Raw genomic sequence first — 576,716 nt, 5'->3', positions numbered from 1 at the left:
GCCAAGAGATATAAGGTGAAGTCGCTAATGCAGAGCTATTGGTCCATATTGAACTGCCTTCAACATCTCAGAAACTCTTGTTGCACTTTTATTTCTGGTAAGCTGATAGAATTTTGTGGTTTGGAGTTTGCAGGAAACTATTTTTAGTGAGGCTGCATCCTCAGTGATTAATTAATAAATTGCACACTTAGAACTATTAATGCACATATACAAATTGACAATAGTAATGATTTGAATGTTGTATGTCACCCAGCAATGCCCGGAGTTATGTGACACAGAGGCAAAGACAAAATGTTTTGACACTTCTGCATTCAACAATCTCCAGGACTATGGTGATGACATACTAAGCTACAGGTTACTGTTACTTGCTCAGTTTTTCCTCACTCTTTGGAATACTCCATTTATCACTTTGACAGCTCAGCCAAGACTGGAAGTCTGCGACAGGAGATGTCACTGGCACATTCCCAAGTCAAACTATTCTGAGCTGTGGTATGTTTATAAATCCAGTAACTTTACACTCATAGGCTATTTACATTGCAACATTCACTTTGGTGCCTTTAAATATATTAAACACCAAAAACAAATGATTAAGTGAATGATTGAAAAATTGAAAAAGTTAGCATTTTGAAAGAGAATTTAAAGCAAAATGTAAACAGCAAACACGATGTTTTAAAGCAGACAAATACAGCTATGAAATCTTTCTTTCTCAAAACCATGCCTGTGCATATTTCATTTGGCACAAACCTGATTGGACAGTACAAAAGAAGAACTTACAATCTGAAAGTTTATTTTTGTTTAAAAGAAACTAGTAGTCCTCTGGTTAAATCATTAACCTCCATTTTCAGATCAAGTTGTTTCTCTTTTTAGTATGCTATGTAAAGTGTTCAATGCTAATTTATTAACAAAACAAAAGCCAAGTCTTCACGTCAGGTCACATTGCCCCAGATAGATTAGGCATCACAAGTAGAAATCACTTCTTACAAATTAGGAGGTTACATGCCTGAACACTATCCTTGGCAACAACTACATCTGCAGGAAACAAACAAAGCTTCACAATTTCATCTTGCATAATAACTTTGCAATACTGTTGCTGTTGGCACAGGTGTCAAAGGGGCATAGTTTAAACAGTATATGTTTCATCTAATGCAAGTTCCTTAAAGAACAAAACTGTGTGGTCTGAATTTTGAGAGAAATGTAAATGTGTTTTTTTTAATTATTGTTGTTTGAAAAGGGACTATAAAATTGAACAAAATAGAAAAGATGGCCACAATTAGAAAAGTTATTGCCACGACAAAATAATTTCAAATTAATGGTATGATATATGTCAGAAATACCTCCTCAATAAGGCAGGCACAACACTGAAAGACACAAGCAACACCTTTCCTCATTTGACAGTTGACACTTTACCTGGCATCTGCTGGGAAGCCATTTGCACATGCGCTGAACGCCAAGCGGTTGACTCAACCCACTCCATTCGTTTGACCTAGTCCTCACATATGATTGGTTGTACGGCGTCGGCCGTTGGGACGCAAATGTCCAATGCGAGCGGCTAACCGGGCTGTCAATCAGCTGGCGGCCAACGGGGTCCGAACGACCGTTAGGAGGCGCGGCACAATGGCCACCCGGTGCTCGGATTGGTCACCGCAGCTGCCAGTCAAAGCTGCGTGGCGTCAGGAATGGTCGGCGAAGCGGTGGGCCGAGTAGCGTCAACGTTGTACAGTTGTTGTGGGAGACGGCCGGCGAGGGTCTGGCTTGGCGGGTGCTAGGGAACCTGAGGAGGGAAGTGGAGCGGGGCGTGCTTTTATTTTCTTTATTTCAAACACCTTCCTGACCCCGTTTTCTTATCTCCCCCGCCCCCCCCCCCTCCGATTCACTAAAGTTTTATTTTGTTTGCGTTGTAGTTGGGGGGTGGGGGGGGGAATAGAGGAAAAAGTAGTTTCGGTCGTCAGCCGTCATGGGCCTGAGGAAGAAAAGCAAAAATCCTGCCGTCCTCAGTCATGAGTTCGTGATCCAGAACCATGCGGACATCGTGTCGTGTGTCGCGATGGTGATTCTGCTAGGGCTGATGTTCGAGGTAAAGAAAGGCTTTATAGAGATATGTACGTGAATGGCTACATTGACCAAAAGGGCAGAGGCCCAGACTTGAACAGAAATATTCCCCCATCACCTTTTTGGATAACGGAGTGTGTGTGTATGTGTGTGTGGGGTGGTGGTGGTGGTGGTGGTGGTGGCGGGGTGGTGGTGGCGGGGGGGCGGGGGGGGGGGTTGGTGTGGGGGAGATGAATAAGGGTTGAGGAGAATGGCCATCTCCAAGTGGAAGGGGCTAGGTGTACACGCAACTAGCCCGCCTTGATCCTTCAAGACAAGGATTATTCCTGGTTCAGAGGCGCTTCACAGGTTCGTGGACCCCACCGTTTTTCTCCACAGTGCTTGCTACTACTATTATTGAACTTAATGTCATGATTTGAAAAGTGGAAACAGGTGGCTTGATTTGTAAATGGTCTTGAACTGCCAGTGAGAGTACAGCTGAGCTTGTGCCGATCTTGTTTCAAATGTAATTCGAAATTTCAAAAATGAAGCCTTCAGTGAACGCTGGATTATTCGTCTTAAAGGAGGAAATATTCTCAGCGAACATTTGGATAGACTTTGTTGCCCGCTAGTTGTCTTTGGAAGTTAAAATCTCCTTTGTGCGTCGGTACTGATGACGGCTCACGTCCACCAATAAATACACACTCAGAGTTTGCATATGATTGAAGCCTGGTTTTTAGTGAGAAATAAATGCTTCCAACATCTGCTAGTATATTGTCAGACAACCAAAGGGCTGATTTCATTTATGCGCTGTTTTCTTCACCAAAGTGGATACAAATTGCTTTCGGCTCTACTGTGGTGAAATGAATCATCTTTGTCTAAGCCCCACTGTGTCTTCATGACCATCCAGAAACACTTGCCAGGATTAAGTTTGTTATAGAATATCTTCTGAAGTAACCAAATATCAAGCATTTTGAAAAAGACGTATCCATCTTTGTACTTTTTACTGTGTCTGACTCTAATTTATGTTTTTGCTCTAGTGAGAGCTTCGGTCACGTGCTGCTATCAAGTTTTTGCATTGCTTCTACTTAAGTTGTGTTAGAAACAAATTTGAGTTGTTTGGAGCAACTGAGAGACCCATCTGTTATAAAAATTGCCTTGTCTTGTTTTATTACCAGCTTCATCCCCCATATTACCCTGAAACTTTAAAATAAACAGCATTATTTGTTGAGACTGATTCATTTTAAGCTTTAGGTCTGATTGGTGAAGTTTATGTTACTGCACTTCTGGTTTGAATAGAGGCCTTGTAGAGTTTTGACAAGTTATTTTTAAAAAGCAGTTTGGAGTGATTAATTCCAGGGGTTTTGTTTTCTTTACACATTTACGGGTTGAGGGCACCTCTGTCTGGGCAGCATTTATTGCCCATCCCTGATTGCCGAGAAGGCATTTAAGAGTCAACCACATTTCTGTGTCTGGTGTTCACACACAGGCTAGACCAGGTAAGGATGGCAGTTTCCTTCCCTAAAGAGCATTAGGGAACCAGATGTTTGTTTTTCTGACAATTGACGATGGAGTCATCACTATATTAATTCCAGATATTTGTTGAATTCAAGTTCCACCATCTGCTATGGTGGAATTTGAACCTGGGTCTCGAATGTTATCTGGATCGCCGGATTAACAATCCGGCAATAATACCATTAAGCCAACACCTTGATATTTTGAGGAAAGACTGCTTTGAGAAGTGACTGCTTTGTCAGCTCCCACAGTGCCACTAAAGGGTAGTTCGAGGATTTTCGCATGGCTACAGTCCACTGTATTCAAATGGTTTCCAATGTTCACTGCTCACAACTTTTCATAAAAACAGAGGTTGTACGTGTGAAACCAGGTGAATACTACATGGCACTTCTTTTCCTATGAACCAATATTTTGGCTATCATTTTAACATCTGTCATTCAATGATATTAAAACAAATGAACTGGGTGTCCTTGACTTTGACTGGAATTGTGTGTGTGCATAAGTTGCAGTGCTTCATTGGTTGTAACTGCAATGTTTAAATTTGTGAAAAGGCTTCATATAATATTCAAGTTTTCTACATGAATGCAGATTCCTTTTTTGTTTAACTGGAGTTAGCTGTTTTGGTTTCCTGACCATTTTAGATACTGTCAAATGCTCAGTTTAAGGAACACAGCTTGCTTGTGTTAAGGCTTGTTGGCTTTATATCAATAGGAAGTTGAATAATGGAATCTATTCTAAGTAACAGAATGGAGGTGGTACTCTTCCGAGCATTATAATGCGGGAAGTTCCGAACACTCAGATTGCTTTTAATGATATTGTGAGATAACTGGCTTTTTCAATGATTTATAGCTGTCCAGAAGAAGGAAAAGCATTTGATATAAAACTTTATGAAAACTCCCAATTAAATTTAAATCTGAAGGAGTCTAGAATGGATTATGGTACTGGATTAATTAAAGTACACCTGATAGCTATATAGTTTACTGGACCATACTTGTTAAATGAAATCTATCTTTAAAACATGTTCATCAACTGTATGGATATTGAGATAATTAAACTTCCTGACAAACAACCTGGAGAGCAATAAATTTAGTAAAGAAGTGAAAGGTGTATGACAAAAATTGGAGTTACTTGAAATGGGGTAGACAAGTCGACATTTAAAATTTAATGTTGATAAATTTCAAGTATTAAATATACATTGACTGCAAAATAGGTCACAAGCAGATAAGATGGCCAAATTAAATTCTATTAGGGAAGAGGTAAATTTGTAAGTAGTTGATTGTGTTATGAAGTTGAAGGTGCATGTTGTAACCTTGAGAGTCAAAGCTGGCAAGCACCTTTCATGTCAATGTGCTGGAAAATTGAAAGATGTAACATTTTGGCTGTAAACTAGATACCAGTTGATTTCACAGCAGTTTAAATTATGCCCCAAGATACCAAAACCCAATCAAATTTGAATTGTACTGTTTTAACATTGAACCAATGAGATGATCTGATGTTTGGGGTATAAAAAGCAGGCATTTTGGACAGTTAGCCAGAAAGAGCACCATCTGCCATATACAGACAATGAGCAAAACTAATGTCATTTACAAAATACTGTGCAAGGACTGTAACGAACACTACATCGGACAAACAGGCAGAAAACTAGCCACCAGAATACATAAACACTAACTAGCCACAAAAAGACGTGACCCTCTCTCACTCGTATCCTCTCATACAGATGAGGAAGGACACCACTTCGAATGGGACAACACACACATCCTAGGACAGGTCAAACAAGGACACACAGGTGAGAATTCCTAGAAGCATGGCATTCCAACTGGAACTCTATCAACAAACACATAGAGTTAGACCCCCATCCACCACCCACTGAGAAAAAGAACAGGAAGTGACTTCACAGGACATGACATCACCAACCCAAAGAAACCCAAACATATAAATAGAAAGCAGGAATTTTCAACATTGCTTTGCCTGAGGTGCACTGAAGATGTTACCTAGGGTAATGAAATGTCTGGAAATGAACCTTCCAGCTCAGCGAGCAAACCGACATCCCAAACCTCAACCTAAGCTACAAATCTTCTCAAAGCTTGCCATTTGCCATTTTCAGACAGATTATCTGAAAACACACACTTTGTAAAAGGTACCTTTTTTACAATGTGAAAAATAGTGCAGTAGAAGAAGACCAGGGTGATCGACAAACTGAGAAAGATCGACACTGGAGATGACAGTTGCTGTCTCGTTTTGAAAATTGAGTTGCTGTAAATTTAATAGGGGCTTTATTGGATCAGTATATTGTTAGTGGGAGAAAGGAGGCTGAGTGTTATAAATTGTTGTTGTTTAATTTTTATTTTAGTTACTGAAAAAAATAAAATTTTATTCTTTAATAGTGGAATTTAGGTAGTTCTGTCACTCCATACTTTTAACAGATTACGGGAGAGGTAACCTTTTGAATGTGTTTGGTTTAATTAGTATAAGGGTTTACCGCTGTGTTGTAAGAATTGAAATTCTGGAACAAAAGCAGAAATTACAAGGGAAACTCGGCCAGTCTGGAGAGGAAAAGCAGTTAATGAAATAGCATTAAAAATGCTACTGTTATCTTCTCAAAAGTTTGAGAGTACAGAACTTCCCACATTATAATGCTAGGGAGAATACATCCTCCATCCTGTTGTTTAGAATGGACTCCACTATTCAGTTTTCCAGCATCCACAGTTCTTTGTTTTATTATTCATTCAAATACTGGTGTGCTGTGTTTTTTGTCTGCTTTTACTGGTGTTTTTTGAATCCCACACTGTCAATTTTCTGTGATTACAAGCTCATGTTGGTCATAACTGTGCCATGATTAGAATGAGCATTTGGAGACTTGGGAAGGCACTAAGTGTCATAACAGACCATTTTGATATTTTAAAATTCATTGTCTTGGATGTATGCATCACTGACACATACTCCGGTTTATGTGGCAGGGTTCATGTCGCAATGTTAGGTAGAGAGTCCCAGATTCAGCAGTGGTGAAGGAATGATGTTGAAGATTTGGAGTTATTGTCTCAGCTGCACACTTCCTATGTATTGGATTATAGCAAATTATACTAAGATGCTTTGGTGGGTTGTCATAATTCATCTTTTGATACTGGACATGTTGTACACAGCCTGCATCATGAGTATTGAGGATTTATTTTAAGCTAGTAGGTGTTGGTGGTGCAAGTGCAGCTGCAAGTATTACTTCATTATCTGCCTAGTGGATTGTAGATGGTGAGCAGTTTTGGATGGGCTGAAATAAGTCTTTCATAGTTGAATACCTGGGCTCTGGTCTCCTATATTAGCATTTGACTGCCTGTTTTGTTCAATATAGTGTTTGTTACAGTTCCTGCAAGGTATTTTATAAAGGCCATTAGCTTTGCTTGTCTATATGGTGTCTTTCAAGTTCATTAGCTGTTTTAGTGTGAGGGTGGGTTTGTGGGCTACCATGATGCCAAGAGGTCTGAGTCGTCTGGCAGTCATCTCCAAGTAGGAGCGAGTGACTAGGGTTTCTGGTCACATTTTGTCTGCTTGTTTGGGTTTGTTGCTGTGAAGTCTGTGGACTGTATTTATTGGTAAATATTGTTCAGTTTATTCCATACTATTTGATTCATTTCAACTTCCTATTTAGTTTTGACCGTTTTGCAATTTTGTGTGTGTTTTTTGTGATTTGTCACTGAATTCTCTTCCATTACATAAAACAGATGTTAGAATTAGAAATAACTTATTCAAGCCAACAAAAATAGTTCATTGTACATAAAGAATAGGGTGTTGCTATAGTTACAGACACCTGAACCAGTTGAAACACAATTTATTATAAGTTGGATCTAAACTAGAAGCCAGTTTCTCATGGTCAGATAGAGTTCACTTGGAGAGTTCAGTGTTTAATAGGTAACTGAAAATGCTGAGAGTATTCTTATCACTGACACCAGTACTTAGAATGTGTAATTTTGTTTGGGTTTGATGTACGAAGTTAGCAATGATGTCTTCACACTCTTGAAAGAAAATTGTGGGTGTAGGGAAAATCTTTTTGCCGCTGACAAATCTTCGCAAAAATTGCTGACAATTTTTTTATTAAAATTGCAACAGTTTGAGTAGATACCTATATAATCATACTTATTCTAATAAAATAGGAACCATTTAAACTAATCTGATTATCAATTTACTTTGTTTCACCTTAGTTTAAACAGAAATAATTTAACGGATCAGTTTAAATTGTTAGTCTAGCTCTCTGTATACAATTGATGTTTTCCAAATTAACTTTAGGGTGAAATTAAATCTTTGTCAAGGAATTTTCAGTGGGTAAAGTTTTGCTTAAAGATTTGAGAATTAAAGACTTGGCATCTGTTCCTCATATAGAAATATTAAAATATTGTCAATTGAATTCTCTTCTAAGGAGGGAAAATGTTGTATTGGCAGAATATTTTTTGTTCTGGAAAATCAAACTATTTTATACTGCCTTTTGATGTCTTCGTGCAACTCTGTACCTCCCATTCTGTGGTATCCTTGCTTACCTCTTATAACTATTGCTTAGTGATAATCAACGTAAATGGATTGAAGCTTAACCCCATACTAACTGCACAGCAACACCTACTTGTAAAATTCTGTTAAGGGAAATGATGCCCAGATTTGGAATACCAGTTAAGGTCTCTTCTGATAATGGCCCCCCGCCTCTGTGCAGAGTAAGCAAGGCACTATGTAAGAGTTTGAATATGAATCAAAAAAATCCATTGTGCCAACCATCCCCAAGCAGCGGGAATTATAGAAAATGCCAATGGTACCTTTAAAAGGTCAGCTAAGCCAGTTGGTAGAAGAAACGGGCCTTAATTGGCTGCAAGTGCTCTCAATTGCCCTTTTTTAATATGAGAACCATGACACAGAAAAAGACTGAATTCTCGGTGGCTGAACTGATATCTGGAAAGCCCTTGAGGACCCTTAACTGCCCAACACGTGTTTATGTGCATGTCATGGTAGAAGAAATACACAGGTACCTGATTAAGTTAACCAGAGCATTGCAGTCTCATCATCAGGTCAAAGTTAAAAATCACACAACACCAGGTTATAGTCACACGTTGTGATTTTTAACTTTGTACACCTCAGTCCAACACCGGCATCTCCAAATCATCAGGTCAAAGAAGCCTATTGAGTACCAGGGAAATAAGAAGAAAGAGCTCCAGTGTTGAAAGGTGTTAACTCTGGTGACGATGTATTATTGAAAGACTTTAATTGGGAAAAATCGGGCCCCCGCTGAAAAGGTCCTTGTCAAGTTCTTTTGACAACTGAAACTGCAGTAAAGGTAGAAGGACGTTCAACATGGCTCTACAAAGGACATTGCAAACTTGTATGCGTCTCGCAGTCCTAGTGTTAGCACTGATAGAGGCATCCGATGAGAATCCAACCCAAGTACATACACCCAGATTTAACTGATCCCTCTGTGATATCTCAGACTGGCTAAAACTCCAATATGACTGTACAAAATAAATCTGTGCTGATACCATTGAAAGTTACGATTGCAGCTGCCCAGCTGAAACTTGTTTAAACTACTCACATTGCATATCCAGGCATTACTCTCCCAAGCTTTGTTCAAAGAGTTCAGGAGACCTGGATGATGCCGCTTAAGAATTGGCTAGTGCTAGATTTCCTCCTTGCTAAAAAAGGAGGCGTTTATTCAGTCATTGGCCTGCAATGTTGCATCTGCGTCGATGATTTCTCGAAAGATATTATGGACGATACAGATGTTATCAACAAAGCGGGTCAAGGCACAGTGCGGATGGATCGTGTGGGACTCGCTGATTGTCCTTGGTCTCGTCCTAGGAATATACATTGTCATCTGCTTATGCATGAAATGGACCGTACATTGCTTTTCATCTCAGCCAAAGCGGAATCTGGTAAATTGACCCTTGTCTATCTCTGCTCATTCATGTCTGAATGTCCATGCTGAAATCCAGTATCTTTCTGCTCCTTTGGACAATGACTTGCAGAGGAGGTACTTTGCTTATTGAGAATACAAATCGACTGAAGGGCTAATTACACTTATGAGCTATGTCGTTGTCATGAAATGACAGAAGTGGGGAATGAGAAAGTTTATAGTCTTAAAACTTTTCCTTAAACATTTAGACTAAAATGGAATGTTGAATTATAGAACACATTTGCTGCACACTAGAAAATAGACAGGCAGGAAGGGTTGGACCATAAAACAAAAGAGGGGGAACGCAAGCTGTGCAGAAAAGAAAGACATCTATTCGCAGCAAATGATAACAGGATGCTGTAAGGCAATTAAAAACACTTGCCTTAACATCAGTGAATCTGTGTGAACAGGACACTGAGTGACACTGGGCAGCACGGTGGTTCAATAGTTAGCACTGCTGCCTCACAGCACCAGAGTTCTAGGTTCGATTCCAGCCTTTGGTGACTGTCTGTTTGAGTGGCATTTGCACATTCTCCCTGTGTCTCTGTGGGTTTCATCCAGGCACTCTGGTTTCCTCCCACAGTCCAAAGATTTGCCGGTCAGGTAAATTGGCCAGGCTAAATTGCCAATCGTGTTAGGTGCGTTAGTTAGAGGGAAATGGGTTGGTGTGGACTTGGTGGTTCAAAGGACCTGTTTCTACACTGTAAGGAATCTAATCTAACTTGGTACAATCAAAAGCCTTGTAATTGACGGTCAGGTCCTATCAATTATAGTGGATTCTTATTACCCTTTGCAAGCTAGGCAGACTCAGAAGGAAAAACATCTTTTCTGTGAAAAGTCCCTGACTTGAGTTCAAAAGGGCACTAGAGAGAGAGAGAGACAGACTGTTTTGTAGTGCTGCAAATGCTGAAGCCAGTAGAAAATTAACTCTGCTTACTTGCAATGGATTGAATTTATTTGCATTTTGAGACTTCATGATGATTTTGAGTGGCCATTACTGGTTATGAATTGCAAATTCTGTAAAAGGAAATATTGATGAAGCTTTAACTTATTGTTTTTACAGACCAAGACTGTCCCACTGTCAATTCTAGCTAGTCAGATCTTATGTCTTATTTGAATTTGAATCACAACCTTGAAAAGAAGGCATGTTTAATCCGAGAATTATTCGAATCATTTTAAATACAACCTTAAGGTAACATTTCAGTCTCAGGTACAGAATGATTCTGTGCTTAAGGTAAAAAAAAGGAGTCTGCTCCCAGCTTAAAATTATTCTAAACCTAACATTGTGTCAGAATCTCTTCAATCTGTCAGGAAGCCATTTTATGGTCAAAAGTTTGCCCTCCTTGCTAAGAAACCATTTCATAAAACAATGGTATCAGACATGTGAGCTGTACAAGGTTGCCTTATGACACCTCCTACTTAATTTAGACTGGTACTTCTTTATAGGAAGCTATCTTGCCACCAGACACCTGACTTGGCTGGATTTGTTTCCCACCTGATAGTTAGCTCAAGGCCTGTATGAGTGATCAGTCAAGCACACACACATCTGTCAATTAACTTCTCTTCCTTACGAATTATTGTCTTTCACTTATCTGTTTAATTAGGAACATGCAGTGTTTTTTGTCAACTTTTTGTATAAAGGAAGCCTGTTTGTGACAGTAAGACAGTAGCCTGCAGGGGCTCTTAAAGGAAGAGTGATGTCTACTCTCCTGGGTTATTAGAGCCTAGTTAATTGAGCTTTATAGATATCAGTTTTGTGTTGTAGTAGTGATGCTATTGGTAAATAAAGGGGATGACTAAAATTAAACTAAACTGTCTGTTAGAATTTTTTTTATTCCAGACTACCAAAGGGTACGATCTCGGGGATGAACCAAGAGAAGCTTACACGTTGAGTCCATAAGAGTTTCCCTGGGCCGTCTCAAATCTGTACTTTAACATAGGGTATAACTTGCATGCGTTTTTATTTATGCTGTTGTCTTTGATGCCCACACAAAAGAACATGTTAGAAAATGAATACCTTCTGTTGTGCAAGAAATCAGAGTTCTCTTTTAATGATACCTGGTGACACCTGCCAGAAAATGGATATGACTGTTGAGTCTACTATAATTGGGCAGCCAAAATTTATTGTTTTTTTTATATAGAAAAAAAGATTATATTTGAGTGAGTTAAGAAAATTTAAACATTATGAAATTGCATGTTCACTAGAATCAGCAGAGGTGGTGGTGCTGGAAAAGTGGCTAGTAGTTTTTAGAAAGAACCTATTGTCTTGTGCATTGTTTCTGCAGGCTCCATTTTGCCCATTGTTAAACTTTATTTCAATGTGAAATTTGAACTTGTATATTTCAAAATTGCTTTTTAAATATTAAATTGCAATCTTTGTCAGTGAGCTAATGAATTTACATCTGTTAATGTATAATTCATTATCCCTACTCTCGTAAAAGCTATGAAATACTCTAAGTCTTTACAAATGTTTTCCAGTGATTCTAGGCCTGTTAAGTTATTTTCTGTCCAGTGTTCTGGAAAAGGTTGCATGGTCTCTGTTACTTCATTTCCATGCTGAGTTTATGTATAAATATCCCATCATCTGAGAGCTTAGTGTATTACTAGGTGGTTGCGTGTGCTTGTTCAGTTCTGAAGTAATTTGGAAAGAAATCTGTGGAAAACAACAAAAATTATGTCTTTCATTTGTACTCTTAAGTTTTTCTTAACCACTGCAGGTAAACAAAATGTATTCACAAATAATTATTAAACCAATCTCTGCATGGTGTTGTGATTGTCTTTCTACTTTAGTGTGGCATTTCGAATGTTGTACACAGTTTTAAAATGGGGGGAGGGAAGCAAAATCAACCTGATAGACTATGCTAATGCTTGATCTAATATTTGCTGTCAGGATTCAAATAACTTCAAAATAGAGTCACTATGTAACTGAATATGAGCAGCATGATTCAGCAGCTGTCACACTCCATTTAATGAATATGTATGTAATGCATGTGGCATTTTAAAATAGAGATGGAGAATCAGTGCTATTGGTGACTTATGATCTAGTTATTATGGAGCTATTGATATTACCAGCCTCCTTTTATGGCTTTTTAACACTGTTCGCAAGGATGAGTGGTCCTCGCCTGTTCCCTTCTATATCTCTCTCTTTAATAGTTTGAGGAAAACCATAATTTTAAAATAAATATTCCACAGGTGAGCAAGATTAGTTTGCTTCAGGTGATTGTTCTCTAGCCTCTGTTTTCAAAAGATGGTGTGGATTCAAGTTGTACTTTGAGTGTTTAGGTTGATATTGCACTGAATTATTGAGGAAGTGCCCCATTCTGACATTCCAAGATTCTTTTGAGATGTTAAAGCAAACTAATTAATGAATTATCCCATGGCACTATCAAGAGGATAGGAATTTTTCTAATGCCGAAACTAAAATTGTCTGAAATACTTTGATTAATGACCATTTAAAAAAATGTTCTGACTTCTTTTCTCACATAAAACTATTTGAAAATGGTTTGCATTTGCACTGCTTTGAAACACGAAATGTTTAGTTTTGGATTGCTGTATCAGTTAACTAACACAGAAAGGATAGCTTTCTGGTTGTATTCCTTGGCTACTTGCAGGGCAAATGACTCGTGTGACTTCCTTTTGAGAATTTTCGGATGCAAGTTCTATTGTCATTGGGAACTTCTGGGCTGTGAACATGAGTGGGAATACTAGTATTTATGGCCTGTTGATAACTGCCTTCTTGAACCACTTCAGACTATGTAGTGTAGATACATGACAGTGCTGCTATTGACCCACTGACCTGCAGTCTTTCTAGCTTAGAAGTTTGGGATGTGCTATCAGGGGAAGCTGGGCAACTTGTTCCAATGCACCTTGTACAGTATATGGTACACACTGCAGGTTTGCGTTGGTAGAGGGAATAAATTTTTGCGGTGGGTGGGGTACTTTGCCCTTTATAAACTATGAAGATTTAGGTGTTTGGAGTCGTCTAAGCAACTGAAGAGTCTTCCATCATCGAGCTGACTTGAGCCTTCTAGTTGGTGGGTAGGATTTAGGGAGTTGGGAGGATAAGTTGCTTGCTTCTCAGTTCTGAGCTTTTTGCATGCCTTGTGGCCCCAATGTTCATATTGCTGGTCATGTTCAATTCCTGAACAGTAGTAATGCCTATTGATGAGGATTTCGATGGTAATACTTTTCACACTCAGAAGTAAGAGGTCAGATCCTTTCTGGCAATGGTCAATGTTAGGTAACCTTTTGCTCAGGTGCTTATCACTTAGCAGCCCAAAGCTGAATGTTGTCCAAGCCTTCAACGTGAGAAGACTGTTTCATTTTCTAAGGGATTGTGAACATAACTGAACACACTGCAACCGTCGGTACTTCTGACTTTGTGTTGATGAAATCTCATAGGTGAAGCAGCTGAAGATGATAAGCCTAAAGCACAGCTATGAGAAATGCCTGTAGGCATGTCCAAGTACTGTGAACAATTTTCCCAGGCTACCCATTGACTTCAGCCTTGTCAGGGCTTCGGATGCTACCTGTGATTAAATGCTGTATCAAGGCAGCCACTCATGTGTCCCCTCTAGAATTCTGCTCTTTTATCTATGTTTGGACCAAGGCTGTATGTGATCTGGAGCTGAGTGACCCTGCTGGGCTTTGAACAGGATGCTGAGCAAATTCTGTTCGATAGCACTGCTGATCACACCTATTTTGAGAATAGATTAACAGCATGACCATTAGGCATAGAGTCATAGAGATGTACAGCATGGAAACAGACCCTTTGGTCCAACCTGCCAATGCCGACCAGATATCCCAACCCAATCTAGTCCCACCTGCCAGCACCCGACCCATATCCTTCCAAACCCTTCCTATTCATACACTCATCCAGGTGCCTCTTAAATGTTGCAATTGTACCAGCCTCCACCACATCCTCTGGCAGCTCATTCCATACACGTACCACCCTCTGCGTGAAGATGTTGCCCCTTAGGTCTCTTTTATATCTTTTCCCTCTCACCCTAAACCTGTGCCCTCTAGTTCTGGACTCCCCGATCCCAGGGAAAAGACTTTTGTCTATTTATCCTATCCATGCCCCTCATAATTTTGCAAACCTCTATAAGGTCACCCCTCAGCCTCTGACGCTCCAGGGAAAACAGCCTCAGCCTGTTCAGCCTCTCCCTATAGCTCAAATCCTCCAACCCTGACAACATCCTTATTCTGCTTCCTGTGAAGTAGACATAGCACTAGCCCAGTTATGTTAATGAGTAGAAGATAGACTTTGAATGCTTAACTCAAAGGGGAAAATACTGTTCAAGCATTGAAATAGAATCTCTCTCTTGATTGCTCAGTATAGAAATGATATGGTGATTATATACAGATCACATTGATTCCACATGCAGTCTCTGCTTTGTGCTATTTTCACCTGTTTATAAGGTTGCTTTAGTGAGTTCAACATCTGAACTGAAGATGCAAACATGTCCAGAGTTCCTGCGACTCCTAATATCCAGTTATTCGTGCCAGGAACTGTTCACTTGCCAGGGATAAATAAACAAAGTCTTTTCACTGGGGTGGGAAGTCCAGAATTAGAGGGCGTAGATTTAGGGTGAGAGGGGAAAGACGTAAAATGGACTTAAGGGACAACTGTTTTAATGCAGAGGGTGGTGCATGTGTGGAATGAGCTGCCAGAGGAAGTGGTGGAGGCCGGTACAGTTACAACATTTTTTAAAAGGCATCTGGATTAGGTATATGAATAGGAAGGGTTCAGAGTGCTCGCAAATGAGACTACATTTATTTAGAATATCTGGTTGGCATGGATGAGTTGGACCAAAGATTCTTTTTCCTTGCTGTATAGCTCGATGACTAACCTGTCACTTGTGACACTTAACTGCTGGCAGGATGCCTATTTTTACCCACTGTTACCAGCTACAAGTGATCGATTATACACCAGATCATACCTCTGCCAAAATTGAAAGCCCCAGTGAATGTTTTTGAATGTCTACATGAGTATGATTCCCAATTCTGATGATTATGCTTCCTTTCCTTTGATTTCTGATGTTATTGGGCTTGTTTGTCATTTTCTGTGTTGCTTAACTCTTGCAATTGGTGCAGTGTGTTTTAAGTTATTTTTCATTTTGCCACTTGAAAGTAATGCTGTTCCTTGCCGTATCCATATTTCATACTGAAGTCCAGCACTTGGTTTTCATTAAAATATTTGTAAGTGTCTTTATCGTTATGATGAGTAAAAGGCTTTTTAAATAGATTACAGAAGTGTCACTTGTGGGCACTGACAATAATAATTTCTTTCAGCTGCCAGTGACCCCAAACTGCTCTTCTCCCCCAAACCCCACCCCCCCAAAAAAAGAGCGCCACCACCATGAACACTATGACCCTAGGTTTGTTAAACTGAAGGTTGAGGGCTTAAGTACATTGGAAAGCAAGTAGCCTTTAGCAAAACATGCCAAACTAGAAGTCAGTGGAGCATCCATTTCGCTTCATGGTTAGTAAATTTTCATATTTCATATAGCTTGCCACAGGATGTTAAGTAATAGCTGTTATGTTTAACTAACTGTATAAGAAGCAGATGGGATCTTGTGGTGCAGTAGCAGTGTCCCTATTTTTGGACCAGAAATCTGGCTTTTAGCCCTACCTGCTCAGAGATTTGTTGTAACATGTCTGAACAGTTGATTAAAGTATCAGAGTTGGTTTTCCAAAGTTTGAACTGAAGTTTTGTACTTTAATGGGTGATAAATAGAAGTATGAGGATTTTGTTAATAGTATGATCTGAAAGGATAACCACAGTACTATGACCCAGAACAAAACTTAACAGTATAAAATTTATGAAAATATGTAATTACAGCTAGTTCACAAAGCAATTTCTAGAACATTTCTTCATCTTTTTGTCAAAACTCTGGCTCATTTCCATAGTCTCAATCGAGGAATGTACAGGAGAACTAAAACTAAACACTGAACTAAATAATTTTTGCATGTTGTGCAAGTTCTGTAGGTCTAATGTGGGTAATCTTTTGTTGAAGGATAGTTGGTTATTTGTTTAGCTGGATTAAACTGATCAATTATGAACTGTGAATAAATGACTAGCTCTAAAGTTCACTGTATCATGTCATATTCAAACTGAACTGTTCAGAGGTTTTAGATCTATTGTAGTGCCACCTCTTCATCCAGAAGAGTGAATAGAAATGACAGAACAGTGATCAAATTGGCCTATTACGATCAACCTTTTGAAAGAATCTGTATATAATAGACTCTGATTTTCTGTAGGAGTGATTCCAGTAGTATCTGCCATGAGATGATGTGTCTTTATTCATTTAATCTTTACTTCACACTTGCAGAGTAAGTGTAGAAATATGGCATCTGTTGTTTCTCTTAAGTTAGATTGGAGGTCTGTGAAATAAACAAAGTAACTTGCTTAGTCCCACTTTTCTGCCCAATCTCTGTAGGTGTTTTTTTTTCTTCAGCTGTTTACACTATGGATGAAACGAATAGATAAAGAAAAACCTTTTCACCCCATATCAGTTTCCAGACAACAAATCGTGCCCCAGGGTTCCCAGAAATAAATTGTGACCGCAAGTGCGTTTCTTTGGTTCCACACTAGAAAATAGCAGAACTATTCTGCATCCAGAAACCTACCTAAGCCTGATGAGTAGCAGAGTGGAATCATGGATGACAAGATGGGGCAATAATGATGAGTGAACCTGCACCATCTAAAAAGATCCCAAAAATGTAACGGGGAATGGAAGATGAATTTCTATTTGCAACTAAATGAACTGTCTTGAAATTGTTCCATGAATTCATTGTTGCCCAATTTTGCAAATCCTCCGATGCTTTCATAGGGAAAGCAGTTTATGTACTTTGCAATACATTTTCCGTCCCTCCCCTCCACTGATTTTAAAATCTGACAACACCAGGTTGTAGTCCAAAGGTTTATTTGGAAGTACGAGCTTTCGGAGCGCTGCTGCTTCATCAAGTAGCTAGTGGGGAAGGATCATAGGACACAATTTTTATAATGAAAGATCAAAGTGTCACAACTGATGTGATGTATTGAGCAAACTTAGATTGCTGTTAAGTCTTTATAATCACTTTGAATGGGATTGCAGGTTTCGTTTAATTAATATGTAAATCCAAGAACTACTTTCAAGTCACATTCCGAAAATAGTTTTAAGATTTTATAAAAGAAAGGTGACATCTCAGCTCAGACAATGCATTAAAGGTGTGAGGTTGCAGTCTGTCTGTGTCCCAATCTTGAGTCAGACTGGTTCTGGTTCCAAAGTAGGAATTTATAAAATGCCACATGGACTGACTCCCGACAGATTGTGTCCTTTATTGAACAAAATATGCATCTACAAATATAAATCTGCCAAAGCAAATTTATCCTGTAGATGTGTGTGTGTGTGTGTGGGGAGTGGAGTGGCGTCACCAGTAATGTGACATGAACCCAAGATCCTGGTTGAGGCCATCCTCATGGGTACCAAACTTGGCTATCAGCCTCTGCTTGGTGACTCTGCATTGCTGTGTATCGCAAAGTCTGCCTTGGAGGACAGTCACCTCAAGATCTGAAGCTGAATGTCCTTGACTGCTAAAGTGTTCCCCACTTGGGAGGGGACATCCTGTCTGGCAAATAAAATGTCCATTCATCTGTTGTCATAGCATTTGCCTGGTCTCGCCAATATACCATACCTCAGGACATACGTGTGGGGACACCACCCACTGTGTACAACAGGTACCCGTGATTGGCCAGTGTTGTCTATCTCCTGCACTGCAGATCAGGATACCCAATGGCATGGTATATTGGCGAGATCAAGTAGATGCTACGACAATGGATGAATTGACATTGCACAATATTCGCCAGACAGGATGTTCCCTCCTAATTGGGGAATACTTGAGCAATCAAGGACATTCAGCCTCCCCTTTTTGGTGACTGTCCTCCAAGACTGACTTCAGGATATGCAACAATGCAGAGTCTCCAAGCAGAGGCTGACAGCCAAGTTTGGTTCCCACGACGTTGGCTTCAACCGAGGTTAGATTATCTACAGTGTGGAAACAGGCCATTGGGCCCAACAAGTCCATACTGACCCTTCGAACAGCAACCCACCCAGACCCGTTTCCCTTTGACTGATGCACCTAACACTATGGGCAATTTAACATGGCCAGTTCACCTAACCGCACATCTTTGGATTTTGGGAGGAAACCCACGCAGACCCACACGGAGAACGTGCAAACTCCACACAGACATTTGCCTGAGGCAGGAATGGAATCTGAGTCCCTGGCGCTTTGAGGCAGCAGTGCTAACCACTGAGTCACTTTGCTGCTGATGAGATCATGGGTTCATGTCACACTACAGATGACACTGTTACACTGTATATTCTCTCATATGTGCACACACATACACACATGATCACACTTTCTCACTCTCACAGCCCTCTCTCTTACACATGTGTGTACGTTTATCGGAGAGAAAGTACAAGTGTGCATGCGCACTGTCACAGGCATATTTTGTTACACTTGCATGCACACACTGTCAAGCATGCACATGTGCACACATACTTGCCTCCGCCTCCGCCTCCCCCCCCCCCCCCCCCCTCCCCCTTACACGTGCATGTAGGTCTATGTAGTGCGTTTGTATTTGCAGATACATTCTACTTTTTTTCAATAATTACACAATCTGTAGGCAGTCAGTCCATATGACATTTTAATTCCTATTTTGGGAACAGAACTGGTCTGATTCAAGTTTGGGATGCAGACTGACTATAACTTTGCATCTTTAGTACATTGTATGAACTGAGGTTTCACTACTTTTTATTTGGAATAGAGAGCGAGTCCAGATGAACACATGACTGCAGGGCTGATGTAGGAGGAAGGGCTTTAGACATGTGGATCATTGGAATACTTTCTGGGGAAGGTAGGACCTGTACAAGGGTGGGTTGCACCTGAACTGGATATTCTGGTGGGAGTTTTGCTAGAGTTCTTCAGAAGGATTTAAACTAAATTGGTAGGGGGTGTGAGAACCAGAGCCATGGATCAGATGATGGAGTAGGTAGTGAACAGCAAAATACTGTGCTCAGGGAAGCTGTGAGGAGCAATAGGCACTTGATAAGGTCAAGGTGCATTCAGTATGATGGGTTGAAGTTGTCTATTTTAATGTAACAAGTATCAGGAATAAGGGTGACGAACTTAGAGCCTGGATCAGTACTTGGAACTACGATGTTATGGCCATTACAGGGACAGGAATGGTTGTTGGATATTCCGGGGTTTAGGTGTTTCAAAAGGAATAGGAAGGGAGGTAGGAGGTGGGGGAGTGGCATTGCTAATCAAGGATATTATCGCAGTTGCAGACAGGGGAGATTGTCGAGGAGGATTTGTCTACCGAGTCATTATGGGTGGAAGTTAGAAACAGGAAAAGGAGCAGTCACTTTATTGGAAGGTTTCTGTAGAACTCCCAATAGCAACAGAGACACGGAGGAGCAGATACGGCATTTTGGAAAGGTGCGGAAGTAACAGGCGTGTTGTCATGGGTGACTTTAACTTCCCTAGTATTGATTGCAACCTTCTTCGTTCAAATGGTTTGGATGGAATAGTTTTTGTCAGATGTGTTCAGGAAGGGTTTCTCTATCTATGTAGATATGGCCTCCCATCTAGTCGGCCTATTGGATTTGGTGCTTGGTAGTGAGCCATGCCAGGTGTCAGATCTCTCGGTGAGAGAGCATTTCAGTCATTGTGGTCACAACTCCCTGATCTTTGCTCCTATCCTCTCCATGAGTATAGCAGATGGTTAGGGCAACTATTTAACTAGGAGGGGAATTATAATGCTATTAGGCAGGAACTGGGGCACCTAAATTGAGAACAAGTATTCTCAGGGAAATGCATGACGAAGTGTGGAGGAAATGCTTGCTGATAGTACTGGACAGATTTGTCCCACCGAGGCAAGGAAGGGATGGTATGTTGAAAGCACCTTTGGTGACGAGAGATGTGGAATATCTAGTCACTTGGAAGAAGGAAGCTTACTTAAGGTTGAGGAAGCAAGGATCCGACAGGGCTCTAAAGGGTTAAAGATAGCGAGAAAGGAGCGGAAGAATGGACTTAGGCTTTTCCTTAATCCAAGACTTTTTCATGCTCCCTTCTGGCTCTCCTTATGTGAGGCACATGAGGATGACCATAGTGAGAGTAGGGCCAAGTGGAGGGAACTTGTGCCTGGAGTCAGAGGAGGTAGTTGAGGTGCTTAATGAATACTTTGCTTCAGTATTCACTACTGAAAGGGACCTTGATGTTTGAGGACAGCGTGAAACAGACTGATTTGCTCGAACAGAGTAATGTTGAGGAGGATGTGCTGGAAATTTTGAAAGATAGATACGTAACCTGTGCCAGAGGGGATATACGCTAGGTTATAACAGGAAGTGATTGCTGCACCTTTTGGTAATGATTTCTGAGTCCTCACTGCCCACTGAGTAGTATCAGAGGATTGATGGTGGCAAATTTATTCTCTTGTTTGAGGGAAGGAATAGGGATCGTCCTGGCAATTATAGACCAGTCAGTCTTGAATAACTTGCGGTGGGAGGATTCTGAGACATGATTTATGATTGCTTGGAAAACCATAGTTCGATAACCAGTGTGGCTTTGTGAGGGGCAGGTCATGCCTCAAGCCTTATTGAATTTATTGAGGATGTGACAAAACACACTGAAGGTGTGAGGTATATGGCTTTTAGCAAGGTGTTTGAGAACGTCCCCATGGTAAGCTCATTCAGAAAGTAAGGAGGTGTGGGATACAGGGAAATCTGGCTGTCTGGATATAGAATTGGCTGGGAGAAAGTGATTGGCAGCATCTGCAGTCCTCTGAGTCAAAAGGTAAGGTACTAGAAAAGCACAGCTGGTCAGGCAGCATCCAAGGAACTGGACAGTTGACATTTCAAGCATAAGCTGTTCATCAGGAATGTGGGAACAGCCCAATGGGGCTGAGAGATAAATGGGAGGGTGGTGGGGCTGTGGGGAAAGTAGCTGGGAATGTGATAGGTAGATGAAGGTGGGGGTGATGGTGATAGGTTAGAACAGAGGCTGGAGCGGATAAGTAGGAAACCATTTGGACAGGTAGGACAGTTCAAGAGGGCAGGACTGAAATGGAAGGTTGGTCCTGGGATAAGGTGGGGGGAGGGGAAATGAGGAAATTGGTGAAATCAACATTGATCCAATGCAGAAGATGAGGTGTTTTTCCTCCAGGTGTTGGGTGGCTAGAATCCGGCAGTGGAGGAGGCCCAGGACTTGCATGTCCTTAGCGGAGTGGGAGGGGGAGTTGATGTGTCCGGCCACAGGGCCAGGCTTGTCTGGCCCATAGAAGACAGAAGGTGATGGTAAATGGAAAGTATATTCAGCCTGGAGCTTGGTGACCAGTGGTGATCTGTAGGGATCTGTTCTGGGACCGTTTGCCCTGTGATTTTTAAAAAATAAATAATTTGGATGAGTTAGTAATTTTGCCGATGACATGAAGATTGGTGGAGTTCTGGATCGTGTGGAGGGCTTTTGTAGGTTGCAGCAGGACATTGACAGGATGGAGAACTGGGCTGAGAAGTGGCAGATGGGATTCAACCTGGAAAAGCATGAAGTCATTCACTTTAGTTGAATTTGAATGCAGAATACAGAGTTCAAGGCAGGATTCTTGGTTATGTGGAGGAACAGAGGGAACGTGGTGTCCATGTCTATAGATCACTCAAAGTTGCAACTCAAGTTGATATGGTTGTTAAGAAGGTATATGGTGTGTTGGCTTTCATCATCCAGGGATGGAGTTCAAGAGCCGCGAGGTTATGCTGCAGCTCTTTATAGCCCTGGTTAGACTACACTTGGAATATTGTGTTCAGTTCTGGTCGCCTCATTCTCAGAAGAATGTGGAAGCTTGAGAGAAGGTGCAGAGGTGATTTTGCAAGATGTTGCTTAGACTGGAGGTCATGTCTTATGAAGAATGGTTGAGGGAGCTAGGGCTTTTCTCATTAGAATGAAGGAGGATGAGAGGTGACTTGATAGAGATGTACAGCATGTTGAGAGGCATAGATAGTGGATAGGTAGAGACAGACATTCCCATGCTGGGAAACTATCATGAGGGGTATAATTTTAAGGTAATTGGAGGAAGCTTTAGGGGAGATTGAGAGGTAGGTTCTTTATGCAGCAAGTGGTGTGTGCCTGGAATGCACTGCCAGCAATGGTGGTAGAGTCAGATACATTAGTGACATTTAAGTGACTCTTGGATAGGCACGTGGATGATGGTACAATGAAAGACATGTAGGTTAATCTGATCTTAGAGTAGCATAAAATGTTAACACAAAATGGACGCTTGAAGGGCCTGTACAGTCTTGTACTGTTCTATGTTTATCTCTGTAATGTGATTTGAAATAACTCCTGGGATTTATATTTTTATGAATCAAATCTTGCAACCCCATTCTCAGTGATTAAAGACTTAACAGCAATCAAGGTTTGTTCAATACACTGCATCAATTGTATGACACTTTGACCTTATACAATAAATTGTGTCCTCTGATCCTGCCCCACTAGCTACCTGATGAAGAGCAGTGCTCCGAAAGTTTCTACTTCTAACTGAAATCTGATGGACGCTCACCTGGTGTTGAGATTTTTATCTTTGTCCACCCTATGTCAACACCTCATTGTTCATTATATTGAACATACACAGCCTTAAACTGTCTTGCCTACTCATTGGAAGTTTCTCCCTCACTCTTTCCCCTTTTTACATTTATGACAAATTTTCCTGACTTTACCATACCTGACTCTTAACCTGGATAGCGATGGGAGCATTTTGCTGAAGATCTTTAAATGCATGTTGTAGTTGATGCCAAGTTTCTCTGGGGAATCTCCTGACTAAAATCCCAATTTTTTGTGTTTTTAATGTTGTAATGTGGCAAGTAAATTTGTTTTGAAACTACTGTCCCTACTTGTTACATATCCTTCTGAGACATTGGCATTTTAGCAACTTAATTTTTTCATTGTTTAAAGATTCTTGTAGCTCCCAAGTTGGAAAGGCCACTTTATCAGAAATTCATCTTTACCATGAATAATTCATTTCAACTTTCAGAGGTTCTACTTGTGTGAGAGTCAATGAGAACTCTATATTGCATGCAGAACTTTGTATCAAATTTGTTAACTATTGTGTTGATCAGATTTATTAGCCTATGAATTACCTTACATCAGCAAATATATTAACTACTTGCATTTAAATAGTATCTGTAAAATAGAAAAAGATCCAATTTGTGCTAATGAAAGCATGTTTAACAATTGTATTTATGTAGTGCTTGTTATAACTATTTGACAGCCAAAATTGTGTTTCAGCCGGATGAATGGTTTTGAAGTATAACCTCTGTTGCAGTATCGGGAATGCGGCAGCTCATCAATGCACAGCAAACTCTCTCAAACAGCAAAGTGGCAATGATCAGATAATGTTTTGCAATGGCATTGATTGAAGACTGAATATGGCCAGGACAGAGGACATTATTTGACTGCCCTTTTTGAAAGCGATAAAACTTTTCAAGCACTCCACTGTAAGAGTGCAGCAGACTTGGTTTAACAATTTATTGCAAAGTTGACAATTCTGACCGTGCGCAACACTGCATTAGTACTGTTCTGATGTGTCTGCATAGACAATGTTGTTGCACTCAAACTCTCAACTTTAAAGCTCTGGCTAGAATGCCACCAGTTGAACCTCAGTGGACAAACTATCAGTGAAAATTTTGACACGGAGCCACAAGTTTTCAGGAAAAGTGACCAGAATGTACATTGTACAGTACATAGTGCAACAGTCTAACACCACATTATTATCTTGAAATTTCACTTTCTTTGTGGATACAAAATGGAGACCAGAAAATAATTGTGCCATCATTTTTTTTTGTTTATGGTACGCTTAATTCTGCTTATTGGTTAGTTACTTTGTCAGAACAAGTTTTCAAAATCCAGTAGAATTAAGAACATATCTTATTTTTAGACAAAAATGAGTATTGAAGTTAAGGAAGCCAATAAAGTTTGGTCGATTTAAGATGCGATTTTGATCAGTGATAATAGCATCGATTCTTGGCCTTTATCTTGAAGGTAGTGTTGAATGCTGATGAGAAACTTTGTCTCCAGTGTCAGCTTGATTTTGGCCTAATGATGGAAATTTGCTGATATTTCTGGTTTTATGGTTCACTGATTCTCAAACTGGGGTCCGCCTATAGCTGGGATTCTGTTGAGACTTTGTTGGGATCTCCAAAATAATATATGATCAGGACCATTGACTGTTTTGGAGAGGATTAGTGTGCATTGTTGACTATCCCCCATATTGACAGTGTCGCAATGACAAATGATGTGCACCAGGTAGCATGTCAGTGGTATTGCAACATGGGCAGACTGATAAATAGTGAAGGGAGAGGAGCAAAATGCTGAAACACTCAGCAGCTTTAGTACTGAGTAGTTGGGTGGTGTTTCTTGTAAAACCCTGTGGAGGTACTATTCTTAACAGAAGCCACTCCAGGAAGAGCAAGGTGGTGTCTGGTGAGCTGTGCACTCGGTATGTCGCTGAACCTATAGTGTTAGTTTTGAGCTAAATGGAAGGCAAACCTTTTTTCAGATTGATTGTTAATTGTAATGGATAGTGCTGATAAAATTTCATGTAAATTATTTCAAAGTTTATTCAGAAATATAAATGTGCAGCTAATTTTATTGTGCCTGTAGTATAATTAATGTTGGGATCCATGATTGAAAAGGTGCCCTGCAACCTGAATTGTTTGAGGACCAAGTGACATCAAGAACAATTTGGATTTTTCATAAACAGAGGTTACATAACTTCCAAGTGTACAAGGTATCTCATGCAGTTATGTTAGATTGAATATCATGCATGGAATCCATACTTAATTGTGTCAAGACGTTGTAACATTGGCTGTTAACCTTCCATTTCGTTAACTGACTGAATACCTTGGACTATGTTTGAAAGGAAACCATACTTTTTAAAGGAACTAGTACACTGCTTTGAAAGTGGCATTAGAGAACAGGGAGGTCTTTGAGAACATTGAAAATGTCCAGTACATCGAGAGTGTCATGTTGGCCAAAAAAGCAATTGATGAAGAAATCCAGCACTGCCTCCAATGTCCTAACATAACCTTCTGGCCAACTGAGGAAACAGTATTTTGAGGGAACCACATAGCTCTGTAAACCACAATCTTTTTGTGTCAGATCAGAAATGGTTCTGTTCTTTGTTTTTCCCTGCAATTCTTACATACTTGGTGCAACTGCAGCACACCAACCTCTGAACAAGCAAAATTTTATTAAGTACCGTACAGTACATGCTTGATGGAGCAACCCTTTAGCTTCGCAAGCATTGCGAAGTGCGCTATGTCAAGGGATCACTCTAAACAAAGGAGACCATCCTTCCTTAATACAAAATTTTTACATCACAGCCAGTAATGCCCACAAGATGGTCCCCAGCCATTCCCCCCCCCCCCCCCTGACAGTCACACACCAAGGTTCAAGATTAAATGCAGTGACCTGATCATCTCCGGTAACAATGTAATGTAAATCATCCCTTAATGGCCAAATCTGTCGTGAATAATTTTTTAAACTGCCGCTAGTAGCCAAAATTCCAACTGCAGTGTTTTTATTGATTTCTGAATAGGGGATCATAATGTAATTCCTTTACTCTGAATAACTAGGAAGTGGTCATGCAAATGACTCTGGCTAGGGAAGGGAATGTAAATTCTTTATATACTACTAAGACAGAAACATCCCACCCTAGCCTCAGGACATCCAATTTCCTGCAGGCCAGTAGTGCAAATTAACCCTTTGCTATCTCAGTTCCTGCCCTGCAGTATGGCTCTGAGATTTGGACAGTCTACAGCAGACCTCGAGGCACTGGAGCAGTACCACCAATGCTGCCTACACAAGATCCTCTAAGTCCACTGGGAAGAAAGATGCAGCAACATCAGTGTCCTCGACCAGGTCAATATCTCCAGCATTGACCATCCTTAATCCCCTAAACTGGGTGTGTTATCTGCATGGCCGATACAAGGCTATCCAAGCAGATGTTGAAAAATGTGGTGCTGGAAAACACAGCAGCATTGAGGAGCAGAAGAATCGACATTTTGGGCATCAGCCCTTCTTCAGGAATGAAGCTGGTGTGCCAAGCGGGATGAGATAAAAGGTAGGGGGGACGGAATTTGGGGGAAGGGGTGCTGGGATTGCGATAGGTGGAAGGAGGTGAGGGTGAGGGTGATAGGCTGGAGAGGTCGGGAAGAAGATTGCAGGTCAAGAGGGCGGTGCTGTATCAGAGGGTTGGGACTGAGATAAAGTGGGGGGAGGGGAAATGAGGAAGCTGGAGAAATCTACATTCATCCCGTGTGGTTGGAGGGTTCCTAGGTGGAAGATGAGGCGCTCTTCCTCCAGGCATCGTGTGGTCAGGGTCTGGCGACGGAGGAGGCCAAGGACCTGCATGTCATTGGTGGAGTGGGAGGGGGGAGTTAAAGTGTTCAGCCACGGGGCGGTTGGGTTGGTTGGTGCAGGTGTCCCAGAGGTGTTACCTGAAACGTTCTGCAAGTGGGCTGCCTGTCTCCCCAATGTAGAGGAGACCACATCGGGTGCAGCGGATACAGTAAATGGTGTGTGTGGAGGTGCAGGTGAATTTGCAACGGATATGGAAGGATCCATTGGGGGCCTTGGAGGGAGGTGAGGGGGGAGGTGAGGGCGCAAGTTTCGCATTTCTTGCGGTTGCAGGGGAAGGTGCCGGGAGTGGAGGTTTGGTTTGTGGAGGGGGTGTGGAGCTGATGAGGGAGTCGTGGAGGGAGTCGACTCTCCGGAACGCTGATAGGTGTGGGGACGGAAATATATCCCTGGTGGTGGGGTCTGTTTGGAGCGTTTCAGAGAGACCACTCCCTTGTCAACTCCACACCCCCCCACCAACCCAACCTCCACTCCCGGCACCTTCCCCTGCAACCGCAAGAAGCGCAAAACTTGCGCCCTAACCCCCCCCCTCACCTCCCTCCAAGGCCCCCAATGGATCCTTCCATATCCGTTGCAAATTCACCTGCACCTCCACACACACCATTTACTGTATCCGCTGCACCCGATGTGGTCTCCTCTACATTGGGGAGACAGGTCGCCTACTTTCAGAACGTTTCAGGAAACACCTCTGGGACACCCGCACCAACCGACCCAACCGCCCCGTGGCTGAACACTTTAACTCCCCTTCCACTCCGCCAAGGACATGCAGGTCCTTGGCCTCCTCCATCGCCAGACCCTGACCACATGATGCCTGGAGGAAGGGCACCTCATCTTCCGCCTAGGAACCCTCCAACCGCACGGGATGAATGTAGATTTCTCCAGCTGCCTCATTTCCCCTGCCCCCACCTTATCTCACTCCCAACCCCTGGATTCAGCACCGCCCTCTTAACCTGTAATCTTCTTCCCGACCTCTCCGACACCACCCCTCTCTGGCCTATCACCCTCACCTCCTTCCACCTGTTGTATTCCCAGTGCCCCTCCCCCAATTCTCAGCCAGCTTGGCACACCAGCCTCATTCCTGGAGAAGGGCTTATGCCTGAAACGTCGATTCTCCTGCCCCTCAGATGCTGCCTGGTCTGCTGTGTTTTTCTAGCACCAAGTTTTTCAACTCTGGTCCCCAGCATCTGCAGTCCTCAGTTTCTCCTCCCTGTCCAAGCATATGCTCTACTCCCAACTCCGAAGCAGCAGGTGAGACCCAGGTGGATAGAGCAAGCTTTGAGTGATACCCTCAAGACCTCACTGGCAAAGTAGAACATTCCCACAGACATTTGGGAATCCCTGGCCCAAGATGGTCCAAAATAGGGGAGGAGCATCCAGGAGGTGTTGAGCACCTTGACACCTGTAGTCAGGTATGGGAGAAGGTGGAAGCCAGATGAAAACAACGAAAGGAGCATGTTGCTACATTAACGCCCATGACCACCATCTGTGGTAGCCAGATTGGTCTTCACAACCACCTATGGACTCAGCCTGAGAGTGGAATAGAGTCATCCTTGTCTGCGAGGGACTGTTGGTGATTGATTAAATGTTTTGGAGGCGGTGACGTTGGACTGGGGTGAAAAATCATGAAAATCACATGACACCAGGTTACAGTCCAACAGGTTTACTTGAAAGTACACTCTATCGGAGCCCTACTCCTTTATCAGCTAGCCTGGGTTTGGGTAAGTTGCCGTTCAGAGGATTGGTGTGGACTTGATGGGGTGAATGGCCTGCATCCACACAGTAGAGATTCTGATATAGTGCTTTAATACTCACTTGAAAACTGTCTGATTGCAGTTTAAAAGTTTGTCTGCCTGTTCATATCTGCAGAAGAGCAACCAGCTTCCAAGGTCACGACACCACTGCACTTGGTGATCACTAAAGGAACATTAACTGAAATTTCTGGAAAAACTCAGCAGGTCTGGTAGCATCTGTCGACAGAAATCAGGAGTTAACATTTCAGGTTGAGTGACTCTTCTTCAGAAGTTTGGAAATGTTAACTCTGATTTTTCTCCACAGTGCTACCAGACATGCTGAATTCTTCCAGCAATTTCTGGTTTTGTTTCTGATTGCCTGCATCAATAGTTCTTTAGGTTTTTTACGAAAGGGACATTGTCGGAACACATCTGGACTTCAATTTTCTTCCCCCAAAATTAGAAACAAACTCCTTGCTTGCTAATGCAGATCTGACTGGTTTGTTTCTTCATGACTTCACATGTTGACAAATACATAGGAAAATTGCATTTTTTTTAACATTTCAAACCAACCTTCAGGAATGAAGAGGAAAGAATTTAATCACTCCTCCAGCCTTGGATGTAGTAATTGAAGCAGCAGTATAGAATTTTGCCCTGCTCGATTTTATAGTCCTCCTCAGTGGAAGGAGCTGATATTTAGGGAGAATGGAGTTTAGATCAGAGTGGTGTTGGAAAAGCACACCAGGTCAGGCAGCATCCAAAGAGCAGGAAAATTGACATTTCGGGCAAAAAGCCCTTCAGGAATTTAGGGAGAATGGTCATTTCATCATTTAAGACTAAGTGTTATGGTTTGCAATGCCCATTAACTTCGAGGAACTTAACTTGTTATGTTGGTTCAAATTCATGTCAATGTACAACATCTTGAACTTGTATAATACAAGCTTAGGAACGTTCTTGCCTAGAATGATCTAAAGTTAGTCCTTTTCACATTTTCTTGCAATCTGAAGGTCACATGTACTATTCACCTTTTGAGTTTAAAAAGTTTCAATGCACAAGTGTAAGAATAGTAACAAGTGTAACCTTTTGTGTTTTTGGCTTTACTTCTAATACACTGAAGACTTTGTTAAAGTGCTACACTATCTTTATCCTGTGGAGTGAAGGTGCTTGTCTCCTGGTAACCACGCTTTGTTTTTGGGCTGGCATGAATCATTATGATGATGCTGTTGTCATTATTGTTGTAGTTGAATGATTTCAACAGGGCTCGCTTCGAACAAAAATCACCACAAGATATTGTAGGTTAGCTTTTAGTGGAGACTGCACGTTTTCATTTGCATTCGTATTTTGTTCTCTTGTTGTAAAGGACATAGTCACCACAGCTGTGATTTGTTCCATTTGGTTCCTTTACCATTATAAATAATTAATAGAATAGCACCTGTGGCATGAATTTTAATGAATAAGGATCAAAAGTACTTTCAGGAGACATGGGTAATTGTCTTGTTGCTGTGGTAAAATGTTAGCCTGTTTAAATGTCTGAATCTGTATTTGGAATCTTTGCCTTTCTTCAGTCGCAACTCCCCGCGATATAAGTTTGTGTTTGCTCTGTTCTGACCGATTGTAGTCTGAATGCATGGGTATCTCATGATAAAAAGAAGTATGGCAGGTATAAAAAAAATGAAAAAGGCTGTTGTAGCTTTGGTAAAAACAATAACTGCAGATGCTGGAAACCAGATTCTGGATTAGTGGTGCTGGAAGAGCACAGCAGTTCAGGCAGCATCCAAGTAGCTTCGAAATCGACGTTTCGGGCAAAAACCCTTCATCAGGAATCCAACTTGATCAGGTGCTGGAAGTTATGTTTCAGTTATACAGCTCTGGAACAGCACTGGGCAAGAGATATTGGCTTTTCGTGAAGTAGAGCCTGATTTTTCCAGAATGATGCTAGGGTTTTCAGAAGTTATATTAGAGCTGTAGTGTTGGCTTTTACTTGGTTGTCTAATTGAGGATGGTTCTGATTGAGGTGTTTAAAATGACCAAAATGTTTGATTTGGGTGCATATAGAAAAGTTGCTGCTTCTGGTATGCAAATCTGGAATGAAGATTCCAGAGCGAGGCAATTTAGAAAGGAGATTAAGAAGCTTGTTTTCCATGCACACACTCTGGAAATATGGGATTTCCTTCTGGAGTGTTACACATTCTTGGTTAGTTGAGAGTTCTGTGAATCCTTTTGTGAGTTGAAGATTTGTATGTTGTAGATCAATGGAGTAGCAAAATAGGCTTGAGGTGTTGCATAATCTTCTGTACTGCCTTGGGTTATGGTGGTAATGATGGTATAACTCAGGACTTGCTGCTGTTACTTCACTGAAAGTGGTAGTAACCTTCAGACTGCATGTGGAACTACACTGAAATCAAGTGGTTGTCTGCACTGTGCAGTGGGTACACTGTTGAAACCACCCGAAAGGTCCAATGAATTGAGCTAATGAGAACTTCTAGTCTTGCCATTTGACAAGTCCTGTGGATGCTGGAGATTTGAGTGTCCTGAAAAAGCTCTACGTGCCTGCAGTAACTATGAAAAGTCAAAGCGTTAATATTCTGAATCCAGTATGTTTGTTTCTTTAGAGCATTTCAGTTTTGAGGAAGATTCATATTGGATTCAAAACATAAACTCTATTTCTCTAGGGTGTAGGTTTGCTCTCTGAGCTGTAGGTTTGATATCCAGATGTTTCATTACCTGGCTAGGTAACATCATCAGTGACAACCTCCAAGTGAAGCAAAGTTGTTGTCTCCTGCTTTCTATTTATATCTTTCTCCTGGATGGGGTTCCTGGGGTTTGTGGTGGTGTCATTTCCTGTTCGTTTTCTGAGGGGTTGATAGATGGTATCTAGATCTATGTGTTTGTTTATGGTGTTGTGATTGGAGTGCCAGGCCTCTAGGAATTCTCTGGCATGTCTTTGCTTAACCTGTCCCAGGATAGATGTGTTGTCCCAGTCGAAACGGTTTTTTTTCATCCGCATATAGGGCTACGAGGGAGAGAGGGTCATGTCTTTTTGTGGCTAGCTGGTGTCCGTTTATCCTGGTGGCTAACTTTTTTCCTGTTTGTCCTACGTAGAGTTTGTGGCAGTCCTTACATGGAATTTTGTAGATGACGTTGGTTTTGTCCATGGGTTGTACTGAGTCTTTGAAGTTTGTTAGTTTTTGTTTGAGAGTGTTGGTGGGTTTGTGTGCTCCTAGGATTCCGAGGGGTCTTAGTAGTCTGGCTGTCATTTCTGAAACTTCTTTGATGTATGGCAAGGTGGTTAGGGTTTCTGGCTGTGTTTGGTCTGCTTGTCGTGGTTTGTTCTTGAGGAATCTGCGGACTGTATTTTTTGAGTATCCGTTCTTCTCGAGTACGTTATAAAGGTGGTTCTCTGTTTTCCGAAGTTCGTCTGTGCTGCAGTGTGTGGTGGCTCGTTGGAATAGTGTTCTGATACAGCTTTGTTTGTGTGTGTTGGGATGGTTGCCGGTGTAGTTAAGTATTTGGTCAGTGTTTGTCGGTTTTCTGTATACGCAGGTTTGTTTCTCTGTTCAGTGCTGCCAGATTGACTGAGATTCTTTGACAGTAGCCTTTCATTTCACTTTTCTAAAAGTATTCGAGTCATTGTAAAAACCCTTGGGGGTTGGGAGAAATGTTACACTTTTTTTTTGAAAAACTTCATTCTTAGGATGGGATTGTCGCTGGCTAGGCCAGCATTTGTCGCCCACCCGTAATTGCCCATAGGGCAGTTAAGCGTCAATCACATTGCTATGGGTCTGGAGTCATGTAGGTCCAGTTTCCATCGCTAGAGATTAGTGAACAAGATGGGTTTTTTCTGGCAATAGGCAATGGCTTCATGGTCTAAAAGTGTGGTGCTGGAAAAGCACAGCTGGTCAGGCAGCATCTGAGGAGCAGGGCAATCAATGTTTCAAGCATAAGCTCTTTAGGAATGATGAAACACTCCTGATGAAGAGCTTATTTTTGAAATATCGACTCTCCTCCTCTGATGCTGTCTGACCGGCTGTCCTTTTCCAGCATTACACTACTTGATTCTGATCTCCAGCATCTGCAGTTGTCACTTTCTCAGAATTGATTCATAGTAATCATTCGACTCTTAATTCCAAATCTTTAAAAATTTAATTTAAATTCCACCATCTACTTCAGCAGGATTTGCACCTGAGTCACCAAAACATTAGCTGGGTCTCCAAATTAACAGTCCTGCGATAATGCCACAAGGCTGTCGCCATCCCAATTGTCTAAAGTGGGTTTATAACTATGTTACTTTTATTAAACAGCTTGGGTCTCCTGAAAAATAATTTAATATTTTTTGTGTTGAACATCTTCATAATAAGGTTTAAGGGGCTATTTTTGAATTACACATAAGAGAAACATTCCATTGAGTAAGGATGTGGCTATCGATTCTTTTGTGAATTGTTTTTCTCGAACCTTCCCCACATTGAAATCAAACTGACTAATCTATAACTGGGTTTATCCCGAAAAGTTTCCTTGAATAAGGCCGCACTGTTTACAATTTTTGTCTTCTGGCACCTTGCCCAACAGTAGGGAAGACTTAAAGACCAACGTCCCCTCCCATTTACTTCCATTTCCTTGGGTACATCTTATCCACTCCTAATGCTTTGTCAGCCTTAAAAACAGGACTTCAAGTGTTAATCTCTGGATTACTCCCAGTGACAGCAGGACTAGGAGAGCAGAGCAGCAGATGAGTGCATGGCTGAGGAGCTGGGGCAGGATTCAGATTTTCAGATCATTGGTGTCTCTTCTGGGGCAGAAGTGATGTGTATAAGAGGAATGGATTAGATCTGAACAAGAGGCGAACCAATATCCTCGCAGTGGAGAATTACTAGAGCCACTCTAGAGTATTTAAACCAGAAGGTGGGAACGTAAGCAGTAGTGAGACAAAAGAGAAATTGAGGCTAGTGCAGAAGTTCGAGAACAAGTTAAATAGACAAGGCAGTGAATGAGGGAAGACTGATATCCTGAAGTGCATTCATTTCAATGCAAGAAGTCTGACAAATAAGGCTATAGGAAGAATAGATGACACTTTAGTATATTCTGGATGGATTGTCCAGTAAAGTTGGATGGAACTGAGAAATAAAGGGTCATCGCTTTGGGGTTATACTATATGACCCCTCAATAACAGGAACTAGGGGAGCAACTATATGGGGGATTGCAGATAGCTATAAGAATTCTAGGGTTGCATTAAGGGATTTTAGCTTTCTCAGCAGAGACTGGAACTGCCATAGTGTTAAGGGCTTGGGTGTGGAGGAGCTTAAGTGTGTTCAGGAAAATTTTCTCAATGAACTTGTAGGTGAGAAGGTTTCAAACCCAAATTTGTCTTGGGAAGTAAGGCAGGGCAAGTGACTGAGATGTTAGTGTGGGAACACTTTAGGACTAGTGACCATAATTACATTAGTTTAAAATAGTTGTGGGAAAAGACGACAGGTCTGAGCCACAACTTGAAGTTCTAAATTGATGCAAGGTCAATTTTGATGTTATTAGACTGGACCTTTTAAAAAATTGATTGAGGGAGGCTGTTTGCAGGTAAGGGGATGTCTGGCAAGTAGGAGGCTTTCGAAAGCAAGGTAATGAGAATTCAGAGTCCGTATGTTGCTGTTAACATGAAGGGCAAGCTGGCAGAAATAAAGGATATGGGATGACAAGAGAGATTGAGGCTCTGTTCAACGTAAACGAGGAGATATTTGTCAGGTATAGACATCTGGGATGAAGTGAATTGTTTGAGGGGTATAGTTGGTGTAGGAGTACACTTGAGAGAAATCAGGAGGGCAAAAAGGGGGCATGAGATGGCTTTGACAAATAGAGAAGGAGATCAGAGAGAGATTCTGTAAGTGTGTTAAGGGCAAAAAAATAACTGGAGAAAATAGGCCCTTTAAAGATCAAGATCATTTGTCTGTGGAGTCAGAGGAGATGGGTAAGATACTAAATGAATATGTCTCATCAGTATTTACCATGGAGAAAGGCATGGATGCTAGGAGTCTCTGGCAAATGCATTGTGATGTCTTGAAGAACGTCAACATTACAGAAGAGGAGTAGCTGGTAGTCTTAAAATGCATAAAGGGAGATAAATCTGCGGGACCTGATCAAGTGTATTCCAGGACATGTGGGAAGCTAGGGAAGAGATTGTTGGGCCCCAAGGGGTGATATTTGTATCATTGACCGCCACAGGTGAGGGCCTGGACGACTGGAGGTTGGCTAATGTGCCATTATTTAAGAGGCTGCAAGGAACAGCCAAGGAGCTACAGACCGGTGAGACTACCCACTACTGATGTCAGTTTGTTGGAGGGAATGTTTAGATACTGTATCTTACAATCATTTGAAAAGGCAAGGGTTATTTGGGGTAGTCAGCATAACTTTGTGCGTGGGAAATCGTGTCTCTCAAATTTGAGACTTCTTTTTAAGAGGTAACCAAAACAGTAGGTGAAGGCAGAGAGGTAGATATAGACATTAGCAAGGCCTTCAACAAGCTTCCCCATAGTAGATTGATTAGTAAGATTAGATCACGTGGGATCTTGGGAGAGCTAGCCAACTGGATAAAAAAATTAGTTTGGTGGGAATGATTTGTTGTTCAGACTGGGGCCTTGTGACCAATGGTATGCTGCAAGGATCAGTGCTAGATCCACTGTTGTTTGTCATTCATAGAAATCAATTGGATGAGAATATGAGAGACCTGATTAGTAATTTGTGAATGATGCCAAAATTGGTGGTAGAGTGGTCAGTGAAGAAAGTTCACTAAGAGTACAACAGGATCTTGATCAAATTCATCAGTGGACTGAGGAATGGTAGATGGAGTTTAATTTAAATAAATACATGGTGTCGCATTTTGGTAATACAAACCAGTGTGTGCGTGGCCAATGCGGGGAATAATTGAGTTTTTCCTGAAACAAAGAAAAATCCAAACTTTCCTTAAAGCAGTTTGTGGAAGCAATTTCTGAAGGAGCAAATGTTTAATAAAAGTTGTTTGAGACATGGTTTTGATTGATTTGTTCTTTCTTGACAATCACATACTTTTAAAAAAGTGTTATTGGGATACAGGCATCGTAAGTGATGGTAGCATTGCCTGCTGCACTTTCTTCTATGTCGAGAATGATGCCACCATGAAACACCTTCCCATTCCCTCCCATGTTGTTATTCTGCACAGACTGTTCCCGTTGCAATTTGCTGGTTCAATTTCTCTCTGAGCAGTTTATCCTTCTCCCGTGGTACCTTCCCATGTAATCACAAGAGCTATAGCATTTTGCCACTCTCCTTTTCATTCATTAAGGCATCAGACAGCTCTTCCAAGTGAAGTAGATGTTGATTTATACAACTTTTAATGAAATCTATAGTATTTACTGTTACACTGGGGAGACCAAACTCAGATGGCTAAGAGTGCAGGTGTGACATTAGTTAATTTGTCCTGCTGTCCTGCAAGAAATTGAATGCACTGGGAGGTAGGGTGGTTTGTCTTTGTCTTATTTCAAAAAAATGTTGATCTCTACCAAAGTTGCCACTGTAATTCCAACTCTTTTATTTGGGAAATTTCATTTGGAGAACATGTTTAATATATTCTGCATTTGTTTCCCACAAATATTTGAGATTTAAATCTGAACTGAAACAGTCTCTTCAATGGCTAAAGCACAGGAAACATATTTTATTGTTTTCTCACTGCTCCAGATTATTGAACTACTTTTCCTGACAGCTTTCACATAAGCCAAGTATTAATTTGTCAAAGGAAAATCGTTTTTGAATAACGTGAATCAGGTCCCCTGGGGGTTTGATTTTAGGAATATTGATTGTTTATAATGTACTACCTAAACAATTCAGTTAAAACTTTAAATTCGTGGATTAGATTAGATTCCCTACAGTGTGGAAACAGGCCCTTTGGCCCACAATTCCACACCAATCCTCCGAAGAGTAACCCACCCAGACCCATTTCCCTCTGACTAATGCACCTAACACAGTGGGCAATTTAGTATGGTCAATTCACCTGACATGCACATCTTTGGGAGGAAACCGGAGCACCCGGATGAAACCCACGCAGACACTGGGAGAATGTCTGTGTGGAGTTGGCACAGTTGCCGGAGGCCAGAATCAAACCTGGGGCTGTGATGCAGCAGTGCTAACCACTGAGCCACCGGGATTGTATAAAATTTGATAATGTCATAAATAGTGAACAGAGTAACAGACTTCAAGACGACTGAGGATGTTAAAATAGGCAGACGCAGTCTAGTGTAGTGAAATGTGTGACTCTCTTCATACTGATTCCCACCTTGGCAAGGAAGGAATGAGACAGGAAACGCCAAGGTACTTTCTGCAGCTAACATCATCTCGAGAGTTTCTCCATTCACAGGTAAAGCATGCCTTCGGACCACCGCCCGCCCCTCCCCAGCCTGATTCAGCGGATTCAATCTGTTCCCCAGTCATGAGTACGAAAAGTGAAGAAGCGAGCAACGGTGAAGAGGAAGTCTGTACGCTTTTTGTCAGTGGCCTTCCTCTGGACATTAAACCATGTGAGCTTTACCTTGTCTTTCGAACATTTAAGGAATATGAAGGTTGACTGATCAAGCTAACATCAAACCAGCCAGTTGTCTTTGTTACATTTGACCGCAGTGGAGGAGCAGAAGCAGCGAAGAATGCGGTGTTTACCTAGCCTGCAGCTGCTGCACTTTATACTCTGATACGCTGGTATCCTCCATCTGAAGCGTCTCCGCAAGGATTGAAGTCTCGTCAATTTTGTTCAGTATTTAACTGCTGTTTCCAAGAATTCAAATTTCTCTGTGCTGTGATGTAGAAGGATAGACTGGGTTTTGTTTTCAGGTTAGACTTTACTGAAGGAGATGATGGATAATTGGCTCATTTCCACTCGACTTGGAGGGGGTGGAGTGGTCACCAAGGACTGTGGAGACACTGATACTGCAAAGTCTATAGGCCCTGACAGTGTTCCCACAGTCGTACTGAAGACGCATGTTCCAGAACTTTCCGCTCTCCTAGCCAAGCTATTCTGGTACAGTTGCAATGTTGGTAACTACCTGACAATGTCGACAATTGCCCAGCTATGTCCTGTGTATTAAAAGGAGGGCAAAGCCAACCTGACCAATTGCCATCCCATCAGTCTACTTTACTGATGATAGAATGTAATGGAAGGTGTCATCAATAATGCTCAACACCATCAGCAACTCCTCAGCTGCTGAAGCATTCCATGTTCAAATGCAACAAGATCTGACCATATGCAAGCTTGAGCTGACCTGTAATAAGCAATATTCATGCCACGCAATTGTCAGGAAGAGACTATCTAATTTCTGCGCCTTTACATTGAGTAACGTTACAATCACTGAATTCTCTACTGTCAACTTCCTGGGGATTACCACTCACCAGCCCCAGAAACTCAGCTGGACTCACCACATAAATACTGTGACTAAAAGAGCAGGTCAGAGGTTAGATATACTGTGACGAGTAACTTGCCTTCTAACTCCAGAGTTGCTAAGCCTGTCCATCATTTGCAAGGCACAAATCAGGAGTGCAACGGAATACTCCACACTTGCCTAGATGGGTGCCACTCCAACAGCACTCAAGTTTGATACCAAGCGCACTTGATTAGCACTGCATCCACAAACTTCCACTCCCTCCATCACTGACGCTCAGCAACTGTGTATAGTATCTACAAGGTACACTGCAGAAATTCGCCCAAGATCCTCAGATAGCACCTTTCAAACCAATGACCATTTCAATTTAGAAGGGCGGGGCCGCAGATAAATGAGAACAATGCCACCTCCAAGTTCCATTCCAAGCCACTCACTACTTAGACTTGGAAATTTGTCACTGTTCCTTCACTGTCACTGGGTCAAGTTCCTGCAATTCCATCCGTAATGGCATTTCTAAGTCACCCCAAAGCAGGTGGACTTGGAGTGGTTCAAGAAGGCAGCTCAAGGGCTTGTGCCCAAAATGTCAACTGCCTGCTCCTCAGATGCTGTGACCTGCTGTGCTTTTCCAGCTTCACGCTATTCAACCATCTTCTCAAGGGCAACTCGGGATGGGCAATAAATGCTGGCCAGCCTGTGACGCACATGTTCTACAAATGAACTAAAGCAGAAAATAACTTTTTTGCTCTGTTGTCCTAGAAGAAAATACAAATAACTTTCCAGAAATGTCAAGGAAGCAAGTGCAAATTAGGAAGGAGATGATTATTAATAAAGTGCTTGAGAAATTAATGGGAGTGAAAGCTGATTCATTGCCCGAAGATCTGATGATCTGCATCCCAGCGTACTGAAATAGACACTTAGTTTTAAGCTTCTAAAACTTTGTAGACTCTTGAACAGTCCTGTCATATTGGAAGGTGGCAAATGTAACCTCCCCTTTTAAAAAGGAGGAAAGGGGAAATCTGGACTCATAGACTTGTGAGCTTACCATCAATATTTTGAAAACGCTGCCCTCAATTATAATTAGAAAAAGTGATGATGACCACTTTCAAAGTAGCAAAGTCAACGTGGATTTATGTGATTGTATTTGATGGATCTGGTGGAGTTTTTTTTTGAGGATATGGCTAGTGTAATAAATAAGCAAAGTTTTGAGAAGCTTTTGACTTAGTCCTCTGTAAGAGGTGAGTTCAAACCCAAAGCATGTGAGATTGGTGGCAATATATTGATATGGAAGGAGAAGTATTTAGTAGATGGGGAACAGGGTTAGAATGAATCCGAACCTTTTTGGTTGGAAGGCAGTGGCAAGTACACCAGTGGTCTGTGCTTGAAGCACTAGTTAGTCGCAATATATTTTAATGAATTGGATGTGGAAATCAAATGCAATATTTCCAAGTATGCTACCCACTCAAAACAAGGTGGAATTCCAAGAGGTAAGAAGGATCTACAGCGGCTTCAAAGCCATTTAGACCAGCTGAAGGAGTGGACAAGTACATGGCTGATAAAGTATAATAAGGATAAGTATGGCGCTCTCTACTTAAATGCAAAAACAGAATAGCAGACGACCTGTCAAATACTGATGTTCAAAGGAACTCTGGTGTCCAGTAATCTGGTCATGAAATGCAAATCTTCAGGTGCAGTAAACAGTTCACAAAGGCAATGGTGTTGGTCTTTATTTCAAGAAGACTTAATTACATGAGAAGAAAATCGTGCTACAGTTGTACAGGGCCATGGTGAGACCGCACCTGGAATATAGAGTGCAGTCTTGGTCTCTGTACTAAAGAACATTTATACTTGTCAAAGAAGAAATCTAGCGAATTTTGACTGGGATTGTTTCTGGGATGGCATGTTTGTCGTCTGAGAGATTGAGTCAACTGTACCTGTAATCATTGCAGTTTTCAAGAATGAAAAGGTTGTGTTGCGATTAGGAAAATCTAACAGCTGGGCAAATTGTATGCAGATATGACGGTTTGTCTGCATTAGAACAAGAGGTCACAGTCTCAGAATATGTGGTGAAGGCTGTTCCAACTGAAATAAGAAATTTCTTCATTCAGAGCTTGGTAACCCTGTGGAATTCTCTACCACAAGTTGAATATATTTAAGAAAAAATATATTTATAGTGACTTGACGTGCCAAGGGGATTTGGGGAGAGAGAGAGTGTGCCATTTAAAATAGAGGATCAGCCATGATCTTGATCAATGATCAATTCTGCTTAATGAACTTTTCTTCCTATTTTCTCCATTTCTGAAACACGTGGTTTAAAAAGTCTTTCTTCTTTCCAATTTGTATTATATATGTGCGATATACCAACATACTGATTTGCCAACGTTTGAAGTTCATCAATCTAATGCTTAAGTGTAGTGACTAAACTATTCCTACTTTTAAAATTTAGATACTGCACCTATAGCAATTCATTGATAGAACGATATATATTTTCAAACAACTTGCATTTTTATTCTTAAACAGAAAATACCCATAAATACTTGCACTTTACTGTCTCTCATCCTTCAACATTTGTACCAAGAAGAAAACCAAATTGTCTTGTAATTTGACTCGTGTTCGCCAAGTTGTACATTCACTGGCAGTGAATTACTCTACAGACTCTGTTATTGGAGGAAGTATCTTTGATGTGTCTATTTCTTGGTTCCTTTTACGTGACAAGTGCATGATCCATGATAATTGATAAATATTCAGTGCTAAGATTATGAGGAATATTTTGTCTAATTCAAAGAAAGAAATGTAACCAATGATCTTACAACAGTCTTATAACATGAAGCATGAAAAAACCGAATCAAATATCTTAAGTTTTCCTATTGTAATTGAAAAGTACAGAAGTACCCTTTATTCCAAAACATGATTTGCCATCAACTCTCCTCCTGGATTTGGAATCTGTTTTGCAAAGTCTTGTGTGCAATTACTCTTAACGTCCTCTTCTTCACTTCCTAACTATCTCCATAGCCACTGAATTTACTTCAAATTTTCTTTTAGCTGATTTTTCAATTCCCCCCCCCCCCCCCCCCCCCTTCCTTTTGCCTAACTTGTTTTGGCTCCAATGCACACTGAATAAATGTCAAATTGGCCACTCCTGTGGACATTTTATCAAGTGAAAATTATAGTGTCAGGATATTAGCGTGTTGAAAACATTTATGAACTTAATCGCTTTAGCAATTAAATATTGTTGTCAATTTCTACCTGGTGCCCCAAAGAAGAAAAACATTGTGTACTTTTCCATTTCATTGGGCAATTATGTTTCATTTTGTTTCGCATGTGAAGTAATTTGAGGTCTAAGCTGTTTGTCTTTGTTTGCAGATCACAGCCAAGTTTGCCATCATGTTCATCACTGTACAATACAATGTTACATACACCAACGTAGGTAAGAGATAGCCATTGAATATTTATTTTGGAGTTAACATCTGACTTGATGGTAACTTTGTTTAATAAGTTTTACTGATACAAATGCTGTACATTAACAGTGAAACTTCTTTATGCAAAAGAAGAGAGAAGAAAATAAACAACCTATTTACATATATTGCAATTTTAAAGATTTAAAAATGCAGTAACAATATAATCCCATACATCCCAAAACCAGCACTTTATTGTACTCTAAACAAAAAAATTCTTTCTCTATCGCATCTATAGGTTTAATTGTTTCTTTCAATTTCTGGTCTGGAGACTATGCACAAAACTGAGTTTTGAAATAGCCCCTTCAGGATTTTAACCAAACACTTATGGTCTGGAACTTTCAAACTAAACTTCTAACAATTAAAAATGGCGAAATCCTATTTTAACATCTAACTCCAGCCAGACTGACTTGTGATCTGAAATGAAAAGTTTGAGCTATATCTCCTCCTCTTCCCCCACGTATCAAAGCCAAAAAAATCCTGAATCCTCTAAACTGAAAACAAGGCAAATGCACTTCAATGTTGTCAATGTATGAATAAAAAACCTCCCAGTGCACAATTCCCATTATCAGTCCACAGATACTGTCATGCTAGTTTAAAAATGTCGGGGCTCCAGACGTATTGACATTAATTCCCCTTGCTATGGTTAGACCCACTTGGAGTACTTTGAGCACTTTGAGCAAATCTGTGTCCACAACACTTTGGTAAAGATGTCTCGTCAGTTTTGTTCATTATGCCGTCATCTGTGTGCCTATCAAAGAGTCGCTTAAATGTCCCTAATGTATCTGACTCTACCACCACTGCTGGCAGTGCATTCCAGACATACTCCACTCGTTGTGTAAAGAACCTACCTCCAATCACCTTAAAATTATGCCCCCTTGTAATAGGTATTTGCACTCTGGAGAAAAAAAGTCTCTGCCTATCCACTATCTATGCCTTTTGACATGCTGTACATCTCTAATAAGTCACCTCTCATCATCCTCCACTCCAATGGGAAAAGCCCTAGCTACCTTAACCATTCTTCATAAGACATGCCCTCCAGTCCAGGCAACATCCTGCTAAATTGCCTCTGCACCCTCTCTAAAGCTTCCACATCCTTCCGAGAATGAGGCGACCAGAACTGAACACAATATTCCAAATGTGGTCTAACCAAGGCTATGTAGAGCTGCAGCATAACCTCGTGGCTCTTGAACTCCATCCCCCTGCTAATGAAAGCCAATACACCATATGCTGTCTTAACAACTGTTGCAACTTTGAGGGATCTATAGGCATGGACCCCAAATTCCCTCTGTTCCTCCCTCAACCTACAACAGCCTACACTATCCACAACTCCATCAACTTTTGTGTCATTAGCAAGCTTACTCACCCCAGCCTTCCACTTATTCAGTCAAGCCATTCATAAAAATGTCAAAAACACCACAGGTCACCGAACTCCAGGCTGAATACTTTCCATCTACTACCAACACCTGTCTTCTATAGGCCAGCCAATTCTGTATCCAGACAGTCAATTTCCTTTCATCCCATGTCCCCTTCCTTTCTGAATGAGCCTATCATGGGAAACCATATCAATTGCCTTGCCAAAATCCATGTACACCACATCCATTTCTCTACCTTCTTCAAAGTGTTTTGTCACATCCTCAATTCAACAAGGCTTTTGAGGCATGACTTGCCCCCAGCAAAGCCATGCTAACTATTTGGAAAAGCATAGCTTGATTAGAGATAATCATCAATTCTGTCTCGCAGAATCCATAATTTGCCTACCACCAACGTAAGACTGACTGCTCTGTAATTCCCAGGGTTGTCCCTAATTGCTCCCTCGAACAAGGATGTTTTTCATCCTCCAATTATCTGGTACGACTTCAGTGGACAGTGAGGACATAGTCTAGATCAGAGTGGTGCTGGAAAAGCACAGCAGGTCAGGCAGCATCCAAGGAGCAGGAAAATCGATGTTTTGGGCAAAGGCCCTTCATCAGGAATGGAGGCAGGAAGCCTCCAGGGTGGAGAGATAAATGGTGAGGGTGGGGAGAAGGTCAGCACTGTCCTCATGACCTGTCCTACCTGCCAATCTCCCTTCACATCTATCTGCTCCACCCTCCCCTCTGGCCTATCGCCTCCATGCCCACCTCCATTCACCTATTGTACTCTTTGCTACCTTCTCCCCAGCCCCCCCCCCCACCCCAAAATTTATTTCTCCACCCCCCAAATTTATTTCTCCACCCTGGAGGCTTCCTGCCTCTCTTCCTGATGAAGGGCTTTTGCCCAAAACATCGATTTTCATGCTCCTCGGATGCTGCCTGACCTGCTCTGCTTTTCCAGCGCCACTCTGATCTACACTCTGTCCTCACTTTTGTCCAGTGAGGACACAAAGGTCATCACTAAAGGTGCAGCAATCTCTTCCCTCATTTCTTGCAGTAACCTTGGATATATCCTGTCTGGCCCAGGGAACATATCTATCCTGTGTTTTTCAAATTTCCAGCACATCTTTCTCCTTAACATCCAACCTGTTGGAGCATATTAGCTCGTTTCACACTGTCCCACAAACAGCAAGGTCTCAGTAGTGAATACTGAAGCAAAGTATTCATTAAGGACCTCCAATCCAACACAAGTTCCCTCTACTATCTCTGATCAGCCCTACCCTCACTCTGGTCATCCTCTTGTTCCTCACACAAGTGCATAATGCCTTAGGCTTTTCCTTAATCAGACTCTTTCTTGCTCCCTTCTGCCTCTAAGTCCATTCTTACGTTCCTTTCTGGCTATCTTGTAACCCTTTAGAGCCCTGTCTGATCCTTGCTTCCTCCTTCCTCTTGACTAGATGTTCCACTTCTTTTGTCATCCAAGGTTCCTTCACCCTACCATCCCTTCCTTGTCTCAGTGGGGCAAACCTATCCAGCACTCACAGTAAATGCTCCCTAAACAACCTCCATATTTCTGTCATGCATTTCCCTGCGAATATCTGTTACAATTTATGCTGCACAGTTCCCGTCTGATAGCATTCTAATTCCCCTCCCCCAATTAAATAGTTTCCCATACCATCTGCTCCTATCCCTCTTCATGAGTATGGTAAAGTCAAGGAGTTGCGATCACTATTACTGAAATGCTCTCTCACCGAGAGACCCGATACCTGGCATAGTTCATTGCCAAGCACCAAATCCAATATGGCCTCCCCTCTAGTCGGTCTATCTCCATATTGAGTCAGAAACCCTTCCTGGACACTTCTGACAAAAACTACTCCATCTAAACCATTTGAACAAAGAAGGTTCCAAACAATATTAGGGAAGTTAAAGTCTCCCATGAAAACACGCCTGTTACTTCCGCACCTTTCCAAAATGTCCTATCTGCTCCTCTGTGTCTTTGTTGCTATTGGGAGTTCTACAGAAACCTTCCAATAAAGTGACTGCTCCTTTTCCTGTTTCTAACTTCCACTCATAATGACTCGGTAGACAAATCCTCCTTGACAATCTACCCTGTCTGCAACTGCGATAATATCCTTGATTAGCAATGCCACTCTCCCACCTCTTACCTCCCTCCCTATTCCTTTTGCAACACCTAAACCCCGGAATATCCAACAACCATTCCTGTCCCTGTGATCTCCAATGTCTCTGTAATGGCCATAACATCGTAGTTCCAAGTACTGATCCAGGCTCTAAGTTCGTCACCCTTATTCCTGATACTTGTTGCATTAAAATACACACTTCAACCCATCACACTGACTGCAACTTTGCTCTATCAACTGTCTATCCTTCCTAACAGACTCTCTGCATGCTGAATTTGCGTGTTCATCAGTTATTGTACCTCTGATCCATAGCTCCCGTTCTCATCCCCCGCCAAACGAGGTTTAGCCCTCCTGAAGAGCTCAAGCAAACCTCCCGTCCAGGATATTGGTATCCCTCCAGTTCAGGTGCAACCTGTCCTCCTTGTACAGAAGGTATCCCATGATAGACATATCTGAAGCTTTCCCTTCTACACCAGCTCTCGAGCCATGTGTTCAGCTGCAGTCACTCTGTTTCTAGTTTCACTCGCACGTGGCACTGTTGGCAATGCCAAGATTACTACTCTGCTTGTCCTGCCATTTAGCTTCCAACCTAACTCCCAGGTCCTCATCCCTGTTGAATTTCATGCATGTTCACTTACAGGTCAGGTTGCAATAGAAAGCAATGTGTTTATTTGATTGACAGGTCAGTTAATAAGCTTGACACTAAAACAGGAATTACAATGAAACTCAGGTCTGGTAGCACATGTGGGGCAGCTAATGTTAATGTTTCAAGTCTGGTGACTCTTCATCAGAATAAGTTTGAGAGTTTGGAAGAAAAGGCTGTATTTTAAGAATGTTTTAATATGAAAGGAGGAGTTGAACAGGCCTGTTTTCATTGGGGATGCAACATGGAATCAAGTCACTGTATCAAACTAACTCCCAAAAGAAGCTAAAGGCAGGCAAGCTGCTACTGGACATCACTGCCTCTAAAACAGTGGCATGCTGACTTGCTCCTGAACTTGGCCAGGCAGACAGGGCTCAAAATATATACAGATGACTTCCCAATTATACTCTTCTTAGTTCATTATGCTGATGGAATCCTTCATGCTACTTAAGCTCTGTCCATCTGTATCCTGGACCAGATACTTAATGATAAAATTTGATATTCAACTGCAACACATGGCATTGTGCACTGAATCCCTTTTGAAACGATGTACTCTGCATCCACAGTGCTAGTAAAAGAATGCACGTCTTTATAGATGGCTAGAAACTAATGCATAATCCGATTCCATGGTTATGTTAATTGGTTGGATGGCTGGTTTGCAATGCAGAAATGAAGCTAACAATGTGGGTTCAGTTCCAGCACTGGCTGAGGCTACATGAAGGACTTTGCTTCTCAACCTCTCGCTTTGTCTGAGGTGTGGTGGCCCTCAGGTTAAAACTCCACCAATTTTGTCTCTTTAGTAAGAGAGCAGGTCTATAGTTCTCTCAAACTATGTCAATTTTAGCTTATCCCAAACCAGCGTACACAATGGGATGATTTCTTCTGTGGCAGCAAATGTCAAAATTTATGGAAATGTATAAACCCAAACTGCTGGATTTGTATAGGGGGCTACTGCCACACTATTGATTTTCGTGTTTTTTCATGGCAAGAGCTACACATTTTATTTTCCATCCTGAATTGCCTTTTAGGAAGTGTCAGTGAGCCGCTGTCTCAAATTTGTCATTTTTAGGGTGTGTGCATGTTAGGAAGTGAGTTCCTTGGTTATACCCAGAGGCAGTGAATGAATAGCCATGTAGTTCCAATCAGGGTTGTGTATGACTTAAAGGAGAACTTGCAGATTGTGTGGTATTTTCATGTATCTGCATGAAAAGTCAGGATCATGGGGTTTGGAAGGTGTCTTGGTGTGTTAGTGTATTGCATCTTGTAGAAGATGCATATTGCTGAAACTGCATCGTGGTGGGGGCAGGGTGGCTAGTTAAACAGGTTGCTTTTTCCAGGATGGTGTGAAACTTGTTTTGTTGAAGCTACACTTGTCCACATAGACAACGTGTCATCACACATCTGACTTGTGCACTGGGGAGTCAGGAGATGAGTTAATCACTGCAGAACTGCTATCCTGTGACCTGCTCTTGTACCCACAATATTTCTGTTGTCAGTCCATTTAAAGTTTTGGGTTCCGTGGCAAGCCCCAGAATGTTGTTAGTGGGGGATTCAGTGGGGTAAGGCCGTTGAATGTCTAGGGGCAGTGGTTAGATTCTCTTGTTGAGTATGGCCATTGCCAGGCACTCTGTGGTGTTAATGTTATTTGCCACTTTACATCACCATCCTGAATGTCATCCAGGATCTTGAATCTGGACTCAGACTGCTTCAATATCTGTGCAGTCATCAACAAGCATATTCGCTTCTGACCTTTTCAAGAAGGAAGGTCATTGAACCAGCTGAAGATGGTTAGGCCAATGGCCTGACCTTGCAGAACTCCTGGAGAGATGTACTGGAGCTCAGATGGCTGACCTCCAACAACCTCAATCATCATCCTTTTGTGCAAAGTGTGACCTTCAATGAGCAGAGTTTTCTCCTGATAATTCCATTTTGACTTGGGATCTTCACCAGGTTCAGTTGGAATGTTGCCTTGGTATCAAGGGCAGTCATTATCTTCCCTTGAGTTCAGCGCTTGTTTAAACTGAAGTAGTAATTAGCTCAGGAGCTGAATGGCCCTGCTGAAACCCAACTTAACAGCACTGAGCAATTTGTTTATTTTCAAGTGTTATCTGATGGCACTATCGACAGCCCCTTCCTTCACTTTGAGGCGTAGACTGATGGGCGATAATCGGCCAGGTTGTTAGGCTTTTTACGCACAATATATATCTGGGCAATTTTCTCATGTTGGGTAGATGAGTGTTGTAGCTGTACTGAAATATCTTGTTCAAGTGCAGGCCTAATTAGAGTAATAGAAACATACAGTCTGGAAACTGACCCTTTAGTCCAACTCGTGCATGGCAACCCAGATATCCGAAATAAAACTAGTCTCATTTGCCAGCATTTGGCCCATTTCCCTCTAAACCCATCTTGATAGCTTTTAAATGTGGTTGTGGTAGTGGTAGTAACAATCACTTCTTCTGGCAGCTCATTCCATACACACACCACGTTTTGCCTGAAAAGATTGCCCTTTGGGTCCCTTTTTAATTCTTTCCCCTCTCACCCTAAACTTACGCCCTCTGGACACCCCACTCCAAAAAAGAGGCTGTCTACTTAGCCTATCCATGCCCCACATGATTTTATAAACCTGTGTAAGGTCAGCAGTCAGCCCTCAGCCTCTGATGTTCCAGGGAAAGCAGCCCCAGCTATTCAGCCTCTCCCTTTAGCTGAAATTCTCCAACCCTGTCAACATCGTTATAAGTCTTTTCTAAACCCTTTCGGGTTTCTCAACATTCTTCCTGGAGCAGGGAGACGAGAATTGCACTCAGTATTTACAAAAGTGGCTTAACCAATGACCTGTGCAGCTGTAACATAACCTCCCAACTTCTATACTTAAAGCACTGACCAATAACAGCAAACATCCTATCTCCCTGCAACTCTACTTTCAAGGAACTATGAAATATGAGCCTGTGTCCCAAGGTCTCTTTGTTCAACACACTCCCTACGACCTTGCCATTATGCATACAAGTCTTGCTCTGATTTGCTTTCCCAAAATGCAGCATCTCATATTTATCTAATTTAAACTCCATCTGCCACTTCCCAGCCCATTGGCACATCTGATCAAGATCCCATTGTTCTGAGTTATCATTCTTCACTGTGCACTACACCTCCAATTTTGGTGTCCTCTGCAAACTTACTAACTATACATCCTATGTTCCTATACATCCAAATAACTTAACTTATATAAATGACAAAAAGTAGTGGACCCAGCATCGATCCTTGTGGCTGGTCACAGGCCTCCAGTCTGAAAAGCGGCCTTCAAATCTTCTATCTTTGAGCCAGTTCTCTACAAAAATGGCTAGTTCATCCTGTATTCCATGAGATCTAATCTTGCGAACTAGTCTACCATGTGGAACCGTGTTAAACGCCTTACTGCAGTTGAGTAAAACCGACTGATTTGATAGGGAAGGAATCTCTTTGGATTTTGCTGATTGTTGGGAAGTAGAAAAACATTATTTTACTATGTGTTTTAAAATCAATTACTTAATTTATCTTTTTTTTGATAAAGTTAATTTCATGTGATGAGCTTCTGTTTTATTAGATTAGATTAGATTCCCGACATTATGGAAACAGGCCCTTCAGCCCAACAAGTCCACATCGACCCTCCGAAGAGTAACCCACCCATCGTTCAAACCAAATCTGTGGCCAGGCATACTTGTTTCAGTGAGATTCCCAGTAAATAAAAACTATATGAAAAAAAATTATCAAACCAGATTTTATTGAACTGATTTGTCCAGTATAACATAAGGTTGGACCTTAACAAGTGGGCGACTCTTGCCAGGAATTGAATTGATGAAATTTATTTGAGATCTGTATCAAAATCAGATTTGTGATAGTGCAGGACATAAACATCTGAGTAGTTGTCCATGGGTGCTATTTCCACCTCTATGTTGATAAAATTTTGCAAGTTACTCGAAGTAGCATTGCTGGGTCATTCAGGCAATTGGAAAAGATGTACCAAAATATTAAAGCATTTCTTGGGCTAGGATAATGTGAAACTGTTAAATTTTGTTAGATCTGTCATACATGGGGAATTCCCCAATCATCAATTAATCCAATTCCTTTATTTCTGGTACCAGTTTTGAAAACCCATTGAGCAGTTTCTCAGAAAATTGGCACTGAGTTAAAGTGATCAGAGAACCGGTGCAGACATAATAGGTTTAATCAGCTAAGTATTATCCATCTGCGTCACAACAATTCCATGATTTTGAAATCTCTGCTGTGAAACTTTTTTTCTCCCAAAAGGAAGCACTTAACTTCTTGGCCACTGCACCAGTGTTGTTGGCATTTCAAACAAGGAATGGTCCCAGCAGAGACTAAGGTCAATCAGTCAGTCCTGTCAGTGCAATTTCACTATCATTTGCAGTCTTTGTGACTCAGTGTGTCATGGTGATATTTCACCGTGGCGTGGTCTCAACATGGACTTCTGGTCTTGAAGTGATTCTAGAGCTGTCTCCTGAGCTCGAGAACCTTTATGAAGTCCAGTGGTCTGGAGTCAAGGCCAGCATGGACTGGAATCTCAGTGCCAGGACTGGGTTGGAAGGACTGTTATTCCACACTTCTTTGTTTCTCTATTTTCTAATTTATTCCTACAATCTGCAACGCTGGACTTTTTATTTATTTTGTAACTTTTTTTTTCCTAAGAACTTGTACTGTAGAATCTGTACTTCTGCTTCCAGAAGACCCACAGTTAGAGCAAAGTGCTTGCCTTCAAAAGTTTTTGCCAGCTTGTTGGATCAGATAAGCTATCATTGCATGCTAAGCTAATTGTGGTGACATTGCAAACAAATGAGTAAAAAATACACTAGGAACTGATGAGTGAACTACAGTTTACTACAGTACAAGAATCTGAGGCTATTCAGCTCATCTAATCTTGCTGCTATGTCTGGTCTCTATAGATGTCCAGTTTATTCCCTCCCCTTGTCTAATAGTTCATGCAGAATGAAAAAAAATTACAGGAAAAGCTGCCATGTTGAACATGTGGTATCTGAGCAATGCAAATGAACCAGGTACTTGGAAACAAATCGTGAAAACAGAAGTGACCTATCGCTCCACACTTGAAAATAGCTAGCAGCGTTCTGGATGTTCCAAAGATGTGGATCCAGAAGTCTACATTAGCGTGACCAGCAGCAGCATGAACTGCAAGGTGAAGAAAAAATAGGGGAAATTAGAAAACATGAATTAAAGGAGGAGGTAAAAGTGTGGAACTCAGGAGAGGTTATTAAAATCTCCAGCACAGACGCAAATAGAACAGGGCGTATAGAAAGGGTTAGCAATCAAACTTCAAGCACACCTGGAAAAACAAATCATATTAGGGGGAGAGACATTTAATACAGGACTGAGGGTGTTGTATCTGAATGCACTTAGTATAAAGAATAAGGTTAATGAGCTTGTGGCGCAGATCAAAATTGGCAGGTATGGCATGGTGGGCATTACTGAGCCATAGCTGCAAGGGGATCAGGATTGGGAGCTGAATATTCAAGGATGTATATCCTATCCAAAAAGATAAGCAGGTGAGCAGAAGGGGTGGTGTTGCCTTATTAGTAAGAAATGAAACTAAATCAATAGTAAGAAACGAAGTAGGGTCAGATGGTGTCGAATCTGTGGGTTGAATTGAGGAACCACAAAAGGTGGAAGAAAAAAACCATAGTTGGAGTTATGTACAGGCCTTCAAACAGTAATCAGGAGCTGGGGCGCAAGATATTCCAGGAAATAGACGAGATGTGTGGGAAAGGCAAAGTTACAGTGATCATGAGGGATATCAATATGCAGGTGGCCTGGGTAAATCAAATTGGTAGTGGATTGCAAGAAAAGGTGCCGCATATGAGGCTGCTGCAGAAGGTAACGATGCACGGTGTAAGGGGTAGAGTATTAGCGTGAATAGAGAATTGGTTGATTGACGGGAAGCAAAGAGATGGGGATAATGAGTGCTATTCTGGCTGGCAATCAGTGTCGAGTGGTGTGCCTCAGGGATCGGTGTTGGGACCACAATTAATTAAAATTTATATAGATGATTTGGAGTTAAGGGCCACTTGTACGGTGTCAAAATTTGCTGATGACACTGAGATGAGTGCAGAACAATGTGTGCAGAGGACTGTGAAACTTTGCAGTGGAACATTGATATATTGAGTGAGTGAGCAAAGGTGTGGCAGATGGAATACAATGTTAGTAGATGTGAAGTCATACATTTTGATAGGAGTAACAACAAAATAGATGATTACTTGAATGGTAAAAAATAGCAGCATGCTGGTTTGCAGAGGGACCTGGGTGTCCTTGTGCATGAATCGCAGAAGGTTGGTCTGCAGGTACAACAAGTAATTAGGAAGGCAAATGGAATTTTGTCCTTTGTTGCTAAAGGGGTGAGTTTAACAGCAGAAGGGTAATGTTACAGCTGTACAAGGTGCTGGTGAGGCCACACCTAGTGTCCTCACTTAAGGTACTGGCACTGGAGGAGGTGCATAGGAAGTTCACTTGGTTGATTCTTGGGGCTTGGCTTGGCTTATGAGGAGAGGCTGAGTAGATTATGGTTATATTCATTGGAATTGAGAAGAATTATGAAGGGAATCCATAAAATAGATAGGATGTTTCCACTGGTAGATGAGACTAGGAGAAGAGGGCATAGCCTCAAGGTTAGAGGGAGCAGGTTTAGAACTGAACTGAGAAGGAACTTCTTCACCCAGAGGGCTGTTAATCTGTGGAATTCCTTGTCCAGGGAAGTAATTGACACCACTTCAGTAATTGCTTTTAAGGCTAAGGTAGATAGATTTTTTTTTGAAAAACTAAGGAATGAAGGGATATGGTGAAAACGCGGATAAGTGGAGCCAAGTCCACGAAAAGATTAGCCATGATCTTATTGAGTGGTGGAGCAGGCTCAAAGGGCCGGATAGCCTACTCCTGCCCCTAGTTAGATTAGATTAGTTACAGTGTGGAAACAGGCCCTTCGGCCCTACAAGCCCACACTGACCTGCAACCCACCCAGACCCATTCCCCTACATTTACCTCTTCACCTAACACTACGGGCAATTTAGCATGGCCAATTCACCTAACCTGCACATTTTTGGACTGTGGGAGGAAACCCACGCAGACAGGGGAGAATGTGCAAACTCCATCCAGTCAGTTGCTTGAGGTGGGAATTGAACCCGGGTCTCTGGCGCTGTGAAGCAGCAGTGCTAACCAGTGTGCCATGGGAATTTGTAGAATGTCTATGAAATGGCCTTTTGGAGCAGCTTGTGATGGAGCCCATGAGAGAATAGGCAATACTGGGTTTAGTGGATTAGTGGTGCTGGAAGAGCACAGCAGTTCAGGCAGCATCCAACGAGCAGCGAAATCCACGTTTCGGGCAAAAGCCCTTCATCAGGATGAAGGACTTTTGCCCGAAACATCGATTTCGCTGCTCGTTGGATGCTGCCTGAACTGCTGTGCTCTTCCAGCACCACTAATCCAGTATTTGCTTTCCAGCATCTGCAGTCATTGTTTTTACCCCAATACTGGGTTTAGTGTTGGGCAATGAGGTAAACTTGATAAGGGAGCTTAAGGTGAAGGAACCCTTAAGAGGCAGTGATCATAATACGATGAAATTTACTGCCTAATTTGAGAGAGAGAAGATGCAATCAGAGGTAATACCACTGAATAAAGGCAACTGCAGAGGCAAGCAACTGCAGGGAGGAAATGGGTAGAATTGACTGGAAGGGGCGCCAAGCAAGATAGACAGTGGAACAGCAATCGCAAGAGTTTCTGGAAGTAATTCAGAAGACACAGCAAAGACTCATCCAGAGGAAAAAGAAGCATAGTACAGGGAGGATGAGGCAACCATGGATGGCATAAAAGCAAAAGAGCAAGCGTATATGATGGCGAAGGGCAGTGGGAAGCCACAAGATTGGGAAGCTTACAAAGACCAACAGAAGGCAACAAAAATAAATAAGGAGGGAGAAGATTAAATATGAGGGTAAACGAGCCAGTAGTATAAAGGAAAATTGAGTTTCTTTTGATATATAAAGGGCAAAAGTGAACATTGGGCCATGGAAAATGACGCTAGAGAGAGAGAAGTGGGGAACACGGAAATGGCTGAAGAACTGAATTACTTTGCGTCCATCTTCACAGCAGAAGGCAGGAGTAATATCCCAAAAGTTTGAGACTGAGGGGGCAGAGTGGAGAATGGTGGCCATCCCCAAGGATTAGGTGCAAAACAAAACTGAATGGCCTGAAGATGGATAAATCATGTGGACTGGATGGACTTCACCCCAGAGTTCTGAGGGAGATAGCTGAAGAGATAATGGAGAAATTAGTTGTTACCTTTCAGGAATCTCAAGAATCTGGAAAATTGCTAACGTGACTCCCTTGTTTAAAAAGGGAGTAAGGCAAAAGAGGGGAAAATTACAGACTGAATAGCCTACTCATGGTTGTGCATAAGATCCTGGAAGCCATTATGAAGGATGACCGTTCTGAATACTTGCAAGTGTATGGTAAAATTGGGTAAAGTCAGCATGGTTTCGTCAAGGGGAGGTCATGGCTGGCAATTATGCTAGAATTCTTTTGAGGAAGTAATGAGCAGGTTAGACCAAGGAGAGCCAATGGATGTTTCAAGAAGGCTCTTGACAAGGTACCATACACAAGTTTACTGACTAAGACAAGGGCACGTGGTGAGAGAGGAAGGTGCGAGAATGGATAGAAGCTTGGCTGTCCGGCAGAAAGCAGAGAGTGGGGATAAAAGGGTCTTTGGGATGGCAACCAGTGACAAGTGGTGTTCTGCAAGGCAGTGTTGGCGCCACAATTTTCACTTAATACATTAAAAATTTAGATGAAGGAACTGAGGGCATTCTGGCCACATTTCAGACAATATAAAAATAGGTAGAGGGGCAGGTAGTATTGAGGAGGTGGGGAGGCTGCAGAAGGATTTGGACAGGTTAGGAGAGTGGGCAAAGAAGTGGCAGATGGAGTACAATGTGGGAAAGTGTGAGGTCTTGCGCTTTGGTAGAAAGAATAGAGGAATGGACTATGTTCTAAATGGGGAGGAAACTCTGAAGTCTGAAGTGCAAAGAGACTTGGGAGTTCTAGTCCAGGATACACTCAAGATGCAGATGCAGGTTGAGTCAGTAGTTAGGCAAATACAATGGTGGCATCTATTTTGAGAGGACTTGATATAAAAGCAGGAATGTACTTCTGAGGCTCTATCAGGCTCTGGTTAGACCACATTTGGTGCATTGTGTGCAGTTTTGGGTCCCATATCGTAGGAAGAATGCTCAGAGAAGGTTCCCAAAAATGGTTCCAGGAATGAAAAGCTTAGCATATGAGGAATGTTTGAAGACTCTGGGTTTATACTTGATGGAATTTAGAAGGATGAGGGGGTGGGGGGGGGGGGGGGGGGGGAGTGGAGAATGTAATTGAATCATACAGAATACTGAATGACCTTGACGGAGTAGTTGTTGGCAAGTTGTTTCTATTGGTAGGATAGATGAGGACAGAAGGGCACAGCCTTCGAGTAAAGAGAAGACCTTGTTAGAATGGTGATGAAAACCTCTAGGCACAGTGGTGAATCTGTGAAATTCATTGCCACAGAAGGCTGTGGAGGCCAAGTCATTGAATGTATTTAAGATTGATATAGGTTCTTGAGTATCAAAAGGATCCAGGGTTACCGGGAAAAAAAGCAGGAGAATGGGCTTGAGAAACTTGTCAGCCATGATTGAATGGCTTAATTTCTGCTCCTGTGTCTGAGTGAGCAAATCCTCAGAACTGAATATGAGCTGGTTAAGTCGAGGTAAGGTCCTGCAAATGATTTTTGATAGGATGTCTGAAACTGTCCTTGAATCAAGGAATAAAGTGTGCAGTGAGCTTTCAAGCAATGCATGGTTGCTTGACATCAGGTATCTTACGAATATAATGATAAAGCCTGAACAAATTGAACAGTGAAAAGAGACTTTGCGAATATGATCAGTGATGTGAATGCATTCAAGTTAAAATTGAGTCTGCGGTCCTTTTATTACAACACTTCGCAAATCTAGAGAAAACACAGAAGGAAAGGAGAAATCAAAGACAAAAAATGGTTCCAACCAGAAACCTATAGTGTACACCTGTGGAAGCTGGCAAACAATTCAACAGACAATTCCAGGAATCAGTTGTGATGGGAAACAATCACCATTTTTGTGTCTCTTCCATTCCTTCAAGTAGACATTAGTGGGTTGGCTACCAAGTTTCACTGGCTGTTTGAGAAGCCACTGGGGTTGATATGGAGAACCTTAGAATGCAAAACGATAGAAGTCAGATCAAAAGACAGCAATATAAAGTGAGATAAGTACCCACTTTGTCCTGTTCTATACTTCTTGACACGAAAGCTTGCTTTGACTCTGGAAACCTATTGTGAGACAGCATTGTCCAAAACGAAAATTAAGTCCAAGTATTGCATCACCTCTTAGAAACCCATTTGCACTGAAACTAACAGTTTCAAACTACGACCCAGATTTCAAGGCACTGGCAGGTAATTTGCAGTTACAGATGTTGCACTGAGAATTGGTGAGTAGAATAGAAAATAAATGATTTTGTATACTTGCCTTTAGATTTATACAGCACCAGATCCTGCACTCAATGTTGCACATCAATTCAAAAAGTAATTTTGCGCATAAAAGAGATGGCGACCACTGGTCCTTGTTACTTTTTGGTGTGGTCCTCTCGTGAGACCACAGTATTAACTTATTTTGAACTGATAAATGAACAGGAGTTAAGGGGAGTACTTAAACTGATTTAAAGAAAAATTGGAAAGCAAAAGCTCAGACCAGATTTCAAGCCAATGTTTAGGTTTTTCAGACAGAATTTAATCAAAGTGTGAGTGATGACTGAGAAGCATTGGAAGAGTGAAAACAACCAACAGTGAAAATTAGAGCAGATGAAAAGGCAAGTCTGAATTTATTTGCAAGAAAGTGATTGCAGTGATTTCATTAAAGGTGAGGTTCACTGAATCTTAACAAATCAAAATGAAATTATGTAAATTGTGTTGTGAATAGTCAGGACAGGTGGAAGAATTCTGCAATGTGTCATGTTGACATGCTAAAAAGATAGTGATGTGGACAGTAGTCAGTCAGCAAGTATTTAGAGCAGTACAAGAAATGGGAAGCAAAACAAAAATATCAGAATAATTAGAGAAATAATAAAATTGAAAATTCTGAAATTGATCCTCCTATTAGATAATATGGAGGTGCTTAAAAGTTGAGAATAATATTTTACCTTCCAGAAAATGAGAAGTGCATCGCAAGAATTTTTGGAGAATTCTAATTTAATTTGTGTGAATATGACACACAAACATCTTTGGTTGTTCCTGATATTAATGTGGGGGTAGTGCATCTCATAAAACAAGAACTTTTTAGACTTAATCCAGAGAAATTGGCTCCAATTGAAAGACAAGATCAGGTTTGTAATGGGCAACAACATAACTGAACCAAGTAGCTGAAGCTTACCTAGCGTGATGTTGGAACTGGATGGGACACAAGGTTTCTGTCTTGATTATTGCAAAGTCGGTAATAAAAATGGACTTGAATCATATGTCATGATTGGAGGATTGTATTGAAAGAATTTGATATGCATGGTTCACCAACATTGATAACTTCAACCCATAGTTATGCTATTTGAAACTTTAAAAATTGAACAAATTATCCAGAAATCAACTAACAAAACTACTGAAGGGCTATGTAATAATGTCGAGTACATAGATGACGTGGTGCTTTTCATCGAAACTTGGAAAGAAGAGAGCAGTTGACTGATTTGTCTGTTTACCAAGGGCCAATCTGGTTACTACTCAGTTTCAGATTGATTTTTGTCATACTTTGAGCCTCACTGTGGGACAAGGCCGAGAGAAGTCCAAGGAAGGGCTCTTTTGGATTTTCCCATGTCTAACACAGACGTGTGAAATTTTGCACGCTCTTGATCTGTGTGGATTTTATCCGATTCCTGTTCTAAACCTCAGCATTGTAATGGGTCCTTTAACAAGTGTGTTAAAAGGTAGAAAATCTGAATGGGTGTAAGAATATCAAGATAACATGAAAGCTGTGTTAACAACTGCACTGATTTTAGCTGTGTAGAATTACGAGAAGCCATTCAAACTGGCTGTTGATGCCAGCGACATTGTGGATGCTGCTTTACTACATAACAAAAAATTATGATCTAACAGCCTGTCAGTAAGTTTTGAAGTAACTGGCCAAATCTCAATACAACTATTTGGAGGAGGTGGCGGCCTGGAGTCTTTTGGTTGCTGGCTTTTGAAATATACATAAGCAAAAATGTGGAAGCAACACTTATTTACACGTAGCACGATATTTTATTTCATTTGGTTCTCAAACATTTGGGACAAAACTTTTATTTCTTTCGGTGGAGCTTGATCCTCCATTGTATAACTTAAAATCCATTCGTGTATCTGGAAAAAAGGTCCAATGGGTGCTTTATGCCTTGTGCGTATGATGGAAACCAAGTTAAGATACTAATAAGCTTTTAGAAAGTGCGGGTCCGATGTAATTTGTGTTTTTTGTTAATATATCACTACTGTTAATATGATATAACAGTAGCCTTAAATCAAAAATCCTGGTGAAAAATGAGTCTCATTTCATTTTCATTCATCTTTTGGGATGAAGTGTGGTGAAAGTTAAGTAAAATATCATTGATTTTGTGTTTTTAAACTAGTGGTATTGTGGGTGTTTTTCCTTTTTTTTTATTATGAAGGGATTTGGAAAGAATAATTTGGGTTGGTCTTTCTGGAGCCATAACTTTATGCCAAAATATGTAGACACAGGTATGTCCCTTTTCAATATTTACACCAAGCAAGTCACTGACCATATCCAACCAGCTTGTATTTTCAAAATTCACAAACATGTCTCAATGTTAATTGGACATGTGCGCTAAAGAACATCTGGCAAATTTTGCGAGAAATTACAGTGACAGTCATTTTGTCAGGCTTGCACTGCAGCCTTCTGCTGGAAGTTGCACATATTTGTACATACGCCCTGTTCCTTCCATGGAGAAAATATATGTACACATGCCAGTTTCAGCTCAACTAAAGAGGTGAGAGGTACTCTGACTGGGCGGCACGCTGGCACAGTGGTTAGCACTGCTGCCTCACAGCGCCAGAGACCCGGGTTCAATTCCCACCTCAGGGGATTGACTGTGTGGAGTTTGCACGTTCTCCCCGTGTCTGCGTGGGTTTCCTCCGGGTGCTCCGGTTTCCTCCCACAGTCCAAAGATGTGCAGGTCAGGTGAATTGGTAAGGGGTAGATGTAGGGGTATGGGTGGGTTACGCTTCGGCGGGGCGGTGTGGACTTGTTGGGCCGAAGGGCCTGTTTCCACACTGTAAGTAATCTAATTCAACCTGGTTGGTTTAAAATTTAAACCTTGGCTGTTGACTGGCCATCACTAATAATGGTGCATTCTCCAAAGCAAGTTATCTATGAACCGTAGTCCATTTGCCAACCAATCAGCATACTCTGTTACGTTATGTAAATTTGGTTTCCCCGTGAATTCTTGCTCATTGTCCTGATGAGTGAGATGGGACCATTCGCTGCCGCTGAGGACAATTCGCCACTGCATGTGTTTGTAACTCATTTTTATGTATAAACCAATAAAATGATATTTATTTCCTCTTATTTTTATCAATATGTACTATGTTGTTGTGTAAATAAAGGGGACTGAAGTATGAAAGAACAGGCGGGAGGGAAAACAATCAGTACATAGTCTGCAGAGGTCAAACGACCCCAGTGGAGAAACGTTGGTGACGAACCGGCAGTGGCTAATCGGTGGCGGCGAATGTGCAGTGGCGAATCGTCACGAACCCCTGATGAGTGCAAGATGAAAAGCTTTGGCACAAACCTTCTAAAGCAAATACTCAAATAACTAAAATATGTCTAAATTTCTTAACTTTCCTGTTATAAATTCTGAAGATTCATTCTCTAATTACTCATATATATAATCACTAATGATCAAAGTATTAATTTTAATTGCTCTTAGAGAGCTAAAACAAATATGATGGATTCAATAGAATCTTTGTTTTGTTAATGTAATTGATCCGACAGAGCCAACCCATTATTGTTGTCAGTGTATTGTCAAAGCTTTTCCACAGTTGTCACTACCAACCAATTTCCTGACCAACATTATGGGAAACATTGTTGGAGAACCAAGTACACAATAACTAAATGGTCCATTTTATATATTTGTGAACTACGTAATTAATATGTGTTATCGCACCCTCCTGTTACTGACAAAAGAATATGTATGCATTGGACAAAATATGTTGAGTGATTCTATTGATTTTCCTTCTGGTTAGTTGCTTTATCATTCTTACTGCTGCTTGATTAGTATTTAATGTATCTATCTGCTACACGTTTTGGTAGTTTCTTTGTCAAAATTTTAACTTAGTGTATGGCTAAAACTTCACAAATTGGGCATGTTGACCTGGTTCCTAAATTGAGATGCTTGAGCTGTACTTGATTACTGGATACTACTTTTGTTTATGCTTGCAGTGATTACTAAAGACTATTTTTCTACTTTATTTAAGTTTGAAAGCTGACATCTATTCTAGTTTGAAAACAGTCTGACTGTGTGAGGAAACAGGGTAAACCCTTCTGCTAATTTAAACCAGCAACATAAAAAAGATTCACTCTGTGCTGTAATCTGTTAAAATTCAAGAGACAAAGAACTATCCCAAAAAAAACTATTTAAAGGAAAAGTTAACAACTTTTAAAAAGTCTGGTAGAGAATATTTACAACTCCTTTCTCTTGAACCTATCCTTTGCCTGCCCCTCTGTAATACTAGTCTGATTTTAAAAAAAATCCTGACTATGATTTACAGAAAAATAATCACGTTTCACAACCAGTCAGCTTTGCTGAGTTTTTTCGGTAGATTTTTTTCTGTAAATTCTCTCTCCAGGTTGGTTTCAATGCTTTTTTTTTCCTGTATAAACCCCTCCAGACAGGTACCTCTCAGAGCTCTTACTGGCAGCCTACATATGTTGGTCTTTTGGCAGTTCTCTTTGCCGCTCTGGCTAACTGTTCAAAATGTCTGATATTTATACCCCAAAACATCGGATTGTTTCATTGATTTTAATTATTAAAATACTAAATTCAAACTTGATTGGAGATTAGAATCTTAGGGCGTCATTTAAATTGGCTGAATTTGTTTTGCTCTAGCTGTTTGTACCAAATGTTACATTATTACCTTATTCTGGACTCTCTGTGCTTCTCGACGTCCTTGCTAGCTTTTCAACTCTCTTAAAGGTACAGTACACCCACAACTTCACAACAATTGCAAATTTTCAGATTTGAAATTCATAGTTTGTGATTTCCAGAATTGTTGCCATACTAAAATGGTTGTTAGACTACTCTTCAAAAATTAACTATTCCTGCAGTTCTCTTGGTGAGATCACTGCAAGGAAATAAGTCTTTATTTTTGTATAACATATTTCAAGTATGTTGGTGTCTGCAAGCATATAAAGACGGATAGTTAGAGTGCAGAGAAGAAGCAGGATTTTACTTGATTGCAACATGCTCGCAGTTTCAAAGCCAAATCTCAATCTTGAACTGCATTAACAGCAGTAAATTAGCTTCTGTTTTCAATCCGTATCTGATAGAAGGTAGAGAAGCCAAAAACCCAGGATCAGTCTGATTCACCTTTTTAAAGGAAACCACCTTCTCCTGGATCACCTTTGTATTGGGTGCTATTTTAATTCTAAATGTATTGTTTTCTTCAAATGTTTTAGGATTGGCTGTTATTTGACTGTGCAGGACTCTCCCAACAAATGGAGTTTTGTTTCTGACTCTTTTCATTTCTTCCTTTTCCACTTCTTTTGAACATCACATGAAATATGATATCAGCAATTTTGATGTCAAGTACGGCATTGTGTCTCCAGGACTTTGACTAAAACAGGTGCCTTGATTTGCAATAGGAGTTTTTTAAAACCTTGGCAAGAGGTACCACAGTCTACTTTGAACAGAAGATCGTGGATTTAAGTCCAAGATGACACTGTAATCTAGGCTAATATTTCAGTGCCATGTTGAACAAAAGCTGCATTAAGTACTGTCTTTCAGATATGTAATCTTGGTTTTGACTTAAATGGTGTTAAAGACCCTATACTACTATTTATAGACAAAGAAAGGAGGTTCCCTGATAGATTTATTCCCTTAACAATACATTAATGACCCCATAAATGTGTTTTATTGCACTGCTGTTTGTGGAATTCTGTTGTGCACAGTTTCAATTAATTGTAACCTTTCCTACCTTAAAATACTGACTGACTACACTTAATGTATTTTTGGTTATAAAGTTTTGGAGCTTCTCTAGGTACTGGATAACACTATATTAATGCAGGTTTGTTCTTATAGTTTGTTACCACTTTGGCCATAACCAGAGTAAGAACGGGTTGTGAGTTTTGGTTTGGGACTTTTGTGCCCTTAAATATTTATAGTTTCCTTTCTTTGCACTGAGAATAAATTGATATATAGCTTATATCATTTCAGAACTTGAGTTTGCATGTTGAGAATGTTTTTCCTGTGAAGTTAGGTATAAGAGTGAATGAACCTATTTATAGCTCTTTTGGTTTTCAAATTATTAAAATTTATAACTATAAGATTAATTATGCTCTGAAGTGACATCCTCCTCTCTGCATGTACCACCAATTTGCTGACCTCATTTATGACTGTGCTGAGAAGCAGGGTCTTGAACTTTGGATTTTTATCATTAATTTTTTGCAAAGTGTGTTTATCTATGTTTTAATTTTTTTTGTAGATGAGGAAATTGATTCTATCAGCTTCTATGAATATGGATTTAAAGACTTGGCCACCATATTCTTTTATATGTTGATAGCTATCATTCTACATGCTGTGATACAGGAATATATTCTCGATGTAAGTCAAAACTTTTGATTCTGTTCTTCATATTTTGATTGTTCCTCAGAAAAAAGGATGGTAGCTCTTAATATCCGTGAGTTAATCTCAACACTGTAGTTGTAAAAGAGGAATACTGAAGTTGCTCCCATAACAGGAAATTGTAAACATTTGAATCTCATTGCCCTTCTGCCATTTTCTGGTAGCTGCTGTTTTAAGTTAGAACAGTGTGCAGTATGGCATCATTCATCCAGATGATCATGTAAACGCCAAAACAGTTCACTCACTTTGCTATTCTGTAACATTTATGAATGGCTCTAGGCTTTTCAAGTGTGGGTTGATCATATCTCAGCAAAGGAGGAAAAAACAGTTGGCCCCATTACATATTATGTTGTATTGGTAAGCTTGGAAGTCAAGTATTGGGATAATTATTCTGCATATGAATAAGCCGTGCCTCGGCAAAATTTCAGAAAAATTTGTGACTCTTGTATTGAATTGGGTTTTGGTATATGTAAATCATCTGGAGAAACCTTATTTACACCTGTAGTTTGCTTTCTTCTGTTTCCCTTTACACATTTAGATTTTTATGAGCTTCCCAATTTTCTATCGTAACCACCAAGACTTTTTTATGCTCAATCCCAACAGCACTGTGAAACCAGGAGAGCGTAGCTGTCTGCTCACAGCTCCTTGGAATGTGTACTTGCTGGCCAACCAGTTTTTGAACAGCACGAGTGAAAACTTGAAGCACAGAGGTTATCAACCTGTACCTTGTGCAGTGTTTGTATATGTTCCTTCGAGATTAAAGACAGCGAAATAACCAGTAGTATTAAAAAGAGAAGTTCACAATAACCTTGTTTCCTAACGTTTAACTCAAGAACATTTTGCTAGATTTATTTTTGTCTTTTGCTATGTGCCTGGAGCTTTGTCTTAGCTCGATCTACGCATTCCTGTCTCGAGTTCAAATGCCATGTGTTTCAAGCCCCACACCAGAAACAAGGGTACAATCCAGACAATACCTTACTGCAGTACTGACATGGGTGGTGCATTGATAGGACCTATCTGTTGTTTCAAGTGAACAAAAATGAAGAAATATAACTGGTCCATAAGACCTGAACTTATTTGATATGTGCTATAGGATAAACACTATTGCTATCATTAGTTTCTGCTCATGGACTTATTCTGAGGAAAACTTTTGCCAGAATTTGTAATTCCTATTTACTAAATAATGTGAAATCTACCTATGCTTCAATGTGTGTTTTAAATCCTGTGTGGCTACACTGTTCATTGCCCTCTGTGGTGTTCCAAGCCTCAGTGTTTGGTTCTACGCTTGGTACTCTTAAATGATTGCAGCCCTCTAGTCTATATTTGAGACTAATGTAAGGAATTTTTTTTTTGCATCTGCAAATGTAAACTAGAAAATAGAGATCTGAATTACCTGTATTAATTTTTAATATCTTGAACGGTAAGTGGATCTGTGATCACTTATTGGTTATACAAAGGTTTGTAAGTTTTTGGAGAAACTGGAATCCTTCCCTTTTCCTTTCGTTCCCTTTTCCTTCCCTTTTTCTTTTCCTTCCCTTTTTTCTTTTCCTTCCCTTTTCTATTCCTTCCCAGAACATAGTACAGCACAGAACAGGCCCTTCAGCCCACTATGTTGTGCCAACCATTGATCCGCATGTATGCACCCTCAAACTTCTGTGACCGTATGCACGTCCAGTAGTCTCTTAAATGTCCCTCATGACCTTGCTTCCACAACTGCTGCTGGCAACGCATTCCATGCTCTCTCAACTCTCTGTATAAAGAACCCACCTCTGACATCCCCTCTATACTTTCCTCCAACCAGCTTAAAACTATGACCCTTCGTGTTTGTCATTTCTGCCTTGGGAAATAGTTTCTGGCTATCGACTCTATCTATGCCTCTCCTTATCTTGTATATCTCAATTCGGTCCCCTCTCCTCCTCCTTTTCTCGTATGAAAATAGTCTGAGCTCAGTCAACCTCTCTTCATAAGTGAAGCCCTCCAGTCCAGGCAGCATCCTGGTAAACCTCCTCTGAACCATCTCCAAAGCATCCACATCTTTCCTATAATAGGGCGACCAGAACTGATGCAGTATTCCAAGTGCGGTCTAACCAAAGTTTTATAGAGCTGCAACAAGATCTCACGACTCTTAAACTCAATCCCCCATTAATGAAAGTCAAAACACCATATGCTTTCTTAACAACCCTGTCCACTTGGGTGGCAATTTTAAGGGATCTATGTACCTGCATACCAAGATCCCTCTGTTCCTCCACACTGCCAAGAATCCTATCCTTAATCCTGTACTCAGCTTTCAAATTTGACCTTCCAAAATACATCACCTCGCATTTATCCAGGTTGAACTCCATCTGCCACCTTTCAGGCCATCTCTGCATCCTGTCAATGTCCCGCTGCAGCCTACAGTAGCCCTCTACACTGCCAACGACACCTCCAACCTTTGTGTCGTCTGCAAACTAGCTGACCCATCCTTCAATCCCCTCATCCAAGTCATTAATAAAAATTACAAACAGTAGAGGCCCAAGGACAGAGCCCTGTGGAACACCACTCACCACAGACTTCCAGGCAGAATATTTTCCTTCTACTACCACTCGCTGTCTTCTGTTGGCCAGCCAATTCTGTATCCAGACTGCTAGGTTCCCCTGTATCCCATTCCTCCTGACCTTCTGAATGAGCCTACCATGGGGAACCTTATCAAAATCCAAGATTCCTTCCTTCCTTTTCCTTCCTTCCTTCCTTTCTTTTTCCTTCCTTTCAGTAGACAATAGGTGCAGGAGTAGGTCATTCAGCCCTTCGAGCCTGCACCGCCATTCAATATGATCATGGCTGATCATTCCTAATCCGTATCCTCTTCCAGCCTTATCTCCATAACCCTTGATGCCACTATCTTTGAGAGCTCTATCCAATTCTTTTTTATATGAATCCAGAGACTGGGCCTCCACTGCCCTCTGAGGCAGAGCATTCCACACAGCCACCACTCTCTGGGTGAAGACGTTTCTCCTCATCTCTGTCCTAAATGGTCTACCCCGTATTTTTAAGCTGTGTCCTCTGGTTCGGCTGCCATGTTTCCTGCTGCCAGAGTGTCCAATCCTTTCATAATCTTATATGTCTCAATCAGATCCCCTCTCAGTCTTCTAAACTCAAGGGTATACAAGCCCAGTCGCTTCAGTCTTTCAGTGTAAAGTAATCCTGCCATTCCAGGAATTGACCTCGTGAACCTACGCTGCACTCCCTCAATAGCCAGAATGTCTTTCCTCAAATTTGGAGACCAGAACTGTACACTGTACTCCAGGTGTGGTCTCACCAGGGTCCTGTACAGCTGCAGAAGCTCCTCTTTGCTTCTATACTCAATCCCTCTTGTTATGAAGGCCAGTATGCTATTAGCCTTCTTCACTACCTGCTGTACCTGCATGCTTGCCTTCATTGACTGGTGTACAAGAACACCCAGATCTCTCTGTACTGCCCCTTTACCTAAATTGATTCAATTGAGGTAGTAATCTGCCTTCCTGTTCTTGCCACCAAAGTGGATAACCATACATTTATCCACATTAAACTGCATCTGCCATGCATCTGACCACTCACCTAACTTGTCCAGGTCACCCTGTAATCTCCTAACATCCTCATCACATTTCACCCTGCCACCCAGTTTTGTATCATCAGCAAATTTGCTAATGTTATTGCTGATACCATCTTCTATATCATTAACATATATTATAAAAAGCTGCGGTCCCAGCACGGATAGCTGCAGTACCCCACTGGTCACTGCCTGCCAATCCGAAATGGAGCTGTTTATCACTACCCTTTGTTTCCTATCAGCCAACCAATTTTCAATCCAATCTAGTACTTTGCCCCCAATACCATGCGCCCTAATTATACTCACTAATCTCCTATGTGCGACTTTATCAAAAGCTTTCTGAAAGTCCAGGTACACTACATCTACCGGATCTCCCTCGTCCATCTTCAGAGTTACAGCCTCAAAAAATTCCAGAAGATTAGTCGAGCATGATTTCCCCTTCATAAATCCATGCTGACTCTGACCTATCCTGTTACTGCTATCCAGATGTGCTGTAATTTCATCCTTTATAATAGACTCCAACATCTTTCCCACCACTGAGATCAGACTAACTGGTCTATAATTTCCTGCTTTCTCTCTCGCTCCTTTCTTAAAAAGTGGTATAACATTAGCCACCCTCCAATCCTCAGGAACCGACCCCGAATCTATCGAACTCTGGAAAATAATCACCAACGCATCCATGATTTCTAGCGCCACCTCCTTCAGTACCCTGGGATGTAGACCATCAGGCCCCGGGGACTTATCAACCTTCAGACCTAACAGTCTCTCCAAAATCAGTTTCTGGCAAATATAAATTCCCGTAAGTTCAGGTCCTTCAGCCACTGTTACCTCAGGGAGATTGCTTGTGTCTTCCCCAGTGAACACCGATCTGAAGTACCCATTTAATTCTTCTGCCATTTCTTTGTTCCCCATAATATATTCCCCTGCTTCTGTCTTCAAGGGCCCAATTTTAGTCCGAACCATTTTTTTGCCTTGCACATACCTAAAAACGTTTTTACTATCCTCCTTTATATTATTGGCCAGTTTACCTTTGTACCTCATTTTTCCTCTGCATATTTCCTTCTTAGTAATCCTCTGTTGCTCTTTAAAAGCTTCCCAATCCTCAGTTTTCCCACTTATCTTTGCTATGTTATACTTTTTCTCTTTCTCTTTTACCTTTATATGTTTCTTAACTTCCCTCGTCAGCCACGGCCGCCCATGCCTCCTCCTGGGATCTTTCCTCCTTTTAGGAATGAACTGATCCTGCAACTTCTGCATTATACCCAGAAATATCCGCCATTGTTCCTCCACGGTCATCCCTGCTAAGGTATTGCACCATTGAACTTTGGCCAGCTCCTCCCTCATAGCTCCATAGTTCCCTTTATTCAACAGAAGTACTGTCACTTCTAACTGTACCCTCTCCCTCTCCCTCTCAAATTACAGATTGAAGCTTAATGTATTATGGTCAATTCTTCCCAATGGCTCCTTCACTTCTAGGTCTCTGACCAATTCTGGTTCGTTACACAATACCAGATCCAGAATTGTCTTCTCCCTGGTCGGCTCCAGCACCAGCTGCTCTAAGAATCCATCTGGGAGGCATTCCACAAAGTCTTTTTCTTGAGGTCCAATACCATCCTGATTCTCCCAGTCTACCTGCATGTTAAAATCCCCCATAACAACTGTAGTAACATCTTTGCGACAGGCCAATTTCAGCTCCTGATTCAACTTAACATCCGATATACAGACCACTGTTTGGGGGCCTATAGATAACTCCCAAGAGGGTCTTTTTACCCTCAGTATTTCGCAGCTCTATCCACACTGACTCTACATCCCCTGACTCTAGGTCCCCCCGCGCAAGGGACTGTAATCTCCCTTACCAACATGGCCACCCCACCACCTCTGCCCGTCAGTCTGTCCTTATAATAGCACGTGTAGCCTTGAATATTCATTTCCCAGGCCCTGTCCACTTGAAGCCACTTCTCAGTTATCCCCACAATATCGTATCTGCCAATTTCCATTGATACAGTTGTCTTTCTTGACTTCTCTTGTTCTAACTTTCCCTTCAATTTCCTTTTTAAGCGTCCAGTTTGTCCCTTCCCCCCGCTACTTAGTTTAAATGTAGTGGTGTTGCAGTAAAAAACCTGCCTGCCAGAATGCTGGTCCCTAACCTATTTAGGTGCAAACCGTCTCTCTTGTAGAATTTATGCTTGCCACAAAATATACCCCAGTGATCCAAGGACTTAAGTCCTTGCTTCCTGCACCGGTTCCCCAACCACACGTTCAAGTTCGTTATCTCCCTGTTTCTGGCCACACCTGCCCGAGGAACTGGAAGCAAACCGGAGATAACCACCTTGGATGTGCTGCTTTTCAGCCTTCTTCCTAGTTCTCCGAAGTCCCGCTGTAGTATGTTCCTCCTCTTCTTCCCAACATCATTTGTGCTGACATGTACCACCACCTCTGGCTCTTCACCCTCGTCCTTGAGGATTTCATGCACTCTGTCCGTGATGTCTTTCACCCTGGCACCAGGAAGGCAACACACCATCCTTAAATCCCGTCTGCTGCCACAAAAACCCTGGTCAGTTCCTCTCACGATGGAGTCCCCTATTACCACGGCTCTGTGCGATGTCCGACTCTCTCGCTCTGCCTCTGCGCCAACTTTTGATTGACAGACCTGGCCGCCTTGCGAACTGGCAGTGTCATCAGTCTCTACTGTTTCAACTTGTTCCTGACAGGTACTTCTCCCGGGGTCTCTTGAACCTGTCTCCTCTCTGCCTTCCTCATCGTCTGCTCTCTTCTGGCATGATTGGTGTAATAACCTCGCTGAAGGTCTTGTCCAGAAAGATCTCGTTCTCTCGGATGAGCCGAAGGTCTTCTAGTTCTTTGATCAGTGCTGCAATATGCTCAGTCAATAGCTGAATGTGCACACACTTTGCACACATATACGAGCCAGACACACCAGAGTCGTTGACCCTCCCACATCAAGCACGTAGCGCACAGAACCAGCTGGGCAGTCACGTCTTCACCCTCCAACTGTGGCGTAATCACGTCACTCAACCTCCTTGTCAAAGACTCCTGAGCTGAAGCCTCACTCTTCGATCCAAACTTCCTTGGACCCTCTTTTTGTGGCAAGTCTGTGGACTCTTAATTTAGGTTAGAGGAAGAGGGAGGGAGGGAGACCCTACCTTTGTCAGGCCTGGGGTTTAGAACGCACCCACTCTAATAGCAATCACTTACCTACCTTCCCTCCCTCCCTCCCTCCCTCCCTCTCCCTCCCTCCCTCTCTCTCTCTCTCCCTCTCTCTCTCCACCCCCCCCCCCCTCCCGGTTAACAAATATCTGATATTGCCACAAGACCAGGAACCGCCTTGCTTCCTCTTGTAATTTGGACTCTCGACTCATACGTTGTGTTCCGTGATATTTCCAATTTAAATGGCGTGTCTTGTTTATCATTTCTGTGCTATGCAGGTGTTTTTGGATTTAATTTAAATTCGTATGTAATGGTTTAGTTTTAAGTTTGTATGACATGGATTAATCAATTTTCTCATGTGTTAAAGGATAGGTTTGTTGCAACATATGTTCTTGTTTATTGATTTAAATCTGACACATTTTTATTAAGTAGTGAACATAGTCAAACTATCCTAGTGATTTAAATTAGTTGTATTTCACATTTGGATCTGCTTGGGAGTACTCTGGCTTGATTACCGATGTGTTTCTGCCATAATGACACTGGTGTTGACTCAATCACTGTGTGAAATCTTTGAAGGAATACTCTTCAATTGGCATCCTTGTTTAAAATTGTATTTTATTGAAAAAAGGAAATTTGTAAAGTTTTTTTTTAACAAAATTACGAAAGTAATACAAGCAAGTATAAACGCCAATATAAAATTAAATTTAAAAAAATAAATAATAACCAAAACAAGCAAAAGGGAAAAAGCCAACTAACTACTGATCTATCCTACAAACATCCAAAACACAAAATAGGACATCATACGTTACTAGCGATAAACAACAGAATAATTGAATAACTGAGTACATGCTCAAATTAGATTTACATCAAGTCATAATGAAACCCGTATTTATATGGGATTCCTCCTCCTGGGAGTCCCTGGACCAGCCAGAACCACACTCACAGCCAGACAAAAGTCCTGGACAATATGGCCAAAATATCTGTGTTGATATAGTTCAAAAAGAGCTGCCATATTTTATAGAATAATTCAGTTTTTTTGATGCACCATATTTGCGAGGAAGTCAAGGGGGGTATATTCCATGATTAGGAAAAGTTCATGTTTAATTGAATCAACTTTAAGGAAATCTGATCTTTGCATTAAATCAGTTGTTAAAGCTCAAGTTGGTCTTATAAAACTTGTAATTAAAAAATTAAAACGTTGTACACATTAAGTTGCAGCACTTTGCAACATGGTATTGTAAATTAAATATATTTTTGAGTTCATTTAATTTGAAAGTTAATAGAAGTATGCTAAACTTTGTACTTGCACCCTGCTGCTGCTTCTATTTGATGAACTTCTTATTTCTCCTATATCCCGGTTCCGATCCTCTTTGTCTACACATCATCAGTCTTCTGACTTCAACCATTTCCTGACCCTTTTCTCCTGCTGTCTGCCTCTGTAGTTTGTTGTTAGGTTCTTTTGAGCCCTTAGATTAGTAAGAGATGAGCAGTAAGAGGCAGTTAGAACATTTTTAACTTGAATGGATGTATGCTGTGACAGATACTATGAGCTGGAAGATTGGCAGTGAGAAGACAGAAACTGGGACGATAGTATGTCCTCATTAATTGACCAGCATTAAAATGTAGGGACTTAAAATAGTGACTTCCTCTGTTAAATTTTGTTACCAGAATTCTTGCTCTGCGTGAGGTACAAATCCTTTTTGCTGCCTACGTTTAAGGGTACCTTCAAAGTACTAAGCACTTCTATGCAACTCAAACCAGACTATGGGCTGGATGACCTTACTTATGTCTGCTCAATCTTTGCTGCATTAAAAAGATCTTCCATCTCTTTGTTTCATCTAGAATGCAATAACTATCTTTCTTGCATCTGAGTGAAGTGGTTGTGGATTTAAGTCCTGCCCCTGAGATTTGAGTTAATGATCCAGGCTGAGCCATCTAGCGGTTTCTGCACAAATGTTGAATCAGGTATTAACCCAAATCCTGATCTGTTCTATCACATGGATGCAAAATATCCCATCACAGCCTTCAAATGCGATCAGGGTAATCTCCATGGTTCTGGGGTCAATATTTATCCCTTGTCTAATACCTTTAAAAGCATAGCTATATTTAGCTGGCTTGAGACAGCCTCAAATTGCTTTATAGATGCAAATTACTTCCTTTCTTTATGTATATGACACAGCTTTTGTTGTCCTCATGCTAAAAGTGGATTTTCCAAGTATACTGATTTCTCTGGCTGACCATTCAATTCATTCCCAACTTGGTTCCCTTCCCAGATTTACATACCAGAAGCACTGGGTGGAATTTTTCCAGCCCCTGAATGACATGGTCATTGGCAAGTTAATCAAGCAAGTACAGGGAGATCAGCAGAAACAAGATTCTCGACATTGACAGAAGAAGTCTAATTCTGCAGCCAAGTGTTGAAAGGCAGGATAAGGCACTCTCTCTTGTGAGCACTCAAAGGCCTTTTTGCATCTGCTGCCATGGATTAACATGCCATTATTATTGAATCTCTCTGAATTTATATCCCCACTCTCCAAACCAATGTTTAGAAATTAGCTGACGACAATTCCAGACATGAAAGTCAAGGTAGGTCCCTAGTGACTCCAGCTTGCTGTGCTCCTCCAGGCCTCCATCTTGGACTAACTGCCACCCTGCCACCATCATAAAACTGGCCAAGCTGGACCTGTAGAGTTTACGGTGGCCTATGGTAGACTTCCTGACAGCCTGAAACAGCTGACAAACAATGTTGAAGCCCTCATCAGTTCCCAGCATCTGTGGTCACATTCTGTAGACAATTAAAAATCACACAACACCAGGTTATAGTCCAACAGGTTTAATTGGAAGCACACTAGCTTTCAGAGTGTCACTCCTTCATCAGGTGATCGTGATGCTCCGAAAACTAGTGTGCTTCTAATTAAACCCGTTGGACCATAACTTGGTGTTGTGATTTTTAACTTTGTACACCCCAGTCCAACACCGGCATCTCCAAATCATGACTTCTGTCGACAGTGACCACCTACATCCCTCGACCAGGGGCATCCAATCCGTTTGTAATATAGTTCTGCACTTTTCATTGAAATGCTGTTGCCAAGACAATTTGTGCACCAGGACAGATATCCAACTCATGAATCAGGCAAGACAGCATCACTTTCTCTCTTAGAGCTTACTTACATTATGGCCCTGTTGTATGTTGCGTTTGCATGCTTTGACCCCTAAGCCAGAGTTTAAAAGCTGTGTACTTCTGTTTGATTTGTTGCTTGGTGCAGACACAGAGCAAGCAGCTTGTCATGGTTGGCAGCAGTCATCTGGATTGAACATATTATATAGTTACATATCTCACAACACCAGGTTATAGTCCAGCAGGTTTATTTGGAAACACACTAGCTTTCAGAGTGGCGCTCCTTCAGGTATCTGATGAAGGACCAGCGCTGTGAAAGCTAGTACTTCCAAATAAACCTGTTGGACGATAACCTGGTGGTGTGTGATTTGTGACTTTGTCCACCCCAGTCCAACACTGGAACTTCCACATATTATTATATGGTGACATACATTGATTTCACAATTGCAGCATGTGCTGACAGCATATACAAACCACCCTGCATGCACTTCAACCAAATTGGCATGTCTCGGTTTAACTGGCAAGTTTATCTGTCACATCAATAGTGTGTGTTGTCGGTCAGGGGGTCCTACCACAGTCAATCAAGATTATAATTTGCATTCTGGTCAGGGCTTGGATGTGGTTCATTAGCTGCTTAAAGAGGGTTAGAAAGTCTGTACCACTACAGTCCCTGAAGTGGGCAACCATAAAACCTGTAGGTCCAGTTTCGCCAGTCTTTTGGGGATGGGAAGGTGGTGTTTCTTCCAAGGGGCAGCTCCGTGAAGGTGCTACTCCTGTCATAGGGAAGTTAGGGGACTCAGTCTGAGAATTGGAGGTAGCATGCTGGGATGCAGATGAGACAACAATTGCAACGACAAAGGTAAGGACAACTTGTGGAGGGCTGAGCTATTGTCTTTGTGTGTATGTAGGTTGAGGAGTGGTAGTTTTCACTAAAATGGTCCAAGATTGAGATGAGGCCAAGGACAGGTCACCTGTGTGGCTTGTTTCTGAAATAGTAACAGATTTATGAACATGCTCTTGTGGAATAGATATGTAGCATTCCCTCTTTTGAAGGATAGCAAATTTATAGAGTACTTCACAAGGGAGTAGAGAGCCTTCTGGGACATTAACTCGAGTACGGCCAGTGACCCATCAATGCTTTGCGAGACCACCAAGCCTTATTTAAGGAGCAGGAAGAGGCAGGGAGGAGAACAGCAACATATGCTTGAGGCCCGGCTGAAGGCAGCCGAATCGGCACATGATGATAGACCATCTGTGGCTAAGTGACAGTAGGTCGCAGCTCTCCAGGCTACTCTGAATTCAGTACTTACCCAGGTGGCAAAGAGCGAGGTCTCCTTTGCAAAGCAAAGTTTATATGAATCTGGTGATAAGCCAGGTAGATACCTGGCATTTCTGGCCAGGAAGAAAACTGCCCCACAGTCCATTGTCTCCATTAAGGAGAGAACTGGCATTATCACTCAGTCTAAAAAGATCAATGTCATATTCAGGAAATTCTACATGGCGTTATACTGATCGGAGGGTTATGAGGATGGAGTAGGCAGTAAGGCAGCTTGGTTGGGAGTACCTGTCCTGGAGGATGGGACAATTCCTTTTCGGTGGTCACAAAAAGGTTTTCTTGGGTATTTACGCATAAAGACACAAATAGCAAATAAATATAAGTCTGCAAGCCTATTTAATTTTTTTGTTCGTGTTCCCATTGTCAACTATAGTTGATAAATGCTGTTTGGAATGTTTATCTATAAATTTTGCCTAACACTGACATGTAAATAATGATACAAAACCTGCTGTGCTGTAAGGGAAATAATAGGGCTGCCTGAATACTTAAATTTCCAGTGCACCTGTTCCTGATTAACACAAACAAATGTTCGTTCTTGCATCCCTCTGTCGGTCACTGCCTCATGCTACCAATGGTATTGGTATTACTACTTGTCCCTGTCATGGCGTATTTACCATAAATACTAACAAGTACTATGACTGCCTATTTCCACTTCTTAAACATGAGCTGTTTCCCTTTCATCTCAGCACATCTAACACCTGTAGTCTTAGAGCTTAGTTGGTGACCTGCTTTTCTTGCTCCTTCAAAGTACAGTTCATTCCAAAGTCTATATGCATCTTACAGAACAGCATATAGACTCTTCAGTACTGTTTTCACTGTTTCAGGTTCCTCAGTACTTAACACATTAAATTTTGTATCTGAACATCCTACCCTATCTCTCACCTCCTTAGCTCCCTCAAATTCTCCAATTCCAAGTTTCTGCTCTCATTTGTTTTCTTTTCCTTTTTTTAAAATCTTACATTATGGATTGTGCTTTCATCTACCCAGGGCACAGCCTCCAGAAATTCTTCCTGGATCTCCTGCCTGCCCCAACCTGTCTACATTTTTCTTTTAAAACCCCTTTCTCAGCCCTCTAACTCCTCTTCTGGCTCTTAATTATTGTCAATTTTGTTTGTGCTTCTATGAAAAGCATTTCAATCATTTTTCTACATTAAGGAAAATATAGAAACGCATTCATGTTTTTCCCCACCATACCTTCCTGTTGGTGTCATCTTAATTCTTCTTCCTGTTGACATGGCATTGCATCACATCAGTTTTTACAATTGCTAAATTTTCACTGTTCCCCTTTGTGCTATCCAAACCTCTTGTTTTTCATTTCTCTTGGGCATCCATTTCCCACTTGCTGCACCTGATGCACATAACATTTTTCCTCTTAATACTGTTAAATCACTGTCTGAATTGGATGACATTTCTTCTGACAGTTAAGAAAATCCATTGTTAAGTCTCTGTAAATGAAAACTTTTCTGTTCTTTCCTAAATGCTTTGTACAAATTAATCCTTAAACAGATATTACTTTTTGCATGACAAACCATAACCATTAACGCAGGTCTTGCATTGGTCAAGATTCATAAACCAAGTGTATAAGTTCAGTGTGTACCAGACTTAGCTAGTCATAAAATTGTATCTCAAAGAAGCGAAATATATCAGGCTTAAATCTTTTCTTCAGACTTTACTGTCACCCAAAGCATTACTGTCCAACTTGATTTCCCCTTCCATGCCGGAAGGCTTCAAACTGTCTGTGAGGATATATCAAAAAACAACGTTTTTCAGACTTTTTGTTTGGCTATCTTTCATGGTTGATATGTTAGGAAATTAATGGGGTTACTTGAACTGTTTACACAATATGTTAAATCCAATCCAGGTTGGCTATCTACATTTGAATTACCAATTCATAGGATTTGTGGAGACAACCTTATTTGGAGTTAGCTATTGTGTATGTATGTGATGCACAGCTCCTCAGATGTTGCCACTGACAAAGGATCCAAACAAAAGTGATGTAGCTATTTTTGGAAGCAATCCAACAAAACCAAACTGGGGGCAGCCTAGTTTCTGTTAATTGCTAATGGATTGCTACAAAGGGGGAGCTGGGGAAAAAGACTTTCTGAAATGTAAACTAAATTCACAAACTCCAGTTGTATCAGCTCTGAAGAAGTGGCATTATCTGGTCACTTATTGAGAATTACAAAAGTTGTAGATATGTAGGATTTTTTTTATCATTAGGTTGCAGAATCACATTTGATTTTAACCTGAATCTTAAACAGCTAGGTTTATGTTTTGAATTTAAGATTGCAGGCTAATTCTGTGAATTTCTTTCCTTATCAACTTTACCTCTTTCAGAAAATAAATAGACGGCTGCATTTGTCCAAAACGAAGCACAGTAAATTCAATGAATCTGGCCAGCTGGCGTTCTTCTATTTGTTCTCCTTTATCTGGGGTGGAAGCATCCTGACTGGAGTAAGAATCTATCTTTGGAATAATTAATTTTATAATTTATATTGTATTATTAACGTTGTAATTTACTGATTTTCATTCTCTCTTGCGTGTCTCTTTCCTCCCTCCCTCCCCCTCTCCAGGAGAAATTTACCACTGATCCTACTCTCCTATGGGAAGGATATCCACACACGCACATGTTGTAAGCACGCTTTCCTAAATTTTAGATAAAATGAAAACATTTTGTGTTGAGAGATTCTGGAAGAAGAATCATCTTGGAAAATCCATTAGGAATTTGAAGTACTTTTATTCTATTTTTAACTTTCATGATTTCTGTTTAACCGTTCTCATAGAATGAGTATTGTAAGATGTTGTTTTATGTCGTTTTGAGAGGGGTAGGTCTTGCCTTACAACTCTTAGTGAATTCTTTGAGGAGGTGACCAAGCATGTGGATGAGGGTAGAGCAGTGGATGTAGTGTACATGGATTTTAGTAAGGCATTTGATAAGGTTCCCCATGGTAGGCTTATGCGGAAAGTCAGGAGGCATGGGATAGAGGGAAATTTGGCCAATTGGATAGAAAACTGGCTAACCGGTCGAAGGCAGAGAGTGGTGGTAGATGGTAAATATTCAGCCTGGAGCCCAGTTACAAGTGGAGTTCCGCAGGGTTCAGTTCTGGGTCCTCTGCTGTTTGTAATTTTTATTAATGACTTAGATGAGGGAGTCGAAGGGTGAGTCAGTAAATTTGCAGATGATACGAAGATAGGTGGAGTTGTGGACAGTGAGGAGGGCTGTTGTCGGCTGCAGAGGGACTTAGATATGATGCAGAGCTGGGCTGAGGAGTGGCTGATGGAGTTCAACCCTGCCAAGTGTGAGGTTGTCCATTTTGGAAGAGCAAATAAGAATGCGGAATACAGGGTTAATGGTAGGGTTCTTAGTCAGATGGAGGAACAGAGGGATCTTGGGGTCTATGTACATAAATCTTTGAAAGTTGCCACTCAGGTGGATAGAGTTTGTAAGAAGGCCTATGGTGTATTATCATTCATTAGCAGAGGGATTGAATTCAAGAGTCGTGGTGATGTTGCAGCTGTACAGGACCTTGGTAAGGCCACATTTGGAGTACTGTGTGCAGTTCTGGTCGCCTCACTTTAGGAAAGATGTGGAAGCTTTGGAGAGGGTGCAGAGAAGGTTTACCAGGATGTTGCCTGGAATGGAGGATAGGTCGTACGAGGATAGGTTGAGAGTTCTCGGCCTTTTCTCGTTGGAACGGCGAAGGATGAGGGGTGACTTGATAGAGGTTTATAAGATGATCAGAGGAATAGATAGAGTAGACAGTCAGAAACTTTTCCCCCGGGTACAACAGAGTGTTACAAGGGGACATAAATTTAAGGTGAAGGGTGGAAGGTATAGGGGAGATATCAGGGGTGGGTTCTTTACCCAGAGAGTGGTGGGGGCATGGAATGCGCTGCCCGTGGGAGTGGTAGAGTCAGAATCATTGGCGACCTTTAAGCGGCATTTGGATAGGTACATGGATGGGTGCTTAACCTGGGATAGAAGTTCGGCACAACATCGTGGGCCGAAGGGCCTATTCTGTGCTGTATTGTTCTATATTCTATGTCTATGTTCTATGCCAGGATTTTGTTGCAGGATATCTGCATGTGAAATTGTTGACCAACTGTGGCTTTGCCTGTCTATACTTTTCTGCTTGTCAAAATACAACATATAGACTTTTCTGAGCTGAAGTAGATGACCGTATTGCTGAAATGTTGGTGCGACACTTATGCAACATGGCGAGGATTGGAGTGTGAAAGCAGCATTAATTAAGCAATATTCTACACAACCAAACAGTTGTTTCCCCTGTGTTAGCTTCATGTATGAACGTATAGAGTCATAATTATAGAGATGTTCAGAATGGAAACAGACCCTTTGGTCCAACTCATCCATGCCAACCAGATATCCTAAACTAATTTAGTCTTATTTGCCAGAACTTGGCCCATATGCCTCTAAACCCTTAGTATTCATATACCCATCCAAATACTTTTTTAAATGTTGCAATTGTATAAGCCTGCACCACGTCCTCTGGCAGCTCGTTCCGTGCACACACCGCTCTCTGTGAAAAAGTTGCCTTTTAGATCTAAACTTACATGCTCCAGAGCAAACATCCCCTCTTTATTGAAATACTGGATTGTAATGAGTCCTAATGGTCCTGGAGAATGTTGCTGAACAGAGGCCTTGGAGTGCAGGTTCATAGTTCATGGAAAGTGGAGTTGCAGGTAGATAGTTTGGTTTGGTCTGCTTTCCTTTTATTGAGTATCGGGGTTGGGAGGTTATGTTGCAACTGTACAGGACATTGGTTAGGCCACTGTTGGAATATTGCGTGCAATTCTGGTCTCCTTCCTATCGGAAAGATGTTGTGAAACTTGAAAGGGTTCAGAAAAGATTTACAAGGATGTTGCCAGGGTTGGAGGATTTGAACTTTAGGGAGAGGCTGAATAGGCTGAGTCTATTTTCTGTGGAGCACTGGAGGCTGAGGGCTAACCTTCGTGATTTATAAAATCATGAGGGGCATGGATAGGGTAAATAGACAAGGTATTTTCCCTGGTGTGGGGAAGTCTAGAACTAGAGGGCATAGGTTTCGGGTGAGAGGGGAAAGATACAAAAGGGACTTAAGGGACAACTTTTTCATGCAAAGGTTGGTGTGTTTATGGAATAAGCTGCAAGAGGAAATGGTGGAGGCATCTGGATGGGTATATGAATAGGAAGGGTTTAGAGGGATATGGGCCAAGTGCTAGCAAGTGGGATCATATTAGGTTAGGATATCAGATCGGCATGGACAAGATGGACCAAAGGGTTTGTTTCTGTGCAGTACATCTCTGTGACTCTGTGACTCTAATTGGCATTTTTAGGAGAGGAAGGAAAAAGAAAGAAATTATTAAATGATCAGCACTGCTGCCTCACAGCCCCAGAGACCCAGGTTCAATTCCCACCTCCAGCAACTGTCTGTGTGGAGTTTGCACATTCTCCCTGTGTCTGTGTGGGTTTCCTCCGCGTGCTCCCGTTTCCTCCCACAATCCAAAAATGTGCAGGTTAGGTGAATTGGCCATGCTAAATTGTCCGTAGTGTTAGGTGAAGGGGTAAATATAGGGGAATGGGTCTGGGTGGGGTGCTCTTCAAAGGTACGGTGTGGACTTGTTGGGCCAAACGGCCTGTTTCCACAATGCAAGTAATCTAATCTAAATATTATTAAATATGATTAAAACTTCTTTTGTATTCCAGCTCCTTTTTTAAACTATGAACAGGCAGTATTTTCTGTTAAACCTTGGTTGAAGGGCTCACTCATTGACATGAGATAACAGTTTTTGGACGAAGAAATTAATCTTTCGGAAAAAGATTGATTTAATCTAAACACAGCTGTGATTAATTTAAAACCTTGATCATTTGAGGGCATTGATTCGAAATACAACTCTATTGGGCATGAAATATTATCTCTCTGGTTCTCTCTCCACTGATCTGTTGAATTTTCCTAGCACATTCTGCTTTCTTGCTCTCCCTCTCAAATGGTTTGTTTAATATCTCTATTCTCTTCAACAGCTTGCTCCACTGCAACTGTCCTGACCGTTAATTTTCTATCCACTCTTAAAAAGAACCCCCAGTTCTTCTGGCTTCTCCTCTCTTTCCTACTCAGCCTGTTTTGAAGCCATTGACTGCAGTGGTTTCATGGGCATTAGCGTTGAAGTAGCCAATTTCATCTAAGTTTTGTTGATTGTGAGCTGTTTTCTTTATAAGAGGCATATCACTTATGTCAAAAGTGGGGTTCAGGGTCCTATTTGAAGTTCACTAAGATAAAGGTAGTAATATTTGCACTTAGTTTTCTATTCCTTGAACTTTCAGGAACTGCTAATGGAAGGTCAGGCAAGCAGTTTTCAAATCTGGCTGCTGATGCTGCAGCATGAAAACATTCACACAACACAGTCCAAAACCCAATTCAAACTCTGACCACTCACCAACAGACTGACTGTCTCCTCCGTAATGTTGTAGTTACCATTCAATGTCTGCCATCTGCTTTAGTATAATTTTTTTTTTGTAGACTTGCTGGAACCAAGTCTCGGATGCTGACCTTGTTAGTCGCCAACTTCTGCTATCTGTGCAAATGCAATGCTCTTCCCTGGTGCCGAAGTGTCCGTAGACCTTTTTAACAAGGAGCCAACCTGCATTCAACTTTTTGCCTGGCCCCTCAATTGAATAGCTTGTTTAGTCTGTTTTCCTTTTAACACAAGATTTTACCTGTGTTACAGAAGTTATGTTTAACTCTAAGTTCCCAGTTCAAACCTTTGTTCCAAAATTGATAAGAATAAAATAAAAATCATGAAAAGACAGCAAGCAAGGGCTTTAAGAAATCACTTAAAGAATATCTTATTAAAAGTGGACTTGGGTGAAGTGGTTAGTGTCTGTTTGTCTGAGCCAGTAGCTCTGAGTTCAATCCCAGCTCCAAGACTTTATTATCAAGTAAGGTGGGTTCAATTATGGCCAAACATCTTGTGTATCAATTGATAAGTCTTTTGAACATGTGGTAATAGAAGGTGGTAAGAGTGGGAGATCTCTTTGGCCCTTCATGTGATTGAAATAAATTAGAGCCTCTACCATCATTCGCCAAAACTCCAGGCTGCAAGGTTAATGTGACAGTTGTTCACGGGACCAGAATCATTTAAGGCTGTGGAGAGAAATCAGATGCTGCCAGACCTGAGATTTTCCAGCGATTTTGTTTTTTTGATATAGGTAAAAGTGTATGTTCTGACAGCATCTCTGACTCTTGGGGTCACATAGCTTAGTTGACTGGAAGGTAGATGTGGATTAGATTGCTGCCAACAACATCTGGTTTGATGCCTTTGGGTGGGTTGAATCCTGCTTCTTTGCTCGAGCTATGTCATGATTATATATTGTCCATTGGTGAACTAAGGTAAGCAAATCAATTTTGTTAGATCCTGAAGAACTGAGCTATTTGATCTCTGCTGGGAAAATAGAAGTGATGTTGTACTGGCACCACTGACCTTAGTTAGTGAAATGTAGCCCTCAGTATTTCCACTTAAAACACTATTTAACCACTCCAATTAGTAAGTGAACCTTTGGGTATATTGGATGAGGAAACATTGGGGCGAATGAGGTCCACGTTATTTAGGTTTACTTGAATGAGATACCAGGCTACAGCCAGAAGGCTGGGGTTAGTGGTGTAGTTCAAGCTTATTAAGAGCAAGTTAGATAACATTTTATTAGTAAGGGTATTTAAGATTATGGAACAAAGGAAGCTAAGTAGGTTTGCGAAGATCCTCCAACATTGTCCACTTTAATGGTGGAGCATGGTCAAGAAGTTGAAGACCAACTCCCCTCGTGTGTAAGAATGAAGGTTTTCAAACCCAACTTGGACAGAGAACATAATCGATTCAGTAGCAACCTGATTGTATACAATGTGATTCTTGCAAAATGCATTTCAATTAAATTACTTCTAACTAATCATCCATTTGAATCTGTTTTTTAAAAATTGATCCATGTTTTGCAAAAACTGAAAAATCTGAAATAATTTTGTTATGCACTTGCTATACTGTTAGTTTCAATCTTTTATTTGGTTCAGTTTTCAGGTGAAATTTTTCTACATTTGCCAGATTGCCTATTGGCTCCATGCATTACCAGAGCTCTATTTTCAGAAAGTTAGAAAGGTAATTGTATACCTATTTATTATTACTCATACCATCTCAATAATCTAATCGGGTAAAATCAAATTTGTTGATGAAATTTGCATATAGTGCAAAAAGAAAAATGCCACAAATGGAAATCCAAAGTAACCAGAGTAACTCAGTGACCTTTTAAGGAAATAGAGTTTGGACGTCTGAAAGAACCCCCTGAGAAACTGGCACCCATTTGATGCTCAAAAAATGTTGAATTGCAATAAGATTTTCCTGAGCCCATTGTCTAATTCTTTGCTCATCCTCTCTCCACATATGGGATGATCAGGCTTGTTAATGTATTCCCTCAGAGAGACTGGTCGGTTAACCAAATTCAGAATACTGTAGGTAACGAGATTGAAAATATTAAAAAGAATAAGTATGATTATTGCAGATGTGGTAAGAAATAAAATTGAGAACTAGATTACTCCAAGTTCAGAAGGGTGGTGTAAAAGTAAATAAGAGAATGGAGAAAAATCTAACATAAGAAATTTAAAGTCTTAAAAAGGTGTAGAGGTAGTAAGAGGCATGGGAAAGTAAGGAAGGCAAGTACAAGGTAAGAATTGCAAATGTTGAGCCAAGCAACTACACAGAAGTCAGTTTACTTTCAAAATTTTAGGAAGCATCTCAAAACAATAATTTGAAACCAGATTAATAGTCACCTGGACACGTGTAGGTTAACTCGAGAGATCTAATTTGGATTTCTTCCGGGAGAATCATATTCAACTAGCTTACTAGAGTTTTCTCACCAGAAAACAGACAAGGTTGATCAGGGCTGTGCTGCTGATGTGGTAAAAATGGTCTTCTGGAAGGCATTTGATAAAGTGTTGTTATGCAAGTTAAAGCTCATGGAATAATAAGGGACAGTTGCAACATAAATATGTAGTTGGCTGAGTGATAGAAAACAATAATGGGTACTGGATGCTTTTTGGACTTGGGAAGTATTATGGTGGAGTCCCTCGGGGATCAGCAGTAATACCCCTGTTATTCCTGATATTTATTTGAATTTTGGGTGCAGGGTACAATTTTGAAGTTTGCTGTGAAACTTGGAAGTTAGTGTATAATTTCTGAAGGACATTGACAAGTTGGTGGCAGATAATGTCTAAAGCTCAAGTGTGAAGTGATAAATTTTGATACTAATATTGTGAATAGATAGAGTATAACTCGAGTAGATGCAGGTGCAGAGGGACCTGGTTGCATATGATGTCAGATTATTGAAGACGGTAGCACAGATGGGGAGAGCAGTTAAATAATTCAGGCTTTATTAATAGGGACGTAGAGTACAAGTGCAATGAGGTTATGTTGACCTAATTGTAAGTTTGGCCTCAGCTGGTTCATTGTGTACAATTCTGGGTGCCACGATTTAAGATGAGTTTGAAGGCAGTGGAGAGCATGCAGAAGAGTCTTACATGAATCGTTCAAAGAATGAGGAATTTCAATTACGAAGATATGTTAGAGAAGTTGAGTATGATCTTGTGGTGAAGAGAAGATCAGAGTCTGGTGCTGGAAAAGCACAGCAGATCAGGCAGCATCCAAGGGGCAGGAGAATTGACGTTTTGGGCATAAGCCCTTCATCAGTAATGAGGCTTGTAGGCCGTGGGTAGCTAAGAGATAAATGGGAGGTGCATGGGGCTGGGGAGGAATGCAGCTGGGAATGTGATAGGGAGATGAAAGTGGGGTTGAAAGCGATAGGTCTGAGAGGATGGTGGAGCGGGTAGGTGGGGGGAAAAAGATGGACAGGTCAAGAGGATGGTGCTGAGTTGGAGATTTGAGACTGGGATAAGGTGGGAGGAGGGGGAATGAGGAAACTGGTGAAATCCATTTTGATCCTGGGTGGTTGCAAGGTGGAAGATGAGGCTGCCTTCCTCCAAGCGTCTGGTGGTTAGGCTTATACGATGGAGAAGGCCCAGGACCTGCATGTCCTTGGTGGACTTAGAGGGGAAGTTGGAGTGTTCAGTCATGGGCGGTGGGGCTGGTTGTTGCGGTATCCCAGAGATGTTCTCTGAAACGATCCGCAAATTGGTGTCCTATCTTCTCCAATGTAGAGGAGACCACATCAAATGCAATGGATACAGTAGATGACGTATGGATACAATAGAAGTACAGGTAAATTTCTGTCGGATGCGAAAAGATTCCTTGGTGGAGTGGGACCCAAATCCTAACCACCTGACATCTGCAGGAAGAATCCCCATCTTCTGCTTTGGGAACCTGCAACGGGATCAATGTGGATTTCACCAGTTTCCTCATTTGCCCTCCCCTCAACTTATCCCATTCCCAAGCCTCTAACTCAGCACTGCCCTCCTTGCCCTGTCCAAGTTCCTTCCCACCTCTCCGCTTCACCCTTCTTTCTGATCTATCACTTTCACCCCCACCTTCATCCATCTATCACGTTCCCAGCTACCTCACCCCCTTCCCCCAAGCCTCTCCCATTTATCTCTCAGCACCTTCCCCCCCCCCCCCCGCCGCACATGCTTCATTCCTGATGATAGCTCCATGGATGCTGCCTGACCTGCTGTGCTTTTCCAGCACACTTGACTCTGATTTCCAGCATCTGCAGTCCTCACTTTCTCCACTGTGAAGAGAAGGCCAAAATGAGATCTGATTCAAGTATTGAAAATCGTCAAGTTTAATCTGTAGACATAGTAAGTGGGGAGAAAATATTCCTATGCATGAAAAAATTGAGAAGCGAAAAGAAGCAAAAATCATGTGAGGAATAACTTTTACATATAGAGTCTTAGAGATGTACAGCATGGAAACAGACCTTTGGTCCAATCCATCCATGCCAACCAGATGTCCCAACCCAATCTAGTCCCACCTGCCAGCACCCGGCCCATATCCCTCCAAACCCTTCCTATTCATATACCCATCCAAATGCTTTTTTAAATGTTGCAATTGTACCAGCCTCCACCACATCCTCTTGCAGCTCATTCCATACATGTAGACTTATCTCCAAAAACATATAATCAAGAAAGAATCTACTATACTCACTACTGCAGCCTATCTCTTGGACAGATTTAAAACAACAATTAACTTATCTGATTCTGTGCTGTGAACTTCACCCAACAGTTCCTCCAAGAGTGGTTGTGAAATTCACTCTTTGTTAATTTTCCCAGATGCACTCCGATGTCCAGCGATACATGAATTCAAACAGCAAAGGCAGTAACTGTGCAGGTTCTCTCTCTTTCCCCTGTACTGTCCTCACCATGTGCTTCCTTTGTCTGCTCTTCTCCCTTTTAAAACTGCTGTTGTTTTGACTTTTTTTTTCCAAAGTTCCAAAACGATGCAACAGCATATAAAACAGTAATTGTTGCTCCTGGAATTCAACGAAATCACCTCCAACACCTAAAATACCTCAAAAAAAACAGCTCTTGTAGCCAGACATTTTTCCCGTCTTCATCTTGGATTACCCAGAATCCTCAAGGTGCTGCCCACGTGTGTGGTGGAGACAAGTTCAATCAAGAAATTGAAATGAAATTGGAAGTTTATTGAAAATGAAACATGTGCAAGGTTATGGGGAGAAGGCAGGACAATGGCCCTGAAAGAAATGTTGATTGGGAGAGCTGATGCAGAAATAATGGGTGTAAAGGTGATCCCTTGCACTGTAACAACAATTCTATTGTCATCAGTATGCAGAAATTTTCTTTTCTACTGTAGTTGAGAGGAGGATCCATGATTTGACTTGAAGATTTTTGTGTATATTTCCAGAATATGGAGAACAATCAATAAATCTTAAAAATTGAAGCATCATTGAAGTCATTAATTATCTCCAGTAAGGAATATTATATAGAATGATTTTTGAATGCAAGGAAATAATGTGTGGGCTCCTCCTTTTGTTGTAGCTGTAGGTTATCATTTATTTTGCTGCTCAGTTTTATGTTTGATTTTGTTTTTCTCTCTTGAAGTCCTCCACACCAGTCCTCAGTCGGAAAATAGGCAGGCAGTTGAGCCAATCAGTTCCAAAGCATGTACTAATCCAGTTGTTCTTTATTAGCCAAAAGTTATGTAAGCGTGACTTCAAGCAATACATCTGACTTCTCCCTGCCTGCGAGAGAGAACCTGGTTACCTCTCTGTTTCATCTTCTGATGACATACCTGGCATTGGGAACAAATTCTCTGAGGAACGGAGGCAAATGTACACCTGTTTTAAGGCACACATGATGTCATTTAGACAAATTAGTTTTTGTTCCTCATGTGTTTCAAATTATTGAATCTTACAGGAGGATATCGCTCGACAGCTGTACTACATTTGCCTTTACATATTCCATATTACTGGTGCCTATGTATTAAAGTAAGTTTTTTAACATGTGCCTGATGCAATTATTTTCTTAAAAATTGGGTCCGATTATCATGATTTGGATTTGTTTTTGTATAGTGGAGTTCCTAACTGTTTTTAAAAAAACACTCTCAGTTTTCCCTCTACCTTTCTTATTATGGAAAATGATGGGAAATTGGGTTTCCCTTGAACAAGGAGAACTCTCATCTTCTGTTCATGAGTGCAAGAAGCCCATTTTTTATGACATTCGTTTTGGATCTTTATGGTGTTATTCTTGTCCTCACAAAAGTCGTCTTATTTTGAAAAGAAGCAGTGTGTAAGGAGAGCTACCTGTTGAACAGTACACTCCTCTTGCATCCCTTCTTGGGCTGTCACCTCTCTGCTACCTTTTACACATTGTTCTCCTTGCATTCTATTTCTTTTCAAATCTTCTGATGCGAGACAATATAACAAACTTCAGCGGATTTTAAAAGAAATGTCACACTGGTACACAGTGAAGAGTTATTAAGTGTAATCCTCTTGTTCCCTGCAACTTGAACTGTTAATATTTGCTTCTGAAAACTCATGTAGATGATGGAGGCAAGAATAATTGAAATTTATTTGTAATATATTGGTGAATATAGCAAATAGATTATACTGTAGCTAAAGGCTGGACCTTTAATATTTCAGCTTGTCATCTAATCATATTGATTAGAAAACTTATTCAGACAAGTTGGCTCACTGACCACTTTTCTCACTCCAACCATCAGTATAAAGCCGAAGTTTTGGAATAAGATGATTTCTCTTTCGTGTTAACTTATTAAAACATATTGCTTGCTTGTTTGGATATAGTATAATGTATTTGTATATTCTGCTTCATATATGTTGAACCAAATGCCAACCAGTCAGTAAATTATTTTCAGTTTCTAAGATAATGTGACCAATATTTGACATTATTGTTCTCAGATACAGTGAGTTTATTCAGAAGGTCACATGGTTAGTTCTACGTTTGACATTCAGTTATAGATCAACTCAGGTGTTAGCAATCTGCTCACAAGGTGTGCTTGCTCCCAGATAAATGAGCTTTTAAATTTTTTATTATAATGTTATTGAAGAAGTGGTCAGTGAGGTTTTTGAAATAATTGTTTTTTTTGCAATTTTGATCAATTTACTGTCTTCATCCCTTTTTGCTATATTTTTCAGTGCAGTAATGAACATGTCCAATCTGACAGCATCTGTCCTTTACTAACTTCAAGTGTTAAGTTGATACCAGGTGTAATTAATCAATTATATGAATGAATTTGGGTGTTTTACGGCACAGTGATAGTGTCCCTACCCTTGGACTATGAGAACCTGGGTTCAAATTCCACCTGCTCCAGAGATCTGTAATAACATCTCGAAATAGGCTGATTATAAAAATTAAAAATTTATGAAGCAGATTCATACTGGAGCTCTTGTGGCACAGTGAGTGTCCCTACCTCTGAACAAAGATGACTGTTTCAAGCCCCACCTACTTTAGAGGTATGCAGCAATATCTCTGAATAGGTTGATTGGAAAAATAGGTATAATCCAGGAATGGACCTCTTGTGGCACAGTGGTAGCCTCCCTCCCCTTGGACTGGAGGGAGTTCAAGTGCCACCTGCTCTAGAGGGGTGCAGTAATGTCTCCAAAAGGGTTGATTAGAAAAATAGGTAAAATATTTTTTTTAACATTGAGGTTGATTTACAGAGGGTGTTCTGTTTAGAATAAAATTGATAGTTTGACTTCTGTTGAGAAGGACCCTGCATTCTTGTATTTTAAGGTTTTTTTTTGTTTATCTTCACAGTCTACACAGACTGGGCTTGATTCTCTTAGTGCCGCATTACCTGGTAGAGCTCTTGTTTCATGCATCACGATTGTTCTACTTCAGTGATGAGAACAAACAAAAGGGGTAAGTACATTTGTGGACTTACTTGAGGAGTATGAACAGTTTGCTCTTTTTCTGTCCTTTAACCATGCACAGAACCATAGAAATGATGTAGTACAAAAGGGGACTCCATGTTAGAGATTTCTGCCTCCTGTCACAGAGCTGGTCCTTTTTTTTTCTAAATGCTGTTGCTTTTTCTCAAGCATAGAGATGTACAGCACAGAAACAGACTCTTCAGTCCAACCCATTCATGCTGACCAGATATCCCAGTCCCATTTGCCAGCATTTGACCCATATCCCCCTCAACTCTTTCTGTTTGTATACCCATCCAGATGCCTTTTAAATGTTGCAATTGTACCAGCCTCTACCACTTCCTCTGGCAGCTCATTCCATATACACACACACACCACCCTCTGCGTGAAAAAGTTTCCCCTCTAGTCTCTTTTATATCTTTCCCCTCTCGCCCTAACCTATGCCCTCTAGTTCTGGACTCCCCCACCCCAGGGAAAAAGACTTTGTCTATTTATCCTATCCATGCCCTTTTGTGATTTTATAAACCTATGTGAGGTCACCCCTTAGCCTTCAACGCTCCAGGGAAACCAGTCCCCGCCAATTCAGCCTTTCCCTATAGCTTAAATTCTCCAACCCTGGCAACATTCTTGGGAATATTTTCTGTACCCTTTCAAGTTTCACAACATCTTTCCAATAGGAAGGAGACTAGAATTAAATGCAATATTCCGAAAGTGGCCTAATCAATGTCCTGTACAGCAGCAACATGACCTCCCAATTACTTTACTCAATGCTCTGACCAAATGAAGGAAAGCATACCAAATGCCACTTTCACTATCCTGTCTACCTCAAGTCTACCTTCAAGGAACTATGAACCTGCACTCCAAGGTCTTTTTGTTCATCACCACTCCCCAGGACCTTAGCATGAAGTGTACAAGTCCTGTTTGAGGTGCTTTCCCAAAATGCAGCACCTCTCATTTATCTAAATTAAACTCCATCTGCCACTCTTCAGCCCATTGGCCCATCTAGTCCAGATCCCATTGTAATCTGAGGTAATCTCCTTCGCAGTCCATACACCTCTAATTTTGGTTTCACCTGGAAACCTACTAAATATACCTCCTATGTTCATATTTATTGGTAGAGGAATTGAGTTCCGGAGTCCTGAGGTCATGTTGCAGTTGTATAAGACTCTGGTGCGGCCGCATCTGGAGTATTGTGTGCAGTTTTGGTCGCCATACTATAGGAAGGATGTGGAGGCACTGGAAAGGGGTGCAGAAGAGGTTTACCAGGATGTTGCCTTGTATGGTAGGAAGATCGTATGAGGAAAAGCTGAGGCACTTGGGGCCGTTTTCATTGGAGAAAAGAAGGTTTAGGGGTGACTTGATAGAGGTGTACAAGATGATTAGGGGTTTGATAGGGTTGACCATGAGAACCTTTTTCCACGTATGGAGTCAGCTTTAAATTAAGGGGTGGTAGGTATAGGACAGATGTTAGGGGTAGGTTCTTTACTCAGCGAGTCGTGAGTTCATGGAATGCCCTGCCAGTAGCAGTGGTGGACTCTCCCTCTTTATGGGCATTTAAACGGGCATTGGATAGGCATATGGAGGATAGTGGGCTAGTGTAGGTTAGGTGGGCTTGGATCGGCGCAACATCGAGGGCCAAAGGGCCTGTACTCCGCTGTATTTTTCCATGTTCTATATCCAAATCATTTATATAAATGACAAAATGTAGTGGATCCAGCACTGATCCTTGTGGCACTCCACAGGATACTATGTCTGTGATTTGTTTTTTCAGAGGGGTCATAAAACAGTTCATGCTCTGAAATGACTAGTTTGGTACAGAGATGGAAAGAGGTTTGGGAGATCTTTGTGTTTATCCATAAACAGATGAGACTTTCGGCCACAGCTTTCACGTTTTCGAAATAACCTGTATAATAAAAGTGGAGTGCTCAGTCCTAAAATCAGAAGTTTGAATCAGTTTAGTAGGATACTGGATTAGTGGTGCTGGAAGAGCACAGCAGTTCAGGCAGCATCCAACGAGCAGTGAAATCAACGTTTCGGGCAAAAGCCCTTCATCAGGAATTCCTGATGAAGGGCTTTTGCCCGAAACGTTGATTTCGCTGCTCGTTGGATGCTGCCTGAACTGCTGTGCTCTTCCAGCACCACGAATCCAGTATTTGATTTTCAGCATCTGCAGTCATTGTTTTTACCTCAGTTTAGTAGGAGCTGTGTGGAAACAGGCTGCTAGACTCTCTTTCCTTCTGCCCTTCTAACTTAGACCTGTAAGCCTCTGTTTCAGTTTTACTCCATTTAAGGTATTTGTTTATTGGGACTGTTGTGTATATTTGGAACAGCATAATTAAGTCAAGTTTGGATAGTCTGAGTTCTGTGGATATTCCTGCTTCATTCCATACTTCTGTGAATAAATCTTTGATTGTTTTAAAACCTGGTAGTCAACCTTGCTAACTTACACTCGGTAATTTTCACTGTACACTAAGCGAAATAAATAGCAAAGTTATGGTCTGGGCTGCCTGCTTAAGAATGTTTTGAGTGGTATGACCTAGTCCATAATACTCCACTAACTCAGGTAGCAAATTCCAGTTACCTGCCACCCTTGTGTCTTTAAAAAAAATTCCCGCATCCCCTTCTAATCCTTCTGCAACTTAACCTGAATCTATGTCCCTAGTGTTTTGAACTCTCTGCCAAGGGAAACAGGTTTCTTCTGTCTCACAATCTTGCATATTTCAATGACGTCACCCCTTAGCCTTTCCCTGTTCCAGCCTCAGCCTCTCCAATCCCTTTGTGGCTACAATTCTCCAGGTTTGGCAATGTTCTAATAAATCGCCTCTGTACACTCTGTGGAACGATTACGTCCTTCATGTAATGTGGTGACCAGGACAGCATACAATGCTCCAGTTTTGGCTTCACCAGTGTTTTTGTACAGCTTCATTATATCCCTACTTTTGTAATCTACATGTAGCTGTCGCTCCATAACACGTCAAATGTATCCAGTACATAAATTATTGGGCTCTTCCTTTAAGCCAAGTTGGGTTTGTTAGAGCAGAAGTTATGACAAGTTAAAAAAGGAGTGTTGTTGGAAAGAAAGACAAGCAAATAATAAACCTAACAATGACATCTGAAGAATACTAAATATCAAAAAAAATTAGAGTTGATGGAAATGTACAAAGGTGAATGAGAAGATCTAATGAAGAGGAAGAATGTATGAGTGAGATATTATCTGTTTTTGAACTTGAATGGGAACGCAGGTGTGTTAGAGGTGGAACAATTGTTCAAGGTAACTAAATAAAGGAATTAGTCCTGACTTAGGTAGTAGAAAACTAATGGATCCTGATAGTAAACATCATCTGCTGCTGAAGGAAGTTAAAAGATTGAAAACACTCTCGCGTCCCTTTTCAGGTCTAAGATGTAAATTGAGAGATGGTTGAGTTCATAAAATATCGGAGCAAAATTAGACCATTCAGCCCATCAAATCTGCTCCAACATGCGATCATGGTTGATATGCTCCTCACTCCCATTTTTCTGCTTTTTCCCCCATAGCCCTTCAACCCATTACCAATTAAAAATCTGCCTAACTTGTCCTCGAATTTACTCACTATCCCAGCATTGGGTAGTGAATTCCACAGATTCACAACCCTTTGGGAGAAATAGTTTCTCCTCAACTCTGTTTTAAATTTGCTACTCCTTATCCTAAGACTATGACCTCTTGTCCTAGAATGTCCCATGAGAGGAAGCATCTGCTCCATGTCTATTTACCCTTGACTTTTATCATTTTGAATTTGATCTCCCCTCATTCTTCTAAACTCCAGAGATTATAGGCCTAAAGTGTTCAATTTCTATTCATATGACCAATCCCTCGTCTCTGGGATCAATCTTGTGAGCCTCCAATGTTTCTGTGCCGTTCCTCAATTAGGGGACCAAAACTCTGCAACATACCCCAGGTATGGTCTCACTAATGCCTGTATCGTTGCAATGATATTTCCTTACCTTTTTATATTCTATTCCTTTAGTTATAAAACCAACATTCCATTCACTTTATTATCTGCTGCACAAGTAGTTTTTCTATAATGCCATAGTTACATTCCAGTGAAACCTCACTTAATAGAAAAATCATTTAATAGAAATAATGGAGCCGATGGGAAAAGGGGGGTTAGGGGCAGACCAGCAAAAAAAACACGGTTACTCAAAAATCACGAAGTGTAATGCAAAGTAGAGCACAAACTGAATGAAGGTTGAAATCATATTTATTAATGAAACAAAAGTATATTGAGCACATTACATTTTAGAAATGTGAGAAAGCTGCTCTCTGTACAATACCCCTCTCAGCTGCTCTGTTGGCAGCTCTCACCAGCACATGTGTAGAAAGGCATGAAGAACGGAGCTCACATTCTGCATATGCAAAAAGTCACAGACTTTGCTGACATCGTGCATGTACAGAGCAGCACATGGACTATGCATGCATAGAACTGCACAAAGATTGGTACCGACATTATGCATGTGAGGGTACTGCCACGTGTGTAGAATGAAGCATGCAAACCAATCCCTGCTGGAATTGTGCAATTGCCAACGGAAGTAAGCATTCTTCAAAATACCGTTCCCTAATTCTTCAGCGATGTTATACCCAAATCGCACTGCTAAAACATGAATTATTTTTCCTGAAGCTACCTATACCTGCATGCTAGTTTTTTGTGACTTGTGAACGAGGACAACCAGATCCCTCTGTACCGTAGCACCCTGAAGTCTCTCCATTTTGATAAATAAGTCACCTTCCCATTTTCCTGACAAAATGCTGACCTCGCATTTATCTATGTTAAACTCCATCTGCCACATTTTAGCCCACTTTCCTAACCTATCTATCCATTTGTCGGGTTCTTTATTTCCTCATTTCAATTTACAATCCTGCCTATTTTTGTTACTCTCAAATTTGGCTGTTGGGCCTTCTATTCAAGTCACTGTATTCAAGTCATTAATGTAGGTTGTCCAAGGACTGAACCCTGTGCCATCCAGGAAAAAAAGCCATTTAGATTAGTTTAGATTCCCTACAGTGTGGAAACAGGCCCTTCGGCCCAACAAGTCCACACTGACCCTCTGAAGAGTAACCCACCCAGACTCATTTCCCTCTGACTAACACATCTCATCTATGGGCAATTTTAGCATGGCCAATTCACCTGACCTGCAAATCTTTGGACTGTGGGAGGAAACTGGAGCACCCGGAGGAAACCCACACAGACACGGGGAGAATGTGCAAATTCCACACAGACAATTGCCTGAGGCTGGAATCAAATCTGGGACCCTCAGTGCTAACCACTGAGCCACCCCACTGTTTATCCCGACTGTTTTCTGTCCATCGACCAGTCACCTATCCAAGCTAATAAATTATCCTGGATCCCATCTGATTCAACCTAATGAATTAACCTTTTGTACAGTATGTTATCAACACCCCCTGGAAGTCTGGATTTATTACATCTGCAGGATCTCCATTATCCATCTTGTTTGTTACATCTTTGAAGAACTCAAGCAAATTAGTCAAAACATGATTTGCCCTTCCTAAAACCATGCTGACTCTGATGGATAGTGTTTTGACTTTCCAAATATCCTGATATTGCTTTGATTGATTCTAACACTTGCTCAACAACAGATGTTAAACTAACTGGTTTGCAATTTCCCATTTATTGCCCCTCTCCCTTTTTGACTAAGGGCACTGCATTGAAACTTCACCCATGTCCAGGGAAGTTGGAATATTACAACAATTGATCCACTATCTCTGCTGGCAATTCCTTTACCCTAGGATGTAGACCATGAGGCCTGGGGGACTTATCTGCCCTCAGTCCCAATAGTTTGCTGAGTACCTTTTCCCTATCGATGTTGTTTGTTCTAAGTTCTACCCTTTCTATTGCCTCTGACTTGCCCATTCCAATAGGAATGGTACTGTTGTCCTCCTCCATGAAAACTGAGGCAAAGTACTGATTTAGCATCTCTGCCATTTCAGTGCTCCCTGCTATTAACACTCTGGTTTTATCATCCACGGGGTCAACGTTCACCTTTGCAACTCTGTTCCCTTTTATATACCTATACTTCTGCTATACTTCTTGACATTTTGTGCTAGTTTTCTTTCATAATTTACCTTTGTCCTTCTCATTAATTTTGACTATTCCTTTGCTCATGTTTGAAAGTTTCCCAATTTTCCAGTCTGTCACTGACCTTTGCAATGTGATATACCTTAGTTTTTGAATTTATATTGTCCTTGACCTCCATGTGTCACCATGGATGCGTTTTACCCATTTTCCTCAGTGGAATATATTTTAGTTGTGAGGAATCGAGTCGTGTTTGATCAGCTGCCACTGCTCATCCACTGTCTTACTTTTTCGCTTTCGTGCCCAATCTACTCGGGCCAAAGCTGTCTCATGCCTATGTAATTTCCTTTGTTTAATTCTAGAACACTAGTGTGCAACTCCACTTTCTTACCTCCAAACTGAATTTTGAATTCTGTCCTACTACAGTCACTACTCCCTAGCGGATCCTTAACTGTGGTGTCATCAATTAATCGCTCCTCTTCTTATTGCACAATTCCAAATCCAGAGTAGCATGGTCCCTGGTTGGTTCCTTAACATACTACTCCAAGAAAAAAATCTTTAATACATTCAAAAAACTGTCTGCAGGCTACCCTTGCCAATTTGATTAATTTGATTCTTCTGATCTATGTGCATGTTAAAATCACCCATGATTAATGCTGTAAATTTCTTGCAAGCCTCTAATATTTCTTGGTTTATACTGTGTACCACTGCAGAAGTACTATATAGATCACTCCTGCCGAGTACTTTCTTCCCTTTGCCATTTCTTATTTCCACCCATACTGATTCCACCTCTTGATCTCCCATGCTCGTGTAATTTCTTATTAGAACGTTGATTCCTACCTTTACCAGGAAAGCTACATCACCTCCTTTACCATTCCTTTCCAAAATGCTGAGCACCCTTGGATATTCAGTTTCCAGACGTGGCCTCCTTGTAATCATGTCTCAGTAATCAGTACCATATCGTACCTTTTTATTTCTATTTGTGCCGTTAACTTATTAATTTTGTTTCAAATGCTTTATTCATTCAGAGACAAAGTCTTTGAATTTGTTTTCCTGATAAATTTCCCCAGTTATTTGATAATTCCTTGGTGCTTAAAGACATTGACCTGTTCTGTCCCTCACCTCTTGTCTGGTCACCATCTGCCACATCACTGACCTGTATTCTTACCTGTGTGATGATGCCACTCATTTACCAAGGTTATGTTCTTGGTTTTTTTTTTCAGGAGGTCATAAAAGCACACATTCTGAAAAGTCTGGAGTTGAAAGGTTTTAGGGTCAATTTTGATTATAGCTTCAGGCAAAAGGCTTTCATGTTTAAAGCAAACACTTATACAATGAAAGGGGAGTGGCCAGTTCTCCCAGCTCAGCTTTTCTCTGGTTTGGTTGGTCTGGCTATTCATTTGAAAGCAGTCAGGCAATTTAAAAAGCTGCTGGAAACAAAGAAGCAGGTCCATGGTGACCCTCCTCTCTCTCTGATACTTCTCTTGTCAGACTCTATGTTTGACTTTACCTTTTGTGCCAAGGGGTGTTTCTGGAGCATAATTAGTTGTGATAATCTGTTGGGTTTTAGGTTAAGTTCCTTGGTATTCTGTTCTCTTTTGTTTGTTTCATTTTGTCATCTTCTAAATAAATTTTTGTTTTGTTTAAAACTAACTGGTTTGACCAGCTGCATCTCGATCAAAGTTAGGCTCAGGGCAACTTTCTTGAAATGATTTGAGAGGGTCTGGTTTGGTCTGTAACAACATATCTCTTCCTTTAATTTGAGTTTTTCTCATTTCCCCAACCGAAACCACACACCCCCCCCCCCCCCCCAAACTTATTGAGTCTAAAGGCTGCCTATTGGCAGTCCTACTCATGCAATTCGCACAGATTCTGGTCCCAGCACGATTCAGATGAAGACCGTCCCATCAGAACAGGTACAGTTGTCAATGTCCCATGAATTCAAACCCATTTCTACCACACCAATCTATAAGCCACGCTTTTACCTACTTAATCTTATCGACCCTGTGCCAATTAGCTTGTGGCTCAGGTCGTAATCCAATGATTATTACCTTTTTTTGGTTCGGCTTTTTAATTTTATTTCCAGCTGTTCATAATCCCTTTGCAGAACCTCTGACCTAGTTTTACTTACTTGGACCATGACCACTGGAACTTGCTCCCCCCCCCAACTCCAAGTTCCTCTGCAGCCCAGGTGAGATATCCTGGACCCAAGCACCAGGTAGGCAATGCGACCTTCGGGACTCTCGATCTGATCACAGAGAACAGTGTCTATGCCCCTAACTGTACTATCCCCAATTACAACTCTGTTTCTCTCCCCCTACATGGATGACTCCCTGCACCATGGTGCTGCGGTTAGTTGACTCATCCTCCCTGCAGCCCCCATTGCCATCCACGCAGAGCAAGACTTCCAACTTGTTGGTCAAGGTCAAGAGCTGAGGCTCCTGTAACTCTACCTCCTGGATGCCTCTACTTATCTCACCCACAGCCTGTCCCTGAGCCCTGAATTGGACACAGCAGGACAGTCAGTATACCATCTCTATTTGAAAAGGACAGATAATGAACAGGACCAGTTAATGTAACATTGCAGTAATGTTATAACCTGCCCTTCGTGTCTAAGTGTTGACTGAACTGGATGTTTCCAGTTTAAAGTTAGTTATGATCTAGTTGACAGAAATCAATGGGTGTTTGGTTTCAAGAATTACTGACATATTGGGCAGTACTTGTTTACTTTATTATTGCTTTGGATGAGACCTTGGGGGGTACTCAGTTTGTAGATGTCACAAAAATAAGTCTCAAAATTTGGTAAAATTGTAATTTGAGCTGGAAAGGCTGGTATTAAAAAAAAGCCTTAGAGGATAAAATGGAGTGTGGACCGATGCATATACCAAATCAGCCCATGGATGATCAAAGAGTTGGAAGGATCTGAGTGATGCATTTCTTGTCCATCCATAATATCTTAAACTAAATTACTTGTTAGACAATTTGAGGACAGCTAAGAGTCAACTGCATTGCTGTGTGTCTGTAGTCATATGTAAGCCAGACCAGATAAGCATGGCAGATTTGCTCTCCTAAAGGGTATAAGTGAACCAGATGGATTTTTACATGAATTGATTATAGTTTAATGGTCACCATTACCAGAACTAGCTTTGTAAATATTTTCTAATCAACCTGTTCATTGATGTTATTAAACACCTCTGGAGCAAGTGACATGAACCTGAGACTCCTGGTCTAGAGGTAGGAATACTGCCACTACACCACCCCTTTGGACGAGCTTCATATTTCAGATTTATTAATTGAATTCCTATTCTGCCAGCTGCCATTGTGGAATTTTAATTGGTGTCTCTGAAACAATAGCTTGGGTCTCTGAATTTCTAATTTAATGACATTACCACTGCACTGTTTCCTCTTGAATATAAATTCCTTACAAGGTGCAAATGCAATTTAATTCAGACATGACAAGCCAGCAACATTTGTAAGTTTGACAATTAGAAACATAAAGTAGAAGAACAAAACAATAATAATTAATTTGTTCAGTATATTGAAAACTAGACATTCATACTCTGAAAAATATGTTAATACAATTTCCACTGATTGGAGAGTTGGTGAATAGCTCTGATCAGTTTAAACTTAGCATGCGGAGTGTAATCAGACAAATGAGCTTCAGTTTTTAGAGTCTGAGTTGCTTTGCGACACAACTGTTGAAATTGACAAATACAGTATGCTAATATTTTGCTTTTTGTTCCAAGTAACTGATTGTAATCTTCAATATATTTTAACGTTCCAGGAATTATGTGCTCAGTATGTACTGAAAAAAATATAGTAGAAGGATCTTCACTTTGTTCTTTTAATAAGGTTTGTTCTATTCTCTTCAGCTTCACACTTTGGGCTTTACTTTTCGTAATGGCTCGCCTCCTCACTTTGACTTTCTCTGTCCTCACATTTGGCTTTGGCCTTGCAAGAGCAGGGACTGAAGACTTCTCAGTTGCAAATGGAAATTTCAATACATTGACTGTCAGGTAGGCAACTAGTGATTTTGAGAGTTTGGTGTTTGAACAAGAATTGTACCTAATTGTCTGCATGAGGTTCTAAGTTTTATATTTTAACATAAAGGCATGGGCTACTGTTAGATAATGTTTGATTATGAATTAACTTGTGTTTAGTGTATAGCTTAGTTTTTAAAAATCCTTTAGAGCCAGATTTTGTTTAAAAACCATTTGCATCATTCTTGACCATGATGGTGACTGGACTTTCCCACCAGTACCGCTAATTATCTAGTTGGTAACTTTTGTGAAATTGCAAACCATGCAACATTTCATGTGAATTTTTCTTCTCTTTCTGCATGGATATACTTTGGTTTGCGCTAGGAGCGTTTCAAAATAACATGCTGATATTGGTAATGTGAGCTACTGGCAGTTGTGTTCGAAGAGCCAGTGTATGTTTATTATCTTAAAAGTGCAAATTCAGCTTGAAATATGGTTACTTTGTACACAGGAAATCAACTTGGCCAACTCCTGACATGGGGCATTGCATCCCTTGAAATCCTTTTCTCTGTTATGACACTGCGTTATTTCTGACTACACTTTTGTATAATTGGTTTTCCTTTAGTTTGATTAAAACCCGTCTAATTAGTGCCATCTATTGTGCACATTATACTTTGGAGTGAAAATAAAAGTTAATTTTAAATAAGTTTGTCACTGCTGCAGGTTTGGCATCATTAGCAACCCTTCACTGACCATGAAATCTTTTTTGTTTGAATCCTTCCTATTATCTGATAATCTTTTTGCAAGTATAGCAGTGAGCACTTTGAACTGTCACTGAATTTAACAGTATAAATATCAATTCCTTCAGTTTCTCGCAGACAGATCTAACTTTAAGCTACAAAACACTTGTATTTATAATTGTTATCCTGTGTTGTTAATACTTTTGGATCTTAGAAAGTTTAGTTTCTAACTTCAGAATCCTGTTTTCCAACACATTGGTATCTTACATAAAGTTAAACTACATAATATCTAATGCATTTGTCCAGATTGTAAATAAAAAGGAAGAAACCTATTCCCAGGTGTGCTATGTACAGGTCCTATCCTTTTAGAATTTCTATTATTGCACTTTGTTCCCACCATTCTAACCATTTTTTCCATTTTTAATTGATTACCCAAATTTATTAATAGAAAAATAACATTTTCCATTAAGATAAAACCATCTATCATTTTTGCATCACAAGGTTTTTGAAAATATGAAGACATCTTAAACAGCCTCAGTATTCCAGTGTAAACTTTATGTAGCTATGTGTCCTTGGAGTTTTAAAACAAATATTTTGGTAGCAGACCTATCAAATTGGTAGAGGTTTGAGTGACTTTTTTGAAACTTAATTTGTAACATTTTGCCTAGGATATCTTGATTTCAAAGAAATGTCTGGTGAAAATTATGCTGTTACCTTTTTTGTAGGTGCTATGATCTAATAGAAGATCACTATGTTTCTTTTATGTGCTGGAAAGACAGCCTAGAGAATAGCTGAGTTGGAACAAAGTCATTGAAATGAATGAGATGTTTTAAAGTGAAGGTAGACAAAAGAGAATAGGATCTGTTGCTGTGTTTCGGTGAAGTAATAAGTATAGCACAAGTGCCAACATTGAGCAGTTGGGCTAAATGGATATTTTATGTTTTAAGTGCTGTATCATTCAATGATGCATCAGATCACTCCAATCTGAGATGAATTCTTTAATTTAGTTATAGGTGGAAATATGCAAATATCTTTAAACCAGGTAATAGTTTATTGCTTTTGAAATAAAGCATTAGATAATCTCATCTTTAAGAACAAAAGATAACTATGGAGTTTATTTCTTTATTAAAACACAAGTCAGGATTTACCAAGCTTATAAAAAGTTATTTTATTTGTGTAAGACTTATGGGTAAACGTTGTTTCGGAATGGTTAATAGAAAAAATGTCTTTATATGTCAGACTAATTGGTCATAAATTGAGGCAGTAAAATAGCTCATTCTATTCATGCACCTTACACCTATCTTAGACCAAAATTAATCTCTTTTAGAAATTCATCAAGTAGAAAGTTGCCCTGATGGTTTTTTCAGGAACTTTTATTTGAATTCATCTCTAAAATACTAGTCCAATATGCTACTAGATTTCATAGCATTTTAATTTAGCTGACCCAATACTCATAGTATGAGTGTACTCCATATAAAGAATGGTTTAATATTTTTTAATAAAACAGTTATTTAATGACAGACTACTTAGCAAGATAAAAGACTGTCATTCTTGAAGTTCTGTCATTTATGCATCCTTCCTGGATGAGACAGCCAACCTATTCTGCTGCCACTCTACCCCTCCAAGTTCCAACCCTGTGTCTGTCTAGCCCCTGTAGGCACCTTTTACGTTCCTTTACAGACTCTTATGGCTTTTACAACTGCATCACAGAAAACCATCCATCTGGATGGATAACAGCCTGGTAATGTAACTGCTCTGCTTTGAACTGTAAGAAACTAGAGTTTTGTGCACAGCCCGTACCATCACGGAAGCCAGCCTCCCGTCCGTTGACTTCATTTACACTTCGCCGCCGCCGCCGCCACAGAGAAGCTGGCAACGTCATCAAAGACCCCTCTCATCCCAGTGATGCTGTCTTCCAACTTCTTTTGTCAGGGAGAAGGTACAGAAGCTTGAACGTGTACCAACTGGTTCAAGAACAGCTTCTTCCCTACAGTAATTATTCTATCGGACAGGCATCTCCAACTTCAAATAATGTTGATCTTGCTTTGTGCACCTCCTATGAGGCTGTGACCTTATATGCCTCACTCTGTCTAAGCACCCTATGATCTCTAATATATTCTTGATTGCTATGATCTGCCTGTACAGCTCGCAAAACAAAGCTTTTCACTGTACTTGGGTACGTGTGACTACAATAAATCAAATCAAGTCAAAATCGAATACCTTGATGTACCACTTGGTCTGAGACTCCAGTGGATGAATTGGCCACATCATGGACGTAATTACTTTTCAGAATAATAGAGTGCTCTAGGCAAGAAGTCTTGAACAGATTCTGGTAATGTGTTAAGACATTTTAAAAAATGCAAGTAATTTTTCATTGAAAAAAATCATACAAACGTCAGCAGTAATTTTCTCTTTTTTTTAAAAGGTTCAGTGTCTTCACTTTGATTTTTAATAAGGCTTGCACTTTCTGCAATAAATAATGAAATGAATGCGAATACATCTAAGCTTTATTTACAATATGAAAAATGTTCTAAATTCTAAATGGGGAAGAAATATGCCATCTCCCAGCAACCAGCAGTCAAGACTGCAGGCAGGTGGCTGATTGCATAGCTTCAGAAAATCCTTGCCTGTTACTGGCCACGAAATGCATGATGACTGATGACTATTATTCTCCCTCTAAATTATACTCCTTTCCTGCAGAGAAATATTATAATGCTGTTTTCTATTGCCCTAATTTGGAAAGTCACTGTGGAGAATTGTGACTAGCCTCCACTCCAATGCATTACACAGCCAAAACAACCCAAAGAGATTGGTTTAAATTAAAAGATGCTTTGCTGAAATTACATTTCCAGATGACTGTGTGCTGAAATAGTATATAGGTATTTATCATTTGTGATATTATAACAAGCTTATAGTGCTATGTTATAGGTTGAATTTGTTTTTGTGCATGTTTTCAGAACAAATAGCTATATCGTTCATTGACCTGAATTTCCTTTTATGTTTGAACAGGATTAGTTGCTTAGGTGCGATTTGCCTAACACAAGCATGGATGATGTGGAAGTTTATCAACTTCCAGCTGAAGAAGTGGAGAGAACACACTCAGAATCAGATCCCCAGAAAAAAAGTTGCTAATACCAAGAGCAAACCTTCAAAAAAAGAGTATAACAAGGGTCAGTGTTAAAACTTAAACAATCATGTTGCTTTTGTCATCTTTTTGGAGCCTTCATTCCATGATTTAATCTCATAAACTAAAAATACTGAGCATTCTGTTCAAGTTACATACCTAATTCATAAGAATGGTAACTTTTTAAAAAACATTTAAGCTAATTGAGCTCCTGACTAGATTCTCAGTCTCATACGACAACTTCATCGAGAGACTGTCACAGCCCAATAAAACAGCTGTTTCTGTGGGGATACTGTCAGAATTCAAGGCCCAGGTACAGAATGTTTTATGTGCCATGTGTTGCTATTAGATGTCACAGTAGACAGGCAGGAGATTGGAAGAACACAGCAAGCCAGGTAGCATTAGATGTCACAGACAAGATTTCATTATATCCGTCTTAATATTTGCAGAATGTTGGAGGTTGGTAAAGATATGAAGAATAGCAACTTCGAAAGGTAGCCTTTTGAGACCAAGGAAAGATAATTGGAATATTGAAAAGTGGACATTGGAAAAAATAAAATAAGAGCAAGCAGGCTTTACTTGCAAATACCATATATGTCTGTAATGATGCTCAAAACGCATTATGGGTAGCCCTCTTATTTAAACCTAACCACAAACTTTAATTTTTATGTTCTGTGAAAAAGCCTCTTGCATCTTAGAAGTTGCCTCATCTTTTAAACAGACACAAAATGAATCTAGAATGGAGTCACTATCAGACCTTTGTCTTTGACATACTCCAGCGTTTGGGATTACATTGCATGAATTTGAGTAGACTGAAACTGTGTGTTCAGTTTCCATCTGAACTGGTATCTTAAAACAATAAATTAGCACCTTAGCTAGAATAATTTGTGTGAAATCTGTTGTTCATTATTCCATAAAAAAGTCTTTTACCATAAAAGTATCATAGAGGATCCAGGAGTTGAAAATTACTCTCTCATGCAGACTTGTGTTAACTGTCTTAGGCAAGCAGTCATAGTTTGGTACCTGTATAGCTCATGTATAGTTCCTCATTTCATTGAAGAATGCTGGCTGGATCATGGGAATTTATCTGCGTGCAGTAGTACAAAGTGAAGAAAATTTCTGTTCTCAATTTGAATTAAAATTGGCAAACTAAGGTGATTTTTTTTCATGCTCAACTATTCTCCAACACCTTTTTTGGTTTCTCCATCTTTTGTGGTCAGACATCTTTCAGTGATGCTTATTCTCTTCATTTCACCTGCTTACCTTCTGTCAGCTGTTCAGTGGAATTATATTTTATGGTTACCAATGCTCCAGGATAGGAAGCTGCATGTGTTCCTCAGGCTTGACCATCTTTAGCTGCTTCACCGATTACCTTTTCTTCCATCATAGGGTCAGGAGTGAGGATGTTCTCTGATAATTGCTCAATGTTCACTATTTATGACTTCTCAAACATTGAAGCATTCATGCCGAAATGTGGCAAGACATGGACAATATCCAGGTTCAGGTTGATAAGTGGCATAAGTAACCTCATGATACGATTCTAGGCAATGACTCTCTCCAAGAGAAAATATAACTATCACCCCTTAAAAATTTAGTGGCATTACCATCACTGAATCCCTTACGATGAACATCTTTGGGGTTACAATTAACCAGGTGATAACCTGGATTAGTTGTATAGATATTGTGGCTACGGGTACAGGTCAGAGGCTAAAAATCTTGCGAATGAATGCATGTTCTGATTTCCTGAAGCCTGCCTACTTTTTGCAAGGTACAAGTAAGGAGTATAGTTAAATATTCTTCATTTGACTGGATGAGTGCAACTCCAAAAAGTAATCAAGACAAAGCAATCCACTTGATTAACAGAATATCTTCTAACATTTACACCCTCTGCCATCGCTGAATAATACCAGTAGTGTATATTATCTACGAGATGGACTGCAGAAATTCCCCACAGCTCCTTCGTCAACCTATGCCAGACTTTCACTTTTCAAATCATAGAATCATACAGCCTGGAAACAAACCTTACGGTCCAACTCATTCATGCTAACCAGATTTCCAAAACTGATCTAGTCCCATTTGCGTGTGTTTGGTCTGTATCACTCTGCATTCCTGAATAGGAAAGGTTTAATGCAAGGTGGCAGCACAGGCATGGTAAGTAGTGTTCAGACTCTTGAACTCATATCCTTTAGGTTGGCCACATGCCCCCTCTCGTTATCACTCTCTGTCTCTCCCTTTTTCTTTCTCTGTTCTTTCATCTTCTGACATCATGGGGAAGCCACAGTGATGATGATGCCTGGAGTGAGGACTCCTGGTTTTGGTAGACCTGGAGCCTGGACTTGGGAATTCAGGCCATTGGCTATAGCGGAGAGGGGGCTGCATTAGGTCCACAGTGGAAAGTTGGCACATGCTTGGTGCCACAGCAAGGACTCAGTGGGCCATCGGTTGCAGCAGTAGTGATTGGGTATCTGTGGCAGCAGTGCCAGAAGAGATCTCCTGACTGTGATAGGCCCGCAGCATAGACTCAGTGGGTCGTCGGCTGCGACAGTAGTGGCGCTGGCTGTGGGATTTGCAGAGACCTTTCAAAAGACATGCAACCAGTTTGTTGACTCCTTGTGTAGAAGATGAACTTCCTATTTAATGTTATTTCTTTTTACTCAAATGTCACTGTATTGTTGCAACGCTTGTCACTACATTCTTGATATTGACAATAAATATTCATGCACTTGTCCAAATGTCTTTTAAATGTTGTAATTGTACCTGCACCTACCAGTTCTTCTAGCAGTTCATTTCAGATATGCACCATCCTCTGTGTGAACAAGTTGCCCCTTAGATCCCTTTTAAAATATTGCCCTTCTAACTTGAAACTTATGCCCTCTACCCTGGGCAAAGGACTTTGACTATTCTGTAACTCTTATTTATACCTCTCATTACTTTATAAATCTCTATCAGGTCACCCCTTAGTCTTCTAATTTCCAGAGAAAAACTCCTAGCCTATCCAGCCTCCCATCAGTACCATCCGGACAGAAAAGCAAGAGAATGCCACCACCTGCAATTTCTTGTCTAAGAAACTCACCATCCTGACTTGGAAATATATTGCTTTTCCTTCACTGTTGTTGGCTCAAAATCCTCTAACTCCCTTCCCAATAGCAATCTGGGTGTACCTACAACAGTTCAATAACAAGGCAGCTCACCACCATCTTCTCAAGGATGATTAGAGATGGACAATAAATGCCAGGCCATTAAATGATGCCCAATGCCCAATCCCAAGAATGAATAAAGTAGTGTCATGGTCTGACACCAGTCCAACAATTGACCTTGATTCTTATAAGAAGTTGGCTCTTGGTTCATCTTAATTGAGGGGGAAAAAACTGCATTAGTTGTCTTGAACTAATTTTGTTCCCTTCATGTTTTTTGTTTGTTTTTCTGCAGCTAATGCATCAAATGGAACAGTGAAAACAGAAAGTGGAACCTCACCACGTGCAAGGAAAGCAAAAGCTTCATGAAGCTGGATTTTAAAAATTGGCGAATTTGAGGGGAAAAGGACTGTGATGATCACAAATCTCTTCTATCCGTTCACACCCCTAAACCACTCTACTTTCATTTCTGTATGCTAATCAGAATTGAGCAAACAAAACGATGGCTGACACTCTCTCTGTGCTCTTATAAACAAATGAGATGTGAAACTCTTGCTGCTGCAAACAGGTCAGCTGTTGGATTAGGTCTTGAGTGGTAAATACTCCGCTTTGGGGTGCATGCCTGTAGATTTTTTTTTGTTCTTATCAGTTTTAAATGGCAGCTGGAGGACACCTAAATGATGAACAAGTGGTTATGCTAATTCCGGTGAGGTAGAAATCAGCCAATTGGATGTCTTTACCAAAGGCTGTTGTAGGTCCAGTTACCAAGGCAAATAGGCATCAATATTGGAGTTGCTAACCATGTGTTGTGGGTTATATATGAAAATGTCTTATTAGCTGGAGACTGGGCCAATCACAGCTACACTAATTTATTCTTGCATTTTCTATTTCCTGCCCCTTTCTGATGCTTTGTGGTGATGTGATGCTTAGATTTCAAGAAATACACAAGCACACCAAATCCTAACAAACTGTGAATACAAGTTCTAATGGAAACTGTAATTTTGCTCCCCACATTGTTTTTCCTAACACTCTTGAAAAATGACTGTGTCATCCTGACTGGTTATTATGTATCGGTCTCCATTGTTGCATAAAAGACATGTTGATCAGAAGTAATCATGATGTCCCTGAAGATAATAAGGGCACATCATTGGAGAATTGTCCACACGACAAAAAGAGGCTTTAGCCCCAATGTTTTTTGGTAGGTTGTTCAAATGCCCAATTAGTCTCTTGCTGTAGGTTTTCTACAGCTTGTTCAGTCCATTATGTGAGGACGTTTTATTTTTTTTTGTCTCAAGTTTGATAAATGCTGCCATGAATATCCAAACTTTGTGGGGTTGTTTTACTCTTGTGGCTTTAGAAGATAATGTACGTGTTTGACTACAGTCTTTAACCCCCCTTTCCCCCCCTCCAAGTTTTTTTTTAAGTGTCCTTGATGAGAAATGTAAAAATGATCAGCCAAAAACAAGCATCTTGCAATTATACAGTAACTGAGCAACATATTGTTTTTCAATGGGGAGTCTATTTAATTTTTTAAGTAAACAAACAATTCTTTCCTGTTTTGTGTTTTGCTGTTTTTGTTGCTTCAAGTCTCTGTTAGTATAGTGCTTTGCCTGTAGATCTGTGATGGGAACTGTGCCTTAACCTTGACCAGTTTGTCTACTTCTGCAGTTATGACATGAAAAGGCATCAGAGTTTTTAAACCATCATGACCCTAGTCCATTTCACTGTTAATTATTTGCATTCAAGCAAAATGACTTAAGCATTTTTAACTAACGTTTATTTTGATCAAAGAAGAAATTGTTTTGCTCTTTTAAATGGCTCTGGAACATACTTTGTCTTAAATGGCTTTTATCACCAATAGTAATTTACATAACAAGTAAATATTTTAAAACATATCTTCAAAACCTATATTGTGGGGTCTGCTTTGCCCCAAAATACTTCCTACCGACAATTAAATGGTTTTACAGATTAATTCTCTCTTGGCATTCTCCCAAGTTACTTTCCTTGTTTGGGATCCCCTTTTAGGAAAATGTGGCACACTTTTACTTTGGGATATGTTGATGGTATTTATAAGAGGGAAGATGTAAGGGACTATTTTTACACAACGTTTTTGGTTAACAGCTCCTGTTTAACAAATGTACATCTTCAAAAGTTACTTTATACTAATTTTCCTCTCTTTCACAAACTCTTAATAGTTTGTTCCTTTTTCTACCAAATGCTCCAATTAATTTCTTCAAACCAACCTAATTTGGAAATTTTCAGTACCTAAATAGAGCCTTGTTTGTTAGCCATTTGTCTTTCTCAGAATCACTAGTATACACACATACCGAAGTTATAGTGCATTCATGTATATAAAACTTACCAAATGAGTATCTTTACACAGGCTTACTTTCCTAACTGTCTGTACCAAATCACCACATGTACACATCCTTGAGTACAGAATCGCCTTATAAACGAGCGTACACTGATTCTTTTGTTCTGAATCAGTGTATGTACACTTCATATTCTATCAAAACACTTGGTGTGTACAGATGACCATGTGCCATATTACTGGGAATGTATGCAAAGACATGCATGTGCCCAGTAAACTAATACTTTAATCTGTCTGTATTCAATCACCATTTATTTATATAAAATCAACTACGTACACCCTTATAGTATGAACCGCTAAGTAGAATAAACTTACCTGTTTGTCTTTCTATGCAAATAGAAAGTTTTAAGGTTCTTTTAAATCTCTATAAACAATTCCATGAATTGTTTCCTAAAACAATGTTTGAGGTGAATCCCACAATTACATACTGATTAACACAATGTGTTGGTGCCTAAATTGGAGCACAGTCCAAGCTTCTCATCCCTGCCTGCTACTGTGAATGTTGCATGTAGAATCAACATAGAGGAACGTCAAATACTTGATAAAACGCTGTTCACCCATCTCGTTCTTGTGTTTGGAGTGGAGGATAAAATCTCATGACAGTGGTATCACTGTTTTCAGCTGAATTGTAGTATCCCAGATCTGCAACAGTGGGGAGTTTCCTCTTGTCTATGTTGGAACATTTGTATACAGACATTAAATATGTATTTTCTGTAGACTGGAAAAAAGATGACTGCTGCTGTGCTTAATCGGTACTTGAGGGGGACAGGATATTGTGTGACCGACAGGATGGATAGCGTTGACCAGAATATTGATCCTTATCCATAAGGAAATACCGAAACTACAATGAGATATTAAAAAGCAGACATTTTCCAGTTTATATTCTTACAAGTCCTATAAATAAAATTGATTGTGCTTTTTCTCTTTTTTTTAAAAGAAAGGAGACATTATTGGTGAACAGCTTAAACTTTATTATGTTGACATGAGACAAAACCATTTAGCTGGTCACAGAAAAAGTGACAATGGTCTTGAATGTCAGAAGCCTTTCCAAACTCAGTCATGTAAATGTAGTTCATTTTGTTTTTCTAATACATTTTGTGAATCAATGTAACTAATAGCTTCTTGTTCCCAGACCATTTACCTTTGCCTTCTGATAAATTTGTGGCTAGGGCAGTGGGAGATTTTTTTTTCCTCTCTGCTGGTACAACAAGATTGTTCAAGGTGACTTTTATTTAATTTCACATCGTTTGTTATTTTTGTTATATTTTGAGTTAGAACAGTGTCATGTTTTTGAGTGCAACTCTAAACATATGTTCAAATACCAAGCTCTTCTGTACATTTGACGGCAGGGTCTTGTAAGTTTAACATACATTTTGAATCTGTTATAAAACCCACTATTTCTGTAACCTGGAAAATAAACTTGTTGCTTCATCTGTGACATTTTAAATTGCTGGTGATAATTGCTATTTTGACATTTGGTTATTTTAAAGGTGTGTGTACTTGCAAAATGGGACTATTCAGTAAAGGATTTGTTTCCGAAGAAAACAAGTTTTTCATGAACAGATTTTGTAGATTGCACATAACTGGTATTTGTCCATGTAAGTCAATATATGTTGTACCCATGATTCGCAGTCAGAATTAGATGCAGCAATCTAACCTACAGAGATGCTTAACCACTAGAAATACAGTAATGTCAAAGTGCATGTTATCAGCTCTGAAATATAGTTGTCCTGTCCTGTACAAAAAAATTGAAGCCAGACACAACTGAAAGTTTCTTAGTTTTGCAACTCAGAGTCATCGAGATGTACAGCACAGAACCAGACCCTTTGGTCCAACTTGTCCATGCCAACCAGATATCCCAACCTAATCTAGTCCCATTTTCCAGCACTTAGCACATATCCCTCTAAACCCTTCATATTCATATATCCATTTGGATGCCTTTTAAATGCTGTAATTGTACCAGCCTCCACCTCTTTCTGTGGCACCACCCTTTGCATGAAATAGTTGTCCCTTTGGCCCTTTTTATATTTTTCCCCACACTCTAAACCTATGCCCTCTAGTTCTGGACTCTCCCACCCCAGGGAAAAGACGTTGTCTATTTTTCCTATCCATGCCCCTCATGATTTTATAGACACCGAAAAGGTCACCCTTCTGCCTTCGACACTCCAGGGAAAACAGCCCCAGCCTATTCAGTCTCTTCCTGTAGCTCAAATCCTCTAGCCCTTGCAACATTCTTGTAAGATTTTTCTCAATCCTTTCAAGTTTCACAACAACCTTTTGATATGAAAGAGACCAGAATTGCATGCAATATTCCAACAGTGGCCTAACCAATGTCCTGTACAGCCGCAACATGACCTCCCAACTCCTGTACTCAATACTCTGACCAAAAAAGGAAAGCTTACCAAACAACTGCCTCACTATCCTCTCTCTACCTGTAACTCCACTTTCAAGGAGCTATGAACCTGCACTCCAAGGTCTCTTTGTTCAGCAACACTCCCTAGGACCTTACCATTAAGTCTATAAGCCCTGCTAAGATTTGCTTTTCCAAAATGCAGTACCTTGCATTTATTTAAATTTAAACTCCATCTGCCACTCCTCAGCCCCATCTGATCAAGATTCTGAGGTAACCTTCGCTGTCCACTCCACCTCTGATTTTGGTGTAATCTGCAAGCTTAAACTAACAATACCTCATGTACATATCCAAATAATTTATGTAAATGATGAAAAGTAGTGGATCCAGCACTGATCCTTGTGGCACACCACTGGTCACAGGCCTCCAGTCTGAAAAGCAACCCTCTACCACCACCACCCTCTGTCTTCTACCTTTGAGCCAGTTCTGTATCCAAATGGCTAGTTCTCCCTATATTCCATGACACCTAACCTTGCTAACCAGTCTCCCATGAGGAACCTTGTTGAACATCATACTGAAGTCCGTGTTGATCACATCCATCGGTCTTCCCTCATCAATCCTCTTTGTTACTTCAAAAAACTAAATCAAGTTTGTGAGACATGACTTTCCCCACACAAAGCCATGCTGACTATCCCTGATCAGTCCTTGTATTTCCAAATACATGTACATCCTGTCCTTCAGGATTCCCTCCAGCAACTTACCACCGATGTCAGGCTCACTGGTCTATAGCTCCCTGGCTTTTCCTAACCACCTTAAATAGTGGACCATGTTAGCCAAGCTCCAGTCTTCTGGCACCTCACCTGTGACTATCAATGATACAAATATCTCAGCTGATATCTCACTGATTAGAAAACAGTGATAGAATCAGACACCTAATGGATTTAGAAAAAAAGCAACTATGGTTAACAAATCTACTGTCATCCTTTGAGGGTGTAACCAGTAGAGTTGATCAGAGGAGCAAGTGGGTGTGGTTTATTTGGACTTTATGTGGGCTTTTGTCAAAAGCCTTCTTAAGAGATTGTGTAAAATTGAAACACATGGGATTTGGGTTGTGTATTTAGATGGATAGAAGATTTCTTAGCAGACAGTAAACAATAGGAATAAACTTGTTTTTTAAAACTAGAAGTTATGCAGTGATTGTAGAAATTAGTGCTATGACTCCAGCTATTCACAGAAATGTTCATGACTTAGATGATAGAATTAAAAGTAATATCTCAAGATTTGCAGATACAGAGCTGGATGGATGGGTGAGCTGTGAAGATGATGCAGAGATATTGCAGTGTGATTTGGATAGGCTGAGATTGGGGAAATGCATGGCAGACCGAGTATCATATGGATAAATATGAGATTATCCACTTTGGTAGCAAAAATAGGAAGGCAGACTATTATTTGGCTGTAAATTGAGAGGGAAATGTTCATTGAGACTTAGTTCCAGCAACGCTGCATGAAAACACCTAAGCACACAATGCAGGCAGGCAGTCAAAAGGCAAACTGTAAGTTGGCCTTTATAGCATGAGGATTCGAGTACAGGAACAAGGATATCTTGCTGCAATTAGGATATTAGTAAGACCACACCTGGAATATTGTGTGCAGTTTTGGTGTCCCTATCTGAGAAAGGATGCCCTTCTTGCTGCAGAAGGGAGTACAACAAAGGTTTACCAAATAAATTCCTGGGCAGGATCGGTGTCTGAGGAGAGATTGAGACAGCTTGTCTTGTTAATGGGGGAATCATACAGGAACCTATAAAACTCTTAACAAGACTGAACAGGGTATATGCAGGAAGAATGTTCCTGATGCTGGGGGAGTCCAGAGCCAGAGGTCATAGTTCAAGGAGAAGGGAGAAACCTTTTTTTGGACTGAGATGAGAAATTGCAGGAAGTGGTGAACCTGTGGAATTCACTATAACGAAGTGGTTGAGGTCAAAACATATGACCTTTCCACAGTTGTGCTGAAGTACTTTGTATGACCCATGGAGTGCTAATGGAATGTCCTTTAGTCAGTGATTGACTTTGACTTTGCATGCCATTTTGAGGTTGCAAAACAAGATAATTATCTGAAAGAATTTACTGCACAATTAAAAACATATCTAACAGCTGTAGTCTAAGTCCCTCAGCAATATGTTGCATGGTAAGTAGTTAATCTTTGTCAAACAGTTCAAAGTTGTTCTTTTATTGAAGTATTTTTTTTAATATCTTGCTTTCTCTGCTGTTTTAAATTGCTGTTCAGCCTGTCCCTCGTATATACTTGAAATTGTAACACTGGGATGCAATCATCACACTGGTATGAGGGGAGAAGTGCAGGAAATGAGTCAGTCATGGCTGAGGGGCCTGTTGACCATGAGCAGGGAGTCCTCAGTTTATGAGCCATGTGGACATGTCTGAGGACCCCTGTGAAAGATGGTATCATCAGAGGAATAGAATGAAGGCCTAATAGGAAATCGGGTGTGAGGAATGTATGAAGCTGAATCGACTGGAGGTTACAGAGATTTATAACATCATGAGGGGCATGGATAGGGTAAATAGATAAGCTCTTTTCCTTGTGGTGGGAGAATCCAGCACGAGGGGTTTAGGCTGAGAAGGGAAAGAAATAAAAGGGAGCGAAGGGCAACTTTTTCATGCAGAGGGTGGTGTGTGTATGAAATGAGCTGCTAGAGGAAGTGGTAGAGGCAGGTCCAATTATAACATTTAAAAGGCATCTGGATGGGTATATGAATAGTAATGGTTTAGAGGGATATGGGCCAGGTGCTGGTAATTTAGGATATCTGGTCAACGGAAGGCTCTATTTCCGTGCTGTACATCAATATAGAGTCATAGAGATATACAGCATGGAAACAGACCCTTTGGTCTAACCCATACATGCCAACCAGATATCCCAACCCAATCTAGTCCCACCTGCCAGCACCTGGCCCATAATCTCTCCATACCCTTCCTATTCATATACCCATCCAAATGCTTCTTAAATGTTGCAATTGTACCAGCCTCCACCACATCCCCTGGCAGCTCATTCCCTACACGTACCACCCTCTGTGTGAAAAAGTTGCCCCTTAAGTTTCTTTTGTATCTTTCCCCTCTCACCCTAAACCTATACCCTCTAGTTCTGGACTCCCTGATCCCAGGGAAAAGACTTGTCTGTTTATCCTCTCCATGCCCCTCATAATTTTGTAAATCTCTATAAGGTCACCCCTCAGCCTCCGACGCTCCAAGGAAAACAGCCCCAGCCTGTTCAGCCTCTCTTTGTAGCTCACTCGATCTATCCTGTCGATACCTGACATATGCTTCCTTCTTTTACTTAACCAAACCCTCTTTCTTTAGTCATCCAGCATTCCCTATACCTACCAGCCTTCCCTTTCAACCTGACAGGAATATACTTTCTCTGGATTCTTGTTATCTCATTTCTGAAGGCATCCTATTTTCCAGCCGTCCCTTTACCTGCGAACATCTGCCTCAAATCAGTTTTCGAAAGTGACTCTGACTTCCCAGCATCTGCAGTCCTGGCTGTCTCCATATTGTCATTAGGTGACATTTGTTTGAGGTTTTTAGCATTGACCTCCATGCTTTCCAAATTACCCTAGTGACAGCATGGATTGTTCTGGTATAACGCATGTTTCAATACGAATTGCCAAAACACGATCGACGAATTGTGAGCGTTGGTCGGATAACACGAACTTCCTACTGAACGATTTTTTTTTTACAGCGATCTTCTACAACATGATTTCTATAGCGGGTTTCATAGCGCAATTTTCCGGAGGGACCCAACTGTCGCGTTATACCAGAACGCTCTGCATTTTAAAAAATCAATTGTTTAAAGCATTTTATGCCATACTGGTTGCGAGGTCGTTCTTTTTCAGGTCAGGGACATACTCGTTAGTACACAACTGACATTTACAGAAACAATTAGGCAAGTTATGGCAGTTCTCACCATGCAACATTGTGACTATTCTCGCAAAGCTACAATGAGCGGATCGGGTTGCTTTGAAATGGGAAGAGACTCCACACAACAGACATTCTTCGTACGTCGGACACGACGGGGTGTGTGTGTGGGAATTGCAGTCATAGATTGCACAGGCGAATAAGATTAACACATACGAACTTCCCCAAATACGGAAAGACGGCACTTTTCTCTTGGCGGCTGCTTTGAGTTGTTAAAATTGGCTCTTTCAGCTTTATCCTGTTGAAGGGAATTGTCAAGACCTTCAACTGGCCATTCAGTTTACAGATACTTGGAACACCATCCAGTGGTCAATATTAAATATTACACAAATTTGCAGTAAAATATCTGCAACCTTATTCACACTGCTGGTTAGATACGGACATGAACAGTTTGACACATCTCCACAGAAATTGAATTTAATAAAAGAAAATATAAAGTGAAACGTACCTAGAATCAAAGTTAATGGGGGCACTGACGTTAAAAAGTCCAAAACACTGAATATTGAGCCAAATTAAAATTAACATTCCTCGAGAATGTTACCATGGAAATTGGGAGGAACATGAACTGGTCTAGTGTTCCTGAATTTCAGCAAGAGTTTTCTTCAGGTTCTGTGATGAGGAGATTGATAGAAAATGTAAAAAGCAAATTCTCGGCAGAAATCTGCAATAATCCTCTTGGATCTCCACTGACCTGGATCGTCTCTCATCATGTTTCAAACTTTATGAAAGTTAACTCTCGTAACAAAAAAAAGTTGGATGATAAGCTCCCTCAGCCTAGCTTCATTGAGGCAATTTGCAGAATATTTCACTGTTTTGGTTAACCATGAAAATTATTGTGGATTATTTCTTACGCTATTCAGACAAAGTGCATTTTTACTCTCATACAATGTCACAAACTTGGAATTACATATAAATATTTCAACGTGAAGGTGTGGCAATATTGCTAACATTCATAGCCTTGAGGAGAGCCTCATGCAGCACGCGCATCTTGAGACTTTTCTTCTCCACCCCTCAATCCCAAAATTTGCTGTGTCACGTGCAGGAAGTGAAAACTGACTGTAGCATGGTGACAGCAACGCAGTGACACCAACAATTAACCATCTTCACCATTTATACTTAATTAAGAAATTATAGAATGATTTAGTCTAGATGAGCAATAAAAAGGAAAATAATTACAGACAAGACCAAGGAAAATTTAAATTTGCCTTTATTTAATGAATGTGTAATAAGTTGTCTCGTTTGCAGCTAAGAGATTGGAATACAGCAACAGGTCATGGAATTTCTCGAATCTATTCTGCTTTCCAATGAAGTTATGGCTGATCCACAACTTATTGCCTTCTCCTCAAACCCTTATTTCTTTAGCATAAATATATCAATGTAAGAAAGGACTCAACAGCAGAACAGAGTTCCAAACATTTAACACATTTTAACTGGAAAAATTTCTGAACTTCACACTTAAAGCTTGGATCTAATTTTAGGAGACAGCATGTCACACATTGCCCAGCTAGTATAAACAGTTTTTACCAGAACTTTTCCCATTCAGATCTCCAAAACTTTGATAAATTATGTTAATCTTGTCAATCATATTTTAATCTGGACAGATGGATCCTAAACATCTATAGACTCTCACTGCTTTTACCTTTCCATCATTTCAAAAGTGATTTCATTTTGAAAGTACTCGTGTCCAAAGTGGACGTCCTCATATTTACTTCTGCTAAATTGTTGGCCAGAATTTTGTCATTTTGCTGGAAAATGTATCGTAATTTTGTTTCCACCTACACTTATACAATGGTTAGCTTTTTGTCATCTTAAAAACTGTAATAATTTAGTTTTCTATCCAGTAATTTATTTGTAAGTACAGTAAACAATTGGGAGACACATCCCTCAAACACCACCTTTCTGTCAGTTAGAGTACTTGCCCAACATTCTTGCCTCCACTTTGGCTGGGTGCAGGAGACAATTTCTGAACCAGGCCAATATTGGTCTCAAGTCCACAAACCCGAAGTAGCTAAAACATTCTGATGGAAGACTTTGTTAAATGCTTTCTGGAATAATAATATCCAGAGGTATTTCTCTGTCCACCACTACAAAATAAATGTCAGAAATTAGCTACTTTTTTATAAATCCACGTTCTCTCTTTTCATGCCCCACCCCACCAAACTGCCAGCCCCAAAATCAGCAAAAATTTCAAAATATTCAGTTTTTCTATTCTAGCAAATTCCTGACAGATATTTGATTAACTGATTTATGATTTCCTGGATTTCTCTCTTGCCTTAAACAGCAGTTGTGTGTAATTTTCTACTAAGGAATGATTCCTGAATTGAGAGAACTTTGGAAGAAATTAGGGTACATTCTTACCTAGTCTTTTATAACCTAACCTGAAAAACTTCCAATGCCATCATTTTCTCACTGACGAAAATGGCATTCTGGGCTGGTTTCAAACAAATGTACAGTAAGTCAGGAGAAGAGCTTACCATCCCTCTTTATTTACAGGATTGAAAAAACTCAAGAGGACAGACAAGTTATTCGTACGGTAAGTTCAAATTTTATTCATCTCCAATACCGAAGTTTGAATCCAACCTAGAATGATGAAATGATCAAATAATCATCTTCCTTGGTGCAGAGTAACATCCTAAATATTACTCTTTTTTGCCTCTACTCCCATTCCCTCTGCCCCTGCTGATCCCCCCACCCACCCAATGTTACTGAAAGCCTTCTTACTGCTTTTGCTACCTCCAAACTCAATTATCTCTGTGCTCTTGTTGGTTTCCCCCATCTTACAACTGTGATAAACTTAAATGCATGCATGATTTTGCTCAGGTATTCAAAATTAGACTATATCGACGAAATTGATCTATATCGACTTCCATTTACAAACACATTGATTTAGAAATTGCACCCCCCCCCCCCCCCCCGCCCCCCCACCACCACCACCAACAACAACAACAACCTCTGCCAATGATCTGAACTCTATATTCTTTCAATTATCGGTTAATACGTGGCTGGAAGGATTGTGCAGGAGGGAGGGCTTTAGATTCCTAGGATTGAGACTGGGTCTGGGGAAGATGGTCTTTTACAAGCTAGATGGGTTATACCTAAACAGAACTGGGACTGACTTCCTTGCAGGGCCTGTTATTAGTGCTGGGAAGGCTTTAAACTAACTTGGTGGGGGCACAGGAGCCAAGAGGAAATTGTAGAGAATACCAGGGTTTCCAAAAATATTTGGAGATGCTGTTGGCAATATTATAGAGAGTAGCAAGTTAATAGATGAAGTCCAAAATGGAGTTAATGTGCATGTATGCAAATGCACAATATAGTAAATAAGAAGTTACAGTTGCAGATTACCATGTGGAAAGATGATGTTGGGCAAAGAGACCTGGCACAATAAAATGCAAATTATTCCTGGGTATAAGTTATTCCGGAAAGATAGGAAAAAAAAGGAGGGATAGCATTATTAGTTAAGGAAGGCATTGCAGTGCTGGAGAAAGCATATCTGAGGGTTCAAAGAGAACACTCAATTTGGTTGGAGCTAAAAAAAAGGGTACAGTTTCCTTGCTCTGCAGGCTATAGACCACCACCTTGTGGAAAGGATGTAGAGATGCAAATCTGCAAGGAAATTACAAAAATGTCATCATTACAGTGTAGTTATAGTGGGGACTTCAATTATGCAAATATACACTTGGATACTGGTAGTGTAAGGGCAATGAGGAGCAAGTTTTCCTAGGATATGTTCAGGAGAGTTACCTACAGGGGAATGTGTCAGTCAGACAAAAAAAAAGATGCACTGTTGGATCTGGTCCTTGGAAATGAGATGGGCCAAGTGGATCAAGAGTCAGTGGGGGAACATCTAGAACGCAGGGATCATTGTATCATAATTCAGGATGATGGTGAAGAGTGACATGCACCAACCCAGAGTGAGAAAAATCAGTTGGTGGAGTGAGAATTTAAACAAGGTAACAGCAGGGCAGCACTGACTGGAACAATAAATTGGCAGGAAAAACAAAAACTGATCAACGGGCTATTTTCAAAGAGATGTTTTGGGTACAGTCAAGGTTTATTTTCTCAAATGAGAAAGATAGGACAAAAAATCCATATTTGTCTAGATGAGAGAGGAGGTAGAAAATTAACATGAGAAAGCAAGCGTTCTTTTGACAGATAGAAGGCTGAAAATAAAACTGAGAACCAAGAGGAATACTAAAGATTGGAGAAGAAAGTGGAAAATAACAAATGAGAATCACAAAGGTAGAAGTGTGGATAGAGTGTTGCTCCTTAAAGTTGACAAGGCACTGGGACTGATCCACCAGAGGATTTAGATGAAAGTGATTAGTAGAAATTGCAGGAGCCATCACAGGCCATTATCTTTCAGACTTTTTTTTTGACTTGGTAATGCCAGGAGACTCTAATTGCAAACACTATGGCCTTGTTCAAGAAAGGTTGTAAGGATAAGTCACAGGGAAAAAAGTTGTGTTGATCCAGAACAGTCAGCCTGGATTTCGATAGGGAAATTTAGTGTAATTAACCTGGAGTTTTATTTTTGAAAAGGTAACAGTTTTGTTGTTAATACGATCTCCAGAAGGAATTTGATTGAGTGCAGCACAACAGACTTACAAGGAAAGTTATTGGTCATGGTATGAAAGACATTGTAGTAATGTGGGTACAAAATAGGCTGAGTGCTGGGAAAGAGTTATGGTTAGTGGATATTTTTCAGGCTGAAGAATGGTCTTGCATTCCCTTGGGTCAGTTATGCAAGCCTTGTTTTTCCGAATGTGTACTAATGATCTAGATCCTGATGTGCAGCGGACAATTTCAAAGTTTTCAGATGACACAAAACTTGGAAGAATTGAAAGCTGTAATCACAGTTTGCCATGCCAAAAGGACAGTGACAATTTGGTAGAGGTTCACTATCGCCAAGTATGAGCTGATGCAATTTGTTAAGAAAAGCATTGAGAACCAATATAAAATCAGGGAACAATTCTAAAAAGCAGTAAGTGCTAGGTGTAAATGTGCACAGATCACTGAAGGTGGCAGGACAAGAGGAGAAATCAGTTCATAAAGCTTACATTCTTCTTGGTATTTTTCATAGGGGCATGAAGTACAAGAGGTAGAAGCTGATAGAGTCCTAGAGATATACAGCTCGGAAACAGACCCTTCAGTCCAACTCAGCTATGCTGACCAGATTGAATCTCGTCCTACTTGCCAGCACAGCTCATATCCCTCTCTATTCATATACCCATCTAGATGCCTTTTAAATGTTGCAATTGTACCAGTTTCCACCACTTCCTCTGGCAGCTCATTCCATACACGAACCACCCTCTGTGTGAAAAGTTGCCCCTTAGGCCCCTTTTATATCTTTTCCCTCTCAGCCTAAATCTATGCCCTCTAGTTCTGGACTCCCCTACCCCTGGGAAGAGACTTTGTCTATTTATCCTATTCATGCCCCTCACATTTCATAAATCTCTATATTTCGTCAAGGAGAATACTGCGATACAGGCTACTAGCTTAGACGGGGTTGAGGTTCACAAGGATGAGGTGTTATTTATTTTCACATTTTCCAGAATTGCTAAGTCCCCTGGGCCAGATGGGATTTATCCTAGGGTTTTCTGGGAAGGTATGGAGGAGCTTGCAAAGCCTTGACTTTGATCTTTATGTCATCACTGTTTACAGAAGATTGAATCGATAGTAAATATTGCCCCCTTGTTCAAGAAGGGAAGTTGAGACAACTCTGGTAATTGTAGATCAGTGAGCCTTACTTCAGTTGTGGTAAAATTTTGGAAAAGGTTATAAGAGATAGGATTTATAATCATCTAGAAAAGAATAAGTTGATTAGGGATCATCAACATGGTTTTGTGAAGGGTAGGTCGTACCTTACAAACATTATTGAGGTCTTTTGAGAAGGTGACCAAACAGATGGATGAGGGTAAAGCGGTTGATGTGGTGTATATGAATTTCAGTGAGGCGTTAAGTAAGGTTCCCCATGGTGGCTATTTCACAAAATATAGAGGCATGGGATTAAGGGTGATTAGGCAGTTTGGATCAGAAATTTGCTAGCTGAAAGAAGACAGATGGTGGTGGTTGACGGGAGAGGTTCATCCCACAGGTCAGTTACTAGTGGTGTACTGCAAGGATCTGTTTTGGAGCCACTGCTATTTGTCATTGTTATAAATGACCTAGATGAGGGCATAGAAGGATGGGTTAGTGAATTTGCAGATGACACGAAGTTCAGTGGAGTTGTGGATAGTGTGGAAGAATCTTGCAGGTCGCAGATGGGCACAGATAAGCTGCAGAGCTGGGATAAGAGATGGCAAATGGAGTTTAATGCAGAAAAGTGTGAGGTGATTCACTTTGGAAGGAGTAACAGGAGTACATAGTACAGGGCTAACGGTAAGATTCTTGGTAGTGTAAATGAGCAGAGAGATCTTGGTTTCAATGTGCATAGATCCTTGAAAGTTGCCACCCACATTGATAGGGTTATTAAGAAGGCATATGGTGTATAGCCTTGGAGAGACTGAGTTTCAGAACCACAAGGAGAAAGTGAGGACTGCAGATGCTGGAGATCAGAGCTGAAAATGTGTTGCTGGAAAAGCGCACTAGGTCAGGCAGCATCCGAGGAACAGGAGAATCGATGTTTCGGGCATAAGCGTGAAAAAGGGCTTATGCCTGAAACGTCGATTCTCCTGTTCCTTGGATGCTGCCTGACCTGCTGTGCTTTTCCAGCAACACATTTTCAGAACCACAAGGTCATACTACAGCTGTTCAAAACTCTGGGTGGCCACAGTTGGAGTATTGCGTATAGTTCCGGCCGCCAGATATTAGTAAGGATGTGGAAGCTTTGGAAAGGGTGCAGTGGAGATTTACTAGGATGTGCAAAAGAAGCAAGGGTTGTGTGAGGTAAAACAAATTTTCTCATGCTGAATAGTTCAGGTATGGAATGCATTGCCTAAAAGCATGGCGCAGGCAGCTTAAATTGAGATATTCACAGCACAATAGATGATTTTTTGATAGAAATAATGTGCAATGATATGGGGTCAAAGTAGGAGAGTGTCACTCACTAATGAAGCTCATTTGATGAGGCAGTGGACTAAATGACCTCCTGCACCCTAATAATTTGGTAATTCTTAACCTTTAAGTTCTAGATCCCTCCTCCACCTTTCTCTATTAAGAGAAATCCCTTTGACTAGCATAGATTACAAAATGTTTAATGTCTGCTTCTTTACTTCTTTGTTTAATTATCCTGCTGTAAAACACCCTTTAGGTCATATAGAACTTTGCATTGACGTGAACACTATGTCTCTTAGTTCATGGAGTTGATGTTTTGAGAAATGAACAAGAGCTTCAAATCTCTCCTAATGCTAAAACAGTTCAAATTTATCGTGGAACTTGCCGTTGATCTAGGCTGGAGTTGCAAGACGACAAATAGTGCAAGATTATTTCCTTGAAGTTTACTTGTTAATCAAATAATCCCTGACCCCTGCTTCTGTTAATGCATATCTCAAAGTAGATTTGCTGCATCAGAAATGGGTAAAATAAAACAAAAACAAATAACTAGTATGCACAGTTGTTGATATGCTGATGCTATAACTGCACGATAGAACTGTGAAGTGAGAAGTACGGTTTCCAGCTAATGGTGATTGTAAAAAATGCTTAACAATTCATGACTTGGAACATGCAACCCCGTGGAAAGTTTCTTTTAAAAAACAGAGGAACATTATTTTCACGCTGCAGAAAAGAAAAGCTTAAAATCATTATCGATGTGAACTCTTACAGTCGGCGACGAAAGTTCAGTTTTACAGTCCAGCCTCAAATCTTCTCCTCGGAGCATTGTAGAGCTTCCGGTGGTAAAGGAATCTATTCATGGATGCTGAGGTAGCCCATACTGCTCAGCGACCAGGAAACTGCTCTATAATCAGGCCTTTACCTTTTTAAAATCAAAACTTTTCACTTGTGCGGGACGGTTAAAACTGAGGCTCCGTTTTCAATAAAGTTTCTTCCAACCCACAAAACAATGCATCATCTAAACAAAACAAACAATAAGCAAAATTTACGTTTCACTTGCCGAATGATAACTGCACCCCCTTTCTTGCAACCTACCCTCCTACAATCCAAGAGTTTAAGAATCCAAACTTTCCCCTGCAGCCTATGATCTTTCTATTAATATTTTTCATTGTGTATAAACTTAACATATTTATGTTATCTTTCCTCCATATACCGTTCCACGATTTAAAGTAATTTCTTGCTGATGGTGTATAGGAATCCGTAAATCCTCTGCAGTGTGGCTTGTCCCGCCCTAACTTATCTGTATGTTAGTTTAAATATGAATTACTTTTTTTTATTTCCATGCTGGGGAAGACGGATCGCGGGGGAAACCCAAGCTTTTCCACAGGCCTACCAAAAATGCAGACTGGAGGTAAAAGTCCCAGAATGAAAGATACGTAATCAAATAAATGCGTTTGATATTTTAAAAACCGTTCTAATGCAGCAGAGGGCGTGTGTGCGCGCAGTTTCAATCCTGGGTCAATGACCTACTCTCGCCCATTCTTTCACCAGTCAATTTGTGTCACTGGAATTAAAACACTGATCTGTGCAGTTGACACACATTTGTGGACGTACCGCTAACACATCAGTAAATGCTCTGGCCACGGCCTAGACCCCTCCCCAAATGCTACAGACACCACCGCCCAGATTCCTCCAGAGACCAATGCGTATTTTTCTAGACACTGCGTGCACACACAATCATTCTTCCAATTACAGGGTTTAAAATGGACAATAGGAAATCACCACAACAAAATAATTAGTGCAAAAAGCCTCTTAACACCTGTACTTTATTGGCAATTGCAAATAATAGATTCGATGTAGCTTTAGCACCACTTGTAATCTCAAGGTCATTTTTAAAAACACCCACAAAGGGTTAAGCTTCCCGTCCAAGACAAACTTCTGGCATCCTTGCATCAAAAGTAAGCAGCACAAAATGCTGTATCATTTAAACGAATGCTGCTGCAGATCAATGACTGGAAAAGACAAAATATGTGTAACACATTTTCAAGAATTAAAATCCATTTTAATAACGCAATGACAAACTAACCTCTTGAAATTGAGATAAAATAAAGAACCGCGAATGCTGGAAATCAATAAAACCAAAAGAGTCTGAAAAAGGGTCACTGGACCAGAAACGTTAACTCTGCTTCTCTCCACTGATAGGAAGTTTCTCTAGCAATTTCCATTTCTGCACTAGAAATTTAGACTTGGTTGTACAGAATATTGGTAAGGCCACTTTTTGAATGCGGTGTATAATTCTGGTTGCCCTTCTATCGGAATGATGTTGTTAAACTTTGAGGTGTAGGAAAGATTTACAAGGATGTTGTCGGGACTGGAGGGTTTGAGCTGTAGGGAGAGGCTGAATAGCCTCGGACTTTTATCTCTGGAGAGGTGACCTTATACAGGTTTATATAATCATGAGGCATGGTTTGGAATGGAACGAGGGCAGATTGGGATGTCTGGTCGGTGTGGATGAGTTGTACCTAAGGGTATGTTTCATGCTGTATGATTCTCTGCCTCTGCTAATATGTGTTAAGTATGCAATGTCACTCAGATCTGAATTACTCAGATGGCTTGGATTTAAAGTAGTGCCAACCATTTAGCATTTGAAAATCCTTACAAGGCAAGTGGGAACAGTTCTGTGAAAACTAGGTTAAAGCTGAAAATATGCCTGCTCGCATTCCAAAATCACTACCTGAAAGGGAGGCGAAATTGAGGTAGAGTAATCAAAGATGCAGTTGCAGTTCAGAATGAGAGAACAGAGAACGAAGTGAGAAAAAAGGGACAGTAGAACTCTTAGGAAAATAGAGATGTCTATACCTGTTCTAAATTAGTGCCTGATTTAATAAGACCTGTTTCCATCAAATTAAACCAAATTATGTAGGTCTGGTGGCTTGGTGGGTAGCATCCCTGTCTCTAAGGAAGAAGTTTCATGTTTGTGCACTATCCACGAATTGTGGCTCAGGATCTCGTGTTCATCATGTGGCCAAGGTGGGTGAGAAGCAACTTGCAAAGCAGTCTAATGCATTGTTTCTTTACTCAGAGTAGTAAAGGCATGGAATGCACTGCCTGCAACAGGAGTAGAGTCATCAACTTTTAGAATATTTAAATGGTCATTGGATAAGCGTATAGATAAGAATGGAATAGTGTAGTTAGATGGGCTTCAGATTGTTTCACAGGTCAGCGCAACAAAGGCTGAAGGGCCTGTATTGCGCTGTAATATTCTATATCCATGGCAGGTGGTAAGAGCATAAAAGGTTCCTGGTCAGCCACGTGATGGAAAGAACAGTGCAACTTCTTCAATCACTAGCCATAGTTCCAGACTGCAGCGTGAATGCAAAAATGCATGCTGTCAAACCAACTGAGATTCTGGGTGAATGATAACACACCATCCCATTTTCATGGTCGGTGGATACAGACATTAAATAAATGTTTAAACTAGTTGAGACTTTGTTTCATCTCACAAAATTTGACACTGGTGGCCTTCATTTTTCCTGGTGAATCTTAATTGTACTGTAATTCCATAGGACTACTGCTCATTATACTTCAGTCTACAACTTCAATTATGCTAGTTTGCAACCTTCTTGCCACATTAGAAGTGAACCATCTGACATTTGTAGTATCAGCTCACCAACACAAATGTATGCTGCACATTTAATAATTGCATTTCTGTTACCATGGTGACATCAAAGAACAGCTGGTGCTCCCATCAAGGTGATCTCTGTCTCAGATAGAGGGTTCTTTGATTTGGTATTACACACAAATTTAAGTTTAAGCTTCAGATGTTAGGTTGGTAAAGTTTCGACTTCTGAGAAATACTCCAGTTAGTTTTGAGAAGTTAAGAGATCCTGGTGACTTACATATTCTTTGTATCAAAGACTTTAGAGGTTCAGATTTATATTTGTAGGATGCTTCATCAATATGGTTAGTATATGAAGTGGGATTTACTGGGTTTGTGCATTTTCCTAATTAATTCCTAAGGTGTTTTTTTTTTGTTAATACCAAAAGTTATTGATATGGTAAATACAAAAATTATTACAGATGTTATTTAATCCACAATCCATCTAAAAAGGACAAGCAATACCAGCACGTTATGTTATAGATTGAACATCAAGTCCTGAATATTAGCAGAATCAACAATAATTCACAACCATCTATTCAAAACCATAAAATATGGTATTGGAATCGACTTTCTAAATGATTTGTAGAAATATCATTTAGTGCTGAATTATGACAATATTGAATCATCTCACTAATTTATAGTAATCTTTATTTGAAACTAATTTCTAAATCAGTGTTTTCTAGTCTTACAATTTTGTTTTCTTTATGTCAGACAACATTCCATTATAAAGCAATGTTAGAAAATCAGTATGAAGGTTCTGATAATTACATATTGTCATTGTCTAGCTTCTCAAAGGATGGCCTATATCCATGCCTATACTATCAACAAACTTACTATTTTGGAGAAAGTGAGGACTGCAGATGCTGGAGAACCAAAGTAAAAAAACAAACGTGGTGCTGGAAAAGTACAACAGGTCATGCAGCATCCCAAGTGGCAGCAGAGTTGATGTTTTGGGCATAAGCCCTTCATCAGGAATTGCTATTTTGTATACAAGATGACCTGAGTATGAACAGTATCCCTGAATTTGTGTCTTGTAGAATTGATGCCACAGCTGTATGTATAAAGATTGTGTATTTATTCCCTTTATATAATTCTGCAGATAACATATGAGATTATCATGATTCTGTAAATCATTATTTCTTGGTTAATTTACATTGTGTATGTAGAGTAAGATACACAATGTTCAATGTTCTTTTTGTACAAAACACCTAATATTGAATGCTGAATGTAGCAGTGAGCAGCAACAGCCAGAATACCAACCATCATTAAATTGAATTTCTAGCATACCTATTGTTATTGTCCTACCTCCATGTACAGAATATATTATATGTTGAATAATTTCCATTGAAATTACTCAGTTCATTTCAATAAATCTATTGCACAAATGAGAGGGAAGAAATTTGAGATATGGGGACAGACAGAAAAAGCAGTATGTGATTTAAACATGAATCTACAGTTGTGGCAGATTCAAATGTTACCTCATAAGCAATTTTTAATTGAACACACTGCACACTTTTCTATAGTTGTGCAATGTAGAACTATTAAAGTATAATGAACTTTGCGATGGAAGGTGTATACAAAATAAACATACCTGGCCTTGTCTTTATACAATGGTTAACGGTTGGTAATTTTAAATATTTATTGCAGATGTGCAGTTTTAATTTTTTCCTGCAGGGAGATGCAGCAGACATTGCAACCGACCAAAATTCTTCCTCTGTTGGTCATCCGACTTTCCCTCACTACCACCAAACTACTGGAGACCACCTGCGCACCTGATGCGTCTCGGGTCGGCGGACTACAACCCCCAGGAGACACCGCGGCGGGGCCCCCGGCGAGCATGCGCAGTGAGGGGTCCCACCCTCCCTGGGAGTGTTCGAGATTTAAATAAACAAGGAGCAACATGGCGGCGCTTTTCCTCGGCTTATTTAGAGAAACGAAGGTCAGGATACTGGAATGTTCCTCCGAGTAACAGGCAGCGCGGTAAGTTGGTGCTGGGGCGTTTAGGTGAGGAGGAAGCGATTGTTTGGTTTCGTGGGTTTAAAATTTTTTTTTATGTGAAAAAATAATTTTTCCACATCCCCCTCTCTTCATTCCCTTTGTGGAGAATCCTCTTCCCTCCCCCTATCCCCCGCCCTAGGGCCCGCCTTCAGCTCCGTCCCGGACTGAAGTTCACCTGAGAGCCTCAAACTAACCTGTCAATTTGGAGAAGGTTGCGGCGCGCATTCCCTTTGCCCCGAGCTTCGTGAATGTGGGGCCATGTCGCCTCAGCTCTTTTCCTTCTTTTCCCCCCACCACCACCATCCAGAGCGCGCGCGCGCGCACACACGCACGGGGGTGGGGTGGGGGGGAACAATCTTGTTTCGGGACAACTTAATGACTGAGGCCGAACTTAGGAGCTTCGGGCCCGCCCCCGTCTCGCAGCCATTGGCCCCCTCCGCCTCCCCGGTGCGCCCTCCCATGGGCCGAGACCCCTGTCAATCAACCTGTCGCTATAGCATCTCGAGCCTTGTCAATGTTAGTTTGGGCTGGAGGTGGGGTGGTGCGGGGGCTGGTTTTGTGTGTGTTACAGTAGCAAAGAAATGATTTATTCAAATCATAGGGTCACTTTTCTTTCGAAATGGTATTTAGTGATTTTTTTTTTCGTTCCCAACGGCTTGTCCATTCTGTCAGTCCTTCTCTGCATGCCTATGGTGTGCACTGAAATAAATGGTGGGGGTGGGGAGGAGTGCTGGAATTACTTCTCCATTAAATGTTTCACCATGAATTGAAACCCATTTCTGAATATATTAGCATGCCCGCGGTCTTATTGTTTAGGTTTTTTTGGTCACGATCGTGGTTCTGTGAGCGGCTAAGGACAGCTGTATTCTTGTCTTCATTTTCGTAGCATGTTCACTGCCAGTTTTTGTGGCTGTCCAATGCGCATTTAAAGTCCTATGTTAGCATAATCTATAGATGCGTGTTTTAAAGCTTTCATCTGCATTATTCCCTTTATGTCATAAATATGACTCGTTGGGTGCGATTCTAGTCGCTTACCATCTTTATGCTAGAAATGATTATGCTTCAGGAGAGCTAGGAGAACGACCGTAAATAAGGAAGGGGTGGTATTGGTTTTTGAAGGTAAAACTGTCCACATTTGCCCCTGTGTTTTTAGTAATTAGGCTTGTTCGATAGCGATTCGGGGCATTCATTCAATCCTAATCGTGATACTGTAAATGCTAACTATCCGTTATCTCGTGTCCTACCTGAGATCAGGAATTGAACGTTAGGTGTTCCTAATCAATACAGTATAGCTGTCTTACCCACTGCAGAAAAAAGAAAATAGACGAGACGATAAATACATTTCCGCCAATGGAGCACATTGTTCTGGGGCATAGGTTTTCAAATTAGCCTCCAGTATCTGAGGGATCCCAGGAAATCTCCAAGGTCATCCAATTTATGTATTTCACTTTGTTAGCCTGACACTTCTATTTAACACTTAACTGTTTAGTGTTTTCCTTCGGGTAACTGACCGTGGCTTTAAGATATGTATGTCAACGTTTATTCGTGTGGTCTTCTACGCAGAAAAGTTTGAAGATCAGGGTTAAGAGATGAAATATTTTGTACCAGCCTAAGTGTATCCAAAATATAGTTGTCGTCATTTAAGGTTCGCTCAAATATTTTATTTTCTATACTTTGGAATTTTTATCGAGTGTAAACTGGTGAAAAATAAGTAAATTAATTTCTCTACCGCTGCAGTCGAATTGAACTTGCTGACAGAAAAAAATGCACATGGTGCACGTATGCTTAAAACATATGCAATATAACTTGACCGCTATTTTTAGAAAATTTGCTCAGAAGGTCGCGAGTATGTATTATGTTGTTTGTACCTATGAATTAATTGCGTTGTTTGTTTATTGGCTTCGGTTGTAATTTCTAGCGGCTGTCGATTTATAGATACTATGGTATTTAAGTATGTTTTAAATCAGTGATTATACCTGCAGCTTGTACGTTAGAAGAGCGCAACGTTGTTTGTTGAGCAGGATAATTCAACGTGACAGTTCCTTGATAGCTTGCTTCTAATTGTAGATGTGCAAGCAGCGGTAGGATAGGTTCCTGAGTTGTCATCGGGTCTGGTGACAGCGTGCAGAGGGGCTTCTGCTATTGGCTTGTTTGCTGATAGCATTCGTAAGCCGCTATCATTGGTGTGTCTGTTGAGACCCTGTTGATAGACAGCCGCTAACGTACTGGTGGGTCTGACATCTACATCTTGTTTGGATGCCATTATTGGCAGGCCTGTTAGAGCCTGAAGCTACTTTCCAGAGAATATTAAGCTAAATGGTGTGTTCAGTATTTCTGTGAACAATGCCTGTTTAAGATCTTCTCCCTGGTTTGGTCATTTTTTTTAAAGAAAGGTATTGAACTATTTTACACTTGGGGTCAAAAGCCTTTTTAGATGACGATGTGATTCGTGATGTCGTTCACGTGAACCAGTGCAATTTTTCTTACTGTTTTCTTAACACTGAGAACAGGACAAAAAGAGGTAGGCAGGATAATGCTTGTTGACATATTTAGATGAATACCCGATTAGATTTGATAGACTTAATGGAGATGCGTGAGAAGTATGTTTGTTTGTTGAGGAGTACCGAAATTTCGAATGCAATCTTTTAACCTGTCCTTAATTAGAACCATGCTTTTTTTTCTGGCAGGGCACTTGCTGACTTTTCCAAAGCTGACATTAAAAAAAAATGAATTGCTGTAACATTTTTAACACTAGCGGCGGGTGGAACAATCGTTTCCAAGTCAAGTGTTAGTTGTACATCTATTAAATGTCTGAACCAAACTATTAAACAATTTTATTACAATTTTGATACTTCCTAGGCTGGTACTGCAAATTGTCAGGGTGTGTTTCTTTTTAATGGTGGCTGCTAAAACACTTTGAATGGAAAGAGCTCTGTCTGCAGCCGTCATAGTTCTGTTTTACTTCGGAACAGTTTTACCTATGTTTGGTTAAGGAAATAGTGATCAATTTTCCTATCCGTTCAGATTGTGTTGAAGACTCCGGGTCAAACCTCCAACTGACTACAACTTACATACGGTTGTTACGTCAGTCTGAAACAGCCAAGGATGTCGTTATAGCAACACCACTAGATGACCTCGCGTAGTGTTTAGTTTGACTGCAGTTACTATCAGAAGCAGTTAGGCAGAGCTAGCTGGGTTACTGTACTGTATCTACAGCCACGTGGGTGCTCGAATTTTTTTCTGATAGGCTGTGTCCTGTTTTTGTAAATTTGTTCAAGTGTTCTATTTATAAGAGAGGATGATCACATCGATGAATATTGGCGGCGTCTTGTGGCTTGGTTTCAGAGCGCAGTTTGCAAAATAAGAATGTAGCATTAACCGGCATTTTTTTTATCAGAATATTTTCATTGCTTCATTATATCTATTTTAAAGTTTAAAAAAAAATCATGGCACCTACGTCTGAATTACTAAGACATAATACTTGTCGTCTGACTTACTGAATATTGCTTTTATTTTCCATATACACTTTGTAGTGTCCATGTCGAGACTAGTTTAATTTTATTTCAAGACAGTCAGATTCTAGTTTTGAATGTTGTGAAATCTATATTTAGTATATATTAATATCAATATTGATATTTCACTATTTAAAATAAGTGGCTTTATAAATTAAGTAAACAACTGTTGATTTATTTTTGTATCTTTTTCATCCTGGCCCCCATTTTGTCAAGTTCCTTTCTCCTATTTCCTCCTTTTGGGTTGCTTAACATTTTATGCACTATACCTGACATTTAAAGTAATCTAAGTGGTTGACTTAATATGTCCACTGTAACAGTCTTGTTGGATTTCTGCAGTGGGCGACAGATGACACAGTAAGAAAATTATTTCACTGAACTGCTTGCTTGTATTGCTATTTATAGTAAAATTATTTGAAGAGAAGGAGAAAAGTATATATGATCACCTACATTTGTTTGCACGTTGCTCACCATTTTGCAACATGAGGATAGTAGGATTTTAAAATAAATACATATATTCTGTGCATCATTAGGTTAAGCAATATTGTATTTTATGGACTAAAGTAAAACCAAAAGAACTGTAGATGCTGTAAATCAAAACAAAAGAGGTTGCTGGAAAAGCTCAGAACTGATGGTAGCTAGAAAAATAGCAGGGACCATTGTCTCTGGGACAGTCTGGTCCACTCTTTAGATTAGATTACATTAAGTGTGGAACAGGCCCTTTGGCCCAACAAGTCCACACTGAAGCGTAACCCACCCATACCCCTACATTTACCCCTTACCTAACAGTACAGGCAATTTAGCATGGCTAATTCACCTGACCTGCACATCTTTTGGACTGTGGGAGGAAACCGGAGCACCCGGAAGAAACTTGCGCAGACACAGGGAGAACATGCAAACTCCACACAGTCAATTGCCTGAGGCGGGAATTGAACCCGGGTCTCTGGCGCTCTGAGGTAGCAGTGCTAACCAATGTGCCACCGTGCGGCCCACTCCCAACACTGCTAGCCCTCTGCCCCACGGCACCTTCCCCTGGCTCCCTCAATATATCCACTGGCACAAACATACCTTCCAGATGAAGCAGCACTTTTTACCTGCACTTCTCACAATCTATTGTATTCGCTGCTCAAATGTTTCCCCTACATTGGGGAATTGGGTGACCGCTTTGCAGAACACCTACATTCTGCCAGCAAAAAGACCCCGAGCTTCCAGTTGTCTGCCACATGAACATACTGCCCTGTTCCCTGGCCAGGCTTTCTCAGGCTTGCTGCAGTGCTCCAGTGAAGCTCCGTGTAAGCAAGAACACCTAATTTTCTGCTTGCAGACCTTGCAGCCCTCTGAACTCAATAGAGTTCAATAATTTTAGGGCTTGAACTCCCCTATGTCCTAGCCCCCTACCACGAACACAAGGTCTTATTATTACACAGTCTGTTGTTGCACACTACCTATCATTAGCCACTAACAGTCTCCATTAATACTATTCGCCCTTCTAGCGATATCGTTATTGACTCCTTTTCTGTCCAATTGTTCTTCTCTCTTTGGGCTCTATCCTTCCCTATAGTTTACTCCTTACCCCCTTCCTCCACCTTTTTATCTTCTGCATATAAACTAATATTTTCCTAGCTGCCATCGATTCTGAGGAAGGGTTGCCGGATCCAAAATGTTAATTTTGATTTCTCTTCACAGATGCTGCCAGACCTGTTGAGCTTTTCCAGCAACTTGTTTTTGTAATTTCATGGAGCTGCTATGCTTTGGTTCTTTGGTCCTGTGAATATGGTAAAATAGTATTCAGGATACTGGTTTATAACCTGAATTGACCAGTTCACTTTTTTGAAATAACCAGTTTTGTTGGTTCCTGAATACTTAGAATCTCAAAATTGAACATGTCATTTGGCCTACTATACTTGTGCTGGCTCTTTGAAAGAACTATTTGACTAATGTACAATATTTCATTTCTTCATATATCCAGTTTTCTTTTGAAAGCTACTGTTGAAACTGCTTCCACAACCCGATTAGACAACGCATTCCAGATCTTAACATTGAGGTACATTACACTACAAGTAATTTGCTTTATCTTGGCTGTCCTCCCTCTCCAAATTGATTAGCAGCTTCTCTTGAAGGCCTTTTTTTTTGCAGATGGGAACACTTGTCACAAATCATAATAAATGTACAATTTTCAATGGAAAAGCACAGTTCTTAAATGACAAATGTAATAGCAATTTAAACTGAATCTCTGATTCAGGAATGATGTGGCTTAACGAGTAGCTTTTTAGTGAATCCAATTAGTTTAAATTACTTTGAATGAAAGCTACATTCAGTACCTAGGTATAGTTCTTGCATCCTGTTTTCATGCATTAATTTGAATCCTCCTCCTCCCAACCCCAAACTTCATGCCTTCCTGGCTGAACGTGCAGGGAGGTGCCCAAAGGCTGCAGCCAATATTGCTTCTAGCCTGATTAGTTGCAGGAGTTTGGGTTACTGCTGTCTTTTATTTTCCCCAGTCAAAATACAAAGTTACACAAATCTATTAGATTATTGAACATCTTATATCCTCAGTTTAAGATGCAAGCTATTATAACAAGAGGTCAGTTTGCAGTATCCACACCGGTTTATTTCCAATCATTTTTCACTCTGCAGCAATTTGACAGCAATACAGAAATTTGATAAATCAAATTTGATATTCTGGTTGGTCAGAACTCTTGTAAATTGTTATGCAATGGGAACTGAATTTGTTTGTCAAAGTCCTGGAAACAAATCATAGAATCATTGCTATGTCTTAGATGAGGTACTGAGATGCATGCTGATGTTGAATATACTTAGTTATTTTGTCAGTATTTGAGCTTTGCATAGGCCATTGTAGGTCTTGTTGAACAAATATTTAATCTGCTTAGCTGTGTAAATAGCTGACAGTGTAAAGAAAACTGCATGGAAAAGTGCTATCTCAGCAAAATTGGGGTAGGATTGTTATAGGATTGATATGCATTTTAAAAATTGTAAGCGTCGTCCACATCTGCAAAATGTACTAAATGATTTAAGTTACCATTAGCCAAATGCCTAAATACAATTTGTTTAATTTCTCTCTGCCCTTTCTTCTTCTTTTGCTGTTGCTGCTGCCTCCTCCTGCTCCTCCTTCTCAAACCACCCCCACCTCACCCCCCCACCAAAAAAATACCGTCACCGTCACCATCACCGTCACCTAAGTAAGGTTCACAAATGTTTTTGGACTTTGTGAATCTGAAGTCATACTTGCATAATAGGATTTATCTAATTGGAATAAAACAGGAAAATATTTTTAATGTTGGATTAGATGTCCATTTTGGGTAACTGTCAATTTACCTGGCACAAGTTAATTTTAGTTGTGGAGGTAATTGGTTGGTAATGAACATTTTCCATTACATCTGAAATTCATCAGCTCAATATAACAGAGATTAAATGTTTGGTAAAAGGCCCCAATGATCCATCATCAAAGCATTATGGGAACTTACTTTCTCCTATCTACCATTCAACAAAAAAAACGGAATCATTGTAATATTTCAGCTTTTCTTGAATATACTTCCTGACTTGTACTTAGAAGCACTTTTTTCTCCGTTCTGTGACAAATTTATTATCCACATTGTTGACTTGTGTATAGTTTATATTCTGAGCTTCTCTGCCTGAAGGTAGATCCATGCACACCATGACTTCCACCACAAGTGATGCTGGCAAGGCTGCATTTAATCACTTCTATCTAGCTGTCCTGAGGACACGTTGGTTGCCTTGCATTGTTGGAGTCCTCCCAGTAATGGTTCTTCGACAGTGGTATTGAGTGTCAAATTTCAGGACATTTATGCAACACCAGTGAAAGGGTGATTTTTCCATGCTGTACATCTCTGACTCTGTCTGATTTGGGATGATTGTGCAACTTGAAGCGAAGCTTGGAGGTGTATTTTCTATGAAACTATTGGCCTAGTTTACCTGAGATTGCAGGGGAAAGGCATGCTGTGGAAGTAGCCTAAAGAGTTGCTGCAGTGCATTTTGTTGTTTTTTGTCACCGATTTGCAACATGTTTTATAATGGATAAAGTGGATATTGAGATCAATCAAACAAACTGCTTTGTCCTGATTGGCTTTTGAGTCTTGTAGTTGTACTCATTTATGTGAATTACTAGTCAGAGATATACAGCATGGAAGCAGACCTTTTGGTCCGACCAGTCCATATCCTAAGTTAATCTAGTCCCATTTGCAAGCATTTGATCCATCTCCTTTTCTAAACCCTTCCTATTCGTTTACCTATCCAGATGTCTTTCAAATGTTGCAATTGTACCAGCTTCTACCACTTCCTCTGGGAGCTCATTCCATATACTCATCACCCTCTGCATGAAACAGTTGCCCCTTAGGTCCCTTTTTAAATCTTTCCCCTCTCACCTTAAACTTAAGGCTTTTAGTTTTGGACACTCCACCTCAAAGACCTTGTCTACTTAGCCTATCCGTGTGCTTCATGATTTTACAAACCTCTATAACGTCACCCCTCCAAAGCTCCAGGGAGAAAATACCAATCTATTCACTCTCTTCCTTATGCTCAAACCCTCCAACTCTGGCAATATCCTTGTAAATCTCTTCTGAACCCTTTCAAGTTACCCTTCCTATAGCAGGGAGACCAGAATTGCCTGCATTATTCCAATAGTGGTCTAACCAATGTCCTGCACAGCTGCAACATGACCTCTCGATTCCTATATCAATGCATTGACCAATAAAGGCATGCATACTAAATCAGGTATCACTATTCTATCTACCTGCAACTCCACTTTTAAGGAATTATGAACCTATACTCCAAGGACCCTTTATTCAGCAACACTCCCCAGGACCTTACCATTAAGTGTAGAAGTCCCGTTCGTTCTTGCTTTTCCAAAATGCAGCACCTTGCATTTATCTAAACTAAACTCCATCTGCCATTCCTTGATTTATTGGTCCAGCTAATCCAGAATCCACTGTACTCTGCGGTAATCTTTGCTGTCCATTGCACCTCCAATTTTGGTGTCATCTGCAAACTTACTAACTATACCTCTTATGCTCACATCCAAATCATTTATATAAATGATGAAAAGTAGTGGACCCAGCACAGATCCTTGCGGCACTCCACTGGTCATAGGCCTCCAGTCTGGGAAAAACAACCCTCTACCACCACTACCACCCTCTGTCTTCTACCTTTGAGCCAGTTCTCTATCCAAATGGCTAATTCTCCCAGTATTCCATGAGATCTAACCTTGCTAATATGGGGAACCTTGTCAAATACCCTACTGAAGTCTAATTAGATCACATCTATTGCTCTGTACTGATTAATCCTCTTTACTTCTTCAAAAAACTCAATCAAGTTTTTGAGACATGATTTCCCCCACCTGCAGCCATGTTGATGATCACTAATTAGTCCTTGTCTTTCCAAATACATGTAAGTCCTGTTCCTCTAACAACTTGTGCACCACTGTTAGACTCACTGGTCTAGAATTCCCTGACTTTTCCTTACCACCTTTCTTAAATAGTGACACTAGGTTAGCCAACATCCAGCCTTCCAGCACCTTACGTGTGGTTGTCAGTGTTACAAATATCTCAGCAAGGGGCCAGCAATCACTTCCCTAGCTTCCCACAGACTTGCAGGGTATACCTGATCTGGTTCCAGGGATTTATTCACCTTTGTGTTTTCAGGCATCCAGAACCACCACCCTCTGTAATATGGACATTTTAAGATGTTGCTATTTATTCCCCCACATTCTCTATCTTCTATATCCTTCCCCATAGTAAACACTGATACAAAATACTTATTTAGTATTATCCCATCTCCTGTGGTTTCACACATTGGTAGCCTTGTTGATCTTTGAGGGGCCCTGTCCTCTCCCTGAGAGAAACTGTCAATTTGTTCTGCTGACCTGCAGGAAATTGAATCTCCACAGGGTAGGGTGGTATGCCTTTATCGTGGGGTAGAATGTAAGGAATTGACATTCCCATCTCTTGCTATTCTGAGCCATTTGCATGTCTATTTCCCAGTTATTTAGAGTAAAAGAATTACATTATCATCGCCTCTTCAGAAATCTGTTAACAAGGTTGCAATTAAAATCTGACTACTCCCTTAAGTTTAAATACAAGATTCACAACAAATCTGGCCATTAAGGGATGATTTAAATCATTGTTTCCAGAGATAATGTAATCACTACATTGTGTCTTGAGTGGTATGTGACTGGGGGGGATGGCTGGGGTTTGCCTTGTGGGCGTTACTGTGATGTAAAGATTTTGTATAAAAGAAGAACTGTCCCCTTGTTCAGAGAGCTTCTCTTGACACGCTTTGCAGGCATCATGAAGAGTGTTAATGATCCTCCAAAGCTTTATACTTAATAAATTTTAGCTGTTTGTAGAAGTTGGCATGTTGCAGTTGCATCAAGGATGTAAGAATCTCAAGAAAAAGAAACTAACATTTGGCAACGGTGGGATTCCAACATACACCGAGCTTTTAGGTGGACTGAATAAATGATTCTGTCTGAGTGCTGGTGGCATGAGGCGGATAGGCCCATGAGGTAAGATTTTACCTTGATCTGTCTCCTTAACTTACCACTCAGTCCTCGTCCCTTAGGATTCTGTGGTGACGGAATCTTTGAGGTAACTTATGCACTTGCATGTCAATGAGTTCACTTTCAGAATCATAAGTTATTGGGAAAGGAAGTTCGAGACCCCCTGAAATTTGGAGGTTAGAGTGTCCCAGGAGCTGGGTTTGATGCTCTGAGGCACAGTGCAAAAGATTTTAACCACTGGTGTAAAACAGGGTGGTTGAGAGTTTGAGGGGAAATCCCCTATGCGAAGGTCAGGACCCTGAAGTGACTGTAGAGACTGAGGATACTGAACTAGTTTTATAGAGATAATTTAGGAAGTTGAGACTATAAAAGTGGGACAAACATTCCTATTTCAGATTTTAAATGCAACAGTCTCTTATTTGCACAAGTCCAGTCAGAAACTCTTGATGAGCTTTGTTATTGCAGCTTAAACAATAAACTATTGATATCTGACAGTAGATAGGAAATTCAGGTGGAAAAGGTTTGATTATGACATAATGGGTCAATCAAGACCCAGATCTGTTATTGGTTGAAGTTTGAGTTGTCTGTGTTCACTTTGTATGGTCAAAATTTGAAGATGCTTCTAACCCCAGTCAAACTTGCATGTTTCAACAGTTTCAACCCTTGCAAGTGAAAGCCATGCTAAAGACTTGCAGCAATTTTTTTTTCAAACCCAAGAAGAATGATGACCAGATACAATAGTATTTGTCTTTATTTGGGGAATAGGGAGTGAATTGGCAGAATATTTGTAATTACAGGGAACTGGTTTTATTTCGCAGGGAGTGAGGATGAAACTCAAAATCCTCTTAAATATCTGTTTTGCCTTATTTGAATCAGGGTCTCTATTCAGTGTGTTTTGTGACCTGTGTAATAGGGCAGATTGTTGTTACGTTAATATTATGCAACATTAGGTCCTTTTTTAAAATGATCAAACATGTAACCTTAAAACAAATTGAGGGCCTCGAGCCCCTGATTTTTTTTGAAAAAAGCATTGTAGAATTTCAAAAAACAATTGTCAGTGGTCATGTTTTAGCCAGATGCGAATACTGTATTAAAATATACCTTGATGCTTTGTATTGCAGTGTTCACCAAAAAGGAGTGCATTTTAATTTTGAGGTTTTGTTAAGATTTTAAAGAATATTAGAAGTTGAGACTGAGTTGTTTTAAGTTCTGTCAATTATTGTCCCCTTCATATTGCAAATTCAAAGAATGTTGATCGTTACCAAAGTTGTATAGTTACTGGTCTGTAACCACGAATTCTGACTTTTATTTGGGAAGTTAAATTTAAAATATCAATTTGCTAGCAACCACGCATTCTAAATAAAACACTGGTGAGTCGTTTTTTTAAAAAATATATACTTTTGGACTGTTTTTGTCATTAATGTCAGGCCTTTGAACTGTACCTGGAGTTAGATTTAATATGTATATATGTGGCAGTGGGTTATTGTTTGCTTGAACAAGAAATTCGAGTTTTCATTTGGAGAACATATTCTAATATATTCTGCATTTTGTTTCCCACAAATGTTTGAGATTTGAATCTGAACTGAAACTGCCTCTTCAATGGCTCAAGCACAAGAAACATTTTGTTTTCTCACTGTTCCAGATTTTTGAACTACCTTTCCTGACAGCTTCCACCTTAGCCAAGTATTAATTTGTCAAAGGAAAATAATTTTTGAATAACCCGAATGGGGTCCCCCGAGGGTTTGATTTTAGGATCACTGCTTGTTGTTTATAAATGATTGAATTGTTTCGGCAGTGCAATTTAGAAGTTTTATGAACTGTTTTTTTAAAAAAAATTTGATAATGTCATAGAGTGAACAGAGTAACAGACTTCAAGACAGAATGTTGAAATAGGCAGACACAATTTAGTGTAGTGAAATGTGATTGTCTTCATACTGATACCCACCTTAGCAAGGAGGGAATGAGACAGAAAATGTAAAGATACTTTTCAGCAGCTAACTTCACCTCTAGAGTTTCTCCATTTACAGGTAAAGCATGCCTTCGGACCACTGCCCGCCCCTCTCCAACCTGATCAAACAGATTCTATCAGTTCCCCAGTCATGAGCACGAAAAGTGAAGAAGCTAACAACGGTGAAGAGGAGGCCTGTATGCTTTTTGTCGGTGGCCTTCCTATGGACATTAAACCACGTCAGGTTTACCTTCTCTTTTGATCATTTTGAGGGATATGAAGGTTCACTGATCAAGCTAACCGCAAACCAGCCAGTTTGCTTTGTTACATTTGACAGCAGAGCAGTGCAGAAGCCACAAAGAATGCTGCATTCACCTAGCCTGCAGCTGTTGCACTTCACACTCCAATGCGTTAATATCTTCCATCTGAAGCATCTCCACAAGGATGGAAGTCTCGTCAATTTTGTTCAGTATTTAACTTTTCTTCTCCAAGAGTTCAGATTTCTCCATGGAGTGATGTGCAAGGACAGGCTGAATTTTTGTTTTTTTTTCAGGTTAGACTTTACTGAAGGAGATTATGGATAACTGGCCCATTTCCACTCTACTTGGTGGGGGTGGAGTGGTCACTAAGGACTGTGGATTTAAGGACTTTACTGGTGAACAGTTAGTTTTCCACATGGGAGGATCCTGGTCATCCTATCTACTGCATGGGCTAGTATTTCTTGTTATAATCATTGTATGGTGTGTGTCAATAACTTGTTTAAGTATTGGCTGTAAGATGCTTTTGAATAAACTGGGTAGGACCTTTCTCATTCTCCATCTAGGTGGTAATCGTGGTATGATAAAAGGAGGGAATGAGATTTTAAAGGGTTAAATTCTTTTGACCTGCAGGAAATTGGATGTCCTGAGGGTAGGATGGTATGTCTCTCTGTTTTAGAAAGAGATTGTAAGGAATATACATTCCCTTCCCTTGCCATTCAGAGCCATTTGCATGGCCATTTCCCAGTTATTCAGAATAAAAGAATTACATTATCATTCCCTATTCAGAAATCAAATAAGAACAGTGTAGTTGGAATTTTCACTACTACCTGCAATTATAAAAATTCACAATAGATCTGGCCATTAAGCGATGGTTTACATTACATGATCTCTGGAAACCATGTGATCACTATATTGTGTCTTGAGTGGCTGGGAGTTGTCTTGTGGGCATTACTGACTGTGATGTAAAGATTTTTAATAAAGGAAGAACTATCCCTTTGTTCAGAGAGCTTCTCTTGACATGCTTCGCATGTGTTGTGAAAAGCGTTAATTATCCTCCAAAGCTTATACTTAATCAATTTTAGCTGTTCACAGATGTTGGCGTATTGCAGTTGCATCAAGGGTGTAATAATCTCAAGAAAAATAACCTAGCATCCCTGGTTACCCTTTGCCCTTAATGTATTTGTGGAGTCCCTTCTCCTTAACACTTTTTGCCAAATCTCATGTCTCCTTCTTACCCTCCTGATTTCCCTCTTAACTATATTCCTGACTTTCTCCTCTTGATTTCTGCACTTCATACCTGGCATACTTCCTCTTTTTTTGCAGGCCATTGTAATCCTCCAAATGAGTTTAGATGCTGAATAAATTTTATGCTAATACGGTAGTGTGCGACTGAGTTTACATTATGGTGATTTATTGGTATAGTAACACTGACAATGTCTAATACTGTACTTGCCTTGGCAGTACTGTACCTGATGCTGGTTTGGGTGTTTAAAAGGAAGAGTGTTTAGTTCACATGCTGTAAAATCTGAGTATAAAACAATAATCCAACTTTGTGATTTTGATTCTTATGCAATGTTCATACAACTTTTCTAATACCTATGTTCAGTTGTTTCCTACAGTCATGGTTCAGCCATGATATCTGGTATTATCCAGGGTGGATGGAATATTACTTGTTGCTAGATTCTGGGGTTGTTCACAATTGTATATAATTAAACCACAATGACTAGCAGGTAAAGTACTGTAAGGGTGTATTTCATTCTTGTCTAAACTGTCTGTTCAGCTGCAGAAGTTTGTTTTTGAGATGAATCTTTTATTCTGGTCAATTCATGTGATAATGAACATCATATGAAGGGGGTGAAAGTTTGGAATTGTTTATTTAAAGTCAACTTTTTAAATAGAAGCCATTAAATGGATCTGAAATTTAAGTTTGAGCGTCTTACTTACAGTGCTATCACACTTATTCTGACAGCTCCCTTACTGTTATGGATGGGCAACATGTAATGTGGCCTTTTACACTACAAGAACCTCTGCTGTGAGGTCCACAAAGATGATCATGGGTTTTCCCTTTAACTTTTTTTCCATCTACAAGGCTTGTTCTGCATAATTTTTTTTTTGCAATCCATTCCATGTAAAATTTGGAACCCAATTATTTATGTTGAGCCGCAAGTGATCCAACTGATGCCAATGGCTCTATACAAGTGAACCACGTTTGTAGTATGTTGGTAGACATTTTGATGGACACTTTGGACTCTTAATATTGTTGATACAGAGAACTTAAAATGGTTCAATTTTAATGTTTATGTTTGGACACTCTCTTGCAGTCAGTTTTTTTGTAGTTTTCGTGACTTGGATTCCTAATGGAAAAGTTGCTTTCATATGCTGGACTGAAATCTGTATCATTATGCAGGTTATAAATAGTAAATTACGTTGTAGAATTAGTAGTTACGCTTTAAGTATGGTTTGATATCAGAGACCATTCATGGAATGTCTGCGAGACTCTATGATCCACTTCAATAATTTTTGTATTCCACACTTAGCTCTGGTTGTGAAGGAACAGAACTTGCAGTTCAGTATGGTTAAAACTGCCACAAATGTTTGTAGGATTTTGAGTGTAACTGAAGTGATTGGAATAACTTTTCAATGTGACACCCTCTTCTAGAGATCTATGGCGTATGAATAAAGCAAATAAGCGTCTCTTCAGCAAATCAGATTGATGGATTCTCACCTTGAGTTAAATGAAATATTTACATCATGGTATAACCAAGTCCTGAAAATGAAATGATGTATAAGGAGAGATGGGGGAGGGGCAAAGCCGAAACAAAAATGCTAGATTATTTACATCTTAAAATTTAAACCATGAATTTAAATCTGGAAGAGTGCAACTCCACATTTTGGGAATGTAAGTTTTCAGCTCTAGAGAGGCTGAGATTTAACTTAACTGGATTCACCATGTTAAAAATTGACTGGTACCTGAATGCACAAACCCTATTGTTTTGTATTTGAATGTATGTATGGTGACTAGGAATAGGTACAGTGACTTCACTCCCTTCCGTGAACATGTACCTGCTCAGTGCATTGGGTGTAGGTATGGCAAAGCTTGTGGAGAACAGGGCTAAAGAATAGCAATTTGAGGGTTGCTCTGTCAATTACAACATTTCTGACTGCTAGCTGTCAGAAGCTTCTGCTCAAATTGCTCTCTTTAATTTTGTGAGGCTGTCGAATTTACTTTCACATAAGTGCTCGAAAGCTGAAAGACAAAAATTGAATCAATATAAATGCTTTAGAATTTCCTCTCCAGAATGTACTTCAGCCTGATAATCTGTAGGACTTTTGGGCAAAATAGTTAGCTTTGCTTTGGAAAGGAAAGAGTCTGCAAAAAGAGGTTTCTGATTGGGAGAAGGCAAATGTAACTAATACAGGGAAACCTCGATTTTATCTGAACAAGATGGGCAGGCACTTTCATTTGGATAATTGATTGTTCTGTTAATTGATTTCAGTGCATTTCCTCTGGGGCTCGGAGTTTTCTATTAAGTCTGCTCCCCGTTCAGGAGAGTAGCAGCAGCACACCGTGTGCGAGCCCCCGCCCCCAATACTGCATCCCAAACTCTGCCCAACACGGCAACCCCTCCCCCCCTCCATCACCAAACCCTGTCCAACACAGCCCCTGCCCCCTCTCTGGGGCAGCTGGACTGAGCACCAACAGCAAGACTGCTGCTGCTGCTGCCGCCTTTTGGGGTGGGTGAGTCTCCAAATAACACAGCCACACGCAACTTTTTGACAGGTTCCACCTCTGCCCTGTAAAGAACAATTTAAGAAAGATTATCTGGGGAAGGGGGGTTTAGGGTACAAGTATGGGAAGAGAAGGGTTGGGGGTGGGCGATCAGTCAGTTAGAGACGGTGCCGCACTCCCATCAGTCCAGTACTATTCTCAGCAGCACTTTTAATCACTGTAAATAAGATGCAATCAGTATTGGACACACGTCTTTGTAATGTTTCTGTTTTGGCCTCGAGATCTCCTTCGGATAATCCGATTTTTTGTTTTGGAAATTGGTATTCTGATAATTGAGGTTCCTCTGTATAAGGCAGGATCTGGCCAAAATAGATTGAGGACACCACCTTGTGGGGGAACTCCACAGCAGAACCGTGCAGAGGGGCAAGTGCTAAAAAGGCAATAGGACCAATACAGACCGAACATGTTCCCTTTGCTGCAGAGACCTCTGGATGTCTAGGGATATTCGGTACTGGATAAGAAAGAAGAGGCTTTTCGTTGATGAAAAAGGAACAAATCAATGGAAGCCATATTTGAGTATGGCAAGTGTTGGGGAGAACTTAAAGCAATTAAGACCGCAAAGAGGGGTCATGAAAAATCTGTGGTGGATAAAATTGGAGAGAATCCCAAGATATTCGATAGTTACATTAAGAGGAAGGAGATTGTCCTCTAGGTCCCGACTCTTTGCTAACAATGTACGTGTGGAGTAAGAGGACTATTGGTGGTGTCAACTGAGTACTTCATTTCCTGTCTTCACGTGGGAGGATGATGTAAGTACAGAATTTTTGGAGGGGGCAGAGATTTTTAAGCAGTTTGACAGAGGCAATGAAGAGATACTGAAGGTTTTGGTGGGCTTAAAAGTGGGCGAATCCCTAAGTCTGGATACATTGTATCCAAGGTTGCTGTGGGAGGTGAGGGATGAAATTTCGAGGACCCTGACCTAAATTTTTAATTCCTGTCTGGCTATGGAGGTGATGCTGGAGAACTGCTAATGTGGTTCTACTTCTAAAGAAGCGTGGTAGAGATAAACCGTGGGATTACAGACCAGGTTACTACAGGTTTACAGGGTAGTTAAGGCATATGGGACAGTTGCCTTTATCAGTCTTTGACTTTGATTACAACAACAGGGAGGCTGCGTTGGAACTGTTCAAAAATCTGGTTTGGCCACACCTGGAGTACTCTATGCAGTTCTGGTCACCATACTATAGGAAAGTTCAGATGGCACTTGAGGGATGCAAAGGAGCTTCACCTGGATGTTGCCTGAGTTGGAATGTTTTACTATGAAAGGCTGGCTAGGCTTAGATTTGTTTTTAGAATAGAAAGCTTAGGGGGTGGACCTGATTGAGGTCTATAAGATTGAAAGACATGGACAGGGTGGTAAGGCAGGAGCTGTCCCCTTAATTGTGAAGGGTCAGTAACAAGGGACATAATTTTAAAGTGAAGGACAGTAGGTTTAGAAGGGATTTGAGCAATTTTTTTTCACTTAGAGGGTGGTTGGAATCAGATGTGCTGCCTGGGCAGTTGATGTGGGAAACCTCAAGTATGCATCTAGTACTTTGTAAAGATTGAACAGTCGTGGCATTCAAGGCCTTGGGCCAAATGCTGAAAAGTGGAGTTAGTGTAGGTATGTAGATTGGTGCAGACTTGATGGGCCAAAGAGCCTCTTTTATGCAGTATGACTATGATTCCAAGCAGACTCCACAACGATGTAGGAATATGGGTGAGGCAACAGGATGCTGATTGTAGGGTTACAAGTTTCAACTTGATAAAATTAACTCTCTAATCCAAAAATATTGGATGCTTAAATGGAGCATGAGTGAAATTGCAGGGGCCTTTGACAGGATTTGTCATGTCACCAGTGTTAAACTGAATACTTAGTTTTCTTTTTCACCTCTGATTTACAAGGTTGTGGGTTTAAATCCCACTTCACAAATCAGTTGCAATAATCCAGGCTGATCTCTAAACAGGATGGGGGGAATGCTGTGTTGTCTTTGAAATGAAAGCCAAATTGAGGCCTCATCTGTTCTCCCCAGTGGCCTGGTCAATATTTATTTCTCCATCAACATCGCAAAAAATTAACTGGTCACTATCATGTTGCCATATTTGGGAGTTTGCTGTGCATAAATTGGTTGCTATGTTTCCTACATAGTCACAGTAAAGATTTATAGTATTTAATTATAAAGTGATTTGGGATGATATGTTCTCATGAAATGTGTTATGATTTGCAATAATTAACACTGGTTTCATAAGAAATGTGAATTTATTTCCCTTTAGTTTGTAGAGATTAACATTTGGAAGTGAGAATTACCAAATCAGGCAACACTACTAAGTCATAAAGTCCATGTGCATGTCATTGAATTTCAGCTGGGTTTTAACTTCAGGATGCCTTCATTGATACAGTTTATATTACATAAACTGCACACGGGGCCACCACAATATTGGAAGAGCACACTCTCTCTAATAGCTGGCTTTTCCTTTTGAGAACAGTGTTTGACCTTACGATCACAAATCATCTTTGAACAAACTGAAAACAACATGAATGTTCCTGAGGCCTAACCATTGGCATATGTTTGGCTACTTCATTGAATGGCAGAGAGACTTTATAAGAGTGCTCTGTCCTCGACTTTAAAAGGTGCTGATTGCTGGTCAGAGGCATCATGGCTTTTAAGGTAACACCTAAATTGCTGGGCACCATGGTAGAGTCAAACCCTAAAAGATGTAACTAACTTGGGGGAGTCAATGACCTAGTGGCATTATTACTGAACTGTTGATCCAAAGACCCAGGTTATATTCTAGGGTCCTGGGTTTGAATCATGCCACAGCAAATAGTAGAATTCAAATTCCACAAAAATTGTCTGGAATTTAAGATTAAAGCTGAACATGAATCCATTGTCTATTTTGTTGGAAAAACCCATTTGGTTCACAAATTTCCTTTACGGAAGGAAACTGCCATCCTAGGTCTGGCCAGCATGTGACTCCAGGGACCAGCACAAAGTGCTGGCCTAGCCAGCGATGTCCTCACCTGTGAATGAATCTTTTTCAAAAATTCTTAATGCACTTGACGGTATCTGGAACAAAACTTTGCCACATCCTGCTTGTATCCCAGAAAATAAGATGCTGATAATTCCTGGAAGAAGTTGAGGAATGTCACTTAGTGCAGCACTTCAAGCCCTTTTAGAGGAGTTAAATGGAAGTACTGTGATTGGTTTGACAAGAAAAACCAAGTTACAGGTAGTCCCTACTATATGGCTGATGAATGCTCGTACTTATGAAGAAGATCCTAACAAAGGTGTATCAATATTCATTTTTAAGGTTTAAATGTAAACAGTTGCTCATATTTAAGGATGGCTATTTTATGTTTTGTATGTTTTCCAACTTGAAAACTAGTTGATTTGCCAACATTCTTACAAATGGAAGCCATTTGTTACTTCAGAGTTGCCTATAAAGTCAAATTACTACATGTGTATAAGAGCCTACATATCTTTTGAAAGAAAAGCCAGATGTTGTCAAGCAAAACATAACACTGCAAGCCAAAATGAGAAGAAGAACCCATGTTGGGAGAATTAGACTGCGGAGTTTCAGGACACTTCCAATAAGTGCCATCTGAAATCTCTCCATGATCATGTTTGAATTGTCCATCGCCCAAAACTGATACAACATCAGCCCTGAAGAAGGGTCACTGGACCCAAAATGTTAACTCTGATTTTGGTCCACAGATGCTGCCAGATTTGCTGACTTTTTTCAGCACATTATCTTTTGCAGGGTATAACACTTCTCACAGGTTGGCAGTTGAGTGGTAACAATCAGTCATGACATGATTAAAGTGATCTGCACCATGAATACTCTTTTTTTTTTACTGCTCTCTATGCTCACTTCAAGCAGAATGCCCTGTTCCCTGTGTCATCGCTGCACGTGTAAATGTGATCTTCCTGAGAGTAAACCCCTAGGAAAATCACTGGCCCAGACAGAGTCCCCGGTATGCAGTTCAATCCTGTGCGGACCAGTCGGTGGTGATATTTGCTGACAACTTCAACTCTCCTTGCCACAGGCTGAAGTCCCCACTTGCTGCAAAAGACTGCAATCATTTCTGGTACCAAAGAAAACACATGCAGTGTGCCTCAGTGTCTACTGCCCAATGGCTCTGACCTCCATAATCATAAGGTGCTTCAAGAGGCTGGTTATGGCCCACATCAATTCTAGCCCCTCAGCTTGCTGTAATCCACTGCAATTTGCCTACCAGCAAAACATGTCCGCAGTCGATGCCATTTCCGCCGGCCCCCACACAGCCCTGGAACATCTGTGTAATAAGGACACCTACATCAGGCTCCTACTCATTGGCTACAGCTGTGCCTTCAACACCACAATCCCTATCAAAACTCCAAGATCTAGGTCTCTGCTCTGCTCTTAGCATCTGGATCTTCAACTGCCTGACCTACATATCGCAATCAGACAGACCGACAGCACCACCTCCACAACAATCCTCAATACTGGTTCACAGCAAGGATGTGTTCTCAGCCCCTGCTGTACTCCCTGTAGACTCACAACTGTCGCCAAATTCCATCCGACCAACATCTACAAGTTTTCTGACTGTGCCACCGTGGTAGGTCTGATTATCAAACAATGGTGAATCAGAATGCAGGAAGGACATAGAGGGCTTGATGGCATGGTGCAATGATAATCTCTGTCTCCGTATCAGCAAAATAAAAGAACTGCATTTGGGAGGAAAGGAGAAGGATACACCCCTATCTACATCAAATGGAGCTGAGGTGGAGAGGGTCAAGAGTGTTGGTTCAGTCCAAGGAACTTGACAACCTGTACTAGACCTCCCACATGATGTAACGTTCAAGGAGGCACAACAACGTTCCTCTTCCTCAAATTGAGGATGTCCAAAAGGACCCTCGCCAACTTTAACACCTGCATCATAGAAAGCATTATATCTGGGTGCATAACGGCCTGGTAAGGCAACTGCTCTGCTGAGGACTGTATGGAAAGTTGTGTGCACAGCCCATCCCATCACAGAAGTCAACTCTTCATCCGTGGACTCCATTTTACACTTGTTGCTGTGGAAAGACTGCCAACGTCATCAAAGACTCCTCCCACCCTGGATTGCTCTCTCTCCAGCCTCCTTCCATCAAACAGAAGATACAAAAGCTTGAATACACGCACCAACAGGTTCTAGTAAGCTTTTTCCCTGCTGTTATCAGACTGCTGAATGGACTTTTCTAACTTCAAGTAATGTTGATCTTGCTTTCTGTACCTCCTATGCAGCCATAACCTTGTATGCCTCATTCTGATGTCCAGATCATACAGTGCTTAGACATTTGTTTGATATGATCTGCTTGTACTGCTCACAAAACAACTTTTCATAATACTTATGTGACTACAATAAATCAAATCAAATCAAATCAAAATTCCTAAACCATGAAAATGCAGTATACAACATGACCACCAAATCCCTTAAATTGTCTTTGACTTGAGACGGGCCAAAGGGACTCTCCGTACAAAGTCATAAAGCAAGTTTGTGCTGAAGTCTCCAGGAGCTGGTGACATTCCACTTGAAATGCTCAAGGACAGAGGAGCTCACATTGTTAACTCACTAACCTTGTCCAAGATTTAAAATGCTTTCCGACCTTGCTTGTGCAAGCAAAAGGGATAATTGTGACAACTATCATGGCATTTCAGTTTTTTCCCCACAGTGGGAACAATTCTTGGAATGATGATTTTGTACCAGAATTGTTTTCCTTTGTCCAATGTGTATCCTAAGTCACATGGTGGCTTTCATGCTGGATAAGAAACAGTTGGCATGATGTAGGCAGTAATGCAAATTTACAAAACATTCTGTGAGCAGCGCAAGTATTTATTGGCCTAAACAAATCAGGCATTTGGAAAGTGATATATGAATATGGCTGCCCTACTAAGATAAGAGTCATCTGCTAATTTCATAATGTCATGATGGTTAGTGTGATGAAGAGTGGGACCTCATCAAATGGCTTTGCTGTCACCAATGCTACCAAGTAAGACACTGTAATGGTTCCAGTCTTGTTTGCTGTCTTTTTGGCCATACCTCTTTTTTTTTGTGTGGAATTTAATGTCCAAACACAGGAATATGTATTCAGTTCAGGACAGACAGCAATCTCTGCAACCTGTAAAGGCTGCAAGGGGCCCACAGAAAGATCGCGGAATGGTACAATGTGAACTTTTTTTTTTGATGTTTTCATAGTATGCATTTCAGAAGATATCCAGCTGTTTAAATGCTTTGTCCTAGCCTCAAAACCTCTTATTTTTCAGACTTAAAAGCCAGATCTTGAACATGCACCAGCTGTAAACCTTTTAGATCCCATTGTCATAATCAACAATGTACTGTCAATTCATTCCAGAGGGTCTCCTGTTTTGGGAGTATCCTTTCTAACAACACCATTTTGGACCATGATTTTGTATTGTTTAGTTCTAAAACTTCCAGCATTTGGCAGGCTCACCCACAGTCTTTTGAGAGAGCAACAGGGTTAAAAGTCAACCACGTTGCTTTGGTCTAGTCTCATAGGTCAGATAAGGTAAGGACAGCAGATTTGTTTCCCTAAAGGACATTAGTTAACTAGATGTATCTTTTTAATCACAATCAACAAGGATTATATAATCTCCATTTAGATTAGCTCTTTGGTTTCAGATTTTTAAGAAATCATAGGCTACATTGGGCAAGGATAGCAGATTTATTTCCACTTTAATGAATTAATGCTTTTTTACGACAACCCAAAATTTTTATGATCTTATTTCTTTTAGTTGTACAAGATGTTGATAAGGCCTCTTCTGGAATACTGTTCAGTTCTGATTGCCCAGTTATAGGAAGAATATCGTTTATGCTGGATGGTTCAGATTTACCAGGATATTGCCAGGAATTGAAGGCTTGAGTTATAAAGAGAGGCTGGATGTTTTTCACTGGGGCGTAGGCAGTTAGCGGGTGTCTTTCTAGAAGCTTAAATCATGAGGGGTATAGATAAAGTGAATGGCAGATGTCTTGAAATCCCCAACCTCCGGGAAAAGACTAGGAGGCATATTTTTAAGGTGAGAGGAGAAAGACTTAAAATAAGACGAGGGGTAAATTTTTTCATACAGTGGAATGAACTGTCGGAGGAAGTAGTGGATGCAGGTGCAGTACGATGTTTAAAAGACATTTAGATAAATATGAATAAGAAATGTTTGGAGGGATATGGGTCAAGCACAGGCAGGTAGTGCCTAGTTTAGTTTGGGATTATGGTTGGTGTGGACTAGTTAGACTGTATGTGTGTTTCTTTGTTGTATGACTGTGACTCTAGACTAACATCAGGTTTTCTACGTCTTGGTGTTTTTTTGCTTCTTAAACTGGATTCAAAATTCTGTCAAATACAAAAAAGGTTTTCTTGGAATTTTGAGCATTTCGTTCCTGGATTAGTAATTCATGCCTTTTTGGATTTCTAAAAATCATTGTTAAAAATATTTGGCAGATTATGCAGTAATCAAGGGTAATGGCCCTTTGTTAGAAAACTTCAGCACTAGCAGTAACACTGCAATGAGGAATGTTTGACACAATCCACAGTAGGCAGATGTAGCTGGGGTTCATATTGATACCCATAGAACCAGTTTTACTTTTTTGAGGAAGCAGGGAGTTAAGGAAGCTGTTCAATCTGAGAATAAATTCAACCAGGAAGAGGAAGGTGCCATTGGATGACTAGCAGGACCTCCAATGAAGGAAGAAATGGAGAGAAGGGTGAACATGTTAGTGATCGGTTGTCTGTGATAAAGACAGAACCAAAAAACTCTGAAGTTACTGTTACAGGACATCAGGAGTAACTAACAAAAGTACTAAGAGACTGGACAAAAGGAGAATAGTTCAATTTGTGATGGGAATAAATATGTTCAATTAAGTAGGAACAGCCTGAAATGATGGGCTACCAGTCTTATGATCTTGAGATATTAAATAGACTGCTTGGGTCCAAGAGTTTGGAACTTGCTAATAGAATTATAGATACGTCTAGACCATTTGAAGTGCAATGGTTCCAGAAGACATTTCACTACCTCCAGGATAATTAGGCAAGGGCAAGAAATGCTGGCTATGCAAGTAATACCCACATACCATGAAATAATGGGGAAAAACAACAGAAAATGAAGTTGAATAACAGTTTTTTATTGATACTTTGCACACGAAGCAAGGCCATGGTGAAATCTGCACCAATCCTTAAGCTTTCTGTAGTGCTCTTAATTTTGACACTAGCAATCTCCTTTGTCCCCTCCCTTTTTTTGTTTCATTTATGTCTGGAAAGTCTTCAGCCACCTTGATGCTCCCCCTGTGGAACTCTGTACGAAGCTTGTGCTTTTCTCTCGACCTGACCAATATTTAACTTTTAAATCAACATCATAATTATTTATTCTTTTGTTGAAATTTACTGTGTACAAATAAACTGCTGTAGCTCACAGCATTGATTGCATTAAAAAAAACTCATTCTCTGCAAACTGCTTTGAAATGTCCTGAGGTTTATTTTAGAACATCGAGCCAGACGATGATCTCTCTAACTTGTTCTCTTTCCTGATTTACCATCCATTTGTTGATCTCCTTTTAATTCAAACTTCCTTGTAAATACAAGTTCTTTTTTTACTGTTTTATCAAAAGCAATAGTCCCTAGATTTGTTATGAAATATATTAATTGTATTATGTTTTGCAAATTTTTGTATATAACTATAGTCCCCAGAGGGTTTCTGAAACTGTTGAAATGCTAATTTTTTGTTTGATCAAATAAAGCTTTTAGAATAAATGTAGAAATGTTTATAAATAATTTGTTACTGCACATTGTTTTGTATTGCCTGTGATTTATAAAAAGGCCAAATCACTCGAATGAAAATGGAAGAGCTTTTGCTAATCTGTGATAATTCCTGCTGGTCAATGATCATTGTGTTGTCTCATTAACAGATGGAGCAAAACACTTTAGCACGAGTCCTAGAGATTGTCTTGATGAAAAGACCTGAATATTTGGTGGTTTGTCAGGACTGGACTATAATTTGACTAATAAATTCAAGGTGTACCATTTACTTCTGGGCTATGTTCTTCTGAGCCACAGTCTTTATTTCTTTATTCCTTGCTTGACTTAATTGTAATAAGGCTTCTAATTTATAATGAAATGTACTTGAAAATTTAGGATATTAGTCTGTGGAATAAAAAAAAGGAGCATTATAGGAATTTGAAGATTTCTCTCTGAATTTATCAGGCAATTTAAATGGCAAATCGACTGCAGGTTTGTGAATGCCTGCACCTAAAGAAGGGCTGGCCACTGACCGTGTTGAGTATGTTATTCTTTTACACTGTTAGAATGCAGGGTGTATTTCTGTCAGTTCTAATTGCTTTGCTCAGCATTGAGCAGTCGAGCAGAGAGGATGAGGTAGGTTCCTTGAAAACACAATCTAAATTGTTTTTAAAATACAGTTGGAAAGTATTCATTTGGGTTTTTATGATACATTTATTGTTCAAAACTAGCTTTGTTCCTGAAAATCTGTTCCAGTGTCAGGTGAAACAGTAGCACCTTGCCTGAGATCTATTTGGATAAATTCTATTGTAATCTTTATAAAATGGCTCAGGTTCTGCATGGTACTTTAGATCTGGTGTCAACAAATCTCCGTCTTGAATTCAAATGAATTTTTGTTGATTTAACATCTATTGCACAGTGGGTTTTTTTTGTACATGATTTTAATGCTTTATGAAGAAAAGCTGAATTTATGAGCCCCATTTATAAATTGGGTTACTAACCGAAGTGCAATAAATGTTTTAGTATTTGACTAAGTTGAGTTGGATAAATCTTTCTTTGTTTTTGAAGAGATGCTTGAATTGCGAGAATCCTGGTGATTTGTTGTTTTCTTTGATGTTCCTCCATCGCTTATCTACGTTAAGCCAAAAGTTTTATTTTTTTTACCACAGCTGATGAAGCATCAGAAACAAATTATATTAGCAGTAGGTTAGTACTTGAAATGCACAGTGTTGTTTCATTTACACTAGGCTGGTTGGTACAGGTATATAAAAACAAAACAAATACTCTGCTGTTAGTTGTAAAAGTGGTGTTCTCTTAGTCATTCTTGTCAGTTTCAAGTTAGTCTCAAACAGTCTGACTTTCTACTCACTAAACAAATGGTCACTTACACAGTAGAATACTACTTGCACCTTCTTGTAGCATGTATCCCTGTCCTCCGCAGGCAAAAAAAATTGGAAGTGGAGTTGAGAGAAAGAAGAATGGATTCTGTGACTCTCATCTGCTGTAATTCCTGCTTTGAGCAATTAAACTGTAACTTCTGACTGTCATTCAAAATGATCACTTGTTGACTGTACATTTTTTTTCAAATCTTCAAATAATTGCCAAATTTGTTGTGATTGTATTGTTCTCCCTGGTTACCTGCAGCATGGGTTCTCCACAGTCAGGCTGTAGCCAGTGAAATGTAGTGTTGCCATAGTAACAGACTGCTAAATGCAGCCTCAAGGTCGGTCAGTTATGACAGTGATCCGTCTGCTCAATGTGCAGGATTGTATTCTCTGCATTTGAAAGGGTATTGGAATTATTCTATGCCAAAATAATTATGTGTAATAATACTCCAATTCAGTTTGTTAATTGATTAATATTTTGATGTTTTGCAGATTTTTTTGACCCTATTTGCAAGATATTTGTTGAATTTTGAGATGGCTCTGCACTGTGAAAAAGAACAGTTTTTAAAGTTGGATTTTTTAATTGCATTAAAATGACTAAACCTGGATTTGAGGTGACTGAGAATCGTTTAGGTGGAATTTTGATCTGTTACCTGTCTCTTGTTTGGTTTTTGAAGTGAGCTAGGTGGATGGGGTGGATGTGGTGAGGAGGGTGACCTGAGTGAGTTTAGCCTTTGAATAGTTGATTGAATTCCAAGTTGAAGGTTTCTGTTGTCCTTTTAAAGAATCTTCAGTTTTAGCCTGAATGCTTGTTTTGAAAGCTTTTGAAGTCTCTGGCCTGCATTAGTCTTCCCCTAAATCATTACTTTTTATAGCTCAATTGCTTATGTTCAGTGTTGGCAGTGTTTAAAGCTTCAACATCTATAAAGATTGTTCCGATGATGCATTTTACTTTTGTCTACTCAAAAAATTCTAACCTCTAGGATGTAGTTCTCTCTTGTGCTGGACAAATTGGATATTTGCCCTAGAAGGAATGAAAAGGAGAACGGATGACAAAGGCTTGGTGGTTGGCTAGCAAATGGGTATATGATGGCTTGAAGCTTGGACTTTGAATGCAATTTGCATGGTCAGTCAGATTTGACTGATTTCAGTGGCTCCGTTACCTTTTTATTTGGTAAAGGGGGGTATTTTTTGGTTCACGGGAATTTGGAAGTGCCATAAGGCAATCAGCCTGTGATTATCCTCAATTATCCTTAAATGGAATTAAAAATATGAGTCAAGCCTTATTATTTCCTTTTGTCCTAAGAGCAGAAATAATCAATTTCTGACACATTTTCTGATTGTTCAAGTAAAACAGTACAGTGGTATAATAGATTAAATTTACTTTGTACCTGGGTACTTCTGTACCATTTCTAGTTAACGAAAATTTGGGTTTGCGCAAAAACTGGCAGTTTGCTTTTTCCCATGACTTTGATTGGAGATGATGGTAAAGTAAAATTAACTGAATGCGCCAGCTTTATCTTTGCTGACTGAAGAAAAAAAGGTATTTTGAGAACAAAGATCTGAATTCCAAGGCTAAGGACTCTCTGCTAACTCGTTCACTAACCGGAGTTCCTGCATGCTTTGAAGACTTAATAAATCTATAACAAATGTCTCAGGCCATGGGAGAAGTATCGCCAGCAGTGCCTTTTCAAGATCTTCTAAATCTAGTGGTTTTAAAAAAAAGGGGTTCAAAGCAGCATTCTGTCCCACATCTCGATGCCTAGCTTCAAGGCATTAATGACTCTGTCGTCTCCTCCGATCAGAACATGATGCATGTACGCATGATACTGGACTCAAAGAAACTCCTCTACTTGGAATTTGGAAGTGCCATAAGGCAATCAGCAGGATAGCTGAAATGCTAAGGGACGTCCTCAAAACATTTCTGAAGAGGCCGAGTGTCCATGCAGACTCATGCGATCTCTGGTCTCTGCCTCATCAAAGTGGAGACGGTCCATTTAGGAAGGCACCAGACACATTATAAATTATTTTTGGGAATGTGGAGAAATGAAGTCCAAACATCTAAAAGGTGACAAATTTTCAAAAACTCCTCCATCTCTTCCAAGCACCAGTTGCCCACATCTCAGTCTGTAGATTGTGCATTGGTTTATCAAAATCTGTTGAGCTGAAGTGGAATTAAGTCACCGTTAATCTGGCGGGACTGTGGAAGAGAACATTACAGTACAGAGGAATCAACACTAGATTTGTGTTATGAAGAATCTAATGATAAAATTGACTTTTGAGTTATAAACTAGTTTTTGACCTTGAGTCAAACATCTGATTCTTTTTCTTATGGTAACTCCTAATGTTGCTGCAGACAGTTGAGGAACTGTGGACGTTTTGAGGGAGATAGGATACAAAGTGATTTTTGTTTTTGTTTCTAGAAAAGACTGAAAAATGTTGAGTTCTTTGTCATGTTACAAGAGATTGAAAAACAGGTCTCATTTTCAATAGCCAAGCTTATTTTGTGTACAGTAGATGTGCTTTTTTTAAATTTCTTTTTCTGTGGTGGCATAATTAACAATTATTACTCCATGTAGGCCCTGAGGCAGCTGTAAATTTGCAATCTGTGGCACTCCAGTGTCCCAAGAGAAGCCACTCTACGCCATGAATAACAGGGTTTCCATTCACTAATTGTCTGTGACACCTGGCAGCACATTTTGCATGTGAATGCCCAGCACACAGGCATCTGCCTGTATTGTGCACTTGTGCAGACAGCATGAGTGAGGGGAAGAATCTTGAATGATGAGTCATATACCTTGATGTCATTGCGGCTGCTTTTGGTTTGGGAACCTCTGAATGTAGCAGAATAGCGATGCAGTGTCCATGCTCAAATGAAGGGGGCGGGGTGGTGGGGGGGAGTGGGGACACCTTTTTGTTTCCCCACACAGTGAATATTTAGTGTATGTAATGCACCTGAAAAATGTTGTGGAGGCAAAATCAATTGAGGCATTCAAGAGGGCAGTCCATGCTTATTTGGATAGAAATGGTGTGTAGCGATATGGGGGTAAGAGGCAGGAGATTGGCATTAAGTACAGTAAAAGAAACAGTGCAGGTATGATGGGCTGAATGGTATCCTGTGCCATAATAGTTCTGTGATATAGCAAACCATATGACTTTGAAAGGACTTTTCAGGTTATCGACAATCATTTCAAATGCATGGACAGACCTAGAGAATCCTATCATGTTCCACTGAAAAGTTGGGATGGATTATCCTGAGGCAGATTCTGAAACTTAAAGGAGCTGGAGGGTACAAATTTGCATGTCTGAACCATGGGCTGTTGGATATTGTTTTGAGAGGGCAGTTTCATTTGACACTGCAACCACAAAGGCAGATCATGAAGGTGTTGCACTACATTCTGTAACATGAGTGGGAGAAGTATGATAATTAATTAACCTCTTATTTTATTTGTAGGAAGAATGTATTGCTGAATGCATTTTGAATTATTTATAGTTTGTGGAATAGTTACTACAGGTTTTCATGTATTAGCAAACTGTCAATCTTTTTTTAAAACTAGTTCCAAGTAATAAAAATGAATGAAAACAAAGTTCAGGATAAATTCAACACGTCTGGCAACATCTGTGGAGAAAGCAACAGAGTTGGAGTTTCTTCAGAACTGTTGGGGTGGAAATCAGATTTTATGCTGTTGACCAAATTCTTTTGGGGAGGTTGTGGGGTGGGGAGAAAGAAGGTAGAGGAGAGAGTGGAAAGATGGTAAGGATGCCCAGAACAAAAGATGAAAGGAGTGCAAGTGATGGTAATAATAAACAACTGTGAGCAAAGCCAACGCAACCCAACACCAACCAGACATGGGGGTTGGGTGGATGATATTCATGCTCTAAAGTGTGTTGAACTCTGAGATTGTAACTCTCTCTATCTGAAGGTAGTAACACAACTAAGTAGAAATGGACATGGTGTCTCTCCAGCATGTGATGAGCTTGGCTGGAACACTTCAGGCTGAGGGATGGATATGTTAGCTTGGAAGTAACATAGAAATGGTTATAACATGAAGGTTGGGGACATTGTTACAGACAAAGTGGAGATGTTTGAAAAAGTGGACCTAGGTAGCATCTAATATGGGGGAGATTACTGCATTCACTGCAAATGATGCAGATTATATTGAAAAAAGTGCAAGTTAATGGTTGCTTGCCCTGGAAAATTTGAAGCCTTGGTCAGTGAGGAGGGAGAAGGTAAAATACCATGTTTTAACTTGTCTGCTATTGCTTGTGAAGGGCTTGTGGATTGAGGAAGTAGTCGGACTTGTGCAGTAGACAATGGTATTTCTAAGGCAGATTGGGTATGGTAGGTGCAGAATGTTGATAATGGACTGAAAGAAATCAAATTGGTAAGGGTAGTTATGGCATAATTCTAAGTGCGTTGGAGAGAATTTCAGAGTGATGTGATATGATATGGAGCCAACCAGGGAGTAGGCTCTCTTGGATTTGGTAATGGGTAATGAGTTAGGTTCGGTAACTGACCCCCGTCAAAGATCCTGTAGAAAGCCATGATCATAACAGAATTTAATGTTCAGTTTGAGAACATTAGGTCTGAAACAATTACGTTTTAACTTGTAGGGAATTACAGTGAAGGGAGGTTGGAGTTGGCTAAAGTAAACTGGATGGATAGATTAGCAAGAATGACTTTGAGTAAGCAAGCAGTGGCAGACATTTGAACAAGTAAATCTTGACTCGACAAAAATAAATCCTAGTAAGGAGGAAAGATTCCAAGAGGGGGGTAAACTAACCATGGCAGCTAAAGAAATTAGATTGACTTTAAAATTGGGTGGGGTGAAGAAATTCTATAAAGAGGCAAAAGTCAGTGATCATGCCAAACACTGGGATAAATTCAGAACCAAGCAAAGGTGGACTAAAATGATAGCAGATAGAGAATAAGGACAAACAAGTGAAGAATTATAAAAACTGACAATAAAAACTTCGTTATTTAAGGAAGGGAGAGGTCGAAGTGAGCATGAATTTGTGGAGATGGTTATAGGGAGTAAGGAAGTACAGAGGAGTTAAACACATTTAGCAACCATCTTTAATGGACAATACTTTGAACATTTCACTAATACTAAAGAATACAGGGGAGAACTTCAGTAGCATCGACTATAATAGAGAAAGTACTATTAGACAAACTAATGAGGCTGAAGGCAGATAAGTCCCCAGGTGCTGGCTTGCATCCTAGGATCCTAAAAGGCAGTTGCAAAAGATGTAATTTTCCCAAAATTGCTTGATTTTGGAGAAATATCAGAATTGGAAAAAGTGCCCATTTGACACCCCCATTCAGGATAGCTGTTGGCCAGTTTTTAGTTTTCCATCCATTGTTGAAGTATTGGAATCGAGTAAGGAAGTAATAGCAGAACACTTGGAAAATCATAATCAAACAGAGTCAACATAGCTTAATAAAAAGGAAGTCATGTCTGACTGGCTGAATATTTCAAAGGTCTCAACTCAAATTAATGGGCTGAGCCTGTAGATGAGAGGGCAAAGATTTAAAAGGAACCTAAGGAGCAACTTTGTCACGCAAAGGGTGGTGCATATACGGCACGAGCTGCCATTGGTGGAGGCTGGTACAATTACAACATTTTTAAAAGGCATCTGGATGGGTATAAGAATAGGAAGGGTTTAAAAGGGTATGGGCCAAAAGCTGGCAAATGGGACTAGTTTAGGATATCTGGTTGACATGAACAAGTTGGACCAAAGGGTCTGTTTCCATGTTGTACATCTGTGTTGTGGTTGGACTTCTGAAAAGCATTTGACAAGGTACCTCAAAAGGCTAAGTTGTAAGATAAGAGCCTGTGATGTTGGAGGTCATATATTGGAGTGGATAGAGAATTGGCTAATGGCAGGAAACAGAGTGGGGATAAGCGATTCTCTTTCAGGTCCTTTCAGGTCGTCTTAATTGACGAGAGGCTTGAACAATTCCCATCGCTGCCACTCTCTTCTGACTGTTTGAAATTGTTCTCTCACTGAATAATTTTTCCTTGAATTCATCTTACTACTGCCAAGTCAAAGGAGTGGCTATGGGCACCTGCATGGGTCCCAGGTATGCCTGCCTCTTTATGGGGTATGTGGAACAATCCTTGTTCCAGTCTTACACTGGCACACTTCCAGATTCTTTCTTGGTACGTTACATGTATCACGCTCCTGCCAAGACATTAAAATTCTACTGTAGCTGTCAGGGCCCTCAACCGTATCGAACCTATCAGCCATATTTCCACCCTTGCCCCTTTCTATCACTCTCGATAGTGTGATCGGGACCCCTTGTCCTCACTTTTCATCTCACTAGTGTGAGGTATTGATAGGTTAAATAATTGGGCAAAATGTTGGCTAAGAAGTATATAATATGAGTAAATGCAAAGTTGTTATTTTTTTGGAAGGGGTGTCAAAAGAACAGAATATTATTGACATGAAAATGACAGAAAGCTGCAACATAAAGGGACTTGGTGGTACTTGTGCACAAATGCAGGTAATCCAAGAAGGGTAATGGAATGCTAGCCCTTATTTCAAGGGGTTGGAGTAAAAAGGTTAAATTAAGTTGGGACTCTACTCATGGGAATTTAGAAGAATCAAAGGTGAACTCATTGAAACACATAGGATTTTTTAAGGAGTTTGGCAGTGGAAGTGTAGAGACTACGTTTCCTTTCATGGGAGAGTCCAGGACCAGAGGGATAAATGATAAAGGTGATAGAATCCTAGATCTCTGGCTAAATTAACAAATTTATCAAGTAGGAGATGAGGAATTTCTCCTGAGGACTGAGTCTTTGGAACTCCTTGCTACAGAGAACTGAGGCAGAGTCCTTGTGCGTATTTAAGGCTGAGTTAGATTTGTGATCAGTTGAGGAATCAAATGTAATGGGGAAGGGGCAGGAAAGTGGACGTGTAATGTGTCAGACCAGCCATGATCTTAATGGTAAAGAATGCTTGAACGGCTTGCTGCCATTCCTGTTTCTTTATGGTCTTGTGTAATTGGTAACATCCTGCTATAGGTGGTGGAAGTGGCAGAGGATAATTCTTTGAATGAGTAGACTGTTGGTGAAAAGTGCAGATAAGTGAGCACTGTATTTGGGATGAAGGGAAAGGGTGAAGGTAGAAATGTGGGAAGTGGGTTAGAGGCAGCGGAGGGCCCTGTGGACCACTTTCGTAAGGGGTGGGAGGATCGTGAAAATAGAGGATCTTTTCTTGAGAAAAGGAGGATGTTTCAGAGGAACCTGGAAGGTAGCATGATCGGAGCCCCTGTAATGGAGATGTAGAGACCAGAAGAATAGCTGAAGTCCTTGCAGGTTGCTGGGTGGGAGAAGTTCAGTAAAGGTGACTGACTGACAGTCAGTGGGTTTATAACAAATATTGCTGGATAGCCTATTCCCAGCAATGGAAACATTGCAGTCTATAAAGTGAATTTAAGTATCACAGTTGGAGAAGAATAACTGGTTAAATTTTTTCAATTCCAGGTGAATGCAAGAAGCAGTACTGAAAGAACAATCAGTATCCTATAGGAACACTTGGGTCAGGGGCATGAGGAGGATGGAAGCAAACAATGTCACATAACCTGCATGAAGAGACAGGCATGACTGAAACCCATGTGGGTACCTGTAGCTCAAAATAATTATGGTGACTTTAATTCTAACAATTAAAATAACATCCTAACCATTTCACCCACTCCTCCACGTCCAAAAGGACTGACTAGGAGTAAAAAGAGGATGTGAAGCTATTAGTTAAAATAATATGTCCAGCTTTACGTTAGTGCCCGGATAAATCTATGAGCTCACCATGTTCTCCTGTTTTGTGTACCGGTTTGAGTTAGTAAGGAGTTAATGGACTGCAGATATCTAGATGAAGGATCATGGGGGTTGTGGTTAGTCTCTGCGAAACAGGAGCTAGCATCTGGCATGGAGCTTTTGCTGGCTATGTGCCAGGCTGTGCTCCTGGCACTGAGTGATAATGGGTGCAGGTACTCAGTAAACTGGATTGTCAGTGCTTATTTGCTCTTCTCTAATGATGCTGTAGCATAGGATCTCATATGATTTTTGACCACTCTAATGTGATCATACTGTGCAAAGCAAACAGACCTTTGTTTTGAAGTTTTTTTGCAACATGTCTTGCTGTTCTTTGTATAGTATATAACCAGTGAATGTGTAAGTGGACCAAATAGGTGGTGGGTTTTTTAAGTGCATATTGCAACATGATTGGTGATCAGAGCATGCTAGTTTCTCCTTAATGTTATGACACCCAAAGTAGGAGAGGAGGAAGATCCAGCTTCCTGTGGGTCTTGCCTTCCCAACTTTAATGAGGTCATCTCTCACTTTGTGAAACTGCACTGCTTTTTTCTGGGTAATAGAGTTTCAAAGGAAAACTAATTATAGAATTTTGTCAACTTTTTTCTAATCATTTGACTGTTTGCTTTTTTATTATGTGAGTGGTGAACAGTGAGGAGAGGTAAATTTGGTCGCTTTTTAACCCCCTTGTTTAGTTTCAATAAATTTTAAGCACACGGCTATGTCATATAACAATTAAAATATAGTACTCACCAAAATTAAAGAGCTAATTATAAAGCATTCTTCAATGAAAGACTAGTATATCACTATGAATGCTAAGAAAGTCCTAAAATCCAATATCACAGTATATGCAATCACCAGCATAAAGTCTTTAAAAATGTCTGTCCAGTACAATGAGAAGGGAATGAACTAACACTTATTGAGTGCTAATAATTAAATTCGACAACCATGGCTAGTTGAAGATGGTAACCTCAGCAGTCGCAAAATTTCTATGATTCTTGGCTTCTTGGTGAATGGATGTTTCTCTAATTTGTATTATCGTGCTAGCTTTTCAGATAACGATGAGTTTGTTGCGCTTACTCTTTTTCCTCCCCTCCCCCCCACTCTGTCCCTCACCGTTTGCTCTTCTATTTTTTTTCTTCTTCCTCCCTCCCCCTCATTTAAAATCTGATGATTAAAGTTGAAACTTTATCCACATTTTTACCACTATCCTGCAAGTGTAGAAAATTTTTGACCCTAAAATTATCCATTTTCTAAACTAGTGATTTATGCACACTCAGGAGTTTACTCCGAGCATCGTTCCTCTCCACTCCCATCATCTGCAAGTGCAGACCCCTGCTCCACCTCCCCAGTTGAAATGCTGAGATTTTTTTACTTATAGAACATAGAACAATACAACACAGTACAGGCCCTTTGGCCCTCGATGTTGCGCTGATCCAAGCCCACCTAACCTACACTAGCCCACTATCCTCCATATGCCTATCCAATGCCCATAAAGAGGGAGAGTCCACCACTGCTACTGGCAGGGCATTCCATGAACTCACGACTCGCTGAGTAAAGAATCTACCCCTAACATCTGTCCTATATCTACCACCCCTTAATTTAAAGCTGACTCCATACATGGAAAAAGGTTCTCGTGGTCAACCCTATCTAAACCCCTAATCATCTTGTACACCTCTATCAAATCACCCCTAAACCTTCTTTTCTCCAATGAAAACAGCCCCCAAGTGCCTCAGCCTTTCCTCATACGATCTTCCTACTATACCAGGCAACATCCTGGTAAACCTCTTCTGCACCCGTTCCAGTGCCTCCACATCCTTCCTATAGTATGGCGACCAAAACTGCACACAATACTCCAGATGCGGCCGCACCAGAGTCTTCTACAACTGCAACATGACCTCCAGGACTCCGGAACTCAATTCCTCTACCAATAAAAGCCAGTACGCCATATGCCGCCTTCACTGCAGTATTTACTTGGGTGGCAACTTTCAGAGATCTGTGCACATGGACACCAAGATCCCTCTGCTCATCCACACTACCAAGTATCTGACCATTAGCCCAGTACCCCATCTTTTTGTTACTCATACCAAAGTGAATCACTTCACACTTACCTACATTGAACTTCATTTGCCACCTTTCAGCCTAGCTCTGCAGCTTATCTATACCCCGCTGGAACCGGCCACATCCTTCCTCATTGTCAACAACTCCACCGACTTTCGTATCATCCGCAAACTTGCTCACCCAACCTTCTAGCCCCTCCTCCAGGTCATTTATAAAAATGACAAACAGCAATGGTCCCAAAACAGATCCTTGCGGAACACCGCTAGGAACTGCACTCCAAGATGAACCTTTACCATCAACTACTACCCTCTGTCTTCTTCCAGCCAGCCAATTCCTAATCCAAACCTCCAACTCACCCTCAATGCCATACCTCCGTATTTTTTGCAGTAGCCCTACCATGGGGAACCTTATCAAACGCCTTACTAAAATCCATATACACCACATCTACCGCTTTACCCTCGTCCACCTCCTTAGTGACCTTCTCAAAGAATTCAATAAGGTTTGTGAGGCACGACCTGCCCTTCACAAAACCATGCTGACTATCCTTGATCACATTATTCCTATCCAGATGTTCATAAATCCTATCCCTTACAATTCTCTCCAAGACTTTGCCCACAACAGAAGTGAGACTCACTGGCCTATAGTTACTAGGGTTATCCCTACTCCCCTTCTTGAACAAGGGAACTACATTTGCTATCCTCCAGTCTTCTGGCACTATTCCTGTAGACAACGAGGACATAAAAGTCAAGGCCAATGGCTCTGCAATCTCCTCCCTTGCTTCCCAGAGAATCCTAGGATAAATGCCATCAGGCCCAGGGGACTTATCTATTTTCACCCTTTCCAGAATTTCCAACACCTCTTCCCTACATACCTCAAAGCCGTCCATTCTAATTAATTGTGACTCAGTATTCACATCGGCAACAATGTCCTGTTCCTGAGTGAATACTGACGAAAAGTATTCATTCAGTGTCTCCCCAATCTCTTCAGCCTCCACACGCAACTTCCCACGACTATCCTTGACTGGACCTGTTCCTACCCTAGTCATTCTTTTATTCCTGACATACCTATAGAAAACCTTTTGGGTTTTCCCTAATCCTACCAACGAAGGACTTTTCATGTCCCCTCCTTGCTGCTCTTAGCTCTCCCTCTTCAGATCCTTCCTGGCTACCTTATAACTCTCAATCGCCCCAATTGAACCTTCACGCCTCATCTTTACATAGGCCGCCCTCTTCCATTTAACAAGGGATTCCAATTCCTTATTAAACCACGCCTCCCTCACACGACCCTTTCCTCCCTGCCTGACAGGTACATACTTATCAAGGACACTCAATAGTTGCTCCTTGAACAAGCTCCACATATCAATTACGCCCTTGCCTTGAAGCCTACTTTTCCAAGCCAGGCATCCTAAGTCGTGCCTCGCCGCATCATAATTTCCCTGCCCCCAGCTATAACTCTTGCCATGTAGTGCACACTTATCCCTCTCCATCACAAGAGTAAAAGTCACTGAATTGTGGTCACTGTCCCCAAAGTGCTCACCAACCTCCAATTCTAACACCTGGCCTTGTTCGTTACCCAGAACCAAATCCAGTATGGCCTCACCTCTTGTTGGCCTGCCTACATATTGTCAGGAAACCCTCCTGCACACATTGGACAAACACCGACCCATCTAACGAACTCGAGCTATAGCTTTCCCAGTCAATATCAGGAAAGTTAAAGTCCCCCATAACAACCACCCTATTACTTTCACTCTTCTCCTGAATCATCCTCGCAATCCTTTCTTCTACGTCTCTAGGACTATTAGGAGGCCTGCAGAAAACTCCTAACAGGGTGACCTCACCTTTCCTATTCCTAACCTCAGCCCAAACTACCTCAGATGGCGAGTCTTCATCCATCGTCCTTTCCACCGCTGTAATATTATCTTTGACAAGCAATGCCACGCCTCCCCCTCTTTTACCCCCACCTCTGACCCTTCTAAAACATTTAAACCTTGGAACCTGCAACAGCCAATCCTGTCCCTGTTCTACCCATGTCTCCGTAATAGCCACAACATCGAAATCCCAGATACCAACCCACGCTGCAAGTTCACCTACCTTATTTCGTATACTTCTTGCATTGAAGTTTACATACTTCAAGCCACTTTCCTGTTTACAGGCACCCTCCTTTGAGATTGATGCCATGTTCCTAACTTCCCTACACTCCCTACTTGTTCAACTGACTAATGCTATTGCACTTCTATTTGTGGGCAGTTGAGTCATCTTTAATGCTCAGCATTTCAGAATTAAATCATGCTTGTATCTTTTTGAATTTAAGCAATGATGTGTGATTCTTAACTTTTGAATTAAAGCAGTAAAAATGCAGTTTTTAAACCATTGCAGAATTTGGAGATGTAAACACAATTGAAGGTTGTTGTCTCATCCCCAGTTTCGTTCCCAGGTATATTAATCTTATTAGATCTTATTAATAATCAGTTCCTTTTGAGGTGACAGGAAGTACTGTCCATGTGCAGCTTGTAGTTAGTGTTAAACTGAAAGCAGGAGAGAATCAGTGTTTTAGAGGCTTTGTGGCGGTTGGGATATCTGGTTGGCATGGATGGGTTGGACTGAAGGGTCTGTTTCCATGCTGTATGACTCTATGACACTGGGGAATAGCATTTGCCTGAAAGTTGAAGCTAAAATGCAAGAGATCAGTTTTAACAGGTTGTTATCTGGAATGAAAGACAGTGGTATGTGGTTAATTGTTCATCCCATATGTTTCAAGGAGAGAAGAGAGATTATTTAACTCAATCAGAATATTATTAATTAATTGTATTTGACCTTGTTTAAATGTTTTGGTCAACATTCATTTGTTTAGATGAAACCAGAGCCCCAAAATATAGTAAGGTGGCCTAGACCCTAACTTAGATTTATTTCAAGGCAAGTGTTAAGGTGCTGTGTTCCAGATGTGATTCAATTGGTTCACTACTAGGCTTTAAGCAAAACAGATTTTATCCTTACAATGCAGTTTTAAAAAGTGAAAAAAGAAATAGCATAGCCTTAATGCTATTGAACTACTTAGCACGATAATGCATCATTTACTCACTAATCATCAATCGTTCCAATACAGGCAGCATCCCCCCAAATAAATGCTTGGCCAAAATGCACTTCAGCAAACAGCTCTAGTTTTCACATTATGCCTCTTTCCAATCCAGAAGAAATAAAGAAATCTGCCCCTTTTTTTTTAATTTTTAAGAGCAAGTTTCACAGTCTAAGACCCTAGCAGCTTTCAACAGCCTTCAGACCTTCTCACTGATTAAAAGCAAAACTAAAAAAACTTCCAGTCAGTGTGACTTTACCCACTCATGGTTCTTTTATCTCATTTTAAAAAAACACCTGGGGCAAGCTACCAGTTTTGAAGGAGACATTCAGGCACTAGTATGGCAAGTGAAACAACAGGAAAAAATGCTTTTAAAGAGACAGTACTGTCACACACACAGATTTGTAGATTGCATGTATCCACAATGCAAAGATGTAATAACCATTGGAGATGACATTTGGATTTTATGGGTTACAGTGTTGTATAATTAAATACTGGGCATTATGAAAATTCTCCTGATTACTCTGGAATAAAGATTCTGCCATACCTGCCAGAACATAAGACAAACCTAAAATTAGTACCATCTGAAATGATGTCACAATCCTGTCCTTATTTCTTTATTAAACCAATCTATATTTGAATACGTGCTAAAAGGAAATGTCACTGGAAAACCAGAATGATTGCAAAAAGTAGTTAGGATTATCATATTAGGGTTCATGCCAAATCTTCTATCCCATTTGAACAGTTATGCAGGAGAATAGAATGCTTCCTGAGAGAAACTCTCAATTTCATTTAAGAGAGTGCAAAGTTATTGATTTTAACATTTTAGTTGTATGGAAGTGCAGTTTGGGTGAACCATGTATGAATGAGGGTGGGGAAATTGATATACGGCGAAGAGTGAAATTATTATTTATATGGCCATGTTGAAGTGGGTAAATATAGGAGCACGTGAGTATTTAGGTTAAAAAGTGTAGGTCCTATCATCATAGGAAAAGGGAGAAAATGGTGATTTGGAGGGATAGCATGTGTGATGGGAGGCTTATTCAGCTGAAGTGCTTGCGGATATATTTTGCATTTTTATTCTCCAAAACCGATCTGGTCAAGTTAACTTAGTTCTAGGAGATCCATGCCAACTTTTGTCTTTTGGTTCATTTTCCATAGCAAATGTGCTTTCATGGTGGAACCATTTCAGCCATAAAACTCCAAGGTTGCAGGCTAGTTCTTAAGTGTTTTGTTTGTTATTGGGTCAAAGGATATCCCATGAAGCTTAATTTAAATTGAGTATGAAAATAACGATGCTATTTGCAGTCTGTTCTACTTGTCCATAGTGTAAGTACAAAATTAACTGCTTGAGATGTTGAAACAAACATTTTTAATAGTATAACTTAGAGAACTGCTGTCAGGGATTTTGTTCAATTGTGGTATCTTGTGGTTATATTTTCATTTTGACATGTTCCCAACAGATCAAATCATTGATAATAAGTACCTGTGATCTAAAGAAATTGCATAACTTGGTATTGTACAGTAATATCTGAGAGAAAGAAACAGCTGCTGTTCTCACATAGTCGAAGAATTCTATTTGTCACAACCAAGGCGATCTTAATAAGTAGTCAGTCTTTTAATTAATACACTGCTTAGTTTCTGACAATGGGTTAATACAACAACATTAGCATGGTTTACATCGCATCACATTTCCAGCACAGGTTGGACCTGAACTTAGACCATTTGGCCCAGAGTTTGGAAAATTACCACACTGCTACAAGCATTTCAATATTTGATATAAACTTTTCCTCTTTTTTTTTGCCTAATTTTGAGCAGTTTTGAATTGGATCAAGAAATATACATTCTTCTAAGGGGAAAGTGTAAATTGAATTTTAAAAAAAATCAGTGGTTGTTCCATAATTATCTACCCTGTTCTTGAGTTCGGTTTTCTATTGCTGATTGGTGTTCATTTGAGCTTCTATTTGAAGATTTAATTTGTTTTTTTATTTATTTGATCATCCACTCCCTGGCCCCTACCAATTTTTTTTTTGAATAGCTTTCTCACAATCCGTTATTCATACTTAATTGAGACACTGTTATTTGAGTGGCATTTGTGAAACATTACAAGAAGTTGGTTTCAGGAGGAATTTGATTGGGGGGACAGTTTAAATCCTTCAAACACTTTCATTGTTCTGCAGGAGGGTGGAATCCAAGATGCAACTTGTCGAGCTTTTTATTACTTTGGTATATTCTGAATATAAAAAAAATTGAAGCCTTGATTTTTCAACCTGGTTTCTTTTATCAACTGAAATGCAGTAATCATGATTGAAAACACGTGTTAATGGATTTAAAAGTTGTATTTCTTTATGCAAATCTATTTTAATAAATTTGTTTCTGGATTTATTTGCATAAAAAAGTGTACAATAACGACCGAAGTTCTAAAATATATTGAATGAATATCTTGCAGTTCAGTGGTTAGCACTGTTGCCTCAGAACCAGGAACCCAGGTTCGATTCCAGCCTGGGCAATTGTATGGAGTTTGCATGTTGTCCTTGTGTCTGCGTGGGTTTCCTCCCACCATCCAAAGATTCAAATAACCTGCATATAGGTCATACTAAATTGCCCATAGTGTTCAGGGATGTGTAGGTTAGGTGCATTAGTCAGGGGAAATGTCGAGGTAATAGTGTTTGGAAATGGGTCTGGGTGTGTTACTTCTCAGAAGGTCAGGGTGTGGACTTATTGGGTCAAAGTGGCCTGCTTCCACAGAGGATTCTGTGATCACATTGCAGCGGCCTCTTAAATGTCTTGCATGTGCCTCATGAATAAATGTTTATTGGTTGCTTACAGTTCTGGTGCCAGCATTATTGATCAGCATGATGGGTCATGAATTTATTCTACATTATGCACTTGAACTATTTGTTGGACATGAAATTTGTTCTTGTGTGGAATGAATTTCTAGCCTCATGCGTATTCCATTTTGCCAACATCCCACTCCACCACCGCTTCCCCCCCCCCCAAACAAAATTGAACTGAATGGACAAGAAAGCAGAGTTGTTATCTCAGTATCCTATATCAATAACTATTAATATAGATCACAGATGCAGTAGTATGCTTGTAAGAGTGTGGGTGGCTGGTACCACAACCTAATCTAGTGTTGTAGACCATTTAGATTGTGTGGTATACATGATCAAATATGACCCTTGACATTTCAGTGTCAATGCAGAATGTTTTGCAATGTACTTTCTGTACAGGTGGGAAAATGGCACTGGTGTATAAATTTCAATAAGTCAGGGATTTGACGAACACAGTTGAAACTTTTTTCCTGACCTACCTCATGATTTTAAATATACATTAAAGTCAAGTATATTGGCATTACTTCTGTTAGTTTCTTCGACTCTTCATCTAATGTAATTTTTAAAATTCTTATTTGGAATTTCTCCTCTGTCAACCTGTGGTTACTCGTCTCATCCATAAGTACCTCTCCCTTGATATCCATCCCAACTCTGATCTTGACTGCTCAATTTATGGGAGGTCTGTCACAGTGGTCATCTCACAGCTAGTAATCCAGAACTCCATGCTTATGGCAGATGGTGAAATTTGAATTCAACAGCCATTTAGAATAAGAAGCTGCCCCTTTCCTTTAAGGAAATCTGCAAGTCTTACCTGGTTTGACCTACATATGATTCCAGATTCCTTGCAATGTGGTTGATTCTTAACTGCCCTGCAGACAATCTGGGATGGTCAATAGGGCTGATCCAGCCAGTGATGCGTGTGTGCCAGGAGTGCATTTTTTTAAAAAACAAAAGTACCATACCTCCAGGTTTACATATATTCTCAATCTATGGCTTTATTGCCTTCAAAGCTGTCAGCTTAAAACAAAAATCTTCACCACTACACTCCTTCCAACTCCTCCTTTATCTCAAACCTTATGTTTTCATAGGCCCAGATGTTTTACCAATGTGCTGTCTCTTCATTCATCTACCTTTTTTATTTTCTTTTAATGTTGTTGCATACTTGATTTCCACCGTTGAATATATTGTGTTTTTGGTTCAATGTAGACATCGCATAGACTAACACTGGCTTCTTTTCTGCTTGCAAGGTTATTTTTTGTACTTTAGGAGTCCAACCTTTTAATTTTCTACACATTACTTCTTAGCAGCACTCTATGGATATAACTATAACAGGAAACATTGGTTCAAATCCCAATGGGTTGATTAGAAAATATCAATATCTATAGAGATGCAATAACACTTGGCTGTACTACAATATTTCTTTCATTCACTCAAAGGTTATTACCACATTACAAAATTCGCTGTCTTGATGGTAGGAGGGGATAAATATGTCTCCAGTTATATAGTAAGCAAACAGGCATTCCTCTCTTTAGCTACTATCAACATTTCTCCATCTACCACGTACAAAAGACCAACTATCTCTGCTCTTCTTGGCTGACTGTACAGAATCTACGTCCACTGGTGAGGAGGCAGAGGATAGGAAGGTGGCTAATGTTGTGCCTTTCTTTAAGAAAGGCTGTAAGGAAAAGCCTGAACTATAGACTGAGCTTGACATCCAGGAGTGACTAAATTGTTGGGATTCTGAGTGATTAGGATTAACATGCCTTTGAAGAGGCAAAGACTGATCAGAAATAGTCAGCATGGTTTTGTGCATGAGAAATCAAACTTGATTGGATATTTTGAGGACATCTCAAAAAACATTGAGGGCAGAGTGACAGATATTGTCTACATGGACTTTAGTAAAGTTTTTGACAAGGTTCCACATAGTAGACTAATTTGTAATGTTTGATTACATGGGATTTGGGTAGAGCTTGCCGATTAGATAGAAAAATCTCCCAGCTTGATAGGAGACCAAGGTTGGTGATGGAGGGCTGTTTTTCATTTGGAGGCCTGTGACCACTGATGTCTTGCAGGGATCGGTGTTGGGTCCACTTTTTTGTTTGTCATGTATACAGATAATTTGGAGGAGAATTTAGGAGGCATGATTAGTAAGTTTGTGATGAACACCAAAATCTATGGTATAGTGGACAGTGAAGATTATCTAAGATTACAAATGGATCTTGATCAATTGGGTCAATGGGCTGAGGAGTGGCAGATGAGATATTGTATTTTGGTAAAACAACCAAGGGCAAGACATAGTTAATGATACGGCCCTGGGTAGTGTTAGTAAACAGATGTAGAGGTTCAGGTACGTAATTCTTTGAAAGTTTCATCACAGGTAGACGGAGGTTAAAATGGCATTTAGCACCCTTGCCTTCATTGCTCAGACCCTTGAGTAGAGATGTTTAGACATCACGTTTAGTTTGTACAAGACATTGAGGTCTCATGGAGTGCTGTGTATAGTTCTGGTTGTCGTGCTATAGGAAGGATATTAATAAATTGAAGGTTCAGAAGAGATTTACCAGGATGTTGCCAGGAATGAAGGGTTTGAGTTATAAAAATAGGCTAGACAGGCTGGGATGTTTTCTCACTGGAGGGTAGGAGGTTGAGGGGGTGACCTTTTTATAGAGGTTTAGAAAATTATGGAGGGACATAGATAAGGTGAATAGCAAGTGTCCTTTCCCTAGGGCGGGTGAGTTCAAAACTAGGGGCCATATTTTTAAGGGGAGAAGAGAAAGATTTAAAAGGGTCAGGAGGGACAATGTTTACATACAGGGTGGTTAGTGTGGAATGAACTCTCCGATAAATGCATGACTAGGAAACATTTTAGAGGGCTATGGGCAAAATGCAGCCAACTGGGGCTAGTTTAGTTTGGGAAACTTGGTTGTCATGAACAAGTTAGATTGAAGTGTCCCGTTTTTAATGCTGTATGACCCCCTGCCTAATGTCTGAAAAAGCTTTCCTGTCCCCCCCTCAACACTACTCATCAGTTTCTTTCATTACATTCATTATCTCTAAAGGTACCTTCCTCAATGCTTTTCTGAATGACACCCTTCCCTAGGAGAACTCACTCACTGCAGTCTGTGTCCTTTCTCCATTACACAGATCCAATGTATCCCTTTCTCCAGTATGTCAGCTTTTTATTCATTGGGGAAAATGCTTTATTTTAGTTGAAACAATGGATATAGAGTCATAAAATGGAAGTGCATTTTGTTCTTTGCTTTGATTTATGTTTCAAAACACGTATTTTTGCAATATGTAAGGTTGTGCTAAGGAGGACTTCAGTAGAGCAGAGGGACTGCGAAGTGCAGTATTAAGGGAATGCGCAGGATTATCAGGCAGGAAGAAACCATAATTGATAAGTTTCTCCACACTCCTTCGACCAAAAACATTTTACCCCTTTATTGGTTTGCATTAATTATAAACCTCTCCATATGGCAGTGAGTCACAAGTGCCGAACAGGCTGATTTTTGAAATCCTGGTTTTGTTTGCAGTGGAACTGTTCTATTTTAGTTAAATTCTTTTGAAGTGTCTGTTTTTTCATATGTTTTTCATTCCCGGAATTCAATGTGAATGAGACATATATTAATTACCGAAAAGGGGAGGATCTATCCTGACCTAAATATCGTTTGATGCTGTCCAAGAGCAAGCTGACTAAAATCTGTACTAGTGTTTTGTCAGCAAAAAAAATGTCAGAAAGAGAGTTCAGGTTTTGAAAGCTGTAGCAGCAGTTTGTATTCAACTGAGTACGTGCCAGTGTTACAGTCTTTACTGTTTCAGAGTTACCAAGGGAATAGTTTGGGAACAAACTGTTCCTGGTATCATGTTTGTAAACTGTTTAATTATAATTTTTACAGATTTTTGCCATCACTTTGAAGGATAAGTGTTTTTGCTGAAAGGTAGAAGAAAAATTTGAAGATGTTATGTGCATTATGGGCCCCTCTTTTTGAGTGCCAGCAAATTGTTGGCAGGATTATGGTGATTCATGCCATATAAAGTCTCTCTGGCCTACCTCACAGCTGTATTAAATCACCAGAATCCATGATGAAGATAATTCACTACAGCTTTTAAAATCAAAACCAGATTCATTTTGTGCAATGGTTGGAAAAAATGCAAATTTATCTTTAATTAAATAAATGGCTATGTTTATGTAATAGTTCCATTTTTAAAACCTAATGAAAACAGCAACTTTTCTTAAAGTAGTTTACAATGCCAGGTTTAAAAATGACAGATTTCAACAAGCTGAGATGGAAAATTGTATTGTATTAACAAACTAAAAGTTGCATGTTTAGGTTTCAATCTTCGTCTGAAAGTGCAGGATCTTGAAAAAGGATGACATGTTTGATTATTGCCGAATAGAAACTTTTTTTCTGAAGCAGCTCCTCTTATCAGAACAACTGCAAGTATGCCATAGTTCAAATGTGCTACAACAGTTTGTGCTACAGGAGAAAAGGATGTTGATTTTGGGGAATGAACTCTGACCAAGACACAATCTTGGAGAAAGCAACAGTAAACTATAGGCTCCCAAGCTCTTGGGTAATTGGGGGGATAAAAAGCCACAAGGCCTGAACACATTGTTTTTTTGCAGAAAGCTATCCTTATGCATGACTATGTTGCTTTTAGCAAGTGTAAATGAGCCATGTTAGGAGCTTGGCTGATTATCTTTTAACATGGTGTTAGTGTGCATTTTAGTACATCAGTTTGTTTAAAGTCATCAAGATGTACACCATGGAAACAGACCCTTCAGTCCAACCCGTCCATGCCGACCAGCTATCCCAACCCAATCTAGTCCCACCTGTCAGCACCTGGCCCATATCCCTCCAAACCCTTCCCATTCATATACCTATCCAAATGCCTCTTAAATGTTGCAATTGTACCAGCCTCCACCATTTCCTCTGGCAGCTCATTGCATACCATCTGTGTGAAAATGTTGCCCCTTGGGTCTCTTTCTTTATCTTTTCCCTCTTAACCTATGCCCTCTAGTTCTGGACTCTGCCACCCCAGGGAAAAGGCAGTCTATTTACCCTATCCATGCCCCTCATAATTTTGCAATCCTCTATAAGGTCACCCCTCAGCCTCTGGCGCTTTTGGGAAAACAGCCCCAGCCTGTTCAGCCTCTCCCTATAACTCAAATCCTCCAACTCTGGCAATATCCTTGTAAATCTTTTCTGAACCCTTTCAAGTTTCACAACATCTTTCCGATAGGAAGGAGACCAGAATTGCACGCAATATTCCAACAGTGGCCTAACCAATGACCTGTACAGCCGCAACATGATCTCTCACCTCCTGTACTCAATACTCTGACCAATAAAAGAAAGCATACCAAATGCCTTCTTCACTATCCTATCTACCTGTGACTCCACTTTCAAGGAGCTATGAACCTGCACTCCAAGGTCTCTTTGTTCAGCAACACTCCCTAGGACCTTACCATTAAGTCTATAAGTCCTGCTAAGATTTGCTTTCCCAAAATGCATCATCTCACATTTATCTGAATTAAACTCCATCTGCCCATTGGCTCATCTGATCAAGATCCTGTTGTAATCTGAGGTACCCTCTTTGCTATTCACCACACCTCCAATTTTGGTGTCATCTGCAAATGTATTAACCATATCGCTTATGCTCGCATCCAAATAATTTATATAAATGACATCTTTAACTTGCTCTTCTAAGCAAGCTGTTCATTGATGTTATTGCATTCCTCCAGAGCAGGTAGGACTTGAACCTTGGTCTCTTAGTTCAGTGGTAGTGACATTACCACTACACCTTAAAAGTGCCCCCTAATTTGTTTCTAAATCATTCACTGAAGTGATGAAAACTGTGGAGATTTTTCTTAAATTAATTTTGTGGGATGTGTGGTGGAGGATTGTTTTTCAGACTGGAGGCCTGTGACCAGTGGAATGCTCCAAGGATCGGTGCTGGATCCTCTACTTTTTGTCATTTTACAAAAATGATTTGGGTGTGAGCATAAGTACAGTTAGTAAGTTTGCAGGTGACACCAAAATTGGAGGTGTAGTGAACAGTGAAGAGGGTTACCTCCGAATACAACAGAATCTTGACCAGATGGACCAATGGGCAGATGGAGTTTAATTCAGATAAATGTGACGTGCTGCACTTTGGGAAAGCAAATCTTAGCAGGACTTATACACTTAATGGTAAGGTCCGAGGGAGTGGTGCTGAACAAAGAGACCTTGGAGTGCAGGTTCATAGCTCCTTGAAAGTGGAGTCACAGGTAGATAGGATAGTGAAGAAGGCGTTTGGTATGCTTTCCTTTATTGGTCAGAGTATTGAGTACAGGAGTTGGGAGGTCATGTTGCGGGTGTACAGGATATTGGTCAGGCCACTGTTGGAATATTGCGTGCAATTCTGGTCTCCTTCCTATTGGAAAGATGTTGTGAAACTTGCAAGGGTTCAGAAAAGATTTACAAGGATGTTGCCCAGGTTGGAGGATTTGAGCTATAGGGAGAGGCTGAACAGGCTGGGGCTGTTTTTCCCTGGAGCATCAGAGGCTGAGGGGTGACCTTTGTAGAGGCTTACAAAATTGAGGGGCATGGATAGGATAAATAGACACAGTCTTTTCCCTGGGGTGGCAGAGTCCAGAACTAGAGGGCATAGGTTTAGGGTGAGAGGGGAAAGATATAAAAGAGACCTAAGGGGCAACCTTTTCACGCAGAGGGTGGTACGTGTATGGAATGAGCTGCCAGAAGATGTGGTGGAGGCTGGTACAACTGCAACATTTAAAAGGCATTTGCATGGGTATATGAATAGGAAGGGTTTGAAGGGATACGGGCCGGGTGCTGGCAGGTGGGAACTAGATTGTGTAGGGATATCTGGTCGGCATGGACAGGTTGGACTGAAGGGTTTGTTTCCATGCTGTACATCTCTGACTCTGTCACTGGTGGTTAGCTAGCATTTATTGTCCTTCCTAATTTGGTAAATCACTCAAATATCAGTACAAGTATGTATGGGATATACAAGTCAAAAGGTAACAATAGAGCTATAAAAAGCTTCCATGTATACCTTTTATAAGCCTTTACTTTATACATTGTTAGAACTTGTGAAGTGTAGTCATTGTTATAACATAAGAAACCATAATAAGGCTTCAGTTGTGTTCAATACTAAGTGCTAGTTTTTTGGAAAGATTACATTGAACCGTAATGATAAATTAGAGCAAATGCCTGATATCTTGGTTAAAAAGTTAACCAAGAAGTTTTAAAGGGTATCTTAAGGAAAGAAAGAGTAATAGGTTGAATGAATTCCCAACTTAAGGACTCGATGGATGAAGGCAGAGTTGCCAATGGTGGAATGATTTCAAATTGTGGATGTAGAGGTCAGAATAGCAGGAGTGAGGGCATCCTTGAGGTTATGGAATACAGAGGGTCAAAGTCAAGGAAGAATTTGAAAATATTAAAATAGGGGAACAAATTTTAAAACTGAAGTAATCCTTTACTGGACCCCAGTAATAAGCACAGGGTTATGGATGAGCAGACCGAGGCTCAAATTGGAGGGTGACATAAAGCTTATGGTGGATGGGAGTTGGAAGGCCGGCTAAGAATGTGTTGGAATCGAAAGGTCAGGTTCGGAAACTCGTGGATGAAGGTTCCATTGGCAGGTGAGTTGGGGTAGGGCAGAAATTTGCTGTTGTACAAATGTAGATATGGGCAGTTGTTGTGGTGTTATGTGGTGTGCAGTTCATTTCATTTGCTCATATGAGACTATGCTTGCGAGTAATCTTATTAAGCTTCAGAATTTTCTATGGTGAGGGATGAATTTGATTACGGAACAGCATTTGCAGCAGGTATTGGAAACCTTCTGCAACTGGATGTTGGATAAGTTCTGTGATTACTTAGAGACAGGTAGTGGCATGATGGATTTGGATATCATCGTGAACTTGTGGAAGCTGCTGCTGTTGCTTTGCATGATGATGAGCAGAGGAATGGAACAGGTGGGATGGGGTGGTACCAGAACAAGATGTAAATTGAGTCCTTGAGGACAGCCGTAGGTAATGTAGTAGGAAAAGAATATTGGAAGTGATTCTCTTGGTTCAACAGACTGCATACTATGTTTGTGCGAATTTTTAATTTCTGAATTTTTAGTACTGTTGAGTCTAAGACCTTTATTAATATTGGAATGTCTGGATGCAGTGTTACCATTAAAAGTAATTTTAACTTTGGACATTGCTGTTATGATCTCCAAGCTGAAGAAAATGAAAGAATCCAAGTAAGTTGTAGTTTTAGATCAACCGACTTTCATTGGATTTGGATTTAAGAAAGAAAAAGCATCCATTCATTTGCTATCCTTCAAGTAGTTCTTTCCCTCAAGAAACAGAACAACAGGAAAATTCTTGAATAAGATTATTAGAAATGCACTATGCAAATAGTGCCAAATGTGAGGCTGAAGACTTCGCACTTTTAACTCCAATTACCTTAATGACTTATTAGGAATTATTTTTTCTGAATATTAAATTGATAACGTTTCTTCAAAAGAATATGTTTATTAGATTGCAGCAGCAAGTGGGTAAATACTCAAGGTATTTTCCTTTTTGGGTAGGAGCATCCAGAGTGAGGGGGGGGAAGATTTAAAATGGACCGAAGGCGCAACTTCTTCATGCAGTGGGTCATGTGTTTTTAGAATGAGCTGCCAGAGGAAGTGGTGGAAGCTAATACAATTACAACATTTGAAAGGCAGCTGGATGGATATATGAATAGTAAGGATTGAGGGGTGAATGGGCCATGTACTGGCAAATGGGACTAGATTAGGTTAGGATATCTGGTCAGCATGGACGAGTTGGACCGAAGGGTTTGTTTTCGTGCTGTACCTCTCTCTGACTCTAAGTGACTTTGCATTGAAGATTTATGTTTTAAGTGTTTATGCAATTCTCTAATTCATTGCATTGCACTACTATCTAGAAGGTAAAGGGAGCAGATATGTTGGTAATTGTAAAATCACCAACATGCCAGATCCCGACTTAGAAATCTTTTGCTATTCCTGCAATGTCACTGGGTCAGAATCCAAAGCTTCCACTTTAATTGTGTTTTGTTATACCTGTGGACTGCAGTAGTTCTACACTTCAACTAACCACTACCTTAGACCATAAGAATTGGGAGCAGAAATTAGTCTCTTCAGCCTATCAAGTCTGCTTTACTATTCAATCATGGCTGACAAGTTTCTCGACCCATTCTCCTGCTTTCTCCCTGTAACCCTTGATACTCCAGAACTTATCTATCTCCATCACAAATATACTCACTGACCTGGCCTCCACAGCCATTTTTCACAATGAATTCCATAGATTCACCACGCTCTGGCTGTAGAAGGTTCTCCTCATCTCCATTCTAAAATGGCCTTCCCTTTACTCGAAGGCTGTGCCCTTGGGTCCTCGTCTGTCCAACCAATAGAAACAACTTGCCAACAACTACTCTGTCAAGGCCATTCATGGTTCTGTGATTCAATTACACCCCCCCCCCTTATCCTTCTAAACGCAAAGTATAGACTCTGAGTCCTCAAACTTTCCTTGCATGTTAAGCTTTTCATTTCTGGGACCATTGTTGTGACGTTCCTGTGAACGTGCTCCAATGGCAGTACATCCTCCTTGAGATTTGGAGTCCAAAACTGAGCACAATTCTGCAAACATGTTCTGACCAGAGCCTTAAGTACATCCCTGCTTTTATATTCAAGTCCTCGCAAAATAAATGCCATCATTGTATTTGCGTTCCTATAACCTCTAAGTTTAGCTTGAGCGAATCCTGGACTCGAACTCCCAAGTCATTTTGCACTTCAGACTTCTGAATTTTCTCCCCAAATAGAACATAGTCCATGCCCCCTACTCTTCCCACCAAAGTGCATGACCTTGCACTTTCCTATGTTGTACTCCATCTGCCACTTGGCCCACTCTCCTAACCTGTCTAAATCCGTCTGCATTCTGGATTAGTGGTGCTGGAAGAGCACAGCAGTTCAGGCAGCATCCAACGAGCAGCGAAATCGACGTTTCGGGCAAAAGCCCTTCATCAGGAATAAAGGCAGTGAGCCTGAAGCATGGAGAGATAAGCTAGAGGAGGGTGGGGGTGGGGAGAGAGTAGCATAGAGTACAATGGGTGAGTGGGGGAGGAGATGAAGGTGATAGGTCAAGGAGTAGAGGGTGGAGTGGATAGGTGGAAAAGAAGATAGGCAGGTCGGACAAGTTCAGACAAGTCAAGGGGACAGTGCTGAGCTGGAAGTTTGAAACTAGGATGAGGTGGGGGAAGGGGAAATGAGGAAGCTGTTGAAGTCCACATTGATGCCCTGGGGTTGAAGTGTTCCAAGGCGGAAGATGAGGCGTTCTTCCTCCAGGCGTCTGGTGAGGGAGCGGTGTTGAAGGAAGCCCAGGACCTCCATGTCCTCAGCAGAGTGGGAGGGGGAGTTGAAATGTTGGGCCATGGGGCGGTTTGGTTGATTGGTGCGGGTGTCTCTGAGATGTTCCCTAAAGTGCTCTGCTAGGAGGCGCCCAGTCTCCCCAGTGTAGAGGAGACCGCATCGGGAGCAATGGATACAATAAGTGATATTAGTGGATGTGCAGGTAAAACTTTGGATGTGGAAGGCTCCTTTAGGGCCTTGGATAGAGGTGAGGGAGGAGATGTGGGCACAGGTTTTACAGTTCCTGCGGTGGCAGGGGAAAGTGCCAGAATGGGAGGGTGGGTCGTAGGGGGGCGTGGACCTGACCAAGTAGTCACAGAGGGAACGGTCTTTGCGGAAGGCGGAAAGGGGTGGGGAGGGAAATAGATCCCTGCTGGTGGGGTCTTTCTGGAGGTGGCAGAAATGTCGGCGGATGATTTGGTTGATGCGAAGGTTTGTAGGGTGGAAGGTGAGCACCGGGGTGTTCTGTCCTTGTTACGGTTGAAGGGGTGGGGTCTGAGGGCGGAGGTGCGGGATGTGGACGCGATGCGTTGGAGGGCATCTTTAACCACGTGGGAAGGGAAATTGCGGTCTCTAAAGAAGGAGGCCATCTGGTGTGTTCTGTGGTGGAACTGGTCCTCCTGGGAGCAGATACGGTGGAGGCAGAGAAATGGGGAATATAGGATGGCATTTTTGCAAGAGATAGGGTGGGAAGAGGTGTAATCCAGGTAGCTGTGGGAGTCGGGTTTGTAAAAAAAAAAATCAGTGTCAAGTCGGTCATCCTAATGGAGATGGAGGGGTCCAGGAAGGGGAGGGAGGTGTCAGAGATGGTCCAGGTAAATTTAAGGTCAGGGTGGAATGTGTTGGTGAAGTTGATGAATTGCTCAACCTCCTCGCGGGAGCATGAGGTGGTGCCAATGCAGTCATCAATGTAGCGGAGGAAGAGGTGGGGAGTAATTACGGAAGATCAACTGCTCCTACGTAGCCAACAAAGAGACAGGCATAGCTGGGGCCCATACGTGTGCCCATGGCTACCCCTTTGGTCTGGAGGAAGTGGGAGGATTCAAAGGAGAAATTGTTAAAGGTGACGACCAGTTCGGCCAAACGAATGAGAGTGTTGGTGGAAGGGTACTGTTGAGGACGTCTGGAGAGGAAAAAAACGGAGGGCTTGGAGGCCCTGGTCATGGCAGATGGAGGTGTAGAGGGATTGGATATCCATGGTGAAGATGAGGCGTTGGGGGCCAGGGAAACAGAAGTCTTGGTGGAGGTGGAGGGCGTGGGTGGTGTCTCGAACGTATGTGGGGAGTTTCTGGACTGGGGGGATAGGACAGTGTCGAGGTAGGTAGAGAGGAGTTCAGTGGGGCAGGAGCATGCTGAGACAATGGGTCGGCCAGGGTGGTCAGGCTTGTGGATCTTGGGAAGGAGGTAGAACCGGGCAGTGCGGGGTTCCCGGACTGAGGTTGGAAGCTGTGGGTGGGAGATCTCCTGAGGTGATGAGGTTCTGTATGGTCTGGAAGATGATGGTTTGGTGATGGGGGGTGGGGTCATGGTCGAGGGGGCAGTAGGAAGAGGTGTCCTCGAGTTGACGTTTGGCTTCAGCGGTGTAGAGGTCAGTGCGCCAGACTACCACTGCGCCCCCTTTATCTGCTGGCTTGATGGTGAGGTTGGGATTAGAGCAGAGGGATTGGAGGGCTGCGCGTTGAGGGTGAGAGGTTGGAGTGGGGGAGGTGGGTCCATTAAGCCAGCGGATAAAGGGGGCGCAGTGGTATTTCAAGTCCTCTGGGACCCATCCTGATAGGTTGTTGGGCTGAAGGGCCTGTTTCCACACTGTTGGGAATCTCATCTAAAGATGCAATTCACACACAAACTTTTGCAAACAGTTAATTAAAGCTTGTATAAGCTAGGTGATCTCCTTTTGGCCCTCCAGGAGATGGCTAGAAAGCATTTCTTAAAGGAAGAGATAGAACAATAGTTTTTAATTTGGTAATAGTAGGGGAGGTAGTAACAAGTCCTCTATCTCTTCAACTATCCCCCTTAGGACTCTGGGGTATAGTTCATCTGGTGCAGGTGATTTATCCACCTTCAGGCCATTCAGTTTTTCTAGCACCTTATCCTTGGTGATGGCCACCCTACTGAGCTTTGCCCCCTCACTCTGTTGAATGTGTGGGGTATTACTCATGTCTTCCACTGTGAAGACTGACGTGAAGTAATTATTTGGTTCCTCAGGTGTTTCCTTGTTCACCACTATTGTCTCTGTCGCATCATTTTCCAATGGCTCAATGTCCACTTTTGCCTCTTTTGCTCTTACTGTTTTCCTTTTATACTACTGGCTAGCTTACCCTCCTATTTAATATTTTCCCTAACTTCTTTTGCCCTCAGTTGGTTTTTCTAAGTTTACCAATCCTCTGGTTTCCCACTGCCTTTCGCCACATATGTATTCTCTTTTGCTTTTATGCTATCTCTGACTTTCCTAGTCAGTCATGGTTGCCTCATCCTCCCTGTACCATGCTGCTTTTTCCTCCAGATGAATCTCTGCTGTGTCTTCTGGATTACTTCCAGAAACTCTTGCTATTGCTGTTCCACTGTTTATCTTGCTTGGCTCCTCTTCCAGACAATTCTACCCAGATCCTCCCTTGTGCCTCTGCAGTTGTCTTTTCAGTGGTAATTCTTCTACCTCTGCATCTTCTCCCTCCCAAATTACACAGTAAATTCAATCATATTATGATCATTGCCTCTTAAGGGTTCCTTCACCTTTTAAGCTCCCTTATCAAGTGTACCTCATTGCGCAACACTAAACCCAGTAATGCCTGTGCCCCAATGGGCTCCACCACTAGTTGCTCCAAAAAAGCAGGTCGTAAACATTCCACAAATTCCTTTTCTTGCAATCTGTTACCAGCCTGACTTTTTCCAGTCCACTTGCATATTGATATTCCCCCAGGATCACTAACTTTTTGCCTTTCCAACACATCTTGTCTGTCTCCTGGAATATCTTGTGCCCCAGCTCCTGACTATTGTTTGGAGCCCTGTACGTAACTCCAGTTATGTTTTTTTTTTGCATTTTGTAGTTCCTCAATTTTGCCCACATTGTACACCATCTGACCCTACTTTTTGTTTCTAGTTATTGATTTAATTTTAACTTCTTACTAATAAGGCAACCCCACCCCCTCTGTCCACATGCCTATCTTTTCGATAGGATGTATATCCTTGAATATTCAGCACCTAATCCTGCCATCTTTGGAGCCACATCTCCATGCTGCCCATCACATCATATCTGCAAATTTCGATCTGGGTTACAACCTCATTTACCTTATTGCTTGTACTGTCTTCAGTCCTGTATTAACCGTTCCTCCTCTTATTGTGATTCATTTGTCCAGTGTGTTTGAAGTTTGATTGCTAACCCTTCCCATACACCCTGTCCTATTTGTGTCTGTGGTGAAGATTATGAAAACCTCTTCTGTGTTCCACACACTTACATCTTTAATTCTGGTTTTCTAATTTCCCCATTCCCATCCACTTATAGAGTCAGATGTACAGCATGGAAACCGACCACTTGGAGCAAAACTGTTGAACCTGTTGGTTTCAAAAGCATCGAGGGACTGGCACTGAATACTGGCTCAGCCAACAATGCTGACATCCTGTGAGCAACTTTTCAAAAATCATTATTGTCAAGCAGCATGACTGATTAACACTAACACTACTGGTAGTTCTACTTGCCAACTAGTGAGAACTTTTGTTAAAGATCTAAACAGCATTATAGTTTGGAAAATTTACATATCTATAATTCAACTTTTTAAGATAATGACCAATAATAAATTCTGGCCTAGTGAGCTATGCTGATATCCTGTTTTAGCAAAAAAAACTTCTGTTTAATGTTGGACTAGGTGGAAATCCCCCCCTCTATCCTGTCATGGTTGTAACTAGGTCAGCCAGGTGGACCTTTTACAGAATGAGTTCCCTGATTGGGGCTGTTAATCTGGTCCAATCAGGGAGCTGTGGCTGATAGATTAATAACAGAAATGTAAGGCATCCTGTGCACTCTGAGAACTGGATCTGAGGGAACTGGATCAGTGTCAAGAACTCTAAATAAAAAGTGATTTGGTGACACAATATCAGCCTCTATGGAGTTATTTCAGATCCAAAGACTAGAGGCTGTGAGAAAATTATCTAGAGGTACTTCTATGTATGCTTCAGTACCCTTTCCCCCACACGAGCCAAATTAAAAAAAAACTGAAGTGCCTTGCTGGCTGTGGTTGGGTAGAAAAGTGGGAGAAGGTAGCTGTTTTTATCATGAGCTGAGAGTGAAATCTCACGTATGTTTTGTGATTTTTGTTTTTACTCCAAGTTGGATTTTGAATTTGAAGACTTAATAAATTAGATCAACTTGGAATCTTGCTGTAACACCATAGCTGTAATCACTAAGTGGATCTTTTGCCTTACCATAACAAAATGTAGGGGGAATGAAAAGGATGATTGTCCTGCAGTGCACGCGCACTCACTGCAGTTATAAGGGCAAAATTGCAACAGGCAGTCAGGAGGTGAAGACTAACTTTTTGGTCGTCATTATATTTGTTTCATTATGACTGCCTTTGAAGCAATGGAAATGGACAGAGAAATAGTGTTTGCTTGGAAGAACTGGAAGGAGTTGCTCTTCAGATTTTAATTTGGAAAATTACCAGTATGTAGCAAGCAGAATTTTCCATTCATGTTCAGTTAGTGATTTTGCTTTGAATGAAAGTTATTTACAAAACTTAGTTTTCCCAGAAATAATTCAGTTTCTATAATGGCCTGGGGGATGGTTTGAATTGATTCAAATGGATAGGGAATTTATTAGTATAATTTGAATTTAGGTTTCCTCCATTGTTGCTGAAACACTATATGTTGTCCAGCATAAGTTTTAAGGGCATGTGAGGCATTCTTAAGAGTTCACATCAGATTTGATCTTCTTTATGCACTCCAGTAGGGCTCCTCTCATTCAAGGTAGAATTATATTCTATTTTGTGTGAGCTTCTTGCAAAAATTTTAGTACATTTGTTAGTTTCTGGAGTTATTCTGTCATGATTTTCAGATGTTGATACTGCTGGACAAGTCAGATTTTAGAATGAAACCTGGTTTGGTGGAGTTTTGTAGCATAGTGGCATTGTCACTGAATTATCAATCCTAAAACAAAAACAGTGCCAGAGAAATTCAAGTCTGGCAGCATCTGTGGAGAACATACAGTTAATGTATTAAGTCCAGTGACCTACAGACTTTTTTTATTTATTCATTCGCAGGATGTGGGTTTCGCTGGCTAAGACAGAAATTTTTGTCTGTCCCTAATTGCCCAGAGGACAGTTAGAAGTCATAGAGGCAGAGGTGTGCAGCACGGAAACAGACCTTTTTCTCCAATTCATCCATGCTGACCAGATATCCTAATGTAATCTAGTCCAATTTGCCAGTCAACCACATTGCTGTGGATCTGGAGTCACACTTAGGTTAGACCAGGTAAGGATGGCCATTTCCTTTCCAAAAGAACATTTAGTGAACCTGGTTGCAATTCTGATGAGTCACTGGACTTAACGCTAACTCTGTGCTCCCTTCAGATTCTGCCTTGAGTTTCTCCAGTAATTAGGAATGGGCAAATAAATGTTGACTTGGTCAGAGACACTCATAGCTGAAAATGTGTTGCTGGAAAAGCGCAGCAGGTCAGGCAGCATCTGTTGCCTGACCTGCGCTTTTCCAGTAACACATTTCAGCTCTGATCTCCAGCATCTGCAGTCCTCACTTTCTCCTCGGAGACACTCGTATCCCATTTTTAAAAATAAGTTGGAGGTCTGTTACTGAGGTAGTCATACAAGACTGCAGATTTCAGTAGTTCCTGAATTGATGTGAAGTTAGCAAATTTCCCTGTCCAGAATGCTGTGAGATCTGATTTCAACCTGAATAGTGCTGCTGGTACAATAATGCTGTTAAAACAGCTTGAGAGGAGAGATTGAAGTGATAACTTAATCAAATATTTTAGTGGGAGAGCTTTGCAAACAGAAAAACTATGAAAGCCATAGCACCTTCAAATCTTCTGTTTGATTTTTTGCCTAAAGTTTATTTACAGAATGAAGGGCGTTGCCACACTTAAATTTCCTTCAAATTTTGCTTCCCACATCCTCTGCCCATACAGCACATAAGGAGTTAATTACTTGTCATAAGTTGAAGTTCAGCTAGTCTAACCTCGCTTTCTGATTGGATGTTGAAAGGTGAAAATAAAAGCACTGTAAACTTTTGACCCTTCAGTGATACTTGTTCTGTACAACGCCCACCGCTGGTGAATTGGAGAATGCTTTTACTGTAACTGGGAGATGGTGTAACATGTAATATGTTGCATTTTATGAATCCCTTCTTTGAATTTTGAGCACAGGGAAAGTAATCGTTCCAAGTATCATTTAATTCCAAGTTTACTGCTCAAAACTTAAGTGTACTCCATATGTAGTACTTCTAAAGTTTAAAGCTTCATAGTGTACTAAAGCATGATTTGGCCTGCAGTCTTCAAAAGCTTCTCATTTTGGCACAATCATTGCATGGCTTAAAAACTGCTTCTACTAGCTCCTGTTTGCAGATGTCAAATGCTTAGAAGGAACAAATAAGGCATACCACCCGTTCTTTCCTGTTGGGATTGGATCAACATGTGTTTTCTCGGATTGGTAACTGCATGAAATTGCTTTAAAAAGACATAAAGTTGAGTTGGGTCATGCACAGACAGGGGCTTTTTAAAAATTATTGGATTTTCAGATCAAATATTTAAAAGACGAATGCCAGAATCTTGGAAAACTTCACGTTTTAAAGCTAATCTGTGATGGTTCACATTTGATCCCTGAGAATAGCAGAATAAATAGATAAGGTAACTAGGAAGGCCTGGGGGGATACTTGCCTTTAGTTGGGCAATAAATAAGAGGTTATGCCAATATTGTATAAAATGCTGGTTAGGCCTGGAGTATTGTGGGCAATTTTGGTTACTGTTTTATAAGAAGGATATGATTGCTCTTGGTGAGAGTGCAAAGCAGGTTGAACAGGATTTTGCCTGGCCAGGAGGATCTGAGCTATGAGTTCAGACAGGGTAGATTGACATTGAGAAGGGTCCTGATGGAGGTGTGTAACACTATCAGGGTAATAGACAGGATGTGCTGGAAGGCATTTTTGTTTATTTGTAGGGTAGGAGTAATAGAGTTAAGGTAAGAACTAGAAGGCTAAGAAGAGATTGATTTTTGTTTTTCACCAGCAGGTAGTAGGAATCTGGAACTCTCTCTCTCTGAAAGAGGTTGAGTCCACAATTCTGTTAACATTTTAAGCAATATTTACTTGTGTGGCCACAGCTTCCAGGACTAAATAGATGGAAAGTTTAGGTTGATGTAGTCAAATCTTTTTTGACTGATGCTAACATGATGAGCCAAGCGTACACCTTTTTGTACAATGACTGAGTCTACATTTGAAATCCAGATCTCTTTAATTGTAGTCTTTCTCATAGCATTTATGCATGGCAACACTTTTTGAGAGGTGTACAATCATTGGTTGCACACCCAATAATGCTAAGTCGGTTGATCTATGACTGACGTTCTACATAGTGGGTACAAGTAAGGTGTGTCACTGGTGGACGATTTGGATCTATTTTTATTGTCCGCCTTTCATATTGGCTTTTCCCTTAGTCTCAAAGGTGCTTGCATGTATCATCTTTAGACATCATGATTTATGGATACCTTTCCCACTGCCAATTATACCACTTCAGGGAGTCCTGGAAGATTTTGCATGGGGCCTCTATGTTCAGTTTGCCAGTGGTCATGCAACACCATCTTGGGCAGGTGACTTATCTACCTGGGCAACATGAATTGCCAACACAACTGGCTTATTAAGGCTATTTTGAGGTTTTCAATGTTTGAGATGCAGTCTGCCAGCCTATCTTGGAGTCATAGTCACATAGGAGAAAGTGAGGACTGCAGATGCTGGAGACCAGAGTTGAAAAATGTGGTGTTGTGTTTTTCCAGCACCACATTTTTCAATGTCATAGTCACAAAGCATGGAAACAGACTCTGGTATATCCCTCAATGGTTTCCCATTCATGTACCTATCAAAATGTCTTTTAAATGTTACAACTGTACTTGCATCTACCACTTCCTTCATTCCACATACAAACCACCCTCTGTGAAAAAGTTGCCCGTAGGTCCCTTTTTTAAAACCATTCTTCTCTCATCCTATGCCCCCCCCCCACCCCCCATCCAGAACTCTTCTACCCTAGAGAAAATACCTTTTGCTATTCACCTTTATCTATGCCCCTCCATTTTCTAAACCTCCTATAAGGCCACTCTTCAACCCCTCTGCTTGAGTGAAAAAAGCCTCAGCCTATCCAGCCTCTCCTTCTAACTCACTCTACACTCCCAATGACTTCCTTGTAAATCTTTTATGAACCCTTTTCAATATAATAGTATCCTTCCTATAGCAGGGCAATCAGAACTGAACACAGTATGCCAAAAGTGGCCTCGCCAATGTCCTGTACAACTTCAGCATGATGTCCCAACTCTTTATACTCAATGGTCTGAGCAATGAAGGCCCATCTTTGGGAAACAGTGCTGATGGCAGTACCCTAGAAGGCTAACATAATGGTCTGACAGGATCCATGACAATACAAAGAGTGGTGAGAATTGCGGCTTTGTACACCATGTTTAGTCTTTGCACCATGTCCATGGTTGGTACTCACTTGTTTAGAGTCAGAGAGACCCTTCATTCCAACTTGTCCATGCTGACCAGATATCCGAAATTAATTCCATTTGCAAACATTTGGCTCATATCCCTCTTAACCCTTCCTATTCATTTTCCATCCAGATGCCTTTTTAAATGTTGTTGTCCCAGACTCCTCCACTTCCTCTGGCAGCTCCTTCCATATATACACCACTCTCTGCATGAAAAAATTGCCCCTTGGGTCCCTTTTTAAATTTTTTTCCCTCTCACCATAAACCTATGCTGTCTAGTTCTGGACTTTCTCCCCACCCCACCTTGGGGAAAAGACCTTGGTTATCCTCATGATTTTATAAACCTCTAAGGTCACCCCTCAGCCTCCGATATTCCAGGGAAAACAGCCCCAGCTTATTCAGCCTCTACCTATAGCTCAAATCTTCAAACCCTGGCAACATTCTTGTAAATCTCTACAAAATGTTCAAGTTACTTTTGAAGGCTGATGATTTTTGTCCACTTCCTTATCTATGGTGTTATCAAATGAGGTGAGGTGACCCTCTCCAAATAAGTGAATTACACTCGGGGGGGGGAAAAAACCTCCAATCTAGAAGCATGCATAAAGACCATTGTTAAAGTCTTCTGTTGCCTTCTACGGCATCATGTTGAAGATAGTGATCAAAGGATCAGCACACATCTCTACTTCACATCGATGGAGGTGTAGAAGGGACTCCAATTTGTGGTTGCCTTGTTCGTACTGATTTTCATGAAACTCTCTTAGCATTGCCTGTAACCTGGATGGGGATTCAAGAATGAGAATTTTCCACAGTCAATTTCAAATGTTGGATGCCTTGGTAAAGTTGATGAAGATCATGTTCAGGCCTTTGTTTTGCTTGCAACCCTCGCATTTATCAGAATGCGACTATCACATCTGTGGTGTCTCTTGTTTGCTGTGAAACTGCAGTGGTTTTTTGGAAGGTTTTTATGGTCAGCAAAATCATCTTCAGATGTTTTCTACTGCTAGAATACAAGGTGATCCACTGTAATGGAACATTCTGACATTTTCTCCTTTTTTTTTATTTTTGTACAAAGTTAGTGGCATCCTGCCCTCTTCTCAGTAGATCATGAATAACACTTGGGGCTCCATATTGAGCTCTTCGTTTGGTTAATGGTAGTCACAGTTGCCTCCAGATTTGGACTTTCATATGGTTCTCTTTTGCAATTAGTTTGATGCAGTTGATGGCAGTATCATGAACTGTGCACTTTGCTCTAAGGAGTGTTTAACAACCGCTTTGACTGCATGTTTGTATGTCGTGCCTTGTTGGCTGTGCTCCTCAGGAGCCTTTCGTTTTGATATAATGGTTCACCGATTTTAATAAACTTTTTAACAAGCTTCTTCTTTTGCCATTATCAATGTATTATTGCTGACTTTCTTTGATCAGTCAGTTATTTTGGTTGTTCCTCTGTTTCCGTCGGTACTCAATACTTGATGGTAAACTGTTCTTCTTGGCTAATCAGTTGAGCTTGATGATGGACCTCATTTTATTGCTGGCAAATCTTGCATTTCATTCACCAGTCCCTGCTGTTCTTGGTGCTGGATCCAATCACCTAGTTGGAAGTATCTAGTAATGGAGCCTTGTATTCCCACGATTCTTCTGGAGTGGATTCAACACTGAGATCAGTGTGTATTAGTTTGATTCAGTTTGTAACATTGCTTGATGTCTATCTCTGCAAGATGTGGTTTCAAGTTGTTGACTGAATTTATTTGGTTTGTGGATTAGTAGTGCTGGAAGAGCACAGCAGTTCAGGCAGCATCCAAGTAGCTTCGAAATCGACGTTTCGGGCAAAAGCCCTTCATCAGGAATAAAGGCAGTGAGCCTGAAGCGTGGAGAGATAAGCTAGAGGAGGGTGGGGGTGGGGAGAGAGTAGCATAAAGTACAATGGGTGAGTGGGGGAGGGGATGAAGGTGATAGGTCAAGGAGGAGAGGGTGGAGTGGATGGGTGGAAAAGAAGATAGGCAGGTAGGACAAGTCCGGACAAGTGAAGGGGACAGTTACTGAGCTGGAAGTTTAGAACTAGGGTGAGGTGGGGGAAGGGGAAATGAGGAAACTGTTGAAGTCCACATTGATGCCCTGGGGTTGAAGTGTTCCGAGGCGGAAGATGAGGCATTCTTCCTCCAGGCGTCTGGTGGTGAGGGAGCGGCGGTGAAGGAAGCCCAGGACCTCCATGTCCTCGGCAGAGTGGGAGGGGGAGTTGAAATGTTGGGCCACGGGGTGGTGTGGTTGATTGGTTCGGGTGTCACGGAGATGTTCCCTAAAGCGCTCTGCTAGGAGGCGCCCAGTCTCCCCAATGTAAAGGAGACCGCATCGGGAGCAACGGATGCAATAAATGATACAAGTGGATGTGCAAGTAAAACTTTGGATGTGGAAGTCTCCTTTAGGGCCTTGGATAGAGGTGAGGGAGGAGGTGTGGGCGCAGGTTTTACAGCTCCTGCGGTGGCAGGGGAAAGTGCCAGGATTGGAGGGTGGGTTGTTTGGGGGCGTGGACCTGACCAGGTAGTCGCGGAGAGAACGGTCTTTGCGGAAGGCGGAAAGGGGTGGGGAGGGAAATATATCCCTGGTAGTGGGGTCTGTTTGGAGGTGGCAGAAATGTCGGCGGATGATTTGGTTTATACGAAGGTTGGTAGGGTGGAAGGTGAGAACCGGGGCGTTCCCTCCTTGTTATGGTTGGAGGGGTGTGGTCTGAGGGCGGAGGTGCGGGATGTGGACGAGATGCGTTGGAGGGCATCTTTAACCACGTGGGAAGGGAAATTGCAGTCTCTAAAGAAGGAGGCCATCTGGTGTGTTCTATGGTGGACCTGGTCCTCCTGGGAGCAGATCCGGTGGAGGCGGAGGAATTGGGAATACGGGATGGCATTTTTGCAAGAGGTAGGGTGGGAAGAGGTGTAATCCAGGTAGCTGTGGGAGTCGGTGGGTTTGTAAAAAATGTCAGTGTCAAGTCGGTCGTCATTAATGGAGATGGAGAGGTCCAGGAAGGGGAGGGAGGTGTCAGAGATGGTCCAGGTAAATTTAAGGTCAGGGTGGAATGTGTTGGTGAAGTTGATGAATTGCTCAACCTCCTCGCGGGAGCATGAGGTGGTGCCAATGCAGTCATCAATGTAGCGGAGGAAGAGGTGGGGAGTAATTACGGAAGATCAACTGCTCCTACGTAGCCAACAAAGAGACAGGCATAGCTGGGGCCCATACGTGTGCCCATGGCTACCCCTTTGGTCTGGAGGAAGTGTGAGGATTCAAAGGAGAAATTGTTAAAGGTGACGACCAGTTCGGCCAAACGAATGAGAGCGTCGGTGGAAGGGTTCCTGATGAAGGGCTTTTGCCCGAAACGTTGATTTCGAAGCTACTTGGATGCTGCCTGAACTGGTGTGCTCTTCCAGCACCACTAATCCAGAATCTGGTTTCCAGCATCTGCAGTCATTGTTTTTATCTCGTTGATTTTAACCCTACTGCGAATCCTCTTGCAAGGATGCCTGCCTTGAAGAAGTTTTCCTCCTCTCGCTACAAGAATCTCAAGAGTCCCTCTCCCACTGCAACTCCCAGGTCACTTCCTCTGCCCTGAAGCTCTTCAACCATGTCGTGAAACAAACTCGCTACCACAGCCACATTCGCTTCCTCAGTGCCTGCCTCCGTAACCAACTCATCCCACACGGACTCCGGACCACCTTTTAAACCAGCAGAGTTCGGACCCGAACAAGACAAACTGTACAGACTACAGATTCAAAAACACCAGCAACATTTCTCCTTCAAGATCCTCTGCTCCACGCTTGCAGAAATGCGCTGGCACCTAACCTCTCCAGTCAGCCCTGCCCCAGCTGAGGGCCACACTCTCTCAGAATTGCAAAGGACCCACTCTGTACTACATCCTCAGGAGAATTCATACTCTCAACAAACAGTATTTCAATTCCATCTCAAACATCAAAAACTGTCAGTACAACAAACGTTTATCCACCCACCTCCATAACCAGCGCTCCTCAAACATTCCAGAAAATTCCCCTGGCCTCGGAACCTATTCCACCATTAACCATGTGGCTGGTGCAGCTGCCACCCCCACACTGATTGATGATGTCACTTCTGCCCCCATCTTGGCCACTCCCACAACCACTTCCACCCATCACAATTCCACATGCATCACACCTGACATCACTTCTGCCCCTCACATCATCGCTGATGCCACATGCTCAGTGACTTCCGCCACCCCTACTGCCGTGGTCATCACCCACTTCTGCCCACACCAGCGCCACTCACCTGCATTCTGCTGACATGCCCCCCCACAGACCCCACTGTCACTATCCCCACCCCCCAGAACCCCAAAGGGAGCACTATCCCTGCTCATGACTCCACCCCCATTCCACCCACCATCACACCCACTACAGTTACAGGTTCCGCCCCCACTCCCAGCTCCACACCCACACCAGATCCCAGCTCCCAGCCCTGCCGAGTTTTCACCATCCCCCCAGACCTCCCCCCTCACTGAGGACGAACAATCAGTCCTCAGCAAAGGACTCCCCTTCATCCCCCTCCATCCACGCATCAATGAATTTAATACACGCCGTGATGTCGAACAATTCTTCCGTCGCCTCCCCCTCTGAGTTTACTTTCACAATCAGGACTCCTGCCCACCTTCCGAGGACCCCTTCGCCCACCTCCAACACAGTACATCCACCTGGACACCCTGCGCTGGCCTATTACCTGCCCTCGACCTCTTCATTTCCAACTGCCGCCGGACATTAACCACCTCAAACTGTCTACCTCTCTCCCCCACTCCAACCTCTCACCCTCACAGCGCGCAGCCCTCCAATCCCAACCTCACCATCAAGCCAGCGGATAAAGGGGGCGCAGTGGTAGTCTGGCGCACTGACCTCTACACCGCTGAAGCCAAACGCCAACTCGAGGACACCTCTTCCTACTGCCCCCTCGACCATGACCCCACCCCCCATCACCAAACCATCATCTTCCAGACCATACAGAACCTCATCACCTCAGGAGATCTCCCACCCACAGCTTCCAACCTCATAGTCCGGGAACCCCGCACTGCCCGGTTCTACCTCCTTCCCAAGATCCACAATCCTGACCACCCTGGCCGACCCATTGTCTCAGCATGCTCCTGCCCCACTGAACTCCTCTCTACCTCGACACTGTCCTATCCCCCATAGTCCAGGAACTCCCCACATAGGTTCGAGACACCACCCACGCCCTCCACCTCCTCCAAGACTTCCGTTTCCCTGGCCCCCAACGCCTCATCTTCACTATGGATATCCAATCCCTCTACACCTCCATCTGCCATGACCAGGGCCTCCAAGCCCTCCGTTCTTTCCTCTCCAGACGTCCCCAACAGTACCCTTCCACTGACACACTCATTCATTTGGCCGAACTGGTCCTCACCCTTAACAATTTCTCCTTTGAATCCTCCCATTTCCTCCAGACCAAAGGGGTAGCCATGAGCACACGTATGGGCCCCAGTTATGCCTGTCTCTTTGGCTATGTAGAGCAGTTGATCTTTCGTAATTACACCGGCACCACTCCCCACCTCTTCCTCCGCTACATTGATGACTGCATTGGCGCCATCTCATGCTCCCGCAAGGAGGTTGAGCAATTCATCAACTTCACCAACACATTCCACCCTGACCTTAAATTTACCTGGACCATCTCTGACACCTCCCTCCCCTTCCTGGACCTCTCCATCTCCATTAATGACGACCGACTTGACACTGACAATTTTTACAAACCCACCGACTCCCACAGCTACCTGGATTACACCTCTTCCCACCCTACCTCTTGCAAAAATGCCATCCCGTATTCCCAATTGCTCCGCCTCTGCCGGATCTGCTCCCAGGAGGACCAGTTCCACCATAGAACACACCAGATGGCCTCCTTCTTTAGAGACTGCAATTTCCCTTCCCACGTGGTTAAAGATGCCCTCCAACGCATCTCGTCCACATCTCGCACCTCCGCCCTCAGACCCCATCCCTCCAACCGTAACAAGGACAGAACGTCCCGGTGCTCACCTTCCATCCTACCAACCTTCGTATAAACCAAATCATCCGCCGACATTTCCGCCACCTCCAAACAGACCCCACTACCAGGGATATATTTCCCTCCCCACCCCTTTCCGCCTTCCGCAAAGACCGTTCCCTCCGCGACTACCTGGTCAGGTCCACGCCCCCAAACAACCCACCCTCCCATCCTGGCACCTTCCCCTGCCACCGCAGGAACTGTAAAACCTGCGCCCACACCACCTCCCTCACCTCTATCCAAGGCCCTAAAGGAGCCTTCCACATCCATCAAAGTTTTACCTGCACATCCACTAATATCACTTATTGTATCCTTTGCTCCCGATGTGGTCTCCTCTACATTGGGGAGACTGGGTGCCTCCTAGCAGAGCGCTTTAGGGAACATCTCCGAGACGCCCGAACCAATCAACCACACCGCCCCGTGACCCAACATTTCAACTCCCCCCTCCCACTCTACCGAGGACATGGAGGTCCTGGGCCTCCTTCACCGCCGCTCCCTCACCACCAGACGCCTGGAGGAAGAATGCCTCATCTTCCGCCTCGGAACACTTCAACCCCAGGGCAATGTGGACTTCAACAGTTTCCTTATTTCCCCTTCCCCCACCTCACCCTAGTTCTAAACTTCCAGCTCAGTAACTGTCCCATTGACTTGTTCGGGCTTGTCCTACCTGCCTACCTTCTTTTCCACCTATCCACTCCACCCTCTCCTGCTTTGACCTATCACCTTCATCCCCTCCCCCACTCACCCATTGTACTCTATGCTACTCTCTCCCCACCCCCACCCACCTCTAGCTTATCTCTCCATGCTTCAGGCTCACTGCCTTTATTCCTGATGAAGGGCTTTTGCCCGAAACGTCGATTTCGAAGCTATTTGGATGCTGTCTGAACTGCTGTGCTCTTCCAGCACCACTAATCCAGAATCTGGTTTCCTGCATCTGCAGTCATTGTTTCTACCTTGTTTATTTGGTTTGTGTCTGTCATCCTCTAGGTCACATTGGTTTTTGAAGACATACATAGAACATTACAGCTCAGTACAGGCCCTTCGGCCCTCGATGTTGCGCCGATCTGTCATAACAATCTGAAGCCCATCTAACCTACATTATTCCATGTACATCCATATGCTTGTCCAATGATGACTTAAATGTACTTAAAGTTGGCGAATCTACTACCATTGCAGACAAAGCATTCCATACCCTTACTACTGTGAGTAAAGAAACTACCTCTTGACATCTGTACTATATCTGTCACCCCTCAATTTAAAGCCATGCCCCCTCGTGCTCGGCGTCACCATACTTGGAAAAAGGCTCTCCTTTTCCATCCTACCGAACCCTCTGATTATCTTATTGGAGTGGGCATGCAATTGCATGATTGTGAAGCAGTCTTTTTTTTTATTGAAAGAACACCCTGCCTATTTGCATGAAGTTCTAAGTCTGTTTTTCCTAACAGGTTTCGACTCCATGGTTTCGGAGTACTCCCTTCCTTCCTTGTCAGGCTCTCATGGTAAACTGTGGGATTGAAAATGCCAAAGATAACTACTTTGTTCTGAGGAGGGACAATCTGCAAGAGTTGATGGATAGCTGCGTAGATCTGATCCTTGTTGCTGGGTTAACCTTCATGGTTAGATATAAATGATTAGATTCGATAATTAGATTTCCTATAGTGTGGAAACCGGCCCTTCGGCCCAACAAGTCCTCACCGACCCTCCAAAGAGTAACCCACCCAGACCCATTTCCCTCTGAATGATGCACCTAACGCTATGGGCAATTTAGCATGGCCAATTCACCTGAGCTGATGATAAAATTGCATACTGCTTGTCTGGCAGAGGGAGGCCAATGGACATAATGTGTTCTAGTGGTCAGTTTGGCAGACTTCAAATTTTGCTGGTGATTGTTTTCTTTTCCATTAAATCAAAACCATAGAGGCATTGTTCATCCTGAGGTCTATTTGAGGTTTAGTCAGCATTACATTCGATCAGACCACTTTGCTCCAAAAAATAGACCTTGCTCAGGGTGGCTGTATCAATGTTTTGTCCTGCTTGCACATGGATTGCTGAGGCTGGCCATCATTGATAGTGACTTGTCGCCTGAGTTGAGCGTTCTTTTAACCTGTTTCAGAATTTTTCATCTTCTCTCTCTTTTTGAACTCGGTTAGGACTTTGTGGTTTTTTTTTCTTTATTGCAAATTGGCCACATTAAGAGTAGCATGATGACTGCACCAAGGTATATTTGTTTTGGAGTATCTTTTTCTCTACTCCTTTTCAGTTCCGGATCAAACAATTCTGTGGTTCAATTGGAAAAAATATTGTCAAAGCATGATTGGGGTAGGCGATACATAGTGTTAAATATTGAACTGGTCTAAATGGTGAGTATGTCATGTTTAAGTTTGACTCATTTTGCAACCAAAATTACTTTTCAAAAAACTGTATACACAGATCTTTTTTTGGTGTATCTGTTCTTCTAATTTCAAACCCACAAATTGTTTATGCACTAATATTTGGGAGCAAGTTCAGTGATTTGCTTTCAAACTTCAACAGTATCATCTAACATTCTTTGATTTCTAATTTAAATAAGAAATGTCCAGTTTGGTTGGAATTTCAGGAAGTGAAAAGGACTTCAGTACAGATTTTGACATGTCTAAGAGCCATTCGTTCAACAATTCTGGTTTTAGGTATTTGAGTGAGGCTAGAACAAAGCTTTAGAACACACAGAAAACCTGTTTTTTTAATAAGCCTCTGATTATATTCCAAGTCTTGAGCTGCCACTGACCCTACTTCTTTCACTCTGCCAACTTCCATTCCCTACCTTTACTTACACATTTACTCAAATGGATTGAACTTGAATATTGAGAACTTGAAAATCTCAGACGAATTGCTTCATTTCAGCTCCAGTTAATAAACCAATATGGATTTTAGAATTTTGTAGGAACGGATAAGGTTTGGAGGTGTTTGTGGTCATGGAAACAGGAAATACTTTCAGGAGTTTGAAGTCCTTTTTTCCGTTATAAATCAAGTTTTTGTCACATTACTGCAAAGATTAGTTTTGAGAGCAAGTGGGGCACTAAATGTGGATATAGTTTTTATTTGCCTCATTACTTGATTTCAAAGTGAAGTGATTCAAGATGTACAGCTCTTCATGGAAATTTGTATAATGGACTTCTTTTCTCATAAATTTAGATGAGACAACATTTCACTATTTGGTACTGCGACTAATATGAAATATGCCCTACTGTGCATCAGAGAGCTAATGATCAAGCAGACAAAATTGGGAAGACACATTCCATTGTTGGCCTGGATTCTACCATGTGGTATGGAGTAGTATAAAGTCTTAATGTGTTGCAGGTGTGTTTGTGCATCTATCTGGGCAGGCATGATGAGCTGAATGGCTTTTTTCTATGTTGATCCATCAGTTGTATGTATTTTCTAATCAACCTGTTCAGATGTTATTACATAGCTCTGGAGTCAGTGGGACTTGACTTCTGAGCCAGAAGGCCATAGGTTGGGAGATACCACATGCCACCTGCCCTCCATTTCAGTACTTTACATTTGTGTCAAATGTATGTATATTTAAGATGGTGAATTGCAGCATAATTATAATTTTGGCAAGAGTGTTGTGATATTCAGCTACTTGTGATGGGGCATTGTAAGTTTCCAACACCACTTTGAGGTTTGAAATGAGTCACAAACTTCAGACAAAACATGTTTTAGTTGGAACAACAAGATGGAAAATTACATAGCAAACATGGAAATTGCTGGAAAAGCTCAGCAGGTCTGGCAGTATCTGTGGAGAGTAAGCAGAGTTGATGTTTTGGGTCCAGTGACCCATCACAGCTTCAGATTACAAAGTAGTTTTCCTTTTGTAATTATTTGTAGAAGTGTGAAGTTTGTTACCCTTAGTTCAGATCTGAGCTGTTGTAAGCCCAAACTACTAAAGAAGCTCTGAGCTTCATGTCCTGTTTTACTTTTGCCCCATCGCCCCCATCTACATCCTGAGAAATAATTTTGGTATCATAACATAGGTTAGCACATAATGGATGCTGAAGCAACCCTGTTTCAACAGTTGTTGACAGCATCCTTAATCGTGTACAACAGTTTCATAAAGTTGCTTATGTTGAAGTAGTATGAAACTATTCTGCTCTTGTTTCCTTGCAGAAGCTCTATTCCTGGATTAATCAGATCTGCTGCTACATCATAAGCATTTGAAAGATTGATTTATTAATAGCACTTTTTATTTCAAAACTAGTAAAAGGAAGAACTCTGGCATGTGGATCACTCTCCAAGCCAGGTGTCTGCTTAATTGAGATCTACGAAGTTGACATAGTGAGTGTTCCCTGAAATGGTGATGCAAATGATTAGACTTAGTTTTATTTGACCGAATATTTCAAAGTTGCAATATGTTCATCTCCCATTGAGCCTATCTGGATGTTCGTTATCATGCTTGTTCTTTCTCACATTTACATTTAACCTCAGCTATATATACTTTTATTTCTCTTTCCACTGTGTGTGACTGTCCTTTTAAATGTATCTAGGCTACTTGCCTCAAATGATTTGTGATTGAGTTCCAAATTTTGACCATTCTCACTTTACAGTCTTTTGCTGGTTTCCCTATTTAATTTATTAGTGATTATCATGTCTATGTCCCCTATCTCCGGTTTGGAAGTAGATATGTCTTTGTCAGGTCACTTCCTGACGTTCACCTTTCCAGAAGAAAAACCTTCTAGATACGACACTCCATTCTGCTATCATTTTAAATAAATCTTATTACAATTTCTCTAATGCGCCTCACTTCTTTGTACTGTGGAGACCAGAAATTTTATTTTGATTAAATTTTCATGGGATAGGGACTTCACTGGCACGTCTGCATTTTATTGCCCATTCTAATGGTTGAGAGGACAGTTGAGAGTTGAGCACATGGCCAGCCTTTTCTAACCTGACCTCCATGTCACTGCAGAACCAGAGCAGATTTCCTTCCCTATATTAAGTTGAATTGGGTGTTTTTTATTTTGAGAACAACAGTGGTTACATTGTCATGAAGCAACCTTTTTTAATTCCAATTTTTTTATTGAAATCAAATTTTACCATCTGTTGCGGTGGGTCTTGAGCCTGTTTTTCCCAGGGCATTAGCCTGAGGTTCTGGATTATTAGTGCAGTTGACTTAATAGTACAACTGTACAAGTTTGTCAACTTCTCTGGTTTTTCATTCAATACTTCAATGATTTTTAAAAAAAATAATGATTATACTAACCTGGGTTGCTACATTTTAGTGATCTAATCTTTGTAACCCCTCTCAGCCCCGTTTTTATATTCCCTTCAAAGAGAAGGCAGCTTCCTAATTTCCTGCCCAAAAGCTATTACCTCATACTAATCAATATTGAAGTTCATTTGCCTGTTATGCACCTATTCTGCAATCTTGTTTTGCTTTTGTGTGTTTTGGCATGAAATGTTTACATTTCCTGAGTTCAAATTCTTTGAAGAAGGACAATAGTAGCCACAGCACCAGTTTTTGTAGAATATCATATTTTTTCACAATTTTACGCAAGAAATCCGACCGACATCCTTTAAGTCCGACAAGGAGAACGATTCATTTGGATACAGAACAGGCTTGAAGGTAGAATACAGGGGTGTGATGAAGCGTTATTTGTCAGACTGGAGTCTTGTGACCAGCGGTGTGCCACAAAGGTCAGTGCTGGGTCCACTGCTTGCCATCATATATATAAATGATTTGGAATTGAACATGAGGTACAGTTAGTAAGTTTGCAAATGACACCAAAATTGGAGATGCACGGGACAATGAAGAAGGTTACCCCAGAGTACATCAGGATCTTGATCAGATGGGCTGAGGAGTGGAGTTTAATTTAGATAAATGTGAGGTGCTGCACTTTGGAAACACATGAAACGTGTATAACTCCTGCCCTAATGGTGAGGTCCTGGGGAGTGTTGCTGAACAGAGACCTTGGCGTGCAGGTTCATTGAAAGTGGAGTAAGTAAGTAGTTTAGTGAAGGTGTTTGTGTTTTTTTGTTGGTCAGAGCATGGAGTATAGGAGTTGGGAGGTCATGTTGCGGCTGTACAGGACATTTGGTTTGGACACTTGGAATATTGTGTGCAGTTCTGGTCTTGTTCCAAGAGGAAGGATGTTCTGAAACTTGAAAAAGTTAAGACTTGCAAGGATGTTGCCAGGCTTGGAGCTACAGGCTGAGGCTGAGGGGTGACCTTTTATAGAGGCTTGTTTACAAAACAATCATGAGAGGTATGGATAGTGTAAAAAGACAAGATTTTTCCCCTGGGGTGGGGGAATCTGGCAGCTATCTGGAAGCAGGAGAAGAACAAGCAAGTCAAAAAAATGAAGCAAATGTTTAAATGATGTTTAATGTTTAAAATGAAGTTTAAAAATTGTCGAGCAAATTTTCCCCCAAATTTGATTTTGTAATAGACTTTTGGAGCTTTCTGGGATAACTTGTATGCTTTACTCCTTCAGCTCCATCTCTATAGGTCCAACCTGTCAGCTCTATAGTCCCACATGAACTGAGCCCAAGGTGGAATTTGGAACACTGCTAGCTTTGTTACGTGCCTAAGGTCAATCATTTGGTAGGAGCTTACTCAGCCCTGTCTGGAGACAGGATTCTTTCTGGGCGTTCAGAAGCGATTGTAAAAAAGCAGAGTGTTATATTAAATTAGGTCAGCAGAACATATAATTTTTGTTGAAATAGAAGCCTGTAATTTCACATTGTTAAAACTCCCTCATTCTGTTGGTCTTAAAAATAAGATTGTGCTGGGAGCTACTATGGAAGAACATGTCTGTGCATGCATATGAATGCAACTGTTTCTTAAATGTCTGCAACATTTTTAAAAATTGGCACAGTAATGCATCTTAAGCAGTGGAATTGATGATTGTTAAAGAGGGCAAGGGTTAGGTTTGAGAGCCTTTTTCATGACTTGCAGAATTTGTAATAGTGTACCTTTTGGAGAGGGCAAACTCTATATTCTCTGGCCGAGCTAAGGACCTAAGTTTAAGTAATTATCAACATAATAACCCTAAAATATTTTTTTCTTATTTGCTTCCTGTGTTTGGTCAGCATTAAGAAAATCAACTTTTGTTGCTGCACCAGGTTGAATTTTCCATTTCCCAGAGAATGGATTGTTTATTAGGGCCTACTTATTTGACTTGGTGACTATAGTCTCTTTTTTGCTTTGAGGTGAATTGCCAAATGGCTGAGAGGTGACCTTTTTCCAAGTTTGGAAATAGGCAGCATTGAGACTCACTTGTTACAAACAACATGTTACCAAATGTCTGTCTGACATCTAACAATCAATCAGACCAGTACAAGTACGTACCTGGTAGAGAACGTTGTTTTCCTTTTGCTTGACTATTTGCCAGTCTGTTTTTATTTTCAGTGTTGCACAGATGGTTTACATTTAGACTGAATCAAATCAATGAGTTGATCATCTTTGGTTTCGTTTTGCCAAGTAAAAATAAATTTGTTTTGGGAATGATGAAACTTATCTAGATGATCACCAAAATCATGAGCTTAAATGCTGAAAACAAAAGTGTTGACCAAGACCTATGCTCCTGCTTTTAGACCTTTGGAATTGATACATGAATTTTTAATACATGGAGGAATATCCTATTGTGAAAGAGATATCTGAAGAAGATATCTTGTACAGAATTTACACTTCTGTAGCATCATGTGTTGCAGCAATTCCTTGATTTGATATCAGCAAAGAGGAACTTTTTCAGAAAATGTTCGCTGAGTAACTGAGAATGCTTTTTTAAAGTTTAATTGTATACAACTGGTCAGAGATATCTGTACATCTCTCCCTTACTGGTGAAGGGAATTAATTTATGTATGATTTATATCAGCTCTTTCACCACCACCTCCTCGATTTTGAATTGAGCGCATGACCCTTTCAGATGCCTGCAAAAGTCAGATATGAAATGAACTTGGGCAGTCTCAAACTAGTTTCGGTTGTGTGTGGACTCAATTTGCCAATATACGTTATCGCTGAGTTTTTGCAGAAGTATTGGCCCATTGGTGCACTTTTTGGACATTTTACTTTGCATTGAATGTTGTGTGGTGTTTGCTAGTCAAACTCAACACAGATTGGGAATTGAATTGTTTTCCTCCTTTTTGTGTTCTTTGTCTCGGAGATAAATCACTCTTGCCTTAAGCAGAAAATCTATTTAAAAAAAAAGGAATAAACTCCTCCTCAGCCGAAAAGTTTTAAGATGTTTTGAAAGTTTGTTTTATGCTAGAGATTTTGACTATAATTAACTTTTAATTTTGCACAAATTACTAATGTCTTATATTTAATAGTTATTTGTTTGAAATAAGTTCTTATGATATGGGGTGGGGTTGACTGATACTACAGCTCTTTTGTTTTACATCCAAGTAATGTTGAATAATAATTTGCATCTTTAATGAACAGAGGATATTTTAAGCTAGAGAATTTCTGAAGTAGGATCCAAGTTCATATCCACTTAATTGGTGTCTGCATATTTCAACATACATGTATTGTGTGTCTGTTTAATATTTTATATAGCTATAGAACAAAGTGATTTGGGCTCCTTGTCCATGAATTACAAAAAGCAAACATCAAACTTCAGTGGATATTAAGGAATGCAAAGGGAATTGAATATAAAAACAGGGAGGTTTTGTTCGAACTGAACAAAGTCAGCTGGAATGCTCTGAACAGTTATGGGGGGCCCCTTATCTTAGGAAAGATATTATGGCATAGGAGACAGTCCAGAAAAGGTCTGAGGCTGATTCAGGGTATAGAGGGACTGTCTTATGAGGAATGGTTGAATAGTTGCACCTGTATTTAGAATTTAGGAAATATGAGTGGTGGCATTGGGTAATATGTAGCATTCTTGGGGGGCTTGACAGGATAGATGTAGAAAAGTTGTTTCCCTTTGTGGGAGAGTCTAGGACTAGAGGGAATAATCTTAGAATAAGACATTGCACTTTTAAAATAGACCTGAGGATGAAGTTCTTTTGGGGGTAATAAATCCATGGAGTTTCTTTTTACCGTGGAGCGCTGTCAAGGCTGAGTCACTTGGATATATTCAAAACTGAGAGACCATTTTTAATTTTAAAAATCACACGTCCAGCTCGGTCCATCACTGGCTCCTCCAAATGAAGGTTTTTAATTGGAAGTGGAATCAAGCCTTTTGGGGAAAAGGCAGAAAGATTATCTGATCAGCTGGGATTTCTATTTTAAAATAGATTAACTTTGATATCAAAATATTTTTTGGGAAGGATAGAATATTTTTTGATAAAGTCACTGTAATCTCAGAAAACCATAGGGCTGTGCCCTCATCAGAGGGAGGTGCCTGGTGATTAGTTTAACCTGACTGTGGTCATACCTTGTGTGTTGAGAAGATCGGACTTTCATGCTGGAACAGGAATTTTTTTTTAGATTACTTAGTGTGGAAACAGGTCTTTTGGCCCAACAAGTTCACACTGACCCTCCAAAGAGCAACCTACCCAGACCCATTCCCCTACATTTACCCCTTCACCTAACACTATGGTCAATTTAGCCTGGCCAATTCACCTAACCTGCACATTTCTGGATGGTGGGAAGAAAGCGAAGCACCCGGAGGAAACCCACGCAGACACGGGGAGAATGTGCAACCTCCACACACAGTTGCCTGAGGCGGGAATTGAACCCGGGTCTCTGGCGCTGTGAGGCAGCAGTGCTAACCACTGCCACCGTGCCGCCCAAGATCATTCGTTGGATTCCCTTCAATGTGGAAACAGGCCTTTCGGCCCAACTAGTCCACACTGACCCTCTGAAGAGTAACCCACCCAGACCCATTTCCTTCTGACTAACGCACCTAACATTATGGCAATTGAGCATGGCCAATTCACCTGACCTGCACATCTTTGGACTGTGGGAGGAAATCCATGCAGACACAGAGAGAATGTGCAAACTCCACACAGACAGTTGCCTGAGGCTGGAATCTAACCTGGGACCTTGGTGCTGTAAGACTACAGTGCTAACCACTGAGCCACCATGCTGCCCTTGAACCCATGCAGTTGGCTTTACTCTGCCTAATCCCCTTTTGAGTGACTTGTCTTTTTTTTGTGAAAATTATATATTTAAGTCAAATGCCAGGCAGGAGGGCACCCATGATGTTTGTGGTTGGAATGTTTATGCTGCTAAGTTTATAAATAAACTGAAACCCTTAGGTTTGCTTTTGACTTGAATTTGGAAGAGTGAACAGTTTTCCCCTATTGGGGAATGAACTTTTAGTTCAAGAGAACAAATTTTCGTAGTTGATGTGAAATCGGGGTATTTCACACTGGCAAAGGATAGATAGAAGTCTTTTAGAACTGACAAAGTTTAAGTCTTCAGAATTGAGAGAGGTTCAAACTTGGAATGGCAGTGTATAACTGTCTTAGGAGGTTAAGAAAGAATGGGAAGAATCAGCTAAATAAAGATTGTGTTGAGATAAGAATAATACTTCTCTGGAATTGAGTATCTGTATGAGTGTTAGGAAATAGGTTGAAACTTTGTTTTAGTGTTGTTCATTCTTTTTAACTCTAATCTATTTCACTATACTTAGTTTTCTGCAATCTGTTATGGGCTAGACCAAACCCCCTTCAAATATATCCAGGAGATAGGTCTGGGCTAACTTTTGTCTTATTCAGAGGCAAGTGTAAGATACTATGTTTTGGATGTAATTTGATTTGGTTATACTTCCTTGCTTTTAGCAAAACAAACTTTATTCTTATCCCCAGTTAAAATACAAACAAAGAAAAATTGGTACAACTTTATTAGCAAACTTAATCTATTATTCTGTTATATAATTAGTAAACAGCAACAATTCCAATATTGTAACAACCCATAAACACATCCTTGGCAAAGGTAAATTTGGTAAAATAGATTGTCTCACATGCAATATTTTTCCAATCCAGGAGGAAAGAACACAGCAAATTCTGGCTAAGAGAGAGAATCTTATCTTTTAGAATCCCATGGAATCACTCCTTTTTGTACATTCCACATATACATGGATGACATCCAGTCATGTTTCACCACTTTTGCGCTACACTGCTCATGCTGTTGTCTGACATTGAGCATTGAACAATACTTTTCTGAACAAAGTAGTAGAATTGTAGTCAAGTCAAAAGAGCAGATCCTCTGTAATTAATGAAAAATCACATTCTATCATGATGGCAAAACAGGGGATGTAGTGTTGCTCAAGCATGTTTAAGATGCTGGTCATTTAAGCTAGTGGAGTAGCACCTTTTGACTTGAGATGGAATGAGTAGCAAGAAGTTATCTGGCTGTGAGAATGTAACCTCCCTGTGGGTAGAAGTAAGACATAACAAGGGGAAGTTGATGTTGGGAGTTGTCAGGCACTCCATATAGTAGGGCAAATAATAAGGGCATATGAAAAAGGACAGTACGTTAATCATTGAGTGACTTCAATCCTGTAGATTGGAAACATCACAAATGGGAGAAGCCCTTCTTTATTCCTGATGAAGGGCTTTTGCCCGAAATATGGATTTTCCTGCTCCTTGGATGCTCCCTGACCTGCTGTGCTTTTCCAGCACCACTCTAACCGAGACTAAATAAGTGGGAGGGCAAATGCTAAGGTTGACACAATCTACAGAGGAATATGGACACATTGAATGGGCAGAATCTTGGCAGATAGAATATGTTGTGGGGAAATGTGTAGCTATGGACTTTGGTGAGAAGAATGTTATGTAAATGAAAGAGTGTAGAAAGTTGAAGCACAGGAATTTAGGTGTCCATGTGCATAAATCACAAAAAGGTTTTGGTAGTTGGGTAGGCAAATGAAATGTTGATCTTTATTTCAAAGGAAATAGAGTACAAAAAAGACCAAAGTCATGCTAAACCTATACAAGGCACTAGTTAGACCACACTTGGAATACCCTGAGCAGTGCTGATCCCTTAATCTAAAGTAAATATGCTGGCATTGAAGTAGTCCAGAGAAGGTGTACTCATCTGATCCCAAATATAGAGGTTTGACTTAGAGATTGAGCAAGTTGAGGCTGTATTCATTGGACATTGGAAGAATGAGAGGTGACCTTCTTGAAACATAGAAGATTCTTCCCCCCCCCTTGTGGGAGGGTCTCCTATGAGAGGGCATAATCTCTGAAATAAAGGGTTGCTGCTACACTGAGATTTTTGTTTTGAGGACAGCCAATCTGGAATTATTTACCAGAAGACAGTGAGACTGGATCTGTTACGATCTTTGAGGCTTAGGTAGATTGAGTTTTTTGGTCAACAAAGGAATCAAGGGTTATAGAGAAAACTGCAGATAAGTAGAGTTGAGCATTATCAGATCAGCTGTGATCTCTTTAAATAGTGGAACAGACGCGAGCCAAATAACCCATTTCTGGTCCTACATCTTATTCTGTTCTGGCCTAAAATTGATTAGGGGAAAAGCTGGTGCACATTTTTTGTTGGCTGGTGGTCATAACATGCACTACTGTCCCAATTCCCTCAAAAATGCACTTATTAGTGTTTAGCCCCAGTCACTAAACTTAATGTTGCATCTATTTTGGTTTTCAAGGATGGGAACCAATTAATGATTATGTGGAGAATTAGTAATAAAGCTTGGAGGCTGTTCTGATTAAACCAGACTTTTCAAAAGTAATACAACATTTACCTCATTATTTTATTAATACATATTTGTAACATTTTATAAGCTGGCCTCTGCTGTTTTTAATACTGTAGTTGCCTTTTATCATTGCACATAATTTGTGCTTGCATGGCTTAAAAGGATTGATAATACCCTTCCAGTAATTTTGGAACATATCAATTAATCAAATTAGGTAAACATATATAGCTATTGCTTTGAATGTTTGGTTGTCTTTCAAACTAAAATACATTAAAGGGTACTGTGTACATTCACAGGTTAAAAGCGGAATCTAACTGTTTCGATTAAAATGTTTTAAACTCTCTTGGATTCCAGGCGCACACTGCAGAATCATTTCTGTATCGTCTTAAAAATGTGACTCCTAACATCAGTAATTCCCATTTTAAACTTAAAATGGTAGCATTTTGGTAATTTTAGTTTTTGTCAAATTTTATTTTACATTGAACCTATCTTTGTGGACATGAACTAATTCCACATCAGTCACCATTATCTTCCACCATCACCATTATCTTCCACAACTTAAAAGCTCCGTTCCTTCTATTTTCTCGTACCTGGTTTATGGTTGCAAAATCAATCTTGAGTTCCAAATGTTTGGCTTTTTAATTGATGTATTAGTTAAGCATTATACTGGTTTGAGAGAGAAACTACAAAGTGCCAATGCATGGAAAGTTTAATAACATATTTTCTCAAACAAAATGTGTTTTAAATTTGTAATAAAAAATACCAAAGTGAGAAGTTACAGCGAGTCAAAACCTTTCATACAATGTAAGACCTTAAGAAATAGCACCAGGAGTAGGCTGTTCGCTCCTCAAGCCTGCTCCACTATACTTTAGGATCATGGTTGATCCAACATTCTTCATTTTTGAAAAAAACCAAAAGAACTGCGGATGTTGGAAATCCGAATCAAAAATAGAAAACTGTGAGGGCATTTCCAAAGACACTCGATCCTCAGAAGAAATTCCTCATCTCCATCTTAAATTGGCTCTTTTTTTTGTCCTCTGGTCCTGGACACTCCCATGAGGGGACGTACCCTTTCAACATTTTAACCTGTCAAGCCCCTTAAGAATCTATGTTTCAATTAATTGCCTCTTATTCTTTAAAAGGCCAGTTTTACAGTCTTGATTTTGTTTAGCCTTTAGGAGGAAGTGTCTTATGCCCAGTGAACCTTCCCTGAACCGTCTCCATTGAAATTATATCTTCGCTGACATAAGGGAACCAAATCTGACTTCAGATATGGTCTCAGTAACACCTTGTACGGTTGCAGTAATACATCCCTACCCTTTACATTCTGAAGCCTTTGAAATAAGGGCCAACATTCCATTAGCCTTCATGATTACTTGCTGCACCTACGTATGCGCTTTGTTTTGTGCACAAGAACCCCACCCCAAGTCACTTTTCTGTTGCAACTTTCTACAATTTACCTCTATTAAATATTCTCTTTTGCTCTCCCTTCCAAAATGAACAACTTTGCATTTACTTATATACTTTTTGCCCACTTAACCTATCAAATTCTCTTAACTGTTTGTATCCCTCTTGCACCTTACCTTTCCATCTATTTTTGTCCTCTGCAAACCTGGCTACAGTAAGTTCTTTTCCTTTCTCCAATTCATTTCATATATATTCTGAACAGCACTGGTCCCTGAAGAACCACACTGGTTACAGGTCGCTAACCCTTTTTCCACTTGCTGTTGCCTGCCCATTAGCCACTCCAACATACTACCTCCTAAATCATGGGCTCTTCTCTTACAACTTTACCTTTTATGAGGTACCTTGTTGAAAATCTTCTGGAAGTCTAATCATGGTGCATCTACTGGCTCCCCTCTATCTATTCTGATTAAGAATTGCTCTTTAAATGAAACTAAACAAAAATTTAGCCAGACAGTTTCCTGTTCATGAAGTCAAGCTGACTCTACTTGATTAGATTGATTTTTTCCAAATATTCTGCTATTAATTTCTTAGTAATTGATTCCAATACTTCTCCAACAATAGATGTTAGGTTTGTAGATCTAAAGTTACCCATACTTTGCCTCCCTCCTTTTATTTTGAATATGGGTGTCACATTGGCATTTTTCTAATCCTCTGGTACTTCTCCAGAATCCAATGATTTTGGAAAATTATAACTAATGACTCCACTATCACTGTAGATACCTTTCTTTTTAGATTCTATGATACAAGCCATCAGGACCAGGGGACTTATCTGCCTTTAACCCTTTAAGTTTGTCTAGTACTGCTACAATAGTGATGGTGACAAGACTTAATTCCTCCCCAGTATTATGTAATAGGATGTTCAAAATCTCTTCCACAATAAAGCCTAATGCAAAATATCTGTTTAACTCCTTTGCCATTTCTTTGATCCCTATAACCATCTCCCAAATTTCACTTTCTGAGAGGCTTATGTTCACTTTGACATTTCTTTTCCTTTTTATGTGCTAATAGAAGCTGTTATTCTTGAGCTTTTATATTCCTTGCCGGTTTACCCAAATAGTTTATTTTCTGTCTTTGTTATCGTTTTCATCTTTTTTTTGCTGGATTCTGAGTTTTTTACCTTTTTTTTTGGAGCTATAATTTTCCCTCCTTCATCTGCTTTCTCTTTCAACCAAATACTCTCAACTACTTTGTTTAACCATGATTTGGATTTTCTTTCTCTGAACATGTTTCCTCATTCTGAGAAATGAGATGTATTAACTCCTCAAACATCTGCCAGTGTTTGCTCCTATCTTGCCTGTTAATCTAAAGTGAGAACTGCAGATGCTGGAGATCAGAGTCAAGATTAGACTAGTGCTGGAAAAGCACAGCAGGTCAGGCAGCATTCAAGGAGCAGGAAAATCAATGCTGCCTGACCTGCGCTTTTCCAGCACTAATCTTGACTCTGATAATCTATTTGCCCAGTTCATTATAGTCAGTTCTTTCCTAATTTCATTGTAATTTCCTTTAAGTTAAACAGAAATGTTTCTGACCCAGTTTTCTTGCTCTTGAACTGAATGTTGGATTCTAACATGGCATGGTCACTACTTCCTAGGGGATGTTTTAGTCTGCTCCCTCTGACTCCATAATACATTGCCCGAAAAACCTAATATCCTTAATGTTACAGTTTGGGAGCTTTACATTACTCCTACCAATGTTGTCTTTCCCTTGCTGTGTTTTTTTTTTAAGATACAAAGCTTTAAGATTATTCTGTTATTGAATTTCCTTACTTTTTAAAGATTTCTTGGTGTAATGTGACATTGGCACATTCTGTCCCATTTTATTAGCCCTTTTCCCTAACCTGCAGTCCTATCTTCTCCTTTTATCTTTTTAATTTTATAATTTTTAATGCAATTGAACACCACTCATACCTGTTTTAGTTTAAAGCCCCATCTACCACCCTAGTTATGCGATTTGTCAGGACTTTAGTCTTAGCATAATCCAAGTGGAGCCTGTCTCATAAGGAGAAGAGCTCAGTCTTTTTCTTACACTGGTGTCAATGTCACGTGAATTCAAACACATTTCTCCCACACCAATCTTTTGTGCTACACATTTTGTGTCTTTAACCTTGATGACCCTGTGCCAATTATGTCCTGGTTTGGGTAAAAATTTCGAGGTTATGACCATTTTTCTTGTTAAATTTGACCCCTAGCTGCTCACATTCCTGGAGCCAAACCCCCCTCTACCTACATTGTTGGTAACTACATGGGCCCTGTCAGCTTCTCTTTACCCACCCCTCCCCCGCAAAAGAAGACTTCATTGTATTCCAGTGCAGCCCACATGAGAGATCCTGAATCAGGGCACCAGACAGACAACACCATCTTTGGGACACTCAAACCTAGCCACAGAGGATGGTCCTCATTGACAACTACATTTCTCTTTTCTCCCACTCCCCTCTTTAATTGGTCCCTGTACCATGGTGGTTTAGTCAGTTTGTTCATCCTCCCTATTACAAGTAGCAGCTATTACCAACAAATTAACTTTTGGTATTCCTATCTGATTACTTTTGTGCTGCAAGCACCCTTAAAAAAAAACCCCAGGCTTTGATTTATCCTCTTAAAAACCTTGCAAACTATGAGCCAATATAACAAAAAATCAGCTCTTTGCCACCGCTGCCCCGCACCTAATTCTCATGCTGCTTCAAATCGCAGAGATGTGCACTCACTTTGGCTGTGCCTCACTCCAGATGAGGTCTTTCTTTGGTTATGCAAAGCTTACCAATCTTGCTATATCTTTTGTGTGTTATACTATTGTAACCATGAGCATTTACATCTCAAGAAAATAGGGCAGCCAATGTGTTGGATATTTTTAAAATCTGTATTTAAAATTAGCAATGCTGTCAGGCCTCAATCTGGCACACTCCTTCGAAAATTTATATTTAATTGAGACCCGTGTGATAGTCTGTGAATCAGTGCTATGTTCAGACAAATATCATTGATCCCAGCCCTTGGCAAAGGATGTTTGTAGAGAACAAGGTTAGAATGGTTTCTATAGGAGTCAGTAATTTTAAGGGTTGACACAATTTTCAAAACTGTTTATGATGGCTCTGACAAAAACAGGGTCACTCTGGGTACATGAGATGATGTTGCTGGGTGGACATGAAGATATCCGTCCAGATGACAACAGAGAAATACAAAAATAGACACCTGTCTAATAGAACTGTACTCCAACTATATATGTCATGAAATATTTAAATGCAAGTTCTTTCAGTAGTCTTTCCTTCCACTTTGAACTCATTCCCATGCAAATTTTTATAAAAAGAAAAGCATCCACTAGACCCGCAGGTGGACTGGGTGGTGAAGGGTGGCATTTGGTATGATCGCTTTCATTGGTCAGTGCATTGAGTATACGAGTTGTTAAATCCTATTGCAGCTGCACAGGACATTGGTGCGACCACTTTTAGAATACTGCATACAATTTCTGGTCACCCTTCTATTGGAAGAATGCTGTTAAACTTGAGTGGAGATGGTACAGAAAAGATGGACAAAGACTGGAGCATTTTAACTATAGGGAGAGACTGACTGATTAGGCTGGGATTTTATTTCCTGGAGCATCGGAGTCTGAGAGGTGACCTTGTAGAAGTTTATAAAGTCATGAGGGGATAGACAAAGTGAATAGTCAAGTCTTTTTTTTTGTCCTAGGATAGTGGATTCCAAAACTAGGAGGCATGAGTTAAAGATGAGAAGGGAAAGATTTAAAAGCTTCCTAAGGGGTAACTTTTCCACGCATAGTAGTGCATGTATAGAATGAGATGCCAGAGGAAGTGGTAGAAATAGGTACAATTACATAATTTAAAAAGCATCTAGATGGGTGTATAAATAGGAAGTGTTTAAAGGGATATAGGCCAAATGCTGGCAAAGGGGACTAAGTCAGTTTAGGATATCTGGTTGGCATTGACCAATTAGACCCAAGGGTTGGTTTCCGTGCTGCATAACTCTAACTCTAAGGTGAATTGGTTTAAAAAAATCTAAAGATTTTGTATTTCCAGAATGCCATAGCCTTCAGACTGTGCAGCATTTGTGTTTGTACATTTCCTGGAACCTGAGTTTTTTTTAACAGAAGGTAGATCCCCGTCAACCATAAAACTGACCTTTTATTTCTCAAATGATGCAGTAAGTATTGTGCTATGTTAATGCTATTATTACACCAATTATCAGTTATTATACACAGATCCTTAGTCTTGTGTATATCTTTGAATGCAGTAATAAACTTGAAATCTTCCACAGATATATTCCTCGATATAATTTTCATTTTTATAATTTTTTAACAATGTAAGGTGATATAAACAATCTTTGGAATTGCCATCTTGCAATTTATATCTTCCTTTTCATACAGTGAAGAAGTAAAGATAACTATATACTTTTCTTATTCCTTTTTATATTTGTACTTACGATAAGCAGGATAATTCCAATTATATCATGTGCACTACATAGTCGCTCTGAAGTGATTGTCAGAAAGTAATTTCAATCTGCATTTTAATGATTTTCAATTATTATTATTGCAGCTATTCTGGTATATTGCAAATATGAAACTGAAGTTTAATCTTCTCCGTCTGAAGCACCAAAACTCACCTTTTACTCCTTCTTGCCATCTTTCATATGTTGATTCTTGTTTTGAATATGTATTTGTAATATAGAAGGGTAGCCAACCCAATTCAGTAACCTTTTTCATTGGATTGCCTGTTGGATGTATGATAATGTTAGTTTAATCATGCTCATTGCAGGTTTTGGATAGTCATTGTCTTGTTCTTGAATTTAGTCCTCCTCTTCCCTGCCATCTTTCCTTTAAAAAGTCTTCCATACAATATTAAGGCCAAATGGAATTTTGTCACAATCAAGTAAATCACTTTATATATCCTAGTTATTGTTGTTTTAATATAATGTCTATTTTGATCAGGTTTTTAAAACAAAAACAATGACTGGTGGTAGCCTTTAAGCAAACATTAATTGGGGCCAAATGAAGATTGGTGTTATGGCTCAGATTATGTTTGGTAATGAGTTAAGTGAAATTCCAGATTTTTGATGTTTTCCAAGCTATTTCTTTGAACACTAGCCTTCCATTCACTGCCAGATAATTGTTTTGTTTTTAAAAAGTGAAATTCATGCTTGGATGACTAACTGAAAGACGTGACATTTATAATTGCCTCTACTTTTTTCAGTTTGCTGCCCAAGTGCTATAGTGTATAATGTGATAGCAGTAAGCCTACATAAGTGAATGTAATAATGTAATGTAAAAAGCAACAAACTGGACATCTGCAAAAGAGCAGAAAAGGATGGGAAAGTGCAGATCAAGATTGATTGGCAAATATTGATAACTGGAAAACCTTACGTTAGGGAAGTAAAGGTGTCTTGTCCTTAGTGAAAAAGGCTTCTCTTGCGTTCTCGCAATCCTATTTAAGAACTTGCTTACTTTTGTATGAAGTTATTAAAAAATTTATAAAACTGTTTATAGAACATAGAAGAATACAGCGCAGTACAGGCCCTTTGGCTCTCGATGTTGCGCCGATCCAAGCCCACCTAACCTACACTAGCCCACTATCCTCCATATGCCTATTCAATGCCCGTTTAAATGCCCATAAAGAGGGAGAGTCCACCACTGCTACTGGCAGGACATTAGGTTTATTGTTTTTGATTTTGGTCACATTGAAGGAAGGTGTAGTGATTTGAAATAAATGATGTTAGCCAGTTGGATCTCTTAATGAGTTTCCTGATTGGACCAGGTTAACAGCCCCAATGAGGGAGCCCTGCCTGACAGATGTAAACAGGATTGCAAGGGATTCGGGTCACTTTCGGAGCCAACTCTGTTAGCTGAGTCAGTGTCATGTGCTATGCACATGTAAATAAAGGGTGACTTGATGATGGAATACTCCCCTTCTTAGAGTTTTCAGTGGCAACAAAAATGGGATTAATGATGTGACCATGCAAAAGCACCTATTAACTGAAGCCCAACTGGACTTCAAGCATTCACTACAACTAGCTTTGTTAGAAAATATGGCAAGTACTGCTTAGAGTTACAGGATATGCTGACTGAAGTGGACACCCTGGCTAGGTCAACTGAGCCTGGAGAATACCACTTGCGTGAAGGCAGTTATGTAGCCTCACTCAGGACATTTCCTGAACAGGGGGACCCAAAGCAAAACCTAGCCTCGGTCAAATGGTTAAAGATTTATTGAATATCCAGGCCAGCAGGCCATTATAGTTGCTGTCAATATGCGCACTCGAGACAGCAAGAGAGTCCCATTGGACATGAATTCAGTAAGAGAGATCATTGGCCGGTATCCAGGAGAATGCACATATGGAAAGTCCACTTACAGCAGGATTGGAACAATTAGATTGCTTAGCAACATCCAAATCCAAACCAATCAAAATTAATGGTGAAATGGTCTGCCAGTTCTAATAGTGGTCGATACCAGCTTGGCTGTATCAGTGATTGCAGAACCAATCTTTACCAAAATTTAATTTGGACTTCAAAGTTTGTTTGCATAAAACCTTGGCCAGGCTGAGAACCTATACTGGGAAACCTTTACAGATTAAGGGTGCAACTTTGATTCTAGTCTCCATTGAGAAGCAGCTAGTTCAGTTACCATTGATTGAAGTAAAAGGATCAGGCCCAAGCCTAATGGGGTGAAATGGATGAGAATCTTGATTGGCTCAATATTTTTGATTACAAAATGGGTGCTTGTGTGAAATCCTAATTAAATATTCTGAGAAACTTGTAGTCTTGGGGCTACCAGCAGAGTAGGTTTTTTGTCATTTCTACTATATACAACAGATGCAATAAAAACGAGACAGCATTCCTCCAGGACCAAGTGGTGTAAATGTCTGTAATGGAGGGAAGAGAGACACCGATCTTCTCAGCTGTCCTCACTATCTGTTGTAGGGTTTTACGATCCAAGAAGGTGCAATTCCCAAACCAAGCAGTGATGCGGCAGCTGAGGGCACTCTCAGTGAATCCTCTGTAGAATGTGGTGAGGATGGGAGGTGGGCTTTTCTCAGCCTGCGTGTAAAGTAGAGATGCTGCTTTATTGTATTCTATTTTAAGATGAATAGATAGGCGGTTCTGAGACCGAAAACTAGCCTCTCGGATTGTATGTTGTCTCACAGGTGCTGAGATCAGGGATGTCACCAGTCAGCTGCAGAGCATTCTGAAAAGGGAGGGTGAACAGCCAATTGTCGTGGTGCATATAGGCACCAATGATATAAGTAAAAAATCGAGAATATGTCCCGAAAGAAGAATTCAGGGAGCTAGGAGAGAAGTTAGAGGGGGACCTCAAAGGTAGTGATCTCAGGATTGCCACCAGTGCTGTCTGCTAGCCAGGGTAGAAATGAGAGATTAGGCAGGATGAATATGTGGCTTGAGGGATGGTGTAGGAGGGAGAGGTTCAGATTTGTGGGACATTGGGACCAGTTCTGGGGAAGGTGGGACTATTACAAATTGGATGACCTGCATTTGAACCAGACTAGAACTAATACCTTTGGGGGCACTTCTACTGGTTGCGAGGGTTTGAACTAATGTGGCAGGGGTCTGGGAACCAGAAGAGAAGACTAGTAGACAGGGAAACTAGAGACTGTAAGGAATAAGATCATGAAGCTAGTATTACCAAGGGGAAGAGTAGGAAGCGAGCAGATGAACACAAAAGAACTGGTGGTCTGAAGTGCATATGCTTTAATACAAGGAGTAGTGGGAAGGCAGAAGAACTTGGGGCTTGGATTGGCATCTGGGAGTATGACATTGTGATCACATACTTGGTTGAAGGAAGGGCATGAATGACAACTAAATATTCCAGGGTATAGATGCTTCAGACAGGACAGGCAGGGAAGTAAAAGGTGGGGAGGAGTTGCATTGTGGTTAGGAATGATATCACAGCTGTGCTAATGGAGGACATTATGGGCAGCATGGTGGCTCAGTGGTTAGCATTGCTGCCTCACAGTGCCAGGGACCCGGGTTTGATTCCGGCCTCGGGTGACTGTCTGTGTGGAGTTTGTCCATTCTCCCAGAGTCTGTGCTGGTTTCCTCCAGGTGCTCCAGTTTCCTCCCACAGTCCAAAGATGTGCAGGTCAGGTGAATTGGCCAAGTTAAATTACCCATACTGTTAGGTGCATTAGTCAGGCGTAAATGTAGGGAAAGGAGTCTGGGTGGGTTACTCTTCGGAGAATTGGTGTGGACTTGTTGGGCGAAGGGCCTGTTACCACACTGTAGGGAATCTAATCTATGGAGGGCTTAAGCAGTGCATTATGGGTAGAGCTGAGAAATAAGGGTGCTGTTACATTGTTGGGGTTGTACTACAGGCCTCCCAATAGTGAGTGTGAGGTAGAAGAACAAATAGGTAAACAGATTGTGGGAAGCTGTAGCGGCATCAGGGTGGTGGTAATGGGAGATTAGAATTTTCCCAACATTGACTGGGATACACTAAGTGTCAGAGATCTGGATGGGGCAGAATTTGTAAGGTGCGTCCAGGAAAGTTTTATAGAACAGTATGTTAGTAGTCCAGCTTGGGAAGGGGCCATATTGGACCTGGTATTGGGGAATGAGCCAGGCCAGGTGGTTGACATTGCAGTGGGGGATTTCTTTGGGAATAATGACCACAATTTTCAAAGTTTTAGAATGCTCCTAGACAAAGATGAATGGTCCTAAGGGAAAAGTACTAAACTGAGCCAAGTCCAATTATACAAAATTCAGCAGGAGCTATTTGAAGGGAAGTCGACATTTAATATGTGGGAGGCCTTCAAAGATGGTGCAGGGTAGGCATGTCCCTTTTGAAAGCAAGGAATAGAAAAGGCAAAATTCGAAAACTGTGGATTACAGGAGAAATTGTGCGACTAGCCAAGAAAAAAAGGGAAGCGTACATAAGGTCCGGGTAGCTAAGAACAGAACAGGCTTTGGAGGAATATCAGGAGAGTAGGACTAATCTTAAGAAAGGAATCAAGCTGGCTAAAAGGGGTCATGAAATAACTTTAGCGAGCAGAATTAAGAATCCCAAGGCCTTTTATTCAGCTATAAAAGCAAGAGGGTAACCAAAGGAGAAAGGGTTGGTCCACTAAAGGATAAGGAAGGTTATGTTGAACCTGAGAAAATGGGTGACATCCTCAATGATTACTTTGCATTAGTGCTCACTGAGGAGAGGGACAAAATGAATGTTGAAATTAGAGATAGAAGTTTGTTTATTCTGGATCATGTTGACATAAGGAGGGAGGATGTATTGGGTAGGCTAAAGGATATTAAGTTGGATAAATCCCTAAGCCTGGATGGGATCTATCCCAGATTGTTGAGGGAGGCGAGAGAGGAAATAGCTGGGGCCCTGACTGATATCTTTGTAGCATCCTTAAACACATGTGAAGTGCCAGAGGACTGGAGAGTTGCTAATGTTGTCTCCCTGCACAAGAAAGCTAGTAGGGATATTCCAGGTAACTACAGATCAGTGAGCCTGACATCAGTGGTGGGAGTTGCTGGAGGAAGTACTGAGGGATTAGGATCTGTTTATATTGGGAAGAGAATGGCTTATCAGAGAGGCAACATGGTTTTGTGCTGGGGAGATCGTGCCTTACCAACTTAATAGAGTTCTTTGAGGAAGTGACCAAGTTAATAGATGAAGGAAGGGCTGTAGATGTCATATACATGGACTTTTACTAAAGCATTTGATAAGGTTCAGTAAGTTTAAAGATAACATGAAGATTGGTGGAGTAGCAGAAAGCATAGGGGACTGTCAGAGTACAGGAGAATATAGATAGACTGGAGAGTTGGGTGGAGAAGTGACACATGGAGTTCAATCAAGGCAAATGTGAGGTGATGCATTTTGGAAAGTCTAACTCTAGAGCGAACTAAACTGTAATGAAAGAGTTTTGGGAAAAGTTGAGCTCACAGATCTGGGTGGTTCAGGTCCATTGTACCCTGAAGGTGGTTGGACAGGTGGATAGAGTGGTCAAGAAGGCATATGGTATGCTTCCCTTCATTGGATGGGGTGTTGAGTATCAGAGCTGGCAGGTCATGTTAAAATTGTGCAAAACTTTGGTTTGGCTGCATTTCAAATGCTGTGTACAGTTATGGTCACCAACTTAAAAGTATGTGGACACTTTGGAGAGGTTGCAGAGAACATTTACGAGGATGTTGCCTGGTATGGAAGGTGCTTGCTATGAAGAATGTTTTCACTAGAAAAAAGGAGATTGAGGGTGGACCCGATTTGAGGTCTACAAAATCTTGAGTATAGACAAGGTGGATAGAGAAGCTTTTTCAGAGGGTGAGGGATTTAATAATGAGGTCACTCGTTCAAGGTGAGCGGAGAAAATTTGAGGGTACATGCGGAAAGTACTTTTACAGAGAGGTTGGTTGGTGCCTGGAATGCGTTGCCAGTAGAGGCAGGCATGGTAGATTCATTTAAGGTGCATCAGGACGGATGCATGAGTAGGTGGGGAGCAGAGGGGCACAGATCCTTAGGAATTGGGCGATAGGTTTTGACAGTAGATTTGGATCTGCACAGGCTTAGAGGGCTGAAGGGCCTGTTCCTGGGCTGTAAATTTTCTTTATTCTTTGGACTATCATAGCTATGGAGCTGGTGTTGAGGGTCCAGGTGAGATTCGCTGCCAGCTGGATGCCAAGAAATTTGGTGCTCTTCACAATCTCCATGGGGGAGTAATCAATGCTCAGTGGAGAGTGGTTGCTTTGTGCCGTCCTGAATTCAACGACTATCTCTCGTTTTGAGCACATTCAGAGACCGGTTATTGATGCTGCACCTCCTCACTGTACACTGATTCGTTGTTCCTGCTGATGAGACCCATGACAGTTGTGTCATCAGCAAACCTGATGTAATTCTACCTGTGCATTGCTGCACAGTTGTGTGTCAGCAGGGTGCACAGCAGTGGACTGAGCACACAGCCCTGGGGGCCCCTGTGCTCAGTGAGAGTGTTGGAGATGCTAGTCCCAATCTGGACTAACTAAGGTCTCCCAGTCAGGAAGTCCAGGATCCAATTACAGAGGGAGTTATTTTGGCCCAGAAGACTCCGCTTTCCAATCAGGTGCTGAGGAATGATGGTGTTACATGTAGAACTGAAGTCTATGAACAGTAGTCTGACATGGGGGCACAGCAGGGTCTTAATATGCCTTAACGAGCTTCTAAGCACTTCATGATGGGGGTTAGCACAACAGGGCAGTAGTCCATTGAGACAGGACGCTGAAGATGTCTTCGGCACGGGGACAATGGTAGTGTCCTTGAAGCACATTGAAACTATGGCACGGCTCACAGATGCTGAAAATGTCCCTGAGAACGTCCTCCAGTACATCAGGGCATCCTCTGAGCATTCTGCCGAGGATGTTTTCTGGTCCAGCAGCCTTACATGGGTTGACTCTGCATAGGGTTTTTAAGGTTTTCATCACAATGGCTGTGCTAAGATGCAGCACCTGGTCACAGGGTGGTGGGGTGGACTTCTTTGCTGCCATGGAATTTCGTGCCTCTAACCCATGCATAAAAGTTTTCAACTCATCCAGGAGGAAGACATCACCAGCACAAGCAGACGATGCTGTTCTACGGTTGATGACCTCAATGCTCTTCTACATTATTGCTGCTGTCCTAAAAGTGGCTGTGTATTCTGTGCATGTGCACTCTTTGCCTCTTTGGCCTAGAACTTAGAACAATACAGCACAGAACAGGCCCTTCGGCCCACGATGTTGTGCCGAACATTTGTCCTAGCTTAAGCACCCATCCATGTACCTATCCAATTGCCGCTTAAAGGTCACCAATGATTCTGACTCTGCCACTCCCACAGGCAGCGCATTCCATGCCCCCACCACTCTCTGGGTAAAGAACCTACCCCTGACATTCTCTCCTCTGCCGCCACCCCCCCCCATACCTTCCACCCTTCGCCTTAAATTTATGTCCCCTTGTAACACTCTGTTGTACCTGGGGAAAAAAGTCTCTGACTGTCTACTCTATCTATTCCCCTGATCAGCTTATAAACCTCTATCAAGTCACCCCTCCTTCGCCTTTCCAATGAGAAAAGGCCTAGCACTCTCAACCTATCCTTGCACGACGTATTCTCCATTCTAGGCAACATCCTGGTAAATCTCCTCTGCACCCTCTCCAAAGCTTCCACATCTTTCTTAAAGTGAGGCGACCAGAACTGCACACAGTACTCCAAATGTGGCCTTACCAAGGTCCTGTACAGCTGCAACATCACTTCACGACTCTTGAATTCAATCCCTTTGCTAATGAACGCTAATACACCATAGGCCTTCTTACAAACTCTATCCACCTGAGTGGCAACTTTCAAAGATCTATGAACACGACCCCAAGATCCCTCTGCTCCTCCACCTTACTAAGAACCCTACCGTTAACCCTGTATTCCGCATTCTTATTTGTCCTTCCAAAATGGACAACCTCACAGTTGACAGGATTGAACTCCATCTGCCACTCCTCAGCCCAGTTCTGCATCATATCTAAGTCTCTTTGCAGCCAACAACAGCCCTCCTCATTATCCACAACTCCACCAATCTTCGTATCGTCTGCAAATTTACTGACACCCTTCGACTCCCTCTTCCAAGTCATTAATAAACATTACAAACAGCAGAGGACCCAGAACTGACCCCTGCGGAACTCCACTTGTAACTGGGCTCCAGGCTGAATATTTACCATCTACCACCACTCTGACTTCGACTGGTTAGCCAGTTCTCTATCCAACTGGCCAAATTTCCCACTATTCCATGCCTCCTGACTTTCCGCATAAGCCTACCATAGGGAACCTTATCAAATGCCTTACTAAAATCCATGTACGCTACATCCACTGCTCCACCCTCATCCATCTGCTTGGTCACCACCTCACAGAATTAGCCTGGGTCAGGTTGGCCCTCGCTGTTGTTAGGGCTGCCTTGTCATTCACTCTGAAGGCGGAATCACTGGTCCTCAGCAGCATGTATACCTTTGCGTCATCAGTGGCATCTAGTTGAGGCAAGAAGTCATGGTCTTGGACACAGTGATGTCTTAATATACTTGTTAATGTAGCAAATCACCAATGCAGTGTACTTCTCTAAGTTGATGGAATCTCCATCAGTTGTCGCCTCCCTGAACATGCCAGTCAGTGCACTCAAAGGTGTCAAAGCCATTTTACATGTTGACCAAGAAGCTATTTGATGATTCCGCAAAGCCCGTCTATTGCCATTTGCCTTGTGTGCAAAAGGTGGAGGCAGAAATCAGGCTTGAAAGCAAAGGAATCATTAAACCAGTACAGTTTGTGGAATGGGTGGCACTGGTTGTACTGATTGTGAAGCCCAGTGGATCTGTTTGCCTTTGTGGGGATTTCAAACACATGGTGAACTGTTTTTTGCAACTGGATGAATATCCAATCCCTCGCACAGGACTTGTATGCAAAACCAGCAGGGGATTGTCCGTCATAAAGCTGGACATGAATCTTACATACTTACAATTGCGATTCAATGAGGATTTCCAGAGGTATGTTGCAATCAAAATCCATTGAGATTTATACCAATATGAGACTGCCTTTTGAAATATCATCAGTTTGTCATTTTCCAGTGGATGATGAAGAGCATTTTACTAGCTCTACCCCAGGTCACCATTTGTCTAAATGTGCTAATAACCAGGAAGGCTAATAAAGAGCATTAAGGGAACTTGGATATAGTGCTTAACAGTTTCTCCCAAGGTGGGTGTAGATCTTAGAAATGAAAAATGTGTTCCAGATACTCAAGTGACCTACTTTGGCTACAGAGTTGACAAGACCAGGTTATATTCTTTGGAAGATCAAGGTGAGGGTGATCAAAGGTGCCCAGGCATCCACATCTGTACTGGACCATAGGTCTTTCCTTGGTTTGATGAGCTATTACAAAAAATTCTTGTGTAACCTGGCCTCCATTCAAGCATCCTTAGGTTTGCTATTGAAAAAGGGTTAGCTTTGGAAATTGTCTCATAGCCAAAATATAGCCTTTAGGGAAGTGAAGAAGTGGGTATCGTCACAGCAATTCGTTTGGAGGATCTGAGGATTCTGATGTATGTACTTTTGAAAAATGGCCCGACTGTTAAGACCAGCTGGAACTCCATGTTCTGGCTGTATTGACCCATAGGGATTTGTGTTCTGTATCAGCTAGTCCTTTTAAAATCCCGGGTCTATGATTCTGAATAACTTTCTGCATAAATACATTTAGTTTAATCAATTCCCTTATTTGATTAGCTCACAGATGTCCTTATGTTTACATGCACTAGGAGGACAATCTTACCCTGCCAAGCAATTTAAGTCCTTACTAATTTTTAGAAGCCTGGTTATAGCTTCCGATGAATTAATGATTTGGTTGCATTCTCTTTAACCTTTTGTACTAATCACTTTGAAAGCTCTAGTGAATCAGCATTTCCATAGGTAGAGTGGACAATTCAAGGACTTGGAGCATCAGGGATGGATTCTTCAAAATTCCTCATTTTAATCTCCCAGTATTTAGATCTTATCTAAATTTAGGCCTAGATGATCTGAATTATTTTGGCAGTGATCTAGATTTGCTACATAAAACATGCTTTTACACAGGACAAGCAGTTTAGTTGAATACTTTGTGTATCTGTAACTTGTGGAATATGCTACTGAAAACAGAGCAACAACTCTTGATGCAAAAGATGCAAGCTAGGCTGTCTGCAATTAACTTATCATATGTTTTAACTTGTGTGTAAAATTCCAATTCTTTTGTGTCACTGTTTTCAGTCTTAATTATAATGCAGGTGTTTTAGCTAAATCATATTATTTATCCTAAATTGAGAAACGTGAATTATTTATGTGCCATAGTTAGTTACAGCACCTTTCTCCCTGGGGGATTTATGAATACAGTATACAAGCAGCATGTTGAAGCAATTGTAGATCATGCCCACAGCCCCCCACAAGAGAAAAAAAATCCTTTGATAGGGTCAAAGTGTATGCAGCATTGTGCTGTTTTCTTGATTGGTTGTTTAGTTTCTGAAAAACTCTGAACTTTTGACCTTTGTCAAATCAAGATATGTAGAATGCAGAGTAGTTTGCAAGAGCTAAAAATGCTCTTTCTGAATTGGGGTTGTGTGGCGTTCTGAAAACAACTTTACTGCAAATCCACCGAGTTTTCAAGAAGAGGTAAAATAGAAAATGGAGGATTTGCTCAATGTCTTTTTGTTTTAAACAGCTTTATGTATGCATTTAGAACTCACCATGTGCCTCTGGGCAAAAGTGCTTTATCCTCCAGTGCATTGTTTCTCATCAGTGCAGTACTCTTAACATAATTAGTCTAAATTACCACAGCTTCACATAACCAGGAATGTACTATATTAGGATATCATTCAAAACTCCATTTCAGGGCTCATCTGAGGTATTGTGTAGCTGCTGTCTGAAATGTTTTGCAGGAGCATCTAATATGAAGGGCTTTCTTCTTGATGTAAATTAGGACAGAAACCTGAATTTTTGAGCCCCTGCCTTTGCATCTTGGTGAATTTCATTTAGATTGAAAATTGCATCATGCTGTGGCTTAATACAACTGAACAAAAGTGATTAATTGCTCCCAGTTAACTCTGTGGAAAAATAGCCTTTGATCATCTCCACTTACTCTTCTCATTATTTCTCTCCATGTCCACATATTTGTTCTGTCCAGTAGAACGGCTGAAAATTAGATTGTTATCTTATGATTTTGTTCAGGATTACAGTTTGGTCTCCTTCTGATATCCTGTTCACCAATGCTTTAATGTAGCTTCCATCAGGACCACTGAACTCTAGACATCCTCCCAAACATTGATACAAGAGCTGAATTTCAGACCAAGATCAGAGTCATAAAGATATTGTTTGACTGAGCATGGCGTTCAAATAAAATAAGAATTGACATGTGGGATAGTGGTGGGAATGGGTGTGGGAAGTACTTCGCGTTTGGAGTCTTAACTAACATTTAAGGAAGTTGGTTTTTGGAGACTAAATACTTTGGCTCCTGGACATTGCTGCAGGAATTTCTCAGAATAGTGCTCCAAGAGAAAACATATACTCAACACCCTGACCAATAAAGGCAACCATGCCAAATGCTGCCTTCAGCACCTTGTCTACCTGCAATTTCACTTCAAGGAACTATGCACCTGCACCATTGGATCTCTTTTGTAAGGCAGCACTCCCCAGGGCCCTAATATTAACTGTATAAATCCTACCTTGTTTGCCTTACCAGAATGCAAACCTCATTTCTCTAAATTAAACTCTATCTGCAAGTCCTTTGCCCAAGGTCGAACTGATCAAGAGCCCATTGTATTCTGAGATGATCTTCACTGTCCACTACACCTATTTTTGTCCTCTGCAAGCTTACTAACCATACCTCCTATAGTCACATCCAAATCATTTATACAAATTATGAAAAGCACAGGACGCAGCACTGGTTCCTGTAGCACACCACTAGTCACAGGCCAGCAATCCTAAAAGCAACCCTCTACGACCACTTTTTTGTCTCTTGCCTTCAAGCCAATTTTGTATCCGATTGGCCAGCTCCTGTTTGATTCCATTTACTACCCAGTCTGCCATGCTGAACCTTGTCAAATGCCTTGCTGAAGTCCATATTGACGATGTCCACTGCTCTGCCTTCATCAGTCGTCTTTGTTACTTCTTCAAAAAACTCAAGTTAGTAAGACCCTATTTCCCATACACAAAGCTATGTTGACCATATTTAATTAGTCCTTGCCTTTGCAAATACATGCAATTCTTGTCCCTCAGAATTCCTTCCAAGCTACCCACCACTGATGTCAGGCTCACTGGTCTGTAGCATTCTGGCTTTTCCTTACAGCCTTTCTTAAATAATGGTACCACATTAGCTGTAACCTCAACTGTTGTTGTCGATAATACAAATATCTCAGCAAGGCGCCCAGCAGTCTCTTCCCAGGCCTTTGTGCGAAGTTAGGGAAACACCTGACGTTGCTGGATCAAAATTTTGCAAGTCCTCACCTCATGTCAGTGACCAGCATCTTACTGAGGACAATAAATGCTTGCTTTGGAGTACACCCACGTCCCATGAACATTCACGATATATCTTGTTATTTCTAGGTAGACTTGAACAGTGAATGACAGGATATTTAAGAACGGGAGTTATCGAAGCTGGTTTCAACTATGTTTTCCATGTTTGAGCACTTCCAGATCATGTACTTTGAAAGAATTTGGAAATAAGAGCTGTAGAATCACTTGTTTTCTCGAACCTGAGATACTGTGGCAATTATCTGCTGTTACTTAGATGAGATTAACCAATGGAACAGGAGACTGAACCTGCGATGTTACTAATCAAAAACGCACAATAGGGAGCTGGTTGCGTCTTGTTTTAATATTAAATTGGGTATTGAAAGTCTCAATTCAGTTTCTAAATTCATTCGTGGATTTTGGGATCCTTAGCTTAGCCAACATACATCGCTCCTCCTGATCGCCCTCAAAGGTAAGTGGTGAGCTGTCTTTTTGAACTGCCTGCAGTCCAAGTGGCGTAGGTACATCCATATTGCTGTTAAGAGGAACTTGCAGGATTTAGACCCAGCGATATTGAAGGAGCAATGATGGGGTTCCATATCCGGTTGCCATATGCCTTGGTAAGGGGGTTTCCATACAATTTACTGACTTTGTCTTCTATTTGACAAAGGTTATGGTATTTTGAAAGATGTTGATGAAGAAGCCTTGACTAGATGCAGTATATTTTGCACCCAGTGAAGGGAATATCAAGTGGGCTTTTTGTCCTGTATTGTGTTGAATTTCTTTTGTTGTAACTGCACTTGGCAAGTGGAACATACTCCATCACCCTCTTTGTGCCTTGTAGATAGGCTTTGAGGAGTTACTTGCCACAGAATTCCCTACCTCTAACTTGCTCTTAGAGTCACAATATTCATAGTTACTTTCAGTTAGCCTGTTGAGGCATGTTATATCTCCAAGGTGGGTGGGACTGAAATCTGGACCTTCTGCCCCAAAGGTGAGATTACTAACTGCTGCTCAACAAGATTGCCTTCCACAGAACTCATGGTGCATTTCAATAATAATGTATACTACAAACTGTACCAAGCCTGCCTTTATTGCGGCAACATGCAAGAGTCAATTAGGTAGTAACTTTTTGTATGCTCCAAAGGTGGTTTTGTCTTTTGGAAATTCCTCATTTTTGTTGTTTGATTCCTGATCACTATTCCTGCAAATTAGGAATCTGTTTCTGTTTGTGAACCCATATTGATAATTTGTAGATCATATTAGTTGGAACGCTCCTGGGATTGAGGTGATATGCAACCAGGAGAAACTCTAGATTTGTTTTGAAATTGTTCCCTTCTCTCATGACCTTTTTCTGTGGGTTCAGACAGTAAATTGCAATCTCAAATCTTTACTTGTTTGAGCTAGATTCTCAAATGCCTTTTGGCACCTCAACTCAGGAGTGGTGATGGGCTGTAATTATAGAGAATTACCTTTCCACCCTCCTGAAAGTATTTTTCTTAACTTGGGCAAGTTTTATCTACCTGTTGGAAGAGAGATTTTCTTGTCATTTGTTGTGAACTCTTAAAAGTGAGATGAAGAACAAATTTGGAATTTTGCACAAATAGCAAACGGACAAATTCCCCATTGTTTTGGAAAAAAAGCTTGGAGATGATTAAGTAAAATAGACTTTTTTTGTTTTTGTCTTATTGCATTATTTAATCAAATTATTTTTGCAAAATGCAGCCTTATAAAAGGGTAAATATGATTTTGGAATGTTGCGTGCTGCCTTAGAAGAATATTCATTTGAAATACTGGACTAGTTGTGGTTGACAAGGTTTGACTTCACAACAACTTCTGAATAGCAAAGCTTTTATTTTTACCATGTCCATGAAATTAAACAAAATCTAAACTATTTGAATAAACTTGTTCTGTATGAATTTAAGATAAAAGTTAATTTATTGAATTCAAAACCATGCCACTGTATATAGGTCTGAAGAAGAGTCATATTGTTTGGTAAATGCCAACATTTGTAACTGTACTGGAACAGCTTGGTTAGGGAAGCAGCAAGTTCTGGAGCACAAATCTTCGAGTGCAGTTGCTGGTATGTTGTCAGGGATTGCAGTCATTGTGCAATCCAGTGTCTCCACCCGTGTATTGATAATCACGTGGAATGAATTGAATTGGCTGAAGCCTGACATCTGATGCTGGGGACTATGAGAAGAGGCTGAGATTGATCATCCATTTGGCACTTGTGGCTTGTAGATGTATTAGGCTCTTCCATCAATGAAGAAGGGATATATGTAGAGTCGCCACTGCCACTTCTAGTGAAATGTTTAATTGACCCACACCATTCGTGGTTGAATGTGGAGGCATGCACAGGTTAGCTGTGATCGTTGATTGTGGGATTACTTAGTTTTGTCCATCACTTGCTACTTAAGATAACCGCATTATTTTTGAACTAAAAAAAGCCGTTCAATATTTCTTTTATTATGGAAAGAAATGAAATTGGCCATTTTGGTAATTGAATTAACTATTTTATCCTAATGGTATTACTGGTACAAAGAACAGTGCAGCACAAGAACAGGCCCTTTGGTTCACCAAGCCTGTGGCAACTCGTGATGCCTTTCTAAACTAAAAACCTTTTACCTTTTATGTAGTCCATATGCCTATACTTCCTACCTGTTCATGTATCTGTCAAGATACCTCTTAAATGTTGCTATTGCATCTGCTTTGACAGATTCACCTCTGGCAGCACATTCTAGGCACTTACCACTGTCTGTGTGGGGGGTGGTGAAACTTGTCCCTCAGATTTATTTAAACTTTCTCATTTTACTTTAAACCTATGTCTCCTAGTAACTGACATTTCTAGACTTGATTTTTTGGGGATTGGGGTGGAGGAGGGAAGGTAGGTGCAGTGGGTAGCCTCTACCTATCCATTCTGTCCATGCCTTTCATAACTTTGTGAACCTCTGTCATCACCCAACAGCCTCCGATGTCCAAGTGAACACAAACCAAGAATGACCAATCTCCCCTCCGCAGCTAATCCCCTCCAAACCAGGCAACATCTTGGTAAACCTTTTCTGTGCCCCCTCAAAAGCCTCCACATCACATCTGGTAATATGGTGACCAGAATTTGATGTGGATCTTATCATGTACTGTACATTAGTATAGTGAAAAGTGTCTAACTGTGACCACGTGGTACCATCCTAGGTGCAAAGGTACCCAAGTATTAAAAAAAACTCTGGTACAAAGTAGCAACAAAAAAGTTTAAATTAAGCATTACAGACCTTCGTAGAATAAGTAGAAAAATAAAGAAGTAAGGTAATAGTTCAGAGTAAAGCCCTTAATACAAACTAGAAAATTGAAGGAATAACGTTAAAAGTTCAACAGTCTTGAGTGCTTGCTGGGGCCCAGTCTTCTCACTCCACTCACTCTCCGGAAGATCTCAGCTGCCTGTTCTCAACATTGGGGGACCTCTCTCACCTCTCGCTTTTCCTGTGTCGGGCTGAGGTGCCATTGCCACGACTGCTGCTGAAGTTGTCACCTCCGATCTACTATTGTGTTAGGAACATGCCCAGGCTGGATGCATTGTACACAGACAGGAGACCCAGGCCTGCGCTGAGGCTGGGGAGGAAAAGTTTTAAAAAACAAGGAGGAAATGAGAAATCAGTGTACAGAGGGGACAAGCTCTGGCTGTTGGGTCCTACTTCATCACCATGGTGGATATACAGTATTCCAAATATGACCTCACTTAAGTGTCAAACAGCTGAAATGTGAATTGCTCATTTTTATATTCACGCCCCAACTGAGGAAGGCATACATGCCCTATGTCTCCTTGACCACATTATCCACTTACATTGCCACTTTCAAGTATTAATCTTTCTCCCTAGATCCCTCTATGTTGATGCTTCTGAGGATTGGCATTTAGTGTATATTTCTCTCCTCCTGCACTAGACCTTCCAAAATATATCGCCCCAATATGTCTGGATTAAATTCTGCCATTTCTCTGCCGAAGTGTCATGCTAATCCTGCTGCATTCTCTGGCAATCCTCTTTATGACTGCAGCTCCTCCATCATTGTAGTGTTCGCAAACTCAGTAATTGGGCCATCTACATTCTTCTCCAAATCATTTATAACCTGTAAAAATAACAGGGATCCTAACTCTGATCCCTGTGGAACACCATTGGTCACATATCTTCAGTCAGAAAAACACCCACCTACTTCTACTACTTGTACTATAACCAAGGCAATTCTGTACCTATCCAGCTCACTGTGGATCCCATGACACTTCACCTTCTGTATCAGACTATCGTGAGGGACTTTGTCAATGGCCTTGAAGTGCATGCAGACACCATCAAATGCCCTGCCCTCAATCATCTTTGTTATTTCCTCAGAAAACTCGATCACGTTTGTGCGACATAATCTCCCCTACAAAATGCCATGCTGCCTATTACTCAGAAGTGTATAGTTTAAGTGAGTAAATCCTGTCCCTAACTATCGTCATCAATAATTTCCCTGAAGTAAAGTTCACCTGGCCTGTAACTTCCTGATTTGTCCAGTTCATCGACAAAGCTTGCTATCAACAAAGCTTTTCACTGCACCTCAGTACACGTGATAATCAATTCAATTCATGAAGTGTATTCCTTCCATCATAGTCATAGCACAGTAAATATATACAAAACAAGGTAAAATATTAACATGCATAAATAAACTGATACTGGAATAGTAACATGAAATTGCCATTTTATAACATGCAGATGAATAGAGTTGAAGACAACATTTCTCTAGCAATTAAGACTTGCTCATTGACTCTGGTCATCTTTGCTGATAGTATGAACACTGCAGACAGCTTGCGTTTCTTAAAATATTGTCTCAGTAGTTTCACAAAAATACATAAGACAAACAGTGAAACTTCCTCAATTGAATTAACCTTTAAACCTTGCTATTTTTTGACCTCTACATTTACTTTCATAACTTCATGAAAAAGTAATATTGAAGTTACAGTTGACTGCCTGCACATCTGATGGCCAATTTTAGCATAACATTTTAGTCTGGAGTTATACATATAAAATTATTGCAAATGAGTTTTGGCTCATAACTAAATGATAGTGATTGATTTGAATTGATCAATCTGAACAGTTGCAATATATAGCATGTGGCATTTATACTATCTAATTTGCAAAACTGGTGTTTCAAAAAAATCATTTTTAACAAAGTCAATAAAAGCAAAAACTGCACATGGCTGAAATCTGAAACTAATTTAAAGTGTTCTAAATACTAAGTAGGACCACTAGTAGCAAGAGAAGTTTTATATGCATTAGCTCAATTGAGGTAAAAGCAAAATACTGTGGATGGTGGCAATTTGCATTAAAAGTATAAATGCTGAAGAAACTCAATAGGTTTGACCTCCTCTCTTGAGAAAGAAGTAGGGTTAATTATTGTAAATTTGTTTCTCTCTTCACAGATGTTACCAGATAGCTGAGTTTCTCCTGAACCTTGTTTTTTTTTTACCTCCACTTGCAGCCTGCAATACTTCTAACAGTTGTTTCACCTGTTTAAAGAAACTCTTAACACAAGCTAATATTCTACATGATAGTATTGCTGGAGTATATTTACTTTCTCCTGTTAGGAGAATGATTTTCTTTCATAGCTTCAAAATACTTTACGTTTACCATCTCTATTAGTACTAAAGCTATTTGGGTTGGTCACTGCAGGAATATGCCCATGAATAAATGTACTGTATTGCCTAGCTATAATCTGACAAATTCTATTGTGATCTTGTACCACCATCTAGTCAACTTCACAAGCTCTCAAGCAAAACTTCTGCAAAATCAACTTCAGCATGTAGGCTACAATGTCTGGATAGCTGAAGGGAATACCCCAGTCAGGTTGTCTTCATTCATATCCGAAATGGTCCCATTCTGGGTGAGGATAAAGGAAATGTTTCAAAGACACTCAAACTCTTCTTGAATTATGCAAGCTTTAATCTGGAAAAACAAAAGTTTTTTTTTACCAGCTAGTCAAAATGGCAACAACTTGCCAATCAAGCTGTGCCATGCTTTGAGTTGCAATGTGTTAATAAGGCCAAGAAAAAGCAAGTCCTGTAATCCATGGAGCATCTTGCCCCCACAGGCTCTAAGATCTGTTGGTTGAGAATTGATGTATCCGGTCACAAAATGACCCATGACAGAAACTTACCAGCCTGAGTAAATGTAATACTGACGAGATTCCATTATTTTAAAGCTTTCTTAAAAGATATTTGTAAGTTCTGAGTGACTTTCGTCACTTGAAAAATGCTAATCTGATGAGTGCCTGTCATTTGAGGGCCAATAACTCATCACTTCGCATTTCAAAAGAAATATGATGTCCTGTTATTGTAGGGCTGAAGTTCAGCTTTAACCAAGATTAGTAAATAAACACTATTGGACTCGCAACAATATTCAAATTGGACAGATTCATAAGCCTTCTAGAAGAAACTCATCTGTTCAACTATTTCTACCCACTTCACCATCTTCTATAGGCTGAGAAGAACTATGAAAATGAAAACATGGTTGCAAGTAAATTACATCCTAAGTTTTCATCGCTAGAAAGTGAATGGTTAAAAATTTGGTTTCTGTTAACTGATTAAGAATATAGAATCATAATCATTCAATTTCCTTTAAAAATGCAATATTCCACAAGTGACACATATTGCTCTGCATAGAAGCATGTATTTTGGCTAAATCTATCATTTTAGTGTACAGGGAAAAATGTAACCATTCTGGTCTACTGTTTAAAATACAAATACTTTGCTGGGTGGGAGGTCACATGAAGTTCTGCTTAGTGTGTGCAGATTGTGGCCAAAACACTCAAATATTTGCAAACTCTTGTACAAGGGATTGGCAATATCTACGCTGCACAATTAAGATTCTCTGAAAATCCTTTCTTGGAAAGAAAACTCAACAAATCAATAATGCAGGGTGACCAACGATCAATTCGAAACTATGTGAATGCATTTTGTGATGTGTCTATATTCCTCTTGTTTTTAATATACAACTGCAGAGATTACTTTCAAAAATCATATCTGAAGTACACATTTGAGTCAAAGTCACACAGCGTGGAAACAGACCCTTTGGTCCAATTAGTCACACCGACCAAGTTTCCCAAACTAGTCTCACTTGTCTGAGTTTAGCCCATATCCCTTCTAACCTTTACTCTTCATGTACTTATCCAAATTTTGTAATTATACCTTTTCCTCTGGCAGTTCATTCCACATTGTGTAAAAACAACAAAAAGTTGCCCATATACCCTTTTTTGTTTTTTAAAACCTTTCTCGTCTCACCTTAAAAATATGCCCCTACCTTTGAACTCCCCCACCCTCTGGAAAAGACCCTTTTCACCGTACTTATGCCCCCATCCCTATGATTTTATCAATCGAAGGTCCATCTTCAACCACCTGCGTTCCAGTGAAAAAAGTTCCAACCGATCTTTGTAATTCAAACCTTTCATTCCCTGGTAAATCCTTTCTGAACCCTCTCAAATTTAATTATATCCTTTCTATAGCAGGTTCATCAAAATTGTACATTGTAATGCAGAAGAGACATCACCAATGTCTTGTACAACCGCTGCATGACATCCCAACTCAATGGTCTAAACAATGGAGGCAAGCGTGCTAAACACCTTAATCACTATCTCCATGTGATGGGAATTTCAAAGAATGATGTACCTGAACCCCTAGGTCTCTGTTAGACAGTGTTACCCAGGGCCCTACTATTAATGTGTAAGTCCTCCCTTTGTTTTACAAAAATGCATACTTCACATTTTATCTAAATTAAACTCTATCTGCCACTCTTCAGCCCATTAACCTAATCAATAAAGATCTATTTGTAATCTGAGAACTTTCTTCACTGTCCACTATACCACCAATTTTGGTGTCATCTGCAAATTTACTAACCATGTCTACTAAATTCTCATCCAAATAGTTTATATATAAATGACAAAAAGTGAACCCAGCACCAATTCCTATGGAACATCGGTTGTCGCAGGCCTCTAGTCCGAAAAACAACCCTCTACCTTTGCTCTCTACCTCCTACTATCAAGCTGGGGAATCTTGTTTTCAGGGCCCAAGCCATTTTCTCACCTTGCAAGCTAGATGCAGAAATTGAGTGCTCCAAATTATCCAGTAGGAAAATGGCTATCCTGATCAGATCACTGTTTGCCATGCAACACTTGAACTCAAATAGGCTAAACACCATCACTTTACAGACCTGCCATAAAATTATCCTGGAAAGGCTAACTACATAAAAACATTTTAACTGGTTAAGCATGCTATTTCTATGCAGTGGCTACAGGAGTGGCACTTTCCACTAACTGGTTACTGCCATCTGTCCAAAAAGCCTATGACACAGGTCAATAAGGTCACACTTGGATGTCAGGTATGTAGCCTCTGCATCCCAGGAATCAGCTAATAGATTCAAGCAGCATTTTCCTTTGGTTGCCATAATTGATAAACTTACTCATCTAGCCTGTGCCTGCAAACCACCAAACAAAGCATCTACTGTTAGATGTCATACTGTGATTTGACAGTACTTGAACAATCCTTAGTTTGCTGTTAGCTATACTAAAAATTTACAATAATCATTTCAGCTTGTAACATCGCTTGATAGGAGCACATTGATTCATGCAAGGGCATTGCTTGTAACAAAATTAATATTTACTAATGCTACATCTTTATTGGATTATCCAAGAACCTAGGAAGTCAATAGTTCCCCATTGCACACTGGTGTGCCAACCTACATTTTCTTTTTTCTGAAGTATAAATTGTTGTGATGCTTGAAATTTAGTGTGTTTGCCTTTGTTCTGATGAGTGCAAAATGAAGAGCTTTGGTAATGTTTCTCTCTTTCCAGCAACATTCAAGCCTTTTTTTAATGGTCTGTGGGGTATGTCATCCCTGGAAAGGCTGGTATGTTTTCCCTTTTTATAACTGTCGGCTTGATGCAATATAGTCCACCTAACGCTAGAAAGGAAATTCCAAGCTTCGAACTCCATAGAATCCCCATAGTGTAGAACCAGGCTATTTGGCCCGTTGCGTCCACAGTGACTCTCTGAAGAGCATCCCACCCATAGCCCTCATTCTGACCCTATCCCTGTAACCCTGCATTTCCCATGGCTAATCCAGCCAGCCTGCACATCCCTGGACACTATAGGCAATTCAGCATGGCCAATCCACCAAACATTCACATCTTTGGACTGTGGCAGGAAACCTGGGCACCCGGAGGAAACCCGCGAAAACACAGGGATAATGTGCAAACTCCACCTAAACAGTCACCTAAGATTGGAACACAACTCTGGTCCCTGGCACTGTGAGGCAGCAATGCTGACCACTGTGCTACCTGTTGTAGAGGAAAATTGTATTGTTCTAAGTTGGGGTAAAACATGGCTTGGAAAGGTACTGAAATTACTGAACTTGAAAGAAGAGGTGCTATTCCTCGAGTTTCTGATAAAAAGACCAATGAACCTGAGATTTTTAAGGATTTTGGAAGAGGCCAAAGCTTTTAACGAGAGATTCAAATTTCTAATTAGCTTAAAGAAAAGTAAAATACTGTGGATGCCGGAGATCTGACCTAAAAGTACAGGAGAACCTTTCATTAGACTGGCAGCATTGGTGGAGGTTGGTCATGTCCTGGAGCTGACATCTCTAAAATGTTCTTCCTGGATAATGTCCTAGATCCAACCATTTCAGCTGCTTCAAAGACCTTCTCTCCATAAGGTAAACAGTGGGGATGCTCACTGATTGCTCAACGTTCAGCACCATTCGCAACTCCTCAGAAACTGAAACAGTCAACGTTCAAATGCAACAGCATCCAGGCTTGGGCTGACAAGTGGCAAGTAATATTCATACCACACAAATGCCAGACTATGACCATCACCAATAAGAGACAACCCCTTTTAAGTTCAATGTTTGTCACCATCACTGAATCCCCCAGTAATAGAGTCCTGGGGGTTACCATTGAATAGAAACTCAACCCCCTCTTCTCCCCACTTTCTCCCCCCCAGCATGCACACACTCTCACTCCAGCTACAAGAACAGGTCAGAGGTTAGGAATACTACAGTGGGTAACTCCTCTCCTGACTGTCCAGAATCTGTCCACCATCTACAATATGCAAGTTAGGAATGTGATTGAATTCTCTCCATAGCTTGGTTGCATGCAGCTCCAATAACACTCAAGAAGCTTGATGCCATCCAGAAGAACAAAACATCCTGATTGGCAATATATCCACAAACATCATCTCCCTGTTATCAGTAGCAGAAATTCACCAAGATCCTCAGACAACTCCTTCTAAACCCACAACCACTTACATCCATTTAGAAAGACAAGGGCAGTACCACCATCTGTAAATTTCACTACAAGTGGGCGGCACAGTGGTTAGCACTGCTGCCTCACAACGCCAGAGACCCGGGTTCAATTCCTGCCTCAGGCGACTGACTGTGTGGAGTTTGCATATTCTCCCCTTGTGTGCTTGGGTTTCCTCCGGGTGCTCCAGTTTCCTCCCACAGTCCAAAGATGTGCAGGTTAGGTGAATTGGCCATGCTAAATTGCCCGTAGTGTTAGGTGAAGGGGTAAATGTAGGAGTATGGGTGGGTTGCGGGTTGGTGTGAAATTTGATTAAGTACCTGCAACTTTTGGAATATCTTTCTTATTTACTGACTCCTGGGTTTGCCAAAAGTAATTTGATGACCAAAATGGATCACTAGACAGATATTTAGCACCTACCCAATCTCCTCTGAAAGTCAGATTGTTTTTTAGATTAGGTTAGGTTAGGTTAGACTTAGTGTGGAAACAGGCCCTTCGGCCCAACAAGTCCACACCGACCCGCCGAAGCGCAGCCCACCCATTCCCCTACATTTACCCCTTACCTAACACTACAGGCAATTTAGCATGGCCAATTCACCTGACCCTGCACATCTTTGGACTGTTGGAGGAAACCGGAGCACCCGGAGGAAACCCACGCAGACACTGGGAGAACGTGCAAACTCCACACAGTCAGTCGCCCGAGGTGGGAATTGAACCCGGGTCTCTGGCGCTGTGAGGCAGCAGTGCTAACCACTGTGGCAGTTTCACTGTGAAAAGCCCTATTTCTCATGTTTTCTTGCTTAGCTGCTTCTCCAACATAGCTGGATTTCCAGAAAAACAGCACACATTAAACTTTTAACTTTAGTAATTAGTAGTTGGCTCACAGCTCAGTGCTGCTGAACAGCGTTCCAAGATATCACATTATCCTATTCAGTTGAGAAGGATTTCCAAACGATTGACTTTTCCAACTTCCTTCACATAGGCCAGAGTACATATCTATATTTCAGGACTATCAAACATTTGTTTCAATCTGTAGATTAATTTTAAAATTAGGGCAGAGCACTTTTGTTTTTATTTTTGTATCATTGTGACAATTGTTGCAATCTTCAGAGGCAAAACAACTGCAGATTAGGCAGTGAGGAGAAGAGTTGATTTAAGATAATTCTAATGAAGCTTTTGAGAAGTGCAAATAAATAATAACAGTTTGCACTTGCATTGAGTTTTCAGCCAATTCAGGAAATGGGTGGAGGATTTGGATACCACAAAGTCTTTGGCCCAACAACATTGTCAATAGTGAAGACCTGTGCTCCAGAACTTGCACCCTTAGCCAAGCTGTTCCAATACAGTTAGACTGTCATCTACCTGACAATGTGGAAAATAGTGTAGGTATGTTCTATACACACAAAAGCAGGTCAAATCTAACCTGCCTAGTCACTAAGATCATAAGACGTAGGAAAGGTTTAGATGCCAGGTCAACATGGATGCGTTACTCGTCCATTTCTATGCTTGATTAGATTAGATTCCCTCCAGTGTGGAAACGGGCCCTTCGGCCCTACAAGTCCTCACTGACCCTCTGAAGAGAAACCCACCCAGACCCGTTTCCCTCTGACTAATGCACGTAACACTATGGGCAATTTAGCATGGCCAGTTCACCTGACCTGCACATCTTTGGACTGTGGGGGGAAACCTGCGCGGACTGTGGGAGAATGTGCAAACTCCACACACAGTCACCAGAGGTTGGAATCGAACCCGGGACGTTGGTGCTTTGAGGCAGCAGTGCTAACCACTGAGCCCCCGTGTCTATGACATCAGCCTTAAATGCAGAAAGACTACATAAATAATATTCAGATCCTCTAATCTTCCCATCAAAGTGAATAATGTCTTATTTTTCTTACATTATATTCTGCCAAATTTTTTCCAAACTTGCTTAACATGCCTATAACCCTTTGCAAACTCTCTCATCTGCACCACTTAGAGTCCTAGAGTTATAGAGATGTACAGCATGGGAACAGACCCTTTGGTCTAACCCGTCCATGCCGACCAGATATCCCAACGCAATCTCGTCCCACCTGCCAGCACCCGGCCCATATCCCTCCAAACCCCTCCGACTCATATACCCATCCAGATGCCTCTTAATTGTTGCAATTGTACCAGCCTCCTCCACATCCTCTGGCAGCTCATTCCATACACGTACCACCCTCTGCGTGAAAAGGTTGCCCCTTAGGTCTCTTTTATATCTTTCCCCTCTCACCCTAAACCTATGCCCACTAATTCTGAACTCCCCGACCACAGGGAAAAGACTTTATCTATTTATCCTATCCATGCCCTTCATAATTTTGTAAACCTCTAAGGTCACCCCTTAGCCTCCAACGCTCCAGGGAAAACAGCCCCAGCCTCTCCCTGTAGCACAGATCCTCCAAGCCTGGCAACATTCTTGTAAATCTTTTCTGAACCCTTTCACGTTTCACAACATCTTTCCAATAGGAAGGAGACCAGAATTGCACGCAATATTCCAACAGTGGCCGAACCAATGTCCTGTACAGCCGCAACATGACCGCCCAACTCCTGTACTCAATACTCTAACCACTAAAGGAAAGCATACCAAATGCCTTCTTCACTATCCTATCTACCTGTGACTCCACTTTCAAGGAGCTATGAACCTGCACTCCAAGGTCTCTTTGTTCAGCACCACTCCCTAGGACCTTACCATGAAGTGTATAAGTCCTGCAAAGATTTGCTTTCCTAAAATCCACCACCTTGCATTTATCTGAATTAAACTCCATCTGCCACTTCTCAGCCCATTGGCCCAGATCCTGTTGTAACCTGAGGTAACCCTCTTCGCTGTCCACTACACCTCCAATTTTGATGTCATCTGCAAACTTAGAGGGTTTGTGCGTGGGAAATCATGTAAATGTCTAAAAGTAGAGGGCCCAGCACCGATCCTTGTGGCACTCCACTGGTCACAGGTCTCCAGTCTGAAAAACAACCCTCCACCACCACCCTCTGTCTTCTACCTTTGAGCCAGTTCTCTATCCAAATGGCTAGTTCTCCTTGTATTTCATGAGATCTAACCTTGCTAATCAGTCTCCCATGGGGAACCTTGTTGAACATCTTACTGAAGTCCATATAGATCACATCTACTGCTCTGCCCTCAACAGTCATCTTTGTTACTTCAAAAAATTTAATCAAGTTTGTGAGACATGATTTCCCACGCACAAAGCCATGTTGACTATCCCTAATCAGTCCTTGTCTTTCCAAATACATGTACATCCTGTCCCTCAGGATTCCCTCCAACAACTTGCCCACCACCGAGGTCAGGTTCACCAGTCTATAGCTCTCCGGCTTGTCTTTACCACCCTTCGTAAACAGTGGCACCACGTTTGCCAACCTCCAGTCTTCCAGCACCTCACCTGTGACTATCGATGATGCAAATATCTCAGCAAGAAGCCCAGCAATCACTTCTCTAGCTTCCCACAGAGTTCTCGGGTACACCTGCTCGGGTCCTGGGGTTTATCCATTTTTAACAGTTTCAAGACATCCAGCAGTTCCTCCTCTGTAATCTGGACATTTTGCAAGATGTCACCATCTATTTCCCTACAGTCCAAATCTTCCATATCCTTTTCCACAGTAAATACGAATGCAAAATATTCATTTAGTATCTCCCCCATTTTCTGTAGCTCCACACAAAGGCCGCCTTGTGATCTTTGAGGGGCCCTATTCTCTCCCTAGTTACCCTTTTGTCCTTAATATATTTGTAAGACCCCTTTGGATTCTTCATAATTCTATTTGCCAAAGCTATGTCCCCGTTTTGCCCTCCTGATTTCCCTCTTAAGTATATTTCTATTTTCTTTGTACTCTTCTAAGGATTCACATGACCTATCCTGTCTATACCTGACAGATGCTTCCTTCTTTTTCTTAATCAAACCCTCAATTTCTTTAGTCATCCAACATTCCCTATACCTACCAGCCTTCCCTTTCACCCTGACAGGATATACTTTCTCTGGATTCTTAGCTCATTTCTGAAGGCTTCCCATTTTTCAGCCGTCCCTTTACTTGTGAACATCTGCCCCAATCAGCTTTCGAAAGTTCTCGCCTAATACCATCAAAATTGGCCTTTCTCCAATTTAGAACTTCAACTTTTAGATCTGGTCTATCCTTTTCCATCACTATTTTGAAACGAATAGAATTATGGTCACTGGCCCCAAAGTGCTCTCCCACTGACACCTCAATCACCTGCCCTGCCTTATTTCCCAAGGGTAGGTCCAGCTTTGCAACTTCTCCAGTAGGTATATCCACATACTGAATCAGAAAATTGTCTTGTACACACTGAAGAAATTCCTCTCCATCTAAACCTTTTAACACTATGGCAGTCCCATTTGATGTTTGGAAAGTTAAAATCCCCTACCATAACTACCCTATTATTCTTACAGATAGCTGAGATCTCCTTGCAAATTCGTTTCTCCATTTCCCTCTGACTATTGGGGGTCTATAATACAATCCCAATAAGGTGATCATCCCTTTCTTATTTCTCAGTTCCACCCAAATAATTTCCCTGGATGTATTTCCAGGAATATCCTCCCTCAGCACAGCTGTCATGCTATCCCTTATCAAAAATTCCACTCCCCCTCCTCTCTTGCCCCCCTTTCTATCCTTCCTGTAGCATTTGTATCCTGGAACATTAAGCTGCCAGTCCTGCCCATCCCTGAGCCATGTTTCTGTAATTGCTATGATATCCCAGTCCCATGTTCCTAACCATGCCCTGAGTTCATCTGCCTTCCCTGTTAGGCCCCTTGCATTGAAATAAATGCAGTTTAATTTATTAGTCCTACCTTGTCCCTGCCTGCCCTGACTGTTTGACTCACTTCTGTTCTCAGCTGTACCTGTCTCAGATCAATCTCTTTCATCACTACCTCCCTGGGTCCCACCCCCCCACCTTACTAGTTTAAATCCTCCCAAGCAGTTCTAGCAAATTTCCCTGCCAGTATATTAGTCCCCTTCCAACTTAGGTGCAATCCGTCCTCCTTATACAGGTCACTTCTGCCCCAAAAGAGATTCCAATGATCCAAAAATGTGAATCCTTCTCCCATATACCAGCTCCTCAGCCATGCATTCATCTGCTCTATCCTCCTATTCCTGCCCTCACTAGCTCGTAGCACTGGGAGTAATCCAGATATTACTACCCTTGAGGACCTCCTTTTTAAATTTGTCTAACTCTCTAATCTTCCTTCAGAATTTCAACCTTTTCCCTTCTAATGTCGTTCGTTCCAGTGTGGACAATGACCTCTTGCTGGCCCCTCTCCCCCGTGAGAACATTCTGCACCCTCTCTGAGATATCCTTAATCCTGGCACCAGGGAAACAACCCATCATTCTGCTTTTTCTCTGCTGGCCACAAACGTCTGTCTGTACCTCTGACTACAATTGATCTCTTGGACGTACCCCTCGTTGCATTAGAGCCAGTCTCAATACCAGAAACTTAACTGTTCGTGCTACGATCTGCTGAGAATCCATCACCCCCTACATTTTCCAAAACAACATACCTATTTGAAATGGGTATATCCACAAAAGACTCCTGCACTAGCTACCTTACCCGTCTTACCCTTCCTGGCGTTCGTCACATAGATGGGTTGTATTTGAGACCCCCCCCCCCCAGCATTCCCAACTATTAATGTATCATCTGCAAACATGGTTATATATTTGCTTTCCTCCAAGTCATTATTATATATTGGCTTAAAAAAACACCACCCCAACACTGATCCATTTACCAACATCCTGGGAGTTATCATTGATCAAAAACTTAACTGGACTCTCTCAAACACAATGGGTGCATGAGCAAGTCAAGTGGTTGGAATACTGTGGCGAGTAACTCACCACCTGATTCCCCAGAGCCTATCTACCATCTACAAGTCAGGAGTGTGTGATGAAGTACTCCCTGCTTGCCTGGATGAGTGCAGCCCCAACAACACTTACGAAGCTTGACACCATCCAGGCCTGAATGTTTGGCACTGCATCAACAAGCACCCACTCCCTCCACCAGCAAAGTGTAATAGTAACAATATGTACTATCTACAAGATGCACTGCAGCACGTTACCAAAGATCCTCAGATAGCACCTTCTAAAGCCATAACCACTTTCACCTAGAAGGACATGGACAGCTGATGAGAATACCATCACCTGCCACGTTTCCCTCCAAGCCACTCACCAGCCTGACTTGGAAATATATCACTGTTCCTTCACTGTTGCTGCATCAAAATCTGGGAATTCCTTCCCTAATGGCATTGTGGGTCAACCCGCAGCAGATAGATTGCAGTGGTTCAAGAAGGCAGCTTACCCACCACCACCTCAAGGACAACTAGTGACTGACAACAAATGCTAGCCAGCCAACAACACCCACATGTCTCTTAAAAAAAACGAATAAATAAATTGCATTTTGTTCTTTTGCCAATACTTAGTCTATGCTAATATACTGCCTCCAATGGATATTTATCTTATGTAACCAAATGTACATTATAAAATGCCTTCAGAAAATCCAAATATATTCCATTCGCATCTTGCACTTTATCTATCCTACCTGGTACTGTCGCAAATAATTCTAATAAGCTAGTCAGGCATAATTTCCTTTTCTTGAAGCCACACTGGATTTAGTTGATGATTATGTATTTTTAAAGGATGTAATAACAGAGCATTTGTAATCAATTTTTAAGATGTTGCCAACTGCGGCACAATGGCTCCATAGTTAACCTCGCTTCCTCAGCGCTAGGGACCCTGGTTCAATTCAACCCTCTGTGACCGTGTGGGGTTCGCACATTCTCCCTGTGAATTGCGTGCATGTCCTCCAGAAGCTTTGGTTTCCTTCCACAGTCAAAGTGTGTGATGCTGGAAAAGCACAGCTGGTCAGGTAGTATCTGAGGAGCAGGAGAATCGACGTTTCAGGCATAAGCCCTTCATCAGGAGTGAAGCTTATGGTCCAAGGAGGCAGCGATAAATGGGAAGTGGGTGGGGCTGGGGAAAGGTAGCTGGGAATGCGATAGGTAGATCAAGGTGGGGGAGGTGGTGGTAGGTTGAAGAGGAGAGTCGAGCAGATAGGTGGAATGGAGGATGAACAGGTTGCGATTGGAGGAGTGGGGTACAAGCAGAGCTGCAGGAAGTGAAGGAGAGGCCCTGGAGGGCATTGACCACCTGGGAGGGGAAATTGACCCCCCTAATCAAGGGCTGCATCTGGGATGTTCTATGCTAGGAGCGGATGAGGCGGACGAATTGGGAATAAGGGATAGCATTTTTACAGGATGCAGGGTGGGAGGTGGTGTAGTCCAGGTAGTTGTGGGATTCGGTGGGTTTGCAAAAGATGTCAGTGTTGAGTTGTTCACTGGAAATAGAGATGTCCGGGAAAGGGAGGGAGGTGTCCACAATTGTCCAGGTAAACTTGACGTCAGGCTGGAAGGTGTTAGTGAATTTCAGTGGAAGGTACTTGTTGGGTTGGCATGAGAGGAAGAAACTGAAAACTTTGAGGCCTTCGTCATATGGACCACTGAAGCCAGGTGCCAACTCATGGGCACCTCCTCCCACTGCACCCTTTGACCACTATCTCACCTATCACCAAACCATCTCCTACACCATCCTGAACCTCAACATTTCAGAGGATCCCCCACTCAGAAGCTCCAACCTCATAGTCCAGGAACCTCTACTATCTCAGACACTTCCTTTCCCTTCCTGGACCTCTTCATTTCCATTTCCAGTGACTGACTCAACAGCAGGACGAGTTCCACCATAGAACATCCCAGATGGCCTCCCTCTTCAAAGACCATAATGTTCTCCCTCCAGTGTATCTCCTTTACTTCCTGCACCTCCTGCCCTTGAATCCCACCCCTCCAATCACAACAAGGACAGAACCCCCCCCCCCCCCCCCCACCCCCCCACTTTGTACTCACCTTCCACCCACAAGCCTCCGGATACATTTCATCATCCTTCACCATTTCTGCCACCTACAAACAGACCCCACCACTAGGAATATATTTCCCTCCCCACACCTATCTGCATTCCAGAGAAACCATTCCCTCCACGACTCCCTTGTCGCCACCAAACTACCATCCTTTCCTGGCACCTTCCCCTGCCATTGCAAAAAGCTCAAGACCTGCACCCGCACCTCCCCTCTTACCTCTGTCCAAGGCCCCAAAGAATCCTTCCACATCTATCAGAGATTTATCTGTACTTAAACACACGTCCTTTACTGTGTCCGTTGCTCCCAATGTGGTCTCCTCAACATGGGGAGGCAGGATGCCAACTTGTGGAATGTTTCAAGAACATCTTTGTGACAAGCACTAAATACCCCACCACCTTGTGGCTGAACACTAACTCCCCCTTCCCTCTTGGCCAAGGACATGCATGTCCTGGGCTGCCTCCATTTCCAAACCCTAACCACCCGATGTCTGGAGGAAGAGTGTGTCATCTTCTGCCTTGGTACCCTCCAAACACATGGGATCAATGTGGATGTCACCAGTTTCCTCACTTCCCCTCCCTCCACCTTTATCCCAAATCCAGTCTTCTCACTAGGCACCACCCTCTTGAACTGTTGTACCTGTCTGTCTTTCTTCCCATCTGTCTGCTCCACCCTCCTCTCTGATCTATCACCTTCACCCCCACCTTCATCCACCTATCACATTCTCAGCTACCAGCCCTACGCCTCCCTCCCATTTATCTCTCAGCCCCTTGGCCCACAAGCTTCGTTCCTGATGAAGGGCTTATGCTGGAAACTTTGACTCTCCTGCTCCTTGGATGCTGCCTGGCTGGCTGTGCTTTTCCAGCACCAACCTTTTTGACTCTGATCTCCAGCATCTGTAGTCCTCACTTTCTGCTTCCACAGTCCAAAGATGTACAGGTTAGGTGGACTGGCCATGCTAAATTGTCCATAGTACCTAGGGATATGCAGGCTAGGTGGATTAGCCATGGGAGATGCAGGTTTACAGGGATAAATCTGGCTGGGAAACTCTTTAGAGAGTCTGTATGAACTCAATGACCTGTTTCACACTTTAGGGATTCTATGATTCAATGAATAATGGATGTTAAGCCAATTGGCCTAACTGACCTTTTATTTTCCCTTTTTAAGTGAAATTGTTACAGTGACATTTTTCCAATCTTCTGGGACTTTTCCAGAATTTAAGGATTCCTGGAAGATAGCTTCCACCATCTCTATAGCTCCTTCTTTTAAAATCCCAAGATGCATACCATCTGGTCCAGATAATCTATCAGTCTTTAGCCCCATTAGTTTCAAAGAATAAAGAAATCAAAGAACAGCATAGCACAGGAACAGTCTCTCGGCCCACAAATACTGCACCAACACATGACGTCGTCCTAAACATTTGCCTTTATGTAGTCCATATCCCTTTGTTCCCTGCATATTCATGTCTGTCAAGATGACTCTTGAGTGCTGCTGTTTGGGTGCTTCCATGACCACCTCTGCCACTTACCACCCTCTGAAAAGAAAACCTGCCCCTCTCCCTCTCTCCCTCTCTCTCTCTCTCTCTCTCTCTCTCTCTCTCTCTCTCTCTCTCTTTTGGCAATTTTTGTGCATTTTAGAGTCATAGAGATGTACAGCATGGAAATAGACCCTTCGGTCCAACTTGTCCATGCCGACCAGATATCCCAACCCACTCTAGTCCCACCTGCCAGCAGGTGGAGAAATCAATGGGAGGGGGATGGGTCTGGGGAGAAGTTAGCTAAGTGTGTAATAGGTGAATGGAGGTGATAGGTTGGAGAGGTGGGAAGGAAGATTGGCAGGTAGGACAGGTCACCTCTATCCACCTATTGCATGCTTAGCTACCTTCTTCCCAGCCCTACCCCACTCCCATTTATCTCTCCACCCCAGAGGCTCCCAGCCTCATTCCTGATGAAGGGCTTTTACCCAAAATGTTGATTTTTTTTTTTCCCTGCTCCTCAGATGCTGCCTGAGCTGTGATTTTCCAGCACCAGTCTAATCTTATATGTGATGTAAAAAGGGTGTTCAGTGTCTCCTATTGTTTAGCATGAATGAACTATCTGGAGAATTATATGTTCAAGTCACGTACTAGGTTGCTATGACTCAAAGAAAGATGGAGACGAGGCAAAACAACAAAAAGTGTATCATAGTTCTGGCATCAAGAAATATTTTCATGTGTAAACCTGTAGAAAAGTTTTATATCTTAAAAATGCCAAACTTAAGTTCTTTTTGTTTACTTTCTTTGTGATGGTCTGGAATTGCAGACCAAATATGTTAGATTTAAATTCTGCAAATCTTTAAGAACCATACTCTTGTCAAATACTGGAATTATATAAAAAGTAAAACAGTTCTGTGATGATCTTTTTCAAACAATATATTCAATAAATTTAAAAACAGCCAAAATTCAAATTTATATTACAGATTGAGTACTTGCACCTTTTAAGTTTACTGTACTAGCTTTTACTAACATTTTTTAGTATTGCTGAAATATTGTTTACTCCTTGATACTAAAGATCTTAATGAGCAGTACTCTGATTTCACATAAAGGTGTAGCCTATGGTATTAAGGAACTCAGAACAAGAATGTACAAAAGCTAAGTTCTGTTTTAGCATTTGTGCTTTGTAGAGTGGGTGGTAAAATGCAAATGTGAAAACATCGTGAAAAACAGGAAATGTTTTATGTTTTGTTCTTTACACTCAAACCACCAATAAGTGACATGAATTTTGGATAATTTGCTGCAACTATGTTCCCTGTGACTGGCCAAGCAAATTGATTCAGTTAAGCAAGAGAAATGCAGAATCGTTAAGAACCATTTCTTAAAATGATTAAGCAGAATATTATTTCCCTGTTGCTTCAATGCTAGTGATACAATATTTTTTAAAATACTCTTATAACTCTGGACAATGTTATTCATGAATAATGGGGGGGAAAAATGCAAACATCCAGTTACATGGCATCTTTAACAACTTCAGGAAATCCCAAAGTACTTAACAGTCAATAAAAATTTCTGAATTACAATCACTATAACATTGATAAAACTGGCTGTCAATTTGAGCACAAAGTCCCATACACAGCGGCAATCTCTTTGGATCAAAATGAAAACCTAAAGAACTGCAGGTGCTGGAAATCAGTAATAAAAACAGAAAATGCTGGAAAAATTCAGCAGATCTGACAGCATCTATGGAAAGAAATCAGAGTTAACATTTTGGATACAGTGACCCTTCCTCGGAACTGACGGTAGCTTGAAAATCCACCTGATGAAGGAGCGGTGCTCCGAAAGCTAGTGTGCTTCCAATTAAACCTGTTGGATTATAACCTGGTGTTGTGATTTTTAGCTTTGTTCACCCCAGTCCAACACCATCTCCAAATCATAGCTTGGAAAAAGTTGTTTATGCAGATGATAGGTGGGGGAGGGGTAAGGAGTAAACAATAGGTGGAGATGGAGCCCAAAGAGAGAGAAGAACATTTGGACAGACAAAGGAGTGCAGAAAGGTCAGTCTCTGTGAATAAATAGCTACTAATGGGGACTATTGGCGACTAACAATGGGTTGTGTGTAATAAGCAGACCATGTGATAACAAGGCAAGATGAGTGGAATCAATTTTGCTTGCAGGATAAATATTGGTCAGGACACTGGAAGTATTTCTTGCCTTTCCTGAAGGGTGTAATGGAATGTTTACATCTCCCTGAGAGTAGCTGGAGTTCGTCTTTTTGGTGAGACAGCAAATCGGTATCTCTAACAATGCAGTACTGAGTTGAAGTATCAGCTTAAGTTATGTGCTGAAGTTCTACACTGACCTCTTCAGACTCCGATGTGAATGCTAATATTGAGTGATGACTGAATTTGGAGAAAGTACAGGCGACTTGAATTGGTTTATTATTGTTGTCTATTGCTGGATAATGTGACATAACCATTCACATCCATTCATTTTAATGAGCAAAGTACTTGTTGATGATCTGCCTGCACCTTCTCAGACTACCACAGATCTAATGCTACCTCTTATTCCTGGACTTTGAGATGCTCCAAAATACTTTCTAGCCACCTAAGTAAAGGCAGTCACTTAAAATGAAGAGAAACATGTCAGTAAAATTTGGTAAAACAAGTTCCACAAATGAGATAGAAGTCCTTAAGACATGTTTTTGATGGTTAAACATTAATTCGGCCAGGTGACCAGGAGATCTGCCATTCTCATCAGTTACCATGGGATCCTTTATCCCCACTCAAGATGACTGAAGCGAGATGGGGTGGAGAGTCAATGTGGAACTGGAAAAGCACAGCCGGTCAGGCAGCATCCAAGGAGCAGGAGAATAGACATTTCAGGCATAATTCTGGATTAGTGGTGCTGGAAGAGCACAGCAGTTCAGGCAGCATCCGAGGAGCAGTAAAATGGACATTTCGGGTAAAAGCCTTTCATCAGGAATAAAGGCAGAGAGTCTGAAGTATGGAGAGATAAGCTAGAGGAGGGTGGGGGTGGGGAGAAAGTAGCATAGAGTACAATAGGTGAGTGGGGGAGGGGATGAAGGTGATAGGTCAGGGAGGAGAGGGTGGAGTGGATAGGTGGAAAAGGAGATAGGCAGGTAGGACAGGTCCGGACAAGTCATGGGGACGGTGCTGAGCTGGAAGTTTGGAACTAGGGTGAGGTGGAGGAAGGGGAAATGAGGAAACTGTTGAAGTCCACATTGATGCCCTGGAGTTCAAGTGTTCGAGGCAGAAGATGAAGCGTTCTTCCTCCAGGCGTCAGGTGGTGAGGGAGCGGCGGTGAAGGAGGCCCAGGACCTCCATGTCCTCGGCAGAGTGGGAGGGGGAGTTGAAATGTTGGGCCACGGGGCGGTGTGGTTGATTGGTGCGGGTGTCCCGGAGATGTTCTCTAAAGTGCTCTGCTAGGAGGCATCCAGTCTCTCCAATGTAGAGGAGACCACATTGGGAGCAACGGATACAATAAATGATATTAGTGGATGTGTAGGTAAAACTTTAGATGTGGAAGGCTCCTTTAGGGCCTTGGATGGAGGTGAGGGAGGAGGTGTGGGTGCAGGTTTTGCAATTCCTGTGGTGGCAGGGGAAGGTGCCAGGATGGGAGGGTGGGTTGTAGGGGGGGGGCGTGGACCTGACCAGGTAGTCACAGAGGGAATTGTCTTTGTGGAAGGCGGTAAGGGGTGGGGAGGGAAATATATCCTTGGTGGTTGGGGTCTTTTTGGAGGTGGCGGAAATGTCGGCGGATGATTTGGTTTATGCGAAGGTTTGTAGGGTGGAAGGTGAGCACCAGGGCGTTCTGTCCTTGTTATGGTTGGAGGGGTGGGGTCTGAGGGCAGAGGTGCGGGATGTGGACGAGATGCATTGGAGAGCATCTTTAACCATGTGGGAAGGGAATTTGCGGTCTCTAAAGAAGGAGGCCATCTGGTATGTTCTGTGGTGGAACTGGTGCTCCTGGGAGCAGATACAGCGGAGGCATTGGGAATACAGGATGGCATTTTTGCAAGAGGTAGGGTGGGAAGAGGTGTAATCCAGGTCGCTGTGGGAGTTGGTGGGTTTGTAAAAAAAAAAAAAAGTCTGTGTCAAGTTGGTCGTCATTAATGGAGATGGAGAGGTCCAGGAAGGGGAGGGAGTTGTCAGATGGTCCAAGTAAATTTAAGGTCAGGGTGGAATGTGTTGGTGAAGTTGATGAATTGCTCAATCTCCTCACGGTAACACGAGGCCACATGTCCTTCATCAGGAATGAGGCTTGAGCCAAGGGGGCTGAGAGATAAATGGGAGGTGTTTGGGGGCTGGGGGAAGGTAACTGGGAGAGCCAGAGATAGATGAAGGTGGGGGTGAAGTTGCTAAGTTGCAGAGTAGGGTGGAGTAGATAGGTGGGAAGGAAAGTGGAAGGGGGTGGGGGGGGAAGAGGAGTGGGAAACTGGTGAAATCCACATTGATCCCATGTGATTGGAGGGTTCCAAGGCAGAAGACGAGGCTTTCTTCCTCCAGGTGTCGGGTGGATAGGGTGTTGAGGGAGGAGGCCCAGGACCTGCATGTGGGTGGTGTGGGAGAGGGAGTTAAAGTTCTGGATGTAAGTTGGTTTGCTGAGCTGGAAGGTTTGTTTTCAGAAGTTTTTGTCACCATACGAGGTAACATCAGTGAGCCTTCAGTGAAACACTGATGTTAGTGACCTGTTTTCTATTTGTGTTTAGGTTTTGTGCTGGTGATGTCAGTTCCTGTTCTTTTTCTCAGGTCACTAGAGTGGGTGTGGTTGTAGGATAGTGAGTGACAACACCAATGTAAGTGATGGTGACTATGGGCAGGTGGGGTCAGCAGGCATAAGTAGGGCCTTCAATGGTGTCTGCAGGGTGGAAGTGATGCAATGTGCAATGTAAATGATGAATTCCAGTGAGTGACAGTGGGGGCAGAAGTGATGTGATGCGTAGCATTGGAGATTTTATCATCAGTGTTCCAGTGCATGACGTCACTGGGCAGGAGGGAGGTAAAGAAGATGGCCTCCTTCTTCAAAGACCGTTAAATGGGGTCCAAGTAGGTGTGTTTGTTGAGAGTACTGGTTAGAATGCTATGCTTCTAGGATTTCATGTATGTGTCTGTTTGGCTTGTCCTAGGATGGATGTGTTGTCCCAGTCGAAGTGGTGCCTTTCCTCATCTGTATGTAAGGATACCAGTGAGAGTAGTTCATGCCTTTTTTGCTAGTTGATGTTCATGTATCCTGGTGGCTAGTTGTTTTTCCCATCTCAAAACTCAGTGTTCAGCCACAAGGTGGTGGGGTTGGTTCGTGCAGGTGTCCCAGAAGTGTTCTCTGAAACAATCTGTAAGTTGGCATTCTGCCTCCCTAATGTAGATGACACCACACCGGATGCAATGGATACAGTGGATGATGTGTGTGGAAGTACAAGTACATTTCTGTCGGATGTGGAAGGAACCTTTTGGGACCTTGAATGGAGGTGAGGGGTGAGGTGTGGGCGCAGGTTTTACACTTGTTGCAGTGGCAGGGAAAGGTGTCAGGAGTGAAGGATAGGTTGGTGCGGGGCGTGGACCTGACAAGGGAGTCGTGGAGGGAATGATCTCTCCAAAACGCAGATGGGGCGGGGAGCGAAATATATCTCAAGTGGGGTCTGTTTGTAGGTGGTGGAAATAGTGCAAGATGATGCAATTTATCCGGAGGTTGATTAGGTGGAGGGTGAGGACCAGGGGTGTTCAGTCCTTGTTCCAATTGGAAAGGTAGGGTTTCAATTACAGAGGTGTGAGAAGTGGAGGAGTTACACTGGAGAGCATTGCCAATCATGTGAGATGGGGAAATTTCAGTCTTTGAAGAAGGAGGCCATCTTCTTTCCCTCCCTCCTGCCTAGTGACGTCACACACTGGAACACTGATGATAATCTCCAATGCTATGCATCATGTCGCTTCCGCCCCCACTGTCACTCACTGGAACTCATCACTTACATTGCATCACTTCCACCCTTCAGACACCACTGAAGGTCCTACTTATGCCTGCTGATCCCACCCCCTCCTCCCACCCCCCGCCCCGCCCTGCCCCGCCCTGCCCATGGTCACCATCACTTAGAATGGTGTTGTCACTCACTATTCTATAACCACACCCCCTCCCAGCTCCCACCCCACACCAGGTCCAAGCTCCTACCCCTGCTGTATTTTCACCACACCCCCCCGACCTCCCCCTCACTGAGGATGAATGATCAGTCTTCAGTTTAAAAAGCCTCACCTGCATCTTACTACGCTCCTGGATCCATGAGTTTGACAGGTTGCGGCATTGAGCGTTTTTTCCACCGCCTCAGCCTCCAGGCTTGGTTTTTCCATCAAGACCCCTGCCCACCTTTTGAGGACCCCTTCTCGTGCCTCTAACACACCCCATCCATCTGGACACCCAGTGTTGGTTTGTTACCTGCTCTCCATCTCTTCATTTCCAATTCCACACCCTTACCACTGAGTAAAGAACCTGCCTCTGACATCTGCCTTAAATCTATCATCCCTCAATTTGTAGCTATGCCCCCTCCTCCAAGCTGATGACATCTCCCTAGGGAAAAGATCCTGATGAAGGGCTTTTGCCCGAAACATCGATTTCGCTGCTCGTTGGATGCTGCCTGAACTGCTGTGCTCTTCCAGCACCACTAATCCAGAATTTGCTTTCCAGCATCTGCAGTCATTGTTTTTACTGTCTACCCTATGTCATCCTCTGATCATCTTGTATGTTTCTATCAAATTCAATCTTAGCCTTCTTTCCAAAGAGAACAGACCCAAGTGTCTCTGAGTAAAGAAAGGCAGAGAGTGGTGGGTTTATGGAATGCTCTGCCCCAGAAGGCTGTGGAGGCCAAGTCTCTGGATACTTTCAAGAAAGAGTTGGATAGAGCTCTTAAAAGATAGTGGAATTAAGAGTTATGCAGATAAGGCAGGAACAGGATACTGATTGAGGATGATCAGCCATGATCCTAATGAATGGTGGTGCTGGCTAGAATGGCCTACTCTTGTACCTATTGTCCTCAAACCCTTCCCTCCAGACCAGGCAACATTCTGGTAAATCTCCTCCGCATGTTTCCAAGTCCTTCCTGTAATGGGGTGACCAGAACTGTACACAATACTCCATGTATGACTGCACTAGCGTTTTGCAGAGTTTTGTATAGTTGCAACATGACAGTTCTGGAGCCACAATCTCTCCTCCAATGAAACCTAACACACCATATGCCGCCTTAACAGCACTATCAACCTGCGTGGCAACTTTCAGGGATCTATGTACATGGACTCCAAGATCCCTCTGCACATGCACATTACCAAGAATCTTTCCATTGACCCACTATTCTGCCTTCCTGTTATTCTTCCCCTTGTGAATTGCCTCACATTTATCTGAATTGAACTCCATTTGCCACTGCTCTGTCCAATTCTGCAGTTTATCCAAGTCCCCCTGCAACCTGCAACATTCTTCTACGCTGTCCACTACTCTACCGACTTTAGTGTCATCTGCAAACTTACTAACCCATCCACCCATGCATGCCTCTAAAGTCATTTATAAAATTGGCAAACAGTAGTGGTCTCCAAACAGATCCTTGTGGCACACCACTAGCAACCAGACTCCAGGCTGAATATTTTTCATCAACTACCACTTCTTACAGAAAGCCAGTTTCTAATCGAAACTGCTAAATCACCCTCAATCCTATGCCTCTGCATTTTCTACAACCAAGTGGAACCTTATCAAAGGCTTTACTGAAGTTCATGTACACCACATCAACTGCCTCATCCACATGCTTGGTCATCTTCTCAAAAAAAAACCTTAGGTTTGTGAGACATGACCTACTCTTGACGAAACTATGTCGACTATCTGCAATCAAATTGTTGCTTGCTAGATAATTATAAATACTTTCTCTCATTAGTTTTCAAAACTTTTCCTACAACAGACTTTTCCTGCAATAGGCTCATTGGTCTGTAATTACCTAGGACTACTGCCCTTCTTTGAGCAAGGGCACAACACTTGCAATCTTCCAGTCCTCTGGTACTAAACCTGTAGACAATGACTACTCAAATATCAAAGCCAAAGGCTCCAACACCACCTCCCTAACTTCCAAGAGGATCCTCCGATAAATCCCATCCAGCCCAGGGAACTGGTGTATTTTCACTCCTCCTTAATCCTTTCTTTTATAATATCTCTTATCTCATTCTTCTCTTCTACAATATTCTCCTTTTCCTGAGTGAAAACCGATGCGAAGTATTTATTTAGCACTTCTTTGATCAGTGTGGAGTTCACACACCACTTCCTCCTCCTGTCTTTGATTGGCCCTATCCCTACCCTAGTCATCATTTTTATTCCTCACGTACCTATAGAAAGCTTTAGGTTCTCCTTTATTCTGCCTGCTGAAGACTGCTCATGTCCTCTTTGTTCTTCTTAACTCTCTTTCTTGTTCTTAATTCTCTCTTTGAATCCTTCCTAACTAATCTGTAACTCTCCATTGCACCATTTGAACCATCTCATTTTATTGACACATAAGCCGCCTTCCACTTAACAAGAGATGCAATTTCTGTAGTAAACCACCGTTCCCTTACCTTGTCACTTCCTCCCTCCCAGATAGGGACATATATATCAAAGGGCACGCAATATCTGTTCCTTAAACTAGCTTCACGTTTCGATTGTCCCGAAGGGCTAGTTCCATTCAAAACTTGTCAAAGTGAAGTTTTGGAACAATGGTGTACGCCATTATCATTCAAAAATCAATTTAAGTTGTGAAATAAGCTTGCAATAGTATTGATCATTGGTCTTTATTTATGGGTGATGTTAGTGGAATGCATTGAGCTAAATCTTTACAACATTGTCAAGAATTATCTGAAGGATGTAATACATTAGAACAATCCTGATGCTGAAACATTGCATGTGTAAAATTCAGGAATGACTTCACACAAACTCTAGCAGAAGTCTAGTATATGCTTGATAGAATAACTGCTGGGTCAAATTGATATGTCCAAGACAGATATTGATAGATGTAGTTTTAGGAAATCAAGCCACATTGAGAGTAGTAATCTCTCCTCTTTCAAGTGTCTTCTGGATATCCACATTTGATATGTTAGTCCACTATGATTTAGGAACCAACATGTACATAAGTATCAAAAGAATTCCCTTTTTACTCAGTACTCCACCACATTAATATAATCAGTTTGAAGCACATGATTTGACCTGAGAAATGTATGCAATTAAGCTCAAGCATTTCACATTAAAAGTGTGATTATTTTTGAGAACCATAGGTGGTAACACCAATTAACAAAACATTCAAAGACACTTGATCATTGGGACATGACATACACTTTAGACATCCATTTAGACTCTTTATGGTTAGTTCGTATTTGTCCAAGTGCTCAGTATCTCTTCCCCTGAATTTTTAGCTCTCTCTGCCTGGCAAGAAACTGGTGCTGGACCAACCAAAAACTAGTCTCTGATCTCCATGCCTTCCTCCCTTGCCCAGATTTCAACAGCGGTGAAGTAACTCCACAGCGGCAGTTATCCCATCACCAAATCACCCTTTATTTACGCATGGAGAGCCCTTGACACTGATGGAGCTTTCTCAGAGACACTTTTCAGAGTGAACAGAGCCTCTACCACACCTGTTTACTTTTTTGTTTTCCTGGTTATATTTGTTATTTTATTAAACAATACATATTATAAACAATTAACATTAACAGCTGCATATAGACTAACAGCAATTTACAAGGGAGAGGCATGGCAAAGCCAGCCCCGATTCCTACCGTTCAACCAGTTTTCAGGGAAATGAGGACAAATCTCAAATCCCACTGTCATCACAAAACAGTAACAAATGTATACAAGACAATCCAATTAGATTAAAAAATGCATAGAATACATTCCGTACCCCCCCCCACCCGCCAGCAATCCATCCATCCCTCCTACCTTCCAGCCACTCTAAGGCATCCCACCTCTTCCAGCTCTCTGCTGCCTTGACATCTTCTGGGAACCTCTAGGACAGCCTGCCCAGTTTCCCCACTCCTCGCCAGGATGGCAGCGTTGAGGGCAACCTACCTGCCTTCTGACCGTCACCCACCCTGATGTGCCATCCAGCCTGTGGACTGCCCTGGCACACCTTCCGGCCACCTCTAGGACAGCCTGTCCCCTTCCCTGTGATGACTGCACACAGGGCAGCCTACAAGCTTTTCCACATCTCAGCCTGCCTGTATGCACTGACTGGCGTTCAGCTGCCCTGACACACTTTCCAGCCACTTCTGGGACAGCCTGTCATGATAACCCCTTCTCAGAATGGCAGCGCTCAGAATTCTGGTGCACAGGATTCCCTACCACCCTCCAGCTTTTGGGGGGACAGCTTTGGATGACCTATGAACCTCCCAGCTCACAGTAAGGCATACCAGACCCTGGGACACACAAGACAGTTTTATGCACTAACACGCTACAAGCCAGAGTCAATTATCAACAAACAGTCCTTTCTGGTACAGAGTTCATTGCATTTTGAAGAGAACTGTTTATGGTAGAGTACATTCCCAGGTACAGAGTCCACTCCCCAATACAGAACGCGTTGTCAGGGATCGAGTCTGCAACCAAAGATGGTGTCCACTCCGGTATACAGAGTGCACTCCTGAAGGTAGCAAATACACACCCCAAAGCGCGCGCACCCACGTGTCAGTCTCCATAGAGGCCTGGCCTTATCCACAGAGAGGTAAAAACAATGACTGCAGATGCTGGAAACCAGATTCTGGATTAGTGGTGCTGGAAAAGCACAGCAGTTCAGGCAGCATCCGAGGAGCAGTAAAATCGATGTTTCGGGCAAAAGCCCTTCATTATCCACAGAGAACCAGGCCCACTCACAGGAACACAGTACATTGTGAAGGTGCAGCTAAGAGGTTTGATCCACTCCCAAACTCCAGGACACAGCAAGTGCTCACCTCCCAGTGTGCGCACACATGTTCAGCCCTTACAAAGCCCTTGTCCACTGACAAGGTCCAGGCTTATCCACAAGAACAGCTCATCTGGAAAGATATATTTTCTTACAAGGGCTCAGTCCAGGGGCCAGAGGGTTGATGACGATCCTGACAGGCTCCACCCGCCCTGCTTTCCTCCAGGTCGGTCATCAACCCTCTGGCCAGCCTGCGTACAGGCTGCCTTCACCACCCCCCAAACTAACTTTCCTACACAGATGCTGTTGGCTGCCAAGTCCCCAGCCACCCTGTGTACTAACAGATCACTCCCTCAGCCTGCTTTCTCCCAGGCCAGCCGTCAATCCTCCAGCTCCCAGTTGCCCCTCATACTGACTGACCCGCACTTAAGCTATGTGGGTTTTGTAATTGATTAGCAGAATTCACAAAATCTTCACAATACAGATTCCAGTACCAAGGCAGAGTCTGTCTGAATGCAGCAAATGCATAACTTGCAGCATATGCACAGGTGTTCAGTCTCCATATAGAGTCCTGGCCCATCCATAGAGAGCCAAGCCCACTCAGGGACACAATACATTGTGAAGCTGCAGTTAACTCTCAGGGGTTTGGTCCACTCCCGAAGGCAGAGTCCACAACACACACGTGCAGGTGTTCAGTCTCCAGAGGCCTGGTCCATCCAGAGGACCAGGCCTACTCACAAGAACATAGTACTTTGTCAAGGCACAGTTAACTCACAAGGGTTTAATCCACTCCAGGATGCAGCAAATCCTCATCTCCTAGCACACACAAGTGTTTCATCTTTACAGAGGCCTAGCCACCCACAAGGGGCCAGGCCTACCATACAGGAAGCGCTCATCTGGAAAGATGCACTTTCTCACAGGGGCTAAGTCCAAACACCAAAAAAGTGAAAACACATGCAAAAAACAAAGAAAACCACAATGCAAGGGCTAAGTCCTGCCCTAAATTGCCAACATTTTTCTCTTTTACTTTGAGAAAAGGACAGTAACACGCAGGTTATAACCAGCCAGTGAAACAACAGTTCCCTAATAAGGACTGAGTTACACCTGAAACACATTCATTGAGTAGATCAGGCAGTTTAGAAATCAGTCCTCAATAAAAAGGAATACCAATTAACAAACTGGCTAAATAATTCAGCCTGTTCAGGAATCAGGTTCCCCCCCTACTTGTACCAAATTAACAATGCCAGTTAGGAAACCCGTATTCTATGAAGTCCACCTGGTTGACCACCTGGTTTTATTGAAAATTTAACATTTTTACAAGTTTACAAAATATAAAAAAACCCAAGTATCAACAATTAAATCTTAAATAAATTATAACCAAAATTTAACAAAAGAAAAATACCAAGAAAAAAAACAAAAATTAACTAACTACTAATCTAACCTACAACTAACCAGAGTGTATAATTAAGTCTCTTACATTATTCAAATAAAATAAAACAAAAACTGACGGATAACATAGAAATTGGGTAGTGAGATACATGCTCGGAATGTATTAACATCAAATCGTAACAAAACCCCGTATTCGTGCGGGATTCCTCTCCCAAAAAGCCTCGGACCAGCCAGGGTCGCCATCTCAATTAAATAAAAGCCCTTGTTAGGGTGGCCGAAATATCAGTATTTATATAATTCAAGAAGGGCTGCCATATTTTATCGAATAATGCGGTCTTTTGGTGCACCATATTTGTAAGGCAGTCAAGGGGAATACATTCCATGATTAATCTGTGCCAATTCCAAAGTCTAGGGGGGCCCTCAGCCACCCACTTCACCAAAATATTTTTCCTTTCACAGAAAGAGAGAATAGAAAATAATCTCTTCCCGTACATATCCAGGGAGGGAAAGTTCAAAAAACCCAAAAAGAGAGATACTGGGTCCACTCTAATTTCCGTTCCTAAGATTTCTGTCAGAGCACTTGCTACTTTAGTCCAATATCTACGGATCTTATGACAGGTCCATAAGCAATGTACAAGAATGACCACCTCTATTTTACATTTGGAACACATTGGAGATGCTCCTGCCTTAAATTTTGCCAATCGATCTGATGTTATATGGGCCCTATGAAGTATCTTCAGCTGAATGGTCTGAGTTCTGTTGCAGATGGTGATTCTTTTGGCATTTTCCCAAATATCATTCCACGTTTCTATAGAGATTTCTAGTCCCAAATCCTGATCCCATGTTTTAAGCAGATTGTCCATATCTCCCGATACTTCATCATGTAATAAATGATAAGTAGTGCTGACGGAAGATACCCCCATTGGCCATAGCACTCTACGTTCTCTATCTGATTTGTAAAGACTATCTAATAACGTAGTCTTCTTGTGTATGTAATCTCGAATTTGGAAGTATCGAAAGAGGTCTCCATTAGATAATCCAAATTTCTGACGCAGCTGTTCAAAAGACATCAGGACCCCTTCTTTAAACCGATCCCCTAAACATGAGATACCCCTGGATCTCCAGAGTTTGAAAGTGGCATCTGTAAGCCCCGGTTGAAATCCCCTTGCTCACACTATCGGAGCATAGGGGGATGTTTTGTGAGTTGCCCTCGTTTTGCCGCATTATATTCCAAGTTTTAATTGTGTTTAGTATTATAGGGTTTTTACAGTGGTCCGTAATGATATTCCTCTTGTCTGAAAATAAGATGTTAATAAGTGGGCATTTTACTTGAGAGGCCTCGATGTCCAGCCAGATTGGGTCTTGTCTGACCCACAATCAATCGGCTATGTAACTTAATAGGGAACTTAACTGATGTTTCCTAAAATCTGGGAAATCCAATCCTCCCCTTGCCTGTGGAAGCTGTAGCTTCTTCAGCTTAATGAGGGGCCTTCTATGAATCCAGATAAAGGAACCCAACTAGCCATATAATTTACGTAGTGCCAGCCTCCGCAGCATCACCGGAAGCATTCTCGTAGGGTATAGGAGACTGGGCAGGACATTCATTTTAATTAGTGCTATTCTACCTTGCCAGGAAATTGGAAGGTCTCCCCATCGCTGAAGGTCATGCCCTATCCTTTCCAGTAAATGCACAAAGTTAGCCTTGTATAACTGACCAAATACTGGGGTAATAAAAATGCCTAAATATAAAAAGCCCTCCAGGGACCACCGAAAGGGAAAATGGGATCTGTTCAATAAGTGGGATATACTAGCCAGGCCACCCGTTGGCATAGCCTCCGATTTTGAGAAATTAATTTTATAGCCTGAAAATACACTAAATGTATTAATAACTTGGAAGGAATTTCTGAATGTTAGAGGTGAGGTAGCTGAACAAGATTGAATGAAAAGGACAGGAAACCAAGAATGGACCAGTGTCAGAGTTGTCCAGCTGGGACAGGACCATGATGCCAAGGTATTTCACCAACTTGGGACAGAGCAAGGTTATAGGTGTTTGAAGGTGACAGCATTAATCTTCGAAGTGAATTTTTGTGAAGATGGTGTCCCTTTTTCAAGAAACCATATCCATATTTTAAACTTGCTATGCAGTTTATTTGTATAATTAAGTAAATGCTTTGACAATTTTTTTTTCTCAGGTAGAAGCCATTGCATTAACAAACCCCAACTGCATGTTATTATTGTACTAATAAATCAAGGAGCAGGCAAACAGTATATTGCTTTGAAAGCTCTTTCCTTGATGTGGTATTGTAGTTTATGTTCTCTTTTTTTAGGTAAAACCTACAGTAACTAGTTTTAAATAATTCACCATATAGCTTGTGATGAGGAAAAATCGTGTTCAGATAGTGAATGCAGATTTCTTCCACAATGGGATTAAAGCAGACAATTCCACTTGACAAGACAGACGCAGGTATAATGGATTGGTAGAATTTGCAGCACCGATGTAAATCTGAGAGGTTGAAGATCACACACACTGATGTTCACTTGATACTCATACCTCATTTGGAAATCAAAAACTGAACCTACTCTAATTTCCAAGATTAACCTTGGGTCGATGATACCTGTTCCCTGCCTTCAGAATAATTGTTGAGGCTTGAGAGAAGGGTGCAGTCATAAGATGCTATATACCAGTTTCCAAAATGAAAATAAATGGTTAACATAAATAATGTGTGACTTGCACTTAAATAGTACTTCATGACATTCCATGCTTCCCGCCTCAGGCGACTGACTGTGTGGAGTTTGCACGTTCTCCCCGTGTCTGCGTGGGTTTTCTCCGGGTGCTCCGGTTTCCTCCCACAGTCCAAAAGATGTGCAGGTCAGGTGAATTGACCATGCTAAATTGCCCGTAGTGTTAGGTAAGGGGTAAATGTAGGGGTATGGGTGGGTTACGCTTCGGCGGGGCGGTGTGGACTTGTTGGGCCGAAGGGCCTGTTTCCACACTGTAAGTAATCTAATCTAATCTAATACAACTGTTATGCTTTTGAAGTTTAGTCACTGTTGTATTGAAGGAATAGTTGATCTCATATGTAGTATCTATCCATTGTTTTAGTTATACTCATTACTCTGGAGTAATTGAAACTTTTGTTATAAGATTCTTTTTAAGCAGGTATTACATGATAACATGTTTGGGAGCTCTTAGTAAATCCTACAATTTTTCTCTGGCTTGTCTGTTTTTTTGTGGCTGATTTGGGATGGTATAATGTATCATTGATTGATTGAAATAGTAGCAGGAAGCAAAGGGTTTGATGTTTTCTGCTACACTCTCATGCCTCTGAGTCCTCCCCGTGACTCATTTGCTGTGAAATTGGTGAAAGACTAGTGTCTTGGCTGTGCCTACTCTACCTATGCACTGTTTATTCCATGACATTTGCAGATTTCAGTCACACTTTCACTTTGTATCGAGCTTTTACACAACTGAAAGCTGTAACTCATCACAAGTTAATAACAAAATACAAGCATTGAAAAGTACAGCACAGGAACAGACCCTTCAGCCCACGATGTTGTGCCAAACATGACACCAAGTTAAAGTAATCGCTTCTGTCTGCATCTGGTCTATATCCCAGTTACGACACAGCAGTGAACCCTTCTGTTAGTTAAACTACACACCCAGAAAAGCTCACCTCCCCTCGTGATCTGTTAAAGTATGAGTGACAGAGAACTCCCAAATTCCACTATTTAAATAAAATAGTATCAATTTATTCTTTAACTCCAAAAGTGAACATTAAGCAGCAACTATTCACGACTCTAATCCCCCCTTTCTCTTAACTGCTTATTACCTGCCTCCAACTCTTCAACAATATACTGTTCCAATAAAACTCTTATTAAAATTACATCAACTTAATTTCAAAACAATGCCACTTTGGTGTCTTTGGCTGAAGATCTCCCTAGGTTGCTGTCTTTGTTTTACTGCAAATATGTTTCATGTCAAAAGGTACCTTTTGACAGAGTGTTTCAATATCTTGGGTCTTTCTCGATGGCAGTTACTTGTCTTTCAAACAGCCTGCTTTTTTTTATACCTCAAACATCAGATCGTCTCATTGGTTCAATGTTTGCAAAATAATAAATTCAGACTCAGTTGGGTTTTAGTATCCTGGGGCAAAATTTAAACTGGTTAAATTTGAATTGTTGTCAAAATAGCAACCAACTCGGGTATCTATTTCACAGTCAAATGTTACATATTTTCAATTTTCCAGTTCGCTCTGAGATTGCTCTTGTAAGCTCTCCATGCAGAACCGCATTCTCTCTCTCTCAAAGGTACAGTACATGCATTCAACTTCAGAACAATCCCTCCCTTCCTTGCTTATTCATGTGCTTATCTAAAAGTCCCTTAAGATATCAGTAAGTAGCAATGAAATTAGTTGAGCCATAAGTTCAAAAACTGTACAAATGCAAATTGGATAATCAACAGCTAGAATTTTTTTTAAAAAAGTGAACTGAGGAAATTGCTGAAAAAAGTTTTCAAACTCTTTTAACTGTCATCTTAGTTTCAATGTTAAACTGAACAATAATACTGGAGATAAAACTTTAAGAAATCAACTGCAATGATCCCGTCATAGCATTTTTCTATGCTTGAATCAATATTTTTCTTTGACACCTGTGATGTGTTAAGGGAGCTTGTGTGTGCTGGAATCCTTAAAAAATGAAAGGAGTTTATTAGTGACTTTTTAAAATCTTCTGAAAATAGCTTCTAACTTGGTTTTCTTTAAATAATTGCTTTGGAAATAATTTTGGGAATAAATCATATGCTTATTCATATTGGAAAAGTGTTATAGTGTGTAGTCACTGAAAAAATACTGAGGAAAACATTTTCAGTATTTCAGTAGAACAGGCATAGATGAGGAATTAATGTATGAAAAGGAATTATTTGGGAACTAAGGAAACCACAAGATATTTGACTGCAAGCCACAGGGTCCCATTATGGTTGGGAAATTAAGATTGAAATGGGAGTTGATTTAGATGTGTAACATAAAAGGAAGACCTATTAGAATGGAGGTAAGGAGAAGCTTCTTCAGCCAGAGTGGTGAATCTATTGAATTCATTGCCACAGAAGGCTCAGAGGCCAGCCTATTGAGTATATTTAAAACTGAGATAGGTTCTTAAGTATCAAGGGGATTGAGGATTACTGGGAGAAAGTGGGACAATGGAATTGTGAAACGTATCAGCCATGATTGCATAGTGGAGCAGACTCAGTGGACTGAATGGCCTAATTTCTGCTCCTATGTCTTGTGGTTTTATCATATTGCATAGTTAAAAATGGATAATATTAATTGAAATAACTGAATAAAATTGAGAGCAATGGTCCCTGAGTCAAATTGGTAGTGATCAATTTTACACCATGACCACATCTACAGGCCTTGGTGCATCTACCTGCCACATATCCATTGGCTGCTTCTGTGGGCTGTGGTGGAAGGACTTCTGATGAAATGTTGTGAGATGTTAGCATTATATTGTCACTGGCAAGCAACATCAGCTTTATGCCTCCAGTTCACGATGGACAATTACTGTTGCTACATCATAGTGCAGCTACATCACTTTCAAGTAGATGACTGACATGTAAGTCAGCATCACCTCTTTGATTTTCTTATCCTTGCAAGAGCAATAGAAACTGTATATGGTTGTCCAGAAACTACAGTGTGACCATTGATGGCAACCATCAATTTCTTGCATATTTGCCTCACTTTGTGCTATGTCTTAAACATCACTAATTGCATCTGTGCTGCTATTGGCAAATTGCTCTCTCTAGCCTACAGTGACAGAAGAGGAATGAAATCCAGAGAATGCTTGCTGTGAGCCTTTCAGCAAAGTGTGCAGTATAATATAGTTGACCGATGTGTGTAAATGTGTATGGTTCTGAGAAAGGGAAAAAGTATTCGGACCAAATGGACGCTGGTCCTGAACTAACAAATGTGAGACCTGTGTCTTCCCCTTTTCCCTGCTTTGTTGTGTTATGTTAGTATGCCACCCTTAAAGGAACTGGAGCTTTTAGATATGAAAGTGTTTTGTTCAGGCCTGATGGAACAAGAAAATTCAGCATAAACCTTTTAAAGATTGTAGTCTCCAGGTTTTGTCTCCTTCTGTCTGGCCATACCACATTAAGAAAGGTCCTGCATAAAGCATAATCTTCACTTGAATCTCTATTGCTGTGTTTTTAATGAATTGACCTAATGGTATCTCATTAAGATAACCATTAAAATTATAATTTTTGCATCAGCACTTAAAATCCTGTAGTACCTTCCTAAATTTACAGCAATACATGTTAAAGTAATTCACGCAATTAAATAATAATTTCATCATTACACTAAAATTATGTCACAAGCCAATTTGACAGACAACATGTACTTGCAATATCTTATAAACAACTGAGATGAATGATCAGCCCGTATTAAGGTGGTATTGTTTAAGGAATAAGTATTTGTTGTCACACTTAAAGAGGAAATAGGGTTATCACTTTGCCAACTACAAAGACAAGACGTCAATGCCAAGAAGCATCATTTTCTTAATATTGCATTCAAATGTCAACCCAAAATATGTGCTGAAGTTTGACATGTGGCTGGAAATCACAAACCTTGGACAAGTAGTTACTGGTAACAAGTTTACCAACTGAGCTAAGTAATAGTTGTGAATTAGCTATTCTCCACACTCTCTTGTGTTAAGGTACTTATTGCCGGCTCATTTCAGAGCAAATGGGTATTTGAGATAACCCAACTTTACATATCATGCCGAAATTCTTTTTCAGTTTAGGTACAGCTGGAAAACGTTGCATTTTATGGCAGACAATCGAAGACTTCAGGGGAAACGTTCCTAAGCACCCTTGTGTCCATGAACCTTAACAATTGCCTTTGTGTCATAGTACGTGCTAATACTAATCATAGCTCAGACTCTATGCTGAGTTTCACTTCACGTTAATTGCATTGATTGTTTTTTGCCTCAGGCCAGAAATCAGAATTGGCTCCTGACTCAAACTTTCTTCCAGTAGCTAGATCTGTTGACCTACTGCTCCAATCCAGTGATTGGTTCAGTAAGTGCTCCTCATCTAAATACCAAGTTCCACATTCAGTAGAGAAATAACTTTTCATTATTTATGATATCATAATTTTCAATAGGTGTTTTGACGTTCATTTTAATTTAATGTCATCAAATATGACTCTGACTCTAAAATTGAAATTCCCTGGGGTAATCCAATGAATTGTATTTTTACACCTTGTCCAATATCTTAACATCTTCCCAAAATCACGTGCCTGAACGACACACGGTAGTCTGTTCCCTTTATGATGTGTATATATTTAATGTTCTTTTTGATTTAATACCCAATTTCCCTCTTTTTAAGAAAACAGGAATCAAAAATATTTTTCCTTTTTAAATAGCTGTTTAAATTTCTTTCTGATATTTTTATTAGAAAGCCTGTCTAAAATATATATAAGCCACTTTTTGTTCTTTTTCTGATGTTTCCTATTTCTTAAAACTGTGCTCCCTTTACTGTTGCTACATAAACACAATAAAATTATATCTTGCATTTATTTGTCCAGTCTATTAACGGGTCCTTGACTTCCTAAACTTGCTTTGTCATCTTTATAGTTAAATATTCTCCTTGTTTTTGTATCATGTGCACATTTTGATATTATATACCCTGTACTAAAGGCCAGATCATTTATTTATTGTGTATCAGGAAGAGTAGTCAGCTCCTGGAGGACAATCGCACTTGCATTCTTTCTTCTTTGAAAACCATTCATTAACTAGACAGAGCATAGAACATAAAACATTACAGCACAGTACAGGCCTCGATGTTGCGCTGACCTGTGGGACCAATCTGAAGCCCATCTAACCTATACTATTCCATTTTCATCCATATGTCTATCCAATGACCATTTAAATGCACTTAAAGTTGATGAGTCTATTGTTGCAGACAGTGTGTTCCACGCCCCTACTACTCTGAGTAAAGAAACTACCTCTGACTTCTGTATCTCTTACCTCTCAATTTAAAGCTATATCCCCTCATGCAAGCCATCACCATCCAAGGAAAAAGGCTCTCACTGTCCAATCTATCTAACCCTATGATTTTCTCTTATGTCTCAATTAAGTCACCTCTCAACCACCTTCTGTTTAACGAAAACAGCCTCAAGTCCCTCAGCCTTTCCTCGTAAGACCTTCCCTCCATGTCAGGCAACATCCTAGTAAATCTCGTCTGAACCCTTTCCAAAGCTTCCATGTCCTTCCTATAATATGGTGACCAGAACTGTATACAATACTCCACATGTGGCTGCACCAGAGTTTTGTACAGCTGCAGCATGATCTCATGGTTCCGAAACTCAATACCTGTACCAATATAAGTTAATACACCTTATGCTTTCTTCACAACCCTATCAACCTGGGTGGCAACTTTCCAGGATATATGTACCTGGACACTGAGATCGCTCTGCTCATCTACACTATCAAGAATCTTACCATTGGCCCATTACTCTGCATTCCTGTTGCTCCTTCCAAAGTGAATCACCTCACACTTTTCCCCATTAAACTGCATTTGCCACCTCTCAGCCCAGCTCTGCAGCTTACCTATGTCTCTGTGTAACCTACAACACCCTTTTTCACTATTCACAACTCTACCGACCCTAGTGTCATCCACAAATTTACTAACTCCTCCTTCTCCGCCCTCATCCAGATCATTTATAATGACAAACAACAGTGGACGCAAAACAGATCCTTGCGGTACCCCATTAGTAACTGAACTCCAGGATTAAAATTTCCCATTAACCACCACACTCTGTACTCTTTCAGCTAGCCAATTTCTGATCCAAACCGCTAAATCACCCTCAAACCCATGCCTGTGTATTTTGTGCAATAGCCGACAGTGGGGAACCTTATCAAATGCCTTGCTGAAATCCGTACACATCATATCAACTGCTTTACCCTCATCCACCTGTTTGGTCACCTTCTCAAAGAACTCGATAAGGTTTGTGAGGCATGACCTACCTTTCATAAAACCGTTTTGACTATCCCTAATCAACTGATTCCTTTCTAGATGATAATAAATCCTATCTCTTATAACCCGTTCCAACAATTTACTCACGACCGAAATAAGGCTTACTGGTCTATAATTACCAGGGTTGTCTCTACTCCCCTTTTTGAACAAGGGAACAACATTTGCTCTCCTCCAGTCTTCTGGCACTATTCCTGTAGACAATGACGACATAAAGATCAAAGGCAAAGACTTGGCAATCTCCTCCCTGCCTTCCCAGGGAATCCTAGGATAAATCACCTCCGACCCAGGGGACTTAATTATTTTCACACTTTCCAGAATTACTAACACCTGCTGCTTATGCACCTCAATCCCATCTAATCTAGTAGCCTGTACCCCCCGTATTCTCCTTGACCATCTTGTTCTGGTGTGAATACTGACGAAAAGTATTCATTTAGTGCTTCTCCTCTCTCCTCTACTTGTTTCTTTTCTATCTATCACATTTTGGAAACATGTAAATAACTTGAACTGTATTTCCTATACAGATACCAGTACACTTTTTTTGCTACTTTAAAGAACTCTTTTTAATTTTTAAGGCACAATTTGTCTTTTGCCAAATAAGTATTTTATCTCATTATCAACCGGAAGATCAACACGAGCTTGCTTTAGCCAGGTAGTCTATAATTAGTTTATTTATTCCTTTCTCCCATTTTATACATGACAATCTTGATTATCTAAGGATGTTTGAAAGATTTGGTGGTAGAGATTCAAAATATTTGTACACTAATTTCCTTTGACATTTTTGTTGAACTGTTTTTATTCTGCCTTCACCTGTTCTGCATTTTTCCCATTTTTGGGCATTGTCTCTTACTATTTTGCTTTTCCAAACTATTTAGTCTAGTTCCCTTTTCATCCCTCTCTTAATTGACTGACTGACTTTTTCCAGTTAGATACTTAAGTCTCTTACGGTTTTTATTTTTGCCATTTTCATTTTTTACATCCAAACTTCCTTGTTATATTCATTGTTTTCTAGATGTTCTTGATAGTTTGTCTAGTTATCTTGTTAATTTCCTGGAAGTAGATCCAGCACTGCTTCTTGCCTTGTCAGATTAAACTCCAAATGATCGCAAATAAATCAATATCACATTTTCAGATCCTCTGTGCCTTTTGTGTCATATACCACCCGTGCTGGTCTCCATACTCATGTTCTGTGTGTTTCTCCTTCCTTGCATTTTTGTGACAATCACAGGAAAATACCTCCCAACAGAAGCAGTATCACAATGCTATTTTCTACACTAGACATTCAAGAATATATCTAATACTTGTGTTCTGATTCTATGTCCATTATGGGTTGAAACTGCAGACATCTTCAGCTTGATGCTTCACAATAGTGAGAGGACTCCATTTTGTGGCTGAAATAAAATTCAAGTCCATGCCTTCAAGGTGAAATCTCCTCCAGCATCAAGTCTGCACATGTTACATTTACATTTGGTTTTGTTGGTACATGAGTTGTCTTTTGAGTAAGTATTACCTCTAAGATTTCTTCTGTGTCACTTTGCACTTTGCAAGTTGGCAGTTCCACAGAAACTGCTCGCTGAGGTGGACTCAGCACCATTCTTGGCTCTTAAATACATAACTTAAAGCCAAAAGCAAAAGGCCTGTACTCAGTCATACAGCAAGGAAACAGACCCTTTGGTCCAACTCATCCATAACAAACAAGTTTCCCAAACTAAATTAATCCTAGTTGCCTGTGTTTGGCCCATATCCTGTGAAATCTTTCCTATTCATGTACCTGTCCAAATGTCTTTTTTTTAATGTTGTAACTAAACCTGCATCTACCACTTCCTCTGGCAGTTCCATTCCATATATGAACAACCATCTGTGTGAAAAGGTAGCCCCTCAGGCCCCTTTAAAATGTTTCTCCTCTCACCTTAAAATTATGCAGTTTAGTTTTGAACTCCTCAACCCTTTAGAAAAGACCTTTGCTACTCACCTTATCTATGACCCTCAAGGTTTTATAAACCTCTCGGAGGTCACTCCTCAACCTCCTATGCTTATAACTCAAACCCTCCAGTCCCGACAATATCTTTGTAAATCTTTTCTGCACAGATTCTGGGTAATCCAAGATGGAGGACAGGAAAAATTTCTGGCTGTAAGAGCTGCTCCTTTTTCTGAGGTATTTTAGGTGTTGGAGGTGAATTATTCGAATTCCAGGAGCAGTAATTACTGTTTTATATGCTGTTGCATTGTTTTGGAACTTCGGAAAAAAAAGTCAAAACAACAGCAGTTTTAAAAGGGAGAAGAGCAGACAAAGGAAGCACATGGTGAGGACAGTACAGGGGAAAGAGAGAGAACCTGCACAGTTACCACCTTTGCTGTTTGAATTCGTGTATCGCTGGACATCGGAGTGCATCTGAGAAAATTAACAAACAGTGAAATTCACAACTAATCTTGGAGGAACTATTGGGTGAAGTTCACAGTACAGAATCAGATAAGTTAATTGTTGTTTTAAGTCTGTCCAAGAGAAAGGCTGCAGTAGTGAGTATAGTGGATTCTTTCTTGATTATATGTTTTTGGAGATAAGTCTCTTGGTTAAACTTAAAATATAAGCCATAGCTATTAATTTAACTTAGGGCAGTGTTTGTAGAGGAATAAGATGGTGTTATTTTCTGGGTCTGTAGATTGTGAAGGAGCAAAAATGGCCTTTGCAGTGATATGTACTTCTTGTCAAATGTAGGAGTTTAAAGAGAGTTTAAGGGTTACTGCTGATTATATCTGCCATAAATGCTGTTGGATGCGAATCTGATCAGATCGAGTGGATCGGTTGGAGAGACAGATAGAAACGATGTGGAATTTGCAACAGCAACAGTATGTGATGGATGACAGTTATAGGAAGGGGAGAAAGTCTCTGATACAGTCACATAGATGGGTTAACTCCAGGAAGGGTGAGAGAGGTCAGCACCTAGGGCAGGAGTCTTTTGTGGATATACCCATTTCAAACAGGTATGCTGTTTTGGAAAATGTAGGGGTTGATGGATTCTCAGGGGAACGTAGCACGAACAGCCAAGTTTCTGGTATTGAGACTGGCTCTAATGCAACGAGGGTAGGTCGGCTTCCACGAGATCAATTGTGTTAGGGAATTCTATAGTCAGAGGTACAGACAAACATTTCTGTGGCCAGCAGAGGAAAAGCAGAACAGTGTGTGGTTTCCCTGTTGCTGGAAAAGTGCTGCAGGTCAGGCAACATCCAAGGAGTAGGAGAATCGACGTTTCGGGCATAAGCCCATTCCTAAAGAAGGGCTTATGCCCGAAACGTCGATTCTCCTGCTCCTTGGATGCTGCCTGACCTGCTACGCTTTTCCAGCGACACATTTTTCAGCTCTGATCGCCAGCATCTGCAGCCCTCACTTTCTCCCTGTGGTTTCCCTGGTGCCAGGATCAAGGATGTCTGAGAGTGCAGAATGTTCTCACGGGGGAGAGGGGCCAGCAAGAGGTCATTGTCCACATTGGAACCAACGATATAGGAAGGGAAAAGGTGAGATTCTGAAGGGAGATTAGAGAATTACCACAGAAATTTAAAAAGGAGGTCCTCAAGGGTAGTAATATCTGGATTACTCCCAGTGCTATGAGCGAGTGAGGGCAGGAATAGGAGGATAGAGCAGATGAATGCATGGCTGAGGAGCTGGTATATGGGAGAAGGATTCACATTTTTGGATCATTGGAATCTCTTTTGGGGTAGAAGTGACCTGTACAAGAAGGACGGATTGCACCTAAATTGGAAGGGGACTAATATACTGGCAGGGAAATTTGCTAGAACTGCTTGGGAGGATTTAAATAGTAAGGTGGGGGGGGTGGGACCCAGGGAGGTAGTGATGAAAGAGATTGATCTGAGACAGGTACAGCTGAGAACAGAAGTGAGTCAAACAGTCAGGGCAGGCAGGGACAAGGAAGGACTAATAATTTTGTGTTGCAGACATTTCGTCCCCTGTCTAAGTGACATCCTCAGTGCTTGGGAGCCTCCTGTGAAGCGCTTCTTTGACGTTTCCTCCGGCATTTATACGATTCACAGAAGCGCTTCACAGGAGACTCCCAAGCACTGAGGATGTCACCTAGACAGAGGACGAAACGTCTGCAACACAAATTCCCAGCTCGGTGAACAGAACCACAACAACGATCACCCGAGCTACAAATCTTATCTCAAACTTTGGAGGACTAATAAATTAAACTGTTTTTATTTCATTGCAAGGGGCCTAACAGGGAAGACCGATGAACTCAGGGCATGGTTAAGAACATGGGACTGGGATATCATAGCAATTACGGAAACGTGGCTCAGGGATGGGCAGGACTGGCAGCTTAATGTTCCAGGATACAAATGCTACAGGAAGGATAGAAAGGGGGGGCAAGAGAGGAGGGGGAGTGGCCTTTTTGATAAGGGATAGCATTACAGTTGTGCTGAGGGAGGATATTCCTGGAAATACATCCAGGGAAATTATTTGGGTAGAACAGAGAAATAAGAAAGGGATGATCACCTTATTGGGATTGTATTATAGACCCCCCCAATAGTCAGAGGGAAATTGAGAAACGAATTTGCAAGGAGATCTCAGCTATCTGTAAGAATAATAGGGTAATTTTAACTTTCCAAACATCAACTGGGACTGCCATAGTGTTAAAAGGTTTAGATGGAGAGGAATTTCTTCAGTGTGTACAAGACAATTTTCTGATTCAGTACGTGGATGTACCTACTGGAGAAGTTGCAAAACTGGACCTACTCTTGGGAAATAAGGCAGGGCAGGTGACTGAGGTGTCAGTGGGAGAGCACTTTGGGGAATTATTCACATTTTTGGATCATTGGAATCTCTTTTGGGGTAGAAGTGACCTGTACAAGAAGGATGGATTACACCTAAATTGGAAGGGGACTAAGTTACTGGCAGGAAAATTTGCTAGAACTGCTTGGGAGGATTTAAATAGTAAGGTGTGGGGGTGGGGGAACCCAGAGAGGTAGTGAGGAAAGAGATCGATCTGAGACAGGTACAGATCATTTTAAAAATTGTTTGTTTTAAAAAATAATTTTAAAATAGTGATTGAAAAGGATAGACCAGATCTAACAGTTGAAGTTCTAAATTGGAGAAAGGCCAATTTTGACGGTATTAGGCAAGAACTTTTGAAAGCTGATTGGAGGCAGATGTTCGCAGGTAAAGGGACGGCTGGAAAATGGGAAGCCTTCAGACATGAGATAATAAGAATCCAGAGAAAGTATATTCCTGTCAGGGTGAAAGGGAAGGCTGGTAGGTATAGGGAATGCTGGATGACTAAAGAAATTGAGGGTTTGGTTAAGTAAAAGAAGGAAACCTATGTCAGGTATAGACAGGATAGATCGTGTGAATCCTTAGAGTATAAAGAAAATAGGAGTATACTTAAGAGGGAAATCAGGAGGGCAAAACGGGGACATGAGATAGCTTTGGCAAACAGAATTAAGGAGAATCAAAAGGGTTTTTACAAATATTAAGGACAAAAGGGTAATAAGGGAGAGAATAGGGCCCCTCAAAGATCAGCAAGGCGGCCTTTGTGTGGAGCCACAGAAAATGGGGGAGATACTAAATGAATACTTTGCATAAGTATTTATGGTGGAAAAGGATATGGAAGATATAGACTGTAGGGAAATAGATGGTGACATCTTGCAAAATGTCCAGATTACAGAGGAGGAAGTACTGGATGTCTTGAAATGCCTAAAAGTGGATAAATCCCCAGGACCTGAGCAGGTGTACCCGAGAACTCTGTGGGAAGCTGGAGAAATGATTGCTGGGCCTCTTGCTGAGATATTTGTATCATCGATAGTCACAGGTGAGGTGCCAGATGACTGGAGGTTGGCAAACATGGTGCCACTGTTTACGAAGGGTGGTAAAGACAAGCCAGGGAACGATAGACCGGTGAGCCTGACCTCGGTGGTGGGCAAGTTGTTGGAGAGAATCCTGAGGGACAGGATGTACATGTATTTGGAAAAGCAAGGACTGATTCGGGATAGTCAACATGGCTTTGTGCATGGGAAATCATGCATCACAAACTCGATTGCGTTTTTTGAAGAAGTAACAAAGAAGATTGATGAGGGCAGAGCAGTGGATGTGATCTATATGGACTTCAGTAAGACATTCAACAAGGTTCCCCATGGGAGACTGATTAGCAAGGTTAGATCTCATGGAATACAGGGAGAACTAGCCATGTGGATACAGAACTGGCTCAAAGGTAGAAGACAGAGGGTGGTGGTGGAGGGTTGTTTTTCAGACTGGAGGCCTGTGACCAGTGGAGTGCCACAAGGATCGGTGCTGGGCCCTCTACTTTTTGTCATTTACATAAAGGATTTGGATGTGAGCATAAGAGGTACAGTTAGTAAGTTTGCAGATGACACCAAAATTGGAGGTGTAGTGGACAGCGAAGAGGGTTACCTCAGATTACAACAGGATTTGGACCAGATGGGCCAATGGGCTGAGAAGTGGCAGATGGAGTTTAATTCAGATAAATGCGAGGTGCTGCATTTTGGAAAAGCAAATCTTAGCAGGACTTATAAACTTAATGGTAAGGTCCTAGGGAGTGTTGCTGAACAAAGAGACCTTGGAGTGCAGGTTCATAGCTCCTTGAAAGTGGAGTCGCAGTTAGATAGGATAGTGAAGGCGGTGTTTGGTATGCTTTCCTTTATTGGACAGAGTATTGAGTACAGGAGTTGGAAGGTCATGTTGCGGCTGTACAGGACATTGGTTAGGCCACTGTTGGAATATTGCATGCAATTCTGGTCTCCTTCCTATCGGAAAGATGGTGTGAAACTTGCAAGGGTTCAGAAAAGATTTACAAGGATGTTGCCGAGCTTGGAGGATCTGAGCTATAGGGAGACGCTGAACAGGCTGGGGCTGTTTTGCCTGGAGTGTCGGAGGCTGAGGGGTGACCTTATGGAGGTTTACAAAATTGAGGGGCATGGATAGGGTAAATAGACAAAGTCTTTTCCAGAACTATAGGGCATAAGTTTAGGGTGAGAGGGGAAAGATATAAAAGAGATGTAAGGGGCAACCTTTTCACGCAGAGGGCAGTAAGTGTATGGAATGAGCTGCCAGGGGATGTGGTGGAGGCTGGTACAATTGCAACATTTTAAGAGGCATTTGGGTATATGAATAGGAAGGGTTTGGAGGGTTATGGGCCGGGTGCTGGCAGGTGGGACTAGATTGTGTAGGGATATCTGGTCAGCATGGACGTGTTGGACCGAAGGGTCTGTTTTCATGTTGTACATCTCTATGACCCTCACGAATTTAATAATCTCTTTCCAAAGCAGGGCGGCTAAAACTGTGCTAGTACTCAAGATGTGGCCTCACCAACGCCCTGAACTACTGCAATTTAACAACCCATCTCCTATTCTGAATGGTCTGAACAACAAAGGCAAGGAGCCAAGTGCCTTCTTTACCACTCTGTCTACCTCTGATGCAACTTTCAATGAACTATGTACCTGAACCCTTGGGTATTTCTGTTCTACAATACTCCACAGGGCCCTACCATTAACTGTGTAAATCTTGCCCTTATTTGTTTTACCAAAGTGCAACACCTCCCTTTTATTTAGGTTATACTCCATCTGCCACTCATTGGCCCAATTGATCAAAATCCCTTTGTAATCTTAGATAACCACCTTCACTGTCTACAATACTACCAATTTTGGTGTTACCAGCAAACCTACTAACCATACCAATGTTTTTCCCCTCACTGGTATTCTCTTTTCCTTCAGATTTCAACTCCTTTTATGTACTAAGCTAAGTTGAAAAGAAAATTACTGATTGTATTGCTGGTAAGCTTATTGCTGTGCAGCGCAGTGTGGCAAACCAAGTTGAAAATAGATTTGAAGAAAACCTCTTTGTTTCTTGGAACTTAATTTTGAGAGTATTCCATTTCAGTCAGTTAACCATTTCCTATTGCTGTGTAAGATTTGAAAGCATTTTTGAAAGTTCGGTGTTCCAATGCTTAAAATCTATTTTTAAATAAGTTTGCATTTATGTTAAAAATGTAATTCTATCAAAGCCAGCTGTAGTTAGTTAGACTGAAGTAAGAGCAAATATGAAAGTTGATATGACAAGTGGCACATTTTCCAGAATACGGTATGCCTGAATGTTGTGTGTTAAATCTGCAATTGCTAGTGAAATACTCTCAAGTACTTTAACTTATTTTTTATTCCGGGGAGCTTCCTGACTAGCATGTTTAGAAATCCATTGCATTGCTCAAAAGTTTCAAAACTAATCTGCTGAGAGGTTCACACGGAAGGCTGCTCAGCCATGATCTAATTGAATGACTGAAGAAGTTCAAGAGATTCAACTGTATATTGCTGTTCTCGTGGGTCTTGTAACCAGATATGGACTGCCCACTGCCTCCCTGTAGGGATAAATCTTACTTCCCAATGTCTAAAGTAAAGGCTTAAGGAATTGTATGTCTGGACAGCTAAGTCATAATCCTTTAGTTTCATGGTTTATGATATTTTAAAGACAAAACTTTTAAGACTGTAACTTCTTTAAGTTGGGAATTAAATTATTGAGTGTAAAATAAATGCAAGCATTTGGTTGTGAAACCGATGACCAATCTTGAAGTGAATGCAATTTCAAATAATAGACCTGGGATATTTACAGTTAGGTGTTAATTTAGTAAGGTCAACATTCAAAGGAAGAAATCTAAAGAATATATGACCCATTGTTGTGCTTTAGGTAGAGACAGGAGGGCTTCATTTATTTCAGCAAGGGATTTAGATTATTCATGTAATTCCCAGATCAAAGAAGATAAGAACATCTTACAAATAAATGAGTTCATTGGTGGAACCATGGAATTTGGACAAAGGACAATTATTTTGTTTAGAGATATAATATGGGTCATATAAACAAAGGGGTTGCTTTGAAAATGAAAGATATTTACTTAGGTTTAGAATGTCTCAAGAATTCCACATGCTACAGAGATGGGCTGTGGGATTATGGAGGATACTTTTGTTCATTTGTTTGCATGTATCTTTCTTCTTGCAAGTACAGGTAGTCAGCACTGAGTAACAGAATTCATGAGGAAAAAAGCTTGAAGCTAGAGGAAGAAATCTACAGTCACCCAGAAAGCAAAGCAAGCAGTTAGTTTGGATCGGTAGGGTTCTGGTTTGCAGTCAGTTATCTTCTCATCTTTAAGCAGTTCGAATCACTCCCAGATCCGAATATAGATTCTGGGCTTGTTTAAGGAATGTGAAATGTTTCAGGACAAAAGAATCTCTGCTTTTTTTGAAATACAAAAGTTAATTTTAATACAAGAAAATAGGCAATGCAATAAATCAAAGAAATTGACAGACAATAATATAGGAGAACAGTCGTACTTTAAAAACACTAACTAGATGAACACGATTAGAACAATATCCAACTGACACACTGAGAAAAACACAAGCGCTAATTTCAGACTCTTTAATCCAAATTCCTACTTTTCTGGTACCAATGTACTGTCACCACCCACCGTCACCTCCCTGCTAGCTAGGTCAGAATTTTGGCGTTTTGGGAATTTAAGCTCACCACTGAGATACACTGGGAGAAGGTGAGAACTACAAATGCTGTTCTGGTGCTAGAACAGCACAGCAGGTCAGACAGCATCCGAGGAGCAGGTTGAGTTGATGTTTCGGGCATAAGTTCTTTATCAGGAATCACTAAGAAACACACCTTTGAAGTGCACCTGGCTATTTCTGCTTGCCATACCTGGAGCCTAGATGAAGACTTTGGTCTTCATAAGTTTTTCAGTTTGGGTTGAGTCCACTGATGTGGTGAGGTATGTATTGGATCTACCAACAAGTACCTGGTTTTCTTTACTTTCTGCTGGTTTTGTGGGATGGGATTTTTACCTCCGGTTGTATCTGAGGACTTGTTGTGTTGGTTGATTTAGGTTGAGTCGGTCTTTAGTTCTGCTGGTCGTGGCTGGTTGCTGAGATTCTTGCCATTTGGTTATCTTGATTTAGAACAGACTGTGTCTTGGAGCTCTTGATTAGATGGTGTTTGTTGGCTTCCCCCCCCCCCCCCCCCAAACAATGTCTTTTATTTGGAGGTTGATCACGGTTGAATGTCCATTATCTGTGTAGGCCCCATACTGTCTGCGTTATGTAGCCTGAGGTGCGAAAGTTGTCTTGGGCTGGGTCAGTTGGTCTTGGTTGATTTATTCTTTTAGAGCAGAGGTATAAATTGGGATTTCAGGCTGAACAATAATCACATAGCAATCTCCATTCTCTGGCTAGCTGATTGTGTTGTGTATTCCCGCAGAACTTGGTCCAGGTGCCCCCTTTTTAACAAAACGTTTTGAAGAGTACAGGATTTTATCCATTGCTTTAGATATTGGAGATTTTTGCTTGATCCTACAGATCAGTTAGAAAAAAAAAGAAAATATCTGGAGCTGTGAGGTAGCTGTGGGCCAGGAAAATAAAGCCTTTACACACCAGGGATATTTCTAACTTTCTCTTTTGCCAGTACCATGGCTTGAGCTGAAAACCTTTCAAGGGAAAATTTAGAATTGACCACAAGACAGAAGACAACCTTCAAGAACCTGTTAGGTAACCATAGAATTCCAGGGGGCAAGACACAATGGATCGGGGAAGGCTCATTAGAGAGGTTTAGTCTAAAAAATTTCAGATTGTGTTGTGCTTTTTGGTAAGATACGAATGGTTATCTGAGATAGTACCTGGTTGTTCTATTTAATAGAAAGTTCATTTTTGATTTCAAAATATGAAATCTTGTGGTTTTCTTTCTTTCTTTCTTTCTTTCTTTCTTTTCTTTCTTTTCTTTCTTTCTTTCCTTTCTTTCTTTCTTTCCTTTCTTTCTTTCTTTCTTTCTTTCTGTCTGTCTGTCTGTCTGTCTGTCTGTCTGTCTGTCTGTCTTTCTTTCTTTCTTTCTTTCTTTCTTTCTTTCTTTCTTTCTTTCTTTCTTTCTTTCTTTCTTTCTTTCTTTCTTTCTTTCTTTCTTTCTTTCTTTCTTTCTTTCTTTCTTTCTTTCTTTCTTTCTTTCTTTCTTTCTGTCTTTCTTTCTGTCTTTCTTTCTTTCTGTCTTTCTTTCTTTCTGTCTTTCTTTCTTTCTTTCTTTCTTTCTTTCTTTCTTTCTTTCTGTCTTTCTTTCTTTCTTTCTGTCTTTCTTTCTTTCTGTCTTTCTTTCTTTCTTTCTGTCTTTCTTTCTTTCTTTCTGTCTTTCTTTCTTTCTTTCTGTCTTTCCTTTTCGTTTCTTTTCTTTCTATCTATCTATCTCCCTTACACATTAACAGCCTCTGTGGTGATTGTAACCCACTAGAAATCATCAGAAGCTTATGGAGAAGTGTACAACACCCTGGATCAATCATTGTATTACTAAAACCGCAATAATATGTTGATTCTGTTTCGGTCTTCATTTGTTTGTCATCTCTCGGACAGTTCAATTGCATGCAGCCCATTTTATTCCAGTGATGGATATGGACAGGCATGAACATGGCATTCCCACAACATTACTGAATTCAATCCCACTGAAGAATATTATTGAAATTAATTGGCTAGCCGATATGAATTAATACATGGGTCAGAAAGTCCCCCCCCCCCCCCCCCCCCCCGAGTGTTTGCTAGTTTCAGACCTGAACTCCAAATCTCAGACTGCAACAAAAATATAATTCGTTCCAGTTGAGGTGCTCAAAAGACCAATTGAAGAAGGGCCAATGAGGAAATAAATGTTCTTGAGCAGTGACTGACTCTAAATTGTTTGTCTTTTCAGGGATAAAGTAATATAATTTTAAATTAAATTATCTGTTTGGTTTATATATTTCCTGGTGTTATGATATTGCCTACAAAGGCATTCATTGAGCAAAGATGAAGTTTGCAGGGTGAGAGTTTCAATTTGGCTTCCAAGACAAAAGCATACTTGGTAGTGACTTGTTCTTGAGTTGGATTGATAATGAGAATGTGAAAGCTTACAAAATCACTTAAAATTTATTGCTTCTGTGATAACTACATTCATCAGATTGGCAACTTAGAATAATGGGAATTAATGTTACTGCATTCGTATTATTTACATTATTGGGTGTGCACATTTCTCTTAGAGTGGGAATACTACCTTTTCAGGTGGCCTTATTCAAATTATTCAATTACTGTGCAAATTATTTTAATTTATAAGTACATTACTCTTCATTTACAAATAAGTTGGTAAAACAAAAGAATGCATTAGTAAATAATAGGATAACGTTGGGAATAATGAGAAATGCATTAAAGGGTAGATTAGATCACATGTAAGATCTACAGCAGTGTAGTGGAACTGCCTACCAGAAATGAAGGTAACTTCCCAGACATACAAAGGAAGTAGTGGTTCTAATAACAGTTGAGTCTGTGTCATTTTCTGTATTTTTGCTTCCTTTTGATGCTTCTTCTCATTTAGTATTTTTTGCCTCAACTGATCAGAACACTTGATAATTCTTTCACAGCAATAATGACCTGTAACATTTAAAAGTTAATTCAAAGAAATCCAAAAGGTTATTTTTTGATCAAACTTGAGGTGCTTCATTGCTTGTGATTTTTGAATGAGTTGCATATTTAAAGTAAATCATGATTATTTTAACAATATCAGGATCAATTTGAAAAGACCCCACATTATATGGTAATTTCTTCACCCTTCCAATGAATGTCATTGTGTTTTTACCTCAAACTCAGCACTATTTCTTACTGCAGATAGGAAATGTTATCAAATCGTACCATTGCAGTAATTGGAGCTCAAGATGGTTTAAAAGCCATTTCTACAAAACTAACCTGATAAAGCTCTAATTTGTTTTGGTGTTGGTTGGTGAAAGGATAAAAGTTAATTTTATCTTGAAATTGATACAAAGAAACTCTAAATACAAAAAGTGAATGTTGAAAGTACACACTCATGCACACGCAGTATCAATAATATCAAGACATATGTTGAGTAACCTTGTTAAGTGCAGCTGTTTTTAATATGATAATATTGCAATGTTCTGTGCAATTAATCTATCTTAATGTAACATTCCACTTTAGCATCAACTGTTGCATGTTTCTGTCTGACTTTGGGGGGAAAACCCATTTCTACAGTGTTGATGTGTATCTTGAAGTGTTAATTTTATTTAATTTAACAATTAACATTTGCTGGCTATAGCCATAGAGCCATAGAGATGTACAGCACAGAAATAGATCCTTCGGTCCAACTCATCCATGCCAACCAGATATTCTAAATTAATCTTGTCCCATTTGTCTGCACTTGATCCATATCCCTCTAAATCTTTCCTATTCGTATACGCAACCAGATGCCTTTTAAATGTTGTAATTGTACCAGCCTCCACCACTTCCTCTGGCAGCTCATTCCATATACGCACCACCTTCTGCATGAAAACGTTACCCCTTAGGTCCCTTTTAAATCTTTCCCCTCTCACCCTAAACCTATGCCCTCTAGTTCTAGACTCGCCCACCCCAGGGAAATGACATTGTCTATTTAACCTATTCACGCCCCTCATGATTTTATAAATCTCTGTGAGGTCACGCCTCAGCCTCTGACGCTCCAGGTAAAAAAGCCCCAGACTATTCAGCCTCTTTCTCTCACTCAGACCCTGCAACCCTGGCAATATCCTTGTAAATCTTTTTTGAACCCTTTCAAGTTTCACAACATCCTTCCAATAATATTTTACTGAGTAATGGCTTGTTATTATTTTATAATCATGGAAACTGCCATTGATGTAGTATGTAATTTGAGCGAATGACTGTAGTGTTGCTTTCTGTACCTCGTTGGGTCTTAGTTGTTCACTGAAGGTTTGCTTACATTCAAGTTTTTTTCTGAATTTGCTCAAATATTTGGATTACAATTTGTTCCTCTGACTTTCTTTGTTTTCTGCATGATAGTGATGCCATCATGCTGAAGTGTTTGCAACTTAATGAATGGTCAATAACATTCTGAATACTGAACAGATAAAAAAATCAAACCCACTTGGTTCATTTGACAGGATAAGCAGCTGAATACATTGGATACGACAAACGCCAGGTCACGCCTTGGCAACATTGCCGTTGTGATGCTATGCAATCAAACTAGTGCAGTTGGTAGTTGAGCTATCTCAGTACACAAATTTATCAGTTTCCCTTACAACATTGACAAATTAATAGAAGGAATGATCACCAATACCATGGAGTAACAGCAACTAGCAAATATCTGTATATTTGGGTGACACGTTGGCTCAATAGTTAGCACTGCTGCCTCACAGCGCCAGGGACCCAGGTTCGATTTCAATCTCAGGAGTTTGCACATTCTGTGTCTGCGTGGGTTTCTTCTGGGTGCTCCAGTTTTCTCCCACAGTCAAAAGATGTGCAGGTTAGATGAATTGGCCATGCTAAACTACCCATAGTCTTCAGGGATGTGTAGGGTAGGTGCATTAGATAGGGGAAATTTTAGAATAATCAGTGTAGGGGAATGGGTCTGGGTGGGATACTGTTCGGAGGGTCAGTGTGGACTTGTTGGGCCAAATGGCCTGTTCCCATACTGTGGGGATTCTAATTTAAAGCATAAATATTGTAAATGCTGGAGATTGGAAATACTGAGTAGGGTCAGAAGAGAAACTGAGTTCATGTTTCAAGTCAGCAAAACACTTAATGTTTTTGATTAAATGTTATCAATCTGAAACAATAACCAAGTTTAATGCTTTCCACACTCCCAAAGAAAACTTGATGGCAGGATAATGCTGATTGGAGACACTGTTGACTTGTCAACTATTCCACCCCCTCTTTCTCTCCCCACACCCCATCTTTCTTGTGTTCAAGGTGGAAAAGGAGGCTAGCTTTCCATCCCAGAGGGCAACTGAGGCCTTCAAGTGGGGGAACTAGGGGGAGCTCAGCAAAACTAACTATCTGGTCTATAGTCACTTCAAGGACAGTGGTGAAGCTATGTTGCATGGAGTTAAAATTGACACTAAAGACGTTAACTGTAGTAGACTCATTGCTTTACTGGGCAACAGTAAAATCAGTTCCTTTATCAATTAACCTCTACCTCCACCTAATGTAATAGATTATGTTTATTAATCATGCCTTGTCTTCCACCTCCTTGTAGAATTCAGCTGATTAGGAAGCATAGGCCTACATGTAGTAAGGTAACCTGCATTAAAGTAACATAAGTGCAAGGAAATATCCCTCCAACAAGAGAAGGTCCAGTTATCTGAATTGACCTCCTTCCATAAAATTCTTGAGCCTGCCATTGAATGGAAATGTAATTGGACTTGCCATCATCCACAATCCAGGGTCAATACAGTTGCACACATTGTCTGATCAAAGGCTCTTCAATATTATCTGAGATCTAAGTGGGCAATGTGACCAAGCACCCAAGAATTGCATGTATGAGTACATTCATAACCAAATTCTAAACTAGACATCATCTGGGACTGATTACAGGGTTGATTGCCAGGTTTGCACATAACTGTGAATCCCATTCCTTCGGGCATTGTAGTTGCAAAGTGCATTGGCTGTAAGATGCACCGTAAAACTGATCAAGGTTACTTCCAACAGCAACTCTTTCCCTAGTGATCTCTTAGCTGCTTTTGTGTCTCTTAATGATGTGTTATTGGGGCACCATTACCTTCAAAGTTTCCTCCTAGTTGGTTACCTCATTGAGTTGGAAGGAGATTGCTGTTCATTCCTCATTGCTGGGTCAATAACTTGACACCATCACCTCCAGGGCTGTAGCACTTAAAGAAACCAGGGGTATAACAATGTAAGGTAGCCTTGCCAGCATTGTTGAGGCTTGAGCATAAATTGAAAAGTAATTTTGAAATAACCTCAGGATGTGGAGGAAAAAAATATTAGTAGCTTGATAAAGACCAAACAGCATGTTTACATATTGATTCACTTTCTGTGCACCTTTATTTAATGTAAAATATGTTGGGAATGGGGTAGAGAGCAGATTAGATTAATACAGTCACAAATAAGATGATCCCAGAAGAATTACCTTGAGATAAAATGCCTACTTTAGATAGGTGCTATTGTTGATCAGGAATCAGTCCTTTAATTTTGATCTAACTGCTGAAGTTAGAACTCTTCAATACTGTTTTTACTTGTAATGAATTCTGTTACATTTTGTGACATATATATATAATATATATATGGGAATTAGATCAGTTGGCTGGAAGGCTGGTTTGTAATGCATAGTGATGCCAACATCATGAGTTTAATTTCTGTACCAGCTGAGATAGGAGAGGGGGCAAAAAGAGACACTGAGTAACAGTGTGAGAAACAGCTTCTGTGTTTCTTACTCAGTGTATGTGTCAAAAATGTGGTGTGGTTTCAGTTTGGCGCCCACTCAGCTTGAGCATCACAGGGGTACGGGAACATAATGGTTCTGTTCCTGGACTAGTAATCCAGAGGCCTGCATTCTTGATCTTTGCACTTCTGGAATTTAAATTCAATTAAATAAATATGAAATAGTTAAACATTAATGGTACTCATTAAGCTATGGGACTGTCATAAAATTCAATCCAGTTCTTTGGCAACATTTAGGGCAGGAAATCTGCCATCACCATCTGATGACTCCACTTATGATTCCAAACCAATATTTATTCTTAATTGACATCTAAGATGGCCTAGTAAGTCATTCATTTTTCCAGAAGGTCGCTTAGTGCCTTCTCAGGCAATTGGTGATGGACAGTAAATGCAGGCATTACGATGCCCACATGCAATGAGTGCAAATACATGTTAGGATTGAAATGAGCCTTCTTTTATGGCTCTGAAAGGGGAGATAATACTTAATTCACTTATTACTGAGTATGACTTTAGAAATTAAAAATCGCGGAACAGTGGCTCAATGGTTAGCATTGCTGCCATACAGCACACGGTTCATGGTAAATTACCCCCCTAGTGTCCAAGGATATGCAGGCTAGATGGGTTAACCACAGTAAAAGTGGGATGACTGCGTTAGGATGGGGACTTGGGCATGGATGGGATGCTGTTCGGAGGGTTGTTGCAGACTTGTTGGGCTGAATAGCCTTTTTCTGCACCATAGGGATTCTATGATTCTAAGTCACATATTCGCAATGACTTATCCAGTAATATAGTAAAGACTGAGAACCAGACTGCAACATTGTGTAGATCTTTCAAAAGTCCATTATATTAATCTGCATTTTTTTAAAAAACACCCCAAACTGTAACTAATTTTAATGTTATGGTGGGATGGGGGAGGGGAGAGGGAGGTGGTTGTACTGGGGGGAGGAAGGGGAGGGACATGAGTACTTGATTTTAGTGCATTGTTATTCATAACAGCCCTTCAGGAACCATTTGAATATGTTGTACTGCAACTGTCATTTGCATCTAAAGAGATTGCTATTTACTGGTAAGCCATGCTAAAGTGAGAATGAGACATTCAGCTTTTTATTAAGATTCAGAAGTCTTGTCTTTTAAAAACGTAGCATCTGTTTAATTTATGTGTACTTTAAACTAAAAGCTCCGAACCACCACATTACTGTCTCCCACAGAAAGCAATAGTTACATAGTCCTCTAAAAATAGTAGAAGTGGGAAATTTGTCTAGATTTTTTTTCCATAATAGGTGGGTTAGGGGAGGGAGAGTAGGGTGTGATTTCTGATAATTCTATGTGCAAGCAATGATTTTATAAATAGTAGGAGATGGTGCAGTCTGCAGTTACTCCAGATTCTTTCAAATACCAGGTTTCCAGACTTGTATTTAACCACCTTCAATGTACACATTATAAATTTGTTTTTTTAAAACAGAATTATGTTTAGATCTTTTAGATTCTATAATTAAAGAGAAACATTAAAAATAATGCAATCAGAGCAGCATTCTTTGGTAGCATTGTGCATGCTGGAAATCTGCTTGATACATTCTTTTCGAGGAGGAGGTTGGGAATTTTTCAGCAGTCATTACGATCAGTGCAATAATTCTGGCAATACAGGAAGGCAAATGCATTGGCTGCTGACTGGGCAAAGATCACGTGAACTAAGTGAAACAAGCTGATGAGTTTTGTTGATTTGTTTCCTGTTTTCTGTTTTCCCCAGTAGCAAGCTGATTACTCTGAATTTTGAAAGGTCTTTAACTTAACTTTGGTATGTAGTACTTTGCCTAATCTTCACTCAGATAAAGGTAGAAAAAGAATTTTTTTTAAATGGATGATTACTTTTAGTTAACTGGGTTGTAGTTAGGTGTTTATCAGAATGCCACCAACATCTTGGCAATTTGCCTACTTTCAGCGTTCTCATTGGTTAAAGGTAAGCATCAGGTTTTTTTTGTGTAATATCTGCTCACTGTTTATGCTGACTTCCTCTGCATAAAAAGCATATTACTGGAAGTGCTGTGATAGTGACTGCTTCTCGGGTGTGTGGGTGCAATTATTTCAATTTTGCTTGCCAAGGATTATTTTTAGACATTCTCAAGATTAAAAGTTTTTTGTTTGAAGCAGTGTTAGTATCTGTATTCATTCTGAAATAAATGTGTACATTTGCTACAAGGGTACATGAGATCATGAAAGGACAAACCTGTAATTTTTCAGCAGTGGCACTGTAATGCATATTTTTCCATATGACTAGTAACTCAGATCCATCTGTTGACCTTTTATTGCACCTACAGTTGTCTTAAGTTTAATTTTTCATTAATACCACGTTCAGCAATATTCTCGTATCTATTGATAACTGTATCTGTTAATTCAATGTTTTCATTTAATTGATCAGCAAGAAAGTTTGATTAGATGAGAAAATAATATCAAATCATGAGATGTAGAAAGAAGATGCATGAGTCTCTGTGTAGCCCTGAATAATGTTGTGGTACATGAAAGACCCTTTCTTGTTCTTATCATCTTATCAATATAGTGTTTGGCTTTTGACCAGAATTTTTTTTTGTAATTTGAGAGTATATTAGTCTTTTCAACAGAGCTCTGAGTGTATGGAAGATGGTACAAAATGGAGTTGGGAGGTTTCACTGCTGTTAACTACCACCTTTTAAAAAGGGTGTACAACTGCAAGTCTAACCTCCGTATAAGAACTGAGAAGCACTTTATTTTATAAAAGGAAAAGCTTGGATAAAATGGCTAGAATTGTAGTGATTTTAAAGCAACAATTTTGCTGATCATATCTTGCTCCTCCATATTTTTCAAATCACGAATTGGAACTAGTATAAATTGCAGTTTGCACTTGATTATCTGGGTTATAAGGTAGTAGTAACTGTGGATTGTTGTGGTATCACAGCAACGAAAATATTTCCCCTCTCTTGCCCTTCCTGCTTCATGACCTGATTCTACCTGGATTTATTCTGAATAAAATCTGCTACACTTCCTCCTCTAGTTAACTAGTAATCTGCCACTACCTTTGGAAGGTTAACACACTGGGCTGCTTTATAGTACTGCAAATGTTTCATAGCATAAAAATGTGAGAACTTCCTGGATTTACTTGACTATCTGGTGCAGGCCACTCTGAGATGGACCCACAAATGATGCACAAGAGTGACTTAATGGTCTTCATTGACCTCCAATTAGCAACTTAGTATAGCAACAAAAAGAGGGCAGAAGGATAATTTTAGGACATAGGAGCAAGTTTTGGTTTGACAAGTTCAAACTACCTGCTTCATACCATTACTGAGGATTAAAATTACAGTACTCATGTTGAGTAAAGAATTGAGAGATGGACCACCATCCTTCTGTTATGCGTATTTCCCCAATTTCTAAAGTTTTAAAATTGTTGTATGGTTATTTTTAAAAATATTTAAAATAACTCAGTCTTCATGTGATGACAACACCTCCTACAGGATTTAACAAATGTGTAGTGAGCTATATAATTCATATTTGGCTAAAAAAGAATAATGGCAACATATTGGTCTTTCATGATTTGTATGACCTATTGTGATCTTTCTTGGGCTGGGCATCCATAACTTTTGCAGTAGATCAGTTCAAACATCAACATATTTGAGAATTTTAACAAGAATACTGATGATTCACTACTACATCACATTTTCTGCCTCAGGTTACTTCATTGCCATTTCTAGTTGTCAGAACATGGTTCTGCAATGAGGAAGAAAAGCAACTACACTGCAACATTATTTCTCACTGTCCTATTAGTTTTACCACTCTCTGCTGTTCATTTCTTTATCAGTTAAAGCAGATGCTTCCTCAACTTGTTTTAGAAAGCACACAGTCTGCATATGCAGGTGCATTTGTGTATAAGGGTGTTTTATAATAAGATAGTATGATAGATAACTTTGAATATTATTCCAAAGCAAATAAGAAGTTGTCTCTAGATTCATTGTGAGCACCATAATGGATATCAATCTTTCAATACCAGAGATATCACACATATTTAAAATCTGCATTTTAATCTCCAAAGCTTTCTGGAGTGGGCTTCTCCTCTTTAATTTCTGATGCTGAGGCAATCATAACATCAAGTTGCTAAAATTCCAGGAATCTTTCACAAGCTCTGAATAACCACCTCACAAGCTGTAGCAGTTGAATTTCACCAAGGTGGTATTTCAGGCAAAGTAGTTAAACCATTGTGCACACAAGTTGTTGGAAGGAATAAAGCACTGGAATAACAGTGATGGGATATTTTCACAAAGGTCTGACATAGAGTGATAGTGCATACACAAGTCTTGATTTATATGATTTGCGCAAAATATCTGCTTAATATAAAGCCTGTCAGGCATATTAGTTGTCTTGAACCAGTATTTTTAGCCTTGCTTTGAGTCATCTCATTCAAAGGTTTTAAGAATATGTAGTGTCTAAATTACATATATAGAGTATCTGGAGCCTTATTGAGCAAGTCATCTGCTATGCTTTGACATGGGAGGCCTAAATTATTTTAGTGTTGAGTCTTCAAATACACTTGCATTCAGGGTGAGCTGTTGGCACAGTATATAGTTAACCCACTGTGCTGCTCAAATTAATAGCAGTGCTACAGCACTTTATTTGCAGACAGACTTTGGATTTGTTTCTTATACTAAGAAAAGAAGGGAACTGCAGTCAGGACTCCCTGTGTTTTGAATGATGCAATTGTGGTGATTAAGGAGGAGGTCAGTGGCAGAAAGATGGTGCTCTTTCCTTGTGATGGGTGGTGGGTGTCCAGAAATAGCACAGCTGAAATTGGAGAGTGTAGCTATGTGTCAGAACAAGTTCAGTGACTTAACAAGCGTGGGTTTCCTCCAGGTGCTCCGGTTTCCTCCCACAGTCCAAAGATGTGCAGGTTAGGTGAATTGGCCATGCTAAATTGCACATTGCGTTAGATGTAGGGGAATGGGTCTGGGTGGGTTGCTCTTCGGAGGGCCGGTCTGGATTTGTTGGGCCAAAGGGCCTGTTTCCACACTGTAGGGAATCTAATCTTAAAAAATAATGCTAAGGTAATACTCTCACTCCTATCTTGCTGACACATGAATATATAGTCCTGGTAATTGTTTTGGAGATTTTATTTCTGAAGTTCAAATTTTCTGTCTGTGTAAAAATAACAAGATAACTGTGTGCATGGTGAAACTTTCTGACTGTTTTTAGCTGAGGCCTTATTGATGATCTTCCAGTTTCTGCTTGCTAATGAAGTTACAATGTACTCCAGACTCTCTTTCATAGGTTGATTGGTTCCTATTCTTAAGAAAACGATTACTAGGTCAAATTGAAGTTGCTAACATGCTTATAATTATTGAGAATTACAATTCCACTTTTCTTTGTTATTACAGTTATACTAGATTCTTCTCTGGTATTTCGTTGGTAATTCTGTAGTTGTTACATTTTCAATAACTTGCATGAACTTTGTTTTCGTTGGTGCAGGAGTAATCTCGAATTTTATACTTTTAGATCTTGTTGTGTTGTTTTGTTTTCCAGACATAAGAATGGGGCCAATAGGTCAAGGAGTGGCAGATGGAGTTTAATAGATAAATGTGAGGTGCTGCATTTTGGAAAGGCAAATCAGACCCGGACTTAATGGTAAGGTCCTGGGGAGTGTTGCTGAACAAAGAGACCTTGGAGTGCAGGTTCATAGTTCCTTGAAAGTAGCAGATAGATAGGACAGTGAAGAAGGCATTTGGTGTGTTTGCCTTTATTGGTCAGCCTTGATGTGAGGGTTCTGGTGCTGCACTGGGAGGGACAAAGTTAAAAATCACACAACACCAGCTTATAGTCCAACAAGTTTATTTGGAGGTTCTAGCTTTCGGAACGCTGCTCCTTCTTCATGTACCTGAGGAAGGAGCGGCGCTTTGAAAGCTTGTACTTCCAAATAAACCTGTTGGACTATAACCTGGTGTTGTGTGATTTTTAACTTTGTTTAGAGCATTGAGCAGGAGAGTTGGGATGTCATGTTTCAGCTGCACAGGACATTGGTTCGGCCATTTTAGGAATATTGTGTGCAATTCTGGTCGTCTCCCTCCTATAGGAAGGATGTTGTAAAATTTGAAAGGGTTTAGAAAAGGTGTTGTGGAATATTGCCAGAGTTGGAGGGTTTGAGCTCTTGGGAGAGGCTGAACAGGTTGGGGCTATTTTCCCTGGAGTATCGGAGACTGAGGGATGGCCCTATAGATGTTTCTAAAATCCTGAGGGGCATGGATAGGGTAAATAGTCAAGGTATTTTCCCTGGGGTGGGGGAGTCCAGAACCTGAGGGCATAGGTTTTAGGTAAGAGGGGCAAGATATCAAAGGGACCTAAGGGGCAACTTTTTGACACAGTGCATATATGGAATGAGCTGCCAAAGGAAATGGTGGAGACTGGTACAATTACAATATTTGAAAGACACCTGGATGGCTATATGATTAGCAAGGGTTTAGAGAGAGATCGGTCAAGTAATGGCAAATGGGATGAGATTAATTTAGGATATCTGGTTGGCATAGCCGAGTTGGACCGAAGGGTCTGTTTCTGTGCTGTATGTCTCTACGACTCTGAATGATTTCTGTGACAATGATGTAATCTCACTGTTAACATAGAAGATTTGTACACTGACGTATATAATCTTAAAATTGATGGTTTTCATCTTCATTAACGTTGTAGATTTGGGATTATCATGTGCAAAACTCTTCATTTTTAATTCGTAGTAATGTTTGATCAAAGAACATGTCTTTTAATTGTGATTTGTTTCAGGGCTCCTGATTTGTTTATCACCACTCCATTTCACATGATTTTCATGAAAATTATTTCCAGAAAGAGGGGGCATTTTAATTGCTCTAGAATTTGTGTTTAAATAGGAAAAACACTTACCCATACACCCTTCCGTGAACTACATTATACAATGGGTTTATGAAAGATTGGATGGTTTTAACACAAATGTTGTATACTTTCAATACAGTAGGAGTTTAAAGTTGCAGTTGTCACAGAAGCCACTTTACTAATCCTATTTACCTGGCATTGTGCAGGGAGCATGTAACTTTGTTCTGCTCTCCCTCGAACCTTTCAAAGTTTATTACATTATAAAATGTAATAAATGCTTCTTCTGTAACTGGATTTATAGTTTTAACTTGAGACCTCTCTCACTCCCATGTTATTGCTTATTTACATAATCAATCAGAACACTTTTAATTTTAAAAAAGTCAAAGATGTTCCCCGAAGTATTGAAACAGTGAAACATAAAGCTAGAGTATGAGAAATTAGGACAGGTGAGTAGATGCTTGGTTGCAACAATGTATTTGAGTTTTTAAAAAGTGGAGAGGCAGTAAGGTTTAGGAAGGTGTGATCATAGTTCATGATATATTACTTGGAAACTTGAGTTTTAACATGAAATCATGAATAGCTTCAAGTTTGATTTTATATTTCTTAATTGTGGTCAAGAAAGGAAAGGACTGGTTTCATTTTTGACTGATGGCATTGGTATCTGGGTGTCCAGAAAAGTGTTTGTGAAGCATTAAAATATCTTGATAAGATTAGCTCATTGCTTTAGAAAAAGCATTGTGCTATTGCGGAACAATGAAGTACCTGATTAAAAATGCAAATAGACACAAATCTGAGCAATCTGGACAGTGGTGAGATGTGTGCCAGAATTGACTAAGAAATCTGGTGAGGCTGGTCACAATGCAGGAACACCTCTTTTATGCTTTTCTTAAACACGTGAAGTGTTTCCTGCTTGGCAGTGACAGGTTGGCAGTTTAGAGATTATTTGTTAAACACCTATTGATGGCCCAACTCAATTCATTAATATTCAGCTCTCTATCTTGCCAAACCGGTCACCTAAAGGGCAGGGAAATGTGACATGGAAACTGTGATACTTAATGGACTCACCTTGTTGCTTACTCCACATGACCTCCAAATTACATTCAGTCAAAAAGCTCAAGGCATGATGCTCCAGCTACATGAACCCTTTGTCCATAGCCATTGGCAACTGCCCAACACCTCACAACCATCTCTGATAGACTGTCAGACCACTTAAACAAACACATCCCAGGCAATCTTCCCTCAAATTAATTTGTCTTCTCTTTGGACCTCCAAGGTGCCGATGTGGCATCAACGTCTGAAACCAAAGGTCAGTGCTGGGAATGGCATTGGCACATTAACTGGCATGAAAGGCTGCAATAGGGACACTTTGCAAGCAGGAACAAGACCTCAAGAATTGTGCCTGGCTGTATGTCAACTTGCTTGCTGTCTTAGTGCTCACTTAATTTGCACCTACCTGCATGCGTGCAGTGGCCATATCTTGCCTGATCATGCCATGCCTAATAGTTTGTTGGTGCCTCAGTCAGAGCCAAAAGATATCATAAATGCAGTGTTGAAGTAATCTTTGCACACACCAGGCAACTTCTCAGCATAGAACTGTCCAGGAAGGGGAACCAAAATTCTGAATGAACAGCTGTATCAGTACCACCTACAACATCTGCCAGCTACCTGCATAGCAAACACATTCTCTCAATCAGTTTGCCATGTCGGAAACTTGTGGGGGCTAGTCCTCAGCCCAATGAAGTGTGCAGCTGCTGGTAGTCAGGTGGTTCCTGTCAATCATGTGCAAAGCCCACACACTGTCCAGGGGTTTCCCCAATATCAGTTGTCCATTTGAGATGTTCAAAGTCTGACCCAGTACAGTCCAGTGAGTTTTCAGCAGTCAGTTCTGTTGAGCCTCTACAAGCAGCCTTTTGAGGAGGAAGCAGTTGTTGTCCAGGACTGAATCCAGCTGCATCAGGTGTGACACGTCAGACAAAACCTCATTGACTAGGAGAAAGTGTGGACTGCAGACGCTGGAGATCCGAGTCTGTGGTGCTGGAAAAGCACAACCGGTCAGACAGAATCAGAGGAGCGAGGCGGGGAGGGGGGTAGGTGGTGAAATGTAGCTGCGAACACGATAGGTGGATGAAGGTGATAGATCAGAGAGGAGTGTGGAGCAGAAAGGTGGGAAGGAAGATGGACAGGTATGACAGTTCAAGAGGCCAATGCTGAGTTGGAAGGTTGGATCTGGGATAAGACAGGACGTGGAGAAATGAGGAAACTGGTGAAATCAATATTGATCCTGTGTGGATGGAGGGTATCAAGGTGGAAGATGAGGCGTTCTTCATCCAGGTGTCGGGTGGTTAGGGTTTGGTGTTGGAGGAGGCCCAGGACTTGCACGTCCTTAGTGGAGTGGGAGAGGGAGTTAATGTTTGTCCACGGGATGGTGGGGTTGTTTGCGGAGTGTATCCCAGAGATGTTCTCTGAAACATTCCGCAAGTTGGCATCCTGTCTCCCCAATGTAGAGGACACCACATTGAGAGCAACGGACACAGTAAATGACGTGTGTGGAAGTAGAGGTGAATCTGTTGAATGTGGAACGATCCTTTGGGGCCTTGGACAGTGAGGGGGGAGCTGTGGGCACAGGTTTTGCACTACTTGTAGTGGCAGGGGAAGGTGTCGGGAGGGGAGGGTAGGTTGGTGGGTAGCATTGACCTAACAAGGGAGTCACAGAGGGAATGGTCTCTTGGAAATGCAGGTAGGGATGGGGAGGGAAATATATTCTTGTGGTGGGGTCTGTTTGAGGGTGGCAGAAATGGCAGAGGATGATGCAATGTGTCCAGAGGTTGGTAGGGTGGAAGTTGAGGACCAGCAGGTTCTATCCTTGTTGCTGTTGGAGAAATGGAGATCAAGGGCGGAGGTGCCAGGATGTCAACTGGCAGAATGTTTCAGAGAACATCTCTGGGACATGCATCAAACAACCCCACCGCCAAACCCTAATCACCCTATGCCTGGATTCCACCTTGCTATCCTCCAACCACATGGGATCAATGTGAATTTCACCAGTTTCCTCATTTCTCCACCCTCCACGTTATGAAGGGCTTATGTTCATAACATCAATTCTCCTGCTTCTCGAATGCTGTCTGACCGGCTGTGCTTTCCCAGCACCACACTCTCTTCACCGAGAACCCCATTGACACCTGGTTCCAATAAATGAGAGCTGGTTGCAGCAAACCGTTGTGGACAGTAAAATATTGATTCATTCTGATGCCGAAACCTCGTTTGCATTGCTGGGCAAATTTAAGAATGATTTGCTTTTGTTTGTTTTTGCTTCCTGTAAATAAAAGCTCGTGTTGAACTTGTGTGATTGCTTGCTCATATGTAATGTTCCCCTACAGGACAATGATGAGCTCTGGGTCTTCAGTGAGCATTAGGGACAAGGAAACGCTGACTTACGGAGCTTGTTCACATCAAATGTAGCTACAAATAGGCCAGATGTGTGGCGTGGCAGCCAAACAGTGACTTTGTTAAGAGAATGGGGTTGTAAGGGATAAATGTGGTAAGTGCGTGGCAGAATCAACAACACCGACGATGTGCTGTGGGTAGTGTCTTTCTGGCTGCTGTGCCATGATGTTGCTAATGAAGTGCAATGACAGGATGCCAATGGTTGTTCAGGTGCACAGAGGCCTTTCAATGAACGCACAGGCGTAAGGGGTCTTTCGATAGATACCTCATAAACTTCTACTGTACTCTCCCTAATATACTCACACCCTTCTTAAAGTGTGATATCCAGAACTGTACACTGTACTGCAGCTGAGGTCTAATGAGCATCCTATACAAGTTCAGCCTAACCCCTTTGGGTCTGTACTTTTTCTCCCAAGCCTAGAATATTGTATGCTTTTTAAACAGCCCTCTCCAATTGTCCTGCAATCTTTAATTACTTAAGCACATATACAGCCACTGCTGCACAGTACATTTTATTTTACACTGGCTCTCAATGTTCTTTGTACCAAAATGGATCACCACACATTTCTCTACTTTGAATTTACCTGCCACATGTCTACCCATCCAAGAACTTGTCTTTTTTTTGACGTTCAGCTCTGTTCTTTTCACACTTTACATTATCTCAAGTTTGTGTCATTTGTAAACTTTGAATTTGATCCCTACACACCAAGATCTAAATCATTTTTTGAATATCAGGAAAAACGTGTCTTAATTGTGACCCCTGGGGAACTCCTCCAGCAAGCATCTGACAGTCCAAAAAATACCCATTTAATCATTACTGTATTTTCTATCCCTCAGCTAATTTTGAATCTAAGGTGTTACTTTCCCTTTTTATTCCATGTCATGTAGCTTTCCTCAGTCTGTGTGTGATACTGTGTCAAATTTCTTTGGAAGTCCATGAACACCACGCAACAGACTTGCCCTCATCAACCTTCTCAGTTGCGTCTTTAAGTTAGACTTTTTTTAAAACAAATGCATGCTGACTCTTTTGAATTCTTCTATAGTCAGAAGTTGTGTCACAAGGATTGGTGCTGGGTCCACTGCTTTTTGTAATTTATGTAAATGATTTGGATGTGAACATAAGAGGTATAGTTAGTAAGTTTGCAGATGACACCAAAATTGGAGGCATAGTGGACAGTGAAGAAAGTTACCTCTGGGTACAGTGGGATCTTGATCAGATGGGCCAATGGGCTGAGGAGTGGCAGATGGAGTTTAATTTAGATAAATGCAAGGTGCTACATTTTAGAAAAACAAATCCGAGCAGGGCTTATACACTTAATGGTAAGGTCCTGAGGAGTGTTGCTGAACAAAAAGACCTTGGAGTGTAAGTTCATAGTTCCTTGAAAGTAGAGTCGCAGTTAGGTAGGATAGTGAAGAAGGCATTTGGTGTGCTTTTCTTTATTGGCCAGAGCATTGAGTATAGGAGTTGGGAGGTTATGTTGCGGTTGTACAGGACATTGCTTAGGCCATTTTTGAAATGTTGTGTGCAGTTCCGGTCCCTTTCCTATCGGAAGGATGTTGTGAAACTTGAAAATGTTCAGAAAAGATTTAGAAGGATGTTGCCAGGGTTTGAGCTGTAGGGAGAGGCTTAACTAAGCTAGGGCTGATTTCCCTGGAGCATCGGAAGCTGAGGGCTGACCTCATAGAGGTTTAAAAAAATTGAGGGGCATGGATAGGATAAATAGACTCCCCTGAGGTGGGGAGTCCAGAACTTGAGGACTTAGGTTTAAGGTGAGAAGGGAAAGATATAAAAGGGATCTAAGGGGCAACCTTTTCACACAGAATGTGGTGCATGTATGGAATGAGCTGCTAGAGGAAGTGGTGGAGACTGGTACAGCATTTAAAAGGCATCTGGATGGGTGTATGAGTAGGAAGGGTTTCAAGGGATATGGGCTAAATGCTGGCAAATGGGATTGGGTTAGGATATCTGGTCAGCATGAATGAATTGGACTGAAGGGTCTGTTTTCATGCTGTACATCTCTGACTATTTAGTTAGAAATGAAAGAAAAACTTGAGGGAAACAACACTAAAGAGAAATAGAAAGGGTAGAGAATTAAAGGGCAATGACTAGAGATTAAAACTAAAAGAAGATAAAAGGAAGCAGATGGAATTAAGAAAGTTTTTAAAATGGCAAATGAGAAAGAAAAAAAGAAATGGAATTTGAAAAGTTGAAAAGACAGAAGAAAATCAAACAAACAAATGACTTCTCTAGAGAAAAGCTAATAATAAAGCAAAAAGAGGAGAAAATAGTTCACAATGATTCTGATTGCAATGAGGCATTTGATTTGGAAGCATAGCAAGTAGGAGCAGGTGTGAGCCATTGGTCCTTTTGAATCTGTTCTGATGTTCAATATGATCATGGTTGATCATCCAACTCATTTCCCTGTTCCCATTTTGTCCCCTTGACCACTTTAGCTCTGACAACTACATCTAACTATCTTTCTTGAAAACATTCAATGTTTTGACCTGGGCCACTTTGAATTCCATAGGCTCACTACCCTTGAGATGAAGAAATTTTGCCTCACCTCCACCCTAACTGGCCTACCTTATATCCTTAAATTCTTACTTGACAGTAAAACTTTATTTTATGCTTTAATTTACAGACAATGGTGTTGAAAGATATTTCTCCTTATTTGAAAAGATACCTATAAATTTGGTGGCCAAAAGATGAATTGATCTTTCTTATATAGTGCACACTATTTTGTCAGAAGAATATTCTGCAGATATTTAAGCCATTAAAAGATCAAGACTCCGTGTTTATGAGCTTGTCTTTGAGACTTATCAGTTAAAATGTAGGGCTATAAGTAAGGATCCTAATCAGATGTTTGTAAAGTTTACAAGAAAAGAAGAAATGCTGTGATTCCTGAAGTTATAGAAAAAGTTGACAGTGCAAGAACAGTTACAATTATGGAAGAATTCCAAAATAGTATTTCAGTAACTCCTAAGAAATATTTAGCTGAGTGCCAAACATCGAGGATTGAGAAGCTGTAGTTCTTATGGAGAGCTATGATTTCTCAAAAGAGTAACGTGGAGAAATAGTCATGTGGGAATAACAAAGAAATTGAAGGAATATAATATCTGAGGATAGAAATGCTCTTTGTTATAGGAAATAAACAGAAAGATCTCCAAATAATGAAGGAGAAATGCTCGAACCTAAAAATGATATAATGAAGAGACCATTGGCTAGGAATGTTTTGCTTAGAACAGAGGAGGCTGATAGGTGTCTGTATAAAATAATGAGGGGTTTGGATGAAGTGGACTTGGACATTTCCCCTGGTGGACAGATCAGTCACTGGGAACACACATTTTGGGTGATCAGTTTAAAAAAAAATTAGAAGGGGCACTGATCAGAGGAGTAGTAGGTGTCTGGAATTCACAGCTTTGCTGAGGCAGAAATCATCAACTGATTTAAAAGGAATCTGGACTAGCTGGTGTAAAGTGTGATTGCATTGGGGGCAGCACATCAATTCATCCACTGCAGAAGTGAAGAGACAAATGGCCTCTTTCTGTGTTGTAATCTTTCTATTCTTTGGGAGAATTATTCCATCAAAGAAAATGCCAAAGCATCCTCAAAGGGTATATTAGGAAAGGGAATGGGTAATAAAACTGTAATGATAGGACAAGTGGAGGGTGCAACCTCAGAAATAGAAATAGAGAAATTGCTGAGACATTGGAAAAAAATGCAAACTTGATTATTGACGAGGAGAATCAGAATGTTCAGAATATTTTATTTGAAAGGGAACAATTTCCTTTTTCTTCTCATCAAGGAGGCAAACTATAAAGATACTGAAAGACTCAGGAACAAGTTAGTTGCAGATGCTGGCTGATCATAGAATCCCTACGGTGTGGAAACAGGCCCCTCAGCCCAACCAGTTCTCACCGAGCCTCCAAAGAGTAACCCATCCAGACCCATACCTCTATTACTCTACATTTACCCATGACAAATGCACCTAACCTACACAACCCTGAGCACTATGGGCAATTTAGCATGGCCAATTCACCCAACCTGTACATCTTTGGACGATGGGAGGAAACCCACACAGACCGTCCCCTGAGGCAGGAGTCGAACCCGGGGGCCTGGTGCTGTAAGGCAACAGTGCTAACCACTGAGCCACCATGCCGCCCCAATCGGCATGTAATTTGTCTTCTAGAGGAATTAATAATTGGAATAAATATTAATTGCAGATATACCAGGTTATACCAGGTTCTATTTTGTATTCTAGGGTTAAATAGTCACTCTGCCAGTGGAGAAATATTATTTTGAGCATTAAAACAAATCCTTGTGGAAGGGATAGATGCTACTTTGGGGAATGACCTGATTGGTTCAAAAATATTTGTCTCACTGTGGGTTTTGGAACAACAGTAAAAGAAAATGCCAAGCTGTAGGAATATCATCCTGAATTGTCTCCTAACACTGTTGTGACTAGATTTCAGGCTTATAGATGCTCCTCTTGTCGAATTCAATGAATAAAGATGATGGCATGTGAATCCAGTAACTGGACATGATTTTCAAAAACCTAAACAAAAAGGACAAAAGTAGAGAGACTGAGGTTGACATATTTAGCCCTATTTTTTGATAGAAATGCAACAGAGGGGTCCTGAGTTAAGAGACCTGTTTCAAACATGGTCCCAGAAATTGAATCTGAGCCGATGCTTCAATATTAGTATTTTAAAGACAAAGGAAATGGAGACGACCTGAAATGCAGTTGGTGTGGGATAGGCAGTTGTCCATTTTGAGTGGCTCATAATATTTTAATTGCAGACACTTGGGTATTAGAAAACCACCATCTAAAATGTTAAATATGTTTTTTGGCCAAGGTTGCATAAAGATGTGGTGAAATTTTGTACTGTATCTATCAAGCTCTGTGCAATTCACAAACCCTCATTAAAATTGCACCTTTGATTTCAATAAATTGTGTAAGTCCCCCTACATTAAACCAGGAGTGGGAATTGTTTTTTTTAACTAATAATGGATGTTTAGCCAAGGTTCCCCAACCAATGTGCTTTTGAAGTAAAATGTAGCAAAAATGATATTAGAGAAATTAGTTCAAGTGTTTACAACATATGGATGACCCAAAGCAATTTGACCAGGTGGAGATTCAGATTTTATGTCACAAATATTAAAAGAAATAATAAATGGTTTGGGTGTAAAGCGATGTACATCTTCAATTAGCATTCACAATCCCAAACATTGGAAAGATGTATAACTCGAATCCACAGGATTTTGAGGAAAGCTCTTGGTTACAGTCATGCCTAAAAGTGAATTTGCCTACCTAAAAGTGGTTTCTGCCTTATTTTTTGGATCTAGGTAAGAAAAATAAAGTAAATTTCCCATGCCTAAGATAAAAACATAGAACTTTGCAAATATTGGCAAGTGGATTTTTTTTGGAAGCTCATTCTGAATTTCAGTACCAATAGTAGCTTCTATAGTAAGTTTATAAAAGAAATGCAAGATGTTGATTGGATAAAAGAATGTCCATGTGCCTTTCACAACTTGAAAGCTATGCATCACACCGGCCTCCCCTTTATTCACCCACACTGCTCTAATGCTTTATAAAGGATCCCTTTCCTTGAGCATGCCGTCTCCCACACCTAAATAAACTTGTTTCAAATGAAGTCATTTTAACCAGGCTTTTTTGGTGAACAAAAAGTTTGTTTATTAATTACTAAGTGTGAGAATAATTAGTATTAGAGTCAGATTAGAAGAAAAGAGGTGAGTCCAAAAGAATTTGACGAAAATTAAAAACATATACGGAGCACTCTAATACTTGAACCCAGGCTAGGACACGTGAAACCATTCATTCCTATAAGCCTGTTCTAGAGGAGTTGGAACTGCTGTCCTTGTATATTCTTCAAAGGAACAAATGCAAAATGTTGCTGCAATTTGGGACATAATCCTCAGGAGTAGTTTGCTGTTGAGCAGAGGGTCATTAGCATCTTGTTATTTTGTAGACCTAAAATCATCATCCGGTGTGTTTCACTTGCCTCTTCTCATTTGCTGGGCAGTTGTTTGGAGTTCCCTTCGCATCTGTTAAGTTGATTCTGAGTTAAATTGACATTGCTTGAAACACAAGGTTACCATAGATGTGGGACAAGGTATCCAAAAGCAGGGGGGTAATTTATAAAAGATCAGAGCAGGGTAGGTGAATAAAGAAGGGAGGATCAACGTGATGTAGGTGTGACGTTGTGTTGGTCTCTTTTGGCTGCCAATTAACTTACATCCATAGCCATTTTGGCTGTGACAGCCCACTTTTCTTACAATATTAAAAAAAGTATTTTTTTAGTCAAATTCACTCAATATATCAGATTGTAAGGATGCCATGAAAAATGAGCAGGCTAAAAAAAAATTGTTATATCTGTTAATAGCACAATATCACCTAGAACTTGTTCAAAATTTTAAAAAAACATCAGAATAGATCCCCAAGCTTCAGAGAGCTTGATTAATCCTATGGAACAGAAAATCCGTTAAGTAATCAAAAAATGTTCTAATTCTGTGGACATTAGAATTATTTTAAGGGTAAAGAATTTGGAATGTGGTTTTTTTTTAGCTGAACCTTCATTTTTTTTTTCAAATTTTTTTAAGATTCCCCACAGTGGAATCCCCTTTGGCCCAACAAGTCCACACCGACCCTCCGAAGAGTAGCTCACTCAGACCCGCACCCCTACCCTATTGTCTCACATTTACCCCTGACTAATACACCTAACCTTCACACCCCTGAACACTATGGGCAATTTAGCATTGCCAATTCACCCAAACTGCATTTGTGGGCGGCACAGTGGTTAGCACTGCTGCCTCACGGCACCAGAGACCTGGTTCAATTCCCGCCTCAGGCGACTGTCTGTGTGGAGTTTGCACATTCTCCCCGTGTCTGCGTGGGTTTCCTCCGGGTGATCCAGTTTCCTTCCACAATCCAAAGATGTGCAGGTTAGGTGAATTGGCCATGCTAAATTGTCTGTGGTGTTAGGTGAAGGGGTAAATGTAGGGGAATGGGTCTGGGTGGGTTGCGCTTCGGCGGGTTGCTGTGGATTTGTTGGGCCGAAGGGCCTGTTTCCACACTAAGTAATCTAATCTAATATAATCTTTGGATTGTGGGAGGAAACCAGAGCACCTGGAGGAAACCCATACTTTGTTCTATTCTGACTGAAAATTCACAGTAATACTCATTTTCCTGGACATTCGGTTAGAGGTAGTAATAAATCAAGTTCTTTTTCAAACAAAATAAAAGGTTCACTGTGAGAAAATCGAGTCAATAAGTAGTTAAATGGGCAAATGTCAATGCCTTGTTTTTCTGTGTTTGACAAAGTGAATAAACATACTGCTAGATTTTCACACTAACCTGGTACTTGGATGAGTAAATTTTAAAAAATGGCAAGAATAAGGAAAAGAACTACAATTCATTGCCAGTTTCATTGTTGGCTGTAATTTGAGTGCAGCATTACATGTTTAAAGTAAATAATTGAAACAAACAAGCCATTCAGTTCCTTGTTTTACTATCTATTTACCTGAACTCAGTTTACCTGTTGTTGACTCATTCTTCTTCGTACCTTTGCCTCACAAAAAATCTATCCATTTCAGTTGCTAAAATATTAATTGATATATATCCATAACCATTAATGGAAGCATTCTAGCATTTTCTCTACCCTTTCATGACATGCTTCCTGAATTTGGTTTACCTCCTAAATGGCTCTGCTATAATAAGGTCATGCCCTCTTTTACTGGACACTTCCTCTCCCATGAGAGGAAATACTTTCTATTTATCTTATCAAATCAATCAGCCTGAAATGCCTCAATTAGATTACCCCTGAAGTTTGTAAACACCCCGATATGGAAGCTATAACCGTACTTTTAAGTCCTAGTGTCAGATTGAATCTGCATTGTGTGCCTTCCAGAAATGTTCTATTTTGAGGTTTGCATTTTTCATATTGGTTTTGGCCAAGTCTATATGAAGTATCACTTCCTTGCTTATGAATTCTTATCCTCTTTGGTAAAGGCTAACATTCCACTCTCATAGAGTCATAGAGATGTACAGCATGGAAACAGACCCTTCAGTCCAACCCGTCCATGCCAACCAGATATCCTAACCCAATCTAGTCCCACCTGCCAGCGCCCAGCCCATATCCCTCCAAACCCTTCCTATTCATATACCCATCCAAATGCCTCTTAAATGTTGCAATTGTACCAGCCTCCACCACATCCTCTGGCAGCTCATTCCATACACCTACCACTCTCTGCGTGAAAAGGTTGCCCCTTAGGTCTCTTTTATATCTTTCCCCTCTCACCCTAAACCTATGCCCTCTAGTTCTGGACTCCCTGATCCCAGGGAAAAGACTTTGTCTATTTATCCTTTCCATGCCCCTCATAATTTTGTAAACCTCTATAAGGTCACCCCTCAGGCTCCGACGCTCCAGGGAAAACAGCCCCAGCCTGTTCAGCCTCTCCCTATAGCTCAGATCCTCCAACCCTGGCAACACTCTTGTAAATCATTTCTGAACCCTTTCAAGTTTCACAAAATCTTTATTTACTGAATATGTGCACTTGCTTTTACTGTTTTTGTGCACTAGTATTTAATTGCTCCATACCTCCTAGACTTTCGCCATTCAGAATTTATTGCAATTTGTCCTGCCTTTGATTGAAGGATGGGAGTATGCAGAATGAATTGGTCCTTGCATGAAGGAGTCAAATTTTCTGATTGCTGCAACACATTATGCTCTTTGCATGTCCCTTCATGCTTTGCTGCAAATTTAACAGGTGCCATAGATATTCCGTACTGGTACAGAGGCCTGTCTGTTACATTCACTTGACCTGACCCCATCCAGAAATGCCAACTCAGCAAATTAATCCCAGTTTGCCAATCTATCCTGTGAATATTCAGACTCTTGCTGCACGGAACTCAAATCAAATATATTCTTTTTGAAATGGAATTCTAACAGGACCAGACAGGTTAAATGCCAGAAGGATGTTCCCAATAACGTAGGAGTCCAGAACCAGGGGTCACAGTCTGAGGATAGAGGGTAGGACACTTAAGACTGACATGAGGAGTAATTTGTTCACTTGGTGATCCTGTGGTATTTTCTGCCATAGAAAGCAGTTAAGGCCAAAATATTGAATGTTTTCAAGGAATTAGGTAATGTTCTTGGGGCTGAAGTGCTCATGGGGGTATGGGGAGGAAGCAGAAACAGGGTACTAAGTTAGATGATCAGCTTTAATCATACTTAATGGTGGAGCAGGCTCAAAGGGCTGAATGATGTACTCCATTTTTTTAAATTTCTATATTCCATGTTTTTTGAAAAATGAAGGCAACTGTGGGTTTTTTTGATGGGTGAGAAAGCTATTGAGATTTTGACTAGAACTTTCCTTTTTTTGTTTGAAAATAGGTAAATGATGAGCACATATATGAATTTGAATTGGGTTTTATTTTCATATGTATGCAAGATACATGAGTAGTGTGAAAAATGTTCAAATATGCCATTTCCTGCACTATCTTAGTTACAAAGATGCCTAGGTTCAAACTCTTGGGTATACATTAGAAGTAAAAAGAAATAAAGGTAGAAGTTCAGAATTACAGTCCTTCTAAAGTAAAGAAAGGGGAGAAACAAAGCAGACAGAGCAGACGAGTCTGTGCTGGACTTGACCTCAACTCTTGAGATCCGTGCTGGGCATCACCTCGAGGACTGTTTCTTGTGGCAAGTACAATATTCCTACTTGCTCATATTCTTTGTTTTTCAGAAGTGTATTATCATGACTCACTGGTGTAATGTTCCAGAGATTGAACCCCACTATTCCCTCAATCATCACCAATCTGAAAATTTGATTAAACCATTAAATTGCCTAGTTTTTAACCTAACTCTTTCAGGTTAAGAGAATATACATACTATTTTCTTGTCACCTAACAAGATGAGCAGTTTTCAACTATTGGCAAAACATGAATTGTTAAGTTATTAACTTAATCTAACTTAATAGGTAGGTAGAGGAATTGAGTTCCGGAGTCCTGAGGTCATGCTGCAGTTGTATAAGACTCTGGTGCGGCCGCATCTGGAATATTGTGTGCAGTTTTGGTCGCCATACTATAGGAAGGATGTGGAGGCACTGGAACGGGTGCAGAGGAAGTTTACCAGGATGTTGCCTGGTATGGTAGGAAGATCCTATGAGGAAAGGCTGAGGCACTTGGGGTTGTTTTCATTGGAGAAAAGAAGGTTTAGGGGTGACTTGATAGAGGTGTACAAGATGATTAGGGGGTTAGATAGGGTTGACAGTGAGAACCTTTTTCCACGTATGGAGTCAGCTATTACAAGGGGGCATAGCTTTAAATTAAGGGGGGGTAGATATAGGACTGATGTTAGGGGTAGGTTCTTCACTCAGCGAGTCGTAAGTTCATGGAATGCCCTGCCAGTAGCAGTAGTGGACTCTCCCTCTTTATGGGTATTTAAGCGGGCATTGGATAGGTATATGGAGGATAGTGGGTTAGTGTAGGTTAGGTGGGCTTTGATCGGCGCAACATCGAGGGCCGAAGGGCCTGTACTGCGCTGTAATGTTCTATGTTCTATGTTCTATGTTCTAATCTAACCCCCTTTTAAAATCCGTTCACAATCTCACACATATATTGAGATAAACGAGAGACAAATATTATCAATGAGAAAGGGAGCATGTCATTGATATGCAATACTGCCACTAGTTCATTTTTCAGGTGTCAATGAATTGTTTTTTTTCTTGAGTTCCTTTTAATTCTTTAATGAGGACATGAAGTTATGGATACACCGATTCTCTATCTTGTATTCACCACTTGAAAATTTGCATTGTCAATGTCTCTGAAGGTATTTTTTCTCCCCTTTTTCAACAAGGGAGTTTGCAGAGACTTTTACAGGAAAATGGTGGATGAGAACAACTACCAGAAGATTTTATTGCTCCCCCACAAAGGAGCGCGACAGAGGGATTTAGATGCTTTATCTTTGCAGGCCAGATGCTTCTTCACTACTGTGCACATTACAGGGCTGTAGCCATTTGCCCAAGGGCCAGTCAAGTGTTTGATACTACAGTCAGAACTGTACAGATCAGTACAGAAAAATGGTCAGTCGCAAAACCAATCAAAAGACTTCGTAATTTGTGTGTACACATGGATTTGCATAATCTAGCATTCTCCCCTTCTGCTTGAATAAGACACACTGTAAATACAACTGACACTGAGATCTGATAACTCAATTTTAAAACTGTGACAGATTATTCCACAGTTTCCTTGGTTTAAAGCAGTGTCTTTTTCTTTTAGTTTGCAGCCAAAAAGTTAAGGTGTTTATATAAAACCTATGATATACATTTACTGCTCGACTATCTCTCATTTATCCCAAATGAATTACTGTAAAAGCATTAATATGTTTCGTTGAGTGATTGTTCTTCCTCCCATCCAATTGAAGCTGTCAACTCACTTTCTGTAGACCTGCCAAACAAAAAGATGTATAAGTTCACAATGATTTATGATCACTTGGCTGAAAAATTACTTTACAGTAGAAATGTTTTAAGCTTTTAACTAATCTCTTGCATTGATGAAGAAATAATTGTTGCAAAAGTTAAGATTGAAGGTCTTTTTAAAAACATATGCATGAGTAAAATCTTCAAATTTTCTCCTAACTTTGAGAGAACATGTATTAGTGCTTCCATTGAAATCAGGTGATCGTCAAATGTAGCACTGTTGTTACTGTATCAGTGTGTGTAAATGAGATCAAATTTAAATATCTGGTTTCAAGGGTTCCTTTTATATGGGATTAAATGCATTGAATTCCAAGTGAAGTCTTTCATTCTCAAACTAAAACTGAAATGAAAATCTTTATCTTCAGTTTGTTATCTTTTCAGTATTCGCAGGATTTCACAGCGATTAGTAGGAATAATAGCCAACAATGTAATGTATTCCTCAGTGGTGATGTTAATTAGAAGAACACCACCTCTTTGTAACAAAAATAGATCATTCAGTGAGGAGGAGCAAGTTGGAGCATGGACGGCCATGGTATGAAGCTGATTCATAAGCTGTTACAAATAGTAGGAGTGAAGATGGTGGATTAAACTCTTATTTCAATTCTTCGTTCAAATACTTCTGTTGAGATTGTGATTCCTTCAGTATTTTGAAAAACACGTAAATGTTGTTGCACCGCATGTACTGATAACAAGCTTATTGGTCATTTTGGCTCAATTTTGCACTGAAAAGTTTAATTTCTCTTGTTTTCCAGATATGACACATGATGATTGATTGCACTATTACAAGAAATTGCAGGATCATCCAGGTGTTTACGGATTGAAGCTGAGGTAATTTGTGACTAATACTTCTGATATTTGGGGGGAATGTTCCTTGCTGGCGAGCAACTGAAAATGATGAGATTTCCTTAGCAATCAGAAGGTCTCCTTCACACGTTTTGGAGACATAAATAGTGTTTCTTTGAAACAAAATAAAGAACTGTGGATGACAGAAGTCTGCAATAAAAACAGAAATTGCTAGTCAAACTTGGCACATCTGGCAGAATCTGTGAGAAGAAAGCAGAGTTAACATTGCAAGGTCAGTGACCCTTCGTCAGAACTGACTTGCTGAATTATGCCAGCGTTTTCAGATTTTGTTAACATTTCCTTTTAACAGTTCATTCATATAAAATTATCTGAATTCTAGTTATCATACTTGTCAAGTTTATCACATGCAGCCTAAATGCTTTTTAAAATAATAATTAGGATTATTTGTACCATTCACCTAGTGCTTTTTTTTTTGTAATTTGATTGGAACTGATATACAGTTTTGGCTTGCAAAACAATGGCTCAAATTAGGAGCTTTTGCTGGTTCAAGATGGATGAATTACATACTGAGAAGACCAAAACTATCATCTTTGGTTCCCACCACAACGCTGTTTGCTATCTACTTCCTTTTCTGTTGAATGGCCAAGGCTGAACCAAACTGTTTGCAAAGATAGCACCACTTTGACTCTCCATCATAAAAATTACCCACTGTTGTCTGCATAATATCACCCAACTCATGTTAATGTTTTAAAAATTTTTTTGTGAGATGTTAGCATTGTTGGTGTGGCTGATATTTGTTTCTCCTTGGGAAGGAGTTGATCTGCATTTTTCTTAACCAGTGACAATTGTAAAATAATGGTTCCAAGATATATGGCTTTTGAGCAGAACTTGCAGATAATGGTTCCTTTGTGACATAAACTGTGACTTACATATATATTTTAATATTGTTTCATTGAAAGTTTGAATTTTGCCTTTTCAGTTAGTAACCTGTGGATTTTGTGTTTGAAGCTAATTATGGACTTGCAAATATTCCTGTAGCCATGGTGATTTGTTTTAAATCAATTTTCAAAGCCTAGCTTTAGAGTGAATCGGTTTTTGTGTACCACTTCTGAATGTTTGTTAACCTTACATTCTTTTGTGACCCAACAAAGTAAATAAAGAAGCCTCAACATTTACTAGAGACTTATGGAACTTGATTTTTTTTTAAACCTAAAGGAAGTACTCATTCTTTTAGAGAGGGAGACATTTTGGTTTCAGTTTGGCTTTGAGTTTCGAGCAGTCCTGTGAAGTTCTTTTGAGGATGGCTGCATAGACCAGTTTCCTGAGAAAGGAAGGATTTAGTGCGTTAGGTTATCTTAGAGTAAAGAGTTAGTGTTAATCTCAGAGCAGAAGTGTTGGGAGAAAACATTTTAAGAGCATATTTAAAGCTGAGTGCATTTGAAGTTGGGTACTCCAGGAATAAGTTATCTGCAGTTCCAGTCTAAGTTGAAGTCACAAATGACTTAAACCTGCCAAGGTGTTAATCATAAGGACTTTGGTGTGCGTACAGTTTAAGTGGTATTTTACATCCTGTATATACCAGGAGTGTGATTTGTGGACTATAAAAGCTCATCCATAATGATCCAATCATGAATTGATTAATGGGTGTATACTTGTACTGTGTGTTTAAAACTCTTTGAATTTATAAGTTGGTAGCTTGGTTTATTCAATTTTATTTTTATTTCTTCTGATAATAAACTTCTATTGTTCCAGCAAAATGTAGAGCTTTGAGTGCTTATGTTTCAGGAAGAGACGATTTTGTTAAAACTAAACCAAATCAAAATATGATCTATCAAGTCAGGTTTCCATCATGGATCTGACCTGCCCAGTAATAATATCACATGAGATCATAACACCCCACTTCTGCTTCAGTATAAAGATGCAGAGGTTATGCTGCAGTTATACAAAACCTTGGCTAGATCCCAATTGGAGTACTGTGAGCAGATCTAGGGCACCGTACCTTGGAAAGAATCTGTTGGACTTGGAGGAAGTACAACATAGGTTTACAAGAGTATTACCAGGACTTCAAGAGTTACATTAAAAGGAGAGATTATACAAATTAGGCCTGTTTTCTCGAGAATCCAGAAGGTTAAGGAGTGATCTGATTTAAGTCTTAAAAATATTAACAGATAAAGACCAATAAAAAAACCATTTCCACAGGTTGGAGATTCTTGAACTGGGGTGAGGGGGGAATAGGGGATATGGTCTGCAAATCAGACCCACTCCATTCAGGAGAGATGTTAAGAAGCACTTCTACACACAGTAGCAGATGTTTGGAACTCTCTTCCACAAAATTGTAGTGGAAGCTGGAAAAGTTGTTTATTTTAAATCTGAGATGGATTAAATTTTTACTAAGCAAAGGTATTAATGGATATGGGCCAAAGGCAGGTATATGGACTTAGGCCACAGATCAGGCATGACTTCATTGAATGGCAGAACAGGCTTGAGAAGCTGAATGGCCTCCTCCTGTTCCTTTGTTCCTAGGCACAATATCTTTTGTATATGAGACACAGTACTGCTACAGTCTGCTGATTTGTGGAGGAAGTGAATGTTTAAGTGGTGAATAAGACCACAAAATGTAGGAGCAGCATTGGGCCATTTGGACCATTGAGACTACTCCACCATTCAGTGAGATCTTGGTTGATCTGATTATCCTCACTTCCTAATCCTGAGTTCTGTTATTGAGTAACATTTATCTCAGCCTTGAATATACTCATGGACGCAACACTGACAGCTGTAAAGAATTCCACAGACGCACGGCCTCTGAAAGGAAATTCTCCTCGTCTGTTATAAGTGGGTGACTACATACTGTGAAATTATCCCCTCTGATCCAAGACACTGCCACAAGGTGAAACAACCTCTGCATTTACTCTATCAAGCCCCCTAAGAATCTTTGTTTCAATACAAAGTATCCTCTCATTTTAAACTGCAGTGAGTAAAGGACCAATCTATTCAACCTCTCCTCACAAGACAGTCCCTCCCATACTAGAATCGACCAAGTGAACATTTTCTTGACTGCCTGCGATGCTAGTATATAGCTGCTTAGATTAATGTGTCTATATCCTTCTGTAGATTCTTTGTTTCATCCTTGCAACTTGTTTTCCCACTTATTTTTGTGTTATTTTAAACTTGGCAATAGTCCATTCACTTCTCTCATCTAAGTCATTAATATATATTGTAAATAATTGTGGCCCTGTACTGATATATTTTGCGCTCCACTCGTTAGTATAGCACAGAACAGGCTTTGTGGCATACAAGCCTGCTCCAACACACAACATCTTGATAAACCAAACACCTTTTGCCTGTACATGGTCTGTAATCCCTGCCTATTCATATATCCATCAAGATGTCTCTTAGATGTTGCTTTTGTATCTGCTACTACCACATCCTCTATCAGCACATTCCAGGTACTGATCACTATCTGTGTTTCAAAAAAAAACAACTAGCCTCTCCAGAATAGAGTAATAGAATCCCTACAGTTTGGAAGCAGGCTACTTGGCTCATCGAGTCTGCACAAATTGTTGGAAGAGCATGCCCTCCAGACACTCTGCCTGTAATCCTGCATTTTCCAAGGCTAATCCATCAAGCCTGCACATCCCTGGACACTATGGGCCATTTAGCATGGCCACTCCTCCAAACCTGCATATCTTTGAACAATGGGAAGAAACCAGAGTACCCCTGGAAACCCACACAGACATGGGGGAAATGTGCAAACTTCCACACTGACAGTCTTCTGAGGCTCAAATCAAACCTGGGTCATTGGCCTGTGAGGCAGCAGTGCTAACTACTAAGCCATCATGCCACCCTGGTCTCCTTTGAACTTTCCTCCTTTTACCTTACATCTATGTCCACTTGTAATTGACATTTCTACTATGGAAAGAAGACTCCGACTTTCCGTTCTATCCATGCCTCTCAGAACTTTGTAAACTTCTGTTAGGTCATTCCTAATCTCCAACATACACGTGAACATAAACCAAGTTTGTCCAATCTCTCTTCATAGCTAATCCACTCCAAAACAAGCAACCATCCATAGACCTTTTCTGTATCCTTTTCAAAACGTCCACATACTTTTGATTGTGTGGTGACCAAGACTACACAATATTCCAGATGTGGCTTAACTAAAGTTCTATATAGCTATGTAGGGCAAATGCCCTCTTTTATCCTGACTCTGTCATCTATTAGTTAGTCAATCCTCTATCCATGCTAATTTACTATCCCGATACCATGGGCTCTTATTAGGGAGTCTTAAGTGTGGTGCCTTATCAAATACCTTTTGGAAATCTGAATAGATTACATTTATTGGTTCCCCTTTATTTATCCTGCTTGTTACCTCCTCAAAGAATTCTATTACATTTTTCAGGCATGAGTTCTCTTTCGTCAAACTATGTTGACCTTGCTTGATTAAATTATGTAATTCAAAATGCTCTCACATTACACCCTTTAGAATAGACACTAGCATTTTCCCACTAATGTGTCTTAAGCTCATTGGCCCCATAGTTCCCTATTTGATTTTTTGATCTGTCTCTGTTTTTGCACAAAGATACTACATTAGCAATTTTCAATCATCTGGGGCTTTTCCAGAATTTAGGGATTCTTGGAAGGTTATTGCTAACACATCCACTATGTTACTAGCTACTTCCTTTAAAATGGTTGAATGCAATCCAGTCAAGTTTCTGATCAGTGGTATCCCCGATGTTGATGTTGGAGAATTTGGTGATGGAAGTAGCTATCAGGCTTGGTGGTTAGATTCTTTTACTGGCCCTGATCATTTCATGCCCTTTGCGATTTTTCAGTCGAGGACTGAACGTGACTGATTCGGCATCTAATGAGTTTGAGAAGGTGCTGAAGTTTGCAATTATCTGTGAATGTTCCCACTTCTGACGTTCTGCTGAGGGAAAGTCATTGATTAACTGGCTGAAGTTGGCTAGGCCTTAGGACTTGACTCCAAAAAGCACCTGCAGTGAAGACCTCGGCTGCGATTAATGACCTCCAACAGTCATGACCATCTTCCTTTTGTACTAGAGTCATAGAGTCATAAAGATGTACAGCACGGAAACAGACCCTTCAGTCCAACTTGTCCATGCCAACCAGATATCCCAACCCAATCTAGTCCCACCTGCCAGCACCTGGCCCATATCCCTCCAAACACTTCCTATTCATATACCCATCCCGATGCCTTTTTAAATGTTGCAGTTGTACTAGCCTCCACCACTTCCTTTGGCAGCTCATTTCATACACGTACCACTCTCTGCATGGAAAATGTTGCCCCTCAGGTCTCTTTTATATCTTTTCCCCCCTCACCCTAAACCTATGCCCTCTCGTTCTGGACTTCCCCACCCCGGGGAAAAGACTTTGTTTATTTATCCTATCCATGCCCCTCATGATTTTATAAACCTCTATAAGGTCACCCCTCAGTCTCCGATGCTCCAGGGAAAACAGCCCCAGCCTTTTCAACCTCTCCTATAGCTCAAATCCTCCACCCTGGAATCAATGGAGAGTTTCCTTCAGTTTTCTTTAGACTTCTTGGTGCTGTACTTCATCAAATGCTGTGCTGGTGTCAGTTCAGTCACATTCACCTGACCTGTGGAATTCTTTTTGTCTGTTTGGATGTAGACTGCAATGAAGTTTGGATGAGAGTAGTCTCCAGAGAGCAGAACTCCAACTTATTGTTGTGAGCACGTTGTTGCTTTGTAACTGTTGCTTCATAGCATTGTTGATGTCAACTTCTATTACTCTGCTGGCGACCAGGATTGATGATGAGCAGCAGTTGGTGAATTCAGTTTGTCTTTTTTTAAGCACTAGAAACATCTGCATTATTGAATAGATGTCAGTGTTATAGTTGTCCTGGAACAGCTTGCCCAGGGATGCTTAAAGTTCTGGAGCCCAGTCTTCAGTACTACTGCTAGGATATGCCAGGGTCCTTCGCTTTACTGTACTTTTAGGTGTTGCTTAATTTGGTATGGAGTGGATCGAATTGTCCGAAAACTGGTATCTGTGATGTTGAGGATGTCAGGTGGTAGACCAAATGCATTATCCAAATGACACGTCTGGGTGAAGATGGTACAAATGCTTTAGCCTTTGCTTTGTTAATGATATGCTGGACTCTTTTTCCATTACCATGATGGGAATATTTGTGGAATCTTCCTTCCAGCTAGTTGTTTAATTGTTCATCACCATAATTGCGTGTGGCAGGAGTATGGAGCTCAAATCTGATCCATTGTTTGTTTGTTTATATTTATCCTTATGCTGCTCCTGTTGTTTTCAATGCATGTAGTCTTGTAACATGGCTTCACATGTTGATGCCTCACTTTTAGGTCTGCCTGGTGCTGTCCTGCACCTATTGAATGTTGGTGGTAGTGATACCAAATTATAAGTTTTTTTTTATTGTTGAATGCCTTGCTGTTATTGGTGCAGCTCATTTTGATTTGATCTGAACCTATTCTATTTACAACCGTTCTATTTACAGTCACCACGCTCAGCTGTATCCTCAGTGAGGAAGTGGAGCCTTGTCTCCACAGGACTGTGAAATGGCTGCTCCTATTTAGTACTGTTGTGGAAAGATGCTTCTGCAATGGGCCAATTAGTGACAATGAGATCAAGCAGGCTTTTCCTGTCTTCTTGGTTCCCTCCTCACCTACTGTAGGCTAAATCTAGCAGGTATCTCTTTCAGGAGTTGACCAGCACAGTTGATAGCGCTACTGTTGTTCAATTCTTGGCGGTAAGTATTGAAGTTCCCCCTCTATATATTCTGTGCCTTTACCCTCAATGCTGCTTCCAAATTGCATTAAACAAGGGAAAGGGCTAATTCGTCAGGTGGATAGAAGCAGGAGGTTTCCTTGTCCTTTTTTGATTTGATACCATGAGACTTGAATCGGTAATGGGGGCTCCCAATGCCACTCCCTTCTGACTCTCTGTCACTGTGCCACCACCTCTGGTAAATCTGCCCTCCCTGCTAATCATGGCATATCCATTGATGGTCTTGGGCAGGTTTTTGAATGTTGGCCGTGAGATAGAATTTGCTGATTACGATGGTCATGCTGTTTCTTAAGCAGGAGGCTTTCTTCTAGTTTTAGCACATCTTCTGTTGTTTGAAAGGAGGATTTCACAAGGTCAATTGGCCAGTGTGTGGTGTTTCAAATCCAAAGTTGATATTGCATGGCGTGTCCAGTATAACCTTCTGCATTTGAAGGATTTAGCACAATTGAGTGACTTGATAGATTACTTCATGAGAGTAAGAGCCAACCAAGTTGCTGAGAGTCTGGAGTCACTTGTAGGTTAAACTAGGAAAGGATGTCACATTTTTCTCCCTAAAAACATTAATTAACTAGCTGATGTTTCAGCTGCTGAAGTTCTCCATTCATGCTATTGTGATCTCCAGTTCAAACTTTATACCAGGGACCATTTTGCAATCCTTCAACGTCTGGGGTGGCACGGTGGTTAGCACTGCTGTCTTACAGCACCAGGGTCCCAGATTCGATTCCAGCCTTGGGCAGCTGTCTGTGTGGAGTTGTCACATTCTCCCTGTATCTGCGTGGGTTTTCTCCGGGTGCTCCGGTTTCCTCCCACAGTCCAAAGATGTGCAGGTTATGTGAATTGGCCATGCTAAATTGCCCATGGTGCTAGGTGCTAGTCAGAGGGAAATGGGCCTGGGTGGGTTACTCTTCGGAGGGTCGGTTGTGGACTGGTTGGGCCAAATGGCCTGTTCCCGCATTGTAGTAAATCTAATCTATAAATTTAACTTTGGTTAAAAGTCTGATAATCTGCTCTACATCAAATCCTGTTAAACTCTGTGCATAATAACTTCTATTGTGTGCTTGACTACCAACTTCTTGATTTTAAACAAAAATCTTTTGCTCAAATCTTTCATGACCTTCCTCAAGCTTTAAACAAACTGTTTCTGTCAGTTCTATCATCTTAGAATCTAATTTCTTCTGCTCATCCCATTCACTGTTTCATTCTTATCCTCTGGAACAACCATGTGGGATGAACTTCTCCACCCCTCTTTTATGCTTAAAGATTCTCCTTAAAATATATCTCACGAATCGAGCTTTTAGTTACCCACTGTATTAATTTTGTTATTTTGTTCAGGGTAAGTTTTTCTGATTTATGCTTTGTTGAAGTATGTTTTCCTGAATTCGAAGGGATAACACAAATGTAAATTACAAAGAAAACATTTTGTTGATGGTTGTTAGTTTGTTTGGGCATTGTACAGTTTAGTAACAATCCCTGTGGAACAGTTAAAATGTAAAACTATTGAGTTAGATTCTGTCATTCAATTTGATGGCTAATATTTCTCTCAGTACATGTATGTTTTTAATGGCAAAATTGAAACAGTGCTACGCATTGGCGAAACACATTTTAATTTCATAATCTGGCTTTGTATGGATATGCATATTTGTTGACAAAATTGCTATTCAGCTTTATTATGTAAATGAATTCCCTACATCCCTTGGCTGTTTTTATTTATGAACTGGGAAATAGAGTTCAAGTTACTGTGTGGAACATAGATAAAACAGTCAATGATATCCAAAGCCTGTGAAAACTTTTAGGTATGCCAGTATTTTTTAAAAATGTTGAGAACCTGTCATGCTTCCAAAAACTACAGGAAAGTGAGTTTCCAATGGCTTGAAAATCTGAATTGCAGGCCGTGTGTGCAGTTCACAGTTTGTTTCCATTTGCAGTACCAAAAAAATTCAAAAAGGTTGCAGTAGAACCTGTATTTGAAAGTATATTCTCCTCTGAGAAATGGTGGTTTTTCTCATAATCTAAAGAGTGCTTGTGTAAATGTTTAAGGATTGTACACACTGAAGTAAGTAATTCATTCATTCTATTCCCTGAAGAAAATGAAACAGTAGAATACAGAAGCCCTGAAGTTTCTTTAATGGAATATTACGTAACTATTCAATGAATCTTCAATTCTGTGGTTGAAATCTTATACAGTGACCACTCGTCAATACAGAATATTACTAAAAAAATTCTGATGTTTCCCCACATTTCTCTCCTTCAGGAAATGGTGCCTCATGCTTGAGAAAGATTATTTAGTAGAAAAGAATAAACTAAATTAATGTATATGTTGCATGATATTGTGAGAAATTTGTTAAATTTTAGGATTATTGAGTACTGAATTTCCATGTGCTTTTACATGATATCTGGAACTGAGTGTGCTTGATTAATTTATTTTCTTCTTTACTTGTGAATTTATCTTTTGGATTTCTTAAACATTGAAAATAATTATGTGACCAATAATAATGATTAAGAAAACAGTATTGAGGGGGTTGTTGATGATAACCCCATGCCCTCTAACCAAAGCTCCCCAAGTCTAGCTATATTTCACTCCATTCAAAATGCAACAATATCAGGAGGACCTTATGAGACAGTAGGTCATCTTGTTCTCATTCCCCTATTCTCCATACCCCATCATAATTTTCTTTGTCCTATCTCCTTTTCCTTCCTCCTGCTGTATCAAGTAACAACTTGATGATTTCAGTCTCCTTAGAGTTCACTACTTTCTTGCGTTTTCCAGAAGTCTGTTTTGTCTAGGTGGATTAAGGCACATGGTGGTAGGGAAAATCAAAAGTGTTGGCTTTGGCTTTCTAAGGAGTTCTGGAGCAGTAGACAGTTTCCAGTGTGAATATCTAATCAGATTCTGGTAACACCCTCCATGCAAGTTAATGAAAATATTCCCAGTGACTGTGTATGTTATCTCTTTCTTGACCCCCAGAGAACCATATTTGGCTCTTGCCTCTTTCTCAGTCAGTTATGAAGTCTTCCAAGTATACAATTATCATACTCGGTCTTCTCTTCACCACCTCTCTCAACCTCAATATTCTGATAACACAGAGAAAATATAATCTGATTTCTAATTTAAAATGAGCTGTAATTTCCTCTGGTTTGGCATTGGGAAGACAAATGATTGTCACCTTCAGTCTCTGCCACAAAATCGATAAACTTAATGCTGTCTCCAACCCCTTCATGACTACATTCTTTGGCTGAAGTAGACTGTTTGCACCTTTTTGATATCCTATAAAAATTTCACCCCTATATTCTATCCAGCTCAATAGCAAAGACTGTTTTCTGAGATCTTTGCATTACCACCCTTTCACCTTATTTTAATCTAGGTGCCCTTGGGGTGTAGCTTTGCTCTCTGAGCTGTAGGTTTGATATCCAGACGTTTCATTACCTGGTTAGGTAACGTCAGTGGCGACCTCCAAGTGAAGCGAAGCTGTTGTTTCCTTCTTTCTATTTATATGTTTGTCCTGGATGGGGTTCCTGGGGTTTGTGGTGATGTCATTTCCTGTTCGATTTCTGAGGGGTTGATAGATGGTATCTAGATCTGTGTGTTTGTTTATGGCGTTGTGGTTGGAGTGCCAGGCCTCTAGGAATTCTCTGGCATGTCTTTGCTTAACCTGTCCCAGGATAGATGTGTTGTCCCAGTCGAATTGGTGGTTTTTTTCATCTGCGTGTAGGGCTACGAGGGAGAGAGGGTCGTGTCTTTTTGTGGCTAGCTGGTGTCCGTTTATCCTGGTGGCTAACTTTTTTTCCTGTTTGTCCTACGTAGAGTTTGTGGCAGTCCTTACATGGAATTTTGTAGATGATGTTGGTTTTGTCCATGGGTTGTACTGGTCTTTGAAGTTTGTTAGTTTTTGTTTGAGAGTGTTGGTGGGTTTGTGTGCTCCTAGGATTCCGAGGGGTCTTAGTAGTCTGGCTGTCATTTCTGAAACTTCTTTGATGTATGGTAAGGTGGTTAGGGTTTCTGGCTGTGTTTGGTCTGCTTGTCGTGGTTTGTTCTTGAGGAATCTGCGGACTGTATTTTTTGAGTATCCGTTCTTCTCGAGTACGTTGTAAAGGTGGTTCTCTGTTTTCCGAAGTTCGTCTGTGCTGCAGTGTGTGGTGGCTCGTTGGAATAGTGTTCTGATACAGCTTTGTTTGTGTGTGTTGGGTTGCTGGTGTAGTTAAGTATTTGGTCAGTGTTTGTCGGTTTTCTGTATACGCAGGTTTGTAGTTCTCCATTGTCCTTTCTTTTGACTGTGACGTCCAGGAATGCAAGTTTGCCCTTGGTTACCAGACTCCTAAAATCAGCTCTCTTTATTTCCTTTGGTGTATTGTAAAATACTGAATTTCTGATTTTCAATGTGGAATGTAATACTCAAAACCAGACCTTAGGGTCATTGCTGCTGTGCCACAAGAACCCAAAATTATTTCTGATCAACCTGTTCAGACATGCTGTGGCATGCCTCCAAGGCAGTTGGGCCTTCAATACAGACCTTCTGGCCCAGAGGTTGTGGTCCTTTTGTTGTGTCACAAGACCCTCAAATTAGTTTTAATCAAGCTTTAAGGACATGCTGTGGCACTTCCACGGTAGATAGGATTTGAACTTCAACTTTCTGGTTCATATGTAGCACCATAAGAGTCCCTGGTGGTGTCTCCTTTTATATGTTCTCGAGTGAAGTCCAAATTAATGCCTTCCACCTGCATATGATTAAACACAGTTGTTAAAAATCTGTCCTCTACTGATGTCCTTCAGGATAGGAAATCTGCCATCCTCACCTGGTCTGGCTTACATGTGAATCAAAACCTACAGCAATGTGGTTGACTCTCACTTACCTTGTGAAGTGGCCCAGCAAGCCATTCAGTTCAAAAGCAGCTTTGGATGGGCAATTACTGCTGGCCAGTCAGTGATGCCCATGTCCCAAGAAGGAATTTAAAAAAACACAAGATTGATCACCTGCTTTGTTCTGTTATCAGTATACAATGGATAAATTTTTTTTTAGTTGTTTGTCATTGTTCCTTGAAATGTTTTACACTGCATTTCAATTTAATGATTAATATATTGTGATCAGTCATGTGTTTATCATTACTGTCATCTTTGATCTTTCATTCCATAGCCACTGATGATGATCTAAGATATACTGTGTGATATACTTAAAGAACAGTTTGGGTTATCGCATAAAGTTATGTGTGGTACTCCATTGCTTAATTTTCATTTGCCACTATATTGTACATTGACTGGCTATTGATACAGGTGAGACAACTTACCATTTCCAATCTGTCATAGATAAATACAAAAATGGTATATGTCTGTCAGTTTCTAGGTTTCACATTTCATAGTGGGTGCAAAGCAATCTTTAAAAAATCTGTTGCCTGATATGTACAACAAATTTCTCATTAATATTAGTTACAATTTACAGCTATAATTATTTGGAGTTTTGTAGGGGATCCTTGATAAATGATGTGAAGAAGACAGCCTATATAAACTCCACACAGAAGCTTGTATTTTGCAACCAGGGAACAATTATAATTTGAATAAACGACCATCTTTACCCTTTTACAATGTATGAATTGAGAGCAATAGTGAAGAGTTACAGGAGCTGGTTGCTTACATGTGCATTTTACAGATGAACAGCAAATGACTTTTGGGCACAGCAAGCCACGAGGGTAAAAACTACCTTATGACAACACAGTTTTTGCTAACGTGTGTTGTAAAGTCAAAATTTCGGTGCTGAGGCCCCTGCTACAAAATTCTGTGGCTTAGCTTCTGATACTGGGGTCACTTTCACACACTGAGCCAGACTGACTTCTATTTGATCTTCAGCTGCACTACCTGCTTATCACAAAGGCAACTAAATTTGTCTGATACATGCAGTTATTATCTCCACACTCACCTATTCCAATGCTCCTCTGATTGGCTTCCCATTTTCATGAAGTTAAACTCATCCAACACTATGCTGCATGCATCCTAATACGAGATTCCATTCACCATAACTTCCGTGTTCACTCATCTTCATTGACTTTGAGTTCACCAATACCCAGATTTTAACATTGTCATCTTTGTATTCAAAACCCTCCATGGCTTTAATCTGCTCTACCTCTGTAATCCCCTCTAGTGCTACTACAACCTTCACGGGAACTTTGAGTTTCATTCATTCTGACCTTTTGTGCATGTCCTGCTTACTTAGACTGTCTTTTGGTAGCCATGTCTTCATTCCTTTCAGTTGTAAGTTTTAAAAATTTCCTCCCTAGTCCCTTTTCACCTCATCACTGCTCTTTATATTCCAAAACATGTATTAAAACCCTGCTTCCTCAGTTAACCTTTGATGTCAATTTCTGTTTGGTAGTGCTGCTGTGAAGCACTTTGGGAGATATTCTGCCTTTAAGGTGATTGTTATTACTTTTTAAATAGTTATCATCTTTGCCAGTGTGTATAGTTTTATCCACAGTTTAAAAGAATAACTACTTTTCGGTATGGCATTAAGTTATTGACATTCCTTGCAATGTGCTTTAATACAAGCTCCAAGTAACCTCTGCTTGCAACATATTAGTATTTAAATAATTCTTATTTGGGTTTGGGAAAAATTAGCACGCAGTAATTATGATTTTGATACAGTTTGTTAATGCAGCAGTATTAATTAGTGGACTGTATGAGGAACCTGTAGTTATTTTTCTAAGCTATGCAGCTAACCTACATCTGCTGTATTTACTGTTGGGGTTTCTAATGTAAGGATCAATAATTAAGGATCCATGACCTTATTTTTTATAATTGGCTTTGGAATTAAAATATTAAATCTGAATTGCAGTTATTAATGTTCAGTTAATTAGATGTCTAATAAGCAGAAAATAATATCCTAATGGTCAAATTAAAACATTATGGTTTTTAAGCTAAGGTATTCCAACTAGAAATTCTGTTGGGGATTGGATACACGTGTATTCAATCTTGTCTCACCTATAAAAACTCAATTTGTGAGGAGAGATTGATTTGTCAAAAGTTTATTTTTAAATTGCATTTTATAGCTAGGCAATGCAGGGTCAATATCAAACATTGGAAGACTGGTCTTCACATCTTGCTGTCAGCTGACTATTATATACGGGAGTTAGAAAATAGTTGCAGGAATAGGCATTTGGCCCTTCAAGCCTGCACCACCATTCAATATGATCATGGCTGATATGCAATCTCATTATCCCATTCTTGTCATCTCCCCATACCCCTTGATTCCTTCAACTGCAGGGGCCATGTCCAGCTTTCTCTAATGAACTGCCCCCGACAGCTTCCTGTGGGAGAGAATTCTACAGATTCACAATTCTGAGTGACGAAATTCTTCCCATTTCAGTCCTGAATGACACAACCTTCATTCTTCGACTATGACCTCTAGTTCTGGACTTCCCCCCAACATCACGAACATTCTTCCCATATCTAACTTGTCCAGTCCCATCAGGATTTCATATGTTTCTATGAGATCATTTTCCCCTCTCCACCCCTCCACCTCCACTCCCACCCCACCTTCTAAATTCCAGTGAATACAAGCCCAGTCAACCCAGTCTGTCTTCATATGTCAGTCCTGCCATCCCAGGAATCAGTCTGGTGAACCTTTGCTAGACTGCATCAGTACAAGAATATCCTTCCTCAGATGAGGAAACCAAAACTGCACACAATACTTAAGATGTGGCCTTACCAAGTCCCTGTATAACTGCAGCAAGACATCCTAACTCTGATACTCAAATCCTCTCGCTATAAAGGCCTGCATGTCATTAGTTTTCCTCACAACCTGTGCACCTGCATGCCACTCTTCAGCGAGCAACTGTTCTACTGTGACACCCAGGTTTGGTTGCACCTCACCTTTTCCTAAAGGCCGCCATTCAGACAATAATCTGCCTTCCTGTTTTTGCGACCAAAGTGGATGACCTCATATTTATCCATTTATATTATATTGCATTTTCCAAGTATTTGCCCAATCAACAACCTGTCCAAGTCACCCTGCAGCCTGTTAGCATCCTCCTCACAGCACACACTGCCATCAAGTTTAGTGTCATCTGTAAATCTGGAGATATTGCTTTCGATCCCTTCATCCAAATTGTTAATGTGTATTGTGAACAGCTGGGGTCCCTGTACTCAACCCTGCTGCACTCCATTCATCACTGCCTGCCACTCTGAAAAGGATCAGTTTATCCCAGTTTTCTGCTTCCTGTCTGCCAAATAGTTCTTTATCGATGTCAATATGTTACCTCCGATATCATGAGATTGATTTTCCTTACTAATTTATTTTGTGGAATCTTGTCAAAAGCCTTTTGAAAGTCCAGATACATAACATCTATGATTCACCCTTGTCCATTCTATTGGTCGCATCCTCAAAATTTCAGAATATTTGTCAAGCATGATTTCCCTTCGTGAATTCATGCTAAAGAGGGCCAATTCTGTCACCACCTTCCAAATGCTCAGTTATTTTACATCTTTAATAATTGACTCCAGCATTTTTCCCTCCACCAATGTCAGGCTAACCGGTGTATAATTCCCCGTTTTCTCTGTCCCTCCTTTTTTAAAAAGTGGGGTTACATTAGATACCCTCCAGCCCTTTGGATCTCTTCCACATTCTACAGACTGCTGGAAAATGATCAGCAATCCATCTGCTATTTCTAGGATGACTTCCTTGAGTACTCTGCAGAGCATCAGGCCCTTGGGACTTATCGGGTTTTAATCTCATCAATTTCCCCAATACTATTTCCTGACTAATAAGGATTTCCTTCAGTTCCTCCTTCTGTTTGACCCTCTGTCTCCTAGCATTTCCTGAAGGTTATTTGTGTCCACCTTGATGAAGACAGATCCAAAGTACTTGTTCAACTGGTCTGCCATCTCTTTGTCTATTGTGAATTCAACTGATTCTAACTGCAAGGGATCTTTGTCTTCACCAGTCTTTTTCTCTTCACACATCTATAGAAGCTTTTGCCGTCAGTTCTTATGCTTTCCGCAAGTTTACTTACATATTCTATTTTCCCTTTCTGAATTAAACCCTTTGTCCTCCTCTGAATTTTAAATTTCTCCCAGTCTTCAGGTTTGCTGCTTTTTTTGGCCAACTTATACGCATTCTCTTTGCCTTTAACACTATCCCTGATTTCCCTTGTTAGCTATGGTTGAGCCACCTTTCCTGATTTATGCCAGGTAGGAATGTGCAATTGTTGATCCATGTGTTCTGTAAATGTCTGCCGTTGCCTATCCGCCATCAACCCCTTATCCTAGCCAATGCATACGTCGTTAATCCTCATATGAAAGGATGTCTTATCATCAAGACATTTTGTTTGCACTAGTGTTGTCTGAACTTGGCATATCACTAATGTAGCACTAAATGTGAGAAAGTTAATGTAGAATCAACCTAAATAGGGATAATTAACTCACTAAATCTATGAATGGAATTTGTGAAACTGTATATTTTGAGAAGATGATATCAACTTATTGCCAAAATTACTTTCATTAGATGCTTTCGTTTCAACCATCAAGTGTAGTCTTCAGATCTTCAGTCATCATGGGCACAAATCTTTGATCGTGCCTGTTTTGAACTAGCAGCAGGAAATTGAACAAGACAGGAACATGATAGCTTGTTAAATTATTTCCTTCCAGAGCACACTACTTGGTCTTCTCTCCAAAAAAATCTTTGTTAATTGGGAGGTTGGAACTCACCACGTGGGGATTATGGGGGAACCTGTATCCTAGCATTGCATTGCATAGTGATTTTAAGCACCAACATGCTGCCTTGGAATATCTTAAAAATTACAGTGCTAGGTTCACGAGGGAGTTGATCTCATGATAGCTTAAATGGAGTAGGCAGCATGATCAACAGAACAAAAATGGACAGAGTCCGCATAGCAGCTGCATTTCCTAAACTGCTTACTAAATCGGAAGGAGGGAGGCATCTTTAGAAGACAGTCTGTGATTTAAACCCTGTTAACTCTTACCTGTTGAATAAGTAGTAACTGCATATAGTTTGCATTGTTTGTTATTATGGTGTTATGACTATTTTTAACTATTTCCTGAACAAATATCATTATGTGTAATGAACATAACTATTTTGAGTAAGTTATTATGAGAGGGATCATTTTTTATTAAGTGGCTTTGATATTTGATTTTATAGTACATCAGTTGTTTGTGTATTCTTTCAATTTTGATTTTGGGAGCAGGTATTCTGTAAATCTATCATCATTTGTGAAGGTTCATATTTTATATCTCAGTCAAACTGCCTAACTGGAATAATATGTACTCTAAAAGAGATTATCCAGAAAAAAGGTAGGCTAGTCCAAGTGCAGTTTATAAAGATACCACTTTAAAAGTTTGACTATTGAGAGCAGTTGTAGGTTAGTGCGCAGAGAGATGTTCGGTAAATAAGATTTGGGACAAAATCGGAAATAGACAGAGAAGTTTTGATGTTGAGACTAGGTGGGTCAGAGGTGAAAAGGTGTGAATTACAGAGGGCACTGAGGAAGGAAATGATCTAGAGATGGGAATGATGCTACTGGTAATGAATGGATGTACAGCAGCTCACATGAAAAGGACACTGAAATCACAATTTTCGTAAAGAAAATGTGAAATAATGCAAGTGCTGGAAATTTGAAGGACAACCACAAAATACTGGGTGCACTAAGCTGGTTAGGCAAAATCTGTGGAGAGAACAGGCAAATTTGAGATGAGGAGCTGAATTGCTCTGGCATAACCCAAACGGAGTACCAGTGAGCAGGTTCTTGAGCAGTGGCACTTTATAGGATGGCTGATGACCCTGCCCTCACTTTGGTTGAGAGCAGACTGAAGGGGCAGTAATTGGCTGGTTAGATTTGTGGGGTGGGATGTACCTGGTAAATTTTCCACATTGCCCAGTAGATGTCAGTTTTGTAGCTGTCTAGGAACAACTTGACTAAGGCACTACTGGTTCTGGCACAAAAGTCTTGAGTGCTATTGTCAGTACGTTATCAGGTCCAATAGTCTTTGTAGTCTTCAGTTCCAGGTCTTTTCTTTATACCAGTACAGTTGTATGTGACAGATAAGTTAATGAGGCAATGGTCAAATAGTTCCCTGACTACCTACCAGAGACTCTGTGTAGCAGCTATTATCTTTGGAACGTCACCAGTTTGGTCAGTAAAGGGTGCTACCAAACCATTTTTGGTGATGAGCAGGGAAGTCCCCTGTCAGAGTATGTTTTATTGTCTTGCTGCCATTCATGTTGACCCTGTCTTGGGTGCTCTTGCCACTCAAATGATGTTTGACATGAAGAAGCACTGATTCATCAGCAATGGGGGTGGGCGGGAGGGGGAGCAGTGGATGGTAATCAGCAGAAAATTTCCTTGTCCATGTTTGACCCGATGCCATGAGATTTCTTTGGATCCAAGTCAATGTTGAAGGCTCCCACTTGACATAATCTCACTGTGCTACCACTGTGGTGATTCTGTCCTGCTGGTAGGACTTTACATTTCTTTACACTTCATGTGTAAAATCTTTTCTCATTCCAGGTCTCTTTCAAAGTCTCACTTTTGTGTGTGTGTCCAAAATGGTTGTGATGACCTTCTGAGTTGATTAGGCTACCATAATCCTCCAAATAAAGGAACAGCAAAAACTAATTTAGTACATAACTTTACTGGGGCTTTCCAAAGGGGAATATGATTTGACATGAGTTTTCACATTGATTAGACCAAGGAAAATTTAACTACCATCATCTCCCAATGAAGAATAATTTTCTTTGTGACAGTTTCTTAACAGTGCATTAAATTGCTTTACTGCACTTGGACCAAAAAAATCCAAAATTATTGAAGTGCTGAAAGTTGGGAAAAGAGTGCACCATTTGCTTTTCCCAATTTCCATCTCTTTTCAATCAACTTGTGGCAAAAAAATAGAGCAAACTTGAAATCATCTTCCATATTGCCATGGAGAAAGATTAAGAAGGTGGAGGAAATCTGTGACAAAACCTGGGATTGTACAGCGCTGTTGCTGTTCCTGTTAACAGGTGTTGATAATTGGACATTTTTTTAACTGGGCTGTGCTTCATTGTGGCCTAGCTGAGTACAGTAATCTTTGGCAGCTGATTTAGAAACAGTACATGGAAAGTTACAATTTGGCCAAAAGTACACAATAAGTGTTGTCTGACTAAAGTGTGACTACTTTACATTTGATCAACAATATTAACACTTCTCATTTAATGTAAAAAATTGTGATTTTAGTGATGTAAAAAAAAGAGTCAACACTGCAACTTGGTCCAATCTGACAACTATTTTAACTAATGTTTACAGAAGTAATCGCTTTAAAGTCAGTTGCTTCATCCTCAATTTATGTAAATAAGACAAATCAAAGGTCCAAGCACTGACCTCTATAATACTCCATATTATAACAATTCTCGTGGCCTGACAGTATATGCCTTCCCCTGTTTCCTTTTTATTTAATCACCGTTTCTACTAAGTCACATTTGAAATGACCATGCAGTCTTTGATTTAGGCCTTTATTTCAATTTCCAGAAACACTCTTAAATAACTACAACATAGCCTCTTCCAACATCTACTACCTGTAATGTTTTCAAAGAAATTAAGGTCAGTTGAACAAGAACTTTTACTCTTAACTTTGTGTTGTTACTTATTAAGCTAATATTATGCAAGCACCCTGGTTACTTATTAAACCATTGCAACATCAATAGATCTCCAATGTACACCATGATACGCTTTGCATTATTTTACCCAGATATTATACAAATTTAGTTGGGTCATATTGAAATGATCTAATATTGAATATCTGATTGTCACATAAGATTAACCCAGTTTGCATTTAAGTTAATTACTGCACTAAACATTTCCTTTTTAGAAACACCATTTTTTAAATTTAGGTTTATAGGTTAATAATCATGAAATAGAAAATCAAATTTGGGTATGGCATTAAACAGACTGAGCAATTATTTTAAACTGTCTGAATGTGCGATTTGAAGTTCTTTTGTTTTGAGTTGTTTTACTTCATTGAATCTAACAGTTCTGCAGGGAAAAAGAAACTTCAACTTCCGCTCCTTCTTAACAGGAAGTAGTGCTTAACCAAGCAGCAAAACAGAAGAAAAAAACAACTGTTTCCAGCAACTAGGAATAACTACTCTTAACTAGTCAACAGTAGTCAGGTTTAATTTAAAACAAATTTGGTTGATGCTGTACTTATTGTTTGTAGGAATTACAGATGTTTTTCCAATTTTTCTAAAATGTATTTTAAACACTTTTAAAGAATTTTTCAAATGTATTTTTGAAAATTCAGTGCTGCTGAAGACTGTGTCAAAGACGCTGATACTGATTTATTGACCTTCATGGTTTCTGGAAAGGATAGTAGATTATGTACAAGCATAGATTTCTTAAAGCCAAATTCTACTTCAGCAGTCCTGTTTCAGGATCATCATATGGGTACTTGTTTCCCTGATGTTCTATGCGTAAGACAGAGGTGTCAGTATGATTAACTTTGAGAAAAATAGTTAAAGAAGGATAAATCTTTATAAAAATGTTTTACACACTTTGAGGGCTAATGTGAAATATCGGGGAGGATCTATTGTGTTCTGGCAGGGTAATAAATCTAACTTTACTTTGCTTGTGTAACTCCAGCCAGAATCGTGTCAAGATATGTATTTTTTTGAGCAGGTTACACATTGATATTAGTGTGGTGAAAACAATGACTGCAGATGCTGGAAACTAGATTCTGGATTAGTGGTGCTGGAAGAGCACAGCAGTTCAGGCAGCATCCAAGGAGCTTCGAAATCAATGTTTCGGGCGAAGGGCTTTTGCCCGAAACGTCGATTTCGAAGCTCCTTGGATGCTGCCTGAATTGATATTAGTGTGTAGAGTCTGTCTACATCTAATTTATTGGGTATGGCTTGGGCTCTTTGTAGTTGTTGCATTCCTTGAGATTCACACCAAATCCTTTAGGAATTTGTTTTTGTGGAATCATGAAATGGTTACAGCACTGAAGGGAGCTAGTTTGCCCCTTCTGTTCATGCTAGCTCTCTATAAGAGCAACTCATATGTACCACATTCCACTCTTTATCTATGGCTCACCAACTTTTTAAATTTTGAGGTAATTGTGAATTTTTCAAAGTCATGATTCTTTGGTTTTATGGTTAATGCAGGCAACTTGAGCATGGAAGATTGTTTACCTTTCCTATATGAATTGTACGTGTTTAAACACGTTGCATTAATTTTGAGAGCCAGCAGCATTGAAGAATGAAAATTATTATAACACTTGTTGTTTTGAATTGGTTATACTGTATTCACTGGCTGCTTACTGAGTATTTTTGAAGGATTCATCAGAAATGTAAGTTGTGTTGTTTGGTGTAATCCCAAAACCCTTTACTGCCAAGCTTGTATAGTTTAAATTGGCTGTCTAAATCAGAATTGACTCCTAAAAGAACCTAAGAGGTCTTTCCCTAATCCCAAGGGAGTTTCATTGTATCCCTTGGTGTCAGGTTGGACTCTGACCATGAATTCAGGGCCTATAAATAGCCAGAATCCCAATATAACCATACAGACTGAAATCTGAATTCATTTTTGCATGTTTTGCACCTCTATATTCACACAGTGAGGTGTGATAGCCTGAAATACACAATTCATATATCATCTGGCAGACTTGTTTATGCAAATTGAATAAGAACAGTAATAAAGTAATGGTGTCACTTTTAATGTCAACCAACTGTCTCTTTCAAAACTGAAAGGAAATTAGGGTCACGTGCAGATCAAATGGAAAATGACGCACTTTAATGCCTCTTTGCAGAGGTGGCACAAAATGAAAGCTCAAGCTCTAGTTACTTTATACCAATGATTAAGCTTGGCATGCTTAGTTTTAGATTATAATTGGTCATATTGGTATAGTAGATTTCCCACTTCAGACTTGCATAAACTGACAGTTATTTGATGTGTATTCTTGGATTTAAAAAAAACTTTAGTTTCTTACTGGATAAGAAAGACACGTCTAATTTGTGACCTCTCTTAGAGAGAACTGAGTCTGAGTCAAGTCCTTATTCTTTTGATTTTGTTTCACAGTTGCTGATATGTGAATAAGATGAGTGGACCCAGAGAAAACTCATTGGATCCAGTAAATTCTGATTCAAGGAAACGGAAACTTTCATCCTTTGATGCTCAGGGATCAAGGTATGTAAAGAGCCAAAATAAAGATACCGTTTGAAGCAGATCTGACTTAAATGTCTGTGGCAGCCTTGTAATTATGAAAGTAAAATGTCAATTTTACTTTTTGCCTGCTCTGCTCATCTTGCTCCAGCCGCACATCAACCAACTATTCCAAAATAATAGTTTCACTATTTGTGCCATCTGCAGTGAGGCTAAAATAAGGGTGAGGCTCCTTGCACCAGGTGTCCCATTTGATGTTCTGCTGTAATTGTACTGTGAATAGATAAATTGGGAGAAGGAATTTAATTTTTCTCTTTTTGTATTTTCCCTTTCAAAAACTGCTGTTAGTTTGCTCCAGGCGTATTGTAAGCAGTCAAGATTCTTAATTGGCTTTAGAATGCCACTACCTCTGAGCATCCTAATTTTAAATATTAGTACATTTTTAAAGTAAATTGTATAATTTACTGATCACATTGATCTACAATGGTTGGTATTCTTTTCAGATTCTTATTGCATATCTTGTTTGAAGTTGTAAGTAATATTGAAACTATTTAAAATGTATTCTTAATTCACCACAAAACAGTTTGAGAGGGTGATTACTAAAGCTTGTAGTATCATAGGTTTTATTAACAGTGGCATAGAGTACATGAATTTGTACATGATGCTAGTTTAGCCTCATTTGGGGTATTTCATCCAGTTCTGGACACCTCCAGCTAGTTAGGATGTAAAGGCATTAGAGAAGATGTAGGGAAAAATTGAACAATTATTCTAAGGATGAGGAACTTCAGTCATGGAGATAGGCTGATGGAATTAAGATTGTTTTCTTTAAAGGGAAGATGTCTGATAGTATTCACTATCTTGAGTAGAAAGAGTGGAACTATCCCCACTAGTTGAAAGGAATGTGAACAAGAGGGTGCTAATTTCAAGTATACAGCAAAAGAAGCCAAAATGGTAGGAGGAAACTTTTATTTTTCACACAGCAAATAGTTCGGGTCTGAAACACATTGCCTCGAAGTGTCATGAGGCAGGTTCAATCTTTGCATTCAAAGGGTGCTGTTATTTGAACGTACTGAGTTGTGGGGCGAAGGCAGGGAAATAGTACAAAGTGAAATGCTAATTTGGAGAGCTGGTGTAGTTACAGTAGGCCAAATGGATTCCTCTTGGGTTTGACACTCAAGTAAACAATATCTCTCTAGACTAGGTTCTATGGCCATGTTGGGAGGAGTGAAAACTGCTTCTGGATTCTTGACTTGATTTTCTACACTGCACAAAATATTGCCTGACTCAACTACCCTGTAAATTTTCATACAGGCAGTGCAAAAAGTGCCATCTTAATCAGTAGTTTGAACTTGTCCAGTTGTATATGGTGCCACAAACTTAGCTAATTTGTTAAAGGAAATGTAGATAGTGTGGCGCTGGAAAAAGCACTGCAAGTTAGGCAGCATATGAGCAGGAGGGTCAACATTTTGGGTAGGACCCTTCACCAGGACTGGGGAGAGAGAAATAAATAGGGGGGGTGGGGCTGTGGGAAAGGTAGGTAGGATGGCGATAGGTGGATGTAGCTGTGAGGTAATTGTGATAGGTGTCTCTCCTAATTTGTTCAACATCGAGACTAATATTTTTTGAGCTGAATAAAATGTTAGTGAGGAGCTAGAGATCTGCTAACTTAAAACAGTTTTGTCTCCATCGAAGTACTGTTTTCCACATCAACTATCCGCATAAGTTTCCTTCTACTTTTGAATGTACTTCAACTCAGTTGACTAAATGACTTACTCATGATGCAGAGTGACGACAACACTGCAAGTTCAATTCCCACAATGGCTGAAGTTACCATGCTGGTCCAACTTTATAAACTTTGTCTCTTTCCTGAGGTGTGGTAAGCCTCAAATTAAACTCACCACCAGTCATCTTTCTCTAATGAGACAGTAGCCTGGATCCTCTGGGACTATGGTGATTTTATCTTTTACTTATATTCAGAAGCATATATTGAATTGGAAACACTGACTTGCTGCCACCTATGGGAAACTCTGCAGAAGTGTAAAAGTATTTATTTCCCTATACTATATATCTCTAAAAATGTTGGTCAGGATTTCCTGGAAGATTTGATCGTTGATGTACGCTGTAAATGACGGCAATTCACATATCAATCTTTCCATTACGAACATAAAGTGAGATTTTCTGGGAAAGACATTTGAATGCAGTGCATTGAGCATAAAATGGAATTAGAATTGTAGAAATAGTAAACAAACTACTTTGTCCATAATATGATTAAGCAGATCAATATTGGCCTGCTCTGATTTCTACATTTCAAATCTTCTTGCTGTGCTGGACTTGATCACTTGCAGAAAATGGACAGTAACATCATAATTAGAGCTTAATATGTACCACTTACTTAGAAGTTGGCAATAATAAAGCTACTTGTAAAATCTCAGATTAAACAAGCCTTCACTTAAACAATGTAGAGTGCTGAAGTGTTTTAGTGGGGTTTTGATAATCTAACATCTAAATCTGTTAGATTTAGGATCTAAATCTAAAAGTCATTGAGATCATCTTTCATTTGTTTTAGATCTTTAAATCAATCTTCCTGGCACTTAGTCAATTTTGTATTCCCCCTTTGAATTCTGTGGACTTTGTTGAGCTTTGCTTCTCTGATGGTTGCTTGAACTAACTGGTCTCTGCCAGCTGGGAACTGGGTTTCTCAATTGGTCACTGATTGTTGCAGTTTCTGCTTCCGTACTTATCTACATCCAGACCTTACTCCTCTATTGACTCCTAATCCTTTGATACTAGATTTGTATCCTGTTCTCTTTTTGGTCACCTTTCTAAGACACCTCCATGCATTACTGAATTTTCCATCTTGTTGACAGAACACCAATTTCTTTTTTGTCCATCTGTGTGCATACCTATGCTAATTCTGCAAAGCCTATTACCAGCTGTCCTTTTAGTTTTCCCGTTTTTTTCTCCACTTCTCAACTAGCTATTGCATCTTTTATCTTCCTGTGTTTGGTGCCAGATCTCACGATCTAGTACTGCACTACAGTTTACCCTCTCCTTAGGATGCCAAAAGTTTGAAACTGTCCTCTTTCTCCTAGCTCTGATCCCAGCTGACAGTTTCTGCTTATGAATATACTCTTCATTGGATCAGCATGAAACCTGTCAGTGGTTCTCCAGAGCAATTTCTGTGTCTGTCACTCTCCACAGCAGCTTCTTCACCCAGGACAGCCTCAAAAGTTAGTCTTTCTAGTTAGTTTGCATCCTCTCATTTGTATGATCTACTAACTGATTACCAAGCATTTTCAGGTTTACTTGAAGGCCGCAAAGATCAAAGATATCTGAGACAGGCCTACACCATTCTATTGCTAATTTGGTTGTAAATTGTTGAGGAATATTTGGTGTGCCTTGTTTCTATATCTTTTTGATTGGCATCATCTCCTCGGACTATTCAATTAGGGTATTGATCCAAATGGGATTATTAAACAAATGTCAGTCTAGAATGTTCTTGCACCAACATGATCCACCATTGGAGTTTCTGTTTATTCACTGTGACATCAATAAATTAGATATGTAGAAGTTAAACTACAATACTAAAATCATGCTGTTACGATTTCAGCAGATAAGAATCTGACCGATTTGTCCAGTATTGCTGAGTGAAACCTGCCTTGATAGATCATCAGTTTTGTTTTTGTATTTGGTTGCCATGGTGATTAGTCACTGAATATCTTCACATGAGGTTGTCAATATGCTAACAAAAGAAAACTTTATTGTATAAATGAAAAAGGCTATCTATATAAGACAATTTAGACACATCTTATCATAGACAGGAAAAAGAAAGGTTTGCTTCTTTTTCTTTCCCCCCAAATTATCCTCCAAAGATGTATAATGCCAGTGAAATACAATATTTCTTACTGAATGGCAAGATTCTGTTTATTTACCACATGTGATTCTCACCGAGTCTCTCAGGCCATCCCAAAGACGTTTATATGAATTTGACTGCTTTGAAGCTGCTAAAATTGTTTAAGACATTATCCCAGTCCTGATGGCTAAAGATTTCTGAAAACGACTTGTCTTCTGGGAAAGATCTTTTCTTCTGCACTCAATCTGTTTGTCACTCCCAGCCATCTTTCTGTTCTGTGGGTTGTAAAAAATTCCACTTGGTAAACACCCTTATCATTATTTTCCTGGATAGTTTGCTAGTCATTTTACTTAAATCACTTTCTTTCAAAAGCCTTTCTTTAGCTCGCTGTTCCAAGTTACTTTCTGACCCTTTTCTTAAAAGAAAATTCAGACCTTCAGAGCACTGAAACTCAAAACTGGATTGACCCCACTTTCAGAATCCAGGTTCCCAAAATAGGAACAATATCTTTTAAACTTCCATCACAATTTCACAATAATTGTGGTATTGCTGTTTACATAGCACATTGAAAATATTCCATTGTTCTCTTCCCAATGAAATGTGAAGATAGATTTACCAATTCTTGATTCCTAGTCTTCCTTGACAGAAGCTGGTTTTACAATAAGCTTACCTCAACCAATTGCTAATTCTGTTCGGCTATTCATTCAAGAACAGTGTGGTACTATTAAATTTACTTGAGTGCACGATGGAATCTCATGCTGACAAACTTGCTCCATGGACCACTTTATTCAACCACTTTATTCCAGAAGATATTATCTTGCTATGCCAAGTTATCTTCTCTTGGTTATTCTTGTTGAAGACTAATTCAGAGTACAACACTTACAGCACTTTGCTATGATAATAACAATGCAGTTTTATCGTGTAGAAATCTTTGATTTTTGTGGCAAAAGTGAATTACAAAATATGCAGATTGTGATGAAAGTTAGCAAGAACTATACTCTTGTATGGTTGTGTATTGGTAATCATCATTTCGAATATTTAATACCCTGTATAACTTGTATTTGACAGTGTGAACTGTAGCATTGAAAAACGCCGTCGTGAGCAAGAGAGCAAATACATCGAGGAGCTGGCTGAACTAATTTCTGCCAACCTAAGTGACATTGACAACTTCAATGTCAAACCTGATAAATGTGCAATCTTGAAAGAAACTGTGAGGCAGATTCGTCAGATAAAGGAGCAAGGTAATTTAGTACATTGTAACCTTCTACAAGGTAATACTGAGGGAAATATTCAATGAATTGAGCTACTTTGGTTTATTTGAGGCACTGTGGGCTTAATACAATAAATAAGCTATATAAATGTGAGTGTTGTAATAAACCAATGTTTCTCAAAACGTTTTCTCCTATTGTGAGGCTTGAAAATTACTTGACTTCTTGGTGAAAACTGAGAACCTCTGAGAGGTGGGAGAGAAGACCTATGACAGCAGAGGACAAGAGAATTCCACACGCAGCACAATTATAAACGTAATTTGAATTGCCTTTAATGGTGGCTCAGTAGTTAGCACTGCTGCCTCACAGCACCAGGGACCTGGGTTCAATTCCTGCCTCGGGCGACTGTGTGGAGTTTTCACATTCACCCCATGTCTGCCTGGGTTTCCTCCCAGGTGCTCTGGTTTCCTTCCACATTCCAAAAGATGTACAGGTCAGTTGATTGGCCATGCTAAATTGCACACAGTGTTGGGTGGATTAGTCAGGGGTAAATGTAGGGAAATGAGTCTGGGTAGGTTACTCTTTGGATGGTCGGTGTGGACTTGTTGGGCCGAAGGGCCTGTTTCCACACCGTAGGGAATCTAATCTAATCTTACCATATTGGACCTTTTAAAATTAAATGTTAACATTGAATTCCAGAAAAAAAGTTGATGCATTCTGATGCTAATGTACCTGAAACATTTCCTGTTTCCAGAAATATTCTTTCTTTTAGCTTTAGAAGATGTCTTGCCGTTACACTAGTCTTTATGGTCTGTCTCTAACTATTATTGGTGATTTCTGCCCAATACTAGTAACTTTGACCTTGACTAAGTGTAATCGTTAGTTCTATCAACACTGTAAAATCAGGCACCCCAGCTGCTGCAATAATGGACCCTTCAAGCAGTTATAGCTAACTATACAAGATTGAGATTAATCGTTTGTAGCCAGTTGCAGGAAAGCGCAAGGTTTTACTTTAAATTTATGGCAAGATCAAAAGTAATGGAGCTTGGTCACTCTAACTGCAACCCTCTGGGATGTTGAGCTATGTATAAACCTAAGAAATAGGAAGCTTTGGAGTCTGGTCCATAATTCAATAAGACCATGATTGATCTGATTGCCTTAAATCAACTTCCTTGACCCTCAGTTTCTTTTTGTTAGCTTCAGAAGTTCTTTTCCCATTATAGTAGCCATTATGTTCTTTTTCTGTAAACAAAGTTGTTAATTCCTGTCCAGACATGGCCATCTTAACGTTGAATGAGTGCAAGTTGTCGAAAGCAGTTGGTATTCCTATCAACGCTATAAAACAAGGTATCTCAATTGCTGCAAAAATGGATCCTGCTGCTGACTGTCAAGTAAAGATCTGTAACTAAAACCTGAAAATATTCAGCTTCTATTGTTCACTGGAGAAAATAAGTCAAAGCACTAAGGGAAGAAGCTCGCTCTCATCTCTGTCTTAACTAGGAGACTCCTAATTTTTAGACTCCCACTCAATTTGTAGATTTTTCCATGAAAGGAAATGTCACCTCAACCCCTATTCTACCGAGCACCCTCAGAACTTCAAAAAAATAAAATCTGCAACACAAGATGATGCAGGTTTTTGAATAACAAATTCAAGCAGTGTTTAATAGCCATTCATCCTCTGATTTCCCCAAATTTATTTTTTATATGAACTGTTACCTAGCCCTCAAATCCTTGTAAATCTGATGAGATTGACAACAATAGAACATTGTTGGTGTTTCTTTTCCATATCTTTAAATCTTCATCCTTATCTTTTCCCTGCCTTATCTTTGTAAATTGATATCATTTGCTGATTTCTTCACTATAATGTCTCCAGCCAGTTGTGTAAATTTCCCTTTCATTCACTTTGGAGAACCTTAAGTTGCTGCAGTCTTTCTGAAATTCCGTCCCAAAACATTTCCACCTCTCCTACTTTCTGAACTTCCCAAAACTACATCTGTTTGGTCATCCCTCCCAATGTTCCCATTCTTGCCTTGCTTTCTTAATGCCTGTCCGTGAAACAAAAATATGTTTTCTTATATGAATGCAACTTGCCATTGAACATGGTAAATTTTAAGATTATTAAACTTAGGTGCTGGTGTAATGGAACTGCAATTGTAAATTGCAAAAAATGACTGTGAAGCTTTAATGTTTTTTAATCCTAGATGTAGCTGCTGTGTTTATTATTCTAACTTTTAAAAATATACCCCAAGTTATTTCTAAGAAACAATGGATGTGTGGCAGAGAAAGAGAGCAAACTTTCTATGTGTGCTTTTTGAAATTTCTGTATAGTTAGAGATTATTTTTCTTCATAGGAAAAGCATCTTCAAATGAAGATGATGTGCAGAAAGCAGATGTGTCTTCGACTGGACAAGGAGTCATTGACAAAGATTCATTGGGACCTCTCTTGCTGAAAGTAAGCCTGAAATGCAAAACAGATTTTATTTTCATGTTTACGTAGATACAGATTTCACCTTTGAATTGGAGGAAACTTGCAGTGAACAATTTAATTATTTAAGTAGACGCTTCTCTGAATGCAACTGCACATAATTATTTAAAATATAAATCTTTCCTAATTACCCTGAAATGAATTCTGATTAATATTCCTAAAGAGATGTTACATAGCAAGATTTTCTTTGCGGTTTGTAGGCCTTGGATGGCTTTCTGTTTGTGGTTAATCGAGATGGAAACATTGTTTTCGTGTCTGAAAATGTTACCCAATACCTTCAGTACAAGCAGGAGGAGCTTATGAACACTAGTGTGTATAACATCCTTCACCAAGAAGACCGTGATGAATTTCTTAGAAATTTGCCAAAATCTACAGGTAGGACAAATATTTTAAGTTTACTAAGTTCTGGTGCATTTGCGCATTAAGATGAATAAATAGATACTTCATAATACCCACCCTTCCATTCCATTGTGTAGTATTGGGGAGTATTTGAAATAGATGCTCAGTTTGAGATGAGTCTCAGTACTCTGACTGATCCAGCAACTAACTGAACATACACGTTTCTGCAGGATGTAGATAATGGTAGCATGGTACAGTCTTTGGGACTATTATAATTGCATTATGATTTCTGAAAAACCTTCCTTTGTTCCTGGATATTGTTCCATCCATTGTCTTTAGAAGTATAATAATGGGCAGACCAGGCTGCTCTGCCACCCCTGTTCTACTTGCATCTTGTTTTGGTAATCAAATCTTTGCAACCAGGTGGGTCTCTCAACTTCGTGGCACATAGCTAGGAAGCTTATTATGCCAAGTGAGCCATTTGACAGATCAGTAAATCCATGTTTTGAGGACTTCATTTGTTCTTCAGGAAAATCGGCCTGAGTAAATCAGTTGGGAGTCAGGATAATCAATGCTATCCTGAAAAGGTGCACAACAAGCAAGCTGCATGAAACAACTCAGATCTTTGACTAGAGCTAGAAACTACAGCAAAACATGAGCAAAACTAATGTAGTGTACAAAATCCCATACAAGGACTGCACAAAACACTACATAGGACAAACAGGAAGACAGCTAACGTTCCGCATCCACGAACACCAACTAGCCATGAAACGACACGATCAGCTATCCTTAGGAGCCACACACGCAGATGACAAGCAACATGAGTTCGACTGGGACAACAGTACTATTATAGGACAAGCCAAATGGAGAACAGCCAGGGAATTCCTAGAGGCATGGCACTCATCCACAGATTCAATCAATAAGCACATCGACCTGGACCCAATATACCGACCACTGCAACGGACAACCGGAAGCGGCAGAGATATACCACTATAAATGCCAGAGGAAACATCACAGAAGCGCTTCACAGGAGGCTCCCAAGCACTGAGGATGTCACCTAGACAGGGGACGAAACATCTGCAACACAAATTCCCAGCTCGGCAAACAGAACCACAACAGAAACTACAGTATTTCAGAGCAAAACGTGGCTGAAATTTTATTGAGTTCTGACAGTTAGGGAAGGGCATTCTTTCAATTCTCTGCATTATTCATGGCCTACAAGTTCCAGGTAGAAGCGGACTGCCACAGTGAGCATGACTACAAATAATGAGATGTTGGCTGTTGGAATTTCTTAAATTAGCATCATTTGCCTCCCTTTTGCATTGCTTATGCACAAGGTTTGAGGGAGGACAACACTAGTTTTTTTTTATTCACTCACAGGATGTGGGCATCTCTGGCTAGGCCAACATTTTTTGTCCATCTCCAGAGGGCAGTTAAGAGTCAACCGCATTGCTATGGGTCTGGAGTCACATATAGGCCAACCTCCTTCCCTAAAAGACTTTATTGAACCAGATGTGTTTTTCTGACAATTGACAATGGATTTACGGTTATCATTAGACTGTTAATTCCAGATTTTAATTGCATTGAAATTCCACCATCCTCTGTGGGGCTGGGATTTGATTCCAGGCCCCAGAATATAAACCAAGTTTCTGGATTAATAGTCTAGCACATATATCTCTAGGCTATTGCCTCCCTAATTTTTGAGGATCCTATTTGAAACCTATGTGAAAATTAACCTGAGCTTCAGTGTTGGATAACTTTCTAGTATTATGAAGATTTTGATTGAATGATCGATAAGAATAACTGTCAGTAAAAGGTACATTTGCATCAGTGACAGGGCATGGCATTTCAACTATTTTAATACACAGTTGCTGCTTGCTGAGGATTTCAAGCTCACTGTCACTAAGACATCCTGTGCCTTCCTTTGGCAGAAAACTGTTTTGATGAACAGCTCACAGTATCCAGATTCATAAAAAACCCACAAAAATGCAATTTTTAAAAAAATGTTTCTTAACATCTAATTTGAATTTAAATTTTCAGCTGAAATAAAACTATAGCTGTTCCATTTTTCCCATTGTTTCTTATTACTTCATTTTTTTAAAAAAAGTACTCCTCTCCAGCAATACAGAGCTTGGCAACTGATCATGTGGTGTGATTGGGGTTGGGTACTACAAGGAGCTGTGAGTTGGAATCCAGTAGGACGCTGTTATTGGAACTTAATGGTGGAGAGTGGTCAACAATTGCAGTGGTGATGAGTGGCTGCAGTGAGCAGAAGAGAGCTCAAAGGCTACTTGTGGGAATCGTTCCTCATTTCCAAAAGTATGGTGGCACAGTGGTTAGCACTGCTACCTCGCAGCGCCAGAGACCTGGGTTTAATTCCCACCTCAGGCAACTGTCTGTGTGGAGTTTGCACATTCTCCCTGTGTCTGCGTGGGTTTCCTCCGGGTGCTCCAGTTTCCTCCCACAGTCCAAAAATGTGCAGGTGAGGTGAATTGGCCATGCTCATTTACCCATAGTGTTAGGTGAAGGTGTAGATGTAGGGGAATGGGACTGGGTGGGTTGCTCTTCGGAGGATCGGTGTGGACTTGTGGGACCGAAGGGCCTGTTTCCACACTAAGTAATCTAATCTTATCTAATGCATCACATTAAACATGGAAGCTGATAGTTATTAGCCTCTAATATTTCGCAGCTGAAAAATGTGTTGCCTGACCTGCTGCGCTTTTCCAGCAGCATCCAAGGAGCAGGAGAATCGACGTTTCGGGCATAAGCCCTTCTTCAGGAATGAGGAAGGTGTGCCAAGCAGGCTAAGATAAAAGTTAGGGAGGAGGGACTTGGGGGAGGGGCGTTAGGAATGCAGTAGGTGGGAGTGAGACTGATATGGGGGATGGGGGCGGAGAGGTCGGGAAGAAGATTGCAGGTCAAGAAGGCAGTGCTGAGTCCGAGGGTTGGGATTGAGATAAGGAGGGGGAAGGAGAAATGAGGAAGCTGGAGAAATCTGCATTCATTCCTCATGGTTGGAGGGTTCCTAGGCGGAAGATGAGGCGCTCTTCCTCCAGGCGTTGTGTTGCCATGGTCTGGCGATGGAGGAGGCCAAGGACCTGCATGTCCTTGGCGGAGTGGGAGGGGGAGTTAAAGCGTTCAGCCACGGGGCGGTTGGGTTGGTTCGTGCGGGTGTCCCAGAGGTGTTTTCTGAAACGTTCCGCAAGTTCCTTCGCCTCTGCATCTGTTCCCAGGAGGACCAATTCCAATACCGAACAACCCAGATGGCCTCCTTCTTCAAACACCGCAATTTCCCCTCAGACGTGGTTTATGATGCTCTCCACCGCATCTCCTCCACTTCCCGCTCTTCCGCCCTTGAACCCCGCCCCTCCAATCGCCACCAAGACAGGACCCCACTGGTCCTCACCTACCACCCCACCAACCTCCAGATACATTGTATCATCCTTCGTCATTTCCGCTACCTCCAAACAGACCCCACCACCAAGGATACATTTCCCTCCCCTCCCCTATCAGCATTCCGGAAAGACCACTCCCTCCACGACTTCCTCGTTAGGTCCACACCCCCCACCAACCCAACCTCCACTCCCAGCACCTTCCCCTGCAACCGCAAGAAATGCAAAACTTGCGCCCACACCTCCCCCCTCACTTCTCTCCAAGGCCCCAAGGGATCCTTCCATATCCGTCACAAATTCAGGCACCTCCACACACATCATTTACTGCATCCGCTGCACCTGATGTGGCTTTCTCTACATTGGGGAGACAGGCCGCCTACTTGTGGAACGTTTCAGAGAACACCTCTGGGACACCCACACCAACCAACCCAACCGCCCCGTGGCTGAACACTTTAACTCCCCCTCCCACTCCGCCAAGGACATGCAGGTCCTTGGCCTCCTCCAATGTTTCAAAACATTGAAAGAACAAAAACTGTTTTGTACTCTTTTGCCTTCTTCAGTTTTTTCAATATGTAGCTCATTTTGAAGCAAAATGTTTTAAGATGTAATTGTTTCTATACTTTTCCTGTAAACTCAGTTGTGAATATTTTAGACAAATCTCCAAAGAAATTCAGAATAAAAATTTCTATTGTATAAAATGACTGCTGTGTAAACTTATTGGGGTAACAAGGCATAACCATGTATTGGAATTGGGGTTTGCTTGAGCAGCTGAAAGTCTTGTCATTGAGATGATAACTTCCATTAGGCATTAGCTTTGTCATAGATTTGGATGTCCTGGTTACTGGCAATATAAGCATATGCAGAACTTAAAAATTGCGTGTCTGATTTGTTAACCATTAACATTGCTATAACATTTCTTATGACCAGTGTGCATTCATTTTTCAGTAAATGGGGTTTCTTGGACAAACGAAACACAGAGGCAGAAGAGCCATACGTTCAACTGTCGTATGTTAATTCAGATGCCATATGATTCTTTAGAGGAATCAAATGGAAATCCTGAGGCTCGTCAGAAGTATGAAACTATGCAGTGCTTTGCACTATCTCAGCCAAAGGCTATGACTGAAGAAGGTGAAGGTAAGCCTCTAATGTACTGAACCAATTTGACTTGTATTTAAAAGCTGAGGCAATTTGCTTTTATTAAAGTAAGTCATGAGATAATTTGCCTGAATCCTATCAAGTTTTGTGAAGTTTTCCCATTCATCCATGGGATGTAGGTGTCATTAACTAGGCTAAAGTTTATACTTCTCCAAACTGCTTTTCAGAATGTTACATTGAGCATCCAATTAAACTGCTACAGTCCAAGTGTTGAAAGTACAGATACGCTGCTATTGGTTAGAGCTCCATCCAGGAGTTTCAAGCAAAGATGAAAGAACAGTATTAACAAATTGAGGGGGAAACTTTCTGATATTTTTTCTCGCGTGCTCCTGCTTCTCTTGTCTTTCTAGTTATTGGAAGTTGTGCATGAGAAGGTGTTGTTGAAGTGACCATGGCCTGTTGCTGCATTGCATCTTGTGGTCTCAGTGTGGCGGCGGTGTTGGACAAGGTGCTGATCAAACTTGGGAGTCACTTAGCTCAGTTGGCTGGACAGATGGTTTGTGATGCAGAAAGATGACAACTGTAGTTTCAACTCCCACACTAGCTGAGGTCATCAAGAAAGTCCCATCTTCTCAAACACTTGCCTGCAGTGTGGTGGCACTCAAGTTAAATTCACCACTGGTCATCTATCTCCAATGAGAGAGCAGCACCATGATCCTCTGGGACTGTGGCAACTTTTAACTTTTTTTTATTGATGAAACGGACTGCTTTGACTTGGATGTTGTCAAGTGCCTTAAGTGTTGAGAATGCACTTTCCTAGTGAAGTGAGAGTCTACTTTTGATGGTAGAAAGGATTTGGGCCATTAAGAGGTGTGCGTCCCTTTGAGCAGAATCCCTAACCTGTAACCTGCTCCTGTGTTATGACTGATCCAGTTCTGTTTCTGGTCAGAATGTCAGTGGTAGAAGCACTGACAATGATGATATTGTTAAATGTCAAAAGTTGGTGTTTAGACTCAAATGTTGGACTTGGTGATTGCATGGGACTTGTAACATATGTGCTACACATGATACCTTATCAGTCCAAACCTGAAAGTTACCCAGGGATTTCTGAATATGGGCATAGACTGCTTTAGTTCTTGTGCAGTGGTAAATAGAATTGAACACTGGTGTTCCACCATGAAGGGAAATGAGGTTAAGTCATCAGATACCTCTTTAAAGAAAATGTTAATATTTCCTGTGATCAGAAAATGGACCATTTTTTGAACTACCCATTAAGCAGTTAAAAGAGAATTACATCAACTTCGTAAATTTATAAGTTTTCAGTACAAGACATATTTCCTTTTCCAAAGAAAACATTTGACCTTCCCACCTTTTCCTCATAGCTTAGATTCTTGAAAGCCAGACCATTCTGGATGCTTGATTTTATGCAGCAATAGTTGTCAGGCAAATAAATAATATGAAATATCATCTGTGGCAAAGAGTAATATTGATTGTTTCTATAAAATGATTTAACCATTCCAACCTGGAAATTAGGAATGAAAAATCTGGTTTCACTGTTTCAGATCTGCAGTCCTGTATGATTTGTGTAGCAAGACGGATTACGCCAGTGGAGAGATCACCATTTCCCTCCAGTCCTGAAAGCTTTGTCACAAAGCATGATATGACAGGTGAGCACTCGAAAAGAACCCTAATTAGTAAAGGTCCATTTAACCTGTAAAACTTCTAAGTTAATGAATGTCTTATTTTAAGTTAGGTTAAAAGAAAGCTTAATTTATTTAATGTTATTCTTCTGAAACTTCAACAGCTGGAACCTCTAGGGGATCTCCATATTCACTACACTATTAAATTTAAATACATAACCTTGTGATAGATACCAGTGAAGCCTAATTTGTTAGTAAAATTGCTTTCTGTTTATTGATCGTAATTTTGCAACTATCATCAGGAACAGAGGAACAGAAGTAGATAATTTAGCCTGTTGAACCTGCCCAACCATTTAATACAATCATGGCTGATCGAACATTTCAGTGCCTTTTTACCTACCCTTAACCATAGCCCTTTATGCCATTGGTAATCTGAAGTTATCCATTTCTACCTTAATTATACTCAAATACTGAGCTTTGACAGTCCTCTTTGTTACAACTGTCAAGGTTCCAAAACCTTGGGGGATGGGGGAAGAAGAAAAATATTCTCCTCATCATTGACCTAAATAGTATCCTCCTTTCTTCTTAAATTGTGTCTACTATTCTAGACTTCCCAATGAGGGGGAGCATCCTACCTGCATCTAACTTGTGTATAGCTCATATTTTTTGAATTGTGAATGAATACAGCCCCCATTTGCCCAATCTCTCTGGATTGAACAATCCACTATCTCATGAAAACCAAGTCTGCTGAACCTTTGTTGGACTCTCTCTATGACAATAATATCTCTCCTGAAATAAGGAATCCAAAACTGCACTCAGGCCACCAACTGCAGTTTAACAAAAAGCCTGTAACACTGAAGCAAGGCTTCACTAGTCATGCACACAGCTCAAAGATGGCAGCAGAGTAGGACTCCTGAGCCAGAACTTGTCAGCTCCGACTGCTTTTCTTCCTTCCTTTCTTGGTTTTTTTTAAGCTCTTTTTTCAGTCTTTTTGTCTCTCTAATCATCTTCTGGAGGGAGCTCAGTCGTGGAGGGAGTGGCGGCGACAGCAGCACTGGAAACCAAGTGTGGGGATTTTGTCAATCAGCCATGAGGAGTTGGTGTGCCCTGGCAGAACTCTGGCAGTTGGCGGAATGGTGGAAGTGCCTGGGGGCCTAGACTTGCACTAGACCAGAATTTTGGCGGTCGGTGAGATGAAGGCGTGGGATCAAGAGATCAAGCCCTCATGGGGAAAGCCCTGTATGGAGTAACTGCAGGCCTATAGCTAAAGATGGACTGTAATTTTGAACCTTTAACTTTTATTTCTTATTTACCAATTTGTACTGAAAAGAACTGTAATATTGAACTTTTAATTTATTTATTTCTTTTTCTACTCTTTACCAAAGATTTTGTACCTCGGTACTTTGTACCCTTGAGTGGCGACATTGTAAACTTTTCACTGTATTCCTGTATCCCTGTACTTGAGTACATGTGACAATAAAACCTAATTCTAACTTTACTCAAATGGAGTTGTATATTCGGTCCAACTTGTCCGTGCTGACCAAGTTTCTCCAACTAAATGAGTCCCATTTGCCTGCATATGGCCCTTATCCCTCTAAATCTTCCCTATTCATGTACCTATCCAAATGTCTTTTAAACGTTGTAACTGTGGCTGCATCTACTACTACCTCTGGCAGTTCATTCCACATACAACCATTCTCTGTGTGGGAAAGTTGCCTCCTGGCTCCCTTTTTAAATCTTTCTCCTCTCACCTCAAAATTATGCCCTCTAGTTTTGAACTCCCCAATTTAAAAACTCTCCTGTCTCTACCTATAATAGACCCACAATAGATTAGCTAAATTCCTTTTTACATATCTATAAAAGCTTTATTAACCGAAGTTTCTGATTATTTCTAGATTGCATTGAACTGCTATCCTTACTTTGCTGATCAGCTTCTTGATCCTCTGTTGCATTCTGAAAAGGTTCCTAATCCTATTTCTGGCAACTTTATAGACCTAATTTTTAATCATATGCAATCCATTAATCCTGTACATACAATTTCTTTCAAGTGTTTATTTTAAGTTTATTTTAAGCACTTTGTTTTTTTAACATTTTACCAATTTACACAATTTTATTCAATTTTATCTTTGGATAGGATGCCTTATTCCACCTTTTCCTTCAAAGCTTAGTTCTAATTATTTTCTGGATTTCTCCTTCATTATTGTGAATACTGTCATGGAATTTGAACCCATGCCCCCAGATCATTAGCCTGGGGTTTTGGATTACTATTACAGTGCAACCATACTAATCTAAGCAAATCATCTAATGCTAGTTATTGATTATGTTAGAACACGAAGACAGACAGCCAAACCGAATCAGCCTTCCTAACTTGATGTTGGCAAGACAGTAAAATTAAACTAAGTAGTCTCTTTAATGGTTCCTAACCAGACTTTTGAAATACCAATTATGCAAATAATCAATTTCCAGACACCAGATTTGTATCTTAAACAAAAGACTTGACAATTCTTTAATTGCATGATAACTTTCACAAAGAGAATATTTAAACATCACAGTAAGCTGATTAACATCTATGCTTTAAACCCAGTACATTTCTTTTCATATCCCATTCACACAAAAGACAAGACAGTTAAACAAACGCAGTTAAGGGGTAAATAAAATAAAATACCAAAGTTGACTGATTATTTGAACATCTTTCACAGCATGCTGTTTCACAGGCATAAATACGGATGCTTTGGCTATGTTTTGGTTTGAAACATTGATTAGATTCACTTCATTTCACCCAGACAAAGGCAGCAATACTTCAAACTCCGTTTTCTACTGTTTCGGCTTCTGGAAGCTCTGTATCATACTGGGCAGGGAGCTTTCAATCTTGCTGTCTCAGTAGCATCCCAAAATCACCTCTCAGAAAACATAGTTTAAAAAAGACAACTTCAATTCTGGTTCAGCCCTGTTAGACTGACTTTTGAGGCCTCGAGCATGGGATTTCTGGCTTACCAGAACCAATTCCCATGTACTAACCTCTTTAACAGTCAACTCTGATATCTGTTTAAACATAATGATCTTCCAGGAATTACAATGTCCGTTGGAACCTTTTTTAATCAAGGTTCAGCCTGGAATTAGCCTTCAGGCCTACCTTCGCAAACAAATAAGGCTTGTTTAGTGTGTTCTTTTCGTTTTAACACCAGCTACTTCAAAGGCCACTAGTTATTTCCAGTTCATCATTCAAAATTCATATAAGAATTCGAAGAAAATAATGGAAGATCAGTGGGAGTTCGAACAATTAGATAAAAACAAGTCCCAACTGTCATCTTTCCAATGTTTGAAGCTCAAGACTTAAGATTGAGCATTTGAGGCATTAATTGCATCCCTTTTCACAGCTTACTATTCAAGCTGAACCTAACAGTGTGTGATGTTGCGGTCAGTTCTATCGTGAGCTGAGTTTCAAAGTCTACAGCTGCCTGCTTTTATCTCCAAAATACTTCACAATTGCATTTTAAATTTTTTTTACTGTTGCTGAAATCCTTATCTGTGCTTTGGCAGGTTTAGGTTTGGTGTGACCGAGTAGTTTCCTCCATGCAGTAGGCAACTTGCTATGCTCTTTGACTTGTGCAGACTTATTGCAACAGTATCCTGACCCATTCTGATCACTCCCTCCTATTGATCTTTCTTTCAGCGAGCTCCTGGGTATTAACGGATTATGGTTAGCTCTGGACTATACCTGTCTCGAGGTTAAATATACTATACAAATACATATTGCTCTTTGTCACAATCCCTCATTTACTTCAGTTTTTCAAGTTTAACAATTGAACTGATTCTATGTTACGTGCCTTTTCTTTCTTACTCATTTTCAGGCAAGATTACCTCAATAGATCCAAGTTCCCTGCGTGCTTCAAAGAAACCGGGCTGGGAAGATCTTGTACGAAGATGCATTCAGAGGTTCTCTCATCATAATGATGGACAGCCATGGTCTCTGAAAAGACATTACCATGAAGGTGAAGTGCTAGAAAATGGTATTGGCCTAGAAAGAAGCAGTTATTGACACTGAGGAATAGATGCAAACATAATTGATATTTCTACGAAGAACTGAGATTGGCATGGGATGGGATGACAGTTTGATGAAAGACGGGACCAGCCCTCAAAAAAACAATTTGAATGAAATTAAACATCCTGTTATGGCTTAAAGATAATTTACTTCTGCACTATTTGCATATTTTTCTAAAAAAAACCTGAAATGATTTATTACAATAAAATGCTGTTTGATCACTCCTTTCCTGCTTTCACAGGCATGCAAAATCTTTCTGCTGAAGAGTCACCTGACCCAATGTTAACTCTGCTTTCTCTCCATGGATGCTGCCAGAGCTGTTGCATTTCGCCAGCTGTTTCTGTTTATGTTTCAAATCTTTTGCCTTATTAAGCTTGTCCATCTAATAATATAGTACTTAATTAATCAGTATCAATTCCCTACCTCTGCCTCAGCCCAAGCCAACATGACAGAAGTACATGACTATTGGGCAAAAATCCTTCATCAGGAAATCTGCATTTACCCAAAACATCTATTTTCCTGATTCTCGGATGCTGCCTAACCTGCTGTGCTTTTCCAGCGCCACACACGTTTGACTCTGATCTCCAGCATCTGCAGGTACTCACTTTCACCTAGAAGTACATGACTGTCTAATCTGGGCCTACCTTTTTCTGAGCTGGTCTGTTATCTTTGGATCTAGTATGTAGTGGCTGGCCTAATTACTCATCTAGTTCTTTAGCTGTTCCCAAAGTACATTATACCATGTCTAGACATTTCAGATTTCAATGTTCTGCTTTGCTTTTGTTTTGAGAAAAAGTCATAAACATTTACACTATTAAAGAGAGCAAACAGGTAGCTGCTGTCTTAGTTTTAAAGCACTTTATCCTCTCCTTGTTACCTAGGTACATACAGTTATACTTGTTCCATTGTGAACAAAGAGCTGTGAATGCTGCAAATCTGACACAAAAACAGAAATTACTGGAGAAACTCAGCTGGTCTAGCAGCATCTGTGTAAAGAAAGCAGAGTTAATATTTCAAATGCTTTTTAACTCTTATTTTTCTTTGTTATCTTAATGCAAAGGAAAATATATAATAGGAAACATTGTGAAGAGGAGTTTGGAAATTCCATTGTTACTTAACTGACTCTGCTATTACTTAACTGTAATCAGCATATTGATTTAGTAGATTATGTTCTTAACTTTGGGGTGCATGGATGTTTGCGTAGTAACTTTTTTTTTTCTTTCCTACTCAGCCTTTACGCAAGGTCAAGCTGAGAGTCCCCTTTATCGATTTTCCTTATCGGATGGTACAATAGTCACTGCACAAACCAAGACCAAACTTATACGCAGCCCAGCATCTAATGAGTCTGTTGGCTTTGGCTCTACCCACTTGCTGCAAAGGTACGGGAGTATACTGAAATTTGCAGCTGTGATAGAAAATAAATATTTTTGTTACTGTATCTTAGAAGTATAGCTTTTATATAATACTTATATTGTAACAGTCAGTCAGTTCTTCCTTGTATTTGAAGAGGTAAATTTATGAAGACATATTGTGCAATCCACTGACTTCTCGTAAGTTTTTGACTTTCTGTGGCATGAGAATTACCGTGTCTGTGAATTCTGTTCTTTAGCACATCAATAGATGGACTTCATATTTGCACAGGTTAGCTTATTTTTAGCAATTCCTCACTTGTCAAATGCATTCCTTGCTTCCAACAAAAGCACACCCTACGTCCAAAGTCTCCAGTGTGGGGAAAAAAATGCCCTCTTTTAACATGGTTATTGTAGCTATGCCACTTGAGTTTATGCGTAAATGAATTTTCATGTAGTAATTTTATTTAAGACTAAAATTCAGACTTTGTTTTATGTGATGTTTTCATTGTGAAATATTTTTCATCACTGTCAAAACAGATTTTGTATGGACCAGTTATTGAATTGAATAGAATTGAATTGAATTTATTGTCACGTGTACAAAGGCACAGTGAAAAGCTTTGTCTTGCGAGCAATACAGGCAGATAAGAGTTAAGCAATATAGATAAGTAATTAATAGGTAAAATGTGGCAAAAACAAAAACACAGGTACAGGCGAATGTTAAGAGTTTGTCAGTCCATTCAGTGTTCTAAGAACAGTAGGGTAGAAACTGTTTCGAAACCGGCTGGTGCATGTGTTCAGGTATCTGAAAGGGAATGCAGATTTTGTCAGTCCAGGATCCAAGCAGTAGAGGAAGACTAGTTGCAACACTAGTTGCTTTTGGTCAGTTTATTTTTAAAACAAATTTGTAAATAAATCTCCATCTTAAAAACAAAAGTTGAATTTTCTGAAAAATTGGCATTGGTTGCAAAAGTTCCAAAAGAACTGATTTTGCTTTTGTATTCTGCTGATTCAAGTTGCAGCAATGCAGCTTATTTTACCTCTGCACATTCTTAGTTGTATGACATTTTCCTTTGAGGAATGTCAACATCATAACTGCCATAATGATTTTTGCTTATCAGCTGTTCCACTGTGAAAGCTTTAACTAAACTACACTAGATTACATACTGGATTAGTGGTGCTGGAAAAGCACAGCAGTTCAGGCAGCATCCAACGAGCAGCGAAATCAACGTTTCGGGCAAAAGCCCTTCATCAGGAATAAAGGCAGTGAGCCTGAAGCATAGCCTAATAACTAACTCAGAAATTGTAAGAATCATTATTTCTTTCTTTTGGTTTGTTGAAGCTTTGAGGAGTTTAAAGATAGAGCTGAAGAGAGAATGGAGATCTTGGGTGAGAGAATAGGGTTAGGTATGTCCAGAATTTTAATGGCAGGATACCAAAATGTGAGATTTAATATTTTTTGAATAAGGTACTATAATTATCAATAAAACCAATTCCAGTGAAAGAGTCTAATTTCCAATATTGAATCTAACCCCTAATAATTTTTTTTCTACTTATAGGGAACAGAATGGTTGCAGACTGAATCAAACCAACATGGGGCAAGAAATGATGAAGACGCTTGCTACAGCAAGCACAAACCCTTCGAGTAATATGAGCATATCATCAGGGGCAACAGGACAGGGAATGCCGGTGCAAAATAATATGAACTATGGTGCAAATAGTTTGAATGACCCCAGTTCTATGGGGCAAATGGGACGGTTTGGTGCAGCAGGTGGGACAGCTGGTGCAATGAACCATGGGTCTGGTATGCAGACTCCTAACTTACAGGGAAACAGCTATGCACTCACAATGAATAGTCCCCCACACAGTAGTCCTGGGGTGAACACAAGCCAACAAAATCTGATGCTTTCACCAAGGCATCAGGTGAGTCCACGAATGGGACCCAACCAGTATTCTTCAGCTGGTGGAATGCAATCACCAGTGGGGCATATTAACAGCACAGGCAGTAGCACCTTCTCTAGTAGTTCCCTTAATGCACTTCAAGCCATAAGTGAAGGATTGGGAGTTTCACTCCTGTCATCACTATCATCACCTGGTCAAAAGATGGAAGCTTCCCCAAATGTGAACTTGCTCCAGCAATCAAAGATGGGTAGCATGGATCTAAAAGATTCACCTGGCCTTTTTGGGGAACACAACCAAGTTGAGAGCACAGTTGGTCGGCCAGAAAGCAGAGATGCTCATAGTGAACAGAAGAGCATCAAGGAAGGAAATTTAAACCTTTTTGGTAATAACGACAACATGGAGGGCCAGAGAAAATTCCATGAGAACAAAAACAACACCAAGCTGTTGCAATTACTGACCTCCCCTACGGATGACATGGGGCTAACGTCTTTAACAAACCCTAACTTGGATTCCAGTGTTAAGGACTCCTCTCCCGGCATCACAAGTCCAACAGGGGTCTCCTCAACTTCAGCTTCAGCTGGTGGCAATGCTGCTGCAGCCACATTGCATGGTTCTTCTTTACAAGAGAAACACAAAATTTTACACAAGCTGTTGAAGAATGGAAACTCACCTGCAGAAGTAGCCAAGCTTACTGCAGAGGCTACAGGCAAAGAGTCTTGTCAGGATTCGGGAAGTATGACACCAGTTGGAGATGCTGTGATCAAACAGGAACAGATGAGTCCAAAGAAGAAGGAAAACAATGCACTACTGCGATACCTGTTAGATAAAGATGATCCGAAAGAACTCACTTTAAAGGATATTAAGCCTAAAATTGAAGGAATGGACAAAATGGATCCTTGTAATGCAGCAAAAATTTCAGGTTCAATGCAGGTGAAAGATGAAGTGCGCATCAAAACTGAACCAACTGACCAGGTGAAAAAGAGATTTACTACCTGATTGTGTGTGATGCAGAGTTTCATGTTTTATAGCCTATGGTGTTTTATTGCCTGTATTGTGTTTTATTTATAGACATAGATTACTTATTGGGTGATAGGTAGAGTTTGCTATTGGATTATACAATACACTGAGAACCCTAATAATAGCAAAGTGTGTGCAAGAATTCAAAAGTAGAATTCTGCTTCCCTGACCTCATTTTTTTTCTTAATTGCACACTTATGTTCCTACTTCCTTCTACCACACGCATTCAACAATCAGCTGTGGAAACTGAACTTAATTTATCATTCTGTAATGTGAAACAGATCTATCCTTACTGAAGGAAAGTTGGCCTGTTTCAGATGGTAAAGCAGATATCTTAACTTCTTTGATAGTGTTTCTGGATTATATCTTACTGTGTGATATGGCACAATCTGATTTTTAAAAAGATAAAAACATGCTTTGGAATATGCTGTAGGTTGCAGCATATTTTTTCAGGTTCTGATTGTTGCCTGTTGATTGGCAACAGTAATTTCATTAATTTAGCATGTTTCCTTACTGCTGAAGTCACCTGATTAGTTATACATTACTTCTTGATGGAGAATGTTTTTGGGTATGGCTGCCATCCAGGACTTTGACCAGAGTGGGTGTTAGCTAACTGTTAATACTCGGAAAATATCATCACTTAATCAATTGTATTCTTATGTGAAAGCAAACCAACAGACCTTTTAGTGGAATTACTGGTAACAGGCAGAAGCAAAACCTGAGTGTGGTGCTGGAAAAGCACAGCAGGTCAGGCAGCATCTGAGGAGCAGGAGAATTGATGCTTCAGGTTGAAGCCCTTCATAGGAATTATTTTATGTAAGAGCTTTGTACATGATTAGCTTTATTTAATGAGAAATATGTCATTTTTCACCAAGTATTTTGGACATGTATAGATAGTGAAATTCAATTCTCCAGGAATGTACATTAAAAAAATTGGTGACAAGAGAAAGATGATCCAAACTGAGAGGTTCACAGTACAATTAATGATGAAGGGCTTTTGCCCGAAACGTCGATTCTCCTGCTCCTCAAATGCTGCCTGACCTGTTGTGCTTTTCCAGAACCATGCTCTCGACTTTAATTTCCAGCATCTGCAGTCCTCACTTTCTGGGTGATTTGCCCCAGTATTGCCCTGAGTCTGGGAACAACAGTACTATGATAAACAAACAAAAACCTGCTATTACAGAGGCCATTTGTAATTTCAGAGCACTTGCCCTTGAAGAGATCAGTTTTACTCTGTGCAGACTAATGGGTGACCCTGAACTCTAAGGGGACAAGCGCACTTCTTGGGCGCATTAGGTGGACCACAACCATTCTCATGTGTATTTGAGCAAACTGTTCAGACTAATGCCAAAATAACATTTAGATGACCCTGAAATTTCAGATGGGTTAAGACAGGAGCAGCTGGTAATTGATTAAAAGTTTCATTCTGCTCATTTTCTGTTCCTTTGATCTGCACTTGACTTAATTGAAATATTCACTCTCTCATTGTACTGTGAACCTCTCAGTTTGGATAACTTTTCTCTTGTCACCATTTTTAAAATAATTTTTTTATCGTATGTTCTTTTGAGAATTAATGCGCACAATACTGGTGGCAAATGACCTATTTCCCATTAAGTAAAGCTAGTCATGTACAAAGTTTTTATGTAAGAGAATTTGAAAAGTTGCTTCTGTCGAATTCGCTCTCTAAACAAAGTAAAAAATATACTTAGGTACCTGGTGCTTTGAGCAAACAAGCAGTTATTGTATTATTTACTGTAAAATTGTAGTCCGACAGTCAAGGTGGGCCTTAAACTCCTAATATTGATGTTTTTCCTATATTTTATATTTCAGACGAGCAATGAATTGGACACTTTAGATGATATTCTGGGTGATTTGCCCCAGTATTACCCTGAGTCTGGGAACAGCAGTACTATGATAAACAAGCAAGCAATGTTTCAGGATGTCATGGCATTTGAAAGAGGTCATTCACCTTCCCCAGGAACATCAAAGCAAATCCGTGGCAGTAAGTTGATAGTGGATTAATTTTCTATATTAAGGAAAGAAAAGCTGCACCACCTCCTGTCTAAGGCTGATTATATATATAGCTTTTAACATGCAGGAAACATTCACCTTTAAACTTACATTTTAAACGAAGTGCATCCTAACCGAGATTGGACTATAGAGCTGAACTGCCAGAGAAGTTTTGAGAGTTGTGATGATTGATGATTTGATGGTGAAGAGAGGATGCATTAGTTAGAAAAGACATACCAAAATAGTTTAGTCAACAAGGGAGCAAGACATTAGAGCATGCAAATTAGGAGCAGGCGAAGGCATTTCTTCCCCTTGATTCTGCTCTGTCATTCAATAAGATCAACATTTCCAGCAACCACCAATTTAACTTTTGACTTCCTTGGCCAATCAAGTATCTACCTCTGCCTTAAAATATTTGATGACCCCACTTCTTTGGGGAAGACACCCACAGAGATTTGATTGCTGAGATTTGGTTATGGGTTGTCATGTTTTGTGTGAAGAAGTCTCTTCTCTGGGAATGTTGGGTGGAATATACTAAAAATCAGACAGTTAGGTGGGGAGAAAAGCTGTCACATACAGTTCATGTGATATCATTTACTGGAGAATTAGTATGCTATGTTTTATTATTTTGCTCAGTAATTGCATATAACGTCTAAAAGATTCTTATTTATTCTCTAGATCTTGATCCCAAAACAAGGCACACAATATTTCTGTTTTGATGTGGTTTTAAGAGAATTTGGTGATAGCATAACTTTGATAGTATTTCTTTCTTTAAATCAACATCTTGTGACAGGTAATAGACCGTGATTCAGGTCTCTGTTCACATTACCTTACCCTTGGATTTGAGGCTTCCCTTGAATGGAGGAGACAAGTTAAACTAAAGATTGCCTTTCAATGACAGAGAACTTTCTTGGGCTCTCTTACCCCAGTTTCCCCTTTGGTGCTGGAAAGAAGCACATTTTGACAAATGGCCATAGACCTGAAAGTATCCTTTCGCACAAAACATGAAGGTTCAACAACAAAGAACTGGACAACCTGAGCAAAGTCCCTTCTTTCTGTTCCCTGGGCAGGAATTGACACTGGAGATGTTTTTTTCATCACTGTTTTTATACAATTCCCAAATGCTCCTGTACTTAGCAATCATCCCATCATTTGTTGAAGCACTTATTTTTCATACACCAGACACTGACAAGACACGGTCTTGCAGCAAGGATATGTTGGAGGCAGGATAATTACTAGAATCTGGGGTACCGGCAAGTCCATCTTATTAGATGCTTAAGTATGCTTCAGGTATATCTGTCTTCTTAGCACCCAGATAAATGATGGGAAGGAGATGGTAAAAATCAGCTGGTATCAGCAATACATTTTCTTTAAAATATTACTTTTGAATAAATTTGAAGCCTTAAGTTATGCAGGACAGAGAATTTGTTGGAAAGTGACAGGTTCATCCTCATATACAGTATTCACAAATATAAATTACCTATATTGAGAAATAGAATTTTGAATTTATACTGCAGTCACTGAGTTTATTTTCAAAACTATAATAACCAAATAAACATACCTCTTTTTTTTCGTAGTGTTGAACTTACTTGATATTGCAGATTCTTTCCTGAAATCAAATGTTGATTACTTATTCAGGTTATGAATTATTAATTTCTTCTCTGAATTTTTAGAACAGAGACTTTACATTGCAACCGACGGTTTTTTTAAAAGTCATGTTTGAAAATGCAAGCATTTGATTTCAGTAGTGTCTTTAAAGTCTTCAGAGCATCCCATTGTATTTCACATCTAATTCATTACTTGCAAGTGTCATCACTTGTTTTGATAAATGCCAGTTTGAGCACAAACATCAATGAGGTAAACTAGGTACTTTATTTTGGTAATTGGCTAGAATATAAATTTATCATAAAGTGCAGTGATGAAGTTGAATCCACCTACGGAATTTTTACAACCAACTTCGGTAGGGCGAGGCAGATGGGTGATTGCATTTTCTGCCTTTTTCTCCCTCATAGTTCAAAAGCTATTCTTGCACAAGTGACATCCACCTTCAATCTTAATCATATAATGCTTTTCTGGTTCTATGTTGTACTTCCATTAATATCGGCTTGCATTTGAAAAGGGAGCGTTGATGGTTTTGCTCAAGAAATAGCTTTGAGCCAACTGATGGAAGGAAATTGAACGGCTGCATGGTTAAAATTAAACTCCTTGATTAATTACCATCATTACGAGCTTCCCTAAATCATTTTTACATTAATATAACTGTTGTGCTTGAAAAACATTTAATATTTTGTGTTTACTACTTCTGTAATAGTTGACAGAATATTTTATCAAAAACCACATCGATCCATTTCTGACCCTTCTAACCTGCATACTGAGTAGAAATTTTCATTTAATTATTAAGAATTACATTTTAATTTCCTTTGCCTTCACTTACTTCAAATACTAATACAAAAAAACAGAAACCAATTTAATCGGCGTAATAATTTTTATTTAAGAGTTCTTTATAGATAAACATAAAAGAAAAGTCAGGAGAAGGTCATTGGAATAGAACTAAATAACTCTTTGAGAGCGATGTGGAGACTTGATGCTTAGAATAGTCTCTCTAATTGTAATGCTCTATGTCTATTATAAAGATTTATTCTGTTTTCTCTATTTTTCCTGGGATAGATTCGAGGCCTACTAACAGAGTAACATTTTTTGTCAATCTATTAGCTTTAGGCAGTCCACCACCAATGCAGCCCTCTAGACCACGGTTTAACCGGGCCATGTCATTGGACATAAACAGTCAGGGCCAGCCCAGTGCAGGACTTGGTCCTCCACTGAGAACCAGCAGCCCATACGCAATGATGGCAAAGCAAGCAATGTTGGCAAACCGGATGGGAGGCAGCCAGGAAAGTTTTGTGGGGAGTGCAGGTATGTGTCCAGTGTTTGAAGTATATGAAAAAATTGTAATACAGGAAATAATGTGTAGAAATCTTTAGACCTTTGCCAAATTTCACTTTGTTTCTTGCCCCTTAGTCCTTCAGAAAGAAGAAATGTAGTTTGTGTACCAAAATCATAAATTTGTTGTTGAAGGGCATGTTTATATAGTTTATATGGACTATATTGTGTCAAAAAGTTTATTAATACAAATGTAAATGAGTGACTAAACAACTGAATATGAATGGGATTGAAGGTTATAGGGAAAAACACATGAACGTTTCTTAAAGGAGCACAGTAGAAAAATGGTTCTCTAATTGTTGTTTAGTCATTGAATCATTAATTCATTGCCACTATCCATCTGCTGATAGAAAGTGAGAAAGAACTTGTACGTAATTTTTTTCTTTGAAACTTCTCAAATGCTTTATTGTCAATTAAATATTTTTGACATGTAGCGCTGCTGTAATTTAAGAATATTAGCTACTTTAGGCACACAGCTCCAGAAATAGAAACATAACAACGACTAGATAGTCTGTCTTTAGTAATGTTAACTGAAAAATAACTATTAGCCAGGACATTGGGAATAACTCCTTTGATCATGTTCAAAGTATTGCCATGGGATTGTCTACATCCACTTGAGGGGGAAAACAGTTCAACATTTCATGCAAAGAACAGATTCCTCAATTCTTGAGTTAATTGTTTAAAAACTCATGGAGTAAGTTATATGAACTTCATTTTTAAAGAATATAATATGCTAGGCAGAATGCAGCTTAGAAGTAATTGTAAATGATTTGTTGAGATTTGAAATGATAGAATAAATTACCTTTGTCGATTCTATACTTTCTGCTCTTAACAATTTTAAGAGAACTTTTATTGCCCTTTCCACGCAGTTTTTTTGAAGACCTTTGATGCAAAAATTCATAAAAAAAGTTTAAATACATTCATGATCCTTTGTGGGTCTTTTTTTTAAAAATCAACATTTGGGTAATTTATACTTGTGTTTCTTGGATAATTGAACAACTCCTTGGAGTTTCTAATGACACCAAGGAATCTGTGCTTGCTCACCACTGACTAAAATTGTGTTATAAAAAGCATAGAAACAATGCCTGGGGCTTGCCTTGATTTCTTTGTGTCCCTATGTACTTGTGTTGCCATCTTTAATGAAAATGTATCTCATAACAAGATCACTCTGTGACACTTTGTCTGCTAAAAACTCTTGAATTTAAAGTGTACTTCCTTTTCATATTCTCCTACCGGGTAATACTTTATATTTTTATACATTGAACTTTTTGATCAGCCCAACCTGCCGCTCTAGATTGTCCTCCTTCAACCTTTTTATGGCTATGTTCTGGCTTATGATAGTATCAACAACAAATTTTAATATCATTCCTTAAATTCCTTCGTTCAGATCATTTATAAATAAATATATGAACAGTCCATAATACCTGTATTGGAACATCACTATGAAGAATTAATAACCTTTTAGCCTAGTCCTCCACCCACCTCTTCCAATGCAATCACAATTCCTTTAGCTCCACATGCTATTGTCATTAGACTTTTCTGCATTGTTAGAGTTGCTGTCTTTTGAATGTGACATTTATCTCTGACCTCTTCTGCCTTTTTAATTTAATTCATTGGATGTTGGAACTGCTGCCTAATCCTAATTATCCTTGAGAAGGTTGTAGTGAGATGTCTTCTTGAACCACTGAAGTCTGTGTAGCGTATGTGGACCCATAGTGTAGAGAGGGAATTCCAGGATCTTGACCCAACAGCAATGAAGGAACAGTGATGTCGTTCTAGGTTAGGATGGTAAATGTCTTGGAAAGGAACTTGCAGGTGGTGATGTTCCTATGTATCTGCTGCTTGTGTTCTATAAAATGGAGGTCACTGAGTTGGCAGGTGCTGTCTGAGGAGTATTAATGAATTGTTGCAGTGCATTCTTTGGCAAAGTTCATACTATTGCAGGGACTGAATGTTGAAAGTTTGAGATGGGGTGCCAGTCCAGTAGGTTGCTTTGTCCTGGATGGTGTCACGTTTCTTGAGTGTTGTTGGAGCTGTACATATCCTGGGAAGTGTGGATATTCCATCTCTCTCTTCACTTGTGCCTTATAGTACAGACTTTGAGGAGTCAGGAGGTGAGTTACTCACTGTATCACTCTAAACCTTTGACCTGCTCTTATGGTTATGGCTAGTCCAGTTCAGTTTTTGGGTCAGGACATTGACACTGGGAGAACCAGCAATGGTATTGCCATTCAGTGCCGTGGGATGATGGTCGGAATCTCTCTTATTGGATGTGATCACTCACTGGCACTTGCTGAGTAGGGACTGCTACTTGCTCTTTAGTACCCCAATCTGAATGTTGTTCAGCTCTTGTTGCATTGAGACACTAATTGTCTCTGTACCTGAGGAGTTAGAAATAGTGCTGACCATTGTGCAATCATCATCAAAAATCCCCACTTAATGATGGAAGTAAGGTCATTGATGAAATAGCTGAAAATGGTTGTGCCAAATTTAATCGAGTTTTTTGAAGAGGTGACCAAGAAGATAAATGAAAGCAGACTGATAGATGTTGTCGACATAGACTTTAGCAAGGCCTTCAACAATTTTCTGCACGGTCGACTGGTTAATAAGGTTAGATTATATAGGATCTAGTGAGAGCTAGCCAATTGGATACAAAATGGGCTTTAAGGTAGGAGACAGAGGATGGTGGTTAAGGATTGTTGTTCAGACTAGAGAGGCCTGTGATTAGCGGTGTGCTGTAAGGATCAGTGCTGGGTCTATTGTTGTTTGTCATTTACATAAACGATTTGGATGAGAAGATAGTAAGTTCACAGATGACACACACATTGGTGGCATAGTGGACAGTGAAGAAGGTTATTTAAGAATACCACAGGATCTTGATGAATTGGGCCAATGGGCTGAGGAATGGCAGATGGTTTTTAATTTAGATAAATGCAAAGTGTTACATTTTGGTAAGACTAAGTAGGGCAGGACTTATACAATTATTGGTAGGGCCCTAGGAAGTGTTGACAAACAGAGTGACTTAAGGGTACAGGTACATATTTCCTTGAAAGTGGCATCACAGACAGCATGGTGAAGAAAGCATTTGGCATAGAACATTACAGCGCAATACAGGCCCTTTGGCCATCTATGTTGCACCAACATGTGAAACCAATCCGAATCCCATCTAACCTACACCTAAACATTTTCATCCGTATGTTTATTCAATGATCACTTCAATGCCCTTTAAAGTTGGCGAGTCAACTACTGCGCAGGCAGGGCATTCCACGCTCCTATTATTCTCTGAGTAAAGAAACTACCTCTGACATCTGTCCTACATCTATCACCCCTCAATTTAAAGCTATGTCCCCTCGAGCTAGCCATCACCATCTGAGGTAAAAGGCTCTCATCAAATTGAGGGAACATAAGTTGTGATCACAACGCAAGGAGGCTTCAAGAGATTTTGGACAGGATAACTTAATGGGATAAATCATGGTAGTTGGAAAATAATGTAAAAAAGCACCAATTGTTCTGTTTGATCAGAAATAAAGACAGAATATTTCTTAAATAGAGCCAACAGGTATTGGAGAAGAACTGTGTGTTTGGAGTTATACCTCCCATGTGATCTGAAGTCAATCATATCAACCACAGAACTCACTGTAGGACATCCTCTAACTACTGAGTCACAGCACTGAAACAGGCCATTTGGCCCAACTTGTTCTTGCCAACCAAATGTCCTAAACTGATCTCGTCCCATTTGCCTGCATTTGGCCAGCATCCCTCTAAACCTTTCCTAACCATGTACCTGTCCAAATGTCTTAAATGTTTTTATGGTACCCATTTCTACCACTTGCTCTGGCAGCTCATTCCATATGCACACCACTGTCTCTGTGAAAAAGTTTCCCCTCAGGTTCCTTTTTAAATTTTTCTCCTCTCACCTTAAACCCAAGCTCCCTAGTTCTGGAGACCTCTACCCTGAGGATAAGAATGGCAATTCACCCTATACCCCTCATGATTTTATGAACCTCTGTAAGGTCACCCACAGCTCCTATGTTCAAAGGAGAAAAGTCCCAGTCTATCCAGCCTCTCCTTATAACTCAGACCTTCCAGTCTCCGTAACATCCATTTTACACCTCTCCTAGTTTAATACCATCCTTCCCATAGCAGGGCAACCAGAATTGTATGCACTTCTCCAAATGTAGCCCCACCAATGTCTTTAACAGCTGTAAAATGATATCCCAACTGCGCTGCTCAATGCTCTGATCAGTCCAGTTATTCCATCATTTATAATAGCTTTACATCTTTGATGTCTGCACTTCCCCACTCTTCCTCCATTCTTAAGTTGTTTCCAGAGTCTTTCCAGAATCTGTAATTTTTAAAGATAACTCACCAAAGTATTTAATATCTCTCTAGTTGCCACTTTTATCCCAGGGGATTTATCAACCTTTAATTCAGTTTGCTTTTCAACTGTAATCTCCTTACTTATGTTACTTTCTTCTGTCGTGGGTGTAATCCATATGTAGGGTAATTTGTTTTCACTTCTCTAAGCGAGACATGGTTGTAAAAACCTATCTGGTTTCACTAATTGACACAAAGTCGTCATCAGGCTGGCTTTTAATTCCAGATTTGTTAACTGAATTCCAATTTTACCATCTTTTGTCATTGTATTTGACCCTTGTTCCCATAGTTATAGCCTAGGCCTCTGGATTATGAGTGAATTGACAATACCACCATATTTAATGAATGTATAAGAAGACAAGCAAGCACATCTTCCACTGTCCAAGACAACATGTACCCTTCAACTGATGCACTAAGAAACTGAGAATTTGGTTCTTTATTTACTCTTGTTTGGGAAATATTTTAATTCAGTGGCATGATGGGAATGTACTGTCAGCGATCTGTAGAATAGGCAAATATTTATACAGATGTGAACTAGTCAACATTCTAAACTGGACTTTTTTAAACTTTAAAGTTGTAATTATGGAAAGAATATTGATCCATTAACACCAGTTCAGAATGTGATATCACGTGAGCTTTTTTTATTGTTTAATGCATGTTGCATTTTGTCAGGTTCACATGGAGGTTTGAACATTGCTCAACAAACTGCCATGGCAACAGGAGAGTGGGGATTGCCAAATTCTTCTGGGAACGCGGGGCCCAATGCTATGATCAGACCAGGTTCAGACTATAGTTCGTCTATCCAAAGAACTATGGTGGGTAACTCCTCACTTGGAATGCAGATGCGGTCTAATGGACAATCCAGTGCGAGAGCATTGCTTCAACAACAGATGATGGGATTGAGTAAGTTTTTCTACTCTTCCTTTCTTCTTGCCTTTCAACTTGACTAAATCTGTCAGAAATCAAAATATCACAATTCTGTGCTTTGATTAAAGAATAGGGTAAAGCTTAATGAATTTGCAGCTGACTTCTAAAGTCACTTTGATTGTTGCAACGCTCAGTCCTCTATCTGCTAATTACTGTACACTTTTATAACATTGCTGTGATAAGAGCAGTTGGTTCACTTCTGTTTCATTCTTGTTAAGAATTACCTGGGCAATGCTGTCGTTACAATGTAATTTTTCTATGCAGCGTAAATCTGTAAAATTATTTTTGAATTTAGAATAAACTAGACTGAGGATCAGGTTGGGTTCAGCTATAGTCCATTAATCTGCCATTGCGTACTGTGTAGTCTTAGACAGGAAGAATGGCTCCACTAGGGGTTCTGGAAGGTGGCTATGAATGACTCCAGCATTGATCAAAGAATGGCCAACATTGGTGAGAGAATTTTAAAATTGGCATCAGATGTAATATGGTTTTTATCTACCTTGATGTTTTGGAAATGATACTGTGTGAATGTAAGATACAAATGAGAGCAAGGAAGAAATATTGCAGTACTATCTGAACTGTTTATAACCTGCTTCTGAGTTTGAGCTGTACTGGTAGAGGCAGAGGAGCAGGATCACAATTGCACCTTCCTAGCTGGAGACTTTTAGTCAAAATTCTGATTGAATCAGGATAAAGATATGCAAATGTATTTTTTTTCTGTGCAGTATCCATAGTTTAAAAGTTTACAGTGTTTTTGCTTTATCATAAGTATTCTCATATTACGTAGGACCTTCAGAAATGGATATGGGTCTTGGAGGTCCACAGTTTGCGCAACAGCAAGGTCCAACCAATCCAGCTACATCATGGTCAGAAAGTGTCCTTCAGATGGAACAAGGATCTTCAGGCAACCAGAGCAGGTTAGCTTGTCAGTTATGCTCTAAGAAATGGTTAGTTTAAGTTTTGTAATGAGGATTCACATTTTTTATTGGTACCAGTTGGTCTTTGTTGTTTTTATGGTTACTTCACTTCAAGCATTCCCAGGTCAGATATGAAATTGGAGGGTACTGTTTGGAACTACCCAAACTTTGGCTCAGTCCTAGCATACTGCATTATCCATCCCAACTTTTACCCATTTTGAATAGAAATTAAAATAAAGAATTAAAAGTGTGCTTCTGGCTGGTTTTGGATCGAAAATACAACTAGAAGCCAAGAGTAACACAGACAGTTCATAATTACAGTGAAAAAACATATTAAAGAAGCAAAGAGGGATTGAGAGAAAATACTGTCACCCAATGGAAGTAATATTTCAAACTTATTTATAGGCATAGGATACTAAAAGGTGCCAGAGATCATAGGGCTGCTGCCTCATTAGAGAGGGAGGCCTGAGATTAACCTGTGGGTCACCATGCCTTAAAAAAGGGATGAGGTTGAGAAACTGGGACTTTTAATAAGAGTGATGAAAGGATGAATAGGGCTGATTAAAAGTAATTTACACCAGAAGCGGGGCATACCTGAAGTGTTAAAATCAAGGTTTTTTTCAATCTTTATCAATTAAATAGTTGCTGACCAGGCTGTGGTGACAGAACAGGAAACGCTGTCACGTGAAGGGTTCAAAATTAATTAGGAGGAAGTGTTTAATAGATTCTGTCATACTTAAACTTGACAAAGCACTGAGACCAGTTGAGATGACTCCAAGGATATTCACAGAAACACACCTGTGTTATACTGCACGAGGCAGCCATTTGGCCCATAACCTCTTCAAATGATCACAGTTACCTACAACCAATTTCCAGCTTTATCCCCATATCCTTGTATTTTATTCCTATCCAAATAATCATCCAATACCCTCTAGAATGCCTCAATTGAACCTAGCTGCCCTACACCTCATGCAGTCAAGATCCTATTGCTTTTTTATTTGTAAGTCACTCTGTATCTGGCCCTCTTGTAGGGCAACTCAAAGTAACTATGCTATCAATTTTCTCTCCTTCTGTGACAAGTTTCAAGCATCCTTCCTCTGATTTGAATGGCTGAAAGGGGAGCTCAGGAACTTAGCCAACAAAGTGTCCTGAAGAACAGTATTTCTCAAACATTTTCATACTGGAACCCCGATTTGAGACTTGAAAACTGTTGCAACTCCTTAGCAAGCAGTGAGGGCCCTCATGTTGTGAAACCCTTCTGTAGAACAACAGTGTTTTCATTTTCAAAGTGTCCTGCAAAAGAAAGATAATTATACCAAGTGAAAATACTTGTTGGCCTCTCAAGTGCTAATTCCTACAGGAGGACACAAGGAGTTGTTATTTGCTGTCAGAAAAAAGCCAGTATAGATACAGTAGTTCAAACTGGTGTTTTTTATTTATTCATTTGTGACTTGTGAGTGTAATTGCCTGGCCAGCATTTATTGTCTGTCCTGTGGCAAAAGTTCCTCAGTTCTAAGTATCTGAGCCCATGACGTGAAAAAAACTAGCAAAGCCGACCTCAGTGATTCATTAATGGTCAAAGGGATTGGAAATGCTGTTCAAAGTCTCTGAATTCATATGTATGAAATTAACCATGTATGCTATTCCCTACTTCTCCATCTAAATTAGTGTTCGTTATCAATCTGTTTGTACCTGCAATAATGCATTTGGCTGGAAATATGATCTGTTGCAGGCAACCATTTGGGAACTCTCTGGATGATCTTCTTTGCCCTCCCACTACTGCAGAGGCTCAGAATGACGAGAAAGCTCTACTGGATCAATTAGACACACTGCTGAGTAATGCAGATGAAATGGGTCTAGAAGAAATTGACAGGGCTTTAGGAATTCCAGATCTTATCAGTCAGGTATCAGAATCAAATCCTTGTTTTGTATTTTTCTTTTATTGACTTGATAACATATTGGTAAGAGATGTGAGAACTAGAGAACGGTAAATAACAGTTTGTACACCCTGTTGTCATTGAACAGTCTTATTGCTAGGTACTTCATGACTAGATGCAGATCACAAGGTTCATTCCTGATGCCTCTTTCCTGATGAAGGCCTCTTGCCCAAAACATTGATTCTCCTGCTCCTTTGATGCTGCCTGACTTGATGTGCTTTTCCAGCACCCCACACTCTACTCTGACCTCCAACATCTGCGTCCTCACTTTCTCCTAGATGCACTTTACACCCATCAATGAAATAACCTAATTCCAGAAAAGCAGCTCAGAAGTATAATTCACTGACATTGCAAAGTTAGAGAGAAGTTCTGGCAATTCCATCTTTTCTTTTCGGTAGCATGCATTGTGGAAAGCAATAAATTGTAAAAATAAATTAGCATGTATTTGGAGCTTCCTTATATGGATACTTTCCCTTATGTTCAAACTGTGTATTGTGTGACAATATATATCAGAAACATGATTTTTGACTCAATGGTGCATTTGATGTTTCTACATTTCTTCCCCATGTTTCATGCATAACATTTCAGTATTAAATTCACTTTGGCTGCGACTTTGCTCTTCAGGTCTACTGGACCTGTGCCAGTGTTGTGGCTCAAACATGCAAGTGTTGGCAAAGTAAAGATGACTGGGAATTTAAGCAAGGATGTGAAGTAGTCCCATTTTATCAGTATAGTCATTCATTTCTGGATAGTTTCACTAATCTAAAGTGAGCAGACATCTGGGTTTAAAGGGAGAGCAGTAAATTGATGTGGGAGGAGCAAAAGGAGCAGCAATATCCCTTTGAAAGGACCTAAAAGATCTCTCAAAAAACACTCAATTCCTTTTCATTTAAATGTCCTTGTAACTTTTTTAAATATTGAAGTTTAAATTTATATGAGGTATTTGTAAATAGTAAATGTGGATAGTTGAGAGATGCGCATAGCTCTTCTTAATTAAAATGGTTGAGCAATTTGAGTTGACGGACTCCAGAAAGTATTGTTTGTTGTGGTAGCCACTCACTCTAGTCTGAAGAGGAATGTCTGAAAGGTGATTTGTTTGTACCTCCCTTTCTCTGTTAAGTGATTAGTGGAGTAGACTGCCTTCTAAAGCTTGCTTAAAAAAGCTTTCTACTCTTTAGGGATGCTGTTTTGGCAAGTGACTAGGGAGAAAACGTGAATATATTTACTCACTCAAAGGTCTAATTTTATCAAAGTTATGCATGTCATGGAGAAACTCTGGCTGACCAAGCTTGCTATAAGGTGCCAGATTTTGACCTGTCTGTGAAAAGTGCTGTGCATCTTTGTTTATTGTATCAGAGTGCAGAAAAGAATTTTCACAATGACTTTCACTCTATTTAAGTGCTCCCCCCCACCCAAAAAAAGTTACATTTACAATGGAGAAAATGGTGAATTTGATACTGTGTTCAGTTAGAAATTATGGGAAGAGATTGGAATCCATTTTACCAGTTACTATACTCAGAAAATGGGAGCAGAATATTGCCTGATTATGGAACTGTCTCTCATGTTCAGGGGAAAGGTAAATGCTGTATTGGCTTGAATGAAATTTTGAGATCTTCTTGCCAAATCTCTCTATCAGTTCTCCAGGTTCTTTAAACAATAAATAGTTGTGTTCCGTAAGGTATGTTCTCCAAAATTGTTTTGAAATTAGGTGGTGCTTATGCTACACATTATCCACCAAGTTTTAAAGGCTGCTTACTGTCATCCTATTTGCTGTCATCTTAAAATTGGCTTGACAGGCATTGTCAGCAGTTAGATTTGTTAATCTTACTCGAAGCATGAGCAGCAAACTACACCAGGATCCCCATGTAATAGGGCTGTTGGCCTAATTTCAGGACATCCTTAGATTGACATCTGCAGGCACATATTTCTTAGTCCTCCTGCTTCATGCCTTTGGTTGAGAATTAACCAATTTCTCATCTTTGATTTCAATGAAAATGGCTAACTAAACCAAATCAGTTAAATTGTCCCTTTTATTTGTCCTGTAAAGTTTTTCTGCATTCTTTCAACAAACTGTCAAGTGTTCACGTGAAGCCCATTTTAGGTTAGCCAAAAAGTTTCTCTGTTGCATTCCAGATTTGGATAGAACTTGTGAAAGCTTGTAAGAAGAGAGATTGGGAAGAACTGGGTAATCAGACCCAGGATAATGGCAGTAAGAACAGGGCTCCAGTTTATACAAACAACTTGAAATAAAGAAAGTGAATTTGTAAAATAAACCAGATGAGCGTTTTCAATATTTTGTTAAAGGTGAATTGGATTAACCCTGATTATTTTTGCTGTCTAGGCTCAACCTCTTGAGACGCACTCAGAACTGTTTTCAGGCCAGGACTCAGCCATGATGCTAGAACAAAAAGCTATATATGGTCAATCATTTCCATCCCAGCCAGGTCCAGTGCAAGGATGTTATCCTTCCATGCAGAACCAGCAACCAGGCTTTAACCCCATGATGAATCAAATGGGTCAGCAAGGCAGCTTCCCTCTTCCCAACATTCATGCCAGAGCAAACTTTGCCCGTCATCGTATGATGAATGCTTCTGCTCCCATGCAACTTAGAATTCAACTTCAGCAAAGATTACAAGGACAACAGCAGGTAAGTGCAGTTTGCGTGGTGAGCCATTTTATTAATTTGAAAATATGTTGATTTTATTTGAACTTCAAAGTTTATTTATGAGCAAATAAATGGAAGGAATAGGCTGGGTGTTTGCATGTCAGCTGTTTTGACATTGTGTTTGAATTAGAATTAGAAAGGCATTTTAAATTTGTGTTTTGAAGCTTATGAATCCAAACCGTCAGTCCCTTGGAGTCAAAATAGAAAATCCAAGTGCAGTCAATCCAGCTCTCCGACCAGGCATACCACAGCAAATGCTGGCTCAGGTAAGTGGCCACTGTTTATCTTTTACTTGAAATATGTATATTTAGTATAAGAAGATTTCGGTGCGTTAGAATGCAAGTGACATCATCCATTGTGTTGATGTCTTGAGATCACATGGTGTCTGGTCTTCGATGGAGACAGGCATGTTTCAAGAACCTTGCATTTACAGTTGATAATTGGTGACAAAATAATTAATGTTTAAAATACAGAAGCCTCAGCATCCTTACTAGTTAGGTCAGACTACTTACCTTAGAACAATCTCTGTTTTAGTGCTTAAAATGGCTTTCCTCTGTAGGTCAATTTTTAAAACTGTAGTGTTGTGTAACAGACATACCTCATGAAATGTGAATTTTTTTTCTTTGAGTCGAGTGTGTATAATATATATTCTGTCTGAGGTTGGGATATAATGAATTTGCTGAATAAATTACTAATGGCTCTGAACCAATGTTTTCTCTTTTTGGTGTGTACTTGTTGACACGTGTGAATCCTTTTAATGTTTTTGCATTGCTGCCTATGTGCAGTAATTTAAAAGGGCTGATCTATGCACATGCTGCATTTTATATGGACTTCTGGGTTGCTAAGCAATCGCAAAGCAAAAGAGAACATATTGCTGCAACCTTATTGCACACTTATATCCAAAAAGTGTAATTTCCAGAAGCTGGATAAAATTGTTAAATAGGGGACATGAGAATCTTGGAGACTTGGTGAAGATTATCGCAATTATTAAAGTATAATAACATCAGTGTATGCATCAAATGAAGCAGTTATTTTATCTTCATCAAGGCAGGAAGGACTTATTCTGTTGTTGGGTGAATTTTAGTGAAAGCAGTCACTTTCTTTTAAGCAGATGTCTCTGGACAGCTTCATTAGCCCACAGTATTAACATTATTGTTGTACCATGCAAAAACTGATCAAGACAGTCTGGCTTGGCGTTGAGAGAACTAACTTTTTTTCCTTGGAGTTTGTCTTTACTAGTGGTTACTGTTGAAATCATTCATTACTCTGCATCATTTAAAGTGAAACTTAAATCAATTCCAATCATGTTCCAATCCTAATTAATTGTCTGTAGATGATTGTGGGCTGTTTATGTGTTCTGTACTCATTTGTAGGGTTTTCTCAATGCACAGATGGTGGCCCAGCGGCAGCGAGAGTATCGGAGCCAACAACTTCGCCAGAAGCAGATAATGCACCGAGCCATGCTCATGCGACAGCAGCAACAACAACAGGGCTTCAGCCCTCCACCGAATGTAACAGCTCCCACAGGCATGGAAGGTGCAATGGGAGTTCCTCAAATAACCCCAGCATCACCACAACAATTCACATACCCTCCAAATTATGGTATAAAATTCAAGATTGCAAAGTTTTCTAATTTTATTTTGCCTTTCAAAAGTATTTTATCTCAAAAACTTTTGTCACCTGTCCTCCTCTTTGTCATTCTCCTATTCCAAATGGACCTGACAACTATGTTTGATACCTCACTGCTGTATGTTCCAGTGTCAAAATTCCAGTGACAGAATGATGAACATGTGGGGAAAACAAAATGATTAGACTCTGGTGGTTGAGTTACATCAAATTCTGGAGTGAGTTTTCTGGAGTATGTCTGCCACTGAAATTCTCTTTCATACCTTTTTGTTATCTCCATACCTGACAATTCTAAAATTCTGTGGCTTGGCTTGCACCGTAATCCTTTCTAAATGAATTCATCTGTAATTCTGCATGCATCATTTCCCATGTCAGCTGACCTACATTGACTTCTCCAAGCCTTATGCTCAAATCTCTTCATAGCCTAGCTCTTGATCTTTGCAACCTCCTCCATCACTATAATCTCTGTGATATCTGTGGCATTCCTCCAACTCTATCTGCAGAGATGCCCCTGATTTTCTTAGCTCTGTTAGAGGCTGTGCTTTTTGTTGTCGAGACCGTAAAATTTAGAATCCATTAAAAGCCTTCTTCCCCACCTTCCCATTACACATTTTCAAAATTGCTCCTTGAAACCTGCTTCATTGACCATGTTTTTGGTCATCTGTCTTGACATCTCTAGCTCAGTTTCCAAATTTTGTCTGACAGCACTGTGAAGTGCTTGACATATTTTGCTACACTTAACTATTTTGCACAGTAGACGTGTGGGTTAATGGTGGAGTATGCCTTATTCTTGAGCAGTTTACGTTTTGTTGATATCATGTCTTCTGTACTTAATTTCATTGCAAATACTTTTATCCACATTCAAGAATCCATTATCTTAAGAGCCAATGAGAATTTTACTGATGTAAACATTCTCGACTCATTTTTAAATTTTTCACTGGTTTTCTGCTATTTCAGGTATAATTTTACTTTCTGCATAGTTTTGCCTCCTTTTGCTGAAAATCTGTTGAGTTGAGCAATATTTTCATTTCTCCTCCTTTAACATCTCTACAATTATTTCAGTTGTTTGATTAGTTTAACTTCATTTTTCTCCTCTTTCTCAATACGTGTTCTCTATTGGTATTCTTGTATCTTGGCCTTTTTGACCATATCTCAGTAAATAAGAACTTTGTAACATTTAATCTCCAACTAAGAGCTTCAGGCATGCCTGGAATGGGATTTTTGAATTAGCTACTTGGTAAATTGTGGGCAATGTAATTTTTATTTTCACATGACCTGAGATCTATCAGTGACCCTTCAGCCATACAGTTCACCAAACCATGAGATGAGGTACTGCAGCTAGCTTCAGCATATTCGAGGGAGAAAAAATCTACCTAGCACCTCATTAGTGATCAATATTTGTTAATCTTTCAATGTAAGATGTGCGTGCTTGGATATATGGGATAACCTGAAGCATCTCAGTAGTGATCACCATCTCAACCTGGGCACATTCAGTTAGTGCGTTAACTTTCATAATCAAGGCAAGCACAAAAAGAATTTTCCCATGAGCAAAGATATAGGAGTGCCACCAAGTCAGTAAGTCTAAGATTGGGAAAAGCTTCAGAAAAAAGGGAAAAACTGCCAATTTCATTTTCGAATTACAATGATACGTCTTTGTCACGGGGGTGTGTTTACATAGTGGATTGATAAATTTATTTAAATATTGAAAATTTGACATTATTTAGTTTTGGTGGTTAATCTTTCAGTAGTTGACGATTAACCCTTGTTCTTCTTGTGCAGCGATGAATCAACAACCTGACCCAACTTTTGGCAGAGCTCCTAGCCCCCATAATGCACTTATGTCAAGAATGGGGCCTTCACAGGCTTCCATAATGCAGCATCCTCAGGCAGCTTCTGTCTACCAAACAACCACTGACATGAAGGGATGGTCCACAGGAAGCATGGGCGGAAATAGGTATGCTATAAAGGAGCCATTATTTATTCATCCATGTGAGCAATGAGAAACCATAAATCTTTTCTGCCTTGAAAAGAGACATCATTGAGAACCTTATAGCTGCAGTGTTGGTTCCAACCAGATAATTTATTATTTATAGTAAAAACAAATTATTAAAGAAACTCAGCAAAACACCTTGCACGAACTGGAACAAACACTACATTGGACAAACAGGCAGAAAACTAGCCACCAGGATACATGAACATCTTCTAGCCACAAAAAGACATGACCCACTCTCACTAGTATCTTTACATACAGATGAGGAAGGACACCACTTCAACTGGGACTACACACCTATCCTAGGACAAGCCAAACCGAGACATGCCCAAGGAGTCCTAGAAGCATGGCACTCCAACCGGAACTCTATCAACAAACACATTGACTTGGATCCCATTTACCACCCCCTGAGAAAAAGAACAGGAAATGGCAATACCAACCCAAGGAAATCTAAACACATAAATAAAAAGTGGGCCATATCACCAGTGCTTCACCAGAGGCTCAATGATGATGTTAGCTAGTATGGTGACGAAATGTCTGAAAACAAACGTTCCAGCTCAGCAAGCAAATGTACTTCAGAAACTCAGCAACTCTGGTAGCATTTGTAGAATGAGAGCTAACATTTCAAGTCCAATATGACTCCTATTTAGAACATATTTATAATATTTAATACAATATATCTACATTGTCTGCCTGGAATCTGCTTGCCTCTATTTGTGCATGATTGCAAGACTTTTTTCTCAGCAACTATATTTTAAATGTTTAGTTACGATATGTGTGAGAGTAGCAGTGTCTTTCTTCTATTTTATTTAAATTTATGGCAGCAATAAATGCACACATCTCAAGGGAGTATTTGACCATGCTTTAAGACTGGTTTGAATTTCATACTGCAGATTTTCTGTGTTTCACTCTCCTTCCCTTCAGTTGGGTTCAGTCCTCACTTGAAATGTACTCTGAAGCTTAAGAGTCACTGTGAAACAGAAACCATGTTGTACTGTTGCCACATGTAATCTGAGTACATCCTGACAGTTATAGTAAAAATAGTTTAATACATTTGAAAAATGCTCAACTAACAAGCTGTAAAGGACATATATCAGTAATTATTTCTTGACATAGATGCACTAAATCTGGAACAGTAGCCAATACTAAAGTGTTGAACTAACTCAGAAATTCCTAGTTGCTACAATGGGACGAGAGAGGATTGGTATTTTGGAAAAATTAACTTGAAACACCTTTTTTCATCTGAACCTACTTTGTGTTATGTTAAATTCAGTTTGTATAGTAGTCCATTCTGTCTGTATTAAGGTTGTCAAAGAGTATGTCGGTTTATTTAATTGACTTCATGTTTGTCTTTCTGCAGTACGTTTCCACAACAGTCTCCACAACAATTTGGGCAACAGACAAATGCCAGCACATATAACAGCCTGATGAATATGAATGCCAACATACCAGTAAATGCTACTGGCAGCACTATGGGTCAGATGCCAGGACAAATGAGCATGACTGCAATGTCTGTGTCAGGGATGTCAACTATGGGTCCAGAACAGGTAGGGCTCCTCATTAAAGCAAGAACGATAGAACTTGCACTGTATAAGTAAAGTACTTGACAATCTTGCTCAGTCCCAAGTGCTTCATATATAATGCAGTAGTGTGGTCATTGTTATAATGTGAAAACATTACATTAGCATTACATGGCAACTTGAGGCTCCAGTCATATCATGAGATTTTTGTCATAACTTAACATCCATATCCCTTTGGAATAGCAATTTTCAAAGATTCACAGCCCTCTGATTGAACAAGTTTCTCCGCATCTCATTTCTAAATAGAACCCCTTATTCTTTTAAACACTAAAGGTCATAGACATTTTCTATCAATCTCTCTTCAAAGAACTGTTTTCTCATTCCAAGAAACTATCTAGTGAAACTTTGTTGCAAGTCTCTAGGGCAAGTATTGACTTTCTTCATTAGGGAGATGTAAATTGTACATTGTGTGTACTCAACAAAACCCAACACTTATACTTCCAGTAAAATTACTTGATTCCTACACACCAATTTCTGAAAACACTATTGATTCATTTGCCTTCCTAATTTGTCTTGCTGTACAGTACTTGCATGTTAGCATTTTGCTAACATACAAATTTAGGACCAGGAGGAAACTGTGTGGCCCATCGAGCCTGCAGGTTCAATAAGACCAATGCTGCTCAGATTATGGCTGCAACTCCACATCAACTACGTGCAATAACCTTTAACTCATGGATACAGCTGTCTGAATGCCAGGATCTGCTACTTTTCAAAATAAAACTCTTCAATTGTTATAGCAGAGTGAAAAATTTCAGATTTCCCCATTTTATACACTGTCATTTAGCGAATTCTTAACCATTTTATATCCCACATAGCCTCTCTGTGTCTTTTATACATTCTTTCCCATCCAGCTTTGTAGCATAATCAAACTTGGCTGTACTGCACCTGTTCTCCACATCTAAATACAGAGGAACCTCGATTATCCGAAGGACACAGGCGATTAATCAAATTCTGGATAATCGAATGCTGGATAACATAGTTTAGCTGAGCATTGGGACCTTGCAATCTTGCCAGATAATCGAGTTTCCTCTGTATTGATGCACTTTGTAAGGAGTTAAGAACCAAACACTGATCTTTGTAATGTTGTCCTGAAAATTATTTGTTTACTTTTATAGTGTCTGTCTGCTATTAGTTGATCAATCCTCTGTCTATGCTAATAGATAATCCAGGATTCTCTCAGCCCCAAATCTTGTGTGACAGATGAATATACTATATGCATTGATTTCCTGCTTTTTATCCTGCATCTATCCCTCAGGTTTTGGGCAACTCAATGTAGCAAAAAACAGGAGTCAATTTTGACACACCTGCATGCCGAAGTTGTTCCTCATGCACCCCACCCTTCATCTCTTTCCCAAAACCTCAACTTTGTGACTCCTAATCCTTGTCCCATGAGCTAATGGGAACAGTTTTTCATTGTCCACCTTATCCAAATCGTGTACGCCTCAATCAGATTTCTCTTCATCAGTACTTGATCCAAGGAGGACAACCCCAGCTTCTACGACTTAACTATGCCAGCTACAAGAGTGGCTGAAATGGAAGATAGGAATACTACATAGGCATAGCATAACCTTTGATTATATCTCTTATGTTTGCCAACTCTTATTTTTGCTAAGTGTTAAACCGAATGGGAAGAAGTTTTGGGCTAGCAGATGAAAGAAACATTTTATTGGGGAAAAATGGAGATTGCTGGGCTCAGCATCTGATCTTTGACATGGTAGGGTCTGGTTTTGTCATGAAAACAAAACTGCATTGTATCTGCAGCTCTTGACACCTCCAGTCTGTGCACCAGAATCAATTGTGAGTCATTTAACCCAGTTGTGTAGGCTTTATATTTTAACTAGTATGAACGCTATTGCAGACTTCCCCAATGTCTCAGTTACCTTTCTTTTCTCCCCTTTCTCTAAAACAGAAATATTGCTGACAACTCAGGATGGCTGATCATCAATCCTAAAAGGGTTATTTTGGGTCCACGCAGCTTTTGAGAGCAATGCACTGTGAGAACATACAGCAAAGACTCTTGCACAGAGATGGAAATTGCGCCACCTTGTGTGCTGCTGGGGTTTGGTGCAGCCCAACTAGAACCACTGTGCCAGCCTGCTAAGGTGTACATTTCTTAACAAAAGAGAATTGTTTCTCTGTTTTTATTAGATGTGTTTGTTTTATCAAGAAGAAGACTCTTGGCAACAGTACACCACTGGGTCAAAAACTCAAATCGTTTTGGATTTGCTTTGGTTTTTAATTGTCCTTTAGTGTCACCTGGTTGCTACCTTCTGCTTGCCAAATCTTGCATTTACTTTAACACAGTACCTAGACTTGTTTTATGTTTTATTTTGGCAGTATTGTGAAATGTCACTTATAATGTGGTCATTACTTTTACAGACAATTGAGGGAAAAAGATGTGACTGCTGAGTGTCAGCATAGGACAGTGTGCTCGTTGATGCACTTTAGAGAGGGTTGACGTAGTCAAGGATCACTGCAGTGTTTCCTGATCACTGTATGTAATTCTGCACATTAGCAAATTCTTGTTTTTGTTTTCCAAATCATCTTTGCTTTAAATATCCCATTGGTATTTTACAGTGGAACACAACTGTATGACCAATGTCCAACTTTTTAAATCTGCATATGCAATGCCAAGCAATAATCTTCTTTATTTTTAAAATATTGCAGATAGAACTTCAAATGGGGTAAATACAAGGTGCGTGCTGTTGATTCAAAGCAAGGTACTGCAGCATAAAACTCTTGAAAAGCTGGCTCCTGTGAATATATCTTGTAAATAATGAATACAATACTATATTATATATACACTTTTATAGGTCACACTTTCTGATTTCTTTTTTTGCACAGCATTGGTGAGGCTAAATATTCGATAGACTCTTATTTCTGTACACTTGCCTTTTAGCACCAGTTCAAGTTGTCTGTCCTGTTTGCAACGGGCCATGACAATTGAGCCATTCTGTAAAAATGTGCAAAGACTTTAGATTTTTTCCATGTTGATCACCCAGATTTTATCTTGTGCTGCCAATCCAGCTTTTAACTTTCTAAAGTATTTCTTTCTGCTCCCCTCCTCCTCTCCCCATCAAGAGATCTATAAAAAGAGGTGTTTCTGAAAAGTGCAACTGCATAATCTTACATGAAAATCAATGCTTAACTTGACCAAACAGTAACTGATCAGAAGTTGGTAAAATTATTTTTTTCCCTATTAGTGTTCATTTTGTTTATTTTGAGATAGAATTGCTCATCAAATGCTGCTTGGCCATCCCCTCACCTCTGTGTGAGAAAGAGAGGGGTTGCCTGTAAATTGCTGAGTAATGATTTAGTGCCTGTGCTATGGTGATTGATGAGATATGGATCCTTGTAAAGGGGAACTTTAGCATTCCATTACGTCTGCAAATATGGGGAGATGAAATCTGATTTGCATCATTGAAATATGATTCAATATTTATGACAGGTTTTAAGAGGTCTTGCCTCAAACATCAGCTTACTTTACGTAATTATACTCCAAAAGAATAATATTCTTCCTAATTATTTTGAGTGTAAGCTAATGATTTTGTGTGATTCTAAATGAGTAATCTTTATGATGACTTGGTGAATAATTAACAGTACTGAACATCATGCAAGTCATAGTGATAACAATTAATTCCATGAACAATTTTTGTTTAACTGTGAAACTAAATTTTGACTGCTATTGATTTTTTTGGGGGGTATGTCTTTCAATTTTCTGTTTAAAAATTCTGCTCAAAATAATCTGCAAGCAACTCGGTTACCAATTAGAGCCACTAATGTCAAGGTGTGTTTAGATTTGTTTAAACAAAAACAGACTTTCTAGATTGCAGTGTGTTTTTCCAAAGTTTGTATGGAATATGATAATTATACTGTAGTTGAAAGAAACAGATTAAACTATAGATGTGATTTCGAGAAGCCAGTATTGGACTGGGGTGTACAAAGTTAAAAAATCAAACAGCATCAGGTTGTAGTCCAACAGGTTTATTTGGAAGCACTAGCTTTCAGAGCACTGTTCCTTCATCAAGTGGTGGAGCAATGGTCCGAAAGCTAGTGCTTCCAAATAAATCTGTTGGACTATAACCTGATGCTGTGTGATTTGTAACTTTAAACTATAGATGTTAGAGTGACAAAGCAGCTTAAAGGCAATGTACTTATCACAGGGGAATGGAATAATTTTGCACATGTTGCACAGTTTGTAGTTTGTGTTCCTAAATGCTCATTGTAGCTAATGCAAATTATTTTTCTTTTACTACCGTTCCTGTTTGTTTCTTTTATTTATTTCTACTCAACTGTTGTGGATCGCTCCAGCAAATCAATCAAGTTTGGAAACGTCTACTAATGTATTTTAAGGAAAACTTTACTCAATGGACAACACAAAATCATGACTCAAATTTGAATGCAGAATTAGTTACTGCCACTGGAAAGTTATTTTTCCCCAAAAGGATGCAGCAATTTAAATGGAAACTTCTATCCCCCTAATGACTGAAGTCAAATGTTCAGTTGGTATAGAAATCTATTGCAACAATTCAATTGACTGTAAGGTTTGTGTGCTGCTAACAGTTTGGTCAGGTTACTATAGATTTGGTAATTTGTTTTAAAAAGGATTAGTATCTATGATACTGGAACTATGGTAGAAAAAGATAATGTCAAGTTTAGTTAACTTGGTTATTGTAACTTGAATTTGTGGAGAAGCAAGTGTTAGGTGAGTGGAATAAAAAGACTGCTGCTCTTGACAGCTTATGTGAACATCATCTTGTTAAATCTGCTTTAGTTGAAGCAATGTGTACATTTTGTGCAACTAATGTCCTGATGTCTTGTCTGATCATATTGATCACTTAACTGCGTTGAAAAGAAAAATAGTTGCTCTTAACAGCAATATATACATTCCACATTTACTGTTTTTTTTTAATGTCATCTCCCCAATCTTATGAGAAAGAAAGCGAAAATTTGATTTATGTTTTGAGTTCTTCGGATGCGTTACTCACTGTGTGTCAGCTCTCAGGAAATTGAAATGAATATTGCTTTACTAGGTAAGGTTTAAGTAGCAGCACCTGATTTTTAATTTTAGAAGAATCCCTTTATGACTCTGTTGAACTTATTTAAGGTTTTTTTATGAAATTATCTGATGCTGTCCAGATAATTGCTGCAGGCTACTATTGCTGCATTTTGAACATGGGACAGTCATTGACTAGTGCTGTCTGGTGTGCAAATGACCCAAAATAAAATTTGGCTGTCTGAAGCCAGCCACGCATACATGGAGCTGGGCAATCCATGTGACAGAGGCATTGAAGTTCAGCTGCTGCCTGGCCAAGTTGAAAACAGAAAAATGGCTGCATGCCTGCTGTTTCCACCAATTTGGAAATAGCATTTCAATCCTGTAGTAATGAAGCTGAGCTTTGAGAGTGGAAGTACAAACTTGCCTTATTTATAGATGGTAGTTCACACACACAGAGCATTTTCAGAATTGCAAGATTAATCATGGTATATTTACATTGACAATTACAACCTTTTGCTGTTAAGAAGACTCAGGTTTGCTGTGCATTTAGAGTGAGGTCAAATCAAATAAACTGTTGACTAAATTGGTTTGATAATGTAAGGGATTATGCCGATAACCCAGTAATCTGACGTTGGCAGCATTTCGGTAAATGATTCTTAGTTTTCCATGTGGTTCTTCATACTATATTTCATCTGTATTCAGTTGCACTTTTCTGTAACCTGAGGAGGAAGTGGACATTAAAAATACTGTACCTGTATTTGACAGACTATCCTTAAGAAAACAACCTATTAAAGTGCAAATTTTGTTATTCATTATTATTTTATACTTGGCTTTGCTTTCCCCGATTTAAATTTAGGCATGATGATTTGGCTGATCTCCTCCATAACATGTATACCAAAATCCTGACTATTATGGCAATTTAGCAGGATTTACTCCTGCATAAAAATGTTCAGATCTCAAACCGCAGATTGATGTATGTACATTCCTCACTGGAAAAGAATATCCATTTACAGCTGTTGACTTGGTACCATGAGCAATATGAGTAGTTAATTTAGAACAAAAAGGTAACTTGTAAAGCTATTGGTCTGATTCCAGATTTTGTTTTATTGTGCTGATTCACGGTGTAAGGCGAGGGATAAATCACATGCATCATCCCAATAGAGAAGGACATTGCTTAGAGTTCCCAAGTTACTAAAGTAAGTTCGTTTTTACATGATTTAAAGAAAAAAACATGCTTTTTTTAGAAACAGTACAATATGCTGGTGTTTGATTTTTAAGGTTTTACAGAATTTACTACAAGCTGACTTTAAAAATAAAGTGATAGCAAGTTCTGATGAAGAGTTTTTGTATAGAGATATTTATAAAGGATGCAAACTTGACTTAACTGTTGAATGCCTCAATTCAATCCCCCTTTTCTTAAGGTGAATAATATTTACAAATTATCAGTGCATCAACTCCTGTTAGAGCTTTCAAGAGTGGAAAATGCCTGTTTTCCTTCTAGTAAAATGGTGTTCTGACTTGCTCATATGATGTAGAGTTAACCTCACTATAGAAGTTAACAGTATTTTGAATCTCTGATATCTCAGGGATTTATATCCTGATATCTTAGGATATCTAGACAGTAACTGAATCATAAGCAAGCGAGAATGGCTCCAGTTTTAATCTCAATTTTGTACTGATATGACAATGGTGATAGGCTGTAGGGAAGAAAGGCACTACAGTTGTTCTCAATGACTCTGGGTTGGGAATGAGAAACCCACCGAGGAATCTCTCACCTGAACCTGCTGGAGTTTGTGTATGAACTGACACGTGGAATACAGGGCTTGGTCGGTTAGAAGCCGGCTGTAATAAAAATAGCTTAATGATGCTTTCAGTCCAGGATTCTGGATGGGTAATGGCGATTTGGATCAGGGACCTGAAATATCCAGTGCCTGCAGAACAGTTCATTGTGGAGTCATACCTTCAAGAAAAGGGGAGAAAATGTACCTCATGGGTCTAGCACTATTATTTTGATGAAAATTTTATACAATTTGGACTTCATTCCGAAACGTGAATACCTTTGCCTGCAAATTGACATCATTCTGTGAGTCTGAATACTGACCTTACTGATGTCCTTAACTGATATTGGAAGTTCAGAGGGCTGAACTGCATTTCTGTTGCCAATCTCCAGAAAGTTTCTTATTAGCTTCCACCACCATTTCCCTGGCTTAAATGACCATTTTACCTAATAATGCTTCACAACACAAAAGTTCACAGCACTATGAATGAATCGGAATTATGTTTTTAATCCAGGAAATGATTGTTTTGAATTCCTGTATAATACTATATGTCCGAACTGAACTAGGTGCTTTTAGAGGTTTGGGATTTTTAGTTAAATATGAGAGTAGAAAATTGAGTTTTGATTTTTATTTTCGCTGAGATTGCATACTACTATAGAAATCAGATCATGCGTATTCAAACTCCTTACTTACTCGTAACACCAAATTGTCCATTGATATAGTTAATGTATAGGTTTACCCATTGGAGAAAACTATTTATTATTTAAATAAGGAATAATTCAATGCAGGTATTATTATGAGTCACTTTTTTCTTTTTATTTCTTTCAGCCTCAACTTAACTTTTGTTTAATTTTCTTTATCGAGTTTTTTTGTTGGTGGTCGACACCTGTAAAAAAAAAAACTAATGAAATTGATAAATTTATCATGCTGTAAAAGCAATATTTGAAAGGCCAACTCAAGGAGACCTACAGTATTGATGAGTAGTGCAGATTTAATTTAGCTCCGTCTAAAGATATCTAATATTGCTATTTGTATCCCAATGTTACATTTCATGCAAAGCAAGGTATGATAGAAAATTTGTTTTAAAAAAACAGAAAAACACAAAAAAGATTAAGGTTGTTAGCAGATATTGCTTTTACTGATTTATTTGCCTCTTGATGTTAATGTTGTAAATAGAGATTTCTATTTAAAATGTCTTTGGCGATTTGTTACCGTATCTTGATATTCAACTGTTTGGAAACAGATGTTGTAAGAAAGCATTCTGTAAAAGTTGTACATTAAATACACAAGCCATGTCTGAATAAATTTTCATGATATTAAAGTGTGTGAATGTGAATGTTAAAAGAAGCATATAATTGTACCACATTGCGTATCATTTTATTTGCTGTTAATGATTTTCTTTTTAAATCACAACACATTCTTTGGTCAGTGAGCAACATGATCTCAGAAAAGTAGAAAATGGTGGAAGTACCTCAGCAGTTAAAGAAGCATCTATGTGGTAATGAACAGGCTTGAATAACCCTGCGTTTTGTTCTCAGCTTAGATGCACAGAGGCTGGAGAATTCGGTGGTCAGTGAATGCAGCATTTTTAAATTGCCACCAGCACCACTGCCCACCCCCCTCGTTTCTGTCCCGTGTGGGCTGGATTGCAAGGATGGCCTGATGATACAAAAAGGATTGATGAGGCTGCCAGTTGCCGAGGTAGGCCAGGCAAAGGCCTGCCTCAGAGCTCCAGAGCTGTGTCCACAAAGTAAAAATGAAGAATTTATTCAATTCATAACAACTCATCTTCTAGGTCCCCTCATAACGCCCTATTTCCCATGGTTTTCCTGCTCCCTTATCAATTGATGTCAATCGAACCTCTGTAACTGTGCAGTTTAGAGGAAACATTGATTATGGAATGTGATGGCTGCTTGCATTGCAAACATACTGCATATCCTTCAACCAAATAACCATGAGTGAAAGTCTTAAGAATATCTGTCTTAGTGGACCGAGAAGGGAGTACAAGCAGCGATAAAGGAGCTGAGACCTGATGAAAGATTCTGACCTGAAACATTGACTCTTCCGCTCCTTTGCTGCTTGATCTGATGTGCTTTTTCCTGCTCCACACTTTATTGTATCTGCAGTCGTCACTATCTCCAAAGGAGTACAAGCAGTCAGGATTTCCTGTGACATTTTAGCCAAGGTCACCTGATCAGGTTGACCATAATTGGTGTGACCAGGGTTCAGGATCTGTGTCCTTGCAGTCTAGGGATTGGGCCATGGCCATTGCTGTAGGTCAGATCCAACCAATCCACGGATTGCAGGTAATTCAGCTGGGGAGTTATGGAGACATCAGTCCAATGGCTGCCCTGACCGGTCAGTCCAGGTGCTGAGCTGCAGTTAGTCTTGGGATTTGGGTGGTAAATGTCAAGGGGGCTTATTGGGGCAGTATATGCAATGTAGTGGGGAACTCTGGGTGTGGGACTCATTATATAGAGATGTAGAGAGCCTAATGACTGTGAAATGGCAACTTTAAATACAAAGGTAGGATCTGACATGGAGTCATATAGCATGGAAACAGACACTTTGGATCAATTTGTCCATGCTGACCAAGTTTCCCAAACTAACCTAGTCCCATCTTTCTTGTCTTTGGCCCATATTTCTCTATCCAAATGTAACTGTACCTGCACTACGATTCCTCATTCCATATCTAAACCACTCTACGTAGAAAAGGTTGTCCTCCTGTCCCTTTTAAATCTTACTCCCCTCACTTTAAAAACACACCCCCTAGTTTTGAACTCCCCCACCCTAGGTAAAAGACCTTTGCTATTCACCTTCTCTATGCCCTCAGGATTTTATAAACCTCTATAAAGTCACACCTCAACTTCCTATGCTCCAGTGAAAAGAATCCCAGCCCATTCTCCTAGCTCAAACCCACCAGACAAGACAACATCCTGGTAAATCTTTTCTGAATCGTCTCCAATTTAATAATACCCTTTTTACAGCAGGGTTACCAAAACTGTGCACATTACCCTCCCAAAGTAGCCTCACCAATGTCCTGTACAACCTCAGTGTGACAACCCCAACTGCTGTTCTCAATGGTCTGAGCAATGAAGGCAAACATGCCAAACATCACCTTAACACCTGTCTACCTGTGATACAACTTTCAAAGAACTATGTACAGGAACTCCTAAACTCTCTATTTGACGACATCACTCAGGGCCTTACCATTGACTGTATAAGTCCTGTCCTTGTTTGTTTTACCAAAATATAATGCCCTGCATTAATACAAGTAAAACTCCATATGTCACTCCTCAGCACATTGTCACGTTTGATTAAGATCCCTTGTAATCTTAAATAACCTTTTACTGTCAACTATACCATGAATTTTAGTATCATATGCAAACTTGCTTACCATGGCTCCTAAATTCTCCTAAAATAATGTACATAAATGACAAACAAAGTTGGATTAGCACTGATCTCTGTGGAACACTACTGGTTACAGGCCTCCAGTCTGCAAAACAGCCATCCATCACCACCTTCCGTCTCTTTACCATCAAGCCACTTTTGTAACCAAGTAGCAAGCTCTCCCTGAATCATAAATGGGCACAGGGTTCTGTTATGCTGTTGGGGGCGTGGGGTGCTGGTCTAAATTCCCCATCTGCAGACAATGGACTGTTAAATGAAAGAGAAGATTGGGAATCTGAAGAGATCGAAAGCTATTAAGGATGACAAGGATAGAAACGCAAAAAGAGGGCACATGCATTGTTGAGGTGGGGGAAAATTTTGACTGGGAGGCAAAGCATGAAACTCATGGGACCTGGATTGTGCGCAATCAACTGTCTGTCAGAAAGAAAAGTGCCATTCCCACTAGGCAAAGTTTTTTTTAAGGCTGCAATGCAAAGTGACACTCTCCACACTTCAGGCTCACTGCCTTTATTCCTGATGAAGGGCTTTTGCCCGAAACGTCGATTTCGCTGCTCGTTGGATGCTGCCTGAACTGCTGTGCTCTTCCAGCACCACTAATCCAGTATTTGGTTTTCAGCATCTGCAGTCATTGTTTTTACACTGTTATCAAGTTGCCAGGTATAAGTGTGAAACATCAGTCGAGGCAAGGTATTCACATTAGTGAGCTCATTACCCTTAACGACAAAGTGCTATAGTCTTGGCTACATTCTTGATTTTAAGAGTTGAAGGATCACTAAAATCTGATGCTATCCAGGGTACTTTTCAGAGATGAGTTTGTAGGGGAGTCATGTAACCAGGTCCTACTGCTGAAATGACAGTTGATCAAACAATGGGATTGAAAGGGCACGCACTTTCACATCTGTAAATATATCTTTACAATTATGTCACACATGTGCCCTCACAGCTTTTTTTCCCTTGTCCTCCCACTATGACGAGTTGCAGTCAGAAAAATAGCAGGACTACATCGTTGAGTTCAATAACCTCATCAAGTCCTATGTTTTGGTCTCAACCACTTTCTGTGATAGTGAATTCTACTGACTCACTACTCTGGGTGAAGAAATTTCTCCTCATCTCAGTCCTATAAAATGTACTCATTATCCTTAAACTATGACTCGTGGATTTGGATATAATTCTCACCCCCGCCCCTCCCCACCTCCATCACCTCTAAGACATCGAAAATATCCTTCCTGCATCTAACCAGTCCAGCTTTGTTAGAATTTTATAGGTTTCTATGAGATCTCAACCACGCCCTTCCCCCTTCAAACTCCGAGCATACAATCCTAATAGACTTAATCTTCCCTCACATATCAAAGAATGTCCTTCCTTAGGTAAGGAGTTTAAAACTGCACGTAATAAACCAGGTGTGGCCTCACTAATCTCCTGTATAATTGCAACAAGACATCCTTGTTCGCGTACTCCTGGGGTCTGGAGCGGAGGTAAAGGTTGACCACTCTAGTGAAACCTGTTGGCCTGGACAATTCCAGGGACATTTCTGGTTAGAAGGTACAGACTTTCCAAGGGTGTCCTGCCAGATATAGCTTCTCCCTCCTTGGTGTGACTTTGGAGTTGGTGATCACAGGTATAATGGTGGTAGTGGGGATGCTTGTATCTATTTTGATATTCATTGGTATTGGATTTTCACATCATCAACATTCTTGGAGAGCAGGTCCTATAGTAAGTATTCCCTGGTGGATGATTTACTTCTTCATACACTATATGCACAAGTTAGGGGTGTAATGGAATGTCCTCCAGTTGGTTGATAGTTGACTGTAGCATTCTTCAAAAAAGAAATTGTCTGCTTGAGTGGCACCCCTTTCATCGCCTTAAGCGTTCACCACTGGGACAACATTTTACAGCAGTGTGTACAGGCTTCAAGATGCACAGCAGCTAACCAATTAGCATAGCTCCTTCAACAGAACTTCCAAACCTGTCAGTTTGACCACTTAGGACAAACGTGCACCAGAGCAGCATCAGTAATAAATTTCTCTCCATATCCTGACTTTGAAATAAAACTAAATTTTCATCATTGCTTGTCAAAATTCTGCAACAGTATTTTCGGAATAACATCAGCATATGGATTGCAGTGTTTCAAAAGTGGTGGATTACTTTCTTTTCAAAGTTTGCTGTTTTTGCAGATGATCCATGAACAAACAAACAAAATGTGGAGACAAAAGTCACATTGACCAATGCCAAAAAAGCAAGACAAATGCAAAAGCTTTTTATTTGTGAGATATGGGCATTGCTGGCTGGCCAAAACTTATTGTCCAAACCTAGTTGCCCTTATTCGGAGATGCCGGTGTTGGACTGGGGTGTACAAAGTTAAAAATCACACAACACCAGGTTATAGTCCAACAGGTTTAATTGGAAGCACACTAGCTTTCGGAGCGACGCTCCTTCGTCAGGTGATTGTGGAGGGCTCGATCGTAACACAGAATTTATAGCAAAAATTTGCAGTGTGATGTAACTGAAATTATACATTGAAGAATTGATTGTCTGTTAAGCCTTTCATCTGTTAGAATACAGTGATAGTTTCACTTCTTTCATGTGTAAATCACAAAACCCTTTTTATATATATAAAGTTGCATTCTCGGGTTAGCTGTTAACAATGGTGATAGCTAGACAATATGTTGAAGGTGTTAGCCCCCTGTGTTCTGTCTATGACCTGATGTTTAGATTGGTTCTAATCTAAACAGTGAGATAAAAGAGTTTAACATAAATTCATGCAGTTTATGAGCTCAGAGTTCTACATTAATGTTTTTGAGCAAAGTGCAATGTAACTCAGCAAGTACAAAAAAATTCACCACACAAAATGTGTGCATGTGGGTCTTTGTTTGTCTGTGTGTGTGTGTGTCTGTCTGGGGTGGGGTGTGTGTGTGTGTGTGTGTAGTGAGTGCAGAGTGTCTTAAGTCTGTGAGGGGGTGCATGTGTGGGAGTATGTGTCTATAAGGGTGTGTGTGGGTGTCTGTGTGCACGTCTGTGTGTACCTGTGTCCGTGTGTATGTGAGAGTGTGTGTGTGTGTGGTGTAATGGCGATCACTTGTAATGTGACATGAACCCAAGGTCCCGGTTGAGGCCCTCCCTATGGGTTCCGAACTTAGCTATCAGCCTCTGTTCGGCCACTTTCCTCTGCTGCCTGTCCCGAAGTCCACCTTGGAGGATGGTCATCCGAAGGTCCAAGGCTGAATGTCCTGGACCACTGAAATGTTCCCCAACTGGGAGGGAACCCTCCTGTCTGTTGATTGCTGTGCGGTGCCCATTCATCCGCTGTCGCAACACTACGGATTTCTTACAGAAACTCAGCACCCATGGACCAGTCGAACTGGGAACATTCCTCGTCACAATGGACGTTTCCGCACTCGACACCAGCATCCCCCACAAGGATGGCATCGCGGCAACAGCCTCAGTGCTCAACACCAACAACTGCCAGTCTCCAAACACCATCCTACAACTCATCTGCTTTATCCTCGATCATAACGTCTTCACCTTTGACAACCAATTCTTCATCCAGACACACGGAACAGCCATGGGGACCAAATTATCTCCCCCATATGCCAACATTTTTATGCACAGGTTCAAACAAGATTTCTTCTCTATGCAGGATCTCCAACCTACATTGTACACAAGGTACATTGATGACATTTTCTTCCTCTGGACCCATGGCGAGGAGTCACTGATAAAACTACACAGTGACATCAACAAGTTTCATCCCACCTTCAAACTCACCATGGACTACTCTCAACTGTCTGTCTCATTCTTGGACACGTGCATCTCCATCAAGGACGGACACCTCACACCACACTCTACCGCAAACCCACAGACAACCTCACAGTGCTACACTTCTCCAGCTTCCAACCAAAACACATTAAAACAGCTATTCCCTATGGACAAGCCCTACACATACACCGGATCTGCTCAGATGAGGAGGAACGTGACGGACACCTGGAAGTACTCAAGGATGCCCTCACAAGAACGGGGTACGATGCTCAACTCATCGACCGCCAGTTCCGACGGGCCACAGCAAGGAACCATAATGACCTCCTCAGGAGACCGACACAGGCTGCAACTGACAGGGTACCCTTCGTTGTTCAGTACTTCCCAGGGACTGAAAAATTACGCCATGTTCTTCGTGACCTGCAACACATTATCAATGAGGATGAGCACCTTGCCAAGACCTTCCCCACACCTCCACTACTTGCCTTTAAACAACCGCCAAACCTCAAACAGATCATTGCTCGTAGCAAACTGCCCGGCTCTCAGGACAACTCCATACAACCCTGTTACGGTGGACGCTGCAAGACGTGTCAGATTGTGGACATAGATAGCACTATTACGTGTGGGAACACCTCCCACCTTGCACATGGCAGGTACTCATGTGACTCAGCCAATGTTGTCTTATCTTATACGTTGCAGGCAAGGATGCCCGGAGGCATGGTACATTGGGGAAACCGAGCAAAGGCTACGACAATGGATGAATGGGCACCGCACAGCAATCAACAGACAGGAGGGTTCCCTCCCAGTTGGGGAACACTTCAGTGGTCCAGGACATTCAGCCTCGGACCTTCAGGTGACCATGCTCTAAGGTGGACTTCGGGACAGGCAGCAGAGGAAAGTGGCCAAGCAGAGGCTGATAGCTAAGCTCGGTACCCATAGGGAGGGCCTCAACCGGGACCTTGGGTTCATGTCACATTACAGGTGATCGCCATTACACCACACACACACAGATATTCCTACACACACACTCCTACACATGCACACCCTCACAGACTTCAGACACTCTGCACTCACTACACACATTCACACACACACACACACTTTCACACACACTCACAACCCCCACCCCAGACATATACACACACACAGACAGGCAAAGACCCACATGCACACATATTTTGTGTGATGAATTTTTTTGTACTTGCAGAGTTACATTGCACTTTGCTCAAAAACTGCATACAATCATGTAGAACTCTGAGCTCAAAAACTACATGAATTTATGTAAACCTCTGTTATCTCAATTTTTAGATTAGAACCAATCTAAACATCAGGTCATAGACAGAGAACACAGGGGGCTAACACCTTCAACATATTGTCTAGCTATCACCATTGTTAACAGCTAACCCGAGAATGCAACTTTATATATAAAAAGGGTTTTGTGATTTACACATGAAAGAAGTGAAACTATCACTGTATTCTAACAGATGAAAGGGTTAACAGACAATCAATTCTTCAATGTATAATTTCAGTTACATCACACTGCAAATTTTTGCTATAAATTCTGTGTTACGATCGAGCCCTCCACAATCACCTGATGAAGGAGCGTCGCTCCGAAAGCTAGTGTGCTTCCAATTAAACCTGTTGGACTATAACCTGGTGTTGTGATTTTTAACCAAGTTGCCCAAATTATGGACCAGACCAGACCCCCAAAATATATTCCAAGATGGTAGCCTAGACCCAAACTTTTTTTCTTATTTTAAGGGCAGATGTGAAGTGGATATTCCAGGTGTGATGCAGCTGGTCAAACCACTCCGCTTTAAGCAAAACAGAATTTCTTAAAGAGCTATAGTTGAATCATGAACAAAAGAAGACAGAATTTAAAATAACTAATTGAAAACCCAACCAATTAAATATAGCAACTTAACTCATGAGCCATTCCAATTCCTGCGACATCCCATAAATGTACGTCTTGGCACAAGGTAAGTTCAAACCCAGGTTCTTACAGGAAGGAGGAAACAGCGTCCAAAGAGATTTCTGAGAGAAAGCCAGTCAGGAATCATCTGCAGCAGGTTCTGACTGTTACAACTAAAAGAAACAAGAAATGGGGAACAGACCACTCTGCTGCCATTGTTAAACCAGACTCTTGCCCAGACATTTTGCACCTCTGCCTTTACGACCTGTCTTGGAAAAAAAACAAGAACAAAATAACCTTTTTTAAAATGACAGCATCATTACATCCTTGAGAAAGTGAGCTGCCTTCTTGAATCGCTGCAGTCTACATTCTGTAGGTTTATCCACAATACCCTTAGGGAGGGGATTCCAGGATTTTGACCAAGTGACAGTGAAGGAATGGTGATGTATTTTCAAGTTAGAATGGTGAGTGGCTTGAAGAAGAGCTTGTAGGTAGTGGTGTTCCCATGTATCTTCTGGCCTTGTCTTTCTAGATGGAGGTGGTCGTGGGTTTGGAAGGAGATGTCTAAGGATCTTTGGTGAATTTCTACAGTGCATATTTTAGATAGTACACGCTACTGCTACTGAGCATAAGTGGTGGAGGGAGTGGATGTTTGTGGATATGTTACCAAGGCTGCTTTGTTCTGGATGGTGTTAAGTTTCTTGAATTTTGTTGGAGCCAGATCCATCCAGGCAAGTGGGGATAATTCAGTCACATTCTTGACTTCCACTTTGTAGATAGTGAATAGATTCTGGGGAGTCAGGAGGTGAGTTACTCACTGCAATATTGCTAGGCTCTGACTTGTTCTTGTAGTAACTGTATCTGTATGGTGAGTGCAGTTGAGTTTCTGGTCAATTATAACTCCCGAGATGTTGACAGTGGGACATTCAATGATGGTAACACTATTGAATATCAAGGATGCTGGCTAGATGTTCTCTTATTGGTGACAGTCGTTGCCTATCATTTGTGTGACTTGAGCTGTCAAGTAGCAAGTAACATCAAGCTTGGATATTGTTCAGATGGATATTGCCCATTTGAGCATGAAGCTACATCAGTATGGGTTAACAGCAAGAGGAGTAAGCCATTGAGAAAGTGATGGAGTCAGATGTACGAGAGACAAGAGGGTTTATCAAATAATAGTGAAATGTCAATCATGGATTGTACAGGCTGGGACAAAAAGATTGATAGGTAATGGTGTAAACTTTGAAAATTTTAAGAAACATAATTTATGACTTTCATTGATCAGAACAACTGCAATTGATTTGCTATTTTATTGTTGGAAATGCAATTTAATGCATAAAAATATTCCTTAAATGAAATATAGATCATTAAATAAAAATGCAACTGAATCTGTCCATTAGAATGTGTAACAGTCACAGACATTATAGCACATATTTAAAGTAATTTCTACAAATACGTTGATCGCATAGTGTATATATAAAAACTACTCATTTTATCTAAATACAGAGTGGGTGGCATGGTGGCACAGTAGTTAGCACTGCTGCCTCACAGCGCCAGAGACCCGGGTTCAATTCCCAACTCAGGCAACTGACTGTGTGGCATTTGCACATTCTCCCCGTATCTGCGTGGGTTTCCTCCAGGTGCTCCGGTTTCCTCCCACAGTCCAAAAGATCTGCCGGTCAGGTGAATTGGCCATGCTAAAATTGGCCATAGTGTTAGGTAAAGGGATAAATGTAGGGTAATGGGTGGGTCGCGCTTCGGCGGGTCAGTGTGGACTTGTTGGGCCAAAGGGCCTGTTTCCACGCTGTAAGTAATCTAAAAGTAATCTAATCTAATCAGAGTGAAATGCCTCTTGGACAACTCTATCACTGCAGGATAGAGTCAGGGAAGACTATACATAGCACTAGCTGCCATATGGTAAGTGTAAAGGTCCAATCTGAATAGTATGAAGTGGGTGAAGGCTTAGGCGGATGAGGAGGTAATCGGGGAGGCACATAGAAAGGGGATGGTGTGAGAAAAGGGAGTCAATTCTATCAGATGCCCAGGAGGTTTAAACTGTCTCTCATTTCCTATCTGACTATTCAGGTAAGTGCATCGGAACCATCCCATTCCACTATCTCCAGCTCAGAGTTGGAAGTAGGAATATTTCCAACCAAAAGTGGAAATTTCCCAGACCATTTCTGTACTGGCAACTGAGTTAGATCTTCCACGAGGACCTGGAGTACATCTCAAGTCATACGTCTGGTGTCCTGAACACGGGGTCAGAACCCGGAGGTACTGTGGATGTTCTGAATTTGTAATTCCAAAATGTGTTTTCTTAAAAGTAGGTTGATAGAGATAGAAATAGCCGTGCATGTAAATTAAGTGATGTTTGGAGAGAGAGAGTGAGAGAAAGATAGAGAGAGAGACTCAGTGAAGAGAACTTCAAATAACAGCCCTTCAAAAAGGAGAAAAGAAAAGTCGAGACAGACTGGCCTGTGACCTGTGGTGACTACATGGATGATGAATGGCTGAAAACCCCTACTCAATAGCAAGCCATTCCCTGCAGATTACATCTGAAACTGTAAAAAGAGATAAATACAAAATGTGAATAGAGTACATAAGGATAGGGGTTAGAAAGCCTATTTCAATACTACTGGAGTATGCTTGTTGAATGTTCTAATGTACCAGCCGGAGTTTGAGTGTTAGCATACTGTGAATGTCACAGTCAAAAATCTATCCCCTGTACCTGGGAGTTGCATGTAAAAGAGATTCACTCACTCTAAAAATGAGCTGGCTTTCAGTCAGACAAAAGGAAACAGGATCACATACAGTCTCACTCTTATCCTGATCGCTGGAATTCAATCATTGTCGAAAGGAGCTAAAACTTCAGAATTTCAGCCAATCAGCAAAATTAAGGATTGTGAAATTGATTGTTTAACAAACAATGTCAATGTTACCAGTAACCTCCACTGCAGTCCGCAACAGTCAATTATCCACTCTTTGTGAACAATTCAGTAAACAATTCATTGTGACTTTTATCCTTTGGACCCTCTTAGTTATAAATTATGTTTATGTATGTTGTGTTACTAATTCTTCTTGTGTTTGGTGATTAATTAACTCATTCTTTTGATGGTTCAAGAAACCTTGGTTTGAACTTGTAATTCCAAAATAGTTCCTTGGGTCCTTTTAAAACAAAAGTTCATTTGGGTCTGGGGAAAAGGAATAGGATCCATTTTTAAATCAACCTAGCTGTCATCAACTGAGGAGGAGGGCGGTGGGAGAGGTGAATAAAAATGGGAAGTCCTCACCATTAACAATTAGGGTATCCTGTCTGGAACCAGAATGATTTAGGAAACTTCCCCCGGGGTCAGGGTGTAAAACCAGTCTCTGACAATTTAGAGACTGGAAGATTTGAGCCTATGTTTTATGATGTAAAAATATAACATGTTGCAGAGCAACTGAATTCTGATAAACACGATACATCCACCTAATGGCTAAAATGTGTAAACTAACATCATGTGATTATGTAATAAATTATAAATGTATGTTCACATTGGTGTAAATTGAGAGGTGGATAATTTATATAGAAATGCAACTTTATTGATACAAAATAAGACACTTCACAAATGATTGTCAAGCAAAAGATTTATTTTGGTGAGAGGGGCTTTTTACAGTGGAACCTCCTTGGATTTAGATACAATTGTCGTTCAGCAAAATTGAAGCAAACTAAATGAAACAACAGAGCATGTCTTCAGAAAAATGCTTTGTGGGTTATTGATGAATATTGAAAATGCAGTCTTAGTGCACAGCTTATTTTCCTGCAGTTGGGCCAGTCTGAATCTTGACAGCTGATTATGTCAATCAAGTTAATCACAGCAGTAACATTACAGAAGTGGCAATATCACATCTTCATTGGAGGTGAAAGCTTTTAGAGTTTAAAGAGAGTAGATGTTTTCATTGGAGATGCAGGAGGAGGATGGTTTGGTTTCAATGAAAAGCACCTTCCCTACTGTCTGCCCTAAATGATATATTGTTCAATAGAAGCTTATCATCTTAATTGTTAAGGTTCGTCTCTTCCTCATCATTGTCCTCCAAATTCCAAAAGGCCGCCTTCATTGTTGTGTGACTGGCCATTTCGAGAGTTTCAGATTCAATCCCAGGCTGAGGTGGTCCTCCATTTCCCTGCAAATGCTGTGGAAAGCCTCCGTCTCCATGTTCAGCCCAATATTTCTCTCTGGCACCTCCCACGGAGGGTTCAGCGGAGTTCAAACATACTGCATCGCCATCTTTTTTGTATTCCTTCAAGATTGTCTGGTACAAATAATAAATTCTTTCTTTCTCATGCTTCTGAAAAAATGAGGCTGCAATTTTTCTGCATATGCGAACTACATAAGCATCCAATGCTGCCATAAAGTAAATAAAAACATACATGCCACTGATAAAAAATATTACTTGCATATCTGGAGGAACTGGCTTCTTTACACAGTCAGTAGGTACCAGGTTGTACTTCCAGGGTACTTCATGATTAATATTCACTATAGTTACATTCACTGTAAGTTTGTTCAGTATAGGTATAGTTCTGAGGTTTACCTGGAAGAAAGAAAATGAACTTTTTTATAACCTGTATCTAAATGTGAGCCATTAAAGATGTGAACTTTAGTAAAATCTACTGGTGGTTGATCTGGTAAATAATTGAAATTCCTTTGACATTTATACAGAGACAGGAAAAAAAGGGGGTTTTTAACATTGCATTTTCACAGCAGGATTTGTGTGTCATATACAGACAACCATAGAGGAAGCTACTATGCAATAGAATCATCAAGGTGGGGGATATTAGTGCCAGAAGGAAAAATATTGCTTCAAAGAATCATTGAGAAGTGCAAACAGCCAAGAGGCTCAAGTTCAAATCCACCTGCTCCAGACATGTCTGATAACGTCTCTTAACTAATTGACTAGAAAAATACGTGGAATTAAAAATATATATATACAAATTTGCATGTTCTGCTGCAGTGGTACAATCTGTCAGTGTATGGAATTTAATCTTCATATGGATATTGAATCGTATGAATCTTCAATATGGATATTGAGCTTGTGCTGGCTCTTGCAAAGAACAGCCCAGTTAATCCCTCTAGAAATCCGTGAAACAGTAAACACTGGTGAAATAACTGCACTGAAGCCAGTATCCCATCACCAAGTCACATTTACGTATTTACTTGTGCACAGTACACTGGCTGTGGCCAGCCAGCTTGGATTCAGCCTTGAATTGAGGGGATTTTAAATCTCCTGATTATATTTCCCCAACAATGGATTCGTGATCAACATTAGTCTCTTCTAGATTTTTAATTGAAATCAAATTTCACCATCTACCGTGGCAGGGTTCCCGGCATGTTACCTGCATCTCTGGAGTAACGGTCCACCAATATTAACAGGCCATTGACTCCCCTATTCTCCCCTGATTTTTTTTTAAATAGAGGAGGAAGGCAATGCCTCTTGGTCAAGGGAACCTTTTCCCCCACAGTACCCTGGCTGTGACCAGCCAGCTCAGAGTTAGTCTCCTGAACTGAGGAGATTCTAAATATCCTGTTCATTGTGTTTTCTTTTTACCCCACACGACCGCCCAACAGCGGTGTCCCCTGATTATATATTTTTAAGATTTTATTAAACAATACACAGTTTACAAAACAATTAACATTGACAGCTCGATACAAAGAAACAGCACTTTTTACAAGGGAGAGGAATGGCAAAGCCAGGCCCCAAACCTCACCATTCAAACAGTTTTGAGGGAAATGAGGGCAAACCTCAAATCCCAGTTCTACATTGGTCAGCCAGGAGTTCCTGATTGGAACAGGTTAACAACCCCAACATAGGCTCTCTCAGTCAACATGATCCACCTGGTACCAATCTTTACAGACACAGAAACCCGGCAGGTTGGGGCAACATCTGTGGAGAGAACATTAGAGTTAATGTTCCAAGTCCAGTACCCCTCTGTTCTCACAAAGGGTCAAAGGACTCAAAACACTGACTGTTCATTCTCTACAGATTCTACCAGACTTCTGGGGTTTCTGCAACATTTCTGTTTATATTCCAGTTAATCCTTCTTCCTGATTCTTTGCTCACATCCATGCTTTATTTCTTCAAATATTTATCTAATTCTTTGTTGAAAGTTGCTATTGAATATGTTTCCACTATGCCTCACCAATAAAAACTATTTCTTTTATCACCTCAGATCCCAGTGGTTAGCACTGCTGCCTCACAGCGCCAGGGACCCGGGTTCATTTCCCGCCTCGGGTGACTGTCTATGGGGAGTTTGCATGTTCTCCCCATGTTTTTGTGGGTTTCATCCGGGTGCTCCGGTTTCCCCCCACAATCCAAAGATATGCAGGTTAGGTGAATTGCCATGCTAAATTGCCCTATAGGTGCATTAGTCAGGGGTAAATGTAAAGAAATGGGTCTGGGTGGGTTACTCTTCGGAGGATCGGTGTGAACTTGTTGGGCCAAAGGGCCTGTTTCCACACTGTAGGGAATCGAATCTAATCTAATCTAATCTTTTAAGCAATTCCTTCAAATTTCTGTCTTCTCACTATTCATTGGTGCCAGTTTGTCTTAAAAACATTTAAATTGAACCGTTCTTGATTTTAAAACTTCTGCCAAATCTATTCTTAGCTTCCTCTGCACCAGTGTTCAGTATGGATCACACTGTGGCTCAGCACAGCGCAAACAGGTGCAGAAAAGCAGAAAAATCTGAATTGTGTAAAAGAACTTAAGCCAAAACAGAGGAATCTCCTTCTGACACAATGTTCACTCTCTATGACAACCGGAGAATAAGGGTGGAGACGGTCACACGATAACGTTGGAAAGACTCAGTGAGGCTGGCAACTTGTTTGAAGGGAGTAACAGAGTTAATATTTCAGATCAGCTGACTTTTCTCAGAACCAGGAGATGGTATCGGTTTTGAGTAAGGAGTAGGTGAGACAAAGACAGAAGGAACGTCTATGACAAGGTGAAAGATTCAATGACAGAGGGTTAATCCTTCAGGATCAAAGGGAAATGGAAAAGGGGTGTGAAAAGAAACAAACGATCTGCATTAGAACAGGTGAACTCAACAATATTCAGTTTAATTATTTCAGGCAATAAACTCTGTTTCTGCCTCCCTTTCCCCAGTTTGTTTCCTTTCTTTGCATGCTTGGCTTTGTTTTCTTTTATTGTTGCTTCCAGTCAGCAACGCATCTGTTCAAGTCTCATCTGAAGGTTTTTCTTTCATTTGTTGCCTCCATCACCATTCTCGCGATCCTAACTCTTCCATCATTCAATCTCTCCTGTTTTTCTCACTCACAGACTTGTTCATCAAAGGTTGAGGGGTGATGTGATAAAAGTTTACAAAATTATGAGAGGCATGGATAGAATAGGTAGTGGGGGTCTTTTTCCCAGGGTAGAAATGCCAATTACTAGGGGAGCTAGGTTTAAGGCAAAAAGGGGGTAAAAGTTTAAAGGAGATTGAGAGGCACGTTTTTTTACACAGTGCTAAGTGCCTGGAATGTGCTGCCAGAGGAGGTAGTGGAGGTGGATACAATAACAATGTTTAAGAGGCAATTTGACAGATATATGAATAGGCAGGGAATAGAGAGATATGAACCATATAGAACCAAAAGGTTTTTAGTTTTAAAACGCATCATATGTTGGCACAGTGTTGATGGGCCAAAGGGCCTGTTCCTGTGCTGTACTTTTTTTGTCTTTGTCTGACCCACCCTTGCCTGTTACCTCTCTAATTTTTCCCAGTTCTGATAAAAGTTTCTGTTTCTCTCTCTACAGATGTTGCTTGACCTGCTGAGTATTGGCAGTTTCCGCTTTATTCTGTGTTTCACATGGACATTAGTCCATCTGATATATGGCGCTCCCCATTTTCTAACGGTTATCTCTCTAGACAAGAACGTCATGAGGTTCATGCACTGGGTCTCTTCATTTGATGGGAGCTTTAGCAATCCATTCTATAACCTGAATATATAGATTAACCTGACTGAACTGCTAAGTTGAAGGAATTGCTTTAGGCTAGTGCAGGAAAGTGGGGCTAGTGTAGATAGTAATATAGTGGAGATAGTAATCTTGTGTAGATTGTAATATATTTTTGTTGGTATAGACTAAATGGGCCCGAAACGTCGATTTTGAAGCTATTTGGATGCTGCCTGAACTGCTGTGCTCTTCCAGCACCACTAATCCAGAATCTGGTTTCCAGCATCTGCAGTCATTGTTTTTACCACCTAAATGGGCCAAAGGGCCACTTCCCTACTGTGTGCTTCTATGAGCTGATATCTCTTGGCTGAGATGTTACACTAATTTCCAGTTTCATTGATCTGCTTAGATGTCAAAGTTTATCGATGCTTGAAGAAAACCCAGAGTCCTGTACACTTTCTCCAGCCAAAGCTATGTAAAACCGATTAGTCATGAATCTCATCTCATGTGTACCAAGCAGATTTCAACTCACCAGAAACTTGAAATCAATGAACACAGATAAACACGGAACATTCTCTGTCCACATTGTGAGGCTGCTAACGAGGTGGAAAATGCCATAATCTGCTGCTATTACTGCTGCAATCAGTACTAGGTTAATAGTGATCATTGTCATGCGTATCAGACACTTCTTCTTTTCGTTTTGAGACAGCTTCAGTCCTGTTGTTTTTGTTAACTTTCCAGCAGCAGCTAGGAACTTGTCACAATCACTGGGGTTGCTCTTCGCCAGTTTCTCCAAGTTCCTGGTGAGGTAGTTGTTGTCAAATTCTAGATCGGTCAGGTAACGAGCCAAGTACCAAAGCGATGCTGCAATCAGATTAAAGAAGAGGAAGCCAGCAAGAGCTCTGTTAACCAACAACGTGGCCCGATCCATCCATACTTGTATTTTATTAAAATCACTGTTTATGTCCTGATTTACTTTTGTCAAAGTATTTTCAATATGCTTGTAGTCTATATCTGGCTGATAGTTTATGTCTAAGCTTAAAAGTGATAAAAGCTTATCTATGTTGCCAACTTTCAAAGCAGTTGTTAGGTGCGATACTACTTGAGTAGAATTTAAAATGTTCTCTGTTGCACTCCTCATAATGCACTGACAAAGTTCTAGCAACATCTTGATATTTCGGACAATGTTTGGAATGACATTGGCTGCGATGAGTAAACATATTCCAGATACAAGCAATTTCCGACCTTGTTTGGTGCCCAGTGTTGGTATTAGCAAAGTGAAAGCACACCGGGCAGGATGCACCAGAAACAGAAGCAGTGCAACAATGGCAGTAAGGCTGCCTCCAACTACACCAGATAGATCATCTTTGTAATGGAGTGAGTGAGACATCCAATAATATAGAAGACCACCAGCAGCACTAGCAATACTCAAACAGAATAGGAACAGGATGAAAAGCTCTTTAATGTTGCCTGGGGAAGGCTTGGAATAGATGGACCAAGAATACCTCAACTGGCGTTGTATCCTGGCCAAACAAGTGCGCAAAGTATTGAGAATATTTAAACAGGCAGCCATCTTGCAGAGACTGTAGAGAGAAGAAAAACAGAAATAATTTCAGGTCTTTTTGGGCCGTTATTACTTACTAGATACTGGATTAGAGTGGTGCTGGAGATTTATCTCTCCACCCTTCAGGCACTCTGCCTGTATTCCTGATGAAGGGCTTTTGCCCGAAACGTCGATTTTACTGCTCCTTGGATGCTGCCTGAACTGCTGTGCTTTTCCAGCACCACTCTAATCCAGAATCTGGTTTCCAGCATCTGCAGTCATTGTTTTTACCTACTAGATATTGATCTTGCAGCATTCTAGCAAGTATTTAGACTTGAACAGCATTAGAACTCTCAGCTATTGTTTAGCTGGCAGTCCTCTTACTCAAAGTTCCCATAGCCTTCTGATAAAGCTCACTCCTGAGACTTGAACTCAAAACCTAAGGTGACACATCAGTGTCATTCTAAGAGAGAGCTGCACATGGTGACTTTCAATTAGGATGATATGTTTAACCAAGATAGATGCTATCTCTTTTCTGAGATGGATGTAAAAGGTCTCAATGGCAATGTTTAAAGGAAGAGCTGATGGCTATTCTTCAGTATCCTGGCCAATTTTTGTCTTTTAACAAACATGTTTAGAGGAAATTAACTTATTATCACTTCCTTGTTCTCTGTGGGATCTAACTGTACATAAATTGGCTGCCATGTTTCTGACATTACGCCAGTGACTCCAATTTATAAGTTCCTAATTATTTATACATTATTCTTGGATGCCCTGAAGTCGGGAAATGTGCTTTATTATTAATGCAAGTCTTCCTTTATCTCTCAGATATGCATTGTCATTTGAAAATAAGCCTGACATTTTTCAATTGAAAAACAACATTTAGAGTACTGTGTTTTTGTTAAGGATTTTTACTATTAGGAATCCAAGTGAAAAATCTAATGGTAAGTTGGAAATGGGTTTATATTTGTATGATTATCTGGGAGCAAATTGGCTATTGCCTGTGTTTGTTTACATATTGAATGTGAACAAACTAATTGCATATTTGTCTGTGGTGTAATTAGCCCATTTTCAATGAAATTCATTACATTGCAAGAACTACTTGAGATGTTTCTTAAGGATGTTTTAGATGATATATAACTGCAATGTACCAGTCATGGCTCAATTGTAACCCATTCTAGCATGAAGTTGATTCAAGTCCCATTGTAGAGATCTGAGCACATAACCCAGGCTGACATACCTGCGCACTGCAGGGGACACTATCAGACTTGCCAGCTTTTCGATCAGACATTAGGTGGATATAAAAAAAAATTCATGGCTCTATTTCGAGAAAAGCTGTGCAGTTCTTCCCTGAGCCATGTCCAATATTTACCCCTCAACCACATCATCAAAATATCCATGTGAACTGTGGGATCTTTCTGTGCATAACCCAACTACTGCATTTTCTAGGTAAAAACAATGACTGCAGATGCTGGAAACCAGATTCTGGATTAGTGGTGCTGGAAGAGCACAGCAGTTCAGGCAGCATCCGAGGAGCAGTAAAATCGACGTTTCGGGCAAAAGCCCTTCATCAGGAATCCGGCTTTTGCCCGAAACGTCGATTTTGCTTTCTCATTTTCTAGACAACTGTAACTACATTTCAAAACAAACACCTAATTGATTGGGAAGCACTTTGAGATGTTCCAAAATCATGAAAATTATGATAGAAATTCTTGTTTTTATGTCCGCATTGAGTACATTGTATGTTATCAATTGGAGTCATAGATGTGCAGCACGGAAACGGACCCTTCACTCCAACTTGTCATTGTCAACCAGATATCCAAACTTAATCTAGTCCCATTTGCCAGTACATGGCCCATATCCCTCCAAACCCTTCCTATTCATATACCCATCCAGATGCCTTTTAAATGTTGTAATTGTACCAGCCCCCACCACTTCCTCTGGCAGATCATTCCATACACACACCACCTTCTGCATGAAAACGTTGCCCCTTAGGTCTCTTTTAAATCTTTCTCCTCTGACCTTAAATCTATGCCCTCTAGTTTTTGACTTGCTGACCTCGGGGAAATGACCTTGTCTATTTATCCTATCCATGCCCCTCATGATTTTATAAACCTCTATAAGGTCACCCCTCAGCCTCTGACAGTCCAGGGAAAATAATCAATTTTTAAATTTTTAAATGCAGCATGAACAAATAGATTATTCAGCAGTGTCTAAGAAGCATTTCCTACATACCAGTCTCTCTAGCTCAAATCACCCAGGAGGAAGTGAGGACTGCAGATGCTGGAGATCAGAGCCAAGAGAGTGGTGCTGGAAAAGCACAGCAGGTCAGGCAGCATCTGAGGATCAGCAGAATCGACGTTTTGGGCATAAGCCCATCATCAGGAATGAGCATCTATTATTTTCATTCTGTTGAAGGGCTCTTGCCTGAAACGTTGATTCTCCTGCTCCTTGGATGCTACCTGACCTGCTGTGCTTTTCCAACACCACACTCTCGGCTCAAATCCTCCAACTCTGGCAACATTCTTGTAAATCTTTTACGTACCCTTTCAAGTTTCACAACATTTTTCCGATAGGAGGGAGACCAGAGTTGCACACAATATTCCAAAAGTGGCCTAACCAATATCCTGTACAGTTTGACATCCCTTAGTTTACTACTTTAGTATAGTTGGTGAAATAAATGTACTTATCCTCTATTAAATTAATACATGGAAGACTTCTTTTATGACCCATGTTGAGTGATTATTTGCTATTATCAGAGAGACTAATTCCAAGGTTTGTTTTTACATTGGATTGTGTATGATTGCCCACCTTTGTCTACTTTATACATATATGTCTGGTCAAAAATGTGAAACACAAGAATGGCTTGCGCTTCATGAACATCTTTCTCAACCTCAGGATGCTCTAATTAATTTACAGTCAATGGTTGATCACAAAATGCAGCTCTGTAATGCCAGAAAGAAGACACCAAGTTATTTTCTTCACAGTTCTCTGCCAAAAAATGGGTCCCCCACTGAACTACAGGCAGGATGAATAGGCAAGCTCTGAGTCTAACCCAGCAGGAATGGGGATCAGACCCCCGCTATGAGCACCAATTTGATCCAAACTAGCCATCCAGTTGACTGATCCAATGCCCCCCCCCCCACCCCAAACACACACACACACACACACACACACACACACACATCATGGCAACATACTCTTTTACATGCATCTTGTAACGTGGAGCAAGAGACAGTGATGGTAGAGACTCACATTTCTTTCCACCACACAGCTGTGATCAGGAAGATCTGATCTTACTACCTGCCAGTGGCAAATGTTGGACTGATGTACAAGCTAACACTCTATCAGGATAGCAATCTGTTAAGAATGCACCTTCCTTGACCATCAAGTCCTGGTCTGAGCATCTGACTCAGCGGCAGGGATATTATTCATGTCACCAAAAGACCTCTCAGTCAGTTTATCTACAATTCCTATTTGCAATACAGATAAGGTACAGGACTAACTATATTAACCACTAAATCATTATTTGTAAATCAATTTTTAAATTTTTACATGCAGCATGAACAAATAGATTATTCAGCAGTGTCTAAGAAGCATTTCCTACATACCAGTCTCTCTCCAAATGGTAAGATAAGGTAGTGGCTTGTTTTTGTGAGCAGTAGCTGTATATAATAGATTGGTATCATTTGAACAGATGTGAAATATGTTTATTGCAACAACTAAGAGAAAAACAGTGTTATTTTTAGTTGGAAAAACTCCCTTTATTATCTTCAGCTTCTCAGCCTTAAGCAGTGATCACAGATAATGAATTGTTTAAACCACAAATGTAAATGTTGTTGAGGAGAATCCTGTACTGAGATACAGGCTACTAGACTAGTTGGGATTGAGGCTCACCAGGAGGACGTGTTAGTAATTCTGGAAAGTGAGAAAGTAGATAAATCCCATCCAGCCCAGGGAACTTATCTAAGGATTCTCTGGGAGAGAGAGAGAAGAGATTGCCGAGCCTTTGGCTTTGATTTTTATGTCGTCATTGTCTACAGGAATAGTGCCAGAAGATTGGAGGAAAGCAAATGTTGTCCCCTTGCTCAAGAAGGGGAGTAGAGACGACCCTGGTAATTATAGACCAGAGAGCCGTATTTCAGTTGTGTGTAAAGCATTGGAAAATGTTATGAGAGATAAGATTTATTATCATCTAGAAAAGAATAAGTTGATTAGGGATAGTCAACATGGTTTTGTGAAGGGTAGGTCGTACCTCACAAACCTTATTGAGGTCTTTGATAAGTTGACCAAACAGGTGGATGAGGGTAAAGTGGTTGATGTGGTGTTTATAGATTTTGGTAAAGCATTTGATAAGGTTCCCCACGGTGAGCTATTGCACAAAATATGGAGGCATGGGTTTGAGGGTGATTTAGTGGTTTGGATCAGAAATTGGCTAACTGAAAGAAGGCAGAGGTGGTAGTTGATGGGAAATGTTTATCCTGGAGTTTAGCTACTAATGGGGTACCACAAGGATCTGTTTTGCGTCCACTGCTGTTTGTATTTTTATAAATGCCCTGGATGAGGGCATAGAAGGATGGGTTAGTAAATTTGCAGGTGACACTAATGTTGGTAGAGTTGTGGATATTGCCGAAGGATGTTGTAGGTTACAGAGAGACATAGGTAAACTGCAGAGATTGGCAAATGGAGTTTAATGTGGAAAAGTTTGAAATGATTTACTTTGGTCAGAGTAACAGGAATGCAGAGTACTGGGCTGATGGTAAGATTCTTGGTAGTGTAGACGAACAGAGAGATCTCGGTGTCCATATACATAGATCCCTGGAAGTTGCCACCCAGATTGATAGGGTTGTGAAGAAGGCATAGGTGTGTTAGATTTTATTGGTAGAGGGATTGAATTTCAAAACTATGAGATCATGCTGCAGCTGTACAAATCTCTGGTGCGGCTGCACTTGGAGTATTGCGTACTGTTCTGGTCACTGTGTTATAGGAAGGACGTGGAAGCTTTGGAACAGGTTCAGAGGAGATTTGCTGGGATGTTGCCTATGGAGGGAAGGTTTTACGAGGAAAGACTGAGGGTCTTGAGGCTGTTTTCATTAGAGAGAAGATTGAAAGGGACTTAATTGAGACATATAAGATAATCAGAGGGTTAGATAAGGCGGACAATGAGACCCTTTTTCCTCAGATAGTGATGGCTAGCACGAGGGGACATGGCTTTAAATTGAGGGCTGATAGATATAGGACAGATTTCAGAAGTGGTTTCTTTACTCAGAGTAGTAGGGGTGTGCAACGCACTGCCTGCAATATTAGTAGACTCACCATCCTTAAGGGCATTTAAATGGTCATTGGATAGACATATGGACAAGAATGAAATAACGTAGGTAGATGGGCTTCGGATTGGTTTCACAGGTTGGTGCAACATTAAGGGCTGAAGGGACATATACTGCACTGGAATGTTCTATGTTCTCTGTTCTAAATGAAGACTCAGAGGTTGTAATATTGTAAGTTTGTATTCATTCTCCTTTGAAGAGTTAGCTGCATTTTTTCATAGCCACAACCCATCTCTGCTTCCTCACCCATCGCTGAGACTCCTATCAGTCTATTTGATTTGTAGGACTAGGATGGTCAAGTTTGATTCAGTCCTCAACCCTTGCAAATGTACATTAGCAGAAATGGAAGGGGGCCACTGGATGGTAATGAATAACAAGTATGGTGACTGGTTTATCCTTTCTCCCTTTCCTCTCCTTGGACAATGCCAATTTCAGGCAACAGAGGTGCATCAAATATTTCAAGGTTGTTTTGCATTACAAACTAACTTCTGTGACAGGAGGCTATATCTGTACAGGCTGGACGGAGGTGGTGTGGGATCCCCAGTGATGTGTCATTAGTGGTATAAAAGGGGCATATTGCCAGGATCCTGGGGACAATGTTGGATGGCGACGTCTGGAGGAGCAGAGAGGGAAAGATGAACTTTCAACTTTGTTTCAGTTTTAGTAATATTCTGTAATCCAAGGTGGTGACAGAATTTGGTGACATTACTCCATTTTTCACTGTACTTAGGTACAAGTGACAATAATTTTAAATAAATCTATGGCCAACAGTAGGTAATTTGACCTTCTGAGCCTGCTGTGCCATTCAATAGAATCATTACTGATCCTCTTTCTAAATGATGTATTCCCACTTTCTCCCCCTGAGGTTCCACTTTCAGTACAGAGTGTTGCTAGTCATGGACATGCAGTGGGGAAAGAAATATGACAAACTGATCTCCAAACTACAAAGGTCTAATGAGATTTGCTCCTCTAGTTCCTGTCAGGCCAATCACTTGCATCTGTGTACTGATTTCAGAATAACAAAATGGCCTAAGGTGTTCCATATGATCTCTGCAAAGATAATTTGGCACAGAGCCATGCAGGGTGAAATTAGACAGGAAAACCAAAACCCGTGGTCAGAGAGATGGGTTTTAAGAATTACCTTGAGGGCAAAATAAAAGGTTTGTGGAGATGTTTAAGGAATTAATAGTGTGTCTTAGGGGGCAAGTGATTAAAGTTGGGATGTTCAAATGGGCAGAATTAAATATGCTCAGACATCTTGAAGAATTCCTGGATTGGGGAAGACTACAGAAGATAGAGAGACCACAGCGAGATCTGAAAACAAATATGATAATTTTAAAATGGAGAGAGAGAATTGCTTAATGGGGAACCATGATAGATCAGCAAGCACAAGGATCATAGGTGAATGGGACTTGGTGTGAATCAGTAAGAATGGCCTCCAGTTTATGAGGGTGCTATGTGAGAGTCTGGCCAGGAATGTGTTAAGATTGTGAAGTCTGGAAATGAGAAAAACATGAATGAGAGTTGCAGCTGTAAATGTGCTGAAGCAGGGATCAAGTTAGCTGATTTACTAAATTGGAAATAGACAGTTTTAGTGAAGCCTTGGGTGTGTAGTTAGAAGCTGATCTTGGGGTCAAAAATGGCCAAGGTTGGAACTGTGCCTCTGTCATCAGGAAGAGGAATAGAGTCAGTCAGTGGCTCAAGAAGCTAGCAGAGACTGAAGACAATAGCTTTGGTCTTTCAATTACTTAATTTGAAGAAAATCCTGCTCATTCAGCACTGGATGTTGGACCACCAGGGTGATAAGTTAAAGAGAGCAGAAGAATTGAAAGAGGTGATTTGTGTTTGGCTAACACACTTGTGAAAACTGAGGCGGTGTTCTCAGATATTGGTGCCTAGAGGCAGTATTTAGATGAGGAATAGGAGGCAGCCAATGGTTTGATACTTGGGGACAGCAAAGGTGGCAGCAGGAAGAGAAGCCATTGCAGGTGATTGCGCAGCTACGATTGTAAAGATAGGAATGGGGCCATATTAAATTCAGTCCCAATCCAGCTGGATAACAGTTTTTTAAAGTCATAAATGTTTCCAGCTCTCATAGATCGCCTGCAAGGACACTGATAGCAGAGATAACAGTTACATGACTATGGAAAACCACCTGGTACACTCAGTACAGTACTTCTCCTGACTAAGGAGCAGTGCGCCAAAATGTTATGATTTCAAATAAACTTGTTGGACTATAACCTGGTGTTGTGTGACTTCTGACTTTGTCTGCCCCAGTCCAACACCGGCACCTCCACATCTTAAAAAAAAATTGCATGCACTATCATTTGCAGCTACAAGTTACGCAAGTTACCCAGTATACACGGTCACAAGAAAATTGTCATTCATTAATTTCAGTCAGCTTCATTCTCTGCACATGCATTGGCAACACGTACATTGTCGATTGCTTTTCCTGTGGCTTCTGCTCATTTCTCAGGTAATATTTCTTCTCTAGGAATTCATTCCTGTGATGAGTGCTGTTTTATAAAAATATTCTCATGGGATATGGATGTCACCAGCTAGGTCAGCATTTATTGCCCAGAGGACAGTTAAGAGTCAGCCATATTGCTGTAGATCTGAAGTCACATGTAGTCCAGACCAGGTAAGGACGACAGATATCCTTCTTTAAAGGACATTAGTGAATCAGATGGGTTTTTTAAAAAACAATAATTGAGAGTAGTTTCATGGTCACTATTGGGCTAGCTTTTTATTCCAGAGTGAATTCAAATTCATCACCAAGCAAGGTGTGATTCAAACCCACATCTCCAGAGCAATCATCTGGGGGTCTGAATTACTTGTCCAATGACATTATCACTACAATACTACCTCCTGCTATGATAGCTGTTGTTGCTAAACTCTTTCTGTTTCTGGAGAAGAGTGGTCCTCTGGCGTTATTGGTCTTTCTCTACTCTGTAGTAGTGATGAAATCAGCTGTTTCTGATCCATAGTTTCTCTACTTATTTGTGGGTGTCTGCTTTTGTCACAATTTATTTGGTCATTCGTGTACACCATATATGATCATGGTGACAATTACGCAACACAGGTTCCAAGTTGCAATGTGGGCTTACTCAATACTAAGTTAAAAATCACACCACACCAGGCTATAGTCCAACAGGTTTAATTGGAAGCACTGGCTTTCAGAGCTCTGTTGAAGGTGTTAGCCCCCTGTGTTTTGTTGTCTGTGCCATAATGTTTAGACTGATTCTAATTTTTAAAAATGAATTAACAAAACCTTAAATGAATTCATGCAGTTTTTGAGCAAAGTACAGTGTAATTCTGCAAGGACAAATTCACCCACACAAACGTGTATGTGTGTGTGTCTGCCTGGGGTGGGGGGTTGTGAGCGTCTGTGAGAGAGAGAGTGTATATATGTGTGAATGTAATGGGGTCTATGTCTATGAGAGGATGCATGTGTGAGTATGTGAGTGTGTGTGTCTGGAGGAATGAGTGTGAGTGTCTGTGTGTGTGTAGAGGAGTGCCCATGTGCCCTGAGGCATGGTACATTGGTGAAACCAAGCAGAGGCTACGGCGACGGATGAATGGACACCGTACAACAATCAACAGACAGGAGTGTTCCCTCCCAGTTGGGGAACACTTCAGCAGTCCAGGACATTCGACCTCGGACCTTCGGGTGACCATCCCCCAAAGCAGACTTTGGGACAGACAGCAGCAAAAGGTGGCCAAGCAAAGGCTGATAGCTAAGTTCGGTACCCATAGGGAGGGCCTCAACCGGGACCTTGGGTTCATGTCACACTACAGGTGACCACCATTGCACCATATACATACATAGACACTCCTACACACACGCGCGCTCGCGCGCGCACACACACACAGAGGCACTCCTATACACACACACGCACTCACACACACAGGCGCTCCTATATACACACACGCACTCCTATATACACACAAACACGCACACAGACACTTACACACACTCCTACTGACAAAAGCACTCCCAAACTCACATTTGCTCCCTCTCACAGACTTAGACCCCTTTACACCCACACACTCACACGCACACATATACACTGTCTCTCACAGACACTCACAAACCCTCCACCCCAGGCGCACACGCACATGCACACACACACACACATATACACACACACACGCTGACACAGGCACTCCTATACACACACAGACACACCTTTACACAGACATGCACACTGACACTTACACACACTCCTACACATACACAAACTCCCAAACTCTCACATTCACCCTTCATAGACTTAGACCCCTTTACATTCACACACACATTCACACACACTCTCTCTTACAGACACTCACAACCCCCATCCCAGACACACACACACACACAAATATATTTGTGGGGTGAATTTGTACTTGCAGAGTTACATTGTACTTTGCTCAAAAGCTGCATAAATCCATGTAAGCTTTTGTTAATTCATTTTTAAAATTAGAATCAGTCTAAACATTATGGCACAGACAACAGAACACAGGGGGCTGACACCTTCAACATATTATCTGGCTGACACCAATTGTTACAGTTAACTTGAGAATGTAACTTTAAAAAAGGTTTTCCATTTACATATGAAAGAAGTGAAACTGTCATGGTCATTCTAACGGATGAGAGACTTAACAAACAATTAAGGTATTTTTCAATGTATAGTTTCAGTTACATCACACTGTAAACTTTTGCTATAAATTCTGTGTTTTACAATTGTGTACTCCACAACTACCTGATGAAGGAGTGGCGCTCCGAAAGCTAGTGCTTCCAATTAAACCTGTTGGACTATAACCTGGTGTTGTGTGATATTTAACTTTGTACACCCCAGTCTAGCACCGGTATCTCCAAATCATTAGGTCAGGCAACATCCAAGGAGCAGGAGAATCGACGTTTCGGGCATGAGCCCTTCTTCAGGCTCATGCCCGAAACATTGATTCTCCTGCTCCTTGGATGCTGCCTGACCTGCGCTTTTTCAGCAACACATTTTCAGCTCTGATCTCCAGCATCTGCAGTCCTCACTTTCTCCAAATCATTACTCAATACTGAGATTGTTGTACAATTGTTCCACTCTTCATAGCTCAGTTCTGGCAATGCGTTTCTACTGTTTCAACTTGATTTTGTCACTCACATCAGTTATTACTTTCTTCTCATTCAGTGGATATGAGTGCTATTGGTTGGACCAGCATTTAATGCCTGTCCCTAGTTGTTCTTAGGCAGGTGGTGGTGAGTTGCCTTTTTGAACTGTTGCAGTCTTATGCTGTAGATAGATCTACAATGCCCTTAGGGAAAGAGTTCCAGGATTTTCTCCCAGTGGCAGAGAAGGAAACAATATATTTCCAAGTCAGGATGGTGAGTGTTCCCATTTATCTGCTGCACTTGTCATTCTAGGTGGTATTGGTCCTGGGTTTGGAAGGTGCTATCTGAGGAGCCTTGGGGAATTTTGATAGTGTATCTTATAAATGGTACAGAGTGCTGCTACTGAACGTCGACGGTGGAGAGAATAGATGATTGTGAATGTGGTGTCAATCATGTGTGCTGCTTAGTCCTGGATGGTGTCAGGCTTCTTGATTGTTATTGAAGTTACATTCATCCAGACAAATGGGAATATCCCAGCACATTCCTAATGTGTGCCTTGTGGATGGCGGACAGGGTTTGAGGAGTCAGATGTGAGTTACTTACTGAAGAATTCCAACCCTCTTACCTGCTCTTGCACTGGTTGTATTTATATGACTAGTCCAGTTCAGTTTCTGGTCAATGATTTCTCAAAGGATGTTGATAGTGAGAGATTCAGTGATGGCATCATTGTTGAAAGTCAATGAACAATGGTTAGATGGTGTCTTACTGGAGATGGTCATTGCCTGGCATTTGAGTGGCCCAAATGTCATTTGCCTCTTTTAAGTCCAAGCCTGGATATGATCGAGCTCTTCCAGCATCAGGATGTAGACTGCTTCAATATCTGAAGAGTCACAAAATATACTGAACATTGTACAATCAGCAAACATCCCCATTCTGACCTTATGATGGAGGGAAGGTCATTGATGAAGCAACTAAAGATGGTTTGGCCGAGTACCCTAACCTGACAAATTCCTACAGAGATGTCTTAGAGCGGAGATGACTGTTATTTAGCAACCGTAACCATCTTCCTTTGTGCCAGATATGACTCCAACCAGCGGAGAGTTTTTTCCCCTCATACCCATTAATTCTAGTTTTGCTCGGGATCTTTGATGCTATCACAAGCAATACACTGACTGGTGTGGTCCTTAATCTTATGGCCCATGTTTGTACAGTACAGCACTTTTCTTGCCTTCCTCAGACTGGGCTCAATTACTTCATGGTTTGGCAGAATTTCTTCAATGGTCGGCCTGGGGGCAATGAAATCTCATTTTTTGACATCATTTGCATCTATGTATTCCCTCAATTTTCCAGTTTTTGTATCTGCTACCATTAGCTATCACATTGCTAATTCAATCTGTAGTTGTTGTTACTTTCTTGCATCTTTCCTTCTCTATTTCTTTGATCTTGTCTTTTAAGCTTGCCTCAGACAACATCCATGGAAAGGGAGCAAGCTAACGTTTTAACTTGAGATGATTCATCATCAGCTCCCTCTCCATGGATGCTGTTTGACCCGCTGTAATCTCCAGCATTTGTTGTTCTCAGTACAGATTCCAGCATCTGCTGTATTTTGTTCCTATCTAGCCTCAGGCTGTGTTGTTCTCATGTTCTCACCCACTTCGATATGCTTTTCACTAGGAAGACACCCAGGACCAACAAAACATCTTTGTAATCTTGTACGATCTGTTTGTTTATCAGTGGCCAGAGCTGTGAAAGGCTACAAGTCTTGTCTAGTACATTTAGGGTCACGAGACCCTAGCTTTAGACTTACTTCAGCTTTGTGAGTAGAGTTTGCTTCACATTTACAATCTGGAAGGCACAATGTTCATTCATTGCATTGAGCTCACTACTTAATTTGACCTCTTTGCGTGAGTGTTGTTCTATCATCTAATTTACGATTTACTTTAGAGGGCTTCATTTTTGGGTCATCATCTTGAGCCAAGTCTGGAAATCTATGAAATTTGTGATTTGCATGAAACACCAGTGTTTATCCATCACTTCACCCTCGCTTGATGCTAAAGCCAACATTTTAACAGTAACAGATCTTTAGACCTGAGAATGCCAGCTTGTTGTATGGTGTAAAGTGATTCATCGGGACCATCAATTGATGTATTGAGGCGGCACAGTGGTTCAGTGGTTAGCATTGCTTCCTCACAGCACCAGCGACCTGAATTTGATTCTACCCTGGGGTGACTGTGTAGAGTTTGCACATTCTCCCATGTCTGCATGAGTTTCCTCTGAGTGCTCTGGTTTCCTCCCACAATCCAAAGATGTGCAGGTTAGATGGATTGGCCATAGGAAATGCAGGGTTATGGTGATAGCGTAGGGGGTGGGTTTGGGTGGGATGCTCTTCAGAGGGTCATGTGGACTTAATGGGCCAAATGGCCTGCTTCCACACTGTAGGGATTCTATGTTTCTATCCAGCAGCCATTTTTAGAATCTTATTTGCTTCCTTCTCGTTAATCACTTGTGTGCAAAGTGCTTCAGCTTTTTGCAATTAGATCATCGTTTTCCTCACACTGGACATACTTCCTTTTGTTTTTTGTGATGTCCTCCACAATACCTACATCCTGTTCTCTGGCCTTGGTCTTTCAGCTGGCTTTTTTGTGAATATTTCTTCCTTTTTCCCAATCAGTTGTTTGGATTTAGTTTGTCATGTTTCTCAGTGTAACGCAATACCTCATCAGCTCTCCCATCAGTATGCATGATGACAATGCAAGAAATAACACAAAACTCTTTGGGCTGCTTGTCAAAAAACATGGAGCTGGAGCGATTGCACATGATATTAAGAGTGACCTTGTCTATTATCTGATTCTCATCCCTTTTTTAACCAAGCTCACCAGAGCCCACATTCACTCAGACCCTATTAGATTCTGCCCATAGTTCTTCCACTTTAGTCTCTCTCCTCCTTTTCAAAACTATGGACAGTAACTTAAAATTTGCTGGTTTAACCAAAATAAAGTTAAATTAAATTGAACAAAATGAGAAAAACACATGAAGCCTGGTGATGACCTACAAATTAGGAAAGTCACCGGTTTTAATGTGTTTCTGTGTCATGCTGAAGGCATGATATGTATGTTTATACTGAACATTTTAAGTCAGCGATGATGAACTAAACTGTCATCGTAACTCTGGAAAAACTGGAGTTTTATTTAAAAGAGTCGCAGAGGATCAGATGCGACAATATGGACTTGTTATCAGCTACATTTCTGAATGTCACGGAATTGTACTGTGTAAGTATTGTACGGATGTATGGATGACATAAAGCAAGCTAAAGCTGAGGTCAAAGTTCATTAAGCACAAATGATACGACTCTTTCCAGGGAAATGCAAGCAAATCCTAATGAGGCAACTGATCAATGTACAAAATGTGCCAGGTTTGTGAAACTTGCCAGTGCTCAATCTCATCATTCACTGCAGACTGGATAGTGTAAATGCTTGAATATACAGTTTCTTTGTATGGGAAGAGTCTGAAAAATGCTTGCCTTACAGCACTATTAGCTAATTCAGACAGAGGTCATTTGAGCAAAAGGCTTTAAGATAAAACAGGCTGATCCCCTGATCTTTGGACAAGTCCACGTAAAAGGGTACACTTGCGATTATAAGCATTGTCTGGGTAAAGTTCTTGAAGTTTTTTTTGTAGTGTACTTTGCTTTAATAAAAATCATTGGGTCTATTCCATAGTTAGAGCTGTCTTGGGTTATTGATATTGAGAGTAAACCTGATGGACCAGCAAAGTGGGTATAAAAACTTCCAAACTCCTGTTATCATCAAACTTCCCAATGTCCTTGGAAAGTGCCCACCCTTCCAACTTGCTGCCTCTGCATTTAAGAACCTAACTGTTTCTGCCTTCAAATCTGTGCCCTGGTTTTAACAAAGTTCATGTCTGAAACAGAACGTGAAGGTCAGAATGTATAATGGGTGCAAGGAAATGAGGCAGTGGGAAGAAACTGGGATAAGGGAGTGGGTTAGTCAATCCCTGGAACCTGATCTGCCACTCAATTAGACTGTGGCTGATCTGTACTTGAAATCCAGTTACCTAGCTTTGTTCAATGTCCCTTCATCCTGAACCAAATGAAAACCTGTCACAATCAGTATTGAAAATTTCAATTAATTTATCGTATTCTCAAACTTTTAGAAGAGAGTTCTGTATTTCCATCATCATGTAAACTCGAAAACATTTTCTGATGTCATTCCTGAATTTCCCATTTTTAGGAATTGTCCTTGTGCATACAAAACCACAACTCCAGGGAAGCTTGGCCGCAATAGCACATTGCATCACTCCAGCAATTTAATTTTGTTACAAATCAAAACTACTTCAGTGAGGATAATAAATTCAATCACTGACCAGAAACCTGAAATTTATTCCATCCACTCCTTTCCCATGGTCCTTCTGCACTCCTTCCTTCACCACTTCCCATGCCTGGCTTCCACACATTACCACTCTCAATTCCTCCCCTTTCCTCTCACTCCTGCTCACCCCACATCTCTCAATCTTTCCCCTCATCTCACAGCTTCCCTGCCACCCTCTTACCTTCCAACTCTATTCTCTTCTCCCCTCTTCGCAATTCCATGCCTTTCTTTATTGGGTGATTAACATAAGGTTTTGAGCTAATCATGTGGGAAAGTACAAGGTTGAACAATCTTTTTTTTATTTGTTTTGTGGGGTAAGGGTGTTGCTGGCTGGGCCAGCATTTATTGTCCATTCCCATTGCTCTTGGGAAAGTGATAGTGAGCTGCCTTCTTGACCCACTGCAGTCCACATGCTGTGGGTTGACCCACAAAGCCCTTAGGGATGGAATTCCAGGATTTTGACCCAGTGACAGTGAAGGAACAGCAGTATATTTCCAAGTCAGGATGGGGAGTGGCTTGGAGAGAAACATGCAGGTGCTCCCATGTATCCCTTGTCCTTTTAGATGGAAGTGGTTGTGTGTTTGGAAGGAGCTGTTTAAGGATCTTTGGTGAAATTCTGCAATGCATTTTGTAGATATTCCACACTGCTGCTACTGAGCATCAGTGGAGGAGGGAGTGGATATTTTTGGATGTGGTGCCACTCAAGGCGTTGCTTTGTCCTACTTGTGTCAAGCTTCTTGAGGGTAGTTGGAGCCACAGTCATCTCAACAAGTGGAGAATACTCCATCACACTCCTGATTTGTGCCTTGTAGAAGGTGGACAGTCTTTGGGGAGTCAAGAGGTGAGTTACTCATCGCAGTATTCTTAGTGTCAGGATTAGCGTGGTGTTGGAAAAGAACAGTAGGTCAGGCAGCATCCAAGGAGCAGGAAAATTGATGTTTTGGGGAAAAGCCCTTCATCAGGAATATTCTTAGCAGTATTCTTGGCCTCTGACCAGCTCTTGTAGCCACTATGTTTATGAGGCAAGCCCATTTGAAGTCAATGGTCACCCCCAAGATGTTGATAGTGAGGAATTTCAGTGATGGTAATACCATTGATTTTCGAGGGGCGGTGGTTAAGTTATCTCTTATTAGCAATGGCCATTGCCTGGCAAATGTGTGGCATCAATAGTACTTGCTATTTATCAGCCCAGGCCTAGATATTGTCCAGATTTTGTTGTATTTGAACATGGATTGCTTCATTATCTGAGGAGTCATGAATGGTGCTGAGCACTGTGTAATCATCAGTGAACATCGCCACTTCTGACCTTATGGTGAAGGGAAGGTCATTGATGAAGCAGCTGAACATGGAGGGGCCAAGGATACTATTCTGAGGAGCTCCTGTGGAGATGTCCTGGAGCTCAGATGACTGACCTCCAATAACCACAACCATCTTGCTATGTGCCAAGTATAAATCCAACTAACGGAGGGTTTGCCATCTGATATCCATTGATTCCAGTTTTGCTCGGGCTCCTTGATGCCACACTCAGTCAAGTGCAGCCTTAATGTCAAGGACTGTAACTCTTACCTCACCTCTGGAATTCAGCTCTTTTTTTTTGTTGTCAGGAGCTGAGAGGCCCTGGTGGAACACAAACTTGGTGTCACTGAGCAGGTTATTGCTGAGCAGGTGCTGCTTTTATAGCACCGTTGATGACAACTTCCATCACTTTACTGATGATTGAGAGTAGACTGATGGGACAGTAATTGGTCAGGTTGGATTTGTCCTATTTTTGTGTACAGGACATATCTATGCTACTTTCCACATTGTTGAGTAGATGCCAGTATTGTAACTGTTCTGGAACAGCTTGGCTAGGGGAGCAGCAAGTTCAGGAGCACAAGTCTCCAGTACTATTGCCAGAATATTGTCAGGGCCCATAGTATCTAATGCCTCCAACTGTTGGTAGATATCACATGGATTGAATCAACTTTGCTGAAGACTGGTATCTGTATTGCTGGGGGCGTCTACAGGAGACTGAGATGGATCATCCACTTGGCACTTCAGGCAAATTGGCCATGAATCTCAGTCAGCAAATAATTATTAGCTGATGCCAGGCCTGGGTTTTAGAAGGTTTGTAAAGGTGATTTGTAATAGAATATAAAGGAATTTTCTAGTTAGTTATTGTGTTAGTGAGAAAGTGTTTTGGTACATTATGCCACACTGTTGCTGGGGTCTCACAATTATTTTCTTCTATGAATTCTTTTGCATTTGGACTATGTGTAGAATTTCTATTAATAATTAAAGTTGCCTTTTCTTTATTCAAATATCACTTCATTTGAAAAAAAACATTTGTTTCCTTCAACCGTGCCATGCAGCAAGAGCAGCTAATGCAGCAGCAAGCTGTGACACTGGAGGGCACTGTCACCTTAGAAATCTGATCTAATACTGTATTGTTGCATATAGTGCACAAACTACATGAAAAAGCAAATAAAGAAATATTCAACTCTTAGTCCCATCAGACTGTCATCTCCATTGGCTCCTCTGTGACCTGCCTCTGAATTTAGAAATTTTGTTTGTAATTTTCAAATCACACCCATCATTCTTCAGTGATGTGGTGCTGATTTCGATGTGCCCTCATTTCCTCCAAGTTCTCCTTATCCCTTTGACCCTTCAATCTCCACATTCTCTCTCCTCTTTATGTTTGTTCATTGCTGCTTCCTCACTCCTATTTTTTGGAGGTTTGACCCACCTCTGCCTTGTTGCCTCCTTCCCTCAGTCATTCCCTGAAAAAAAATCTCCTCTTTCCATTCTTCAAGCGCTCTTCTTATTATCGCAGGCACGTTCCTTGTCGTGCTAACATGTTCTGAGAAGTCTTTTTGTGTGATTGAACTGTAATGTGAATGGACATTGAAGAGAAGCAGAGTAGAAAAGTGATAGAGGAATAAAGATTGTGAAAAAAGTTACATTTTAAAATTTACTTTTTCAAATAGAATTTATAATATGGAATGAGCTACAATCCTTGTCACCGGTATTTTCAGAGAAGATACATCTGTGACTCCTCATTAGACGTTATTTACAATAGAATTAGGAGACAAATATTTGTGTGTTCATACAGGTAGCTCTCTATAACGCATGTTTCTTCAGCGCAAGGTGACTATAACACGATTGATCAAGTGTGGGCATTGTTTGCATAACGCAAACTTTCTGCTGAATGGGTATATTGGGTTTTCCATGGCACTATTTTCTACGGCGTGATTTTCTACAAAGGTTTCCCGTAGCGCCACTTTCTATAGCGAGGTTGCAGAGGAACACAAAAGCACAACGACCTGTATTAAACATCATTGTGTACCATTCCCGGAAAAGAATGCTGAACACACTCAAATATTTCCTGCATGTAATTTTTAGAGGAGGGTTCAGAGCTTTTGCTAGTCTGCACAATATTTTGGTGTATCGGCATTCTTCTGCTGAGATGGTAAACAATGATATCTCAGCAGTAATAATTAAATTCTCAAATATCTAGTTGTGGGGCTTGTAGGCTCCTATGAGGCAGGGACAGAGTTGGGTGATTGTGAAACTTCAAGTTGCCAGTTGACATGTAGGGTATCTGACGTCAGCCTGTTCCCCCCACTCCTCTCTGCTCCCCAAACCCGTCAACAACCCGAACCACGTCTGGGTAGTTTGTTGTCAGAGGCTGACTGCAGTTTTCCACAAAGGTGCAAAGAACATATATCTGTGAAGTTAAAGAAGTTGGGGAGAGATAGAGAGACAGAGAGGGAGAGAGCACTTCTAAGAGAAGACACTTTTGCACTCACTTATTTGCAAAGGCAGCCTTTTCTCATGAGCTGGAGAGTCTTATATTGATCCTCTAGCTTTCAGAGCCCACATGCTATCCTTAACTTTATGGCTATTATTTCACCAACCGAGTGAAAATTACAGACGAGTGATTGTTTCCCACATGACGTGGGCTTCTGATCCCAATGTGATCCTGCATTCAAGATCAATGAGGAAGATCCTGCCTGAACGTTTAATAAAATTGGAGCACATCTCTGAGTCAGAATTTATTTGAGCGACCTGCTGTAGCCAACACTACAGCAGCTTTGAATAAACTAATAGCTAACATCTAATAAGCAATAAATCTATAGCAGAATGCAGAAAATAACAGTGTATTTGTCTTTATCATGAGAGTGGAATAAGCAGAAATCTAAGGGATACAGTATGGACCTTAAGAACATAAATCATTAGCAATGATTCTCGGGCAGAAACTTGCTAACTGGTTGTGAAATTGCCATGATATTTTAGAACGGAGATAATACTTTCCAAGATATCTGATTTTGCAACTCCCCAGATTTGCCAAACCCCTTCTTATGCATTTTGGATCATGTTTCTCACTCCTCTCTAATTTCCTATTTGTGATTTTTGGCACAATCATGTCAAATGTAAGAAATAGTCTCCCTCCTTTCTTCACTAGTGTAGGTACATTTACAGCTTTCTAATTTGTTGAGACCTTTACATCCAGGGAATTTTGGAAGATTAGAAACAAGACATCCATTATCACTACAGCCGGTGATAGTCGAGAATGCATGTCCAGGGATATGTATGCCTTCGGCCACATTCATTTTCCTACTACTTTTTCCCTCACAATCATAATTATTTTAAGTTCCCCCATCTCTTTTGCCTTGATTTTCAACTCTTCTTCAGATTTTTTTGATCTTCTACTGTGAACACAGAAACAAAATATTTGTTCAAAGTCTCTGCCATTTCCTCATTCTTTATTATTAATTCCCTAGCCCTAACCTCGCTACTCTTTCCCGTTTAAATGTTTATAGCTTTTTTTTCTTTTTACATAGCCTGCTAGTTTCCTTAAAACTCTTATTCCTCTCCCTTTTTGTTTTAATCAAATTTGCTATCATCCAATTTCTTCCCAGAACCTTTGGGCCACCGGTTCATCTTTGCAGCATTGAACATGTTTCACTTCAGTTTGATTTCATCCTTAACTTGCTTAGTTAGACATGGTGGTGCATCCTTCTCTGTTCTCTGTTTGAGGCAGTAATTTCCAGTAAGATTTCTCACCTTCAAACTGAAATTGAAATTCTATGATGTTGTGATCACTTCTTCCTAGAGGATCCTTTAGAATGACATCATTAATTCAACCTTTTTATTAAATATTCCCAGATCTAAAATAACCTGTTCCTTATTGGTTACAGCATATATTTCCTAAGAAAATGGTCCAAATATACTCCAAGAACTTGTCCTCCGGGCTACCTCTGTCAATTTAATTAAAGTCATAGAGATGTACAGCACGGAAACAGACCCTTCAGTCCAACTCGTCCGTGCCGACCAGATATCCTAACCTAATCTAGTCCCATTTGCCAGCACTTGGCCCATATCCTTCTAAACCCTTCCTATTCATAGACCCATCCAGATGTCTTTTAAAGGTTGTAATTGCACCAGCCTCCACCATTTCCTCTGGCAGCTCAGTCCATATATGCACCATCTTCTGTGTGAAAAAGTTGCCCCTTAGGTCCCTTTTAAATATTTCCCCTCTCACTCTTGAACCAATCTATAAGAAGATTAAAATCTCCCACAATAATTCTAGTATCTTTCTTACAATCCCTATTCCCCCATTATTTCTCAATCCAACAGCATAGATATTATTGATCCTTGAACATTTTTCAGCATTCACCTTTTATCTTTGCTTTGTAGGTCACCACCCAAACCTGTTTTAAATTTTGATTCTGAATTATGATCATTTCTCATTATTGTACTGTTTGCATTCTTTATTTACATAGCTTTATTCCTGGCATTCCAAAATGTCAAATACCCTTAAATAATCAAGTCCTGGCCATGGTCATTTTGCAAATGTGTCTTTTGTAATGGCAACCATATATTTATTTACTCTTATTCATTGAAGCAATTTACTTACCTTGTTGAATTGAATTGAATTGAATTCATTGTCACGTGTACCGAAGCACAGTGAAAAGCTTTGTCTTGTGAGCAATACAGGCAGATCACAGAATTAAGTAACATAGACAGTAAATAATAGTTAAACGGCAGCAAAACAAAAACACAGGATACAGGCGAATGTTAAGAGTTTGTGAGTCCATTCAGTATTCTAAAAACAGTAGGGTAGAAACTGTTTCAAAACCAGCTGATGCATGCATTCAGGCTTCTGTACCTTCTCCTCGATGGTAGAGGTTATAGAAAAACATGGCATGGTTTTAGATTAAGAATGTTTATAATCTCCGACTGTCTCTTTGCAATATAACTGCTGACACATTCATCAGAATTAGGTGCAATGTCAAAGTACCATGTAATGGCATGATACTTTGGCATGCACTCTCCTGACTGCTGGATTCAGCCAAGTCTGGGGCTATATTCACTTGCTGTATGCAACAAAGACACATAGAATTGGAAGAGGAACAGATGCTACAGCAAACTCAGGACCAGCAATAACCTCCAACGGCTACTAAACAGCCTCCACATGAAGAGATTGCAGTTGAAAGTGCCCTCAAAATGCACAAAGAAAATACAGGAGGCCTAGAGTGTATCACCCTCACTGCCATTTCCTTTAGATGAACAAGCTGGACTGTTGTTAAAGACTGAGGATGTCCTGTGTCACTGGCACTGAACTATGCCAACTGCTGGATCGGGACCTGCATCATGAAGGAGAGGGTGGCCATTCTATCCTGATGGCTGTCAAGGTGACAGCTGCATTGAATGTTAAGGAACCACTTATAAGGAGCCACTCGAGACCATTGTGGGATCTTTCAATCCTGGCACTGTGGATCAGTGGTTAGCATTGCTGTCTCACAGTGCCAAGGACCCGGGACGGTTGCAGCCTTGGGTGACAGTCTGTGTGGAGTTTACATGTTCTCCCCTTGTCTGTGTAGGCCTCCACCGGGTGTTCCGGTTTCTTCCCAAAGACATGCAGGTCAGGCGAATTGGCTGTGCTAAATTGACCTGTAATGTCCAGAGATGTGCAAGCTAGTTAGATGGGTCATGATAAATGTGGGGTTACAGGGATGGGGTTGGGGATGGGCAGAGTGGGATGCCCCTTGGAGGATTGGTGTAGACTCGATAAGGCGAATGGCCTCTTTTTGCACTGTAGCAATTCAAAGAAATGTATCAAGGTTACCAATGCAATTTGCGCTCGATCACAGCACATCATCTCATCGCGCTGTGATGAGGTCAATACTACATCCTGGGCTGTATGCTTTCTGATATAGTTGGCTTCCCCCAGATGCAGGGTGTTATAGATTATACACATGTCATAGCAAGAGAGCAATAACATAACATAACTGAGTTAATCGATGGAAAGGGATTCCAATCCATTATCATGCAAGTGATCTGTACCAGGTCTTATAAGTTTATGCCAGATATCCTTGGAGCCGCCATGGTGCCTATATCCTTATTCTTATCTTCCTGCTGCATTTTAGGGGCCAGGTGCCTCACAAGGATGATTTTTTGGGATAAGGCTACCTTCTTCAACCATGACACCGCTCTCTGACCGAGGCTGATTGACAGTGCAATGAAGCCTGTTCTTCGAACAGTGTGATGGTTGGGCAGACAATAAGTTCCCTGAAGGTAGGGATCCACTGCTTGAAATGGTTGGGGGTGGGGCAAGAGGGGAGCAGCTCACAGTACATTGTGGACAGAGTGTGCTGTATAGTCCTTACATGGTGTGCTTTGCACAACTGGAGCAAGCTAAAAAGGGGAAAGAGATGAAGGCCGTTGAGCTGGGAGAGCAGGAACAGTTCTGAGGAGGATGAGTACATTGAGTAGGAGGAATATCACCTTCTGCCTGGCAGAGTGTAGCAGTTTCAGGCAGGACTTAATTGACACCTAGTTCCAGTACATGTGTGTGAACTGAGAGCTGTGATCATTCAGTGACTGGTAAGACAAAGCAGCCCATTTATCTTTGCATGATTTCTGTTAGCATTTGCTGTTGGTGAATAAGAGTAACTGGTTTGAAATGTGTGAAGGCTGTCTTGTACATGAACAATGATAATATGCTGGGCTAAGGTGGGCACTGTGGGAGGAATAGCAATGACTTGAACAGGATTGTAAGACGGATGTGACTGAGGACAGTTAAACTGTGTGGCTTGGCGCTTGAACAGCGATAGTGACCATATGTGCAGTTTTTTTGGGATAGGAAGCATTAGCCATGCTACCGATGTGCTATAAGAGGTGTTGCTTTACACCTGCTGTTCCACTCCATTGATGGTGAAGGGCAAAGTGGAATTGCCATTGCTCAACTGGGTGCATAGCTGTGGGTCAAAGATGGCTATGGCACCAGAGATCCTAGGATAGACTGGCAGAGGTGGGTACTTCTGTTGACGGCAAGTGGTTGAATTGAGCTAACATTGGAACAATGGAATGCCATTGGACTTGGTACCTGGTTAATGAGGTGAGTTTGGGATGATAGCATGAGAAAACTCAGTGGGCCTGAAGGAGAGAAACCCTCCAAGAAACCCAATATGAATGACACTCAGCTGACTTTTGGTAAAATTGAGCCCTGTGGGTCAGTGAATTTTCAGCCCTCTGTGAAAGTGCAGTGACAGACAGGCTGGAAGGAAGGGTTGTACAAATCATAGTACATAAATAGGAATTTAGTATCAACACCGAGAAAGTTAATACAAATAAAAAAACGGATTTGGTTGGGATATAATCTTATTTACTGGACCGGCTCTACATTTATAGCAGTTTTGATAAGGCACACACAAGCCACACCAGAATTGAATGAGCTGTTTCCTCTTAGGCAGTGGATATAATGTGTGATCATGTTTGATCTCTCCTAGCTTTAAAATGTCACCTTTAAGATGCTGGAATGAAAGGCGACTCTGGCTTTATCACAGCTGTTGGTCTTATGTTTGCAGCTGAATAAAAGTTTTCAGTCGCAGTAGGAGGCTGCTCACTGAGTTAATAGAACTACAACCCCATTTAAGAGAATAAAAGTCTGTGACCTGGGTTGGCTTGAAAGGGCACCTTGTGATCTGTATTAGGTCAGGCTGAGGTATTCAGGCTGAGCAATACGACAGCCTGCACTTGTAGATAAATGGCCTATTCATTTCATATCGAGAAACAATCCCTAAACATAGTTTACTGCATGGTGAAAGAAAGAAGCATTTGCTGATGCTGACTGCTCCTGTCCTGACCCTGAGTGAGAATGGAATTAAACTGAGAGGCTCTGTGATTGTAAAACTGTGTAAAAGACACTCCATTTGTTACAGAATCTGATGAAGTGAAGAGCAGTTCATATGTACAAGGCCATCCTTCACTTCCTTTTGGAATGTATGGAAAGATACTGTTGCATTTTTTTTCCATACCTCTACGATGATTAATGTGCAGCTTCAGGACATGAGGTGGTGCTAGAGGGCCATGGGTGGAAGGTTGCTCATTTTGCTTTGGCTGGACTTTATGCAGATTTTTCATTTTGTTCACATTTCTTCTCTGTTACTACTAATATGCTGCAAAATGGTAGAAAAAGAGTGGGAACAATTTACATTAGTGAGCTTTGCAAATGAGACTTCCCATAACATTTTGTGATGGGTTAAATTTTGCATGAAATAAGTACAAGTTTGGAATTCCACTCATGAAGAAAGAAACACAAGGAGTCAGAAATCTGATGATGGAAATCAAGAAAAGTATCTTGTAATTAGAATGTGTTTGAGAAAACATCACTGTACTTTGATCATTGTGTAGAGGGATTGAATTTCGGAGCCACAAGGTCATGTTGCAGCTGTACAAATCTCTGGTGTGACTGCACTTGGAGTATTGCGAACAATTCTGGTCACCACATCATAGGAAGGCTGTGGAAGCATTGGAAAGGGTTCAGAGGCGATTTACTAGGATGTTGCCTGGTATGGAGGTAAGGTCTAATGAAGAAAGGCTGAGGGATTTGAGGTTGTTTTCATTAGAGAGAAGAAGGTTGAGAGGTGACTTAATTGAGACATACAAGATAATCAGAGGGTTAGATAGGGTGGACAGTGAGAGCCTTTATCCTTGGATGGTGATGGCTAGCACAAGGGGACATAGCTTTAAATTGAGGAGTGATAGATAAAGGACAGATGTCAGAGGTGGTTTCTTTACTCAGAGAGTAGGAGGTGTGTGGAACGCCTTGCCTACAATAGTAGTAGACTCACCAACTTTAAGGACATTTAAATGGTCATTGGATAAACATATGGATGAAAATGGAATAGTCCAGGATAGATAGGTTTCTGATTGGTTCCATAGGTCAACTCAACATCAAGGGCCAAAGAGCCTGTACTGCTCTATGTTCTATATTCTGATTGGAGGTTGTTTGTTCAGATATTGACAAATATATAATTGGTTTGAATGCCCTTTACAAGTGCACTAGCATAATTTTGAGTAAGCGACAATTGAAAGTTTATCAATGCAACCTCATTGATAGCTTAAGAAAACGCAGTGTGAGTTCACTGATGCTTTGACCCGAGCAGTACTTGGTAGAGCTACAGTGCTAATGTAAACAATAACTTGCATCTACTTAGTTAAAAATCACACAACACCAGGTTATAGTCCAACAGGTTTAATTGGAAGCACACTAGCTTTCGAAGCGCTGTTCCTTCATCAGGTGGTTGTGGAGGACACAATTGTAAAACACAGAATTTATAGCAAAAGTTTACAGTGTGATGTAACTGAAATTATACATTGAAAAATATTTTGATTGTTTGTTAAGTCTCACATCTGCTAGAATGATCATGTTAGTTTCACTTCTTTCATATGTAAATCACGTTTTAAAAAAATTACATTCTCAGGTTAACTTTGACAATTGGTGTCAGCCCAAATAATGTGTTGAAAGTGTTAGCCCCCTGTGTGCTGCTGTCTGTGCCATAATGTTTCGACTGATTCCAATCTAAAAAATGAATTAACAGAACCGTACATGGATTCATGCAGTTTTTGAGCAAAGTACAATGTAACTCTGCAAGTACAAATTCAACCCACAAACGTGTGTGTGTGTGTTTGTGTGTGTGTGTTGTGTGGCATGGGTAATGATTTCAATGAAAGAGATTAGGTTAACAGAATCTTGATATTTCAAGATGTTGGAAAATTAGATCTGGATTGATCAGGACACTGAGGTTTTCCACAGTTTTACTCCAACTGAAGTGAACAGTTAGGAAGCAGATGAAGGCAAGGGAATGAGGTGAATAGATGGAGTTGAAAATAATAGCTGCAGCTTTCTGATGTTCAGTCAAAGTTGTCACTCATTTCTAATTATTGTCAGGGAGGCAACTGGAGGGTTTATGGTTTCAAAAGAAATAGTGAAGAAGAACTTCGTCCAATTAATATACAATATAAAAGCTGTTCAACAGGTGACTCATTCTAACTCATGCTCCATTTGAAGACAGTTTCCCACTTAAGATGCAGTGTGAGTTTGTCTTTAAAATTATAGGCTTATTAGAAAATGTTGGGCTATTTACTTAAATTGGGTTTATCCATTTGTTCAATAAATTTATCTGAAGAGTCCAACAGACCAATGAAGTCCAAGATGTGATCCCTGGTTGATTTCAACTTATGCTAGGGGATTTCCTACTGGCTACAGCACAACTGGGTAATGGAGGGGACAGTTCAATGACAATTCTTGGTCCTTATTGTTATCCAGCAGCTTTAATAATATCCATGATGGTGGAAATGAGAAAAAGACAGGATTGGACATAGATCAGATTATTTTTCAGAAGAATTGCCTGCTGGCTACTCTCAAGACTCTCATATGAATAATGACCATTTTGACAAGGATCAAAAGGACATCCATCCCTTATGTAAGTTATCCAAGTTATCCACACCAGCCTCTAGTGTGGAGAGAGGAGAAGTTGTTAAGTAAATACAGAGGAACCTTGATTATCTGGCATTTGATTATCCAAATATCGGATTATCCAGCAAAACTGCAAGGTCCTGAAGCTCGGCTAAACTATGTAACCGGCATTCGATTATCTGGAATTTGATTAACTGAACAAAATACTCCCCACCTGTGTCCTTCGGATAATCGAGGTTCCTCTGTACACTGGAAGATTGAATGGAATGAATTGCTAATAGACTTCACTGCACAGGACTGGAAAACCGAGGACAGCGGACTGTACAAAATACTTGATCCTTCAACCTATATGTATGTTCATAATCTGAATGTGGAGAAAAGATTGTTCATTACTAACTAACAAAATATTTCTAGTTTCATCAGTGCTATTGCCAGCTATATAAATAACTTAAGGCTGTGAAACTATTTAAAAGGGAAGTCACAAATAGCTAGGAAGCTATGTTTCATTTTCTGGAAGGACCCTGTGCCAACAGTATATTTGATGCCGGAAGTGCAGCAATTTAACATATTGTATGTGCTCAGAAGTTATACACAACAATCTATGGATAACTGGTATCACTGACTTCATCCAATTAAATGAAATTAATCTGTTCTCTCAACATTCCCAATTTCATTCTAGACTGTTATTTTTGGAAGCTCCTCAACATTAACAATGGATCCTCAGATATTCATATTAAGTTCTCAGTGTTACATTTTTGATTCTTGCAATGTTGTGGACTATCCCTTTTATACAAGCAATGCTTCTTTGGAGCTCTGTTTTGTGCAGATAGTGAGCCACCACTAGCCTGTCATTTGCGTGATTTTGGCTGACCCATTGCTGAGGTCAAAATCAACCTGTTGTGGCTACTTCAGACTTGATTGATGGCCTGATAAAGCTGACATGGTTTCAAAAAACCATTCATAGGTAGGCATTATCCCAAAGCGATCTGATTATAGTTAATATCTATTGATAAACTAGATGGGGACTTAACGCTTACAATATTAATATTAGTTTAATGCTGAATTAATAATTACGTAGTGTGGATAAGGTGATTATTATGGTTAGATATGCCCAATAATTACCCTTAAAGAAGGGCTGGATAACTTATATACAGATTTAGGATTGGAATATTACTAATTCCAGGGGAGTGGGTAGCAGTTGCGTTATTGACTGTGTTGAAGGAACCTAGACTGGTATTAATCAAAAGTTGATTTTTTTCATTCTTGAAACAAATCCAATCAATTTCTGATGCGGATACAATTATCACAGATATTTTTAAAATGCAATTATCATTGCATCCATATATATATTAAAATCATATCCGTAGTTTTAGTTGTTAATTTTCCCTTGTGCACTCCAAAAGGTTCTCATTGTTCATGGCATTTACTTCAGATTTACTCCTCTCCTCAGTGAGACTGAAAATGTTTCAGAATTTGCAGCTCTTCAAGTACTAAATTTGACTCGCGTTCTCTGCTTCCAGATATAGTGCTGTGACAAAGTCAGGCAGGTGGACTTCAAAGAATATGAGTTCCCTGACTGGGGCTGTTAACCTGGTCCAGCAGCCCCCAACTTTGTGGAAATAGTCAGTAACCCTGGACTCAGTTACGCATCAACTATACTGGTACATTTATGTGTTTAATGTTCTTAGTCATTGTTGATGCCCAGTCAAAGTGGTTGGACATGCATAGAATCCATTCATCAAACCTGGGGATGAATGTTTCTATTGGGGGAGGGGAGGCGAAACGGCATCAGGAATGCCTTTGCTGGGAGCAAGACCCCACCGAGTGAGAGAGAAAGTTTATTCTAGGGGATGATATTCGATGGAGAAATCATGGGAATGGAGCCCTGCATGGGTAAGAGGCATGGTTGATGTGAAGTCAGGTCCAGTGGTGTATAAAGTTCGGGTATTGTGACAGTCCTACACAAGCACGTGGAGCATGTGAAAACTGCAATGGTGTAGGAACAAAACATAACCTGCTCCTCGATAGCCTTTCCGACTGTTCTAGAACCAGCGCGTCTTCCCTTTCTGTTAAGTATTGAAGAGACCTCAGAATCTGAGAAGGACACGGCAGATGTCGCCACCTCGATACCTTTGCTGCCTGAAGAGGAGAATGAATTTCTTTTGAGTTGCTGTGGGCACAAGAAGCGAGTTACTGTGTGTTACACGCCTCCCGCATCAGAGGCAGGATTGAAGGAACCTGACCTGGTGCTAAAATGCCCCAGGAGGAGCTACAAAGAACTGACCTATGTCCTCACTCAGAAGGGGATGGATGTAGTGATTGTAACAAAGGTCAGCAAGATGGACCTCATAGAATATGAATTCCCTGATTGGGGCTGTCAGTTTTGTCCAATCAGGGAGTGCTAGCTGGCAGGTAAGGACAAGGGTGTCAAACATCCTGTTCACTCTGAGAGCTGGCTGTGAGGGAGCTGAATCAATGTCAAGGAGATTCCAAGTGTATATAAAGGGTGGTAGGATCCTGTCCTCTGTGGAGTTATTTCACCAGGTAACAGCATTTGCTTTACAAGCAGCGAGACAGTGACATTTACAGGGAAGAGTACTGCCAGCCAGCAGTTTTGAAATTAAACCAGAACCAGTTGTTCCTTAAGGTCATGTTAACACAGCACCCTGCTCACATGCCTACTTGTCTGTAGGCGGTGCACGGCAATGCTCCAGTGAATCACAGCGCAAACTGGAGGTACAACATCTCATCTTCAGACTAGGCACTTTACAGCTTTCTGGACTTAATATTGAGTTCAACACTTTCAAATTGTGAACCCCCTCCCATTCCCTCCCTTTCTTTTAGCTTAACCTGTTACATTCTGTCACAATGTCCTCTATCCCCTCTCCCTTCCCAGTAGGACTCTCTGTTCTTCCCAGTCTGGCAGTTAGACACACTATTATTCTGCCATTCTGATTGCTTAATCTGAACTATCAACATCCTTTCTTCCCTAGCACTCCATGTACTCACCTCCCCCCCCACCTCTCCACTACTGCATAAATGCTGCCACCTCCACACTACACATCAGCTGTGATGAAAAGACATCTAGACTCAAAAAATTGGTTTGCTATCTCTCCATGGATGCTGCTTGACTCACTGTGAATTCCAGCATTTTTTGTTTTCAGTACAGGTTCCAGCATCTGCAATAATTTGCTCCGACATTGTGAGGGGATTAAACTTTGGGGGGATCTTAAGGGATACTTGTAAGGGGAATGGTTGTTTACAGGATCTGGGCATTGCTGGATAGGCAAGTAGTTACTCTAATTGCCCTGGCTAGGGCATGGTCAGCTGCCTTCTTGAACCACGAGACCTGTGACTCAGGCCAGGGATAGCAACTCTTAATGCCTTCGCATCCTATGCCATAAGCTTCACAAGGATTATAATGGTCTGCACTCAGCGTGGTTATACAAGGTTCCAAATGGTCAACTTCAGCTAGTGTCTAGACTTGGACTTTGAAGGTTTTGGGCAACTGTGTTTGAAGTGGCGTCCCTTTACAAGAGGGATAGAACATTACCTCTTTGAGTTCCAGAGACTTTTCCTTCCCTAATTTTGAAAGCATCCATCATTTGAATTCAGGCGCCTTGCCAATTTTTGCAGAGGTCTTGGGGCATGGAAATCTATCACCTAGGATAGCTGGAATGCGCTCCTTCCTTGCAAAACTTTATTTTCAATATGCTGGTTGTACGTTAATAGTTCGCTTACATCTGGTACTGGACTCTGTAAAACAATCTTTTCTCATTTACTCTACATTGCAAACTGCAGTGAAATAATCCAAGTTTATCTGGTAATATACTTTGTATTATACAATACTGAGCCAACGCAAGACCAATGGTTTGCTCCATGTTGTATAATAGTGATTTCAAAATGAGTTCACCTTTCAATGTACCCTGCATTAATCAGTGAATTGAACCAAATGAAATTCAGTTAAGTACCATCAACCATCAGAGCTAATATTACTGCACACTCCAAACTGTACACTCTTAAGAATGAACTCACAATTTTAAGTTGCAAAGCTTAAAGAAATGCAACAATAAAATTAATAAGGTCACACTTAATCAAATTGATGTTTCTGTTAATAAATCAGCATAGGCACAACACTGTAAATTCTAGAAAGGAGCAGGGAAGACTTCATTGCTTTAATGCATTTAAAATAGGGACAAAACTAGTTTATGACTAGTTTGGCAAGATTAAGGGTAATAATGTTTCTTACATATTTTCCAAAGATCTTTGTAGAGGAAGTTGCAATAACTGAGGATATGTGAAAGAAAATATTGCATCTTCCACAATCTCAGGGTGTCCCAATGCACTTTAGAACCAAGGAAGTCCATTGTGATGTGTATTAGCTGTCATAACATAGGAAATGCTGCAGTACATTTGTGAACAGCATCAAATGAGGTAAAGGTTGGATAATGACCACATAGTGTGATCGAGTGATAGAGATTGATGGATATGTATTAGCTAGGATACTAGGTATAAAGCTCTACTTGAAAAGAGTTGGAATACAGAGCCTCAGCTTAACATGTTGTCTGAAGGATGGCACTCCTAAAGTCTCACACTCTCTAGAACTATAGACCAGTGAGCCTGACGTCGGTGGTGGGCAAGTTGTTGGAGGGAATTCTGAGGGACAAGATGTTCATGTATTTAGAAAGGCAAGGACTGACTAGGAATAGTCAACATGGCTTTGTGCATGGGAAATCGTGTCTCACAAGCTTGATTGAGTTTTTTGAAGAAGTAACAATGAAGATTGATGAGGGCAGAGCAGTAGATGTGATCTATATGGACTTCAGTAAGGTTTTCATCAAGGTTCCACATGGGAGACTGATTAGCAAGGTTAGATCTCATGGAATACAGGGACAACTAGCCATGTGGATACAGAACTGGCTCAAAAGGTAGAAGACAGGGGGTGGTGGTGGAGGGTTGTTTTTCAGACTGGAGGCCTGTGACCAATGGAGTGCCACAAGGATCGGTGCTGGGCCCTCTACTTTTTGTCATTTACGTAAGTGATTTGGATGCAAGCATAAGAGGTACATTTAGTAAGTTTGCAGATGACACCAAAATTGGAGGTGTAGTGGACATCGAAGAGGGTTACCTCAGATTACAACAGGATCTGGACCAGATGGGCCAAGGGGCTGAGAAGTGCCAGATGGAGTTTAATTCAGATAAATGCGAGGTGCTGCATTTTGGGAAAGCAAATCTTAGCAGGACCCTTATACACTTAATGGTAAGGTCCTAGGGAGTGTTGCTGAACAAAGAGACCTTGGAGTGCAGGTTCATAGCTCCTTGAAAGTGGATTTGCAGGTAGATAGGATAGTGAAGGCGGTGTTTGGTATGCTTTCCTTTATTGGTCAGAGTATTGAGTACAGGAGTTGGGAGGTCATGTTGCGACTGTACAGGACATTGGTTAGGCCACTGTTGGAATATTACGTGCAATTCTGGTCTCCTTCCTATCGGAAAGATGTTGTGAAACTTGCAAGAGTTCAGAAAAGATTTACAAGGATATTGCCAGGGTTAGAGGATTTGAGCTGTAGGGAGAGGCTGAACAGGCTGTTTTCCCTGGAGTGTCGGATGCTGAGGGGTGACCTTGTAGAGGTTTACAAGATTATGAGAGGCATGGATAGGATAAATAGACAAAGTCTTTTCCCTGGGATCAGGGAGTCCAGAACTGGAGGGCATAGGTTTAGGGTGAGAGGGGAAAGATAGAAAAGAGACCTAAGGGGCAACGTTTTCACGCAGAGGGTGGTACGTGTATGGAATGAGCTGCCAGAGGATATGGTGGAGGCTGGTACAATTGCAACATTTAAAAGGCATTTTGATGAGTATATGAATAGGAAGAATTTTGAGGGATATGGGCCGGGTGCTGGCAGGTGGGACTAGATTGGGTTGGGATATCTGGTTGGCGTGGTCAGGTTGGACCAAAGGGTCTGTTTCCATGCTGTACATCTCTATGACTCTATGACTCTCTCAGCAAAGCATTGATTTTTCTGCTTACGTTTTGAGTTCTAGGTCCTGGCGTAGAATGTGAACTCACATATTTAGTTTTGAAGACTGCCACCACTGAGCCAAGACTGGGTCTACTGGAGATGAATGTTTCAAAAGATATGTTTCAAATTAGATCATGGGACCAGACAACCCAGATAATTTGTATTCCTTAATATTGAAGAAGATAGTTGGACAAAAATAATCATGAAAACTCTGAATGTAATTAAAAAAAAATTGAATTGAAATTGTACTGAAGGTGACACATGTTCCCCATCAGAATTTAGGGAGCAGGCCCTTGAGTGGACACCTAAGTGACAGAAAGGAGATCATTTATATCATTGAGTTCTGTACTTGCCTCCGTCCTAACCATTTATAGCTTGACCATAAAAAGGAGAATTTATCTCTATAGAGATTAGTTATAATTGTCTATTATATACGTGTCTGCAACTTAAAGACAATGTACTTCACAAGATCACAGAACTTGTTGTTACAAGATTATGCTTATTTTTCTAATGGTCATCCTGGTGGAACTAATTCACTTCTTGTCATACAGATGTGCTGTCTCTTTATTCTCCATACAGCCTATTGAAGTTCATATTGGGGAAGATGCTGAGATGTCATTCTGTAATTGCTGTAATGGTCCTTCATAAAATTGACCCTATACTGCTCCCAAACTATCTTGGATAATGATGTATGAAGGCGATAAATGAACAAGTGTGTGAGTAAAGTTTTGTTGCACTTTAAAAATCATTTCTCTGAGTCAAGTTTCTATCAACATTTCATTTAAAATTATATCTTTTTAATTGGATGTTGTATGAATTTACAAAGTGGCAATTTAGTACTGAGGTTATAATGAGTTTCAAATATTTCTTTTCAATATCCCCACACCACATCATAAGATATTGTTTATATTTTTTCCATTATGCACAAACTACTGCAGTTTACTGATTCATAGTTCTAGGAATAACATTTCTTGTCCCTTTTTGTCTCTTTTTCACCAATATGCCATATTTATTTTATATTTCATGAATGCATGTTACATCTGATTCAACCTGACAAGATAATTCCAGGTGTGGTTCATTAACTTAAAACCATAAGACATAGGAGCACTATTAGGTCATTCAGACCATTGTGTCTGCTTTCCCATGGCTGACATGTATCTCAGCCCCATTCTCCTGTCTTTTCCCCCAAACCTTTGACCGTCTTCCCAACCCCTTTACTAATCAAGAACCTAACTATCTCTGTCCTGTGTCTTGTGAAATCGTTTTTTTTTATACAATCCTTTTTATCCTTCATGTATGTAATATAGTTTTGGCTAAATGCTATTTCACCAATTCATTTAAACTATATTAATTATCTACAAAACCTGTGAATTATGAGCAGAAGTAACCAGTTGGCTCCTCAAGCTTGCTCCACCATTCAATGAGACCATGTGTTTTGAATAAGACCAGGGATTCTCTGTATATGTTTTAAATTTCACATTTCCATCTACTTCCAATAAACTTTGATTCTAACAGCTATCAAGAAGCTATCTACCCACACCGTAAAAACATTTAATAAACTGCCTCCACCCCTTTCTGAGATAAAGAGTTCTAAATTTGCACAATTCTCTGAGAGAAAAGAATTCTCATCTCTGACCCAAATGAGCAACCTCTTGTTTGAAAACAGTACCCCTTAGTTTTGGACCAAAGAGGAAAGATAATTTCTACATCCACCTTCTGAAGACTGCTCAGGATCTCCATTCCTGAACAAATGTCCCAAACCATGATGCTGGGTAGACAATACAGTAATTTGCACTTATGCTGGTCACTGCCGAGAACTGGGGCAATCACCCTCACTTTACTGTACCTACACTTCAATCAAGTCACCTCTCACTCAGTTATATCCTGTATAACTGAAGCATAATATCCTTACTTTCAGTTGTTTGTATATTGTTGCTGAAAAGAGACAGATTTGTCTTGTTCTGTTTGGAAAGAATAGGGCTCTGTCTATTAATAATTCCTGATGATGGGCTTTTTGCCTGAAACATTGACTCTCCTGCTCTTCAGATGCTGCATGACCTGCTGTGTCTTTCCAGCACCATATTCTGGACTCGTTTTAATAGTGTGCTACATTGTGAACTCTATTAATGATTATGAATTGATTGTCATTATAATTTTCTTCACACACTCAGGTTTATTCAGCAAATGTTGTCCAATTGCATAATCACATCTAATGTTCAAGGGGTCTACTGTCCCAATGGTACAGATCCCATTTTCCTCTGACCTAATGCCAATGTCCGTGAAATAGAACCCACTGCTCTTACACCAATCATTGAAACTTGCATTTATTTTTCTAGTTTTATTTGCCCAATGCCAATTTGCACACAGCTTAGGTAATAATCCGATGATTATTATTTTGAGGTTCTTTTGAATTTAGCATCTAGCTCCTGATATTCCTTCAATATAACTTCATGCACCATGAGTGCCGGATCCTACCTGCTTCCATTGCAAGTCTCTCTCCATTCCTGAACAAATGTCCCAAACCATGATGCTGGGTAGACAATACAGTAATTTGCTCTTATGCTGGTCACTGCCGAGAACTGGGCAATCACCCTCACTTTACTGTACCTACAACCACTGTATTCCTTTCTGCTCACTCCACTTGAATGCCTTTCTGCTCCATGGTGTCCTGGTCAGTTTGCTCAACTACTTTGCAGCCCTTGCTCTCACCCAAGCAAACTGAAGACTGAATCTACCGTGCTTTTGCTCTCTGGGTCTCCTAACTTGACTCTCTGACAGTCACATTTTCCTCAACTGATGAAATCAGATGACCCTATCCTAAGGGATGTGACCAACTCTTGGAATAAAATCCTCCCCACCCCAAATATACAAAACTGTCTGCAACTTGCATTCAGCCCACTGACTGCTGCAGGCATGTTTGCCTTGAATCACACTGGCATCCAGGAGCTCCTACTTCCTGGAGTCACAGCACATCACCTATCTTGGCATCTGGATAATTTATTAACTAATTAAATTAACTTGGAATTAATGAACAGTACATCTCCCAGTCAGTTAAATACTGCCAGAAAATGTTACCACTACTCATAAAGAGTTTACACTCACTAATTGTGGTAGATGGTTAAGGGCTTTTAAAAATGAACACACAGAATGTGGTGGTTGCAGTGAAATGGTTAAAAAAAACTGGACAAAGAAACTGAAATAAATGCAGATGCTAGAAATCTGAAATAAAAACAGAAATTGCTGGAAAATTTTAGTAGGTGGACAGCAGGTGGACAGAAATAAGAGTTAATATTTCAGATCTGATCACCCCTCTTTAGAACAGTTCTGAAGAAGGTTAACTGGATCTGAAACGTTAACTCTGATTTCTTTCCACAGATGTTGCCAGACATGTTGAGATTTTCCAGCAATTCCTGTTTTTGTTATGATAATCTTACTGGTCTAGTAATCCAAAAACTGATGAATACTCTGGAGTTATGAGTTTAAGTCCCACCTAGCTAATAATATCAAACCAATACATTGAAAAGGGCTTCCATGGACTGCACACACCATGCAGTTCACTGCCACCTACTCAAGATCAATTAGTATGGGCAATATTCCTGGTCAATGACACTCAGATTTTAAATACAAATGTGAATGATCATAGGGGTAAATTTCAAAGCATTTAATGTTATACTGTTTCAATTTTCTAATAGACGCTGCATTTTAAAATAGTAGCACTTGCCTCTACATCTTACACTCACTGGTTTAATCACAAGAAGAAAATTGCGCAGTGCACTACCTACCATGAATTGTGAACAAGTATTTTTTTCGACTAATAAAAGCAAAATACTGTGGATGCGGGAGATCTGAAATAAAGCAAAGTGAAACTAGACTTATGTGTATTATTCCTTACTTTGTAAAATCAATTGCCTCCAAAGGAAGGCCATGGGAGTTCAATCTTATCCAAAAACCTTGTAAGTGGTGGCATGGGAGAACATAAAATGAAACATTTTTTAAGGCTGTAGCAATTTATGCTTTTCAAAGGGAACTTAGGAGTTGAGCAGAATTCTGCCTGAGTTACAGATGCTTTAACTTAACCAGTTCAGACACATTATGACATCTCACTGGCACAGGTGGGATTTGAACCCAGGTCTCTTGGGCAAGAGCAAGAGGGACTAACACTATACCAAGAGAGCAGTCTAAATCAGGTGATTATTGTCAAACAATCGGCTTGGAAATGTTATGACAAACATCCAGCAATAGTAGGGCTTCAACACAGATATATAGGTCAGAGGTAGGAAGACCACTATCAGAGACCTGTCTGATTCTTTGATAAACATTTATAACCAATCAGAATAGATTGCAGCAAAGCAGATGAGTTTACATTGAGTTTGTATCGATCATGTTGACTAGATTTGATTGATTAATTCCATTTGAATCAGATTAATTATAACTGAATTGCTGGAAATATGAAATAAAGAAAATCCCCAGAATCTTTACTTTTGTGTAATATACCTTACTTTGTAAAATCAAGTACCTCCAAAGAATAAGGCCAGGTTTGCTTAGATTATGAATACATTTAGATTCACGTGGCTTTGATGAGTATGGAATGGATTCAGATTCAATGCATTGATTATCAAATAAGACCTAAAGAGGCGCCTTCTTGTGGCACAGTGGTAGCATCCCATCTGGATTTAAGTCTGAACTGCTCCAGAGGTGTCTGATAATATCTTTGAACAAGTTGGTTAGAAAAATAGGTTAATTTAAAAAATTAAGACCGAAGTCGGTTAGTTCACATTAATGTGACACTGTATTGATTATTTGTGTTTGGATTCAGTCAGTTTTAACTGCTGTAAGTTTATCATAAGTTTGAAAATGTCAACAACCTCATCTTGTTCTCAGTTGTAAAACTAATCTTTCCTCCAAAGTTCATAATTGGATCTAACAACATCTGATGACTTGTTTGCTCAGGGGATGAAAGATTATTGGTGATAGGCAGAAATAAAGGGACTAAAATGAAATCAGTCATGATCTTATTGAATGGCAGAGCAGGTTAAGGACTGAGTCGCCTATTCTTCTTCCTTCTTTGTATGTTCAAATGGTTTGGACTCAGGTCCACGTAAACACTGACTATTGATTATGTCAGAGGAATCACTTCAAGGTATTCTATGCTCTTTTCCCATCCTTGAGCCAAGCATTATCCTTTGACTAAGAAAACATGCAGGAGACAGAGAGGTCTGCAGATGCTGGATATCAGAGTAGAGAATGTGTCACTGGAAAAGCACAGCAAGTCAGGCAGCATCAGAGGAACAGGAAAATTGATATTTCAGGCTGGAGCCCTTCAGGAATGAGGCTGAGAGCCTCGAGGGTGGAGAGATAAATGGTAGGGGGTGGGGCTGGGGCTGGGGAGAAGGTAGCTAAAAAGTGCAGTAGGTGGATGGAGGTGTGGATGAAGGTGATAGATCGGAGAAGAGGGTGGAGTGGATAGGTGGAAAGGAAGATTGACAGGTGGGACAGGTCATGATAGCAGTGCTAAGCTGGAAGATTGGAACTGGGGTAAGGTGGGGGGAGGGGAAATGAGGAAACTGGTGAAGTCCACATTGATGCCATGGGGTTGAAGGGCCCCGAGGCGGAAGATGAGGCGTTCTTCCTCCAGGTGTTGGGTGGTGAGGGAGTAGCAATGGAGAAGGCCCAGGACCTGCATGTCCTCGGCAGAGTGGGAGGGGGAGTTGAAATGCTCAGCCCCCCCCACAGGACTGTGGGGTTGATTGGTTGGTGCAGGCGTCTCAGAGATGTTCTCTAAAGCGCTCTGCAAGAAGGTGTCCAGTCTCCCCAATGTAGACAAGACAGCATCAGGAGCAACGGATACAGTAAATGACATGTGTGGAAGTGCAGGTGAAACTTTGATAGATGTGGAAGGCTCCTTTGTGGCCTTGGACGGAGATAAGGGGTTGAGGTGTGGGCATAGGTTTTGCAGTTCCTATGGTGGCAGGGAAAGGTGCCAGGAGGGGAGGGTGGCATGTTAGAGGGCGTGGACCTGACCAGGTAGTTGTGGAGGGAAGAAAACATGCAACCTAATTGTTTCCAAGCATCTGCCACACTGTTCTTAAACTGGATGTGAGTTGGGTCATCAAAAGCAATCTGAGATGACTCATCCCTGATTATTTCTCTCTTCCCACTCAGACCACATCTTTGTTTTCCATTCCAACACAACTGGACCATATCAGTGATTGTGGATTTGGGGGCATCTGTGTAGCTCAACTGGTTGGCTTGTGAAATCATGTGATGCCAACAGCACGGGTTCGATCCTCACCCAGTTTGAGGTTACCATGAAGGACTCTCTTTCTCAATCTCTCCCCTCGTCTGAGATGTGGTGGCTCTCAGGTTAAATCATCATCAGTCGTCTATCTTTAGTGAGAGAGCAGCCCTATGGTCTGGTAAGACTATGGTGACTTGACTTGATCGTGGGTTTGAAATGTTGTCCAACTATTTAAGAAGGGGAAATAGGAAAATCCCTGGCAATTACAGACCAGTCAGTCTTACATCTATGGTCAGCGGGTTTTGGAAAGAATTCTGAAGTATAGAATTTATGACTATTTGGAAAAGCACAGTGTGATTAAAGGCAGTGAACATGGCTTTGTGAGGGACAAATCTTATTGAGTTATTTGAGGAGGTGACAAGACAGGTTGTCAAAGATCAAGCAGTGGATGTGGTGTACATGGACTTTAGCAAGGCACTTGATAAGGTTCCCCATGGTTGGCTCATCCATAAAGTCAGGAGGTATGGGATACAGGGAGATTTGGCTGTCTGGATTCAGAACTGGTTGACTGACAGAAGGCAGAGAATGATTATAGATGGAAAGTATTCTGCCTGGAGGTCAGTGGTGAGTGGTGTCCCGCAGGGCTCTGTTCTTGGGTCTTTGCTCTTTATAAATGACTTGGATGAAGAGGTTGAGGGGTGGGTTAGTAAGTTTGCCGATGACACAAAGGTTGAAGGTGCCGTTGATAGTATCAAGGGCTATTGCAGGCTGCAGTGCAAAATTAACAGTATGCAGAGATGGGCTGAGAAATGGCAGATGGAGTTCAACCTGGATAAATGCAAAGTGATGCATTTTGGAAGGTTGAATCTGAATGATGAATATAGGATTAAAGACAGGATTCTTGGCAGTGTGGAGGAACAGCAGGATCTTTGTGTTCAAGTGCATCGATCCCTCAAAGAGCCACTCAAATGGGTAGGGTTGTTCAGAAAGAATATGGTGTTTTGGCTTTCATCAATAGGGGATCGAGTTTAAAAGTTGTGAGGTTTTGCTGCAGCTCCACAAAACCCTGGTGAGACCACACTTGGAATATTGTGTCCAGTTCTGGTCGCCCTATTTTAGGAAAGATGTGGAGGCTTTGGAGAGGGTGCAAAGGAGGTTTACTAGGATGCTGCCTGGACTGGAGGGCTTGTCTTACAAGGAGAGGTTGACTGAGCTTGGAGTTTTCTCTCTGGAGAGAAGGAGGAAGAGAGGTGACCTGATCAAGGTGTACAAGGTAATGAGTGGCAAGGATCGAGTCGATAACCAGAGACTTTTCCCCAGGGCAGGACTGACTGCCATGAGGGGTCATAGTTTTAAAGTGTTAGGAGGAAGGTATAGAGGAGACGTCAGAGGTAGGTTCTTTACGCAGAGAGTTGTGAGCACATGGAATGTGTTGCCAGTGGTAGTGTTGGAAGCAGAGTGATTAGGGACATTTTAGCGAATGCTGGACATGCACATGGATGGCAGTGAATTGAGGGGGGCTTGGGTTAGGTTATTTTATTTTAGATTAAGATTAATCCTCGGCACAACATTGTGGGCTGAATGGCCTGTGCTATGCTGTATTTTTCTATGTTCTATATTCTATTCATTAGATGTTGGAACACCAAGGCACATCTAAATGAGGGAGTCTTTCTGTTGAAGACAGCACCATTGTGATATAACAGAAACAACTGGCTGTAAAGTTTGATTGAATCCTTCACTTGATTGTAATTATTCTAAGGACAAGGGAATTCAAAAAAGGAAAAGGATGAGAAAAGAAATGTGCCAATTTCAAATGGATCGCAGCACTTCAAGAAAGCATCTCACCATCACTGGCACCACCAGCATCTCGGGACCAGCAATAAATATTGGCCCAACCAGTGACATCCATGACCATATATGGAATATGATTGGAACTATTGCAAATTTAAAGGCTCTCGTAAGTCTGCTTTGAATATATACTAATTTTTGCTTTGTCTTCAAACTACCTGCTGATCAATATAACATATAAGGTAAAGGTAGATCTTCAATCTGTCTTCTTAGTATGTCACACTGAAAGGGAGGTAACTCATTTTTAAAAAAAATGGTGGTTGCCTTTGGTCCATTGCATTATATAGGCATTTGACTAATCCTATGAAGTTCTATATCATCAAACCAGTTTTCCAAGAGACCTTTTATCTTGGTGAGTGCAATATGTGGAATTTAAACCTCTGACCATGTATCTTTTTCCTAGTTTTCCATAGAAGATCATGGACTCATAGAATCCGTACAGTGTGGAGGCAGGCTATTCTGCCCATTGAGTCCATACTGACCCTCTGAAGAGCATTCCACTTGGACCCACCTTCCTTCCCACATTTCCTGCACATCCCCGGATACTGTTTATATCTATTATCATTGACAAGAGTGGGATGCAGTGACTATTTTAATGCTCAAGATATTTTAAGTATAATTTGAGAAAACTCAGAACCTATCTGCTCTTTCAGTCATTTTATTGACTCATTAAAATGATTAAAATGTAAGTAATTATTTTTCCATGGAATGTATCTGAGTCCTTGAATGATAAATGATGCAGTTTCTCAAACATGGAAAGCTGTCTTTTTGACGATCTTGCTCCCCATTTCCCAAAATCTGAAAGCCTCTGTAACCTGTGTTCAGGTGCTAACAGACAGCCGTGTATTTTGCAGAAAGCTGACTGGGGTTAAATGGCTGAACACTATGTTGTGAGACAAAAAAAAAGTTACAACAAAAATCTCTGTGATCTGTCACAAGGGAAATGGTCGACACATACAATTGTGGCAGAATGGGAAAAAAAATCAATAAGGAATCAGTGTTCACTAAAGCAGCTGTTTATCAGGTGAGATAGTTAAGAGCAGTTAGACAGTGGCCTAAAAAACATCCGAGATCAAGAACAGCATTGATCAAAAACAGAGACACAGAAGGCCAAACTCACTAATAAAGGAAGACATATCAGAACAGATCATAGATAATCCATGATCAGGAGTTCAAGGCCTTAACACTCATTCAATGTGGATTTTCCTCATTTATAACATTCCAGATTTATATTATTGGTGACCTGCTTTTAAAGGATGCCTTTTCAGATTTACACCGTCCCCTCAACAAATCCTCTGAGAATTGTGGTTGAATTTTGAAAACAACACTGCTGGAAACCTCATCTTATTTTTTAAAGGGAAAACTGTTCATTGTTAAATTCCCTCAGTAAATACTTCATACTTTCATTTTTGTTGAATTCTTTTGAATAAGTAATACCCTTTTCTTTCCTTTTTAGTCATATTTATCCCTCCCTACCTTTATCCGTTTTAAATATTAGGTTAACCACATCATTCTGATATTGATGTTATGGCTTTTGAGTTGGCATTAAGCTGCCCTTTCTTGGTCTGGTCATTCATTAGTTAGCTCCCCTTATCTACTGTTGTTGATATGGCTGTTCCAAGGAGAACTCAACACAACTCATTCCATTTGTATTGGAACATTTGATTCAGCCTGGAGGAAGATCAAGGAGCCTTCCCTTTTTTATGCCATCAATATTGAGGACCTCTGCCAGATACAGACAGATCGCTATTCTCCTTATTCAGCCAGGAGTAGCATTAATTGAATAAGTACCAGGGTTTTGTTAGTCCAAATAGATTGCTTAACTGAGGTGTAGTCTAGATCTGCCTGTTACTTGCAGACTAGCTGCTTCAGTTTGGTGAATCTAGGGCTACCCTGCTCAGTTTCTTCAGCATTCTTTCTGTTTGATAAACTAATTGTACTATCAATAAGTGGACGAGAAGTTAAGGGTCTGCCCCACTGCAGGGTGGGCAGTGGGGATGAATTGGAGGAGGATGTGGATGAGACCCGTGTTGTATCTCTTACTACCTAGCTAACCAGCACAAAATCACTTGCAAAGCCCTTATTAGCACATATGGGTACAGAATAATGAATAAACTTAATAAGGATGCTCAAAAACCCAAAGAACGGCAGTTGCTGGAAATCAGAAACAAAGTCAGAAATTGCTGGAAAACTCAGCAGGATCTTTGGAGAGAAAGCAGAGACAACATTTCGGGCCCAGTGACCCTTCTTCAGAAACCCGAAACGTTAACTCTGCTTTGTCGACACAGATGCTACCAGACGTGCTGAGTTTTTCCAGCAATTTCTGATTTTGTTAATGAGGCTGCTCACTGAGTTCAAGGACTTGTGCAGAGGCAAGCCAGGCTGTACTCTCAGTTTACTGCTATCTCTGAGTCATATATCTTCAATGATTACAGAGAGAGATCATAGTCTGTTAACCTTTGTGGAAAAGCTAAAGGCTCAGAACACCAGATTATTCTGTTGGAGTTTGTTCCTTTAAACATACCACATAAAAATCACCTTTGTTGCACAAAGTCAATTATGAATTCAAATGCACTGTCCAGAACTTAAATATACCTGAACAGAACTGAAAAGATAATATTAACTGAGACTAGGGAATGCAATGTATTTGTGTGTGTATCTATTGTTTTGTGCTAATTATTTCCTCATGTTCTCCTTTGTAATGAAATAGATCTTGTTTCATTTGTTCTGCAGGAGAGTGTAACGTTGACAGATCAGAACTCAATGTAAAATGGACATTGTTAACTTTACATTCTGAATTTTTTTCTCTCAAAGAAGTCTGCTACAGCTAAAACAAGTTATTTCAGAGTAAATTGCTGTCGAAGAAAATCTTGTGTAGCACCCAAGGAATGTTACATCTGTAGTACATCAGAGAAACATCAAACTGAGAGACAAGTGTAACAGGAAGAGTTAATGAAGAGGCTGACTATCTGACCCCTCTCAGGATAAAGCTACCCTTTGCAGCATTTTAATGTTTCAGCTTTTCAGGAATATCCAATAAAAGGGGTTAAAAACTGACTGCAACACTAGCCTTTGTGTGTCAGTGGCTTGACATTCTTGTGTTTTGAGCATTGTGACTTGAAAACACAACATTGAGAATAGCATCAAAATGACCCCGCAAGTAAAAATAGATATAAACTCTCTCTGTCTCTCTCTCTCTCTCTAACATGCACACACACACTCTCACTCTCTCTCTCTCACTCACTCGTTCACTCATTCACTGCTAGAAAGTAAGACAAAAGAGTCTCAAACCACCTACAAAGCCAAAGTTCCTGAAATTGGCCATTTACTTTAAAAAGTCAAATGTTATTAGTAGTCTCCACCGTAATGGCTGTAATGTTCTATGATCTGTTCCTCCTCAACAATTCAGAAACGGATCCATTTTTAAAAACATTTTATCTCTTTGGACTCAACTCTTAATTCTAATCTGTGAATGTATGTGGGTTGCATTTCGATTTCTTTCACATTTAACAATGAATAAATTCACTTTCATTGTTAATTCAAGAAATCTGGCTTAGATTGGCTCCTTTTTAAAATACTTTCATTTGAGTGTGAAAGAAAAACATTCACAGGGAAGCATCCTTTTAAAATCAAAGGAGAACCAATTTATCCCTCCTAATTTGGGACTTTAACAGCATAAAATATTCTGTCTGAAACTGAAACGAGTTGGCGAACCTTATCGGGATCTGGTCCGAAAACAGCAGAGAGCATGTCTTTACTTTTCTACAACAAGTAAAGTTGATTTTTAAATTATTTAACTCTCTGCAAAGGTTATAATAGCACTTTATACCAATAATAATGACAATTACTAACAATATGTTTTTCAATGAGTTTTCAGGTGCTTAGTCCAGCCTAATGTTTGAGTAACTACACTTCCTTGCATTGGATTAGCTATCAACTTTGTCATACATATTTGAAATCTTTCTTGATTTAACATTAACCCACATAAAGCAGTCTCTAATATTCCTTTAACACACTCGATGCCATATTACTGGCTGCACCACACAGCTGCATTCTTTATATAAAACTGTTGTGGTTGAGAGCCATCAACACATGATTAATATATGGCAAGTATGCATTCTGCATCATTAGTTATTTATGAAGTGCCTTTTAGAGTTTGTAGTCATACTTGATAAGAAATTGTTTTCCAAGATGACTGCTATAACAATGATTGGGCAGCAAAGCAGAAGCTTGTTCTAATTAAGATGAGATGAGGGAATTATTAAAATAAAGTCTGTATCTTCATTTCTTATCTTGCCCTAAGGGGCAATGGTTGGCAAGGTGAACCTAATGTTTACAGTGAAAGTAAATCTTCCAGTATTTTTCATTTATGTATTTGAGTACAGCTATCTTATTTTTAATTAATCAAGAATCAAGGTGAGGTGAATTGGCCATGCTAAATTGCCCATAGTGTTAGGTGCAGGGGTAAATGTAGGGGAATGGGTCTGGGTGGGTGCACTTCGGTGGGTCGGTGTGGACTTGTTGGGCCGAAGGGCCTGTTTCCACACTGTAAGTAATCTAATCTAAAAGAATAAAATGACTTTATAATGGTCATTCATGTAACAGAATAGTTTCCACAATATACTCTGGGAGTTTGTAATATTTGAGTATGGCACTGTTGTGATTATGTTACTGGGCTGTTAATCCAAAGGTATTGATGAATAATACAGGGACGTTGATTTAAAATCACACCCTCACAGTTTGAGAATATGTGTTCAGTTTAGATAAAGTGTAAAGTCAAATGTGGTAAAACTGACCACAAAGCTTTTGGATTGTTAGTGTAACAAAAATATCAAATTGTACACTAATGTCCTTCAAGGAATAAGAACTATCCTCCTTCCCTACTCAGTGTGGTTGGCTCATACCTTCCCATTGCAATGACATAGTAAGTCACCTCCTGTTTTCTTGGACTTTGAGGCAGTCAATAAGTGGCCTAGCCACCAATGCCCATTCTTAAGAAGTAATTTTAAAGAATGTGAACAACAGGTATGACAGTGGTTTCCATTATAAGATGCACTTTTCCAGATACCTTGAACTTTTCATAGGACAACAGTGATTCTGGTCCTTGAGTTTGAGACCTCAGACCCCACCCCTCCAACCGTAACAAGGACAGAACGCCCCTGGTGCTCACCTTCCACCCTACAAACCTTCGCATCAACCAAATCATCCACCGACATTTCCGCCACCTCCAAAAAGACCCCACCACCAGGGATATATTTCCCTCCCCACCCCTTTCCGCCTTCTGCAAAGACTGTTCCCTCCGTGACTAGCTGGTTAGGTCCACACCCCCCTATGACCCACCCTCCCATTCTGGCACTTTCCCCTGCCACCGCAGGAACTGTAAAACCTGTGCCCACACCTCCTCCCTCACCTCTATCCAAGGCCCTAAAGGAGCCTTCCACATCCATCAAAGTTTCACCTGCACATCCACCAATATCATTTATTGTATCCGTTGCTCCCGATGTGGTCTCCTCTACATTGGGGAGACTGGGCGCCTCCTAGCAGAGCGCTTTAGGGAACATCTCCGAGACACCCGCACCAATCAACCAAACCGCCCCGTGGCCCAACATTTCAACTCCCCCTCCCACTCTGCCGAGGACATGGAGGTCCTGGGCCTCCTTCACCGCCGCTCCCTCACCACCAGACGCCTGGAGGAAGAACGCCTCATCTTCCGCCTCGGAACACTTCAACCCCAGGGCATCAATGTGGACTTCAACAGCTTCCTCATTTCCCCTTCCCCCACCTCATCCTAGTTTCAAACTTCCAGCTCAGTTACTGTCTCCTTGACTTGTCCGACCTGCCTATCTTCTTTTCCACCTATCCACTCCACCCTCTCCTCCTTGACCTATCACCTTCATCTCCTCCCCCACTCACCCATTGTACTCTATGCTACTCTCTCCCCACCCCCACCCTCCTCTAGCTTATCTCTCCATGCTTCAGGCTCACTGTCTTTATTCCTGATGAGGGGCTTTTGCCCGAAACGTTGATTTCGCTGCTCGTTGGATGCTGCCTGAACTGCTGTGCTCTTCCAGCACCACTAATCCAGTATTTGATTTTCAGCATCTGCAGTCATTGTTTTTACCTTATAAAGTGAACTAAATGGTTTGAAAGAATAGCTACTGAACCCAAACTGAATGGAAAGAATTAAGGTCTCTGGCTGTAAAATGTCTATTGGAAAGAAATATAGGCATTCTAGAGCAACACTTTGTGGATATAATTACCCATTACCTGGTTATTAAAGTGAAAATCTCACTCAGAAGTCACAAGTCTTAGTCAGAAGTCATAAAATAAGAAAGTACCAAACTGATTCGCAAAGACTGAAATCTTAAGGTTGTAGAAGAGGTAAGTTGTTAGGGGCAGAGTCCCACCTCTCATCACTGAAATGAATACAAAATTTAACAAAATATATATCTAATATAGACAAAACTTATTTCATGAAGGCAAAAAATGATTATGTGTGAAGCATTTGACAGAAATCACAAACACACTGAATATTTAAAATGCCATTTCATAACCAGACTACATAAGCAGAAAAGTGTCAAATTTGAAATGCAGATACAGACTTTAAATACAGTTTTTTTTCTTTGATTAACACAGATGTAGAAAAGGTTATGCTTTGATTGTTAACTCCTTTAAAAAGGAATAGAATTAAATGTTCTAAGGATGAGTAAAGAGCAATTGGTCAAACATACTGCGTAGTACTGTGGTTCTGTTCGCCGAGGTGGGAATTTGTGTTGCAGACGTTTCGTCCCCTGTCCAGGTGACATCCTCAGTGCTTGGGAGCCTCCTGTGAAGCGCTTCTGTGATGTTTCCTTCTTATTGATTCAATCAATAAGCACATCGACTTGGACCCAATATACCGACCACTGCAACAGACAGCTGGAACTGACAACCAGAAGTGGCAGAGACAAGCCACTATAAATGCTGGAGGAAACATCACAGAAGCGCTTCACAGGAGGCTCCCAAGCACTGAGGATGTCACCTTGACAGGGGACAAAACCTCTGCAACACAAATTCCCAGCTCAGCGAATAGAACCACAACAATGAGCACCCGAGCTACAATTCTTCTCACAAACTTTGCATAGTACTCCTTTTCCAGCCCTGTTGGAATTAGGAGAATGTCACACTTAAATTATGGCAATCCAGAGCTCATCAATCTAGATTATAATGTCAAGTAGATAGCTTGGAACGTTTGATTGGTTATCTTCAGATGTAAGAGGGAAACATTTCATAAAGTTTTGCCATAACTTGGAATATTTAGCTATGATAGTTTAACTCTTAGGAAGTTGGACAGGTTGAAGAGAGCTCAGGAAGGTGAAAATTGTGTGGCAATATATAGTGGGAAAACAAACTAATGACTACTTTTTATTGTTAATCTCAGTTTTACAGGCACAAGTTTTATTATAGCAGTGTTGACATTGTATGGATCGTTTCCCCCTTTCTGTCTCTGTCATTACAAGTTGGCATATTGTGAATACTATTTATTGAACATCAGACTGATATCTGGTGAGCTTTTTGATTGACAAATAATTTTAGAAGTAATATTTCTAATGGAATGTAACTGGTGTGAGAGAGAAGATCTCCTGATCCAGAATCTCATTAAAAGTCTGACAGTTTATTTAAGGATTTCATAAAATGTGTTCCCTGAAACTAGGGTCCTGATCTGAAATCTGGACAAATACTTCAACTTGTGCTGTTCAAGGACGCTTCTTGAGGGAATGACAAATGAATGTGAGTGTAAATAATTTTATTCAGCTTGATTAAAAAGGGATGTATTGTTGTTACAAGATTCATTTTAAGTCATGCTAGTTTTGTCTTAATGTTTGCCATGGTTATTTATTGAAGAAAGCATCAAAGTTTTTTTTTCCAATGTGTACCAAAATTGTTTAAAATAAGAAAAAGTCTTACCATTTGAGCATTTTTCAGATGTTCTGACACTTCCAGGGTTGAAAATGTCAACAGAATTGCTTGTGTCATTGAAAAGAAGCTGAGTTGTATTCATGGCTGGTCTATATAACATTTATGATGGCTTTGAGATTGGATTATATTAGACAATAAAAAACAGGAAACTGCAATTTTTCTTTTTATTGCCTTAAGGGTCAGGTAACAAGTACTATATGTTTTTAAATAATTTTTGGCAATAATTTTCTCCACATTGAAGTAAGGGGTGCCTTTTACTGGGGACTGAAACACATCTTCAATATTGCAACCAGAGTAGTATCGATCATTCCCCAGATTAGCGATAGCATGGCCAGATGAAAAGTGAAAACATTCATTATTTTGTCCAATGATGTAGGTCAGCTGTAACTTGAAAGAACATCTTCCGCCTTGCAATGTTGACTTTTAAATTTCTTACACTCAGCATCCATAAAGTCTCTAAGTTGGTACAGCCAACATGTTAGCAATTTACATAGCATTACAGGTAGTTTTGTACTCTGTGAGGTGCTCCATATCTGGGTTGAGATAAAGCAGAATGATTATTCACATATTGATTTACAGCCGACAGTGTATCGTTAAGATATCAATTCATTTTTCAGGGTTGTACTGGACACTAATCCTGTGAGGTAATAGGGGAAGCTTTGTAATCTGCTAGCATCACTAATATCTATCTTGAACAACTTTATACATCAGTCGGGTAGATCTTAACATTGGCAGGCCAGCCAAAGTTGCCTGCTATGCAAGATTAAAGCCAGAGTCATTATTAGGCATGGGCCTTGTTTACATTAGCCCACTAAGGTACCTGCCCAATAGGCATTGTAATCACAAGTTACTTCTAACTCAATGCAAATTACTAACATGTTAACTGTTCCATTTGTAGAGAGATCTTAAGAATGACAAATGAAAGAAACTTATAAGTCCACATTGCAAGTTGTAAAATCTTCTAGAGATAAATTACTTCACTGGTGAACTTTTCCAGCAATTTCTGTTTTTGGATATAGGTTTGCTCACTGAGCTGGAAGGTTCATTTTCAGACGTTTTGTCACCATACTAGGTAACATCTTCAGTGACTGGATTAGTGGTGCTGGAAGAGCACAGCAGTTCAGGCAGCATCCAACGTGCAGCGAAATCGACGTTTCGGGCAAAAGCCCTTCATCAGGGATAAAGGCAGTGAGCCTGAAGCATGGAGGGATAAGCTAGAGGAGGGTGGGGGTGGGGAGAGAGTAGCATAGAGTACAATGGGTGAGTGGGGGAGGAGATGAAGGTGATAGGTCAAGGAGGAGAGGGTGGAGTGGATAGGTGGAAAAGAAGATAGGCAGGTCGGACAAGTCAAGGAGACAGTAACTGAGCTGGAAGTTTGAAACTAGGATGAGGTGGGGGAAGGGGAAATGAGGAAGCTGTTGAAGTCCACATTGATGCCCTGGGGTTGAAGTGTTCCGAGGCGGAAGATGAGGCGTTCTTCCTCCAGGCATCTGGTGGTGAGGGAGCGGCGGTGAAGGAGGCCCAGGACCTCCATGTCCTCGGCAGAGTGGGAGGGGGAGTTGAAATGTTGGGCCACGGGGCGGTTTGGTTGATTGGTGCGGGTGTCTCGGAGATGTTCCCTAAAGCGCTCTGATAGGAGGCGCCCAGTCTCCCCAATGTAGAGGAGACCACATCGGGAGCAACGGATACAATAAATGATATTGGTGGATGTGCAGGTGAAACTTTGGATGTGGAAGGCTCCTTTAGGGCCTTGGATAGAGGTGAGGGAGGAGGTGTGGGCACAGGTTTTACAGTTCCTGCGGTGGCAGGGGAAAGTGCCAGAATGGGAGGGTGGGCCGTAGAGGGGTGTGGACCTGACCAGGTAGTCACGGAGGGAACGGTCTTTGCGGAAGGCGGAAAGGGGTGGGGAGGGAAATATATCCCTGGTGGTGGGGTCTTTTTGGAGGTGGTGGAAATGTCGGTGGATGATTTGGTTGATGCGAAGGTTTGTAGGGTGGAAGGTGAGCACCAGGGGCGTTCTGTCCTTGTTACGGTTGGAGGGGTGGGGTCTGAGGGCGGAGGTGCGGGATGTGGACGAGATGCATTGGAGGGCATGTTTAACCACGTGGGAAGGGAAATTGTGGTCTCTAAAGAAGGAGGCCATCTGGTGTGTCCTATGGTGGAACTGGTCCTCCTGGGAGCAGATACAGCGGAGGCAGAGAAATTGGGAATACGGGATGGCATTTTTGCAAGAGATAGGGTGGGAAGAGGTGTAATCCAGGTAGCTATGGGAGTCAGTGGGTTTGTAAAAAATGTCAGTGTCAAGTCGGTCGTCACTAATGGAGATGGAGAGGTCCAGGAAGGGGAGCGAGGTGTCAGAGATAGTCCAGGTAAATTTAAGGTCAGGGTGGAATGTGTTGGTGAAGTTGATGAATTGCTCAACCTCCTCGCGGGAGCACGAGGTGGCGCCAATGCAGTCATCAATGTAGCGGAGGAAGAGGTGGGGAGTGGTGCCGGTGTAATTACGGAAGATCAACTGTTCTACATAGCCAACAAAGAGACAGGCATAGCTGGGGACCATACGTGTGCCCATGGCTACGCCTTTGGTCTGGAGGAAGTGGGAGGATTCAAAGGAGAAATTGTTAAGGGTGAGGACCAGTTCGGCCAAACGAATGAGAGTGTCAGTGGAAGGGTACTGTTGGGGACGTCTGGAGAGGAAAAAACGGAGGGCTTGGAGGCCCTGGTCATGGCGAATGGAGGTGTAGAGGGATTGGATATCCATGGTGAAGATAAGGCGTTGGGGGCCAGGGAAACGGAAGTCTTGGAGGAGATGGAGGGCGTGGGTGGTGTCTCGAACGTATGTGGGGAGTTCCTGGACTAGGGGGGATAGGACAGCATCAAGGTAGGTAGAGATGAGTTCAGTGGGGCAGGAGCATGCTGAGACAATGGGTCGGCCAGGGTGGTCAGGCTTGTGGATCTTGGGAAGGAGGTAGAACCGGGCAGTGCGGGGTTCCCGGGCTATGAGGTTGGAAGCTGTGGGTGGGAGATCTCCCGAGGTGATGAGGTTCTGTATGGTCTGGGAGATGATGGTTTGGTGATGGGGGGTGGGGTCATGGTCGAGGGAGCAGTAGGAAGAGGTGACCTCGAGTTGGCGTTTGGCTTCAGCGGTGTAGAGGTCAGTGCGCCAGACTACCACTGCGCCCCCTTTATCCGCTGGCTAGATGGTGAGGTTGGGATTGGAGCAGAGGGATTGGAGGGCTGCGTGTTGTGAGGGTGAGAGGTTGGAGTGGGGGAGGGAGGTAGACAGGTTGAGGCGGTTAATGTCCCGGCGGCAGTTGGAAATGAAGAGGTCGAGGGCAGGTAATATGCCAGCGCGGGGTGTCCAGGTGGATGCAGTGTGTTGGAGGTGGGCGAAGGGGTCCTCGGAAGGTGGGCGGGAGTCCTGATTGTGAAAGTAAGCTCGGAGGCGGAGGCGACGGAAGAATTGTTCGATGTCACGTCGTGTAAAGTATGCTCGGAGGCGGAGGTGACGAAAGAATTATTCAATGTCACGTCGTGTATCTTCAGTGAGACTCCAAATGAAGCACTGGCAATGTAGCCTGCTTTCTATTTTATATGTCTGAGTTTCCAAGGGTTGGTGATATCATTTCACGTGGTGACATCATTTCCTGTGGTGACATCATTTCCTGTTCTTTTTCTCAGGGAGTGGTAAATAGGAACTCTATCAACAAACACATTGGATGTGTTCTCTTTGCATCTGGCTGTGTCATACCAGAACTGAAATGATCAATACTGATATTGGTTTCCAAATTGGAGAAATGTCATATTCTGAAGAGTCTGGTTAATGTAATTTTGGGTGGGTCAGACACGACCCAAAAAGCAGCAAGATTAATCCTGGGGAAGCTTCCATGTTCACCAGTTGTGGAGGAGCAGGGTGAGGCAGGTGAAGGCAGCAGCAACTTTGATAATTTTTGTTGGATCCAAGGAAGCATTCCAGCTGTTTTTGTGTCTGCACTGGCAGCAAAATTGGCCAGAGCTCAGAACTCAGAAATAGACTCAGTAACCGACCCACTTGATACTTTAGAAGGCACACGTATGCCATAAGGGGATATTTGCGAGTTTTGAGAGATTTGTAGGTCAGGTTAAGGTTTTGGATGTAGGTTTGCTCGCTAATCTGGAAGGTTCATTTCCAGATGTTTCATCACCCTACTAGGTAACATCTTCAGTGGGCCTCAGGTGAAACACTTCTGAAAATTCCTGATTTCTATTTATATGTTTGGGTTTCTTTGGGTTGGTGATGTTATTTCCTGTGGTGAAGTCACTTCATGTTCCTTTTCTCAGGAGGTGGTAGATGGGGTCTAACTCGATGTGTTTGTTGATAGAGTTCTGGTTGGAATGCATGCTTCTAGGAATTCTCGTGCGTGTCTTTGTTTGACTTGTCCTAGGATGGATGTGTTGTCGCAGTCAAAGTGGTGTCCTTCCTCATCTGTATGTAAGGATACTAGTGGGAGAGATCATGTCTTTTTACGGCTAGTTGGTGTTCATGTATCCTGGTGGCTAGTTTACTGCCAGTTTGTCCGATGTAGAGCACGTTACAGTCCTTGCATGGTATTTTTAAAATCACATTAGTTTTGCTTGTTGTCTGTATAGGGTCTTTCAAGTTAGTGAATGCTAATGAATGTGAAAGACCCAATACAGACAATAAGCAACTCATGGGATATTTGTGGCGGTTGGATAGCTCACTTGCCTGGATGACTGCAGAATGATGTCAGCAGCATGGGTTCAATTCCCAGATCAGATGAGACCACTATGAACACCCTGCCTTTTCAAATTCACCCATCAGCTGAACGTGGTGACCCTCAGATTAAACTTGCTGTCAGTCATCTCTTCTCCAATGTGAATTCTTACAATGGAACTTTGGCAACTTTCATTATTTGCACATAAAAACAGCCATTCACCTGAAGCTGTTGAACCATCCAGTCGTCCAGAGATAAGCCATGTCAGTATGGCACGGTTACAATGCTTACTAATCAAGCAGATCTCATTTCAGTTCTGAAGAAGGTGCACTGGATCTGAAACATTAGCTCTGCTTTCTCTCTACAGATGCTGCCAGGCCTGCTGAGTTTTTCTGGCAATTTCTGTTTTTGTTTCTGATTTCTAGCATCTGCAGTGCTTTCAGTCTTTTTGTTGATTAGATCCCATTTCAAGGCTGTTAGTGCTGATTTGGCCAATTTAAATTTGGCTTCAGTGACTCTAGTTACAAATGTTAATGCTTAGAGTGGAAGACAAAATGTCAGATCACTGCATGAATTTCTCTATCAATATAAAATACAAATGATACATTTAGAGTTTGTGCTTAGAAATAGGAGCTGAATGAAAGCCATGTTTTAGCCTAAGGCGAAGGGATGTGCAGTCTCTCTGTCTGCAAGTTTCTTATTGGTGATTATTAGCCAATAATAGGAGGGTCTCTGACTTAGAAATGGGTTAACTTGTCCCCTCATCCAGTCAATGGGATTTTGTTGTCCAGCAATGAAGAGGGTATACTGTCTGTTACATAAGTTACCTGGGCAACCATTTTTTTTATTCCAGGCAAGCATTTATTGCATATCCATAATTATTCTTGAGAGGGTGATCGTGAGTCATCACCTTGAGCAGTGTAGTCCATGGAGCGTATGAGCACCTACAATGCTATTGGAAGGGAGTTCCAGCATTTTGCCCCAGTGACAATGAAGGAATGGTGATATAGTTCCATATCAGGATGACATGTGGCTTGAAGAGGAGCTTGCTGGTGGTGGTATACCCCTGCACCTGTTCCCTTTGTTCTCGTAGGTGGTAGAGATCATGGATTTGGAAGGTGCTGTTGAAAGAGGATAAGCAAGTTGTTGCAGTGCATCTTGTATAAACAGCACACTGCAGTTTATTGTATATTGATGGCAGAGCAAGTGAATTTTGTCGTTGCAGTATTGATCAACTGTGCTTTGTCCTGGATGGTGTTGAGCTTCCTGAGTGTTGAAATCACACTCATCAAAGCAAGTGGAGAGTACAACAAGTTGTTGATATCGAGAATTTGATGTCAGGAATTGAGTGCTGTTGTGACTCACTGAGATAACATACCGTAAATCAAGCCCTGCTATTTCCAGGATTTTATTAAATGTTAAAATACACACAGTCCCCCGACTTTCAGAACAAGATTGATTAAAAGTGATGGACCAGATTTCTTGTTTGAACAAGAGATTAGACTCTGGCTACAGGTAAAATATAAAATAAACAATTAGAATATAACACAATTAACTATAACTATAATCCCATTATAGACTCTTCCTTACACAAATAGTGGCAACAGATGATTGACAGAGACAGAGAAAAAGGAAAGTCAGTCCAATGGCCTTTACTTCCCAGTTCTGGCAATGTGTTTCTCTGTGTGCATCCACAGGTTTGTAAGAAGTACTTGGAAAATGTCTCTGATTTACCAATTCAAAAGTCACATCTTACAGCAACTGCTGTAGGAAAGGTAACTGGTTTTCTTCAAGTTTAAACTTACTTTTTGACAGCAGAGAACAGGAAGCTTTTGGCTGAGGGAAGATCTGCACACTTCTTTTTTTTCTCTTTCTCTCTCTCTCTCTCTCTCTTTCTGTGTCAGTAATTTGCTTCCAGCTCCAAGCTGCTCAGCCACCAAATACAAATCACACAGTTTTGACAAGCGAATGGTCTCTGTCATTAATAATTGTCACTAATTCACAGACCAATTAATTTCTCATTCCCAACAAGTGCTGCATCACTACATACCCTTGGCTCCAGATCTGAACTTCAATTATTGCTTGTTCAAGTAATTGTTTACACAATACCTACCATGGTAATCAGGGTTACTTGCTTTCAAAACTTTAGCCACTGTTTCAAGCATTTTAGTTTTAAAAGCAGCTCTTTCTTATTTCAGACCCCAGTTTTAAAAAAAATATATAAAAGACATGGTCCTCACAGTTACTTGCCATAGAATTCTCTGGATCTGACCTGCTCTTGTAGCCATTATATTTATGCGACTAGTTCAGTTCAATTTCTGTTAATGTTAACACCCATAGTCTGGCAGTGATGGGGTTTATCAACTTTAATACAGTTCAATATCAATTGAAGTTGCTTAGATTCACTCTGTTAGAAATGCTAATTGCCAGCACTTGTGTGATGCAAATGTTAGTTGCCACCTAGCTACCCAAATCTTAATATTTCCCAGGTCTTGCTGCATAAAGACCTGGTTTGCTTCAGTTTCCAAAGAGTTGCAAATGGTACTGAAGACTGTGCAATTATTAGTAAATATCCTATTCCTGACTTTATCATGGAAAGAATGTCAATGGTGAAGCAGCTGAAACTGATTGTCAAAGATAGAACTTTACACCAAGAAAGTGTTGTCCTTTGGCTGTGATGGTTGCATGGCCTTCAACAACCTCAAAATCTTTCTTTGTACTAGGTATGACATCAGCTCGTGCGGAGTGTTCCCATTGATTCCTGTTGTCTTCAGTTTTTCTGAGCTCCTTGAGAGCATACTCAGTCAAATGTTACCATGATGTCAAAGGCTGTCATTCACATCTTACTTGTCGCATTTAGCTCTTCTATCCATTTTTGGATGAAGACTGAGGTCAGAAGACATTTGGCCCCGATGGAACCCAAATGGAATATCATTGGTCAGAAGGCCATGTGGTATACAAACAGAATAAGGCCAGGTAACCCATTGTGTCTGTTCCGCTATTCAATCATGACTATTAGGTTTCTTAATCCCATTCTCCTGCTTTCTCCCCATAATCCTTGACCTTGTTAACCAAGAACCTTTCTACCTTTTAAATGCACTCAGTTACATGGTCTCCACAGCCTTCTGCAGCAATGAATTCCACAGATTCACCACCCTCTGGCTGAAGAAATGCCTCCTCATCTTGATTCTATAGGTTTGTCCCTTCACTCTGAGGCTATAGCATCGGCTCCTAGTCTCTCCATTTAGTTAAAACTTCTTCTCCACATCCACTCTATCCAGGAAGTTTTTATTTTATTAGATTCAATGAGATTCCCTCCCCTCATCTTTCTAAACTCCATTGAATACAAACCAAAAATCCTCAACCACTCCTCATATGACAAGCCCTTCAATCCAGGCTTCATTTCTGTAAACCTCCTTTGGATCCCCTCTAAGTGCCATACATTCTTCCTTAGATACAGGGCCCAAAGCTACTCACATTATCCCAGATGTGGTCTGAACAGAGCCTTACACAGCTTCAGCAGTACATCCCTACTCTTGTAGACAAGCCCTTTCAAAATGAATACTGACATTGCATTTGCCTTCCTAACTGCCAACCGAACCTTAAGAGAATTCTAAACTAGGACACCTAAGTCTTTTTGTGCTTTGGATTTCCAAAGCCTTTCCCTGCTTAGAAAATAGACTACAGCTCTATTCTTTCTACCAAAGTGCATAACCTCATTCTCACATTGTATTCCATCTGTCACTTGGTTGCCCACTCTCCTAACTGTCCAAGTCCTTCTGCAGCCTTCTTGTTTCCTTTCTCCTTTGTATTATCTACAAACTTAACAACAACTCCCTCAGTTCCTTCGTCCAGTTCATTAATGTATAACATGAATAGTTGTCCCAACACTGACCCCTATGGAACTCCACTGCCATTCTGAAAAGGTCTCCTTTATCCCCACTCTCTGCCTTCTGCCCAGTCATCCAATCTCCTATCCTTGCCCCTAACACCATGGGCTCTTATCTGGTGCAGATTTTTGCTGAGCAAGTGCTGCTTGATCACCTAGCACTTTGTTGAGGATCGAGAGTAGACTGATGGGACTGAGTTTGCTTTGTCCTGCTTTTTGTGATGTGGAGATGCTGATGTTGGACTGAGGTGGACAAAGTCAAAAGTCAGATGACACCAGGTTATAGTTCAACAGAGTTATTTAAAAAACAAGCTTTTGCAACGCTGTTCTTTCATCACTTCACCTGATCGAAGGAGCAGTACTCCAAAAGTTTGTGATTTTAAATAAATCTCATGGAATATAGCCTGGTGTTGTATGACTTTTGACTTTCTTTTATGGACAGGGTTACTGGGGCAAATTTCCACATTGTGAGATAAGTGCCAGAACAGTAGTTCGACATGAAAAGCTTGACTAATCTTCAATACTATTGCTGGAGAGTTTGTCAGGGGCCATTGCCTTTTCAGTATCCAGTGTCTATAGTCATTTCTTAATTTCATGTGAAGTGATTCAAATTGGCTAAAGACTGGCATTTGTGAGGCTGGGGATTCAGGAGGAGGCAGAGGTGAATCATCCACTCACCATTCTGGGCTGAAGATGACTTAACTTTGGTTCAGAAGTTCTTAGCTTCAATGTCACAACCAGTCTAAGACATGAAAAAAGACTCATGTTGGCTTTTGGGACGAAATTTTAAAAGTGTTCTTTGCACTCGCATCAATACTTTTCCTACAGTGTAACAACTTGAGGAAGTATTGCCCCAAGAGTTTCCCCATGTTATGATACAAAGCAAAATTTAGATTAGATTCCCTACAGTGTGGAAACAGACCCTTTATCCCAACAAGTCCACACCAACCCTCCGAAGAATAACTCAGTCAAACCCACTTCCCTCTAACTAATGCAACTAACACTACAGGCAATTTGGAATGGCCAATTCAGCTGACCTGCACATCTTTGGATTGTGAGAGGAAACCGGAGCACCCAGAGGGGAACCCATGCAGACACAGGGAGAATGTGCACACTCCACACAGACAGTCGCCCAAGGCTAGAATCGAACCTGGGTCTCTGGCGCTGTGAGGCAGCAGTGCTAACCACTGAGCAATCGTGCCACCCTAAGTTGTATCCATTCACTTTCTTTCTGACACAACGTTTCTTTTAGATTTTTGAATGAAGGGGGGGTCTGGATTTGTCTCTGTTTCATTCTCCATAAACTCTGCAGTTCCATCATTTTCTCTTTTTATTTCAGATTTCCAGATTCTGTGTTATTTTGATTTTGTGATCCTGATGTATGCTACTGAGCCGTGTAAGCAGTTGTCCTGTGAGACTTTAGTTATTGGTAATGTTCCGTCATACTCTACTGAGTGATGTACTGACTCTTTTTCTGTGATGCTGAATAACACATTGTTCCTTGCATTGGGTTCTATCCTGAGTAATCCTGTCAAATATTGACCTATTATAATCTGCTGTGTATATTGTTGATTTCTAGTTGTAGTACAGTACTGCCCTGTAATGGCACCTACCTGTGCTACAGTTTTGCATTGCGCTCTAAAACATGCCTATGCCCTCTTGCTAAGTGACACTGTCTGATACACTGCTCTGCGTAATGCACTGATAGAGCACTATCAGGAGCCTGTTCCCGGCTCTGTAAGCATGCTTTTTCACGTTGTCCTAGTTGTCTGAATCCGTAAATGGACCATGGATTTTCCTGATGCACTGAGCTGCTGCCTAATTTGCTCCAACCAAATCGTGCGGCTCCATGTAATGAAAAAAATAGCTTCTCTTGACTTTAACTGATGGAGCATGAGGCCCTGGGCACTGTCTCGTGTTCAGTGAACAGTGCCCGAGCCTTGCTATAACGGATGATGTGCCATTGTGTTAGCGGCTCAGCGCTCTGTCAGATCAGCACTCTGCCGGCGAGTTGGCATGGTAACAGGCCGTTATTTAGTGGAACAAGCCATCCATATCCATGTCCAGCCATTTGTCCTTGTCTAATTATTATTACTTTTTCACATTTTCTTATCTGCTATGAGTAATGGAGGCGAGTAACATGAAAGAGAAGGTGCAGGGAGAAAAAGAGTGGTGATCCATGGTAAAGGTATTCTATCATATCGAGCAGTGCATCTGTCTTGCTGTACTTTGCCATGGTCAGACAATTTTTTTTGGCAGCAACAGTTTCTTTTATGAATTTTTTTTTCGTTTTAGGAAAATGACAGGCGCCGTGAAACATCCCATGTCTGTGTGGTTTTTTTTATATATATGTGTGTGAGGTGACAGTTTCTTTTGCAGCCTGATTGAGGGCTGCTAGTCTAGTGAGCTTTGTGCTTTTTAGCTGTCACAAGCTGTGTTCACAAATTGTCAAGGCTTATCAGTGTCACACGTAACGCTAAGTGTTGCTGACATAATCCGTGTTTGGCTGAGCTCTACATTTACCATGAGCAAAAACATAATTTACAACTTTCTTGTTTAACATGATAAACCCATTACTCTTCATATTTTTTTCTGCACTTATAATATTTGCAGGTAAATGGTGTAACACACTTTGTTTATGTAACAGTCTATCATCCAGCCCCCACTCCTTTGCAACTGCTGTGCATTAACAGAAACAGCGGCAGTCAAAATACAAAATAAAATAATTGAAAATTCTCTTAACGGGAGCACTTTAATATTCCTTTTTTAAAAAATCTGACTAAAAATGCTACCCTAAAAGCTCTTCTGGTGTAGTGGTAGTCCCAACCTATTAACCAGGAGATTTGGGTTCAGGTTCCACCTGCTCTAAAAGTTTAATAATATCTCTAATGCTGGTTAATTAGAAAATATCTAAAAATGCTACTATTTCAATTCATTTCTGGAGCATTTGAGGATCTGGTGCCAGTTTATTGTTATGCTGTTGATTCATTCCTATTACCAAATAATTGTAAATTATTTTTCTATTGACTGCCTTGTGAATTGTTTTGATGGTTCAATGCTTTTTTTTGTGCAGTACCAGTGAACTCAGAACACAGTCGCAAGAGTACTGAGTAATTATGATCCACTTGGGCTCTTGTTAGTGTAAAATGCACTCCACTCTTTTCAATGAGGCAAATGGCATAGCTTTGGGTTTGAGAGGGGAAGGCACAATAATTAGGTTATAGGTCAAAGATATGTTCTCCAATTTCATGGATAATGGATAAACATCAGCTTTTCTGAGCTGCCACAAAACCCACTTTGGAAATGAAATGCAATGTTCATCCCCACCCCCTGTGCAAAATATCGCTGAAGCAGAAACTAAGTACATCTAGTCTGATCCCAGTTATCATTAATTCTTTTTATTTTGAACTCCGAAACATCATTAATATTGTGAAAACAGAGGAAATGGGACAACCTCTTGAGCTTGCACTTCTTGAAAAGTTTGTAGCGGATTCATTTTGTCTTCAACTTCACTTTCCAATCTGTTCCCTCTGTAATGATTGACTCTCCTATGATGTCATTCAAATCTGGTCAATAGTCCAACAGCAAAGTCAAACTATGTTGTGATTGCCACCATTACCTACCATGCTATCTATTCTTCCCACAATTTATTGTCAGAAGTTATTTTCAGAAGCTATAAATTGATGATGTGGAACATAATTTATTGCATAGGTTCAGGCATATGGGAAAATGGAATTAATTACAGGAGCATCATAAGATTAAGCAGAAACCTTCAAATTAGTCAAACATGGATGTTGGATTAACTAATTGACAGTTAATAGAATGAAATGAGTTTATGAACGTATTGTTGCTTGAGGATGTTTCAGTGGTAAGTTTGGGTGAGTACAAGGACTGTTTTCTTTTAAGCTAAAGCAAACGTTTTTGGGGATTTCAAATTCCAAATGTTCAACAGGTCTAGAGGATAGAAACATACTAAAATGATAGATCTATTCAAGATCTGGTTTTGTTCCCTATTCTCCTGTATAATGGGTTCTGCCAGAAACTTTTATTCAATTGTAAAGCACAATTTATACTATATTTTCATGTGAGTTCAGATACTGAGATCTATCCAGCGCATTGATTTGCTTCAAGCTTCAATTGTGTAGATGTAATTTTTAGCACTCTATTTTGGAACTAACAAAATATTTTGATTTATTTTTAAATAGCAGTAATGTTATCAGTTCTTGAGTGGCACTTCATGCCAATCTGTTCCATATGCTTTATCTTAGTTGAAGAAGAAAAAGGGGAATTGCCAGTGCTGTTCATGCCAATATTGCCCTCAATCAACACTGCTGAAAACAGACTATCTGATCATTCTCACATTGCTGCTGTTGAAGTTTGCTGTGTGCAGATTGGCAATCTCATTTTCTCCAGTATAACATTGTTACACTTCAACAGTACTTAAATTGCTGGAAAGTATGTTTAGGACAATGTAACGTTACAAAAGAAGCTATATAAATTTAGTCATGATTTGGAGATCATGACACAACCTCCTGCTGAAGGAGCAACGCTCCGAAAGCTAGAGCTTCCAATTAAACCTGTTGGACTATAACCTGGTGTTGTGTAATTTTTAATGATATAAATGTAAGTTTGCTCTTTCACTCCAAGAGTATTAAGGATGTTGAAATAAAACAGTTTAATAAATGAAAAAAGAAACAGATTTTAGGAAATGGTTTTCACCTTTTGCCTTCTTGTCCTTTTTAAAAAGGTGATCCGCAATCGAAAAGCTTATTCTGCCTTCTTGCCCCTATCAGTACAGTCTCTGATTGGGTTTGCTTTCAGTACCTGTGAAAGTAAATGAGAATTCTACACTTCTATAGTAAATGATAGCTGAAAATGTGTTGCTGAAAAAGCGCAGCAGGTCAGACTGCATCCAAGGAGCAGGAGAATCGACGTTTCGGGCATGAGCCCTTCTTCTGTAGTAAATGATAGACAGGATGGGCATCAAGGTATTAATGGAAAAGAGAACGATAGATCTCGAGGGATGTAATATAATCCTGTAGGGTAGTTAATTCTCTGTTCTCTGGTCCATCTTATAATAATGACATAAATGTATGCTATTGAATAATACAGCACAGAAGGAGGCCAGTTGGTCTATCTTGCTGGTTCTTGGTTCTTTATAGTGGGCTGTTGGTTTAGCTTCACTCCCTGCTTTCTTGCCCTGTATCTATTTACCTTTAGGTATTTATCCATATCTAATTTGAAATTTACTATTGTCTCTCCATCCATAATTCATTGAAGGTGTCCATTCTAAACCCAATAATTCAGTGTGTAAAGACTTACAGAGCCAGGGCAGGTACTTAATGCAAGCGAGTCATGATCTTATTGAATAGCAGAGCAGATTTAAAGGGCTGAATGGCCTTTTACTGTTCCTGTGTTCTTATAATGGGTACATAACAGTGATTAGACAGTCTGATTAGGGGAGCTACATTACACCATAAAGTCAGCACGTTTGTCAAAATCCAGAAATGGAATTGTAGTACTCGAATCATTTCCAACTGTAATGCTATATACTAAGAACATTTTCTCTATTGGCATTTGAAAGTTGAGAAATGGGATGGTTATATATACAAAAAAACTACAAAAGGCAAACATTTAAAATTAAAAATTGAAATACATTTAATAGCTACAAAGGTAAATGGTAGATTAATGTTTCAGTAACACACCCTTCATTGGAATCACTGTGAACAGACAGTGGCATCTTGAAATAGAATTCTGAAAAAGGGCCGTTACCTGAAACATTAATCTATCATTCTTCTTTATAGATGCTGGTGAACTTGTGTTTCTGTTTTTATTGCATCTTTAAGTGTTTTTGGAAGAGCTGGAATATGCCCGTGCTGAAGGGAAGTGATGTTTATGACAGGGTATTACGGTCCTCTCGGGACATCATTAGAATAGTATTAACAGGCTGTGCTTGAGAGCAGATTCTGGAGCTAGTTTGTTAGTTATGAGGATGGGCTGAATGAATCTAACACAACATTTTTTATCATTGACCCAATCTCTGAAGAATTGAACAAAAAATTGTAACTGTGCAATTGCTATCACTGTTTCAAAGAAGATTCCCTTATTTCACAAACTTCTCCATTCTTCTTTTCTTGTTTGGGCTGTGTTGTAGATCACTGGGTCACGACCTGCGAATTGTATTCCTAAGCACTACATCATTTCCACCATCTGGCAGCAAGACAATGGAAGGCAAACAATCACTGGAATCTCCCACCTTGTTAAAGCAATTATTTCTCCTGTTCAGAGGCTGAGTCCTCAGGGAAAGGTACAGGAGAGGAGTCTTTAGTTATTGTCTGACAGGTTATTTACACTTTATCATACAAATGGCCATAACATGGTGTCAGGAGCAAGTTCTAACCTGTCTCAGTAATGCATACTTATTCACTCATTTCTCTGTGGAGCATTGAGAACAGTTGTCACGTTTGCTTTTTTTTCTCAAGGCCCAGTTGCTGGAACATTATAATCAAATAGGCAGTCATAGCCTCATAATACCACTGACTGTCCACAATGGATTGATCTGCTTCGCTGTGGTGTTTTGTATCATGCACAATAATTTTCTGGTGTTGCTTCAGATGTGGAGCGGCTGTGTCATGTGCATTTATCTTTTCTTTTTCGAAATATATGCCACACACACGAAGTAGTTAGAATCTGGAGATATATTTTTTATTTCTTCAATGTGTTAAGCTCAGTGGAGTATTGTGGTTGTTTATGCTTGCAGGAACTGGAAAGTAAGCATCTGTTTTAAGTCTTTAGTAGTCACTAGTTATGATTCCAACAAACGAAACTGGTTAGGAAGCAAAAGCTGAAAGTTGACTCTGGTTGGTTCACTGCCTCAGCCAGTAATCTGTAGTAATGTTTTCTAGGATGGATTGTTAAACATACCCCAATGTCTGAGCTAATGGTCAATGTCTCCATTGATGAAATTTGATGTCACAATCAAATGTGAGATATTTTAATGGGCATATGTTTGCAACTATGAAATTAATCCCCTCTGAATTTCCTCTCTACTGCTTATGACAATGACCCCACTCCTCAACTCTACCTTTTGATAAGGAAACATTGAACCCTAAAGATATATCAGGCTGTCCTGAATTAACTATAAATGTCTGTCTGACTTTCATTTTTCTGTATTTGTTAACTCATTAAGGTTAAGGATATTATTTTTGTTATATACGAAGCAAAACCATGTTTAATGCAAGAATGGAACTTATTTCCTTTGTGGATTTAACACTTTTTTTGTCAGGAGAAAGGTCTTGGGAGTATACCAGCCATTGTTGTGTAAATATTTGCAAGTGGTCTCCAGAAGTGCTCTAAGTATTTGCAGCTGGTCATCAGGAATATGTCAACACTTAACAATTATGCAAACTACTGCCCCAAAAAATGGGCAGTAGCTTGGATTACCAGTTTTGATTAGCCTCCGGACTTCTATGGTTCTACCAAGTCAAATAGCCATCTTCTCTGGTACAAAACAAAAATATTACAGAACTTTGTAGTGATTGTAACAATGTCAGCCAGCTGGACCTCATAGAATATGAGTTCCCTGATTTGGTCCAATCAGGGAGCCCTGGTTGACAGATACAAACAGGAGCATCAGAGGTTCTTTTCACTTCAAGAGCTGGCTCTGAGGGAGCTGGATCAGTGTGAAGTAGGCTGTATGTGTAAATAAAGGGTGACCTGGTGATGGGATAGCAGCCTCTGTCAAGTTCTTTCAAGTCTGAAATCAAAAGTAAAATGCTAGAAATGTTTCAACAGCTCAGTCAACCTTTTTGGAGGGTGCAGTGTGAATGGGAGAATCCTCTGAACTTGGAGGTAGAAGGGGAACTAGCTTTATTTAGGTTTATTAGGTTTATTTATTTTCTTTTGTGGGATGTGGGTATTGCCTACTGCTCATCCCTAATTGATCAGAGCTGGGTTGAGAGTTGACAACATTAGTGTTGTTCTGGAGTTTCCTGTAGGTCAGACTAGGTAAGAATGGCAGATTTCCCTCCCTGAAAGATGCTTATAGACTAAATAGATTGACAATGGATACCATTAAGCTCAACTGTCTTTTCAATTTTTTTAAAATCCAAATTCACCAGTTGCCATGGTGGGATCTGAGCCTATGTTTTCCAAAGCATTTACCTGAGGTTGCTAGTTTACTAGCCCCTGTGACATTACCACTATGCTGTCACCTCTCCCAGATTTGATGGTGGTGAACCAGAACTCAGCCATCTTCCTGCCTCTGCCTCATGTAAGACTTGGGGAGGAAAGTTCAAGCTTCATCTCCCAGCCCCTTGGTCAAATGAGGCCTATTACTGGTGATAGAATGACAACTTAAGGGCTAATTCCCACCCTCCAGTAAAGAGAAGAAAGAATCAGCTCACCTCACAGTGTGTGTCATCTTGGGCTGACAAATGGCAAGTAACATTCATGCCACACAAATGCCAGGCAATCACCATCCCCAATTACAAATAATTTAACCACCATCCCTTGACAGGCAATGGCATTACCATCACTGAATTCCCCACCACTAACATCCTTGGGGGTTAACATTGACAAGAAACTCACTTGCTCTCACCACATAAACACAATAGCTACAAGAGCAGGTCAGAGGCTATGAATATTGTGGTGAGTAACCCACCTTCTGTTTCCCCAAAACCTGTCCATCATCTACAAGGCACAAATCAGGTGTGAGATGGAATACTCCCCTCTTGCCTGGATGGATACAGCTACAAAAACACACAAGAACCATCACACCATCCAGGACAAAGCAGCCCATGTGATTGATACTACATCCACAAGCATTTACTTTTTTCCACTACTGACACTCTGTAGCAGCAGTGTGTATTGTTTACAAATGCACTGCAGAAATTCATCAAACATCCTTAGGCAGGTCAATCTAAACCTTAGACCACTTCCGTATGAAAGGACAAGGTCAGCAGATGCATGGAAATACTACCACCTGCAAATTTCCCTCCAAGCCACTCACCATCCTACCTTTGGAATATATTGCTGTTCCTTTACTGTCATTGGATCAAAATCCTGGAATTCCCTCCCTAAGGGCATTGTGGGTTTACTTACAGTACATGGACTGCAGCAATTAAAGATTGCAGCTCACCAACACCTTCTCAAGGGCAACTAGGAATAAGCAATAAATGCTGACCAGCCAGCAACATCCATGTCTCAAAGATGTATAAAACAAAACTACATTGGCTGTAAAGTCCTTTGAAATGTGCATGTATAAATGCAGATTTTAAAAAATAAAACCTTTCTGAGTCCATCCTTTCTTCAATGCTTTCTCTTACTGTCTCTCTAATTTTGTCATTTCATTTCATGTCCTCTTTTCATTCTGTCTCCTCTGCACAGTTTATGGTGGGTTCTAGACCACAGTGTTTGTTAGCTAAGACTAAGCTTGTGCTTTTGACTGTGACAATAATGCCAGCTCTCACTCCAGGGTGAGTTGAATACTTGGATGGGACCTCCTCACTGGATATTAGGGATGTATTTAGATTAACATACATGCATGCATTTTACAACAACTGCATTTCAACTTTATTTGCCATGTAACTCAAAATGGGATAGTGGTGCCCTGTTTAATTGCAGTTGTTTGAATCTTTGACAGTCATTTTGCACTTCTGACATCTGATAGGTGTTAAATGTAAAATTCAATGAGCTTCATTTCAACATTTGAAAGAGCACATGAGAAAGCGTGCAAAGCACTCATTTTCACAAAATCTAACTACATGCATTAAATAGGATCTATTAAAAGATATTACCGACTGAAGTTAACTTGGGTTGCTTTGGTGGACTAGGGAAACAACCTCATGTGATCTTATGCATGAGATCCACCACCAGTTACACACCTATATTTAGGTTAATAATCTATTCATTTTGTATTGCTGAAGATGAATAACTGTGCTAATCAAAGATTATAGAGCTTGCAATCTTTTAAAAGAATATTATATAATTAATTACTATCACAGCATTACCAATGGAGATTGAGCCTTTTTATTATTTGCAATTAAACAGCAGACGTATTGATGGAAGTTTGTCCTTTTGAGGGTTGTCATTGACTAAGGGCCAATTCAAAATTCTGCTTGCTGAATGAAGGTTGTTTTTTGAACCTGAAACCAGCTTCACCACTGTTATCAGATTCTTGAGCAGATCTCTCAAACGGTAATTCTGATCCTCTCTCTTCACCTTTTCTGCAGCTTTAACACTATATTGTGCATTCTGTTTTGCTATGCTGTTACACTTTGTATGGTACGATCTGCCTTTATAACATGAAAACAACACTTTTCACTGTATCTTGGTACCTGTGACAACAATAAATCAAACTCGTATTAACTCACTTAATAATCAGCTTGGATGCAAATCTAATCATTGGACTAGAGGAAACAAAATGGAAACATTACTGTAGGTTGGATGCCCCTGACTTTGTGAATGCACAAACTTCTTTATTTCTTCGAACACTTCTTAACAAAGCTACTTGTTAAGTAATCCAGGAGACGGGGACTTAAGGATGTCTCACATTGATGTATTTTAAAGGTCACTGGTGAGAGTGTGTTTTCTATCAGTGTGCACATGCAATAAATGCTTATTTACTGTCAGCTCAGATGCAGTTTCAAAGCATCAACCATGGCAGGAAATAATTTTGACTTAGTTTGGGGCTAAGAAATTAAACGTCCTAGCTTCCACAGTAAATACTTTGCTTCATAATTAATCATCGCCCTGAGCATTTGATGATGCAATGATTTATAACATTGCCTGTCAGTCTATTGAGTTTTACGAGCTTAGTTTGTTGTCCATTATATGAGCCATTCACAATACAGAGCCATGTGTGCATTGGTGAACAATGGGCTACTACAGGAGAAACATGCCTGAAGTGTCTAACAAAGCAATGGCTGGATTTGGCAGAGCCTGCCCAAGTGGATGTGGATATTGGGTAGGTGGGGCTTGGGAGGATTGTGTGTGAGATTGGTCACATTGGATTCCTAGCATCCAGAAAACTGTCCTCAATTAATATGAAGTGGACAGGGCCCTAAGCAGGATTCTCACCCATGGTTGCAGTAAAGCTGTTAGTTTAATTAATGTCAATCATCCCTGACATTGGTGCCATCTTTAAAAGGTCACTTTACACTAGTACATGCACTGGAAGACAATGCTGCCATACACAGCTCCTGACATTTGTCCTCGGACTCAGCACGGAGGGGGAAATTGGTGCCCACTTTGTGGACTGGGATCTGGAGGACCTGTTGGATACTGTTTTAAGAGGAGTTATGCACGTCCCTCAGGCGTTCCACTGGAGGCTGTGACAGGAGGTCCGGGCAGCCCGGACTCCAGTTTCCATCAGGCTCAGTGCAGACTCTGCTGTTTGGAAGATCCTCAATGACCTTCTTCACTCCACAAAAGCAAGCGGCACCATCTTCACTTTTCTCCCTCACACTCAATCTATCTCTGCTACCCTACCCAACTGCCATCAAAGCTCATGCTCTCCCATCCCTCATTATTGCATGCAACATCTTCCATCACTTTGCTGTTACCCACCCCAATCCCCATCACTACTAACCCTGCATAGGTGTAGTGGCTTCTACTCACTCACTCAGAATACCTTATCACTTTTCTCACCGTCAACACCAACACTGAGCGTGGCACTTTCACCTCACTCATTTTCTCCCATTGTCTCAGATGTAGTTGGTTCTGTATACAAAGACAGTCTCAACATTGGCAGCCTGCAGGCCTTTCAGCGATGGGTAAATCTTGGCTGAGAGTCCATCTATTCGAGATTCCATTTCATCTGATAAAGACATTCTCTTGCTTTGCACAGCATGGAATTGTAATTGGTTAACTTTAGCGTCGGCACTTTCTGTTATTGGCCCAACGTCCAGTTGCCTGCCACTTCAACACTCCACCTTGTTCCCTGGACAACATCTCTGTCTCAGGCTTGCTGCAGTGCTCCAGTGAAGCTCAGCGCATGCTGGAAAAACAGCACCATCATTTTCCACTTGGGACTCAATATGGAGTTCAATAATTTTAGGGCTTGAGGTACCTTCTCCACGTCCTTATCCCAATCCTCACACACCAGGCCTTGTTATCACATGGTCTGCTTTTACAGATTGTTATCCAGATTCTACTCATTGTTAGGCACTAACAATCCCCATTTGTAGCTATTCATTTTCCGAGGTTGATCGTTATACATTCCTTTGTCTGTCTAACTGTTCTCCACTCACCTTGGGCTCAATCGCTACCTATCATTTACTCCTTATCCCCTACCCCCACCTTATCTTCTGCATGGAACCAACATTTTCCTAGCTGCCATCAGTTCTGCACTGGACCCAAGGATTCTTTCAATAGATGCTGCCATACCTACTGAGCGTTCCTAGAAATTTCTGTTTTTGTGTCAATGGTGTTCTGCCTGGCTTGTAGCTGAGCCATCATGCACACAGAGAGCTCCCTTCTCCTCAATTCCTCCTCAGAAAACTGCTGTCACCCTCTCAGTTCTTTAACATTTGTCTCATCTTCTCATTGCGTGCTCCCGTTGTGCAGAGCATGATGAGGCACAGTCTGTATGGAGTATATTGCAATGGAGCCCTACCAGACTGGCCTAAGGCCTATAGCCTACTCTTCCACTGCTCAGGTAGAACTGCGGGCAGCATTGTATCTGTCCTTCACTTCAGGGACTTGTGCACTGGTATCATCAGCCCCATAACCAGCATTAAAAGGCATCAAGTTCTTCCAACACAGCAGGAACGTAGGGCTTCTCTGGGATTTAGAGCTGTGGTAGCTGTCAGGGTACTGGTGAAAACCTCTCGAATTAAAATTAGAATTAGCTTTATTGTCACACGTACTCACACGAGTACAGTGAAAGGTTTAATAGTTGTCACTTACAACACCATCGTAGGTACAAAGGTACCTGGGTACAGATTGTTAAGTGCAAATTCTTAGGGGAAACAAATTAGAAAAATAAAGAAATAGGAAGTTCAGAATAACAGTCTTTCCAACCCAGTCCACACTGGCACCCAACCCCTAGTCCACACCCAGGCCTTGACTCCAGACCGTACTGGGCTTCACCTCCAGGCTCTCAGGGCTGAGAGAATGCTCTGGAATCATCTCGAGGCTGCAGTTCTATGCTGAGGCCACGCTGGGCTATAAGAACGCCACTCCGAACCGCCAACAGACTGCCACGCTGAGCTGCAAAGAGACTGCCATGCCGGGTCAAGGGACTGCCACACTGGGCTGCTGAGAAACCACCATGCCAGGCTGCTAAGAGTCCGCCACACTGGGCTGTCGAGAGATGACCCACCTGGCTGAGAGATGGCAATGCTGAACTGCTGAGGGATTGCCACACTGGGCTGCCGAGAGAATGCCACTCTGAGCTGTCGAGATACCACCATGCTGAGCCAAGAGTCCGGGCTGAGGGACCGACACATCACGCTGCTGAGAGATGACCGCACTGAGAGGTGGCAATGCCAAGCTGTTGTGAGATGCCACACTGGGCTGAGGCACCACCACACTGGGCTGCCAAGAGACTCTCACGTCGGGCTGCTGAGAGAGCACCATGCCAAGCCAAGATACTGCCAAAACAAGCTGCTGAGGGACCGCCAGACCTGGCACCCGAGAGGCCACCATGCCGAGCTGCCGAGAGATCACGACGCCGAGCTGGCAAGAGAATGCAACACCAAGCTGCCAAGACACCACCATGCCAAGCTGCTGAGAGACCACCATGCTGAGCTGCTGAGAGACGGCAACGCTAGGCTGAGAGACCGCCATGTTGGATGGTGCTGAGGCCACAAGTCTGAGTACAAGCCAAGACCGGGAGTCAGAATCCGCGCTGAGCCTGGGAGTTCAGAATATCACCGAGAAAGAAGGGAAAAAAACAGAACAGGAAACAAAAGAGAGAGCAAAAAAGAAATGGACAGAGAGAACAAACTCTGGCTGAGGAGCCCTACTCTGCTGCTATCTTGGATCTAAGACGTGGTTCCAGTGATTATAGATCACTTGCATATTAATCGAATGTAATGGCACCTCTTTTTATTGATGAATTCCTCTATGTTATGATATAATGCTCTCAGTGTGACATGTATGCAGTCAATGGTGCCCTGCACCTGGGTGATGCCATCTTTGCTGCTGATCCCTACTGCCCAGGCTGCAGCACTGGCCTTGTCCCAGGGGAATGAAATGAACTGGTGTGTTCTCACACAGGTGATCTTTGGTCACTGTCTTTGATAAATGTGTGGGTGGACACTTGGGAGATCTCACACAGGCCCCTCCCTGGAAGGAGCCAGTCACCCAGAGATTCCACGCAGATGACTCGTTCCCTGCCACTGGTATCTTCAGGTCAAGGGTTCCAATCCAGCAGTTGACACAGTTCGCTCACTGTGTCCCAGCACATACAGAGAATACATGACACTGCTGCTGGTTTTTCCAGAGAAAATAGCTTTGAAGATGAAAGATGGTGGTCCTTGTGTCCCCAGTGCACTCTGAGGAGTCCTTACAGCTGTGAGCTCTTCCTGTGCTGGAGGCTTCCATACTAGGCAGCTACTGCTCTAGGGCTTGCTGGTGCATCTGCACTCCCTTCACCTTCTTCACAAAGCAGCTACTGTGACAATTACATCTCCTGTGGCTGGATCCCCCAGTGACAGCTGCACTGAACCTACATTGGAAACATAAGGAACAGAACAGGCTCTTAGGTTTGAAAAAGGTCCCCTCCTTGTAAATAGACATGGGATATTCTGACAAGGATGATGATGTATTAAATTATCACAGCAATAGAAAGGCACCTAGTTTGCTCCACAAGTCATGTGGCAAATATCTCGCAGTTCAGTGTAAGTGCTCTGTGCATCCACCAGCCTCCTCCTCCTAGCCCCACATCACCTGCAAAAGTGCATGTCAGAGAGTGTTTCATGCCATACCCGATGTAGTTCAGGGCCCTATAAGATTCTGCCCATGTTTTTCTTTCTAATCCGACAGTCACCAATAGTTTGCAAACTGTTACCAAGTTAAGGCTCACTACCTCTTCTTTCAGCTGGCCCAGTGGTCCTGTTGGCTAGCTGTAAGGGATAAGTTATAAGCTGTAAGTGCATGCCAACTGAATTGTTGGACAGTTTAATGGAGTTGGCATTGCCTTTTTTTATTAGTTCTATAGCAGTTTCCTTGAGCTTATCAGTGTGTGTGTGTGTAATTCAATACGTTTCTGGAAAATCTACGTTTCGTAGATTTTCAAGCACATTTGAAATGTGGTCCCTGTTGTAATGCAGAGAATTAGATTGAGCAGCAATGAGATAACTAACCAGATAATCTGTTTTTGTGATGTTGGCTGAGGGACAAAGATTGACCAGAAGGACATTCACTGTATCTTTCATATATACCACAGAGGGTGACACAGGACTATTGGTTCACATCTTGTCTAAAGATGATACCTCCCAAGTCCAGCAGCATTGCAAAGTAACAGCTTGGATTATATGCTCAAGTCTTTTGAGTGAGAATTAAACCTGCAACTTTCATGGTTCAGGAGCCCTATCATTCAGCCAAGGACAACAGCATAACACCATGCTGAGCTCAGCATTGATAAGGGTGAAACAATTGATGACATTATTCACAACAGTTTATCATAGTTCCTCAGCAAGTGCTATCTATCATGTGGCTGCATTGCTGATAGAAATTACACAATTCATGTCTGTTAACTTTAACTGTTACATTTTGCAATTTGTTTAAGTTTCAAAATGTGTGACCCTTGTCCTACTGGATAAAGAAAATTTCATACAGTTACACGTTTAGACGCTGCTGGATAAATAAGAACTCTAGCATACTTAATAATCATGTGTTTGTTTCTTGCAATGAAAGTTTTGACCAAGGCCCAAGGCTGAAAACTCCAGTGTAAGGGAACAGATAGAACCAAAGAATGATACAAGATGAAGGGAGACCAATATGTCCAAAGAGCCTGTGCTACCTTTTTGGTAAAACTATCCAATCAATCCAACTCCCCTGCTCTTTCCCATATTCTATAAGTGCTTCTTGTTCTAATATTTAGCTGTTTCCCTTTTGCTATTGAATCTGCTTCCATCACCCTTTCAGGCAATACATTCCAGATCATATCAGAGCACTGAGTATAAAAATGTTTCCTCATGTTGTCTTTGTGTGTTTTGCCAGCCACTTTAAATCTTTGTCTTCTGGTTACCAATTCTTTTCTACCTGGCAATTGTTTCTTTACAGTGTCAAAACCACGATGATTTGAAACACATGAAATCTCCTCACAACTTTCTCTGTATTAATAGAATGGAGCAGAGTGAGAAAACAAGTAACACATAACAAAGATTTTTAAGGCCTTTTTGGAGCAATCAAAGACCGGGGTTTAAAGAGTTCCACAGTTTGAAAATGTATTTGAATAGAAACAAGATGATGTTTTGATTATAAAACATTAAAAATGCATAATTAGCGCTTCAAAGGGACAAGAGGGAAGTCCATTGGGTCAGCATTGAAAAAATGACTGACAAAGGGAAAGGTGAATTAGAGAATAGTGTCACCTGTTAAGCAGGTCAAGAATATATAGATATCCTAGACTTTTAGGACTGCTTCTTCTCTCCAGAATATTATAGTCTTCACGTTCTGTAATTTGTTGGTTTTACAAAATTGAGAAGGAGTTGATTATAAAGCCTGATGTATATTAACCACCTTAGCTGCATAGTTTTGTCAGTTTGTAACAGTAAATGTAGGATTCTATGATTTGATAAATAAACAGTAAATAGGTAACGACTTACTTCAGTGTAAATCAGTGGTAGCAGGGTCCTTGTCTGTGGTAAAAGTAGTATTGCTCAGGCTTTTCAGTGAGTAAGGGACTATACTTTCAAATATCACCTCCATCCCCCTATCAGAGGCAGCAGAATAAAGATAAAAGCTTCCATGTAGGGTATTCATTGCTTTTTTAGTTTATTGATAAATTGGATGTAACACTTGCAAAAACCTTATAAAATGATCCATCAGGGCTCTCAGCCTCAGGCAATCAATATGGGCAAAGGCCAAGTAGAACAGGCAGTCAGATATTATGATATTATGATACTAGAAGTGATGGTGTTTCAGATTTTGAGAAACGGATCGAAGTCTAGCTATCATAAAAGCTGAAGAGCAAAATGAATCAATGTCTTCTGTTTACTTCTTAATACACTGTTATCTCCCCACAATTCCCCAGCATTACCACAACCCTTTCCTGAAAAATAATTCCCCCAAACAGTTTAACGGCAGCACTCCATTATGTGAGTTGTCCGTTTTTACTTGGAGATAAATGGTACGAATTGTTTACTCCCAAGGTACAAATGTATGAAGTGAAAGTGCTATGCTTGACAGCACCTAATGCAGTTAGAATGTACAGTTAATTTGATTCAGATTCTTTATACAGTTCCTCTGTCACAAGTATCTACTAGTTAGTGTGAAAAATACAACAGGAAATGGGCCATGGCATGCAAGGAGAGGCGATTGTATTATTTAACTTTGCAGGAAGCAATTTTCTTTAATAAAAAAATTCTAATGTAATTTGGTGGTGATTGTGTTTCTTGAGGCTGAAAGTGATCTTTTTTTGCTGATGTTTTTACTTCTTACTTGGACTGACAAGCATTGCCTGCTCATTGCCTCACGTTTATTTTTCATTTCATCACCGAGTGCAATTTTTTGAAGCAGGAGATTGAAATTAAAGGAATAGTTATGTGAAATGACCCTCGGAATAAACAAATGTCGGTTGTGAGCAACTGGATAATTCTGGGCTGAGCAAGTTGCAATTTTTTTTAATGCTGTGATTTCATTTAAAGATGTATCCTCCTCCCACATCATGTCTAAATGACTCTTTAGACCTTAATGGTATGTCTGTTTTAATTCAGTATTGTGTGCTAATGATGCATGTGTTGCACATTACTCAATTATTACTTTTGACACTCCAGGTGGGTGGAAATAATGTTTTTGCCCCTGTTGATTAGTATGTTTGTCTGTCAACAATACATCTCAAAAACTAATAGACTGATCTCTTTGAAACTTGGTACACAGGTAATTTAATGCCCAAGGAAAAGCTGATTCATTTTTGGACAATATGTGGATCAGGATCCTGGAGTTTTTAAAAAAGAATCCAGATCCAAATATTACAGCTTGGATGTTTTAATAGTAGGTTGGAATTTTATTGTATTATATTTAATTGCTCAAATTTTATTTGTGTGAAGCACAATTGGCATGTAGTTACCACCCAGAGATGGTTTGATGTGAAATTGGATAGAGGAGACTGAAGCATTGTCATCTGTTATCCCATTTTATAGTCAGCCTCATTAACTTGGATAGAATTGAGTAACACTTCTGTGCATCATGGTCAGTAAAAGCCATTCTGGCTGTTCTTACCCTATTATCGAAACCCATATGTGTTCCTCACTGTGTTTGATATTTATACATTCAGGTTTCAGAACTGCTTTTACGTTAGGTCTCCTTGGAAAATGTTTTACATTTATGTAAAGCAGTTAGGCCCTCATTATTTAGATTAGATTACTTACAGTGTGGAAACAGGCCCTTCGGCCCAACAAGTCCACACCGCCCCGCCGAAGCGCAACCCACCCATACCCCTACATCTACCCCATACCTAACACTACGGGCAATTTAGCATGGCCAATTCGCCTGAGCTGCACATCTTTGGACTGTGGGAGGAAACTGGAGCACCCGGAGGAAACCCACGCAAACACGAGGCAAATGTGCAAACTCCACACAGTCAGTCGCCTGAGGCGGGAATTGAACCCCGGTCTCTGGCGCTGTGAGGCAGCAGTGCTAACCACTGTGCCACCGTGCCGCCCAAACCGTGCTTTATACCAAACTACTCAAGCTGGCCTCGTATTTTCCAACCTCTTAACAACTTGAGCTCATGAAAACCTGCTACCTGTATATGTTCTCGGTCCATCTTTCCGTGAGCAACATTGACACAAAAGCCTCCGCTTTAAAAAATTTCTCGTCATATCTGTAAATCACTACCATATATACTTGTATATAGGGCAACCCCTTGTTTTTGGCAAAAAAAATCTGGTATTTTTAATATACCTCATGTATAAGTTGACACTAGTTTTCTCAGGGCTCTCTTCCTGACCATATATGCAGCCTTAAAGGGCATGATTTGAACATTGTTGATTCAAATACACATTTTTGATTCAATACCTGTGTCATCACAAGTTACATGCAGCAGTATATATTTGCGCAATGCGATTTTCAAATTGTTAAATTGAATGTTGATAACTATATGCATACTGTGCACATATACTGTATATATTTATTTATGTAAAATTTACATTCATACATTTGACTTGTGCATGCAAATACTGGTATCTATGGCACCGTATGGCAGCCCTTGACTTTGTCTTCCCACTGTTACCACAGTTTCTTAGAACTATGTGAACTTATTGTAAAAATCCCCCAAATTTTTCTGAGACTGGTACAGTTGAGAACAGAAGTGAGTCAAACAGTCAGGGCAGGCCGGGACAAGATAGAACTAATAAAATAAACTGCATTTATTTCAATGCAAGTAGCCTAACAGGGAAGGCAGATGAACTCAGGGCATGGTTAGGAACATGGGACTGGGATATCACAGCAATTACAGAGACATGGCTCAGGGATGGGCAGGACTGGCAGCTTAATGTTCCAGGATACAAATGCTACAGGAAGGATAGAAAGGGAGGCAAGAGAGGAGGGGGAGTGACGTTTTTGATAAGGGATAGCATTACAGCTGTGCTGAGGGAGGATATTCCTGGAAACACATCCAGGGAAGTTATTTGGGTGGAACTGAAAAATAAGAAAGGGATGATCACCTTATTAGGATTGTATTATAGACCCCCAATAGTCAGAGGGAAATTGAGAAACAAACTTGTAAGGAGATCTCAGCTATCTGTAAGAATAATAGGGTGGTTATGGTAGGGGATTTTAACTTTCCAAACATTGACTGGGACTGCCATAGTGTTAAGGGTTTAGATGGAGAGGAATTTGTTAAGTGTGTACAAGAAAATTTTCTGATTCGGTGTGTGGATGTACCTACTACAGAAGGTGCAAAACTGGACCTACTCTTGGGAAATAAGGCAGGGCAGGTGACTGAGGTGTCAGTGGAGGAGTACTATGGGGCCAGCGACCATAATTCCATTAGATTTAAAATAGTGTTGGAAAAGGATAGACCAAATCTAAAAGTTGAAGTTCTAAATTGGAGAAAGGCCAATTTTGATGGTATTAGGCAAGAACTTTCAAAAGCTGATTGTAGGCAGATGTTCGCAGGTAAGGGGACAGCTGGAAAATGGGAAACCCTCAGAAATGAGATAACAAGAATCCAGAGACAATATATTCCTGTTAGGGTGAAAGGAAAGGCTGGTAGGTATAGGGAATGCTGGATGACTAAAGAAATTGAGGGTTTGGATAAGAAAAAGAAGGAAGCATATGTTAGGTATAGACAGGATAGATCGAGTGAATCCTTAGACGAGTATAAAGGCAGAAGCAGTTTACTTAAGAGGGAAATCAGGAGGGCAAAAAGGGGACATGCGATAGCTTTGGCAAATAGAATTAAGGAGAATCCAAAGGGGTTTTACAAATACATTAAGGACAAAAGGTTAACTAGGGAGAGAATAGGGCCCCTCAAAGATCAGCAAGGAGGCCTTTGTGTGGAGCACAGAAAAGGGGGAGATACTAAACGAGTATTTTGCGTCAGTATTTACTGTGGAAAAGGATATGGAAGATATAGAAAGTAGCGAAATAGATGGTGATGCCATGCAAAATGTTCATATTACAGAGGAGGAAGTGCTGGATGAGAGGCATGGATAGGATAAATAGACAAAGTCTCTTCCCTGGGGTTGATGAGTCCAGAACTAGAGGTTTAAGGTGACAGGAGAAAGATATAAAAGGGACCTAAGTGGCAACTTTTTTACCTAAGTGGTACATGTATGGAATGAGCTGTCAGAGGAAGTGGTGGAGGTTGGTACAATTGCTACTTTTAAAAGGCATTTGGATGGGTATATGAATAGGGAGAGTTTGGAGGAATATGGGCCGGGTGCTGGCAGTTGGGACTAGATTAGATTGGGATATCTAGCTGGCATGGACGGGTTGGACCGAAGGGTCTGTTTCCATGCTGTACATCTCTGACTCTATGACTCTATGACAAAATAGCATCACGAAGAAACAAGTTTACAGCACAGTTTAAACTAAAAGTTATTGAAGTTGCAGAGCAGAACAACAATGGCGTAGCTGCAAGGGAGATCTGTGTTTCTGAAAAACTTGTCTGAGATTGGAGGAAAAAAGCCACACAATTAAAGTCTATGCCAGAACAGAAGTATGCCAACCTAAGAAAGCTGAATAAGTGGTGACGTCTAGAAGAAAAGTTTGCTGACTGGATAATTCAGTGTCATCAGAATGGAAGGTAGTGACTCAACAAGAATCAAAATACACGCCAAAAATGTAGCAAAAAGAAATGAATTCAGTGATTTCAAATCCAGTGCTGGATGGTGCAGTAGGTTAATGAAAAGGTATGATTTAGTGCTTAGACAAAAACCCAAGATTGCCCAATATCTACCAGCAGAACTTAAGGTCAAGTTAATTGGGTTCCATCACTTTGTAATCAAAGCCGGAAGAAAAACAGGTACAGGCTCTCATGCCTTGGCAATATGGATGAAACCCCAATGAACTTTGATATGCCAAGGAACAGAACTGTGGGCAAGATTGGAGCAAAATCAGTTTTAGTTAAGACTACTGGCCATGAAAGGAGTTGATTCACTGTGATACTTGGTTGTATGGCAAATGGAACAAAATTAAAACTTATGGTGAATTTTAAGCAGAAAACTCTGCCCAAACAGAAATTTCCAAAAGACATTGTTGTCCTCATCCATGATAAAGGATGGATGGATGAAGATGGCTGTAAGATTTAAATTAGGAAGGTCTGGAATATGTGACCAAGGGTACTTAGAAAGGAGAAATGCTTACTGGTTTGGGATATGTTCAGATCACACAGAGTGAAGAGTGTTATCAGTGAACTTCGAGCTAACAATACTGACATTGCAATGGTTCCTGGAGGCCTTACGAGCATGGTGCAGCCACTGGATGTTAGCATCAATAAACCTTTTAAGTGCTTAGTGTGGAAGAAATGGGACACTTGGATGCAAGAAGGAGAAAAAAGCTTCCTAAAGGGTGGCAACATGCGTTCTCCATTACTTGCAACTGTATGTGAGTGGATTGTTGAGTCCTGGAAGGAGATGAAAACTGAAATTATTGTGAAAGCCTTCAAAAAATTGGGAATTTCTAATGCTTTAGATGATACAGAGGATGACTATTTGTGGTCAGATGGACAAATCAATTGATGATCCCCTTGAGAGGGTAGATGAAGATGATCCATACAATGATATACTTGACCCAGACGACTGGAATGAATTATTCAGCGATGCAACTGATGAGGACGGTGAATTTGAAGGATTGTAATGGACTTTTGCATGTACTGGTAACTTTTGTTTTAAACAGCAATCCCATAATATTTGTTATATATGGTGAGAAGAGTTTTTTGCTGTGAATATCAGTTTTTTGATGTAAAGTGTTTATCACATATTGTTAACAGTTTCATGCAGTTTTAAAATAAAATACTATGAAACTGTTTCTTTTGTTGCTTTTCCTGCTCCTCTGTTTTAATTTCATGAATTGTGTGTTATATAAATATCCCCAGTAGATTATCTGATCGCCTACTGGTATGCGTGTTAACCTTTATACATATGTGTAGACCTACCTTCACTGGAATATGGTACAACAGTATAGTTCTACTGTAGCGGGCAGAATGGAGACAGTTATTTTGTAGATAAATATTTAATAATGGCCATAATTCTTTTTCCTTTTGTTGTTTGTTATTCTATGTAGAGATCTGGCTCTTGTTTGTCCATTTTTTGACTCATGCCAAGCATGAGTTTCATCCCCTCGAAAACAGTACCTTGTGTATAAGTCGACTCCCCCCATTTCAACCAAAGAAAGTCTTCAAAACTCGACCTATACACAAGTATATATGATAAATGGTCTTATCTTTTCTAATCTCTTTCACTCACACAATCCTATGAATTCCACTAACATTAGCTTTTCGTGTATCCTCCTTGCCTTTCTCTATCCCTTAACATCTCTGCCTCTTGACCTACTTTCTCCTTTTAACCTACCTTCACTCTTTAAAGACAATCTTTTTGATCAAGCTTTAGGCCACCTGTCCCAATATCTCCACCTTGTTTGGTGCAAACTGGCTCATTTCCTCTAGATAAATTGAGGCATCTGAGTGGAAACAAAGGGTTTACATTAAACTATTAATCAGCATGGTGGTGACACCATTTAACATGGAAAAAGCTGAAAGAGGAACCAACTTGTTATAGTGGTGACAATGTATATCCTCCATATTTTATTAGCTGTTCACAAGAGTATTACTAGGAGAAAGTGAGGACTGCAGATGCTGGAGATCAGAGCTGAAAATGTGTTGCTAGAAAAGCGCAGCGGGTCAGGCAGCATCCAAGAAGCAGGAGAATCGACGTTTCGGGCATGAGCCCAATTCCTGAAGAAGGGCTCATGCCCGAAATGTCGATTCTCCTGTTCCTTGGATGCTGCCTGATCTGCTGCGCTTTTCCAGCAACACATTTTCAGCACAAGAGTATTATGCTATTTATTGATCTAATGTGAGCTTATATTTTGCTGTCTTCTTTTCTCTTCTAACACCTAGTGGTATATGAAGCAGACAAAGTGTGTCTTATGTCAATTACCACAGCTTTATTTTTCCTACAACAAGTCTCCAGTCTGTTGCCAGAGGCTATTGCTTGAAGGGTGCTACTTCTTATCATGGAATGATGAGAATCAAGAGATATTTTTGTGGTTTTTAGGATGTTTCTGATTACTGGAAAGTCCAGACCCAAAGGTCACAATTTAAGGCTACAGAATTGGCCACTTAGGACTAAGACGAGGAGAAATTTCTTCACCCAGAGAGTGGCGAACCTGTGGAATTCTCTGCCACACGAAGTGGTCAAGGCCAAAACATTGAATGCTTTCAAGGAGGACTATGATGTGGAGGTGCCGGTGTTGGACTGGGGTGGACAAAATTAAAAATCACACAACACCAGGTTACAGTCCAACAGGTTTATTTGCCATTGTTCCAAATAAACCTGTCGGACTATAACTTGGTGTTGTGTGATTATAAAAGAAGGGTTTATGTATAGTTCTTGGGGATAAAGGGATCAAAATATAAAAAGAGAAAGCAGGAACAGGGTACTGAGTTGGATGATGAGCCATGATCATGTTAAACAGTGGAGTAGGCTCAAAGGGTTGAAAGTCTACTCCTGCTCCTATATTCTTGTTTTTATATTTTGATCTTCACCATGGTGGAAACTATAGGAGAACAATATATATATGCATATGCATATATATATATATATAAATATGCCAGATCCTTTGAATTGGGCTAAACAGTTCCCAAGAGGTATTGATGTCAGTGATTAAGTCCTGACGAGTGTATTATAAATTATCTGACATTGGAGTTAGCATTCCGAAGAAGATGTTGAAGCAAGTGAAAATTTCAAGGTCAAGTGAAAATTTCAAAAGGAGATTGAGCATATGTGAAGTGAGGGTGTGAAGGACTACTGAACAAAGATGGATATTTCATGGATCACCTATGATCTATGTGGATGAGATTTTCAGGCAGGATCTTTTGGATAGTGTTCATCCTGCCCTACCATTGGTAAAGTCAGCAGAGATATGCTTCCTACTGCTGTGGGCTTCACCACAGTTACTTATGCAACATTAATTGTCTGGAAATGAGGCCTCTGTCCCTTTGGTGGAAGTTCTACCTCAGCGAGCTCCCGTATATCCGTATCTCTGATTGGCATCTCCATAGTTCCAAAAGCCCTGGCAGGAGGGGTGGTCACTGCTGGGTACCATGGGAATGGGAGGGGAGGCACATTGCAACAGCAGAGGTTTGAGGGAATATGGGCGTTGTGATGGAAAGACTGGAAGGGGAGGACTCACCTGACTGGGTAGGTGGGCGGAGGTAGACCTCCAGCTTGGTGACCCCTATCAGGGAAAAATGGACCCCCCCCACCATTTACCCACCTGAGTCTTGATCAGGAAAAACTGCTGCACCCCCAATTTCTGACCTTCATCCTCTGGTATCAGAATTACAGCCACGCAAGAAGCAACCATTAACTGGCCATTTGGAAGCCTCAGATGGGGTGAAGGGGTGTGTGTGTGTCAGATGAGGTAATATTGCAGAATTGTAAATTCAGTTGCCTCTAATTGGCTTCTCCCTTTTCCCTTGTAGTGATCTGTCCGCAGAGGACATTATTTATTGATATTTTGGAAATGTGGATTGGGCCATCTCCATTGTGAAACAGCCTCTTCCTTACTTAACTAGCATTGCCAGGCTGCTGTCACTTTCAGGTTCAATCGCCTCTATCTCACCTCTCAGCTTCAAAAGCCCACTCACCACTCTGAATTGTAAGGCAAACATGGCCTCAGAAAAAAACTGGAGTGACTGTTTCCTACACAGTGGAGGCTTCTCATCTCTCATGGATTGCGAGGGAAGTGTTCTGAAACCCAGAGGGAAAATCCAGCCCCGAGACTCTGTGGCCACAATGGGAAAAATACCCATTTGTTTCTCCAGACTTTCCCTGAAGGGGTTACATTGTAGAAACTTCAAACCTCATTACTTAATGACTTTATCACCGCTGGCAGTCTTGGATGTAACAACCTAGCACTTGCCATTAACAGAGTGGAATTAAGTTAATTTGCAATTGACCTGCTGAGTTTTTATCATTGAAAATTTAATTTGAACTGCAAAAAACTACAAATTGATCGAACAACGGCAGTTGGCAGGTTGTTTAACCACTCCTGAACTTGCATATTTCAGACTAATTAGTGTAAAGGATTCCTGCTCAATGACTTTTACTGAAATTACTGTTAATCCTGAGTGTAAATTACCACTGGGGTTGGGGGAGGGTGAGGAAGTTGGTGTATTGAATCAAGTTCATTTGATTTGGAAATGCACGTTTACAAGCATGGTTGTGGCTGTTTAGGGCAATGGGTGTATGGCACATCAGAAAGCTGGTACTCATGGACAGTGAAGAGCCCATTAGGATTTCTCACTGACATGCATTAGAATGAAGACAGTGCACTTTGTAATCATACGCAAGTGCACAATCGGTGCAGAGAAACTAAGTTTTGGTTTTAACCAATCTTGCCCATCTGGAATGGACCAGTTCGGGTCAGAGCATCAATGTTCATGCTCCGTTGAAGTGGATGATATGTAAAATGGGCAAGTGGCCGAAATGAACCCAACTTAGGCACTCTTTAGACCTGAGAATACCTGCACTTGATTTCAGAAATGGAGGAACACAAGAAGGCAGATTAGCAGAATTGCTGAAGGGCAATTGTTTCTTCCCCTGAGGTTATTCAAAGAATTAATTGAGAATTTTGGTAATTATTAAAATGAAAGCTGCTTAACAACTTAAACAAAAACCCTTTCGCCATGTATTACTGACTGAAGAACTCAGGAGATTTTTTTGCAAGTTGGGGACAGGTGGAGATAGTCATCAAAGTCTACAGCACAGAAAAAGGCCCTTTGGCCCATCGAGACAGTGTTGCATCTTGTACTGGCTTATAAGGCAGTGGAATCTTGTTTTCTTGAAACCAAGTGTAAAGGGGAGGGGCTTACTCTTGGGAGTGATTTGGGTTTTCTTACGTGATTATGTTTCTCATAGCCTACTCCACATGGCGATGCCAAAAACCCCTAATTTTACAGGCAGCCAGACAGGACGTTTCGACCTCCAGATGCCATTAAATATGGCGCCTAGACAGCATTTCACTCCAGGGACATCACTTAGCTTCTGTTCATCACTCCCACCCATGCCTGGAGATGTCAGAGACAGTGCAAAATGCTGCACTGTGGTTCAGTAGCAACTCCCTTGAGGTTCTCCTAAAGGCTGTCCAACAGAAAAAGGAAGTGCTTTTCTCCAGAGATGGAACAGAATGTCTCCCAGCTGATGAAGGCAATCTGGATAGAGGTCACTGTGGAGGCCAGAGATTGTGAGCGGCTTGAAAGAACCTTCTTCAGTGCTGCAAAAGAATGAATGATCTGTTGTGTCTTTGCCAGGATATGCACACTCCATGTTTCATGGCCCCATGATTGTGAGTTAGTATTTTAAGCTTAGGGTTGCACAGGATTGTCACATAGAAAATTGGATATGGGGCATCTCCATCAAAGTCCTCATTATATAATCAATGTCTGCCATTGACAGGATGGCTAGCAGCAAATAATGAATAGAATTAGGCAATTCCACAACCTACGGATCAAATCTAAGCTCTGCAGTCCTGCTGCATCCAGTCATGAATGGTGGTGGACAATTAAATAACACACTGGAGGAAGAGAAAGCTCCACAAACATTCCCATCCTCAAAACTTCAATACAATAGATAAAATAGAAGCATTCACAGCAATGTTCAGCCAGAAGTTCTAAGTGGATGATCCATCTTGGTCTTCTCCAGAGGGCCCCAGCATCACAGATACCAATCTTCAGCCAATTTGATTCACTCCATATGATATTATGAAACAGTGGGAGGCACTGGATACTGTAAAGGCTGTGGGACCTGCCAGCGTTCTGGCACTAACACTAAAGAGTTGTGCTCCAGACCTTCCTTCGCTCCTCAGCAAGTAGTTCCAATACAGCTACAACACAGGTGTCTACCCAACAATGGGGACCACTGCCGACAAAAAATAAACACAACAAATCCAACCCAGTCAACTACCACCCCATCAGTCTACTCTCAATCATCATTCAAGTGAATAATGCTGTCATCAACAGTTCTCTTAAGACCATCTACTCAGCAATAAACTGCTTACTGATGCCCTGCTTAGGTTCTGCCAAGGAATTTGGCTACTGACTTCATGACCGCCTTAGTCCAAAACATGGACAAAAGAGCTGAGTTCTACAGGTGAGAGGAGAGTGACTACTTTTGACATTAAGGCTGTATTTGACTGAGTGTGGCACCAAGGAACCCTAGCAACTATGGAGTCAATGAGAAAACCCTCCACTGATTAGAATCATACCAGGCATAGAGGAAGTGGGTTAGAGGTCAGTCATTTTAGTTTCAGCTCTTCTCTGCAGGAGTCTTCAGATTATGTGCTTGGCCCAACCATGTTGAACTGCTTCATCAATGACAATTCCTTCATGATAAAGTCAGAAATGGGATGATGTTCATTGATGATTGTGCAACATTTAACACCATTTGCAACTCCTCAAATACTGAAGGAGCCAGTGTTTAAATGCAACAAGATCTGGACAATATGCAGGTTTGTGTTGAAGAGTGGCAAGTAATGTTAGTTCCACACACGTATGAGGCAATGGCCATTTCCAACAAGAGACAATCTAACCATTGCCCCTTAACATTCAATGGCATTACCATCACTAAATCCCTAACTTTCAACATCCTGGTGTTACTATTGACCAGAAACTGAATTGGATTAGCCATATAAGTATAGAGGCTACAAGGGGCAATTAGAGTGTTGCAATCTTGCATTGAGTAACTAACCTACTCAATCCCCAAAGCCTGTTCACCATCCAAAAGTCAGGAGTGTGCTGCAATACATACCACTTGCCCAGATGAATGAAGTTCCAACAACACTCAAGAAGCTTGAGACTATCCAGGGAAAAAAAAGGTTGATTGGGGAAAACATTCAGGAGTCTGAAGTGCAAAGAGACTTGGGAATTCTCTTTGGTAAACTCGCAGGTGGAGTCAGTGGTTAGGAAGGCAAATGCAATGATGCCATTTATTTAGAGAGGACTTCTGAGGCTCTGTAAGGCTCTGCTCAAACCATATTTAGAGTATTGAGTGCAGTTTTGGGTCCCATATCTCAGAGAGGGTGTACTGGCCCTGGACCATTTTGAGAGGAGGTGCACGAGAATAGTTCCAGGAATGAAAAGCTTAACATATGAAGAATGTTTGAGGACTCTGGGTTTATACTAGATGGAGTTTAGAAGGATGAGGGGCCATCTAATTGAAACATACAGAATACTGAATGGCCGTGATGGAGTAGATGCTGGGGAGATGTTTCCATTGGTAGGAGAGACTAGGACCTGAGGTCATAGCCTTAGAGTAAAGGGAAGACCTCTTAGAATGGAGATAAGGAGAAACTTCTTCAGCCAGCGAATAGTGAATCTATGGAATTCATTGCCAAAGAAGGCTGTGGAGTCCACATCATTGAGTATATTTAAAGCTGAGATAGATAGGTTCTTGAGTATCAAACAGATCAAGAGTTATGGAGTGAAAGCAGGAAAATAGGGTTGAGAGTTGATTCCAGAGATGAGGAGGTTACCCTATGAGGAGAGGTTGAGCCGCCTGGGGTTGTACTTGCTAGAATTTAGAAGAATGAGAGTGTATCTCACGGAAGCATGTAAAATTATGAAAGGGATAGATAAGATAGAGGCAGGCAAGATTTTTCCGCTGGTGGGTGAGACTAGGACTTGGCCTCAAGATTAGGGGGAATAGATTTAAGACAGATGAGGAGGAACTGCTTTTCCCAGAGAATAGTGAATCTATGGAAATGTCGGCTCAAGGAAGCAGTTGAGGTAGTTTCATTAAATATATTCCAGACATAGTTGGATGGGTTTTTAAATGGTAAAGGAATTAAGGATTATGGGGATAAAGCAGGTAGACGGAGCTAAGATGATGGATAGATTAGCCATGATCTTAATGAATAGCAGAGCAAACTCGATGGGCTGAGTGGCCTACTTTTTGCTCCTATGTCTTATGGTCTTATCCTTCCACCATCGATGCTCAGCTGCAACAGTGTGTACCATCTACAAGATGCACCGCAGAAATTCTCCAATGATCTTGAGACAGCACCTTCCAAACCTACGATCACTACCATCTAGAAGGACAAAGGCAGTAGATACTTGGAAAAAACCACCATCTGCAAGTTCCCCTCCAAGCCACTCACCGTCGTGACCTGGAAATCCAAGTGCTGCTGGGCCAAATTCATTGAACTCCCTGCCTAATGGCATTGTTAACCTACCTGTATCAAATGGCTTGCAGCAGTTCAAAAAGCTCACCATCAGTTTCTCAAGGGCAACTGAGGATAGGCCATATATACTGGCCCATCTAATGGTGCCCACATCTCACGAGTGAAAAGAAAATGATAGTCTTAAATTGTTTGCTGGTTGAGATTGTGCAGTAATTGCTGCCAGTTGTGTAATCACATTTAATGTTGGACACTATATTTTGAGATTTTGCAAGACAGGCTGTTGGTGTATGGTTAGGACCCTGGATATTGACAACAGGCTGAAGGCACATGCTATTTGATATACTCTACCATTCAGTGGGATATATGGTATTGCTACCTGGCATTACATCGACACTAAAATTCATGTACCACATATTCATTTCTGTGATAAGCAGAATGTCTTTTTGACTTGATGGCAGGATTGTGTTAATGAAGAACACTACTCATGTCACCATTATATAGTAACACTATGAAATGACTCGCTTCCCTTGTTCCTCAAATTTTGAGATACCTTGTTCTTCCAGGGTAATTTGAAGTAAACTGACTATTTTTCAGGGCTGGATGTGGAGGCTTCAGGCCCATTCAAGTACTTGCATGGTTTATATTGAGGAATGATCTTACTGAGTTGCCATTATCTGACAGGATAGCTATGATGCACCCTATTTCAGCTTGGTCTCCTCAACCTTATGCAGCAATAAGTTGCACAGATTCACCACCCTCCGACTGAAGAAATCCCTCCTCATTGTGATTCTAAAGGCTTGTCCCATCAGCTCCTAGTCTCTCCTATTAGTGGAAATATCTTCTCCACACTCTCTATTGCAACTCTATCCTTCCTTTGAAAGGGTGATCAAACCTACATGCAATATTCCAACTGGTCTTAGATATAGTTGCAGTAAGACATCCTTACTTTTGAACTCAAATCCTCTTGCAATGAAGACCAATATACCAACTGCCATCCTAATTGATTGTTACACCCATCTGTTCACCTTCATTGACTGGTGTACAAGGACACCCAGATCCCTTTGTACTTCACACTTCTCAATATTCACCATTTAAACAATACTCTTCCTTTGTGTTTTTCACACTGAAGTATATAGCTTCACATTTAACCACATTGTACTGCATCTGCCATGTGTTTGCCCATGCGCTCAACTTGTCTTCCACTTGCCTTGTATCATCATCACAATTCACAATCCCAACCAGTTTTGTTTAATCAGAAAACTTGGTAGATATGCATTTGGTTCCTTCATCCAGGTCATTTATGAATGGACGGGATCCTACACGGATCCTTGCAGTTTCCCCTGAATCACCGACTGCCACTCCAAAAATGAAACATTCATTCCCACTTTTTTTCCTGTCCAAGAACCAATTCTTGATCCATACCAGTATATTACTCCTCATGAGGAACCTCTTATGAGAAACCTTATCAAAAGCCTTCTAAACTCAAAGTACACAGCATCTACTCATTCTCCCTAATCTATAATACAAATTACATTCCCAAACAAATCTCCAGTAGATTTGTTTAGCATGATTTACATTTCATAAGTCTACGCTGCCTTTATCCAATCATGTTAGTGCTTTCCAAAGCTTTTGTTATCACATCTTTTACAAAAGACCCCAGCATTTTTCCAACTCCTGATGGTTGACTAACTGGTCTATTATTCACTGTGCTTCTCTCCCTCCCTTTTTAAATAGTGCGGTTACATTTCCCACCTCCAATCTGTAGGAGTTGCTCCAGAGTCTATCGAATTTTGGAAGATGGCCACCATTGCATCCAACATTTTCAGGACCACTTTGTTTAGTGCTGTAGATTGTCAAACCCTGGTGACTTGTCTGCCTTTAACCTCATCAATTTCCTCAGCACCATTTTCTTCTTCATAATGATTTCTTAATATCTGCCCTCTCAGCAGATCTTTGATTTCCTAACATTTCTGGGAGGTTATTTGTGCCTATTTTTTGTGAAGACAGAAGCAGAATATGTGTTCAATTCTGCTGTCATTTCTTTCTTTCCCAATATATATTCTCTAGCTTCTGACTGTAATGAAACTACCTTTACATTTGTTAATATTTTTCCCTTTACATATTTACAGAAACTTTTACAATCAGTTTTGAAATTTTACTCTCATACTCTATTTTACCCCTTTTGATCAAGCTTCCTTGATAAGTATGTACCGGTCAGGCAGGAAGGAAGTGGTCGAGCGCAGGAGCCATGGGTTACTAAGGAAGTTGAATTTCTTGTCAAGAGGAGTAAGAAGGCTGATGTTAGAATGAGATGGAAAGACTCAGTTCGGGCGTTTGAGAGTTATAAGGTAGCCAGGAAAGACCTAAAGAGAGAGCTAAGACGAGTGAGGAGGGGACATGAGAGGTTGTTGGTGGATAAACTCAGGGAAAACCCTAAAGCTTTGTATCAGTATTCAAGGGACAAAAGAATGACTAGAGTAAGATTAGGGCCAATCAAGGACAGTAGTGGGAAGTTGTTCATGGAGTCAGAGGAGATAGGGGAAATGCTAAATGAATTTTTTTCATCAGAATTCACACTGAAAAAAGACAATGTTGTCGAGGAGAATACTAGAAACAGGCTACGAGGCTGGATGGGACTGAAGTTTAAAGGAGGAGATGTTAGAAATTCTGGAAAATGTGAAAATAGATAAGTCCCCTGGGCTGGATGGGATTTATCCTAGGATTCTCTGGGAAGACAGGGAGGAGTTGCCAAGTCTTTGCCTTTGATCTTTATGTCATCATTGTCTACAGGAATAGTGCCAGAAGACTGGAGGATAGTAAATGTTGTTCCCTTTTTCAAGAAGGGGCATAGAGATAATTATAGACCAGTGAGCCTTACTTCAGTTGTGGGTAAAGTGTTAGAAAAGATTATAAGAGATAGGATTTATAATCATCTCGATAGGAATAAGTTGATTAGGTATAGTCAGCATGGTTTCGTGAAGGGAAGGTCGTGTTTCACAACCTTTACTGAGCTCATTGAGAAGGTAGCCAAACAGGTAGATGAGGGTAGAGCTGTTGATGTGGTGTATATGGATTTTCGTCAGACGTTTGATAAGGTTCTCCATAGATTGAGGATGATTTAGTGGTTTGGATCAGAAATTGGCTAGCTGAAAGAAGACAGAGGGTTGTGATTGATGGGAAATGTTCATCCTGGAGTTCAGTTGCTAGTGGTGCACTGCAATGATCTGTTTTGGTCCATTGCTGTTTGTCATTTTTATAAATGGCCTGGATGAAGGTGTAGAAGGCTGGGTTAGTAAAGTTGTGGATGACACTGCTGTCGGTACAGTTGTGGATAGTGCCAAAGGATGTTGTAGGTTACAGAGGGACGTAGATAAGCTGCAGAGCTGGGCTGAGAGGTGGCAAATGGAGTTTAATGCAGAAAAGTGTGAGGTAGTTCACTTTAGAAGGAGTAACAGGATTGCAGAGTACTGGGCTAATGGTAAGATTCATGGTAGTATAGATGAGCAGAGAGATCTCGATGTCCAAGTACATAGCTCCCTGAAAGTTGCCACACAGGTTGATAGGGCTGTTAAGAAGGCATATGGTGTGTTAGCTTTTATTAGTAGAGGGATTGAGTTTCGGAAACATGAGGTCATGCTGCAGTTGGATAAAACTCTGGTGCGGCCGCATTTGGAGTATTGCATATAGTTCTGGTCACCGCATTATAGGAAGGATGTGGAAGCTTTGGAAAGGGTTCAGAGGAGATTTACTAGGATGTTGCCTGGTATGGAGGGAAAGTCTTATGAAGAAAGTTTGAGGGACTTGAGGCTGTTTTCGTTAGAGAGAAGAAGGTTGAGAAGTGACTTAATTGCGACATATAAGATAATCAGAGGGTTAGATCAGGTGGACAATGACAGCCTTTTTCCTAGGATGATGATAGCTAGCACAAGGGAGCATAGCTTTAAATTGAGGGGTGATAGATATAGGACAGATGTCAGAGGTAGTTTCTTTACTCACAGAGTAGTAGGGGCGTGGAATGCACTGCCTGCAACAGTTGTAGACTCGCCAACTTTATGGGCATTTAAATGGTCATTGGATAGGCATATGGACACGAATGGAATAGTATAGATTAGATGGGTTTTGGATTGGTTTCACAGGGCAGCACAACATTGAGGGCCGAAGAACCTGCACTGCGCTGTAATGTTCTATGTTCTTGCCCTCTTTTGCTGAATTCTAAAATGTTCCCAATTCTCAGACTTGCTGCTTTTTTGGCAATTTGTTTTGTCTCCTTTTTGGAACTAATGTTATCCTTAATTTCTTTTATAACCTATAGTTGAGCCACTGTTCCTCTTTTACTTTTGTGCCAGACAGGAATGAATAATTCTTGTATTCAATCACATATTTTTAAAATATGAGCTATTGCCTAACCACTGTCAGCCATTTTAGTAGGTTTCCCCAAACCATCTTTGCCAATTCATACCTCATAGTTCCCTTTTAGTTAGATTTTGATCATGTGAGGAATTCCCTGGAGACAATAAAGGACATGTACCCACTTTTTATTTCATGTTACTTGCTAACTTGCTGGTCCCAGATTTTGAACCAATCCATATCAAATGCACTACCTTGCTATTGTGACAGTCAAAAACTACAACCACACTCTATATCTAGATCCTGTTAATCAACATGTTCAGATCTGTTGTGACACACCTCTGGAGCTGGTGGATCTTGAATCCCAGGCCTTCTAACTCAGGGGCAGGAACACCAAGAGTGTTCCACAAGATGCCTACAAATATTCACCTTCTATACTGAGCCCTTTCAGACTGCAGCAGGGCAAAGAGAAGAAGCATCAGTCAATCCACTATTCACTGATGCATTAAACAAATGATGGATGCATTGTTTGTGTGGGTGGCCAGTCCATAATCTTTCCTATGGACGTATTTCATAGCTAAGTGTAAAAGAAATCTATACTTAGTGCAACATCATAACGAGGCTGCTAACTTCAAAAACATGACAGGATTTCCCCAGGTGCGAGATGTCACTGACTGCCCCTCTGTTGTGCCCCATATTTTGAACATTTGGACAACTTTGTCAACAGGGTTGAGTGCAATAGCAATCAGAAGTACAGTAATCAATGTGAATATTTGTTATCTATGGAACTGGCATGATGGAGAGTCCACTATACCTACATTGTTTGCTGGTAAAAGGTAGAGATCTGGATGGTTGATTGTCAATTAGGCATATAGTTGTGAAGGTGTAGAGGTGTACTGTATCTTTAAGAGAGTGCAGGACTTAGCAAACACACAGAGCACTGGAGAATTTACAATGTAACATTTAGTCCAGCAGCTAGCAGTACCTGGGCTGCTATGAGACAAAACAAGTTCAAATTCGGCCAATTAATTTAAATTATAGCCAAGATACCAAACTCTAATCAAGTTTGAATTTGGCACTTTGACAATATTACAATCAATGAAATGCTCCAATGCTTTGGGATATAAATATTAAACAAATTGAACAGTTGAAATTGAACTGCCAAGCCACCAACATATGCAGACTGACTGTAGAATAGCTCTCTTAAAGGTACCTTTATCTATCAATGGCCTGTGAAACAGAAATCCCTAAGAAGAAGAAAAGAAGACAGAGAAAGATACAAAGAGAAGATTCGATAGCTGGCTGGTTTTGAAATTTGAATTTTTCTATAAATCTTAATCAAGGATTTTACTGGACTAGACTGTAGAGGGGAAGGTAAAAGATAGGTTTAGATAAATGAATTGTAAATAGTTGTTAGTTAATTATTCTCTGTTAGACTTTAAAAAATTAAAGTTGTTAATTTTTACTTGAAATCGTGACTTTTGGGATAGTTCTTTGCCTCTCGAATTTTTACAAATTACCGTATGGGATAAATCTTTTCTGTGTTGCTGGTTTAAATTGGCAGGGGGTGGGGTTTACCCCATTTCATAACAGTACCCTTTCACACCTTTTAACAGCTCCAATTAATTTCCTTACTTCCCATACTGAACACGAACTCAATTTAGCTCAAGGTGCCACTGAGTTTGTAATTAACCAGGTCACTGATGATCTGAAGGTATGCTTCGGTGTTGGGAGGAGCTCTCCAATTTAAAGCGGACAGGATCTCTGAAGTCATTGTCATCCTCTGCCTTCTGCATCATTTTACCACTTACAAAAGAGAGGAAATGGAAGCTGAAGAATGTGAGTAGGCAGCAGAAGCTGCTTTGGAAAACATCACACAGGAGAGCCCTTTGCTTGTAAAGCTGGTGGATCTCAATAGCAGTACCTTGACTTAACTACTGAGAACTTTCATTATGGTTACTCTTATTCAAATACACAAGTTGTTTATGTACTAACATCTAAACCTTCCACAAACACACACAGTCTCCATCATATTGAAGAAACACATCTCACTGTATAGAATTTTCTCTTTGAGCTTTGGACCCTTGACACTGGCATAGTCAAATTATATCAGAGGTCTCCACTGTGCAACTGTTTCTGAAGCCAGCCAGGCGGGTGGTACTCTAAACCTGCCTCATGCTTCCCTAACACTGACTAGGATCGATTTGAAGTATATAACATTCTGACAAGGTTGGAGAGACTGGATGCAGGGATGATGTTTCCCCTCATTGGGAGTTCAGAACAAAGAATTATGGTCTGTGGATGTCTGTAGGTCATTTTGGATTGAGTTGAAGAGAAATTTCTTCATTCAGAAAATGTTGAACCTGTGGAATTTTCTATTGCAGAGGTCTGTGGAGGCCAAGTCACTGAATATATTCAAGAAAGATATTCATGAATTTTGAGTATTAAACTCATCAAGGGGAATGGGGAGAACGCGAGAATGTGGCTTCGAAAAAGAGGATTTGACGTGATCATATTGCATGCAGGAACAGACTCAAAGGGCTTAAGGGCTTATTCTGAATCTCATTTTCCACTTATAACAATCTGCCACAAGCACACAACTCCCAAATGTCCCTCATCTCGATAATACAGGTTTGAAGTTCTCAAGTTGTAGCTGATTTGTGCTAAGGTCAACCATATTGTGCAGCTGGGATCTCACCAATGCTGAGCTGTGTGAACAAAGGATCCAGGAAGAACACGCCCATTGAGCAAGGAGGCACCTTGTGCAGAGGAAGTGGCTCTATGTGAAGAGAAACTTAATGGCTGGCAGAGCCATTCCATGAGCTGCAATGGATGCTGAGGGGACAAATCACCAGGCACCTGTTCTGTTATACTGTCCAATTTTTGTGTCATTGAGTTTCTTGATTGGAGACAGAGAAGTGTAATATTAATATGGCGTATTGGGGTATTAAGGAGATGCAAATATATGGAAATAAGCCTCTTGCCACCTGATTCTGAACTCATCACCTAAAGCTTGGGACTTAATTGAGAGTGATTGAAGTGAGGACTTAAGTCAACTCATTCACTGTCATTCTCACCACCACAAAGAGGGATAACTTCTACCCTTAGTTTTCTTTCCCTACAGAGTTATATTCCTTTGAAGAATCATGTTCCTGTTTCCTTTTGGCTTGCTTACAAATGGCACTGAGTTTCAGTTAATGATAATCTTAACAGAGATTGAGCCACATTCTGATATAGAGTTTGGCACAAGTTACTGCAAGTGTAGAACTAATGGCCGCAAGAAAACACTAATATTCATATTCAATTGCACAGAGACAGCTTTTGCAATGTTTATTCATGCTGAGTCAAATATCCAAAAATGCTGCACTTCTAACAAGCCTGACCCAATCCTTCTGGACAATCAAATCTCCTGTCTAAGCGACACTTTCCACACGCTGCTGCATATAAATTGTGTCTCTTTTCATTTTATTCACTGAAACTCAGTTGTACAGCTGCTGTGCTTGAACCACACAACCATCTAACCAAAGATCATCTTTTTTTTGCTTCAAAGGTTGTTCTTCATGTAACATTCATCTTAGCAACTCCGTACAGAATTACTGAACCTGCTTATGGCAAGTCCAATGAAAGCGTCAATATATCTCTGTTTTGTACTTTAAATGTCATGGCTCTTGTTAATGTGGAACGAACTTTAAAAAGAAATATTAGACGTGTGTAGATCTTTAAGTGGAGTCTGCTGCCTTTGATTACATTTTCCATTTGTTAGAATAATTTCAAAGAAATATTTAAGCACACCTGCTTCACAGTCAGTCAAACATGTATCCTAATTTTTTTAGCTATATATTCTATCACTTCCTTTTATTCCCTTAGTGCTGTGAAAAATGCTGAGGCAGCTGAGATATTGAGATGTTATATGACAGATTTGCAAGTGTGCTATGAAGCGTTGTAACAATGAGTGTGCGAAGTATGAAGGAGTGCTGGCACGCCATGTAAGGTAGGCTGGTAGGTAGTACCAGAGGACAGGGTAGTGTGCTGTGCCAGGGATGCTATAATGTTGGATTCACGATTTCAGACAATGTCAGGGTCACAGTTATGGGCTATACTGAAGCCTGTTACAGGGAAAGCTGGAGTATATTAAATGTGCTATGAAACCAAGGAATACAGCTTGCTTAGGGGTACAGCAAGTAGAGTCAGGAATTTATGTGCAGAATAGCTGTTAATTTAGAATGCAGTGTGGTGTATATCAGAGATGATACATTGAAGAGATGGGGTTGGGATGGGTCTGCCTGAAATGGTGATGTAGAGCAGAGTTTAACCGTGCTGAAGGGTACGGGTTTTCAATGTCTGGTTTCATTGCACCATTAAAAAGTTGCCAAGACATTTCAGCATTTATGTCTTATCACCGAGTCGCACTGGAACTGAAAATTCATTATCTTCTTCCTTGCTAATTATTCACTGTGCATAATTTGCGTAAGTTCAGTGCACTAGCCTTCATTAACAATGCATGACTTAATTAGTGATTTGATCAAAGTTGAAGATTGACGTTCAGATGTTGAGGCTGTGGCTGCGTGATAATAGAAATACATTCTATTAGTCTTTGGTTAAGCACAGTGCTCGTCCAACTCCTGCTGCTAGCCAAATGGCTGCTTGATGAGATGGAGTTTGTTGTAAATACATTAAGACATAGATTCCAATCAGTGGCCAAACTACGAGAAAATGTTTCACTTTAACTGCTTTCTTTAATTGTACTGTGTCGGCAGGCAGTGACTGTAGCTACACTGAAATAATAAGGCCTACTCAGCTTAACCACTTCACTGCCAGATTTTGAAATTACTTGTTTCTACAGGTTTGACTTACAGGATTGTCTACCAGTGATCAATTTTGGAAATGTAACATGAGAAGCTGTTGTTAAGTGGTAGAATGTCTGATCAGTCTTACTCCTTTACTATGTGGGTAAACTTTCAGTCGGGTGTGGTATTGTGTTCTCCCAAAGAGAAAAGTGACATTGATTTATAACTTGTATTTGAAGCAGTAGACAATGCTCACTGCATTCAAGTTCGTATTTTCCAATCTTCCTTTCATTTAAAACATTGTTCTTGGTAAAGCAATCCAAAGGTCTTGATGGTTCTTCTCATTTTAAGATTGTATTGCTAATCTTTTTCTGTTGACATTTGGACACTGATTTTGTCACTACCGAGTAATAATTGATTTGTGGCTAGACTGTACTAATTATTATAGTTTGTTGCATCATGTTACTCACCAAGGTGGCGAAATGGGGATGTTTGTGTAATATTTTGCATCTTTTAAACCCACTCATTCTCTCTAATCAGAAAGTTTACACCAAAGGCACAGAAATAAAAAGCACACAATGAAAGCGCTGCTCTGTATTATGTCATTCTGAGCTTCCCACATAATCCTGGTGCCTTTATGAGCAAGACAGGAAATTTAATAAATGGTAGTGCAAAACTATAGATAATATTATAATGTAGACTCATGCTCACTAGTGCCAGTAAAAAAAATATAATTAGGTTTCCTTGTTGACATAGAGAGACATTTACGCAGTAGTCTAAATAGATGTAAATACACATATACTGTTTAGTGGTCCTAGCAGCATTTGGAAGGACTGTGCGTGAACAGCCTGCCATGGATGAACATAAGAAATAGGAACTTATGCAGACCATATGATCTCTTGAGCCCCCTCCAGCATTCAGTACAATCATAGCTGATTTCTTATCTCAAATCCATATTCCCGCGCACCACCCATTTACCCTGATTCTCAAGAGATCCAGAATTTTGCCCATTGGGTAGAAAGCTGTGGACTAATGCCCCTCAATTTCTTAGCATGATTTCTTAGTAATGCACTCAAAATGCTTAAGTTGAAAAACTCCTTTTAAAATTCCAGGTTGGAGAGGTCAAAGAAGTTTTCTAATCTGTTGAGCATGATAGTCTTCCAATGTCCATTCAAATTCACGTCTATACAGGCTGAATAGAAGAAAATTATTGTCGATTTTGCACATAGTGCGACAAATACTGAGATAGCTAGGGTTGTTATCTGTACAGTCAGTAATGATGGAATAACTCAGTAATAGAAAGAGTCAGACCTACTTTATAAAACAGTCAGTGCTTTTGTATAATAAATGGACCGTAAGCCCTGTTATACATATTCAGTCTCCCATGTTATGTTCAAAGAAAGAAAGAAATATGTATTTGCAGTACAATAAATCCTGGAACAGATAGTCAGGAAGTGACTTGATACCCATATTATAGACACAATTCAATTAGGATTTAATCAATTCCATTCTAGATAAATAGGAAAATGTGATTACCTTTGACATGGAAAGGAGAAGGGAAAAAATATAGATTTTTAAAAAAAATGTACAAGGACAATGTATTTTATTTTTAAGAATATTTGAAAGGACTTTTTTTTAAAGAGTTTGCATCAATTATAAAAAGATCAGTCATAATTTTCTCAGACAATAAACAAAATCACTGGTTCATGTGGTTTGGTGACCCTTGACCTAGAAGCAGTAACAATAGATAGGAAGTTAAGATGTGTGAATGACAGCAAAAATGTCAAAATTATTATATATATATATAAATAGTCAAAAATAGTTAAAGATACATCATATGCCACCACAATTATTTGTATCATTCCTGCACAAATGTAGCATCAGGTAACTATTCTTTATTAATGTAGGAAAGATCAGGAGTCTTATTCAACAATAAGTTCCATCTTCAGTTTTCATGAAAAGGATCATTATCAGTCCTGAAGAAGGGTTACACCCAAAATGTTGACTTCTCCACCACCTGATGCTGCCTGGCTTGCTGTGTTCTTCCAGCCTCCTACTTGTCTGTCTCATTATCAGTAAGGCACACTTTTACAAGGGCTTATGCCCGAAACATCAATTCTCCTGCTCCTTGGATGCTGCCTGACTCGCTGTGCTTTCCCAGGAACACACTCGTGACATGTTTACAAACCCTTGCTTCTGCAAGCAGAGGGCATGGCGAGTGAAGGTTGTCAGTACATCGGCGCAGACACAAACAGAAAGCAGGTAAAGGCAGCAAGAGGAACACAGATAGCCTTGTTAGGAGAAGAAGGAAATCATTCTTATTGAAAGCTTGGTTTTTATGGTAGGCAGAAAAAGACACAGAAGTTCAATGCATGCTAGCTAAGAAGATGTAAAATGTGAAAAACTGTGTGAATAGTACAAGAATACTAAAGAGCTGTATATTTTCACAGAAATGGCCAAACCATGAACTGGAATGTTATTGGTTGGATGATTGGAAAGTAATTATGGAAAGCTATGCCATTAGAGAGGAGTGAGGGTTTGTAAATCTGCGCCTTACTGAAAATAATCTGACTCATGAAAGCTGATGGTGTAAGTTGTTGTTGAACAGGATTCCTGACCTTCCATGAATAAATAAAGAATGATGGCACATTTGTGCGGGGAATGATACAAATATTTATGGTGGCATATGATGTATCTTTGTAGCTTTGATGATTTCATGTAAAATTGACTTGTTTATCTGAAGTATAATTTTTCTGTTAACTCATGGAACTTGTATTGGCTCTGATTGTATAAGAGGAAAAGTTACAGAAAGTTGGTATTTTTGGCAATCTCTTCATTTGGGGGTTATTCAGTAAATTTAGTTATTTTTATTCTCTGTCTCCCTAAGGGGATTATAACAAAAACAATGATTCATCATCTGTTGACAGTAAGAATCTTCATAAAACTAATCCTTAATGTCGACCAGGAGGTGAGAGCAACTTCTCAATGAATTTAGAATAATGGACCTCAAGCAAGCAGAAAGATTAAAAATTAACTAATGGGAATGGACTTTTCACTAATTTTACACATACCAATTACATCATGGGATTTGAATAAAAGTACTTTGGACTCTGAAACTCAGTATTGTTTTGACATTAACAGTGAGGGGTAGCTGAGATGTTGCTAATGTCTGAGATATTCAAAACTGTATTTGTGTAACCTTAAGCTGATTCAGCTCAGTGTCTATGGAACAAGTGTGAGCATATGTCGAGAGCGTGCTGCTGGAAAAGCACAGCTGATCATCAGGCGGCATCAGAGGAGCAGATTTGATGTTTTGGGCATAAGCCCTTCATCAGGAATGAGCAACCAAAATTGAAACCATTGTCTTGGCATCATTGTATGGTTTAATGTGTGATCTTCATGTGTGTAACACAACTGTGATGCTTTGTGTAATTAATGTGCAGAGGATGAGGTTGGAGATTGATGTCTGTAAACTTCAACCAAGCAGAGGATGTTGTCAATCTAGCAAGTTGAATGAATTGTTTGGATTGTGTGTCAGATATATAGAGATAAGAGGATCCTTCATAGCAAATCTTTAGTGTTATCCCCAGTAAAGTGCAACTTTGGTAAAAGAGACACTGTCTAATTACAGGCCTCTCATTGCAGTAATCTAAAACATCTCATCACAAAATATTTATCTTTTCATGTCCCATTGTGGTAAACAAATGAACTCAATATGGCTTCTCCCTCTCTAGCCTCCACCAGTAAGAAGAACGACTGTTCTGATCCCTGTGTGAGACTGTAATAATGAGGTTTGATCATACTGAGGTTTCCCATTTGGAGACACTGTGTGGCATGCACAGCAGTGGCCCTAAGCTCAGAGACAGCTTCAGTTCTTACACAGTTAATGCATGATTTTAGATATCACAGTTCTGAGAAAAATGACAATTTCAGCAATTTTGGCACCAGCTTTTCCATGATACATAAACAGTCTTTCCTTCGTTCTCTTGCAGGTTTGCTTAACAGAAAGAAAATTCATCATAGTCACTCCATGTTATCCATGAGTATTAATTGTTCAATTTTTTCTCCTTTTTTTCCCTGGGTGCTGCTTTTTTTTTGGTACAATTTAATCTCTTGCTGTGAACAGAAAGTGCTGCACTGTTACAACAGTTTTGTCATTTTCGCTGTCATCGGGCTGACGCTTGGGTGACAGGTAGCAGATGTGTGGAAGATGGATGCTGTTCTGAGCAAGGATACAGATTAACTGCAAACAAACTGGGTAATAAATGGGAGATGTAGTGTGGGTTTGATGAGGACTCGTCTGCATGCCGTGATGTATGTGAAGGCAAGCTGCTAGCAATTTGTATCTGAGAAACAAGTCATCTGTCAAAAAAGGAATCGGAGAACATGTCGCATCTGAGTGCTACAGATTGCACTGGGATAGCAAGATGAATTGTGCCAAAAGGGATGGTCATGTGATTGTCATGTGCTGGTTATCTGCAAATCAGATTGTACATGGTAGTTAAGACTTCATGGAATGTGCTGGGCTACCTAATATTACAGTACAAACAGATTTGTTTTGTTTTATCAATTCCTTCATAGCAGAGGGAACATAGTGTCACCTTTGTGAGAACTGGAGTCCTTTCGAATGCAATAAACTCCGAGCTTGCCTGACCCTTCATGCCCCATTTCAGTGTGTGGAAGGCCAGCAGAATAGATATCAAGGAGTTAAGGAGAGTTGGGTGCAGGTCAGCTACTCCACTGTGGAGTGTGTCACACTTGGCAGGAGTAGCATGCTGGAAATCAAGCCCTGCTATTCCTGGAGTTGTCACTGAAGTTAAAGATTTTTAAAAGTGTACAGACTTTACCAATTTATCTGTGTTTTAGACCCAGGTTGACAGAAAGTACCTAACAGATTTCTGTACTTAACACAAATTACTATTTATGACAAGTAATTAAAGGCTAGCTATCGGTAAACAATTATGACCCGTTGACATGTAAGACTATTACTTAAAACTCTTACCACATTATAAACCTCACAGCGCCAGAGACCCGGGTTCAATTCCCGCCTCAGGTGACTGACTATTTGGAGTTTGCACATTCTCCCAGTGTGTGCGTGGGTTTCCTCCGGGTGCTCCGGTTTCCTCCCACAGTCCAAAAATGTGCAGGTTAGGTGAATTGGCCATTCTAAATTGTCCGTAGTGTTAGGTGAAGGGGTAAATGTAGGGGAATGGGTCTGGGTGGGTTGCGCTTCGGCAGGTCGGTGTGGACCTGTTGGGCCGAAGGGCCTGTTTCCACACTGTAAGTAATCTAAAAACCCTATACATACACAGACACATACAAACATACAGGCAGACAGACAGACAGACAGACAGACACACACACACACACACACACACACACACACACACACATACGAGAAAAGCACAGGTGATAAGGGTAGAAATTGGGAAGGTTGTTCAGTGGTTGCTGTTCACAAGGTTTGCTGAAATAACTCTTTCACTGATCAGAACACTGCTTCTGATCTTCCTCCTCTGGGATGCTGTCAATATTTGCAGGAGGCACAAGGTGATTGATTTACAAACTGCTGAAAGAAAAATACACTCGTTTTCTTCAGGTTTCAAGAGAGTTCTTCTGCAAAGGACAGACCCACTGGGTCGTGGAGAACTGGTTACTACTCTCTATATTGTTCACAGCCCCAAGGTACCTGAGCTACTTGAATCACATGGTTGTTGCTAGGCAGAAGGGGTTTATCATTAATTTCAGATCACTGATTCACAGACCAATCAGCTACTTGTTGTCAGCTGAATCTCCATTTGTTCACACCCTTGGCTTCAGCTCATCTGTACCTTCTCCCTCAATTACCTTGACCGGCAGCTATGCAAACAGCGTTTACAATGAGTGTCAGGTTATTTGCTTTCAAGAGCATGCAGTAATGCTCCAGCATTACTCTGTGTAGGTGGCATGGTGGCACAGTGGTTAGCACTGCTGCCTCACAGCGCCAGAGACCCGGGTTCAATTCCTGCCTCGGGCGACTGACTGTGTGGAGTTTGCACATTCTCCCCATGTCTGCATGGGTTTCCTTCGGATGCTCCGGTTTCCTCCCACAGTCCAAAGATGTGCAGGTCAGGTGAATTGGCCAGGCTAAATTGTCCGTAGTGTTAGGTGAAGGGGTATGGGTGGGTTGCGCTTCGGCGGGGCGCTGTGGACTTGTTGAGCCGAAGGGCCTGTTTCCAAACTGTAAGTAATCTAATCTAATCAATCCTTAACAGCTAGTACAAAAGGTTACATTATGGCTGTTGTTTTGAATTCCCTCCTTCATACTGTAAGTATATAGTTGGTGAGCCTTTGAGTCCTAATACCTGACAGCTTAGTAGCAATGCAAGAGAGCAGTGAGTGAATTGAGATTATAAAAGAAATAGTGTACTTTCTTGTAGATATCTAATTTCTGAATCCCTTTAAGATTCTTCAATGTTCCTGAGGTAGGAGATTGCATATCCTGTACTACTTTGGAAGGTATAATGCAGGAGGGAAGTATATAGTAAATGGCAGAACACTTAGAAGTATTAACATACAGAGGGATCTGGGCATACAAGTCTACAGTTCCCTGAAAGTACAACGCAACTGGGTAAGGTAGCCAAGGCATAATTGTTTGGGTATAGAGTATAAAATTTTGTGAGTCATTTGGAATATTGCCTACAGTTCCATTTGGCACACTGCCAGAAGGATGTGAAGCCTTTAGCAAGGGCACAGAAGCAGCCTACCAGAATGTTGCCTGGTTTGGAGGAATGAGGAAAGATTGAAAAACTTAGTTTGTTTTCACCTGAACATCAGAGGCTCAGGGGAAACCTGACAGACGTTTCCAAAATTAAAAGAATAGGTGGAATAGATAGTCAGGGTCTTAAAGGTAAAAAGGGGAAAGTTTAAAGGAGTTGTGGGAAGCAAGTTTTTACACAGGCGATAGTAGGTGCCTGAAATGTGCAGCCAAAGGAGGTGGTAGAAGCAGATATAACAGCAACGTTTAAGAGGTTTATTGACAGGCACAGAGCAGGCAGGGAACAGAGGATATAGACCATGTAGCGGATGGGGTCTTTAGCTTAGAAAGGCATTGTGTATTGGCGCATGCTTGGTGGGCTGATGTGCCTGTTCCTGTATTGTACTGTTCTTTGTACAGAAGAATGGGGACCTCTTAGTTAAATTTCAACAACGGAGCTCTAGTAATGGTTCAGTCGATATAGAGGCTATCTGAACCTTGTAGATCAAGAAGGTTCAAAGGCAACATTGTCAGGCAATGACCATATCTAATAAGAGAGGATCTAACAATTACTCCCTGACACACAATGGCATTACCATCACTGAATTCCCGCATCAACAACATCCTGGGGGTTACTATTGACCAGAAACTAGAAGTGGGCTAGCCATATAAATACAATGGCTACAAGATCAGGTCAGAGGCTAGGATTTCTGACTCCCCAAAGCCTGTCCACCATTTGAAAGGCACAATTCTGGGATGGAATACTCTCCTCTTTCCAGGATGGATGCAGCTCCAACAACATTCATGAAGTTTGACACCACTCAGACCAAAGCAGCCTTCTTGTTTGGCACCACACCCTCAAAGATCCACTCCCTCCACCACCGATGCTTAGAGGCAGCAGTGTATTCTGTCTATAATTGCACTGCAGAAAACGGTTCTTCACACCTTCTAAGCCTGGGACCACTTACATCTATGACAAGGGCAGCAGATACATGGGAACACCACCAGTTCCCCTCCGAGCCACTCACCATCTTGACTTGGAAATATATCCTGGAATTCCCTCCCTCAAGGCTTCATGTCAGACTTGCTGCAGTGCTCCAGTGAAGCTCAGTGCAAGCTGAAAGAACAGCATCTTGCTATTCCTGCAGTCTTTGAAACTCAGTATTGAGTTCAATAACTTTAGAACCTGAGCACCTTCTCCCATATCCTTATCCCAAACCCCCACATACCAGGCCTTGTCATTACATGGGCTGCTACCACAACCAACCCAATGTCAGCTACTAATGGTTTTCCATTAGCAGCTATTGATTCTCCCCAGGCTGACATTTACGCATTTCTTAATCTGCCCAACTGTTTTTCTCTCTCTCTCTCTCTCTCTCTCTCTGGACTCCATTTCCACCTATCATGCATTCCCCACCCCCCACAACACACCACACACACACACACACACACATACATGCGCACACAGACACATACACGCATGCACACCCCATGTTCAACATATGTAGCAACTTTTGCTTAGCTCCATCCATTCTGAAGAAGCGTCACTGGACTGAAAATGTTAACCATTTTTTGACAGATTTTGCCAGACCTGCTGAGATTGTTGAGCTATTTCTGATTTTATCTCTGATTTCCAGCAAGTTCAGTTCTTTAGTTTTGTTTTGCTCATACTGATGCTCTGTTCTACGCAACTCCAGGGACCCACAGAAATGTTTCAGGGATCATTTCAAAGTTTCCATAAGATCTGCTTTGCCATGGGAAGCAAATGGTGATCCTCATCGAAACAGAGTCAATATCTTCCAATCAACAAGAGCAAACACTGAGAAAGGGCAGAGAGAGGGATGGAAGAAGGAGGCAGTTGCTTAGGCCCACACCCTGTCACCACCTTCATTTATTGACTCACTGTGGGTGAGCACACATGGTTAAGATATTGGGCTCATAAGCCTGTTTTGAACCCACAGCCAATACTGACATCTCACTTCCACCCCTCAAGAAAATCATCCTCCACATGACGGGTCACTGAAGTTGCGTTTTACAAATGTATTCAATTTGCCTTTCAGTATTGGCCAAAATCCCAGTCATTTTAGGTTGGAATTAGAGTTGGTCTTTATTACTGGTGCTGACTAGATGTTTTATTACGACATGACTGATTTTGCATGGCATGATTAGATTATTACTTGGGCTGGATATCTAGCAACAAAAAGACATTACTGTCCTGAAGTGGTGTAGTGGGGAACAAATATAATATGACAGATTGAACCTATTGCAATATGTCACTGTAGCATAGTCTAATTGTAATATCTTTCAGACAGATGTTAATACCTTGGCATCTACATTGTGTGCAAAGTGGCATGCGATTTCCATGCATTGATATGGTGCTCCCATGACAGCCTGACAGTAATGGATGTTAAGCAGTAAGTTAAATAAAGAAGAAGTTAACTGGAGTTGTGCTCCTGACAGTATCACACAATCGAGTACTCACCAAGATCTTCCTGAATCTCTCACTGAATGAATGATCTGACCAAGCAAGGTGATATAGTGGGACATTCTCCCTCTCTGTGTGAAGGTGGGATGAGACAGGAAGTGGAGAAAGTAAAATCCAATGGATTGGTTTTCAAATGGAGAGGCAAGACCTTGGCAAGTGGGAGACATCTCTACTCCATTTTCCAAGGAGAAGTTAGCTCCTAGAAATAGACTCGCTCTGAATATTTTCATTCTAAGAGTGCGATAATGTCAGAACTAGGAAAAATGACAATTTGAGATTTGGCTAAGGGGTGCAATCATTATAACAAGTTTGTAGCTTTTATACTATGATGTTGAGTGATAACAATATAACTTACCGTGCACAAAGATTTTGATTAATAATGTAAAGTATGATTTCAGATGACGACAGCACAGCATCATTTCAGTGAAGTAAAAGGTGGTAAAAGGACTGCAAGTTCTCAAACAGGTTCTTGATAATGAAAAGCTTCCATTATCATGTGCACTTCAGAATTACTTGTTGCTTTCACAGATAAACCCAGCTGACAATTGTGTTTGTAACCAGAAACTAAAGATTCACATGTCAGCTATAATTGATGACCAGGCATCTCAACAGTGAAAAATACCTCTCTCAGATAGCTGGCTATTTGAAACTCCCAAAAGGAGCTGTGTGTTCATGTGGCCTGTCTGTTTGACAGAATATTACAAGCGTGTCAACAACATTTCACATAATATTTATCTGAGTACATTACTAATGGAATGGAAATCCACTCACTTTTTCCCACACTTGCAGTCTTTTTAGTATTAAGTGTCGACCCACTGGGTTTGTCTCTTTGCTGACATGCCAGGGAGACAGATGAATGCATTGAAGATCATCATGTATTAACTAATAAAGAAAATGCATCAATATATATTTAAAAGTATGGAGTGAAGACGCAGAAATAAAGAAGTGTCTCATTTTAGCCTCATTGTATGGTAGGTAGTGATTAGGAAAGGAGCTACTGCTTTTTAAGGGTGCCAGTGGAGGCAGGGGTTTCGATTCCTACAGTCCAGTGTCATCAAACACTCAAATATAAAATTATCATGTCATAACATACTGATAAACAAGGCAATATTTAGCAATTATGGCTCAGAATCGAATGTAATTAATATTTAGGAATGATCAAAGCAGAGAATGTTCTATTTGAATAGATTTCCCACATACCTATCAAACTGCACTCATAGAATCATAGAGTCATACAACATGGAAACAGACCCTTTGATCCATGGTCTGCTTTTGCACACAACCCATTGTTAGCCATGTATAGCCCCCATTAGTAGCTATTCATTCTCCTAGGCTGATTGTTATCCACTCTTTTGTCCAACTGTCTTCCTCTTTGGGCTTTATCTTGACCTATCATTTATTCCTTATCCCCTTGCCCACCCTATCTTCTGCATAAAAGCCAACTTTTTCCTAGCTACAATCAGTTTTGAAGAATGGTCACTGGACCCAAAACGTTAACTCTGATTTCTCTCTACATATGCTGCCAGACCTGCTGAATTTTTTCCAGCAATTTCTGTTTTTGTTTCTGATTTCCAGCATCTGTAGTTCTTTTTTTATCCTAATGTGATTCCTGGTAATCTTAGAACTGCAAGGTTTCCAAGCATTTGGAATATAGGAATTAGGAGCAGGAGTAGGCAATTCAGCCCTTCAAGCCTGCTCTGCCATTTGACATGATCATGGCTGACCTTATCCTGGTCTCAACTCCACTATCCTGCCTGCTCCCCATAACCCTTTATCCCATTTTTCTTCAGAAACTTATCTATTTATTTCTTGAATCTGTTGATTGATTCTGTCTCCATCGTACTCTGGGGCAGTGAGTTCCACAGATTCACAACACTCAGAGAGAAATAGTTTCTCCTCATCTCAGTTCTGAACCTATTTCCTCTCATTCTATATCTATGCCCTCTTGTTCGTGACTGTCCCACAAGGGGGAGCATTATTCAACATCCCCCTTATCAATCCCACAACACCAGGTTATAGTCCAACAGGTTTCATTGGAAGTACACTAGCTTTCGCAGCGACGCTCCTTCATCAGGTGATTGTGTAAGGAATCACCTGATGAAGGAGCGTCGCTCCGAAAGCTGGTGTACTTCCAATTAAACCTGTTGGACTATAACCTGGTGTTGTGTGATTTTTAACTTTGTACACCCCAGTCCAACACCGGCATCTCCAAATCTTATCAATCCCCTTCAGCATTTTGTATACCTCAATCTGTTTACTTTAATTGCTGGCACAAAATACTCTGGACACACTTCTGACTCTTTTAGAAGTCATTGGCAAAAACTATGTTGTCTAGATTGTGGAGATGGATTTTCCTTTCTTCAGTTGCAGAAATGGGAAGTTGGCAGTGGGTCACTTTCTCAAACTCCTGCAGTCCATGTGGTTAAGGCAGGTGTACTGTTAAGGAGGGAGGTCCAGGATTTTAACCCAACTGCCAATTAAGGATGATGTGTGACTTGAGGGAAACTTGGAAATGGTAGAGTTCACCATATTTGCTGCCCTTGTCCTTCGAGCTGGTCGAGGTCTCGTGTAAGAAAGCTGCTATTGGAAATATTCATCAGTGCAAACTGTGTACTATAATCCACCTAAAGGTCTCCTGAGACAAACTTAACTAAGAGGTGTGAGACTTGCAGCATCAGTCTAACATGAAGACAGATTTAAGATGGACTGTGGACATCGTAAACCTCATTCTTAACATTAGTGGAGCTCTGAATCTTGTTACTACTCCTCACGTTTCAGTTTATATGATATAAAGATGCCAGTGAATAAAACTCCATGCCCTGATTAATGCAATGCTATGTAACATAGATTTGCCAACTCCATGCTATTCTGTAATATAAGACATTCTTGCATGTTATTAAAATAAAATTATCCTTGTACAACAGAGGTAAATGATGGAACCGATTTTCCTTCCTTTGTCCAGGATCTGTGCCTTACTGATAACTGGCAGGCAACGTGTATAAATATACTTTTGCCTCCTGTCTCCCTATTCTATGAGCTCTGAAGGTACAAAACAAGCTCAGTTCCTCACCTCCTCCAGGAAAGTGCCCTAACATTTCCCACATTTTCAAAAGAAAGGAATGTCACCGTATGTATCACAGTTGATGAAAAAGCTTTACTTATTTTTATATTTTTTGATTTGCTTTCAATGAATTGGAATGAAATGAAATGTGATCGTAATGTTTTAATTTAAAATGCAGCTATTTTAAACTTCATTACACAAGCATTTGCATTCCTTATTCCCATATGGAGAGTGTGTCTTATGCATGGCTGGAAAACACACATGGGTACATGGTTTCATTTCCCATTTATTCACTGTCATTGACTTATTTAGGTCCATAATAGTTATAATTTATTACCATACATTCCCTGCATGGAGTAAATAAGGGCTGTCTTTTGAAAATTCCCAGGACGATTAACAGAATAAAAACTGAGTCTATATTAGCATTTATTGCACTTGTACATGAAGTAGGCACCACTGATAAATTACACAACAAATTCATTTAAAAAGGCAAATCTGTCAGATAAAGAGGGATAATGATGAAATTGCTTGTGCACATTTGTGCAATAACAAAAAATAACTGTAACTGTTCTCATAGCCATGTTTTGGTGGGACTTATTAACGCTGCCAATAGTTCAAGGAAGATTAAACTTTATATTTGGTTTGGAGCAATTAAAATGTTTAAGAGGATTTCTAAGTAGATAGCAATTCATGACTGATAGCAAAGAAGGTGTTTGGTATGCTTTCTTTTATTGGTCAGAGTATTGAGTACAGGAGTTGGGAGGTCATGTTGCGGCTGTACAGGACATTGATTAGGCCACTTTTGGAATATTGTGTGCAATTCTGGTCTCCGTCCTTTCAGAAGGATGTTGTGAAACCTGAAAGGGTTCAGAAAAGATTTACAAGGATGTTGCCAGGATTGGAGGATTTGAGCTGTAGGGAGAGGCTGAACAGGCTAGGGCTGTTTCCATGGAGCGTTAGAGGCTGAGGGGTGACTAGATTAGATTACTTACAGTGTGGAAACAGGCCCTTCGGCCCAACAAGTCCACACCGCCCCGCCGAAGCGCAACCCACCCATACCCCTACATCTACCCCTTACCTAACACTACGGGCAATTTAGCATGACCAATTCACCTGACCTGCACATCTTTGGACTGTGGGAGGAAACCGGAGCACCTGGAGGAAACCCATGGGGAGAATGTGCAAACTCCACACAGTCAGTCGCCTGAGGCGGGAATTGAACCCGGGTCTCTGGCGCTGTGAGGCAGCAGTGCTAACCACTGTGCCACCGTGCCGCCCAACCTTATAGAGGTTTACAAAATTATGAGGGGCATGGATAGGGTAAATAGGCAAAGTCTTTTTTCTAGGGTCGAGGAGTCCAGAACTAGAGGGCTTAGGTTTAGGGTGAGAGGGAAAGATATAAAAGAGACCTAAGGGGCAACTTTTTCACACAGAGGATGGTACATGTATGGAATGAGCTGTCAGAGGAAGTGGTGGAGGCTGGTACAATTACAAATTTTAGAGGCATTTGGATGGGCATATGAATAGGAAGGGTTTGGAGGGAGTAGGGCCGGGTGCTGGCAGGTGGGACTAGATTGGGTTGGGACATCTCTATGACTCTATGACTGCTACCAATATTTAAAATGGACCACTTAAAAGAATACAATTATTAAATGAAATGGTCTGCATTTCACTACATTTTAAGGAAATTACCATGTCAACAAGATGCTCCATTAACTTTAACAGACCAACATATGATGCCATGGATTTCCATGGTTTTTAAAATACATTGTAAAGAGTGTTCACGGTATGTGCGTTGCTTTGCTCGTGTAGACGGCTTCCATTGCACAAAAATGCCAACAAATGTTAACTTTCCTGAAGATGTCCTGAATAAGATGGTTAGCTGACACCTCCTACGGCACACAGTGACACCTTTATACTGTTTTAAGTCTAGCACTGTCTATAGAGTCATGAAAGAAGGTGTTACTTGAGAAAACTTATGGCCCCTATGTTTTGATTCAAAAGAGGGTTACTTTTATTCTCCCATTAAATGGTGGGTTTAGTGTGAGTGCAATATTGTCAAGTCAAAAATCTGAAACAGGAACTCAACATGTACTGAATCCACTTGGGTAAAAGCCTTTTAGATGCCTACATATAAATAATTGCTTGGTCATAAATTTCTAAGCGTTTGTAAACAGAGATACAAAGATGAAGCTTTTTGTCTCGTAATCATCAGGACTGACATGCAAGAAACCATATGGAAAGGGGAACCTCAAATTATGCAGCATGAAAGACAACTAATTGGAATGTAGTTGCGATGGGAATCAGCTACTATTAACTGTTAATTTTATTTAGCTGAGAAATGCAGAGAAGGCAGTTATTCTGTGATTATTTAATGCATTACCATGGGAACACAGTAGCAATTGAGTCTCCATGACCCTTCTCTCAATTAAAATTGTGTGATCATTTTGCTAACAAGGATTAGGATCCTGTGTATGAATATATGTAGCCTGTACCATATGCTAATGCATCTGTGAGTCCAACAGATAATCTAATTGGTCTCTGGTGTAAGTCTCAGCACAATCTCGATTATACAGCAAATGTTGTCCAATAGTGGAATCATATCCAATGTTGAATATACTGTTTTGAGTTTTCTTAGCTCGGATTGACAGTTAACAATTTTTCCTGAACCTCCAGGCTATCCATGCTCCAGTCAATTAACACTTGCTGTTTAAGTTAGTGTTTGTTTCCAAATTTTGGTTTCTTGTGTGTCAGTCCTGATTTTCAATGTCATCTGAGCATTTTATCTGGGCCGGCATTGGCTACATGATTCTTCATTGAGGTTTTGGATAGGTTGTATATGGTATCTTGCTGAGTGTAAGATAAAAAAGTTTTGACTCCTTGCCCGTTCACACTTATGAAGCTGCATACCTTCATTTTAAAAGTGTTTCAATGTTTTAACCCATGCTGGCTGAGTTTCCTTGAGCATGAACCAGACAGAATTGAGTTGAGCCAGAAATCTGAGAGGTGAAAAGAGCAGAAAAGGGCTGGAACTATAAGGTAATTGTCATTATGATTCTGTTTGAGGATTGGGAGGATGTAAGAGAGTTTCACTCAGCCCCACAAACTAATCTACAATTATACTTATGATCTAAAAATGCCCCCTTTAACCACCTCAATCATGGTGGCTCAGTGGTTAGCACTGCTGCCTCACAGCGCCAGGGACCCAGGTTCAATTCCAGCCTCGGGCAACTGTTTGTGTGGAGTTTGCACATTCTCCCCATGTCTGCGTGGGCTTCCTCTGGATGCTCTGGTTTTCTCCCTCAGTCCAAAATTGTGCAGGTCAGGTGAATTGGCTAAGCTAGATTGCCCATTGTGTTAGGTGAATTAGTCAGAGTGAAATGGGTCTGGGTGGGTTACTGTACAGAGGGTTGGTATGGACTTGTTGGGCCAAATGGCCTGTTTCCACACTGTAAGGAATGTAATCATCATCTCCACCATCCCATAATTGGACTTTCCTGAATACTGTTTTTACCCACTTTACCCTGATGGTCAATTTTCCTGCAGTCCACCAACTTTTCTATTCCAAAACAAACACAGGAAATACTGAAGAAACTCAGCTTGTCTGGCAGCATCTGTGAAGAAAGAAACAGAGTCAATATTTCAAGCCCCGTGTGACTCTTGCATTCCCCCTCATCATCATGATATCTCCCTGTAACCACAGTCACCTCCCTCAAGGATTGTTTTTGGATTTGGAAACCTGAAGGAAATGTTTTAAAAGCTGTCTGGTCATTAGAATCTGCAGGGTATCTTGGAAAATCTTGGAAAACCTGTACTTTGAGACTTCCTGCCCACTGTGGGCAGTATGGTGACTCATTGGTTAACACTGCTACCTCACAGTACCAAGGACCTGGGTTTGACTCCAGTCACAGGCGACAGTCCGTGTGGAGTTTGCACATTCTCCCCACGTCTACATAAGTTTTCACTAGGTCCTCTGGTTTCCTCCCATAGTCCAAAGATGTGCAGGTTAAGTGAATTGGTCATGCTAAATTTCCCATATTGTCCAGGGATGTGCAGGCGAGGTGACTTAATCTTGGTAAATGTGTGGTTATGGGGATAGGGTGGGGGTCTGGGTCTGGGTCTGAGTGCGATGCTCTTCGGTGGATGAGTATGGACTCGATGGGCCGAATGGCTTTCTTTCCGCACTGTAGGGATTCTGTGATTTTATAACTCCTCCTTAGTCTCTGTTTTGAGTACACAGACCCATAAATATCAAGGCCAAAGTATTTTTTGTCTCAGTGGAATGAAAAGGCATCAGATTGCCTGGTCATTATCTCATTTCGGTTTCTGGGATCCTGCTATGCGCAGTTTGGTATCTTCCTTTATTTAATTAGATATCAAGCGAGTTTTGGCATCCTTAGACTGAGGAAGGCATTATAAAAATGCAAGTTCTTTTTTTACTTAAAATTAAATGCAGAGAAAGCTGCTCAGGAGGCTGGCAAAATGCCACTTGTCCTATCGCTGCCTAATAGCATTGATAATGCGAAGCTGCTCAAGCAAACTAAATAAGAGTTCAACTGGAAGTTTAAAACATTTGGTTGCATTTATATTGCTTTGGATGAATTATATTATCCAGAGATTTATTAGGTCCAATTTTAGCCTCTGGGCATGGACATGGAGTGCATAGCGGGAGTGTAACCCTGAAGGGTATGCCTTATACAAGCTCAGGTGACTTCAGCTCTGCAAAACTATCTTCCACCCGACATTAAGTGGGAGTGGGCTTACAGCTGATTGGAGACAGCAAGATCCCGCTGAGAACGCAGGGGTGTAAGAGCTGTGGTTTTTAGAAGCAGCCTTTGGCAGTGGGAAGGGAATGAGAACACAGAGGTGAAAGACTCTGAGGATCTGTGAACTCTCAGGTGAGCTAAACACTCCTCACAAAAGTTTTAAATAGTTATTTAACTTTGCCTGTTCTGAGGTTTCGTTGGTGGCTTTGACACCATGCAGGCCTTCTGTGTTCCTGGGTTTAAGTGGGGTCATGGCGACATCACCAAGTTTTGACTTTAGCATGCCTGGAGTGTGCTGACCTGCCCACGTCATAGAGACATGGAGATGTACAGCACGGAAGCAGACCCTTTGGTCCAGCTTGTCCATGCTGACCAGATATCCTATATTAATCTAGTCCCATTTTCTAGCATTCGACTCATATCCCTCTAACCTTTCTTATTCATGTCGCCATCCAGCCCCCTGCTTAAAATGGTATCAAGCTGAAATAGCAGCTGGTTAGAACTAATCGGGAATATGTTGTTGCAACAATTTTGACTGCCCACCTGTTATATTCATGCTGTACGGGCCAGGTTAAAATCAAGACTGACATCTTGATCTGGAGTTAGTTGTGTTTCAGTATCAGCTTCAGCCCAGCATGAAGAGGCACCTGTGAAGTTGTCAGCCATCTCGAGCAACTCCAACAGGTCGAGGCAAACAGCAGACGGACCATGCAGAAACCTGAGCATCCCTCCCACACATCTTTTCATACACCAGCTGGCCTATTGGAGGCAGGCTGCATGAATCCAGCATTGGACTGTTTACTGACCTCATAATCCACAATTCTTGAGCTGAGGTAAGTCATCCTCTGTCTCAAGGTACGGTCTAAAAGAAAGAAGATTCTACAGCCATGCTGTGCTATGACAGATTTGCCTTCACTTATTCGGGTTTAAACTACCTTATTTATGTTAACTGTGACTATATTGTTCAAAATCATACCAAAACACTGAAAAAAAACTATTCTTCAGACCATGATTTGCATGATTTTTAAAGTCTGGAATTTAATCTTAATGCATTTTGTAGATTTTTGCCTTTTAGACATGATGTTGTAGAATCATAGAGGTCTACAGCAAAGAAAAAGGTCCGTTGGCCCATACAGTCTGTGCTAGTAAAGTACAAACACCTAACTATTATAATTGCATTTTCCAGCACTTGGCCAACAGCCTTGAATGTTTTGGCATTGCAAATTCACAAGTGGACTTGTCTGCACTGTGCTCATGAGTTAACCTAACAACTCTGCCATTTTCATAGCTTCAGAATGCCATGTCCCAGCTTCTTCTTGCTTCCTCCACAGCCTTTGAAATGGATTGACAGAAAGGTCTGGATATAATATTGTGCTGGGAGATAGGACCCTCATGCATCCTTCTATCAACCAAGCTATGCTGCAGGAAGCTGCCACTGTTGGCGTTTCAGTGAACCTGATGTAACTAGTCGAGCCTCATGTTTTTTTCCTATTCAGTTCCCAGGATAATTGTCTCTTATTGTAATTTGCTTTTAGATTATGTGCACCATTTATAATATGCATTGTTTATTGATTGGAAGAAATCCGATCTTTCTGACCCTTCATTTATGACTTTCAAGGAATTGTGTGAATGCCAGGATTTTGAACTGTGTCTGTATGACTTTATAACGGAAATAAACTATCAAAATTCATAACCTTTGTCAGCTATTAGTTGATGCTGGGACTACCAACTGCAGTAGGTACACTTGTGTCTTCAGTTAAATTCCAATGACTGAGGCTGTTGATTAGAATGGGCAGTCCAGGGCTATTGCAGACTGTACAATTTTACAACCAGTATATTTTGTGAGCTTAAGAAATTGATTTTGCAATAGGAATGATGAGTTTAATGTTGTGTAGCACAGTGCATAGTCAGTGAGATTTTGTAATGCTAAAATAGATCCTTTCTCCTCTCAGCCAGAGAGAAAAAAGGTGGGGAAAAGAAAACAAACGGCTTAGATTGGCACACTGCAATTTTGTCAAGGGAAATTTAGATTGTTTTCCAGTCCCTCCCTGTATCCATAGAAGTGCTTTATGTGCATATACTGTAATGCTTGGCTGATCAATGATAAGTTAAATTTCAGAAACTCACCACTGTACTCAAGGTACAGAGAAATGTGGTATTCTAGTTTATTCAGAATGTCCCCATCAGTAATGGCAACAGCCTTCAACAGGCCAGATACCAACCTTCCACTTCGAAGTTCATAAAGCGCAACAGATGTGATACCTGGTTTATTTATTGCTTTGGCAAAGAACCATGCCCACTATGAGGTTTTTGTGTCAGGCAAGTACACCAGGATGCTTGGTATAAAGTGGAACACTCCTTGTCTATCACTGCATCCAGTCACTGTGAATTCACCCATATGTTTCACTTTCAACCAGCGTTCTCTTCCACCTAGCCACATCTTTTAGTTAGTTTTCCGTTTGACTCAAGTATGCTCAGTCATTGCTCAGTTGTGTCGCAAAGTTTGCTTCACGAATTTTGAGTGTTGACTGCTCTGGTCTTCTGAATTAGTTTGGAAATTATATTAGCACAATGTGCAAATTCCAGGGAGAAACTACTTCGTGAACAGGCTGAGCTGTCTTTATCAAGATCACTCTTAATTAGAATTGTTTCTGTAACATTGGAGAACCTGATTGCAAAGAATATGCTTTGAATAAATTAGCTTATGGGTGGCTAACTTCTTAATTAGAGCTATAGGATACAACGAAGGAGATTTGCAATAGGAGATTTCACTACATAGCCTCATGCTGCTGGTATTCACTGTCATTTAGTGTGATCAATGGAATGTCTCTTGGTGGCTGAGGTGCTTGTACATTTAAGGTTTTCAAGGTTGACTTTATAGAGAACTATTCAAAAGTTGAATCACACACTAATGTTATAAACAATAAATTTCCTTCAATAATTAATTCCTCTACAATTGTTAATGTCAACACAGCATAATCAGGAAGGGGTAATGGAATACCTTCAGAAGGCATGTTTCAGTGAGTAGAACTCAGCAGGCCTCTGAAACAGAATGATATAGATTCAAGTTCCAGGACTTGACAAGAGTCAGGACTGATGTTTCAGTGCAGTACTGAGGGAGTGCTGCATTGTCAGATGTTAATACTGAGGTCCTATCTACTTTCCTGGGTGGACGTTAATTGCCCATGGCCCTTATATAAAGATAACCAGTGGGATTAGTCCCTCTGTCCTGACCAATACTTACTTCTCAATCCTCATCATAACAACAGATTACCTGATTGTTATCGTATTGTTGTTTGTGGGAGCTCTCTTTGTGTCAATTAGTTGAATTGCATTACAACAATGACTCGACTTCAAAAACACTTAATTGGCTGTAAAGGTTTGGTAGCTATGAAAGGCAGTCAATAAATGCAAAGTTGCCTTTTGAAATCCAAACTTTTGAATTGGAGATTCAAAAGATTTTAGTTTGTGTGGTAGTTTAATTGTGAATGTATAAGAATCCCTACAGTGTGGAAGCAGGCCCTTTGGCCGAACAAGTCCACACTGAAACTCTGAAGAGTATCCCACCCAAACCCATTACCCTATATTTACCCCTAACTAACACATCCCTGAACACTACGGGCAATTTAACATGGCCAATTTACCTAACTTGCACATCTTTGGATTGTGGGAGGAAACAAGAACACCTGGAGGAAACCCACGCAGACATGGGGAAAATGCACAATCTCCACACACACACATAGTCGCCTGAGACTGGAATCAAACCCAGGTCCCTGGTGCTGTAAGGCAGCAGTGCTAACCACTGAGCCACCGTGCCACCCGATGTATATTGTAGATGGCACTGTGATCCTATCAATGCACCTTGGGTACAGATTTATGATTACCTCTTAACATACTCAAATGCTATTATTTTGTTATCATACGCATTTACAAAAAAGATTTGTAAAGGTGTCGCACGGCCAACATGCTTGGTGTACTCATATTCTTCGAAGGGTTTATGAGAATGAACTTGCATTTATATTGCACCTTTAACACGATAAAACATTTCAAAGTGTTAATCAGACAATAATTGATAGAGACAAAAGCAATAATTAGTGGAAAAATTCAGCAGGCCTGGCACATTTGTGGAGAGAAATCAGAGTTAATGTTTCGTGTCCAGTGACTGTTATTCAGAAATAAAATGTTTCTTTAGTTCTGAATAAGGGTCACTGGACCCAAAATGTTAACTGCTTTATCTCCAGAGATGGTGCCAGACCTGCAGAGATTTTCCAGCAATTTCTGTTTTCGTTTCAAATTTCCAGCATCCACAGGTCTTACATTTTTTAAAAAAAATTGACAGTGTCAAAGAAGGAGACATTAGTGTAGGTGCTTAAAAAATTGGTAGAATGTTTTAAAGAAAGAAAATGAGGCACGGACAGAGGGAATTCAAGAGCATATGACCTGGCTGAATGTGGACAATGCCCAAGAGGCCATAATTGGAAGCTTTTGAACATAAGGACAAGCATTTTAAAATCAAGGTGTTGGTGGACAGAGAGCTCTTGTCAGTTGTTGTGAATACTCTTCATATGAGTTACAGACAATTAAAAAGACATTAATTTTCATATTACAGACACTTTAGCACAGTGACTGCATCGTTATACTTTGTATAATGTGATTTCAATACTTTGCAAAGGTAGCTGCAGGCAAAACATTTCAACATAGACCCCATATATGAAATGAGATGTATTTACTGTTGTTTCTGAAATTAATGGTGCATTTTTAGTTATGCAATTTAATTTAATGATGCAATTCATCCAATAAAGACACCATTATGGAGAATATGTACAGCCACAATGATGTTACCTCTGTTCTGGATAATGCTCCTGATGTTGGAGACTCTTTATTTTATCCCCAAGTGCTTGTGTGTTTGTTAAATGAAGGTTAAAAGAATGAGTTTTACAAACAAATTATTCATAAGTACAATCATTGGCTGCGGCACAATAAGACTTGATGGCCTTTATAATCAATGATTCTTCTGGTTTACAGCCTTCTACTCCTTGCATTGATGTCCATGCATTTTGGTCGAAGTTCCCTTGTTCTGGTCATTTTTATTTCTGCTATCTTGATTTTTCTCTTTAATTTTTATTCCCTTGTCTTGTTTAATCTTTTGTAGTGTTTCTATCTCCTTCCTGCCTGCACATGAAGATGACGTTCCCTCACCATACAAACAGAGATGTTTGCAATAAGGATGGAACAATTCAAAACAATTTTTTTTTTATTTTTATCTTTCATTGCTTCAAATGTTTATCCAACCTGTCCACTCTACTCTCTTAACTTTCTTCTTTCTGCATCTATAGGCTCCTTTCTCTTAATGGTTACTTTGCCAGAATCAATGCTGCTTCCTGAAACTCACTCAGTCCAATCTTCAGGGTGAATTGGACTGTATTAAAACATGGACTTGTAGAATTATATAGTACAAAAGGAGACCATTCAGCCCATCCTGCTTGCGTAACTATCTTTGAGAGACTAGTCCCATGACCATGTGCTTTTCTCTGAGATTGACAAGATTTTCCACTTTAATTATGATACCGGACGTAACTCACATTTATATAGCTTCTTTAATATACAAAACATCCTACAACACTTCACAGAGATATTTGACACTGAGCCACTTCAAGAAATATTACCGAAGCTAACCAAACATTTGGTCAAAGTGATGGATTTTAAGGAGCATCTTAATTAGGGAGGGAGAGATGAGACGTTTAGGGAGGGAAATCCAGACCAGGGTCCAGGCAACTGAAAGTGTGACACCAATGATAAAGTGATTAAATCAGGAGCATGCAAGAGTGTAAGAATTGGAGAAATAAAGATGTGTCAGAGTGCTGCAGAAATGGAGGAGACAAAGTGCTGGAATGGAGAGAGTCAGTCCACAGAAGGATTGAAAAGAAATTAGTATTTTAAAATTGAGGTTTTGTTTAACAGGGAGTCAATGTAAATCTGTGAGCACAACATTGGTGGGTAAATGGAACGTGGAGTTTAGTAGGCTTTTGGATTATCTCAATTTTACATTCAATTCTGTGTTTAAAAAATTAGAAATGAATCGGATACCAATATCTTTCTAAGCAGCACATTCCAGATGATATCATGAAAATTTGTAGAGATAGGTGCATCGTTGAATGTAAAAATAGGAACTTGCAGTAGAAAATAGATTATTCCAAAATCTGAAGAAAACATAATGAAAGGAAACAGTATTTTGTAAGTGGAAATTTGTGCAGATATAAAACGTTTCAAACAATGTCAAGAAAAAGTGTTTATATCAGAGATCACACCGAAGGGATCACATTTCAAAGACTCAAGAGCTGTTTTTAAAAATAGAGGTGGTCACTTCCTTCTGGCTCTCATCTTAAGAAGCAGCAAGGGGTTTAAAAGCAGCTGCAAGCTACATAGAAACAATTATCCTCTGACCTCAGTATATGCTTAGCCAGTAACCTAAGCAAGTGCCTAGTTACAGCAATTAGAAAAAAGACAGGCTAGATCACACACAGTTTCACCTGAACAGCAAAAATAACATTTTGTGCCTTTTATTCTATAATGTTCCTACCCTTATAAAGCTGTATATGATATGATTGACAACAAGAAATTCCGATCTGGTAATAAATATCTATTTTCCATTGCTGGCGGCACTTTATAAAAATAGTAGGAAGGGCAACAGAAAGTTAGATTTTTATGGAATAAATCTTGTTATTCCAATTCAGAAACTGTTTACTTCCAACAGAGTGGCTCTCTACGTAATTTATTGAATGTCTCTTTCAGTTTTGGAAATTAACTCAATTTATTCTTCAATCTGCTCACATTTATTTCAGTAGTGGTTTCTCTGTGGAGACTGGTTATATAAACAGGAGGTGACAGCCGACTTGATATATTCTTGGAATTGTTTGGTTTGAGCCTCTTGTCTGGGATGAATTGATGAGCACAGATTTGTCCCATTTCCAGGACAATTTCTTTTGAACAATATCCCTTCACAAGATTCGGCAAATCCACAGGTAGGATAGGCACTTCAATATCAGTGTCCTCTTTCAGGCCAACATCCCTAGGATCAAAGCCACTAGTTACAGTCAATGAGGAACATTGGCTAAGCCACGTTATCCTCATGTCTGATACAAAACCAGGTCAGTTCTTTGAGCTTCGTCATGGTAACCTGGAGGGCGGAGGAAATGCTCAAGGATGTCCTCAAAGTCTCCCTGAAACAATGTAATATTCCTATTGAATTGTGGGAATCTCTAAACCAAGACCACCCAAACTGGAAAATAAGTATTCATGAAATAGCCAACTTTTTCAAGTGGTCTCAACAGGTCAAGATGGAGACCAATAGCAAACAGCAGAACTCCAAATATCTTGCTGACCAGCCTCCTCAAGCAACACCTGCCCAACGTCCCCACCTCCCCCATCTTGTGGTTGGGTATGCATTGGCCTATCTACTCACCTCATGACCTATACTCCAGAGTGGAAGAAAGTCCCACCCTCAACCTCAAGAGACTCATTAAAAGAAAGAGAAAAAAAAGTACAGGAATCTAAGCAGTGCCTGAGAAAGAAATCATGTCTCTTACAAAGCCCTGTATCACTGGTGTCTATAATCCCAATGTCAATTGCAAATCAGTTGTTGATACTCTTGCTTCTGCAAGGTTTTGTCCATAAGTGGTGTACTGAATTCAAGGCTGAACCTCCACTGTAGTACTGAGGGCAAATTGCACTGTTGGAGGTGCTACCTTTTGGATGAAATGTTAAGCTAAGTCTCTGTTTGCCCACTTCATGGACTGTAGAGGGACGAACCCCCTGAACATCTCAACCGGAGTTTTGACGGTGGCCAATCCCCTGGATTGGTAAGAGAGTCTGCCCTGACATACTGAGCGAGAGCCCCCCGACTAACAGGTACCTCCAGGGACTTTGGAGAGCCCTACTCCCCATTGTGTTTGCTGAGTAAGCTGATGGCAATGGTGAAAGTGTGAGATTGACGTAGCACACTGCTGTATAGCAAGATGTACTCCCCCCCTAGACTGAGGACTGATGAACAGGAAGACACGCTGCCTCATCCTGTGTCTATTCCAATCAGCAAGACAAGTCATGGTTGGGCAATGAATGGTGTAAGCATGCAGGTAAGCACAAAGTGAATGAGTGCTAACAGACAAGTGAGGAGCCCTTAAATTCAGCCCTTAAGTCCAATCAGTGAGCTGTAACTCTCTGTCTGTGCAAAGTGTCCCTGTGCAGTTACTGTATGCAGAGCTTGCGTGTGGAAGCATCGAGCCATAGAATCCTATAGCACGGAGACAGGCTCTTTGCCCAAACTGGTCCATGCCAACCAAAATGTCCATCCACACTAACCCCATTTCCCTGCACTTAGCCAATATCCTTCTAAACCTTTCCTATCCATGTATTTGTACAAATGCCTTTTAAATGTTGTTAGTATAGCCACATCAACCACGTCCATTGGCACTCATTCCATATGTGTACATGTAAAAAATGTTGCCCCTCAGGTTCCCTTTTATTCTTTCCCCTCTGACCTTAAACTGATGCCCTGTAGTCCTCAATCCTGCTAAAAAGACTGAGTGCATTCACCCTATCCATGCCTCTCGTATACATCTCTATAAGGTTGCCCCCCCACCCCCCCACTCAGTCTCCTACGCTCTAAAGACAAAAGTCCTAGGTTGTCCAAGCTCTCCCTATAACTCAGACCCTTGAATCCAGACACTGTCCTTGTAAATTTCTTTTGCATTCTTTCCAGTTTAATCACACTCTTGCAAGAACAAGGTGACCAAAACTGAACACAATATTCCAAGTGCGGCCTCACCAACGTCCTGTGTAACTGCAATATAACCTCGCAATTTCTATACTCAGTGCCCTGACTGATGAAGGCCAGTGTGCTAAAAGTCTTCTTCATTGCCCTGTCTACCTGTGACTCCACTTTTAGAGAACTGTGAACCTGAACTCCCAAGATCTCTCTGTTCCACTATACTCCTTAAGGCCCATGAAATTCCTACCTTGATTTGACTTTCCATTCAGCAGCCTCTTTGCTCTCTTTCAATTCTCATTGCCAGTGCACTCTACAAGGCAAGGCTGTGCTTCATTAGTGTCCTGCAAGTACATCAGAGAGGTGCCATGATGCTCACGAGAAGCTACCAATATCCTTGGACCAGGGGTGCAAGTGGCTGGTGATCATATATTCTGCTCTGAGCTATGACTTCGTTGTAGCCACATGGAGATCTTTTGGAGCAAGTGATGAGCTGAATTCGCCAGGCGCCTGTTCTGGTTTCCACGTCCAGCTCTTTGGCTGTCCCACCTGTTTGGCAAAGTAGGAAGCTGAGGTGAATGGGGTAGTAAACAAGGCTTTTCCATCCTTATGGCAACTCAACACTGCCGAGCAAGAAACTCACCGCACCACTTGTGAAAAAAATGAGAGACTGCTAACTTCAAGATCAGCCTTGCTGGACATCTGGCCTGATTCTGCCACAAATCTCACCATAGCCCACATCTCTCAGACTCCAACAGGATTCAGCCACAAGTTTCAAAAACATTTTATTGGCTTCAGGATATCCTGAGGGCATGAGAAATAGACGATTTACTACTCCATCTCAAAAGGAATGGCCAGAGCTTTCTTTCATAATTTCTTCCCTCATCACTTCTAAACAAACGTAATGGTGGAATCTGATTCCATTTCTCTGCTACCACACCCATAAAACTGTAAGATTAAGCAGAAATTGAGAGGTGATGGGTTAGTGGTATTATCACTAGACTATTAATCCAGAGAGCCAGGTCATATACTGGGAATCTGGGTTGCAAATGCCACCAAAGCAAATGGTGGAATCTGAAATTATCTGGAATTAAATGTTTAATGTTGCCCGTGAAACTGTTGTCAATTGTCAGGAAATCCCACCTAGTTCACTATTGTCCTTTAGGGAAGGAAACTGCCATCCTGATCTGGTCTGGCCTACATGTGACTCCAGACCTACAGCAATGTGATTGACTCTTAACTGCCCTTTTGGATAGGCAATAAATAGGCCTAATCAGTGACACCCACTTCTTCTGAATGAATAAAAGGAAATAGGCCATTTGGTCCACAGAGCCTGCTCTGTTATTTAATGAGATCATGCTTATCTGATAATCTTCAACTGCACTTTCCTGCCATTTCCCCATAACTTCTGATTTCTTTACTGGTTAAGAATGTGTTTGCTTCAGTCTTGAATAGTCTTAACAGCCTTTCGTATGTCCACAGAATTCCACAGACTCATCATCCTCTAAAGGAAGAAATTTTTCTTCATCTCTGTTTTAACTAGGCAGTACCTTACTCTGAGATTATGCCCTCTGGTCCTGAGCTCTCCCAAAAGGAGAAACAACCTTTCCGCTATTACCCTGTCGAACCCCCTAAGAACTTTATAAACTTCAGTCAGGTCTCCTCTCATTCTTCTAAACTACAACGAATACAGGCCCAACCTACTTCACCTCACCACATTCAGGATCAGCCCAGGGAGCCTTCTCTGCATTGCTTCCAATCTTACCTTGGAAAGGGAACCAAAACTGTGTTCAGTGTAACCGAGAGACCATTTTGTATCATCACAGCCAAGGATGCCACATTGAGCACCAGATGTGGGGACATTCCAGCATGGAATCTTGGAAAGTGGTTGGGGGTAGTTCAGCAGTCAAGTCAGTGAGGTGGAATCAACGTCCCAGTCCATGTAGCAAGCAGGGATCTTGCCACAAAGCTCATTCACCTAAGTGAGCCATCAGATATTTGTAATCCTGTATGTATCCTCCCTCTAGATTCACTAAACTCCTGCCACATACTGCACCCCTGCAACCATATCCTCTATCCCCTGTGGCTTATTCCATGCAGCCAATCCTAAATTATTCTACTTTTTCAACTTATTTTTAAATTTTAATCCCCAGTTTCAAAAATTCAAGTTATTAAACTCCAGGGAATGAAGTGGTAAGCACGGAAACATTGGCTAGAAATTATTCTAAGCATTCCATGAATCTCACAGGCAAAACCTCATTCCTGCTTGAATTCTACACATGGGAGAAACATCAAACACATATTCAAACTTCCAGTCAATGAATATTTCTACTTTGCCTCATTATACAGCCACCCAAACCTTTTCTTTTCAATTAGTATTTTTAATTGAGCAGAATTGTTGGTGAATAATCATCCTCTACCGAAGGCATTCTGTGGGTTTTTGTTATATTCAGCTTGTAACTATATTCAGTCATATTGTTTTCTGCTTGTCAGGGCATATCAGCTTTTATTAAGGCTTGGGTTTTCTAGGTGAAGGAAATCTAGGTGGACGGACAATATGGCTGTGCTTATCTCTTCGGTTTTACTTTAATAGCCAGAGACTGGAGCCCTCACTCGGTTTGAAAAATGACCAGGAGGAGTTCACTCTGAAAATTAAATTGGTGTCTTTTATCGAGGAAAGGATTCGGCAGCCACTGTGTTTCTGAAACTCGCTTAAGAGTCGAGAATCGATAGTGGATCTATGATTTTATGAATTTGTTGAGATCAAGTTTCCTCATACACACATTCAGGCCATTTAAAAAAAAAATGAAGGAAGTAGTTAGAGCTTCTAATGCTCTGAATTGAATTCCTGATTGACTCTGAGTGTTTGGCAGGCTGCGTGGTCAGCATTATTCGTGCTGAAATGTGCACTAAACGCTGGCACTTGAGCTATTTTTGCCTCAAATTAACAAGTGCCTCGAGCTGGTCCTTACTTAATTGTTCCCATGTCCAAAATAACATGTTTTTGTTTTCTCTCTCCCTCTACTGACATGTTAATCTGATAATTTTATTCTTGACCTTGGCATTTCTTTTTAAAAAAATTGTGTGAGAGATAAACAAACAAATAAAAAGAAAGTTTTAGAAAGGAAGCAATGGAAGATGCCATAGGCTAGCTGTTATTTATTGCCAAATGACAGCGGTGGAGGTGGGGGCAGAATTTCAATCTGAATATGTAGGGCTTTCCTTATTAAATTAAAAATAAACGGAAAGTTCTTTAAACTAATGCAATTTAGTTTGGGAATTCAAATGTCGGCTACACTGTTGTTTTTGTTTGGAAAATGAAGATCATGTTTCCAATTATACCTTTTGGCTGTTTGAGATGGCACAAACTGTTTCCTTCAAATTCAACCCACACCCATTTTTTGGGGGGAACAGTGTTGAATGAATGTAACTCTGATCTTAATGGAAAAGTTTGAAGATGGTCTTAAAATGATCTGCAAGGCTACAAAAAAGAACTGACAGGAAAAGACTATTTTTTTAATATTAAATAACAGAATCTAAAATCGCTTCAAGAGGTCTTTAATTGCATTTAATTTCTCTGCAGATTATTCCAATGTAGCTTGAGATCATTTGAAGTATTTTAATGTAAGATCATTTAAAGATGTGCTGAGAATAGAATTACTTAAATTATTTCACCAAATTAGGGCATTCCTTATCTCTTAATGATAACTGGTTTATCCTTATTGCAGCTTATGTTATATGTAATTCTATAGATATGACTACTGAAATATAAGAAAACTACAACATCAAATGATGATTAAAATTGAGATTACTTTGGCATAAATTCACAGGAATATTCAAGCATTTATAGAATATTACAGTAAAGAAGGGGATCAGTTGACTGGTCATTTGTCCTAGGAAAGAGCTAAACAATGAATCTCACTCCCTTAAATTGATCAGGAGGATTTCACAACTTTCTACAGGAGTTTTCATGCTGTTAGATGTCGCAGAAATTCAAAATAGTGTTTGATGAGTGCAGAATCAATGCTTACAGAAAGTTCACTGATCAGAGAGAAAATGGGATGAAGGGTCTTAAATCTTAGCAGTTCCAATGTGGACCTGAGATGGAATTCAGAAATGAAAGGATGCAGGGGAGATTTGGTGGTATCTGGTCCGACATCTTAACAGTCAGCACACAGTGTGGCATTCCATACCAGAGTACATTCTAAATCTACCATCAGATTTGGCCTTGGTCTGCACACTCATTCCGACCTTAAACAGAAGGACACTTGGTCTAGTTTGGTGAATGTTCCTCAGATGAAAAAAATCAGAAGAGAGAAATAAATACTGCACCCTAATTTTCAGAAAGCTACTGTCTATTCACACAGTGGGAACATCCTCAAATATATCGGCTTCAAGAAAAGTTTAGTGTCCAATTGTGCAAGAACGGTATAAACTTACAGATTTAATGCAACAGGATGAAGAACCTATTTACTCTTATTAACATGGAATGGCCAATACTGGAGTTGATAGATGTTTACTGAGCATATCCACATACTTAGACTGCAACAAATTTTCACATGAGCCTGAAATTAGCACAACATATTGCATTATATTCTGGTTATAACCTAACCATTTGCATTCTCCTATTGTGTGTAACATATTCCGCAAATTCTTGTTGAGTTTCTCTATACATCCCAAAGGACTGTTACACCCCCTAAAGTACACTCCCAATTCTCTCCAACAATAACACAACATTATACATTCCCATTGACCAACATGAAAAGGCAGAACAATGTCTCTTGCTCCATGCAGGTATGACAAGATTCTCATGTCTACTTACAGTACCAGTGCTTTCAAAGAAAGAAGAAAGTATTGATGTCCTAGATTTATGACCCACTAAATTAATGACTTTGTGGACCAGAAATTAAGAAAAAAATGTTACAACTGCCCCAGAAAAGAATTTACTTTATATGTACTAAAACGTTACTGACCATAATGTGGGTTAATTCCTTGGATGAATTAAAGAACCTCCCTCTCCACTTAGTTTTCAATGTAAAATATGTCCTTGGTCCCATGTCAATTACTGAGTTATTAATCTCCAATTGCCATTTACAAAGAATGAAATCATGAAGCAGACAAAAATAAAGAAATGTAAATTCAGCACTTTGATATTTTTAACGTGAAAATAACCTTGTGCTGAGTGGTATTTTCAAAAAAAACTAGAAGAGTGGAAGTTTGGATACATTGCTGTTATTGATTTTCAAGAATGATGTCTGAAATAGTGGCTTAAAAAAAAAACAGAATGTATTCAAATAGTGTGTATATATTACAGTCAGGAAAATCAAAAGGGACGTAAACATTTGAAAGAGGATATGTCCCTAAAACCAAGATGAAATGCAATTGAATCAATAGTTATGTTTAATGAGTCTCAGTCCATTAAATGCTGAGTGGAATTTGTCACTATTTTGCAAATATGCAACTATTAGAGCCCAGAGACACACATTTTGCAATTTATTTTCTTATGTTTATTTGTAAATGCAACTCATCGTATGGTATGAACATAAAGGAATTTAGCAGATTTAGAATGTTGTCAGTTACTTAGTCCCTTATTTGAAACCTAAACCTGTATTTAAATTTTCTAAAGTCCAAATTTGTGGTCAGCTAACATAACAAAATTGCTTTCTATCTGTTTTCACCTGTATTGTTGTTTTAGATATATTAGATGTTGGGCAGGAAGGAACAAGATTGTTATTAAACCAATGACATCAAGTGAAGAGTCAGTTTAACAAATAAATTGCAAGTATAATAAATGTTGAAACGTTCAAAAATAATGTTCAACTGACTTGTCAGAACTTAAAAAAAGTTTACAGTTAGTAATTTAGGATAGGATTTACTTCAAAGCACTGAGTAAATACCTCTGAGTATTCAGTGCTTGACCTTAGTCAAGCATAGATCAATATTCTGTGTCAGGGTGAGTACATCATATTCGCATTTTGGAAGGGACTATTAATCATGTTCAAATAAGACTAGAATTATGGCCCGGAGGCTCTGTTTTCAGGGCACCCTCATCATACTTCTGAGGCTGAATGTTCAAACTACGGCACAAATTAACTTTCCAACCTGAATTTCATATGCATGATGACTTTATCACTTCTTCAGTCAGTAGTTTCTACAATACCCTAAGGGGCCTTGCCAGTGTTTTTCAAGACCTATTAAATCCAACCATTGGAAGGGGGAGGGGAATGACTAGCCAAAGTGTGTGGAACAATCTCACCAGGAAATTTGTCTTTTGAAGAGATTAAGTACATAGTTTGCCTATTTACCTCAAGTGCTTAGAGTTTGTGATTATCATGTAATACTCTGCAAATTGATTTGGTCTTATTTCTTTAATCTTTTATTATTAACCAAGTGATTGCCTATATTTGGCTAACAGCCTTCTGGAATATGCCAACCATTGATGAAATGGAGCATCTTTGCTTTCTTTTCTGTCTCGGGTATAGCATTCAATTTACTACTGTAGATGATGATGGCCTAATGTCATACTATAAAAAGTTCAGCTATAGGTATTTAGTATAATAATAAGCATTATTACAGTCGTGACACTGTGCTACTACAGACTGGAAGTGTTGTGGCCAAGTTGCAAATTGGGAAATGGGTTTGTTTCCAGGTTGCTATCTTGCTCTAACCTAAAAGTAGAAACTTCTTGGTACTTTGGTCAAGTTAAAGCCTCAGGTGAGTGAGAGATGGGCCTGAATAAACAATTAGTGGCAAGGTTGGGAGAGGTCAGAAACTGACAAAGGTCACTGCATAGAAATACGGGCCAAGTATTGACTTGCTTTGGCAGCCATTGCTGTGGCCATCATTTGGATAGTAATGGTTTAAATAAACAAAGGGGAAGGTGCAAACATTTCACATTTCAGAGGGAAGATTAAAACCTGGAAGTGTGGGCAGGTAGGGATTAAGGATTTGTTAGGCTTTTATAGACTTATTAACTATGAGTTAAGCTCTCTCTGCTTCATTTAGCCTCTTTGGGCGGCACGGTGGCACAGTGGTTAGCACTGCTGCCTCACAGCGCCAGACACCCGGGTTCAATTCCTGCCTCAGGCGACTATGTGGAGTTTGCACGTTCTCCCCGTGTCTGCGTGGGTTTCCTCCGGGTGCTCCGGTTTCCTCCCACAGTCCAAAGATGTGCAGGTTAGGTGAATTGGCCATGCTAAATTGCCTGTAGTGTTAGGTAAGGGGTAAATGTAGGGGAATGGGTGGGTTGCGCTTCGGTGGGTCGGTGTGGACTTGTTGGGCTGAAGGGCCTGTTTCCACACTGTAATGTAATGTAATCTAATCTTTGTTGCCACTGATATATTTATGTTCTGCATTCAGACAACCAACCCTGTTCTCCCAACCCTTGAGCTGGTGTGTTTCAGACAACTGCTGAAGGCTACCCACCCCAGGAAAATTTATAAAAATCAAAGGTGAACTCAGAACGAGCTCCTAAATTGTCTGAATTGGCCTGAACATTGCTGAACTCATGAATTGGAGACACTGGTGTTGGACTAAGGTGTACAAAGTTAAAAATCACACAACAACACCAGGTTATAGTTCAACAGGTTTATTTGGAAGCACTAGCTTTTGGAGCGCTGCTCCTTCATCAAGTGGTTGTGGAGAATAAAATTGTAAGACACAGAATTTATAGCAAAGGTTTACAGTTTGATGTAACTGAAATTATATATTGGATATGTCACTCTACAGGTGACCTGATTGCGCACTATATATACACACACAGACACACACACATACCCTCTCTCTTATGCTCACACATACACTCCCGCACAGACCCTCTCACAGACTTATATCCCTTTACTCTCACACTCACACATATACACACACTCTCTCACAGACACTCAACACCCCTGCCCTCCCCCCCACACACACACACACACATACACATACTGTAATGTAATGTAATCTAATCTTTGTTGCCACTGATATATTTATGTTCTGCATTCAGACAACCAACCCTGTTCTCCCAACCCTTGAGCTGGTGTGTTTCAGACAACTGCTGAAGGCTATCCACCCCAGGAAAATAAATTTGTGGGGTGAATTTGTACTTACAGAATTACATTTAACTTTGCTCAAAAACTACATGAATCCATGTAAGATTCTATAAATCCATTTTTTAGATTTGGACCAGTCTGACCATTGTGGCACAGACAGCCTCACACTAGGAGCTAACACCTTCAATACATTATCTGGGCCGACATGATACCAATTGTTAAAGTTCACTTGAGAATGTAACTTTTGAAAATGTTTTGCGATTTACATACGAAAGAACTGAAATCAACATGGCCATTCTAAAAGATGAGAGACTTAACAAACAATCCAGGCCTTTTTTAATATATAATTTCAGTTACATCACACTGTAAACTTTTGCTATAAATTCTGTACCTTATATTCTTATTCTCCACAACTACCTGACGAAGGAGCAGCGCTTTGAAATCTGGTGCTTCCAAATAAACTTGTTGGACTATAAACTGATGTTATACGATTTTTGCTGAATTCACTAGCCTTCCTACCTCCCGCTCTACATCTGCCCTCAGGCTGGGCTGAGAACTGAAATAACTCCACAGGGGTCAGTATCCATCACCAAGTCACCCTTTATTTACATGTCGACAGTCCTTGACACCGATCCAGCTCCCGCAGAGCCAGCTCTCAGACTGAACAGAAGCTCTGGCACTCCTGCCCTTATCAGTCAGACAGAGACCCCGATTGGACAAGGTAACAGCCCCACTCAGACCCCCATTCTATGGGGTCCATCTGGCTGACTTTGTTACAATCAGTACAGGAACAGAGACAGCATACTGGCCAACAGATTTTCAGTACAATTTTATTTGGTTGCTGTTGTATGTGCAGCAAAGCTATCGCTACCAGCTTTCAATTGGCGTAGCCACCAACCCCTTTCCTTGATAGGATTTAAAGAACTGGATGGTTTACAATGATAGAACCCACCACAACTGAGTCTTAATGAGAGGAGGCTCTCAACAGAAAAAAAGAAGCAGTTTATTGTGTGGTAGCAATTAGGTGCAAGTTGAGTTGGTAAATTAGACATTATTACTAAAATTGAGGGGACCTAGATTATGGGTCCTCATTCTACACAATTTCAAGATGTTCTGCCTTTTCCCCACCAAAGTGCTTTTGACATCATCAGATTGAGTGGGGTTTGATATCGTGTCCAACATTAACCCTTCAGAACCTGTATCTCATAAAAAAAGTCACCTGTTTGCATTCCATCCCAACTGTGAAATTTCTGTCCCAGATCTCTGTATCACATTTATTAAAGGTCAGATTCCATTATAATTACAGACAGTACTGAAGTCGTGAGAACTCATGTGGAAAAGCAGAGAGTTAAGAATGTGAGATTAGCAGCAGGAATGGCAGATGATGATGCGTTGGCTCAGAAATCAAAGTTTTGCTTCTGACATCAATTTCAATTTGAGAGGAATAGAAACTGGAGAAAAGAGAAATCTTCAGGAGGTAAGGGAGAATGAAATTTCATTGAAGATAACTTACTACGGGGTAAAAAGAAAACTCGAGGTGTTTTCACTGTATTTAAGTAGGTCATATGAAGTTGGAGTATTGGTGGATTAGAGAAAACACTGATGGATGTGGGAAAACAGGATAAGCCAGCGAGTTTTGTTGAAGTGGTAAAGGAAAACACAGCAGAAGATAAAAAGCTGCAAAAGCGTGTACAACCTGATCAGCAGTTGATTGGAAAGGAAGTGCCAGGTTTCTTTAAATAATTTATTTGCCTGGGTAAGGTTTACTTATGTTTGCCGGAAGGAGTAGGCAAAGAAAATAAGACTTTAAGAGACACAGGACCCAGTCAATTTTTAATGGTGAGAGAGGAGGAGAAATGCAATTCAGAAGGCATATTGCCAGAAAAGGTACATATAGAATTCATGGTGAGAAGAGCAGTGTTCCACTATGTAAAGTGAGGTTCAAGAGTCTGGTGAACAGAGATTTTGTGGTAGCAGGAGTGATAGAGAAACTCTCCAGAAATATAGTTTATCCTTGATAATGATGTAGCTGTACTACAGGTGGGAGATTTCCCCATTGCAGTTGGAAAGCCTGTGGAAAATCAAGCAAGTGAGCCGGTACATGAACTTTATCCTGGGATTTTTCCTGATTGTGTAACAAGGTCATCGAGCCACAAGTTGAAGCAGGAGGAGAAATCAAGGAATACAGATAAGGAAGTTGAAGTTCAATTCTCAGAAACAATGTTTGATCAAATGGTTGAAAAAAACAAGAACAAGTGCAGGACACAGTGGATATTTTTAGTTCTGAGATATTAGATGTATTACAGCAGAAAGATGAAAAGTGAAGCTGTTGAATCAAAAAGCACACAGAAGAAGAATCTGAGTGTATCCCAGATTTAATATCTTAAAAATGAAGTCTTGATGAGGAAGTGGAGACCATCACCTATTCAAATGGATGAGAAATGGGTAAAAGTACATCAAGTTGTTTTACACGTAGGTTAGAGAAAACAGGGAGCAGGTAGCACATAAATTACCAGCAGGAAGTCATTTGGGAAAGATGAAAACTCAAGCCAAAATATAAAAACTTTTTATTGACCTGGAACACATAAGGATATGATTGATTGTTACCGAACATGTCATAGGTGTCAGGTAGTTGGAAAACCTGAGGCAGTGATAAAACCAGCACTCTTAATACTAATTCCCACATTTGAGGAACTTTTTACAAGAGTCTTAATTGATTGTATGTAACCCCCATCTAAAATTTGAAAATAGGAATCCGTATTTGTTGAGCAAAATTAATGTGTTTACTAGATTTCCAGAGGCTATTCCATTGTGCAGTATCACAACTGAAAATATTACAGAAGAGTTACTAAAAGGTTTTACTAGAGATGAATCACCCATGGAGATATCATTGACCAAAGATCAAATTTTACATCAAAGTTATTCAAGGAAGTTATGGATAGCCAAGGAATAAAACAATTCTAATCCACTTCATACCCATCCAGAATTGCAAGGAGCACTAGAGTGGTGGTATCAAACTTTAAAGACCATATTGGTGGCTCATAATCAAGACGATACAGAAAATTGAGGAAAAGAAATTTCATTTGTTTTTTTTTGCAGTTACGGATGCATTGAATGAATCAACTAAATTCAGTCCATTTGATTTGGTTTTTGGGCATGAGGCAAGAGGACTACTGAAATTAATTAAGGGGACATTGTTGAGTTAGAGTTCAAAGACCACATATTTGAATTAAATGCCAAATTTTACAGAGAAATTAAATAGAGTAGGTGACAGCATTAAAAGTAGCACAGCAGGTGGTGAAGCAGGAAGCAGACAAGAAGTCAAAAAATTTGTACTTTCACAACAGCAGGTAAAATGTTAGTGTTACTCCCAGTGTTAGGTGAACCTTTAAAGGCAAGGTTTAGTAGGCCTTATCAAATCAAAAGGTAATTGAGTGTTGTAAAGTATTTGATAACAATGCCAGAGAGAAAGAAATCTCAAAGTTTGTCAAGTGAATATGCTTAAAAGATATTTTGATAGGGAAAGATAGCAAAAGGAGCATGTGTTTCTAGTTACAACAGTGAGTGAAGAACCAAGTTCAGATGATTCTGAATTGGATGTTCCTAAAGTTAAATTGGACAATGAGGAAGTTTTCAAAAATTAGTGTAAATTGTTGGGTTACCTTCCAGAGAAAAATCAAAATCACCAGAAAGAGTTATTACAATCATGTGGGCAGAGATGTGGGAATAAGCAGGGGAAATATGTTCAGGTTAGCTGGATTGACTGTGCTAAATTGTACCTTAGTGTCTAGGGAAGTGATCACCTTTGGTAGATGAGGGGTTATGCTTGGGAGGGTGCGATGTTCTTCGGTGGGTCAATACTGACTTAATGGGCTGAATGGCCTCTTTCTTGGGGCGGCACTGTGGCACAGTAGTTAGCACTGCTGCCTCAGAGCACCAGAGACCCCGGTTCAATTCCCACCTCGGGTGCCTCTCTCTGTGTGGAGTTTGCACATTCTCCCTGTGTCTGCGTGGGTTTCCTCCGGGGGCTCCGGTTTCCTCCCACAGTCCAAAAATGTGCAGGTTAGGTGAATTGGCCATGCTAAATTGCCCGTAGTGTTATGTGAAGGGATAAATGTAGGGGACTGGGTCTGGGTGGGTGGCGGGTCGGTGTGGACTTGTTGGGCCAAAGGGCCTGTTTCCACACTGTAAGTAATCTAATCTAATCTAATCTATTAATCTAATTAGGCATGATGTAGACATAGGAAATGCTGTTCCAATTAAGCAACATTCTTATAGACTTAATCCTCAACAGTTGGCACAAATTCAAAAGAAAATGAACGCATGTTCAAAGACAATAAAATGGAAGTGATTTGCAGTGAATAGTGCAATAATAATAGTGCCAAAACCAGATGGTACCCAATGATTATGCGTGGACTATTGCAAAGTCAATGCAGTTACAAAATCTGATTCATATCCAATTCCACATTTGGATGACTGTATTGAGAAGCAACTTACATTTTTAAGTGGGACTTACTCAGAGGCTACAGGCAGATACCTTTATCTGAAAGACTGAAGGAAATTTCAGCTTTTGTGACACCAAATGAATGGTACCAGTTTAGAGTCATGCCATATGGTATAAAAATGCACCAGCCTAATATCAAGCACTAATCAATATGTTATTTTGTGATTACCCAATTGTGTACATCGATAATCTGGTGATTTATAGTCAGACACAGAATGCAAATTTATAGTAATTATTGGAAATGTTTGATCGAGTTCAGGAGGTGGGCTTGGTGATAAACCTGGCTAAAAGCGAATTCACTCACGTCCAAGTCATGTTCCTGGGTCATGGAAAGATGGCCCCATGGGATGTGAAAATGAAGGTTACTCGGGGAGTTTTCCATATCTTCGACAGAGAAGCACTATGATTCCTGGACTGAGTGTATTTATAAGAAGTGTCAAAAGGTCTGCTTCAAGCTAATAAAGCAAACAGCTTGTGAGGCCTTCGGATTTCTTTAAGAATTAAAGCAATGGAAGCAGCCTAGTTAGATGGGGTCAAGCTCCCACAGAACCAGGATTTTAATTTTGCTTTCAGTAGCTGTTGAGGTTGTGAAAGCTTTTACACTCCTCTCCCTCTTTGCTTCAGCTAAAAGCTTGGGTTCCCTTCCTGCTGTTTGAATTGCACGTGAGACAATCTATTTTACTGAAGTTATCTTTGCTAAGGGTGTGTTAATGGGATGCCATAATGTTGGAACAGTTGCTGTTTAGAAACTAAATAATCTTTTATTCTGCTACATTTTCCAACAGTTATGTTATTTCAATCATTTGTTTTGCTTGAATTTTAACCATAGTGTATGAATAGAGTGTGTTTTGATTCAAGCCTGGTAGTTTGATCAATTGAAGTGCATCTAGAATGCAACTTTGAACGTAGAACATAGAACAATATTGCACAGAACAGGACTTTGGCCCTCAATGTTACACCAACCTGTGAACTAATCTGAGGTGAAACTGAGGACTGCAGATGCTGGAGATCAGAGTCTAGATTAGAGTGGTGCTGGAAAAGCACAGCAGGTAAGGCAGCATCCGAGGAGCATGAAAATCGATGTTTCGGGCAGAAGCCCTTCATTAGGAATGAGGCAGGGAGCCTCCAGGGTGAAGAGATAAATGGGAGGAGCGTGGGGCTGGGCAGAAGGTAGCCAAGAGTACAATAGGTGGATGGATGTGGGGATGAAGGTGATAGGTCGGAGAGGAGGGTGGAGCAGATAGGTGGAATGGAAGATTGGCAGGTAGGACAGGTCATGAGATGGTGCTGAGCTGGCAGGTTGGAAGTGGGGTAAGGTGGGGTGGAAGAGAAATGAGGAAACTGGTGAAGTCCACAATGAGGCCCTGGGATTGAAGTGTTCTGAGGTGGAAGATGAGGTGTTCTTCCTCCAGGCGTCAGGTGGTGAGGGAGTGGCAATGGAGGAGGCCCAGGACCTGCATGTCCTTGGCAGAGTGGGAGGGGGAGTTGAAATGTTTGGCCACGGGGTGGTGGAGTTGATTGGTGTGGGTGTCCTGGAGGTGTTCCCTTCTCGCAGAGCACTTTAGGGAATATCTCCGGGACACCTGCACCAATCAACCCCACTGCCCCGTGGACGAACATTTCAACTCCCCCTCCCACTCTGCCAAGGACATGCAGGTCCTGGGCCTCCTCCATTGCCACTCCCTCACCACCTGACGCCTGGAGGAAGAACGCCTCATCTTCCACCTCAGAACACTTCAACCCCAGGGCCTCAATGTGGACTTCACTAGTTTCCTCATTTCCCCTCCCCCCCCACCTTACCCCACTTCCAACCTGCCAGCTCAGCACCGTCTCATGACCTGTCCTACCTGCCAATCTTCCATCCCACCTATCCTCTCTGACCTATCACCTTCATCCCCACCTCCATCCACCTATTGTACTATTGGCTACCTTCTTCACAGCCCCACCCCCTCCCATTTATGTCTCCACCCTGAAGGCTTCCTGCCTCATTCTTGATGAAGGGCTTTTGCCCAAAATGTCGATTTTCCTGCTACTTGGATGCTGCCTGACCTGCTGTGCTTTTTCAGCACCATTCTATTCTAAACTGTGAACTAATCTGAGCCCATCCTCCTACACTATCCTATCATCATCCATATGCTTATCCAAGGATTATTTAAATGCCAATAATGTGGCTGAGTTAACTACATTGACAGACAGGGCATTCCACGCCTGTACCACTCTGAGTAAAGAACCTGCCTCTGACATCTGTCTTAAATCTATCACCCCTCAATTTGCAACTATGCCCCCTCGTGCAAGCTGGTGTCATCATCATAGGAAAAAGACTCTCACTGTCCACCCCATCTAATTCACTGAACATATCGTATGTCTCTATTAAATCCCCTTTTAGCTGTCTTCTCTCCAGTGAGAACAGACCCAAGTCCCTCAGCATTTCCTCCTAAGACCTTCGCTCCAGACCCAGGCAACATCCTGGTAATTCTCCTCTGCACATTTTCCAGTGATTCCACATCCTTCCTGTAATAGGGCGACCAGAACTGTACACAATATTCCAAGTGAGGCCATACTAGCGTTTTGTATAGTTGCAGCATGACATCACAGGTCCAGAATTCAATCCCTCTACCGATAAAACCTAACACACTGTATGCCTTAACAGCATTATCAACCTGGGTGGCAACTTTCAGGGCTCTATGTACATGGACACCAAGATCCCTCTGCACATCCAACTACCAAGCATCTTTCCATTGACCCATTATTTGCCTTTAACATAAGAAAAAGTTAAGGTCTGGCCTATCTCTTCGACATGTTTTGAGGGGTTTTGATCTGGTCCACACAGAAGGGAAGACAGAAGCCACAAGCAGGTTGAGTTCAGAAGAAAAGATCATTACCAGCAGAAAGACAGTTTAGTTTTTGGCTGCCTCTGGGCCAAAGCAGCTGGAGTTTAAGTAGACAGAGCTGGAAAAAAAAGTCTTAACTTTTTTGAATGTTCAGTGAGGAAATGTCAGTGAGTTAGTGTCATGAACAGACACCAGATAAGGTTCCCCATTATTTTGCAGTTCCAGATGAGAAACCCCAAAATGCAAGCTCTTTGGTGAGGAACGATGAACTGGCTCTCCTTCTTTATAACTGTGCTCCTTACTTGGTTTAAAAATCATCCTTTCCCTTAGGGACACCTTTCTCCGAGACTGAAATTATGCCATGTTTTAAAAGAAGACAATTTAAGCAGGCTTTCCTGAATTAAAAAAAAGAGTTTACTAATTACTAAATGGAAGAAGTAATAATGCAACATGCGTATGCAGTGTAGAAAGAGGAAGTGAGACCAATAAGGCAAGTGTATAAATTATTATGGATCAGTCTCTGAATTGTTCATGATGAGCTATGTTATGGCAACTATTGGATGGCACCAGTAGAGTTGATGTTGCAGTTGAGTGGACAATTTTAAGATTCTTGGTTTTTATTTGCGTTCATTGGAATTTCTCTGCTCTAATTAATTTTGAACTGACTGGCAGCAATCAGAATGAGAGAGTATCTTGCACTTTGTTTTACCTGTAATGTAGGGGTGTTTAGAATGGCAGTTCTCAAAGCTGTGGTGCTCATGTCCATCTAGTCAATACACCAGTCTCACTGACCAACAGACTCTGACTCATGTTTCACTCAGTTTTTTAATCTGTTTTCCTTTACATTCTTGGAAGAATTAAACAGACATGTCTGCAAGTGGTGACTTTCTTCTGAGATGGCTGGGGTGATGACCTCTCCTCCTTTTTTTTGTTAAACCTTTCCCAGTCTGAAGTTTCCCCAACACTTTATAGTTGTAACATTATGTCTCAGGGAGAAATAGGATTGCAACTAATGAATGTGCAGAAAGTCACTGAAAATAAACGTTGGAAATCTCATTAGTTGAGTAACTTGTTTTAAAGTGAAGATGGGACTGACACTTCACTCGAGTTGAGTGCCCGTAAAGGACGTTGGTGTAAGAAAAAGTTGAATTTCCTTTTTGCTATTTATAATAACATCATTCAATACATATAAAACTTTTTTGCTATTGTCCAATAAGCTTGTTTTTTAATTAGATGTACATTGACAGCCTCCTGTGAATATGTTTAGTGATTGATCACTATGCTGATTACATTTCAAAAATAAAACTTCCAACCTATTAAGCCAGGTTTCACTCCGGAATCTGACTGTATTACAATAATCTGAGCTCATTACTAATGTGGAGAGAAGACATTATTATAGCAGATCTTTTTCAGTACCAGGTCCTTGCTTCTAATGCTGTATGCTTGGAAAAACAACATGAATGCTAAAGTGGGCTTAAATTTTCAGAAAATTCAAAACAAGCAGTAAGGTGGCATGACACTAAAGTGTTTACCCCCTCGACTGAGTTAGGAGTGGCGATTGAAGTGTGCCCAGAGACCTGCAAGTTTAAGTTATAGCCTTGCTTCCAAGTTCTATGAATTGAGTGCCGATATGTATTGGAATTGTCTAGTGCTCTGCATATTTGGAATAATGCATTACGAAAGGCTTTCACTTGCAAATCACAGAATTTGAGATTGGGGTTTTTGCAAATGTATGAGTTCTTGAATGAAAAAATTATAGGTCACACACAAATCTTTGACAATGACAGGACACATCAATCAGGTTATTAAAAAGCATATGGAACTTGAGGATATATACCTTGGAATGTATCGAATACTAAAATGAGAAGTTGTGATCACCACCACTTTCTCAATGGCTGTGGTGGACGGGCAATAAACGTTGGCCTTATCAACAATGCTGACATCTCAAAAATAGATACGCATAAACTCAGATGTTTACAGCACAGATGGAGACCATTCAGTCCATTGTGTCTGTGCTGGTCAACAAGCACCTGATTACATACATCCCATCTCCCAGCTTTCCACTCATGGCCCTGGAGACAATAGTAACGCAGATGAATATCTAATTATTCCTTAAATTTTATAAGGGTCTCTAACTTAATTGTGCTCTCAAGCAGTGAGTTCCAGACTCCCACCAAACTCTGAGCGTGAAAATTCCTCCTGAACTCTCTTCTTAACCTTCTCTCTCAATCAAAACCTGCATCCCCATTCGAAGTGATGGAAGACTGAACAGCAATTAATGTTTGTTCAAAACATTGCATCAGTTGTGTGACACTTTGATCTGTTGCTATAAATTCTGTGCCCTATGACCCTGCCCCATTAGTTACCTGATGAAGGAGCAGCGCTCTGAAAGTTTGTACTTTCAAATAAACCTGTTGGACTATAACCTGATATTGTGTGATTTTTAATTTTGTTCTCTCTCTAACTTTAAGTCCATGCCTCCTGATTATTGATCTTTCTACCAATGGAAAAGTGCCTTTCTATCCAGCCTAACCATCTCCCTCATACCTTGGTTGGTCCCCTTTCAACCTTTGCTCTTCTAAGGAAAGCAATCACAGCCAATCTACTGCATAGTTCAGACCCTCCAACCCAGGAAAAGTGTTGGTAAATCTCATTTTCACTCTCTCTAGTGATATATAGTAAGCAGAACTGAGGCAGTACTCCAGTTGTGACCAAACTACCATTTTGTAAATCACAGCTTTGCTTCCTTGTGCCCGCATTCAATGCCCTCAGCTGATAAAGGCAAATATCCCGAATGCCATCTTAAACCACTGCATCTTCCTTCCACATTATAGACACCAAGGCCTCCTGATCCTCAGTACTTTCCTACCATTCGTAGTCTAATCCCGTTCCCTTTTAGCTATCCCTAGTACATTATCTCGCACTTTTCTGTGTTACATTCCACTTGCCGCTGCACTGCCCAGACAGTACATATCCTCCTTCAGGTATCCTGCTCACAATTTACCGCTGTACAAATGTTCACGTCATCTACAAACTGCTTGATCCTATTCCATACATTTAAATCAAAATCATTAATGTCTACCACAAGCAACAAGGGCCCCTGTGTGACCCAACTGCAAACAGACATCCAGTCACAGCAACATTCCTTGACCATTTCCCTCTGCTCTCTGTTTTTCAGTGAATCTGCCTCCTTGCCTTCCATCCTTTATGCTCACCTTCTTGGACAGTCTGCCATGGAGGGATCTTATCTAAAGCCTTTCAAAATGCATTGCTTTCAGGAGAAATACATTGTCCAAGTAGAACCATTTCACTTCAGACAGAATCTCAAGGACTTGGAGACGGTGTACAGTAAGTTTACTGGAAAGGTATAAAGGACGAGGGATTTCAGGCACATGGAGAGATTGGAGATTCTGAGTATCCTCTCCTTAAACCAGAGAAGGTTAAAGGAATGCTTAACAGGAATATTCAAAACGATGAGGGATTTTGGTGGAATAAATAAGAAAAAAATGGCAGGACATCAGTCACCAGAGGACCCAGATTTAAAATAATTGGCACAGAGCCAAAGGGTGGATGAAGGTCAAAAAAGTCCACAGTAACTTGTTATGATTTGGAATACACCACCTGAAAGAACTGAAAGAAAACCCAAAAGTGACTTTCAAAAGTGAATTGGATAAATACTTTCAAAGGGTAAAAATAAAGTAGGGCTTCAAGGGAAAGATTCAGGAAGTGGCACTAATAGGATGACTCATTGAAAGAGGCTGGCTGTATAACTTCTTCCTGTGCTATATGACCCGATAAAATGTGTCACAGGTAGACTCAGGATTGTGATAAAGACTATCATTCAGTGGCCCTCGTGGACTCTGAAATGAAACTGTAGGACAAACAACCGCCTATGTCTCTGAAATTGCTATCTGGTCTTCTCCAGCTGTTGTGCTAAACTGTTCAAAGTTAACACAGTAATGCCTCTATTAATATAGTGGAAGGAGATATTCGTCTGCTACTATGCCATGGTGTAATTTCAGTGTCATGGTTCTAAACACAAAGTGCTCTGAATTTGCCATTCTGTAACTGACGTTAACATACATCTAAAAATTGCCATTGCTTTCCACTCCAAAAAAAAATCAGATTAAAGTCATTTCTCTTGCTGATGCCTTTTTCAGTCTTACCCACATCTAATTTGTGCTGCAGAGATTCCACTTGCTGGAATGACACTCGCTATTTATAAATTCGCTTGCTGGCGGCAGGATTTTAGGCATTAGTTCTATCACAGAAACGCAACTTAAATGTTGTGACACTCAGAACCATTGACAAGTAGTGTGAAGGTAACAGCATATCACAAATTTCTCAACTATTTTTAGTATTGTGCTAAAACAAATGTCTTGCACGTTTTTTTGAGGAAAACAGTTGGTTGTTTTGTCAAAAGTAAATCCAAACTGAAATGTGACAGAATCTGAAGACATCATGTAGTGTTATCTGTCTTATGTTGTGCATCTTATTTGGTAATATGGACAACAGGAATGGGTTTTCTTAATACTGCAATGTTCACCAGGTGGAATAAATCCTGGGATTGATTGTGCTTAGCACTAAGCCTATGCCTAACTCCAGTATCTTAGGTCATTATGCTTAAACGCATTGTGGAAGTGATAAACTAACAGAGGCAGTAAAATGACTCCAGCATAACCACCTTATAGTGTAGAAGCACCACATAATTACATATTGATCTATCTGTGAATTCTTGTTTATAGGCTTTATTTTCATACTTGTAGCTCCAAAGTTCAGAGGAAAATGCAGAAAGCAAGGTACAAGATGGACAAGATTGTACTTTTCATTGTATTTAAGTCAAAATTTGTAAAACAAAAAGCTCTGCCTGCTTCAGATAGAGGGAGAGAGCAACCTTTTCAGGTAGCTGCAGAGTCAATAACAGTGGACACCACTAAAAAGAGAGTAGAAACAAGGAAAGACTTCTCTTTGCAATGAGTATTTAGGATTCAGATGGAGCTGCTCAATGGTATGAGGAAACAGATTCAAGACAGTCATAGAGATGTTCAGCGCGGAAACAGGCCCTTCTGTCCAACTTGTCCATGCTGACCGGATATTCTAACCTAATCTAGTCCCACCTGACAGCATTTGGCCCCTATCCCTCCAAACCCTTCCTATTCATTAACCAATCCAGATGCCTTTTAAATGCTACAAATGCACCGGCCTCCACCATTTCCTCTGGAAGCTCATTCCATACACGCACCACCCTCTGCGTGAAAACATTGCCCCTTAGGTCTCTTTTATATCTTGCCCCTCTCGGTTTAAACCTATGCCCTCTAGTTCTGGACTCTCCCACCCCAGGAAAAAGACTTTGTCTGTTTATCCTTTCCATGCCCCTTATGATTTTATAAACCTCTATAAGGTCACCCTTCAGCCTCTGATGCTCCAGGGAAAGCAGCCCAGCCTATTCAGCCTGTCCCTATAGCTTATTAAATCCTCAAACCCTAGAACATCCCTGTAAATCTCTTTTGAACCCTTCCAAGTTTCACAACATCCTTCCGATAGGAAGGAGACTAGAATTGCGTGCAATATTCCAAAAGTGGCCTAACCAATATCCTGTACAGCTGCAACATGACCTCTCACCTCCTATACTCAAAGCTCTGACCAATAAAGGAAAGCGACTCCACTTTCAAGGAACTATGAACCTGCACTCTAAGGTCTCTTTGTTCAGCAACACTCCCTAGGACCTTACTACAAAGTGTATAAGTCCTGCTAAGATTTGCTTTTCCAAAATGCAGTACCTCGCATTTATCTGAATTAAACTCCATCTGCTACTCCTCAGCCCATTGGCCCATTTGATCAAGATCCCGTTGTAATCAGAGGTAACCTCCTTCATTATCCACTACACCTCAAATTTTGGTGTTATCTGCAAACTTACTAACCATACTTCTTATGTTCACATCCAAATCATTTCTGTAAATGATGAAAAGTAGTGGACCTAGCACTAATCCTTGTGACATACCACTGGTCACAGGCCTCCAGTCCGAAAAACATCCTTCCACCACCACCCTCTGTCTTCTACCTTTGAGCCAGTTCTGTATCCAAATGGCTAGTTCTCCTTGTATTCGTTGAGATCTCTAACCTTGCTAACCAGTCTCCCGTGGGGAACCTTGTCGAACGTCTTACTGAAGTCTGTATAGTTCTCATCCACTGCTCTGCCCTCATCAATCTTCTTCATAACTTCTTCAAAAACCTCAATCAAGGTGGTAAGATATGATTTTTCAAGCACAAAGCCATGTTGACTGTCCCTACTCAGTCATCACCTTTCCAAATACATATATATCCTGTCCCTCAGGGTTTCCTCCAACAACTTGCCAACCACCAATGTCAGGTTCACTGGTCTATAGTTCCCTGGCTTTTTCTTACCACCTTACTTAAATAGTGGCACCATGTTAGCCAACCTCCATGATACTAGTTTCACAGCAAGGGTCCCAGCAATCACTTCTCTAGCTTCCCACAGAGTTCTAGTCCTGATCAAGTCCTGGGGATTTATCCACTTTTATCTGTTTCAAGACACCCAGCACATCCTCCTCTGTAATATCGACATTTTTCAAGATGTCACCATCTATTTCCCTACATTCTGTATCTTCCATGTCCTTCTCCACAGTAAACACTGATGCAAAATCCTTGTTTAGTATCTCCCCCATCTCCTGCGGCTCTATACAAAGGCTGCCTTGCTGATCTTTGAGGGGCCCTATTCTTTCTCTTAAACACTTCAAAAAGAGAATTGGATAAATACTTACAGGAGGAAATAAATGATTGGGTATGATGAAAGAGTAGGGGGAATGTGCCTAATTGGATTGCTCCTAAAAAGTGCACATATAGAGTTAGGGGGTTGAATGGTCTCCTTCTGCGACATATTGTTGTCTAATTCTTGTATAAGGGGTTGGGCACATCACAACTGTTTGAATGGTTGATAATTAAACTATTAATATATCAATCAAGATTCTTACATCTGATACTGGAACAAGATATAGTGGTGCTTCCAGAAACAGAAAAGTAATGATCGGATTCTTTCCTGAAACAACTCTTGTCTTAATTCCCCTATTATAATTTTATCCATTAACAATTGAGGTTTACCTAGATTTATGAACAATGAATGCTATTTCCAGTATAAATCCTTCCCTCAGATGGCACAGCAAGCTTGGGAAATGATGGTTACAACCACGTATTTTTTGACTTATTGAGAGACAAATTCACAACGCAAACTTATTTATTTAAAAAGAATTTATTCTTCAGCTAATAGTTTCAGTTGTCTTTGATGGCATTACCATAGTTTCTTCATCTGCGTGTTGATATCAAACCTCCCTTTTTATCATGTGACTAAGTTGATTAACATTCTGACCAACTTGGTAACACAATCATGCAGCACAAAGAAGTCCCTTTGGTCCATTGAGCTTGTGCCAGTCAAAACCAACACTTGAGTATTCTGATCCGATGTTCCAGCACTTGACGTATAGCCTTATATGCCTTTGTATCACAAGTGTACATCTAAATGTTTCCTCGGTGTTAATTATTCACCCTTTCATTCTTGGCCTGGTTTTCAGGAAGTTGGGACCGAATTTGGGAAGGTGAAATGGTGACTGGAATCTAGTTTTGGGATACCATTCCTAATTTTTGGTATGGCCTATTAAGACTGCAAATTGTGAGGCTGTATCTGGTTTTCCTGACCTGGTCAGCTTTGTAGGGAGCATTGATATGTTACATTGTTGGGCTGACCTTTCAAAGAAGTATGGTTCACAGCACCTAAGAGCTGTAATGCACCAAAGTTTGCAAGAGAGAATATTTTGAAAGGTAAGTTCACAATGTCTTTTCAGTGCTCCTACTGCCAAGCAATGCCCTCCACTCAAGCCATAACATTTCATAATTCTGTACTCTGTTCTCCCCTCCAGCCCCCATGGACACTCATATCACACATGCTAAATGGTACCCCCAAACTACCCCGATGGGATCTTGGAGCCTCCATGCCAAGGTAAAACATTTCTATACCTATTCACCCACTATACATTGTATAGAACCAATGATCACTGGAGTGAAGATGCAATATGTTTAAAAAAAAGCTGTCATTTACTTTTAACTTCATAATTCCTTGGAATGAGATACCTTTCACTAAAAACCAAAAGACGTGTCAATCATACAGATCATTTAAGTATCAGTATCAGAAACTGCAAGCACTTGACACCTATTTATCTTCTGTTACTAAACATTAGATTATTCACAGAAGAAATTAGAGAGCCAGAACTATAAATTGTGGCTTAGTCATTTTAACAGTCCAATGGATGACTGGACTCTCAGCCAAGAAAGCATAATGAAACTTGGCTTAGAGCTCAGACATACCTACGTTGAGGACAAAAATCCAGCCCACTTATTTCAATCTGTGTCATAGTTTGTTTCAAGTACATGGAATACATAACATAATTCTTTTTCAGTCAGAGGGAATGTTTGCCCATTAAGATAGGTTAGAATAATGTTGGAACAACACTGTATCATCTTCTGGCTAGTTTTCCAATGAAACAGCACTGTAGAATTGTCTGGAAAAAGTTATAAATTATGTTAATAATGCGCATGCTCCAAAATGTCATCACAAATTGCTGTTCTCTTTCTTCAAACATATTAAAAGCTGTGTCAATGAAAAATGAACTTCGTTGTTCAGTATTTAGAAATTTGAATTCACATTAGGAATTCCAAATTTGATTGTCGTCAGTGACCTAGGTTTCCTGTTACTACCAGTTGTATTGAAAATGATCTTTCAATGGAATAAGCAACAACTTCCATCTCAAATTGAAATTAATTCATACAAAGCAAACTGAGAGAAATAGAAAAAGTATTTGCACTTATATTGCGCCTTTAATAACCAGCGTAACATCTTAAAGTGTCTTACAGCCAATCGAGTATGTTTTGAGGTATGGTTAAAGTTGTATTGGATGCAATGCAACAGCCACTTTGTGCACACTGTTATTTCCCAGAAACAGCAGTGTGAGAAAGATCAGATGATCTATTGTTATGATGTTGAATGAGGGGCAACTATTGGCCACAACACGAGGATACCTCCCTTGGTCATATTTCGCATCCACCTGAGGGGACAGGTAAGGCCTTAATTTACTGTCACATTTGGAAAGTAGGGACTCTGAAAGAGTAGTATTTCCTCAACTGTGCACTGCACTGTTACACTGGTTTCTGTACTTCAGCCCCGGAATGGACTGAGTTTTCAGACTAGAATGAACTGTCAGAGGAAGTGGTAAATGCAGGTACAGTTAGGACGTTGAAGAGACATTTTGACAGGTATGTGAATAGGAAAGAATCAGAGGGATATAGGCCAAGTGCAGACAAATGAGACTAGTTTAGTCTGGGAAATCTTGTCCGCATGGGGGAGTTGGACCCAGGGTCTGCTTCCATGCCATATGACCATAATTCTGTACGTGAAGAAGAGTCAGCTTTTCAAGAATCTTGAGACACAAGACCTTATTTGTTCAGATACCATTGCCTATACTATGGGTAGGGACAAGGTCCTGCAGCATCATTATGAAAACAGCCCGGCTGGTTCCAGCACTTGAACACACAGATGGCAGCAAGATGACAATAGGGTCCGACTATCTGAAAGAAGATGCATGGCTTTGTTCACACAGTTGCCTAATGAGCTGATCAGTGGGGAGCAGACACACTGTACAATCTCCAGTATTATGACACCATGCAATTTGCAGCATTATGATGGATTTTGCACAGTCAGCAGCAGAAATACACTCCTAACTTCTTCTGCCTTAAACTTCCAAAGTGTAGCTCACTGATGTCCATGAGGAGCCAGATACAAACACCTTACCACAGAGCAGTGACAAGCTGAAGATTGGTCTAAATAAGTATTGTGGCTGATTTTATTGTAGCGATTTCTCCACATTGTAAAAGAGAGGTTGGTGGTGACAGTAACTGTGCAAACTTGTTTTTGATTCAAGTACAAGCGTTATGATAGAACCGGACATGTTGGAACAAACAGAACATGAAATAAAGAGCCTCATGGCTCACTCATAACTTGTGAGTTATTCACTTTGCTCACTCAAGGAGCAAAGGAGCTATTGTAGTGATCGCTAATGTGTTTCTTCTCTTTGTCACACTCTTGCCTTCCAAACAAATATTTCTTTAGCAACCAGCACAGATTGGAAATACACAAGTAGTCGCTCTAATATTCTGAGTGACTTCTGGTATAAGATCAGGGACATTCTGATCATTTCCTTGCATGCACAGTTTTTTTTGGAAATGGTTCATTTTGGGATTCAAAGGAACAGCAAGGCAGTTATATAAATGGGGTATTTTGACCCGGCATTCAGGTGGGCTTGCAATCCATTGCTATTCTGTGGAAATAGCTGAACTGGAATGACATTTTGGGCACAAGAGGTGTCTCACAAAACCTGCGGCTGACAAGGTTGCCTGAACTTTGCAGGATGGTGGTATGGCTGTTGAAGGCGTCTTGAAAGGTTGCCATATGGAAATAGTTCTATCACGTCATTCCAGTAGCTTATAGCAAGCCCTGTTTTCATAGCTCCCACTTACAAGTTCTCGGTGAAAGCAGTGTGCTTAGTTTCATTATGCCTTAATAAGTGGATTTTAAACCAGAGACTGAGCAACTCAGCCGCCTCCATATAAATGCAATGACAGGCTTCATTAGTACTATGAAAGCTGAGAAAACCCTTGAGCATTTCCTTAATCTGATGCTGACTCTCACCTATCTGCTCCTAAATGATGAAGTTAGTCCCGACCTGCTGTTCCATAATTTGCAGTTGTGAGATATTCATCTCACTGGGGAATAGTGCCATTTGAAGTCGAGCATCACTTGGAGTAGCAAGTGGCTTTTCTCAGCTTAACCACAGAGCGCTGGAAGCAGAGGGGTTTAAATGCAGTGACATATCCACACAAAGGGGAGGATGGAGTCGATTGTGGATGGACTATTGATAACCCTTGTGAACACTGCAGTCATCTCATTTATTGACCTGTTTAATGAAAAGGGATACAAAAAAAAAGAACTTTGCAAACTCTAAAATGTTTCCTGACACACCTGCCATTTGTCTGCTGACAAGTAGTTTTTCACACAAAACCAACCACTGTGCTCTAGAGACTGTGCAAGTCATGCCAGTGACGAGCAGGTACAAGCTCACATGAATTTCTGACTGTACTGTGATTGATGGTGCTTATTTGCAGTTGAATGTGTTAGTTGTATTGAGGTGCTTTTATATATATATAATACACACATACACACTTCAAGCCTCTCCCACTTCAAGCTGCAAGGTATGATTAATTTTGTGTAATAACAGCAGCTACTTTCCGTGTTCGTATTCCTAAGACATTTTAAAAAAAGAACTTTGGTTTCTAAAATAACAAGTGTGAGCGAGCAAGTGAGAAAAAGCCAATCTGGCAAAATCTTCACAATAACACAGTGCCTCTCTCAAAAAGCAAGGAACTGGATTTAAATTTGTGCTACGTGTATAGGAGCATTTTAAAGAATAGCACTGGATTAGTCACCAAGAGCTCTTGACTAATGATCTGGAGACATGAGTTCAAATCTAACCACAGCTGTTGGGAAATTTAAATTCGGTTCATTAAAAAAAAACTGAAAATAAAAGCTGGAGGGAGAAATGGTGACTGTGCAATTAAAACTGTCATAAAATCCTATCTGATCCATTCAAGACCTTGAAAGTTTAGGAAACCTGCCTGATTTCACAGGGCCTGAGATGACTCCAGAACTGAAGCAATGTCAATAATTCTTAATTGCCCTCTGAAATGGCTGAGCAGGCCACTCTATTGTATTAAATAATCACAAGAGGGTTAATCAGAGTAAATAGGAACAAATCATCCAGACATTATTAGGCTCTAGATGTGACATAGACAAATCTTGCCCTGTTGACATACAAAGTTCTTCTTTCTCTGACATATGGGAAGAGCTGCTTCACAGGCCAGTCAAACAATAGACATTCCCATACTCATGGAATCATATCTTGTAGCCAATGTCCCAAACTCTTCCGTCATCATCTCTGGGATTGTAATGTTCAACCACTAGGTGCCACTAGAAGTGATGGCACAATGTTAGGAGGGAGTTAGGAGGGAGTTAGGAGGGAGTTAGGAGGGAGTTAGGAGGGAGTTAGGAGGGAGTTAGGAGGGAGTTAGGAGGGAGTTAGGAGGGAGTTAGGAGGGAGTTAGGAGGGAGTTAGGAGGGCGTTAGGAGGGAGTTAGGAGGGAGTTAGGAGGGAGTTAGGAGGGAGTTAGGAGGGAGTTAGGAGGGAGTTAGGAGGGAGTTAGGAGGGAGTTAGGAGGGAGTTAGGAGGGAGTTAGGAGGGAGTTGTCTTGGGAGTCCTCAACATTGGTTCCAATCTCCATGGAATCTCAGGACATTAGGGTCAAACACGGGCAGAGACATTTCCAGCTGAAAATCACCTCCCAATTGATCCCCATCAGCTGTTGAATCAGTGTTCCTTTACATTTTACGATACTTGCAAGGGCACAGAATGTATTTTGGATGGGATATCTCATGGTCTATTATCAAGAAAGGCTTGACAACATCATTACTGACTGAGTTAGGTGAATTCTGAAAGGCATAGGTACGAGACTGGGTCTGTAGCAACACAAGGAAAGACTTACCCCACGTGATTGAGACGTGTAAACTAAATGTGAAGTTATCCATTTTGGTAGAAATTATGAAGGGCATAGATAAGAATGAAGTAGACAGGATGCTTCTACTGGCGGGTCAAACTAGGAGAAGATGGCAAAGTCTCAAAATTAGACGAAGCAGATTTAGGACTGAATTGAGAAGGAACTTCTTCACCCAGAGGGTTGTGAATCTGTGGTTCCATGCCCAGTGAAGTTGTTGAAACTTCCACATTGAATGTTTTTAAAGCTAAGATAGATAATCATTTGAACAGTAAAGGAATTAAGGGTTATGGTGAGAGGGTGGGTAAGTGAAGCTGAGGTGACAAAAAGATCAGCCATGATCTTATTAAATGGCGGAGTGGGCTCGAAGGGCCAGATGGCCTACTCCTGCTCCTAGTTCTTATGTTCTTATGGATAGACAGAATAGACAGGAAGGAACATTTCCCCTTAGTGGAGGGATCAATGACCAGGGAACACAGATTTAACAAAAGGGGCAGGACTTTCAGAGGATGTGTGAGGAAAATTATTTTCATTCAGAGGGTTTTGGAACTCCCTGCCTGTAAGGGTGGTAGAGGTGGAAGTATTTAGCTGTATATGTGTGATACCAAGGCATACAAGATTATAAGCCAAGTTCTGGGAAATGGAATCAGAATTGTTGGGTGGTTCTTTTTGCCTGGCACAGACTATATGGGCCAAAGGGCCTTTTACTGTGTCGTAGATCTCTATGACTTGATAACTCTTCCTCACACACCTACCTATTACAGATGCCTTTGTCCAATGAGATATTGGGAGGACCAAACACTGCGCGGTTCTTAGGAATCAAAGTCCCATCTTCATATTGAAGATATGTTCCATTTTATTGTAACACTACCTCTGTGATAGATGGGATTGATTTAGGACCTGTTGATCAGTTCAAGACTGGGCATCCAGGAGGTGCTATGATCCTTAAGACACAACAGAATTGAGTTCAGCCACAGTCTATACCCTTCTGGAATATTCTGCACACCGTCATTATAACTGAACCAGACGATCAACCCTGGTTCAATGAGGATGAAGAAGAACATGCTAGGAGCAGCAACAGGTCACTCTGAAGCACCAATCTGGTGGAACTATAACACTTGACTTATTGCATGCAAATCAAATTGTTATAAACAGGGACAAGCAATCCCACAATCAACCTGATACCATATCAAATCGTAAATTGTGGTGGGCAGTTCCACAATTAAAAGGTGAAGGAAACAATGCAAATATTCCCATCCTTATGGACAACAGAGCCCAGTGCATTGATACAGAAGACAAAAGACATTTGCAACCATCTTCAGCCAGAAATGTCGAGTAGATGATCCATCTCAGCCTCCTCCTGAGGTCCCCAGCATTGTGGATGGCGGTATTCATGCACTTCATGTTATATTAAGAAATGGCTGAGTGCACTTAATACAGAGAAGGCTAAAGATTCCAATGTCATCTCAACCAGAGTGCTGAAGACCGGTGTTCCAGAATGAGCAAAGCCTCTAGCCAACTTGTTCCAGTCCAGATATCATCCACCTGATGGAGCTGGCAGTGATGCCCATATCCCAAGATTGAAAGAAGGAAGCAAAAAGGGTGTTAGATATGAACTGGCTATTATTTGAAATTCTAGATCTCAAGCTGATAAGGATGATGACCAGACAGGTTTAGAAATTAGGGAATAGCATTGAAGGAGTTGGTAATTGAGATCACAAGGCAAGGGACTTGTGATTGCTTAAGCAATCGTTAATTCAGGAGTATTTGGCTGGATTTAACAATATGGATTGACACAGGAGTTAGATCTTTAATTGCTTTTAAGATTCTTTTAGTTTGAAATAATGTGTTACGTAAAATATTCCAAGGACAGTAAACTGATGCTATTTCTCCCTTGTATTAATATTAGGGATATTACAGATTTTTATGAAGGGGTTACACAGTTCTGTCAACAAATTATTTGTAGAATGTTTATTAGTGCATTCGGGATTGCCTTGTGGATGTATGGACTCTGGCATTGATTCATTTTTAAGGAACCAAATTTGAGGAGGCTAGGACCAGGGGAATCGCCTATAAATTGGAGTTTTTAGGAGTAATATTAGAAAATATTTGTTCACAAATAGGGAGGTAGAAGTTTTGAACTTTTTTCTGCAGGTTTGATGTCAGTCATTAATTTTTAAGTGTGAGATTGATAGATTTTTATAAACCAAAGGTATTGAGGAATATGGAGCAAAGCCAGTACATGAACTTAGGTAACCAATCAATCATGATCTTATTGAATGGTCAAGCAGACTATAGGGAATAAATGGCCTACTGCTGTTTTCTTATTCTTTTGAGGGCACTTTACTGAAAGCTACAATGGTTTAGTTTGCGAAAGAAAGGAGTACAAGTTCTACTTAGGTTAGCAGTGTTGGGTCATCTGCTGTTAATATTATTCCATCTGCTTTTCCCATCTTAGGAAATTATCTTAATATAACTACATTAAACAGGCCCCAAGGATGAATCCTTAAATGCATTGTACTTCAGCAATCCCTGTTTCAACATTAGATTACAGCAATTGTGTGATCTTTCCATAACTCAATCCCTCTTCCAGATTTGACCACATGATGGCAGTGTTGTGTTGCCCACTGAGGCTCAGTATTTAATATTTTACAGCTGACCCAGTCTCCCAAGTGTTGAGTGACATTATTATCTCATCCCTGTGTTCAAGTTCTATATGAATGTCATCAGGGTGATCGTCCTTTAGAAGAAGCAAGTTAAAGTTCATAGAAATGACAGGAGGGCCACTGATCTTCCTTGTCGTCTTTGCTTTCCAAAAAAAAATGTTTCCACTTTGCTATCAGAGTTCTTGCCTCTAATTGGGAACTGAAGCCACTGTATTCATCCGAAAGGAAAATGTAAAGGCTACAAAAAGATTCTTCAGCCTGTTTGTATTTGATTCTTCTATCACTTAAGCTTTTGTCTTTAGTAAAGATCTCTTAACCTTTTGCATTGGACAGAAAAAAAAAGTTTGACATAGACAGCCAAAGGTTTAGTACACATGTTTAAACATCTAACCTAAAGATCATGAACTTTAGTAAAGTATATTTTAGAATTTTGCAAAGCCATCTAAGACTATTTACTGGAGACTCTGTTTGCCTGTTCTTTGTCTCCGTTTAAAAAAAACTCTTTACGATGCAATTTTAAAAGCCAGAAGTGTATACTTAAAAATTAATAAATTAGTGTTCTGTGTGAATCACTGTCTAAGTTGGGCCTTGATTTCTGTTTTCACAGATCTTTTACCTGGAGTTAATCAAAAACAAATGTCTGTTTTGTTACAGTGTTAAGCAATTATTTTCTTTGATCACATAACACATCAACACAGGGCTACATAGGATGACATGGATGGTGTCAATGGTTTAAATAAATTCAACATACTGGAACCACAAATATTTGGGTGATATATTTATCTCATTTGATGTGTAAAATGTGTTATTTCATATTTTCCTTTAACTATCATCGATTCCTGGCTTATATCAAAGTAGCTCCAAGGTTTTCATCCCAGCAGCAACTGAGCTTAATCCAGACATGAGAAATCATCTGTGCAGTTGCTAATATGTCTCCAATTTTGGCACTTTACTCTGCGTTACTCACACTGCGGTCTCCTCGACGTTAGAGTGAAGAACGACTGACTGGGTGACCACCTTGCAGAGCACCCACATTATGTCTGTAAAAATGACCCCAAGCTTCTAGTCGCCTGCCACTTCCACACACCACCCTGTTCCCTGACCAATATCTCTGACACAGGCTCACTGCAGTGCTCCAACGAGGCTCAGAACAATTTGGAAGAACAGCATCTCCTTTTCCACTTGGGGACCCTGTACCCTTCAGGACTCAGTATTGAGATCAGTAATTTTGGAACCTGAACACCATCCTCCACGTCTGTTATCCGTTCCCACAGCCCAGGTCCTGTCTTGACATGGATTGTTTTCAGTACAGCTAACCCATTTGCACCCACTCATTGTCCCTATCACCTAACTAGCTTTTCTCCTTCCCTGGCTTACTGTTAACAATTCCTTTGCCTACCTAACCCTTCTTTCTTTCACTGTCTCTGACTCTAATTCCATTTTTCAGTTAGTTTTCTGCTCCCTCCACTCCCTATCATCAGTATAAATACCACATTTCCCTCGATACTACCATTTCTGAAAAAGGGTCACTGGACTCAAAACGTTAACTGTTTTCTCTCCACAGACCTCCTGAAGTTCCCCAGCAACTTCTGTTTTTGTTTCCATTACTCAAGAGCTGCTCCACTTACCTTGCACCAGCCAGGGTTACTGCTAGTATCTAGCAGTTACTCGGAAACACCTTTCATACAGGTAGACCTCAATGTGCATGCATAGTCACGGCTAAAGCCAATGCCTTGAACCCACCCACTTGTTTCTGATTACCAATACAATAACTTTTACAAATAAAACTGTTGAATTTCTATACAGGCTTTCATCATCTCCGCTCATCCAAACGTGATTTTCTTTTCTGTCACTGGTGGATTACAGGAAGTGTGGCAGCGTATTTGCATGCAGGAAGATCCCAAACACAGCAAGATAATAAGTGACCATTTGGATTTGGATGAGAGATTTACATTCAGTTTAGGATGCTGGAGACAGTCAGGCTGCTGTTCTTCGAATGGTGCCATGGGATCTGAGAGGGACAGATGGAGACTCAATTCAACATTTCATTTGGAAAGCAGCACCTGCCACCATGCAGCACTGCCTCAGTACTGCTCCAGAATAAAAACAATGACTGCAGATGCTGAAAACCAAATACTGGATTAGTGGTGCTGGAAGAGCACAGCAGTTCAGGCAGCATCCAACGAGCAGCGAAATCGACGTAGTGTCAGCTGTGACTTGGTATACAGACAGTAAGTGATGTTACTCTTCCAAATCCTTTCGGAAGGGCCAGGGACAAATAAAAGAGGACATATAACTGGCAAAGGCTGAATAACATGCACAAAAAATATTTTCCTCTATCAGTATGACTCTGTGACTTACTCAAGGAAGAAACCCATTTTATCCTCTGTTATCCATACAGATCCAGGCACTTTGCCCAATTTTAATTTTGCTTATTCTGATAATCACAGCAGCATAGTTTTCAAAATAGTTTGATTCATGACATGAAAGAAAAATAACAATTTTCTATCATCACAAAAAAAATTAAATTCGATTGTAACTAACAGCATCCTGTAATTATTTAGTGCCCTTCATGAAATAAAACATCCCAAAGTGCCTCACGGTAATCAGATATCATTTGAGCCCTAGTAAGTAGATAATATGGGCAGGTTGTCAAAAAAGCTTGATCAAAGATGTTGTTTCAAGCAATGTGTCAGGGAAGTGGAGAGAGGAAGAATTTGTGAATAGAATTCTGGAGCTTAGGGCCTGAGGGCTATACCAAAATTGGTGGGTGAAGGAGGTAGGTGAGGCACAAGGGACCAGAAGTGGAGGAAAGCAGAATTCTTGGAGGTTGGCTGGGTGCAATTAATTCTCACAGACTTCCAGAGTCTTGTATTCCATCTGATAGGTTACCAAACACACAATCAACATAAAAGACTAATTCACAGTTAAAATAAATCCTGTTCTTTGATGGAGATTTCGGGAATCGTGCGTTCATTTTAATGTGATTTTACTGCTGTTCTACCAACAGATGTGGGTGGGCGGAGGGACATTTTGTTCAAAGGGAAGGGGGCAGGTTGACTGAGAAATTAAGATGGTGTTTTGGGGGTGCTAGTCATTAAATTATAATGGCTGCTTTGGAGCAAATCAGCTTATAAAACAGATTAGGAAAAGGCAGTGAGACACAGGGAGCTCATTACAATGTAACTGAGTTACTAGTGGGAAGAATTCATGTATTACAGTGCAAATTGACAATGCTTTTGTGTTGTCATGTATAATAGCTGTTAAGTGTCACATGAAGTCTTAGTAGAATTAGTTGTAACCCTGAGGCAGTGTTATTAATTCTTCCAATAACTTTCATACCAACTATTTATAGTCTGCATATTCAGTGTGTCATAACTGGGGCTGCAGTAGCATGAATTGTTATTAAGCTAACAGCCTGTGCATGCAAAAGCTTCACTTAATAATTATTAGTGTCAGGAGTTATTACACAGCAGCTTTACTGAGGTGCTGTATATTCTGTTGTCATTACTTGGGTCTTGTATGCAGGCTGCCTGAATGTGCTGTCAGTACAACAGTACTTCAATTTAGTTCTGCTGCAGCATTATAAAATAGAGGGAAAAAAAATGAAACTGGAACGAAGTAAGGATATTTAGAAATATACTAAATGGATTTCTGGGTCTGCTGATCTGTTACAATGACAGCAACTTATATTTATATAGCAACTTCAACATAATGAAACATTGCTAGATGCCTTAGAGGAGCATTAGCAAACAAAATATGACATATATAGTCCTACCAGGTCATTAGAGTGAGAGGTGACTGTTGGTTGTTTAACCTGAGGGTCAGCACACTTCAGGTGAGGGGAGAGGTTGAGAAGGAGACTCCTGCTGAGTAACCTCAGTTAGTGCAGGAATTGAGCTCATGTTAACATTACACTGATTTGTAAACCAGCTGTCCAGTCAGTTGAGCTAACCAACTCCCAAAAGCGTTGCCTGCAAATAGGAAGCAGAAGTAGGTCTTTGGGCAACTCAAACCTACACTGCCATTCAATAAGATTGTAGCTGATCGTTTGATGTTTCTATTTCAGCCTTTCTATCAATTGCTAATGATCTCTGATCTCCTGCTTCATACAGTTCCAAAATCCCTCAACATACTGAAAGCAAGGAAAGTATTCTTCTTGTCACGGTCCAAAAGGGGTGACCCCTAATTTTTAAGATCATGTCTCTTATTTCAAATGGAACTGTGATTCAATAGGAATGAATGGAATCAGAGAGGAGCAAGATCAGGGTTAGGATTAGGGACACATTATATTCTATAGGAGTTCTCTGACATTTGTGAACACCAAACCACTTCAACCAATCAGATTTAAGAATTCGCTCTGAGACGCACAGAGTTTAAATCAGCAATGCAAATGAATGGTAAATGATGTACAGAAAATGAAATTAAAAATGAGAAATTCAGATTGGATTAAGAGAGAGTGGTAAGAAGTAGAAACAAAAAGCATTTTTAAAACACATATCCACTGTCAATTTTCTTCTAGAAGAATATAATTCCACGCTGCTGAAATACACTTTTTCGGGCTAGAGAGGTTCTCCTTATGTAATTATCAGACTATTAAAAACATAATCAATATAATACCTTTCTCAGCTGTTGCTAGCATTGAGCTAATGGATAAGGATTGTAAGTCATATCAATGGCAAAGCTCTCAGCAATGACTGGAAATGCACATTTTGTGCAGGAACACGGGTCTCTCGAACATAAATTTTCATCTTTCCATATTTAAAGTCCCATGTGGAGAAACCAGTGCTGATGTCCTCACCATTTTTATTATCATAAAGTCCCCCTGTTATGGATCAACACATGCAGGGCTGAGCTCATGCTTGTCCCAGTCATCCTTTACTGTTTACCTCTTTTTCTTCCCAGGACCTACCCTCAGGCTAACTTGTTAAAGAGCCAGCTTCATTTCCTGAGTCTGCAATTCTAGGGATGCTCAGTTGTCATGTACAGTTTATTGGCTTATACAGGTGAGCTGAAAATGTGTTGCTGGAAAAGCGCAGCAGGTCAGGCAGCATCCAAGGAGCAGGATAATCGACGTTTCGGGAATCCTGAAGAAGGGCTCATACCCGAAACGTTGATTCTCCTGCTCCTTGGATGCTGCCTGACCTGCTGCGCTTTTCCAGCAACACATTTTCAGCTCTGATCTCCAGCATCTGCAGTCCTCACTTTCTCCTCAAACAGGTAAGGCTGAGTTCCAATTTCCAGGAAGCTGAGGTCTCTCGACACACATTCCCATTGTGACAACCATTTCTGCCGATATCTTCACCATGGTTTTATTCTGTTTGGTGGGTGCCAACAAAATGCTCTTAATTCATCCATGTGTTACCATCCACACTTTCACATCTGAGATGTTGGTGAGCAATTCAACCATTGAAGCAGCTTCATCAGAATGAATTGTATTTACATTTTGAAGAATTTTGTTTTCCAATGTCCATTTGTTCTCCCTGACTGTGAACTACCTTAACCCCAAAATACACGAGTATTATCCCAATGAAATCTTTCAGTATGAATATGTCTTTTAAGCTGAGGCTTTTTTATGTTATTTATTCCAGTAAACATAATCAGATTAAACATGTATTAATAATTATTGCTATAATAATAATTTGATAGCAATCTAATATGACAATTTTTCAAGATTCTGTTGATAATGAAATTTAAAGTGAAAGTTGAATGGTGCTGACAAACTGCCACTAGGTGTCACTGGTGCCACCAGTCACAATATAGAGTTGAAACCTCAGGTTTGGAGAGAAAAGGGAACCTATATAACTCACATCAAAATCGCTGTAACAAAACTGCTTGTAACACACTCTAATTACAATGCAAAGGCATTATAATAAGAATGGGATTATGACCTCCATTTGGTTCTGATATAGTTGCAGCATTGTGTCATAATTGTTTAATTATAGTGTACAGTGCAATTATGCAATTGTACTATGATCGCCACTGCACACTTGTAGCCACATTCACTGAATCGTTAACTACCTTCTTTAAGCATTGTGTTATTTATATTGTTTTAGTAATTCAGCTATCTCTGCATCTGGCTCAATGAGAATGAAATTTTCAGTGAAAATAATTTTCATTTACATTCTGCCTTTCACAACTTCAGAGCTTACAAAAGAATTTTGCAATAATACAAAGGATGGATGTCATTCACATGTTTGATGATTATTGGCAACATTGGATTTCAGCAAGTGTTGAAAATGTGGATCACCCTACCACATGACATGTTCAAGTCAATAACATTGATGCATTTAAGGGAAATGTAGGTTGGCACATGACAGAGAAATGAATATAAGGATATGCAGATAGGATGAGATGAAATAAAGTGGGAGGATGTTTAAGTGGATTAGAGATCAACATAGATCAGTTGGGCTAAATTTCCTAAATTCTGTTGTCTGGAGGCTCAAAATAGTTGCACCTTTTAACTTGCATAACAATGTTATAGCATTCAACTGTTCTGTAAAAATTGAATCCTGATGTGATGTCAACGAAATGGTCCTTATTGATAGTATGCTTGAATTAGATTTATTAGCTGGAAAAGAAATCAGGTTCAGTGTGAAGTGATTGAAGGGTGCACAGTAGGGTCTCTCACAGAACACTACATTACTAAAGGTGCAATCCTTAAGATGTTAAACACCTGCTCAGCCTTTTCAAATGGACTTTAAAGGTATTTTGCCAAAGTGCAGATTCCTCCCACCCCCCCCCCCCCCCCCCCCCCCCCCCCGACCCCAGTACGCTGGCCAATATTTATTCCTCAAAAAAAAATTATCTGGTCATGAACCACTTTTCTCTTCTAGGACCTTGCTATGTACAAATTGGTCGCTCTGTTTCCTACACTGCAGGCCTGTGTGAGCTCCCAATATGGAATATCTGGAGGTAATGAAAGGCTCAATACAAATTGAGCAGGGCATTTGGCCCATTGCATTCACACCAAACCTCTGAAGAGCATCTCACCTCGACCCACTCTCTTACCATATCCCTATAACCCTGCAGTTCCAATGGCTAAGCCACTTGGCCTGCATATCCCTGGACATTATGGGTAATTTAGTACAGCCAATCCACTAACCTGCACATCTTTAGACTGAATAAAATATAAATAAAAGCTCTTCTTTCATTGAACGCAATTTTACACAGGTCCATGAGGTCTGAGCCACTCAGAAAAGGTTTTAGAGTAAAGCACGTGCATTGTCACAGTATTATTGTGGGCGGCACAGTGGCACAGTGGTTAGCACTGTTGCCTCACAGCATCAGAGACCTGGGTTCAATTCCCGCCACAGGCAACTATCTGTGTGGAGTTTGCACATTCTCCCTGTGTCTGCGTGGGTTTCCTCCGGGTGCTCCGGTTTCTTCCCACAGTCCAAAAATGTGCAGGTTAGGTGAACTGGCCAGGCTAAATTGCCCGTAGTGTTGGGTGAAGGGGTAAATGTAGGGGAATGGGTCTGGGTGGGTTGCTCTTCGGAGAGTCGGTGTAGACGTGTTGGGCTGAAGGGCCTGTTTCCACACTGTAAGTGATCCAATCATTATCAGATCCAGTGGCTTCCTTAAAAGACTTGTAGTAGCAATGACAAAACAATATCTACCCTATATAATGGAGCTTTAATTCATAGGCCATCTGCATTGACTGTCACTACCCACTTTCAAAGAGGTCAAGACTGACAGTGAAATGTTGAATTTCATGTGGCAGTGGTAAGCATCAAACAGATACCGCAATAGATTCTTGCAGACTTTGCACACTATGAAGTAAACACATATGTCCGTAATGCTACTGTGAAAAACGTCACTGTGGAAAAGAGGACAAACGACGATGAGAGACCCGAATCATGTTAAGACTGATCCTGAGATACAAAAATGAGCACAAATGCCTTCCAGTTCTACCAGTTTAAATAGCTTCATTTCAGGAGGTTATTTTAGTATTTACTGTTTTTTAAATTTTTTTTTGCAGACCTGTGTGAAAAAAAGAAATTCAGTTGAGGTTACTTTCATCCGTGCAGAGTTTAAAAAAAAAGCAAAATATCTGGATCAGCAGAAAGTTGTTTTTTTTTCCCCCACTAGAGGTGTCTGTTTAGGGGGTTTCTGCTGGTATTTTTGGTTCTGACTGTGGCTTGGGGAAATTAATCTTTACTGTCATTAATACGCAGATGTGAAGTTCTCACCACAGCAGGACTGAAGTCAGCATTAACACAACTACAAGGTGGAAATGTTTAACAGAAAGCTGGAAGGGAGCTGCACTCAGAAAGAAGAGACCCAGGAGAGAATGTGTGTGTGTGTGTGTGTGTGTGTGTGTGTGTGTGTGGAAATGCTGGAATCCAGCTCAGTACGAGGAGTAGATAGCAATTGTTTTATTTTATTTTTAAATGGATCACATGCCCAATTTTTTTTAATATAAGGGACATTCCTTCTGAGGATATTTGAAAATAGCTGCTATTTTTACTTATGTACAAATATTAAGCAACCCTTTGCTACTCAACTATCTCTTGAACAATAATTAGCTTCATTTCACTCGTGCAAAATCATGAAATGAACATGCCGCTAACTACTGATGTTGTTATATAACATCTTAAAATGTACCATAGCAATTGAACTGCCTTTTTTGACTCGGGTCCGAGGGCACTGTAAACTGGAGAATCAGAATGGAAAAGTAATGAGCTGCTAAATTAAAATGTCTGCAGAATTGAGTGAATTTATTTACGTTCAGCAGCCAAGAACCAGTCACATGCTCTGAAACTTTAATATGCAAAGCAGTCTTATTAAGGGCATTGTGAGTTTTTGAGTGCAAAAATAATTATGGACTGACTTGTGTGATGAAAAGTGTCCTGTTAGCATCGTATGGGGCCACCAATATGAGCCACAGCAGCAACCGACTGCAATTCATTGTATTTATTCTTTCTCTTGACTAAGTGAAATGTTTAATGGGTGCAATCTGCACTGTTTCAGTCCATGGACACTTGCTGACATGAATGGGTGGCATGATTAGCAATGTGCCAGGTTTCCTCCCAGATATAAAAATGTCATCAAGACTTTGCTCTCGACCGGGGATAAATCTATATTTTTATTCACTGCCAAGTGAATGTCTCACAGTAGCACTAGATCACAAATAAAAACAACCTGCAACAATTATTTTTGTTCAATGTGGAATGTTCACTGAATAAAATGAACTTCTTTAATTCGGATTGAGCATTAATCACAAAACAGTATTGACACAGACAAAAGTATTTTCCTCTCAACTATAGCACATGTTTTCAAACAAGTTCATAACTGAATGAGAGACAGAAGATTGTCATTATTTAGTCATCCCATTATAACAATATATTCCCAGGGCATATATTATAACCTTGATGAGCACCCAGGTCCCCCTCATACTTTTCTTTGAAAGGTTAATCTTCACTTTGTGACTTCTTTTATGATAACATGGGACGGCCATCTGTGAGACAACACAATCCCAACTGTTTATTTGTCAGCAATTTAAAATGTTCCCATTATTTACCCAACCATTTGAAATCTGGCCATTGTTTTACAAAACATCCCACAATAAACTGTATATTTTACAGAACAATTGAAAATACAAGACTTCTGCACAGAATAATTTAAAACAAGTTCCTGTACAAAATAGATTGTGCTGCATATTTGCAGAATCATTTAAAACAATATCCTGCTTTACGGCATAGCTAATATGTATTCTATAATACTAATAGGGCACCATTTTATGCAAAGATATTAATACATTTATAAAATAATTAAAGTATGTTATATATTTAATTAAATAGCTTACATAGTATTATTTAAAATATACCTCCTTCTCCAGAAGCATATGCATTAGGGCACCATCTTAAAACCTAATTTAAACTGTATCCTTGTATTAGTTTAATATTCAATGTATTCCTACCATTAGAATATTCCAAAGTGCACTCATATTTTATAGGTAAAGTGCTCCCACCTTCCTTTTTAATTTATAACTTACCTGGTGCAAATTTATGTGCAAGAATTTACAACTTCCTATTCTAAAGAAGAATTTTAAATACAACTCCCTTTTTAGAGAATACCTTGAAATCCACATTTATATTACAAAATAATTTATAATATATCCCTTTAATGTTAGGTTATGCAATCAAGGATTTTTTTACTGTGACCAAAGTTTCCCTCTAATTCTGATGTCTTCATTAGCTTTGATTTAGTTGAGACTCCAAGAGCTCATTAGGTTAATGTTGAGGTTCTACATTACTGTTTGTGAGTATTTATGGAGCATTTGTAATGTTCTAATTTCATTGACAGCAAGTTTAAAAATTGTAACCATGTGGTTTTCTCACTTAAAGCAAGGTCATTTATTTGCCAGTTGAATAAAAATTAATTCAGATTTCATGCTGATTCTCACTTGTGGATCTATTGATGTAATTTCCTTGCTACTTATCTGTCTTAGAAGAAGCAGTTAATTATGAAAGATATGATATTTTGCTTGAAAAATATTACAACAACAAGATCAAAATGAATGAAACACAAAGCACCTTTTATCTATAACTATTTTGGTTCGCAGAGTATTAACTGCTCAGAAAGGTTGGAGCTTTACTTCCAGGAAAACAGGCAGAACAATTTGATCCCAGTTTTTCTAATCACTCCTGCACCTTCCCCCCCCCCCCCCCCCCCCCCCGCACCCAACACCCAACACACACACACACACACACACACACACACACACACACCTTCCACTATCATATGTCTATCATTCATTGCCAGAGTAAGTCGCAAATTGCTCTGCGGACTCTGAAGCGTTGCTGTTACCAACCCCTCAAGAGACTCTACTCAGAGTGACACAACCTGGCACCTTTTCTCTCTCCCTCTGAATGAATGTCTTTTTTTTCATCTGCTTCACTTGGAAAACCAGATGGAAATTAGAAAATGGTTATTGTGGGGCCCACAATTGTTTGCTCCATAGAAAAAAAAGTTTTTAAAAAATATACTAAGGTTGTAAATTATCCTGAAGTGAGTAAAGAAACTGATTACATGGTCCCATAAAAAGCACTAAAGCTAAGTCACTGAAATTGCAGTACATTTTGAACCTTAAAGATTTGATTATTCAAACACTCTCACTGTTCCAGTCACAGGGAAAAGGAAAAGGTTAGTGGGGAATGTTAAAGATATTTAAGCCTTCGGAACAGGAGATGATAAATATGGGAATTTTTTAACATGACTTTGAAAGTAGTTCTGCCGATGCTCACACGTGAGGGGAATGCTGGAACTATTTCAAAAGGTGAACTGACTTATAAATTATTAAAGATTAAAAATAATTGAATGGTGTTTGAAATGCAGAAATGCACTGTTGGGCCCACCACATAATCATGGAATATGGAAGAAATGAAATTTGAACAGAAAAAACAGCATTGGCCATGCATTGTGTTGAGGCAGATATTGAATATGAATTTTATTTGCATTTCAATGTTAATAACTCACCACACTGTTTATTCCAATGCATTTTTACACACATTCTACATTTCATAAAATTAAATTATTAATGTACTTCATACATATTCCTCTTATTGACAGAACACCAGGTTATGTTATTTGATGCTATTATATCTAAAAAAAACCACAGTGTAAAATGTACACTGTTTGGGATATGTGAATAATACAAATATAATTACTCAAACAGCTGTATAACAAATTCTGATATTACAATCTTTTCATTACAACAATTTGTTCTTATAAATTTCAAGTTATAAAATCTTGTTCTTAAAACCTCGTCAGCACAAGCAATATTATGACGTTTGTTTATTACAACAGTTGGCAATTGTAAAAGTCTATTAGTAGAACCCTCCTCTCTGGATGGCTCATCTCCTCTTAGACCACTCCAAAATCTGTTATCACCATCAAGAAGCTTGAAGCTCGATGGGGTGACCTTTTGCTGAGAAACAATCAAAGATCCCTAGACTTTGTGATCCTGAAATATGATTACACTGCATGAAACAATAGGGAAGCTCCATTATTTTTTCTTTTCTCTGTTGTGTCTTGAACGTATCTAAAATATGATTAAAATATGTTTGTACTGCAGTTCTAAATTACATCTCTATGGATTGCATTCATATATATTTATCTTTCTTTTTGGAGATGTACACGAGGATTTTATACAATATCTCTCTGCTTATAATGTCAAACAATGTGTTTGTAAATGTTTTGTTGTAAATGTACTTACCTGCATAAACTGTCCATATGTATGCCTTTTTTCCATTTATAAAATGACAGCGTAGTATACTTAAGTCTCGATATTAATTGCATAAAATGCATTGAAAGATAAAAATATAAACTTTCCAACAATAAGAATTTAAGTGTAAAGTCAGTAATGATTGAGAATTTGGATCATTCATCAAGCTATTAGAAATCAGAATTAAAAATGCATTAATGGTTGTGCTTGTTGATATACCAGTAAAACTGCTAATATTTAATCAGTGACCAATAATCACCAGAGTTGCATCACTGCTCACTGACCAAGGAATCCTTTGCATGTGATTTTGTGTTTTGAAATATATACAGGATGAGAGGTCAGTTAGCTCAGTTGGCTGGACAGTTGGTTTCCAATGTGCTTGGTTAATTATGTTCAGAACTTGTACTTGAATTCCAAGTTATAGAGCCAATGTACTAAATTACGCCCAAGTCTCCAAAGTAGCTGCATAACTATATCTTTGTCTTTGAAAAGATTTGTAGCTCAGGTTGAGGTTCTGGATATGGGTTTGCTCCCGGAACTGGAAGGTTCATTTTCAGATGTTTCATCACCATACTAGGTAACATCTTCAGTAAGCCTCTGAATGAAGCACTGTTGGTGTAGCCTGCTTTCAATTTTATATGTTTGAGTTTCCTCTCAAACTCAAACATATAAATAAAAAGTGGGCTGCACCACCAGTGCTTCATTCGGAGGCTCACTGAAGATGTTATCTAGTATGGTGATGAAACATCTGAAAATGAACCTTCCAGCTCAGGGAGTAAACCTATATCCAGAATGTAACTATATGTAGTAGATATTCCTCTAGTTGCACCTTATTATGCCACCTAGTATGGGAAAATAAAATTTTAGTCACAAAGCAAGCTCATCACATTTTTTTAATTGTACCTTAGCAACTAATATAAAACCACTCATGGTTTAAACCAACCTTCTTGGTTATCCAGTCTCTTCATTCTCAAGGTCTGTAAAAATTCTATTTAAGTATGGAATTGGCAGGGTGCATTAGTGGATATATACTGTTCTGTATTAGGACTATTACAACTAAAATTATTGCCAAAGGCACATCGATTCTCAAGATAGCATTCTGAGATTTAGTTTCAATCCAGATTGTATCTGGTCTATATTATCGGAGTGAAATGTGACCTGAACTGCCCACGAGAAAGCTCTTTCTATGTGCCTATGTGCAGATGCTTGCTTCTATCTCAGCAGTTAAAGTTTGAGGCCTCCAGCTCCAATCATTGCATGATTGTGATAACTAGTAGCAGTGAGGGGGAATGCAATAGCTGGTATTCTGCTACTACCAGCATTTGGCTACACAAGTTCCAATTGCAGTGCTGGGGATAGGAGATTGTGTGTCCACCTTACGGCTTCTTGTTAAAAGGATGTGTCAGGTGGATTATCAGGCATTCCCCCATCTCCCTTGACAATTCTCAATGGTAGCCAAGCCAATGAGGAACTGGCATTTGTCCCTTGAGTGGTTTCCCAACATTCTGAACCTTGACTAGAGTAATTGATTCTGGGGGCTGGGGGGAGGGGGGAAGTGTGACCTCTTTGTCAGTGCACCTTCCAATGGCAGTTAAGAATCACAACAAAGTCTTCTGTCCATCTACCCTTTTAAAGGACTCTGCTTTATCTTGTATAAATAGATCAGTTTGGGTCAAGGTGAATGCAGATATTGTCCCCTCACTGGTGCCAGTGTTCCCAAGTTACTCCATCCCTGGATTTGGCCTGGAATCTCTTTTGGCAAAAGTAGCTTGTACTCTGATGTATTTGGCTGATAGTCAAGTGATGGAGACTTAAATATTTAGAAGCTGAGGGCTAAGGAGCATCTGCACACCAAAGTGTTTCATTAATTGCAGGCAGACATAAAACATTGAAGATAGCCAAAGACATTTGCATTGGATCTACTGTTTCTCCAGAGGCTCTCTGCTCCACTCTGGATTTACATCCATCCTTACCATATTACTCCAACTACAGTAAAACAGGAACTCTTTCATACTGATGCCCAAGTTGAAAGATAAATGTATCTTAATAATTCACACGATTGCAAAGATATTTGGACAGTCCCACACAATGCATCAATTTATGTTAAATGGTTAACTTTGCAATTAAAAAGCCGTATTGCCGAATTGTATTTAAATACCCTGTAACCAGCTAATTTAGAGACAAGTGTACACAGATCTGCTATTGCAGCCTACCAGCTGTTTATTTTTTGCTCATTTCCAAATGACCCTGTCAGACTTAGCCTAGTAAGTATTTTGAAATCTACTTCATGTGATCTGTCATTCGTGACCCCAAATCCTTGTTACTAAGTTGTCAGAACTACGAGATAAGGTCTTTTTTTAAAAAAAACAAAATGCTTTCCATATCTTCAAAACAAAAACCCTGCTTCAATGCTATAAAAAAGTTTCAGCTTCAGACGTAGTTGAGGCTTGGTCGTTAGGCACGGACTGGGTCAGAACACATCATTTTTCAAACTAACAGACAGGTTTAAACTACTGTCATCATGGGTTTCTTTAATGACAATGTTTTTGTGTATCCCCCAAAATAGATTTAATAGTTGGCTCCTTAAGTAAATAGTTTACGAAGGAAAGCGCCATTCCTGTGACAATAATTTCAATGATGAGAATGCATTTTATGAATCCATCAGCAATGAAATGGGGGAGTGTGGGAATAGGTAAGCGGTTTTCAGCATCACATTAATACATTCACCGTTTTGACACCGCGTGCCTAAAAGTGAGATGCGGCTGCATCTATGTTGGTTTTATTTCATTTTAAAATCCTCGCAATTAAGCTGCTGAACTGTACATAATGTATTATCATTACACAATGCAATGCGCATCACCGTCACTATGTTGCATGCATGACCATGCGCATTTAAATAAAAACAAGGAGCGCCAGCAAATTATTCAAATATTCAGCAGGTTCTGTGTTTTGCATGGCAAGCAGAAGGTGGCCCCTCTCCCTTTTTGCACTTTTCCTTTTGACATCTTGTATATTCAAATCGAGAAAATGACTTACATCACACCAGGAATATGCAATATACACATCTATGTAGCTTATATTTATTACATGAAATATTCAGTGCGTGAATTAATAGATAATCAGGGCGTTTTGCAAAGTTACAGCGTGCCGACTTGTTTCAGTCATTGATTAATACCTAAAGCCGTCTGATGGTTGACAGTGACGGGAATCTGCTACACCAGATCAGAATTCTACATTCAAAGAAGTAATTGCACAGAACGAAAAGAATTTGCTTTTATTCATGGTTCGTTTCTTTAAAAATTCCAAAGTATTCATAATGCATGTTATCTAATAAAGATGCCTGATGAATAAAAAGCATACAGCTTCCCCGAAGTTGCCACAAATTTCCATTATATTGGGGTTTTTAATACGAGTATCCTTCATCCTGCTGAATTATGCAACGCAGAGTGACATGTTTGGGATGTTCAGTGTTATTAGCTTAAGAGAGGAAGAAAGAAAGGAAATCTCTCGGATCAGAAAAAAACTCATCTGTATTGCTTTTCAGTATTGTTTTATATAAACCTTTTAGAATATAATAAAATATTCTAAATTCTAAAATATTTTAATTCACAGAGCTTGTGGCAATAACTTGTTGTTAGCATCTATTAAAATATTAAAATTCTTTTTTTGGTATGACTTGATTAGATCTTGTCTCTGTTCGAAATTGCCAAGACAAATTCATGTTGGTGCGTCTCTTTGCACTTCAGATTTTGGTCTCAAAATGTAGAAGAAAAATGATCAGGAACATTCCTCACTCACTGCAAAATATCAATGGTGCAACATCCTTACACTGCAATCTGAAATGTCATAAGAAATATGGTGGTATAGTGGTTAGTGCTGCTGCCTCATAATACCTGGGACTTGGGTTTGATTACACCGTCAGGCAACTACCTGTGTGTAGTTTCTCCATCTCTGTGTGGGTTTCCTCCAGGTGTTCTGCTTACTCCCACAGTCCAAAGTCGTGCAGGTTAGGTGGATTAGCCATGGTAAATTGCCCATTGTGTCCAGGGATATGCAGGCCAGGTGGATTAGTCATGGGGAATGCAGGGTTACAGGGATAGAGTCGGGGGTGGTTCTGGGTGGGATGCTCTTTAGAGGGGTGGTATAGACTCACTGGGCTCAATGGCCAGTTTCCACACTGTAAGGTTTCTATGAAATAGAAAAAGGCCATTTGGCCTTGAGCATGCTCCACCATTTATTTAGATCCTGGCTGATCTGAACTTCGCCCTGTCCATTTTCCTGCCTTTTCCCCATCACCCTTGATTCCCCGACTGATCACCAATCTGTCTATCTCAGCCTTAAATACACTCAAGGACTCCGTCCCCACAGCTCTCTGCGACAAGGAGTTCTGAGGACTGCTGAGAGAAGAAATTCCTCTTCATCTCAGTTTTAAATTGGAACCCCTTTAACCCAAGACTCTGCCCTCTGCTCCTGGACTGTCTCATCAGGGGAAGTATCCTCCCAGCATTTACCCTCTCAAGCCCTTTAAGAATCATGTATGTTTCAATAAGACCACCTCTCATTCTTCTAAATTTCAATGAGTAGTGCCCCAACCTGTTTAACCTTGTTCATAAAACAATCCCTCCATACCGGGGATCATCCTAGTGTATCTTTGCTGAATTGCCCCCAATGAAATTATACATTTTCTTACATAAGGGAACCAGTACTTCAGATGTGGTCTCACCAGCACCTTACACAGTTGCAATAAGACTTTCCTACTTTTATACTCCAACTCCCAGGAAATAAAGTCCACATTCCATTAGTTTCCAGATTACCTGCTGTGTCTGTATTCTAGCTTTCAGTATTTCATGCACAATTTTAAAATTTAAATAATGTTCTGTTCTTTTGTTCTCCTTTCCAAAATGAATAACTTCACATTGTCCCACATTTTACTCCATTTGCCGACATTTTTCCAACTTACTTAACCTATCAATATCGCTCCGTAAAATGTTTATATCCTTATCCAACTTGCCTTTCCATCCATCTTTGTGTCGTCTGCAAATCTGGCTCCAGTACATTCACTTCCTTTTTCCAAGTCATTAACAGCACTAATCCCTGTTGAACCCCAATGGATTACAAGTCACCAATCTGAAACAGAACCCCACTCGCTGTTTCCTGCCCATTAACCAATTCTCTAGCTATGCCAATATACTACATCCAACACTATAGGCTCTTATAACAACCTTAGTGTGATACCTTATTGAATGTCTCCTGGAAGTCCAATTGCAACACATCTACTTGTTCCCCTCGATCCACTGACTGAGACTTCCTCAAAAAACTGTAATAAATTAGTCAGATACAATTTCCCTTTCATGAAGCCATGCTGACTCTGCTTGATTAGATCATGATTTTATTTCCTTAATAGTTGAATCTAATTTTCTGAATAGTTGAGTCTAATACTTTTCAAATAGATAATGTTAGTCTAATCATCCTAATGATCCCTGTCCCCCCACCACTAGCTGCATTTTGCCAACTTGTAAATGGACCATTAATCCTGACTCCTGATTTTTGTTAGTTAATGTATTCTCTGTCCATGCTAATATGTTACCCTCAACACCACAAGCTCTTATTTTATGCAGTAACGTTTTATATGGTACTTTACGAAATGCTGTTTGGAAATCTAAATTCAGTACATTTACTGGTTCTACTGTATCTGTCCTGCTTGTTACATACTCAAACATTCCAATAAATCTGTCAAACATGATGCTGAATTTATAAAACCATGTTGAATCTGCTTCATTATATTATTGCTCTCTAAATATTCTGCTGCCGTTTCTTAATAATATATTTAAGCATTTGCCTGAATAGAGATGTTAGATTAATCAGTTCCATCGCCTGCTCTCTGGTTCCCTGCTTTCTTGAGTAGTAGTGGTGCATTTATAAATTTTCTGAACCATAAACATTTTCCAGAATCTAGGAAATTCTAAAAGATTACATCCAATACAACTACAACCGCTGCAACCACATTCTTTTAGGTGCTAGGATGCAGCTCATCAGGTCCAGTGGAAATATCAGTCTTTAGTCCCATTAATTTGCCCAAGAATGTTTTTTTCTGTAGTAATTATGATTATTTAAATTTCTTCAGTCTATTTTGCCCCTTGATTTTCCATTATTAATGCAATGCCTTTACTGTCTCTATCAGGGAAAGACAAGCAAAAAGTATTTGTTTAAAATATCTGTCCCTTCCTCATTTCCTGCATTAATTCCCCAGTCTTATCCTACCAGTGACCAACATTTACATATGGTACTTTTTAAAAATACTTTTAGAAGCTCTTACTGTGTGCTTTTATATCTGTTGCTAGTTCACTCTCATAATCCATTTCCTGTTTTTTGTCATGCTTTTCTAATTTCTGGGAGTGTCCCCTTTTCTAGACTTGAGCTAACCTTTACAACATTGCCATTTTTCATTCAATTTGATGTCATTCTTAATTAGTGAACAATGATTTGTTCATCCTTTTCCTGAATCCTTCTTTTTAAACGGAATGAGTTTTGAGAGTTATGAAAAATCTCCTTGAAGGTTTTCTACCACTTATGTATCATTAAACCTTTGAACCTATTTTCTCAGTATAGATGACACTGTCTTCATATCTTTGCTTTTGTCTTATTTAAGTTTAAGACATTAGTTTCAGAACTAACACTGACATTTTCCCAGTCCTTGACTGAAATGGGTAACGGCAATTAAATTTGGGAGAACGGGATGAGAATGAAAGGAATGAGATCTTTGATATTGTCTAACGAAAGTCCAATTTTCCACTGAAGGTTTCAAAAACTAAATGAGAGTTTTGCTAATAAGCAGAGAGGAGTTTATTTCATACATTTGCACCCCATTATTGATAGCTGAGCTTACTTCGCGTCTGCAATTCCAATTCAATCAGTCATGGATGGGCAGCTAGATGATGTCAATTCATGATCTTGAAATTTGCTGATTGCTTCCCTGGCCTCCATATTCAATTTCATTCACCAACAAAGGGACCTTGGAGTGCAAGCTCATCGTTCCTTGAAAGTAGAGTCACAGGTAGACAGGATAGTGAAGAAGGCATTTGGTAGGCTTTCCTTTATTGGTCATAGCATTGAGTATAGGAGTTGGGAGGTCATGTTATGGTTGTACAGGACATTGGTTAGGCCACTTTGGAATACTCTGTGCATTCTGACTCTCCATCCTTTAGGAAAGATATTGTGAAACCTGAAAGCATTCAGAAAAGCTTTACAAGGATGTTGCCAGGGTTGGAGAGTTTGAGCACAGGGAGAGGCTGAATAGGCTGGGGCTGTTTTCCCTGGAGCATCCGAGGATTGGGGTGACTTTATAGAGGTTTATAAAATCATGAAGGGCATGGATAGAGTGAATAGACAAGATCTTTTCCATGGGTTGGGTGAGTCCAGAACTAGAGGGCATAGGTTTAGGGTGAAAGGAGAAAGATTTAAAAGGGACCCAAGAGTCAACCTTTTCATGCAAAAGGTGGTGCATGTATGGAATGAGCTGCTGGAGGAAGTGGTGGAGGCTGGTACAATTACAACATTTAAAAGGCATCTGGATGGGTATATGAATAGGAAGAGTTTGGAGGGATATGGGCCAAGTAGTGGCAAATTGGACTAGAATAATTTAGGATATCAGTTCGGCATAGACAAGTCAGACCAATGAACATCTCATGGCATGCTTTATGGCTGTCTCCACCTTTCATTCATGGAAGTCAACATTGGCAAAACACCAGTGTCACAACATTATTGTGGCCACTTTGAGACTAACTTCACTACTGCACTGCTGAAGCTTACCATTATCTTATGTTGCATTGCTCCTGGCCATGTTGCAGTGCATGTGAGGATAGTCACCCATCTCAGGCATCTGCACAGGATGCACATCAGGGTTCCTACCTTGCTTTCTTAGTGCTCATTCATGGTGTGCTCCCTTTGAAGCTCACAGTATCCCTCTCTTGCCTTTTGGCACAGAATGTCAGCCAGATTGTCACATTTGCCAGTACTGAACAGTCAAATAGATGCATGTGTGTCTGCACAACTCTGTGCTGCATCAATATCACACATACAGCATGTGTCTGCAGTGAATGTGGCAACACATTTCATATACATAATCCAAATATCCAACTCTAAAAGTCTAAAGACAGTGGTTCAATGTTCAGTGGGGCTGGACTATGGTCAGTCAGGGATTGCTGCCACAAAGAGTCAAGGGCATCATCTGATTTCAGTCTCAGGCTTGGCGACTGTCAGTCTGGGGGTGTGGGTCGTAAACATCAAGGGGGGGGGGTTATTAGGGTATAGTTCAAGCTGCATTGAGATGTGTGGGAAACTCATGCCAAATTGGAAATCATTACACTGTGATACAGAGGAGATAATGACTGATGCTGGGGTTGGGGGAGGCAACTCCAAATAGTTCTGATGTAACATGGGAGTGTAAAGAGGACTGTGGAAGAAAGGGATTTTGCAAACCACCCCCACTCTGGTAACAGGATGAATTGAATGAGATGGAAGAGCTCCTAGTGGTGTGTAATAGCAGACAAGTTTTAAAGTGTCGTGAGTGAGTGAGTGAGTTGGAAATACAGGGGGCAGAAATGCTTAGCAGCTTGGGAGGGTGGGATGGATGAAAGCTGTTGAATGAAGATGCTGCATGCAGTACTGACTGTAGTAGATAAACAGGCTTGTGAAATGGCAAAATTCCTGGGAGCATGAGGTATCAGAGGGAAAGTGATGGGACTTACGCTTGTAGAGTGCAAAAGCTGATTAACCTTCTTTCTTCACAGCTGGATATTACATCTCACTGGGGGGGCGCTGACCAAGCGTTTACCTTGGTCCAGGCTAGCAGCGATGGGTACTGTGATCTCCTTTCATGGTTTAGATAAAGAGGATGGTCCTTCTCTCCACCAGCCCATCCACCAAAATATTCATGTCCCTCCCTGAGAACCAGGATGTTAACTTCCCTTCCTCAGTTATTTCCTCTCTATGAACATTCGAGGAGCAGTCTTTGAATGGTTGTTCTTGGCATGAAGCAATTGAATAGGTGTGCTCCTGGGGTTTGAATACAGTGCCGTAGCATCAATGCACACAATTCCTGGCAGTAACAAACAATTTTGCCTCTGAGATTGCACGATTCATTGCTGTGGAGGCCATGTGCATAATTATTGTGATGAGCAGTTGAAGATTGTGTGAGAAAAGCCATGACTGCCCACAGAGAGAAAATCTCCATGAAACTCACTGAAATTGACACTTAGCCAAAATAAGGGAAGATTCAGACCAAGTTTCTGACCCTCAAATTACATGTGAAATTTTATGATGTAATGATCACTCTTCCTTAGAGGAGCTTTCATTATGAGCTCATTAATTAGCCCTGTCTCATTACACATTACAATCCCAGATATCTGAAATAGTATGTTTCCTGGTTGGTTTGACAATGTATTGTTCAAAGTAACTGCCCTGGATATACATTGTGAATTTGTTTTCAAGGCTACCTTTATTAGAACACTCTTGGGACAATTTTTACTCTAAAGGTGGTGCATAAATGTAAGTTGTCATTGTTGAAAGGAATAACAGGAAAACCAGCTGAATAAAGTATATTTAGATGTTGCAAGGATAAGTTAAACATAGTTAAAGGAATGAAAAGCTGAGAGTAAGTTATTTTATGTGATTTAAAAATTAGGAAAGTGCAAACAGAAACATGGTACCATTCGTCCTTCAGGGTATAATCTGAAGTACATTTACCAAATGCTGCCCTAAAGAACAAAGCAATATTTAAACTCGTCTTTACTTGGGATAAACTGGCCAAATGAATAAAATCTCCAGAGATCTTTCACTGAATGAGCTGCAAATTGAGAGAGAATCCAAACATTCCTTCCTCTCTCTACAATCTGTAGATTAATCTCTGGAGCAATTTGAAGAAAACAGGAGTGTAGGTCACTCAATACATGTAACCCATCGAATCAATTTGGAGTATTCCACACGTATGGTTTAATCTGCAGAGATTAGAGTGTCTGAAATATTTTCCATTCTGTGTTAGTCCACAGAGTGAAGAAGTCAAGGCTACCTTTGTTATAACACTCTCGGGACAATTATCACTTAATTGTAAGTTGTCACTGTTGAAAGGAATAGCAGGGCAACCAGCTGAATAAATTGTGTAATTTTAGAGCGATAGGAAGATCCGAAATGGTCTTCATCTGGAACATTCCTCTCTGAGCGATAATCTGAGTGTGGCATCCTGAATCATTTGCAATCGAGGGAGTATCGGGCTGGTGCCACAATCCCTATTCATTTTTTTTTTGCCTTGCAGAAGGAGGGATGTTCCTAATTGCAGTGTACCCTGCAGGACAGTGGAAATTGCAATACTGTGTGTTATCAATGACCGTGCGATTCCCCTCGTCCACTGAAATAGCTGGGCGGCGCTGACGGAGTTAAAATGCTCAATCGCATTGGTACCGGTTTCAGCAGAAAGGACAGGTTGAAAAATCAAACGTTATATTATTGCTTTGATGCTTAGTTTTAGCTTCAGCGTGTTCAAGGGCTTGCGCTGTGGATTTCTTCCAAACTTTAAGGAAAATACCAGCTTGCTTTGCTCCTGGGTGGTAATCTTGTCCCCCAGAGGTCACTTGCTATGATGTTTTGTTCAGCACGCTTCCTATTACAACGTAAAATGGGAGAGAAAAGACTAAGACCATCGTTAAGAGCAGGAGGGACAGAAGCAATACTTGATTTTGCCTGAGCAATAACACAAAAGGTTTGTTTTTTTTAACAAGCCCCCGCTGTGCCTGTAACCCTAGTGCTAATTGCTTCCGTTTAAGACCCAGTGTCTTCCATATGAAATAAAAAAAGATATAAAAAGCGCCTGAGGGGTATCCAGGGGGGAGATGCTGATAGCCACCTCACATCATCTTCTACCCTTTTGACAATCATTTGGCGATGGTCAGATCCACAGACGGTGGAGCTGGCCTTGGGAGAATGAAAACTTCTGAGGTTTTGGTCTTGTTGCAAAGTTTTAAGTTTAATCTCGCAGCTGGATGGAGGAGAATTTCAAGAGCGAGGTGGCCAGGGCGAAAGGAAGGAAGGATAAAAAGCAGGCGGGTGTGAAGAAAGGAGAGAGAGAGAGAAAAGACGGTGATGAAGGCAGAGATAAAGAAAGTGAAAAGTAACAGGAGCCCAGATGGTGTCTGAATTTCCAAGGAAGGTCACTGCACTCGAAAGGTTAACTCTGCTTTCTCTCTCCACTGATGCTACCAGACCTACTGAGTTTCTGCAGCAATTACTGCTTTTGTTTCAGACCCGCAGTTCTTCGTTTCATTTTGGTGGTGTGACCTGTTTGCAGTTTTACTGACAGGACTGAAGCTAACAGCCCAGTGTCAGGAGCTGGGGGGAGTCATCTTTTTTTTATCCGCAGTTGGATATTAATTGCAGTTATAACCAAGCTTTTCACATCCCTATTTAATAACTGGCTACGACTGTTGGCTTAATCAGTGCAACTCAGACGCTTGTTCAGTTTCTCTCTTACCCCCCCCCCCCCACCCCACACACACACTCACAGAGCAGCAAGTGTAACATCCAAGGAGATTATCACTTCCAGAGAGTGTCCAGTCGACCCGAGCAGCTGGAAGCTGCCAGTGTCAGCACTCACAGATGTGGTTGTCACATACTCGGTAACAAGTTATATTTCAAGGCTTATAACAATTCCTGCTCAGTTTGCAGTTTAAATAAGCATACAGTCTCTCCCGTGTTTCTGCTGCACCGAAGCAGTTTGCAAGGAAGAAAAAGATCCAGTCAGTAATAATTGCTTAGATACTGTTCTGCACATTCATCAACCTCCTTGCTTTAAAAGCATTACTGCTTATATTGTACAAATTAATTGCTCATCATATGCTACAAGGCACATGATTAGTCTTATTCCTGATAATATTCAATGCTATTTTCAGAGGGAATAAGCTTCCAATTTACTCCACATTCATCAGTAAAATGATTCATGTTTATAGTTACTCTCCTGAGAGTGTTTGTCATACAATTCAACGATATTGATAATGTGTGTAATAAAGGAGTTGATATTGATGAAAATGTGGCTCATAACAGTATTATATTTAATTAGTTACAATTGATTCAGCCTGGTAATGTTGGCATTGTGACTAAAGAGGAACTCTAATCACCGCTGTGGAGCTATGGTATGGATTGCTACACGCCAGCTCCTGGAACTGGGTGGAAAATGCTTGCTGATACGAGCTTGGGATCATTTTTATTAGATTTTATTAGGACATTATGTTGACTGTAATTGTGCTCATTAGTCATTTATTATTGTTATTACCCTCAAATCCTCAGTCTTGCTGCAATGATATTTTAACGATGCTGGACCCAGGTAGTTGGAATAAAACTGGCAAGTGCTGCAGTTGTGGCCACTGAAGCGCAGAGTGGTTATTACTGAGCTTGTCTGATGAATCACATTTCATTTAGTTTTTAATTTGAAAATTGGTATGGGATTTGGGGAAGCTTAGAGTTATGTTGCTTTAAGTCTCAAGTTTGCACAGTTCTCTGTCACAGTGAAGTGCATAGATCACTGATTTGGACACGCAAGCAGTCTCCTGGAGAATAATGAACAGGAGTACACTTAATGCACATTCTTTCCCAAATCATTATTGGCAACCCAGGTTACATAGAGTGCACAGCACAGAAGAGTATTCAGCTCAACTATCCTATGCTGGGATTTATGCTGTATAGGAGGCTTCTCCCAATCCTCTTCATCTAACACTTCTGTTCTTTTCTCTTCATCATGGGTTTATCTAGCTTCTCCTTAGATACATCGCATGTGTAGATTGAATATTTTGCCATACACCAACTCCCTTTCCCCATCCCTGCCTTTTTTACATTCTCTTCTGGAAGATCTACCTACAATTATAGAATAATGCGTTCACAGACAGCCTCGGACAATTACACTCTTCATAATTAAGGTTGGACACAGTATCCAAAATAATGGCAATCAGAGATAAACCCAATCTTAACCCTTTTGCAACATCCATGTGTCATGGACATCAATCTCAATGTATAACAATGAAGAACAGTACACCTTTCTGACTTTTCTCGTTTGTGTGTTTTGGACACAGTTCTGTTTCATTTGCATCACAGCTAAATAGATTGAATGATACGATGTGTGAAACTAACAATGCTTAATGGAGACTGAAGAAAATAAAGAGGTTCCCTATTACCAACCTGGCATTTTCAGGGCAGCAGGATTGTTAGTATGTGACAAACACACAATTTCACATGTTCTTAGCAGGCAGGCCACAAACTGGAAGTGTGATGAAGGGGACCTTGCTAGAGGACCAATAGAACTGTTATTCTGTCGTTTCTTCACTTCAGAGAAAGATAGAAGAAAAGAATGAGGTAAGTAATATAAACTCAGTGATGGATGGGAGCAAAATCCTATTTCTGTAGTTTTAAGCAATTTTATTTTTAGATTCCCTCTGCAATGAACTAACGATAAGGGCCATTCAATCCTGATAATATTGGATTAGAGTGTTGGAAGAAAAAGCAGGAATGAATGTCAGTTCACTGTTCTGGACTGTTAACAGACCAATTTTTACAGTGGAGCACACATCTGCTAATCAATAATGTACAGTGAAGTCTCCATTATCTGATATCATGGAAATTTGTTCAAACCAACCTGGGCACACTACCAACTGCAAGTTCCCTCCGAGCGGCTCGCTACCCTGACTTGGAAATATATTGTCATTAGTTCATTGTTGCTGGGTCAAAATCCTGGCACTCCCTCATTGAACAATGCCTTGGTTTTAAAATTCTCCAAGATATTTTCAAATCCCTCTCACTCCTCCCTACCTCAGCCCCACAACCCTCAAAAATATCTCTGCTAATTTAATTCTAATCTCTTAAAATTCCTAAATTTCTGTCACTCCACCTTTGCTTTCTAAGTGTTGCCAAAGCTTCTAAGCTCTGGATTTTCTTCACGAAATGCCTCCACCCCTTTTTCCTCCTTTAACAATCTGCCTTTTTAATTAACTACCTTGATTTTTGGTCATCTATGAGTAAATAATCTGTTTGATTGAATGGTCTATGTGGCCTGGTTTGATTGGATTGATAAGTCTAACATTCATTAGGTCAGTTTACTTACTAAGAGGTGAAAATGAGGTGAAATAGAAATGATCGAAGTAGTGCAATAAAGTTCTGTGTCACATAAGCCTTTGCCTTGCATATTTTATCAGGATGGCAAATAATGGGAGCGTAGACAATGGGGCTTCCACATAGGCATAATTACAATGCAACAACTTGATATTTGTTTATCCTTCTCCAAACCAGAAGAAATAAGATACATCAGCACTATGTGATAAGATGAGGCATGTGTTAGGAAAATTTGGCATTCCTGTAATACTTAGGAGGGGGTGGTTTTGAGGGAATGAATTGTGACATTTTCCACGAGATTTTCTAAGAGGTTTCTTCCTAATCTCCTCTCACCTTCTTGAGGCTAGCTAAGGGTTGACTGTAGTAGAACAGGGCAGGGAGTGATGCATTTCCTCCAGTAGAAGAGAGGCAACATGAGAGGATCAATTATTAATAGTCATTCTCATACACTTCCTGATGAAGGGTTATGCCCGAGTCTCTTGCTCCTCAGATGATGCCTGACCTGCTGTGCTTTTTCCAGTGCTTCACTTTATCGACTCAGACTCTTCAGTATCTGCAGTTCTCAGTATCTCCTAGTTCAAACACTTCCTGCCAAGTTGTAACAGCAGGACAATTAGAAGCAGAGATGAGCAGAAATAAAGTAAGATTAATGGATTTCTGTACTTAAGATACCTGTAATTTGGGAATAATGAATTTACGGTTTTCAATATATTTAAAAATGGTTGTGATGGGATCCTGGGTTTATATATTGATAAAATGAGAACATTGGCTTTATTCTATAGACAATGGTGCTGTGAGAGGGATGGGTTATGAATGTAAATAGGCAAAAGTGAGGACTACAGAAGCTGGAGATTAGAGTTGACAGTGCATTGCTGGAAAAGCACTGCAGGTCAGGCAGATCTGAGGAGCTGGAGAGTGGACATGCTGGGCAAAAGCCTTTCATAGAACAGGGCTGTGATGTATTTCTCCAGTAGAAGAGAGACAACATGAGAGGTTCAATTATTAAGAGCCATTCTCATACACCTCCTATTGAAGGGCTTTGGCCTGAAACATCCACTCTCCTGCTTTTCCAGTATTACACAGTCAACTTATGAATTTAAATATCTGTCACGTGATCTCTGAACTTTTCCCACATTTTGATCTTCAGTTCTGCAGACATGGATGAAAAAATATAAATATGGGAAAGTTCAACAAATCAAGCAGTAAAACAACACTTATAGTCTTATCCAGAATTCCCCTTGAATTGAGACATACCTTTAATGTTCGTATAGCTTCTCATAGAGCTTTACCATTTTTTTTCCTGATGCATTAGCATTAATTGGTTGAACAAAATAGTTAATATTTCATGATCCAAAGGTACAAATATTCGTACATTGAATTCCATACTAACTATAAAAGAAAAGTCCTCACACATGGTTGTTATAGCATCTATAATTATTGTGTACTAGGTACAGCTAGAATTATTCCTACTCATGGACACTGATGTTCAGTTTTTAACTATATCTGAGAAATAAAATCAAAATGAATGACCAGTTAATAGTCAGTAAAAAAAAAATTACGGTTCAGCTCTCAAAGTGTCATGATCTAAAATTCATTCTGATACCTTGGGAACTCAGTTAAGTAATGGAACCAGAAAAATAAGCTATATATGATTAGAACAACTGCAGTTTTGAGAATCTAATAAAGGTCCTCTAGAACATATTAATCATACTGCTGGATGCAGACAGGAGGACAGGTCACTTTGACATCTAAAAATTTGAAATGTGTCTGAAATGTAATGTTGAATTAACATCTTTGCTCTGCTCAATGTTTGAATGGATAATTTTCCACTAGAATGACCTACCCCAGTCCTGTTCTTTTCTTGTTGTGGAATTCTCTCCAACACAGCAGTTTTTGGAAAAAAATACAGCCATCGGCCAACTAGCAGCTTGACAAAAAAAACAGCAACTTTGCAAAATGAGAGGGAATGTTGCGGTCCCATCTGTACTTAGCTGTACAAACAGTGGCAGAAGGATACACAAGGGCTGCTGTGAAAGCAATTGTAACACGACAAAAGGACTTTTTAGACTCTAGTTGTTTTAATTAGGTAGAATGCGTCATGAGTTTAACGTGGGTGTTAGGACTCAGGTGAGAACTCAAAATAGGTGCGGTTTAATAAATAAAGAATACCACAGAAATGGCTGGAAACAGCGAGCCAGTTAGCTCTATACTGCGAAAGACATTTCAGGTTTGTATCCTTCATCAGATCTGATGAAGGACGAACATTCAAAATGTTAATCTGTCCTTTCTATTTGTACTGGCTGGCCTACCTGTTTGTGTGCTTCCAGCATTTTACATTTTTTATTTCAGACCTATTTCTAGTTTTGCTCTTAACTTTGTAATTTCATCATTGATAATGTAGAGAACAAGATGAGTAAAAGGGACATTTCATCCATAT

General features: G+C 40.5%; 2 protein-coding genes and 1 long non-coding RNA gene across 8 annotated transcripts; 2 read left to right on the top strand and 1 right to left on the bottom strand.

The window, feature by feature from the left end:
• The first annotated feature begins 1,680 nt into the window (after positions 1-1,680).
• On the top strand, positions 1,681-108,927 carry LOC140462904 (translocating chain-associated membrane protein 1-like 1). 2 transcript variants are annotated; one of them, XM_072556352.1, is made up of 12 exons: positions 1,960-2,074; positions 5,261-5,329; positions 41,391-41,454; positions 62,405-62,523; positions 76,066-76,182; positions 76,302-76,360; positions 81,783-81,867; positions 86,091-86,161; positions 87,951-88,055; positions 98,004-98,147; positions 101,861-102,021; positions 105,405-108,927. In XM_072556352.1, exons 3-12 carry the CDS (start codon positions 41,412-41,414, stop codon positions 105,476-105,478), a joined length of 978 nt encoding a protein of 325 aa, XP_072412453.1. In that variant the 5' UTR covers positions 1,960-2,074; positions 5,261-5,329; positions 41,391-41,411; the 3' UTR covers positions 105,479-108,927. The 2 variants fall into 2 exon arrangements, with proteins under 2 accessions (XP_072412452.1, XP_072412453.1); XM_072556351.1 differs by lacking the exon at positions 5,261-5,329 and having other exon boundaries at positions 1,681-2,074.
• A 13,692-nt stretch (positions 108,928-122,619) lies between these two features.
• Positions 122,620-126,868, bottom strand: LOC140462903 (uncharacterized). The gene is made up of 2 exons (XR_011954554.1): positions 126,666-126,868; positions 122,620-122,824 (listed from the first exon to the last, which is right to left on the bottom strand). It is a non-coding gene; the product is annotated as an uncharacterized lncRNA (long non-coding RNA).
• Positions 126,352-377,800, top strand: LOC140462902 (nuclear receptor coactivator 3-like). 5 transcript variants are annotated; one of them, XM_072556346.1, is made up of 23 exons: positions 126,352-126,453; positions 182,354-182,470; positions 304,434-304,509; positions 326,323-326,430; positions 331,328-331,500; positions 333,819-333,919; positions 334,153-334,327; positions 338,629-338,817; positions 340,341-340,445; positions 344,270-344,410; positions 345,692-345,839; positions 347,369-348,683; positions 350,559-350,730; positions 353,451-353,651; positions 358,728-358,958; positions 359,770-359,899; positions 361,632-361,803; positions 364,178-364,483; positions 364,666-364,767; positions 365,875-366,103; positions 367,907-368,081; positions 369,478-369,664; positions 371,607-377,800. In XM_072556346.1, exons 4-23 carry the CDS (start codon positions 326,342-326,344, stop codon positions 371,616-371,618), a joined length of 4,353 nt encoding a protein of 1,450 aa, XP_072412447.1. In that variant the 5' UTR covers positions 126,352-126,453; positions 182,354-182,470; positions 304,434-304,509; positions 326,323-326,341; the 3' UTR covers positions 371,619-377,800. The 5 variants fall into 5 exon arrangements, with proteins under 5 accessions (XP_072412447.1, XP_072412451.1, XP_072412446.1 ...); XM_072556347.1 differs by lacking the exon at positions 126,352-126,453 and adding an exon at positions 128,714-128,864; XM_072556350.1 differs by lacking the exon at positions 182,354-182,470 and having other exon boundaries at positions 126,358-126,453; positions 365,893-366,103.
• Positions 377,801-576,716: the final 198,916 nt, after the last annotated feature.

Source organism: Chiloscyllium punctatum, chromosome 37, assembly GCF_047496795.1.
Source record: "Chiloscyllium punctatum isolate Juve2018m chromosome 37, sChiPun1.3, whole genome shotgun sequence".
NCBI classification, from domain to species: domain Eukaryota; kingdom Metazoa; phylum Chordata; class Chondrichthyes; order Orectolobiformes; family Hemiscylliidae; genus Chiloscyllium; species Chiloscyllium punctatum.
Note: the sequence above shows the minus strand (reverse complement) of the source record. Positions and strands in the feature narration are given on the sequence as shown.

What these genes read in the sequence shown, in the direction of transcription:
- LOC140462904 (XM_072556351.1), top strand. Translation starts at nt 1,955, where the DNA reads ATGGGCCTGAGGAAGAAAAGCAAAAATCCTGCCGTCCTCAGTCATGAG. An exon ending in TACAGGAATATATTCTCGAT is followed by an intron (nt 62,524 to 76,065) that starts GTAAGTCAAAAC and finishes TACCTCTTTCAG; the next exon opens with AAAATAAATAGACGGCTGCA. An exon ending in TATCCACACACGCACATGTT is followed by an intron (nt 76,361 to 81,782) that starts GTAAGCACGCTT and finishes TATTTGGTTCAG; the next exon opens with TTTTCAGGTGAAATTTTTCT.
- LOC140462902 (XM_072556346.1), top strand. Translation starts at nt 326,342, where the DNA reads ATGAGTGGACCCAGAGAAAACTCATTGGATCCAGTAAATTCTGATTCA. An exon ending in AAGTTTTGTGGGGAGTGCAG is followed by an intron (nt 353,652 to 358,727) that starts GTATGTGTCCAG and finishes GCATTTTGTCAG; the next exon opens with GTTCACATGGAGGTTTGAAC. An exon ending in GGAAGCATGGGCGGAAATAG is followed by an intron (nt 368,082 to 369,477) that starts GTATGCTATAAA and finishes GTCTTTCTGCAG; the next exon opens with TACGTTTCCACAACAGTCTC.